The sequence below is a fragment of the Nymphalis io genome, chromosome 22 (assembly GCF_905147045.1).
Source record: "Nymphalis io chromosome 22, ilAglIoxx1.1, whole genome shotgun sequence".
In the NCBI taxonomy this organism is placed as follows: Eukaryota; Metazoa; Arthropoda; class Insecta; order Lepidoptera; family Nymphalidae; genus Nymphalis; species Nymphalis io.
The window spans coordinates 1203040-1779755 of record NC_065909.1 but is presented as its reverse complement, the minus strand read 5'-3'; the positions used below and the strand labels follow the sequence as shown (position 1 = coordinate 1779755).

The window sequence follows — 576716 nt, the reverse complement described above, 5'->3', positions numbered from 1 at the left end:
TTTGTTTGTGTTTGAAACTTGAAAACTCATAATTGCACGAGGGGACGTCAAAAAGTCAACGAAATGTTGGTGAAGAATTTGGTGTATCGTATTTTCCAATAACAGAAGTACAGAGTATAACAGATGTTGAATTAACTTGATAAATGATATCATTGGTCGACTTTTTATAATGGATTCATGAAATGACGTTACGAATGTCGACGAAGCTTTTATCGGAACTTTGGAAGTACTATTAAATTTTTGAATGTATTATGTAAATCGTTAAATACAATAGTGTTGTATCATTAATAAAGATATATTAATCGAGAACTGTTTGTAGTGCATAATATAGCAAAATTAAATTATTATTTTTTTTTAATTTTCTTATATTCAGTATATTTCTCTCTATTGCTCTTTGTGTTGTTTCAATTTTTTGTTTCACTCTTGTAAAATTAGAAGTGAAGTCATTAAACAAAAAACCAAAATAAGTGATGCAATTTCGCAAGCTCTAAAATTAAAATGGCAATGGGCTGGCCACGGGTGAAGACAAAATTGGTGGACAGCTAAAATTACAGAGTGAAAGTGCCCACAAGGAAAAACAAGAGTAGGCAAACCGAGAAGATGGGCCGATGACCTCGCGGAAATAGCAGGTAGCGACTGGCGTAAGGTAGCAGTTCACAGGGAAAATTGGAAGAAGCTGGAGGAGGCCTTCATCCGCGGAGGGGCACATACCGCAAAGAAATAATAATAATAAAAAAATGTTTTAAAAATATCATGTATAGTGTTACGGGTCTTAAAGGCTTTATTATTATTATTTATATTTAACATTAAAAAATTTCTTTTTTCGAAGGGGTTAAATCCTTAACGCGGCAGCCAAGCGTTAAGGAGTGTTGCTTATATTAAAAATGTGGATGATAAAATGGATGATGATATAAACTTTTGGGTGATACGGCAGGTGTTAAGGATTACGGCTTTCTGCATTATGTGGAGGACATACGTTGACATTTGTAAGGTGTTCAGACTTTGTGACAAGGATTTTGGCACGATACTTGTGGATGGTAGGACTATTGGGACTATGTGTACTGTTTGTATGCTTTCCATTGAGTTTTAATTTCTTAGCTTGATATTTACTTAATTTTTCAGATATTGTGGTTTGTACGTTATGTGAATTTGGAATGGCTAGATCGATACGATAAACGATTCCATTGATTTTATTGTGAACGGTGATAGTTTTGTCAGTTATTATTGTTCTATCCCAATAGATTTTGTGGTTTCTGTTGTCTAATACACTTTCCGGTTTATATTTATAATATGGATTCATTTCTGTTATAAGTTTATATTTGTATGCTAAATGTTGGTGTATGATGCAGCTACTTGATCATGTCGATACTTATAATCGGTCTGTGCGAGAGATTTGCAAACCCCCGTTATGTGCTGAATAGTTTCATAGGCTGCGTTACAGTGTCTGCATAAGTCAGTAGGTTGCTTGTGATCCTTCATTGTGTACTTCCTATAATTACGAGTTGATATTATTTGGTCTTGAATGGCGAGCATAAAACCTTCGGTCCCAGTTCACCTCGTTTGAGCCATTCGACTTACCTTTGTCGGCGTGAGGTTGGTTCAAATCGGCTGGGTGCCTCCCGTGCAATGTTTTTTTAGCCCATGCCAACATTTGTTGTTGTGTGCTTATGATATGTTCATTTACTTGAGTGTTTTTGTCATGTAAGTTAATTGGTGTAAGCTTTTTGTCTATTTCTGTTGCATGTAGTAAAGCTGTGTTCATCCATTGGCTCAATTTGTTCACCAGTTTCGAGTGTGTAGCTGTTATTAAGGATTTTTCCTTTCGAGATTGACAGAATTTTGCATTTATCGACTCCGAACTTCATACGAATATCTTTTGAAAACTGTTCCCTAATGCTTGCTAACTCAAGCAGCGTGTTTTTGTCAGTGGAGTAAAGTTTTATGTCGTCCAAGTACACGAGATGTGATAAGTTATAATGGGTGTTATTACCGTAAAGTGGAAATCCTGTATTAGTTTTATTTAATAAGAGTGAAAGAGGAATTAAGGTCAAGCAAAACCAGAGGGGGCTCAGAACGTCTCCTTGAAAAATTCCTCATTGGATATGGATTGGTTCAGTTATTAGAGATTTCATGGACGATTGTTTTATTTTCAATACAGTTTGCCAGTTTTGCATCGAATTTTGAAGAAATGTTATGAGGGTTGGGTTTATTTATAAAATTTTAAGACATACAATAACCAGCTTTGCGGAACTGAATCAAAGGCTTTTTGATAATCAATAAACAAAGTATGGATATCTGTTTTTGATTTTGCCGCACCATTTAAAATTATTGCATGAAAAGTAAGCTGCTCCTTACAGCCTTGGCTATTTTTTCTACACCCCTTTTGCTGTTTGGCTAATATATTATGTTTAGTCAAATGTTTGTACATTTCTTCACTTATGCAAGCTGATAATATTGCATATATATTTATTATTATTATTATATAGCAAAGTTTAAACTGTTTAATAATCATTTTTATTACAAAAATCGTTTGGGGACTGGTAAATGGACCACCAATCACGTTTTAACACCATACTACAAAGGTTTCTTGACGGTCATATTCTATTATTTCGCCCTAGCTCTTATTCTGGAGTATAACGTTCGTGTGAATCACTCAAAATGTAACAATAACGAATCGATGTTAAGCAACTACCAGTACAAAAAAGTTAAAGCTCACAGGTAATAAATAAAGTCACGATAACACGACCGGGTTATATATTCTGCCTCGGCGCATTTTTTTTTAAATTGATAAATTGAAACATTTCGCTACTCCACAATCTGTTTTTTATCGTTTGGAAAAAAATGTCTGTGTTTCTGATTGTTGTAACGTGTAGTTGAGCTTAATAATGGGCCTTTGTGTACATTCAGTGAGTCGTTTTGTAACAGTTGTGATTTGGCGTAATGGTCGGAATTTTTGAGGATAATTTATAAAATTTTAAGATAGGACATTAAATTGCAACAATTTACTACTATTATGGTAAATGCAGTCAAAATAATAAAAAAAAACAAATACACAGCACAAGGGGAGTTGTTAATATCACTCCATATTTTTTTATTTACACTTCATAAACATACTATTAATATGAAATATTTATCAATTCCCTTATTCACTTGCAGGTAGTTTAGATAGGTTTGTTACGCAACTATCTATGAAGGAAATACGCGAATCCTAAAGTTATTCGTGGATTCATACCAAGGTGAGCACCATAAGCTTTTACGTGCTTAATTTGTGTTTATAATTCATCTCATACTAGGCGGTAAAGGAAAACATCTAGTTCTAGTATGTGTATCCAGCAATTCGCATTTGGAGCGTGGTGAAGTTAGATCCAAACCTACTCCTCAAAGGGAGAGAAGACCATAATAAGATAAGGCGGTGAAGGAAAACATCGTGAAGAAACCTACATGTGGACCACTAATCCCTATTGGAACACCTAAGCGGAGTAAGCTTTAAGTTTCTTCCTCCAAAAGGAGCTCTGGGTTCAGCTGTGGGACATAGACTATTACTTTTACTATTTTTTTATGTTTTTAACGTAGCTATTAATAAGTGTTTCACTGGGTCATCATGACTGATCAGTAAAAGATAAATATAAATGTATATATATAGTAACAACTTAAATTACGAATTAATACCCTCCTTCCAATCCTCAGAATCCATAAAGTTATAATACAACTTGCAACTTACACAGATAGAACTACATATACTTGTTGCTTTATGTAACTGCCACGTAGCTCGAGTCACTATCAAATGTACATACTTGTGGCTGCTCGGGAGCTGAACAAGAGGGGGTTTGTCCTCAGAACAATAACTTTGACAAGATTATTCAACAAAACTCAAATCTAAGTTCATTGAAGTCTTATATTCAACAGTTTATATATATATTTAAAGAGTACAACTATTTTGTTTATATATAATTTTGAAGTTTCTTATATACTCACTGAACTTCTTGTAAACGGTTGGACCGATTTTGATTAAATTTTATGTGAGTTGTTCCTGGGTGGTTTGAAATAACCACTAAAAAACCCAACGTTACCCACTCCGTCATGCCAGGGGGTGATATGGGTTGACGATTGACCCTGGGTAGAACCCCAAAGCGACGACTCATACGGATTTAAATCAGTTGAGCGGAAAATATAGAAAATTTTGAAGATGACAATAAAACGAAATCGCCCTGTATCGCCTCGCCTGGTATCTCCGAGAGTTAATACAGTTGGAGATGTTGGTCGGACCGTAACACAGAGTTTGATATTAAAGTTGTTTGTGAACGCGTTCAAGTGCGTTATTGAATTCAGATTGCGTTTACAGATCATTGCGTTTGACGACTTGGTCTATGGAAATATTTTTCTATTTATCCACGTCAAGATTTGGTATAATTTCAAGGTCATCGATGAGACCTGTAATACTTGTTTACTCTACCACCAGGCAATATTGTTGTGATCCTGTTTATAGGGCGAATGAACCAGTTTAACTACAAGCATTAACATCTTAGTTCCCAAGGTTGGCAGGAGGGCATCATCATCATTAATGACACGACCGGAAAGAGTTCAGGCACAGGACCAACGGTTTTACATGTTATTCGAAGCACGGTGGTGTACACACTTCCAACTTTCAGACTTCGAGCTACCACTGAAAATCTTCGACAGGAAAACCCAATATTCTTGATTGGCCCGACCTTGGTTTGAAACTAGGACCACGTGTTTCGCGGCCTTATTTCTAGCCACAAGACCAACGAGGTAGTCATTAATAGTTATTAAACGTTGCCAGTGTTAAGACTTTATGCAGCCAGTAATATCCAATTAAATGCTACTATTTCAATTAGTCTGCATTACTGGCAACATTGCACGGAAAAAGGTGAACATTTACTTAATGGTTGAGTTAAAGACTGGAAACAAACGAAGTCTTAGTCTAGAGACGTTAGTGTTAAGCACACGCTCCTAAAGCACTTTACGGGTTTGTAATTACTTAGTTGTGCATTCACAGTGTTACCAACATTAAAATTTTTCCCCGAAAATAGGTTATTTACAATCCAAATTCATATCAATATTCGAAATCTCTGTTAAAAATCACTATCTCAAAACATATTTGGTACAATATGTAAAAAAATTATAAATTTCAGTTCTATATTTTTTTAACTTTAAAATATCTTTTATTTAAATATTAGCTGTTATTATTTATAATACTAGCTGTTACTTATTTATATAAGATGGATGCTGTGGTTTCCTATAATTGATGGAGCACATAGACTCTAGTGTAATGTGTAACGAGAGCTTGTGGAGTGACTTCCTTGTTGTAGATCCTAATAAAACTAAAATAAAATAAATAACACTATAAACAAAGCTTTGGAATTATAATTTTATTAGTGTATTATAATTACTTTTATATATAATGCACATAATGCGTGGCATTATTACTTGTCATGTTTCTTAAAGTGAATTAAAATACACATATAAATATACATTTATAATTTTATGATAATTTAAATATGTTATATAATAATCACAAGATTCTGCGATCAATCTATAAATAATGATAAGTTGTTATATAAAAGTTTTTTTATCATCACTGGTATTTACAAGTTGTGGGGGAAAAATATTAGAGTTGTCAACCCTGTCGTTGAAATGAAATGTTTTAAACATACTCGTACATCTGCGGCAACGTTTGTATCTGATAAGCGTGAGAGCCTGCAAACTAAATAGTATTATATACTTATTATTAAGTATATAACATCCTTAAACAGGTAACAGAATAGTATTTACTTATTTACCGTAACAGCCTGTGAATGTCCCACTGCTGGGCTAAAGGCCTCCTCTCCTCTTTTTGAGGAGAAGGTTTGGAGCTTATTCCACTACGCTGCTCCAATGCGGGTTGGTAGAATCCACATGTGGCAGAATTTCAGTGAAATTAGACACATGCAGGTTCCCTCACGATGTTTTCCTTCACCGTAAAGCACGAGATGAATTATAATCACAAATTAAGCACATGAAAATTCAGTGGTGCCTGCCCGGGTTTGAACCCACGATCATCGGTTAAGATTCACGCGTTCTTACCACCGGGTCATCTCGGCTTTTTTACTAATAAATTAATATAGAGTAAAATAAATAACTACTTTCTTATTATAATAATTATTTGTACATAACGTTTGTACTTTCTCGACTTTTTTGAGTCGATTTTAATAAAATACTCCGTCCCGGTCCCCGGGAAAAAGAGCATTAAGTCCCCATCTTGTATTTTAATATATTTTTTTAATGTTTATTCTTTTAATTTTTATTTTTTATTTTTATTATTACCTAATTTAATAATGACAAGAAAATATATACACATTAACATGAAACTTACTTTTTTTATAATAATATTATATAACAACGAAGTATATATAATAGTATATGTAAACTGCGGTGGATAGCGATGATGATGGGGCATAAGAGAGCGTCTTGCTGTTTGTCGTCACGGCATATGAGTCCGTCTTACCCCCAAAGGGCGCCTATATACGTTTCATATCAAAACACATTATATGTCCCAACTTTGATCAAACCGTATGAAAGTCCATTAATCTCACAAATATACCGACTTCAATTTTAATAAAAAAACTAGACACGTCCTGGCTTTGCAATCGGGTACAATAACGGTCTACATTCAACATTTTTAAGGACAAACAGACACAAAAATTTTTTGCTAGGCACCTTCTCAGTTCACCAAAGTTTAATAACAAACGGTTGAATGGCTTGGGATAGCATTAAGGACAGTCATGCAGACATACAGACATACTAACACTTATTTATAAGGAATATGTACAGATAATTAATGTAGTAAGTCAAGAGTTAAAAGCAAACAGTTCTTAATGGTGATATACATTCATCTACGTTTGGATTAATATGAAACAAACGGTTATGGCCGCCGCAAACAGTGGTCCAGTATCTCGAGTTTAATCGAAATTAATCGCTTATCGACTCGTAAACAAGTCTACAAGTCCGAAAGCTCTTGTATACATAATAATCAAAAGTTCACACTCCATTATATATATGTACATAACTTGTATATGTAGCGTAATTTATGTTTGGGTCAAATCAAAATAATTACCAATATTGAATATCAATTCATGATGAAATTCACTCTTTTCGTTTCAATTAAAAATATTCCACGTTGGATAATTATATTTCTAATAAAGTATTTTTTTTATCTCGAGTCATATAACTTATATATATATAATATAAAGCAAAGAAATGTATCGTCCATTAAGTGTGAAGTGACCTTACCCGAGATTCATTGTTTTTGAATCAGTGTAAATGCTTTTTTTTTGTGTCTTTTATTTGGGATGTGTGTGTTTTCTCTTCCATTAATTTCTATGTCTTCTCGTATATAGCAATACTTTTAAGAATAGCTAATTTCTATTCATTAAATATAATTCTTTCTTAATTCAAAATTAAAGTTAAAAGCTTACTTAATAATAATGAATGTCTGCCTCGTTGGTCTAGTGTCCACACGTAAGGTAGACCCGGATGTCCTGGGTTCAAATTCCAGGTCGGGCCAATAAAATGTTATTGAAATTTTCTGTCGAAAATTCTCAGTAACAACTCGGAGTCTAGAAGTTGCTAGTGTGTACACTCCCGTACCTCGGAAAGCACATTAAGCCTGAACTCTTTCCGGTCGTGTCGAAATGATAATAAAAGTTAAAACTAAGTTATTATGGGTCAATTAATCGAGAACAAAACCAATGTATGATGCAAATATGTAAAGTACTAGTTCATATTCCTTACATTTATCAATGGAGGATAACAACTTACCTCGTCTATTATTTTACAAATTAAATAAAAATACTCATTTTCTACCGTGTTCACAGAATTAACATTAATAACGATCCCAAACAAAACATTACAATATCGATGTAAAATTCTAAAGCGATCAGCCCGTGATTGATGGTCTAGTAACGTTTAGTTCACCGTCATTAACGCGGCCATCAGATTTTGGACTCGAGTATTGTTCGTTTTTACATTAAAGTGGGTTAGCCATCAGCGTTTAACAGAATAACGTCCCAATATAGATATTTTTTTTTTAATTAAAAACATTTTCTGAATCGCGCTAACGTTTGGTTCGTTACAAAAATTCAGTTCGGGTCTCAAAATTTGTTTTATAACGCTTCGCTTAAATTTCATTAGGAGTAAAAAGTGTCAAAAAATTGATATCCAGCTCGAAGGACCATTTCTGAAACGTTGATAGAATAAAAATAAAGCAAGTTGGTTTCAATGTAACGATCAAACTAAATAATTTGAATGTTTATCGTAGCTGGTATGGAGGACGTAACAGGCGAACAATAAACGATCATTATAGCCATTCGACTTTGAAAGGCTTTTCATAAACTGGAAGGATATATTTTAGTTTTCGCTTTACATTTTAAATAATTTATTTGAAATGAAATTATTTGTACTCGCTATTTTTATTAATTCACGTGTTTCATCCAATGGATTATCTCGATTCAATACACGCGTTTAACACACAAACAATAAAAAGCCCGGACGATCCATACAAAATCTTGAATCATGGTCTATATTCGTACAAAATATTAATATAGACCTTAAAACGAAAGTAACAAAGAACACTGTTTGAATTGACCGAGCACAGATTAGTATATCTTCCCCTTTAAAATTTCTTACACGAGTTTAAGAGAAGCGAAACTTCAAACTTGGAACTGCCCTTAAATTATTTTGCATGAACGCACAAAGTGAGTTCAAAAGTAATTATGAGGTTTTATTAAATCTTCTATTTATTAAGTGAGATTATTCAGAACAACCAGAACTTACTTTTTTAAATCATTATGCAAACCGGTTTTGAACCCCGAATCTTGGATTGAGTTCATAGCTTCGAGGATGTACCAGATTGTTTTGGGAGTTCACCAACTCTGCATTGGTTGTCATCAGCGTGGGATAGCCCAACCCACGCTGGCAACTCGGCTCAAAGGAGCTAGTCAGAGGTTATCAAGGTTATCTGAAAGAATAAATACACAGCGGTTGCAACAACAAATGCACAGCAATAGCTCTGTGAATATTTAATTATTATTTGAAGGCGAAAAATATATTAACATTCCATCTATATTGATTATTTTATATTGTTGGTCAGCGTCATTGCTTGTGGACGGTTGTGACCACATACCATTAGCTGGCAATGTGCAATTCTATTAACTTACTTAAAATGAATAATATATAATTATAATCATAGCGTTAAAATAATACATGTTAATTCTTTTTGGCTTTACGTTCTTTCCGAGGCACGAGAGTGTACATACTTCCATCTTCCAGACTCCGGGCTGCTACTGAAAATCCCAATAAGATTTCGGAATAACCTGGATTGGATGGAGACCCCGGGATCTTCGGCCTTATGCCTAGCCATTACACAAACGAGGTAGGCAAACTTTAAATTTAATGTTATAAAAAAAAGATTCAAAAGCTCTTCGTGGAAGCCTGTTTGATTAAATTATAATTTGATGGTACGTTTCAACTTCTGCAGCACTAATGACGAAGGGAACCAATCAGTGACCGTTTCGAAATGGAACGGAGATGCTAATTTGTTGAAATTGTCAAAAACTCATTGATGCGTTTTCACTGTTTGTGAATATGAATTTGATACTGTAATTTCAAACGAACTGAAATGTGTTCGTGATAATGTATGATATTCAAAAGATATTCTATGAAATGTTTATATAATTATTCAATCGTAAATTTTAATAATAATAATAATAATTTTCCAATGAATGACGAATGAATGTTGGTGGATATAGGAGACTCGGAGGCCGAAGAAAGTGTATGGATGGATTGCGTAAGAAAGGGGTAAGTACTGAGACGACGATTGAAAGAGAGAAATGGAAGGAAAATACATGTTGTGCCGACCCTACATAGTGGAATAAGAGCAAGAAGAAGAAGAATAAATACACAATATTTTTAATAATTTTAATGACGATAATGTATTTGTATTTTTAATAGACTTGTAATATTTAATGAGTAATTTTTTAATGACTATTTATAATGTGTTGATTTTTATGAATGATGTGATAACCTATATATTAGTAGAACATTTATCGAATAACTTTTCAACATCTGTTTAACTGTCTATCGAATTTATCTGCAGTTGTCTGTCCTAAATAAATAAATGAATTAATGAGCCGATATGGCCCAGTGGTTAGAAAGCGTAAAAAGTGTTTACACTTTCACTGCCTTGTATATTTCAATGCGGGCTCAAACCCATGAAAGGATCCCTAAATTTTCATGTGTTTTATTTGTGTTTATGTGCAACTCGTGCTCGGCGGTTAAGAAAAACATCGTGAGGAAAGCTGCGCTTGTGGAGAAAGAGTCATTGCTAAAGTACATGCTTGTACATGTACTACATGCGGATGAAATTCTACTACTTCTACTTATCTTTATTAAAACTTTGTGGTGAATAAGCTTCAAACCTTCAAAACGACAGACCTTGTTATTGGTGATTTTACGTACATCTACATAAAAGTTTTGCAACTGCCTAATAATTATCCATGCATATTTTATCTGTATAACCATTTTATCATGTTCAATGAAACATTATTTTACTCAGTTTTTATTTATTACCTTATAATATTTATTTATTTATTTAAAGAAAACAACAGCATTTTTCAAAATATGTTGATATAAAAAATTCAATATACAAAAAATAGAGCAAATTACTGTTTTCCATGAACTTATACAAATAATAGTAAACAAAAGTAGCAGCACAAAATTTTTAAAAATAAAATGTAAATGTAACAAAAATAATGGCATAAAAAGTAAATATAAAGAATATACACATAAAATATTAAAATGTTAATACATAAGTCAAACATTTTCGAAGTTAATATAATATTATATATATATTATTTTGTTTTATTTTTGTTACAGTATGAAATTAATGCCAGACGGAGAAGAGACAGAAACTACGGAACTAGTCTAAGCTTGTGAGCTCAGACCTACTCCACGTCTAAACAGACATTAGTTAAGCTTTATGCAATTCTAGTAATACCTAAGTGTTCTATTAGCTACTATAACCGTTAGTAAATACGTCTTTTTATAAGATATTTTATATAATTTGATCAAAGCGCTACTTCTCCGGAGCTGAAGATTGCATGTTGAAATTCAAACAATCATTAATATTTTTTTATGTGTTAAATTCATCCAGTGCTCGGCGGTGAAGGAAAACATCACGAGGACACCTGCTTGTATCGAAAGACATTCTGCCATCTCTTTCCCGGATTAGAACAGCACGATGGAATAATAATCCGACGGCCGCTGGGGCAGAAAGGTTCTCGAGTGGCGACCACGAACCGGAAGACGCAGCGTGGCCAAGCCCCCTACAAGGTGGACCGACGACTTAGAACGAGTCGCGGGAAGCCGTTGGATGCGGGCAGCGCAAGATCGGCCAACGTGGAAATCCTTGGGGGAGGCCTTTGTCCAGCAGTGGACGTCTTTCGGCTGATATGATGATGGAATAAGCTCAAAACGTGGGTCGTTTACAGATAATCAAATCCGTCCAATATAGACAGCACAAGACATTGGTAATAATTACTAATAATACCAATACGCCTCTAATAACTGACACTAATGGTATAATAAACAACGGTATAGTAACATTGTAGTAGTGTAGTTAACATTCAAGTAAATTAAATTTATTTATTTATTTATTAAAGATCTCCACTTACATCGTGGATCAATGTTTTAAAATATGTGTGTGTTCAGTTATAGATCACATTCAATATCACATAAAATAATGACTACATAGAATTAAAAAAATATGTTATATAATGGTACTCAATAAAATAACATAGGAAATACAAAAAGCCAACAAAACAATGGTTATTAAGACAAATGTGAGTTAAGGATATATTAATAACAGCAATAGTGAATGTCCCACTGCTGGGCTAAGGCCTCTTCTCCTTTTTTGAGGAGAAGGTTTGGAGCTCATTCCACCATTCTGCGCCAATGCAGGTTGATGGAAAGTACGTATTACAAAACAATATATAAAATTTATTTAAAAAAGTAATTCTAAATGTTTAAAAATAAATCGTAAGCTGTCGTAGAAAAGAAACCGCGTCATCATTTCGAAGATTAGGATGAAAACCTTAACATGGATTTCGGATAAGGAAAAAAATTTAAATCCCTTTCAAGACTAAGATTACATTTTGAATCAACATTAAATCACCGTTTTTAGAAACATTTAAAAAATATCAACGTTGCTATTTATATAAGGACGGTGTTTCGATTCTCGTTCCTATAGCAGAGGCATCAATGAATTTGCTTTGAAATCTTAAAAGTGTATAGAAAATTGTAACAGATATTTTAATTATCCTCATTTAAGAATAAATACTCAATGTCACTTGACATATTTGAGAACTCCATTAATAAATACAAAAAAATAATTCTGGAGTTATTATTAGAATTCTAATTACAAAAAAACATATGTTGCAAGCATTTTAGTTTAAGAAATTAATGAAAAAATGTACTTAAAGTTATTATTATTTTTAGTAATTTAGTATTATAAAAAATATTGCTTATGTTAAAATCTGTTTATACTGTACCTTAATATGCATGTTGTGGCCGTCTTTAAAAGTTGCACATTTTATGTAAGTTGAATGTAAAAGTGTGGTGACTGCTGATGGTCCTGAATAAAATAAAAAAAAAAAATCAAAAAAATAAAAAGATTAATTTTCATGTCAAAAACTTATTGGCGCGCCACGACTTGCTCTCTTTTACCATCCTCTAATCCGCCGCTCTACTTCCCTGTCTGCGAGTTGCTTACACATATTTCGTTACTATATAATATTATAGAAATAATAAAAAATATATTTAGACCATTTTTTTATAAATACAAATTATTTGTATAACAAGAATAAAAAAGCTAAAATATAAAAAAAAATATTAGTTTAGATTAACAGATTATCGGTAAATATTTTTTATACTTGTAATGAAAAATGTGTTTGCGAGAAAAATAATTTGAATGTGCAGTCAGTCCAATCAGTGTCATCTTGAGCAGTCGTGTCTAATAAGTCTCTTTTCACGTCTCAAGTTTTACTGGGGGTAGGGCTTTGTGCAAGCTCGTCTGGGTAGATACCACCCACTCATCAGATATTCTACCGCAAAACAGCAGTACTTGGTATTGTTGTGTTCCGGTTTGAAGGGTAATTACAGGCACAAGGGACATAACATCTTAGTTCTCAAGGTTGATGGCGCATTGGCGATGTAAGCGATGGTTAACTTTTCTTACAATGACAATGTCCATGGGCGTTGGTAACCACTTACCATCAGGTGTATTATAAAATAAAAAAAGTGATATAAGCTCATATTGGGAAATAAGGACGTTAGGAATATGCCAAAACTATAAACAGTACTAAAAATTGTCTATGGTCGCATCTCGATATCTTTCATTATTGACACTTGACAGTCTCAAGCCTCAAGAGTACGTGCGTGTAAGGCCTATATGAGTGAACACTCAGTGACAATTGATTCGTTAATAGTATATAGATGTATATACATAGACTAAAGAACGTCCTCCTCCAGACTGATTTCGGTCACGGCGGCCAATCTCTAGAGAGATTAGGCAACTACGCAGGAAATATTATAGTGCACAAGTGTGTGCGCAAACACAAGTGCACTCTCTCTTCCCCCACTCTCGTAATCCGATGGGACGGCAATCCGACACGACCGGAAAGAGTTCCGGCGCAGAACCACGGCTTTACGTGCTTTCCGAGGCACGGGAGTGTACACACTTCCAACTTCCAGACTCCGGGCTGCTACTGAGAATTATCTGACAGAAAAACCTAATACTTTTTATTGGCCCGACCTGGGAATTGAACCCAGGACCTCCGGGCCTTACATCAAGCTACTAGACCAACGAGACAGGCATAGACTAAAGACTTATAATAACAATATTATATATTACAAACACGAATGTTGATTATCTGAGGAAGTCTTTTTTTTTATTTATGGATATTATGTTGTCATATATGTTTTATATTTCTGTGTAATTTTAAGTAATTGTTTGTAAGTATTTTCATATTGCTAAAAATACATAATAATAGTAAAAAGAACAAAAAAATATGAATTAATAAATCAATACAGGAGAAGTTAACTTGAGAATATTAGTTTAGAAGAACAAATTATTAAAAGTGCAAAAAAGCGATGTGTTCGCTTTAAAGACAGTAGCGCAAAGCGTTTACCCATGTCTCTTTAATTTAAACTTTAAAACAAAACACGATAGTGCCATAAAATAAAAAATAATTCGCGTAAAAATATTTAATAAAAAGTGCAACAGTGTCCAGCGATAGCAACGTATTTATTTTTATAGTCAATGTTGTCAATCTGTGTCGCGTGTAATTTGCCTGTTTGTTGCTTGTTTCGAGTAATATATAAACTTTAATTGAAAAGGGTGATGTTAATAATATGTGAAGTTAGTTAAAAAGTAGTAAATTGTCTATGATAAAATCTTATTGTCTTTAATAAGTAACTATATTTAACAATACACCAGGAGTTGTTGTATGTCTAAGCTAGCTCTGCATAATTAATACATATATGTATAGTGAAATAATACATAAACAAGACCAAAGACTAAAAGAGATAATAGAAAAATTGTCTTAAGTGAGATTTTTTTATTTATTCTCAAATATAATTCAGGAATGTATCATTAAAAACATAACAATGCTAAAAGAACAAAGATCATTCAAATAAAAGAGAAGTGATCATATTATTTTAAATGAAATAAACGTTAATTTTAAATGAGTGTAATAAAAAATTGTTTGTTAGAAAGACAATAGCAGCGAGACGCATTTCCCCGATATTTTATTTTGTAAGGCGTTAGAACAAAGTTCAACGGAAGTAAAAGTAACGAACATTTGCTTTATAAATATATATATATATATATATATATATATATATATATATATATATATATATAGGTAGATAGGAACTTGGTAATAAGCTTAATGATTTTATATAGTCTATGAAATTATCTTAGAAAGAAAATCTATGATAAATAAACAATGCTCTCTTGGAAAAGACGAATTTATTTAAATGATGAGCCGGTTGGCGTGGTTAGTATACACTTGCCTTTCACGCCGAAGGTTGTGGGTGCGATTCCCACCCAAGACAGACATTACATTACATTTGTGTGCATGAACATATCTGTTTGTCCTGAATCTGAGTGTAATTATCTATATAAGTATGTATTTACAAAAGAAAAGTATATGTAGGATATCAGCTGTCTGGTTTCCACAGTACGAGCTCTGCTTAATTTTGGATCGGATGGTCGCAGGACATTAATATAAAAAAAAAAAAAATTATAATAGTTGTGTCTCCAAATGATAAATGTGTAAAAGCGAATGTACTTAGTAGTACATTTAGTAATGAGGAAAAGTTCAAGGGTATCATTATAGCTGTTAGCCAAGCTGGGGCCCTCATATGAAAGGATAGTCGAATAGACTAAGCTCTGCAGCGATCGCGGTTAAGAAAGTTACATTGAAGCAGTCATCGTGTGGATACGGGCTTGTTGCACAGATTAATGCCCTATGACATTCTGCTTTTAGGTCATTTAACCATTTTATATCAATTAGTCTTTTGTGCTATTCGGCTACTTATATATGGGCTGTTAAGTTTTTTATGTTATTTACACATATTTAGACTATAAATTCTCAATGTATATATTTGATAATGTGCATAAAAAAATAAAAGATTTCTTTAGAAATTGTGACTACATGACTTATTAGTACAGGGAACAAGAATTAACTCGTTGCGACTGTTTCCGACATATTTTTATATTATTTTGTAGCTTCATCTTACAATAGGATCCCAAAAAAAAAGATAACAGAAAATAATGTTATTAAAGTAACAATTTATTAGATTATTCCAACATGTGTACGTTGGAATGAATCGATCACCTCCGAGCCGTTACACATACAAATATAAATTACTCACAGTTTTTTGCATAATAAATGTTCATCATAAAGTATCTACATTTAATTCGCTAATTTACACACCCTAATAATTCAATTGTGCTACATATCTTTTTCCATTGTGACACTTTCAGTTGTGATTTCCATTGTGAGAATTGTGTTTTTGGTCGTGATTGTTAAAAAATAATAAAAAAATAACATAAAAATATACAAATTAGAGAGAGTTGAATAAAAGTGGACTGCGTTTTGGCGTGACAAAAATACAGTAATATCAATAAAAATCTACATTTTAAAACACGTTTTGAGTTGCAAAAATATCGCAAAGAACTTCGCTCCTGTTGGGGGGGGGGGGCGCCCATTGTTTATTACACTCATTTCATATTACCCTTAAAATAATTCAAAGCTTACCTGGTTGAACCCGTAATCTTCGGTTAAGATTTTATTAAGTGTGTGATTAAAGCCTTCTTGATGATGAAGGAAGATTGGCTTCTGTCTTTATATATGTTTTTTTTCTTATTCATGAAAAACTACTTATCCTTTTTATATGAAATTTCCATAATATTTTAGTTTAATTATTCCAGAAATTACTATTTACATTTTTTATAAAATACCCGGCCACCTGGTGGTAAGTGGTCACCAACGCCCATAGACATTGGCACTGTATAAAATGTTAACCATCGCTTACAACGCCAATACGCCAGCAACCTTGGGAACAAAGATGTTATGTCCGTTGTGCCTGTAATTACACTGTCTCACTCACCCTTCAAACAGGAACACAACAATACCAAGTACAGTGTCAAAAACAGACAGAGTTTCGACTGCTTTATTATGTTATGTATAGATAGATGTATAATAATTACATAATCACTGACACAAAGTACATAACATGTTAGATAATAAAGATATTATTACTGCTTAGAGTACCCATGTCAATGAGCGGTGGTGAGACCACCAGAACCACCATTTGCCATCTTTCTACCTACATACATTTCTTTTTATCTCTAAACGTATAATGTAATGTTTAAAATTAATTTAAAGTACATCTTACATCAGATATTTCAAAGGAACGTAATGAGCTAACGTTTCGAAGCTGAGTATAATTTATTTTTAGAGTAAAAGCCTATCTCAAAAGCGTTTAATTGTCTTAATTAAAGGTAGACTTGAAATAAGCTTATTATTTTCGTTAGCATCTCGACTGTGGATTCTTTTTTTTTGTTAAGGCACAAAACACTAAATATTACTTGCCTTTAAATAGTAATGAAATCTGATAATATTAGAATGAATAAATGTTTCATGGGTTCAGTTTTAGACATTTTAAGTGGAAATTATTTAAGAGAAAGTACTGCTATTGAAGGTGTAGCAGATTTAAACGAAAACTTAGAATTAGTAGCGTTCGATCGAAAAAGGAAGGAAGTTAGCAGTGTACACTCCCTTGTCGGAAATGACATGAAACCTCGATCCTGCGCCTCTATTGTATGGCCGTTGCTGTAATCGTTCAGGAACTCATCATTTTTTCAAATAACTTTCGTCTACTAAACCCTGAAGGTTAGCGGAATCTAACCTTGGGAATAAATATACTGACGAATGTGTTTTTATGCTATATGTGGACGCGCAAATAGGCCACCTGATGTTAAGTGGTCATCACCGCGTCATAAGCATTCGCAATGTAAGAAATATTAACCCTTCCTTACATCACCAAAGCGCCAATAATGTTGAGAACGAATATGTTATGTCCTTTGTGTTTGTAGTTACACTGTTTCGCTCACCCTTCGAAGTGGAATGCAACAGTACCAAGTACTGCTGTTTTGCGGCATAATATCTGATGAGTCGGTGGTACCTACCCAGACGAGCTTGCACAAAGCCCTACCACCAGTAAAATATAACAATAAAATATAATCTTATTGGTAAAAAAAGTGATCATAATCCCTATATTACCTGTACTTATATATACATAAGCGAAATACCACTCATCACGAGATCTTCTAAACTATCCGCCCGATTAATTTGAAATTTGTCACAGTTGCTCCTTCCTCGACGTAGATGCTTACTAAGAGCTTTATTTTCTCACACAGCAATACTTATTACTGTTGCATTCCGGTTTGAAGGGTGAGAGTGAGCCAGTGTAATTACAGGCACAAGGGATAATATCTTAGTACCCAAAGTTGGTGGCGCATTGAAGATGTAAGCGATGGTTAATATTTCATACAATGCCAATGTCTATGAGCGTTGGTGACCACTTACCATCAGGTGGTCTATATGTCCTACCATATAAATACCGGTTGGTATAACAAAGTATAAAAGGCGATATTTATCGTAATAAAAATTTCATTATTAATAAGTTATTTGTTATGAAAAGTAATAATACTTTGTAACAACAGAATTACAGCTGCAGTTATTTTTTCTCCTTTTTTACACAATAAATGTTTACTATGTGTCAATGAATATCTGTCTACTAAGTACTACTGAGTACTGTCGCTAACTTTTCTGTCTTGTTAATCATCCGACCTGATCTAGGGGCGTTACAATACTTCGTAGTCCATTTCTATAATTTCATCTCTAAAAACTTACAAGAAAAACGTTTATTATTAAGCATAAAGAATACGAACTTAAGTTGAACTAACAAATTGAGAATATTAAGCTAGTTACAAGTAAAGACGCCCAGTGAAGCGAGAGGCAATTAATGTCACTTGGTTGTAAGTCGCGTCAAGTGAGACTTGAATATGCATAACCAACTTAACCGTCGCTTTCAAATTAATTAAAGTTTACGGGAACTTGACTTATGAAATGAAATATTTTTATGTTTATAATAGAAATAGTAAAATATTCTTTTAGCAGATTTTTTACACAAATTAGATCATTTGTTCGTATATTTTGGATTTAATCGAATTAAATTGCTCAAATTGCATTTTGTTTTATTGAAGTTGAACTGTATGACATAGAATATGATATATTGTATATTTTTATGAATATTACATACTAGTTCTTGCTCTCGGTTTTACCAGCGTTTTAAGGAGGTTTGTGAAGGATGTTTGGTATAAATATAGCCTGTCTTATTCGTTGGACTTCAAACTTGCTCCATACTGAGTTTCATCAAATTCGATTTAGCGGTAACGTCGTGAAAGAGTAAAAGACAGACAGAGTTACTTTCTCATTTATAATATTAGTATAAAAATATGTAGAGTTATAGTAGATTCGAGCGTTTTTTAATCGTGTGCTACCAAAACTATACAAAGGTATTGTATACAAGATTCTTACACCAATATTATAGATATCGGTATAAGAAAGTCCGCAACTAATACAGGCACAAAGGATATTGCATTTGCATTTGCATTCCCAAGGTTAGTGACGTATTGGCGATTTAAGGAATGGTTAATATTTCTTACATCGCTAAATTCTGTGATCGGTGATGACCACTTAACATCATGTGGCCCATTTGCCCATCCGCCTGCTTATATCATAAAAAAGGTTCATAAATATATGTTTCGCTGTATCTCGTGCTCGGCGGTGCAAGCAAACATCGCGAGGAAACCTGCAAGTGTCGAAAGAAAATCAACTAAATATCGAATAAACTCCAAACGTTCTTAAAAAAGGAGATGAGGCTAGGCTAAATCCTAGGTGCACATATTATATTAATATAAATAATTTAAATCTATAGTCTATGATGATGGTATCCTCCTGACAGATTTCAGCCACGGTAACCAATCTCAAGAGAGATTAGCTAACTGTGCAGGACATAATATAGTACTTTTCATAGGCCCGACCTGGAGTTTGAACCCAGGACCTTGGGTTCTGCAGCCATATATTAAAGAGTCAGTCTATTAACACACTCATACTCTGTCTAGCAATCTTTTAAAAGCACTTTTTTATAGAATAGGAAGGCGGACGAGCATATGGGCCACCTAATGGTAAGTGGTCACCAAAGCATATAGATATTGGCATGTAAGAAATGTTAATCATCGCTTACATCACCAATGCGCCACCAACCTTGGGAACTAAGATGTTATGTCCCTTGTGCCTGTATTACACTGGCTCACTCACCCTTCAAACCGGAACACAACAATAACCAAGTACTACTGTTTTGCGGTAGAATATCTGATGAGTGGGTGATACCTACCCAGACGAGCTTGCACAAAGCTCTACCACCACTTGGATTTATTTCAAAATCCATTCAAACATTACAGACGAATATGTGAGAACTTTTGAGAATTTAAAGTTAATGTTAAAAGGTCGCAATAAAAGTTACTTTTGTAAAATTAATCTAAGTTAGTTCATTTTTCATAAGTACTTAAAGATTTCAACGAAAATTCAGAAGGGTATTATTTCCCGACATTTTCACATATTAAAACAGCGCAAAGTGTATTTTGGCTGAGTTTTTACTGACGTTTCATGCCCTAAAAACTGTGTCAAGTGTGAAACCGTCACCTGTGTAACGGTCCTGTATATTTGTTATAAAACATAACTTGACTAAATGAAAAAACATATTAAAAATCATAAACATATATTTATAATGCTATAATTCAATAATATTAAAATATTAACTTTATAATGTTAAAGTTGTTAAAGGAAATTAATGTTTGACTTCAAATTTTGCAGCGCTCCACGTAGGTTGGATTTTTTTTAATCGATAGGTGGTCTGACAAATTGGCTACATGGCGGTAGGTGGTCACCATCGCCTATATACATTGACACTGTAAGAAATATCAACGATTACTTATAATACTAATGTGTCATCAAGCTTGGGAACTAAGATGTTATGTCCCTATTTGGCAATGGAAATCTGATGAGTGGGTATCTAAGATTTTTTTTATTGCATTGCCATTGTTTTTAGAGAGAGGTGACAGTTTACCAACTAAAATTTAAAAACCCTAACGATTTGATACATGTATGCTTCTTAAAGGCCCGTCTCGGTACAATCGGAACTACGAATCGATGCTTAAATAGCCTACTTGAATAAAGTATATTTTTTACTTAGTTTTAAAATTTTAACTACCTCAAAAAATTCAATTACGACAATTAATTCAAAAATCGAAGCTTTAGAGCAATATTTTCGCCTCGAGTACATATTTTTTATGCTTTGCCAAACAAACATAGAATAATAAGTTACGATCGCTTAATCCGCTTTACAAAGGAATCCTAAGCGCTTTGTTTTAACCTGGCGAAGTGCCAACAGAACTCGTGTCGTAAGATTAAACGCATTAAATATGACGCGGTGGTCTGCCGAATTAACACTATAATTTAAATTAGGAAAATTATATTTCAATTCTGATAGGTTCTACGAATATATTTTAATTTACGCATATTTATAACCTACTTATCTAGTGGCTATTTTATAAGGCTTCAATTATCGAGGTTCAAACTCCGGGTCGAGTAAATAAAGTTATTGGATAAGTCAAATAATTCTCAGTAGCGACTAGAGTGAGGGCATTAAGAAATCATCCAAATACACACTCGTACGCATCCACGCGCGCACGCCACACACACGCACGGATATGTTAGTGCACACACCGGTGAATTACAATATCTGTGTGTCGTATTTTTTTTTATAATTAAGTATTCTAAATACCTACATTTAGGATATATGAGCAATAAAAATTCTTCCAGTTTGCTTTTATGGATAATTTTAATAAGTTATTAGTCATCGTCACATGGATGAAATTAGGGGATTACCCCCATGCCACTCTTTTCAACAATAACAATACACGACCCATGTTTTAAGGATCAACGTTTATTCAAAATTGGTACGTGAATTCTTGTAATGTTATAATTATTATGGTCAATGTCACATATCACTTTCTGACATTTCAAAACCTTTTTCTGCGGTGAATTTCGAGTTATTGTTCTAACAGAATACATATTCTTCTCATGAAGTATAATTTAATTCCGTTCATTTATTTAGATACAGCTGAGTAATAACTCAGCAATTACTCTATTTATTTTAATACGAAAATAGATACATAATCATATATATGTATTATTTAGAAACTTTTTTATTTTATATTTATTATAAATACATAAGCAGGCAGACTAATGAATCACCTGATAGCAAGTGGTCCCACCGTCCATATACATTGGTGCTTTAAGAAATATTAACCATCCCTTACATCGCCAATGCGCCACCAACCTCGGGAACTATAACCACAAGCACTTAAATATTGGCACTGTAAGAATAAAAAAAAGAGCCGAGATGGCCCAGTGGTAAGAACATGTGAATCTTAACCGATGATCGTGGGTTCAAACCCGGGCAAGCACCACTGAATTTTCATGTGCTGAATTTGTGTTTATAATTCATCTCGTGCTTTACGGTGAAGGAAAACATCGTGAGGAAACCTGCATGTGTCTAATTTCACTGAAATTCTGCCACATGTGTATTCCACCAACCCGCATTGGAGCAGCGTGGTGGAATAAGCTCCAAACCTTCTCTTCAAAAAGAGGAGAGGAGGCCTTTAGCCCAGCAGTGGGACATTCACAGGCTGTTACGTTTAAGAATAAATATTTGTTACAAGTAGACTTGGTAGGCTTTGTGCGAGATTGTCTAGGTAGGTACCATCCACTCATCATAATACATTCTACAATAATACTTAGTATTCTTATGATCCGCTTTGAAGGGTAAGCGAGCCAGCGAACAGGCACAAGGGACGTAACATCTTAGTAGAAGATAGAAGAGAATTACTGTAATAAGTGTATGTAATTAATGTACTCACCACTATATGTCCGAAGTCAGTTGAAGGCCATTGGAAATCTTTTTCTAATACAAGCCCTTTGAACAAGACAAGAACCACAAACAGGGTCTTCGTTTTTACCAGCTCACTAGACAATATAAAATCAATAGTTACCGTATTCCAAATATCTATATTGGTATGGTAAATATCAAACCCCAAAAGAGTTAAAATTTAATATCTCTGAAACCCCAAGGTAAGCCATCAAACCAAATCCTAAAGCGCAATAGTAAATCAATTATAAATGATTAATGATAAGTTTGTCACTGAAGCTGTACACCAGTTTGTCAAAATGGAAGGCCACCTGACAGACGATTCATTAATCTCTACCCGACGATAATAAATATAAGTTACGTGTCTTTAATAAATACTGCTTGGTATAAAACTCATTTGAAGCGTTGTTTTCGATCGACGGACATGAAGCCCGCGTATTCATTCGGAAAGAAATAATAAATTAATTAACAAGTAATAATTTGCCTAATAGATTTAAATGTTATTTATTAATGTTTTATAAAATCGCTGTAACCATCTTTTATATTAAAATTTAAAATAATCACGTCTTTGACAACTAACTTTATTCTTTTATTACCAGCTTGGTATTAACTCAACTACAGCACAATCTATGCTGATAATAAATGCGAAAATATCTCTTTCAGACTGTTCTTTCATGGCTAAACCACTGAACCAGTCTTGATAAAATTTGAAATGAAGCCAGCTTGAAACCCAAGGAACATAGGCTCTTTTATTCCTACCTCCTAACATCGAGGGAAGTCGCGGGCAAAAACTGGTAACACAAACGCATGAAAACCGATAAGGCTGATTTTTTTCAATATATTATTACAAAAGTATAACTCAAATATTTTGAATGGATTATTTCCGCCATCTTGAAAAAAGGTAAGTTTTGTTGTTTAGCAATAACTCTGCTCTCTATTATGATATGGAAATTGCTATTATATACTTTATCATTGTATATTGATTGTTGTTGAGACAACATATCAAAAAGTATAGATTTAAGGTTTTAAAATTTGATATCCGTAAACGAAAAAAGACCAAACAATTTTTTTTTATTTGTTTGGTAAGTACGAGCTTAATAGTTTTACGTGAATATTCATATACGTATATTTTCCTCAAAATTTCAATAATGATTATGGCCGTGATCATTTTGACAACTAGCCAAATAACTAGTTTAAATAACTATATATATATATATATATATATATATATATATATATATATAAACTTATACTCGAATAACATTCGATCCAGAAACAAATATTGCTTTCTCAAATTGATATCAATTTCCACGGAAATATCTCTAAATGTAGAGAAATTGTAACAAATCGACGTATTTGGCTGTATGCCGCGTTACTCCAATAATGTGTGGTATCCGTCAAGTCACGGCTTTACCTTTTTAACTAGGACATACAAAAAGAATGATACGGTATATTTAATAAACATGGTAGAATAAAGTAACATCCTTTAAATTTCACACTTCTGGGCTACGACCTCTCCCTTTTAAAGAGAAGGCTTAGAGCTGATGCCACCACGCTGTTCCAATGTGACTTGGGAAAACAGATGTGGAAGAATATCAATGAAATTAGACACATGTAGGTTTCACCGCGATGTTTTCATTCACCAAGCACGAGATTAATTATAAACACAAATAAAGCATATGAAAATTCAATGGTGCCTAGATTGCCTAATAAACATGGAGTTAATGATAAGTAAATGTGGACGTAACCAGACTTATGAAAATTCGAAAGTTTATGGTTGATAGAAATTATCATTGTTGTAAACTAATAACGATAATATAGAATTATATAAATCAAAATATAGGTTTTCGTTAATATAATTCTCGTATCATAATAATAATATAAAGCAACTAAGTATTGGATGTCTCGAAAGAAAGCTAATAAATCATATAATGAGGTTGTAAAATAGATAAGCTTTTTTAAAAAATATAAATATACATTTCGGGTTATATCTTTATAGTTATATCTTGAAAATAATGTCTGTAAACTTGACTGCTTCATTGGTCTAGTGGCTTGAAAATTTTCAGTAGCAGCCCGAAGTCTGGAAGTTGGAAGTGTGTACACTCCCGTGCCTCGGCAAGCACGTAAAGCCGTAGGTCCTGCGCCTGAACTCTTTCCGGTCGTGTCGGATTGCCGTCCCATCATTTATTATGAGAGTTAGGGAATAGAGAGTGCACCTGTGTTTGCGCACACACTTGTGCACTATAATATCTCCTGCATAGTTGGCTAATCTCTCCTGAGATTGGCCGCCGTGGTCGAAATCGGTCTGGAGGACATCATATCTGTAAACTCTCACATTCGCGATAGTAACTTAATAGAAAAATAAAATATCTTGTTACGAATCCGCAGATAGACCCCTGCAGGCTCATATCGTGATGGATATTTTTGAACGCCCCAGAGAAATCGGTTTGTTGGTAAACTTTCGATATGTGATATCCCTCTGAAATTAGAATCGTGTTACAATTAAATCAAATATAAAGCTACCACCAGACATTCAGATTAATAAAATAAATAAATTGGAGCCGTTCCTTAGGTACACGATACATTTAGGTACAAGAATTGCTCATTAATTATTATTCGATCTGTTCTAATTCGATAGATACTCGATCAAAAGTTTATTTATAAATGATTTGAACATGAGATAATTTATTTAATCCATCTTATGTATTACCGCATCCTATGTAATCATATATCCACATATGTACTTAGAACAGTAAGGTATTGTTGAAGTGGCAACAAGTGACAAAAGCGATAGTTGTAGATAAATAATATATTATACAATAATATTATAAATAAATAAATAGGTTCCTGTAGGCATATAATGTAAGACTGTAAGAGTCACACTGCTGTCTTCTTCTTCTCTTGAGGAGAAGGTTTGGGCCTAATCCGACTGCAGGTTTCCTTACGTTCTGTAATAATGTTTTCCTTTATGACAATATGCCAAGCATGGTTTTTTTATGTTATAGGTGGACGGGCAAGTGGTCCCCACCGCCCATTTCTTGAAAAGGGCTTGGGGATAGAGATGTTATGTATTTTGTGGCTGTTTTACACTGGCTCACTCATCCTTCAAACCGGAACGCAACAATACGAAGTATTGCTGTTTAGCGATAGAATATCTGATGAGTGGGTTGTACCTACCCAAACGGGCTCAAAGCCCTACCACCTGTTACACACTGTTTTTAGGTTTGATATGAAATCTTCAGTTCAGGTTCAAGTATTCCACTGAGCCTGGGCTCCACATTACCAAGACAGTGAAATATAAAATGTAAATTTATATACATAAATATATTTACATTTATTTATTAGTTTGTTTTTGTTATGGATTAATATTATAATGTTATTTTATTTAGTATTACACCACCACCTACCTGATATTACATGAGTTTTTCCTTACACCGTTTGTTGTCCGGAAGAGATCGCTTTGTAGCAATAAGGTCGCCAGAGTTGTATGCTACTCTTACTTAGGATGTATCCATTTTTTGTATTTTTTTACTTCATGGTAAACAATAAAGTAAATTAAAGTGTATTTCTATGCATCTCTGTTCTAAGGTACGCATATACGAATTTTCTTAAGCCGTACCGTTACCTTACCTGCTATCAATCAAGGTTGATGGACCGTGCTCTTTTGTTTGCTCAGAATGACTGAAAGTGAAAAAAAAAACATTTTATCTGGGGACTTGTTTAATAGCTTCTTGGAAAAACTAAAAAAATAACGCTAAGATAAATCAAGCGCTTAATTCGCTTTCAAACCGTTATATGTGGTATAGTGAAGCTTTATGGTTCAGCGCTGTAATGCAAAATCTTTGCATGACATCAACACAATTAAATTTGACTCGTTGCAGGACTCGAACCCAAGACCAGACTCTGCATCCTCATAAAATATACACTAAAAATGTGAGCCAATGAACTATAGGCAAAAGGGTCATGACATCTTAGTTCCTGAGGTTAGTGGCGCATTATAAAGTAAGAAATGTTTAATATTTCTTTCGCTACCTTTTTCTATGGGATATTGTGATCATTGGCCATCCGATGGCCCATTTGATCGTCATTTTATTATATACAACCTATAATTAAATATATAAAATATAATTGTATTGGAAAATTTTAGGTCAACTTGTTGAATTAAAAATTCACTTACAAAATTTAACCCACACTCACAAATGAAAAGTTTAGTAAAACAATATAAAGAATATTTATAACAATTTGTAATCCCTTTCTCGACATTATAAAGCACCTTTTAAAAACAAAAGCTTCTATGTTTCCATTCCGCCGTCTAATGTCAAAGACAAATTGTCTATATATTACTTTTTATGTATGTTATTATTTACGCTTACGGCTTTTATGACTCGGAAAGTTTGGGAGGAATTATCGAGATAAGTATGTGAACAAACCGATCCCTGAACCACTTAGAACTGGTTCTTACTGAGTCGGAACGATATGTCAAACTATAATTTTTTTAAATGATTTCCATATTATTATTTTATTATAGTATAGGTAGGCGGACGAGCATATTGGCCTAACATTACTGGGACATCTGATGTTAAGTGTCACCAATGCCCACACACATTGGCATTGTAAGTAATGTTAACTTCTTACTTCGCCTATACGCCACCAACCTTGGGAACTAAGATGCTATGTCCCTAGTAATGGCACTGGCTCACTCACCCTTTGTGCAGGCCCGTATGGGTAGGTACCACCCACTCATCAGATATTCTGCCACAAAGCAGCAATACTTAGTATTGTTGCAATCCGATTTGAAGGGTGAGTGAGCCAGTGTAATACAGGCACAAGGGACATAACATCTCAGTTCCCGAGGTTGGCGGCACATTGACTATGTAAGGAATGGTTATTATTTCATTACATCGCCAATGTCTATGGGCGGTGGTGACCACTTACCATCAGGTGTCCCAACTGGGACACCTGAACTGGACACGCGCAGTTGCTCGTCCGTCATATATAAAAAATACGCCTATAATATAAAAAAACATTCCACGTTCATATTTTATAGGTGTAAATATACAGACTTATTTCTATATATAAGCAATCGTATATTACTACCTATGTTCAAATTGGGTAACTGTTAATTGGGACAACGTCAAGGGCTAATCTGTATGAACAAACTCGAAACTCACCGCAGGAAACGATCGTGAAATGTCAGAAAGTGTTATACGATATTGAACATAACAATTATAACACGTCAAGAACACACGCGTTATTACCAACAATTCACGAGTGAGTAACGAAGTGACAAAAAAAAGTAGTTTCAAACCATTTTTCGAATTCCTAACATAACATTTTGAATTGGTTTTATATACTATATAATATAGAGATATTGCTATATAAGAGTTACTAGCTTTATGTTGCCGGTTGAAAACCGGAAGTGTCGTTTCGGGTTAGATTATGGCCTATAACTTTTAGTCCTGTCATTTTGATTTACATTTTATAGTCTTTCAGTTCACATACAAAATTTACCATTTAGATTTTGCTCGGAACATCAATATTAACATACTTATATTATAAATACTATTTTTATTACATCAATTCTACCACTGGACAGATCCTGAAAGTCTCTCAACAACAAAAAAACTCACCTCTTAATATTATTAGTATGAGTATAAATATTAATTAATATGAGTCTAGTGCTTTGGGATATTAGGACTACTAGTACTGTGATATATAATAGGCCAAGCCTTATGTAGTTAATGAACCACCATCACTAGCCCGAGACATCTATGTCGCCTATACTACAGTTCTTACAAAACTAATAAAATAAAGCATACACATATATGCAACGTTTTATTAGAATCACAAAAAGTACAAAAATACTTCTAAAGTATTCGAAACTGATATAATCCCGATGGGTCGGCAATCCAACACGACCTAAGGGAGCTACCAACTCCCAACTCCAACGCCGATTATAAGCTTTAAACAAAAAAAAACTCGGAAGTGCCTTTGAAAATAATAAAGCAATGTTTACAATATGAACATCATTGCTCTTTTATTGCAATCAGTGATTATACGTCTGCACAGTGACGGTTACAATCAAGATAATTGCATTTCCTTTCATTCTGCTGTAGTTAACACTGTAAAGTGATGACAGAAATTGCGCATACAGGCTACATCAATAGACTTTATAAACTACGCAAGAATATTGTGTAGATTTATGTACAGTTTTTAGCGGATAAATTCGGAAGCGAATAAACTACGCAAATATGCGAACGACGCAAACCGCGTGCAAATCTTTATTTGTAATTTTGATTGATATTTTTTAATACTTACATAAGTAATTTTTATTTAAAACATGAAGTGTTATGCATGTGCAAATATTCCTACCACATGTATTTATAATCTGTAATAGGTTGTAAATTCGTTGATGTTATTATTAAATGAATACATATTATCAAAAATATTGAATACTAGTCATTTTCCTCGATAGTTATGTACTACGATTCACCTTTTCACAGAATATGTCATTTACAGGCAGACATTTGTGTCTTACGTATACTTTTCCGAAGGTATATTGTATAGAAGTTCAATTTTGAACTCTATTGTACCCTTTCGCTGAGGCGGTTTTTGAATACCGACATTACATTTTGCCTGTACAATTGTACACTTGATCATCGACTTGAAAAAAACTATGCATTTAGAAGAGATGAAATCTTTGATTTCGTAATATTACCCCCCATTTTACGATTTAAGTTAAATTCCTCTTTTCCTTTATTCCTCATATTCCACCACGCTGCTCCATTGCATGTTTGTTGATATACATTTGACTGAATATCATCCGGCACAGGCAATTTTATGATTTATCTTCATTGTTTTTAAAAAGGATAAACTGACATTGTCAAAAATCATATTAATTTATGCAAATATATGATGGTTTTTTGTAGTGCCTAAAAAGTGAAAAGTCCACTAAACCAATATAAATAAAACTTAAAACAGGAAATGCAACGCGTTTCAGGAAAGTTTTCAGTGTATAATATTGTTATATAAGAAGATGCGCTTCGCAGTTTCATATGACTACATTTTATGTTATACTTAAACATGAAATTTATACAAATTTTATTTCACCGAACTATATCTTTGCATGTGAATAGCACAAGAGTTATCGTGAGAGCCCCAGGTGGCTTCATGCTTGGTTATTATGTAAGCTCCAATTACGCTTGCTCGACAAACCCTTTAGACAAGCAAAGGTACTTTTATATGTAAAAATACTTTTGAACATGCTCGTATTTCATTCTATATATTCTAATATATTGTTTGATTTAATATCCAATATTAATTTTATAAACAAAAATATCCTTTATTAAAATTGGCTTTTACGCGTTCGTTTTTCTTATTTCAATTACATATATTAATTCGCTGCGCAAGGTTCGAAAGATTCTCCCACATTTATGGATTTGTCATAATTTTATATATTTGTAAAAATATCAATTAGATAATATAAAAAAATAAACGTCGTAACAGTAACAGCGTGTGAATGTTCCACTGCTGCTAAGACCTCCTCTCCTTTTTGAGGCGAAGGTTCGGAGCTTATTCCACCACACTGCTCTAATGTGGGTTGGTGAAATACACATGTGGCAGAATTTCAGTGAAATTAGACACATGCAGGTTTCCTCACGATGTTTTCTTTCACCGTCAAGCGCGAGATGAATTATAAACACAAATTAAGCACATGAAAATCAGTGGTGCTCGGGCTTAAACCCACGATCATCGGTTAAAATTTACGCGTTCTAACCACTGGGCCATTTCGGCTAGTGTAGTAGCAGTTAGTGTAAAATAAATGTCAAAGTAAAGTGATTAACTATGTTTTTTATTACACTAGTTAGGAAATGCGTTCTTAACTACATTTAAGAATATATCGTGAAGTATAAGGAAGGAGAAAGTTTTTTTTTTTTTTTTGTGAATACTCTATTTACGCGTTTTAGGGGGTACGAACTCGTATGATGTAACGGCGAACGGCATGACGCTATCTTATGACGTCATACCCCCTCTCCACTCCTTTCTACTCCCTCTTGGTCGCACGTACACTATACAACTTCTTTGTTATTCTTTCAGTAATAAACATCTGTTTCAATGTAGTAACCACAATTATCTTATGTGAAAGATTTGTGGCACATTTTAATGTGCATTTTTTAATAAATATTACAGCGGTACCCTTTCCAGTGACATTAAAAACAACATTTTTTCACGAATCCATAGTCAATACAATAGAATATCATAGATTATTTAAGATCTACTAATAATAACGCGCGAATTTAATTTCAAAGTTGTTTATTTCTCTTGTGGTTGGAACAGAATTACATTTCTGTTCTTTGAAAAACAGACAAACAAAACATCTCGCTTCAGTATTAGATTTTAGATAACGACAAAACTTTAAAGTTTCGCTATTAAAATTTACATAAAATATAAATCAGAGTGATTTAATAGAAGTAGAAGATGCTTCGTTGGAAAAATGCGCTAAGTTCGAACAATGAAAAAATTTAAACGCCTAGATCTTAATAAGTTTCAACGCTTTTATGTGAGTTGTCACCGAGATTGTCGGCAACTTCTGTGTTCGCAACTGTGTGCAATTCTTCAGGACGCCATAGATTTGTATTTTTATTATGTGCACACAATCCCGGCGAACACAACTGAGCAAAACATAGATCAGTTTTTGTTTTTATTAAGCTCCATTTTGTAACAGTCAATCAGATTGTAATATATAATATTAAATGTAATACAAAAATATAATTAAATATTACTGAAGACTATTTGTTATTCTTGATATTAAAAAATAATAATCTACATTTTTAATCTGGCAACAGTAACATTGACAGTTACTTGTCAGGGCGGGAATATTTTGTGATTGCGAATAATAGAAATCATTCATTCATTTCATCGAAGTCTCGTTTTATTTCTGAACTAAAATCAAGTTGTTTGATTATTTATTTATTGCTTTTCTTAAATTAACAACTATTTCTCTAACCATATTTATTGATGTATGACATTTGCCAACACGGGACGCCATTTTACTTTCACGTAACACATCTTTCTTATTACTGTATTTATGTATTGAAATAAATAAAAACATAGTACACTTACATACATAGCCTAGACAGTTATATACTTAGCCAACGTTTTATTCTATTCCGTAATATAATACTAAATTTATTTAAATAATAATGACTAATTAATAATTCAAGATTATGTATGTCATCAAGATGGGTTAGGGGTAATTTCCTATCGCAGGTCGCCACATCTCCGCGGATTGCGTCTCCGATCAGGCCGAGTGTTATAGTTATAAATTCGACCCACTTGCGACGACCGACTTAATGAACCAACGTACAGTCGCGTGAAAATGTATTTTAAGTCATCAATATACACTAACACTACCAATTCGAATGTAACTATCTATCTGTTACGCTTTCACGGCTAAACCACTGAACCGATTTTGATGATATTTGATATGTCGCAAGCTTGATCCCCTTGAAATTGAATGAAAATTAACAATTATAAACGAAATTGGTATATTTAATTTTAATTTGATTACATCTTTGAACAGGATTTAAAATTCTCAATATTAAAAATCAATTATAACATAATCATGTTTATCGGTGACTAATGTAATTATATTAATTTACTTTATAAAAAAAGTCGAGATGGCCCAGTGGTAAGAACGCGTGAATCTTAACCGATGAACGTCGGTTCAAACCCGGGCAAGCACCTCTGAATTTTCATGTGCTTAATTTCTGTTTATAATTCATCTCGTGCTTTTCGGTGAAGGAAAACATCGTGAGGAAACCTGCATGTGTCTAATTTCATTGAAACTATGCCACATGTGTATTCCACCAACCCGCATTGGAGCAGCGTGGTGGAATAAGCTCCAAACCTTCTCCTCAAAAAGGGAGAGGCTTAGCCCAGCAGTGGGACATTTACTTTATAATTACTTTACTTTTACTTTATAATTATATTTTAAACTAACTACTATCGGCTTTCATAAATGCTGCTTAGCGACTGATTAAATGATTGATGAGCGATAAATGATTTCGGCCTTTTTTGACATTTGAAATTCGAAAGGCCATGTGCCTTACATTCTTGTCTCATTTCTTATCTCTACACACATTTATACAATATTTTTATTATTAATGTTAGCAACTTTCAGGAGCAGTTACGAATACTACAAGAACGCGCCTGAGCTGCTTCTGCTAACTTAACATCTTATATGTTTTAGTAAAATTTTGCACCTAAATTTTAAACTAGTGGAGCGGCTTATTACCTTCTACCCACAAGCGGCTTAATAGTTGTTCTCTTCCGAAGAGTAAGTTACATAGGTAATCAAATACAATTGAATTATTATGTATCCTCTATGAAAATCTAACGTATAAGGATAAAACACAAGTACTTTTTAAAAACTTTTTTTTTTTTTTTAATTAAGAATTTGATTCAATTGATTATTTTAATGGTTCAATTCAGAATGTAATAAAAAAAATAAAAGAAATGTCTTAATGCTATATTATATTTTTTCATAGAATTTTGTTTAATTGTCACTCATTTTGCTCATTTTTGATTTAGTCTTGTAATTTCCACTCATTTTTCCATTTGCTCGTAATATTATGAATTGCGTACTTGTGGAAACTGTATTGGTCGATGTTTTGTCTTTGTATTTCTTTGTATAAATGTGTCGCTTTGTACTGTTTATTTACTGAATTAAAAAAAAAACCTACAGTAAATTTCGTTTGCATTTCATGTCTTCCAAACGAAACTTGAGCTGAAGTTTTAAGCTACCGAAATTCAGTTAAACTATTTTTTTAGTATTTCCCTTATCCGTTTAGTACAAGGTCAATCAAAACTGTGTAATTCAAATTTATGTAGTTTTTGTGAAGATTTTTTTTAGGTAGAATTAATTCCATTTATTAGTAGCTACACATCGAAATTTATAGAATCCGAGATGGCCCTGTGGTAAGAACGCGTGAATCTTAACCGATGATCGTGGGTTCAAACCCGGGCAAGCACCGCTGAATTTTCATGTGCTTAATTTGTGATTATAATTCATCTCGTGCTTTACGGTGAAGGAAAACATCGTGAGGAAACCTGCATGTGTCTAATTTCACTGAAGTTCTGCCACATGTGAATTCTACCAACCCGCATTGGAGCAGCGTGGTGGAATAAGCTCCAAACCTTCTCCTCAAAAAGAGTAGAGGAGGCCTTTAGCCCAGCAGTGGGACATTCACAGGCTGTTACGGTTACACATCGAATCTTTCAACTGAACTTTAAATTAAGGTCATTTAAAATTACTTTCGACAATATTATGTGTATAGTAAATTTCATTCCTTTCATTACAAAGGCAAAACGAAAGCTCGTTTCTAAATGTACTTAATTAAATTGCTATTCAGTGACAAAATGTTTTCGCAAATGTGTTCAGAAGTGTAATGTAATCAATTCAATCTATGTATATAGCGTCGACAACCCTAATAGGCCTTTGTACAATCGAGTTAATATCCCATACACAAAAGAAATATTATATATATTTATATTTAATATACACCCTCTACGTATTTGGAGAGGCAAATGTTACGTACGAAATGTCGTTTTCTATACCCCAAACAATATACAATATTATTATAATATATAACACACATATACATTATAACACATTTATATTATAAATTAATTTATTAATTTATAATATAAATGTGTTATTTATAATATATGTGTTATATATATGATTAAGATTTAAATTTTACCGTAGTACATGTACACGATATATAATACCGTTGAAATGGGGTCTTTAATATATAATAAAGTAACTCTGTCTGTGTGTAACGCTTTCGTAGACCAACCACTGAATCGATTTTGATGAAATTTGTTATGAAGCAAGACTGAACCCCAAGGAAAGTCATAGTATTACTTTTTAATACATATCACCCGTCCATTTCCCCCATAAATGCGGGTGAAGCTGTGGACGAAAACTAGTTACCATTACATAATATTTTGACATACACTAAGAGGACCAAACATTAATTATCTAACATTTTAGCAAGCTAACTAAGATGTAATTCCTTAGTAGATGTACCACAGCTGAGCAAAGGTCTCCTCTCATCATGAAGAGAAGTTAGGAAATAACTCCACCACTACAAGACATATTTCTCTCTCTCTCTCTTTCTGTCGACGTAAGAGACACGTCGACAGCCTTATCGTGTTCCATTACATGTTACACGTTTGCCCAAAAAAGGAGTATAATGTTTTTAGCGTTCATGTGTGTATGTGAGTTCCTTTATTTCACCACAACTTTTGGTGTTTCGTTAGAATCCTTACAACATCCAAATTGGAATTTGGTATAAACTAATTAATGAATACAACCAGGGCAGTTTTGTTTTTAATTTTTGAGGTAAATAATTTATTTATTTTAATGGATTATTTAATATTATATTAGAAAATTTTCATTTATCAAATAAACTAATAATTATTATTGAAAATGCTTTTCTACTTAAATGTACCCAACTTAGCGCCACGTAACTAAGTTACTGGCTACGGATCGCTATTGAGCACAAAATAACGAACAGCCTATCTCTAGAGTATCTTAAATTTTCATGCAAATTTGTCCAGACTTGACACAACGCCGAATTTTAAGCTCCTGGAATCTGTTTTGTCATGAATAATGATATGTCTCCTCTGCATAACGCATTCACTCGAAATACAACCTTATGTATTACGAGATAATGATTATGTTATATAATTTTTTGGTATTGCCTTTTGTTTTCAGTACATGAAAAGTCACCACATCTCAAAACGAAAGCGACATATGGAAATTGTTTTCAACCCTCACACGCAATGGAAACCGCGGGCAAAACGTAGGTTTATATTACAAACCAATTCGTTCTTTGCACCAGTAGAAATTCCTTAACTAAACACATCTGTGCACTGAATCATCGAACAAAAGTATTATTTATTAAACATTTCGATTATACCTAGTAAACGTACATAGTTTTATTTCTTCCATGTGTAGAGCCCTCAGTGGAGGCACTCCACGATAATTGGACCACGAATACAAAAAAAATCTACGAGATAAAACGCCGTAATAAAAATCCTTTTCAGTAATCATTACAACAATACTTCGTACAAAGAAACAATCGAAGTGAATAAAAATATGTAGGAACAAAGGACATGAATATTAGTTACTCGGAGTATGAATATCTAAAGAATTATCAATATGCAAATAAATATAATAATAATGCACAGACAGAAAATATTACATCGCTTATTTTCTTTTCAATGAATACAAATAAGGGTATATATAATATAAACCATATTTGATGATTGCACGTGTTTAATGAACACACATGACGGCGGTCACTGTTATATAGAATCATTATGATATAAATTTAAAGAAATTAAAATAATGAGTGTCGCTTCTCAATACATATTTGATAATGTTATTTATGTACGCAAAAACATAAACTATTGTACTATTTGACTGTAAACTTAAATTAGGATCACGCAAGCTTATAACTACAATTACCAGATTACACAGGGTTAAGTAAGTCGTTTATGGGACAATGTATACGCTTTTACAAGAAGATCCCAGAAAACTTTCGAAAATATTCAATTGTGAAATTTAAAATAATCGTTAAGGAACGCTTGTGTGCTAAAGAAATAAAAAAAAACCAATGACATTTTATACACCAGGACATTGACATTTCAGGTAATTTCAGCAATTACAAATAATAAAATATATAACAATATTTTATAATTTTATATAAAACCTGTAATGTTATTTGAGATAAACAATAATTCCGCTGAATTTTTCTGCTGCCTGCAGAAAATCTCCGCCTGCTCTGCTCTCATGAGATATTCTGCCGCTAAGCAGAAATACTCAGTATTGTTGTGTTTTGGTTTGAAAGGTAAGTGAGCCAGTGTAACTACACGATGGACATAACACCTCAGTTCCCAAGGTTGGTGGCGTATTGGCGATGTAAGGATTGGTTATTATTTCTTACATCGCCAATGTCTAAGGCCGGTGGTGACCACTTACCATCAGGTGTCCCATTTTCTCGTCCGCCTGCCTATAATACAAAAAAATAAAAAAGAGTTTCTTTCACCGGTATTTCTCACATCTTAATCGGCGACAATAAGATCAATACATCGATACCACATTCCCTATTTCTAGTTTTCAACTTAATATGAACTTGGGTTTTCTGATGTAATCGCCTCCCGTTTTCATCAGGGAAGCGCCATGATCTAGCTTATATAGCCTTGGAAAATATGACACCTCTATAACTTACGAGTAACTACACTTTAATTATTACACCAAAACTGTCTCGCAGTACTCACTACCAGTCAAACTTTTTCCTTATTTTATATCAATAGCGTATTTGATATCACTGATAAGAACCAGCGAGAAGATAAACCGCTTACGTCTCGTTTTTTTCCATAAAAAATATTATGATTCAATAGGGTTCAAATTAAAACCATTATGATTATACCCTTTGAACCATTACCCCCATAAATTTTGAATAACTATAAAGCGAAACACATAAAAAATCCCATTACAAAAAGACAGGAAGGTTCAGTTTTATGTCACGCACCTGATATTAATGGTGACCCTTTGATATTGCCATCAGAGCTGCGTGTGTTTTGACCTTTGAATACTATAACTATGCGGGGATTTATTAAATTTTATATCTTAAAAACATTGCATTTATAATATAATATACACGTTAAACGCGTGAGTATTAAAACGAAGGTTGCGGGATCAAGCACAACTGAATTTTCATGTGCTTAATTTGTACACGTCTGAGTACATACCACTCACTCATCAGATATTCTACCACTACCATTGAAGGTTGAGTAAGGCAGTGTAACTGCAGGCACAAGGCACGTATCATCTTCCCAAGGTTGATGGCGCATTTTCGATGTAAGGTTTGGTTCTCGCTATGCGGTGGTGACCACTTACTATCAGGTGGCACTTGCCAGTCTACTTACATAATACAAGAAAATATATCGCTTCGTCTCCTTCTTTCAAATGTCAATTAATTGTTGACAGAAAGATAGAAAAGATTACACTAATAATTGATATACACATCAGAAATAATTTATGTGTCTGTTGTATGTGAGTTATTGTGCAATATGTGCATTGTTAATGTGCTTATTAAATAAATAAATAAATTTATAGTTTATATGTACCTGTTCCAGTTCAAAGATGAGTCAGCCAGTGTAGTTACAGGTGTAATTTACGGCCAGTGGAATAAGAGCACGAGAATTTATTTAAATGTTCAACAAAGCCATTGTTAATGGGACTCTTATAAGATTGTCGATTTGCAATTTAATTTTTTTTTTATGTATAAGATATTTCTTTTATTTGAAATTATTCTAGAATTAAAAGTATAAGTAAAAAATATAAAAATCTTTAACCATAAATTCAATGAGCTCTAATAATAAAAGAAATTTTAAAATCACTCCAAGTTTCCAAAGGAAAAAGTCTAACTCGTGAATCGGAGCGGCTTTGCCGAAGTCAAGACAAGTGAAAAACCGTTCAAGTTCTGGAACTAGAAGATGAAATGGGAAAAGTGAACTCGTGACTTCATCGTGAGTGACGCAGTGACTTAAGTTGGCGGAAATGAAAGGGCCAATATTAATTGATAACAACGGAGACTTAAGACGTTTTCGCGTAGCACAGTCAGCAGATAAATAAATTTATAAATAGTTTTTATATTTTTCTGTGTCCGATCTCTATTCAGGCGAATTGCCGTCACACGTGATAATATTAGCATGGGAAAAGAGAGTGCACCTCTGTTTTTGCGAACACATATATATATTTTTTTATCTTTAATTTTTAAGGAGTCTCTATAGGCAGCCTATATGTCGGCCCCATCTTTACACGCTAAATTAAAACAAAAAAGGGTCAAAAACTAAGACTAATTCAGTTTGAGAGAATCATTAACAAATTCATATACTTTAATTGCCGACATACTCGAAGGTTCACTAAGAATAGAATTAAAAACATCAATATTCATAGAATTCAAATTTAGTTCATATATTAGTGTTTCTCATAAATTGTGGTTGCGAACACATGCCAATAACAAGTGTGAAACATCATCTATTACACCACATGCTTGAGAATTGGGAGTGTCACTTTTCCTCATTAGATGTTTAAACTTTGCATAGTGGCAAGTCAGTGTCCGGATCTAAGTCCAAATGCTATAACTAACTTACGTTCCAAATATTATAACAATTAATTTTGAATTTTGCAAAAACTTCGGTATAGTGTAGTTTAATATGGTAATCATCTCCAAGTAAGAGCTAAGTTTGCCAATCCGCTTTCTCGTTACCAGTCAGAGCGATGTGGGATGGAATCCAACGTCATATATTAAATAGCGCTGGTAGCTAGATTGGCTTGTCAGCAATACATTATTATTATGACAAAATTATCCTATCCGTTTGTTACGCTTTCACGGCTAAATCAATGAACCGATTTTGATGAAATTTCGTACGAACATAAGCTACTTCTTATACTAATCGCCTAGACCTTCCCCATTAACACGCGAGCGAACTTGCGGACGAAACTAGTAAGTCATAAGTAATTATTACTTTGCTTTAAGTGAATTGAAGTGAAGAAAAACGACCCGTAAGCATCTAATAAGCAATAAACTTAACGTAAAAATGGGGCTCGTAGAATAAATAAGGATAAATTGTATATTAAACGAGTTCCACTTCGATAGATTGCGATGGCGCAGTGGATTGAACACGTGAATCGGAATCAAAAGATTTTACGTTCCAATCTATGCACCATTGAATATTCATATGTTTAATTTTTATTTATAATTCATCTCGCTAAAAACGTCGTGAGGGATTGTGTTTGCGAATGAAGTAGTCACATGTATTCTCATTCGAGCAATGTGGTGAAATAGGCTGAATAGATGAAATTAGGTAACCGCTGACTCTTTTCACGTTATAATAAATACAATGAGTTCCTCTTGTAAATTTAATTTAATTCAACATATATATGAATTTTAAAGACTTATAAAACTATCTTTATACTATACTATCTTGCTTATATTGCAGTACAGTCATTTTTATACACACTACAAATTTATAGAAAAAACACGCCGTATAATTATCCTATGGCATTGTATCCAGATTCTATTTAAAGATCCCACTTGTATCTATACATATATAGATATATTTTTTTTTTATATTCGCCGGGAGGGCAAATGACTCTACTCCACCTGATGGTAAGTGGTAGTAGAGTCCAAACGCGACGACGGCCAGTACAGACGGGAAAAACGTTCTGCACTAGCCGCCATCGCCCTGCCGGCCCGCAAGATGCCTCTTCACGCCTCGTTTGAAGGAACCCGGGTTGTAAGAGGAGGGGAACACGTGAGCTGGTAAGGAATTCCATTTTTTGGAAGTGCGACAAAGAAAGGAGTTACCAAATTTATTTGTTCGCGATGGAATTGATGTCACAGTAAGGCGGTGACATCGAGAACCAGCTCGCGTGGACTTAAGAAGGAAGGGGGAAGCAGGAATTAGAGAGAATAATTCCTATATAATATACATTAGAAACCTTTGAAACTTTGGGGGATGAAAAAAGATTAACAGAACAAAATGCTTTTTTTTTCTAATATATCCCAAAATTACTATAACGTAGACGACGTCGGCGCTACCAGATAGTGTTCAATAAATAGAATAGATAACAGTAACAGCCTGTAAATGTCCCACTGCTGGGCTAAGGCCTCCTCTCCCTTTTTTTGAGGAGAAGGTTTGGAGCTTATTCCACCACGCTGCTCCAGTGCGGGTTGGTTAGAATAGATAAAGTATGTTTTTATTAAAAATTTTATCATAACATCAATACATAATAAAAAATAGAAAAACACATTTATCTCCGCCGTAAAGATACGTCGTGTGTTACATAGATACCATAAAAGGTAGCGAAGCGTTACAACTACGGGACGTACCGCTTTAGTTGACAAAGAAACATTTATGTTATTATTTATTAACTCTTGTCTGTGTGTCACGCTTTCATCGTTAAATCGCTAAACCAGTTTTGATGAAATTTTTTTTAAAGCAAGTTTGAACTCCATGGAAGGAAATGGGCTACTTTCTTATACCTAAAAGCTGTCCCCTAACACGCGGTATGCTGAGGAATGAAGAGTATATAATATTTATAGGAACGGTATAAGCTGTTTGTTAATATATTATACTTGAACATAGTGGCTTAAGGCATTAGAATTAGGTAGTAGGCCCAAGCACAACACATATAATAAATAATAATAATGTCCACGAGACCTCATAATCCGATAGGACGGCAATCCGACACGACCGGAAAGAGTTCAGGCGCAGGGCTAATGGCTTTACGTGCTTTCTGAGGCACGAGAGTGTACATACTTCCAAGTTCCAGACACCGGGCTGCTACTGAGTATTTTCTGACTGAAAAACACAATAAGTTTTTATTGGTTCGACCTGGGAATTGAACCCAGGACCTCCGGGTCTGCCGCCTTATATCTAGTCACTAGACCAACGAGGCAATCATAGTCAAGACATATATATATAGACAATATAAGAATATATAAATAGCCAGTGTAACTAACGCCACGACTAACATCTTTGTTCCCAAGTTTGGTGGTCCATTGGCTATGTTATTTTTTTTATTATTGGTAATATTTCTTATAGTGGTAATGTCTAAAGGCGATCATGACCACTAACTATCAGGCCACTTTACCTATCTATTATTCTTCATATGATATTTGTTTATTTCTTTTAAAATTCTAATATATTTGTATAAAATAATATTTCTTTAAACATTTTACACATCAACAAAAAATAATAAATAAACTTAAAACGTCATATAATCTATATTATAAAAAACTTGATTCATGATCTAAAATCAACGCTGTATATATTTCAAGAGAAAATAATAAATAGGATAAGAAGTAGATTAGTTGGAAAAATGGACAAGAAAGGGAAAAATAATAAACCGTGTCATTTTGTCCCATACTTCACGGAAAGCCGCCCACAGAGAAATAAATAGGCTTCGATAAGACGCGCGTATCTCTACACCGCGCTCTAGTACGTAAAACGACACGTTATTTTGCGTGGCAGGTTATACTTTTATTCATTTTTACTTATAAATTTACAGAATATTATAATTACTTATTTATATACTTAAATAAATATATTTATCAATTATATATTTAGTCATTGTATCCGATTTTAAATTTAATCTAATTTTATTAGTTATTATAACAGCCATGTTTATATATTGTTTTTTTTTATATATATAAATGGTGTAAATATTGAATACATTTACTTATATTCTATTCGTGCAAAGTCATTACGGGCTCAGAGAAGCGCTCCACTAAACCACGGGTGGAGTTGCAAGAGTATATACCAAAATCCCGCTGCCCTTTTTGATCTGGTTCGAAAAAGGACATCGCACAAAAAAATTTGAATAGTAGAACTCAGTTGGCAATAGTCCTACTTAACCCGGTCTATATTTTGAAGATTTTAAACTACACTACAATGGGGAAGTTTGATGGTCTGGTGTCGTCTGTTGGTAAGGCTTTGTACAAGCTCGTCTAGCTAGGTACCATCCACTCATCAGATATTCCACCGCAAAAAGCAGTGCTTGGTATTGTTGTGTTACGGTTTGAAGTGTGAGTAAGCCAGTGTAATTACAGGTACAAGGGACATTCATATCTTATTCCTAAGGCTGGTGGCCTATTTGCTCGTCCGCCTACCTATGTTATATAAAAAAAATAAGTACCGGCTTTACAAATTACACACAGCGATGCATTTATGTTGATGACGATGATATTAGTTTACACCATCACCGCTAAGATATAAAAAAAATATTTATTATATATTTTTTTTTAAATAATCTTGTACAAAGTTACATTCTATAGCCCAGTTAAGATGCCAAGAGCCGGGCTCCTTAGAATAATTCGGGTAATGGCTTCCATAAATATGTCTTCTTGCCCGCCACACGGAATCAGTTAAAACTTGGAAACAAATTGTTTTATCATTGATTGACTAATTATTTAAATACTACGATATATGCGATTGACTTATATTAAAACTCCTTACAAAAATATTTTTACTGGCAATTAAACCTTTTATTTTATTTAAATATTAATACGATATTAAAATTTAAAAATAGAATGAGAAATATTTATCAATGTAGTAACATTTATGTCTTAATAATAAATAAATAAGAATTGTAGTTATAATAACTTTAATTGGAGTGTGAAATTCTTAAATCTATACAAATAAAACATAAATAAGTTCCTAGCACTTTACCCGCTTATACTTACGCCGCCGTTCGACTTACGACAACAATTTGAAAGTTATATATTATACACATTATGATGGTTATACCAATGACCAGTTCCAGTCGAAAGAGGAGTAAAGGTAAACAAACTACGTTGACATTAAATAGACGCGATATCATTGGTCGAAATTCGATTAATCTACATTAAACAGCCGAGATGGCCTAGTGGTAAAAACGCGTGAAACTTAAACGATGATCGTGACTTCAAACCCGAGCAAGCACCACTGAATTTTCAAGTGCTTAATTTGTGCCTATAATTGATCTCGTGCTTGAAGGTGAAGTAAAACATCGTGAGGAAACCTGCATGTGTCTAATGTCATTGAAATTATGCCACAGGTGTATTCTACCAACCAGCATTGGAGCAGCGTGGAGGAATACGCTCCAAGCCTTCTCCTCAAAAGGGAGTGGAGGCCTTAGTCCAGCAGTGGGACATTAACAGGCTGTTACTGTATGTTAATTCACGGATTTCCTTCTTCGATTGGAATAGGGTATTTTTATAGGGGGCAAATGAGCAGGGTCACCTGATGGAAAGTGACCATAGCCCATGGACCTGCAACTCCGTTGGTCATCATCATGGGACCTGCAAGGACGAGGGATTGCACGTTGCCGTCCTTTAAGGAATGAGTACGCTCTTTTCTTGAAGGTTTCTATGTCATATCGTTATCGTTTCATATCATATCGGTGCAAGCTGGTTCCACAGTGACAAGCAGGAAATACTTTAAAATTGCGCTGTTCTGGATAACCAGACATCGAGTTGGTATGGATGGAATTTAAAATGCTAACGCGATGACCGGTGGTGAAATTCAATGGCCGGGATCGATCCATCCCATGATAGATGTGATAAAAGATATAGAGTGATCTCATCAGATCCAAATGATCAAGCCGGTCCGAATGAGCTTGATCGTCGACAATTGTATGATATTGAAAATCACAAACAATTACATTAAACAACATCAGTTCAATATATTTATAACCAATAATTTGCCATAAAATATTTGAGCAATACAGAAAACTAGAACGAATCTGGATAACATCGTTTAAAATTTTATTCCAAAAATAACTTTCATAAAATATACATCACATAACGTAACTAATTCGACTGGCGTTCGTTCAACATTTGCCCTTTGTTTGATATTCAATGTATAAAGCAGATACATAAAATAATTTTACATTTTGATTATAATCGTTTAATTCCTTATATAATAAATAGTAGGACCCTTATATAAAAAAATCAAATAAGACCTTAAAATATGTACCATTTTATATATTTTTTAATTTTAATATATTATAACTGCTGAGTTAAGCAATTTCCCCTTTTTGAGCAGGTTTAGTTAGCTTACTACACCACTCCAATACGGTTGGATACACGTGGCAGATTTCCATCCGCCATATGCAGGTTTTCTCACGATGTTTTCCGTCACCGACGAGCACGAGATGATATAATAATTATAAACGCAAATTAAGCTCATGAAAGTATGCTTGCCCGGTTTCAACTCGGAGTCATTGGTTAAGATGATCGTCTTCTAGTCGCTGACCATCACGGCTCAATTATATTATGTTCTCACGTCGACTCTAAATTTCGGCTCTTTTATTGAGTCCAAAGCTCAAATAGCCGCCCGAAAACTTGGTATCCTCTCCAAAGTGAGATGTTACTTTACCCCAGAACAACTGCTCAGCTTATATAAAGCACAAGTGAGGTCATGTACTACTCTCACTGTAGTACTGCTCTCACCTTTGGGATGGCTCTGCCAAGAACCACCTTCGGGCACTAGAGTTGATTGAGAGGCGTGCCAGAAGGCTGATAGGAGACGACACATTGGTCGAGTCTGGGCTCCAAAGTCTTGAACATCGACGTGTGGTTGCATCACTCTCAATTTGAGTCCTTATTTCCTGATAGGTACAATGTTGGTGTCTTCGAATCCAGAGTAAACAGGTTTCTTAAAGGTAAGCGTGCTACATCCTAGACCGTGTCGATGCTTAACATCAGGCAAGTCAACGGTCAAACCCCGGCCTATTAATTATAAAAAAAAATATTCAAAATAAAAAAAGTCACTAATTCTTTTATTGTTATTTGTTGTTTTATGTATGAATTACAGAGCGAACAAAGGCTTTATTATATTATGTAAAATACGTTTACGAGCGTCTACGTGGGAGAAAAAGTAACTATAACAAATTTCAAATCAATCTGGCGCATTGTTTAGGAGATCTCGTATAGTTCTCGTATGGGGATGGGATCTATGACAGAAAAAGGAAAGGAGCGCTGTAGACGATAACCGCCGATAAAAACAAAAAAAACACCAACTATTCATTTTCTCAATTCAATGTATTTCGTCAATGTAATGGACATATTCATTGTTTGATTAAAATTTAAATGTAAAGTGAAAAAAGTAATATATCCTAAAGTAGTTAATTAATTTCAGAGAAATGTACGATATTTTTTGTCAGTCCGTCTTTAGCCAACACAAATAAGCTCGACGGTTTACCCACCCGAGAACATGCCACGTAAACTTGTCCGTGTGATAAAAATGGTGTGCCCAAATCTAAGCCACAAACGGACATTGTTTGGCCTTGTTACTTATTGATTGTCATTATACATATATGCACAAAGTACCCCCTTGCGAATTTTTTCATGCGTTTATTTATTATTGTTTTCTTATGTTATGTCTCCGGATTTTGTGTATGAGTGGTGGCTCATCGTACATTCGCCCCAAATTATGATACAGAACGTTCGAAAAAGGTGGTCCGTTATTTGTTTTCTTTATAATATTGGTAAGGGTATGGTCACCTCCAATCACACTGGCACTTTAAAAATATTAACCATTTCTTACATCGCGAATGCGCCACCAACCTTGGGAACTAAATTGTTCCTTGTGCCTGTAGTTAAACATCACCCTTTAAGCCGGAACACAACAATACTAAATATTGCTGTTTGGCGGTAGAGTATGGGATAAAGATGGTACATATGAATGGAACACAATCTTTGCGCTGGCTTTTTCGGTGTCGCATCGTTGGCAATCACCATCATTTTTCTTCTTGCGCGAGAAATTTAATTTTTATTAATTTAAATTAATGTTTTTATAATTCCAGTAAGGCAACTGTATCTTTTTATTTCCTTTCAATCGATTAAATTATTAGCAACTAGCAATTTCTATTAAAACAGACAAATTGAATTTCACACAAACTATATAAACAAACATAGTTTGTTCAAAGGTGGCGCTGCTTGCAGAATTCAAATGGAATTAAGTTTTACTTATTGTATTAAATAATTAAATTTGATTCAGAATAATTATATTTCTAAAGGATTTTATTTTGAATATTGACAAAGTAATTTAAACCCTTTAACAATAAATTAAACATCAAAAATGTCTTTAAAAGTTTCAAGCAATCAAAACAAAGTACTATAATTAATTTATATATTGTATTTTTAATTAATTTATGTATTGTATATATTGTAATAGACCAAATTGTTGTTATAATTGCTTGATAAATAATGATCTTTTTTTTGTTTTTTTTTCTTTCGATAGTTTTTTGACGCTGAGCATATGATTATACTATAATTTCTCTGATTATACTGTCAAGAGTAAACACTCGAATCATGTGTATATTGAATGTTGGTAATGTATGTATACTTGAATTGATTTACATGATTTATTAACTTATTTTTCAAGATTGCATTATTTACACTTGCTACAATTTCGGTTTCTTGACTTTCCTCCGTAAAATTGCGATGAATACACGATAGTCCCGTGTAAATTAAAGCGATAACAAAAAAACAATGTACGGTTGGCTAAGACGAGACCCGGGGAGGAACGAAGTCCTTTGCGATATTTTTTCGCGTTCGAATGGACTTCAAGAACAGCCTTACATACAAAAATACTAAAATCGTGGTTACAAAAAGGGATGATGGGTTAGGAGGGTGAAAATTTGGAATTATATATATTTTTTTATGCTAAATCGAATTAAAATATAAATAAAAAAATCTAATAAATAGAAAAAAAAATCTGGATAGGGACTCCCTTATCAGCTAGGGGTATGAAATATAACGACCTATTCTCAAACCTCCCAAATATACATAACAAATTTCATAAAAATCAGTCGAGCCGTTTCGGAGGAGTTCGACCATAAACACCGTGACACGGGATTTTTATATATTAGATATATTTATAAACTTATTGTTTTAAGTGCTCAAAACAAAAGACTTTTCACTTTTACTTCATATAATTTGGACCAATGGATAAAAAAGATAATAATATTAATATCAAGTGTCCACATTCCATTGCCCGTTTAAAACATACCTTTTATGTTCCTATGTGTAGAACGAACTATGCTAAAATCGCTTTTTGGTAAGAGCAACTGACAATTATAATAAACGTTACACTAATATAGATATCTTTAAGGAAAATTTATTTAAGTTCTTAGAAGCCTTATAAAACTGTATTTGTCATTAATATTCTTAACGTATTTTTTTTTGTTGTTCCGCTTTTTAAATTACTTGTTAATACTTTATTTTATATACTTTAATACTTGCTAAATAACTTGTTCTGGTTAGGTTCACTCCATGTTGCAATATTAAAGTGGAAACTTTGTTGGTTTATGTGAGACTTATTTTGTTATCAAATGTTTATGTGTTATATTATGTTGTATGTTTCCCAAATAAATAAATACGACATAGGTATGGAACCACGACCGTGTCGTAATCTATTAAGTGATATTTCCATTAGATGGGTTTTTTCATATACAACACTTCAATCTGTTTAAAAATAAATTGCTTTGTTACCAAGGAAATTTATTTAGATAAAAAAATTTTTACAGTTTGTTTTGTGGTTGCATAGTTTAAGAGATAATTTAAAATATCAAATACGTGAGACAATTTTATTAATGTTCGCCAATCGATCACAAGTAAAAATGTTTACCGCCCAACAAAGTGGGCACGGGTCATATATATATAAATATATGCATATATATATATATATATATATATATATATATATATATATATATATAAATAAATAAACAAATATTACGTCATTGGATATTTTGTTTAATTTTCTTCAATTTTCTCATACGATAGTAGAGAAGGTTTGCTTGCAACCAATATCAAAATTTAAAATTCAATAGCAAAGTAAAATATAATACTGTATTAAAAACAAATGCTACACACTAAAGGAGGGTGAGGTTTTATATTATTATACAGATTAGGACATTCTATAGACAATATTTTATCAGGAAGATTCAAAGTAAAACCGGGGTCGGAACCAACGCGTAACAAAATTGACATCATAAAGTCCTGAATATAATATTTCGTAAACGTACGTTAAACACCACAGACTAAAAATAAATGAACTGCCACAGACTAAATAAGTACTTATATATATAAAAATTGTCCTAACTAATATTATAAATGCGATAGTGAATTCGTTTATCTGATCGTTTTGTTTTGGTTTAGCGTCTTAATTATTCGTTCCACCAAATCGACCGACCACCGAATCGGTCGACAAAATACTAGAAAAAAACTTCTTCAAATAGCTGAACATATTATCTTCAGTCATAGTCAAGTCACCTTACAAACAAAAAATTAAAATCGTTTCATCTGTTTAGAAGCTACGATGTCAAAGACAAACACACGGATACACATTTATAATAACCCACTTTTTTTGAGAGCCTACATAAATAAAGTATGTTTTAATTTTATTTGTGAACGTATTTATTCGACAAATGTATTTAAAACAACGTTGAGTTGGTTTCGATACTATAGTAATAATTCGATTAACTCGAATGTTTCCGGTTATCAAATATATTATACACATACTAACTAAAATGAATTGTTTATATTATAAATATCGTTTGTTATACCTTCGCATCTTAACTGCTCAACCGATTTTCATAAAATTTTGCATACGTTTTACAGAAAAAAAGCATAGAATACCTGAGTTAATTTTTTATGTTTAAGCATGTAACCCAAATAAAATAATAATAATACCTTCGTTGGAATGAATAAAATTAATAATAATAAAAAAAATAAGTACCTGCAGAATTTCAAGTCAAACATCGAATTCAAAAATCGAACTTAAAACCAGCCAGTCTTATCTTGTTGTCAGAAAGATCGGTGCTTCGTGTGATTACAAACACGCGAAGGATCAGGTTGGTAGTATAAGCCCTAAGCCTCAAGAGAACGAGTCATATGCCCAGCAGTGACGTTTATAGGCTGTCACTTTACTTTAAACTATCTACTAAAGCAACGAGGCAGTCAAGTCGAATGTGTATGACGGGAAAGCAAGATCAATACAAAAATTCTATTATCTATGAAAAACGCATCAATATATAAAAAAGTAAAGTCGGAGGACAGCACTAATGTAGCATGGACGGTACTAAAGAAAGCTTTTAAGGTTAATTTACAGCTTTCTACCGTCAGAAAAACATTTATGGCGGGACGTGACGCGATCGCAACTCACAATTGTCGAATGACGCCATTTTGGAGAATAATCACAGTTTTTAAATTTCTTATCGATTATTTTTATTATTTATTTTATTAAATCTATTTTTTTATGAATATATATAAAAACGACTATATTTTTTTATTTATACTCACTAAACAATTGATTCAGTAAATTATTTCTTAAGGGCTTACTAGTAACAGCCTGTGAATGTCTCATTGCTGGGCTAAGTCCTCCTCTCGCTTTTTGAGAAGAAGGTATGGAGATTATTCCATCAAGCAGCTCCAATGCGAGTTAGTGGAATACTCATGTGGCAGAATTTCAGTGAAATTAAACACTGGCAGGTTTCCTCGTTTCTCACAGGAAAACATTCCTTTACCGTAAAGCACGAGATGGATTACAATCACAAATAAAGCACATGAAAACTCAGAGGTGCTTGCCTGGGTTTGAATCCACGATCATCGGTTAAGAGTCACGCATTCTTACCACTGAGCCATCACGGGTCATAAGGGCTCAAACGATGCGTCAATTATATTTCAGAAGGATCATTCAATTCTGACAATCAGTTTTGTGATATATCAATTGGAGATCTTCGGAGTTATAATAATAATAATATCCTGGGATATTATTCACACACGGCCATCTGATCCCGAACAAAACAAAGCTTATGCTATGGAAACCAGACAACTTTATACTACAGATACTACTTTTATTATGTATATATATACTTATATTGTAGTTGTAAGTACCAGGATCGGTCACATCATCATATAATTGACTACACGACCAATAATTACCTGTTTTAACGCTGGGAAAACGCGTTACGCTTTTCCCCCACGGGAACAGTGGGCGGGTATGTGGGGCTCGCCGGTGTCCGAGGCGCCGAGTGAGCCCCGAACATCGGAATACCCATTAAAAAACCAGCGGTACCCTATCCGTCTTAACGAGGAGCGATCACTTTCGCATGCTACCGTGACGCTCGACCAATACACCTGTATAAGTTCTAAGGGGACTCGCTGCGTTTATCTATTTATATGATTTAAGTAATTTTATTCTTGATATTGAATTTTAACAATCAAATATTATCTTTAGAAATTCTTCATAATATGATACAAATAGTAATTTCTTTCTCTTGATATTTCATTACATTTCAATTTCACGCTTAAAGTAATAATAATAGAATACCAAACGCAATTTGCCATACTGAAATGTATCGTTATTATTTTACAGATATTATGTTAGCATTGAAGAAAACTCATATTAAATGAAAATATTTAAATATATCTTGGTGGTAAATTGAGGTGAAGTGTTACTATAAGTAAAAAAAAATAATTACACACTACTCCAAATTGTACTATATATTTTGTATTTTTTTTTAATTTATAAAATAAGCAGACCGGCAAATGGGCCATATGATGGTAAATGGTCACCACCGCCCATAGGAATTGCGCTATCAACCCTGGGAATTACTAGACAAGGAGTCCTTGGGACTTAAACATGATTAATATTAATTAAAATTTCATCAAATTCAGATTTCAGTGGTATAGCCGAGAAGCCGTAAAAGTTAGACAAATATACAGTGCTACTCACGCATTTATTATATTAATATAGAGTTTTATTTTTTCAGATGAAATTATTATATATCTTAGTTTTAATAACACCGGCCATTATCTCAATAAACGCACTATTTTCCGAAGAACAAAGAGCAATATTGAAACCGGTATTTCGCTATTTAAACACTAATTCGAAACATACATGCAAGTGGTGTAACATGAAACCAAAGAGAAATCGATACGGCGAAGCAAATGTCAATAGGGATGTACCGTCACATGAAATTATCGATTTATTTGACATACCGATTTTTGCAGCTATGGCGAAGGATAGAGGCAGAGGCGAGAAGGCGATCATATCCGATATTATAGGAAGACTTAATTGAGTCTTTCATTTCACGTCTAGTTTACTGTCTACAAAATCAAAATATATATAATTTAAGTGTCTACCTTATAAGCACTTTTTAATATTTGAAAAGCTTCAATTTTTTCACCGTTTTGTATCGAGAAACCTGCAAGAAGCACGTTGCTTAACTATTTGAATTTATAATTTGGTATTATATGTACTTATACATTGGGTGGGTTTGTGTGTGCTACCTGCTAGTAGGTACGTGTAGAAGGGTGTGACTATTCGTGGTAGCAATTAGTAAAACTAATTTCTTCATCAAAATGTCAAGGTCCTGTACATTGGACACCTTCAACCAGTTATTTTTAGTTGTAACGATTGTATGATGATGAGTGGTACCTACCCAGACAGGCTTGAAAAAGACCTACCACCAAGTAAGTTTTGTTATGACACTACATTATCGCATTAAAATTGTCTGATAATGATAGTTGTAAGAAATAAATAAATATGAGTAAATAATTATATTTTTAATGCTAACCATAGCTTACATCGCCAATGCGCCACCAACCATGGAACTAAGATGTTATGTCCCTTGTGCATGTAATTACACTAGCTCACTCATCCTTTAAATCAGAATACAACAGTACCAAGTACTGCTGTTTTACGGTGAAATATCTGAGTGGGTGGTACCTAACCCACACGAGCTTGCACAAAGCCCTACCAATAGTAAGTACAACACTTTTAAAAAAATAATAATATAAAGATTTTTTTTTTTTTTATAGTATAGGAAGGCGGACGAGCATATGGCCACCTGATGGTAAGTGGTCACCAACGCTCTTAGACATTAGCATTGTAAGAAATGTCAACCATCGCTTACATATCCAATGCGCCACCAACCTTGGGAACTAAGATTTTATGTCCCTTGTGCCTGTAATTACACTGGCTCACTCACCCTTCAAACCGGAACACAACAATACCAAGCATTGCTGTTTTGCGGTAGAATATCTGATGAGTGGGTGGTACCTACCCAGACGAGCTTGCACAAAGCCCTACCACCAGTAAATTAGGCATAGCCTCCAAAAATATTAAGCAATGTTCATCCCACAACGACAATAAATAGGGCTTAAATTCGCCCCTTGCATAATGTCCTGAATTATATACATTTTATTCACAAATTTTTGGAGAATTAAAAAATATATATGTTGTGTACTAGTTCTGTATCTTCAATCAATAAAGTTCCTTGATTATGTGTAATTATGTTACGTCATATCCTCTTAATTTATAATCATTTTTTTTTGCGTATCCCTTTTTAATATTATTATTTTTTATTTCCTTACCCTTAGAAGTTTTAATGCGAGAATGTGAGCACTCAGACCCGTCAGACTACACCAAACGCTACTTATCAAATATCAATGGTATAACATAAATCAATGTGACAGGCCCGTTTGCGAAAATATATACAAAAAATATATTTGCCTTAGACCGCTTATGCGACCAGTTCCATTCGCATTAAATTAATGATTCATACCGTGGATGAACTATCAAATATAAAAAGTTGTATCTAAAATCGAAACCTACTGAGATTTGTGCATCAAAACAAATATACTCTTAAGCTTTATATATTGGTAAAGTTTAAAAAAGTTTCTCGACGCGTCAAGCATTTCTCGATATATAATTAAAGTGTAGTTGCTCCAACAATTAATAATAATAAAAAAAATACGCACATGCGAATCTTTAATTAGTAAAAAAATATACAAACAATAAGAAATACAGTTTGGAATAATATATTAATATTATAATTTAATAAACAAAATATAAAATACAACGGAAATAGACAAACAAAATGTCTATTACAAAGTTTTTTAATTTCCGCCAACTTGTCTAATGGAAAAAGTTCCTTACTTCCATAACCCAGGTACGTTGACGGTAGCTTCTACGTAAAATCAGTATGCATGTATATGCGTCTATATTCCAATCACAGGAGTAAAATCAAATTAACAACCAATATTATAAATAAGTCTTTAATTATATATGGAATTCATTATGGATTCGTGAAAAAATGGCGTTTTGAATTTTGGCGAATTTGTTATCGAAACTTTTGAAGTACAGTTAAAGTGAATATTAAATGGAGAGAATTGATCAAGAACTGTGTGAACTTCATTATATGGCAAATCAAATGGAATATGCAGGTATGACTTTGAGATCCAAGGCCCAAGGTACCGTCAATTAAGGCTTTGGGCCTTAGCCGGAAGTGATTAGAGTATAATAATATTATTTTTGGCTCTGCTGGCCTAGGTATAAATCCGGGGCTGGTAACATGTAAATCTAAGGTTTGTTTAACTCCAATTATTTCTTCGATGGGAATAGATTGCATGCGCAATAAAATTTTGATAATTTATAATTTCTAAAGTTATTTCAAGTTCAATATAAGACCAAATGTGTTTACAGATATCCTGTGATATAAAATAAGAATTTCTATTGATCATTTTATGTTAATTCATCTTTTCTCCCGACGCGTGGATCCTTTCGCTGAGAACGGAATACATGTTTATAAATGTAGTAAAATCAACAGATCAAAATCAATATATTTTCTTTTCAAGTAGACTTTTACAAGTACTTGTTGAATCGTCAAGCGCTACCATCTATACATGCATCTACATTAAATCACAGGATTGTTAAGATTCATAAAGATCCTGTATTCCATCAAGCTGCTCCAATTTGGGTTGCTGGATAGTAGTAGTGCACGTAGAAGTGTTCTATCCGATAGATGCTGATACTTTTGGCGATGTTTTCTTTGACAGCCAACCCCGAGATTCAGTTTAAAGATCTTTATTTACTCAAAGAACATACGGTTCACTTAAAGAGCAATTTAAGAAATTTCACATATTAAAAAAGGGTAGACAATCTTTTTTTTTATAGAATAGGAAGGTGGACGAGCATATGGGCCACCTGATGGTAAGTGGTCACCAAACGCCCTTAGACATTGGCATTGTAAGAAATGTCAACCATCGCTTATAGCCAATGCGCCACCAACCTTGGGACCTAAGATTTTATGTCCCTTGTTCCTGTAATTACACTGGCTCACTCACCCTTCAGACCGGAACACAACAATATCAAGTATTGCTGTTTTGCGGTAGAATATCTGATGAGTGGGTGGTACCTACCCAAACGAGCTTGCACAAAGCCCTACCACCAGTAAAATCTAATCGTATCGTGTTAATCTTATTGACAAATGTAATGTTATGATAAAATACAGTACAAATCAATGACCAGAAAAAGAAATGGAGATACTCGAAAGTAACAACAAAAAGAACAAAAAATAAATAATAATAAAAAAAATAGTTTTTTTTTCCCATTCCTTAATAATGTTTTTGGTGTTGTCTGTGTCTGTACGTGTTTTATATGTGTACGTGTAGATGAGTGTGTGTGTTTTTTTTTTTTTAAATGTTGGTGTGTTGTTTTAATCGTAATATTTTTAGAAATAAAACTTTTTAACTTTGATTTAAAGGCAGGCGTGCTCGAACATTTTTTTTTATATCAGCAGGCAAGTTATTGAATAAAGCTACTCCGTCGAAAATAATGTTTCTTTTGCCAAATTTTGTACGGGGTCTAGGCTGTCTAATTTTGGTTGTGTTCCTTAAGCTATGCGTGTACATTCTTTGTGTAAACGACATGTCGGTATGAATGTCCCCGGACAAATTTTTTTTAATTAAGACGCATATGTTATGTGTGTATGTTTGTTTCAGGCTACAAATTTTAGTTTTTTGGTATAATAAGGGAGTGTGTTTCAGTCTGTCATAATTGGATAATACTTCAATCAATTTGTTTTGGGCGATCTGTAAAACTTTAAGGTTAGTTTTTAGGGCACAGCCCCAAATTTCAATTAAATAATCTAGTTTAGATTTCACTAATGTGTTGTATATAATTAGTCGTATCTTATGTGGGATACAATGAGCCATTCTACGTAATACACCAGCCAATGAAATTAATTTATAATATTCTCTATATGAGATTTCCAACTGAGTTTCTCATCTAAAAGTAAGCCTAGGTATTTTCTGTATGCGATCTGTTAAGTACGTTATTGTTTATTGTTAAGGGTGGATAATCTAAAATAACTTTATTTTTTGCGCTAAATATTATATATGATGTTTTTTGAGCATTAATTGTAAGAAGATTACATTGACACCAGTCATTATATTTGATAAGATCAGTGTTTGCTTGGTCTACTAATTCATTTATATTCCTACCAAAGTAAAAGAGACTTGTATCATCGGCGTACAAGGTAAGGTGACCGGTTAATCCAATTTTGGTAACATTATTGATATAGATTAGGAATAATAGTGGTCCCAAAATGGAGCCCTGAGGAATTCCGTAGCTAATGTTTTGGGAATAATTTAGTAAGAAGTAAAGAGTGGCTTATTGTGTCGAAAGCTTTTTTATATCAATGAATATTCCTCAAGAGATATCCTTAGCTTCAAGCATAAGGCATTGAAAATTCAGCCTATCATCGGTTAAGCTTCACGTCCTCTCGTGGGTCATCTCGGCTCACAACGAAATTAACGTTTATAAATTCTCTACATGAACCATCGCATCCCATAGTTTCAAAATTCATAAATGGTTCCACAGTAATAAAACTATAACGCTTTTACACATAAAATATTTATTAGGGATATTATTAGCGATAAAGAAATCGTTTTGATAAAATATTTAATGTTTATTTTATATCAGCACATGTCACACGGAAAATATTGAATTGAACAAATTACTACTTACTTACTACAAGATGTTAGGGCTTTATACAAGGCTGTCTGGGTAGGCACCACCCACTCATCAGATATTCTACCGCTAAACAGCAATACTTAGTACGATTGTTATCCGGTTTGAAAGGTGACTGAACCAGTGGAATTACAGGCACAAGGGAGGCACATTGGTTATGTAAGAAATGCGGGTGGGTGGAATACACGTGTCAGAATTTCAGTGAAAATAGACACATGCAGGTTTCCTCACGATGTTTTCCTTCACCTTTAAGCACGAGATCATATATAACACAACTTAAGCACGTGACAATTCAGTGGTTCTTGCCCGGGTTTTAATCATAAGTTAAGATTCACGTGTTCTAACCATCTAGGCCATCTCGGCTCAATATCTACGGGTGGCTACAATTTCAATGTCTATAGGCGGTTGTGACCACTTACCAACAAGTTGCCTATTTTCTCGTCCGTCTACCTATAACATAAGAAAACATTAATATACGAGTATATGCATGCTATATGAATGACGCTTTCGTTTTTTATAAAATAGTTGTTTTTTTTTGTAAAATAAGATATTCCGACTTTAATTAGGTCGGTGTTCGGTTGGTGGTTAATCATTAAAACTACCTTTTGGCGCAAGATATATTATAGTGCAAAACCAAGTTTGCAAGCAAGTACACTAATATTCCGATGGGACGGAAATCCGTTACGACCGTGAAAAGCGCAGGGCCAAACGCTTTACGAGTTTTCCTTCACACGGATGTGTGATATTGCGAACTCTGTATACGCCAGTGTAATTTCAACATTTAAACTGTATTTATTCAATATGGAAGCGTTAGGTACTTAATTACTTATTGATAGGTAAAGTAAAAACTACCAGGGGTTTCTAAGCTGCCGCTTTCAATAGTATAATATATCAATAGACTGCCTCGTTGGTCTAGTGGCTTGATATAAGGCCGCAGACCCGGAGGTCCTGGGTTCAATTCCCAGGTCGGGCCAATAAAAAGTTATCGAGTTTTTCTGACAGAAAATTCTCAGTAGCAGCCCGGAGTGTGGAAGTTGGAAGTGTGTACACTCCCGTGCCTCGGAAAGCACGTAAAGCCGTTGGTCCTGCGCCTGAACTCTTTCCGGTCGTGTCGGATTGCCGTCCCATCGGATTATGAGAGTGCACCTGTGTTTGCGCACACACTTGTGCACTATAATATCTCCTGCGTAGTTGGCTAATCTCTCTTGAAATTGGCCGCCGTGGCCGAAATCACAGTCTGGAGGACATTATTATTATTATATCAATAAACATAAGAATGTTTTCATTTACGAAGTCAGTTGGAAAATCTGTTAAAAAACAATTACACGCTTAATTGAACTTATTTAATGAAACGCAAGATCTTATAAAACATTACTGAAAACTATATTCATACAAAAATGATTTTAAAATTAGACGTATGCTTTTTAACATTTTTATATATAATCAATACATCACACGGATTATTTAGTGTAAGAGAAAACAATTTAGATGGATATTCATCAACACTTGATAGAAATGAAATAACAATCAAAGACATTAAAAAAATAACAAATAATATAAACAGTGAAGTATATTATTCCATGCAAAATATTGAAACGCCTGGGCGATTTTTTAAAAAGATATTAATAAAAAGAATTATTCCACATGGCATGAAACCATCTGGGATCGAGTATGATCATAAATTTAAAACATTTTACAAGCCATTAATAAGGATACATAAACGAAAGCAAGACAAACATATAAAAGATATGAACGAATATGAAATTGCTTCCATCATAGCAAAAACTCCTAGAAAAGATCTCAAGCTAAAGGAAACCAAAAATTATGATATAGACAGTGAAATGCTGAAACCATTTAAGCTATCAAAAACTGAACTTACAGGCAACGAATTTGAAGTTATAAAAAATCTTAAGAATATTATAAAGAGCATTGAATCTAGAACGCAGAGAATCAAAGCGTATGATAAAGTTATTAAGCTACTTAGAAATATGTTAAGAAGTCCACAGTTTGAAAAGTCAGGTGAAATGAATGATCCCTTTGCGCCAGGTAAAAAAGTTTTGCCTGTGGATCGAGAAGCGGTTACGCAGAAAAACAAAATTTGGGCACCGCACTATCCACCATGGAATTATTGGACTGTAAGTTTTTCTCTGGTGGTAGGACTTTGTGCAAGCTCGTCTGGGTAGGTACCACCCACTCATCAGATATTCTATCGTAAAACAGCAGTACTTGTTATTGTTGTGTTCCGGTTTGAAGGGTGAGTGAGCCAATGTAGTTACAGGCATAAGGGACATAACATCTTACTTCCTGAGGTTGTTGGCGCATTGGCGATGTAAGCGATGTTTAACATTTGTTACATACATTCTATTCTAACCTGGTTAATAAATACTTCAAAGGGACATTACATCTTAGTCACCACGGTGGTTTAATGACGACGTAAGAAATGGTTAATATTCCTCATTGTCTATGCCCATAGAGAGAGGTGGAGACCAGGAATGGTTAATATTACTAACAGTCCCATTGTCTATGGGCGGTGGTGACGTTTATTGGCCCGCCTACCTATTTTGTAAAAATACTAGCCAAATATATACAATATCATTCATATTTAAAGTAAAAAAGAAAATTACAGTAAACAGCCTGTGAATGTTTCACTGCTGGGATAAGACTTACTCTCCCTTTGAGGAGGTTTGGAGTTTATTCCACCACGCTGCTCCAATGTGGGTGACTGTAAGTGGTCACCAATGCCCATAGATATTAGCATTGTAAGAAATGTTAACCACCACTAACATCAACAATGCGCCACCAACCTTGGGAACTAAGATGTTATGTCCCTTGTGCCTGTAATTACACTGGCTCACTCACCCTTCAAACCGGAACACAACAATAAAAAGTACTACTGTTTTGCAATAGAATATCTGCTAAGTGGCTGGTATCTACCCAGACGGGCTTCCACAAAGCCCTACCACCAGTAAACCTTACTACAGATGGGAGCTCATATGCTCTCGTTTATATATCATATATAGAGGTTCTCTGAAACATACTTCTTTAACATAATATTGTTTTTTTTTCTAGTATAAAAAGACCCTACACCAAGACGTCTGTCCTGAAACCCAAGTGAAACTCGGAAATATATGCATATGGACTCCGCCACACTAATGAGTCTTATCAACATTAAATTTCAGATTTTATTAAATATAAAAAAATAAAACTAAAAATGTCATTAAGTAATGTATATTTAATAAACATTGTTTATAAAATTATAATATTTAAAATATAAATATTTATTTATCTAATTCAAACAAAGATACCAACCATATTTGAATTCGTTAGAGTAAGTTTTAAATTTTAATTGTTTATTTGTTACTTGTATGTATTACTGGCAGAATAATTAACGCACAATTAGCTCAGTGGCCCAGTGGTAAGAACCCGTGAATCTTAACCGATGATCGTGTGTTCAAACGGGGCGAGCACCACTGAATTTTCATGTGCCTAATTTGTGATTATAATTCATCTCGTGCTTTACGGTGAAGGAAAACTTCGTGAGGAAACCTGCGTATGTCTAATTTCACTGAAATTCCACCAACCCGCACTGGAGCAGCGTGGTGGAATAAGTTCCAAACCTTCTCCACAAAAAAAGGGAGAGAAGGCCTTCAACCCAGCAATGGTACATTCACAGCCTGTTACAGATAGCTCAGAGATCTATACGTCTAAGTAAAAAAAATACTGCGTGCGAAATAAAAAAAGAAAGTTTTTTTACATATTTTTTTGCTTTATTTAAATAATACAAAAATAATATCCATAGATATAATAAAAAAAAACAGATTACATGACATTTCTTTCTAAATTTAAATTTTAAAAAACAAATCCTGATAATCTGATATGTTTCGAATTTAGTTATATAAAAAAAAATAAACAAGTCCTTAATATAATTATAGCTTTTCTACATAGAGAGCATAATTGCAACACAGCCTGTATTCATAGCATTTATTTTATATATAATATTATATACAAAATTTCCATTAATTAATCAATATGAGATTCCTAAACTGTTATAAATCCTTTTACATATATATTAATAACTGGTTACAATATATGAGAAAATAAAAAAACACTAATTTCTAATCTATTTCGCATACCTTATATAATATTCCGATTTTAGTCGCGATCAAAATTTTTTGTTTCAACAAAATTGTATCTAAACACTAAACACTTTAATGAAAATCCTATACCAATGTTCATTTTGCACTTACGTGGAGTATTTACATTGTTTTAATTAAGAACTAGTTTCGTCCTCTTTAAACTGATTTGAAAATCAACTATCAGACATGATACGCGCAATAAGCGCATCAAGCGCATGCGCACATCAACTAATCAAAAATTTCAATCGCGTACCGAATCGAATGGTATAGGAATGTTAACGGAACGAATAAAAAAACATTCACTAAGAATCCTTCATACGAGATTCTGTCAATCTGTCGATTCTTCATTTATATTGCTTTTAAGATCCACTTTTTTATTTAATAACCAACTGCTGTACCTATAAATATTATTCACGGGTTAATTAGTTAAACGCTGTCTTCTTCATTCGAATGTAAAGTCAGCCATGATAGAAAGAGATATCAAAGTTTCACTAAACAACCAATAAACAAACTTTATAAGTAAGACCGCATTGATATAGCTTAGCATAATATACATAAAAAATAATCTTTCTTAGTATTTCTTCGTTTACATTATGACGTAAGTTGGAGCCACTTGGACGCCACAGTTGTCATCCTTCATCGACATGAGGACGTATCCGTCGTTACCCCAGAGATTGGACCAGGAATTCTTGATCAGCCAATACTTTTGCCCGTTGAGGACACCGTAGCCGACAGCCAGGACTGCGTGATCCAATTGGTCTATTTCATTTTTGCTGTAAAAAAATATATTGTATATATAAATACAAAATAATATTAAAATAATAATATCCTGGGACATTGTTCACACACGGACATCTGATCCCAAATTAAGCTTGTACAGAGCTTGTACTATGGAAACCAGACAACTGATATACTACATATACTATTTTTCTTTTGTAAATACATACTTACATAGATAACTTTTAATAATGATTTCGCCAATCGATTTTTTATTTTAACAATGACATTATTTATTATTTAATTTTGTCATTTTTAAAAATTACTGAAGATTTTTTGTTACTTTTAATTTGAATTTAATTAGATGAATCTGGAAGTGTATAAGAATCAAGTACACTTGTAATTGACATGCATATTAGATATACTATTATTTTTTTATAAATTAATCATTTTAATGCTTTATATGTATGTTGTAAGTGTGCTATTATAAATAAATATAAAATAAATAATTACACTCAGACTCAGGACAAACAGTCATGTTCACGCACACAAATATCTGCCCTGGGTGGGAATCGAACCTCAACCTTCGGCGTGAAAGGCAAGCATCCACCAACCAGGACAACCGGCTCGTCAACGTAAAATATATATAAATATTTTAAAACATATGTAATGGGACGTTTTTGCAGCGACATGTTACAAAGTTTACACGCGGGCGCGTTGTGAGCGCTTCGTACTTACAAAACACTGTTTGCGCGACACTTGTGCTTTTTTTTTTTAATTTATATTTGTTTTGTAATCTATGCCATCCATAGAGCCGTCTTCCTCTTAATCTACCACATACCATTTAGGTTCATAGTAGACTCCATTGGAATAGAAGCTGAAAGTCTTGTGGGAGGCGTCGATGGCTACTGATATCGGTCCGTGCTTGAAAATCGCCAACTGCAAAAAAAATACACAAGTTGAACTATAATAATACAAAGGATTTGATATGATTAAACCTTATCTTGTGGGACAAAACGTTTAAAATCCGATGCGATGACAATCCTGCCTCGCGCTTGGAGTATAGTTCTTCACGCGAAGTATCGCAATTTCTGAGATTTTTAAGGATTTTTCACCACATCTATGTGATCACCTACCCATAGACATTAGAATATCTATAGACATGAAGATGTTCAAACTGCTCCTTACATAGTCATTACTTTATAAATCTTTTGAGTACATAAGGCAAATAACATCACACTGGCTCACTTTAAACCAATACACAACAATTATGACTTCCAGACTGACCTTCAAAGCGTTCTCGTTCTTGGTGGTGACATTGACCCAGCCCTTGATGGTAGTAACAAGGGTCACATTGTCGATGTGACAGTATCCGTCCTGTAACAAATATTTAGAAGACAAAATCAATAGAATCTCAAAACCTAATCTTTACCTTCAGTGTACAGCATCTTATGTATAAGTTGTGTGCTTGGTAGAGCACAGCACTAAACTTTTTTTTTCTGTTAAATAGCTCTTGGTGATTTGGTTTCAGCCAGTGATAGTATATGTTTTATGAAAATATAATCAATATTTTTCCTTCCGTTGTTTCCATCATAAGTTACCTATGATTAATTATTGTAATATTATTGTAATTTAACTTCTTGATTTTTTTTTTATTTTTTTTTTTAACTTTGTAATTACTCGATTTGATTGTACTCGTAGATTGCATTGTATTTTTGTCTCTTTCTGTTGTCTTTTTTAACACGCATACTCTAACATTTGTACTATTTTTAAGTGGAAACTTTATTGGTTTATGATTTAGTAATAATTCCTTAATTCTATGTAATAACACACTGTATGTTTCCCAAATATAAATAAAATAAAATAAAATAATTTAACTTCCATCATCATTGTTATAAGTGGAATCTTGAGTGGTATGTGTTTTAAATAGTAGCGAGTATTTAATTGGAATTTTATTTTAACATACAACCTTTTACACTTTAAGGATCATTATATATTCAACCTTTTCACTCATTAAGCCAAACTGTCGACTTTGAACCATGAGGTATATATAAGGTATATATATATGTTGCAGAATGCAGAAGTCGAGGTAGGTTTGTGCACATGTGGCACGCTCGAGTGTTCTCAATACAATGATTTCAAACCCCGCTTTACTGACTCACGATAAGTCATGTAACTGTCATGTAATTTAATTACTATTATTTATTCTCTAACATATATGTATGTGATATGCTGACTATATTTCTTATACTCTTGCATAACTTTAATATAGTATTTAATAAATGGACAATTCTGTCTGTGTATACTGAATAAAAACCATTAAAGGAAATATCAAAATCAACTGACAAATTAAAAAGTTAATCTATTAAATTCAATCGATTACTTATAAACATTGCTTAGCGTGTGATTTATTAAACATTGCTGTCTTCTTCTTTCGAATGTCAAATCAATAATGACAGAAAGAGAGAAATGACTGTTTAACTAAACCGCTGCTATGCAACATTTATAATTAGATATATGTTTAGTTAAAACAAAAAAAAATAATGTTTTTATATACTTTCATGTATTTAAAGAGTAAGTTTTGAGTTGATTGAGTTTTAGTAATTCATGTTGAAGTTTTAAAGGAGTACCTGTCCCAAATAACCGCCATAGTCTTCCTCGGTGGGCAGACCGTGCTTCATGATCCACTGATATGCCCTGAAGTCCTCGCCGCCATCACAGCCGTTGTTACCGAAACTGAAAAATGATACATATTTTGGTACTACGTTACCAAATTGGGTAACTCATACGTCATAGATACTATGATAGCTTTTATATAGCTTAGAGATAATAGAGAACCGCGTTCGTATCGAGTCGAAGAAAGTGGCGTTACCATTATTTGGCACTGTTATATAATGTTATGTTATATTAGTCCTGATAGCGTTTGTTACACACAAACGGCGCAAATATATTTCACGCTTTAGAAATTGAAAACATTAAAGTGGAATGTTAGAAAGCTCTATTTCTTATTTAATTTATTTTTTTATAATTAAACTTTTGTTTTATATCTTCTCCCTTTTAATATTTGTCTTTAATATGATTTATATTAATTTAATATTGGAAACTAATATTGTTTTCTATGCTTTTGTCGTGGAGGGGGGTTAGCGTCAGTCGCCATCTTGAAAAATATGATTTTTTTCAAATGGGGTATATAACACGTGTATAAATTATTCTTCGAATTTCGTAACTTGTGTATGAGTTAGGCTGTGTGAAACTATACGGTAAGTTACCCCCAGGAGCAGTCAACGAGCGCCTGCTGACTGAGTCGCACGAGGTGACCACCGTTGTGCAGAAACAGGGCTCCTTCCACAGCACCCACCGTGCCGAACGACCAGCACGAGCCGCATACCGACTGATCTGAGACACCAGAGTCATGTGATCAGTCACGATATTTATATATATTAAAATATTAAATGAGCAATTCTTATTATATATATTGTGTTGGAAATGCTTATATACATATATAGGCTATAATAATTTGGTTCATATTTCGTATCTAGATAAGGTTTTGCTCAGTTTCATTTCAGTTTATCTATATAAGTGTCACCACCACTATCGCTACACCACTCCCATCACATTATTATTATAACACCATAATCATCATTATCACAGATATATTATTATTCTTCAAAAAATCTCACCTTTAACGGGTGTAACGGCTCCGAACAGCCTCCAGTCCATCTCCGGAGGGAGCTTCGGGGCCATCTCCTCCAGCTCGGCGGTTCCGTAGGGGAAAGGTAGACCTGGACAAGAAACACCGAATAAAATGATTATTTATCATTCAGGATTAAAAGACGAAGGTCCGAATAATATCGAAACCCATCGTGTCGCCGGCACGAGGCGCCTCACCGAGCGCGCTGGGCGCGGAGTGGCGGCGCCCGCGCAGCGCGGCCAGCTCGGCGCCGGAGCGGTCGGCGAGCTGGTTGACGGCCAGCGTGAAGCCGAGCCGGGCGCGGTTGCTGGAGTGGATGAACCTGCGCGCGGAAACGATACATTAACAGTCTGTACGTGTCCCCGTTGAGCAAACACTACGCTCCCAAGGAGAAGCTCTGGAGCTTACCCCACCACGATGCCCCACTAGGAATTGGAAAGATCACTTCAGGTGTATATGTTTTCCTTCCCCACCGAGCGATCTTCCTCCTAACGTATAAAATTCCGCCACAGTGAAATCCACGGGCTCCACGCTAAAGGGACGCGGTTGAAAATCTCTAAAAAAAATTCTCCTTGGGACAGGAGACGAGAATTTTGAGAGCCTGTCGTGGGATTTTATACCCAAAAAACAACTTCGCCAACATTGAATCTTAATGCCATTTTGTCAAATTATATCATGACATCTAAACAGATGATGCCAATCTCGATAAATGACGTCATATCGAATCGATCGTAACAGACAGGCGGACGGACAAATGGGCCACGTGATTGTAATTAGTCACCACCGCCCATAGACAGTGGCACTATAAGAAATATTAACCATTCCTTAAATCACAAATGCGCCACCAACCTTGGCTTACTTATAAACGTTCTTGAGCGGGTGATTAGTCAAACAATGCTCTGTCTTTTTCTTTCAAATGTAAATTCAATAATGTCAGAAAGAGCAAAATCAGTGTTCAACTTTCCATAAACTAACATTTAAAAAAGCCATAAGACGTTATATCCCTTGTTCCTGTAGTTACAGAAACAGCCTGTTAATGCTCGGCTAAGGCCTCCTCTCCCTTTTTTTTGAGGAGAAGTTTTTTGGATCTTAGCAGATCTTTAGATCTTTGGCAGTAGAATGGGAGGGGGTACTCCCATAAATTTACTTATCATTACCGCCCCCGCCACTGGAATCGTCTCTAAAATAATCCCCTACACGGTTGGCTGGTATCAATAGCTTTTAATTAGTAATCATACCTGAGATTTTGTCTGAATGTATTTATTCTTTCCGTATGTTCCATTTCAGACGCGTACTGCTTATTATGCTTAATTTTAAACCTGAAAAATAAACGACACGATAATTAATACACAATAACTCAACGGTATTAAGTTCAATAACAGCACTTACATTACTATGTACTTTTTTTATATAGAATAGGAAGGCGGACGAGCATATGGGCCACCTGACGGTAAGTGGTCATCAACGCCCATAGACATTGGCATTGTATGAAATGTCAACCATCACTTACATAGCCAATGCGCCACCAACCTTGGGACCTAAGATTTTATGTCCCTTGTGCCTTTAATTACACTGGCTCACTCACCCTTCAAACCGGAACACAACAATACCAAGTACTGCTGTTTTGCGGTAGAATATCTGATGAGTGTGTGGTACATACCCAGACGAGCTTGCACCAGTAGATTCGAATTTAAACCATAATTCACTTATTATTGTATTCTTAATTATATAGTTTTTATTTGTTAAAATTTTTAACTTATTATATTATTGTCTTCATTCTTAGCCGAGATGGCCCAGTGGTAAGAACGCGGGAATCCTAACCGATGATCGTGGGTTCAAACCCGGGCAAGCACCACTGAATTTTCATATGCTTAATTTGCGATTATAATTCATCTCGTGCTTTACGGTGAAGGAAAACATTGTGAGGAAACCTGCATGTGTCTAATTTCACTGAAATTCTGCCACATGCGTATTCCACCAACCCGCATTGGAGCAGCGTGGTGGAATAAGCTCCAAACCTTCTCCTCAAAAAGAGGAGAGGAGGCCTTTAGCCCAGCAGTGGGACATTCACAGGCTGTTACGGACGGATTACGGATTATTGTCTTCTACCCAAAGAACAACTAGTAAATTATATACAATAACGATTCGTTAAATATAGAAATTGGGCATTAAAGTATAGCCCATACCTCTCGAACTCGTCAGCGACGTGGGCGTCGTGTACGGGGTGCACGAACTCCTTCATCGGGTTGAACGTGGCGAAGTGTCGGGAGCCGGGCCCCGGGAACGAAGTGCATTTGAAACCTTCAATTAAATAATTTAGTTCAAGAAGATTATGAAAAAACACAAAAATAGTATCATATTATTGATTTAATTATCTGTATGTCAATTAAACCTGGCTAAGATTATATTATAAATGGCAGGTATAAATTCCAAACACAGGATTAGTAAAAACAAATGAATATATATCTTGGGCTACAAGCTACAATTGTAAGACAACGTATCCCATGCTGGTTGCAATAACGCGTCACAAGTTCTGGGGAATAACCTTCGAAAGGCGATCCATAATAAAAACGACCCCACCATGAACAGACTGACCGACCAGCCTGGGAATCCAGAATCCCACTACGATCAAAATAAAATTTGCAATCCAAATATTGATTGCGATACTGGCTAGAAATAAAAACATACATGCACATAAAACTACCAAACTATAAATAGATAGGAAGATAAAAAAATGATAGTTTTGTTTATCTATAGTTCTCCAGCCACCCGTCGACAATTGGAACACCGGACGTTGTGGTTGTGGCCGGTGGTGTTGCCAGCTTTTAAAAATATCTAGTATAGCGATACGCACCTGAGTCCACCTTGAACACGTCCTGGTCGATTTCGTCCACATTATAATCCTTATAGTCGATATAATAGTGGTCGTAGTGGGAGCCGAGCAGGGAGTTGTAGCCTTTCATTTCATACCTGTGTAAATAGATAAAATATATAATGTCCTCCAGACCGATTTCGGACACGGCGGCCAATCTCGAGTGATTAGCTGCGCAGGAGACATTATAGTGCACGAGTGTGTGCGCAAACACAGGTACACTCTCTATTCCCTAACTCTCATAATCCGATGGGACGGCAATCCGACACGACCGGAAAGAGTTTAGGCGCAGAAGCAACGGCTTTACGTGCTTTCCCAGGCACGGGAGTGAACACACTTCTAGCTTCCAGGCTCCGGGCTGCTACTGAGAATTTAATATATATATAATATATTATAATAAATTTAATATATATATATTAATTCTGGTCGTCCTAAATTGATAACATAACGCTCACTTAAAATAATTGACAATTTTATATAACCAGTTGTCAGATTTTTGACGTGATTTAAAATTGTCTATGGCGTGTACTTGGAATATTAAAAAAAAAACATTTTTAAATGGTAAATGGATTATTATTTTTTAATTCTATTAATTAATTTATGTTCTTATTTTTCTTTTTTAAACTTTGCGGTGTACAATAATATATAAAGAAAAGTAAAGATAATTAAAGGGGCAAGTTAAGCCCTCAGTCTTAGCATAACCTATAATCCTTTAATATACCCCCCCCCCCCCTCCTAAATAACTCATATCCACTATTACCCTAACACAACAGTAATACAATCCAGTGTTTGTATATCTTACCTGACCGGAATAGCGACAGCGTTTCCCCTCAAACTCTTCCTGAACTTAACCCACATCGTGTATTTGTTTATCTTGTCGCCGATTGTTTGAACCATACGCCATTTTGATGTATCGGAATCTTGCATTGTTTCTGTACCTGAAAAATTTTTACTGAATATTTTCTTACTAGTTATCGCCCGCGGAGACGCCTGCGTATTAGATGGTAATAATAATTATGTCCTCCAGACCGATTTCAGCCACGGCGGTTAATCTTTAGAGATTAGCCAACTGCGCAGGAGATACTATAGTGCACAAGTGTGTGCGCAAACACAGGTGCACTCTCTTCCGTATCTCTCATAATCCGCTGGTACAGCAATCCAACACGACCGGAAAGAGTTCAGGCGCATGACCAACGGATTTATGTGCTTTCCAAGGCACGGGAGTGAACACACTTCTAGCTTCCAGGCTCCGGGCTGCTACTGAGAATTTTCTGACAGAAAAACCCAATAACTTTTTATTGGCCTGACCTGGGAATTGAACCAAGGATATCCGGGTCTGCGTCCTTACATCAAGCCACTAGACCAGGCAGATTAGGGAGTAGGGAGGTGGTCGGTGTAAAAAAGTAGCCTATTTCCTTCCTTATGTTTCAAGCTTGCTTCGTACAAAATTACATCAAAATCGGTTCAGTGGTTTAGCCATGAAACCGTAACAGATTGCCAGAGTTATTTTTGCATTTATAATATTAGTATTGACTGAAATAAATTAAATAAATTACATAATATTTAAAATATTTTTATCTGTCTTCAACTTGTCCGATGTCCGATTTCTTGTCCTTTGTACAATTTGAATAATTTCACCATCAATAGACATTGATGGGGTTTCGTTAAGTCAACTATGAAGGGCATGCAGGGCTCTCGATCAGGTCTTCACCATGACAAATGCAATTACTCTAAATATCGGACAATATAATATTGTACGTTAAGTGGTCACCATCGCTCCTATACATCGCCGACCACGTGTTCTCAAAGCAAATAGAAAGACGAGCCGGTTGGCGTGGTTGGTAGATACTTGCCATTCACGCCGTGGGTTGTGGGTACGACTCCCACCCGGGACAGACATTTGTGTGCATGAACATGTCTGTTTGCTCTAAGTCTGGGCATAATATGAATTATATCAGTTGTCTGGTTTCCATAATATGGGCTCTGCTTAGTTTGGGATCGGATGGCCGTGTGTGAATGGTGACGAGGGATATTATTATTAAAAAAGAAAATGGGCCACCTTACATCGAAAATGCGCCACCCATTTAGGAACGAAGAAACGAAGGCCTTTCGGAATCTATCAATTGAAATGCGTGTCCATTTCAATTGATAGATTCTTTGTGTATTGCTGTTTGTCGGTAGAATAAATGATCAGTACCTACCCTACCCAAAATCAGCCATTGTGTTTGGCAGAATAAATGGTCAGTTCCCATATACCCAATACTCACCAATATATTTGAAGTCGGTCATATCTGGTAGAACAGACTGTATCTTGATGTCTTCATTTTTGGTACCATTGACTTGGAGACACGTATCATGATTGAGAACCTTCTCGGTCGTCACTGGTGCTATCTGCAATATTTTTGTTATAAATCGTAACTTTCGAATCACCAAAATAACTTTAAGCACAAATATAAAATTCTTAATGATTTATAAGAGGAAATTTTTTCTTAATGAGGAATAAGTTCCAAACCTTCTCCTCAAAAGGGAGAGGAGGCGTTAGCCCAGCAGTGGGACATTAACAGGCTGTTACTGTTATGATTTATAATATATATATATATTATGTACGAAATAAATATATTATTTGAAAAGTAAAAAAAAAAATTATTATTTGAAAAAAAAATGCGTTTTTTCTTTTAATTATAATAAGCAAACAAATAATGAACAAAAAATATGCGTATAACGGATCTTTGGTGTCTTTCAGAAAGAAGTCTACAAGATGTGTTACCTATAATTTTTCTTAGTAACAATTTGGATTATTTAAACTGTTTTTTGTGCTATTTCAACTATAATAAAACTCAGGCAAAAATATATACTATATATGTATATATAAAATACTGACTGATAACTGACTGACTATCAACTCACAGCCCAAAGTTCTTGGACTAGCGACATTAAAATTTGTAAACGAGCTCCTTTTACATACTAGGTTAGCAATAAGGAAAGTTTTTTGAAAATTTAACGCTTGAGCTAGTGGTAATAAATAAATATTATTATAGCAGAATTCATTATTGAAGAATTATGGAAATTGGTATTTAACATTTCTGAATTATGATGCATGTGAGTTTCTTTGTTAGGCTTTCAAATCTTAACTACACAACCGATCATAATGAAATTTGGGATACATGTCTAGAGTACAGAGTACATACGGTACCTTATACCTAACCATAACCCATACAAGCAGTCGAAACCGCGATTAAAAACTAATAATAGCCTATACTTGGAAATGCGTAAATCTGCAATTCTCCTTAATAAACATAAACAAATCGTTTAAACAATACATATGTATGTCTTCTTGGTATAAATAGGGTTTGAGAGCCCATAAAACGAATATATTGACAACTCGATAGTATGTGGTCATTTATGCTAATAATAAATACGACGCCACTATCGTATAATTGAAGTAATTAATATATCCGATAATAATACGTGGCACAGGTGGACGACGAAGGAAAATACCAAACTGAGCAATAAGATTGCAGTTACATAAAATTTATAATAAATAGATATAATAATACATAATTACTGGTGGTAGGGCTTTGTGCAAGCTCGTCTGGGTAGGTACCACCCACTCATCAGATATTCTACCGCAAAACAGCAATACTTGATATTGTTGTGTTCCGGTTTGAAGGGTGAGTGAGCCAGTGTAATTACAGGCACAAGGGACATAAAATCTTAGTTCCCAAGGTTGGTGGCGCATTGGCTATAAGCGATGGTTGACATTTCTTACAATGCCAATGTCTAAGGGCGTTTGGTGACCACTTACTATCAGGTGGCCCATATGCTCGTCCACCTTCCTATTCTATAAAAAAAAAAACATTATGTAAATGTATAAAGTATATGAAACGATGAATGTACGTAAGTTTTAAATTTGCAAATAATTATGCGAAATACAATAAAAGAAACATATTATTTAAAAAAAAGTGCAGCCGTCACAGAACGAGTTGGAGATGTGAGAGTCGAGAAAATAATTTATAATAAAAAAAAACAATAAATAAATATGATAAATAATTAATAAAAAAAAAATTCGTTGATAAAGTAAATATTTTTTTCTTATTTTTATAATAATACAATCATAGCAATGAAATACAGTGGCGTGCAAAAGTTTCGGGGCACCTTTATCTTATACAAGTATTAAAATATTTGAATTTTTTTACTTGTTTGTTATTCAAGATATTCAATAGAGCCAGGATATAGACAATAATATCAAATAATATATTTTTTCATGGCACATCTTACGCGTAGAACGTGAAAGCACTTTCGTAGGTGTGCAAAAGTATACGGCCGCTAATCGCTGTGACTGTATGCTTGGTTTGATTAAAAAAAAATTCTCATCGCTTTCGAAACAAAGCTCTGATCTGCTCTTCAAAGGAAAATTAGTCTTATTTCTGCAATAAAGCCAAATACAACGAAACATACGAATATTCAGGTTCGTGAAATCGTATTTAAAATTATTTCAGAAAAAAGGATTTCTCGTGATGTCGCGAGAGTTATATCTATTGATAAAACTCTACTGTCAATCCTATTATTTATTTAAATCAACAAATACATTTTGTGACAAAAAAGGAAGTGCGTCATACATCCACGAAAAACCGCAGCCAATATTTCACGGGAATTATGAAGTTTAAGTGTTTTGACGTCTGAAGGCTAATTGGACGTGTTGTAAACAAACCAGTGATTGGCAAAATAAAAATAAGAAGCCTTTGTTGGTCTTCGCGTAAAAATATCAGCGTAACGTTCATTAGATGTCGTTTATGCGGATATTTTGGCTGATATTTTGAGGAATATGCCGTTTTCTGATGAATCAAAATTTCAATTGTCAAGAAGTGATGCTTTGAAGTACGTAAGACGACCAATAGGTACCAGATACAGTGTATCAAACTGAGGTATGAGGTATCAAACTCCTACTGCAAAACACGGTGGCGGGAACATCAAAGTATGGAAAACATTTTCTGCTAATGGCGTTGGTCCGCTGGTAAAAATTCCTGTCAATATGGACGCTGCAATATACATGAATATACTGGAAGACCATATGCTTCCAATTGCACGGAAAAAATTACCTCGCCACTGGGTTTTTCAACACTATAACGATCCCAAACATGCTTCGCATCTTGTAAAAATTTTCTTCAGAGCCAAAAAATACAGGTCCTTGACTGGACGTCGCAATCACCGGATTTGAATTCCATTAAACCCGTGGCAAGACCTGAAACTTCGCGTTGGAGCGACAAATCACACTAAAAACACGGAATTGTGGGATCTTTTGCAGCATGAGTAGGAAGAATTGACAGAAGAACGAATCTTATAATTAATTGAGTCTATGCCTCGTCAGTGCACTGCAGTCATAGTTGCTAAAGACACGGCAACAAAGTATTACACCCAGTTAAGACTAACAAAATATACTTTCATAAATATCATTAGTTATGTTTTATTTTCGACGAAATTGTATGCGGCCCGATACCTTTGCACAGCCATAAATCAAAACTCATGCTGAACAATTAATTATTTAAAAGTAATAATAATGTATACAATTCATTGTTTCCAAATATAAGTCAATACATGTTATAAGGTATGCCGAGATGGCCTAGTGGTTAGAACGCGTGAATCTTAATCGATGATCGTGGGTTCAAACCCGGGCAAGCACCACGGAATTTTCATGTGCTCAATTTGTGTTTATAATTCATCTCGTGCTTGACGGTGAAGGAAAACATCGTGAGGAAACCTGCATGTGTCTAATTTCATTGAAATTCTGCCACATGTGTATTCTACCAACCCGCATTGGAGCAGCATGGTGGAATAAGCTCCAAACCTTCTCCTTAAAAGGGGAGCGGAGGCCTTAGCCCAGCAGTGGGACATTAACAGGCTGTTACTATACTGTACACGTTATAATCAGTCATTTATATTTCCCTCAACATCATATTTTTGTGCAATGTGTATGAAAAAGAAGGTGGCCCGAAACTTTTGCACCCCACAGCCACAGTATATGGTATACGTGCCACGCAACCATAAGGGAGTGACGACGCTGGCGGAGAGGGGGCATGACGTCACCAGAGCGTAATGCCATTTGCAATCGCGGCAAACGAGTTGGCTTACCCCCTAAACGCGCCAATAGTTGTGTCACATCAATAAATAAATCCATAGCACATTGTTTTACATAATCACGTACCTTAATAGACGTGCCATATTGCGGGTACACTGGCGCGGACAGCTGGTAGGTTTTGACCATAGCGCCATAATAGTCGATACGGGATTTGCCATTTTTACTATCGAACCTGTAAAGAAGGTAAAAAATATCTATTAATAATAATAATTTCCTGGGACATTATTCACACACGGCCATCTGATCCCAAACTAAGCAGAGCTTGTAGTACGGAAACCAGACCACTGATATACTACATATACTATTTTTCTTTTGTATATACATACTTATATAGATAATTACACCCAGACTCAGGGCAAACAGACATGTTCACGCACACAAAAGTCTGTCCTGGGTGAGAATCGAACCCACAACCTTCGGCGTGAAAGGCAAGTATCTACCAACCACGCCAATCGGCCCGTCAATAAATGAGTCAACAAATAGTGACAATGTTGGTTATTCATTCTATACATTAGCCATCGGCCGTGGCTGGCTTTTCTGAAAAGACTAGCCCAATATTCGGGACATAGAGCGAAATTGAGTGCAAACACACAAGTGCACTGTCTATCCCACTATTATAATCTAATGGTTCAACAAATTCGATTCAACTGGAAAGAGTTCAGGCGCAGCACCAACGCTTGTACATATAACAGTGTAATTACAGGCAAAAGGGACATAACATCTTAGTTCCCAAGGTTGGTGGCGCATTAGTAATGTAAGCGATGGTTAAAATTTCTTACAGTGCCAATGTCTATGGACGTTAGTGAACACTTAGCCTTACCATCAGGTGGCTCATACGCTCGTCCGCCTATATATTATATAAAAAAATGTATGTAATCTTCATCTTCTGCCTAGCGTTTTCCCGGCCTAATGACGCCAGGATCAGTTTTCCTCCATACATGCTTCCTCTTTGCCCGATTTACAGAGTGGTAGGCAAGATCGTCTGTATAGTTACCGCCCACTAATTTGATATTCTACCGCTAAACAGCAATACTTATTGTTGTATTTGGGTTTGAAATGTGAGTGAGTCAGTGTAACTTCAGGCACAAGGGACATCTTAGATCCCAAGGTTGGTGGTGCATTGGACATTTAAAAAAGGAAAATTATTCTTGAATTTCTATGGCGGTTGTGACCACTTATCATCAGGTGGCTCATTTTCCCGTCATCCTACAGGAAGGGTTAATATTTCTAAATAATAGTGTCAATGTCTATGGGCCTACTAATTTTATAAAAAAAATCGAAAGCATCCTCCTTCTTGAGGTCGTTCTCTCTTATTTCGTCTCTCACGACATCAAACCAGCGCTTCTTGATCAGAGTCGGTCTTACCGAACCAAGATACCGCTGTAAAAGGGAACAGCCCTAGGAACTGCCATACCACATCACAACGGGGTTTAAATGAACTTACGCAAGGCTAAAGCTCGCCAAATAGATGTTTTTTTTTTGTTTTTTTTTTATTTATTTTTTATAGAATAGAAAGGCGGACGAGCATATGGGCCACCTGATGGTAAGTGGTCACCAACGCCCATAGACATTAGCATTGTAAGAAATGTTAACCATCTCTTACACCACCAATGCGCCACCAACCTTGGGAACTAAGATGTTACGTCCCTTGTGCCTGTAATTACACTGGCTCACTCACCCTTCAAACCCGAACACAACAATACCAAGTACTGCTGTTTGGCGGTAGAATGTCTGATGAGTGGGTGGTACGTACCCAGACGAGCTTGCACAAAGCCCTACCACCATGTTTCACATTAAAATTGATTCATACAAACATTTAAAATACATAATTTACATATTAACAACAACTTACAAAGGTTTATACCTATTATTATTGTTTAAAATAAAATGATTTCAATAAGTTCAATAACCGTGTAACACATTAATACAACGTATGATTAAAAAGCAAATATTTATCAATCACCAACAGTATTAGTAAATTTTCAACTCTATTGCTTTACATTAAGAGCTTGATTTGTGTACAATATTTTTAGCAAACGTCTGTTCTTGGAGTTTAATTGTTTAAATAGAAACACATATTTTTATAATAATATCTAAGTAATGGATTCACACGCCTCGATTTCAATTGACCAAAATCAGTTGTTTAAGAAAAAATATTCAATTCCCATTCATTCTAAACGAATTAATATTGAAACAACAAAAGTTCAATGAACGATGATTATTTAATTTTTATAAAGGCAAAAGTCAAATATCTTTATTCATTATGGAAGTATTACACTTACTTATTGACTGTCAAAAACTCTACCACCAAACCTGAGTAGAACTGGCGAAAGAAACTCAGCGATCGAAGGAAAATCTAATTTTTTTTCAATCATTATATTAAGTAATTTTTAGCAATTAGGTAGATGTAAATAAAAAAATAAAAAATATTTTTTGCCCTTTAATAATCTTTACACGATTATAATAACATGTGTGAAAAATTATGATTATATCATGTAAACTTTTTTTTTTATAAGCAAATCAATTTAGGCGCTCTCGTATATTTCTTGCTCCGTCCGAGTTTTGACTGTGACGTCACATCGCCGGTTCGTTATTGCGACTCTTTTGCGATACGCGCGTTGATAATTTCGTATTTATTTTATCCTTCTTTGTGATTTGACGCCCCACATATGTTCTTTCACTTATAATAATATTATAACGATTATTAATATATTATTTTATGCTAAAATAAGAGCAGTATTTTCACGTAGACTAACAAACAATCTACCGAAAGTCGATCTTATGATTGCGGATTCTTTCACAAATCATGCGAAATATATTAGTGAGTTTATTACTATTGTTTATTTTAATGTTTTGTTAATGCAGTTGATCATAACTGTGATCGGCAATAAGTCAGTATTCTTCATGTAGATACGAGTGCTTTCCGCTTTCGATAGAAGATAACATCGATATAGAATATACATTTCTTACGTTTTAATTTTACGTACGCAGTTCGGGGCGCGATAGTTACGATATAGAGCCACGGCGTATTATTTTAAATTTGTTTCTTATGAAAGTGCAAATAAAATTAACAATCTCGAATGTGAAGGATGCAAACATTCTGTCATTGGTCACATAGAGATGTGAGGAGCCTACTTTTAATAAAATAATCTGTTACTGGAAGAAACCTTTTTTATGTAAAAGAAGGGCAAACAAGGAGGCCTTCCTGATGGAAAGTTATTACCACTGTCCAAGGACAGCAACACCGGAGTGCTTGCAGGTGCGTCGTCGGCCTTAAAGGAATGCGTAGGCTTAGGCTTTTCTTGAAGGTTCTATGTCATAACGGTTCGGAAAAGTCGCCGGGTGATAAGGTTCCGCAGAAATGGCAGGAAAGGCTTTAAAAATAGCGCTGTAGTAGTGGATTTCCAGACGTCGAGATCGTATGGATAGAATTTAGTATATAGACGCGATGTCCGGTGGTGAAATTCAGCGCATGGGATTACCACAGTTCCTCAGAGCATTCTTCGTAAAAGATGCAATAGAGGAATCAGAGTGATAAAATCCTTCCTGCCCTTAATATAGGCTGAGTTTTCGCCTTGTAGAATTTTAGGTGAAGAGCTGACGTGAAGTACTGACTTACCTTGTTGAGCACACAAAGCTTTTAGAGGCTAATTAGGCTGCACCTTCCAATAGACTACGGAACCTAACGTCCTGATACTGGATTTGGTAGCGAGGTGGTATTCTCAAAATGAGGGGATGGTCATTTTAGAAGTCATCGCGATGAAAAGGTGTCATTTTAGAAGTCATCGCGCTAACTTGTGTCGTATTGATGTTGAGTTGTACCAAGTTTAGTTGGCCCCAATCTCGGGCTTTGGTTAATAAAAACTTGTTATTTCAGACACTTGTGTCGTATTGAGGTTGAGTTGTACCAAGTTTAGTTGGCCCCAATCTCGGGCTTTGGTTAATAAAAACTTGTTATTTCAGACACTTGTGTCGTATTGAGGTTGAGTTGTACCAAGTTTGGTTGGCCCCAATCTCGGGCTTTGGTTAATAAAAACTTGTTATTTCAGACACAAGTTTATACTCATCGACGTGTTCCCGACAAATATTAGCGCGACCGGTATATAAGGCGTCTACAGTGCTGTCGTCTGCCAACATTGAATGATGCTAATTTACACATGTCATTAAAATACAGAAGAAGCAGAGTAGGTGGCAGCTTTACGTTTTAATTATATACTGTAACATGCCGATTCAAAAATCCCCTTATAAGCTTATATAAATGACATTTGTATCATATATACTATATTAGACTACATATTTGACTTTTAAAGAAACATAATATGGTAAAAATCAATTTCATTGGGTCGCAGTCATTAATGATTTTTCAACATATATCATTGCTGATACGGCGTTGTTCACAAATCATCTTCAAGATTAACAATAAACCTAAGATTAACTTTGAAATGCATTTTTCATCGATATAAACTCTTATGGAGATATTATATTGTATTTTTTATAACAAGACTTTTCATCTGATATATCGTTTGTCATAATTACAAAAAAAAAAAAAAAACATTAAAAGAATAATTCCTTTATTTCAAAATAAATTAGCATTTGTATAAGACATTGCAACCCATGTCTGTCACTAACTAGATACTTACAAAAACAAATTAAGGAAACAGGAATTTCCAATAAAACTTGTTTGTAATATATAGTTTGATAGAAATAAACTGTTTTTGCATTTCAAATAGGATGAGCACTAATAATTACACATTTATTTATTCAACAATAATTATATACTTTGAGGGAATGACCTCTGATAATAATTTTCATACTTAAATTATATTTCTATGAAAGAAGATATGAACTAATGCTTAACAATAATATTAATTATAAATAACATCTTATCTACAATAAATATGACCTGTAGATAACGTTCAAATAATAACTCGAGACGTGACCTCGTGATGGTCTACATTCGGACATTTTAAATCTTATAATTAAAAAGAAATTCTTTTATAAAATGCAACAGATTATAATATTTTTTTTAATCTTCATTCGCTTTATGGCAATGTCTTATAAATCTAATTTATTTTCATTAAGATAACTGGAATATTTAAATTAACTTTAAAATATTTTAAATATTAATTAACATTATTATTATATTTTATACCTAATATATAAGACAGAATAGCTGTATCAATCAATAATGTTTATATAAATACTTCATACAAGGTAAATAACACCTGATTATACAGTTGAATCATCATAAATTGTTTGTGCTAGATTAAAACAAAAGCAAATGCAGAGATCAGCATTGTACACTTTGTATTAATTATTTAATGAAACTTAATTCCTCCGTCGAAATCAAAGGATTTCTTTTTTTTTTAATAAACGTATAAAACATCTTTTTACTAGTTTCTGGCTGTAAAAATTGTTGCAAAACAAAAAAAAGTAAAAAAAAACTTACCAAGCATAAAATGGTTCGTGAAGCTCAGCATAAGGAATATTTAGCAATCCTTTAACGGTATATACGCTGCTCCATTGCGGCGGTGTATCTAAAACAAAAGGATGTTGAAAAAAATAACTATCGTTAAATACTTTGCAACCTTCTCTCGGCAATTTTTACAGATATTTTATATTATTTAATAATATTCCAATAAAGAACAAACATTTAACATAGTTCACCTTTGTCAACATATCCTAATGTGGAACCGATGAAAATACATAAAATCGCACAAACAAACATTCTAAACAACCGTTCACTTGAACCGCTTTAATCAGAATGACAAGTGGAATGACAATTGACAACTGTTGTATATTTTGAATTTTACTGAAATTTTATTATTGCCTTTGCGATAATTACTTAAGGAAAGCTTACACTAGTCGCAGCATTAAGTTTAATAACATAATTAAGTTAGTATAATTTAAATTTTTAAATCAAGTTCAGAATAATTGATTTAATAAATTATTGAAACTTCATCAATATATTTCGATGATAGATCTGTTTTTTTTTCGTAACGATTTGAAAGAAAATTTACTAAGGCTACTGGCAAAAGCACCGAACCGAACGATTAATCGATTCTTATTTTAAATAAATGCAGTATTAATTCTAAAAACTTCTAGACTTTGTAACATTATATATGTCCGGTTAGATTTTTAGAAGAACAGAAGATCTTTGCCTAGCTGTGACATTTGGCTTAGATTTGGCACAGGCTATAGACGAGCAGTAAATTTCTCAAAGGCATTTCATTGTTTCAACTGGCCTTTATTAAGGGCAACCCTGCTAAAAATCGGCATGGACTCTATAGAAGATGACACGTAGTATATTTATAAAAACAAAATACAAGCTTTATTGAATTACATCCACCAAAACGCCGGTGCTATGTAATCTCGCCTCTTCTATTAAATATCTGAATTAATCTCAATTCATTATATTATTTTTCCAAATTATTTTTTGTTCCGTTTGCAGTTGAAACACACAGACCTAGGAGTAATATAATAAGCGATATTACACTCAAAACTGCGTTCCATGAAGCCTAATACATTTTTAATGTACTACAGATTCAAGAACAAAATATAATGCAATACTTGCATTTTACTGAGTAGATACTGACTGATTATTAAGCATGGAAACTGTACATTCGAGAAGGAAGCTGATCGAAGAATTCGCTTGGGATGGGCAGCATTTGGCAACCTTCGTCAAGTCCTCAAGTCGTCTATACCGCAATGTTTGAAGACGAAAGTCTTCAACCAATGCGTCTTACCTGCCATGACATACGGTGCCGAAACGTGGACACTAACTGCGGGACTAGTCCACAAATTCAAAGTCGCTCAGCGTGCTATGGAGCGAGCTATGCTCGGAGTATCTTTGAAGATCAGAAATGAGATTATCCGGAAAAGAACCGAAGTCACCGACATAACTTGCAAAATTAGCAGGCTGAAGTGGCAGTGGGCTGGTCACGTATGTCGTAGGACCGATGGCCGTTGGAGCAGACGAGTCCTAGAGTGGAGACCGCGAATCGGCAAGCGCAGCGTAGGGCGCCCTCCAGCCAGGTGGACCGAAGACCTTAAGAAGGTGGCGGGCACCAACTGGATGCGGAAGGCGGAGGACAGGGAGCTTTGGCGCACCTTGGGAGAGGCCTATGTTCAGCAGTGGACAACGATTGGCTGTTGATTTATTGATTGATTGATTTTATAAAATAAAAATCGCCACCAAAACGCAAGTGTGTAACTAGACTAAGTAAAATTGAAATCGCTGACAACACATTTAAAATAATAGAATACCGAGCATTTTCTTAGTCACATATTTAGCAAAAAAAATAATTTAAGTAATGAATGTATACATAATTTAAATAATGATTTTTTTAAAGTATGAAATATAATTTGTAGTTACCTATGCGGTAAAATAAAACTGTAATAGCTGATGATAATTATTTGTTTGTTATTTAAAATATTTAGACATGTGAAACACAGTAAATTTAAAAGATGAAATTTTGTAGGTAATAGAACTTCTGACTATATAATAATAACCTATATCTTATAACAATATATTTTTTAATTGAATACCATATCATAAAGTAGGATGCCTAGATTCGTTTATACCTTATACATTTAACGTTATTATACATTCAACGTTATGAGTGTGTATTTTAAATATTGATTTTAATAATAATATCCTCCAGACCGATTTCGGACACAGCGGCCAATCTCAAGAGATTATCCAACTACTCAGGACATTTTTTTTTTTTTATAGAATAGGAAGGTGGACGAGCATATGGGCCACCTGATGGTAAGTGGTCACCAAACGCCCTTAGACATTGGCATTGTAAGAAATGTCAACCATCGCTTATAGCCAATGCGACACCAACCTTAGGAACTAAGATTTTATGTCCCTTGTGCCTGTAATTACACTGGTTCACTCACCCTTCAAACCGGAACACAACAATATCAAGTATTGCTGTTTAGCGGTAGAATATCTGATGAGTGGGTGGTACCTACCCAGACGAGCTTGCACAAAGCCCTACCACCAGTATATAATAATACATATGTATAACCTACCACCAGATAATATTATAGTGCACAAGTGTGTGTGCAAACACACGCACTCTTTATTCCCTAACTCTCATAATCCGATGGGACGGCAATCCGACACGACCGGAAAGAGTTCAGGCGCAGAACCAACGGCTTTACGTGCTTTCCGAGGCACGGGAGTGTACACACTTCTAACTTTCAGGCTCCGGGCTGCTACTGAGAATTTTCTGACAGAAAAACCCAATAACTTTTTATTGACCCGACCTGAGAATTGAATCCAGGACGTCTGGGTCTGCGGCCTTATATCAAGCCACTAGACGACCAACGAGGCAGTCAAGGATATAGTTATTATATTATATTATAATACCTATTAATAACGTTAGCAACGATGCTTTAATCGTGATTGTATTTTACTGGATTACATATTTTTTAATGTCTTGTGAATTCATTTAAATAATAAAAACATTATAGATTCAAATATATACAAATAAAAATTGCTACTTTACAAATCGTGACTACGTGGAATGATGGCTAGAAAGCTAGCAGCATTTCCCCTTTGCATCGCAATGCCGATCCTCTGGAAAAAATGAGCCAATCCTTCTATCACCAATAGGGGCAATAAAATGAGGGATTATCTTTTGAATGATTTTTTCTGTACTATTACTTCAAAGTCCAAGCGTTTCAACTGCAAACGGACCAAAGACATAATTTAGAATAAGTGACGAACATTCACAACGTTTTGTTCGATTATTATTACATGAAATGCGGTGGCTTTGGTTATTTGAAACTAAAGATTTGACTTGCGCTGCCCAACGGCTTCCCGTGACAATAGAGTCACAAACACAAAATGAGTCGCGGGAAGCTGTTGGATACGGGCACCGCAAAACCGGCTAAAATGGAAATCGTTGGGGGAGGCCTTTGTCCAGCAGTGGACGGCTTGTCTTTCGGCCGATGATGATGACAATGAAAGATTTGTTTCAATATATAACCGAAATGTTTATCATGTAGCGTTATTGATTGTACAAACCTATCCTGCAATATGCATGATGACTGATATTGAAATAACCTTCTATAATGTAGGTACACGTCTACTATTACTGAAAATCATTTTATTTCAGTAATAAACTAACTGATTATGCAAATGATTGCATTTTCATTTACCTATTTTGAATTTCGCTCGAAAACACACACACTGTCAAGTTTGTTTCGCTACTTGAGTAGCGTTGGTGCGTTCATTGTGTTTTTTGTTCAATTTTCGCTTACTTTTATGTTAACGATTTTTATCCACGATTTTTATCCAGCGAAAAGGCCGAGAAACAATCCTTATATCATATCGAAGGTTATACAATAGTGCATTGTCGTATTATTTTATGTTAAAGTGATAACAAGAAGAAAATTGCCGGCGTGTGTTTTTACGCGCAAGTACGACTATTTTGTCCCTAAATACTATTTCTCAGTGATGTTTATTTATGCCATAGCATGACGGAACCTTATATTGCATTAAAATCCTGAAGATAATAGGATTTTCTAGTTTTTATCATTCATAACTTATAATTATTTATCAAGTAGATGCTGCCAGCGTCAGCTAAAAAAAATGTCCCGATTTTCGATAAAAAATATCGACTCGTCGACAATGTAAACAAATAAACATGGAGTCCAATAATAACCTAAAGTGCTTCGTTATATGTAAACATGTTATTTTAATTTATTCGTTTTTCTTTTTATAATTTCATAACGACAATATTATTTAACATTCTTCATGAATTATAATATTATTAGATTCCGAGTCAAGAGGTTATTATAGAAATATATGTGGCAACCATTCTTTAGTAATAATTTAATTGAGTGTTTTAGATTTCAACTTCTGAGGAGAATGCTAATCCAGTACCATATAAAGATGCTGTAGTACTATTCATAACGGAAACAAAAACAAACAATGCAACAGTTTTGGGTGTAGTTGAAAAACAAAAAAATATTTTAATTAAAAAAAAGTATAATAAATATTAAAAAGTAAAATTTAATAAACTTATTTTGTTTTAATTAAATCCTGAAAATTACTTATCTCCCAAAACAGGGAATGCAATGAACTATGGCAACATTATACGCACACATTAACAAACTATCTCTGTCTCAATCGTGGTTTCACGGTCCCTTGGTCTATTTGTTTCTCTGTCTGTTTACGGGTTATAGATACTGACGCGTGACGTCATTTGCCTTGATTGGTGTTTCAAATAAAATGGCCGATTGCAGAATTTTATACTTTTGTTTTATGAAAAATCTTATTCATCTCAATATGTATATTAAAATGAGATCATTTTTAGAATCCTTTTAAATTTCTTCTCTAAAATCATTTATTTTTCAATTCTTTAATACGCAATCATGCCTATTGTTTTGGAAATATTATTTTAGCTAAGGGCAACATTACATGTTTCATTGTTTTGTTTGACAATTGACATGTTTCATGTTTGTCAAATTGCTGAAATTACAATTTCCCTAATCTGTCTGGTCTGTTATTTCGGTGTTCGAATGAATTAAATAAATTTATATAAATTAAAGGAAATTATGTAAGTTATTAAGTGAAAAATAATTAAGTGTCAAATATATAATACAGCGGGTTAAAATCAAGAAAAATGAGTAAAAAACCAATTTTATTCGGCAAAATTAACTTTAATATCAACAGAACCTCATCGCACGACACCTGCGATGGGTCAACGTCAGGTTTCGGCACTTTCGGTCGCACTCCGATCCAGGAACAAAAAGATATCGAAGAAATCGCTGAAGACCTGGAAAGCCAACACGTCCATCAAGTAATGGGAATCAAAAATTTTGGTAAGAAAGCCAAAAACTTCGACGTTGAAGAAATGATAAAACAAGCTAAGATTGCAGCCCAAGAAGCTAATAAAAAGAAGATTGAAACAATTGTTTCAAGTAATTTAAAAGAAAAAAATAATACAGATCAAATTGCTCCAGCAGCACCGAGTCTGCAACAAGAAGATTCAAGTGATGAGGATGAATTGATAGGACCACCAATACCTTCGAGCTTACCATCAAAAGTTTCTGATAAAGATAAATGTGATGATGTAGGAAAGGATGATAAAACTAAAGGTGATGAAGATAGCTATGATGAGCTCAGTGGTTCAGATGATGAGGAGCTTACCTTGGAAAACCGAATACCAAATTCACACGAGGTAAGGTTACAAGTATAAATACAAAATATTAACATATAATTATTCAAGTATGCTCTAAGCTTTTATAAGATTATGTTTAATGTATTACTTCTTTCTTGTTATTTAATATTTATGTTTTAAATTCCAGGTGGAAATGCTACACGGCACCAAAGCTGTAGTCGCTGTTGCCGTGGACCCTTCTGGTGCTCGACTCGCTACGGGTTCCGTTGATTATGATGTCTCGTTCTGGGATTTTGCTGGTAATATACTTAATATACCTATAATATACCTCATACTAATATTTATATCATATCATAATACTTATAATATACCTCATACCTTAATATAATCAAATCGTGCAATATTTTATTAACTATAGTTAGGTAAACTGGCAGATGAGCCACCTCATTGTAGTAGTAACATTGGCAATTAAAATGTTTTTAGACACTCATCATATATTTTACCGCCTCATTGGTCTAGTGGCTTGATGTAAGGCCGCAGTACCGGTGGGTCGGGTCTTTCTGTCAGAAAATTTTCAGTAACCGCCCGGAGTCTCCCGTGTACTCCCGTGCCTCGGAAAGCATGTTAAGCCGTTAATCCTGCTCTTACTCTTTCCGGTCATGTCGGATTGCCGTCCCATCGGATTATAATAGTTAGGGAATAGAGAGTGCACCTGTGTTTGCGCACACACTTGTGTACTGTAATATCTCATGCGCAATTGGCTAATCTCAACATTCATCAAAGCTCTTCTTAAGAAGCTCCCTTAATAGGCAAAATGCAAAGCGCTAAGTAGGAATTAATTACATCATTCAATGATATTTTTTCCAGGAATGGACGCGTCGATGCGTTCCTTCAGAACGCTTCAACCCTGCGAGAATCATCCAATCAAAGCCCTGCAGTATTCAGCGACCGGTGATTCTATTTTGGTCGTCAGCGGTGCAGCACAGGCCAAGGTGCTGGACAGGGACGGCTTCGAAGTGCTTGAATGTGTTAAGGGGGATCAGTATATCACTGACATGGCCAAGTAAGGATTTTGATATTAATACATTTTGATGTGTAAACATTTTAGCTTTCAGTACACGGTAGGGGCAATCTGAGGCTTTGAGCGTCAGATAACGTCCACGTATGATTTGCTATTGTAAATGCGTTTATGTGTGCTAGAGATCGGTATGAGCACACATTCTTATACATCAATTCTCGTTAGTACCTTGGCACTCGCTTGTTTTTATTTATTTTATATATAGATATGAATGTACCTACTTGATTCAAATTCTTAGATGGTGTATATTTTTTTCTTTTTTAGAACCAAAGGACACACAGCCACATTAAATAGCGGCTGCTGGCATCCGCAAATCCGCGAGGAGTTCATGACATGCTCTCAAGATGGAACCCTGAGGCTGTGGCTCACGGAGAATCCCAAACAGCACAAATCAGTCATCAAGCCACGACAGATGGGAGGCTTGAAGACTAATCCGACTTCATGCGCCTTTTCGAGGGATGGCAACACCGTCGCGTGCGGATGTTACGACGGTTCCATACAAATGTGGGACCATAGGAAAAATTTTGTGAACACCACATCTTTGCTACGCGACGCGCACCAGAAACAATCAGAAATATCGTGCATTTCATTCTCGTATCTGGGTTCGCTTTTGGTCAGTCGAGGAAATGACGATACAATGAAAATATGGGACTTGCGTAACTTCAAGAAGCCGGTTAAAGTTTTCGGCGACCTGTTCTCGAGGTACGAGCAGACGGACTGCAGCTTCAGTCCGGACGATACAATGGTGTTCACCGGCGAGTCCTTGCAGAGGAACCAGGACGTGGGCAGGCTTGTGTTCTTCAACGCGAAGACGTTTGAGCTGGTGACGCACATCGACGTCGCCAAGTCACACGTCATTAAAGCTGTCTGGCACGCGAAGCTGAACCAGATATTCGTTGGATGTGGCAATGGCATCGTGAAATGTTATTACGATAACAAAAGAAGCCTGCGTGGAGCGAAGCTCTGCGTCGTCAAGACTCATAGGAAGAAACAGTCCATGGAGGTGGTCAGCTCGCAGCAAATTATAACTCCACACGCACTGCCTCTGTTCAGGCAGGAGAAATTAAGAACGAGCAAAAAGAAAATGGAGAAAGACAGATTGGATCCCGTCAAGTCTAGACGACCGGATCTACCGATAACGTCCGGTCAAGGGGGACGAGTCGCCGCCTCTGGGAGCACCCTGAGCTCCTTCGTTATCAGAAATCTCGGTCTGAGTAAACGAGTCGATGATGAACAGGATCCGAGGGAGGCTATATTGAAATACGCTAAGGACGCTGAAGAGAATCCGTTCTGGGTGGCGCCAGCGTATAAGAAAACTCAACCAATGCCGATATTTCAGGACGGGGATGATGGACCATCAGATCCTAAAAAGCAAAAGTCATCGGAGGGTTGAAGTTCATTATGACCACATTTATCACGAATGGTACCTGATATTTTTGACAGGCCTTACTACCAATTAGACTTATTAAAGGAATAACTATATAAGAATAAATGTTTTAAGTATTTCAATATTAGATACATCTTATAATGTATAAGTCTATGGATCTTTACAATAAATAGTAAGAAACAACATACAAATGTATGTGACCTATCAACCTTGCTGTTTTTGAAAATATCGTAATTATATTACAATTTGATGAATGAAATAATATTATTATTAGTATTATTTTGTTATTAGGGGTTGTTTTTATATACAACTAGTTTCACTCGAGTATCAGGGAGGGGAGTGTTAGGTAAGCTATGCCCGTTTCTATTCTCCGAAAAGTTTGATGTAAAATTTCACTATGATCAGTCGAGTAGTTAAAATCTAGAAAGAGTAACAAAGAAATAAAAAACTAATTCATGTATATAATCTAGTATTATTATTGTTTATGGAAGTATGTTCCAATTTTAAATTAATTGTTTTTTTTTCATCGCTCACAATTATGTGAAATGAAGTAATTAATGTATGGTTATACTTGTCAAATGCCTTAAATGATTCAACATAGTTTGTCTTTGAAATTCAAACCGGTTTCTAAAACGCTGATCAAAGATAGTCTCTCAATTGTTATTGGTGGATGGCATCGATGACGCAATAGACGACCAACTGACGTCACTAGCCAGACTGGTAAATATATGAAATTTTACTAAAACCGTAATATTCGATAAGAAAATTCGAGTTCCTTTATTAATGTAAAAAAAATATATTTGTATATCAAATATATATAAATACTAGTAAATATATATAATAAATATTTCTCTCTGACTTATGAATGATGATTTGTAAATATTTAATGTGTTTTAAGAATAAAATTTAGTTAAATATTTATTTATTTTATTTCTATTCCTAATTGTATCACTTAATTATTATATAATGAACGTTATGCGCGAGCTGCTATACTCTCTTGTGCAGGAGTTTGGTTCAGATCACCAAATGGATTGATCGGAGATCTAGCGGAGTTCTGGAAAACAAAACATGAAAATTAAACACTTACACGCTTTTGCAATCATTAATTTTTTTTTATTAATGCCAAAGAAAGGTTTTACAAGAATTACACAGGATTAGGATTATTTATTTTGTGAGACAGTGTACGTTTTTTGTTCAGTGTAAGAAATTGTAACCCTTACATCGCTAATGCGCCACCAATCTGTTACTTGTGCCTGTAATTACACTAGCTCACTCACCCTTCCAAAGTCAACCCAAATAAATTTAAGCATCTTTATTCAAAAAGTATTATTTTGATTGAATATAAAACTTACCAATTTCTTAGCTCTGTCGGTTAGAATTGTGAACGCGAAATGGTTTAGGATGACTCCAGTCGGCAACGCCACCCCTTGGAATCTGTACAATTTCTTCACTTCGCTGTCAGGGGAACCTATAATTAATAAATAGACGGTCAATTAGTGTAAGAGCTTGTCTGTTTTTTTTTTTATAGAATAGGAAGGTGGACGAGCATATGGGCCACCTGATGGTAAGTGGTCTCCAACGCCCATAGACATTGGCATTGTAAGAAATGTCAACCATCGCTTACATCACCAATGCGCCACCAACCTTGGGAACTAAGATGTTATGTCCCTTGTGCCTGTAATTACACTGGCACACTCACCCTTCAAACCGGAACACAACAATACCAAGTACTGCTGTTTTGCGGTATCTGTCTTCGGTTAGCCGAAACTCAATGCACTCTTTTTCTTTAAGTTATATTTAGTCGGCCGGGCAAATGCACCATCTGATGGTAAGTGGTCACCAACACTCATAGACACAGCCGCTTTAATATGTTATGTCTCTTATTAAACACAAGTTGTTAGTTGCACTGGCTCACTCACCCTTTAACTCACGCAATACAAATATTGCTATTTGGCAGTAGAATATATAAGGAGTGGTTGGTAACTACCCAGACTGGCTTGAACAGAGTCCCACTACCAAGGAAGAAAAATCCATCCAACGCTTTTAATTCAGAGGAAGGGGTTAATTCAGTTAATTAATAACTTAAGAACTGTTAATTCGCGTTTACTAATGTCGATGTTAACTAGCCGAGATGGCCCAGTTGTAAGAACGCGTGAATCTTAACCGATGATCGTGGGTTCAAACCAGGCAAGCACCACTAAATTTTCATGTGCTTAATTTGTAATTATAATTCATCTCGTGCTCTTCGGTGAAGGAAAACATTGTGAGGAAACCTGCATGTGTCTAATTTCACTGAAATTCTGCCACATGTGTATTCCACGAATCCGCATTGGAGCAGCGTGGTGGAAGAACCTCGAAACCTTCTCCTTAAAAAGGGAGAGTAGGCCTTAGCCCAGCAGTGGGACATTCACAGGCTGTTACTTAATGTCGGTATTTGATAAATGTCCTACCAGTTAGAGGGTGCACCGCCGTGACAGCGACCCGCCCCACCTGTGCCGTGTTGGCGACCAGCGGGCCCTTCGATATATCCACGTATTTATCCACTTTGTACAACGTCACCTTGCCTGAAAAATATTAAATATCACTTAAGTATGTATAAATTTATATATATGTTAATATAATAACACTGAAATGTTTGTATGTTTCTTGTTTGAACCCACTAATCTCAGGAACTACCAGTCTGGTTTGATTCGATTTTTGCATTTTATAGTCCGATTGTTGAGGAAACTTATAGCCTATTTAGGATTATATTATTGCCGAAACATGCGGAGTAGCTATTATATATATATATATATATATATATATATATATATATATATATATATATATATATATATATATATATATATATATATATTACGTTATTGCGTTTGCTAGTATTTATTTATAACTTCCGATAAGTGGCGCTGTTGAAAGTTATAAAAAAAAATTTATTCACATACTAAAATGGTTATTTATTAGTGGCCGTGCAGTCTAGTGCCTCGGAAAACCTGAGCCTGACTTATCCTCGATTGTCCGAATGGCCTTTCGGATCATGAGAGTGAAAAGGACTGTGTTTGTGCAAACTAGTTAGCACTATTTTATTTCCTGTGCAGTTGTCTAGTCTCTTATGAGAATGTCAGCCGTGCCGAAATCGATTTACAAATGTGAATGTTTGGATATTTGTTACTCAATCACGCAAAACCTGCTAGAATTAATTGTATGTAATTTGGAGTACTGATAACTTAACACTGTTACAAACAACCCCCCCCCCCCTAACACGCCAGCGCAAAGCTATTTAATCATAATAGTCATATATGTATATAGACGCTACAAGAACTTACCAGTAGCCTTGGCGATACTCGGTATCTGTTTAGCCTTATGCTGGTTATCCACAAACATCTCCAACGCCAGCTCCTGGGACACATCCAGACGTTCAATGGGCAGCTGCTTCCGACACAGCTGGACGTACTCCGCGCTGAGGGTGTGCAACTCCTGGGGGGTAGGCGTCCAATCGGGCAGGGTTGGTAGGTCTATGTCGTATATGAATGAACCACTTCTTACTGAAAAAAAATACCACTTTTATTGTTAATTTTCAATTGTGGATCTTTTTTTCCAAACCGGTAATGTTTAATTTGATAATCAAAAAGTAATTTCTATAATGTTTAAAGTTCTATATTGAAGAAAGAATTTTGAATTTGAATTTTCAGAAAAGCAGAAGTCGATCTTATCATTCCCAAAGTATTTGTCATCCATGGACTCACTAATAACCTATGTATGTATAGTCATTTCTTTACTTTTTTTTAAATTTAGAGAGACAATTATAATAATAATAATATCCTGGGACATTATTCACACACGGCCACCTGATCCCAAACTAAGCAAAGCTTGTACTATGGAATCCAGACAACTGATATACTACATTTACTATTTTTCTTTTGTAAATACATACTTATATAGATAATTACACCCATACTCAGGAAAAAACAGACATGTTCATGCACACAAATGTCAGTCCTGGGTGGGAATCGAACCCACAACCTTCGGCGTGAAAGGCAAGTATCTACCAATCATGCCAACCGGCCCGTAAAAATTTGAACGTTTTCTTGGAGTTGTAAAACCATACATATTGGCCTACAAAAGAGTTAATTTCTCTATGCAGTTGAGATCTTAAGAAAAATATTATGGTACTCATGATGGATTTGCAAAAGGCGTTTTGAATGTCAACGAAGTTGTTATCACAACTTTGTTAGTTTAAAATTAAAATGGTTATATGTAGTTAAGTGGAACAGATTTTCATCAGTACCATTACTAATGTTATAAATTTGAAAGTAAGTTTGTTTATTTGGTTGTTACTTGAAATTTTGAATACAATGTGGATTCAGTCAGGGATACAGACAGGGAAACAACACCCCACCCACACGAGTGACCATCTCTTTATAAATAAAGACAAATTAATCGAGAACTATTTATAGTGCATATTATATAATATATAAATCTAAGATTTATTTATTTATACTACTGAAATTGAAATATAATTGTAAATAAAGAGAGGTGATACAATATGGAACGAGACAGGCTTTGTAGTGAAATTTTATAAAGCGAGCACTCACTGTCCGGTCCTGGAAAACTATGCAGCTGCACTGGCACGGTGTCCTTGAAGGCGGCCGTGGCGCACGCGCCGAGCACGAGCGAGCACGTGCGCCAGAACGCCTTGTTCACTTGCTGCGGCTCCGCTATGTTGAACCTCTGTAACTGTTGCGATAAATATTAGTATTCTTTTCTTTTAAACATAACACTTCAATTCTCAGTTGTCAAAACTGTCAATTGCAGCAGAAACTTATTATATAAACAAATAAAATATGGCTGTGCTTAATCTAAATAACTTTATATAATAATTATGTATTAAATGAGTAATATTGACTCACTTCTAACGTGCAGTTCTCTGTGAGGGGTCTGTGCATGTCCCAGTACACTGTACCATCAAGCAACGCCAATGCACTCGACTCCATGTGCCATTCCCCCAAATCTGAAACAATGTTCGTCAATACATTTAAAAAAAGAGTTTCTGTGCATTTGTTAACTTAGTCAATGTTTTTATTTATTTTTTTAATATTTATATTATTGTTTTGCTGTTTGTTAACTGTTTGAATCTTCATAATTATTATTTATAATTTACAAAATTGCTTGTTTACTGTCATACATGAATTAGTTTTAAGTGGAATCTTCATTGGTGTGTGAACGAGTTAATTGTTGTATAATGTATGTGGTGTGTACTATATGTTTCAATTTATTTCAATTTCAATTATAATAAAGATATACAACAACAATACCCACTTTTCAACTCAAATAATAGGCATAAGTTCCATTATTAATTGAGTAATTTGCTATGTAGATTAATTTGAACGGGCCAATTGGTATGATTGGTAGATACACATGTCTGTTTGTCCTGAGTCTGGGTGTAATTATCTATATAAGTATGTATTTACAAAAGAAAAGTGGTATATGTAGTATATCAGTTGTCTGGTTTCCATAGTACAAGTTCTGCTTAGTTTGGGATCAGATGGCCGTGTGTGAATAATGTCCCAGGATATTATATTTATAACTTCATATGTTATATGTATTATAAAATTATTTGTCCTGATTCACTATAAATGCACTATCAAAACTAATGAACCACTTCTAGGTGATAGGTGAAATTTGTAACAAAGGTATATTTAATATCATAAACATCCACTATGAAAGTATTTATGGAAAATTATAATTTTATGTGAAATGTGTGGGATAACCTTGTATGAATTTTACCGAAGATAGAATGGAAAGCTAGTAGTATTACAACATAGCGAAATCGTAAAAACAAAATCATTTAACACGGTAAAATTGTTATGTCAAATTGTCATAGTCATTCTGAGCCTAGTCGGAAAATTATTTTTCATATTCATAGGACTATAGAGATAAAATATAATCAGATGTTAAGTTGTATTCTTCTACAGAAAAACAGTTAACTCATTACTCTTGCATAGGTATATGTAAATATTAAAATATTTATGTACCATTTACACTGCTTGAAGTACCCAATATAGATATTCTTATCTTAACTAATATTATAAATGAGAAAGTGAGTTTGCTACACTTTTAAGTCTTAACTTCTCAACCATTTATCATGAAATTTTGCATACACATTGTCAGGCGTATAGAAAAGGCATTAGTATACCTAAGACATTACTTACGTCTTGCACAATCAAATGGTGTTGATATATCTTTATTCATAATTAATGTGCAGTCGTTAGGAACCCCTTTGTAATTAACTTCGATTTTCTCTATTCTTCCAACGTTCTCCAATTGTCGTTTTTTTTCCAGATCAAAAAGATGGTGCCGACGATCAATCGCCTCTTTTGTGCTTAAACATCCTACAAATCGAGATAATTTGAAATAAACATATTTCAATTTATTAATTTCAGAAAATCTATTAATCGTATATAATAATTGATAATTCGGCTTAGATTTTTTTATTGTTACATTATACAATTTACACTATGTTTTAAAAGTAACTCGGCTGACACGAACGCCCTTAGCATAGCACATTGAAAAAAACTATCAACGTTTAATGCTATATACAGTAGTTTTAATACATAAATCAAATATATTACGTATAATTTAACTCATAAAAAAACTTTGTTTATAAATGTACCTAAAATACTACAAATACAAATGATCTATTTATCCACTCACTTATAGCAGGTAAGCCCTTTGAATTGTGACTTAGTAAAAGTGTTTTTGATAAAGATAACGCACGTTGTTTCATCTTGATTTTTTTGTTATATTTTAAATTATTTAATTTCTTCAACAATATTTAAAAACAAATAATTTTAGGTTATGCGGAAGACATATTTCACAAGTGACATATGTGATATAGAAATGACATTTTTCTTTCAGTGTTGACTGTTTGGTTTTCAAAAGATTAACCTTTTAAGACTATCGGAATAGTAAATATCTTATTTTCCTGTTTTCTATTTTTAATATTTAGTATGTATTGAAAATTGTTATGACTTTTATAAAAATTAAAAACTCAATTTAAAACTACGCAGCAACAGCAACGAAGTATTTGTTTGCAGTGAATTGCTAAATATACCATTATTTAAAGTATTATTTCTTTATTTCAATAATAGAAAACAAAGTAAATTCCATGGTTACAATTTTTACAGAAATAAAGTATCAATCATTATTGACTTTATAATTAAAATATTGCTGTAATATTGATGCATATAAAATACAGTACTATATAAAAACACTTTTTAATTAGTTTGGCATGCACTTTCAATATAGGTCTTTAAATGTATTTATATATAAATGAATAAGGTATATAATAACTTATATACATAAATTAATATCTTTTTGTCCTCTACCAAGTTTTATCATACTTTAAATCTTAATGGGATATTTGTTTATTTAAACGTATAAAATTTATAATTTCTTATTCTATTTATTATTATTAGTTTAATATATAAGATTTGGGGAATTATTAAAATAAAATAAATGTTTCAACATTTTTTTATTTACAAAATTGATACAATATTTAACCAACCATAGTTCTCTTTCTGCCTCTCGCCCTAACATCTTCGTACTTAACAATAATTTCTTTAATGTTATTCTTACTAAAACTCTTATAAGCTTCAAATATTTTTTTAAATAAGTCTGGATAATCATTGTGAGTGCTAATGAGGGCTCGTTCCAGCACATATAAATCAACTCCTTTATCTTCAGTACTTGAATCGATAAAAGACAAGCCAAAATCTATCATAATTATTTCAACATTTTCATGATGAAGCCATTTTGAATCATCAACTGTATTACTAGGACTTTTTTCTACGAGTAACATGTTAGAAGTTGTCAAATCCCCATGTATAATGTTGTTGTCATGTAATTTTCTGACTGTCTGGCCGATTTTAGTTGCGTATATGTCTAAACTGTTTGTAGTATCAGCATTGGTACCATTTATCTTTGTTAAATTTATTATGAAATCTTTAACAGTAATACTGTGTTGGAAATGTTCCATGTATATACGTCTACGATCGAAATCTACTAGATACAAAGCTGGGGTTCTTATTCCTGCAGTTTTACATCGCACAATCGATCTTGCTTCGTTTTTTATTCTCTCTTTAGTAATAGTATGATCCAAGTCAGGATGTCTATAGTTTTTCTTGAATCTTTCTTTAATAAGTGTAGGTTTTCCAAGATAATTACAGATATACAACTTCGCTTCTGCGCCTTGTTTCAGTATTTTATAGTCTTCACTCATATTTAAATTTTTATAACCTAAAAAGTTTCGTTACTATAATATAATATATTATGATCTTCACTTTGGATATTCTGTTCAAATGCGAAAGAAACTGTAAATTATTTGTTTAAGATATTGATTATTAATTTATGATTATTAGAAACAGCGAAGTCTTGTTTATTTCTATTTTGACATTAATTTGACAATTGACAAGTTTGACGAATACAATAACATTTTGGAGATAATAAATATTTTATTTATAAATAATGAAAATGCTTTGTAATTTAAAATTATTAAAAACTTATATAGTATTTTTATTCTTTTTTTTTGGATTCATATAAGAATATAGAAATAAGATGTAAGTGTACATTTATGCCTAAAAAGGAACGTTGAGACGAGGGCAATAAAATCGCCTTATACGAACCGTACTTTACATTCACTCCCACTTGCTCTACCTATACCAACTTTCTATACATAGTATAAGTTTATGAGTATTTCACTTGCTGGAGAGCAGGGGAGGCTGTGTGGGCGTCTGAATTTGTTGCACCCGTGCCGGCAGTTGGCACGACGTACAATCCGAACGTTAATTCCACTAAATTGTTTAATGGAAACAGTGATTTACCGGAACTCTTAATCATTTAGTGACTACATTTGATTGCGATAAACGATTAAGAACCGATATATTTGGGTGTATTAAAAAATAAAACCTCTTTGAGTGTATACTTTTTGGTGTGTTTAATTTTTTAAGTGAAAATGTCTGTGGAAGGTATGGAATACGACAATATTGTGCAGAATGGGCCTAAAAAAGTAAGTTCATTTTTAAATTATATTTTTTTATATTTTTAACTGTTTTTATTTGTCGTCTGCTCACTTCTGTATTGGTTCTTAGTCATAGCATGCCGTGTCGCGCCGTATTGATAGCGAGGGGGTGAAGTGGCGTACTATAGAAATGTCTGGGTGCATTTTAGTAGATATAGGAATGCAGGCACGCCTTTACTTGGCTAATGTGATTTCCGTCTGATGTGTCTGGAAGATGAGTAATAGTTATTTTTGTAACTTACTTTCCTTATAAACTAAAATTATTAAATAAGCCCCATTCAAATAAGAATCAGATTAGATTTGATTTTAATGTAACTCGTGTTCTCGTGCAGATTATTTTAGTTTCGAAAATTAAGAAAAAATTGATATAAAAAAAATGTAATTTATATTTTTTTTACATACCTATTCAGTAATTTGGTTAAAATGTTTTTTATTAAAATATTAATTGTAATATATATTAATCGAAAATATCTTTTTATACAGGAAAGTAAGTTTTATTATTCAGGTACATATAGGAAGTAAACACAAAAAAAATAAAATTATTCAATTAGTTATACATCGTGTTCCTATTAAAATGGTTATTCCGTTTATATTACTTGATGAGGGTTTGTTTTTTTTCTATACGCAATTTTTCACAAAAAAAGACAGAGTCGAGGGAAGATCGGTCGCTGCTGCTCGGTACCTACTGCAAAAATAAATGACGTAAATCCTAACTAAAGGTGGTAAAATGTTTTTACCTGTAGCAAATTTACTTATACAAAACAATAATATTATTAAACGACTCCTAATACGCTTGTTTGTAATCTGTACGTCTATCCAGTGCGACAAACATTTTAAGCTCAATATACATTTTCATTACCTGCATAAGCAAATTAAAAATGAAGAGATTTCTCTCGTATGTTTGTGTGTGTATTTTTTCAGAAAAAATACAAAATACTTACTAATATTATAAATTCGAAAGTGAGTCTGTTTGTTACGCTTTCACGTCCTAACTACTCACTGATCATCATGAAATTTGACATTATATGTTTGTCTAGTAAGTATTTTGTATTTTTTCTGAAAAAATACAAAATACTTACTAATATTATAAATGCGAAAGTGAGTCTGTTTGTTACGCTTTCACGTCCTAACTACTCACTGATCATCATGAAATTTGACATTATATGTTTGTCTAGTAAGTATTTTGTATTTTTTCTGAAAAAATACAAAATACTTACTAATATTATAAATGCGAAAGTGAGTCTGTTTGTTACGCTTTCACGTCCTAACTACTCACTGATCATCATGAAATTTGACATTATATGTTTGTCTAGTAAGTATTTTGTATTTTTTCTGAAAAAATACAAAATACTTACTAATATTATAAATGCGAAAGTGAGTCTGTTTGTTACGCTTTCACGTCCTAACTACTCACTGATCATCATGAAATTTGACATTATATGTTTGTCTAGGGTACAGAAAAATACATTAAATACCGAACACTCAACGCGGGCGAAGCCGCAGGCAAAGACTAGCATATGATACTTTAATTGGGGGGGTGTAATCGAAGGTAAAAAAGCCAAGATGGCCTAGTGGTTACAACGCGTGATGATCGTGGTTTCAAACCCGAGCAATCACTTATTTTTCATGTACTTAATTTGTGTTTATAATTTATTTCGTGCTTGACAGTGAATGAAAACATCGTAAGAAAATCTGCATGTGTCTAATTTCACTGAAATTCTGTCACATGTGTATTCAACCAAACAACCAGCATTGAAGCAGCGTGGTGGAATAAGCTCCATACCTTCTCCTCAAAAAAAAGTGAGGAGGCCTTAGCCCAGCAATGGGAAATTTGCTGTTACTTTACTAATCGAAAGTATATAAACTATATATTTAGTAAAATTAGTATGAGCAGACTCTTTCAACATATGTAGAGTTTTCATAAGAAATTTAAGATACACAACAATCATCTTTTCTGTTATGTTAAGTCGGATAAAAAATTAATTAAAGGTCAAGAGCAATCTTATCAAAGGATTTACAGGATCTTCAAATTCTGTGTTTAAATTTTTGGATCGTATGTAATTACATAATATTTATTATGTTATAATTTGGCATTGTTCATAAGGAAAGAACACAAACCAATTTTTTCTGTGTTAAAAAAGGCTAACCAACAAAACTTATCTCTTTATGTGTATATGATAGTTTGATGATAATTCATTGTTGAAAGTATTACGTATCTTTCTTAATGAGTAATTAAGGTGAAAGCGAAGAAACAAATATGAAATTATTCAAATTAGTACTTTTTCCCACCAAAACAAGCATGGGAGCTATGAAATTATAACAGTTATTTCTTTAAGCATTTTATTAGCGAAACGGTATAAGAACAATGGCGCGACCGAGATCAACAAATATGTCCGTTAGTTACGGATATTTTAACCCAATATAAATGCAGGCATTAATTTTAAATTATCTGTGGTTAAGTTACTCACGGTCAGTATCTAAAAAGTAAAAATGTTCTACATTTTTTTTTATTTGTGTCGTAGCCATAAATTGCTATTAATTTTTTTTCTTGATACTCTATGATCAACTTTCGTCGTGCATATATATTTTTTTTAAATTAAATATAATCACAGCTAAATAATAAATAATTATTGAAATTAATTTGCTTGTTTACTTTTAATGTTGCATACTACCATATTATACTATAACGGCGGTAATACTCATTTGATGTTTAATGATGGGATAGAAGACAAAGGACACACAAGGCAGCGTGGGACAGCTAATACGAAATGTATACATACAATAACTTTTTAACTATATATTAAGAATAGAATGATTATGCTAATCGGATGTCTGTTCATCGACCCATAACTATTATATGTGAAGTCATTGATAGTTTTCCTATAGTAACATTTTTTTTAATTTAATAGCAAAAAGTTTTGTTTGATTTGGAAAATATAAGTATAGATGAAACTATTGTGCTAATTAAATTATTTTTTTTTTGAAATCGTGATCTAATTAATGTCGTCAGCTAATTGGATTTAAGTAGTCAAAATCATAATTGTATTATTGACTGATGTTATTTTCGTCTAAAATGTTGTTATTCATATTTTAAAATTGGAATCAATTTCAAGTGCTTGATATAATACCTTTTGTCTATACATATAACAATAAGGTAAAATAATGAACTATAGGCTCATAAAAGAAGTTTAAATTCTAATTATAATACGATAAGCCTTGTCAATTATGTATTAAAAAAGAAGCGACTTAAATAATACTAAGCTTGTAGCTTAATTTACGATTTAAAAAGGCGTTAAATGTAATGCAAAATGTAAAAATAGTAATAAGTACATTCGAATTGTTCGGTTGTACTTTTTTAATGCAATAAACCTCCTTGATATATACATATTTTATTTATTCGTGGTTTATATAACAATTTAAAATTCGAACAGCGATTCTCATGTAGATATTCAAGTTTATTAGCCGAATGGCGGGCCGTTGACCCGCACCTACGTACGCTTATGTAGCTTGATTGATCTTCAATACATATTTAGTTTAAAACGCGTTAATGCATCACGTTAACTAATAGACAAGGAGCAACATATGACTTACGGTTGGGAGGGAAAGAGATAGCTATAATTTACGCTTTTCGATTAGGTATTTGTGCGTAATTTCGTAACAATGATAAATAAATTTTAAACATGCTTACCATTATTTTATCATCTTAATCTGACTTTTGACTTTATTTAAGTATAATTATGCAATAACGTGTCTAATATATTTAATTACTTTTGTTTCATGTCATCTAATTTCATCAATGATTAAAAACATTGAATAAAATTACGGAGCTACGGATGTTTTTTTTTTTTTAATTTATGGCATAGGCATAAACTCTTGCATGAATATAATGCGAGTATATGTATTAATTATTTATATAATATTTACACGATACGAAGCCAATAAACACCTATGTTTTATAAGCTGTAGGATTATGTAAGTCCCACATTCTTATCATTAATATATAAGACAGTGATGATGTCCTCCAGGCGGATTTCAGAACGAATTCGATATTCGCATTATAATATTAAAGACGATATTATAAATATGTATACTAAGAATTTTCTCGTTAATTGAAATACATAAAATGGTTTAATGTGTACAATGTACATAGTTGTTTAAGAACCGATTTGTAAACGGTTATTCCCATAAAATATTAACGCATAAATTAATATGATGACTATGAATTCATTTCATTTATATGCCTTACTATCTAAACATATATATTCACTTCGGACATTGATGCTCAAGTATGCAAGATGATAGCTATCCCTATTAACCCCTACACACTACACAGATATAGAATATTTTTAAATTTTTTTATCCTGTCCATATGACAAATAAGGTTGTTATATAAGTACTATCTTACTTGACTAATGACTGCCTCGTTTATCCAGTTGGTCAAATTATGTCGAAAAATCAATAGCAGCCACGAGTCTGGTACTTTGAAGTGTGTAAACTCGTGCCTCGGAAAGCACTGAACCTGTTTTTGTTTGGTCCGGCGCCTGAATTCGAATCATGGATTTTCTTATGAGAGCTTATAAGAGTTCGGGAATAGAGAGTGCACCTATGTTTCCGCACACCCGTGCGCTATAATATGTCCTGCGCAAAAGGTTATCATCCTTTGAGAATGGTAAAAATTAGACGAAGTCTTATAATCATTGCCTTTTATATAATACATATACTTTCTTTTAAATCGCAAATAAACTAAAAATCGGTTGATAACTGTTTTTTTACGAAAAAAATTGTAAAGTTTATTTGAAGATTAAAATGGATGCATTTTTAATGAACGCTTGCGTTATAAAGGCTTTGATTATAATTTAAGCATGTGTGTTAATATTGCCATGGCGAGTAATATTATAGACCTCGCATTATACGTGCAAAGAAAACAAGAAGATTGGACAAGATGTTATCAATAAATTATATTTTTGCTTCTAAAATCGGTCGCCATATTATTATAAAGTAAAAAATGACAGCCTGTAAATGTACTATTAGCAAGGGGGTTTCCTTTTCAAAAAGGTCTGGAGCGTATTCCACTATGCTGCTTCAAAACATTTTAATTCATGTAGTAGATTTCCATCCGTCCGTAACAGCCTGTGAATGTCCCACTGCTGGGCTAAAGGCCTCCTCTCCTCTTTTTGAGGAGAAGGTTTGGAGCTTATTCCACCACGCTGCTTCAATGCGGGTTGGTAGAATTCACATGTGGCAGAATTTCAGTGAAATTAGACACATGCAGGTTTCCTCACGATGTTTTCCTTCACCGTAAAGCACGAGATGAATTATAATCACAAATTAAGCACATGAAAATTCAGTGGTGCTTGCCCGGGTTTGAACCCACGATCATCGGTTAAGATTCACGCGTTCTAACCCCTGGGCCATCTCGGATATAGCTCGATTTTCATTAGTTGACATGTGCAATTTCCACAAAATGTTTTTCGAGCCGATCACCAGATAAATTATAGAAACAAACCATCTTCCGCGCGCGGCTTGGCCCGCCTGTGGGAGGGGTTGATGCTCGGTGCCTATGTGCTAAGTCTATTCCAAAATCCAAATCAATATGTTAAAGAGGTTGATTTATTATCTTCTACATAAATCACATATATTCTATCATTAAAGACTACTGTCATGTTTTTATTTATATTAAATTTATAAAGGTTTTTTAATTGTTAGCATTCTTAATTCCTTCATCGTAATTTAATTTAATAACATTACATATTAAATTTTTAATATTTGCACATCCATAATCTATAGAATAATGATAAAGAAACGATTACAAATGGATCGACTACAAATTGAATGCAAATCTGGTTAGTAGTTTATGGGTGACATAGTTACAAAGATCCATTTATCCTCACAAACTTTCGCGTTTATAATATCAGTAAATTCAATCATATGACAATTGTAGTGCTTGACCGATTTCAACCACGTAGCCATCCTTTTTTTTATTGTAAATTCGTGTAATTTTTATTTTTTTAATGCTGGAAAAACTCATTATGCTTTATTGAATGCGCTTCGAATATCGGAATACTCACTAAAAAAAACCAGTGGTACCCTTTCCGTTTTAACGAGGAGCACCATGGAATCGCTTGCGCATACTACCGTGACGCTCGAAGTTCGTGTAATAATTTAACCTTAAAATTAACATTCCGTCTATATTTTACCATGTTTATTGATTATCATAAAACGATAAGGCTTGGCTAATAATTCAGTTTTGGCTTTGATGGCGACTAACGACATCGTTATCGCTAATTTCACCCATTAACCTTGCCTCGGCGAATATAACCTTGCTACGTTTAAAATTATGCAAAACATGTTGATTAAATTAAAACTAACTTTTACATCAATCTAATTAAACATTCAATTAAGTACTTAAATGTTTTATGTCTAAACGTAATTATTATTTACATTGATTAGACATGATAGTAAATAGACACAAGGTTTGGCGAAAAAAAAGATTAAAATCGCTTGCTGTGTCACAGAAACTTTACATATAGAAACGCTGCATTTATATAGAATTAAAAACGTAACGTTCAAAAATATTCTTATTATTCCGTTTATAAGAGGTATCGAATTATCTTCGAAATGTAAGCGATGTTTAATATAAAGCTACAATAATTAATATCTTGATATTTCCGTGTCATCGTTTATTGAATTGAATAAGTTATTTTGTTTCGTTTTTTAATACTGTAGTTCTTAGAAGTGTTAAATAAAATAGATATTAGAAAGTATTCTATGAAATAAAAAATGGCGATTGAGCGTAACTAAGTTGCTGAAACGCCAATGCGGATGCGTATTTAATCTCCGTTTTATTTATATTTAGTATATAGGCAAATATTTTTAACCGGTTAAAACTAGTTATTGAGTTCTGAGTTTAGTTTAGTAGTATTATATTAAGATATAGGCTTTGCAAATTGACAAATTTCAAGCACAAATGATATGAAGCCGAAAATAAATATACTTAGTTCTTGTTCGCTAAATAATAACACTATTGGTTATTAAAAGAGAATGTTTTAATTTAAGTGGATGGAAGTCGATAAGATGAATACACTTATCACGTATAAATGGCGCCAAGATTTAACACGGCTCTAGTTCAATTGTTTTCGTTTGATAAAGTATGTTCGTTTCCTGTTTCTATACTAGCATTATAAAGGCAAAAGTAACGTTCTATCTATTATGCTTTCACGGCTAAACTTTTGAAGCGATTTTGATGAAATTTGGTGAAATGACTGCTAACGTCCACTTAGTGAGGAGATGGGCCGAACTAAATAGGGCTGTATGTATTCTATCAGAACACTCGAAACTCAACGCGGATAGCAGTCGTGATTCGGCAGAACGTGTTACATGAAATTGACCATAATAATCATAACATTTCAATAATACACGCATCAAAATAGTATACCCCCATAAGTTAGTTCTTACGGAATAGCACTGCAGTTCGGGGCTATCTTCTGTGGGCATAACGGATATTACTACTTTGCAGCAGTTAGCTCGCGAAACATTTAAATGAAAGTAGAGACAAAATTAATATAAACTTGGTATACAACCTTCATTGTTTATCTGCCCAAACTAGGTTAAAAAATGAAGTCAGAAGTTTTTACATGTGTTTTTATAAACGTAATGTAACCTTAAAAAGACATTAATACGAAATTGAGCAAGCTGTCACCATCTGTATCACACCGTTACCATGGAGTCACTTAAGACATTTTTTTTCTCAGTGACATTAAAACATTCTTGGGATTGAAACTATTCAGCTCATTAGGTTGCCAGTGCAACTACAGGCATAAGGGACATCTTAGTTTTCAAGGTCTGTGGCGCGTATAACCGTATTTCTTACAGCGCCAATTTTCGAGGACGGTGGTGGCAATTTTCCAGTCTGCCTTCCTATATCAAATAAAAAAACTGAACATATATTTATACGTATTTAGTGAAAACTTAGGCTGTATAATTTTTCATTTATCTAGAAAAAATATCTATTTACATATTAATTATTTCAAGGCTTGCAACCCTAGACTTCGAATTGGGTTATATAAATTTATAGTTTCCTGGAATTTATCGAATAAACATTAAACATTCCTTAAATTATAGCACTTACGCTTAAATTAAATTAATTTTGACGTATCGAATCGTATCAACAATTGTAGAAATATTGACGGGCAATAATAGCCCATATATGTTTGACTGCTTGGCAAAACATATGGGCTGGATATACATGTTTCGGTTTTTCCTTCTTTCCCGAAGAAGAAAAACCCCCCGCCTCCATTTTAGGGGAAAGGGTTTGAGAGGGAGGTGTGCTAGGTATAAAATTGTAGCCTATGTTCAACTTGAGGTGCAGCAATTTTTCGCAGTAGAATATTTGATGAATAGCCAGGCGGGCTTGCACAAAATCAGTGCAGTGCAATGAAAAACAATCAAATAATTATTTATTCTGAACGAAAATCAAACAATGGTAACTACATTGTTTTTTTATATACAATATTATTATATGAATTAGCAGGTCTTGGTAATATTTGCCGACATGGAATATTCATTAGAGTCATGGTGATGTTAGGTATATAAATAAAACACATAAGGGATTTTTTTTTAAGCTTTCACGCTCGCTTTTACGGGTTTATTTTATAGCTCCGATACATTATTATAATTAATTACATATATATATGTATTTATTTGTATAGCTACAATACTATTTACTAATCATAATAACTGTTACACATTCGTCATTCATTCAGTCGTGAGGTGAGCATAGAGGTCTTATACCGAGAAATAAAGAGATTTCTAGAGTATCCATACAAAACTTTGTCAACAACAAAATGTCCGAATTATTCGAAGTACATACAATTTTCCTCTCTTCTGCGGTCAGTGATAGAGTCAGGGCATTATCCTGGTACGCATTAATTTGCTTCGTCACGAGATAATTTTAACTTTAGAACGGGAAGCCGCCATATTGCTTTTATTTATTCTTAGTTAGTGTAATATACTAAAAATATATTATTTAGCTTTGTATGTATGGTTTTACCATAATGCCGCGTGTAATATTTTAATGTATAATTGTTTAGTGGTTTTAGCTTTTCAGCTAGACACAATTAGTTTAGTGATTATTTAACTGTCTCGTTTTGTGGTTATAGCCTTGTAATAAGCTATTCGGCTGCAGCTTCCGAAGTCAGGGTTTGAAGCCCGTACTGGAGTTAGGAAGCGGTGTTACACTTCTTTGCGCTAAAATAAATATTGTATAATAATAATATATAAGTATAGCCACATCACAACACATGGGTCTTTTATTTGACATTCAATTTAAATTCAAATTTAAATTATAATTATTGTTTTTTTTTTGTTAAACGAAAGTGTAATACTACAAAATTCAATAAAGATTTTGACGTTGACATCAACTTAAACTGACACTTGACACTTGACTTAATTTCGATACGTTACTAAATAAGTATTATTTATGTGAACGTATTAAGAATTTATCAGTTTCAATTTGTTCAAACTAAAAATATCCATATAGACAAAAAAAAAATGACTACGGAGTGACAGTAAACAGCCAACGTCACATCAAGAAGTTTTTATTTCTGTTCTATATCCCGGTTAACAATGAACAAGGCTCGTTTCAGTTTCTCGAGACATTCAAAAACCCCGGAAATACTTTCTCACATGTGGTCTACAAAGCCTCTTTTGTTCGTCTCGTCTCAGTGCGATGACCCCGCAACTACGGTGATATGAGAGAAAATATGAATTTTACGGTCTTATAGGTTTTTAGCTTAAGCCGAAGATACCAATATCTAATACAGCCCTTAACTTTTTAAACTTATTATTTTATACATACAGACTGCTTATTTTTTATGTCATTGTATAAATTAAAAAAAAATAGTTTTTTTTTTCTTAAAGAATGAAATCTCGAATAAATCATTCCTTCGCCATATTTTTTTTATCTTCATTAACACAAGCAAAGAATAGAAAGCAAGACTATTTTTGTTTAAAAAATAATGCATGTCATCCTAACAAGCGATTCAAATCTTGGCGGAGATCCAAATGCACTCTGAAGTTCGAGGTCAGAGGAATTTAATTTTAAACGTCCCTCCAGCCAGGATTACTCTACCCTCTGTATTAAATATAGACGTTGCTAAGCTGACTTGTGTTTTATAGTGAGACGTTATAAAAGGCTTGAACTAGCATACGACATTCATTTTAAATTAAAGAATAAGTAAATAAAATGAAATAAACTTTGTTTTTTTTTTAATTACTTATAAATACTGGTACAAAAGATCACTGGTTTTTCATATGCTTTCCATCTTATCGGGGAATAAATCGTCAGGAAACCTGCATTTGTCGGATGAAAGCCTCATGTGTATAGCTTACTCCAAGCGCTAGGCAGGGGTGTAAGCTCTAAAACCTTCTCGGAAGTAGAGTGGGACTTGGCCCAGCAGTGAGAAGTTTGCAGTGTTACTACCACTACTGTATTATATCGATACTAGCTGTTCTCCGCAATCCTCTCCGCATAATCTTTGTTTAATATCTTTATCCAGATGCCAAAGTGTCAAATTTCATTACGTATGAGATTTGAACGCAATGGCGTATCTAGGGTTACTTTTCAAGGAGGATCTGGGCCTCTACTACGAAAAAAAACGAACTATGACAGTTCGGAAGTTCGGTTTGTTTCGTATTTTGATACCCACCAGGCTTCTATATACGCCTATGTTTGAACGATTATAGACTACGCAATCTTTGAGTAAGAATCACATGTTCTATTAACCGTGACGTCTAGTTCGAATATTTGCAAATTATCCAATTAATGAGACATAATGAGCAATAAAGAGAGGTGTTATAAAATACTTTGCATTTTAAACTACTAAACAAGTTAATTTAATAACAAGAACGCTTCAAGCGTGAAATGGAACTTTCGATTTTCGAACCACGCTTGCGTTTAATGTGTTGGTTTTTTTTTTTAATTTTCTCTTTCCATATTTTTTTTATTACTATGGTATTTTGTAGCGTGTAATTATTCCATGAGGTAATATCTAATAGGTAAATGTTTTCTGTTTTTGAAATACATAGATATTTTGTGAGGTGTGTAAGGTATTCTATTGTAATTAAATTAAGCAAAAACTTTAACTTGACAATCTCTCTGGTTGTTCAAGCGTGACTGAGCAACAAGCACAGTAGTGCGTTTATAATGTTATATAGTAATAAGCAATATATTAATCGATAGTATATTTATTTTTAATTTATTTATCCCCGAAAACGGTTCAAGTAATTTTGAACATAAACTTAGGACTTAGTTATGTACAATTTAAAGTTTTTTTTTATACTAAGGAATTATACAATATTACAGGCACAGATGACATATTTTAGATCCCAAACTAAAAGAAGCACAGAATCGATAATATTATGTCTATGAACACGTATGACCAGACATATTACTTCGCCTACCTTAAACTCGTTAATTTTTTTTTACCAAATTTAATAAATGTTCTTAACATGACAACACTAAGAGTACAGCAATTTATATACCAAAAGAAATACTTTTTAATATACTCACATACGAATAAAAATATCAATTGACAATTCCACTAAACTATAAATTTTATAAATAACAAATGACTTGGATCAACTATCCTTATACGAAACTTGCGATGTCTGGTTTGCGACAAAGTTGCTATCAGGGTTACCTTTATTTAAAAATTATACGTCGTACGTACGTTGTGCAATGTTGCCAATCAATTAAGCGATAAGTTCTTTTTAAACGCTTTATCTATTTATTTAAGTATAGAAAACAGGCAGTAAAATATAATAATACAATTAATGCACATAACACATTCTCATAACAATAAAGTGTTCAACTATAGCAGAAACATTAAGATTTATTTTAAAATGTTACCATTTTTTAATGCTTTACGCGATTTCCAAGGGATTTGTGTAAATTACTGGCAACTTCCTTGCTCAGAGTTGTTACTGAGAATTATTTGTGAGAAAAACTTGGTCAATTTTATTGGCCTGAGTGATTGGCAGCTAGTCACTAGAAGAAGATATAATATATAATCGTTCAATGCTGATAAAGGACCTTTATGTCTTTATGTACTACATACAACAATTTATAATTTTTTGTAACAAATATCTGTAGCTTGTGATATAAATATTATGATTTATGAACAAGCATATTATTATATATGAGTAAATTGTGAACGTTTTTAAATAATTTATAAATGTATTTTTTGATCTTGCAATTTTTTTATAACTGTTTTTATAGGTATCTTTTTTTTCGGATAATTTAAAACAATATTTAGAAATTTAGATTTTTTGTAACAGTATTTTTATTTTTTTATATTTGTTCGTGTATGTCTTATGTTAAAATTGATTAAATAAATAAACAATCTGTACTCTTTTCCACCGAAAAAGCTACTTAGAAAAAAAATTAAAGTACATACTTCGGTCACTTGATTTTATAAATCATTCGCTCTGCGCGGGATTTCACCCGCGTTCAATTTGGAATTATACATCTATCTTTTATACAGTATGTTATATTGGGTGACATTTATGGTCATTGCCCCGTTCCTTAGGATCGTATTTTAAAGTTATATAGCTAACTGTTTTAATAAATCAGACTTTTTGACACAAAATTAACTATTATCATTCAAAATAGGCTATATTTTTTATCTTTGCAAATGTGCTCTGTAGACTTTAAAGGCAATTAATATATGGCAAATAAAAATAGAAAATTTTTGGTACTTATAAAAAATATATTTAAAAGAATTTTTCATTCTGACATTTAATTCGCAATTTTTCAATTTTGCTCTCACAAAACGCCGTCACAGATAATCGAATAAGCTAACGAGGGTGAATCGAAAAGAACGAATTTTAGTAGATTATTCACAGCTGCTAGACCGTTTCCGTATTTATATCTCCGTAATTTTTATCGGTTTTTCTCCACACTTTTCTAAATGTATTTCCTCACAACGTTATATACACATATGTCAGAAAAATGTTTTAAAAAGATCATCATAATGGTGACATAATTGCCTAAATAAAAAAAAATTAAATGTGTTTGTCATTTCAACGTTCAAATTAAAAAAAATATGTAGCAACACGATTGACTATAATTAAGAAAAAACCTTACAAGGTCAGAAAAAACTCAATTATAAGTTAATTAATTAAAAAGTTATTGTGTCGCTGTTCTTTTCCAATAAGAAGTGATAGAAAGAAACGAATGATACATTGACGTACCGTTATTAAGAAAAAACATAAAACGCCGTTAATATTTTGTTTTTTATGTTATTATTACTTTCCGAGTCAATTCGTGTACCATTTAGAGGCAAGACAAATACTACTATATTTTTTATTTTTTTTTATAGAATAGGAAGGTGGACGAGCATATGGGCCACCTGATGGTAAGTGGTCACCAAACGCCCTTAGACATTGGCATTGTAAGAAATGTCAACCATCGCTTATAGCCAATGCGCCACCAACCTTGGGAACTAAGATTTTATGTCCCTTGTGCCTGTAATTACACTGGCTCACTCACCCTTCAAACCGGAACACAAAAATATCAAGTATTGCTGTTTTTTATTATTTTATTATTTATTTATTTTATTTTATTTATTTGGGAAACATACAGCATAATATAATACATAAAATTTAGTAACAAAATAAATTTCACTTAAGCCAACAAAGTTTCCACTTATACAAACAAACATGGAGTGAACCTAACGATAACAAGTTATTTAACAATTTATTAAGATATATGAATAAAGTATTAAAAATAATTTAAAACAGAAAAAAAAAAAAAAAAAAAAACGATAAGTATATTACTGACAAATACAGTTTTTTAGAGCTTTGCGGTAGAATATCTGATGATTGGGTGGTACCTACCCAGACGAGCTTGCACAAAGCCCTACCACCAGTAGTTTTAAATCATGAGTATATATTACGTCTAAAGAAATAGATTTCTAATCAAATAGTTTTAAATTTCATAAAAAATGAGCTTCAACACTCAAGGCCTTGCTCTATACATTATTATATATGCGAGAGTAAAACTGTCTGTCGCTTTCGGGGCATTTGGAATGAAGCAAGCTTGAACCCCAAGACGTAGGCTTCTTTTTTTACCTAATGCATGTCGTGGTTACCTATAAATATGGCAACTTTTACCCTTAGACCAATTAGTTTGTAAACTTTTAATTTGTAATTATTACTGTATGCCATGTTGGTGATCCTAAATAAATAAATAAATAATACCCGCCCTTCCCCTAACACTCGGGCGAATACTGGTTTCTTAATATTTCTTCTTGTGTCGGTTTGGGCCATTAATGCACACTACACAATGAATCGAAGTGCGTGTACTTGACACGCACACACACATTTTAAGGAAAAGTTATTTACAATGAAAAACGATAGTAATCACTAATGACTAATCGATTTCATAAAATATGTTTGTCGGTGAATCTTACCGCTATTACGTGGAATTTAAATGACATTTCTAATTTGTGTCATAAGGGAAATTAAATAAATAACGAGCGAATAACAAGAAATCCTGCGTAAAAGGCAGAAAATAGATCGTTGCTGGGCAAACGCTGTTCATTTTGAAGTGAGTTTGGACTTTATTCCACTTAAAAAATGATTGTACCTATGTTTGTCTTCTATGTGTTGCTAAATCATTCATCCGATTGTGATGAAATTTTAGTGAGTTGATCTGCGTAAGTCCGAAAAGGTTCCTAACCCAAAAAAACAACATATATGTTTATATATTTTTATAAACGTTCTATGTAGATCCTTTATATACCCGTGCGAAGCCGGGACGGATAAATATATTATAAAAAGCTGAACAGTTTTTTTGTTTGAATAAGGTAATCTCTGGTACTACCAGTCGGTTAGAAAATATATATTTGCATTTGATAGTGCAATTCTCGAGAATTGGCTATTTAACGTCACATTACGCCCCATGAGGGCGGAACGCTTGACGCGGGCGCAACCGCGCGAAGAAGCTAGTACGGTTATATAATTTCGCTTAAGTTTTCTCAACTTGAATTATAGGTTATACATTATGTAATGTTATTATTTATCCGTCCAGGAGAGCTAATCTGTAAGAACAAACAAAACTCACCGCAGAACTTTTAGTAGGGCTTTGTGCAAGCCACTCATCAGATATTCTACCGCAAAACAGCAATACTTAGTATTGTTGTGTTAAGGTTTGAAGGGTGAGTGAGCCAGTATAATTAGAGGCACAAATGACATAACATCTTAGTTCCCAAGGTTGGTGGCGCATTGGCGACGTAAGCGATGGTTAACATTTCTTACAATACCAATGTCTATGGGCGTTGGAACATAGGTCCATCTTAGAACGAAAGTCCCAATTAAATTTAAGAAAAGAAAAAACCGATGTAACTATTTATTTTACTCGTTTTTTCCGAATCGGTGGCAGATTTCGACAATCAATAAGTAAATTTAATATTTATATGTTGAATAAAGATTTTCAATTTTAATATACTTAAACAACAGACTGTAACGGAAACCGGAACACTAAAATTAATAAAAGCGCATACGTAGCTATTTAAATCAATTCATTTGAAAACCGTCTCAACAGATTCATTCAATATCTCTTGATTACTTTAATGAAAGGAAACGCTGGTATTTAATCTCCCTCCATTTTATCAAAACAAACTATATAAACGCGAACGTTCAACTCGAACGCGTCATTCACATACATCATAAGTATTTTTAATCTGTGTAGTAAAGATGTTATGGTACCGTTACATATGGGGGCTGTTTTAGTGTATTAAATCAATCTATACTAATAAATGAGGAAAAGTTTTTTTTTTGTTATACCTAACTGAAATTACGTGACAAGCGTAAATTTCATGTTCTTGGTCATTGTTCTAGTGGCTTGTCTATAAGATTATCGCTTCCGAGATTATTGGTTCAATTATCGGGTCGGGTTTAATCAATAAAATATTGGTGTTGTCTGTTAAGAAATTTTAAGAAGTCTGTAGTTTGACAGTTAAATTTTTACACTGTGTCTGAAACTTGGTTCTGCGCTTAGTTCACTAGTTTGCGCACAATATAATAGGTAACGCAATTATTATATTTATTGTTAATAAAATGTTATTTGTCAAATTGAACACAGAAATAAACGGACATACGTACGTTTGTAACTATGTACGTACGTCGGTGGCGCGTTGGCGATGTAAGGAATGTTTGATATCTGTGGGCGGTGGTTACCACTTACTGTCAGGCAGCCCTTTTGCCCCTTTATTAGCTACCTCTTTTACATAAAAAAATATTTAAAATAACTAAAATTAAAAAAATGGTCTCATTATCTCGTTTACTGTTTCTGTAAACGGGAAAAAAACATATTAACTCGAAATAAATGTGAGCCAATAATAATAACTAGTACTTTATCAAAAATTTAACTCTTTTTCACATTGGTAGGCGGAATGGCGGTAAGTGGTCACTACCCATAGACATTGTTATTGCGTCACCGACTTTTAGAACTATGTTGTAATGACCCTTATACTTGTAGTTATGAAGAACAGATTATTTTTATGTACCGTAGACAAATTCTGCAACAACCAACTCCAAACGGACCGTAGAATATGTTCTCGAAATGTCAAAAGTTACGTTTTTATGCGCCATAGACAAAAATGATACACGCATAGAAATAACGCATCGCCGTAAGTCGGGTTTCACGAGTGAGATACGAAGTGTTCTTACAGAAGAGTTCTATGTGGGATTAATATTTAGTTCGTTCATTCCTAGTCTTATTGTCTCCAATGGTGACGGGAAGGCAGGTTCATGTTACGCCTAGAGGATCGGAAATCCAACTCAACGGGGAAATGCTGCTAGCGTTCTGACCCCGTCTACGCGGTCATGATTTGTAGTAGTTTTTTGTTTGTTTGTATATACTTAATAATTCTTTAATTCATTATATATTAAGTATGAATTATAATACATTTCATGTTGTTATAAATAAGAGTATTATTCAAGATGTCGACCAATGATATCGCATCAATTCAATAACAAAGCTGTTTATTTGTCTTTACACCTCGTTCGATTGGACAAAGTTATTCAAGTCGACCAATCATGAGTCAATATATAAATAAATAACTAGCCGTTGATTTGTGAAGTAAAACCGACATTGGTCTGAAATTAGACGATTTGTAATCGATACGAAATGGTGGCAAGGATTATCTAAAGAACCAATTACACATTGACGATCGCCTGCACTTAGCTAAACAATTAAACTACGGTATAGTCCAACATTGTATATAATAGCTGGCAGATCATTATATATTTAGAATAATGTATGTATGTAATACTAGTTTTCTCCCGCGGCTTCGTCTAGGGGTCAGGTATCAGGTAAAAAAGTATCTATGTCCTTCCTTGCGAATCAAGCTTGCTTCATGCATCAAAATCGGTTCAATAGTTTAGTCGTGAAAGCGTCACATTTATAATATTGGTATATATTTACTGGTGGTAGGGCTTTGTGCAAGCTCGTCTGGGTAGGTACCACCCACTCATCAGATATTCTACCGCAAAACAGCAATACTTGATATTGTTGTGTTCCGGTTTGAAGTTTGAGTGAGCCAGTGTAATTACAGGCACAAGGGTCATAAAATCTTAGTTCACAAGGTTGGTGGCGCATTGGCTATAAGCGATGGTTGACATTTCTTACAATACCAATGTCTAAGGGCGTTTGGTGACCAATTACCATCAGGTGGCCCATATACTCGTCCACCTTCCTATTCTATATAAAAAAAAATATATTGATTAATTTTATAGGAACAGTGATAAACATTTTATGAACGCGTGAAGTAAAAAAGAACCGTGTTTCGCTCTTTGCAAAGTCGAGTCATCGTCCATTAGGCAAGATATTCGATTCTATAATAATATTAATAATATTTTAACTTTAATAAATTATATCATATTAAAAAAAATAGTAAGTCGAAAAAGTTTGCAAACATGAAAAGAAATACGTTTTCTTTACTTAATATTCGTTGATGATCGTGCAGGATAAATTATATTTTATTAAATCAACATACATATGTAAATGAATTAATGTTAAACAGTAACTACCCAGTACTACTAGAACTAGAAGTTTCTCGCCTGTTATCAGTAGAATCTACATTCCTAACCGGTGGTTACTTTGAATATAATCTTGTAAAATGACGATTCAAAAGTTCTTTTAATTATTTATTATTTTGATAAAATCAATTCATGTTGTGTATCATTTACATTGCGCTTTATTGGCCTTATTAGCCAGTTGTGGTACGGCATCGGGGTTTCCCCCAATACCCGGACAATTCAACATTGGTAGCTGATGCTACCGAGCTACTTTTAATGTAAGGCCTTTTTGGCCCAGATGTAGACATACACACATATTTTACAACAGGCGGCACGTGAGTAAAGTCAACAAATGAAGAATACGCGAAAAAAGTCGCGGGCAAAAGTTAGTAACTTATATTATAAGGAACGTAAGTAGATTTAATAAAAGGCAACACTTTATAAATTGGATCAATTTCACTGGAATTACATTCCAAGCTATCTTCTGCTCGCTTACTAAATAAACTCGTCGTTTCCGTTTTAAACCGAATAACTGGACCGATTAGCTAAACAACGGATATTTATAAACAGCTGCGACAGAACGATGACGTTATGTATAATAATTAATATGTCTCCTACTAGCTACTGGTCCCGACTTCGCACGTAGATTATATAGAGCATAAAAAGTTTATATCGTAATACATACATATGGTTTACGCGGCGCACGCAAGTAAAGCTCCCAGTCGATAGTCGATCGTTTTTAGCAATTTTTTTAACAATTATTCATTCAGCCAAAATATAGGTATACATCTAAACATTCCTCATGAATTCTCCGACCATCGTTGATACACATACATACCTTAGCCTAATTATACTATATAAAAAAAAAACATAATATGCTATATATATATATATATATATATATATATATATATATATATATATATATATATATATATATATATTTATATATATATATATTTTAAAATGTAACTGATAAATAAAATCGAATGCCTTATCAAATTTTTGCAATAATTCAAGCTAACGCAATATACATACGTATTTACCCGAGTGAATATTAGAAGGGGCGTGGATGACCAAATCCTAAAATAGGGGAATAGCAAACTAGTTTTGTAATAATATAGACGTAATCCAAAATCAACGAGTTATTTTTCCAGTCGGGGAAATAGATTTTTCGTAAATTTTTAAAAGCAATTTTAGTTATTATGAAAATCAGCCCCGAAAATATCAAACCAAAAACAAAAGCTTCATTTCTACGACCAGAACTAATTACTGGTGACTAATTTGGGCTCTTTTTTTGAGCGAGTAACGTAATTCGTAAAAATAACACCATTTTTTTATGGAGGAATTGGTAAAGTTTTTAGAATATTAGTAACTAATTGTATATATAAAAAATATTTATACATTAAAGTTCTCCGATGTCCCGTGCCTCACTCAATCTTAAAAAATCTGGCTGGTATAAATCACAAATGAATAATGTCAAAGTGACACTTCACTGTCACCAACAATTTTATATCTGAGAACATTTCCGTTTTCTTAAACCGAAATAAACCTTAGTGTTCAAAGCAAATAATGTACAGCTATTAATGTTAAAAAAAATCTTCAAACAAAATGAATTTCGAAACAAATGGAATTATCAACGAATACATGAAACTGCAAGAGCACATCGAGAAACTTTCAAGTACACAAAACAGTATCATAAAGAAATTCGACGTCCTAACAAAAAATGTGGATGAAATGAGAAAAGTTCTAACACTATTTTCGGAGAAAGTAATAGCACTCGAAGACGTAGCGATGGAGAAACGGAAGGTGAACAACGAAGTGAGAACGCTGAAGAATAGAATTGATGAACTGTTTGCGATTGTCAAGGATGGAAAGGAAGAGTCAGTTAAAAGTGATGATGTCCAAGATATTGATTCGTGTCACTCTGGTTTCTCTTGTTCTTCTAAGGTTTGTCAGTTAAATACTATCAGACTATATGTCTCACCTTTGATCTTCTTTTCGGAAAAGATTGGCTTCCTCTTCTTTTGAAGAGATACACTTTACTTCACAACACAGCTTCATAGCTTAGCACATGTTTTCATCCGACACGTACAGATTCCCTCATGATATTCTCTTTCAATCCATTGATTATAATTAAGCTCATGGCTGCCTGGTTTTGAGCACCGCTTTTGTTCTTCTGAGTTTTGTCAAGTATTATTATAAATTTTTCAAAAAGAAATAAAGACGGTCATTCTCATTTGAAGAAATCGTTATCACGTGGTCGGTGCTTTTCTAGTATTTAAATTGCTTGTATTTTCTATACACCAAACACTTTTTCTTCTAATGACATTGTAAGCAAGAACGAGGTTTCCACTGAAAGGTTTTCAAGGTGATCTTGGATATTTGGAACTAAACCTCTCCATAAATTTTCTGACATTTGAAGTCTTACTACACACCACCACGAAATATAAATACAAGCCACTCCTACTCCATATACTACCAATATTACTAGTAATACTTCATATAAATTATCATCTAATGTCTTGAATTTCTGTATATCAGGAAAGAATATTATTATAATTTAGTTGCCGATTTCATTTTGTATACGAAAATGTTTTAAAAACACATTAAATTTTTCTTCTTTTAAATTGTGTACCTATTATGTCCAAACCGTTACTTAATGTTTATATAATATCATTCTTCATTCCTCTTATAGAAAAAAATATACTGATATAAAAGTAATGTGAGTCACCAACTTCCGAGGAGTAATAAACATACCCTTAAATTGTTAAGAAATATCGTTTCAACCTAAAAAAATAAGTGAAAACTCTTTTTTTATTTCACAATGCATTCGTTATCTTTTAAAACCCGCTCCCGACTCTCGCTTATTAACAAGAGGCGCTAATTGCGAAGAAATTACGTTTTTTGCGTACGTTGCAAGTGAAAGGGGCGCGGTATGCGCAAATAAGGATACCGTCCACTTTATAAGTAGTAGATAGTAGCGCAATATAGCGAGATAGATATATATCTACTCATCGCTAAATATTATTATCAAATAATAATTTTCATGGCTTATTATTTGGCTGTACATGTTAATCCTTTGCCGCCAATTAGTCATCAAAAAAGTATTCTTTAAAAAATTAAAAAGGCGTAAAATTTTAAAATTTAAAACCGAATAATCTCATATAAGTATTTTATACTTGACATTAGCAGAATATTTTGCGCTCAGATAGCGGAGATACACGCTAGAAAAGGGGAAAAAAAGACCATAATATAAACTTTTTTTCTTTCAAATTCTACATTAACTAACATAAAATCGTACATTACCTTGTAAATAAATACTCTTCGTTAAATATCAAGACTCATCAAAATGCAGAAATGCTACAAACAATTTTGATGGTCGTGTTCATCTGTCAAATTAGTGTAACAAGATGAGAAACGTTTGTGATACACGGATAACTGTCGAATAGAAATTGTCAATGTTAACGATCGTAAATTCTTCGTTGAATTTACGATCGGGCCGCACAGATCAGTTGAGTTATTCTGTAAGAGCAAACTCATCGTAGAAATCGATCGCGAAACTCGTTCGTCCGAAACAAGACTGCACAATTGGTTTACGCAAAATAATTTAGTTTTAATTATCAAATAATCAACATGTATACCTTACTAAAAAAAAGTTAAATTTTAAGATTGTTTTTAATAATTACATTAGTGTTACCGTTCGTAAAGTTTTATTTGGTGTGGACTTGAAGGTTCAGGATGATAATAAATATGCGCTCATCTATCATCACCAAGAGAAATACGCAGGCCTCAGCTCCTTAACATTGGCGTTTAGTTGGACAACTGACATTTTTTAATTGGTCGCCAATCGTCTCATCGGGTTTAATAAGTATATAATCTGACTTTGATCAGCGTTTCATAAGCTGAAGGTAACCGATACTTCAAGATTATTATAAAACTCGCAGCATCGATTTGCCGCCATCGTTGGTTTGTCACATTTTTGTTGGCTGATCTTCTATCTCTAAGTAAATGATTCTGATTTTAAAATTACAAAACACACACATACACCATATATATATATATATATATATATATATATATATATATATATATGCCGTGGAGTACCGGATGCCGTGGAGTACCGGCTTAGAATAGTACTCCCCCAATCTCATCCCGTGGGTGTCGTAAGAGGCGACTGAGGGACGGGGAAAAGGGGGGATGGGCAGCAGCGTCCCCCCTCCCATAAACATCTTACCCCCTACTGCGCTCGCCAACACGCCTGCCCAGCGCGGCGAGTATGGGCAAACCCCTCCCTTAATGGCAGATGCGCCCAAAAAAAGGCCCCCAGTTACCGGCAAGCCCGCTAGGCCCGACCAAGGTAGCGGTCGCGGTATCGGCAGGGCAGGGGGTGCTAAGAATCACCGGTTCACGGCAGGCTACCGTATAAAACGACTGAAAATGGCAACGTATAATGGACGCTCGATGAGGCTGGACCATCACCTCGCCGAATTAGAAGTAGAGTTAAGTCATATAAACTGGCATATACTGGGGTTATCTGAAGTCCGAAGACAGGGGGAGGACACGATAACTCTAGAGTCCGGTAACTTACTCTACTTCCGCGAAGGTGATAACCTCTCCCAGGGTGGTGTCGGTTTTCTTGTCAAAAAGGATCTCATTAGCAGCATTGTGGAAATCAGTAGTGTGTCGAATCGGGTAGCGTACCTTGTCCTAAAACTTTCCGACAGGTACTCCCTGAAGGTTGTACAGGTATATGCGCCAACTTCGACATACTCTGATGATGTGGTCGAAGCGATGTACGAGGACATCGCAAAGGCCCTCAACGACACCTCGAGGGCCCACTACAATGTTGTTATGGGAGACTTTAATGCTAAAGTGGGAGTACAAGATAGCGGTGAATCGAAAGTCGGACCTTACGGCTTGGGCTGCAGAAATCACAGGGGGCAAATGCTGGTAAACTTTCTCGAAGCGCAGGGGCTTTTTTTGATGAATTCTTTCTTTCAAAAGAAGCCTCAGAGGAGGTGGACCTGGCGAAGCCCCGATAACGTGACAAGGAACGAGATAGACTTTATCATTTCGAATAAAAGGCACATATTTAGAGATGTTTCAGTGATCAACAGGTTTAATACCGGAAGTGATCACCGTTTGGTTCGAGGCACTCTAAATATCAACTTAAAAGCCGAAAGATCGAGAATGATGAGGTCTACTCTCCGACCTACCATGCTCCAAGCTGCTCAAGGCTCCGAAAAGTTCCAAATGGAACTTCAAAATCAATTCACCGCGTTGGAAACCATAAGCAGCATTGATGAGAGAACCGACACGCTGGTCAAAATACTGCAAAACACATCCCGCAAGTGTTTTCCGCCACAGAGAAGAGACAACGCACCAAAACTCTCTGCTGAGACACTCGAGCTCATGAGAAAACGACGAGAACTACCATCGTTTTTGTCAGATAAGGCCTTAAACCGAACAATAAAAACGCTGACGCGACGCGATCTCCGACGCTCCAATACCCGTGCCATCAAGGCTGCGATTGAGCAAAATCGGGGATCGAAAGTGTTCGCTCGCAAGTTTGGAAGGCCGCGTCTGACAAAACTTAAAACTGAAAATGGTGGGGTCGTTACCTCTAGGCCTGAGATTATCGGAGAAGTAGAGAGGTTTTATGGGCAGTTGTTCTCTTCAAGATCGGATAAACCCATGGGAATCAGTATTGATGACCAGCGCGCCCCTCTTATGCGCCATTACTCCGAGGAGCTCCCGGTCGTTGACCAAGGAGAGATTAGGGCGGCTCTAGAACAGCTTAAAAACAACAAATCTCCGGGAGATGACGGAATCACAACAGAGTTGCTTAAGGCAGGCGGGACTCCGGTCCTGAAAGAGCTAGCAAGCCTCTTTAATTCCGTCATCCAACATGGCAAGACCCCGGAAACGTGGAGCGGGAGTGAGGTGGTACTGTTTTTCAAGAAAGGTGATAAAACCCTCTTGAAAAACTACAGACCAATCTCCCTCCTGAGTCACGTGTATAAGCTGTTCTCAAGAGTCGTCACGAACCGTCTCGCCAGACGACTTGACGAGTTCCAGCCCCCAGAGCAAGCCGGCTTTCGATCAGGCTACAGCACCGTGGACCACATCCATACTGTTCGGCAGATTGTGCAGAAGACCGAAGAGTACAATCAGCCGCTGTGTATGGCATTTGTGGACTACGAGAAAGCCTTCGACTCCATCGAAACCTGGGCAGTGCTCGACTCATTGCAGAGATGTCATATCGATTGGAGATATATCGAGGTACTGAGATGTCTGTACAACGCCGCTACAATGACTGTCCACATCCAGGACTGTAAGACGAAGGCGATCCAACTGCGCAGAGGGGTGAGACAGGGGGATGTAATATCCCCGAAACTGTTCACCAACGCGTTGGAAGACGTTTTCAAAACGCTGGATTGGACTAGGTATGGAGTCAATGTAAACGGCGAGTACATCTCACACCTTCGATTTGCCGACGATATCGTCATCATAGCAGAGTCGCTGGAACAACTCACCGAAATGCTGCGTAGCCTAGGCGAGTCTTCCCGGTGTGTCGGTCTCGGTATGAACTTGGAAAAGACCAAGGTCATGTTCAATAGGCATGTCGTGCCGGGACCGATATACGTCGAGGGGAAACCTCTCGAAGTTGTTAGTGAATATACCTACCTAGGACAGATAATACAAGTCGGTAGGAACAACTTCGAGAAGGAAGCCGATCGAAGAATTCGCTTGGGATGGGCAGCATTTGGCAACCTTCGTCAGGTCCTCAAGTCGTCTATACCGCAATGTTTGAAGACGAAAGTCTTCAACCAATGCGTCTTACCTGCCATGACATACGGTGCCGAAACGTGGACACTAACTGCGGGACTAGTCCACAAATTCAAAGTCGCTCAGCGTGCTATGGAGCGAGCTATGCTCGGAGTATCTTTGAAGGATAAGATCAGAAATGAGATTATCCGGAAAAGAACCGGAGTCACCGACATAGCTTGCAAAATTAGCAGGCTGAAGTGGCAGTGGGCTGGTCACGTATGTCGTAGGACCGATGGCCGTTGGAGCAGACGAGTCCTAGAGTGGAGACCGCGAATCGGCAAGCGCAGCGTAGGGCGCCCTCCAGCCAGGTGGACCGACGACCTCAAGAAGGTGGCGGGCACCAACTGGATGCGGAAGGCGGAGGACAGGGAGCTTTGGCGCACCTTGGGAGAGGCCTATGTTCAGCAGTGGACAACGATTGGCTGTTGATTTGATTTTGATTTGATTTGATATATATATATATATTTTATTACATATCAATCAACAGCCAATCGTTGTCCACTGCTGAACATAGGCCTCTCCCAAGGTGCGCCAAAGCTCCCTGTCCTCCGCCTTCCGCATCCAGTTGGTGCCCGCCACCTTCTTAAGGTCGTCGGTCCACCTGGCTGGAGGGCGCCCTACGCTGCGCTTGCCGATTCGCGGTCTCCACTCTAGGACTCGTCTGCTCCAACGGCCATCGGTCCTACGACATATGTGACCAGCCCACTGCCACTTCAGCCTGCTAATTTTGCAAGCTATGTCGGTGACTCCGGTTCTTTTCCGGATAATCTCATTTCTGATCTTATCCTTCAAAGATACTCCGAGCATAGCTCGCTCCATAGCACGCTGAGCGACTTTGAATTTGTGGACTAGTCCCGCAGTTAGTGTCCACGTTTCGGCACCGTATGTCATGGCAGGTAAGACGCATTGGTTGAAGACTTTCGTCTTCAAACATTGCGGTATAGACGACTTGAGGACTTGACGAAGGTTGCCAAATGCTGCCCATCCCAAGCGAATTCTTCGATCGGCTTCCTTCTCGAAGTTGTTCCTACCGACTTGTATTATCTGTCCTAGGTAGGTATATTCACTAACAACTTCGAGAGGTTTCCCCTCGACGTATATCGGTCCCGGCACGACATGCCTATTGAACATGACCTTGGTCTTGTCCAAGTTCATACCGAGACCGACACGCCGGGAAGACTCGCCTAGGCTACGCAGCATTTCGGTGAGTTGTTCCAGCGACTCTGCTATGATGACGATATCGTCGGCAAATCGAAGGTGTGAGATGTACTCGCCGTTTACATTGACTCCATACCTAGTCCAATCCAGCGTTTTGAAAACGTCTTCCAACGCGTTGGTGAACAGTTTCGGGGATATTACATCCCCCTGTCTCACCCCTCTGCGCAGTTGGATCGCCTTCGTCTTACAGTCCTGGATGTTGACAGTCATTGTAGCGGCGTTGTACAGACATCTCAGTACCTCGATATATCTCCAATCGATATGACATCTCTGCAATGAGTCGAGCACTGCCCAGGTTTCGATGGAGTCGAAGGCTTTCTCGTAGTCCACAAATGCCATACACAGCGGCTGATTGTACTCTTCGGTCTTCTGCACAATCTGCCGAACAGTATGGATGTGGTCCACGGTGCTGTAGCCTGATCGAAAGCCGGCTTGCTCTGGGGGCTGGAACTCGTCAAGTCGTCTGGCGAGACGGTTCGTGACGACTCTTGAGAACAGCTTATACACGTGACTCAGGAGGGAGATTGGTCTGTAGTTTTTCAAGAGGGTTTTATCACCTTTCTTGAAAAACAGTACCACCTCACTCCCGCTCCACGTTTCCGGGGTCTTGCCATGTTGGATGACGGAATTAAAGAGGCTTGCTAGCTCTTTCAGGACCGGAGTCACGCCTGCCTTAAGCAACTCTGTTGTGATTCCGTCATCTCCCGGAGCTTTGTTGTTTTTAAGCTGTTCTAGAGCCGCCCTAATCTCTCCTTGGTCAACGACCGGGAGCTCCTCGGAGTAATGGCGCATAAGAGGGGCGCGCTGGTCATCAATACTGATTCCCACGGGTTTATCCGATCTTGAAGAGAACAACTGCCCATAAAACCTCTCTACTTCTCCGACAATCTCAGGCCTAGAGGTAACGACCCCACCATTTTCAGTTTTAAGTTTTGTCAGACGCGGCCTCCCAAACTTGCGAGCGAACACTTTCGATCCCCGATTTTGCTCAATCGCAGCCTTGATGGCACGGGTATTGGAGCGTCGGAGATCGCGTCGCGTCAGCGTTTTTATTGTTCGGTTTAAGGCCTTATCTGACAAAAACGATGGTAGTTCTCGTCGTTTTCTCATGAGCTCGAGTGTCTCAGCAGAGAGTTTTGGTGCGTTGTCTCTTCTCTGTGGCGGAAAACACTTGCGGGATGTGTTTTGCAGTATTTTGACCAGCGTGTCGGTTCTCTCATCAATGCTGCTTATGGTTTTCAACGCGGTGAATTGATTTTGAAGTTCCATTTGGAACTTTTCGGAGCCTTGAGCAGCTTGGAGCACGGTAGGTCGGAGAGTAGACCTCATCATTCTCGATCTTTCGGCTTTTAAGTTGATATTTAGAGTGCCTCGAACCAAGCGGTGATCACTTCCGGTATTAAACCTGTTGATCACTGAAACATCTCTAAATATGTGCCTTTTATTCGAAATGATAAAGTCTATCTCGTTCCTTGTCACGTTATGGGGGTTCGCCAGGTCCACCTCCTCTGAGGCTTCTTTTGAAAGAAAGAATTCATCAAAAAAAGCCCCTGCGCTTCGAGAAAGTTTACCAGCATTTGCCCCCTGTGATTTCTGCAGCCCAAGCCGTAAGGTCCGACTTTCGATTCACCGCTATCTTTTACTCCCACTTTAGCATTAAAGTCTCCCATAACAACATTGTAGTGGGCCTTCGAGGTGTCGTTGAGGGCCTTTGCGATGTCCTCGTACATCGCTTCGACCACATCATCAGAGTATGTCGAAGTTGGCGCATATACCTGTACGACCTTCAGGGAGTACCTGTCGGAAAGTTTTAGGACAAGGTACGCTACCCGGTTCGACACACTACTGATTTCCACAATGCTGCTAATGAGATCCTTTTTGACTAGAAAACCGACACCACCCTGGGAGAGGTTATCACCTTCGCGGAAGTAGAGTAAGTTACCGGACTCTAGAGTTATCGTGTCCTCCCCCTGTCTTCAGACTTCAGATAACCCCAGTATATGCCAGTTTATATGACTTAACTCTACTTCTAATTCGGCGAGGTGATGGTCCAGCCTCATCGAGCGTCCATTATACGTTGCCATGTTCAGTCGTTTTATACGGTAGCCTGCCGTGAACCGGTGATTCTTAGCACCCCCTGCCCTGCCGATACCGCGACCGCTACCTTGGTCGGGCCTAGCGGGCTTGCCGGTAACTGTGGGGGCCTTTTTTTGGGCGCATCTGCCATTAATGGAGGGGTTTGCCCATACTCGCCGCGCTGGGCAGGCGTGTTGGCGAGCGCAGTAGGGGGGTAAGATGTTTATGGGAGGGGGGACGCTGCTGCCCATCCCCCCTTTTCCCCGTCCCTCAGTCGCCTCTTACGACACCCACGGGATGAGATTGGGGGAGTACTATTCTAAGCCGGTACTCCACGGCAAATTATTACATAATGTATTATGAATTTAAAAAATAAAAAACCAATAATAACGATATTATTATTACAAAGAAATTTAATTAACTAATAATGGTAGTCCTTAAATACCATGACCTCATTGTGAACCCTTGGCACGCGAGTTCGATATGCGGTTGATAATTTTTTCAAGGTATAAATTACAAAGTACCGATGGGATTGTCTGCATACCTCTAAGAATGTAATTGAAAAATTACACGCATGTCCATACTTTAAAGATGTAAGAAAAGTTCATGCCCTAATTAGGATTCGATATCGCGAAAACATGTGTTGCCATTTTTTATTCAATACTTTGTGTGATGGTTACCACCTCTGTACATTTCCTAGGACACGTACTGGTTGACAGGTTTTAATAAGCCAAGCCTTGTTTTGTGTCGTCGAACTTTTTTTTTGTAATTTGCTTTTATTTGTAATAAGGTTTTTATGATACAGTCGCTTCAATAATCATTTATATATATAAAATACTAGAGAACAATTCTCAGGATTTATAGATATAATAATTGTTTATTGGTTTTTATAAAGGCGGCTTATTTAAAAAATGAAAATAATTACAATGAAACGTATTACGTAATCTGAACTTTCTAAGATATTATTAAAAAAAAACGCGAAATCAAAGCCATTAATTGATGATGCTAAGTAATAACGTAAAATTGTCAAATATTGCTACTAATGAGTTCGGCTTTCGAAAAATAATATATACTATTCTTACAAGCCATAAGTGAAAATGACTTTTTTAAAAAGAATACATAAATATTCGACTTTATAATAAGAAATACACAAATAATAAACAATACAATTATTAATTACTTTAAATGCTAACAAAACCAACTAAAAATGACAATTCAGGTAATTGTATGTTCGAAGCACCCTAACTTCGCGCCAAAAGTGATATTCTTCTTCTATGACGGGCGATGACGCACTTTTCTTTTTTTTAAATATATTCCGGCTCAAGGAACTGATAAATTCGGTCGAAGATTGTTAAGACTATATTCATGTACGAAAACCGCCATTTGTCCTGTTTTGACAATGTAACACTACTAATATAATTTTTCTTCATTAATTCAGCCCATTTTTAATATATTCGCTGTTTATAAGTGTATTGATCATAACTTAAGAAAACTCCGTTTATACTCTATAGGAATAATTAAACAGCATAATGAAATGTAGAATTATTCGATTGATAAATGACGCCATGTCATGGACATTGCAGTAGACACAAGAGCCACGACCCATCCATCAAGTCAAGTGCTCTTCTAAAGAAATCCTGGCGTCCCTTTATGTAAGAACTCGACAACAAAAAAATGGAATAATACTAAACTCAAATTTAAGTATTTTAAAATGTCGTTCGTAAGAGTTCCAAGTCGAGAAGTACTTGAACAGAGTGGGGGCCTGTCTTGCCCCTTTGTACTCACCCCCAGAAATAAATTGCTTGGCAAGAGATGCACCAGATTATTAAATTATTATGACATAAAACTTTTAATTAAAATTTCGACTATAAGTTATCTTTTTAAGTAAATATGAAAAATAATTTGTAACTTGATTATTTTCAATAAAATTAATGGAAGTTGAGACTTTATAGAAATATGTTTTGCTCACAAAGAATTTAAAAATAAAAAACATTTTTTTAATTATTTGCCTCCAAAAGTATTACAATCTATATTCGAAAATAACTTTTTTACCCCCGAGTTCCCGACACATGACCCGTTGGTTCTAGCTACTCTTAAAGATGTTAATACATGCTAATGAGTTGTGTACGCAGAAATTATAATCAGTATTCAATCATGACTCTCGATTCAAACAGAAGTTACAAGATTACTTTTGTAATATAAATATATAATTATATATATTTATTTAAAAGCATTTAGTAAAAAATTACGAATAACATATTATACCGTTTTATTATTTCTTTAAGGCATCTCATAGTAGATATTGTTACTTTTTGTTTTAAATCAAATGACTAGCGTTGTTAATGTGTTTCTCATAACTTTACTCAAACATTTTGGATAAGTATATGAGTATTAAGAGCCGAAACAGTCCAGTGGTTAATACGCGTGAATCTTAAACGATGACACCGGGTTCCCAGGCAAGCGCCACTGAATTTTATTATGGTTAATATTTGTAATTAATCTCGTGCTCGATTGTGACGGAAAACATAGTGGCCGCTATCAGTTATGTTGTTATGATGATTTTGCCAGATCTTGACCCCTAAGTGGATGATTTAGTTCAGTTCCTTTTTTTATAGTATAGGACTAGCATATGGGCCACCTGATGGTAAGTGGTCACCAACGCCCATAGACATTGGCATTGTAAGAAATGTTAACCATCGCTTACATCTCCAATGCGCCACCAACCTTCGGAACTAAGATGTTATTTCCCTTGTGCTTGTAATTACACTATTTTGCGGTAAAATATCTGATGAGTGGGTGCTACCTACCCAGGCCAGCTCACACAAAGCCTACCACCAGTTCCACAGTAAAAGAATGAGAACAGATGTCAGTAATGTGTTCTTAAAAATGAAGCGTATAGATATATTGATAACTTGTACAAGCAAAACCCATGGCTTCGTCACCGTGGAGTTCAGTTTGTGACGAAAATCCTCCAAAATCATACAACAAAATACTATAAATAGGTTGCGCGGTAACTGTTTTGGTTTTGATAACTCGCAAATAGTCATTTTAACTTAAAAATAGGCAGTTATTTTGAAATTTTAGACTTCCATTTTATTTATTTGTATAGATAATAAGTACATACTCGTACATTTAAAACTTTTAGAATGTGTATTGATGAGTTTTTGTATTGTTTTAGGTAACGATGACCACAGGGCTGGATCGAGACACGATACGCGCCGCGTACGATGACGTAAGATCTGATACGACGCCTACGGAATGGTGAGATGTTTAATATATAATTCTAATGGTACTATCGGTCAGCTGGCCGGACGGGACGGGACGGGGCTGGAACAATTGCAATGTACTAGATAATACAGAAGACGTCACATCTCGCCAACGTCATGCCCCGCCAGGTCGGCTTAATAAATAATATAATTTGCAACAAGTCATAATGACGTTTAAAAAAAAAGATATAGTATCAACTTGAATTTATCTCCTCTTAAGGAGTATTTATATTATTTTAGAGCTTGTTCTACCATGCTGCTTTAATGCGGATTGGTACATCTGGGTCTAGTTGTACATCTGGCAGTATTTTATAAGTTACATGCAGGTTTCTTTACGATGTGTTCATGAACTGATAATTTTTTTTTACTATATATTTTTAAATCAAGATGTTTAGTACATTTTATTGACAATTCAATAGCTGTGTGATTTCAATGGTATATTATAAATTATATAATAAATAGACTTATCAAAACTCAACTCTTACATAATATACTTGCATACTTATATAGAATTAAAAGTTTTTTATGTATAAGTATGAAGTCACAAGTAATTAAAAAAAAAATCTGGAATCAGTTTATTTTTTAATTGCCATTATGGATATTATTCCCAAACTCTACTATTTACAAAAGCAAATAGACGTAAAAAAAAAACAACGATTTCAAAAACAGGTACAGAAGTTCGTAGACCATTTTTTTACATCAAAAGAACTGCGTCTAGACTAGTAACAAAACAGCGTAAGTACAGAGCAATCACAGTAATTGTGCTTTTATTAGGGCCGTGTTCAAGTTTGACGGAGCGAGGATCGTGTGCTCGGCGCGCGGCAGCGACTTCTCCGAGTTTCGTACCCAGTTTTCTGACGATGACCGCGCTTTTGGCTACGTCAGGTGAATATTTTTTTTAAACAGCTTTTGTATTATTTTAAATGGCACAGATTAAAAACTTTTTTATAATAAAAAAGGCAGACGTTCATTATAAGCCTCTTGTTAGTATCGGTCTACACCGTCCATATCTATTTTATGGAATACTATTTTGCAAAGTATCATGGCAATTAAAAAAAAGAACAATAATAATATAATCTACTTTTGTATATAGGTTGCAAATGGGTGATGAAATGTCGAAGCGCAAGAAATTTATGTTCGTCACTTGGGTGGGGCCAAACGTGTCAGTTATCAATCGAGCCAAAATGTCCACAGATAAAGCCATCATTAAAGATATCATTTCCGTAAGTTAAAAAATAAACATTTTTAATTATAATTAAGTATTTACTTCTTAGCTAATATGCTTTCACTTATGTTATTTATTAAGGATTTTTTGTTTGGGAAAAAGTACAGTTTGTAAGCGGTATAATGATGACCTCCTGATCGATTTTGGCCTCGGCGACCATTCTGGAAAACTAGGCAACTGCGCAGGACATGTAATAGTGCACAAGTGTGTGCTCAAACACTGGTGAACTCTGTCTCCTCACCCTCATAATTTGATGGGATAGTAAATACGACACGATCGGAAAACTTCAGGTGTAGGAGTAACGGTTTTACGGGTTTTTCAAGGCACCAAAAAATAATTTATTGGCTCGATCCGAGATATGAACTCAGAACCTTAGAATCAGCGCCTTTATAAGCTAGCCGCTGAGCTTTGTCTCAGAGACACGAGCCACTCATACCTTCCTCAATCATGTAAGCAAAATCGGAAATGCTAATACAAATAATTACTATGAACACTGAAATGATTCATTAATCAACAAAGTTAAGATACTTTGTTGATTAATGAATCATTATTAATCAATAATATTATCAACGAATTAAGTAAATGTTGATAATCAATCTTCACTATCATCTATTCGGCCTTTAAAAGTTTTTTATTGTTACAGATAATAATTATCTTTAGTGTGTTATCATATCAATATTTTTATGACATTTCTTTTGAAGCTGACATCAATTAATCACGTTTTAAAGTCATTTGTCAATAAAAAGTAGTAATCCTAAGATAATTTCTTATCAATTGCTGAATCATAGTGTTATTGTTAAAATAATATTCCTTGATTCATATTACGAAATACAAACTGTAAACGATTAAAGTGATTGAAATTAAAAACAATACTAAAACAAACATGCAATTATGTTGCCATTAAATTATTAACACAAATACTGTAATCCAAACATCTGAATGTCATGTCATTTCTTCATATCTATAGATAAAAAATACTAAATCATTATTTATATGATTTATTATTTATATATTGTTGTTTATTCATGAAATTAAAAAGAAATATGTATTATTTATCTGTTTACATGCATGCATAATCAAATCGCATATTATTCTTTATAAAAAATAATTAATGTCAAATAAAATGAGAGGAAGAAATAATAATAATAAAAAAAATTAATTTTAGGTTCTTTAATCCAATAAATAGAGTTACAAATAATTACAATTTTTACATGAAATCATATAAATATTTCCTAACATTAAAGCCGACAGTTTGTGCAACAGCCGAAATGAAGTCGTAACCAATGATACATTTGTATTTCGAAGTGTCTAAATCAATTTCTTTACTTCCGGCTATCAGTCTCAGTTCCACCAGGGTTGCTATCTGCGCTAATAAGTTACTTGTTAAACCTATCCTCTCTTCTAGAATAGCATAGAAGATCGCCAACAACCTATCCAATGTAAACACTTTGGGTCCGAGTTGTGTGTTTAATTTCTCGCTTATTTTGGCTTTTGCTCTAACATGCTGTAGTTTCTTGCGTTGTTTTCCATGATTCTTCATAAATAATCTCTTGTCTTCTTTAGGGGGATTATAACTTGCTAAATATGCGGCTATTAATAGATATTTAGCATAATATGGCAATTCAAAGCTTTGTGCAAATGTTCTAGTCGACAGTAATTCTTCTTTCAGGGTATTGTCAAAATTATAACTCTGTAATTGTTTCTCATCATTGTTTTCTTTGCCTGGAGATTGTGCTTGAGTTTGTGTTTTAGTAGTATTTATTCTTAAATACAGTAATTCTAAGCTTGTCTTCAATATGGGTGCGATGTGACGCCAAAGTTTCGAAAGGTCAGTTGGCTTGATTTCATTCTTTATGATTGGTTCACAATATTTTACAAAATTTACTCGCGCCATGTGTTGTAATTCAATTAAATCGCGACACGGTCGGTAGAATACGCTCAAGAATGCATTAAGAAAGTTTGCGAACAACTCTGGTCTCTCCAGTTCTTCTTTGATATCAGAATCAATGTCATTATTACTCATTAAGTAACGCACGAATGACTTTTGGTTAAGAAATATTATTTTAAACAGTTCCTCTTTGTTATAATTCGGAAAATAAAGTTTTATTGGTTCTCTAGCACCAATTTTAAAATAGAAATTATCGTATATAAGATGTGTTACAAAAATAGAGCAAATATTGAGGTTGCAAAATTCACGTAATCGTAAAAGTGTTGATATTATATTTTGATCGATATTCCGAAGTCTTTCCGCTCGATCGAACACAAGAACGATGGGTTCATAGTTACTTTGTTGGTCGCCTAATGTGTTAAGATTATTTACTAATTCCATCAAAGAATCGCATTTTACGTCCATATGTTCGACACTGAGTCCAGCAAGGATAGATTCATACATAATTTTCGGAGAATAACACTCAATACAGTCGATAAAAACATGTTTGTAATTCAAATATTGTAGAACTGTTGTTAAACACAAACTTTTGCCTGTAGCCATACTCCCGCTAACGAACAAACTTGTTGGTAAAGGTTCGTCACTGTCCCCCAAAAGATCTAGTAGATTATTAAGCTGATCTTCTCTGCATGGTATTTTGTTATATATTTCTTCCATGGTTTGTTCAATTCAATATAATATAAAAATCTTAGTAAAAGCACATCTCTAATATTGTGAAGTTACAAACGAAATAAAATATGACAGCTGTCAAATAAAGAACTCTGATTGGAGGAAAATGGATACGAAACGGAACGTAACGTTTCGTTTTATGCTCGGTCTGGTTAAAATAAATAAGTGCAGTCTTGCTACGTCTATTTTAATACAACGAAAAAAAAAATGAAATGTACTAAATTACATTTTTTTTTAATTATTTACAGAATTTTGCAGTGGAACTTCAACTGGAGAGTCAAGCTGAAATAGACATTGATCAATTCAAAGAAGCTCTAAACAGGGCGGGTGGTGCCAACTACGGTACTGGCATCAGAGATTTATGAATTAAAAAAATCATAAGATAAATTACCTTACCACAAATGAAAATTTCCGAATTACTTAACAATACTATTCTCTTGCCCGTGCATTTGTTTTAAGTGTGTGCCAAAAATACGGACGAAACAATGATGACATACAAGCTTATCATTATAACAATATTATTTATTACTTACACCTTTAATCAAGATTAACTTACATAGCTCTTAAAATGTGTAAATATTCGGCGAGAGTTAACTTCCTATCACGTATTGTTAAGATATTTGTGTAAGGTATTTTTTAATTCAAGTCAAAAGTGGCATATTCAGAAAATTTTTAGTAGAATAATCGTAAAGGAATAAAAATTTTTGTAATGTTTTATATTTATATGATATAAATTAAAACTTTCATTATATTTTGTAATAATATATTGTGTGACAATATATTTTAAAGAATCGTAAATAAGTATTCTTGGCAGTACATTATCTGACTGAACAACTTAAGTCTTGCCCTTATAAAAAAATATCGCTGCATCTTGCCCTTATATTTTTTAAATATCTTTTGACACATAGTGTTCATTTATATATTTATAAATTTCACTCTTTTTTTTCGTATCAGTCAGTAACAAAATAATTACAATTTATTTTATTATGATGGAGATCTATTTATTTTTTAATCGATTTTAAGGAATATTTTTAATCTTGGACTGATTTTCAAAATAGAAAAAAACTTAGTTTAATGGCAGGGTGCAATATGTTCTAAGAAAATAAGATTACCGCCAAAAGGTTTGCTATTGTTGCCATGTATAAGGCAAATGGTGCATTTATTTTTTGTCTACATTTGTATACAAACATTCAAAATTTTAATGCTTTTATATACATTGATTAGTATTATATAGCCCTACATAATTATTGACGACTGGTAAATACAATTAACCAAACAAAATAATAATTTTATTGTTTTATTTCAAACCTATCCTAATCAAATAGTTCAATATTTACGAATAAAAAAACTTATTAGAAGTGCACTTAATTTTATAGGCTATCTATACATAATATAATAAAAATATAACCTTTCGCTGTTTGTACATGGAAAATATATGAGTAAAACTATTATCGGGAGCCTTTATCAACGCAATAGAATACAAAACAATGATTGTTAGAATTTTTGTCTGTTTGTCTGTGCGTTTATGTGCGCTAATCTTATGCTGTGGGTTAACTGATTTGGTTGCGATTTTCACTAATGTATTGTGGAAAATTCACTTAAAATTTTGTTTTATTTCAATCGGTTTATAAATAAAAAAGTTATGTAAATGTAAAGAATCATGTCGGACATTAATTTCTTAAAAATGCTATAAAATAATACTACATAAACTACTTTTCTTTTGTAAATACATACTTATATAGATAATTACACCCAAACTAAGGACAAACAGACATGTTCATGCATACAAATGTCTGTCCTTGGTGGGAATCGAACCCACAACCTTCGGAGTGAAAGGCAAGTCTACCAAACACGCCAACCGGCCCGTAAATTAAAAAAAACAGGATTGATAAGTTAAAATCGGTGTTTTTCTAGACAGCCGCTATGCAGCGTTTTTGAGGTCGTAAATTGCTCTTTAAGCAAATAATGCAGTATTTTCAAAGTTTATGATACCAATTGAAATGGTTTAAATTCCCCTTTTAAACCTAAATGGCCACACTCGTAATAAAAATCCCATTTATATTAAATATGAATTTATTTATAAGAGATACAATATCGGCTTGTATTATGCATTATGACAGTTATTAAACAGAAAAATAATTCTGAAAGACATTTTGTTGAATATAAAAAGGCAAAAAATAAATAAAAAAATACAATTACACATTATTTTCTGTATCAAAAATAAACATTTAAAATAAATGCTTACAGAAGTCATCCGTTATCAAAATTTGTAGAAAAAAATCATTGGCTACAAAATATTACCAAGTCTATATATTAAAATATTAGCTAAAATATACGCAATGTATAGAAATTAAAATCGTAATTTTTCCAGTGTTTTTTTTTGGTACAAAATCAAATTTAAATATGTCTTCTAAGCTTACAAATTATTTATTTATTGCTAAAGTCGATTTCTGATTGTCTTTCCTTTCTACATTAATATAAAAATCAATTACTAGATCTAAATTAATATGGATCATAATTATTAGTGTAGCTGTTGCCTACAAAATCACACTTAGGATTTAGAATTCGTTGGTAGACAATAATGTATGAAAAACTAAATATAAGTTTTTTTGTAAAACATCAAAAGATAATAATAATAATGCCCCAGCATTATTCACACACGGCCATCTGGTCCCAAACTAAGCAGAGCTTGTAACAATGGAAACCAGACAACTTATGTACTACTTTTCTTTTGTAAATACTTATATAGATAATTACACTCAGACTCAGGACAACCAGACATGTTCATGCACACAAATGTTTGTCCTAGGTGGGAATCGAACCCACAACCTTCGACGTGAAAGGCAAGCATCTACCAACCACGCCAACCGGCTCGTCAAAGGGTTGTATGTCACTGTTGGTTAGATTTTATTAACATAAGCAAAAAGTTAATTTCTAAGCTTTTCCATACTTACAATTCGACATATGACATTTAGTGTAATGAAATGTTTGCATCACACCCAACAGAATGCTACAACAATAACATTCACATTAATAATTATTCTAAAAGCATCAATAAGTTTGCATATTCTATTCATAGCACATATCCTACATTTTTTTCAAAGCGATTAGTACATTGAACACATGTTATTTTGTGAGATAGTCTCAGTTTGATGTTAGTTATTACCCGACTACGTCTTAATTAAGGGAGGTGATGAAACCATTATCGCTGTACATTTATAAAATACGCGCAATCTAAATTGGCCGGTCAGTGTGACTAGGGCGAGTTTTTTTTTTTACTTATTCAGTTTTCGATTATGATTATTTTCACTAGACGGCGCTGTTTTCATTTTATACGAATCGCAATTAACGTCAACAATATCAAATAAGTAAAAAAAAAACTCGCACTAGGCACTCTGAAGTTGGTTCTCCAAGGCTTTTGTGTATGTAAAAAAGTAAAAAATTACAATAATCAATTACTCGTGACTGACTTCTGACTGGCTTAGATAGCACATACTACTTGTATATTAAATAAACAATACTAATATGTCTATTTATGGTTCTAATATTTAAGGCATGTTTTATATTATTACACAATATGTACTCCGTAGTCGGGATTTTTAAATTATTATTTTAATCTATTATCTATATCAGCTATGGCATTTTTAATCTGTCAACTAAAACTGTATTTAATCTATGTACTATAATGATCAGATTCACCAGCAAGCACTTATTACTTAGCTCATAAAATGATTACATGTATAAAATATTTTAAACAATGAAGAAAGATTAAATTAATTTTTTAAAAAAAAAAGCTTACATTCTTGTCTGTAAGTAATATCCCAGAGCTATGCAAGTGTTATTTTATTCTATACTAACAGTATGAACGCGTATGTTCATAAATGTGTTTGTCTGTTACGCTTTCAAAGCTAGATCATTGAATCTATCTACTAGAGTTCGGCACTGTGGTTGAGTTTAATATATTTTTAAGGGTGAAGCCCTGTTATTTTAAACTAATATTTAATTAATTTAATTAATTAATATTATCTCAAAAGTATAAAAATACTTTGTTACAAGAGATAATGCTCCGCAGAATGCTCCGTATTAGCTGGACACAGAAAGTTTCGAACGTGAGAGTACTCCAGCGCGTCGCCAGTAGCCGGAAGTTACTGCAAACCGTCAAGAAGAGAAAAACCGAGTATTTGGGCCACGTCTTGAGACGCTAACGATACCAACTGCTCCAAATTATAATGATGGGCAAAGTAGGGGGCAAACGACGCGCTGGAAGAAGAAAAAAGTCCTGGTTGCGCAACATCCGTGAATGCACAAAGATCGCCAGCGTGGAAAAACTATTTCGTTTGGCGCGAGATCGCGAAAAATTCGCTGAGCTGACGGCCTCCAGTAGTGGAGAGGCACAAGAAGAAGAAGACAAGAGATAACATAGTCAGATGAAAGAAATACTCATTATCAAAAAGATAATAATTTTTTAGCATACAACTAGAATAGATTTTACTTCACAGCTTTACATTACTGGGATATACATATAAGTTCTTTTACAAACAACAAAGTGAGACTTTACTAGTAATTCTTTACAAAACTTTCAAATCATGATTTATTGTACTTGCCTAACTAGATAACTATTTATATGAACACAATATACTATATTTTTTTTTATAATTCTCGGGCTGCTTTTGGCACAGGCAATGCCACAGACCAAGAGTTAAGGTTAGTTATCAAGTATTGTTGAAAGTAGCAAAATCTTTTCAAAAAACTGTAAAAAAAATATGTTAATACATATATTATGCTCAATTGATTTTTATTCCACCTTACTTAGAAATATTTCATATTGCTCATTACTTCATAATACCATCCTAACAGCCTAGTGTACTATAAGCCGGGCACTTGGTAGGTGGTGAGCTTGTACTTTCGTCAGTTGGCCGGACTGAGAGCTTGCAGTAAGCGACTGTGGGTCATTGACCCGAAGAGAACGGTGAGGAGAGCCACACCATACCCAGTTGCACGTTCACCCTGTAATACAAACAAGTTATTATATACTGATAATCATTTAATACACAAGGCATATTATATTAAAGCTTTTTCCAATGGCCTCAATTTGACAAAACATCTTTTGTGACATAAATTAGCTATAGTAAACATAACAGATATAATAAAACTATCGAAGTAAAATTGAAGATGTAAGTGGTGAAATAGAGTTGTATTATAAATAAAGATATAATAATGAATTGTTTGTAATGTATAATGTAACAGTGCTATGTGCTCAATTGGCGTGGTGGGTAAAACTTGCCTTTCACGCCGAAGGTTATGAGTTCGATTCCCACCCAGGACAGACATTTGTTTGCATGAACATGTCTGTTTGTCCTGAGTCTGGGTGTAATTATCTATATAAGTACGTATTTAAAAGAGAAAAATAGTAAATGTAGTATATCAGTTGTCTGGTTTCCATAGTACAAGCTCTGCTTAGTTTGGGATCAGATGGCCGTGTGTGAATAATGTCCCAGGATATATTATTATATGTAATACTAAGGTTTATTTATTCCTGTCATTGGAATATACTATATACAAGATTATAGAGATTTTGATAAAGAAGGATTGGTCGATTAACTTAATTGTGTATATAAATTAAAATTAATTCATGATATATAATAATAAACATCTAACAAATGATCAGGGCAAGATAATGAAAGCGTTATAGATCGTCAAGGTTTAGTAAGAGTACTCACACAGTGCGCAGGCGCCGCCATATCGACGTGCAGCCACTGGCCGGGGAAGTCGAACCCGAGGTGCGCCAGCACGAACAGCGCCGCGCACGACGGCTGGGCGTTGTTGCGGTCCTGGGGGCATCGAACAGGTCACCGTTACCACTCGCACACATGTACCAGTGAGGGCGAAAGTCACATTTTATAACCTCTCCGATTTTATTGGTTTAAAATAACAATAAAAAAATAACAGCCTGTAAATATGCTGGAAATCCACTGCTTTTGAGGAGAAGGTCTGGAGCTTACTCGACCATACTGTACATTGCGGGTTCGTCGATTATAATAAAGATAAAGAAATGTATTTAGATGATTTTTAAAATTCAAAGAGATTACTTCTTAATCTTTTTTCATATATACATGTTTTTATTTTAATACATGGGATATATTAAAATCAAAAATCTTTATTCAATATAGAAGCGTTTCACTCGCATACTGACTATCAAAAATGTACCACCGGTTCGGAAATAAGCATCTCGGACCTGAGAAGACCCGGCGATTATCTCAGAAAATAATCCTGACTAGTGATTGAAATTAAAGTATTTCTTTCATCGTCGGGTAAAAATATAGGCTTTAACGATTAGGTCGTCGCTCAACGCTCACCGCGACACTGTTCTTCATGTCGGCGACGGCGCTGCTGAACTCGGAGAAGTGCAGCTCAGGCGCGAAGGGCAGCGCGTGCGCCAGGTCCCCGGCCAGCAGCCCGGCGCGCACGCAGCGCTGCTCCAGGCGCCTCGCGTTGCTCACCACCGCCGCGTGGTACTTGCCGGTCGCCGTGCCCTGCCACACGGCACCGCCATATATCCGTGCGCCTTATTATCGGCCTACTTATAGGAGTCGCTCGGTGGCCGTTTGGTTAAACATTGATCTCGCTCTTTCTCTCATTATTATGACTTTCGAAAGAAGATGACACGGCTTTGTTTAAAAGATGGTAACTATTTATGCAAGTAGGATTTGTAGAACTTGAGATCTGTTTTTTTACAGGGTTAAAATGAATTTGAAGTTACCATAGAGCACAAGAAAAATTAAAACGCAAGTCACATTATTCTTTACGAGTGCGCAATATTTATTATATACAGATACTTTTGAAAATTATTTAAAATTGTTTCTGGCTGGTTACTCTCGATAAAATTTACATATAAAAAATAACAGTTTGTTTAGGTATATTTTATAGTATTATTATTGATTTGTAAAATATAACATCCGTTTAATGATACCTGAGCTCCAGTGAGGGTCGCTACATCGACTATGGTGTCAGCCTTCAGGTCTCTCTGCGCGTACACTACACCGTCACTGAGCACCAGGCGACCTGTGGATTATATTTAAAAAAAAATAGAGTAACAATGTCTCACTGCTGGATGATAGTTTTCTGTTGAGGAATAGGTTTAGCGTTTACGTCATCATGCTGCTCCAATGCGGGCTGGGAGATATACATGTGGCAAGTGGCATCCGTCACGCGCATGAACACAAGAGAAGCTCGGTGAACTCGTCTCACTCATTTCGGGGTTAGTAAAGGGATAGATAGGAAGGACAGCGAGATCCGGTCCTCCAATAAAATAAAAGCAAAACCCAAAACTGCTCGCACTCCTCAGTCAATGCTACTCACGACGGTACTTACGAGCTCACCGGCAAATAATAAAATCAACAAATGCTCATCGACCGGTCAGGGCCAGCTCACCCTCGGCGTCCGTGTTGTTGACCTCGACGCTGCGGCCCGAGTACAGGCGCAGCACGTCGTCGGGGCGCGCGGCGCGCGGGCCCACGGCGTTCTCGGCCACGCACAGCACGGCGTGCAGCGCCGCCCGCGGCCGCGCGCGCACCGCCGCCGCGAACGCGCCCAGCACGCCCGCCGCGCCGCCGCAGTCGCCCTTCATGCCCACCATGGCCGTCTGCGGCGCCCGGTAACGTTAGCTGGCCGTTCCGACCCTCGCTCTGCGCGTGCCCGAGCTTTGAAACCGAGCCCTCGGTGACGAGGGACTCCGATGTGCTTTCGATTCGTGCCAGCCGGTCGTCGGTTACCCGCTATCTTTGCGATCTCTTGTATGTATGCAGTGCATCGTTTACTTTACACTATAATACGATAGCGGCTCGCAAAATGATTGATTAAATTTGATAATACAGTGATTTCGTCGTTGGCGAGGACTCACCCTGGCCTTGATGCTCAGACCGCCGGTGTCGTACACGATGCCCTTGCCGACCCACGCGACGGTCTCGGTGGCCGCGGGTGCCACGTAGGACAGCACCACCAGCGCGGGGGGGCAGGCGGCGGCCTTGCCCACGCCGTACAGTCCACCCATCCCGCGCTCCTTCAGTTCCTCGCCTCGGATGATAGTTGGCTCTGCTATGTCCAAATCCTTTGCGACTTTGCAGGCTTCCTTGATGAAAGAAACAAACCATTAGTCGTTTCACTTCAATTACAACACATTATTATATATAGTAGTTTCTAAGACTGCCTTGTGCCACCGGGTGTTGAATAGTGCATCCAAACACGGAATTCAATACAAAGTATTCCGTTTCTTATATACAAAACTGGCTCATTTACATCATGGTAGCTAAACTGATGTGCTACATCCCTACTCAAAAGGGCTTGCTTGTAATAAATAATAATTTTTTAGTGATTATTTTTTCTATTAACTTATTATAGTCCCAATACGGTTTTCTATTACAGTTACAGCCTGTGAATGTCTCATTGCTGGGCTAAGGCCTCCTCTCCCTTTTTGAGGAGAAGGTTTGGAGCTTATTCCACCACGCTGCTCCAATGCGGATTGGTGGAGTACACATGTGGCAGAATGTCAGTGAAATTCGCCACATGCAGGTTTCCTCATGATGTTTTCTTTCACCGTAAAGCACGAGATGAATTATAATAACAAATTAAGCACATGAAAATTCAGTGGTGCTTACCCGGGTTTGAACCCACGATCATCGGTTTAGATTCACGCGTTCTGACCACTGGGCTATCTCGGCTTTTTTATTATCTATATATAACTAAATTTTAATCTCAAAAGATATCTCAATTAGTAGTAAATCAACAGACAATTATGGGAAATTATTAAAAATAAGTGCTTTAAAGCAGAGTGAATTAAAAGAATAGGCACTTAGGTAAGTGTGACCTAAATGTATTTCATAATATTATAACAAAAAAATGTTATACCTCTATGAAAGCATCAACATCCATGATATTAGCCGGCGTGTCCGTGATACGAGCAGCAAGTCGAGTCGCATCAGCCACATCCTGTATTGTACTCAGTTCCTCACTGGACAGGGTGGTCTCCAGCAGCACTGGGTCAAGAGGACCAATGTCTTCATCTTCATCAGAGTCTCCATCTGAAATGTATATCAAATTATCGCTAAAACATAATATTATTAAAAGAGCATAACTACTTTGTAAGACAAAAACAGAATATTCACATAATAAAATCTGTGTTATAATCTACCATTAAAAGTCCCGATATTGAAGTGGGATGTTTTACAAATGTATTTTAATTATGGAGAAAAGGTACTAAATAAATCAGGTAATGAATAAATTTAATAAATTTTCTTAAAAATTTTAATGAATGTTCTAGTTCAGTAATATATAAATACTAGCTTCCCGTCCCAGCATTACACGAGAGTGTAAGGATCCACAAAAAAAACCTTTGCATAATAATACATGTGTTCTCTATTGGTTTACATAACCTTCATCGTGAACCACTCCATCCATTGGTGAAAACCGTATGAAAATTCGTTCGGTAGTTTTTGAGTTTATAGCGTACATACAGACAGGCAGACACGTCAGTCAGAGGCGGCGGGGAGACATAGTTTCATAGACGCGTACCGTGCTGCACGATGTGTATCTCGACGGTGAGCGAGCGGCGCGCGGGCGCGGGGGCGGGCGCGGGGGCGGGCGCGGGGCTGACGGGCAGCGCGCCCGGCCCCGAGCGCGCGCTGTACAGCGGCACGGCGCGCGCGATGGCCACGGCGCTCGCCAGCACGTCGCGCTTGCGGCACACCAGCTGCGGACACGCATACAAATATTACACCTCCGCGTCGGGATGGACATTAAGTAAAAAAAAAGCATTCAATTAAAATTTGCAGCGAGTAAAATAGTAATACTGTTAATTATTTCAATGTCGATTAATTTTGTTCAAAGGCCTCAACCTCGATAGAAATATTTATACATAACTCCAATAAAACTATTTCTACTAAACCGACCAATCTTTTGGTTGATCAGACCGCTGCTTCTATTGAGCAGTGTAATAATAATTTGACATATCAAAGTTTGGAATGTGTTTAAATCAACCAAATGATTTAAATTAAACTCTAAGACAACAGAGATGGTCTCTGAATCAAATATTATTATATCTAATTGAAATTTATTAAATACTAAGCCAATAAATGTAAATACAATTAATGGAAAAATATTAAAAAAATTAAACAATAAATCTGTAAACCTGGTGCACCAAAACATTCAAGGAATGTTAGGAAAATACTTAGAAATTGAGTTGTTCATTAATGCTAATGACATTGATATTTTATGTATCACAGAGCATTGGCTCTTAAACTACCAATTTATATTTAATTTTAATGGTCACCAGTTAGCTATTAGAATTTAGAAATAAAGCAATACGCGGTGGCTCATTGATACTTATCATTATATTAAATTAATAATTATACATTATATTAAATTCGTATAACCTTGTTAACTTGTTCCCAGAGCCAACAAGAATCACTGAATCCACTGCTACATGTTTTGATAATATATTTAATAATTGTGTACCACATCATAAACATATTATAAATATGTTCCGACCATTGTGGACAGTTGGCCTCATTTAATTCATTTAATTCAAAAATAAAAAATAATAATAAAGAAATAATACAAACATTTGTACCAATCAATATGAATTAAATGGAGAAGTTCAGAAGTAATATTATGGCAAAGCTCTCATATTTACCATTACATGAAAATTCTAATGAGTTTTATAACAATTTTTTCAAATTAATTAAAAAGGAATTCAATGCCATATTTACTTCAAGACAGTCAATTCAAGGAGTTTTCTCACATTTAATGGTTGGTCGACTGTTGGAATTCATAAGAGTAGGCAAAGGTTGTATGAACTATATAATGCAAGTACTCACAATTCTTGCATTATATAGTTCATACAACCTTTGCATTACGACATTACAATTTGACTACCAAATCACTCAATTCCTCTCCTACCGTCGCTGAATCATTTCTAAAAAACAATGTTACTAAATGTAATATTTGCTTTAACTTTAATACTGTAAGTGTTAAAGATATAATAAGAACTTTCAACTTATTGGTTGTTGAGAAAACGGCTGATCTGTGGGATATTTCTGTTAAGGTAGTCAAGTCGGTTATTGATGTAATTGCACCTTATCTTGTTATTATATATAATAATTGTATTCTTAGTGGCGTGTTTCCCGACCTAATGGAACATAGTAAGGTAGTTCCAATTTTCAAATCTGGTAGTACTTAGACCCCAACAATTATAGACCCATCTCTGTACTACCAACGCTTAGCAAGATTTTTGAAAAATTAATGCTCAACCAAATGTTAGTACATTTTGATACATACAAGTTGCTGCACAATAAACAATTTGGCTTTACAAGGGGTCGCTCGTCAACCGATGCTGGTGTCGAGCTCGTTAAAAATATTTATAGAGCCTGAGAAGAGTCACAGGATGCCATAGGGATATTTTGTGACTTATCTAAGGCTTTTGATTGTGTGCAACATGAGACGTTGATCAGGAAGTTACGTCACTATGGGATTAAAGACACAGCACTCAGCCTCCTGATTTCGTATTTGAGCAATCGGATTCAGAGGGTTGACATAAATTGAAAGAGATCTCCCGGGGCTCCAGTTGGTGTAGGGGTCCCTCAAGGATCTATTCTTGGTCCATTTCTGTTCCTCATTTATATAAATGATTTGCCACATTTACTAAATAACAAACATGAGATAGTATTGTTTGCTGATGATACTTCCTTAATTTTTAAAATAAAAAGACCTTTATTAATATATGACGAGGTGAACAATGCTCTCTCTGAAATAGTACATTGGTTTAGTGCTAATAATTTACTGTTAAACAGTAAAAAGACAAATGTATTAAATTCACTGCTCCCAATGTGAAATTTGTAAAAATGAATGTACTTTTAAATGGGGAAGCTTTAGATGCTGTAGAAGCAACAGAATTTCCTGGTATCACCATAAATTCTAAGCTTCAATGGGGACCTCACATTAATAAATTGGCAAATAGACTCAGCTCTGCAGCTTTCACAGTAAAAAAAATTAGAATGTTGACTGATGTAGATACGGCTCGCCTAGTGTATTTTAGTTATTTCCACAGTATAATGTTTTATGGCATTCTACTCTGGGGTAATGCAGCCGACATTAATACGATTTTTGTACTGCAGAAGAGGGCTATTCGTCCAATTTATAATCTGGGCCCTAAAGATTCACTTAGATGTAAATTTAAAGAAATTAAAATAATGACTGTCGCTTCTCAATATATATTTGATAATGTTATGTATGTACGAAAAAACAAAAGATTTTCCTAGAAATTGACGTACATACTGTTAACATCAGGAACAAGTATAAACTTACAACCACTATGACCAGATTACACAGGGTTAGTAAGTCTTTTATGGGCCAATGTATACGATTTTACAACAGGATCTCAGAAAACGTTCAAAAATATTCAATTGTGAAATTTAAAAGAATTTTTAAGGAACGCTTGATTGCACACCCTGGGAATGAAACCTCCAGGTTATCTCAAATTAAAAAAAAAGGTTTTTTTTTTTTTTTTTATATCGCCGGGAGGGCAAATGACTCTACTCCACCTGATGGTAAGTGGTAGTAGAGTCCAAACGCGACGACGGCCAGTACAGACGGGAAAAACGTTCTGCACTAGCCGCCTTCGCCTTGCCGGCCCGCAAGATGCCTCTTCACGCCTCGTTTGAAGGAACCCGGGTTGTAAGAGGAGGGGAATACGTGAGCTGGTAAGGAATTCCATTTTTTGGAAGTGCGACAAAGAAAGGAGTTGCCAAATTTCTTTGTTCGCGATGGAATTGATGTCACAGTTAGGCGGTGACATCGAGAACCAGCCCGCGTGGACTTAAGAAGGAAGGGGGAAGCAGGAATTAGAGAGAATAATTCCTCAGAGCACTCGCCGTGATACAGTCGATAGAAAGCGCTCAGTGCTGCTATCTCACGACGCAATTGTAAAGGTTCAAGGGTGTTTGTGACCTTTACGTCGCCAATAATGCGTACGGCACGTCGCTGCAACCGGTCCAAGGCCTCAAGTAGGTACTTAGCGGAGCCATCCCAAAGGTGCGAGCAATATTCCACGCAAGACCGTACCTGTGTTTTGTACAGCAGGCACAGTTGTTGTGGCGTGAAAAAGCGCCGCACCTTGTTCAGAACTCCGAGTTTCCGTGAAGCTGTTTTTATAACAGCCTCGATGTAATCCCTTGGACTAAGGTCGCAGCGAACGTCAATCCCCAGCATGGCGATTTTGCTTTGCATCACCAGCGGAGTACCACGGAGGGAGGGAAGAGGGGAAAATGTTGACTTTTTCGCCGTGAGAGCGCATACCTGTGTTTTCTTGGCATTAAACTCAACAAGATTATCAGAGCCCCATTTGGCGATGAGATCTAACGTCCTATCGAGTTCAATGACAAGATTCTCCCGCCTCTCCTCAGTTTCCGCCCGCCCAGCCACTGCGCGTCCGTGGTATCCACCATGCACTGTACTATCATCTGCATAGCAATGTATGTTCCCAAGGGAGAGCATATCATTGATATGCAAAAGAAAGAGTGTGGGAGATAGCACAGATCCCTGGGGGACCCCAGCATTCACTACATAGAATTGTGAAGCGCAACCATCTACTAAAACACGAAGGCTACGCTTGTGTAGGAAGCTGGCAATCCAGGTGCATAGCTGAGCAGGCAGACCATATGCCGGTAGCTTGGAGAGAAGACTTCTGTGCCAGACCCTGTCGAAAGCCTTGGAGATATCGAGGCTGACAGCCAACGATTCTCCATGCTTGTCGATAGCTTCACCCCAGAGGTGTGTTACGTACGCTAGAAGATCACCTGTGGACCGTTTTGGTCGAAAACCGTACTGACGATCATTAATTAGACAGTGATCTTCTAGGTAATGGATCAGTTGGTTGTTTAAAATCCGTTCCATCACCTTACAAAGTACTGAGGTGATAGCTATTGGCCGATAATTTGCCGGGTCAGACCGATCCCCTTTTTTGGGAACCGCTTGCACATTAGCTCTTCTCCAAGCCTCCGGCACACTTCCCGAAGAGAGAGAAAGTTGGAACAGGCGCGTTAACACAGGAGACAGCTCCGCTGCGCACTTCTTCAGCACTATGGCTGGTATTCCATCGGGACCGCTAGCTTTCCGTACATCAAGTGATTGCAGCTCCGCAGGTATATATCATTTGGCTAGTTTTGTATATATATTGCAATTGTAAAGTAATGAGATATAAAAAAACCCGCTGAGTTTCTTTTGCCGCTTCCTCTCAGATCTGAGGTGTTTATTTCCGAACCGGTGGTAGATTTATGACAATCAATAAGCAAGTGTACGCTTTTATATTAAATAAAGATTTTTTGACTTATCATTTATAAATTTTAATTGAAAATGAAAAATGATAATACATTATAATAATTGTTTATAAAAGGGTTTATGAAATTATCATATAATTTCTAATATTCTCTACTCAAGAGTCAACAGTGTAGTTGGATGGCCAAGCTTAGGTGGATACACGTCAATCTTAACCGCAATTCAAGCCCGAGCAAGCTAGACTGTTTTTATGTACATAATCTATTTATTGCCTGGTGGTGATTGAAAACCTTCATGTATTAGCAGTTAGATGATATTCTGCTGCATGTATAGTGATAAGCTTGCACTGGATGTAGAGCTTCAAACATTATCCTTAAGAAGTAAAGCGGTAGCCCAAGAGAGGTTTATTTATGAGCTGTTACTTTTTAATTTCTACTCACCACAACAAATTCATCACCAGTAGACCGAATTGCAGTACGGATCAGTTTGGAGAGGGCATGCGAGCGCGAGGGCGCGGCGTGTCGTGAGCGTCGCGGGGGGAGGAGTCCAATTGCTGCTCCACGTGGCCATAACTCACAAATTTCACCCGGTGAAGCTACACTTAAACCTCTACGCCATACCTGTTTAAAATATTTTTGTATAAGAAACATTTTCTTTCAAACGTTATGTGTGTTAGCAAGTATAACTACAGGCATAAGGGACGTAACACTTAAGTTCCCAAATTAGGTGACACATTGGTGACATAAAGAATGTTTAATATTTCTTACAATGCCAAAGTCTATATAGGGCTGGAGAGCCCTTTCCATCAGAATTTTCAAATTTAATGAATGCAAATTTTAATTTGTTAGAATTTCATACTAAGTACAAACCTCTTCAGTAACTCTTGGCTCAAGTTTGCTCCGAACATCCTGCCAGCTGAGTGCAGAAAGGTGGGTACTGAGCCCTACGAAAAACACTGGTTTCTGTTCAGGGTCTGACGCACTCAGACCCCATTTGAACTTAATGCTGACTGGTGCTGTTGACATTCTAACTGTAAAAATGACATCCTTTTTTTATTTCCGAAGCTATGACATTTGATTATTCAATAAAACCAATTTGATTCCAATATTATCTTATAACGGTGGTAGTATAATGTTATTATGATAAAAGATTATCTATTATGAGAAAGGAAAATTATTTTTATTGTTCTTTCGTATTTCTTTGTTTTCTATAGGTTATAAAAATCAAACATCAGTTAAAACTATCATTAATTATATTAAGATTTTACAAATGCGTTTAACCTCATTTACACGAGTTCATAACGAATGAATATATGATATTAAATATTTATGTTAAAGCCGACAAAAATAACTATGGGTCAATCACCTGCAAATTGTAACAAAGAGCGTCGATAAGTAACTGCATTATTTGCAATCAAATTAATCAACATTATAACTTATATAAGACTTTTACATGTCAATATTCAAAACAAACAAGATAAATATAAGTAAAACGAACCGCTAACATTCAAATGGCACACCGCTTACCTTATGTCGATCCACCCACTCTGTTTTAATTTAATAATTTTTTTTTATTCCACAGCACCTTTAATTCCACACATTAGGCTTAAATTAAATAAATAATGCAAAAAGATATATCTTTATAAAATAAAGTACAGATTTAAGATTTCTTTTGATCTAATTAACTTGCCAAATGCCAAATCATTATTTCGTTTCGTGTTATAAATGCGTTCAGAAATTAGAAAAGTTTTTAATTTAACAATTTTACAAATGTTGAGTCTCGAGAATTAAAAAGTGTTAATTTGATAGTCTTTTGTAGTATAATAGGTTGTATTGTGATATTATTAATATATGTTTAAAAGATTAAAAGTTAGAAATGCGTTAACGCTGATCTGGTCTTGATTTAAGTGTTTCTGAACAAATATATCTTGAAAACTTCAAAAAGAGCGGAGTATTTGAAATTTAACAAGTACTACAACTACTAACAAACGAAGTAGTAATACAGATCGATGTTTGATTGTAATTAATAATTATGTATATACCTACCTAAGTATATAATTACTTATTTCGAATAGATTCGTTTTTACTTTTGATCGACGAGCCATGCTCGACGAGACGACGACAAGACCGTCACTATTTACACAATCGAAATTCTTACGATCTTAAAAGCTTAGGATCAATGACTTTTAATTGCTGCCTGGATAGGTACCAGCCACTCATCAGATATTCTACCGCAAAATATTGTTGAGTTCCGGTTTGAAGGGTGAGTGACACATTTACGAGATCGTGAATAAACTATCGATTCGCGGCTTGCACCGCCATCATTTTTTGTCGGCGAAGTTTTTATCGAAACTTTGGAAGTAAAAAATAAAGGCCTAATTAGTAGTTAAGTAGAATAGTGTTGTATTATAAATAAGGATATTTTAATCAAGAACCGTTTCTAGTGTTAGCAATATCTATTCTCAATTAGAATATATAAATCTAAGGTATCTTTTATAAATCCATGTAATCTTTTTTGTTTATCTTTACTGCTTCGATTGGAAATAGTTCTAAATTTATTGAGTAGGTGATAAATAAAAATACTAAGCGTAAAATTGTTAGTTATTTATTTTAATATAATTTTAATTACATTAAAAACTGGAATCACGATTAAAAATACAAAACATTATTACATAATGTCAAAATAACTAAAAAAAATATAACAACGCACCATTGAATATATACCTACAAAATAAATAAGTTTAAGTACATAGTAAAAACGAAATAATAAATAATAGCTAGCACATACAAAATCGTAATTATTTATAGAAACCATTTAAAAAAACGTAATTATTTAAAAAAAAAACACATCAAAAGTGCAACACCGAACCCAATCTATACGAATTCGCCTAATGAACAGATTTTCTCGCTAATTTTATTAACTTTTTCTTAATGATTTCAAAGTTATCAATGTTTGTAACATTTATTTCGTTATTATTTAAATAGTTACCATATAAAAAAATACATCTGGCCTGAATAAATGAATCTATAGTCAGTGTCATTCGGTATGATGTACGGATTCTGTAAGAACTTACTTCAGAAATAAAACCGACGTATTTTGTAATAAGATGCATGTATTATTGCAATGTTATAATTATTACGGTCAATGTCGCATATCACTTTCTGAGATTTCACGAACGTTTTCTGCGACGAGTTTCGAATTTTTTTTACAGAATAACCGTACAGTTAGTAAAAGTTATGGTTGAATAAATAGACTCACATATATACATGGACACTGAAAACATTAAACTCTTTAATTGGGCAGTCCTGTAAAAAGTATAAACATGAAACCTAAATATATCAAGTAAGTTCAAACAAGAGATTAAATAACAACAAGTTTATTTTAATTTAGATAGAGCGTATCAAATAATGACAATCTTATAAGCCAGGTGGTCGACAAGAGCAATACAATAATGACGTGCTTAAAACTAGCATGCTTTTCAACTGTATACAGCGCCAGCTCTGGGGTTGAGCGAGAGGAGATATCGCTATGGGTAGTACGGGACGCGAAAATGTTAAAAACAATTTATAGGAGTACAAAAACGTTGTTTGATAAATATGGTAATTATTATTTATATAACATTAACTGAAATGCAATTTATGTGAAGCGAAAGAGTCGATCAAAGGGTGCTGAAAGACAAACACGCTCTACCCTTCACAAGGGCCAGGGCCGGTGCTGACTGTATATAATTGCTGGCAATAACTAGTTTTAAGCATACACTTAAATAAATAAAAAACATATTCAGGTGCCCACAGACGCAACAAGTCTTGAATCGGGGAATAGTGCGCTCGAAAATCAATCAACTGTTGATTTATGAGTGTTCTTGGAAAGCATGCTTATTACTAGCAATGTTTTTATTCACATGCTTTCGTGCTAACAATGAGCACCAATACGTATACAACCAAGGAATAATAATAATATATTCATAAATAAATTTGTTAAATATTTATCATTATATATATATAGTTAAATATAAATTCATTTAAATTATCAAAAATATAAAATAGAGGAAGATTATCTCACAAGGGATGTGGAGGAGACAAAATATGGTTTAACAAAAGAGTTTTTATAACGTTTTTAAATAAATTTATAGTTATGATGAATAGACAAGCGGTTATTATAGCAATTTACCCATTACCATTTATATTTAATAATCTGTTATCATTTTTTATATGTTATTTAATCTGTCATAATTTAGTTTCGAGCTCTTAATAATTACTTTTTTAATAAAATTTCTATTCCCATACCGACAACATACCGCCATCCTACGAATCACTAGCCACGTTTATACACAATTACTAATTAATTATAATTATTTATTAAATAAAAAATAAAAGAGATTTTATAATTGTCGAAATAGAACAGCTATTGAAAATATAATATTAGAAAAATATTGAATGACGTTATTGTAATTTTAATTATATTAAAACGTTGGAATGCTAACGGATAAGCGATCTGAAAAAACGGTATATTTTTTTTTTTAATTAGTTTCTACAACAAAATTGTTTTAAATGGCGTATAAATAAAATTACAGCCCAATTTTTGGGTTATAGAGATTTTTTGTTTCCCAAAGCCTAACTTCAAACTCGCAAAACACGTTTCAAGGATTATCGGTTCCGATTTATATACAAATATCCCTTTTAAAGAAAAGGTTTGGAGCTCTTTCTGCCACTCCAAACCGGGTTGGTGGATACACATATAACAGAATTGCAGTTGTAGGATATTAATACAAAATACTGTATACTATTTCCACCGAAACGCCATCTAAAACAATTTCATACAATAAAATAACAATATTTATAATCTAATTTAGTATTTCTTATTATATGCTATTATAATAAACGTGCCGAATTTCAATATCATAGACGAATATAAGTAGGCCCGTGTCAGCGTAAAAATGCGTATCATTCGTAGATTAAAAATTATTTCTAATCATAAACGAAGTTAATCGTTACTTCATATGCACAGATAACATTAATATTACCATAAACAAGTTTATTGTCAACTTACATTATATGTCATTTTTGTATGACGTTATTATGGAGTAGAAGAGTTGAAGTATCTAATATGGTTCTTAATCAAATACCGCAATGTATGAAATAAGGGTGCCAGAAATTGTCTGAATGGCGCTTCACGACTTATAAATCATTATCTAATAAATTTAAAAAAAAAGTCATTTTTTACGTCACCACATATTAATGACGCTGATAATTTAACATTTATGCGTTTAATCATTGGAATTTATTTTGACTAACGAAATAATTTAAAAAACGCGTCTCCTTTAGGCGAATGTCTATCTTTCTCTAATTCCGTTCCACTCTACCGAATAATAGTGAGTGTCTTTAAATATTACCCTCGAGCTGCTGGAGCAATTAACTTCATACATGTAACTTCATACATACAATTCTTATGCACAACGATACTTCCTAACCTCAAAATTCCATAGACCTTACGCAACGAAAACCCGTATTAAAGGAACCAATTTGTAATAATGTCTTGTTCAAAATATAATACAAGTCAAAATGATAAACTTGTATTAAAATGAGTTTTATTTCAAAAAAATCTCGAACGTTTTTCAAACGTAATTAATTTTATTTATGTACATTTTTTTTTAATTTAAATTATGTAGACGTTGCTATAAACCATTCTTTCAAAAACAGTAAAGCACAGATAAAAAAGACATTGTGTATGACATTTTCGATTTCTTATGTCAGTAATACAGTGATCAATGCGATTTTTTTTTCTTATTCAACGAGCATAGACGTTAACTGATTTGAATGGAATTCCGATTATTGTCACAAGATGGCACTGTCTTCATTCCATACAAATCGCAGTTAACGTAAACGATATTGAATAATTAGAAAAGCCTCGCACTCAGTACACAGGTGAGTTCAAAGAAGACTCCCAACATATGCCGAGATGTGTGTGTGTGTGTGATGGGTATTGTTGGTTTTACACAATTTAAAATTGCGTGATTTAATTTATGGTTTGGCTGTCTTGTTCACTAATATGGCGGTTCTTCAGCGCCATCTAGTGGCGCCAACGGTGTCGATGTATATTAAACTCGAATATATCAAACATCAATTTTGATATAATTATTTAATTTTTAGTATTTGTTACTGTTTATAAAACTATACTATTAGTGGAAGAATAGTTTTAAGCTTATTTATTATATATAAAGTCATTCTTAATACATAAACATTGTACTGAAACGTTGCTGAATAATACACGATACGTAAGCGTCATTCGTAATATACAAACTAACGAAATACGGTCTATGTACAAAACTCCTATACCTAGACTAAAACAACATCGATAATAGAGAATAGATAGAGAAGTGTCATAGACAACGAAATATCGAGATGACGGACGTGACGAAATAAAAACTTTACGATATATATTTTATTTCACTCTTGTATTATTTTGTATCATACGTATGTGTATATATTATATATATAAATAAATTAAGATTTAAAAAGCACAATCGCTATATGCTCAACGGACATTTTGTTTTGTTGATATTTCGTTGTCTATTAATTAATTAGTATATTCAAAAACAAACCTAAAGTAGAGAGATATAAAGTCTAATTTAGTTCATTCAGCGTAACATCATCAATACTACACTTTGTGCAATAACATCAACGTGCCACAAACATACCGAATATCGAATCGATAAAATTGACGAAATTATCTCTAATTATATCACGAATACAAAACACTTTTTCACACAGATAATAAAACAAACATTTAAATAATACAGACTATAAATAATTTAAAAAAAAAACCACTCGAAATCATTTTACAAACTTTTAACACTAGGAAATTGATCAAGGAATAATGACTTATACGTATTATTAGCTATCATGGTTATTTAACGAAGAATGCTCGACAACTTTTATTAGACGACATGACGACATTACTGGTGGTAGAGCTTTGTGCAAGCTCGTCTGGGTAGGTACCACCCACTTATCAGATATTCTACCGCAAAACAGCAGTACTTGGTATTGTTGTGTTCCGGTTTGAAGGGTGAGTGGGCCAGTGTAATTACAGGCACAAGGGACATAACATCTTAGTTCCCAAGGTTGGTGGCGCATTGGTGATGTAAGCGATGGTTAACATTTCTTACAATGCCAATATCTATGGGCGTTGGTGACCACTTACCATCAGGTGGCCCATATGCTCGACCGCCTTCCTATTCTATAAAAAAAAAAATTACGTCGTCATGATGACGACGCATCGATGTCACGTGGACTACGGAATAAACACATGCCATATGTTAAGTTCACTTGTATATAAGACAGTATACAAAAAACTTATATACTTATAACTTGCAGTTTAAAATCTATACGCCGATAAGTGTAATTGATATCCTCTTGACTGATGTGACCATCGCCATGACCACCATTCCAGTCAAGCGCGCAGGACATATTATAGCGCACAAGTGTGTGCGCATTGTATATATAACATTGCAAAAGGAGTTTTTTTTTGTTAAAACTAAAATTTATTAATATCCAGGGACATTATTCACACACGGCCATCTGCAGAGCTTGTACTATGGAAACCAGACAACTGATATACTACATATACTACTTTTCTTTTGTAAATACATACTTATATAGATAATAACACCGAGACTCAGGACAAACAGACATGTTCATGCACACAATTGTCTGTCCTGGGTGGGAATCGAGCCCACAACCTTCACATGAAAGGCAAGTATCTACCAACCACGCCAACCGGCCCGTATATTTACAATTAGTTTGTCTACAGTTCGTAACCAAAACATAAATCAATAAACCGTTGTTAATATCCGAGTGATATATTAATATTTATGATATACACTGTAAAGGTTTGAGTGTAGCATTTAAGTTAGTATTCCTTGAGTTAAATTTCAATAATAATAATTAAAAAAAAAATAACATATTATACCAACATATAAATATAACAAAATACGATAGCAACAATTTACGTAAAAGCTTTTGAAGCTGAATTATAATATTGACTTTTCTTATTACAATATATAAAGTCAAGCGGGATTTGTATTTTAAAAGTTTTAATTACATTTTTAATGTTCTTAAAAATAATATTATTATTATATATATAGTCCAGTTTAATTGAATAAAATTTTATATTGCATTAACTGATTGAACGCTGGCCACTGTTTGGTATACCGTTTTGTTTACTTATTTCGAATTAATTAGTTTAAAGCGGACTATATATACTACATATATACCTGATATCATATAGAACACAAATGATTAATCTTAAATAAAACGATACGTGAAATATAATTATTTACAATGACAATACATTTCTAGAAACGTCAACTGTCATATTGACATATACTTTTTTAATTTATTTATTACCAATATATTGGAAAAATTGTGTTTGTAAATAATAGTCTCATAAAATACAGATTATAAATAGTTTATTAATAATAATTATACAGCTAATCGAGATGCGTCTTGTTGCTGTTGCTATGCAAGCGAGCGTTGTGATAACATTAATTGTCTCATTACTTTCGAATTTCAAATCTAAGCAGCTCTAAAAAATAATTGCCATTTAAGTATTTATAATTATTATTAATAGAGGCAATACTACAGGACAGTCGACTATATATATATAATATTTTTGTACTTAATTTTGGCATCGTTTAACAGCCTCTTTAAAATTCCACATAATTCGCGAAGCCGTATTGGAAGTTATATAAGTACCGTGTCTAGAAATATAATATCATTGCTTATTTACTACAAGTTAACACTTAAAATAATGTTATGGAATCAAAAATTACAATTACACCTCTATACAATAAAATTGAATTCACGATTTTATTTATAATGGAAACATTTTCACAGCCACATTACTATAGACAATATTGAACGGTATAAAAACGTCATTTTGACAGGAAAGGCGCTTGTTAAATGTTACTAGTGTAAAAACAATTTAAAAAAAAACAAATAAGGTTACATAAAGCGATAATTTTGTTTCTATAACATATTAAAAATTTAAAACACTATTTATTTATCTTTTTATACATAGACATGGAAAATTGCTACATAAATTAGTTACTTTTGAGTAGAAATAATTTAACTATTTATTGAAAACACAATTAAAATACTATTTGTTCTTGCAGTTTAAGTCGATTATCTTATTTAATTGATTATAATTGCACCGTTCATTTGGAACAAGATTGATTTTATCAACGTCCAAAAACGAGGCGTGTTATAAATTTCAGGTATTTATTTGTCTGTTTATTTGCATGTAGCTTCATAGTAAAGTAATATGATAATCGGAACTGTATGTATTTATAACTCGGTTTGATAACTTTGCACTTGGAATACGACGCCCCTTCCCGTTTCCGCACCCCTCGCGCTCGTCTATCCGCGTTATCACAAGTCAGTATTCATTTCATTATTGAATAAAAATGATATAAAGAAAACGCTTTTATATATTTTTACTATAACGATCAGCCAATTAATAATTGTTATTTTTTGTCTCAGCAACAAAATAGTTTTAAATAAGCGAGAAACTATACATATAGAACTCAAGACTGTCCCGTTTAAAAACATAACGTATGGTCACTTTAGTTATGAAATTTCAATACGACGTCATCGATTCCGTGCGCAGATCAAATTTAACCGAGTTCTATTCTAACAATCTAGATATGGACAGTTTATACTAAATCTAAAAATACATGAAGTCATTAATATTTAATTTCAATGGCCTGTAAATAGATTATAATGTTTTGTTCAAAACAAAATGACATTTCAAATCATTGTACCACTTAAATAATTACTATATTATAAATAGTAAATTAAATATACCATCAATACTTATAAATGAGGTTAATTATATAATTCATAAAACAATACATTATAATAAAAACAGAGTGTCACTCGTTGAATGGCTCCGGAACCTCTATCCATATAATCACCATTCTTGGGGCTACGTTGTATGCAGATGTGTTTAACATTGGATTTCAAGTATTGCATAAAATAATTAGTATATTTCTGATTATCAAGCTGGATTTATAAATTTTTATAATGGAAGAGATTAACCAAAGAATTTTTTGTTATTTCTTCTTAGTAGAATCTACATTCTGAGCCGGTTGAAGATTTATATTTAATAATCTTGTTAAATGAACATTTAAAACTGCTTGTCAGAGACCACTTGAACAAAGTATAAATATTTTGTTTATATAGAGCAATTTAATACATACACTGTATCAAATTCATCAATTAAATTTGATTCAATAATTTAAAAAAAAAAACACAATTCAAATCGAATAACAAATAACAACGTAAAACAATAAACGAATAATATAATATTTTTCTAGAACATTCCATTCGTTCGATGACATTCATTCTCATTCATCCACTATCGGTTTACAATTTAAAATGTAGCGTAATTGTTTAGTTTAAAGCGTTGCTAAGCGAAGCGGCACAACCTAACACAGCACCTCGCACTGTGGGATACGCTGGAAACAGAATTAGTACATTCTTAATTTATATAAAATGATCATAGAATATAAAAAAATAGAATAAAGTCAATATTTGCTACTTTGAAATTTTTGTCTTTATTGTTATCTTTTTTAAATTGACATTACTTAATTGATTATGATCCGGAACCTGAGACTAGCCATCGGATTTTTTATTTGTAATTGGAAGGCAGACTGGCAAATAAGAAGAAGATAGTGTCTCCTTTCGGCCATAGACACCGACTAAGGAATATAATTAACCATCTATTACAGCGTCTATGCGCGTCAACCATGTGATAGTTTTTATGGTTGGAGGGGTGCTGCGTTGGGGGCACTCACCGGCACCGGTCACCACAGACGCGGCGCGGTGAGCACGGGGAAGCCGGCGTCACGTGCGCGCCAGTATTCCCCGCCGAACACCCACGTCTCCTCGCCGCTCTCCATGCTCTTGCTGCGGTGGACACAGATAAAATTTTTAAAAAAAAATAAACTAATTGCAAAAATAGGTAATATTCGTACGCACATTCTTACCTCCAACATTTTACTAGAAGATGCATATAACCAGAAATATAATGTCCTATTAAAATAAGACACTACACACACACACTCACAAATAGACGCTTCGCGGTTTGTATATAATAGATATATAGTAGTATAAGGTATTTTTTTATAGAATAGTAAGGCTGACGAGCATATGGGCCACCTGATGGTAAGTGGTCACCAACGCCCATAGACATTGGCACTGTAAGAAATGTTAACCATCGCTTACATCACGAATGCGCCACCAACCTTGGGAACTAAGATGTTATGTCCATTGTGCCTGTAATTACACTGGCCCACTCACCCTTCAAACTGGAACACAACAATTACAAGTACTGCTGTTTTGCGGTAGAATATCTGATGAGTGGGTGGTACCTACCCAGATGAGCTTGTACAAAGCCCTACCACCAGTAAAAGTATGTAGTTACCGGAACCAAGACGGCGTATGTTCAGCCGAGTCTCGTCTCCTCTCCCTCTGCGATTGTTCCAGTTGATGTTTGAACTGTTCCGCTGCTTCCACGTCCCCCTCCTCCAACGCGCGTTGATCAGGTCTAAAAGTTTGAAATTTACAAAAATAAAATAAATTATATATGTGTAACTACACCATACACTCTTTTTTCTGTCTATCTGTAGAGAGCATATTCCTCTTGACTGGCCTAGGTCAATCTAGGTACGGGCCTCAGGTTTGCCCCCTTTACCCGGGCCGTTCCTCACCGGCAAGTCGGGCTTGCAGTGTCATTTTATTTTTGGCCCATAGGGCCAAGGTCACAATGACCCTGTGGCTGTTGTCTCATAATATCTGTATATTTATAATCGTTTTCAATATCAGTAGAAGTAAAAATAGAAACAAAACTTCGACCTTGAAGCGTGAGGACATCATCGTTCAAAATATAATAATATATGGTATTCATTATTATGGATAAAAAATGGCGCTTCCAATATCAGCAAAGTGGTTACCGGAATTTTGGATGTAAAATTGGAAGTTAATATTGTCAATTATAAGTGTTGTTATAAAGATGTCAATCAAAAACTGTTTTAATGTTTTTTTTAGGAAAGCGATAGGCGGACTGGTATGTGGGAGACCTGATGGTAAGTGGTAATCTTAAAACATTCGGACTTTAATAAATATCAACCATCCCTTACATCGTCAATGCACCACCAACCTTGAGAACTAAGATGTTATGTCGCCTGTGTCTGTCTCTAATCTAATTTAATTTGTTTATCTTTATTTAATCTCATTCTGCCATTCAATTGGAATATATTATAAAGCAGGTTTACTGACCTGAATCTGGTGTCCGTGTGCGGCAGCACCTCCCGCAGTCCTGGCTCCAGCTCGTTCAGCTCGATGGCGAAGCGCGTGAACCCGTAGTACATCTCGTGCTCGGCCGGCATCGCACCTGCACACAAGCACGAACATAAATGACTGTTATACTAACTATTTAGGGTTCCGTACGAGAAATAGCTTGGAATGAAACAAACTCACATATATTGAACGTTTTTAAAGAATTTTGAAGAAAATTTGACAAGCAAATACAATACATACCAGGTCTCCAAAGACATTTAGCAGCGGGCGGGTCGCCAGCGTACAAGGCTTCGGACCAGCGACCCGCTAGCCTGAGCCTCGTACCGGTGCTGGCCTCCGTCACAGCTCCGCGGACCTCGTGCCGGCTGCTGGACCACGAGCTCGCCTGGAAGCAGAGGTGTCAAATATTAATGAGCATTGTGTCAAGAGTTTTACTAAAATTGACAATTTTATTTATGAAAACGTATTAAAAATACATTATCTCAAATAGTGGGGCCGAAATAAAAAAAGTCGAGATGGTCTAGTGGTTAGAACGCGTGAATCTTAACCGATGATCGTGGGTTCAAACCCGGGCAAGCACCACTGAATTTTCATGTGCTTAATTTGTGTTTATAATTCATCTCGTGCTTGACGTTGAAGGAAAACATCGTGAGGAAACCTGCATGTGTCTAATTTCATTGAAATTCTGCCACATGTGTATTATACCAACCCGCATTGGAGCAGCGTGGTGGAATAAGCTCCAAACCTTCTCCTTAAAAGGGAGAGGAGGCCTTAGCCCAGCAGTGGGACATTAATAGGCTGTTACTGTACTGTACTGTAAATAGTGGGGGTCAGATATTAATTTAATTTTAGTTTTTTAATAAAAGATCTTGCTCATGTATGTATATATATGAAATAATTTCTTTCTGATGTCCACCAGGACATTACATATTGAATTCCTGGAGTGGGAAGTTTCATGTCTAAGATTTTATTTGCTAAGATATTTGTTATTTTTAATCTATAGCTACACAAAAAAAAATTGAAGTGTTTGTATGTGATTCCAAAATAAATGCCTCTTTATAACGTTAATATTACTAATTGCGAGTTACCAAAACTAGATTTTTTTTTATTAGTTCACCGCTGCTAACTAATAATAATTTAAATATTTCATATCTATAATTGAAACATCCATTATGTGCATTGAAATGGAACATTTTTAAGGATTTCCGTCACAAATTGAATTCGAATAGCGAAGCCGCGTATTTACTAGTCTTAAATATAATACAGTATGACTGTAAAGCAAGATGAAGTTGCCTCTTTTTTTTTATAGAATAGGAAGGCGGACGAGCATATGGGCCCCCTGATGGTAAGTGTCACCAAACGCCCTTAGACATTGGCATTGTAAGAAATGTCAACCATCGCTTACAGCCAATGCGCCACCAACCTTGGGAACTAAGATTTTATGTCCCTTGTCCCTGTAATTACACTGGCTTACTCACACTTCAAACCGGAACACAACAATATCAAGTACTGCTGTTTTGCGGTAGAATATCTGATGAGTGGGTGGTACCTATCCGGACGAGCTTGCACCAAGCCTCTGGTGTGCGCGTACCTTTATAAAGTTGAGTTTGCACGAGATGTCCGTTCCGTGGCACGTGATGTGCATGTCCCCGTACTGGTCCACCCAGCGCTGGCCGCCGAACAAGTTGTGTACGCACGTCGTCACCTGCACGAACAATACCAATAATTTTCAATATTTTAACTTATGTCTTATATGACAAATGTATAATTCGATTACATGTATTTTATTAAAATAATCAAGCGGTCGGGCCAATAAAAAAATATTGGGTTTTTCTGTCGAAAATTCTCAACTCTTTCCGGTCGTGTCGGATTGCGTTCCATCGGATTATGAGAGTGCATCTGTGTTTGTGTATACACTTGGGCTCTATAATATGTCCTGCGCGGTTGGCTAATCTCTCTTGAGATTAGCCGCCGTGGCCTAAATCGATCCGGAGAACATTATTATTAACAAACTAACCTTGTTCCAACTGTAATGATCTCCTGTAGTCAACAGCTTGACGTGTACGCGACCAGCTGGCTGGAACTCCATGGATTTTCCCCAGAACTTCGTCTTGATCCGGGCGTCCTGCCAGAATATCCAGCGAGGGGATTCAGCGTGGCACGCTGAGATCGGGGGATGATGGGATACCTGATCGTCAAAATGTTGGTAAACAACTACAATTGTGATAAGTATTTAATCTTATATCTGTGGACCGAGGATTAATTTTAGAGATTCAAGAAAGAATAAAACTCACTGCGTCGACCAGAAATGAGTTAATTAATTGGGTTGTTTTTTAACATTTTCTATATATTTCTTATTATTGTCAACCGATTATTACTCTAAATAACTGGATAACTTTATAGTACTGTGGAGTTTTTGTATTTTTTATCTCTTCATCATCTTTAAGTGGAAACCTTGTAAGTTAATTTTTAGAAACCATTGTTTAATTCAATATAATACGGTACTGTGAGATTTAAAAAAAAGGGGTGATAAAACGTAAGAGTCGGTAGCAATCGGAGAGGTCGGTGTCACCTGCTCGGCCACGAAGCGGAAGCCGCGGTCCTCGCGCACGCACTCGTAGGTCTCGCACAGCAGCGGGTTGAAGGGCTTGGAGGCGGCGCGGTGCGCGGCCGACGCGTAGGCGCTGACGGCGAAGGCGCCCACCAGCGCGCAGCGCTCCAGGGCTCCCGTCGCGCCCGCCGCCGCCTCCAGCAGCTCCGAGTACTCCAGCTCCTCGCACAGGCGCTGCAGCATGTTGAGCGGCTCGTTGATGGTGACGGGCATGGAGATCTGGCTGAGGTCCTTGCCGATGTTCTTGTACAGCAGGTTCCACAGGCTGGGCCCGCCGGGCGACGGGCGCGGCCGCGGCAGCCGCGTGCGGCGCGCCCAGTGCGGCGCCGGCGCGCGCTCCGCCGACACCACTGCGGGGGGGGGGGGGGGGGGTTAGTGCGGTCCGGTACCAGCCCGGTAGTGTCCCACTGCTGGGCTAAGGCCTCCTCTCCCTTTCGAGGGGAAGGTTTGGACCTTATTCCACCACGCTGCTCTAATGCGGGTTGGTGGAATACATATGTGGCCGAATTTCAGTGAAATTCAGTGACGCTTGCCCGGGTTTCAACCCACGATATGATCGTGTTCGCGTTCTAACCACTAGGCACTCTCGGCTTATCGCCGGTGCGTGTGCGTGCAAATTTATTAAGCGCATGCAATTTATGTTTGTTTTATTACCTCAAGTGATTTCGAATCGCGGTTTATCGAGTAATAGGTCTATAAACCGAAAATAAACTCACTCGCAGCATCCGAGTTGTCGGAGCTCGCGGAGCCCTCCTCGCTGCTGAGGGAGCCGGCCTCGGAAGACGAATCACCGTCGAGCTCTATGACGCCAGCCTGGAACCGGTTAAATAATTAACAGGATCTCTTGAATTATTGTTTTGTAAAACATAATGAACTGAATTGTTTAAGTTATTATCATTAACAACTAGCTACCCGCCCCGCACGAGTCAAATAAGAGTCTAAATAAAATGTTTATATCGTTATACATAATATAACTAATGACGGCCTCGTTGGTCTAGTGGCTTAATGTAAGGCCGCAGACCCGCAGATCCTGGGTTTAATTCCCAGGTTGGGCCAATAAGGTTATTGGATTTTACTGTCAGAATGTTCTCTGTAGCAGCCCGGAGTTTGGAAATTGGAAGTGTGTTCACTCCCGTGCCTCGGAAAGCACGTAAAACCGTTGGTCCTGCGCCAGAACTCTTCCCGTCGTGTCGGATTACCGTTCCATCGGATTATGAGAGTTAGGGAATAGAGAGTGCACCTGTGTTTGCGCACACACTTGTGCACTATAATATCTCCTGCGTAGTTGGCTAATCTCTCTTGAGATTGGCCGCCGTGGCCGAAATCGGTCTGGCGGACATTATTATTATAACTAATGGATAAACAATGACGCGACTGCACGCCAGTAAAGCTCCTAGTCGGTGTGTTTTTTCCGATATCATACCAAGTATATCATCGACTTTAACAAAACCTTAATGAATTATACATAAAAACCTTCCTCATGAAGCACTCCGTCCATTGGTGATAAGCCATATCAAATTCCATTCATTAGTTTTTGAGTTTATCGCGGTCAAACAGACAGACCATGTTATTGTGACGTCATTATAACAAACTTTCATATTAAACCTTGTTCGTTACCTCGTCAGCGTTCAGGATTTCATTCTTATTGATGTCATCGTGTTCTTCAGCGTCGAAGAATTCTGAAGCGGACACACAGGACGAGCTGTAGCTGAGCGAGTGTTGAAATTGACGGTTCTGTGCAGAAATTAAGTTTTTTTAGTTAATCTTAAGTGTTAGGAGTGCGAATGCCAGCCGCAGATCAAGACCAAACTCGCGATTTTGAAGTCGCTTTATTTACGTATACGAATTTGTCATTATTTAAAAAAAAGTTATTTATACGCCAATAAAATAGAACACTTTTTATACAGACGGAGTTATTTACAATATACGGACATCATATTTACTTTTTTTTATAGTATAGGTAGGCGGACGAGCAAATGGGCCACCTGATGATAAGTGGTCACCAATGCTCATAGACATTGGTATTGTAAGAAATTTTAACCATCGATTACATCGGCAATGCGCCACCAACCTTGGGAACTAAAATATTGTGTCCCTTGTGCCTGTTATTACACTGGCTCACTCACCCTTCAAACCGGAACACAAAAATACCAAGTACTGCTGTTTTGCGGTAGAATATCTGATGAGTGGGTGGTATCTACCCAGACGAGCTTTCACAAAGCTCTACCACCAGTGAAACGAACGCACAAGTAACGTATGCGTTTTGAATTGTTGGCGACTACGATGAAAAATATTTTGAAAGGCTTATTATGCAGTTCCACCGCGAAGACGCATCTAATAGAGGCGCATGACGTGCGTAAGCTATGCGCGCTCCGAGTTTGCGTAAATCCTTCGACACTAAGCTAACGTTTTTCGTTTATTATAACGGTCAGTAACAGTAACAGCCTGTTAATGTCCCACTGCTGGGCTAAGGCCTCCTCTCCCTTTTGAGAAGAAGGATTGGAGCTTATTCCACGACGCTGTTCCAATGCGGTTTGGTAGAATACAATGTGGCAGAATTTCAATGAAATCAAACACACGTAGATTTTCTCACGATGTTTTCCTTCACCGTCAAGCACGAGATGAATTATAATCACAAATTAAGCACATGAAAATTCAGTGGTGCTTGCCCGGGCTTGAACCCACTCATCGGTTAAGATTTTCGCGTTCTAACCACTAGGCCATCTCGGCATTTATTATAACGTACTTTTATTTAATTTTTGTGCCGGATCATCGTTATTGTAATTTTGTGAATAACAAACATAAGATGGCAGGCGACTGACCGCGGTGACGTCAGAGTCGTGTCCGACGGACGACAGCTCGGCGAGGTCGGACGCGTCGTGTATGCGCGACAGCCGCGAGCGCAGCTCTGCGGACAACACTTCTCGCTCATTCACATTTATGTACGGCGGTCGCGGGGCAGGGGGACGCGGGCGGGCAGGAGGGGGAGCGTTAGGACGACAGTAGCGACAGAAATTGCTTGAGTGAATTCTTAGATGAAAATATTGAGAACTGATACGGGCGGAGTCTAATAAATAAAGTTTTAAAAATATAGCAAGAGTGATATGTAAAAAAAAGACCAAAAGTGATAAAGTGTGTTTTAGTATAATACTGTGAAATATAGAATTGGATAGATGCTACGACGATATGATGCCAAAATTTACTGCACAATCAAATTTATTTTTAATTTAAAAATGTCACCTGTCGACAATTATCTCACGCTCCGTATATTTCGGCAACGTGATGTACAACTGTATGTATATTCGAGCTAATATGTCAGATTTTAGTTAAGGATTAATTCGATGTGAGAGAGAGCATAGTGCTTAAAAAAGTCAGCGGACGCGGACCGCTCGCGAGGTGCGGCGCGCTCACCCGCGTTCTGCTGCAGCGCGGCGGCGACGTCCCCGCGCAGCGCCGCCAGCAGCGCCGCGCCGTCCGCCGCGCGCAGCCGCCCGCGCTCGCGCACCTGCGGGCACCGCGGGCGCACTGACTAGCGGCACGACTCGAAACATTCTCTACCCGAGCCCCCTCCCCGTGGACCCTGCCGCCTCCCATAGGGTGGCCCGTTTCCTCGTTCGCGCTCATATGACCGGTTAAAATTTACGTGTATTTGATACTGGGCAAGAATTTTTTTCATTCAAAATTAGGAGCTCAAATCTACCGATCTCAAAATCCTCCCCGGGAGTGCTTAAGCTGTTGCTTAACGAGTTGGTTCCACACAACCATATTGTCGACGCACTGAAATACTCCGTGGTATTTGTGAATGTGCGATACAAAAAATTTAATTAGTCGGCTATGCGACACCAAGCGTTCCGATGGAATGCCTATCCTGTGTGGGATTCTTGTTTTTTTATAACGAATTGGAAGGCGGACGAGCATATGGGCCTGACGGTAAGTGGTCACCGACGCCCTCAGACATTGGCACTGTAAGAAATGTTGACCACCGCTTACATTGCCAATGCGCCACCGACCTTGGGACCGAAGATTTTATGTCCCATGTGCCTGTACACTGGCTCACTCACCATTCAAACCACCACACCACAACAATACCAAGAACTGCTGTTTTGCGGTACAATATCTGATGAGTGGGTGGTACCTACCCAGACGAGCTTGCACAAAGCTTCACCACCACTATTCTGAGGTCATACGAAATAATAAACTACGAATTCTTACCAAAGTTGACACAACACTTTTGAGACTAGTCACTAAATCCTTAGCGAGGACCGTGAAGTCTTCCCTCAGCTGCTGGTCGGGAGTCAAGCTGCAGAGGCTCGTTGGCGCGTTGAGAGCTTCCGCGCCGGGCAGAGATTGAGGACGTGTTGCTGCACAAGCTGGAAACGACAAATACAGGTAAACAAAAACTGTTGTATTTTTTTTTTAACTATACAGAATTGTGATCGTGTATGTGGACACTGGTGTTAACAATTTAGGATTAAAAAAAATGTTATTTTTACGATTTAATTTTTATATAAAATTGTGATTGTGTATATAGGTGTAGAGTACTTTGTGATCGATTAATTGTATCTTAATTACGTGTTTTAATTATCAAAATTAATTATATTCAATACGACTTCATAATAAAGACTATCTTTTTTGTAAACACTAAGTTTATTACTCTTGACAACAAATATCAATATTTGATTTTGTTTACAAACTATAATAGTATTTTCAACTTATTCATTGGATGTATTAATTTTATTTACAACATAATACAAAATCACAAGGTTTAATCTTGAATAAATCTATTTGACTATTAAATATCTAAAAGTAAATAAAAAACATGCAATTGCATGCAAAGCTACTTCAATCGCTATATTTTAATCTATACGCCTAAAAAATATTTAACACAATACTTATATGTATATAGAAAATACATATTTACTAGGAGTACTATCAGGGCCGGATTTAGAGGTCTGGAGGTCAGAAGTGGAGGCCATTAAATATTTTCCCAATAAAAAAAAAAAAAAAACTTATATTTATCATTCGGGTGTTTTAATAATTTATAGAAAAAATATTTTAACAAATATATAGAGTTTTATTTGTAAAAGGATGTTATATATTTAATAAATCTTTATTGTGGAGTCCTCAGGAGATATCCCCTAAATCCGGCCTCGAGAACTATATAAATGAACATAATTTCTAATTTGACAGGATTAAATATAACCTATAAATATTTCACAGCACGGCAAAAACGTCCTCTTCTCTTGAAAAGTTTTGGAGCCTATACCACCACGCTGCTCCACAGGTTAATGGGTGTACATGTGGCTACACACACGTACTTTCCTAACGATGTTTTATTTTATCGCCGAGCACGATATCAATTATAAACTCAAAACACAAGCTAAGTGGTTATAAAACATGTCGGATTTTCAATATCTTCACTTAAACTTCACATAACATAAGCACCCGTCTATCTTGGCTCTTAATATAATTGCTGTCCTTTTTAACCTCACATATAAGAAGGAAAGGACGTGACGAATGTTCAATTTAGTAACAGCCTGTAAATGTCCCACTGCTGTGCTAAGGCCTCCTCTCCCTTTTGAGGAGAAGCTTTTGGAGCTTATTCTACCACGCTGCTCCAGTGCGGGTTGCTAGAATAAACATGTGGCAGAATTTCAGTGAAATTAGACACATGCAGGTTTCCTCACATTGTTTTCCTTAACCGTATAGCACGAGATGAATTTTAATCACAAATTAAGCACATGAAATATCAGTGTTGCTTGCCAGGGTTTGAACCCAAAATCATCGGTTAAGATTCACGCGTTCTAATCACTAGGCCATCTTGGTTCAATTTAGACATACTTTTATGTAAATAATAAAGCCCAGCATGCGTTTTGATGCATTTTTGAATTTGTGATACGACTCATTGACGACGTTTTATGTTGACGGTACTACACCAGAAATCTTAACATAATTAGCAACAACGATTGTACAAAGTTCCTAAATATATAAATATATATATGTATATAAATTAATATATACATATCCAAAGTTGTATATGTATATATTAATTTATATAAAATAGAACGGGCACATGGGCCACCGGATGGTACATCACCATCGTCCATAGGCATTGGCGCTGTAAGAAATATTAACCATTCTTTGCATCGTCAACGCGTCACCAAACTTGTGAACTAATAAGACATGTCCCTTGTTCCTGTAGTTACACTTTCTCACTCTCCCTTCAAAACACGGCAATATATGCGATGAGTGGCACCTAGCCAGTTCTACCACCACCATTACCACAATTTTTTTCGTAAAACATATTTTCTAACAAGTTCAACCTTTGATCTAAAGGTAAAACGATAAAAGACTTACATTCTCTCAACAACTTCGCTATGCACAAACAAATCCATCTTCCAATCGGCACTAAATATCCTGCACTATCACTTGACATAACCTCTTTGTTAATATTGCTTTTCTGATTAAATATTTCAGATACACTTTAATAATTACAAAACAAAAAAAAATGTATTAAGTGAAATTTAAGCATGTACCGTTGTATTATCTTTAATTTGAGCTTTGACGCAACGAAATGAGATAAAGTGAATCATCTCGCATGACCTCGAAGATTATCTAGAGATGTAAACAAATCTTCCGATAATATTTGATAGCCTGGCTGATTAGCGTTCATGTTGAGGCATATTTTTATTTCATTGTTTAGTTAGTATATTTCTATATAAGCGAAAGTACGATTTAATATCAAATTAAAAATTGCCAAGAACCCAATGTTGCCTGTTATATATTTATTATAAAGTAACGAATGAAAGAGGATTCAGCAGAAATAGTATATCTCCCAATGCTTTAATATACTTAATATTCGCAATGATATAACAGCAGTCCAAATGCTTAAATACAATGCAAAGAAACAATGCAACGCTTTTTAATACGGTATCGTGTAGACTGGACGCTAATAATATACCGAGTCTTATATTTATTATGCTAAAATTGTTACCATTTATTATTTAAATTAAAAAAGCATAATTTCATTATTATTCACACGCAAAAGTTATTTAAGGAAAACATTTGGAGCTCAGTGAACACATGTAGGTTTTACCACGTTGTTTTCCTAACCGCCGACCACGATATGAATTATAACCAAAAATTAAGCACTTGGCAATTCAGTGGTGCCCAGGTTTTAACCCGCGATTGTCGGTAAAAATTCAGGCGTTCTAACCACTGGGTCGCGTCTGCAAAGATTACAGTAACAGCCTATTAATGTCCCACTGCTGGGCTAAGGCCTCCTCTCCCTTTTGAAGAGAAGGTTTGGAGCTTATTCCACCACGCTGCTCCAATGCGGGTAGGTGAAATACACGTATGGCATAATTCCAATGAAATTAGAGATTATGCAGTTTTCCTTCACAAATTCAGCACATGAAAATTCAGTGGTGCTTGCCCGAGTTTGAACCCACGATCATCGGTTAAGATTCACGCGTTCTAACCACTAGGCCATCTCGGCAATCTGCAAAGATTACTAGCATTGAATTACCCGGCTAAAGAAGTGTGACCACTTATAAATTCTCCTGTCTCCTGAATTCCTCCTCTCCATATATAATTATGATTTATATTCACTTCTTCAAATTTATATAAAAATAATAATAATATTTACAAATTCACTGTTAATTAATAATTATAATTTCTAAATTAAAATCTAACCTTAAAGGTTTTCTTGGAAATGTATTTTATCAAAAGTCGAAAAATGTTAATTATCTTTTATGATTATTAAAACAATGACTATTGCAATAAAACAAATACAATTATTTAAATCACCAATTGTTTATATAAAATTATCATGCCAGAAAAAAAAACAAGTTATAACATCTCAAAGAATAAATTAATGAGTAGAGTTCGATGAGCTTGCATGCACGCGTGAAGTGGTAAAAGGGAGGGGATGAAAGAAATTAAAAAATTAAAATAGTCTTACGAACTAAGGCAGAGGCCAGAAATGTGGATAGAAACACTGGAAGGTAAAAAGAAACGTATACATTAGAAAATGTGCTATTTAAAATCGACCCATATTATTTTTTTCAGCGGTAAAGCAGCTTTATTAATTTATATTTAAAAAGTTAAAATTATTTCTTTAATATTAATTCTCTTGCGATGGAGTATTATGCAATTAGCTTGATTCAATGCCATAGCTGTTAGTGCATGTTTTGGCGCCATTTTATGTTTTCATGATAATTAAAATGGCCGACGGCATTGTTTAACTTACCAATCTCGTAGAATCCTTGATAAGACATATCATTGAAATATGCATTTAAATTAAAAATGCAATTAGCTTTATTTTATTTTAATTTAATTAAAATAATAATAAAATCAATATATAAACAAGTAAATTGACACACAATTTATTATATAAAAGGTTATCTTGATATTATTTTTTTCAGTGATTTCTCTATTCCGTGCGTATAGTTTTCACATCACATCTCGGTTACATTTATACTAAAAATAAATGCACACAGTTACAAAGGTATACGCACGGTTAAATAAAAATATTCATATGTCTTATTGACCCAAGCTATGTAGCATATATTTAGGATTAACATTAATTTACAATTAATATTAGTTTATTGTGAAAATCCTTAACATTAAGAAATATCAGAAAGAATAATATAAATTTTCAAGGGGACATTATGACAGTGCAATATATTGATGAATCATATTTAACTGTGCGTAAACCAAATATCATACAGGCAAGCACTAAAGTCGCTCTACTAGCGATCGACAAGGAAAGATATAAGTGAGGAAGAGAGACGTAATATGCGAAATTCTGACTCACCAATAGGAAGCGAAGCTGCGGAAGCGGGGATGGAAGAGGCCCCGCCCCCTGGGGACGGGGGCGCCGTCAGCGCTGACAGCGCCTGCAAACGTTCATTCAACAATTGTATGTCGTGGTGATAATGCCATTCGGAGCTGTTTTGGCTGTTACGACCATTTTCAACGGAAGCTAACCAATTGCGCAAGATATATTGGGTGTAATTATCTATATAAGTATGTATTAACAAAAGAAAAATAGTAAATGTAATATATCAGTTGTCTGGTTTCCGTAGTACAAGCTCTGTACAAGCTTAATTTAGGATTAGATGGCCGTGTGTGAAAAATGTCCCAGGATACTATTATTATATTATAGTGCCCAAGTGTAAATTATAAACGAAGCCAATTTTCAAGATCAGGGTAGTTTCTCGATTCATTGGAACCCGAGGACTGAACTTTCAGGATCTGCAGCCTTAATAAGTTACGATCTTATATTTTGGCAGATTGGAAGAAAATAATGTCGTAGGTAAAGTTACCATGTGTGAGTTTGACGGGTCGATGTGTGGGGGAGCCAGTTCGACGGACGCACACTTGCTGTTCGACTTCTTCTTGCGCAGACCGAACTTGCGTCGATCCTTCTTTACATTCGGCGACGCACCTTCTAATGATACCTGGAAAAGTTTTCAATGTTTTTATAATAAAAAAATAAAACAAGATATGTTTAAGAATCGTCGTTAAGTAAAATATCGTGAACGAACATATTATATCGGATGCAATTTTGCCACAAAATCCACAAATCCGCAATGAATACCGTGATTGCATAAACCAACAAATTCGACTTAACAGGAGAATGAGCATATCCTGCTGGGACATTTTTGATTATATTAAAGCATTGGTCCAAATCATCTCCTAAAAAGGTAGAGGAGGCCTTTAGCCCAGCAGTTGGATATTCACAGGCTGTTACGGTTTTAATTAAATATCAAAGATCCAACATGTTCTGTTGAATGTAAATGGCTAGCAAATATTACACGCTTTTGTGACAATATGAAAAATAAATGGGACGATACTCAATGAAATAGGAATAGATACTAAATTAAAAGCAGAGATGGCCTAGTGGTTAGAACGCGTGCATCTTAACCGATGATCGTGGGTTCAAACCCGGGCAAGCACCACTAAATTATCATTTTTTTTTTTTTTTTATAGAATAGGAAGGCGGACGAGCATATGGGCCACCTGATGGTAAGTGGTCACCAACGCTCTTAGACATTGGCATTGTAAGAAATGTCAACCATCGCTTACATATCCAATGCGCCACCAACCTTGGGAACTAAGATTTTATGTCCCTTGTGCCTGTAATTACACTGGCTCACTCACCCTTCAAACCGGAACACAACAATATCAAGTATTGCTGTTTTGCGGTAGAATATCTGATGAGTGGGTGGTACCTACCCAGACGGGCTTGCACAAAGCCCTACCACCAGTATCATGCGCTTAATTTGTGTTTATAATTCATCTCGTGCTTTACGATGAAGGAAAACATCGTGAGGAAACCTGCATATGTCTAATTTCACTGAAGTTCTGCCACATGTGAATTCTACCAACCCGCATTGGAGCAGCGTGGTGGAATAAGCTCCAAACCTTCTCCTCAAAAAGAGGAGAGGAGGCCTTTAGCCCAGCAGTGGGACATTCACAGGCTGTTACGGTACGGTACTAAAATAAAGTAAAAAAAAGAAATAGTTACTTGATGATAATTAAGACACTGCTAATATAATTATTATTGTTTGATGGAGGGGATGGGATATCGTTCTGGCAACCGTATAAACGTGTGAAATTTACACTGGTAGTTGGTACCCTCAGGAACGGCTTATCTAGCGCGGGACCCTTGGGGCCACTGGACATTTTATTTATTTATTTGTATCTCCAACAGTTGTACATAACACACATTAACTTAAAACTAACTATGCACAACCGATGATAGGAAAACACACCATTCCCAAACACAATTACGAAATATGCAAATCAAAACTAAAATGGAAATATTTAAATAAAGAACAAAAACAGAAACAAGAGTTAGTAACTAATTACTTTTTTTTGTGTTATCGTTACTAAATTTATTTTATTTTATTAATTATAAATCTTTATCGAAATCTGACGTAAGGCCTATAGAGTTTATAGACTTTGAGAGTATATGGATACAATTACAATACTTTTACTGGTGGTAGAGCTTTGTGCAAGCTCTTCTGGGTAGGAACCACCCACTCATCACATATTCTACCGCAAAACAGCAGTACTTGGTATTGTTGTGTTCCGGTTTTAAGGGTGAGAGAGTCAGTGTAATAACAGGCACAAGGGACATAACATCTTAGTCCACAAGGTCGGTGGCGCATTGGCTATGTAAGCGTTGGTTAACATTTCTTACAATGCCAATGTCTATGGGCGTTGGTGACCACTTACCATCAGGGGGCCCATATGCTCGTCCGCCTTTCTATCCTATAAAAAAAAAAAAAAACAACCAGCAACAAACTGGCTTATTTCGAGTTAGCTGATACGAATAATATAACGTTATCGACGCTTATTATATAATACTTGGAAATATAAAAATAATTATTTTCAAAAAATAGTAAATATTTGCAATACCAACAGTTTATGGGATTTCTTCACATTTCTCACAAACAATCACAATATGTCAACTTCGACTTTCGCAATACAGTTTATCTGTAAAAACAGATACTACAATTTATTAGTGCGATTTTTATTATATATTGACTTCCTCGTTGGTCTAGTGGCTTGATGTAAGGCCGCAGACCCGGAGGTCCTTGGTTCAATTACCAGGTCGGGCTAGTAAAAAGTTATTGAATTTTTCTGTCAGAAAATTCTCAGTAGCAGCCCGGAGTCTGGAAGTTGGAAGTGTGTACACTCCCGTGCCTCGGAAAGCATGTAAAGCCGTTGGTCCTGCGCCTGAATTCTTTCCGGTCGTGTCGGATTGCCGTCCCATCGGATTATGAGAGTTAGGAAATAGAGAGTGCACCTGTGTTTGCGCACACACTTGTGCACTATAATATATCTTGCGCTGTTTGCTAATCTCTCTTAAAATTAGCCACCGTGGCCAAAATCGGTCTGGAGGACATTATTATTGTATTATATACGGGTAGCTAGTTAATAAATGATTCTCATTAGATAATGTTTATTGTTATAATAAACTATTGAGCTTACATCAGTATCGTGATGCGCTTGCTGCTGTAGCTCCAGCGCTTCCAGAAGTCGCTGCAGCTGCTGCACGGACAGCTGCGCCTGGCCCAGCTCACGAGACGCCGTGTCTAGAGGACCACCGGACTCTGTGGATTTGATTGAAAATTATTAGCCAGACATTGTTGCCGATTCATTTATTGACAATATTTTAACCAAATTGATTTGAGTATCTCTTTCCTATGTTAAAAATTAAAAAGGATAGCTTATATATAAGTTTTTATTGAATTTACATGATTATGTTGTATAATATGTAATATATGTAGTATATATAATTTTCAAGTATGTTAATCTTGTTTTCACAAATATTTAAAGTGAATTGTATTCTTTTTTTAAGAAATAAATTTTTAAACCATTATATAGACTCTATTATTCCTCATATTTATATGTATATGTGTGTGGCTATTGTAACATATAATATTTAAAAATTTTTTTGATTAGCTATGTTTATTTAATTTATTTTCATATTATCTTATTTTCGTCAACTCGGTTCCTTTTATTACATTATCTAAACAAATAAATAATATCTAAACAACCAAATATCACAGTCCACATTTGATGTACTTGATATAAATACAAAACTATATTAAATAAAAAATACTATAAACCTTAAACCGATACACCCAAACTGGTAAAGAAGCAAAACATGCTAATTATATAACAATATTATTGCACATGCTTTTGTTATTGGACAATAAAGTAAATACCCTTATTAAAAAAAAAAAAATTTAATCGTCCAAGAAAAGTGATTACTATGCTAAAAGATATATTATTTACTAAAACATCATAAAGCTAATTTATTTCTATTTTATTAAAGACAAGTTTGAGGCCTAAAGCTATAAAACAAAATAATGGTAATTTAGGGAATTTTTAATTTCCATATTGTTTTTTAATTTTTTGTTTTAAAAATTTAATCATACCAATAATCCAGCCAGCAAGCCGCCCTCCGGGGGTTCCCGACACGAAGCCAGCTTGCGGGCCGCGGATAGGGGGCGAAGTGGGGCTAACCAGCCCTGGGACAGAACAGCGGGTGACAGAGGATAACGGTAGACATCTTGGACTAAGGACTAGAGAAGAACCTTCTAGAACTTACTAGTCTGTATATTCTCAATCATGAATAAATATAAATTAGCCCTTAGTCTTGACTCCAGCGTTATTTGAAAGATTGTGTGTAAAGTAGAAGGTATCATTTCTGATCATTTTTCCCCAAAAATTACGCGTCAATTTCGAATTGAAACAACAATAGCCCAAAAGGTTATGTTTAAAGACTTTTACATCGTTAGTAACCCATATCCATTGAACTGTTGAGGTCTTGTTTTATATAATCAATGATATCTTCTACCAGAAATGGGAAAGTTAACAAATGAATGCCAATAGAAGAATAGGATCGGGAACAATCTACTAACTTAAAATTAACAATACGCCATCTTTGATAATAAATTCATGCACCAAATATTGTCTATCTAAATTTTGCACAAATACTAAAACAAGAGAATATTTAATGTAAATAATTGTCTAAAGAAAAACACTTTAATATAAGAGACATATATTATACCATTTCTTATAGTAACAAAGGCCCGTATTCACAAACAATACCATGAACAATTATCGAAGTAATTGGGTTCGCAATTTCAATTCACAATACTTTGATGGGCAATGCTATGAGTTCAACTTGACAATAATATTGGGCAATGTATTAGAGTTGGTGGAAGATGTCGAAGTGACGAGTTTATGTGAATTGCCATGTCACTTTTTTTTTTTTATAGAATAGGAAGGCGGACGAGCATATGGGCCACCTGATGGTAAGTGGTCACCAACGCTCTTAGACATTAGCATTGTAAGAAATGTCAACCATCACTTACATATCCAATGCGCCACCAACCTTGGGAACTAAGATTTTATGTCCCTTGTGCCTGTAATTACACTGGCTCACTCACCCTTCAAACCGGAACACAACAATATCAAGTATTGCTGTTTTGCGGTAGAATATCTGATGAGTGGGTGGTACCTACCCAGACGAGCTTGCACAAAGCCCTACCACCAGTAAATACTTTAAATAACCTTTTATAATAACAATTAACTCAACCGATAATGGTTATTTAAAATAATTTTTGATAGAAAATTCAGTTTAACACAGAAGGATATAGGGTTTAAAAAATATATCAAATAATCAAGAGATCACTGCAACCCAATTGACCAATCACAGATCGGTATTCGACGCAGTCAAGCACAACTTGAGTATTGTTTGCAAATGAAAATGACACAACGAACGCTATCCAACGAAATGTATTACTTAGCGTTGTTTCCACACTGGCCAAAGTATCGTTTGTGAATACGAGTGACAAACTTTAACGAATGCATGTATTAATACTACAACTAAAGAAATACTTTCAAAGTCGAGCTATTTACAATTCAAATATTAATTCATATATGTGTATATATCAGGAATAGAAAAACGGATGGAGTTTTAAGGATAGAATTTAGTAGATCATTCTAGAATTATATTTAACTAACCGGAGCAATGGGAGGGATAGCTGGTACATCGGTATATAGTTTTAAGATCATCGCTTCTATCTTGACGTGGAACAGGTTCCATCATCGAGCAAGATCTCTTAAAATCAGATTTTTTATTCAAAAGCAATTGGTAAACGTTGTAATCGTACTGTTTTGACTTCTCCCTCAGCCAACGCATTTTTTTCTCAGTTTGCGATTGAATTGATACTTTGAAAGAAGGGGTGAGGAGATTGATTTCTCGGATCAAATCTTGTCGAGTTTTAAACGATTTCTTTAGTTCATTTTTGGATTTTTTATTTGGTAAGTGCCGACTTTTTTTTGTTTCGTGATCCAAGTCTTTGAATCGAAAATTTTGACAACCATCGTTTGTATCTAATACGCATCTGATGAGAGTGCTTATAGCGCAGTCTCGTGTGCAAAACTGTCTGTACCAATTCTGGTTGGACGTTGCTTTATCTGTTGTCAAGACATCCTCTTCACTTGACAGACTACTAAATGACGTTTGAGTACCGTTAGCATCATATGTATTAAACACATTCCTTTGCGTTAGAATTACTTTATCTTTCGTCTTAGTTTCTTGGTTTCCTTTAAGTTGTACATACTTGTTTGGTAACGCTTTTGTTAGTTCAGCGCTTAATGCGTTATTTATTTTAACTAAAACATCACTTGTTTCACTTTCATTATTACGTTTGTCTATTGTTGTGTTATAGTTTTGTTCATATTGTGTTTCTTTGTCTGTCATGGCTCTAACATTAGAAATTTCTTTATATATCTTACCTAAAAGACTTAATCCTTGAAGTTTATTTACACTAAGTTTTTCGTGCTTCCGCAATAACTTTATATATAGATTGTTAATATCTCTATGCAAAGTTGGCAAGTTTTTAGATAATATAGATATATTTTCCAGTAACAGCAATATAAACTCCTCATCTATAACTTTAGGGACATTTTCAAAAATAGATAACTCCTCAGTGTTGTTTTTATTTGAAGTTAATCTTTGTATGTTTTTACTTGAAATAGTTTCTTCATTGTCTTTAGATAATCTCTTTAATCTTAATTTAGATGCAAATGCTTTGTTTAATGACAGAATGAAACAGGGCTGTAGATCATACGCATTATTGATTTTGGGTTCATTAGAATCTTTGTTCAAGCACATTTTGTAAGTTCTTATATTGTCACATGCATTTGTTTCTATATACGCTTTAGATGAAACATTGCTATCAGTTAATAAGGGATTGATTTCAAAGTCGTTCAAACGAACATGTGGACGAGAGTATTCGCTACTGCTAAGATACGGTTTCAAGTCTGTAGCTTGATTGCCAATGTTAATAAAAGGATTGTGCAGAATCGTACACGGTGATATAGATCTTTTTGTAAAAAATAAATTCTTTTTTGAAATATCCGAAAGTAAGTTTTCTTGATTTATTTTTACATCAGGAACTCTTTCTGTGAAATTTAAACTTAGATTTATAGATTTTTTTTCACCAGATTTGTTTGTTTTTTCACTCAGATTTATATTTATGGAACTTTCACTATGAAATTCGAGACCATTCGTCATAGATATGTTCTCTAAATTGTACTTAGAAACATTAACTAAAACTGAATTTTCATTGTTAATCTCAGTTTCATAATTTCGTATTTCATCTTTTATGGGATGAGAAAATGAAATTCCATGCCATTCTCTTATTGCATTCGTTGAAATGGTTTTATTATTATAAGTCTCATTTTTCTTAGAAAATATCGTCGTAACTTTGTCTAATACATCTTTGAGAAATATCTGACCGGGATCAGCAAGTCGTTCATTATTATCGAATTCTCTTGTTGATATACTTTTCGATATTTTTTTTTGTACAGATTCAGCTTGGACATCACATTTCAGCTGACAAACATCTGATCCTTCTGTGGACGAATTGCTTTCGATAATATTTTCGTTTTCATGTAGCAAGTCTAAGTAAGCACCCAAAAATTCTTTAGCAATATCAGCTGGTATGGGTATTTCGCTGATTAAATTGTTTATTGTATCTTGTATTTCAGGTATTTCATTAGACGAATCGGAGTTATCGCATATATCACCATTTTTATCTGTTTTATTAATAATATTTTCTTGTGTTGAGTTATCGAGATTATTTATAAGTTTTTTAGTTATTTTAATATCTTTATCTTTGTTTCTACTAACTGTACCACAAATGTACACAGTATTCTTTAAAATTTTTTCAAGTTCTTGTATACGTCTTTCTTTTATAAAACTGTCAGTCAACGCTGATGATATAGTTTTATCCTTTTCTTGCTTCATTTGTTTTAATGTTTCTTCTAAAAAACCACTGATACCGTAAAACTGTGTAGCCCTGGAAATTCCTTCAACTGGTAAGTTAGATGTTGATTGATCTTTGGCAAAGTATTTGTTAGATTGCCGATCTATAGATTTCGATTGTTTTAAAATTTCTTTGATATTTTCATTTGTGTTGTTACTAATCCAATATTGCAATAAACATTTGAACAACTTTTGAATTGGCGGTTTTTGAAATTCAGTCCTATCTATTTTTACATCATATAATTCTTTTACGATTTTGTTTAGATATTCCTTAATTTCATCACGACCCAATTCGTTCCAGCTGTTTCTACCATAAATCGATAGAAGAAGTTTTTCCACTAAAACGTCAGATCCAGAAGGCGCGAATGAATCTTGCAATGCTTTGTGTTCTTTATTATCTGTTGTAACTTGAATATTAACATTTTTATTTATAATTTCATTGCCAGATATGTTATTTTTGTCTAATTTATTTTGTTTTTTCACATTCTTTAATGTATACTTATCAAGTAACATACATGTACTGAGCGGCCTTTTAAGCGTTGGCTCCTGATATACATTTCTATATTTGACAAGATTTGTCGACTTTTTGCTTTTTCTTGCGACAGGATTAATTTCAACGTTTTCTCTTTTCTTTCTTGAAAATAGAAATAAGGTCGGAGTTGTTGTAACTTTATTAGACGACAACGCCTGTTTTTCTTCTATACCTTCAGCTTTAGGATTATTTAAATTCGGATTCTTTTCACCGATATTTCCTTTGAAATTGGGAGAATTTATTGAAAAGTCACACAACAATGGCGATTGAAAACCAGAAGTTTTGTTAAACTCTAAGTCGGTACTATGCATCTGTTTCTCAGTGTCTGTCGTGAAAATGGACGTAACAGGTGATTTAGTTTGGGAAATTAGATTATCTTTCAGTTTTTTTTTAAGGCAAGTCATTGCTTTAGTCTGTTTGTGTCCATCATAAATATTGTCAACGAAATTCGAATTAATGATTTTCTTCTTCATTTCCGTAGTAATACTATGATCATGTTTATCTAAATTTGTATAATCTAAAGATTTAAGTATCGAAGGCATTTTGTCTGGTGTTAGAGTATAGATAGGATAAACCACAGCATGAGGGAATTTCCAAGTGTGTAGTAATTCTTTTGCGGAGTTGGAGGATTTTGAATAAGACGTACCTGAGACGGAATGGTAATTTAAGGATAACAAAGGATTATTAGAAAGGAATTTGGATATATGTCCCTAAACAATATAAATTTTATTTAGCATGACATTAAGGATTTTTTTAAATTTAACTTTATTAAAAGAGTTTAGGCTCGAAGCTATTTAGTATAATTATTATAGTACTTACGAGAAGAAGTGTCAGTAGGGGGAGGATCGTCATTAGGAGCGTGGATCTTGGGCACAGACTCACGCGCACCGAATGTTAGCAAATGTTGTCTGTATAATCTGTGTGAATCATTGAATTTGTTTCATGTTTTATTATTATTTTTAGTGCATAATAAATTAGGTATAATTTTTCAATAATAACGCAAAGAAGGTGCACTTTGTTCATGCATGTGTAAACATCTATGAGTTTAACAGTTTATTAATATGATGACTTTACTGGTCTGAACAGTGACCCCTTTTTTATTTATATGTTTATATTGAACATAAAAAAGTTTGTACTATGTTAAATTAAGAAACATTGTACAAGTAATTAATTATACATTTTTATAAGTGATAAAAACAGTTGCAAAAAAAATGTAAACTAAAACACTCACCTATGTGCCTTTAAGACGTTCAACCAAGTACGAAATACGTCAGGCGTTTTCGCTCTCAAATGATATATAAACTCATCCGCATCTATATCTATCCTGCGCCTGCGCGCTTTCGCCGATATGACTGATAGACCGACATCCACTGAACCGTGTAGACGCCCCCTTGCCACGTCTGTGGGGGATCGGGCGTAGACTAAGATACCGCCGTCTACTACGAAGAAACGCTGAAATTGATAGATTGATTTTTATGAATAAAAGTAAACAAGATTTTCTGTTTTCTTACTAACTGAGCGTTATGTTACCATCAAAGAGGTATGTGATATGTCACTGATTGGTACCAGGAGACCCAAGAGGTTAGATTTAGGAGGTCGAAGTACAATTCAGATCGCTAGGCCATCGCTTATACCATCAATAAATTGACACCATTTATTACAAACACGAATTCACAAATATGTCTAACGTATTTATTTTTATACAAATTCAAGTTGTTTTTCGTCATGGCATTTTAAAATCTTACCTTGTGCCATCCTTTGAGTGGCCACTTCCGTTTCTTGTGCAAATATCCGTTAAACACTTCGGGCCGCTTATCGAAACGTTGCCCGTCCTTCAGGCCTTCTAGTACTTCCCATTCACTGCCACGGCGTCGACTATACAGGGACAAGGGCATTATATTACTTAGTAGTAAGACTCACCAAGCCTTCCCTTCAAACGGACACGAGGTCCACGTGGGATACTGTTTTTTTTTTCTTTAAGACTAAAGCTGAGGTCTTGGTAAAGGCCATAGACTTAACGAAGGTCGGTTAACATTCGAGGTCAGATCAAAGATTGCAGCGATTTCCTCTAGTGTAAGAGGTGTTTGTCCTCGTCTGGGTAATTATGACATTAATTCGAAAAAATATATTTTTTTTATTTTCAATTTAATTTGACAACCTAACCTAATATATCTTTAAGCTATAGCTGTATAGTAACACCCAATGAACACTACACTAGGCGAGCTTGCATAAGTTAAAACCTAACATTAGTGTTAACCTTCTTGTCTTTCCACTCCTAGGAGGTGGAGGTGCCGGTCTCACAGATCGATCTCCAGAATCTGCTGAGAGGGATGCCGTCTCGCCTGAACAATCAGAATCGGAAGGTGCGCGACGTAAGGCCGCAGCTCGACCTGAAGCGCAGCGCCGTCGCTCACCTAAAAAAAAAAATTATAATGCTTAACATTTTTAAGAATCACAGTTGAACACGAGTAACTTTTAGATTTTAAGTCTGTTGCTAAAGTTAGATATTCTATTATTTAACGTAAGTTAAAAGTAAGTTGTCATCCGCCTTCTTATTCTATAAAAAAGGCGCTAAGAGATGTGGAATTTATAATTACTCATATTTGTATTTACTCATTATATTACTTGGGGACTACGACACCCATTGCGACAAATATTAAAAATATACGTAAATTTTTGAAGTGCAATTTATATATATATATATATGTTTTTGTAGAATAGGAAGGCGGACGAGCATATGGGCCACCTGATGGTGGTCACCAACGCCCATAGACATTGGCATTGTAAGAAATGTTAACCATCGCTTACATCACCAATGCGCCACTAACCCTGGGAACTAAGATGTTATGTCCCTTGTGCTTGTAATTACACTGGCTCACTCGCCCTTCAAACCGGAACACAACAATACCAAGTACTGCTGTTTTGCGGTAGAATATCTGATGAGTGGGTGGTACCTACCCAGACGAGCTTGCTCAAAGATCTACCACTAGTAAAATTTACTGTTATTATATTATTATATAATATACTGTTAATTATGTTTCTATATGAGTTATTTATATAAATATTATAAGGGTTCTTTTTGTTTAACTAAAATACAAGGTTATGTACGGTTAGATAGTTCTGCGCAAGTAAGCGTTTTAATCGATTTTGAACGCAATTTCGTTTTAGTAATTCAACTCTCTCTCTCTGTCTCATTGTTTTGTAGACAAGTTCAACTTGTTTACAAAACAATCAGTTAATTAATTGCTTTAACTGCGGCCTGATACTGAGATTCTTCGATGACTAAAATCATTAACTTTTTTATTGGCCCGCGGGTTCGAACCCTGGCCCTCGAGATCAGCGGAGATCTAGCCACAAGACCAATGAGGCAGTCAATTATTCATAAAGTTCCGGTACGCGTTTACATATGTACGATATAATTGTTTTTTTTTTCGAATACCTTTTACACACTCAATAATTATTTGTTTCGGATTGAAGAGCGAGTTACCCAGCAATTTCAGGCACAATTAAAGGAACAGCCTGTAATAAACCACTGCTCGGCTAAGGACTCCCCTTTTTTATTTTGAGGAGAGGAGAGGCTTTTTGGGGTGCATTGCATCAAGCTGTTCCAGTAGCGAGATTTTGAGAATTCCTATATATGTGATGATATTCTGTCACATGCCATGTTTGTAGGTGTCAATTTTAATAATATCCAACTCCATGAGTTTAGAAGCTAGAAAACACGTACGTTTCATGTGTATCCGAATTGAACGTCTTGAACGATTGACCTTAATAAAAAATAGACTATGTCACACGGCCCTTTGTCGTTACACAGACATACACAGGTGGTACATATATGTTACTTAGGTGTTTCACCTTTTATAACGTTCGGAAGGCATATCTTTATATGTATATAAAATACCGGTTTGCGTGTTTTGTAAGTCTTCTCTTAAACGATTTTGATGATTCTCTTTGTACTTATAACACACCAGACTCATCAGGATAGCCATAGTAAGACCTGATAGGTGAAGCTATAGCCGACATTAAATTTTTTATTTGCAACCATGTTTTTTTCTTCACATAAATAAGCAAGTACTACTTAATGTTTAGCTTCCTAGCATTTCATCATTCATTTGATCCTAAATTGGTAAACAATATCTCTGGTAATATTTATTTTACTCATACGAAGTCGGAATGAAATTATAATACATTAAGTGTACACCTATGTATTACACCTGTAGTTGCAAACCATCATCTGTTAGACTGGTGGTAGAGCTTTGTGCAAGCTCGTCTGGGTAGGTACCACCCACTCATCAGATATTCTACCGCAAAACTACGTAACTAACGTACTTGGTATTGTTGTGTTCCGGTTTGAAGGGTGACTGAGCCAGTGTAATTACAGGCACAAGGGACATAACATCTTAGTTCCCAAAGTTGGTGGCGCATTGGTGATGTAAGCGATGGTTAGCATTTCTTGCAATGCCAATGTCTACGGGCGTTGGTTACCACTTACCATCAGGTGGCCCATATGCTCGTCCGCCTTCCTATTCCATAATCATCTGTTTTCACATATATTTATTGTGTTACATATATGTATATCATATCTTCTATTTACGTGTAACTTGTGACAGCTTGTAACAGATGTTTGCGATGTTCCATTGAACGGGAAGTGATGACAGACAGACGTAATCTATAGCAAACAATCTTTCTTCTATAAATAATTACAAAGTAGGAACGAGACATGATTTATGTTGCTACATATCTTAACAATAAAAAACGATTGCCTCGTTGGTCTAGTGGCTTTGACTTGATGTAAGGCCGCAGATCCGGAGGTCCTGGGTTCAATTCCCAGGTCGGGCCAATAAAAAATTATTGGGTTTTTCTGTCAGAAAATTCTCAGTAGCAGCCCGGAGTCTGGAAGTTGGAAGTGTGTACACTCCCGTGCCTCGGAAAGCAAGTAAAGCCGTTGGTCCTGCGCCTGAACTCTTTCCGGTCGTGTCGAATTTCCGTCCCATCGGATTATGAGAGTTTGGGGATAGAGATTGCACCTGTTTTTGCGCACACACTAGTGATCTATAATATCTCCTGCGTAGTTGGCTAATCTATCTTGAGATTGGCCACCGAGGCCGAAATCGGTCTGGAGTACATTATTATTATCATAACAATACATTAAAAGGTATCTATGTAGGAAAACAAGGACGATTTTTCTCAATATTAGACGTGCGGATTCGATATTAGGATTTCTACACTATAGCCACCAATCAACCTACTACATTATATATTTGAATAAAAACTTTCTTTTTGTTTGTATTATTGTATAATGTAGGCAGACTGGCAAGTCACCACCACTTATATACACCACTTATAGACCTTATATACAGCGCTAATCGCTGTAAGAAACTTATAAACCTGGGGAACTAAGGGAACTAAACTAACCTGATATCCTAATAAGGTGGTATTCCTTTATCAGATTGAAAATCAGGCATCGAAGCCATATGTATTTTTTAAAACATATTAGCAATTCCTCTATTAAGGGAATTACTAACACTTCTGTATACCCCTTAACTCAGCGAAAAAAAGTTAGAAGCAAGGACATGGCTAGTGAGCCCGTAAACCATTGCGTCGTAGATTAACACACATATTAAAAATAATCTTAAAATTAAAAATATTTGGTGTAACTCTCTGTACTTTCTATATTTCTGCCGGCAGTCAGAATTGAGGAAGACGAGTTTTTGTTGCTGCATTGTTCTTCCAAAATTATTACTAAAAGCCAAAATATGATTAGAAGACAAAATGACAATCAACCATCATATCGAGGACAGCGATGAAAATACATTTATTGTTTATCACATAACATATTTATGATATAACATATTCATCAAAAAGAGTTAAGACGGAGGAATTAAAAAAAAGGAGGAAGGATTTATTAGCCGATAAAGTCAAAAAAATTTATTCAATATAGAAGCGTTACACCTACTTATTGATTGTTATAAATCTACTCGGTCGGAAATAAATACTTCAGACTTGAAACTTGAACTGGCGAAAGAAAGAATATATATATATATATATATATATATATATATATATATATCCTCGAGGAATCCCAGTCTAAATATTCATAGACCGATAAACTCCTAAACGAGAGCCGGAACTATGAATCCATTATGAAGATCTGATAATATTTTGATTTAGTAACTTCCAGCCCCTAGGGATCATCACACGGCGAAATGTAATTAAAGGTCATACGAGATAAATTGGTCGTTTCGTTACGTTTTGTGTTTGTGAAGGCCTTCGCCAACTAGAAATATGATTAATTATGCTATTAAAATTTAATAGGTCACTAGTTACAGGCTTCATGAGGTAGGCACAAGTTATAACTAGTTCTTAGCAAGAGCACCACGTGCTTGAACTACGTCTAATGTGATTACATCCGAGACATAGGTGCTTGTGAGGAACGATACATTTAATATGAATTACGATGGACTTTGTACATGAAATACACTTTTGTGATTATCTTTCGAGAACCCAGGGGTATTCCTCGAATATAAGCCAGGGTAAGATATCGATACAACTTTCATTCTATGTTTTGATGTAATCAAGGTAATTGATGAGTATGAATTTAGTAACGAAATTTGATGTAGTCCGGCGGTCGTAATAGACATTTCGATGAACTATAATTATATAACACATAGAAATGAATATTGGTACATTTATACTAAGGCCTTAATATAAATATATATATATCAACAATTGCGTCGGCTAAAAAAATCATTCAAAATCAAAGGCATTTGATTTTGCCTTTTTTACGTAAACGATGAGGTTATCATAAAAATAGTTAAGGCAAAAATTGTAGATCATGAAATCATCTACAAAATATGAGGCCGGCATGTACAGGTTGTCTAGTGCATAATGCGTAATTTTGCATGTAATGCAAAAAATTTAGTTTAACTTACTTTATAAATAAATAAATATCCTGGGACTTTATTCACACGGCCATCTGATCCCAAATTAAGCAGAGCTTGTACTATGGAAACTAGACAACTGATACATATACTACTTCTCTTTTGTAAATACAAGTTCACATTATTGGGCACTGCTCCCATCGAATCAAAAAGTAAGTGCAAAGACTTTAATTTTTTTAGGGAATAATAAAAAAATATTCACATATTCAACACACAATAGAAAAAAAGAAAAAAAAACTGAAAAAAGGTACGAACGTAAAAGCCTGAAGCTTACATATATATAAAATTTATTAACACAAATCGAGTCCACTTCGCGTTCATCAGGCGAAAATAGATTTTTGGACGCAATTCGTTTGGCGTTCCTTTTTTAATTCCATTAGAGACATAACAGTCGGCGGGCGTAATATATGTAATATGGCTATTTGCTAATTACAAAGCTAAGGCAACCATTTTTTTAGATCAGACTACCGGCTACAACTTAATAATTTAAATATTTTATATGTATAAATCAAATGGGCGTTATTTACGCTAAAATGGCAAATTTCAAAACATATTCGTCACAAACTGAATACCACGCTGACGACACCGCGACATTGGTTAGTCTTTTAATAACTCTTCATATATTGTTACTTAACTTAGAATAAAATATTTATCTGTACTGTAAGAAACATTTCAAATGAAATGATTGCGAATAAAATATACGAATTATTAGAACACGACTATCCTGTATTTAGATCCAAATATAATTCATGCTTCTTACAAACATCCGCTGAATATTATTTCACTGTGCACGCTTAATACTTTAAATACAAAAAAAAATGCGTTAAATTACATAACGCGTAGCGTTTATAACTGGCGAATATTCTAGACTTACTACTAGACTTTTAGCACCTGCTAAATGCCTCAATGAAAATTTATCTCCACATATTCGTGTATAATAAGATAACATAAAGTCGCAGACGCTCGACCATTTGCAAGATCAATAAAGATTTGGTCCCAATTTCTTATTGTGTTACTAGCAGAGCTTGGCAGACGTTTCCTGCCATAGCGATCGTTTGAACGATATAGCGCCGTCTAGCAGCGAGTTACAAGAAAGCGAAAAGTATATATATCCATAAAAAATACTCAAACGTGTCAAATTTCATCGGTGTCGAAGTCAAGTGATGTAACAGACATACTAACAACCATTATCTATATAAGACTAGTTTTCGCACGCAGCTTCGCTTGCGCGATAGGGGGAGAAAAGTAGGTATTAAATAAAGTAGCCTATGTCTAGGGTTTGAGCTTTCTCCATAACAAATTACATCAAAATCTGTTCAGTGGTTTAGCCGTAAAAAGGAAAACAGAGTTCAATTTATAATGTTAGTATTGATTAGATTTCGCTGAAGCAAGCAAAACTAATACATACAGGATTTCAAATGGGAGTTAATTGGAGTGTATTATTCATTTTAAATAAATGTGCTTACGTTTGCTGTCTAGACGCGACGGCTCCGTAGCGACATGCTTGACCCCGGCCTGGCTCGACATCTCCTTGCCGCTACAACTGTTCAGTAACCATCTTATTTCAACTGTAAACAAACGGATAAATCAATAAACATATTTTATATATTATAATATAACAGGTATTAAGTAGCATGATCTTTTTTTTATTATAGGTAGGCTGTGGGCCACCTGATGGTAAGTGGTCACCATCGCCCATAGACATTGGCATTGTAAGAAATGTTAACCATCGCTTACAACGCCAATGCGCCACCTACCTTGGGAACTAAGATGTTATGTCCCTTGAGCCTGTGATTACACTGGCTCACTCACCTAAAGAAGTCGGGACTCCTGGGAAAGTCTTTGGGAAAAACTTAGGAGCTTTGATGCACATTGGGAGGGGTTTATGTCCCAGCTATAGTTTGTGATTAGCTAAATTATGATACTTAGTATAACTATATAAATTTCCTAGTGCTAAGCTTGGGCTTTCTTTCAGATTAACTTCATTCATTCACAGCTGTTTACTTCACCACAAAATAGACTATAAACTGTTGAGGAAATAATAAGCTTAGTGACGGTTTTAATCCGTGGCGATCGGCTAAAATCCACGTATTCTTTAAAAGTCTATCGATCTTTTGACTGCCTCGTCGGTTTAGTGGCTAGATATAAGTCCGCAAAACCCGAGGTCCTGGGTTCGAACCCGAGGTCGAGGTCGAGAATTCTCATTTGTCCGCTTACCTTTTCATGTGTAGACTAACAAGGCCACTGATAGTAAGTGGTCACCACCGCCCACAGACTATGGCATTGTAAGAAATATTAACCATTCCTTACATCGCAAATGCGCCACCAATCTTAAGTACGAATGTTTCATGCCTGTGCCTGTAGCTACACTGGCTCACTCACACTTCTAGCCGGAACACAACAATATTAAGTATTGCTGTCTTTTTATTCGTTTTCTATTTTTGTATATAAATAAATAATTACATATAATCGCAGCCTCTATATAATATATAAATGGTTCTAATACGATTATAGATCCTTTTAAGACGCTAGATTGTTCAATAAAAACGCCATAAACGGTGAAGTGGGTCAATGATATTTATGATTACGTTTATATTACTTTCTTATCAATAGTATTGAGCGATTACACGCTCTTTAAAAATTCATATTTAAAAATTATAATTAGAATTTTAGTTTATCCAACTTTGTAATCCAACTTTGTTTGTATGTAAGTATATTTATTTGATCCGAGATAGCTCCGTGGTCCTTAATCGGAGATTGAGGATTCAAAATAGGGTAAGCGCATTGGAATTTTCTTAATTTGTATTTCAACTAGTGCTTGTGAATTAAAACATTTTTTTTATAGAATAGGAAGGCGGACGAGTATATGAGCTACCTGATGGTAAGTGAACACCAACGCCCATTGACATTGGCATTGTAAGAAATGTCAACCATCGCTTACATATCCAATGCGCCACCAACCTTGGGAACTAAGATTTTATGTCCCTTGTGCCTGTAATTACACTGGCTCACTCACCCTTCAAACCGGAACACAACAATATCAAGTATTGCTGTTTTGCGGTAGAATATCTGATGAGTGGGTGGTACCTACCCAGACGAGGCTTGCACAAAGCCCTACCACCAGTATATATTACATATACTACTTTTCTTTTGTAAATACATATCTTGATAATTACACCCAGACTCAGGACGAACAGACATGTTCATGCACACAAATGTCTGTCTTGGGTGGGAATCGAACCCACAACCTTCGACGTGAAAGGCAAGTATCTACCAACCACGCCAACCGGCTCATTTATTTATTTGAATGAATAACTATAAATGCAAAAACGTCTCCAAGCACTGTATCAGTGCTAATCGGTAAGGACTCACTTCACCACTCATCCGTGAATTATTAACTATTACTTATGGTGATATATTATTTTCAAAGTTGTGGGTTCACTCTTGATGTTACAATGGTTAAAATCCCGCAACAATCATAAGATGGTATGCAAATGTCGTATATATGTTTGTATTATTATAAATTATATAAAATATCAGACTACATTCTTTTCATTTATAGAAAATGTATTTAAAATGTCATAAAAATAGTTTAGAAAATTTACATTTATAAATATAAAATTTCAATTATTTACAATAAATTTCATTGTTTAAGAATTTAAATATTTATTGCACTACCCTATTATAAATATATTTTTTTAATTATAGTAACATGCGCTAATAACCAATGCTTGAGTTTTCCTTTAAAACAGTTTTAATTTTTTTGATGCGTGTGTTCTTGAAATGTGGATTTATGGTCTATGTCGCAAATCGCTTTCTGATATTTTACGGCCGTTTTTTCCGGTGAGTTTCGAATTTGTTCATTGATATAGCTATAGCTGTTTTATATAGCGTTGCTTTAATTTATCGATAAAAAAAATCGCATTCTAGTTGACATAACAACTCCTAAAAAATATTTTATTTATAATATGCATAATAATGCAGCCCATGGCGGGAGGGTGCCTGTTACTTATTCACGATATTCACGTTTTTATGATATCCATATATCATACTGATATCATAAAACATTAATAAGATCGTACCGCTTTTAAAGATATTCCGCTAAATACATGTTTTGCCTTTCGCTTTCGCGTTGTTTTATTTATTGGAGAAACATAGAACAGGTATATATGTATTTGGAGCCAAGCCCTTAAATAAAAATCCACGACAATATTAATGATAATAATAATTTTATTTAAAAACCATCATATTAGATCAGAAACAAAATCTGAACGATAATAAGTTGTATGTTTTCCGTTAATTTCTATATACGAAACCTTATCATCTGCAGAAGGCTATATTATCCTTTATTGCAGTCCAAAACTAAACCATATATAAGGATTTACATGAGTATAAAGATACCTATGCTTTGTGGTGGGACTGGGTAAGTAGCATCCGCTTATCACATATTCTACCGCCAAACAATAATAGTAAGTATCATTGTGTTCCGGTTTAAAGGGTGACAGAGCCAGTGATTACATGACACAAGCGGCATTTCATATTAGTTCCCAAAGTTGGCGGCACGTTGGTGAAGCAAGACATGATTAATATGGGCCATATTCCAGACTAATTTCGGCCAAGGCGGCCAATCTCAAGGGAGATGAGCCAACTGCGCAGAAGATATTATAGTGCACAAGTGTGTGCGCAAACACAGGTGCACTCTCTATTCCCTATCTCATAATCCGATGGGACGGCAATCACACACGACCGAAAAGAGTTTAGGCGCAGGACCAGCGACTTTACGTGCTTTCCGAGGCACGGGAGTGTACACACTTCCAACTTCCAGACCCCGGGCTGCTACTGAGAAATTTCTGAAAGAAAAACTCAATAACTTTTTATTGGCCTGACCCGGGAATTGAACGCAAGACCTCCGGGGACCTCCGGCCGCTTTATATCTAGCCACTAGACCAACGAGGCAGTCACATGATTAATATGCACCAACTCAAAAGTAGGCCAAACGCACACACACAAAAAAGAAACGTTCACGGGCTTAACTGATTAAACTTATACCAATTATTGTCATTACTTATGTATATATTACCACCGTAGCCTCCGACTAGCATATACTTATAAGCGTTTAAATAGCTGGGAATGTATACGATAATAGCACAAGGTCTCTGGTGCCCGTATGCCATTGAACTAGTCAAGTTTTTAAATTATTAAATTTATCCTTATAAGAAAAAAAAGGCATAGGTACGAATAATTCAGGCTATTTGATTCGTATGTATCATCTACATACCCAAATCGGTAACAATTAATTGAATCGTGTAGCGTGACGAATGAAGGGCGCTAGCGCTAGGCACCCCCTTATGTCCTTTACTGGGGGATCCCATCCTAATTTATAACCATTACGGTATGAACCAGATTCAATTCCAATCTAACTTTGATTATTCTATATTTATTCGAATCCGAAACGAACCGATATTATGTTAACATATACTGTTACGCCAAAACTAAAATTAATTGTTTTGCCAATTGTCGATAATTAAATTAGAGAATAGGAAAACGGATAAATGGCAACGATTACGCTTCGATTCGATTGCGATAGTGACAATTTGTTAATAGAATTGTAGCCCCATGTACATGTAACGTATGGCGTTACGACGTGAAAACACACAAACTCACTTGCACAATTTTTAGTTAGGATAACATTTAATATCAAACGCAAATAATGAGATTAGAACGTTCAAACGTACTCTTTCCGCTTCATATATTCGTATAGATGTTGGCCCAGATTTTATATAAGGTCAATACGAATTCTAATTGTTAAAACCTTTTAAATACTTCAATTCTGATTTTCGAGAACGTTCATTATGAATACGTAGATGACGATTCTCATGTTCAAGGATCCATTAGTAATGGCGGACGCTAGGACCAATTAAGATCCATTATAGATAAAGAGCCTAATTAAATCTAAGCCTTCTCAAAAAAAAAAGGGAGAGACGGCCTTAGCCCAGCAGTGGGACATTCACAGGCTGTTACGGAATTAAAAAAGTGATTCTTTTTTGATATTTTAATAGAGCTTGTAAATTCATTATTTCATAGAACAGTGCTATTCTTTAAGAAATCATTCCATTAATTACAGGTGAAATTTTGACAACTGACGTATGGTGATACACCATTTTGATGCGTGTGTTATTGAAACGTTACAATTGTTATGTTCAATGTCGCATATCACTTTCTGAAATTTCACGATAGATGAGTCTCGAGTTTGTTCTTACAGTATAGTACAGCTCTTAAATACACGACTTCTGGGAAAAATCCTTTTCGTCTGTTAAGAAGAAAGATATGCATCTCAACCTAACATATTATAGTAGTAATTTCCCGTGAATGTCTCACTGCTGGGCTAAGTCCCCTTCTCTTTTTTGAAGAGATTTATTTTATTTTTTATTTTGGAGCTTACTTCACCATGCTGTTCAAATTAAGGTTGTAGGTTTTCTCATTATGTTTTTATTTACCGCCGACCACGAGATACATAAAAGACTAATATATTTATTTTTCTATTAAGAATAAGAAATAATTTAGGACAAACAAACACTGCAAACAAACTGCGAGCACTGTAACAAAAGTTACAATAAATGAATGTAAAAATTGATATAATAAAATCCAAAAGAAAAAAACAAAAACAAACCGAAATTAAACATTAACTAATGAATATAAGAAAACAACGAAAAATCAACAAAATATATTAAAATTACAGAAAGAAAAACAAAAAAATTATGTACACACACAAAGACAAGGATACTAGTCTTCTATTTCGGTCTACCGGTAATTTTTTATAATTACTCCAAGGATACAGTAAAGTCATAACACGTACCTAAAGCAGACAGGGCGATGGGATTCTTGAATTTCATCGCGATATGTTCAAGCACATGCACAGATTAAAATCTATAATCTACTTTTGTGGCTATCGTTTTATCTCAGCGTGTATCAGACCATTTTAAACTAGGGCTATCAGTAATCAGATACAGGTATACATTATTCTGGCTATATTCGAGGATATGCTCATTGAAACGATTAGCATTTTTAGTTACGTCATTTAACGTATTTATTGTAGTATTTTTAAAGGGAAGAAATGCCATTTTTTACAAAAAAAAACATGTTAGATGTGACTAAATTACTTCAAGTAAACTGTGTGTGTAGTGTTAACCAGATTGTTGATAATTGGTTTTATAGTGTAAACAAATGTATATAAAACTGATTTCCGACCGCGATTTCGCCCGAGTGATAAGAGTGGGGTAGGTGTTAGGTACAAAAAGTAGGCTTTCGGAACTTGTTTCATACCAAATTTTATCAAAATCAATTTAGCCGAAATATAAAAAAATAGAACAAGTGACTAATTGTTTATATTTACAATTTCTAAAATTATTACTGGTTAACGGGGATACTAAGGGACTGTCAGACGTAAATGTTCGGGGAGTTCCCAAATTTCCCAGCGATCTGGCAACCCTACGCTAGACGTTAACCGAGTCAATGTCAAATGAATATCTAAAGGAAAAATGTGGTAAGTATTACGTCATATGTTCGTTACTCGTGCTGTATTTTTATTTAGGTACTTTTTAAACCTACCTGAAGACCAAAACAACAAAAAGACCTCATCTGGTGAATCATTGGTTAGAATACTGGAAGTTTACATAATAATTGGACTGCCTCGTTGGTTCAGCTTCAAGACTGACTTTGAAAGAATTCATAGCCCTTGTGACGAAAGTATTTTATTAACGAGAAATTTTGAGCTGTGAGTCTGGAAGTGGGCAGTGTTTGATCTCTCTGACAATTTGAAAATCACGAAAACCATTAGTCCACTTAAAAAACGCCCGATCCTGTTGGATTTGCGTTATCGGATTATGCGAGTAGAGGAATAGAGTGCTCGTGCACAAACTTTTAAGCACTGTAATAGGTTCTGCACTATTGGCTAGGCTCCTTGGCCACCGTGGGCAAAATGTTTCAGGATTTAGGCTGTACGAAGTAACACATATTTACTGGTAGTTTTAATTTTACCTTTCAATAGGTACAGTGACAGCCTGTGAACCTCCCACGGCTGGGCTAAGGTCTCCTCTCCCTTTTTGGGGAAAAGGTTTGAAGCTTATTCCACCACGCTGCTCTGAGGCGGGTTGGTGGAATACACATGTGGCAAAATTTCAGTGAAATTAGACACATGCAGGTTTCATCACGATGTTTTCCTTGATGATGACATGAAGATCCAATGGTGTTTGCCCGGGTATGAATCCACGATCACCGGTTAAGATTCATCGGTTAATAAGTGTAATGCTTTAATATTGTATAAGGAAATTTTATTTATTTTAATAAAGTATTACAACACAAATCAAAACATATTTATTTGAGCTCTTTTGAATCGACATTTTACGGAATCATATTAAGGTAAAGCTACCACCGGTTCGGAATGTACATTCTATCGAAGAACCGACAAAAAACTGTAGTTACCTCTTTTCAAACAATTCAAATACAAGTTATATCAATCAAATGCAAATAAATTGGTATATCCTGGAAGTGAACTGGGAACTAACTGCACGCATTTATATAATCTTGTGTTGATAAATATGTCTTATTTATTAACGTTTTATTAACAAACGATTTAAATTTGCTAACTGGTAAAGTTAAAACAGATTCCTAAAGAAACATTTAACTGATCGTTTTCCTATAAGAAACATGATAAAACTTCGTTATAATCATTACGATTTATTTTTATTAGGTATTAAAACTAAGTCGCAGCAGAATTAAAAACAGTTATCAAGTTATTAAGTCATCATGATAAAAACAACATTATCGATTAATTATTTCATACGTAAGGAACCATTGTATATTATATATCGTATTGTATACAATATGCAATATATATATTATATATATAATATAAAAATGTGGCCATCGAACGATTTGTGTTGATGGGTTTAGTGGGTATGAATCCCACCTAACAGCCCAGGAAGCGGGGTAGTTTTCTGAAGGTTACCACTGAGCGCAAAAATACAAAGTTAAATTAATAATTGAAATAAAAATGAGTTTTAAAACCAATAAATATATATGGAGTAACATAAATAAAAACAAAGTTCCGTTAATAGAATAAATATATTTTTCTTATTATCATAATAAATTATAGCATCGAAGTATATATGTAGTATACGCGGCACGCACATTCAAGGAAGTAGAGAGCGGAGGAGAGAGGGCATGACGGCATAAGAGGGGGACATACCTCATCAGATAATCTAGCGCCAAACCTATTCCATTATATAACACATATTCCAAATATATTCCGATTTCCGTGTGAGTGAGCCAGTAGAACTACCCGAGCATGGCGAATTTGGGATGGGCAGTTGTCACCACTTATCATCATTTGTCCATCCGTCTACCAATTTTATAAAAAAATAAAAATATCACACTATGCAGAGTTACTTACTGTACAGTCGAATGACAAACGTTGTCGGGATAATCCTAGAGGGGAACCTATTAATCTAAATTCAAATGGCCGCCATATTGAATTAAGGGGGAATGCTTTTTGATAATTACTTCAGTTTCCATCTAATCATTTTTACGGGTTACTAATTTTTAATACTTTTCGAAGTAAATAATCTGATTATCTAAGCGATATACATTAAAATTGATGTCCTAAAAGTTAATTAACTTATAAGTGAAAGTAAATTATACGGAGTTATAAGGAATGAAATTGATGATAATGTCCTTCTGACCGATTTCGGCCATGGCGGCCAATCAGGGGAGTCTAGCCAACTGCGCGGGACACAATGTTCTATATATTCCCTCACTCGCATAATTCGATGCGACGGCCAATCAGACACGATCTGATACAGTTCCGATACAGGAACAACGGCGTTATGTGCCGAAGTAGTGTACATGCTTCTAATATTTTTAACAAGATATCACAAGATAATAAAATAAAATCGAATGAAATAAAGAAGAAGCGGTAGGAATGTTTAAGAATTAGGCGCTGACTCCACGAGCGAGAGAATCGCAACGAGTCCGCGCTTCTATCGTCGGACAATCTCCACGAACGAGCGATAATTCCGCCGCGTATCGTCGCGAGTCGTAACGGAATCGCAGAGTTTCCGCGGCGACTCGTAACGGTATCCCCGCGTTTCGTTGACGACGCGTTCCGAAAGAAAGAATTGGCCTTAATTTCTCTGTTTCGATACTCGGCCAACTGAACATCGTAAAGAGCAGGTCTCTCTTTCACTTCAAGTATAAACTTTTCAATGTCAAACATTGTACTTTTGTTCAAAAAGCTTCTCGAAACGTCCTTGTATAACGAGAGGCAACGCTGAAATGACGCTGCGTTTGACAGCGCGCCCGCTGCGCGCTCGTCGCGAGAGCGCGGCGGGCCCGCTGCTAGTCGCGGCCGGCTAGCAACGATGTAATGACGTTTCGCGCGCTCGTTGCCACTCGTCGCATCGCGGCGATAATATCGCCGTGTGGAGACGGTTCCATAGAGAATGTATAGAAATACGTTGCACGACGATAATATCGCCGCGATTCTCTCGCTCGTGGAGTCAGCGCCTTAGTCTAGTAGTGGTATTCTGTACGTACAAACCCGAAAGACACACTTTAATGAATCTCCAGAAAGTGATATGCGTACTAAGCAATGGAGTTTGAACTCGTGCAAGCACCATCGAAATTCCATGTACTTAGTGTTTATAATTCATATCGTGTTCAGCGATGCAGGAAAATATCGTGAGGAAACCTGCAAGTGGCGGATTGATACTGTCACGTGTATCCACCCGCAATGAAGCAGCGTGCTGGATTTCGTAAACGAAAACGCTTCGTCGAAATAAAAATAGCTTTATTTCTACTGCAACTAAGCCTTACTTGAATAATTGTTCTAGATTATAATAATGTTAAGTTAAATTATAAGTTATCATAATATATAAATGTATGTGGTAGGGCTTTGTGTAAGCTCGTTTGGGTAGGTATCACCAACTCATCAGATATTCTACCGCAAAACAGCAGTACTTGGTATTGTTGTGTTCCAGTTTTAAGAGTGAGAGCCAGTGTAATTACAGGCACAAGGGACATAACATCTTAGTTCCCATATTGGTGGCGCATTGGCGAAGTAAGCAATGGTTAACATTTCTTACAATGCCAATGTCCATGTCCGTTGGTGACCACTTACCATCAGGTGGCACATATGCTCGTCCGCCTACCTATACTATAAAAAAAAATGTGCTAATGATATATATATATCATTATAAATATGTAACAATTAATGTTCGTAACAGTCGCCTCTGCGGAGTTGGTGTCTCCTAAACCTTGTCTCTTGCATCCAATGGGATCCATATCTATGATTGAAAATCGCGATGTCGCATTTATGTGACGTAATAACTTATACGGATGCCTTTTAAAAAGAATTGTTAATAATAATGATTAATTAAATTCGTGTATTAAAGCTTATCGCATCAAAATAACGTATCACGTTTCACGAGGTGAATTCATACAGCATATCTCTGCAGTACGGTCGGATAGATCGCTTGGCACGCAACTGATTGCGTAACATTATTTTATGTATTATTTTAAACATAATATAAATTATAACCGTGTGAAGTTTACTTATCTATGTGAAGTTTTAATGTCTTAAAGTCACAGACTCTTAATTATTTCTCAATTAATATTGTAATGCCGAGATGGCCTAATGGTTAGAACGCGTGAATCTTAACCGATGATCGTGGGTTCAAGCCCGGGCAAACACCACTGAATTTTCATGTGTTTAATTTGTGATTATAATTAATCTCGTGCTTGAAGGAAAACATCCTGAGGAAACCTGCATGTGTCTAATTTCACTGAAATTCTGTCACATTTGTATTCTACCAGCACGCATTGGAGCATCTTGGTGGAATAGGCTCGAAACTTTCTCCTCAAAAGGGAGAGGAGGCCTTAGCCCAGCAGTGGGACATTAACAGGCTGTTACTGTTACTGTAATATTGTAATTATTAAAAAATAATTACGTGTTAAATTAGGGCTATGTTAATAATAATATGGACAGTCATAACGTATTTCAGACGGTTCTAAGAAAGTTAGCTAGATATTTTTTATTAAATTTTAAAATTTACTTATAGTATAATAATAATATCCTGGGACATTTTTCACACACGGCCATCCGATCCCAAACTAAGCAGAGCTTGTGCTATGGAAACCAGACAACTGATATACTACATATACTATTTTTCTTCTGTATATACATACTTATATAGATAATTACACCCAGACTCGGACATATTCTTTTTTTTTTACAGAATAGGAAGGCGGACGAGCATATGGGCCACCTGATGGGAAGTGGTCACCAAACGCCCTTAGACATTGGCATTGTAAGAAATGTCAACCATCGCTTACATAGCCAATGCGCCACCAACCTTGGGAACTAAGATTTTATGTCCCTTGTGCCTGTAATTACACTGGCTCACTCACCCTTCAAACCGGAACACAACAATAACAAGTACTGCTGTTTTGCGGTAGAATATCTGATGAGTGGGTGGTACCTACCCAGACGAGCTTGCACAAAGCTCTACCACCACTATAAAATAAAGTAGCCGTCGAGTTGGTCTGTTTGAACGCGATAAACTCAGAAACTACCGTTCGGAAGTTCATATGATCTTCACTAATGGACGGAGTGCTTCATGAGGAAGGTTTCGGTGTATAAATAATTAAGTATAATTAGTATTTGTGTTAATTAAATATGACGATGATTGTCGAAGATGTTGAAAATACATGAATTAAGTTAAACGGTTAGTGACGGGCCGTTTGGCGTGGTTTGTAGATACTTGCTTTTCACGCCGAAGGTTGTGGGTTCGATTCCAACCCAGGACAGACATTTGTGTGCATGAACATGTCTGTTTGTCCTGAGTCTAGGTGTAATTATCTATATAAGTATGCATTTACAAAAGAAAAGAAAAGTAATATACCTCCGATTAAGAACAGTACATCTCAAAATAAGTTTAAGGCACAATGCAGGCAATGGCTTCTATCTATGCAAAAGACGCAGTGTGTCTGGACAAATGTGTGTAACTAAACCTCAATTAATTAATTGTTACTTTGATTGTAATTTATTAAAACATATATCTCTATTTGTTTAAACATTTTAAATATTTTTTTACTATTTTATTTTCATTTTTTATTCAATATGAAATATTTTCCTTTTTCTAGAATTAAAAAAAAATAAAGACCTCACTGTTTTAGTAATGCTTGCATGTTTTATTTTATTTTAGCCTATTGTGCGTGTTATAAATTGTATTAACTTTTATTATTTAAGTAATTTTATCTCCTTTTACTGCACTGAATGTAGCGTTTGTGTTGGCAGCATATGTACAAGGCGTAGACTGAAAAGCAGCCTAGCTGAGACTACGACCTTTTCACCAAATTATGATATTGTTAACTCTTTTTTTTATGGTTATGTACCTTAATTTTTTTGTCTTTGTTTCTTTTTGGTGAATAAAGTTATTTATTATTATTTATTATTATATATGTAGTATATCAGTTGTCTGGTTTCCATAGTACAAGCTCTGCTTAGTTTGGGATCAGATGGCCGTGTGTGAATATAGGTGTATACGATATAAATGTTCTATATAAACCCTTACTCTACCAGTGCAAAGTCTACTAGTATATTATAAAAGCAGTTCTGTTAAACATTGATGCGTAAAATTTGTATTTTTAAACTTTCCGTTCCATATTTAGTGACGTCATAACAATAATGTAGTTTGCGTTTAGATTCTGCTTTGATTACAAATTAAATGTAACGTTTTATTTTTTTTTTCTTAATACAATAAATGAATGTTTATTAATAAATTTAATATTTCCTATCATAATTGTTGTCGCGGTGTCATTATATAGGTCGTTATTGTTATTTCTTTGCGGTCAGTAACCGTTGTTACACGTATGTCCGTCCTTGAAGCTACATTACTGATGCCCTAGTTCTCTGACTCAAAACACAGCCACTCGGTATTGATTCCGTCCTTCTACTATTATTTAAAAACTTGGCACGAACACTTTCGCAATAAATTAAAAAAAATATATAAAAACTTTATAGACTGCGGAACTTTTTTCGTGAATCACTTTATTTTTAATTTTTTACTTTTTTTTTTCACACAAGTTTATCGGTCAGTAATGATACAGAACTAAAGAGTTTGTAGATGGATAGCGTTTATCTTAATGATAAGATTTAAATGTATCAAGTATCGATCAAGTCTCGTTCACATTAGATCGGATCGACATTTTTTTTATAGTAAAGGAAGGCGGACGAGCATATTGGCACCTGATGGTAAGTGGCCACCAACGCTCATAGGCATTGGCATTGTAAGAAATGTTAACCATCTCTTACATCACCAATGCGCCACCAACCTTGGGAACTAAGATGTTATGTCGCTTGTGCCTGTAATTACACTGGCTCACTCACCCTTCAAACCGGAACACAACAATACCAAGTACTGCTGTTTTGCGGTAGAATATCTGATGAGTGGGTGGTACCTACCCAGATGAGCTTGCATAAAGCTCTACCACCAGTGAAAACATATTTATCGCCGACAAATATATCGGATGATTATTGACGTATGTTAAGCAGCCAAAGATAATTAAAACAAACTACTATTTAACTCATTTATATTAAGAAACTACTCACAACTTACAAAAACATGTTATAAGAACTTGTTATCAACTCAGAAATATAACGAGATTTTGATGAAATGAATGAACGACGAGCCGGTTGGCGTGGTTGGTAGATACTTGCCTTTTCACGCCGAAGGTTGTGGGTTCGATTCCCATCCAGGACAGACATTTGTGTGCATGAACATGTCTGTTTGTCCTGAGTCTGGGTGTAATTTTCTATATAATTATGTATTTACAAAAGAAAAGTAGTATATGTAGTATATCAGTTGTCTGGTTCCCATAGCACAAGCTCTGTATAAGCTTAATTTGGGATCAGATGGTCGTGTGTGAAAAATGCCCCAGGATATTATTATTATTATTATTAACGATTCTTTATATTATTCGTAATCACAAAATATTTACCACAAAATTCTTGCATGAGAATTCAAAATGAAGCAATTTCCCGCCAAGAAGAGTATCTGTCAATGTTATTGTTGCCAGATTAAAAATGTAGATTATTATTTTTTAATATCAAGAGTGAGACAGTCTTCAGTAAAATTTAATAATATTTTTGTATTACGTCTAATATTATATATTACAATCTGATAATTTTACGATATATATTATATACTCTCCAATTAACAGGCTAATTATCGATTTTAATAATATCTACAAAACGCTCAATAATATGACTAACAATAAGAAAGTGTCAAACGAAGCTCTTATAATTGACATTTTTAATGACAATTTGAATTAGTTTCGTAAAAAAATATCTATTTTTTTTTCCTCAATAATAATGTATAAATTTTTGTTTACAACATATTTTCTTTATAAACGTACCTCTTACTTTTGTTCGCCTTTAATCAAATAATTAATATTAAAAAAAATTAAATGTTCTCAGATATTTATATTTTATTCATTTTATACCAATCAAGTGATAATTTTATAATAATTTAATTGTTAATGTCTTTTCTATTTGTTACAAATATTTTGATTTTTAAAATTATTATTTTTTTGTTAACTCGAAATGTTGATATATTTTGCAACACCTACAATTTAGGAGACACTTGATTTGTATAACGTCACGTTTAAAGACTCAGTTGTATTTATTAGTGTTCTTCTTGTTGGTGTTGATATTATAATAAATAAATAAATATAGGTAGGATTGATTTTTAGGGATCCTTGATCCCTACAACAGCGTTTGTAATAAAAGGGCGGTAATTTAAAACCGTCTTGGTGGTGAGAGGAAGGTAAAGTAATCAATTAATTATTGGCGAGACTTGTGATTTGTTTAGTGTGTTGAATTGTGTTATTTGGATTTTTTAAGAGTAATTCAGTGAGCTATTTACATCAATTTCAATCCACTGGTGGTAGGGCTTTGTGCAAGCTCGTCTGGGTAGGTACCACCCACTCATCAGATATTCTACCGCAAAACAGCAATACTTGATATTGTTGTGTTCCGGTTTGAAGGGTGAGTGAGCCAGTGTAATTACAGGCACAAGGGACATAAAATCTTAGTTCCCAAGGTTGGTGGCACATTGGCTATCAGCGATGGTTGACATTTCTTACAATGCCAATGTCTAAGCGCGTTTGGTGACCACTTACCATCAGGTGGCCCATATGCTCGTCCACCTTCCTATTCTATAAAAAAAAAAGTATGATTTGGTGTTCTAATTTTAAAAAGGGTCAATTCGAAGTTTTTTTTTAAATCAGTTTCACTTCTGGATGCTAAATATATATAAAGTAATACATTATATTACAATTTACATACATACAATATAAGGTTATTTTTGTGCATACATTAATTAGAAATGGACACATAGCTTTTTAAACGAATTATAAAAATGTTCAATGATTTCGACTGACCAATACAATGGGTAGTGTATTGTTTGTCCGTTTTTACAGTTACGAAATAATGTGTAAACAGCAAGAACTAAAAGTCAGCCAGATAGAAAGCCATCGTTACAACCAAATGTAAACGGTGCAATAACACTACGATATGACAGCGACAATAATGATGAGTAATATTAAGTATCCGACACACTTGCGCGACCAAGCGAAGTTATCACGGCGCGAAATTACTTGTAAGGGCCGGCGCATATCTGGGTAAGCACAACCCGTATTAATTTTATCGCCGGTAATTAAGAAAAAACATTACATAAATTGGAATAAAATTATATTAAATAAAATAAACGACCACCCTTTTAAGTAACAAAGCGGAGAGCTACAAAGTTGCAAGCAGAAATGCGTCACTTCGCGTTATAAAACTATTTTTTTATTGTACTTATTAAGCAGACTGGCAAATGACATGGTAAGTGGTCACCACCGCCGATAGACGTTGGTATTGTAAGAAATATTAACAAAACCCTTACACCATCAGTGCACCACCAACCTTGGGAACTAAGATGTTATGTTTTTTTTATAGAATAGGAAGGTGGACGAGCATATGGGCCACCTGATAGTAAGTGGTCACCAAACGCCCTTAGACATTGGCATTGTAAGAAATGTCAACCATTGCTTATAGCCAATGCGCCACCAACCTTGGGAACTAAGATGTTATGATCCTTATCTGTAGTTAAATTGGCTCACTCACCCTTCAACCAATATCATATAAAAGTAAAGCTAGCGACGTAACCATATACTTTGTTGTGAGAACAATAATGTTGATAATATACATTAAGATGGCTGTTTGCCAGGTGAGTAATATATATTTCATGTAGTTTTAGTGGATTTGGCGTTAGAATTCCATCGATTATCGATTTAAAACGTTGTTAAGGGAGTGGTGTAATTATAGGGGGGATGATTATAATAAAAAACAGGACTTTAACTTGGTCTATCAATTTTTTTTATAAATAAGGCTTCTTTCTCGAAATATAACTATAATGATAAAAAGCATGGCTTTTTGTTAAATAATAATTTTATTATATTTCATTAACATATCTATGTAGTTTCAGGTTTAAGAAGTATTTATTGATCTTATTTTTTTTTTTATAGAATAGGAAGAAGGACGAGCATATGGGCCACCATATAGAACAAAACATAGGTGTTGGTATACATAAGTAATTCAATTGGTGTACGAGAGTTACTACTGAGCTTCTTGCCGATTTTTATCAGTAGAATTTACATACCAAACTCGTGTTAGCTTATCGTTTCATTAAATCTTGCAACATGAAGATTCAACGGTGCTTATAAGTGCTAAATTTGAATTCTAATTAAAATTATAAATGCGACAGTGTTATGTGCTTGAAAGCGTGTCACGCTTTCAGGTCTAAACAACTCAAACGGTCATTATGAAATTTTGCATACACGTTGTTTGGGCTACAAAAGGACACGTGTTACCTAACACCTGACTCCCTCACACGCAAGCGAAGCAGTGGGCGGAAGCGAGTAAAGATTATTTTGATTTTAATTTTATCAATCACGACTTAACGAGCGTGTCAGCGAAGCCACACAATCACTAAAGCCGGACCGAAATAAATATACATATATTAAATACAATTCCACGACACTTAAGTTTCCGACTTTGTAAAGTCAATTAATTCTTCCTGGGGCACGGAATTCATTAATATTTCAGTGATTTTGGTTAGAAAAAAGTATGGGGTTTTTTATTTTTAGATTGATGATTGATTATTCTTTTAATAATCATCAGTGAACTTACTGTGAATGCCTGTAGTTCCACTTAATATATTTTATAGTGACTTAAATGGATTGAATAAAAAAATATTTTATACAAATCTACGATTCTGTTGCTTAAATAACCCGGCATCTATCCACGCCGTTAAATATGGTTAATACTTTAAATGAGCAAGGGTAACAATATTTTTTTTATTCTATCAATCTCAAGTTAAACGAAACTATTCAACTCACTGAAAACTTTATTTATATTTAATAATCAAAGCACCTCTTTGTAAACGGTGGTAGAGCTTTGTGCAAGCCTGTCTGGGTAGGTACCACCGAGAGGGTGGATCAGATATTCTAGAGCTAAAAAACAATACTCAGTATGGTTTCGTTCCGGTTTGAAGGATGAATGAGTAAGCCAGTGTAACTACAGGCACAAGGGACATAACATCTTCGTTCCCAAGGTTGGTGGTGCATTGGCGGTGTAAGGAATGGTTAATATTTCTTACATCGCTAATTTCGGGACGGTGGGACGGGACAAGGACGGTGGTGTTTACCCATTAGGTGGCCCATTTGCCACTTTCTTCACTGGTGGTAGGGCTTTGTGCAAGCTCGTCTGGGTAGGTACCACCCACTCATCAGATATTCTACCGCAAAACAGCAATACTTGATATTGTTGTGTTCCGGTTTGAAGGGTGAGTGAGCCAGTGTAATTACAGGCACAAGGGACATAAAATCTTAGTTCCCAAGGTTGGTGGCGCATTGGATATGTAAGCAATGGTTGACATTTCTTACAATGCCAATGTCTAAGAGCGTTGGTGACCACTTACCATCAGGTGGCCTATATGCTCGTCCGCCTTCCTATTCTATAAAAAAAAAAAAAAAAACAATTTGGACACCGCGAAACGTATGACAGAAGGTCACTCAACTCAGAAAAATCTGGAAAGCGAGACACATAACTTACAACATATATTTTAATTACAAAAATACGTACATGAACTTAAATTTTTATATCTTTTGATAGCCTCGACCGATTTTGATGAAACAAAGACTAAGCGGAACCTCGAAATACTTCTTATAATAAGTTAGTAATTTAATTTGTAATTTTTAGCAGTTTCTTAGATTAGCCTGGACAAACAGACAGGCAAAAATAAAAAAATAGCTGTTTTGGTTTTGGTAAATCGCAAATAGACAACCTACCTTTGAAAAAGGCAGTTATTTTGATATCACAGACAGACACTTCCATTTTATTTAAATGTATAGATTAAAATCTAATGTCAAAAAAAACAAATTTTTAGACTCTACATTCCAGTAGTAGCTTTAAATTTATTAAACACTGTAACGTGACGTATCACAGGTGCCCTTATGTTCTTATTATTTTGTATTATTTAAATAAAGAATTATTTGATTTCATATATAAGTGAAAATCGAGTTCACGCCGAATATAGCACAGGTGAGGCTGTTATATATAATAAAACTGTAAGAATTACAGCCTGTGCCTGTATGATGATTATTCGAGAAGGTTTATCACCAATACCGAGTCCAAGTTTTTTCTTAAATTGCCTGTTTTGCATTTAAATAGCCCACTGTTTTTATTTTTATTTAGAAAGGCAGAGCGAATGTGCTACCTAGGGATCTGTTTCAGCCAAGACATTGGGACTGTACGAAATATAAACCATATCTTACAACTACTTACTTTGTACTTTTATACACCACAAGGATTAAAACAAATATAAAAAACAGATACAATCTAATTATGAGCAGCATACAAATTTGGCGACCCTATCGCTACATAACGATCTCCTACAAGCAAGCAACGTTTTAAGAAATTACTCATAGGATTCTTTCCGTAATCCGTAACAGCCTGTGAATGTCCCACTGCTGGGCTAAAGGCCTCCTCTCCTCTTTTTGAGGAGAAGGTTTGGAGCTTATTCCACCACGCTGCTCCAATGCGGGTTGGTAGAATTCACATGTGGCAGAATTTCAGTGAAATTAGACACATGCAGGTTTCCTCACGATGTTTTCCTTCACCGTAAAGCACGAGATGAATCATAATCACAAATTAAGCACATGAAAATTCAGTGGTGCTTGCCCGGGTTTGAACCCACGATCATCGGTTAAGATTCACGCGTTCTTACCACAGGGCCATCTCGGCTAGGATTCTTTATTATGTTCAAAATCGTTAAAAAACACCAACGAATTTCATCCACCGTTTCTTAACGGATAAGGGTGTTTTCTTTTTCGATCCGGTGTTAGTTCGTTACTTTGTTTATCAATAAGTGTAATGTTTCTATATGAAACTACTTTCTGCTCGTGTATGGGGTGGGGAGGTGTTTTGTGCATATGGTAAAAATTAAAATAAACTCCGACACAAATAAAAAAATACTTAAAAAATAAAAATAAAAAATTGTTTTGTTTAACTGTATTATAAGTACCTAGTAATATTTTAATGAAAGAGTCGTCGCATCGGGGGACCGGAATTTGAAATCAATCGCACCTGTGAAGGTTGGTATATATTTCATAATTTATAGTTAAGAACCATCACGATTACATCAGGTTTCGATCTGAAAAAAACCGCATCAAAATCGGTCCATTCATGTGATTACGATCCGAAAGATATAGGTTAAAACGATTACAGTAGAAAAACAGCGCAAGTATGCGTCTCTAATTCCAAAACAAATGAAGTCAAAGCCGAATTACTAAAAAAAAATAAACGATTTATCGTCCAAGTTTATCACAAATAATGACGCGGGTACGCGGGTTCGCCCAGCTCTGAACTGATTCAACGCCGAAATGATACACGAGGTTAAGAATAGTAGTGTAATTATACTTTTATCGGTAAATTTTATACAATCTTGTGTCATCAGTATATTCATCTTATATTACGCATACAAAGTGCAAAGGAGGAACTATATTTAATTCATACTATGTAAAACAGAAGAAACGGTATAAATAATCTAGATGGAACAGTTGAAAGCCGTGATCCCAGTGGTTAGAAGGGGTGAATTTTAACCGATGGTTCGAAATGTAATTTTTCCATTCAGGTATCCCCTCAATACCCTCAATATTGGAACAGCGCGGTGGAATAAGCTATCCGGTCAAAAACAGAGGATTCCTCTCTGCAGGTACATATCATGACCGATTTCGGACACAGCGGCCTATTCTCTATTTCCTCACTTTTATAACAATCTGATGGCAACGCAAACGTGACACGACCGGAATACGTTCAGGCGCAGAATCAACGGCTTTACGTCCATTCTGAGGTACGGGTATACACTTCCAACTTCCAGACTCCGGGCTGCTACTGAGATTTTTTTTATAACTTTTCATCGGCCCGACCTGGTGTTCTGACATCGAGGTCTGCGGTCTTATATCTAGTTACTAGACCAACGTTTTTTTTTTAATGTGATATACTTTAAATATATATAAAAAAACGCTAATTATATTCACGCAATAAAGCAACGTAACTAAAGAGTTTCTGCTAAAGAGACGAAGCCTTTGTCTAGCAATGGGACATTAACGGACTACTCTCTATGTAAAACAAAACATTTACTTGTTTATTTCGCTGCACTAACGAGATTTCAAAGCACCGTGAATCAGGTGTCGACTATGATGTCATCGTGACATCATTCTTTGCAGTAATAATAGATGCTACCTGGTGATATGGAGAAATTAAACGAGTATAATGATTAGGTCTATTGATAAGAAAATCGGCTACTTGGGAAAAGGGCCCCCTTCGCTTTAACATATACAAGACTTTCTATATTGAAATAACACTAACTCTACTAAAGTTTATTTATATTTAACTATTTATTATGAAATAAAAACTTACGTGTTCAATTAAGTCATCTAAAAGTTAAAATATTCTTTATACGACCTACTCAAAGCACTTTTGATCGTTATTTTAATATAAATCTACTACCGGTTCGGAATTTAGTTTTTACCGAGAAGCATCGGCAAGCAACTCGGTAGTACTTTATTTAATAATCAAATGTACACGTGGTAATCATTTTTGCATACCTAGTTCATGTATAATACGTATAAAGTAGTAACTATTCTCTCGCGTAATTTCATGCGTAATTTCAGTAGCGTTACATGATATTATGATTATGGCGTTGATTTTTAGATATTGATTTGGGGGGCTTAGGAAAGCTTAACTTATCTAAAGGTATATATATATGTATATCTAAAAGCCAGTATTTTCGGTTCAAAATTATTCATGTAACAGTAACGGCCTGTGAATGTCAGCTGGGCTAAAGCCTCCTCTCCTTTTTTTTTTTGAGAAGTTCTTTATTCCACCACGCTGCTCCAATGCGTGTTGGTGGATACACATGTGGCAGAGTTTCAATGAAATTAGACACACGCAGGAAACATCACGATGCTTTCCTTCAAAATCATTTATTTGACAATTTTTCTGAACCTCACTCCCTCCCTCAGTTTAATCATTTGTGTAAATCTGATGATTGCTTTTTTTATTTATATGCCCATATATATAATGTATACGAGCCGAGATGGCCCAGTGGTAAGAACGCGTGAATCTTAACCGATAATCGTGGCTTCAAGCCCGGGCAAGCACCACTGAATTTTCATGTGCTTATTTTGTCATTATAATTCATCTCGTGCTTTACGGTGAAGGAAAACATCATGAGGAAACTTGCATGCAGCGTTGTGAAATAAGCTCCAAACTTTCTCCTCAAAAAGAGGAGAGGAGGCCTTTAGCCCAGCAGTGGGACATTCACAGGCTATTACGGTACGGTACGGATTCGATTAAGTGCTACAAAGGGCTGATGAAGTAAAGCATTTCATATTCGCAGTAGTTGCATAAATATTCATACTAGGTTTCTGTAATGTTTTATTTTAGGTAATAATAAATAAGCAGCCTGATGGTATGTTATCACCAATTCAATGCTTCGCTACGGAATCTAATTGGTTATGTTTCTTGTTTCAGAAATATCTGATTCGCGCACCATTCAAATGGAACAAAACTATACAAAGTATATTTGTTTGACGGTAGTATAATTCGTAACAGGTGGTAAGCAGGAGAGACCTTCATCAAGGCGTCCAAGCCCCTAAGTGGGAACCAGGTTATTTAGGATTTCGACCCAATGAAAGCTCTAAAGTGGACGTCTTTGGCACAGATCGGAAAGGATCGGATCGTGTCAGTAATATCGTATCCGCAGAATAACTATCTCATGCTGTGCAGAACTTGTGGCTCGTCGGAGTTCTCCTCATGGAGCGAAAATGTAATCCTGAAATCCACACTGGTACGGCGCCGCGAAAACATTCCGGCTGCTGTCCTCCTAACACTTACTACGAAGCTACTTTAACAGTTACTGTTGATACCTTCTTCCTTGGGAAACAAAAGACTAAGATAAGTACTGATGACGTCGTGATAAATGAAGCTTATGAAATCAACGTCTAGAATTTATTTATTTATTATTGAAAATATATATGCAGACTGACAAAATGGCCACTGGTAAGTGATTCCCCTGTCCATGGATATGGGCACTTTTAGAAATATTAACTATCCCTGAACCAAGATGTTTTGTTCCTTGTACCTTGATCTACTCTACTAGTCCTACTCTACACTAGCTCAGTCACCCTTTAAATCGGAACAGAACAGTACTTAGTATATATGTTTATAGTTTGGTGGCAGAATAGATGTGGTTGATCTCTACTAGTAGCCAGTACCAGTAACAGCCTGTTAATGTCCCACTGCTGGGCTAAGGCCTCCTCTCCCTTTTGAGGAGAAGGTTTGGAGCTTATTCCACCACGCTGCTCCAATGCGGGTTGGTAGAATACACATGTGGCATTATTTCAATGAAATTAGACACATGCAGGTTTCCTCACGATGTTTTCCTTCACCGTCAAGCACGAGATGAATTATAAACACAAATTAAGCACATGAAAATTCAGTGGTGCTCGCCCGGGTTTGAACCCACGATCATCGGTTAAGATTCACGCGTTCTAACCACTAGGCCATCTCGGCTTTTTTTTCCTACTAGTAGCACAAACACCTATCACCAAGTAATTGTTTACAACATCACCAATATTTATGATTTGAAGTTGATAATAAAATAGATAATCTGCTAATGATAAGGGTTTAATGTTGTGAATTAACACACTTCAAGACTTACTGCCACTTTTAGTGAGCAAAGTAATTTGACTAATCTGACTAAATACTGTAAGGTCATTGGTTACTAATGGCGTCGAAATGCGATTGACCAATAACTATTCAGATCAAAGTCAAATTTGTTAATATTCGTTCGTATACGATAAGGGTACCATGAATAGCCTTTTACATGTACATGTTCATACTTCTAGTCTATTAGTGATGTCCGACAGACAATGGCCAACTGTGCAGAAGATATCACAGTGCTCAAATGTGTGCACTCTCTATTCCCTCACTTTCATAATCCGATGGATTGGCATCCCATTCTCAACCAACAGAGATCAATTGCAGGACCAATAGCTTTATTTACATTCCAATGTTCAAGTTGCTACTGAGAATTTGTTGACTGATAAATCTAATAACTTTTGATTCGCCTACCAGAGAGTATACATATTGTCAGTATATAATTTTTATCTACAATTTTGTTAATTTGTAGTATCTTGATTTAAAGTATTTATAGTGGTTTCTTTGATATGGTGCTGATGACACATGTGGCATTGATCCAACACATGCAGGTTTTCTAACAATGTGCTGACAATGATTACACATTTAAAAACATTAATCTTTAAAAACTATTTTAGTTTTATGAAAAGTAATTCAATAAAACTTAGTTCTTGTTTAAAAATGAACCATCATTTTGATTACTATACTGATAAACTTGAAAATCTTTAAATATGTATTTTATTTTTTTTATATAATTGGGTAAAATATTTTTAGTCAACTTAGTTCTTAAAACAAAGGTTTTAGTTCATTTTTATTTTGTTTCAGATAAACTATTGCTTTCATTATCATATCATAGATATAAGTTATCTATAAAAGGACAATTGTATTTCTTTGTCCATGTTAATTTTAGATAATTATTTTATTTATCAATTACACTGCATTATATATTTATTTGTCGATCTAAGGCAAGGCATATATTAAAATTAAGAGATAATTATAGCATGTTTAAAATAATTGCTTTAATTGTTAATTAAAAGTTTAAAATATATAAATAAAAATATTATTTTTATTAAAACTGCTTTATAATTTTAATATATTCATATTGTACCGAACAGAATGTTTTATATTTTAAAGAATTGAATAGCATTTAATTGTCATCAATTATTATTCAAAAATATGTAAATATTCCTCAATTATCAACACAGCGTGACATATATTATGTTTTAACTCCAAATTTTGTTAAAAATGTTTTCTGAAACGTAAATACAAAATGCGTAAAAAAACCTTGAAACAAACTGGTTTCTCGCTTGCTAAGCAATACCAATTATCAATAATTACATAGTAAATACTGTATTAAAATTATGAACATGGGTGCTTTATGAGAATTTAAAAAATATATATTAATTATGTTACTTCGTTTAACTTTCGACATATTTACTAGTATAATACAATGTTTAATAACAAAAAAATGAGTAATACTTACGTAAGACACCGTAAATAACAATTCAGATCTATATATCACAGACGAAATCAGATTTTGTATGTGTTGCACACGAATTTATTGCAGCCCCGAAATTTTACGTACAGCACCACACTAAGAATTTTATCGAACTACGCCAATATATTTACACTTGACAACTTTCAATTTAAGTTCATTTTAACAATAATTGATTTAATTTAGAAAGAAACCCGCGAGAATGAAACACCATTTTGAAAGATTAAGGAAAGATCGACTATTCGACAGACCGTCAAGGTTTTTGCAGTTGTCAGCCTTTACGTCATTGCGACATCTTGTTTTTTTTTAATTTTTGCCTTGGACTCATACGGTTTTATCAACGTAAAAGTAGCTTTTTGTTATATGAAATATATAATAATAATCTTTAATAAAATCGTTGTATATAAAAAAAATTGGAATAGTAACTAACTATAAATGTACAATGCTCAAAAATATGTAATAGTTGAAATATTCTTATTCTATTAAATGAAGTACAAAAAGTATTGTTTTAAATTAAATTTAATGTAATTTTCTTAAAATATTTACTTATTATTATAAGGTATTTTAAAAAAGGTAAATTAAAAAATCACAGTACGTTAATAAAAGCCATAACGGATTGTATACATAACCAATAGACATGAGTGTAAAAATAGGAAGTAGCTTATATAGGTTTTTATAGAATTTATAAGAAAATTATCAAAGAGAAATCCACTACACCACATTAAAACAGTCATAAATCCCTGTCATAAAGTCTTTAAAAAATACTTTTAAATTAAAAGTCACGTGTACACTTCGTGTGTGCGCCGTGGAGTACCGGCTTAGAATAGTACTCCCCCAATCTCATCCCGTGGGTGTCGTAAGAGGCGACTGAGGGACGGGGAAAAGGGGGGATGGGCAGCAGCGTCCCCCCTCCCATAAACATCTTACCCCCTACTGCGCTCGCCAACACGCCTGCCCAGCGCGGCGAGTATGGGCAAACCCCTCCCTTAATGGCAGATGCGCCCAAAAAAAGGCCCCCAGTTACCGGCAAGCCCGCTAGGCCCGACCAAGGTAGCGGTCGCGGTATCGGCAGGGCAGGGGGTGCTAAGAATCACCGGTTCACGGCAGGCTACCGTATAAAACGACTGAAAATGGCAACGTATAATGGACGCTCGATGAGGCTGGACCATCACCTCGCCGAATTAGAAGTAGAGTTAAGTCATATAAACTGGCATATACTGGGGTTATCTGAAGTCCGAAGACAGGGGGAGGACACGATAACTCTAGAGTCCGGTAACTTACTCTACTTCCGCGAAGGTGATAACCTCTCCCAGGGTGGTGTCGGTTTTCTTGTCAAAAAGGATCTCATTAGCAGCATTGTGGAAATCAGTAGTGTGTCGAATCGGGTAGCGTACCTTGTCCTAAAACTTTCCGACAGGTACTCCCTGAAGGTTGTACAGGTATATGCGCCAACTTCGACATACTCTGATGATGTGGTCGAAGCGATGTACGAGGACATCGCAAAGGCCCTCAACGACACCTCGAGGGCCCACTACAATGTTGTTATGGGAGACTTTAATGCTAAAGTGGGAGTACAAGATAGCGGTGAATCGAAAGTCGGACCTTACGGCTTGGGCTGCAGAAATCACAGGGGGCAAATGCTGGTAAACTTTCTCGAAGCGCAGGGGCTTTTTTTGATGAATTCTTTCTTTCAAAAGAAGCCTCAGAGGAGGTGGACCTGGCGAAGCCCCGATAACGTGACAAGGAACGAGATAGACTTTATCATTTCGAATAAAAGGCACATATTTAGAGATGTTTCAGTGATCAACAGGTTTAATACCGGAAGTGATCACCGCTTGGTTCGAGGCACTCTAAATATCAACTTAAAAGCCGAAAGATCGAGAATGATGAGGTCTACTCTCCGACCTACCATGCTCCAAGCTGCTCAAGGCTCCGAAAAGTTCCAAATGGAACTTCAAAATCAATTCACCGCGTTGGAAACCATAAGCAGCATTGATGAGAGAACCGAAACGCTGGTCAAAATACTGCAAAACACATCCCGCAAGTGTTTTCCGCCACAGAGAAGAGACAACGCACCAAAACTCTCTGCTGAGACACTCGAGCTCATGAGAAAACGACGAGAACTACCATCGTTTTTGTCAGATAAGGCCTTAAACCGAACAATAAAAACGCTGACGCGACGCGATCTCCGACGCTCCAATACCCGTGCCATCAAGGCTGCGATTGAGCAAAATCGGGGATCGAAAGTGTTCGCTCGCAAGTTTGGGAGGCCGCGTCTGACAAAACTTAAAACTGAAAATGGTGGGGTCGTTACCTCTAGGCCTGAGATTATCGGAGAAGTAGAGAGGTTTTATGGGCAGTTGTTCTCTTCAAGATCGGATAAACCCGTGGGAATCAGTATTGATGACCAGCGCGCCCCTCTTATGCGCCATTACTCCGAGGAGCTCCCGGTCGTTGACCAAGGAGAGATTAGGGCGGCTCTAGAACAGCTTAAAAACAACAAAGCTCCGGGAGATGACGGAATCACAACAGAGTTGCTTAAGGCAGGCGGGACTCCGGTCCTGAAAGAGCTAGCAAGCCTCTTTAATTCCGTCATCCAACATGGCAAGACCCCGGAAACGTGGAGCGGGAGTGAGGTGGTACTGTTTTTCAAGAAAGGTGATAAAACCCTCTTGAAAAACTACAGACCAATCTCCCTCCTGAGTCACGTGTATAAGCTGTTCTCAAGAGTCGTCACGAACCGTCTCGCCAGACGACTTGACGAGTTCCAGCCCCCAGAGCAAGCCGGCTTTCGATCAGGCTACAGCACCGTGGACCACATCCATACTGTTCGGCAGATTGTGCAGAAGACCGAAGAGTACAATCAGCCGCTGTGTATGGCATTTGTGGACTACGAGAAAGCCTTCGACTCCATCGAAACCTGGGCAGTGCTCGACTCATTGCAGAGATGTCATATCGATTGGAGATATATCGAGGTACTGAGATGTCTGTACAACGCCGCTACAATGACTGTCCACATCCAGGACTGTAAGACGAAGGCGATCCAACTGCGCAGAGGGGTGAGACAGGGGGATGTAATATCCCCGAAACTGTTCACCAACGCGTTGGAAGACGTTTTCAAAACGCTGGATTGGACTAGGTATGGAGTCAATGTAAACGGCGAGTACATCTCACACCTTCGATTTGCCGACGATATCGTCATCATAGCAGAGTCGCTGGAACAACTCACCGAAATGCTGCGTAGCCTAGGCGAGTCTTCCCGGTGTGTCGGTCTCGGTATGAACTTGGACAAGACCAAGGTCATGTTCAATAGGCATGTCGTGCCGGGACCGATATACGTCGAGGGAAAACCTCTCGAAGTTGTTAGTGAATATACCTACCTAGGACAGATAATACAAGTCGGTAGGAACAACTTCGAGAAGGAAGCCGATCGAAGAATTCGCTTGGGATGGGCAGCATTTGGCAACCTTCGTCAAGTCCTCAAGTCGTCTATACCGCAATGTTTGAAGACGAAAGTCTTCAACCAATGCGTCTTACCTGCCATGACATACGGTGCCGAAACGTGGACACTAACTGCGGGACTAGTCCACAAATTCAAAGTCGCTCAGCGTGCTATGGAGCGAGCTATGCTCGGAGTATCTTTGAAGGATAAGATCAGAAATGAGATTATCCGGAAAAGAACCGGAGTCACCGACATAGGTTGCAAAATTAGCAGGCTGAAGTGGCAGTGGGCTGGTCACGTATGTCGTAGGACCGATGGCCGTTGGAGCAGACGAGTCCTAGAGTGGAGACCGCGAATCGGCAAGCGCAGCGTAGGGCGCCCTCCAGCCAGGTGGACCGACGACCTTAAGAAGGTGGCGGGCACCAACTGGATGCGGAAGGCGGAGGACAGGGAGCTTTGGCGCACCTTGGGAGAGGCCTATGTTCAGCAGTGGACAACGATTGGCTGTTGATTGATTTTTTGATTGTGTACACTTCCGTTTCATTGCCATCATTGATATTACTAATTCTTCTCCACGATTCATACTCTGGCTTTAATCCATTCTTTCCTAAATAATATGGATATATAGAGCCCGTTGACAGGTAAAATATGCCTTGGTTAGTGACATTGACATTTTCACCCATGACGTTTGTCGATAAAGGAATTGTATAGTAGCATGTGCCGTCTCTCGCTTCTTGAATACTACTACATTTAATACCTACAAATTTCTTCGGATTCCTCATAGCAGATACCCAAAGAAATAATACCCTGAAATGGCTACATGTCGTAGAACAAGGGTATACGGTCAAGTCTGTCGGTTGGAACTCGCCCCCATTTACATAGAAATCAACATGTCCCATCCTAGCACTCATTCCGTATCCATCGATATTTGTGTGTACAACTTGAACGAAGTCCGCATTCGATGCGTCTAGACGTTCTTGAGACGAAAGTGTCCTGAAGCATGGTCCAGACGGTTCCAAGGCCGTTATCCTAGATATATTTTTTCCTGTCATTTGTTGGTAGTTTCTTGCTATGTAGCTGACTGTTTGGCCGCCGAGGCTAAAGCCTAGCAGCTCCGTCTTGGTTGGGTCTAGCCCAGCTCGAGTTAATTCCACTAAGACCTCAGCAACGTGTTTGCCGACAGGACGCATTAGTCGTGATGCTCTGTAATGGTAAAATTAATTAATAAAAAAAATATTAATGGTCCAAGTGTTTAACCACTTGACATCTGAAATCTTCGAGAAGTATTAATATTATATTTATTGATAAAGGATATACCTAAATATACCAATAAAAACGTAAGGGTTAAAAGGTCTCCTTAAAATATTATAATAAAAATTTATGTATTTCTACCCTGATTCTGGGGTATCTCAGTATTCATTGCTGTATATTGTTCGTCGCTGCCTTCATCGGGATTTTTTGAGGTCATCTTTTATCGGAAATACAATAGCTTAATTTTTGTGAAAGTATTTTTTAATTTTATGAATAGTATTAAGAACGAAGCTTTTTATTCGAAGTTTTCAATTTTTAACAGAAGCCCAACTTTTTTGTAATAGAGAAAAGTGTTTTGTCCAAAGCATATAATCATATTATCGCTATGTATAACGAAATTTCTGGTTTTACTAAAACTATAAATGAATTATATTTTTTTTGGAAACTTATGAGATGGCGCTGGTAAATAATCCGTAAAATTTCGAAAGGCTGTTACATTTAATGAATATATAGAATTAGCAAAATTATTGTTTACTATTTAGCAGTTGATATCTCAGTATTGCTTCAGTTTTTGAAAATGTTTGTTATTTCAATTTTTTTTTATAAAAAATTAGCATTCAGTAAACTTAGCGGCTTGTGCCATTTTTTATGTAGGACGGAGCAAACGGGCTGGAAGCTCACCTGATGGAAAGTGACTACCATCGCCCATAACCCCCCCCCCCCCCCACAACAAACAACAACCCCGGAGGGCTTGCAGGTGTGTTGTCGGCCATTAAAGAACGGAAATTGAATAGCACTATTGTATAGAATCTTATTTTAAGAAAAGTTCCCACAGCTGGGCTAAGGCCTCTTCTTGTTTTGAGGATAAGGTTTTGGACCTTATTTCATCACGCTGTTCCAATACTTTTCATCCGACACACGGAGGTTTATACATGATGTTTGGTTTCAACAACGATCAGGAGCATTAGTAACACAAATTAGACACTTAAAAATTTTGAGTTACCTTGCCTGGGTTCAACCCGTAAACTTTTGTTAAGATTAACATTTTCTAAGCACTGGACTCAAACTAAATTCATGTTAGATCATTCCAACTTTTTACGTCGTAAATATGAAATGTGAGATTTTGTAAATCTCTAAATAAACTTTCGCGTATAAATAAAACGTGCGACAGCTGTTGTTTGGCAAACGATGCAAAATGGATTCCAATGCAAATATAATTTGACATACCGACAGACAGGTCCGATATAGTCTTAACTATTTATATAATTTTGCTAATATTTTTATAAATATATAAATAGGATTCACTTCGTATCGCTCGCCTGTGATTTTGGAAGCTGATATGATGATTGAATGCTGATATAGTGATACGCTTACCGTGATACGGAATGTTCTGTAAATACGTATCGATTTAGTCCATTAAATTAAATTCCTATATAAAATTAGTGTATTTTATAAAAATATTTGCTCATGTTTCCTTTTAAGGCTGATTTTTTTTTATATATTCGCCGGGAGGGCTAATGCCTCTACTCCACCTGTTGGTAAGTGGTAGTAGAGTCCAAACGCGACGACGGCCAGTACAGTCGGATGAATGTTCTGCACTAGCCGCCCCCGCCTTGCCGGCCCGCAAGATGCCTCTTCACGCCTCGTTAAATGGTGATATTGGTCAAAATCATAATGGAAACGAAGAAAATCAACGAGGCAGACATCCATAGCTCTATTAAAAGGGGCTCATTTAGGAAATTGCTATTAATCGTGAGTCATGACAAATAGAAAACGAAAAAAAAATAATTGTCAAGCATTTTGTTTTCTGATTTTGAGCTGTACCCAAAAGAATCCGAATATAACGTTTAATTGTTTACGCAGTGCACGCAACGGAAGCTCTTAAAAGAAATACGTTTTCCCCGTTTCAGCAACATTTATTATTGATGCTTTGCTCCTATTGGTTGTAGCTTGATATTATTTATTTATTTATTTATTTATTAAGGTTTACCAACAGTTGTGTAAGCTGAATATAACACTTAATACATAGAATAGCGTAACTACTAAATTATAGGTAAAACTTAATTACAACTATAGAAGAATATCCGTGACAAGAAAATCAAATGTATAATAGAAATATGTAAATCTAAAAAAGTGTCTTAAAAGTTGATGCAAAAACCTTTTTTTATTATAGTGTTCATATGAGGTATAAGAGTTAATTTTTTATTGTATACCACACCGAGGTCGCGAATTTGATTGTTAGCTTCGATAGCTGCTTTTGTGGTGGTAAAAATAACGAAGACTTTGGAAATTGAATACTTGTATTAATGATAAATCATTATAAGAACTGATGTGTGTCGCGCACGCGCGTCGAGACGACAAGTGAGGTTAAGTTGGTAGGCGCGTCCCCGCACCCTGCGATGATAGATAGTGTAGCGCCGCAACATTGATCTATTTCCTTTATTTTATTATTGTTAATGTGGTAATCAAAAGCATTCAAATTTTGTTTCCGCGAGAATTTAATATGTTGGCACTTTTTAGAGTTTAAGTGGATTCCATTGTATTTGCATCATAGTATGAGCCTATTTGATTACTCAATAATTATTATCACAAACTACTTCTAATAGGAAAAAAGAGGTAAAAATGTTAACGATGAGGTAAGAATAAACTAACTGAGTTATTCTTTAAATTCGGCGTCGTCAACAGCTGTTGATTCTCCTATGCAAACTGTGTTTGATATTTTTGTAAATATCATGGTAGGTACATATATAAACTAATATTTTAAGGATACATAAATGTAGATTGCTATAAATAGCATAATTTAAAAAAAAATGCGATAGCTTAACCGCGTACCAATATCCCCGTAACCGCGTACGCGCAAGAGTGTGACAAGTGACTGATGTCTTTGTTTCAATCATCTGTGGATACTCCGAAGTAAAGGCGGACAAATTGAAATGTCCGTTTCTACTGCGGCGTTTTTTAAAATTCGAGTGTAGGTGTATACATTTACGTATTAAATAATTTTAATTACTTAGAAAAAATAAAAAAAAATAATACAGATTCGTAGATAAGGTTATTTTTATAAAAAAAGCATTTTCACAAAAATGCAAATATCCGTATCTACTTTTCTGCCATCGAATTATTTCTTAAATATAACATACAAATAGTAATGCACAGTGGCGAAGCGTTGGTTGTCAATTAAGATCACGTTGTACCCCTTAGCCTCGTACTCGTTAGCGAACATTGCTGATATTGGGAAGCTTGTACTGTCCAAATACCCAATCGCTACTAATACAGTTTTTCTGAAAAAACAAACAATGTGTGTATTTTTTTACATTATTTATAGATCAAAGATAGGGAACTTACAATGCATGTAATGTAAAGCATTGTGTAATTTATATATGTATATAGTATGTTCTAATAATATTAGATACATAGCTATGCTTGTTTGTTTGTTTGAATGCGTTAATCTCAGAATATATCAATTAAAATTGTAAAAAATAGATAACGTTATATAATAACGTTATATTTTTACAATTTACCGTTTATTTCAAAAAGTTAATTATTTAATAGATTTTATACTCGTAAATAAAGCCAAAATATGAATACACGAATGGTTAGCAAATAATATTATATTAAAATCTAAAAAAAAAGCATTAAAGATTACTAAACACCGCTTCAATTCGACTAAGCAATCGTAGTCATTGTTAAAATGTATCTGTTTTAGAAGATATATAATTTACCATCTGTATTTTCCATCACTATATTATTTTAAATATATTTTTCTTGACCATCCACCAGTTCATATAATACTAATAAAGAATACTTGTGCCTATTCTTTTCACAAAAACATAACGTGCCTTTTTTGGACTTGATGACATTTTAGAACGAAAATTCATACGAATTAAGACTATTTTGACAAATATTTTTACCTACGGAAGTCGATCCTTGGATCTGTAGCGATGTTTTTCGCGTCCCAATAATTATAGGTCTTCCTAGTCCGCCCCTTACCCTGGACCACGAAGAAGAGGTACCTCAGCTGACTCCTGGGGATCGTAGCAGGTTTCGTGGATCCTGGACCTGAAAGGAATTTATTGTTTAACGTTACACACGTAAATATGTTTCAAGAGCAGTAGACTTCTATAAGAACAAATTCGAAACTCATTGCAAAACACGATTTTTATATATTTTATATGCGACACCACCAATCGGATTTCAACATTTTCCAAGTGAGTAAGCAGCTTATAGTGATACAATAATTCGATAAGTATCCTTTAAGCGTTATAATTATTACAAATATATATATATAAGAAATAAAAAAGCTAATCTACAGCTATATATTATATGTATCTAAAGCGGATAAAACTGCGAAGCGCAGCTACTTATATGAAAATACTAGTAGTTTGGAAAGGGGTGCAGGTATTAGGTAAAAAGGATTTCCGTCCTTGGGGTTCAAGCTTGTTAAGCTTATTTCATCAAATCTGTTCCAAGCCGTAAAAGCATAACAGACAAACATACTGACAAAGCTAGCAATAGCATTTATAATATTAGTATAAATTTTATACTAAAAGCTCCAAAACGCGCTGCATCGACAGCCGAGATGGCCTAGTCGTAAGAACTCGTCAATCTTAACCGATGATCATGGGTTCAAGCCCGGGTAAGCACTACTGAATTTTCATGTGCTTAATTTGTGATTATAATTCATCTCGTGTTTTGCGCTGAAGGAAAACATCGTGAGAAAAGCTACATGTGTCTAATTTCACTGAAATTCTGCCACGTGTGTATTCCACCAACCTACATTGGGGTAGCGTGATGAAATAAGCTTCATAACCTTCTCCACAAAATGGGAGAGTAGGCCTTAGCCCAGCAGTGAGACATTCACGCTATCACTGTACTGTTCCGTGGTTTTGTAGCTTTATCGCTATTTAAAAAAAAGGATCACCTTAATATTGTAGATCGATGATTAATCGATGTCGCAAAACACATTACACGATCATGTTCTGCGGTGAGTGTGTTCATTACAGAATAGTTCTACAGTTATGAAATATGATATTATATTTGGCAATTACATGCAGTTACTGTTTAACAACATAACGGCATGTGGCTTGTTTTGATTGACGGTTGGTTTATGAGAATTATTTATTACATTGTTTGAAAGTTAAATACTTCGTTTCTATAATTAGGATCCAGTTATTTTAACTTTACTTATGAATTTTATTTAAATCGCATTAAAAATATCTGTTAAATAAAGCATATTACTCAAAACAAGATAAATGATAAAAAAGCGTGGAGTTAGTGTGTTTATTTCCAATCAGGATATGCATAAATTTGATTGTATTTGATGGACTCCGTAATCAAAAGAGTAAATACAGAGTTTATTGTCGGTACTTTTTCGTAGAATCTACATACCGAACTGGTGGTAGGGTTTCATTTAAATCAACACTGTAACATGATTCAAAAGCTTTTTTAATCTATTTTTTTAGAAGTTTGGTCACATATATATTTTTTATAGAACAGTTAGGCGGCCGAGCATATAGCTGATGGTACGTGGTCACCATCGCCCATAGACATTGGCATTGTAAGAAATGTTAACCATTGCTTACATCGCCAACGCGCCACCAACTTTGGGAACTAAGATGTACGTCCCTTGTGTCTGTAATTGCTCAGGCTCACTCACTATTCAAACCGGAATAAAAAATACCAGGTACTGCTGATTTGCGGTAGAAAATCTGATAAGTGGGTGGTACCTACCCAGATGAGCTTGTTCAAATCCCTACCACCAGTAAACATATACAACATACAAAAAAATAAGCTATATAATCGAGTGTCTGCGGTTAAAGTCTATTATTACAAGCTTGTACAAAACTCTTGCTTTTTCGGATTCCGGAAAGGCAAGAATACTGCTCCAGACCCCTGTATTTAGGAGGCTTAAATTGTTATTAAAAAAGTTCAGTCACATTCAGATATTATTTGAATGTCATCCTCAACTACGTTGGATTGCATGCAGGAAACTGAGAGGACTTTCCCGCTACCCCTCCCCCTTATAAGCCCATTTGAATAAAGAATTACTTGATAGCTTGATTGACCATATAGTATATTCTTATGGAAGGAGTGCAGATTTCATATTTGATGTAATTTGCTACTAGCTCGTTATTATAATATCGTTATTAATAATACAGCATCCAGCTTACCTACTTATTTATTTCTAAGGTCAACTTCGCTGTCAATCAAAAGGGCATTGATTTCCGAACGAATATTCAGATCTCGACCAATGATGTCAAGTTTATTTATCTTAACTCGTATATTCGTTATCAGTTATACCAAAACTTAAGTGACGATTTTGTGTTGTTTTAATGATATTTTTTTAATCATTTCTCTTGAAATGTTTGCTGAAAATATAATGTTTATTTATTTATATAAATATATTAATATAAATGCAACGTTGCCTTAAAATGCAAATCGTTTTAATTATATCTTACTTTAAAAGGAAATAAACCCAGTGAAAAAGTATTTATGTAATTTTGAATTCTCTGGTAATTTAATTATTGGATTTAAAACAATGTTTTTAATTAATTAAAATATACTAGTAAATGTTATTTTTAAACTTTTTTTAAAGTAAAAAATTATATAAAAGTATTGTGTTCATTATGCTAATGTGCCTCGCGAATAAAAGCTTTGTTTGGTTATTTTTTTCGCAAACAGGATGTAAAAAATAAATCGCTTACCAACATAAAATTATCTATTTATTATTATTAACAAAACCCGGCAGATGCTATTTTGCCTGTATATGCGGTAATCGGTTGAATGTATAGAATTTTATGCGCCATCTAATCTCGAGTTACAACAAAGTGGATGATATAAGAATGAATTATAATGAATTAACATAATTATCTGTTTAAAAAACAAAACTAACTTCAAATAAAATTCGAAACAATAAAAAAATTCATCCCCTATTTTTTAACGTCATGGGGATATTATTCTTCAAATTCAAAACAAAATACAACCGAATTGAGAACGTCTATATTTTTTTAAGTTGATTTAAAAAATAGATATAAATGCCGACTACTAACTTTTATGGGGATTAGTGAAACAGTGTTCAAGTCTTTTAATCTATTAAAAAAAACGTCAATAGCGCTATGGTTTACCGGTCTCTTAGAGGTGTCAAAATTGCAGGCTCGGTGCTGACCCCTATTGTGCTATTATCGTTCCCACTCCTAACACAAAGCTTTATGTTCAATTGGAGGGGAAATAGGAATATTATTACGTTGATATAATTCTTTATTTTTAAAAAATCAAAGAGGTACTATTTTCTTCTAATATATATTTTTTTTTTTTATAGAATAGGAAAGCGGACGAGCATATGGGCCACCCGATGGTAAGTGGTCACCAACGCTCTTAGACATTGACATTGTAAGAAATGTCAACCATCGCTTACATATCCAATGCGCCACCAACCTTGGGAACTAAGATTTTATGTCCCTTGTGCCTGTAATTACACTGGCTCACTCACCCTTCAAACCGGAACACAACAATATCAAGTATTGCTGTTTTGCGGTAGAATATCTGATGAGTGGGTGGTACCTACCCAGACGAGCTTGCACAAAGCCCTACCTCCAGTAGGGCTATGTAAAGTGGGCTAATATGTAAAGTGGACGAATGAGTGACTGTCTATAATGTTTATGTCGTAACACATATAACTCTATTAATAATAATGTCCTGCAGACCGATTTCGGCCACGGCGGCCAATCTCAAAAGAGATTAGTTGACTACGCAGGAGATATTATAGTGCACAAGGGTATGTGCGCAAGCACAGGTGCACTCTCTATTGTGTGGCATTGAACGTAAATAATAATACAAATACTTTGCATAGGAGTATGATTAAAAATGAATTAGAAGCTTGCAACAGAAAAATGCAAACGCTACGGAGATCAGCTGTTTGTTGGACTAATATCAATAAACAGTTCACAAGATCGGTGTCATTAAATAATGTTGAGGAGAATACAACTGATAACCTTAAGACATGGCAGGAAATCCCCGCACCGTCGTCCCTATTAATAATATCTATAATGCGGCGCAAGTCAGTAAAACCAGCAATGATTTTTTACTATAAACAATAAAAAACACTTTTTTTTACTAAATGCGTCTTGCGAGCTCACACATAACAGCGTTGCGTATATAACTAGCCACCAATTACCGTTTCACCCGCTTTAAATTAAGACAAAACGTGACAAGCGCGTATTTCAAGTTATTTTAATTAGTAAAGTATATTGTATATAGATTAAAGAACGAAGTTATTCTGCAGGCAAATTGACCTTCCGCAACCGACGTTGCCGTGTGAACTACAAACAAAAGTATTCGTTGGTACGGGAAAACTTTTTATGGATTTTATTGATTGAGAGAAATCTCTTTAAGCAAATTCCTTTAACATATGTGTTTGCTATCAATTTTATTATTTACTTTTGAGATTTATGTTATTTGATGACATTTCAGCTATCTGTTTGGAGTTGTATTGTGAAATAATGATAACAGACCTTTTTTATGTTATACTCATAGTATGCGGACGGGCAAATGAACCTGATTGTAAGTGGTCACTGTCGCCCATAGACATTGGCAAAATCTTAACCATTCCTTACATCGCCAATAATCCACAACCTTGGGACCTAAGATGTTATGTGCCTGTAGTTACAACTTACAGTGATAAGCTACTTTGATTCATGAATATAATTTTTATGATTGCCTCGATGGTCTGGTGGCTAGATGTAAGACCACAGATCCAGAGTTCAAATCCCAGGTCGGGCCAGTAAAAAGTTATTGGGTTTTTCCGTCAAATTCTCAGTGGCAGCCCGGAGTCTGGTAGTTGGAAGTGTGTACACCCACGTGCCGGAAAGCACGTTAAGCCGTTTGTCCTGCGCCTGAACTCTCTCCGGTCTTTTCTGATTGCTGTCCCATCGGATTATGAAAGTCAGGAAATAGTGTGTGCACCTGTGTTTGCGCACACACTTGTGCACTATAATATGTCATGAGCAGTTAGCTACTCTCTCTTGAGATTGGTTGCTGTAGCCGAAATCGGTGGTCCGGAGGACATTATTATTTTTTATAATTATTAAGACATATACATATACTTATGGTATACTGGAAATTTGGATGAAAAAATAATTCGGAAGTATAAATTTATCCAATAGTCTCGTTGCAAGTGTTTTCTTATTAAGAAGACACACCAAGGCACGTACACAATATTGTTATACATTAGATATATATAATTATCGTAAAATAATCCGCGACAGTTACGGCTAGTTTCAATATTTTTGAATTACGAAATAAGTGGACGAGCAAACGCAATGTAATAACAGTTACACCAAGAATGGTGTAAGTCTTGCCTCCATGGAGTATTTACTATTTAAACTGACATAATGACAAACACGCGATATGTAATTTTATACTAGTTAACATATTTCATGGACTGAGATACTGGACGTAATTAAAAAGAAAACAACGCTATACGATCTAATATTTATATTGTACATTTTATGAGATGTTCATGATATAAAATATTATAAAATTTATGTTTTAAAAAATTGATTTTAATAATATACTATTTGTTGTATTTCAATTAATTCATCTCTGATAGAATACGTTGTAAAGAGTATTCATGCGGATTACATGCTTCAAATTAGAACGGAATTTTTACTTGCAGGTATTCGTTTATCTCACAGAAAAAAAATTTAATTAGTATGATTGCTTTGTACGGTTTGATTTATCTTATTAAAGTGTTGTAACTCTGTCCAAAAGTAAATTAAAAAATATGCTTATTTATGCAATTAAAAAAAAAATAAAAAAAAAGTTTTATGTTATAAAATTTGATTTTTGTTATTAAGTTGAAAAAAAAGTATCAACTATTTTTTTAGTCATGTTTATACCTAATATTAAGAATTATTTTTTCTCTATTAATATTTTCGTAAAAAAAAAAACAATTAAGTAGTAAAATAAAGTTAGCACATACATACTGCCAAAAATCCCCTTGGATAACCTTCTTCGCTCCTAGGATCAACACATTCTACAGAAAACAATAAAAACACATGGACGCATAAAACAAACACACGCACAAACATTTTCTAGCGAAATCAAATGTTACACAAAAGCGAATATTATAATGTTAACAAATATGTTTTATATTGACAATCTATATGACGAATTACGTATTGAATGAGTCTTAATTTCTTCCAATATCGTAAAACAGTGACGGCTACGTTCGTGGACATTTTTCAAAATCAAGGCACGTACGAGGGCTTTGACCTTCAACGTAAGCCATTGGCAAGAAAAATGATATCTGTCATTTTATTTTTTTAAATTCAACTTTGCAACGACCACTTGGTTTAACAGACAGTTGTTAACTAACACAATTTAAAAAGCAAAGTATGTCTTTAGTATTATGTCGTGTTTCTTAACTAAATAATGTAATAGATTGACGATAAACCTATCTAAGAAAGTATCTTGTTATAAAAATGTTAAGATTATTTTCATGATGGTAAAACTCGTAAACATGATTTAGAATGTCGTATGACAAAACAAAGCTATTGTTGTTGTCTTATTATGTATTCTGTTAAAGAGATTCTTTTTTATTTCGTATTCGGGCATGACTTATTATTAAAATTTATTATTGATTACGTATAAAGTTATTCAAAGTATTTGCGACGAAGGTAAATTAAAAAAAAAACAATAGTTAAGTCTAAAATACATTTTTAGTAGATATTTCAATGTTTAGGTGAAAGTTTAAGTTATAAATATATTATTTGTATTTATTTTTATTTTAAGCTATTTTTATTGTTTAATAAGAAACGAACAGATTATAGTTTTATTTTTTAATATATTCCCAATTAACATCAAGGGGCACTGGTCCTTGGCAATCCTTACATGGCACTTTGGTCTTGCATATACCACCCTTACAACTATATTCCCCTTTTCTAGGGTATTCAGGGGGGGTGTCAATGGTGTGCCAAGGTTTATGTAGTTTATTCAGCATAGCCAGTTCCTTGGCTAAGTAGGTCTTCTCTTTTGGAGCTGCGTCAAGAATCTGCAGACTATGTACAAGGAGGATGAATATGCACTGAAAAAAAGGGATTTATTTTTATAAAAATAATAATAATTATAATAGGAATATTCATTTGAAAATACAATAAATCCTTATTGCCGGAAATTTGAAAATGTAAAATGCTATTCATAAATAGACAAAGATTATTAAACAGATAACTGTTTAATAATCTCAAATCAAATCACTTGATGCATACTCGTATATCAATAATTAAAATTGAATATTGCAGTCTCCAAGTTAAATTTTAGTTCTCAGTGGATGTGTCACGTTGATTTTAACCGAATATTGTTGAATCCGGGCCAGCATCCCTGAGTTATCGCGTGTTTAATTTGTTTTTATAATTCATCGCGTGGTCCGGGTTGAAGTAAAACATTGTGAGTAAGCTGTGAGTAAACTGTGAGCACGTATAAGATAAAAACCCAATAATTTTTGACTATCAATTATAGGAAAATACGGCTTATAAATAAATTTGTTTTTATACAATATCATTTCTAAGTCGAACTTATTTGCAACAGTTACTGTAATTAAAATCATAATCCAGGGCATAATAACAAATTATCAACGACTGGTTAAATTAAAAAAAAAAACAAATTCCTTATCAGCTAACTACCAATTAAATCTGCCAAACGCTGATAATATAACACGCAATAACGTATTATTAAAAATTCAAATTAATTATTAAAAAATACTCACCAAAACATACATATTGATGATATCTTTTATAAAATTAAAACCTATACTATAAATATTTCTTTCTTCACGTAATGGATAAAAAGATACTAATTAACAATGCCAAGTCGAACATCGTCTTATATACTGTCAAATAACCGATGTACCGTAATGACCTCAATACTAATAACTCTTGAGTATCCAGTGATTCATGTGCATAACTGTCTTACGAACTTTTACGTTCAATTGTTTGCGTTTGTGTTATGAGATAAGAAAAATGAGACGCTAATCCGATCTGAATCTGAGTCCTGAGATGAAGAAATTATATTACATTGACGATAGTATTTTATTTCTCTTTGTTGACCGGTGTAGTTGTATTTTGTTTGTTTGGTCCGTTGGTGCACCTTCCGCACCGGAAATACATTTGTTTATTAAAAATCATATATATGTATACCAGTCGGCTGTTATGTATAAAACAGGCATTGAGTTGCCCATCTTAGGAATAAACTGTGGGTGAATAATATATACTGTGACGTGCAAAAGTATCAGGTCATTCTATTTTTCATACACACTGCACAAAAAACACGTATTTATTTATCTTTGGAAACAATGAATTGTATACATTAATTAGTATTGCTTTTAAATAATTAATTGTTCAACAAAATTTTTTCCTGGCTGTGCAAAAGTATTGAACATACAATGTCGCCGAAATAAACAGAAATCACTAATGAGATTTAAAGAAGCATGTGTTGTTAGTTTTCACTCGATTCAATACTTTGTTGCTGTGCCTTTAGCAGCTATATTTGTAGCGCACCGGCGAGGCATAGACTTAATTAATTGTGACATTCGTTCTTCTAGCAATTCTTCCCACTCATTCTGCAAATGCTTCAAAAATTCCGTCTTGTTAGCGTGATTTACTGTTAATGATTTGTTGATTAACTGATATATAAGTGTGTATATCAGTCGGTTGTTGTCTATAATACAGGCTTTTTATTTACTTTTAATATTAAGCAAGAATGTTTTTACTGTAAATATTAATACTTATACGATGTCTTTACTTTTAATTTTTTTTCTCAAGTTTCGTATTACAAAAATATAATCCTATGCATTAAGTAATAACTGTACAACCATTTCTGTAACGCTGTTGATTGACATTACAAGTAAAAATAAATAAATATAATTTCTATGGTTTAAATAGTGGGGAAGAGTTTCTGACTGAGTTTCTTGAAACCTTGGAAGTCCAACACTACATAATCCAATGCAGCTTTATTAGGTTTACAGAAAATGGGCCTGGCATTATAGACCTGCCTGAATTATAGGCAGGCAATTAATAAAAGTCTATAAGCATACTTGTCTACTCGTATTTACTTTTAAACAAATCACTAATATACGCTGCTGTGCTGATATAATGCGGAATTGAAATAACATTTATATGATTAGATGAAAGGAAACTCAAATACATTGTATGAATAATTCATTATGTTTTATAAAATGTATTGAATAAAAAATTGTTTTAAGCGTGGAAATAATTTTGTTAACTTTTATTTTAATAATAATTTATATATTTTATTTAAATATAGTCAAAGGGTCGCTTTGGTAATCATCAGCGAAATACCAGGAGCGCCTCCACTGCACCACACTACAGCACATCAATCGTTCGCTATAGTCACACTTCAAGCAGTCTGTGCCTATTGCAATTTTTTTTAAGTACCTATTCGATAGCGTATTGTATGGAAACAGCACCGTCTAGTGACAATATTCGGAATTCCATACAAATCACGGCTACCGCAATCGATTAAGTAAAAACGTTCGAACTAGGCACACTGAAGAATTCTCGAAGTGCTCACCGACCACTGACCCCGTCAGTGCGTCACGAGAAGGTGACCTGAAATTCCTGCACCCCCTCATCACTGTTTCAAAGAATCAAATGAAAGAGATATTTATTTTCTCAAAATATCTTACAAATATCACTTACAGAAAAAATGCGATATTGTCATCCGGTTTGAACGACGAGTAAAATAAAAGCTTATAAATGGCCCGCTGCTGTGTTAACCTCTCCTTTTTGAGGAGAAGGTGTGCTTTCTCTAAGCTGAACCGATGAGGGTTTAGTCAGCCAATGTTATACAGGGACATCTTAGTTTCCAAGGTTTCGCATTGACGATTTAGGGGTTAGTATTCCTCACAGTATCAATGTCTATGTGTAGAATCACCATTTATCATCAGGGGTTCCATTTGCCAGTCTGCCTACCTATTTTAAATACAAAATGTTGTTCTTATGTGCAACTTCAGTAAGCAACTTTGTTTATCCCCTCTTTAAAGTAAAAATTTTTTTTTGTCCTTTCATATTATTATAATTGATATAATTTGTACATATTTATCAACGCGATAAACAAAAACAAATTGATTTTAAAATGTATTAAAAAATGTTATGCATGTGTTGTTAGTTTTTTGTCTCGGTGTGCATAAAATATCTGGTTAGTATAAAAAGGGAATTTAAATATTAAATAACTACATTTTATTTCGAACAATAACTGCATTTACATCTTTCAAGTAAGTTCTTTGGCATTGTAATATATATCTTTGTCAAGTTTTTTTTAATCTTTTTAATTCAATCCTTCTTAATTCAAACGTTCAAATTTTAATATTTTCACTTTATTTAAACTTTTAATAAAAATATTATTGTTAAGTTGATATTGTGTTATAAGTGGATATTAGTTTTAAGTTATAAGTGGATACTGATAGTATCAAAAATATAATAAAAAATAAAATAACGATGGACTTACCAATCATTCACAGAAATTTTTTTCAAGACATTGAAAAAATTCACTCAGTAAGAGTGAATTGGCCAACTGTTGGTTACCACCGCCTATTGACATTGGTGCTGTAAAAAATATGAACCATATTTTATTACATTGCCAATGTGCCACCAACCTTTGTAACAAAGATGTTATATACCTACCAACGAGGGAACACAAGAGATTTTTGACAATAAGCAGTATAATGTTTTTATCTCTATTCAACAAAGAATGATACCTGGAATTAATTACACTAGCCCACTCACCATACAAATCGTAATCAATCGTAGGCAAATCCTAATTTTTGGCGGTTGTATAAATGCTGAGTGGGTTAATCAGTAAATGTTGATAATATTATATATAATTTAGAAATATATAAAATAATATTATATATAATTAATATGTACAATAATATTTTTTCAGTATGTATAAGCTTATGATTCTGGTGATGGCTGCAAGCTGCATTGTGGCTGATAATCGTAGGCGTTTAGCACCATCAACAACGACAACGACAACAGAAAAAGTTATTGAAGTTTCCAGTGAGAAATGTGATATATTGAAGAATGATCACTGTGGCAGCGTACCCTCTGCTAAAGGCCCCGGTTTCCCAGCCGTCGTCACAGGAGGCCTAGGTGTCGCCCATCATAAGCCTAGTGGCTAAATGAGAACTTGTTTCCATTTTCAAAAAAAAAAGATAAAATGAAATTTCCGATTAAAGTGTTAATATTATTACAACAATTTAGTTTAATTGTACGAAGTTTTGTCCGATACGGATTAAAAGTTGGTGTCAATATTGGTTATCGCGCTTTTCTATCTGCTCTGTCCATGATTTCTTATAAAATAGATAAGACAGGTAATTGAGCCACCTGATGCTCACCACCGCCAATGCGCTACCGACCTTGGAAAGAAAAATGTTAACGCATTTTTTAAAACTTAATTTTTTTTAAAGATTTGTGTTTATAAATCTCGTGCTTGACGGGGAAGGAAAACATCGTGAGGAAACTATCTAATTTCACTTGAAATTCTGCCACATGTATATTCCACCAACCTGCATTGGAGCAGCGTTGTGAAATAAGCTCCAAAACTTCTCCTCAAAAAAGGAGAGGCCTTAGTCCAGCAATATCCCACATTCAAGGCTGTTACTTACTTACTTTTACAAATTCGTTATCTGCTAACTACCAATTAAATTAGCGAAGCGCTGATAATATAACAAGTAATAACGTATTATTAAAAATCTAAATTAATTATTAAAAAATATTCACCAAAACATACATATTGGTGATATATTTTATAAAATTAAAACCAAACTGTAAATATTTCTTTCTTCAGGTAATGGATAAAAAGATACTAATTAACTATGCCAAGTCGAACATCGCCTTATATACTGTCAAATAACCGATGTACCGTAATGACCTCAATACTAATAACTCTTGAGTATCCAGTGATTCATGTGCATAACTGTCTTACGAACTTTTACGTTCAATTGTTTGCGTTTGGGTTATGAGATAAGAAAAATGAGACGCTTATCCGATCTGAGTCCTGAGATGAAGGAATTATATTACATTGTCGATAGTATTTTATTTCTCTTTGTTGACCGGTGTAGTTGTATTTTGTTTGTTTGGTCCGTTGGTGCAACTTCCGCCCCGGGAATCATTTATTTATTAAAAATCATATATATGTATACCAGTCGGCTGTTATCTATAAAACAGGCATTGAGTTGCCCATCTTAGGAGTAAACTGTGGGTGAATAATATATACTGTGACGTGCAAAAGTATCAGGTCATCCTATTTTTCATATTATCACACATTGCACAAAAACACGTATTTATTTATCTTTGGAAACAATGAATTGTATACATTAATTAGTATTGCTTTTAAATAATTAATTGTTCAACAAATTTTTTTCCTGGCTGTGCAAAAGTATTGAACATACAATGTCGCCGAAATAAACAGAAATCACTAATGAGATTTAAAGAAGCATGTGTTGTTAGTTTTCACTCGATCCAATACTTTGATGCTGTGCCTTTAGCAGCTATATTTGTAGCGCACCGGCGAGGCATAGACTCATTTAATTGTGACATTCGTTCTTCTAGCAATTCTTCCCACTCATTCTGCAAATGCTTCAAAAATTCCGTCTTGTTAGCGTGATTTACTGTTAATGATTTGTTGATTAACTGATATATAAGTGTGTATATCAGTCGGCTGTTGTCTATAATACAGGCATTTACCTACCTTAGGAATAGAACGTGTGTGAAGAAGAAATAAGGTATAGTTTTTTATGTCTCTCTTTTATTTCCAGGCAGCATCATAGTTGAAATTGTAGGATCAATAATTAATACACAAATTTTAATTGAACTTTTATTTTTTACAAATCTTGTATATATATCTTTTGGTTTCATAATTTCATACGGGAAAGCTGCGAGACGTTGGCCTATTTTATATTTACGACTCCTTTGATCCAGAATATTATGAATGTGGATGACACTGTCCACAACTTAGTCTTGAAAATAGAATAGAATATAAAAAAAATACAACAAACAGAATCTATTTGAATATATTACAGAATTCAGTTTAAAAATAAGGCATATTATAATGAGCGTTCAATGGCGGTCATAACGATTTTTAGCTTTTACTTGATACTAAGGGCTTCGTGCTAGCAAATTATGGGAGGTACCGTGTAATAATCTTCAGATAAACTGTAATATTTAGTGTTGTTGACTTCCGGTGTGAAGGGTGAGTTAGACAGTACAACTTCGGACCCAAGAGACATAACATATTAGTTTCTAAGGTTGTTGGTGAATTGACGATGTAAGGGATGACTTATATTTTTAACAGTGTTAAAGTGACATGGTGGTGACCACTTACCATCTGGTGACCAATAAGCCCGTCTGCCCACTCATTCGAAATGTAAAGAAATCGCTATCTCTTCCAAAAAAACATTTGATTAAAGGATTTTTACACAAAAAGGGGAACGTGTAATACAATTCTTATCCAATAGTTTCTTAGAAAATAGTACCTTGCCCTATGAAGGATTTACTGGCTTTACGGAGCCTCACACTTGGTATTATAAGCTTATCCTTACTTTTCAAGTTTATATAGTGATTATCACTGGTTCTACGTACACACATAACCTGCGTATTTTCGACAGCAAAAAAGGTTAAAGCAAATCGATCCAGTGTATAGTTTTAATCAAAGGCGTATCTTTAAAATTAAGCCTCTTGTGAAGTTATGCCGTACACAATAGACTGTAATAAAATCCTAAAATAGCGAACAGGTTGTGTTGAGAAGTAGGAAATAACGTTCTAGTTAATTGAATGTAGGTGTAATAGTCCAATGCCTTTAAGCGTACAGTTAGATTTAATAGTTATTTTTTGTAGTTTCTCATTTTAAATATCCCTGACATGGAGAAAAAATGGAGGGCTGGACTTTGCCAACAAGCAAACGACTAAACAGGATAACACAGGGTGAGGATCAGTACCAGGTTGAGTGGCAAATGGCAAACTTCAAGGCACTGCATAAAAATATATCAACATAAATATTATATATATACGTACATAGGTACGTAGTGCAACAATTGTCGTCGTATTTCACTCAATTTCCATAAATATTTATTGAATTATACACCTAACTTCACTTCGCCCATTAGTGAAAACCGTATGAAAATCCGTCAGGAACTTTTTTAAATTATTGCGTTCAGAAAGACACAGACAGATGGAGCGGGGGGACTTGTTTTATAATATGTAGTAAAACTGCACGTAGATGCTATAAAGCATCTACGTCCTGGGACAATATATAACAATATACACAAACGTACACACACGCAAACACACACGCGCGCGCACGCGCACAAGCGATTTTTTCGCATTAATATTAAGCAAGAATGTGTTTTACTGTAAATATTAATACTTATACGATGTCTTTACTTTTAATTTTTTTTCTCATGTTTCGTATTACAAAATTATAGACCTGCGAGGCAGGCTATTAATAAAAGTATATAAGCATTCTTGTCTACTCGTATTTACTTTTAAACAAATCACTAATATACGCTGCTGTGCTGATCTAATGCGGAATTGAAATAACATTTATATGATTAGATGAAAGGAAACTCAAATACATTGTATGAATAATTAATTTCGCTGCACACAAATTATGTTTTATAAAATGTATTGAATAAAAAATTGCTTTAAGCGTGGAAATAATTTTGTAAGCTTTTATTTTAATAATATTTAAGAAATGTTATTCACATACGAATAGTATATATATATATCATTTATATATAGTCTAAGGGTCGCTTTGGTAATCATCAGCGAAATACCAGGAGCGCCTCCACTGCACCACACTACAGCACATCAATCGTTCGCCATAGTCACACTTCAAGCAGTCTGTGTGCCTATTGCAAGTTTTTTTAAGTACCTATTCGATAGTGTATTGTATGGAAACAGCGCCGTCTAGTGACAATATTCGGAATTCCATACAAATCACGGCTACCGTCAACGCAATCGATTAAGTAAAAACGTTCGAACTAGGCACACGGAAGAATTCTCGAATTCTCAGCGTCATGAGAAGGTGACCTGCAATTCCTGCACCCCCTCATCATTGTTTCAAAGAATCAAATGGGAGAGACATTTATTTTCTCAAAATATCTTACATATATCACTTACAGAAAAAATGCGATATTATAAAAACATTAGCAGAAAGTATTACGCGTAAACCATTTAGCTTAGTATTTAGATGTTTATAAAATTTATACAAATAAAATAAAAATAATAATAATTAAGAACAAATCAGTGTAAGTACAGATTGGGCTTAAGTTACTTGGTTTTAAGACTTTGTGCAAGCTAGTCTAGGTACCACACACACAGCACATATTTAGCCGCCAAACAGCAATATTTAGTATTGTTGTTATCTTCTTTGAACGACGAGTAAAGTAAAAGCCTGTAAATGACCCACCTGTGCTGTGTTAACCTCTCCTTCTTGAGGAAAAGTTAACACAGCAGTGGGCCAGCGCAGAGTGTACCAGCCAGTATGAGTACAGGGACATCTTAGTTTCCAAGGTTTCGCATTGACGATTTAGGGGTTAGTATTCCTCACAGTATCTATGTGTAGAATCAACATTTATAATCAGGGGTTCCATTTGCCAGTCTGCTAGGTAGGCAAATAAATACAAAATGTGCAACTTCAGTAAGCAACTTTGTTTATGTTGTATCCCCTCTATAAAGATTAAATATATAAAAAAATTCTGTCCTTTCATATCATTGATATAATTTGTACATATTTATCAACGCGATAAACAAAAACAAATTGATTTTAAAATGTATTAAAAAATGTTATGCATGTGTTGTTAGTTTTTTGACTCGGTGTGCATACAATATCTGGTTAGTATAAAAAGGGAATTTAAACATTAAATAAGTACTTTTTATTTAGAACATCAACTGCATTTACATCTTTCAAGTAAGTTCTTTGGCATTGTAATATATATCTTTGTCAAGTTTTTTTTAAATCTTTTTAATTTAATTGTTCTTAATTCAAACGTTCAAATTTTAATATTTTCACTTTATTTAAACTTTTAATAAAAATATTATTGGTAAGTTGTATTTACTGATAGAATTAAAAATATAATAAAAAATAAAATAACGATGGATATACCCATCATTCACATATTTTTTTCAAGACATTGAAACAATTCAGTCAATACGAGTGAATTGGCCAACTATTGGTTACCGCCCCCTATAGACATTGGTGCTGTAAAATTAATAACCATATTTTATTACATTGCCAATTTGCCACCAACCTTTGTAACAAAGATGTTATGTACCTACCAACGGGGGAACACAAGATTGACAATAAGCAGTGTAATGCTTTTATCTTCATTCAATACAGAAAGATACCTGGAATTAATTACACTAGCCCACTCACCATACAAAGTGAGTGGGTTAATATTATATATAATTTAGAAATATATATATAATTAATATGTACAATAATATATTTTCAGTATGTATAAGCTTATGATTCTGGTGATGGCTGCAAGCTGCATTGTGGCTGATAATCGTAGGCGTTTAGCACCATCAACAACGACAACGACAACAGAAAAATTTATTGAAGTTTCCAGTGAGAAATGTGATATATTGAAGAATGATCACTGTGGCAGCGTACCCTCTGCTAAAGGCCCCGGTTTTCCAGCCGTCGTCACTGGAGGCCTAGGTGTCGCCCATCATAAGTCTAGTGGCTAAATGAAGACTTGTTTCCATTTTCAAATAAAAACCGATACAATAAAATTTCCGATTAAAATGTTAATATTATTACAACAATTTAGTTTAATTGTACGAAGTTTTGTCCGATACGGATTAAAAGTTGGTGATAATATTGGTTATTGCGCTTTTCTATCTGCTCTGTCCATGATTTCTTATAAAATAGATAAGACAGGCAATTGAGCCACCTGATGCTCACCACCGCCAATGCGCTACCGACCTCGGGAAGAAAAATGTTAACGCATTTTTTAAAACTTAATTTTTCTTAAAGATTTGTGTTTATAATTTATATCGTACTTGGCGGTGAAGGAAAACATCGTGAGGAAACTGCATGTATCTAATTTCACTTGAAATTCTGCCACATATATATTCCACCAACCCGCATTGGAGCAGCGTTGTGAAATAAGCTCCAAAACTTCTCCTCAAAAAAGGAGAGGCCTTAGTCCAGCAATATCCCACATTCAAGGCTGTTACTTACTTACTTTTATAAATTCGTTATCTGCTAACTACCAATTAAATTAGCGAAGCGCTGATAATATAACAAGTAATAACGTATTATTAAAAATCTAAATTAATTATTAAAAAATATTCACCAAAACATACATATTGGTGATATATTTTATAAAATTAAAACCAAACTGTAAATATTTCTTTCTTCAGGTAATGGATAAAAAGATACTAATTAACAATGCCAAGTCGAACATCGCCTTATGTACTGTCAAATAACCGATGTACCATAATGACCTCAATACTAATAACTCTTGAGTATCCAGTGATTCATGTGCATAACTGTCTTACGAACTTTTACGTTCAATTGTTTGCGTTTGGGTTATGAGATAAGAAAAATGAGACGCTTATCCGATCTGAGTCCTGAGATGAAGGAATTATATTACATTGTCGATAGTATTTTATTTCTCCTTGTTGACCGGTGTAGTTGTTTTTTTTTTGTTTGGTCCGTTGGTGCACCTTCCGCACCGGAAATACATTTGTTTATTAAAAATCATATATATGTATACCAGTCGGCTGTTATGTATAAAACAGGCATTAAGTTGCCCATCTTAGGAATAAACTGTGGGTGAATAATATATACAGTGACGTGCAAAAGTATCAGGTCATTCTATTTTTCATACGCACTGCACAAAAAACACGTATTTATTTATCTTTGGAAACAATGAATTGTATACATTAATTAGTATTGCTTTTAAATAATTAATTGTTCAACAAAATTTTTTCCTGGCTGTGCAAAAGTATTGAACATACAATGTCGCCGAAATAAACAGAAATCACTAATGAGATTTAAAGAAGCATGTGTTGTTAGTTTTCACTCGATTCAATACTTTGTTGCTGTGCCTTTAGCAGCTATATTTGTAGCGCACCGGCGAGGCATAGACTTAATTGTGACATTCATTCTTCTAGCAATTCTTCCCACTCATTCTGCAAATGCTTCAAAAATTCCGTCTTGTTAGCGTGATTTACTGTTAATGATTTTTTGATTAACTGATATATAAGTGTGTATATCAGTCGGTTGTTGTCTATAATACAGGCATTTACCTACCTTAGGAATAGAACGTGTGTGAAGAAGAAATAAGGTATAGTTTTTTATGTCTCTCTTTTATTTCCAAGCAGCATCATAGTTGTAATTGTAGGATCAATAATTAATACACAAATTTTAATTGAACTTTTATTTTTTACAAATCTTGTATATATATCTTTTGGTTTCATAATTGCACACGGGAAAGCTGCGAGACGTTGGCCTATTTTATATTTACGACTCCTTTGATCCAGAATATTATGAATGTGGATGACACTGTCCATAACTAAGTCTTGAAAATAGAATAGAATATAAAAAAAAATACAACAAACAGAATCTTTTTGAATATATCACAGAATTCAGTTTAAAAATAAGGCATATTATAATGAGCGTTCAATGGCGGCCATAATGATCTTTAGCTATTACTTGATGCTAAGGGCTTCGTGATAGCCAATTAGGGGAGGTACGGTCTAATAATCTTCAGATAAACTGTAATATTTAGTGTTGTTGACTTCCGGTGTGAAGGGTGAGTTAGACAGTATAACTTCGGACCCAAGAGACATAACATCTTAGTTTCTAAGCATTGAAAATGTAAGGGGTGGCTTATATTTCTTACAGTGTTAATTTAAAACACGGTCGTGACCACTTACCGTCAGGTGGCCAATAAGCCCGTCTGCCCAATTATTCGAAATTTAAAGAAATAGCTATATTTTCCTGACAACCTTTGATTAAAGGATTTTTGAACAAAAAGGGGGACGTGTAATACAAATCTTATCGAATTCTTTCTTAGAAAAGAGTACCTACCTTGCCCCATGAAGGATTTACTGATTTTACGGAGCCTCAGACTTGGTATTATAAGCTTATGATTACTTTTCAAGTTTATGTAGTGATTATCACTGGTTCTACGTACAAACATAATGTTACGTTACTGTAAGTAACTACTTTGTGGAAAACAGCCCCAGGGGAATACAGTAACAATATATGTAGAGTCACCCCAAAGTAATTTACTATAAGACAAAATAAGGACTACGAAAATGGAAATGTGTTGCTGCGTTTCAATTTGAACCAATTGATGGATGGATGAATGAAAAATGAAAATAGATCTACGTTACTGTTAAGTGCCTGTATATTTTGAACAGCAAAGAAAGTTTAAGGCAAAGCGATCCAACGGTGTATAGTTTTAATCAAAGGCGTGTCTTTAGGCCTATCGTTATGCCGAACACAATAGACTGTAATAAAATCCTAAAATAGCGAACAGGTTGTGTTTAGAGGTAGGAAATAACGCTCTAGTTAATTAAATGTAGGTGTAATAATAATAAATTTATTTGTTATTTTTTGTAGTTTCTCTTTTTAAATTTCCCTTACATGGAGAGGAAATGGAGGGCTGGACTTTGCCAATAAGCAAACGACTGTACAGGTACTGGAAAATGGCAAGCGGCAAGGTACTGGATAAAAATATATCAACATAAATATTATATCTATGTACCTAGTACAACAATTGTCGTCATATTTAACTCAATTTCCATAAATATTTAATAAATACACCTTAACCTTCCCTAGACTTCACTTCACCCATTAGTGAAAACCGTATGAAAATCCGTTTCGTATTTTTTGAGATTATTGCGTTCAGAAAGACAGACATACAGATGGAGTGGGGGGACTTTGTTTTATAATATGTAGTACTTATAAATATGTGCCTTTGAACTTATAGCATCTACGTCCTGGGACAATATATAACAATATACACAAACGTACACACACGCAAACACACAAACAAGCGATTTTTTTTGCATTAATATTAAGCAAGAATGTGTTTTACTGTAAATATTAATACTTATATGATGTCTTTACTTTCAATTTTTTTTTTCTCAAGTTTCTTATTACAAAAATATAATCCTATGTAATAAGTAATAACTGTACAACCATTTCTGTAACGCTGTTGATTGACATGACAAGTAAAAATAAACGAATATAATTTCTATTTTTTAAATAATGGAGAAGAGTTGCTACTGAGTTTCTTGAAGAGTTATTTTAAAACGGTTGTACAGAAATTTAAGTTTATTCCCTTTCCCAAAAAAACATACACTCACCCAAAAAAATGTACACCCTTCACACGTTTTACAGCCAAACTAATATAATACTTTGGGTCGTTGGCTTTCGGTTTGGAGTGATAGGCAAGTGTAACAAAAGCTACAAGTAAGTAAGACATTTAAAAAAAGTTAAAAGGGCAGTGGCACTTAGTATCAGGCGTATCATTTGATTTTCGGATCCCATATTAAAAAAAGAGAGGAGATGACTCTAGAACACGTGAATCCTAATAGATGATTGTTTCTCATCATTTGCTTATTGGAATAACCTGGTGGACTAAACTCCAAGTACTATCTTTAAGATGAGAGGATAGCTAGGCTTTCCAGCTATAGGATATTTACAAGCTGTTAAGTTACTTCTCCTTTACTAAAAAAGAAACAGAGCCACGGACTCCTGTATATAATATATATCCTGGGATATTTTTCACACACGGTTATCTGATCCCAAATTAAGCTTGTACAAAGCTTGTGCTATGGAAACCAGACAACTGATATACTACATATACTACTTTTTTTTTGAAATACATACTTATATAGATAATTACACCCAGACTCAGGACAAACAGACATGTTCATGCACACAAATGTCTGTCCTGGGTGGGAATCGAACCCACAACCTTCGGCGTGAAAGGCAAGTATCTACCAACCACGCCAACCGGCTCGTCAATATAATAAAACAATATTGATTACAGACTGTTAATTACATATTTTTCGGACAACCTTGGCCTAGAATTATAGACCCACGAGGCAGGCAATTAATATGCGAGTAGATAAGAATGCATATATATATATATGTGCATTCTTATCTACTCGTATTTACTTTTAATGAAATCACTAATATACGCTGCTGTGCTGATCTAATGCGGAATTGAAATAACATTTATATGATTAGATGAAAGGAAACTCAAATACATTGTATGAATAATTCATTTCGCTGCACACAAATTATGTTTTATAAAATATATTGAATATAAAATTGCTTTAAGCGTGGAAATAATTTTAATAATATTTAAGAGATGATATTGACATAAGAATAATTTATATATTTTATTTAAATATAGTCAAAGGGTCGCTTTGGTAATCATCAGCGAAATACCAGGAGCGCCTCCACTGCACCACACTACAGCACATCAATTGTTCGCCATAGTCACACTTCAAACAGTCTGTGTGGTGTGCCTATTGCAAGTTGTTTTAAGTACCTATTTGATAGCGTATTTTATGGAAGCAGCGCCGTCTAGTGACAATAATCGGAATTCCATACAATTCACTGCTACCGTCAAAGCAATCAATTATCGAGAAGTAAAAACATTCGAACTAAGCACACTGAAGAATTCTCGAAGTGCTCACCGACCACTGACTCCGTCAGTGCGTCGCGAGAAGGTGACCTGCAATTCCTGCACCCCCTCATCACTGTTCTAAAGAATCAAATGAAAGAGACATTTATTTTCTCAAAATATCTTACAAATATTACTTAAAGAAAAAATGCGATATTATAAAAACATTAGCAGACAGCATTACCCGTAAACCATTTGGCTTAGTATTTAGATGTTAGTAAAATTGATGCAAATTAAATAAAAAATAATAATTAAGAGTCTAATGAGTGTGAGTACAGATTGTGCTTAAGTTACTTGGTGTTAGGACTTTGTGCAAGCCAGTCTTTGTACTACCCACACAGCACATATTCAACCGCCAAACACAATACTTAGTATTGTTGTTATCCTGTTTGAACGACGAGAAAAGTAAAAGCCTGTAAATGGCCCACTGCTGTGTTAACCTCTCCTTTTTGAGGAGAAGGTGTGCTTTCTCTAAGCTGAACCAATGAGGGTTTAGTCAGCCATCATCTTAGTTTTCAAGGTTTCGCATTGACGATTTAGGGGTTAGTATTCCTCACAGTACCAATGTCTATGTGAAGAATCACCATTTATAATCAGGTGTTCCATTTGCCAGTCTGCCTACCTATTTTAAATACAAAATGTTGTTTTTATGTGCAACTTCAGTAAGCAACTTTGTTTATGTTGTATCCCCTCTATAAAGTAAAAATTTTTTTTTGTCCTTTCATATAATTGATATAATTTGTACACATTTATCAACGCGATAAACAAAAACAAATTGATTTTAAAATGTATTAAAAAATGTTATGCAGTGTTGTTAGTTTTTTGTCTCGGTGTGCATGAAATATCTGGTTAGTATAAAAAGGGAATTTAAATATTAAATAACTACATTTTATTTCGAACAATAACATCATTTACATCTTTCAAGTAAGTTCTTTGGCATTGTAATATATATCTTTGTCAAGTTTTTTTTTAATCTTTTTAATTCAATCGTTCTTAATTCAAACGTTCAAATTTTAATATTTTCACTTTATTTAAGCTTTTAATAAAAATATTATTGGTAAGTTGTATTTACCGATTGATAGAATTAAAAATATAGTAAAAAATAAAATAACGATGGATACACTCATCATACACATATTTTTTTCAAGACATTGAAAAAATTCAGTCAATACGAGTGAATTGGCCAACTATTGGTTACCGCCCCCTATAGACATTGGCGCTGTAAAATTAATAACCATATTTTATTACATTGCCAATTTGCCACCAACTTTTGTAACAAAGATGTTATGTACCTACCAACGGGGGAACACAAGAGATTTTTGTCAATAAGCAGTATTATGCTTTTATCTTCATTCGACAAAGAATGATACCTGGAATTAATTACACTAGCCCACTCACCATACAAATCGTAATCAATCGTAGGCAATCCTATTTTTTTGCGGTTGTATAAATGCTGAGTGGGTTAATCAGTAAATGTTGATAATATTATATATACTTTAGAGATATATATATAATTAATATGTACAATAATATATTTTCAGTATGTATAAGCTTATGATTCTAGTGATGGCTGCAAGCTGCATTGTGGCTGATAATCGTAGGCGTTTAGCACCATCAACAACGACAACGACAACAGAAAAAGTTATTGAAGTTTCCAGTGAGAAATGTGATATATTGAAAAATGATCACTGTGGCAGCGTACCTTCTGCTAAAGGCCCCGGTTTTCCAGCCGTCGTCACTGGAGGCCTAGGTGTCGCCCATCATAAGCCTAGTGGCTAAATGAAGACTTGTTTCCATTTTCAAAAAAAAAAGATAAAATGAAATTTCCGATTAAAATGTTAATATTATTACTACAATTTAGTTTAATTGTACGAAGTTTTCACAGATACGGATTAAAAGTTGGTGACAATATTGGTTTTCGCGCCTTTCTATGTGCCCTGTTCATAGTTTCTTATAAAATAGATAAGACAGGCAATTGAGCCACCTGATGCTCACCACCGCCAATGCGCTACCGACCTTGGGAAGAAAAATGTTAAGGCATTTTTTAAAACTTAATTTTTTTTAAAGATTTGTGTTTATAAATCTCGTGCTTGACGGTGAAGGAAAACATCGTGAGGAAACTATCTAATTTCACTTGAAATTCTGCCACATGTATATTCCACCAACCCGCAGTGGAGCAGCGTGGTGAAATAAGCTCTAAAACTTCTCCTCAAAAAAGGAGAGGCCTTAGTCCAGCAATATCCCACATTCAAGGCTGTTACTTACTTACTTTTACAAATTCGTTATCTGCTAACTACCAATTAAATCTGCCAAACGCTGATAATATAACACGCAATAACGTATTATTAAAAATCCAAATTAATTATTAAAAAATACTCACCAAAACATACATATTGATGATATCTTCTATAAAATTAAAACCAAACTATAAATATTTCAGAATATTATGAATGAAGATGACACTATCCATAACTTAGTCTTCAAAATAGAATAGAATATAAAAAATACAGCAAACAGAATCTATTTGAATATAATAATAATTCAGTTAAAAAATAGGGCATACTACAATGAGCGTTCAATGGCGATCATAATGATCTTTAGCTATTACTTGTTGCTTAGGGCTTCATGCTAGTCTATTAGGGAAGGTACCGACAAATAGTCTTAAGATAAGTCTGTGTAAGGGATGGCTTATATTTCTTACAGAGTTAATTTAACACGGTGGTGACCACTTAACCATCAGGTAACCAATAGCCCGTCTGCCCACTTATTCGAAATTTAAAGAAATATCTATATTTTCCTGACAACCTTAGATTAAAGGATTTTTGAACAAAAAAAGGGGACGTGTAATTTAAATTTTATCGAATTCTTTCTTAGAAAAGAGTACCTTGCTCCATGAAGGATTTACTGACTTTTCGTAGCCTCACACTTGGCATTATAAGCTTATCCTTTCTTTTCAAATTTGTATAGTGATTATCATTGTTTCTACGTACAAACATAATGTTACGTAACTGTAAGTAACTACTTTGTGGAAAACAACCCCAGGGGAATACAGTTACAATATAATGTAGAGTCACCTCAAAGTAATTTACCGTAATACATAATAACGACTACAAAAATGGAAATGTCTTGCTGTGTTTCAATTTGAAGTGTGAGTGAGTCAGTGTAACTACAGCTACAAGAATGTGAAGCATGGTTACTAATTTTATCAGCGCTAATGTGTATTGTCGGAACCAATCGATGGATGGATGAATGGAAACAATGGATCTACGTTACTTTTAAGTGCCTGCATATTTTTAACAGCAAAGAAAGTTTAAAGCAAAGCAATCCAACGGTGTATAGTTTTAATCAAAGACGTATATTTAAAAATTATGCTTCTTGTGAAGTTATGCCGTACACTATAAACTGTAATAAAATCCTGAATAGCGAGCGGGTTGTGTTTAGAGGTAGGAAATAACGCTAGTTAATTAAAGGTAGGTGTAATAATCCAATGCCTTTAAGCGTACAGTTAAATTTATTTGTTATTTTTTGTAGTTTTTCACTTTAAATTTCCCTAACATGGAGAGAAAATGGAGGGCTGGACTTTGCCAATAAGCACATAATAACACAGGGTGAGGATCAGCAACATTTTGAGTGGCAAATGGCAAGCTTCAAGGAACTGAATAAAAATATATCAACATAAATATTATGTAAATACGTACATAGGTACGTAGTGCAACAATTGTCGTCATATTTCACTCAATTTCCATAAATATTTAATGAATTATACACTTTAACCTTCCTTAGACTTCACTTCACCCATTAGTGAAATCCGTATGAAAATCTGTTAATTACATATTTTTCGGAAAACCTTGGAAGTCCAATACTACATAATCCAATGCAGCTTTATTAGGTTTACAGAAAATGGGCCTGGCATTATAGACCTGCCTGAATTATAGGCAGGCAATTAATAAAAGTCTATAAGCATTCTTATCTACTTTTAATGAAATCACTAATATACGCTGCTGTGCTAATATAATGCGGAATTGAAATAACATTTATATGATTAGATGAAAGGAAACTCAAATACATTGTATGAATAATTCATTATGTTTTATAAAATGTATTGAATAAAAAATTGTTTTAAGCGTGGAAATAATTTTGTTAACTTTTATTTTAATAATAATTTATATATTTTATTTAAATATAGTCAAAGGGTCGCTTTGGTAATCATCAGCGAAATACCAGGAGCGCCTCCACTGCACCACACTACAGCACATCAATCGTTCGCTATAGTCACACTTCAAGCAGTCTGTGCCTATTGCAATTTTTTTTAAGTACCTATTCGATAGCGTATTGTATGGAAACAGCACCGTCTAGTGACAATATTCGGAATTCCATACAAATCACGGCTACCGTCAACGCAATCGATTAAGTAAAAACGTTCGAACTAGGCACACTGAAGAATTCTCGAAGTGCTCACCGACCACTGACCCCGTCAGTGCGTCACGAGAAGGTGACCTGAAATTCCTGCACCCCCTCATCACTGTTTCAAAGAATCAAATGAAAGAGATATTTATTTTCTCAAAATATCTTACAAATATCACTTACAGAAAAAATGCGATATTGTCATCCGGTTTGAACGACGAGTAAAATAAAAGCTTATAAATGGCCCGCTGCTGTGTTAACCTCTCCTTTTTGAGGAGAAGGTGTGCTTTCTCTAAGCTGAACCGATGAGGGTTTAGTCAGCCAATGTTATACAGGGACATCTTAGTTTCCAAGGTTTCGCATTGACGATTTAGGGGTTAGTATTCCTCACAGTATCAATGTCTATGTGTAGAATCACCCTTTATCATCAGGGGTTCCATTTGCCAGTCTGCCTACCTATTTTAAATACAAAATGTTGTTCTTATGTGCAACTTCAGTAAGCAACTTTGTTTATCCCCTCTATATCCCCATTTCAGAGATTAGACGGAACAAACAGACAGACAGACAGACAGACAGACAGACAAAAATTGTAAAAAATGTTATTTCGGTGTATGTATCGTATATATATTCATATGCATGTAGTAAAAAGCGGTTATTTCGATATTAAAAACAGACACTCCAATGTTATTTATATGTATAGATTGATATTATCTATGTAAATTACATGGTTAATCTGTAAACACAAATAACGTAATAATTTATGTAAAGCAAAAACAAAGATTAGGTCTTAAGTACTTACCTATTCTCGCTTCTCAGAATGCTCATTCGCCGTGTTGTTTCTTAATAGCATTGGCCGCCATTACTTCCCATGGTGTTGATCGCCGAGTTTGAGTCGGAGTCATGTTAATTTTTAAAAATACCGCCTAAATGTCAACTTTTTTTAATTTGTATATCGGATTTAATCTCCTATTTTTTTATAATCGTATATGTATTTCAGATAACGACTTTAGTTTTAAGTTTTATTAACTTGTAATTTAATAACTTGTTTATACGTAACAATCTACCACTTTAATATTTGATATTACTCTTTGTCACGTTTACATGGCCGTCCGTCACTGTCACATGGAGGCCTCTGAAAATCAGTGCTGGGTTAATATTATGCCAGCTTCAACTGAGAGGTTGTCCATTTTGGATGCCAAACCACTTTACAGTTAATTTTTGTTAATTTTTATTTACTTATTTTTTCTCTTTTCTTTGTGTTTCCATAATAATGCAATTCCCATTTTGCATCCAATTATATTTAATAGATATAGTTTAAATAAAATTGGATGCAAAATATTTTTGTAAATATTTTTGCAAGTTAGTTTATTTTTTATTTATTTTTTCCTACGTGTGGTGTGATCCAAATAAAGACTATCTATCTATCTATCTATCTATCTATCTATAAAATAAAAATTTTTTTTTTGTCCTTTCATATTATTATAATTGATATAATTTGTACATATTTATCAACGCGATAAACAAAAACAAATTGATTTTAAAATGTATTAAAAAATGTTATGCATGTGTTGTTAGTTTTTTGTCTCGGTGTGCATGAAATATCTGGTTAGTATAAAAAGGGAATTTAAATATTAAATAACTACATTTTATTTGGAACAATAACTGCATTTACATCTTTCAAGTAAGTTCTTTGGCATTGTAATATATATCTTTGTCCAGTTTTTTTTTTAATCTTTTTAATTCAATCGTTCTTAATTCAAACGTTCAAATTTTAATATTTTCACTTTATTTAAACTTTTAATAAAAATATTATTGTTAAGTTGATATTGTGTTATAAGTGGATATTAGTTTTAAGTTATAAGTGGATACTGATATTATCAAAAATATAATAAAAAATAAAATAACGATGGACTTACCAATCATTCACAGATATTTTTTTCAAGACATTGAAAAAATTCACTCAGTACGAGTGAATTGGCCAACTGTTGATTACCACCGCCTATTGACATTGGTGCTGTAAAAAATATGAACCATATTTTATTACATTGCCAATTTGCCACCAACCTTTGTAACAAAGATGTTTTATACCTACCAAAGAGGGTACACAAGAGATTTTTGACAATAAGCAGTGTAATGCTTTTATCTCTAGTCAACAAAGAATGATACCTGGAATTAATTACACTAGCCCACTCATCATACAAATCGTAATCAATCGTAGGCAATCCTATTTTTTGGCGGTTGTATAAATGCTGAATGGGTAAATCAGTAAATGTTGATAATATTATATATAATTTAGAAATATATATATAATTAATATGTACAATAATATATTTTCAGTATGTATAAGCTTATGATTCTGGTGATGGCTGTAAGCTGCATTGTGGCTGATAATCGTAGGCGTTTAGCACCATCAACAACGACAACGACAACAGAAAAATTTATTGAAGTTTCCAGTGAGAAATGTGATATATTGAAGAATGATCACTGTGGCAGCGTACCCTCTGCTAAAGGCCCCGGTTTTCCAGCCGTCGTCACTGGAGGCCTAGGTGTCGCCCATCATAAGCCTAGTGGCTAAATGAAGACTAGGAAGACTTGTTTCCATTTTCAAATAAAAACCGACAAATGAAAATTCCGATTAAAATGTTAATATTATTACTACAATTTAGTTTAATTGTACGAAGTTTTCACAGATACGGATTAAAAGTTGGTGACAATATTGGTTATCGCCCTTTTCTATCTGCCCTGTCCATGGTTTCTTATAAAATAGATAGGTTATGTGTATAACGTTACGTAACTGTAAATAACTACTTTAAGCTGGTCCGAAATAAGACGCAGTTGTATAATATATTATATTTTTACATATAATGTAGTATTTATATACAACATAATGTTCCTTATTCTCCGAAATAATCTTAATATCAAAATAATTAATTTCTTAGTTCCTCCATTCTTTTAAAAACCGCTACCGTGACAGTTGTCTCTCTTCCATAATGACAGTTAATGGCCAGATGTAATTTTTTTATAAGTCATATCCGACCGATCGATATAGGCATCATAAAAAAAAAATAACTTAACTGAGTAATATGCTACTGATTTACTTGTGTTATTATTATTACACATTTGTTGAAAATTAATAATACAATAATAACAATTCACAATATTCGTAGGTAACCATACCTTCTACATATCATCAGCTGGTAAATAAGTTGAAGCCCCTTCATGTCTTCAAATTGTTTACCAGCTGTGGATATGTAGAGGCCACAATGGTAAAATTAAGTTTTATAATGATTGTTCAAGTTGAAGATATGAAGGGGCTTCAACTTGTTTACCTACCTACAACAATGTTAAATTATAACAAACTAGTTTAAGAATTTACTAATACTCACTTGTTCCATAATTTTTACATTTACTTATTTGATTAACGTGTATTTCGATTCAATTTGAAGTGTGAGTGAGTCAGTGTAACTACAGCTACATGAATGTGAGGCATGGTTACTAATTTTATCAGCGCTAATGTGTATTGTCGGAACCAATCGGTGGATGGATGAATGGAAACGGTAGACCTACGTTACTGTTAAGTGCCTGCATATTTTTAACAGCAAAGAAAGTTTAAGGCAAAGCGATCCAACGGTGTATAGTTTTAATCAAAGACGTATCTTTAAAAATTATGCCTCTTGTGAAGTTATGCCGTACACAATAGACTGTAATAAAATCCTAAAATAGCGAGCGGGTTGTGTTTAGAGGTAGGAAATAACGCTCTAGATAATTAAATGTAGGTGTAATAATAATAAATTTATTTGTTATTTTTTGTAGTTTCTCACTTTAAAATTCCCTTACATGAAGAGAAAATTGGGAGAGGCCTATGTTCAGCAGTGGACAACGATTGGCTGTTGATTGATTTGATTGATTGGAGAGAAAATGGAGGGCTGGACTTTGCCAATAAGCATACGACTGTATAGGTACTGGCAAATGGCAAGCGGCAAGGCACTGGATAAAAATATATCAACATAAATATTATATCTATGTACCTAGTACAACAATCGTCGTCATATTTCACTCAATTTCCATAAATATTTAATAAATACACCTTAACCTTCCCTAGACTTCACTTCACCCATTAGAGAAAACCGTATGAAAATCCGTTTGGTATTTTTTGAGATTATTGCGTTCAGAAAGACAGACATACAGATGGAGTGGGGGGACTTTGTTTTATAATATGTAGTAGTTATAAATATGTGCCTTTGAACTTATAGCATCTACGTCCTGGGACAATAAATAACAATATACACAAACGTACACACACGCAAGCACACACGCGCGCGCATGCGCACAAGCGATTTTTTCGCATTAATATTAAGCAAGAATGTTTTTTACTGTAAATATTAATACTCATACGATGTCTTTACCCTTAATTTTTTTTTCTCAAGTTTCGTATTACAAAAATATAATCCTATGTATTAAGAAAAAACTGTACAACCATTTCTGTAACGCTGTTGATTGTCATGACAAGTAAAAATAAATAAATATAATTTCTATTTTTTAAATAATGAAAAAGAGTTGCTACTGAGTTTCTTGAAGAGTTATTTGAAAACGGTGGTACAGACATTTAATTTCATTCCCTTCCCCAAAAAAACATACACTCACCCAAAAAATGTACACCCTTCACTCGTTTTTCAGCCAAACTGTAATACTTTGGGTCGTTGGGTTTCGGTTTGGAGTGATAGGCAAGTGCAACAAAAGTTACAAGTAAGTAAGGCATTTAAAAAAAGTTAAAAGTGCAGTGGCACTTAGTATCAGGCGTATCATTTGATTTTCGGATCCCATATTAAAAAAAGAGAGGAGATGACTTTAGAACACGTGAATCCTAATAGATGATTGTTTCTCATCATTTGCTTATTGGAATAACCTGGTGGACTAAACTCCAAGTACTATCTTTAAGATGAGAGGAAAGCTAGGCTTTCCAGCTATAGGATATTTACAAGCTGTTAAGTTACTTCTCCTTTACTAAAAAAGAAACAGAGCCACGGACTCCTGTATATAATAAAACAATATTGATTACAGACTGTTAATTACATATTTTTCGGACAACCTTGGCCTAGAATTATAGACCCACGAGGCAGGCAATTAATAACAGTATATATATACTGTTACTGTATATATATATATGCATTCTTATCTACTCGTATTTACTTTTAATGAAATCACTAATATACGCTGCTGTGCTGATATAATGCGGAATTGAATAACAAAAAAATAACATTTATATGATTAGATGAAAGGAAACTCAAATAAATTGTATGAATAATTCATTTCGCTGCACACAAATTTTGTTTTATAAAATGTATTGAATGTAAAATTGCTTTAAGCGTGGAAATAATTTTGTTAGCTTTTATTTTAATAATATTTAAGAGATGTTATTGACATACGAATAATTTATTTATTTTATTTAAATATATCAAAGGGTCGTTTTGATAATCATCAGCGAAATATCAGGCGCGATTCCACTGCACCACAGTACAGCACATCAATCGTTCGCCATAGTCACACTTCTAGCAGTCTGTGTGCCTGTTGCAAGTTTTTTTAAGTACCTATTCGATAGCGTATTGTATGGAAACAGCGCCGTTTAGTGACAATTATCGGAACTCCATACAAATCACGGCTACCGTCAACGCAATCGATTAAGTAAAAACGTTCGAATTAAGCACACTGAAGAATTCTCGAATTCTCAGCGTCATGAGAAGGTGACCTGCAATTCCTGCACCCCCTCATCACGGTTTCAAAGAATCAAATGAAAGGACATTTATTTTCTCAAAATATCTTACAAATATTACTTACAGAAAAAATGCGATATTGCCATCCGGTTTGAACGACGAGTAAAATAAAAGCCTATAAATGGCCCGCACAAAACACAGCAGGTGTTAACACAGCACAATAAACACAGCAGGTGTTAACCTCTCCTTATTGAGGAGAAGGTGTGCTTTCTCTACTAAGTTGAACCGATGCGGGTGTACCAGCCAGTGTGAGTACAGGGACATCTCAGTTTCCAAGGTTTCGCATTGACGATGTAGGGGGATGTTAGTATTCCTCACAGTACCAATGTCTATGTGTAGAATCACCATTTATCATCAGGTGGTCCATTTGCCAGTCTGCCTACCTATTTTAAATTAAAAAAAAATGTTCTTATGGACAACTTCAGTAAGCAACTTGGTTTGTGTTGTAATCCCTCTATAAAGATTAAATATAAAAAAAATGCTGTCCTTTCATATCATTGTTATAATTTGTACATATTTATCAACGCGATAAACAAAAACAAATTGATTTTAAAATGTATTAAAAAATGTTATGCATGTGTTGTTAGTTTTTTGTCTCGGTGTGCATGAAATATCTGGTTAGTATAAAAAGGGAATTTAAATATTAAATAACTACATTTTATTTCGAACAATAACTGCATTTACATCTTTGAAGTAAGTTCTTTGGCATTGTAATATATATCTTTGTCAAGTTTTTTTTTAATCTTTTTAATTCAATCGTGCTTAATTCAAACGTTCAAATTTTAATATTTTCACTTTTTTTAAACTTTTAATAAAAATATTATTGTTAAGTTGATATTGTGTTATAAGTGGATATTAGTTTTAAGTTATAAGTGGATACTGATAGTTTCAAAAATATAATAAAAAATAAAATAACGATGGACTTACCAATCATTCACAGAAATTTTTTTCAAGACATTGAAAAAATTCACTCAGTAAGAGTGAATTGGCCAACTGTTGGTTACCACCGCCTATTGACATTGGTGCTGTAAAAATATGAACCATATTTTATTACATTGCCAATTTGCCACCAACCTTTGTAACAAAGATGTTATATACCTACCAACGAGGGAACACAAGAGATTTTTGACAATAAGCAGTGTAATGCTTTTATCTCTATTCAACAAAGAATGATACCTGGAATTAATTACACTAGCCCACTCACCATACAAATCGTAATCAATCGTAGGCAATCCTATTTTTTGGCGGTTGTATAAATGCTGAGTAGGTTAATCAGTAAATGTTGCTAATATTATATATAATTTAGAAATATATATATAATTAATATGTACAATAATATATTTTCAGTATGTATAAGCTTATGATTCTGGTGATGGCTGCAAGCTGCATTGTGGCTGATAATCGTAGGCGTTTAGCACCATCAACAACGACAACGACAACAGAAAAAGTTATTGAAGTTTCCAGTGAGAAATGTGATATATTGAAGAATGATCACTGTGGCAGCGTACCCTCTGCTAAAGGCCCCGGTTTTCCAGCCGTCGTCACTGGAGGCCTAGGTGTCGCCCATCACAAGCCTAGTGGCTAAATGAAGACTTGAAAGATTTGTTTCCATTTTCAAATAAAAACCGATAAAATGACATCTCCGATTAAAGTGTTAATATTATTACAACAATTTAGTTTAATTGTACGAAGTTTTGACCGATACGGATTAAAAGTTGGTGACAATATTGGTTATCGCGCTTTTCTATCTGCCCTGTCCATGGTTTCTTATAAGATAGATGGGACGGACAATTGAGCCACCTGATGTTAACTACCGCCCTTAGACATCACTGAAAGAAAAATTAACCGTTCCTTAAATCACCAATGCACCACCGACCTTGGGAACACAATGGTTAACGCATTTTTTTACACTTAATTTTATTTTAAGATTTGTGTTTATAATTTATATCGTACTTGGCGGTGAAGGAAAACATCGTAAGGAAACTGCATGTATCTAATTTCACTTGAAATTCTGCCACATGTATATTCCACCAACCCGCATTGGAGCAGCGTGGTGAAATAAGTTCCAAACCTTCTCCTCAAAAAAAGAAAAGGCCTTAGCCCAGCAGTGGGATATTCAAGGCTGTTACTTAATAACTTTTACAAGTTAATACTTAATAATTAATATTATAAATACCATAGTAAGTTTGCATGTTACGCGATCTTGATATTTTCCATACACATTGTCTGGAGTACAGATTTACACAGGGTACTAATTACTTCCCCCCTCCGACAAAGCCGCGAGCGAAACTCTTTTTTATAATAATACCTATCGAAATAAAATATAAAAATAATGAGTTTGATAGTTTTTTTAATTCGCTTATCAAAACGTGAAATTTTGATAATAGTAATTATATAAATATAAATTTAACTTTTAGTTCATTACGTTTAAAATGTTTTAATTAAGAAATCGAGATTTATCGAATTTATTTAGATAATGAATTACAAAGGCATACATATCATGTTTAGCTCGCAAATCTTCATAAAAAATACTAAAATATACACAGCCAACATTATATTAATACAATCTCAATAATTACTAATGAACGGGAAGTCACGATATGGTATACAACTTATATCACTTCCTTACCCAAGATTACTATTGAAGACAATAGTAATCTTGGGTAAGGAAGTGGTAATAGTTTTCGACAGTAGAACCCAGGATCGATAGGAGAAGCTAGTAACTTTATCATATCTACTGGTGATAGGGCTTTGTGCAAGCTCGTCCGGGTAGGTACCACCCACTCATCAGATATTCTACCGCAAAACAGCAGTACTTGATATTGTTGTGTTCCGGTTTGAAGGGTGAGTGAGCCAGTGTAATTACAGCCACAAAGGACATGAAATCTTAATTCCCAAGGTGGTGGCGCATTAGCTATGTAAATGATGGTTGACATTTCTATAAAAAAAAAAACCATACCCAGAGAACCGGTTTATGTGAGATTTGTCCCTATTAAGCTCATCTCGACAGTTCGGAGGTTGCAGGATCGTTTTACCAATGTCATTCTCTTGTCGTACTATACTCTTGACTTGAAGCTCTCTTTGAAAAAGAATAATCTTGCGTCCCCCCACTCTTCATTTGCACTTTGTACGAAATGTACCAGTCGTGTAGGTAGCTGCTGACGATCGCAAGTAGAGGGTGACATAATGGTACACAAGCCCTCCTGATCCCTACACCAAGTGTAATATAGATATAAACCCGTTCCAGAATGCAGTCATTGTCGTCGCGATTTTTCGAGCAAACAAGTGATCACAATGTGAACTTAGCTTTATAATTGCTAAGCTAACTATATATATATATGTTGTAATTGTAATTCGCTCATTCGCTTTCGGAGTCCATCATGGCGTGGGCATCGTTGAACATAGTGTTACTTTTAATAATTGCTTTTGATCCTGGCTTCTCATTTTCATTGGGTAATTATAATTTACATAATATCACTACATATTTTAAAAGAAAGTACACCCACCGCGTCTGTCTGTTTGTTTGAAATTAACGCTATAAGCTCAAAAACTGCAGAACGAATTTTCAAGCCATTTCATGAATAGTTTTCGCCAATCATAGGATTCATGAGAAAGGTTTTTGTATAATTCATTAAAGTTTTGTTTTGGTTGAAATATGACTTTGAGTGTGAACGATTAAGCTATGATTAATGTCGGATGATTATGATTACTTAATATTTGCAGGTGGAGAAGAAAATGTGTTAAAATTTCCGACAGAGTATAGCATACGAGGAGAAATTACAAATCTATTCACCGGTATTATAAAGCCGTTTGAATTCTGGTGAGATATAATTATGTTCGAATGTGTTTAGGAGGGGGTGACTCGATTTGTGGCTCATTGCTTACATTATTGCCTAATATATCTGTAATGTCAAAAGCCGAGACGGATCAGAGGCGATTTACATATGTATCTTAAAAGTTTAGAGGTTCAAATCCAGGCGAGCACAAAGAAATTATCTACTGTTCATGTTATTTTGAAGAAAATTTGAGGTCTATTTCACAACGCTGCTTCATTGCGGATACGCATATAGCAGAATTCAATCAAAGAAGAAGTAAAGTCTCTTCTCGATGTTTCTCCGTGACGGTAACTTAGAGATGAATAACAAATTAAACACATGATAATTCAACGGTTCGAATCAGTCAGGTCACTTCGGTATACATTCTGAAGTGCACATTTATATTTTCATTATAATTTTAGGTACAGCGCCGAATTGAACATGTCTCGTATAGACTATTACGGAGGGATGGTGATGAACTATTACATCGCCGAAAGTGAAGAGGATTATGGTAGAGAATATGCGGTACGAAGTTTATTGTGTTTTTTTTAATAGTTGGACTTAAATAAATTGCGATAGGGATATAAGAATTGCTATATATATAGGCCTCTGCATCTTTGACAGATGATTTAAGCGGCATCGCGAAGGCACTTGCGTTCATGACTGAAAAGACCAATGCGAGAGAGGATCCCCCGGCCGCACTTCCGCAAGTGTATGCGCCCCCAGATGGGCGGGGGTTTGAAGCCCGCTCATAACGCCTAGTGCGTTTTTCTTTTAGTAGTTTAAACCAGTCATTGTCATGCTTTGATTGACCTTCGTAAATAAGGCGTCGCCACTTGGCACGGTCCTCTGCCAGTTCCTCCCATCGATTGCTAGGGATGTTAAACGCAACCATATCACGCTTAGCGCAATCTTTGTAACGGAGCATAGGCCGCCCAACAGACCTCTTTGCATCCACAACCTCTCCCAGTAGTATTTGCCTTGGAAGACGGGTCTGCTCCATTCGATGCACGTGTCCCAGCCACCGTAACCGTTTTTTTTTTGAGAATGGCCATGATGCTAGGCAGCTGTGCCTTGCCTAGAACAGACTCGTTTGTCACGCGATCCTGCCATGTGATGCCCAGAATGTTCCGAAGACAGCGCAAGTGAAATGTGTTTAGTCGGCGTTCTTGTTTTGCGTACGTTGTCCACGTTTCTGCTCCATACAAGAGTGTGCTTAGGACACATGATTGGTAAACAAGCATTTTCGTTTTTACCGTAAGGTGTCTGTTATCCCAAGCCCTTGAACAGAGCCTCCCGAACATAGAGGCTGCTTTGCCGATGCGGAAGTCGATCTCTGCATCAAGCGAGAGATTGCTCGACAAATGCGACCCAAGGTAGCAAAATTTGTTAACCACCTGTAAAGGTGCGCCGTTAAGCAAGATGACTGGTTGCTCTAAACATCCTTGCGCTAAAATAACGGTCTTCTTGCAGTTTATGGACATTGAGAAGAGGTCGCACGCTCTGGCAAATTTGTCCATTAGACTCTGGAGTTGAGCTTGGTCATGAGCAACGAAGGCAGCGTCGTCAGCGAAGAGGAGACTATCTACAAATAGGTCCTCCCTGTAGCGTTTGGACTTGAGCATTGAGATGTTGTACAGCCTACCATCGGTTCGCGTGTGTAAGTGGACGCCTTGCTGTTCATCTCCAAAAGCAACCTTCAGAAGCACCGAGAAGAATATTCCGAACAAGGTGGGGGCCAGTGCACAACCTTGACGAACGCCACGGCGTACGTCGAATGGCGTGGATGCGTTGCCATTGTGCAGGACGGTGACTTCCATACCTTCGTGGAACGATTGCACTATCCTTAGGAGTTTTGGGGGGCATCCAATTCTGACAAGAACCGAGTACAACCCCTCTCTGCTCACGGAGTCAAAAGCCTTATTTAGGTCTACAAATGCAATGACTAGGGGGGTATGTTGCTCCCTACACTTTTCTTGTAGCTGTCTGAGTGAAAATATCATGTCGACAGTTGACCGTTGGGACCTAAAACCACATTGTGCTTCAGGGTATACGCGGTCGGCGAGCCTTTGTAGTTTGCCTAAAATGGCCCTGGCAAAGGCTTTACCGACGATGCTAAGAAGAGATATACCGCGGTAACAGTTGCAGTCGCCACGATCGCCTTTGCCTTTATAAAGAGTGACGATGTTAGCATCTCGCATATCCTGAGGGACGTAGTTTTCTTCCCAGCACTTAGCCAGGTGGTTATGAAGGATGGGCAAGAGGCACTCAAGCTTGACGACTTCGGTGACAACATCGTCTTTTCCGGGGCTCTTTCCGCATTTGAGCTTCTTGACGGCCAGATAAAGTTCCTCTACTGTGGGTGCAACGTCTAGCTCGTGCCAAGTTGCCAGATTCGGGACAAGCTCCATTGCTTCTGGCTGAATATCCACTGGGCACGAGTAGAGCCCCTTGTAGTATTCTACCCATCTTGCCATCTGACGGGTGCTGTCTGTTATAACAGAACCGTCGGTTTCCTTGAGAGGTGCCGTCTTTTTTGGAGTAGGTCCAAGAGCTCTTTTGATGCCCGCGTACACCCCGCCAATATCCCCCGCGTTTGCGCACGCTTGGATGCTTTGGCAAAGCTCTGTCCAATACGCATTTACAAAGAAGCGCGTGCTACGCTGGAGTGAGGCTTTTGCCTTCGTGAGATCTTTACGCGTCGCATCGCAAGGGTTAAGGCGAAAATTTAAAGCGGCTTGGCGTTTCGAGTCAATCAAGGGAAGTAAGTGCTCCTCGTTTTCTTGAAACCAGTCGTAAGATTTTGCCTTTTGATAGCCAAAAATCTTGCCTGCAGTGTCAGTGAGAAGAGACTTGACTTTTTCCCATTCGACTCGCGCTGATGCCGTACTATCCCAAGTTGCAACTTCTTCGCGGACGAGTTCCCCAAATGACTCCACTACTTCCATGTCACGAGTCTTGAAAAGATTTATCTTTTTACGACCGGGTGGCTTGGAAGAATGGACTCTTCTAGGGACAAGTCGGACTTTAGTAGCAACGAGGCTGTGATCGGTGTCACAATCGGCACTGTGAAACGCCCGCGTGTGGAGCGTTTCCCGTAGATCCCTCCTTCTTGTAAGAGCAAGGTCTAATTGGTGCCAGTGTTTAGATCGAGGGTGCATCCACGAGACTTTCCGCATCATTTTGCCTTTAAAAAAGGTGTTGGTAACACACAGCTGGTGCCTTGAGCAAAACTCCAACAGTCGTTGTCCGTTGTCGTTAAGCTTCCCTATGCCGTGTGCACCGAGGCATTCAGGCCAGGCTGATGTGCCCTGACCGACGCGGGCATTAAAGTCACCCAAAATATGCAGTCTGTCAGTTGGATTTACCCTGCGCACTGTCTCATCGAGCTGGCCGTAGAATTGATCCTTGGTCTCGGGTTTTGAACTAAGCGTCGGTGCGTAAGCGGAAATTAGCGTGACAAAGCCGCTTTTTGTGTTTAGACGCAAGACCATAATTCGCTCGGAAACGCCTACAGGTGTTTCTATGGCGTTGATGAGATGGTTTCGAACCGCGAAACCTACACCATGCTCTCGTGTTTCCAAGGAACTCTTGCCCTTCCAGTAAAAAGTGTAGTTAGCTTCACGCAAAGACCATTCGTCTTCAGTTCTGGTCTCTTGTAAGGCTACAATATCAATATTGAGCCTTGTAAGCTCCACGTCGATACTGTAAGTTTTGCGCAGTTCTTGGGCGCAATCGGAGCTTCCGTAGGTGTTCGGGAAGCCTGTCCTCATCGTTCGGACATTCCATGTCGCAAAGCGCATGTAAGCAGCGTTGGTGTGGGTTTTGGGATTTATGTTCCTTTGAGCAGGTGGTTAATGTCACAGCGTCAACGTCTAGCTGTAAGGCTTGTGTTCCGTTCACCCAGGCGGAACAAGTTAACGCTGAGGCGGATCAGTACCTTATTGATCGGGGGCTGCCCGACTTAAAGCAGGCGGTAACTGATCAATGGATCTACGATGGATCCTCCTACTGTCAAGAGTGGCCCCTGGCGTCCGCACTTACGCCTATTCGTGCTGACTTATAACCGGTGACTGCCACTCTCCGTGTTGTTTTCCACCTGCAAGACAGGTGAGCGAAGTGTCCTCTCCGTGGATGCTGCTACGCCTGGGCCTGGCGACTTTATGGCAACACGGGCTTGCCCAGTACCCATGCCACCCTCTCCTCCTCCCCAGCAGGATCCGCAGGAATGACGAGTCAATACGTGTGGTGCTGGTTTGGCCGCAGGTGACTGGCTTACGCCTAAACGGAGGCACCGCTCCGGGTTTAATATTAGTTTTCCTTCTTCTTTGGCGTGACGCTGGGATAATTTTGGGAAACAACGTATCAAGGAGAGGGGTGAGGATACTGTGATCACGGAAGATACAGGAATGTGACACTAGTAGCTAGAGCAGTCCGGGGTCGCGTACCCGTAGTGATTCCAACCAGCTATCGGACAGATAACTGGTAGATCCACCCTCTGGACTAAAGAATTGCTAATGAGTATTGAAATCTGTAAAAAAATAAAATTGGAATATACTTCATTTAAGTATAAGATAATATTTTTAATTGATTAGGAATTCTACATTCTGCTCTAAAAACAAAGTTTTAATTTTAGTTTTTATATACACTTGATATTAAATACACTGTTTAACAAAGAAACGACAATTAAAGTCGTTTATTTGATATGTCAATTCATTTTTATAATATTTTATCAAAAACATGCTGTTTTATCTACCGTGTTGGCTATCATGTCATTGACAACGCCATCTATCAAATACATAGGTAATAATACGGTCACGGTTTTACCGACAAAAGAGTGCTGTTGGTACAGCGCTTGTTTTTCTTTACATAAGTAACTTTTCCAAGCGCTTTAGAGTTCTGGATTGTAGCCTTGGGTTAGAAAAAAAGCAATTAGTTTTTTTTGTGAAAAGTATCTCAAAATCTGTCCCAATTTTGGCCAGCCAGCCCTCATCACCAGTGGAAATGGAACCGACGATACATGTGACCAACATCAACAATTACAATAATTATATATGAATGTTACAGATATATCCAAGGACCACAGATGAAATGACAAGTGAAATTGTATGCGATGAAGACACTTGGGAAGGAGAACAAAAGAATCTAATGACCTCAAGTGAAAACTTTACATATTTTGGTAAAATATATAACTAATAATATACAGAATTATAACTTACTAGTTTTTGGCAACAGCTTTGTCTTTGCCCGCGTGTTTAGTTGGGGGCTCAAGTGCTAGGAATAAAAAACTAGCGAATGTTCATTGTTGAAGCTTACGGTTGCTTCATACCAAATTTCATTTAAATCTGTTCAGTGGTTTAGCCGTGAAAGCGTGACAGACAAAGTTACTTTCGCATTTATAATATTAGTATAGATTAGTTCATTAATTATTAATAATTAATTGATAGGTCAGGTCAGACAAACAAATTATTTGACCGCTCGTTACTAACGAATGCATTTTCCATGCGTTCCTGGCGATCGAATAGCTAATTTTTATATAAAATAGGTTGGCGGACAAATTGATTACTTGACAATAAGTAGTCATATCATCCGTCCATAGACATGGGCGATGTAAGAAATATTAAACATTCCTTATATCGCCAATGTGCCACCAACCTCGGGAACGAAGATGTTATGTCCCTTGTGCCTGTAGTTACACTGGGTCACTCACCCTTCAAACCGGAACACAATAATACTAAGTATTGCTGTTTAGCGGCAGAATATGTAGGTAATATATGGGGAATAGCTCATACCTACTAGTAGACGGGTTTGCATAAAGCCTTACCATTTGGAACAGGACCACAATATTATGTATTTTACGCAGGCGAAACAATTTACAACGATAAGAGTGTGCAAATCTGGAAGTACATAGAAACAGATGGTGATGATAATACTAAAGAAGAACAAACTATATACGCGTATAAGAGCACGGATGGAGACTATGTACCAGTTTTGTAAGTACATATGGTATTTTGCTTATATAGGACCAATATATAAGGACACTCACTGTCCTCTATCGACGGTGTCCTCAGCCGAGGTTCGTCATCACATGAGGCACTTATAGGACATGTGTACTTGTTTTGTTGTGTGTGTTAGCCTTTTTGGCTCCCAACATCTGGCTAAGTATTTTCAAGACCTCGACAGCGTCACCAAGCAGGGGGCTTGGTGACGCTGTCGAGGTCATTTTGGCCAAGAGCAACAGGTCATTTTGTAAAGAAATAAATTAAATTGCATATATTATATTGCCGTCGACGCTGAAATCAAAATAATTGTATTAATTATATATAATTTTTATGTTCATATTTAGTTTGTCAAGAAGAGCGATGGTCCTTGCCCAGTAGTGGGACATGTACAGGCTGTGACATTATTTTATTTTTTGATTCAAATGCCATTCTACAGATCCTCTCATTGTATTTTTATCTATACAAATAAGTAAAATTAATGTTTTTGACAGTGATTGCAAAATAACTGCCTTTCAGTTAATAAATAATTTTTCTATCTGTTTGTTCTGGGTAACCATCCAAACGAATAAAAATTACAAAAATTATGATAATTATTATAGAATATCGCTGTTCCGATTTCATCAAAATCGGTTAAGTCTACCTAATGTTATAAAAACTTACACACTTATGTAGATTATTTAGCGGCTATTTAGTTAAACACTGATTCTGTCTTTCTGACATCATTGAATTGGCATCCGAAAGACTAAGACGCACCATGTCAAATTCGAAAATCTTTATTCAATATAGAAGTTTTACACTTACTTATTGATTGTCATAAATCTACCACCGGTTCGGAAATAAAACCCTCAGACCTGAGAAGAACCGGCGAAAGATTTCTTACAATTTACGTAATATACAATCATAGAATTGTATTTTTTTATTTGAAATGGCCTGGAGGCGTTCGTTTCATTCGCAAGGTGAGCAATCATCTAAAAAGTCATTGGTTGTGTAATATCCTCTAGCTCACAAGTGCTCCTTAACGATTCTTTTAAATTTCACAATTGAGTTTTTGAATGTTTTCTGGGATCCTGTTGTAAAAGTGTATACATTGTCCCATAAACGACTTACTAACCCTGTGTAATCTGGTCATAGTGGTTGTAAGTTTATACTTGTTCCTGGTGTTAACAGTATGTACGTCACAATTTCTGGAAAAATCTTTTACGTTTTTGCGTACATACATAACATTATCAAATATATATTGAGAAGCGACAGTCATTATTTTAATTTCTCTAAATTTATACCTTAGTGAATCTTTTCGGCCCAGGTTATAAATTGCACGAATGGCCCTCTACTGCAGTACAGAAATCGTATTAATATCGTCTGCATTACCCAAGAGTAGAATGCCATAAGACTTTATACCGTGGAAATATATACTATATAAATATAACTTAAATAAACAAAAAAAAGTATCAATTGCTTATATAATCAACCGCTAAACAATATTTATAAGTAAAGCCGTTATACTTTATTCTGTATGCCGTAAATATTTATTCTAGCTGCATGTTTTTAAATAATGTATATATAACTATAAAATAACTTCTTATTTTATTCAACAGATACGAATCGTTACGACATAATCTCTGGTCCGGTGCCTTGGATAGTCACATAATAATCCGTTACTTCAACTTCAGTCCACTTGATGCGGGAGAATTAAACCTAACTAACGGTAATATTTAAATTATAATATATAAAGGAGCTGAGATGACCTATTGGTTAAAACCCGTGAATCTTAACCGATGATCGTGGGTTCAATACCGGGCAAGCACCACAGAATTTTCATGTGCTTAATTTGTGTTTAAAATTCATCTCGTGCTTGACGGTGAAGGAAAACATCGTGAGGAAACCTGCATGTGTCTAATTTCATTGAATTTCATTGAAAAAAGCAGCGTGGTGGAATAAGCTTCAAACCTTCTCCTCTAAAGGGAGAGGAGGATTAAGCCCAGCAGTGGGGCATTAACAGGCTGAGTGTGTATTTTTTTTTAAATGCATAGGTTAGCGCTTGACTGTTATCACACCTGATGGAAAGTGAAGATACAGTCTAAGGTGGAGCGCGCCTGCCTAGAAGATGCCTATTCACTCTTGACTTGAAGGTACCCATTTTGTAGGTGTTGAGGAAAACGGAGGTCGGGAGAGTATTCCAGACCTTGGCGGTGCGTATCAGAAACGAGGAAGCAAATCGTTTCGTACGTGTCTTAAATACGTCAACTACGTACGGATGCAGATATTTTCGATGCCTCGCAGTTCTGTGGTAAAAAGGTGACGGAGGAACCACATTAAATAGTTCCTGAGCACACTCCGAAATATATCTTGTAGAATACCGATAGGCAGGCAACCTTACTAAAGTAAAATAAGTTATAAATAAAGCAAGCGCAATAACAGTAGCACTGGCTCTCGACGTCACCGCCCAACGGTGACGTAAATTCCATCGCGCACCGAGAAATTCGGTAACTCTTTTCTTTGTCGCACCTACAAAAATTCGAATTTTTTACCAGCACACGTGTTCCCCTCTTATCTTATCCCTTCAAACCAGGCGTGAAGAGACATCTTACGGATCATTCTTTCCGACTGTACTGGCCGTCGTCCTATTTGGACTCTAGTCCAGTAGTAGTGGTAGTCTACTACCACTTACCATCTATTGGAATGGAGTCATTTGCCTTCCCGCTAAACATATATATATATAAAAAGAACTATTTTGTGTGAACAAACTTGAAAGCTATAGTAAATTAATTTATGTAATAATTTTGATGGAATAAATGTTATAATGTTATTATATCATTTTCTGCCATTTCGCTATCGTGTGCTGTGTTGTATTGAGTTTGTTCTTACATAATAGTTCTACATGTCTTATTTTTTTAATTAAAACAAAACCAGTTACTTCCATTAAAAAGAGGGTAGTTTTATAATAAAATAAAATGTATTATTTGTTTTCAGTCGAAGCGTGTAAGGATACCATCAAGCGGGAGCACACTAAGCACAAATTCAATGATCTTCATGAACTTTCAACGGACGTCGATGATGCTTTTCTAAGGTGTGTATATTCATTTACATAAAAACATTTATATTAAGATACAAATCGAATTTAAAAGAAGCTACTATACAAATCAAAAATCGTTGGCAAGAATGCCTGAATTTTACTGTTGAATCGCAATTCAGATAATCTGGACGAAAACTAATCAGCCCTCCACTCGCAGTCTCTCAGTAAAGACAATTTATACGTTTAATAAACATGTTTTGATTATCATTCCGAAGTATATGTGTTTTAACTTCAAACGGAACAAATGTATAATTTGGAATAATAAGTATTTACTTGATAAGAAAATGGGTTAAATTTTAATTAATTAACTGTTATAGTTTCAAAATTCAGCACAAAAAGAAGTATAAGGTGAACGAGCATGAGATGAGAAAGCAAATATTTAAAAAGAATTTAAGGTAATTACGTTTGGTTATATTTTTTTTTAGTTTTATTATTCTTAATTCGTGTCCGGTCATTATTAGCGATGTAATGAAAATTGCTCATAACAAGCCAGTACAATAATAACATCAATAGTACAGTAACAACCTGTTAATGTCCTACTGCTGGGCTAAGACCTCCTCTCCCTTTTGAGGAGAAGGCGGATCTCCAATGCTGGTTGGTAGAATACACATGTGTCAGAATTTCAGTGAAATAAGACTCATGCAGGTTTTCTGACAATATTTTTCTTCACCGTCAAGCACGAGATGAATTATAAACACAAATCAAGCACATGAAAATTCAGTGGTGCCCACCCGGGCTCGAACCTACGATCATCGGCTAAGTTTCACGCGTTCTAACCACTAGGCCATCTCGGCAATAATTACATCATCTACCGTAACCGTACCGTAACAGCCTCTGAATGTCCCACTGCTGGGCTAAAGGCCTCCTCTCCTCTTTTTGAGGAGAAGGTTTTGGAGCTTATTCCACCACGCTGCTCCAATGCGGGTTGGTAGAATTCACATGTGGCAGAATTTCAGTGAAATTAGACACATGCAGGTTTCTTCACGATGTTTTCCTTCACCGTAAAGCACGAGATGAATTATAATCACAAATTAAGCACATGAAAATTCAGTGGTGCTTGCCCGGGTTTGAACCCACGATCATCGGTTAAGATTCACGCGTTCTTACCACAGGGCCATCTCGGCTTGTATTGATTATGTATTATTACATAATACATCATCTAGTGAAATAATATTTTAATTCTCATTGTCAGTGTTTATGGCTCAGCGACCATTATTGCAACTAACATATTTAATAGATATAAATGCCTTTTTTAACGCGCTAATCTTCACAAGGAACTTCTATTGCGATTTGAGAAAATCTTTTCACTTTAGAAAATTGTCGTTCAACGTTTGTGAAATTAATGCTTTTTAAGTTTATAAGCAAAAAGGTCCTATTTATTGAGTCCAAAATCATTGCTACCAAAAATATTTACAATATTATGTGTTTGTATATAACAATAAATGTATTATGTAAAATTCTAGACGCGTATTAGAACAAAACCAGAAAAATCTTAGCTACAAATTAACAATCAACAAATTCTCTGACCTTACTGACGATGAACTTGGGTACCTTTTTGCGACAAGACCCTCCGATCCCCATGATTTGGGATCAATGCCCTTTCCTCATACCATAGAAGAGGTTGAAGAAATAGCCCAGGATTTGCCTGAGAATTACGACATGAGAGTCGAAGGCTTCATCAGTTCTATTAAAAGTAAGTTCGTTGTATTTTCTTCATGTCCATCATAAAATGACAAAAGAATAATTATATTGTAATATTAAGCACCTTTGGTTTCTGATGAAGAATATGTTGGTGTTAAGTGCATTAATACTATTGTGAGCTTATCGCCCTGATAACACAAATGCTGGTGGTAAAAGCATTACAAGAAATAATTGGTGTATGGTGGGTCGCAAAAATCAAATGAAAAGTTATAATATACGCACCGCTGTACTGCAATAATATGGGTATATTATTATTGATACAAGTTGAAAAGTATTTATTATATAAATATTTAAAAATAAATGTAAGTATTTTATAATATAAGTAATTTAAAAGCTATAGTATATGATTTATCCCGATCAAATACTGTAACTACATACAATAAAATCGTCATAAGGTTTATAGATGTGTATCCGAGAAAAAAGTATTTATATAAATAAATAAAAATGTAACCTTTATTATCTCTTAGATCAAGGTTCATGTGGTTCGTGCTGGGCATTCGCAACCACGGCAGCAGTGGAGGGTGCGCTCGCCAGAAGCAATGGAGCTCGCAACCTTGATCTCAGCGAGCAGTCACTAGTCGACTGCGCTTGGGGGTATACCTATTTACTCTTATATCTATTTGGTGTTTGTACAAGCCTGCTGGGTAGGTACCACCCAATTATTACATATTCTAACGCCAAACAGTTTTTCTGGTTGGAAGGTGAGTAAGCCAGTGTTTATTATTTCTTATGGTGCCAATTTCTATGGATGGTGGTGACCACTTATCATCAGGCGGCCCATCTGCCATAACGGTTAAATATTTTGAGGAAAAAAAAAAGAAATAATTCAACTAGCTTTCGCCCGCGGCTTCGCTCGCTTGTTAGGAGGGGGGTTGCACTTGTTAGATAGAAAAAGTAGTAAGTATTGCCTTGGGATTCAAGTTTGCTTTATAATAAATTTCATCAAAATCGGTTCAGTGTTCTAGCCGTGAAAACGTAACAGACACAGAGTTTCTCATTTATAATTTACTCTACACGACTGGATTGTATAAAACACGATTCAGATTCTGTTAATTAGTTGTCTGTCTCGTTCATCTAGTGCGTAGCTTAAAAAGCCTTTACTTATTCTAAAAAACAGAAATAAAATTTATGTTTTAATGTATATTTATAATAATATTATAAGGAGAAAAAGTTAATTTGTTTGTAATAAACTCTGAAACTAGTGAATCGATTTTAATAATACTAAGAAAAGATTTTTATAAACTTAAAAAGCTTTATCCATAAATAACAGCTGTATTTAATATAAGTAGCACTGACATTTCAATATGTATTCTTATTTATTAGTCACAAGCAAATCCACACGGACAAAGTCTTTGGGTACAGCTAGTCCAAACTAATATTATAAATGCTGAAGTAACTCTATCTCTCTGTTATGTTTTCACGGTTAGAAAACTGAACCGATTTTGATGAAATTTGGTATGAAGCAAGCTTGAACTCCGAAGAAGAAAATAGGCTTCTTATACCACCAACATCTCCGCCCTTACCAAAGATGGTGAAGCCACGGACGAATAATAAAAATTTAAAAAATAGTGAGTGAGAGTAACACTCGCTTACAACCTTCAAATTGTATACTAATTGCACCAAAATTAATTGAACTCCAATAATACGCAATAACTTCTAGATATGATAACTATGGCTGTAAAGGAGGAATGTTGGACAGAGTTTTTAAGTATGTCTTGAAACATGGCATTCCAACTGAGGAGGACTACGGCTTATATTTGGAAGAGGTAAATATTAATTCAGATTTATGTGTTTACAATATAATCATCTAACATATTCGTATTATATTATATACATATTAGTAATGATGATGTTCTCCGGACGGATTTCGGCCAAGGCGATCAATCTCGAGGGAGGTTGGCCAGCTGTACAGATATTTTAGCACACAAGTGTACGCGCAAACCACCCAAACCTTTGGGTTTGGGTGGTTTGCGCGTACATTGCCGAGATGGCCTAGTGGTAAGAACGCGTGAATCTTAACCCATTATCGTGGGTTCAAAACCCGGGCAAGCACCACTGAATTTTCATGTGCTTAATTTGTGATTATAATTCATCTCGTGCTTGACGGTGAAGGAAAACATCGTGAGGAAACCTGCATGTGTCTAATTTCACTGAAATTCTGCCACATGTGTATTCCACCAACCCGCATTGGAGCAGCGTGGTGGAATAAGCTCCAAACCTTCTCCTCAAAAAGGAGGAGGCCTTTAGCCCAGCAGTGGGACATTCACAGGCTGTTACGGTAAGTGTACGCGCAAACACAGACCAACAACTATCAATTCTCTCGCTCTCACAATCCGTTGGGATGTCAATCCGACACGATCAGCGCAGTCGATGAAAGATTTGTGATTTGAATTTCATTGCAACAGTCTGATGGTTGATAATCAGGTGTGACCGGAGATAAATAAGGCATAGAGCTGATTAGTTCCAGTGTTTTCAAGAGCTGTGACCACGAATTTGTTGTGCGTGGTTTGGTTTCTATTAAACATTTATTTTCATTATAGAATGGCTTCTGTGCGATTGATAACATGACCGACGTATACCGCATCAGAGGATTCGCTCAAGTATCCGTGCTCAGCGTCAACGCTATGAAGGTTGCTCTCTATAAATACGGCCCAGTGACTGTTGCTATCAACTCGTCACCAATAATACAATATAGGAATGGAATTTTTTATGATCCTGATTGGTAAGTTTTAATTTGAGCGGTATTTTAACATCTAAACAGCACTACTTATACCTGTTGTTCGGTCCCGAATAAGCACAATTGAGGACACAACTTTTTAGTTCCAAAAGTTGGTGCCGCTGGTGATACGAGGTGTGGTTAATTCTTCTTATAGCGCCAATGTCTATGGGTTGTGTACTGACTGATGTGTTGACTACTTACCGTCGTGACAAATTTTTCAGTATGAATAATTATTATAGATAAAAAAATTTGAACTATTTTATATATTTTATTATATACATATATTTTACTAATGGACCTTTACTTCCATGATATATAAAGTAATATATTCGTTCGCATAATATGCTCAATTTATTTCAATTCTAAATGCAAAGATTCTTAATATCATTTATTCTGAAATATAATAATATTATATATATGACAGGGGTTAGCGAACGACTTACTATTTTTTATTGACGGGAGAACTTCATTTGAGAAAATGATTAAATAAGAAAGAACTTCAGATTTAATTAAGGTCTATTCTGTAAGAACCGACTCGAAACTCACCGCAGAAAACACTCGTTAAATATCAGATTTGCGACATTGACCATAATAATTATAACATTTTAAGAATACATGCATCAAAATATGTATCGGCATAAGTTGGTTGAACACTTTACGGGTGAGTAATGAAGTGAGTTCTTACAGAATCGTACTGCTGAGTGAGTTTAATTGCGACTTTTCGTAGGCAAATTTCCGCACAGGACCGATGCAAGTTTTACATTTATCCTGTAGTAAATATCAATGACGATTTAAGAGTGCTCGTAAGAACATCGATAGTTTCCAATGTTTTGATAATGATGAGAAATTGTTTCGATCGAGTTGTTTTGTTGTTGTAGAAAAAATTGATCTTACGAAATAAGTTGAGAACATATCGTCATGACCTTTTGGAAGCTGTTTGTTATGGTCAAATGTTGTTCTGTATTCGAGGTAATTTGTTATTTTTCACAGCAACGAAGACCACTACAACCATGCCGTGACCGTCGTAGGTTATGGTGTTCGAGATGGTGCTACGTATTGGATCGTGAAGAACTCCTGGGGGGAGGACTGGGGGGAAGACGGATACGTGCTCATCTCAGCTACCAACAATAACTGTCATATATTAGAAGAAGCCTATTATCCGATTATCTAGTCTGATGAAAACGTTAATGAAAAATATCGTTTGATTTCGTTTAAAATCAAACGAATCCAAACGATAATTTTCAACTGCTTATAGAGGAAGTTTTTTGTACTGTTCTATCAATTAAAGATTATGTTTGATAAGTTATAACATTTAATTTCGAAACACAAAACAAACACATTTTAAAATATAAAGTACAATGAAGATAAGATGCCAGGAAGGAAAAAATTTGATTATCAAATTTCTCTATCAGCGTATTTAGTGCGTTTTTTTTACTTAACCGATAGCGATTACGTTAATTGCGATCTATATGAATTCCGATTATTGTCACCAGACGGCGCTGTTTTCATTTCAAAACTCGCACTAGTTACGATGGTATGATGTATTTTTCAAAACAGAGAAGAAACCATTTTTTTTTTGGAAAACGTAGTACATTTTTCTGTCGTCAAATTATACATTTACTAGATGACTTCAGTACGTTAGCTAGCCTGTTTTATGTTATGTCAGATTTTTTGTGTTAGAGACATATATAAAAACTTTTGTTATTATGTAATTATATAGCGTAAATAAATTCCTAGCGTGCAATCATTAATATCTGATTTTTATTTGCCTTCCGCCTCCTCTCCGTGTGCTTATAATTCATACATAGTTACCACACCTATTGGCTCTCTTAAAGTCGAAATCGAAAAATCTTAGAAGTTTATGTTATAAAATAAATATGTTTCAAAATTTCAGCTTTCTCTACTCAATAGTTTTGCGTTGATGTCAGGTAGGACAAATGACTTATAATATAGACTTATTATGACTTTATTTTGATTTTTTTATCTCGTAAAGTTCCGCTTTACAATGTGTCTTTGCTGGTTATCACTTGCGTTCAAAATTAAACGGGTTCCAATCTCTCAGTAGAGCATATAAAAATATCGAAACACGGCAGAGGACGATCTTGAAATGTAATGCTTGTTTCTTAGCTGTGACATTATACGTGTATTTACGTCGAGTTCTTTATTTAACGTTGACGTTGAAATTGAAACGTTATCAGTAACCTATTGTTTTGGAGTTGCAAGTAACGCGCCTATAAGATTATTCTTATAAGATTTTCCGTCACAATTGCAATTTTTTTTACAGTAATTACGTTAGTAAGAAATTAGTTTGTAGATAACTTCTTAAAACGAACACTCAAATCACTTTCAAATTAAAACGGTCAAATTTATTTATATCGATCTTTTTTTCTAATTATATTTATTACTATTACACATTGAATGTTTGTAAGGAAACAAGAAAGTACAAAGTAGGAAAAAATAGAATACGCGTAGCGCCATCTAGTAGCATTTCCACGAACTTCTTGATAAACTTGTAGCAATAAGGTTTAACTATTTTGTTTTTGATTCCGTATTTCACCGTTATATAATTTTAAGCACTTACTTTAATTAAATGACATTTTTAAATGAAACAGAATTTATAAATTTAGTATATGTATTAGTTGAAAAAATCGAAATAGAAGCGATTACTTTTGACAATATTTTACTGGTGGTAGGGCTCTGTGCAAGCTCGTCTGGGTAGGTACCACCCACTCATAAGATGTTCTACAGCAAAACAGCAGTACTTGGTGTTGTTGTGTTCCGATTTGAAGGATAAGTAAGCCAGTGTAATTTACATTCACAAGGGACGTGACATCTTAGTTCCCAAGGTTGGTGGCGCATTGGCGATGTATGCGATGGTAAACATTTCTTGCAATGCCAATGTTTATGGGCGTTGGTGACCACTTACCATCAGTCGGCCTACCTAAGGCGGACGAGCACTAAAAAAAATTCAATAAAAAAGACAAGCAATCATGTGGTTTGTATGTGTAATGATCGATGAAATAATTCATTTTTTAATTAAATATTTGAGTTAGACAAGGGACACCCTCGTGTCGGCCCGCGGCAGTTCATACCGGGAGGCGGCCTATCGCGCCACGGCTGGGGCACGTGGTCCACCGAATCCGCGCGTTGGGCCTCGAGGTGGCCCTACACAAATCCGAGGCCCTCGTCTTTCACGGGCCTCGGAATGCGCCACCTCCGGGGGCGGCGATAACGGTGGGCGGAACTTCCATCGCCGTCGGGTCGACGATGAAGTACCTGGGACTCGTGCTCGACGGCAGGTGGAAGTTCGAAGAGCACTTCCGGCGCTTGGCCCCAAAGTTGGTGGCTGCAGCCGGGGCGCTAGGGAGGATCCTCCCGAACGTGGGTGGGCCAGGAGGCTCCTGCAGGCGCCTGTACACCGGCGTCGTGCGCTCGATGGCGCTCTACGGGGCGCCGATATGGGCGGACGCTCTGAGCGCCCGCAACGTCGCCTCGCTGCGACGTCCACAGCGAGCGATGGCGCTCAGAGCGGCTCGGGCGTACCGCACGGTGTCGTACAACGCGGCGTGCCTGCTCGCCGGAAGCCCGCCATGGGACCTCGAGGCCGAGGCTAACTCGAGGGTCTAATGGCGGATCAAGGCGTTAATGAGAGCGGAGGAGAGCCGGCCCCACCCACGTGAGGTTCGGACGTGGCGAGAGGAGGCCCACGAGAGGGTATTCGCCGAGTGGTCGGAGAGACTGGATGTCCCGGGTGCTAGCCGAGACCTCGTTGCGGCCATTCGGCCGGTGCTGAGGAAGTGGGTCGAGCGCAAGCACGGCCCACCCACGTATCACCTCACACAGCTTTTGACCGGCCACGGTTGTTTCGGCCGGTACCTGTGTGAGGTGGTCGGTAGGGAGCCGACGGTGGAGTGCCACCATTGTGGCGGAGGAGCCGTGGATACGGCGGAACACACGCGCGTAGAGTGCCCGGCTTGGGCGGAGCCTCGCGCGGTCCTATCCACGGCCGTAGGTGGAGACCTGTCGCTTCCGGCCGTCGTCGAGAAGATGGCCGGAAGCGAAGAGATCTGGGCGGCAGTGTCCCGGTTCAGCGCATGCGTCATGTCGCAAAAGGAGGAGGCAGAGCGGGAGCGGGAGGACGACGTGGACTCGCTCCCGCAACGAAGAAGGAGACCTCTTCGACGGCGACGTGCCTTCGCAGGCCGGACGCTGCCGCAGAGTTAAGGTGTGGCTGGCGGCGGAGTCAGTCTGTTGATCCGCCGCGGGGCTTCAAGCCCTGACGCCCAGCCTCCAGTGGCGGACTCGGGGGAGTCCGTCACGTAACAGGACGGAGGCACAGAGAGGAGGGAGGCGCGCCCTAACATCCTGGCGCGCTCTCGAGATGGGTCGCCTTATGGCGACGACCGCTGGCGGGGTTGCGGTTGTAAGTCACAACGTTCCCGTGACCCCGCCGCCTTGCGGAGAGGCGGAAATCCGGGGAGGTTTTAGTGGGTAGGACGGTGGCCCTCTGCCCCGTGAGTCCCACATACCCGTCCCGGTCCCCCCGGACCGGGCGGCAGGCGTAAATGCCTTTCCTCCCCGAAAAAAAAAAAAAAAAAAAAAAAAAAAAAAAAAAAAAAAAAAAAAAAAAAAAAAAAAAAAAAAAAGGGACGCTCCAGAAGGGGTGCATGTCAGTCAAATCCACGTGGTGCACCCTGGGCAACGGGGTCGACCAGCAAACCGATGTTTTTCCGGAATGCATGTCGATCGCGGCTGAGACTGACGCGGCGGAAGTGTCGCGGGCCGCTCCTGGGACTTCTCTGTTGCGCAGAGTGGACCAGCGAGCGGCTTCGTGGCAAATAGGAGGACTCCGGGGTCCTTTCGGGCCGCCGGAGAGAGGAGGAGTTGGTCTCTGGAGTCCTTTCGGGCTGCCGGAGACAGGAGGAGTAGAGGAGGAGGGAGAGGTGGGTTCGTCCAGTTTCGGTGTCGATGCTGGGCGGACAGACTTCGGTCACCGCCTTCTCAAACTCGTTTCCCCATCCAGGCGCCAGCCTGTGGTGGGACCGAGGGCCTTGCCTTCACCGGCCGGGTCGAGAGGAGAAAACCTAAATAAAAAACAACAGGTGGGTCGCTCACCCAAAGCGACGGCCGCAGGTGGGGTCGCGGTGGTGTGCTAACGCGTTCCCGTAACCCCGCCACCATGCGGTGAGAAGGAAACGAGGAGGTTTTAGTGGGTAGGACGGTGGCCTTCTGCCCCGTGAGTCCCACATACCCGTCCCGGTCGTGTCCGGGTGGCAGGCGTAAATGCCTTTCCTCCTAAAAAAAAAAAAAAGGGACGCTCTAGAAGGATGTGAAACATCAAAATTTATGATTATTAAAATAATTTATAATTTAAGAATATAATTTATAATTACGATTCCAATGCTGCTTCGAATTCACGCGGTCACAATTTGTAAAGTAGCTATTTTTAATTTTTATTTGTATATATTTAAGGCTTTAATTTATACAATTCTTTCACTAAATAAAACCATAAAATAATTATGGAGTTTAGTAAGTAAATAGATAGAGTTTCGTCAATATATTTATTTAAGCATATTTTTATTATTAAAATTATTATAAAAATACGATGTATTCGAACCGCGCACACACTAAGGCCTGGAATGCCAACAACGCACCTGTAAGTCCTACGGAATTGTAGGTGTTCATGGGCGGTGGTAGTCACTTTCTATTCGGTGTGAACTGCGGTACTTAGTAGATCAGACATTTGTGTGCATAAACATGTCTGTTAGTCCTGAGGTCTGGGTGTAATTATCTATATAAGTATGTATTTACAAAAGAAAAGTACTATATATAGTCTGTTAGTTGTATGGTTTCCATAGTACAAGCTCTGCTTAGTTTGGGATCAGATGGCCGTGTGTGAATAATGTCTCAGGGTTATATTATTATTACCATTATTATTAATTACAGGCACAAGGTGTTTTGAATCGTAAATTAAATTTATTTACTTGTAAAACTAATAACCAAAATTTGTTATTACGTATTCCTTGTGTTATAAACTAAATAAATAAATAGACGTAGTAACAGCCTGTAAATATCCCACTGCTGGTCTTAGGCCTCCTCTCCCTTTTTTTGAGGAGAAGTTTTTTGGATCTTATTCCACCACGCGGCTCCAATGCGGGTCGGTGGAATACACATGTGGCAGAATTTCAGTGAAATTAGACACATGCAGGTTTCCTCATAATATTTTCCTTCACCGTCAAGCACGAAATGAATTGTAATCATAAATTAAGCACATGAAATTTCAGTGGTACTTGCCCGGGTTTGAACCCATGATCATCGGTTAAGATTCACGCGCTCTTACCACTGGGCAATCTCGGCTAATAAATAGACGTGTATTTATTATATGAGTCAGACTTTTCTTATAACCTTTTTAGAGGCACTAAATCCCCTATAAAAAGTTTGCGTGTATCTGTAGTAGTTTTGCCAGTGTTTGCCACTAAAGCGCTCGAATCGGCAATTTGCTCCATCTACGTAGACATGAGCCCTTTTCGTAAAATGTACAACTTATGTAACATAATATATCCACTTTGTTCATTTAATTTAAAACTATCGGATATTATGCAAAAGAACTTTGTTCTAAATCTTTATATAATAAAGAAGCTTTACACTTGCTCATTGATTGTCAAAAATCTACTTCTACGATGCCTGGAAATCCACAACAGCGCGATTCACACAGGGTTTCCTGTCACAAACATGTTCTGTGTGGAAGCAGCTTTCGTCGGCGATCATTCCCTACCGATATCACATAGAAATCCTCAAGAAAAGAGCGTACTTATTCCTTCCAGGCTGACAATGCACTTGCAAGCCCTCGGGTGTTGCGGGTGTCCATGGGTTGTTTGAGGCTCACCTGATGGAAATTGACTTTATATCAGGAGAACCTCCTATTCGTTTACTTACATAAAAAAATACCACCGTTTCGGATTCGCGGTGAATGTTTGATTCGTCCTGATTTTTCCTTAATAAGTGAATTTTCATGTTAAATTCGTGGTAATGATTTATGTCATTTTATAAGATAATATAGTGAGGAGACATGCATTTGTTAGATTAAATTCTGTCTCATGTGTATCCACCAAGTCGCGTTTGAGCAGAGTGGTGAGATAAATACCAATTATCTTTCAGAAGATAGATGTTTATTAGCTAGCTACCATAAGCACTTACGTATACTAATAAAAATAAATAAATATGATGACGTCATACGCATACTTTCCTGGTGGTAGGGCCTTGGGCAAGCTCGTCTGGGTAGGTACCACCCACTTATCAGATAATCTACCGCAAAACAGCAGTACTTGGTATTGTTGTGTTCCGGTTTGAAGGGTGAGTGAGCCAGTGTAATTACAGGCCCAAGGGAGATAACATCTTAGTTCCCCTGGTGTTTATTATTTCTTATGGTCCTTTGTCTATGGACGTTAACGACCACTTACCATCAGGTGGCCTATATGCTCGTCCGCCTACCTATACTATAAAATAAAAAAAACTCTTTTTAAAACTTTGAATAACGTAAGGTTTCTGTATTGAGGAGAGTATTTTATAATCGAATTCGAGTGCAACGTTCTACGTGTAATGCTTTGGTGAAACGCTTTTGATGTAAACAGACGATATTTTGAACTTATTAAAAATCTAGCGGCGTCTGTATCCGCGTCAAATTTATTTTTTCAGTGGGAATCGTATTTTTCCTAAATCCCGCAATTTATTTGTCCGTGTCTTTATACAGATACCAGGCTACGTAATTCAATTTCATTAAGATCAGTTTAGTGGTTGTGAAATAACAAATAGACAGACATAGTTGGATTAATTATACCATTCTGATTATATATATTCATCTAAATTGCTTGCAAAAAAGCCCTACTAACCATATAGCTTGTGTTTTGGGTTTTCTCGTTAAATATCAATCTACAACTAATATGTAAACATTTAAAATCTTATCTATCTTACTTATCTATTCAAAGACAATATGTTCAAAATCGAAACAGTGTTTACGTGTAGAAAGTCTTAAAACAAAAGGAAACGTAAACACATTTCCTAGTATTGTTAACGTGACGGTGAAAGTCAGTCTGTTTGTTCGTGCATAGATGTGAAATTACATTTGAAAATGTCACTTCGCAATCAGGAAAACAATAACTTATTGAGTATAATAATTAATTACTATTATATATAATATTATGAGAACATGTTTAAACTTTACTAATATTATAAATGCGAAAGTAATTTTGTCTGTATGTTGTTGTTAATTGTTTTTGTTGAAATTTGGTACGAAACAATCTCGAAGCCCAAGGCGTATAGGCTAATTTTTTTAGCTTTCAACACGTTTATACCTCTCTAAACATGCGGATGAAATCGAGAGCGAAAGCTAGTATTATATATTTCATATAGATATAAAGCAATGTTAGGCTGATATAGGCGTTGTGATTATAAAACCTGGGCCAGTACTTAAGTACCAGTAAGTACCTGAGTGAACGTAACACTTTTGGGGTAAGGCTTCCCATCTTTGAAAAATTTTGGAATTTATTCCATAACGCTGCTCCAATGCGTATTTATGTCACGATGTTTTACTCACAGCGGAGCTCAATAATAAAACAAATCGAGCACATATAAATTCAATGGCGTTTGCCCGGGTTAGGACCCGTAACCTCCAGTTTATTTTTTCTTGTTATAACCTTTATTTCATATTAGATATTTCTCCATATAAGCAACTCGATATGGAACTCCTTTCAATTAGATACATGCGGATCATTGTTTTATTGAAAACAATAGCTTATTATAAGCCTTAACAAATTGTTCAATTTCTCATTTTCCTATTAATTGAATATTGTATTACACTATTTATTTTATTTATAGCTTATTTATTTTTATATATAATTAGTATTATACGTAAGCCATTTTTTTATGTTAATATATTTGTACATATTTATATTTTTTTTTATATAGAATAGTAAGGCGGACGAGCATATAGGCCACCTGATGGTAAGTGGTCACCGACGCCCATAGACATTGGCATTGTAAGAAATGTTAACTATCGCTTACATCACCAATGCGCTACCAACCTTGGGAACTAAGAAGCCATGTCCCTTGTGCCTGTAATTACACTGGCTCACTCACCCTTCAAACCGGAACACAACAATACCAAGTACTGCTGTTTTGCGGAAGAATATCTGATGAGTACCAGTAAAATTGTCCGTGATTTTATTAATTTTCTTTTTATTAATTGGTTACTATTCGTGCAGTTTCTAGACTTATATACAACATATATGCAATATGATAAATAGTATCAACACTTTTTTCAGGGTTCGTATATTATGTACGTGATGACAAAATATATAAATATACGAAGTTCAATAACCAGAGGTTGTGTGGAAGATACGAGTATTGTTTTAGCAATAAAATATCTTTACAATCTTTTTTGCACTAATTTTCCTTAAGTTTTTGCCTACTTAAAAAAACACTAGGTACTCGATCATATATATACATATATATATATATATATATTTTTTTTGTATGCGCCGGGATGGCAAATGACTCTACTCCACCTGATGGTAAGTGGTAGTAGAGTCCAAACACGACGACGGCCAGTACAGTCGGGAAGAATGTTCTGTACTAGCCGTCCCCGCCTTGCCAGCACGCAAGATCTCTTCACGCCTCGTTTGAAGGAACCCGGGTTGTAAGAGGATCACGTGAGCTGGTAAGGAATTCAATTTTTTGGAAGTGCGACAAAGAAAGGAGTTGCCAATTTTATTTGTGCGCGATGGAATTGATGTTACAGTTAGGCGGTGACATCGAGAGCCCGCACGCGTAGAATTATGAAGGAAGGGAGAAGCAGGAATTAGAGAGAATATGATATACATGACAACGTTGGTCTAGTGACTAGATATAAGGCCGCAGATCCCGATATCCCCGGTTCAAGCCCCAGTTTGGGCCGATAAAAAGTTATTGGGGTTTACTGTTGAAAAAATTTTGCAGAAGCAGCCCGAAATCTGAAAGCCAGAAGTTTGTACACTCCCGTGCTTCGGCAAAAAAACGTACATTCAGATAAATTTTTACATTACATTTTACAGAACATTCAGATTAATCTTTGCTTACTGTAAAGTATATTTGTTTTTTTTTTCAGAAGGAATTCATTTAATAAGTTTGATTTTAATTCTTTCTCACAAACGTCAAACTTTAACCAATCAACCCGTTCATCGAATAATTTTCTATAATTATTTTAATATGTGCTTTATTATAAACCACAAAATAATACGTGTCGTATTTAAAATATACATATTACTTATATATATACCGTAACTTTCTATAGACAACAGTAACAGCCTGTAAATGTCCCACTGCTGGGCTAAAGTCTCCTCTCCTTTTTGAGGAGAAGGTTTTCGAGCTTATTCCACTAAGCTGCTCCAATGCGGGTTGGTGGAATACACATGAGCCAGAATTTCAGTAAAATTAAACACACGCAGGTTTCCTCACGGTGTTTTCCTTCACCGTATAGCACGAGAAGAATTATGATCACAAATTAAGCGCATGAAATATCAGTGGCGCTTGCCCGGGCTTGAACCTACGCGCTCTTACCACTGGGCCATCTCGGCTTAAAGACAAAGACTTTTGAAAACAAAGCTATAATATATAGTATATAGTAATAGACGTACCTAATATTTTTTTAGTATCTGTCATAAAAAGATCAGAATGTTGCCTATTATGTTATGCTATGCTAAATGATCCAAAAAGTACAATAACAAAAATTAGGATAAAAAAGGTAGTTCTCATTAAAATTAATAAGCTATTAATATGCTATATAATAAAAATATATTCGTTCATAAAACCATATATGTAATACTATATAAAAATGTGCCCAGTGTGTATAAACCTTTAACTAAGGGCTGGAGGGGTAGAGTGGGGTGCGGTAGACGGTAGCTCAGACCGCGTACCGCGCGCGAGGCGTCAACACGCCTTCACTATGTTGATGTAGTGTGCTGTGATACCTCGAAAATGTCTAATTATCACATTCTGTTGGCTGTTTTGTTCGCGATCAACTTGATCATGGGTGAGTATAAATAATTTTTAACTTGAAAAGAAATAAAAACGTTATCAATACCAGATTTTTCTTGTCGACGGTTTTTTTTTTTTTTTGTTTTTTGACGTAGGTACTCTAACTGTTACAGGATTTAAGATTTATTTTTGGGAAATTGTTTTTATATAATGATTAATGGCTTCGATCGTTTATAATCTCTGATATCGCTTAATGGATTCGATGCTAGATTTAATAGTCGAAGGAGTTTTTATTTCAAAAAGTATTTAACAAATAAAATTAATATGTATTACGTTTGAAAAAAGAACATTAAGGTTTGCTAGTAAATAAAAACATTGACGAGACTTTTTTTTAATTTATATCACTTCCATATATAGCTCATATAAATGATATAGTATGTTAATATATTATATATAGTCAGTTATTTATGTCATTTGAGATGGTAAACTATCACGATAGTTTTGTAGGAAATACTGTGTATAGAATACACAACAACTTTTTTAAAAGTATTTAAAAAAAAAAATTGTTAACAAAGAAGAAAGCCGAAAGGACTCGACGGTTAGAGCAATTGAATTTTAACCAAATATTTTGGGTTTGAGTCCGAGTAGGCATTGTTTATCATATTTTGTTAATTATAATAAAAATGTAATTTACTGATTAACATTAAATAAATGAAGATTATATCATGACAGACAAAATAAAATAAAATAACATGTTGCAACAGGATGCGAAGCCCATAGAGAGGTTTAATTACTGACTTATGTACGACTAAAAATATAAAATGAAATTTGGAGATCAATTATTTGTGATGTAGATAATAAGATCATCTTACACGCTAATTTCTTCTAAAGTTTTCGTGGACCAATTCGCGTTAACAGTTATATTCCTTGATATATGAAAATGAACAAAGAATAAAGAAAGTGTCAATCGTGCAATGGTTTATGGCTTAAAGCGTAAAAATGTATGTAAAAATCGCAGGTTCGTTTCTGAACCTATTGTTAGTGTCGTTCCCAAGCTGTACGCTTAATTTAAAGGGTAAATTGGAATATCACTAATTCCTTAAATATGGGCATTGCTAGAATTATTTAAAAAAAAAGCTATGCCTCTGTCAACTTCTATTGTCTATAAGCGATTTATAAAAAATAAACTTGGGATTAATCTCGTCCTAGTTATGCGATGTAAATTAAATATCAATAAAACATGAGTAATTAGCGTTGTTCGTTTGTTTTTAACGGATTTATAACGAAAACATTAATGCAATCCAAATATTAGTTTCATATAATGATAGCTTATATAAATTATATGGTAAGTTAGTATATAATATATAGGTAAATAATTATGTCACCGGAGTTAAAAAACCGTCACGTTAGTTTTATAAGGAATACTATTTGTGTAGAATACACGACAAAACTTTGTTAATAGTATTTGTAGAACAAGAATGTCGGGATAATTCAATAGTTAGAATAATAGAAACTTAATCGAAAATTATGGGTTCAAACCCGAGCAGCACCAACATAAAACATCTATGGTATCTTAACTTACGTGTCGCTTGCATTGGGTTACGTGTGTATCCACCAATCTGCATTGGAGCAGCGTAATGGAGTAAGCTCCAAACCTTCTCATCAAGACGATAGCGGCTTTTTCCCAGCATCTAATAAAAATTATATCCTGTAAATGTGTGGGACATTCAGATCAAGATATATATGCTTAAACATAGGATTTGTTTATGTATACTAAAATTAATATTATAAATGCGAAAGTAACTTTGTCCCGTCTTTCACTGCTAAACCACTGAACCGATTTTGATGAAATTTGATATGAAGCAAGCTTGATGATATACGCAAAGTGACTGGCAGCGGATGGAGACTAAGAGCTGATTGAGCTCAGTGGCGCGTTGGAGAGACCTACGTCCAGCAGTAGACGACAAAGGGTTGATGATGATGATGAAGCTTGAACCTCAAGGAAGAAAATAGGCGATTTTACCTCCGTCTATTACTACAGAAAGTAGTCTTTTATAGATAGGTCACTATGATCGATATTTATGTTTAAAAATTGAAAATCATTAACTTAGAGATGTGTGACATAGTATTTTATGTAGAAAGCATTGTACATAAGTCGCTGTTATATACGCTATAATAATAGTAACGATCGATTGTTTGAAATCTATACCAATATTATTAATGCGATAGTGAGTATGTTTGTTACGTTTTAACGTCTAAACTACTCAACCGGTCGTCATGAAATTATACACACACCTAATAAGAGGTTTTTTGTTTTTTTTTTTTATATTTGTCAGGAAGGCTAATGACTCTACTCTACTTGATGGTAAGTGGTAGTAGAGTCAAAACGCGACGACGGCCAATACAGTCGGAAAAAATGTTCTGCACTAGCCGCCCCCGCCTTGCCGGCCTACAAGATGCCTCTTCACGTTTTAAGGAACCCGGTTTGTAAGAGCAGGTGAACAAGTGAGCTGGTAAAGAATTCCATTTTTTTGAAGTGCGACAAAGAAAGGAGTTGCCAAATTTTTTCAGTTAAGGGGTTCAGATTTGTCAGGGATACAGAAAAGTACATAGGATACCTGATATCTTACCCGCCTAACCCCTTATACACGGGTAAAACCACAGACAGAAACTAGCTTTTATTAATTTAAACATCGATTCGGTTATGGCCTAGTAAAGTGTATAATATGTAATAATATTTGCTTTATATTATAAAGAATAAACTTGCTCTGAATCCTTAATTGAATCTGTTTGAATGACTTGAAGTAGATATTATAATGAAAATACTTATTTAAATTGCGGTATCTATCTATCATTCAATGTATTTGTTATAACGTTTTTTTTTTAATAAAATTTCTATAAATTAAAGCCTTAAAAATACACAAATAAAAATTAAAAATAGTTACTGTACAAATCGTGAACGCGTGGAATGGTGGCAAAAATGCTAGCGGCGTTTTTCCTTTGAATCGAAATTCCGATTTTTTGGGTGAAAAATTATAATTTTTATTTGAATGAGCCAATATCATTACAGGCTAAAGGGACATAGTATCCTAGTATATAAGGTTGTTAGCGCATTGGCGGTATATTTCTTACTATACGGAATGATTAATATTTCTTACTACGCCAATGTCTATGGGCGATGGCAACCAATTATCATTAGGCCCATTTGCCTGTCCGTATTGTATATATAAATATTGTTATTAAATATTATTAATAAATAATATATATATTATAACCTGATAATCGTTATCTCTTTTTATTTACTGGTGGTAGGGCTTTGTGCAAGCTCGTCTGGGTAGGTACCACCCACTCATCAGATATTCTACCGCAAAACAGCAATACTTGATATTGTTGTGTTCCGGTTTGAAGGGTGAGTGAGCCAGTGTAATTACAGGCACAAGGGACATAAAATCTTAGTTCCCAAGGTTGGTGGCGCATTGGCTATAAGCGATGGTTGACATTTCTTACAATGCCAATGTCTAAGAGCGTTTGGTGACCACTTACCATCAGGTGGCCCATATGCTCGTCCACCTTCCTATTCTATAAAAAAAAAAAAAAAAAAAAAAAAAAAAAAAAAAAAAAAAAAAAAAAAAAAAAAAAAAAAAAAAATCTCAAAGGACAGTTACAGGCTGTTACTAGGCTGTTACAGGCTATATATGAAGACGTTACATTGTGAAATTAAAAACGATAACCAATGTAACTGTCGGTAACCAAAACGAATTGTTTTTTTAATATATGAACATAGCAAATAGGCTTAAGTATAATTTTGCATACGTCACGATACAGGCCGCCTGTCTCAGAAGTAATCTTGATATATGTTATCAATTTGCAATGTCGAGGGTGGATTATTATCTAAACCCCTCATTAGGAGGGCTTTCCCAGCTGTGGAGAACGCCCTATCCTTACTAATCATTTAAGGATGAAATGAGTTTTCCATTATTAACACGTTTTACATTTCAGAGTTTCGTTTGAATGAGGTTATTATTTATTTAGACATACGTTTACCTTACTTCGAATAAGTAAGCTAAGTACCCTTTTACGGCAACTTTGTTAAAGTTTTTTCTTTGTGAGCCAGTTAATAGTCCATATAATGTTTATTAGGCTTACTTGTTTTCTAGAATCTACAAGTTTTCCACCGCGGTTTCACCCGTATGCTAGGGAAGGCAGGTGTGATGTTAAAGTACCCTATGTCCTTCCTTTAAATGAAGCTTACTTCATACCAAATTTCATCAAAATCGGTTCAGTGGCTTAGCCGTGAAGGCGTAACAGATAGACAGACATACTATCACACTTATAATATTAGTATCGATATGATATTCAATCCTCGTTGATTTCGTTTCTAGCTTAGACTTTCGTGACATAAGGTTTGATTCCCCGGTCGAGCGAATAAAATTCGGTTTTTGTGTGTATACATTTGTAATAGGAGCTAAAAGTTTTTTAGTATATCGGAGAACGTAAGCCCTTGAAGATTGTGGTTGATCAGTCTCCGGTCATGTCCTTTATCCCTTACGCGTTAGTGGATAACGCCGGACTATTAAACAGATATACTTAGTGTAGTTGTGTCCCAGTTTGAGCTGGTGTACGGACTCAAGGGACGTAACATTTTTGTTTCATAGGTAAGGGATGGTCTTTGGGCGAGAGTGACTACTTAAGGTTATGTAGGCCAAATGTCAGTCTACCTACCTAATTAAATATATATCATGCATTTAGCCCATGAGGAAATACATTAACGATTCGTAAAGAGGTCACGACGCCGTTTGACCGAGAAGTATATTTATTTATTTATTATATATTAATGTTATTCAATAAATTTTAACATATCTTGATAACATAACGAATATCGTATATTATTACATATCATAATTAAGCGTGTCTCGGAAAGCAGACTGCGCAATAGTTAAAACATTTCCTGAGTCGGCCAATAAACTGAACGGGAAATTGTCATGCGCACACGCACTTAAGTCGTATGACTTTTTATTTATAAGACAATTGATTGTTCATTTACATATTCCGCATGTTGTATATAGTCTTGTGTATATATTTCTTACATTATTTTATTGTTTCACCTGTATGGATGTAATAGGTATAAAGTTTGGAAATCAATATTTTACAGTTACTGAGGAGGTTAACTGGTTCGTATGATGCGAATGTGAATTTTGTATGTTACGTTTTCTCGTCTTAACTACTTAACCGATCACCATGACTTTTTATATACACGTGTTAATTTACAGAAAAGTACATAGAGTACCTAATATCTATCCTCCCCCCCCCCCCATAACACGCGGGCGAAACCGCAAGCGGAAACTAGTCTATAGTGTTCGATAAAAAAACAATTGTTCAATAGAAAATAAAATATATTTAACAACAACAATAAATTTTTATAAACATAATTGAGCGTTGATAGCAATGAGACGCGAAAAATTGGTCTACCGCACAGTTCGATGTTGAGGTTGAAACTGAAACACTGGTTTGTATTTAGTAATTGTAGCTGAATGTCAAAAGTTACATTGGCAGCTAAGATTTGTAAAAATGTTGCCAACAGGGCATGGCCGGATTTGTACTACCCACTGATCACATATTTTACCGCCAAACAACAGTAACCTGTTAATGTCCCACAGCTGGGCTAAGGCCTCCTTTCCCTTTTGAGGAGAAAGTTTAGAGCTTATTCCACCACGCTGCTCCAATGCGGCTTGGTAGAATACACATGTGGCAGAATTTCAATGAAATTAGACACAGGTTTCCTCGCGATGTTTTCCTTCACCGTCAAGCACGAGATGAATTATAAACACAAATTAAGCACATGAAAATTCAGTGGTACTTGCCCGGGTTTGAACCCACGATCATCGGTTAAGATTCACGCGTTCTTAACACTGGCTATCTCACCAGACAGCAATAATTAGTATTGTTATGTTCCTGTGGGAAGGGTGAGAAAGCCAGTGTAGCTACAGACGCAGAGGACATAACATTTTAGTTCCCAAGGTTGGTAGCGCATTGGCAATGTAAGGAATGGTAAATATATCTTGCAGCGTCTATGTCTATGGTTGTGGTTACCAGGTGGCCCATTTTTCTATTCGCATACCTATGATATGAAAACAGAGTGAAAACACGACATTCATGATTATGGAGTGTTATTAACCCTACATACAGTGGCAGATTTCCCAGCAGGCTGAGTAGGCTTCAGCCTAAGGCGGCAAATTTGGTCAAAGAAATCAAAAAGTTTTCTTCTTGACTGTTTTCTGATGTTTTATAGATACAAGTCGGCGATAAATTTTGGCGTTGACTTGTCATTGTACATTTAAAGGAGCAGCAAAATTCCACATTCTAACAGCCAGTGTAGTGTTAGAAAAAAATAATCCAGAACTCAAAAATAGTTGTCCTAATAATATAGTTATGAAATTATCATTCGGTTTTGAATCCTGCCTCCAACCAGTAGTGGGACTGGCATGTAAAAATTTGTAGAGACAGTTGTAGAGGCAAAGGTGGCAAAAACTTTACAGCCTATACCTTGAAAATTTGTAAATCCGCCACTGCCCACATACAATAATTATAGACACCGCTTTGCTTTATTCGATGTTCACTACAGCACAGATCAAGGAGCACTGGCGTCAAAATTTCTAAACAGTTAAACCTTTAACATCAATACAATAGTAATCACAATAATTTTAATGTAAATATTACCGACTTCCAGTATTACTGGTGGTAGGGCTTTGTCCTACCTACCCAGACGGGCTGTACGGGACAGCCCGTCTGGGTAGGTACCACCCACTCATCAGATATTCTACCGCAAAACAGCAATACTTGATATTGTTGTGTTCCGGTTTGAAGGGTGAGTGAGCCAGTGTAATTACAGGCACAAGGGACATAAAATCTTAGTTCCCAAGGTTGGTGGCGCATTGGCTATAAGCGATGGTTGACATTTCTTACAATGCCAATGTCTAAGGGCGTTTGGTGACCACTTACCATCAGGTGGCCCATATGCTCGTCCACCTTCCTATTCTATGAAAAAAAAAAAAAATACAATAAATGGTGCCAATATAATAGCTTCCAACCGCGACTTCACTTGAGTTTGAGGGGGGGGAGAGATAAAAGGTATTATATGTCCTTTTATGTACGCCTGACAACGTGTATGGAAAATTTCATGCTGATCGGTTGAGTAGTTACGCCATGAAAGCGTAACAAACAAACTAGGTAGGTATCACCCACTCATCATATATTCTACCGCAAAACAGCAGTATTGGTATTGTTGTTCGGTTTAAAGGGTGATTGAGCCCTATCTTAGTTCCCAAGGTTGGTGACGCATTGGATATAAGTGATGGTTAACATTTCTTACAATGCCAATGTCTATGGGCGTTCGTGACCACTTACCGTCAGGTGGCCCATATAATACTATATATTTAAAAAAAATAAACTGACTCGCATTTATAATTAATATAATATTCATACATTCAATTTCATTAATTACTAAAAAGACAATAGAATACTGACAAAACAATTTGATAATAACATTTTACATACACATACAATAACAGTAAACATATAATAAATCACAACAAAATAATTTATAAATAAAAAAAGACAATAAATGACCGGAATAAATTAAATAAACACATAAAAGTTGAATTACGAAATTTAATATATGTGAGTGCAATAGACATGGAAATGCAAGGAAGTATAAAGTATACGCGACACGCACACACAAGGAAGTAGAGGGTGGAGGGAGGTGGCATGGCAGTATGAGAAAGCATTATGACGTGTGACGCCACGGCCTACGTCATACCGCAAGGCGCTCCAATAGAATAATTTTACATCAAAAGATAAAAGTTTATAAGTTACATAGCACACATAGATGATAAAAATTGTGGAGTTGCTTTTCCTGCTTCCCCCTTCCTTCTTAAGTCCACGCGGGCTGGTTCTCGATGTCACCGCCTAACTGTGACATCAATTCCATCGCGAACAAAGAAATTTGGCAACTCCTTTCTTTGTCGCACTTCCAAAAAATGGAATTCCTTACCAGCTCACGTATTCCCCTCCTCTTACAACCCGGGTTCCTTCAAACGAGGCGTGAAGAGGCATCTTGCGGGCCGGCAAGGCGAAGGCGGCTAGTGCAGAACGTTTTTCCCGTCTGTACTGGCCGTCGTCGCGTTTGGACTCTACTACCACTTACCATCAGGTGGAGTAGAGTCATTTGCCCTCCCGGCGATATAAAAAAAAAAAAAAAAGTTGGTATTCGTTTATTTCCTTGTAGGATAAATAATTAATTCATTTGTATTCTTGTATCTACGTAACTTGATTGTCAGAGTAGTTACTACTTTTACTTTTACTTAATTTCTTGCCCGTTCTTCTCGGTAGAATTTCCTGATAGGTACAATGATGGTGTCTTCAAATCCAGAGTAAACAGGTTTCTTTTAGGCAAGCGTGCTACATCTTAGACCGTGTCGATCCTTAACATCAGGCAAGTCAACGGTCAAACGCCTATTAATTGGCCTATTAATTGTAAAAAAAAAGAATCTACTTTCCGAACGGGTGGTAGTTTTACATTTAATTTTGTTATATATAATGACTTACTTCTCTTATCCGATGATCGTGGGTTCAAGCCCGGGCGAGCACCACTGAATTTTCATGTGCTTAATTTGTGATTATAATTCATCTTGTCCTTTATAGTGAAAGAAAACATCGTGAGGAAACCTGCATGTGTCTAATTTCACTGAAATTCTGCCACATGTGTATTCCACCAACCCGCACTGGAGCAGCGTGGTGGTATAAAAAAATAAGCTCAAAACTTTCTCCTCAAAAAGGGAGAGGAGGCCTTATCCCAGGAGTGGGACATTCACAGGCTGTTACGGAGATATAGTTTATATTTCTTACAGCTTATATTTATTTTGTTTATATTTATGAAACGGCAATAAATTACCTGAAATAATAATATTGTGTGTCACGGGTCGCTTCCGCTGAATTATACTCCGTTCTCAATTTATCGACAGCTTGTAATCTACCGAAATTTATTATAAATTGTCCATATATTACGACGTCATATATATAAAAAAAAGTTAAGCACTTGGGTTGTACTGTCATCCTTCTTAACAGTATTATATTTCACGACTTAACTACTTTACTGATCATCATGAATATTTGCATAAATCATGACAGTGTGACAGAAAAGGACTTGGAGTACCTAACAATCCCACGATAATCTTATCACACGCGTGTAAAACCGCGGGGGAAACTATTATATATATATTTGACGTGGTGGTAGACATTTGAGCCTGTCTAGGTACTAGCTACCCAAATATTCTACAGCTAAATAGCAATACTTGTCGTGTTTCGAAGGGTGACTGAGCCAGTGAAACTACAGGTACAAGGGACATAACATCTTAGTTTCCAAGTTTGTCGGCGCATTGACGATGTAAGTAACGGTTAATATTTCTTACAGTGCCAATGTCTATGGTTGGTTGTGACCACTTACCATCAAGTGGACATGCTCGTCTATATATATAGACGAGCCTATAACATAAAAAATAGCAACTGTCGTGACATTTAGGTGATTGATATATAAGTTAAGGCGCCATCTAGTGACTTAAAAAAATTGGATGAAACTTTCTCCCTTAAAATTTAAATACGTATGATATATATTCTAAATTTCATAGTGATCGGTCAAACGGTGTCGAGGTCAATTAATCTCAATTAGATATATCTACTGCTATCAAATATAAGGTAGGCGGCAATTATTGATGTGTAAACATCTTAGCCCTCGGTACACAGTAGCTAACTGATGTTCGAGCGTCACATGACGTCAGCGTAAGTTTTTGAGTGTCAGCTGACGTTAGCGTAAGATTTGTTATTGTAAGTGCATCAATGTGTACGTGCAATCGGTACATGAGCTTACGTATTTAGACGTACATTCTCATGAGTACATTGGCAGGCACACTATTTTTTATTCGTAAAGCTACCAATAAAAACAATTTATTCGAGCACCTTCGCAATCGTTTTTGAATGGTACTCTACGAATCTGGCCGTACGTTTTGTAAAGCTACTTATTCAGAATGTACATATACAGTGTAGTTTGTTCAAATTCAATGGTCACTCTCTTAAGCTCATCTCAATGCATATTGGACACCAATTCAAATTTACTGTATATATTCTTTAGCTATTCTGTAATAACAAACTTGTAACAGAAAGTAGAATAGAATTGGGAAATGTTAAAAAGTGACATGACACATTATAACCGTAACAGCCTGTGAATGTCCCACTGCTGGGCTAAAGGCCTCCAGCCCACAACGCTGCTCCAATGCGGTTTGGTGGAATATACATGTGGCAGAATTTCAATGAAATTAGTCAAATGCAGGTTTCCTCATGATGTGTTACTTCACCGTCAAGCATGAAATGAATTATAAAGACAAATTAAGCACATGAAAATTCAGTGGTGCTTGCCCGGGTTTGAACCCACGATCAAAGGTTAAGATTCACGCGTTCTAACCACTAGGCCATTTCGGCTATAAATATATACTAATATCAATATTATAAATGTGAAAGTAACTCTTTTATTATGTAACGCTTGCACGGCTAAAACAATGAATCGATTTTGATGAAATTTGTTATGAAGAAAACTCTCAGGAGAACCCTCTAACACGCGGGCGAAACTGCGAGCAAAACCTTGTAATATGATGTGAAAGTGAGTTTGTTCATTTGTATGTTTGTTACGCTCTCACGTCTTAACTATTTTTAGGAATCATCATGATAATTACGATGTCTGGGGATACAGAAAAGAATAGAATACCTAACACTTACTGTACTAATACAACGTTGGTGTCTTCAAATCCAGAGTAAACAGGTTTCTTCTAGGCAAGCGTACATACTAGACCGTGTCGAGACTTAATATCAAGCAAGATAACGGTCAAACGCTGACCTATTAAGGGTAAAAAAAACACTTGTGTCCCCCTCCCACTCATACTTAACGATATTAATAAAACTATAGAATTCATGAATCAAAATGTCGTATCACTGAAAAACAGTTTTCAGCTTTAAATCTGGCTATGGACGCGACGGATTGTGAGACGCTGCATTGTAACATTGCTTCCATCTTATATCAGGGAATGTTAAATGCTGAACTCGCAGCGCAAAATGCTGAAGCGTTCATGCGACGCAAATATTCGTTCCTAATTCCATATTATATCTTTGTGACGTTTGCCGTTGTAACACTTGGATTTGGAATTATAAGGGCAAGATATATACTGTTATATACACTATGTACTTAAAAAAAACAGTTTTAAAGGATATATCTTAGTTCTCAAGGTTGGTGGTAAGTAAAGGCGATATAAGGAATGATTAATATATCTTACAGCGATAATATCTATGGGCGGTGGTGACAATTTACCATCATTTGTTCCACTTGTCAGATTGCCAATATCAAATAAAAAAAGAATAATATTTTTGACAATTTAACTAAATACGTAAACGTGTGCTAAGTGGTACGAAGTCTGGTCGCGTCGCTAGTTTATATATCAAATCGATTAATAACTTTAGCTAAACTGTGATTCAGAACTCAAAACAATCTCCGATTGTAATTAACCAAAACTACTGAAATCAACGAAAAGCCATTACAACTAACTAAAACTGATTAAACTTACAAATCGGGGAGACCCTTGTATCATATGAAAATATCATAGAAGAGTGACATTTCAAATATGTCATCATAATTATACAATTCGATATATTTAACTGTATAATGTTAATATTTATCACATTTATCGGTGGAGTGCTCCAAGTAAATAATTCTATCCCTTTTTATTATGTAACCTTTTATTTATCAAAATACACAGGTGTCGCAATTTGGTACAAAATATTAATACAGCTTAATTTAAGTAAATAATAGTTAAAATATAAGTGTGTTATTTGTGTATACTGTTAGTATTTACATAAATTGCAATAATTATTATCCTCATTATTTTCCACAGTATGTAAATTATTTTTACTCTCAACGATTTTATTATATTAACATTAGCATGTCGGTGACGCAACGCCACGAGTCTATCCCCTACAATAAACCAGCGCAACGCGTATTTGACTTAATTTTTTTTTTAATATTTTGTTATATTGAATATTATAGAAGGGTTGACATTGGTGCAGTAAAAACATTCACCGTTCCTTACATCGCCAATGCCCCTTGCTCCTGTAGCTACACTGGCTCACTCACCCTTCACACTCACCACTCAAACCAGAAACTAACACTGCTATTTGGCGGTAGAATATATGATGACTAGATGGAACCTCGCAAGCCGGTCTTGCGCAAAGCCCTACCATAAAATATTCGAACGGCTAGATGGATTCTAATAAATAAAATACTCTATAAATGTTTTATATATTTACCGATAAATGCCACTTCTATCTTAATTTGTATTCTTACTACTCTCAACCCTGTCTAACCCTTATACAGTTGGTAATAATTTAAAAGCCTAACATCATCCGAAGGGCTTAGGGACATTACAAATTTGGCTATTTAAATATTAGTAGGTGTAATATATTATGATTTAATATACATTATAAAGTAAAAGGTCTTTACAAGTATTAAAATAATGAAGGGCTTTTGCTATATATATTTTCTCCTATATAAAGTAATGAAGCATATAATTTCAATGTAATAAAATATCAAACTGTTGGGTTAACACCACTTTTTTTATAGTATAGTTAGGCGGACGAGCATGAGTCGCTGGTTCAAAAGAAAACGAGGCACGCTCTCGTTTAAGTTGATGCAGGTACTTACCGGACACGGCTGCTTCGGTAAGTACCTGCACAAGATAGCACGGCGGGAAATGTCACCTTCCTGTCACGAGTGTGGTGCGTCAATCGACACGGCGCAACACACCCTGACGGAGTGTGCCGCGTGGGCCCCCACGCGGCACACTTTCACACCCCCAGAGGCTTTCCCTGGCGGCAGTTGTCGGCGGAAACCTCTCCTTGCCAAGCATCATCAACGCGATGCTCGGAAGCGATGAGTGCTGGTCGGAAATGGTCTCCTTCTGTGAAAATGTAATGTCGCAGAAGGAGGCCGCGAAGCGGGAGCGGGAAGAGGACGCCGCTGCAAGCCTGCTCCGCCGAAGAAGACTGGGGAGAAGAATAAGGCGCTATGCGCACCTTCTCCCTCTGCCGCAATAGGCGTCGCCCTGGACTAGGGGGTTCTCAGTACCCTGGTAATCCCCCTAGAGAATGGAGGCCTGTATAGGCAGGACACCCGTCAGAGTGCCGCGGTAGCATGCGCAAGCGATCCCGTGGCCCTCATCGTTATGACGGAAAGGGTACCGCTGGTTTTTTAGTGGGTATTCCGTTGATCGGAGCGCACTCGGCGCCTCGGACATCGGCGAGCCCCACTGTTCCCGTGGGGGAAACGCGTAATAAGTTTTTCCAGCGTAAAAAAAAAAAGGCGGACGAGCATATCTGATGGTAATAGGTCACGAATGCCCATAGATATTGACATTGTAAGAATTGTTAACCAATGTCAACCACCAACCTTGGGAACAAAGATGTTATGTCCGTTGTGTCTATAATTACACTGGCTCACTCACCCTTCAAAGAGGAACACAACAATACCAAGTACTGCTGTTTTGCTATAACATCTGACAAGTGGGTGGTACCGACCCAGACGAAAATATATTATATTATAAAGTAAATATATTTATGTTATATGTGCCTGTATTTTCTCAACATATAAAACCTCATTCCGAATTAATTGCTAGCAACATTTTAATACTGCGAAACCTTTTCGCTTTAGCAACACGTGCACTATTTATAGTTAATTAGAGTTTAGATTTATTTTTCATCAAGTTGTTATTTCTTTCATGTTTATTTATTATTTATTCGGAAACCAAAAAGTACAAAATATAATATAAAATCATATATAAGTTGACTAAAATACTTTAAAATTATTAGATTAGAACAAAGAAAAGTTTTATTAAAAATGAATACTTTTGTACATACGGTCTATATACTTCGAAATAAAATAGACTGCCCAAACTTACTTTCTAAAATAAAGTTCAGAGTGACCTATAGATATACTCGAAAACTATTACGCCCTTATTACCACTTTTTGCAGAACTGTTTTTGCACAAAATTCACCAATTTGTTTTGTGTGAACTATACAATGGGCTTAGTCGGTTGCTAGATATCAGTACGGAGTCACCTACCACTTTTCGTAAATTTATTAAAGATTGTTACAATAATATTTAATGTCGATGTAAGCTTGTAGTATTTTGTAATGTAGCATCTAAGATGTTTTTGTTATTTCCTTTCTCTTTTTTTTTTAAAGCAATTTTTTTTAATACCGTATTATCTATTATGTTTTGTTACATTTATTTTTTATTTTATCTTTCTGTTATTGTTATTTATTAGTCAAGCACTTTAATACGCTTCTGAAATTGTAATCGGCGCAAGAACACTATGCATGTAGTGTTTTCTTTCAAAATATATATGGGTATACACAAAATGATCTAGTTTTAGTATATAATTTATTAAGATACTATTTATATAACATCTGCTAGCAAACCTTTAATAAATAAATAATAAATGATCACATAACTAATAATAATAATAATAATACCCTGGGTCATTATTCACACACGGCCATCTGATCCCAAACTAAGCAGAGCTTGTACAATGGAAACCCAGACCATACCAGATAACTGATATACTATTTTTATTTTGTAAATACATACTTATATAGATAATTACACCCAGACTCAGGACAAACAGATATGTTTATGCACACAAATGTCTGTTCTGGGTGGGAATCGAACCCACAAAATGTTATGTGTTAATGTATCTCACTGTTTGTGTGTTTTACATAGTTGATAACCTGTTATAAAAAATACAAATAGACACGTTTTTTATAAATAAAGGTTATTCTCTATTTTTTTATTTATGTGATGTCGTCTTTACCGATTTCCATCACGGCAATGATCAAGGGAGATTAGTGCGCTGGACGCTTAAAGTGGACAAGAGTGCGCGCGACCACAAGTGCACTCTCTCTTATCCGATGAGATGAGAAATCCGATACGACCGGATAGAGTTCAGGCGTGGGACCAACGGTTTTACGTGCGTTCCGAGGCACGGAATTGAACATACTTTCAACTTCCGGGCTGCTACTGGAAATTTCTCAACGTAAAATTTCAATAACTGTTTATTATCCTGACCCGGTGTTTGAACACAGGACCTCAGTGTTAGATACACACATTAGTCTCATTAAAAGAATTAATAAAAATACGAATTGCATTTTGTGTACTTCGATATTACGACAATAATTAAATGACGGTACAAAATCAATACCACGTACGCATTAGAACCACAAAACGTAAAATCAATAGCGTATGCAGTAAATCTTACTTTGATTGAATTTCAGTTGGCTTGTTCGTTATTGTTTTCATTATTTTTTTTCTGTAAAAGGGTGCCCCCTTTTAAAGAAAGCTTGCAGCTTGCAGGAGGCTTACAGTGATTACTACTACGGACACTTGCAACACCGAAGGGCTTGCAGGTGCGTTACTGGCCTTTAAGGAATGAATACGCTCTTCTCTTGAAGGTTTCTATGTCATATTTATTCCGAAAGTCGCCGGCGAAAGCTGGTTACACCGAGTAGTTGTGGTAGGAAACGTTACCTCGTTCTTATTTATCACTTTAATTAAAAATAATAGCAGCATTATCGCTACAGCAATCTCTTTGTAAGTGGAAGAAAACATATACATATATGTATAGATTAGATACATATATGTATAAGTTTTCATATAATAGAATAACTGGTTGATCAACGCCCAGCCACAACTATTGGGGCTAGCACCATGAAAATTTGCATACGGGTTCCTTTTACACAGAATGTTAGCAATAAAGAAAGATTTTTGAAAATTTAACCTCTGTTGAAAGTTTGTGTGAAATTTATTTTTGAAGAAAGAGTAAAGAAATTGGTTTCAAATTAATACCGTGACCCATAAAAATAAATAAAAATACTGACTTTATACGTATTCATATATAATTGAATAGAACATACGTAAAGAATTTAATTAAAAACAAGCGAAACAAAGCTAGAGCGAATGATAGAGTTGTTTTATTATTTGCTTGTATGGAAATACTCAATAAGGGTTTATATAGATGACTAGCGGCCCGCCCCGACTGTGTCCGGGTTAAACAATTATCTAGTTTAGTAGATATTTTATAGGAAAATGTTTGATACCTTGAGCTACATTATTACGGTTTTCGTAGGTATCTTTTCAGAGATTTTCACAAACAGTGCCTGACCTGAAAAGAGTGTAAAGTCGAATGAAGATGTATGTCTAGAATTAAACTGTCTTGAAAACAATAGGAGAGCTTTAAAAATGGTAGTGAGTTGTTTATAAATAAATTTAATTGAAAAAAATAAAAATATTTATAATATTTTAATATGCATTGGCTCCATCTATTACAGCCTGTAATTAAGCTTAATAAATAATACAAGCAAATTAAATTAAAGCCCGGATTTCGAGATGCAAGGTCCCTAAGCACTTTAACATTTGAGTCCCCCATTATAGTAAAATTATGTTATTATTGGATGGGAAACCCTAAGCCGGTGCCTTGGAGGCCTAGGCATAAATCCAGGGCTGCTAAGAATACGAGCGGCCCAGTACACACAACATTTACGTACGTCTAATTTTCATGTGCTCATTATACATCCCAACCTAGAAGGCAGAGAAAAACATCCAGAGAAAATATACTTATGTCGGACTAAATTCTGACACATGTCGATCCACAAATCAGCACCACCTATCATAATCAATATAACATATTATCATTATTATATGGATTATTCCTATATAATATTAATACTATGTGATATATTATCTGAAAATCTCGCTTACTCGGTTATAAAGGATGATTTACAACCGGATAGCTCTTCGGAGGGAACCGCTTTATCATTTTGATTATCCGGCAAATTAAATGCCCGGTAATATTGAGTGATGAATTTTATATCCTACATTATATAGACTAAGATAATTTAACGAAAGAATAAATGAATATTTTTAATTTATTGGTGTAACAAGCAATTATAAATATAAGTTTGAAGTAATTGTTGTATTGAGATACAGATAATTATGTTAACACAGATAAAAAAGAAAGAATTGAAATAAACAATGACTGTTAAATTTAAAAATAGAACAAAATTTGAGAAAACATTTAAATAGTATTAAATTAAAACAAGAATTTAAAATGATCGTAAATATGATGTATATTCATGTATTGTATAGCATTGTTTTTGTATAAATGATTATTGAGCCAGTTTCCTTTTAGACTCAGGGATCAAAGGGGTAGGTACCACCAACTCATCAGATATTCTACCGCCAAATAGCAATACTTAGTATTGTTGTGTTATACTTTCAAAGGAAGCAACTAAAGGCACAAGGGATATAACCTTAGTTCTCAAGGCCAACGGCGCCATGGTGATGTCAGGAATGGTAATATTTCTTGCAGTGCCAATGTCTGTTGCTTATGGTCGTTTATGACTTATTTACGTGTCTGCTTTAAATAATAAAAAAAAACATATTTTCATGTTTGATTTTATGTTCCATTATAATTCCTTTTTTAAATATTTATATCGATTACTTATTTATTATTTTGTATCTGCACTTGACACTTATAATGTTTGAGAAATAGTATTTTTAGCATGTTATATACAAAAAAAAACGTGTATTCGTGAATTTTTTAACACGGTAACCTTTTCAGCTCCAGACAAAACCACAGAAACATTTACACGGCGTTCGCAATGCAAAAACGATGACAACCCATAAACAATGGAACAACGAGAACCAATTTAAACTGACGAACAAACAGAATACACACAATGAATATGCATAGTAACGTGAACAATTTCTATTACACGTAGATAAAAAAGTATCGTCATGGTCCAGTGGTTAGCAGAGGTGGAATTTAACATGAAGATTGCGGGTTCATTGGCAACCACTGTTATTATAATTGCCTACTTTGTTTTTTTTTTGAATTCATATAAGCCAGCGTTTGACTGTTCAATTGTCTGATGTTATGTCTCGATACGGTCAGGGTGTAGCACGCTTGCCAAGGAAAAACAATTTACTCTACATTTGAAGACACCAAAATTGTATCTCTAAGGAAATACAGATTCATGCAAAGTAACCCACAGTTTTGCAGTGCAAATAATAAATATGCTTCTGTGTAAATGAAGAATTGCGTGATTTGGCTCAAATTTTATATTTAAAAAAATCCTGGAACCCGATCGCAGCGCCACCTACAGAGTCCTATCCAAACCATTCATGGACTCACAGAAACACACAAGAGTGGCAGTAACATATACACGTACAGAAATAATATATGAATGCTTTTTTTCAGTTTTTAAATACCATCTAGTTGTATCCATGTGATTTGTGAACAGATCTAAAAATTGAAATAGTAAGCGAAGGGGCAAATGGACCACCTGATGATAAGTGGTCACCATCGTCCATAGATAGCGGCGCTGGGTACCCTTGCGCTATCTATTTCATAAAAAAAAACAGCTACGCCCCTGTTATGCATGTCAGCATTAGAACAAATCCTATAATTTCACTATTTTCGCAGTCGTTTTGATTTTCAATGCGATTTTGATTGCGAGCGTGTTTGACAATTAGTCAGCAGTTATAGCTGAGGATAGTCGACTATGTGCAAACAGAGTGATTGATGCGATTGGACTGAATCCAACAGCGAGGTACGTTGACTCGTTAATCATTGACGATTCACAACATGGAATTATAATAAAGCAATTTATATATATATATTATTTATTTTTTGCTAGAAGAGCTCTGTAAAAGCTTGTCTGGGTAGGTTATGTAGAAGACATGGGCTCATACCGGAGACTTTTCCGATATGACAGAAATCTTCAAGAAAAGAGCGTACTCATTTCTTAAAGGCCGGCAACGCGCCTGTAAGCCCTCGGGTGTTGCAGGTGTCCTTGGACAGTGGTAATCATTTTCCACGAGGTGTGCCTCATGCTCGTTTGCCCCCTCTTACATAAAAAAAAACGACAAATATCCGATAAATATCTAATGGATTTGTCTGTCGAATATTCTTAGTAGCAGCCCGCAGCCTGGAAGTTGGAAGTGTGTACACTCCGTACCTCGGAAAGCACGTAAAGCCGTTGGTCCCGCACTTAAACTCTTTCCAGTTGTCGTCAGAATCGTCCATTGGATTATGAGGGCGAGGGAATAAAAAGTGCACCTGTGTTTGCGCACACACTTGTGCACTATAATATGTCATGTGCAATTGGCTAATATCTTGAAATTGGTCACCGTGGTCGAAATCGGTCAAAAGGCAGCATCATCATCGGGTCATCTTGTCTCTCGTTTGAATACCGCAAAACAGCAATACTTGATATTGTTGTGTTCCGGTTTGAAGGGTGAGTGAGCCAGTGTAATTACAGGCACAAGGGACATAAAACCATAGTTCCCAAGGTATGCCGTGTGGTGACGGCGACGAATATCACCACCCCATCTCATCCCGTGGGGGGCGTAGAAGTCGACCCGAGGGAATATACACCAGAGAACGGGCAGCAGCGTCTCTCTGAGTACTATGACTAACTTACTGCGATCGCCAACCCGTCTGCCAAGCGTGGCGATTATGGCATATCCCCTCATGATTCGCGCAACTAAACCACGGCCCCTAGTCCCCGGCAGCCCTGCTATTCCTAGCCTTGGTAACAGCTGTGGTAACGGCGGGGCAGGGGGTGCTAAGAATCCCCGGCAGATTTCGTGTTACCAACACCGACGACCTCTGGCCCTGGCAACATATAACACGCGTACACTGCGGACCGACGAGAAGATCATCGAACTGGAGGAAGAATTGAGCAGGTTACACTGGGATATCGTCGGATTATCCGAAGTCCGAAGACAGGGGGAGGATACGATGATCCTGAAATCCGGTAACCTTCTCTATTTTCGAGAGGGCGATCAACTGTCTCAAGGTGGTGTCGGGTTCATAGTCCACAAGTACCTCGTTAACAACGTTGTGAAAATCGAGAGTGTGTCGGCTAGGGTGGCGTACCTTATACTCAGAATCACCAAGCGGTATTCTTTGAAGGTCATACAGGTATACGCGCCGACTTCGACACACTCCGACGATGAGGTTGAGGTCATGTATGAGGATTTATCTAAAGCCATACATACCAACAAGACTCATTTCACTGTTGTAATGGGGGACTTCAACGCGAAGCTGGGCAAACGATTCGGTGATGAGTTAAAGGTGGGACCTCATGGAATTGGAGACCGCAACACTCGGGGCCAGATGTTGGCCGACTTTATGGAGAAGGAGGGACTCTTTATGATGAACTCCTTTTTCAAGAAGCCAGGTCAGCGTAAATGGACCTGGGTGAGCCCTGATGGGAAAACCAAGAATGAGATAGACTTCATCTTGTCGACGAGAAGACAAATATTTAATGACGTCTCCGTGATCAATGCAGTCAAAACTGGGAGCGATCACAGACTCGTAAGAGGCTCGTTAAATATCAATGTTAAACTCCAGAGGTCCCGACTGATGAAGTCTACGCTCCGACCATCACCTCTTCAAATCCGAAATCCCGAAGCCTTTCAGCTCGAACTCCAAAACCGATTCGATTGCCTAGCAGACTGCGAGGAAGTGGACACATACAACGACAGGCTTGTGGAAACTGTCCGTACGGCTGGGTCTAAGACCTTCAAGACCAGCCGTACAAAAGGAACCAAAAAGATCTCTGCCTCTACCCTACGGCTTATGGAGGAAAGACGGAAAATGATTCTGACGTCCCCAGCTGATGCTGCCGGCTATCGGCTGATCAACAGACGGATTTCAAAGTCTCTAACTCGCGACACTCGCCAATTTAATACAATGCGCATTAAAGAGGCCATCGAGCGGAACAAAGGCTCTAAAGTGTTCGCCAGAGATCTGTCTGTTGGTCAGAGTCAACTGACAAGGCTGAAAACTGAGGATGGCAGAATAGTCACGTCAAGATCTGAGCTGTTGGAAGAGGTTGAGAAGTTCTACGGTCAGCTGTACACGACAGCTCAATCACCTGTCAGTAGTCATGCTGCAGATCCCAGAGCAAGACTAACCCGACACTACACTGAAGATTTTCAGGACGTCAGTCTTTTCGAGATTAGAATGGCTCTCGGACAACTCAAAAACAACAAGGCACCTGGTGATGATGGTATTACAGCCGAGCTTCTGAAGGCGGGTGGTACACCGATCCTCAGGGCTCTTCAGAGGCTTTTTAACTCCGTCATTGCCAAAGGTCAAACGCCAAAAGCATGGCACAGAGGTGTGGTGGTACTTTTCTTTAAGAAGGGTGATAAAACCCTTCTGAAGAATTACAGGCCCATCTCACTGCTGAGTCATGTTTACAAGTTGTTTTCGAGAGTCATTACGAATCGTCTCGAGCAAAGACTTGACGACTTCCAGCCACCCGAACAAGCCGGATTCCGGAAAGGCTTTAGCACCATAGACCACATACATACGCTGCGGCAAGTTATACAGAAGACTGAGGAGTATAACCAGCCACTTTGCTTAGCGTTTGTGGACTATGAGAAAGCCTTTGATTCGATCGAAACCTGGGCCGTGCTGAATTCTCTTCAAAGGTGCCAAATTGATTATCGGTATATCAGGGTGTTAAAGTGCTTGTACGAGAACGCCACCATGTCGATCCGACTCCAGGATCAGAACTCAAAACCTATCCAACTGCAGAGAGGTGTAAGACAGGGAGACGTGATATCTCCGAAACTGTTTACCGCTGCATTGGAAGATGTTTTCAAGCTTCTGGACTGGAACGGACTTGGCATCAATATTAACGGCGAGTACATCACTCATCTTCGATTTGCCGATGACATTGTAATTATGGCTGAGACCTTGGAAGACCTCGGCACTATGCTCGATGACCTCAGCAGGGTTTCCCAACAAGTGGGTCTAAAAATGAACATGGACAAGACGAAAATCATGTCGAACATCCATGTTGCACCCACTCAAGTCAAGGTTGGAAATTCTGCACTCGAAGTTGTAGACAACTATGTCTACCTAGGTCAGACCATCCAACTAGGTAGGTCCAACTTCGAGAAAGAGGTCAATCGTCGAATTCAACTCGGCTGGGCAGCGTTCGGGAAGCTACACGATATCTTCTCATCCCAAATACCGCAGTGTCTCAAGTCGAAAGTCTTCGACCAGTGTGTGTTGCCAGTGATGACTTATGGATCAGAGACGTGGTCGCTCACAATGGGCCTCATAAGAAGGCTCAAGGTCACTCAAAGGGCAATGGAGAGGGCTATGCTCGGAGTTTCTCTGCGAGATCGAATCAGAAATGATGAAATCCGCAGGCGAACCAAAGTAACCGACATAGCCCGAAGAATTGCTAAATTGAAGTGGCAGTGGGCGGGGCACATTGCTCGCAGAACCGACGGCCGCTGGGGCAGAAAGGTTCTCGAGTGGCGACCACGAACCGGAAGACGCAGCGTGGGCAGGCCCCCTACAAGGTGGACCGACGACTTAGAACGAGTCGCGGGAAGCCGTTGGATGCGGGCAGCGCAAGATCGGCCAACGTGGAAATCCTTGGGGGAGGCCTTTGTCCAGCAGTGAACGTCTTTCGGCTGGTGATGATGATGATGATGATCCCAAGGTTGGTGGCGCATTGGCTATAAGCGATGGTTGACATTTCTTACAATGCCAATGTCTAAGGGCGTTTGGTAACCACCTACCATCAGGTGGCCCATATGCTCGTCCACTTTCCTATTCTATAAAAAAAAAAATCTTTGTATAAATTATCACGTGCAAAGCAAATTATATTTCAAACATATTTTTAACCACGCTTGCCTAACTCCGCAAGTATCAAGATCGGTTAGTGGGCGAGTATAAAAGGTTAATACGATTTATTCGATTCCCCATTCGTTATCCCGGTTGATGCTCGAAATAAAATCGCTTCAAATTAAAACTTCACCCGGTCAAAATGCCCGGCCATTTAAATTGCGCTCGCTTGTTTGAAACCGGTTAACGATGTTACAATTTTGTAGATATGGAAAAATTGTCCGTGAATTAATATCTAAAATATATGTAAATTAAAAATGTCCCTTTTTGACAGTTATCTGTCGATTCACGGTAATTTGAACTTTTTTTAAAGCGAAACGTCGAATGTGTTTTCGTTTGGAGTTTTATTAAAAAAATTAATTTTATAAAACGAAATCAGACCTAAAAAAACGAAATTGTGATACTGCTGGAAGATATTCCGGTAATCCTTAATATATTTTTTATTTTATTTTTAACTAGCGCTTTGCCCGTGCCATAATCGAAAATCCAGTTAAACGGGGTAAAAAGGCCAAAATATGTTGATTTAGCTGTGAAAAAGCTAATCGTGAAGAAACTAATGACGAAGAGCCGAGATGGCCCAGTGGTAAGAACGCGTGAATCTTAGCCGATGATCGTGGGTTTAAACGCGGGCAAGCACCACTGAATTTTCATGTGCTTAATTTGTGATTATAATTCACTTCATCTCGTGCTTTACGGTGAAAGAAAACATCGTCAGGAAACCTGCATGTGTCTAATTTCACTGAAATTCTGCCACATGTGTATGCCACCAACCCGCATTGGAGTAGTGTGGTGGAATAAGCTCCAAACCATGTCCTCAAAAAGAGGAGAGGAGGCCCTTTAGCCCAGCAGTAGGACATTCACAGGCTGTTACGGGAAGAAACTAATATTCACAACACACATATGCTATATAGATATTAGTGCTATTATTATTATTCTTTTAATTGAAGATAAATGAATATACTAAATTATTGTAATGCTTCCTTATATACTACATTAGGTGTAGTATTTCCATTTGCTAGGAAAACGATATCTTTGGTATGACTTACACTTGTACTTTAATGCAAACTTTATTAAACCCTACAAACCAATTAAACAAAACCACCAACCAATTTAACAAAAGTACATACTGGTATGTACTTTTGTTAAATTTTAATGTTCAATGACCTTTTACTGGTGTGGTTGATGTATTTAAAACACATACGAAACGATTTGCTTCCTCGTTTCTGACACGCACTGCTAAGATCTGGAATATCCTCCCGACCTCCGTTTTCCCCACCACCTACAATATGGGTACCTTCAAGTCTAGAGTGAATAGGCATCTTCTAGGCAAGCGCGCTCCATCTTAGACTGTATCATCACTTTCCATGTGTGATAACAGTCAAGCGCTAGCTTATATATTAAAAAAAATGGTAGGGCTTTGTGCAAGCTCGTCTACCATAATAGGTACCATCATATATTCTATCGCAAAACAGCCGTACTTGGTACTGTTGTTTGAAGGGTGAGTGAGTCAGTGTAATTACAGGCATACGGGACATAACATCTTAGTTCCCAAGGTTGGTGGCGCATCGGTGATGTAAGCGATGGTTAACATTTCTTACAATGCCAATGTCTATAGGTGTTGGTGACCACTTACCATCAGTTGGACCATATGCTTGTCCGCCTACCTGTTAGACAAAAAAAAATCTTAACAATGATACAACGATTATGTAGCTGGACGTAAATGGGTTTTAATTCGAGCATGTAAAAATAAACGGTAAACATGCTTACTTTTAAATAACCTTTTAAGCCCAATGCATCCAGTTTTATTGGTACGAGTAATTTATGTCCGGCTCTGAGTGAGGGACGAGCAAATAAAGCTTCATTTAAACACGCCCTGAATTATATCACGGAATAGCGGTGACCCGCGGCATCACCCGCCTTTTTGTATTACAATGTGGAATATTAAAAAATCCTAAAACGTAATATTAACGGTAGATAAAAAAAAAACACTTTATGCTTGAAAATATTTTTTCGATTTTTATATACTTAGGTCTATGTCTAAATAAAAATAGATTTTTTTTTTTTTTTATAGAATAGGAAGGAGGACGAGCATATGGGCCACCTGATGGTAAGTGGTCACCAAACGCCCTTAGACATTGGCATTGTAAGAAATGTCAACCATCGCTTATAGCCAATGCGCCACCAACCTTGGGAACTAAGATTTTATGTCCCTTGTGCCTGTAATTACACTGGCTCACTCACCCTTCAAACCGGAACACAACAATATCAAGTATTGCCGTTTTGCGGTAGAATATCTGATGAGTGGGTGGTACCTACCCAGACGAGCTTGCACAAAGCCCTACCACCAGTAAAAACATACATATAATACATATATAACTATAAATAGATAAAACCTTGGGAAAATCCTTGGAATTTGGTATTCGTAATAATAATTTATTATTTGATTATATTACCCATTTGTATTTTCAGCCTTTTGCCGTCCATTGCCGAACGAAAGTCCCCCATAGAACGCCAACCATCCCGATCTTAACTTAATACGTTTAAAAAATATTTCGGACAAACAAATAGATAGATAACGACATAAATAATGTATATTTAGTTTTTGTTTAATAATATCAAAATAAAAAAGACAATTATTTCGAAATATACAGACAGACGCGTTATTTTTATCTATTTATAAATGTAGACTGTATATACATGATCCGGTTGAGAACGTTGAACATCTATCAAGTGTACACGCAGCCGGTTATCCGGTTTTGAGATTTATTCTCGTGCAACCGTTTCTGGATACACGCCAAGGAATTGCAAGCCGGATAATACGTTGCACTACGACTAACCGGGTCACTGAGCGCATACCCGGGTGAAATTTTTATAGCGCATTACGGGGGTGTGTTCATGTTTAAATTGGCAATCTTCTATCGTTGAAATATTGGTAGATGTTTGTGTTTGAGATGAATTTTGAGAAGATAGCTTAAAAGGATTTAGCGAGCTGTTTTTTCTTACACAGTTAAGTCTTTTTTTTTATTTCAAATCGACTTTGGTAATTTTGATATCGAGCGAGTAATATATATTATATTCTATTTACAAAGAGAAATTGATTTTGTTTATTCTTCTTTTTTCTTAAATTTATATTTAAATATATCTTTTAATATAGGAGAACCTTAAACAATGTAAATTCGAAACTAATTTATGTAACAACTTTATTTATTTACCCTTTCATTGTTTAATGCATAAATAATATTTTTGGTGACATACCGACAACGCCATCTACCGGGTTCAATTAAGTTTTTAAAACATCCAGGAACCCATTGAAATATACACACAAAATTTCATCCAAATAGTTCCAGCCGTTTAGGAGAAGTTAGGTGACAAACACACGTACTACGAATTATATGTAATAAAATTAGTATTTTTAATATTTAATTGTAAAATTGCATTAATTAAATGAAAATATATAAGTTTTCTTTACTGTCCTTCGGAGAGTTCTCAATTCATTTTAAGATAAAGGTTGACAAGTATACAGGCCTAGAAACTGTCTTCGGAAACAATTTGATTTTCTAGAGTGGATTTTATTATGAACGGAGATTAATAACTTAACTATACATTTTTAATTTCAAATACTCGGCAAATGAGCCTGTTGGTAAGTGGTCACCACCACCCAATTTGTAACCCTTACATCACTTATGCATTGGGAATTAAGATGTTACGTCCCTTGTGCCTGTAGTTACACTTTTTTTTATGTTGGAAAAACACATTACGCTTTTTCTCCATGGGAACAGTGGGGGGTATGTGGGGCTCGCCGGTGACCAAGGCGCTGAGCGCGCCCCGAACATCGGAATGCTCACTAAAAAAACAGCGGTACCCTTTCCCTCTTAACGATGAGCGCCACGGGATCACTTGCGCATCCGTGACGCTTTGACGGCCTGACTGTAGTTACACTGGCTCAACCACCCTTTAAACAAGAACACAACAATATTAATTATCATTAATGCTTGGCGGTAGAACATGTTATGAGTGGGTGGTACATACCCAGACTTGCACAGAGCTACCAAATTCATTTAGCATTTCACATTTTGTGTAGCAGTCGAGTGGGTTTTTATCAAAAATGAATAATATTTGAAAAACAAACGAAAACAAATGCTCTACTGATTATTTGCTGAAATGTATTTAAACGAATTTTTCAATACAATGTAATAACAGTACTTGAATTTTTGCAATTGAAAATCGTTTATTATCCATCGAGGCTTAATAGGGTTGCCAGTTTAAAAAAAATACGTTTTAACTTCCCGTATACAAATATTACGTATTTAATTTTATTTAGTAATTTTAGGAATGTAATTTTTAATCTCTCTTTTTCTGTCACTCTCTGTGTGTGTCGTAATACTTCGATATTAAAAAACTTAGTCGTGATTTATGTGTGTGTGACAGCACTAAATTTCTCATTAGTATTGTGGTAGTGTGGTCACTGGATAACGAGGTTGATATAACACACACGTGAAGCCGGTGGTCCTGCGCTTGTATTTTATTCGCAGTCCAATCGGATTATGTCTGAAATAGAAATTGCATTTGTACTAATATTTATTCTGGGACATTATAATAAGTCCGCGCGATTAGCTAGTCAAGCAAAATCAGTTCATGAAAATTACGTAAATCCCATATTTTTCTATGTATGATTTTTTTTTAAATTGCTTATAACAATCATACAGGGAAAATAGACTGCCTCATCTTCTCAGTGAAATAAAATTAGTTTTACCGAGACAGAGTTCAAGATTTGTGAACATACCGACTTTTAAATGTCGGTTTTTGTGTATAATTTTTTTATCATAATATGTCAGTTTAATTTTTTTATTTTTTATATAAAGCTTCGTACACTCCAACGTAACATTTTTAAAGATACCGCGTAAACAACACGTATACAAATACATTAAGAAAGAATAAAGAAATATATATATAGAAAATGTGAAATTGCATTATGAGTTAGCCTATAATTGCGATGTATAGTGTTAATAAGTGTCGTTTTTTGGAATTGTTATTTTCTGGGACAGACATGTAAAATATTGTAGATTGTGTTGGCTTCCTATAAAATAAAATAAATAAAATAACAAATCTTGTATACAAATAAAAACGCGCCCATAGATCACAATAAGTATGTATTAATAATAAAATGAGCCCTGTTACTCGAAATAAAATTTATTATTATTATACATTTTTACTCATTTTTTTTTCTTCATAATGTAAAAAAATAGATACCTTTACTATATATAATATATATATTCAGCATTTTCAACTTTTGACAACCCTATCCTGATAATACCGGTACTGAAAGCTTCCGTATTTAATATGATGTCAGTTCGAACGTGTAAATAATTTCGTAGTAAACTAGGCTTTATATTCAATTACAGAAGAACTATGGTCCTATACGTTTTTGGGATTAGACCATTGTTTAAATGAACTCACAAATACATGAGGTTCATTGGAAAATGAACTTTATTCTTTGTTACATAAGCTTTGAAATAGCTTTTGAGAAAACATATTTGCAAGATGTACGTTGTAATATGGACCCTGTGTAATTGTGTTAAGGTGTATACAAGATTATATCATAGACGTGTGCTCGCTAAAAGCCTTTGCGCTGCTTCAAGCGTAGGACTGATACATTTATCCAGTTATATCCGGTTATATCCGGTTCTCTACGGATTTACGGATTCAGCCATTAGAAATTCGTTTTCTTAATAGTTTTTTTATTATGTTATGTAAATACATAGACTTTTTTCATATACAAGAATAATTTATTGTCAGGTATTAATCATTACTATATATTAATATATATAAGCGAAATACCACTTATCACGAGATCTCCTAAATTATCCGCCCGATTGACTTGAAATTTGTCACAGTTATTCCTTCTCCGATAGACGTTAAGATTGGATTTAGCACAAATTCTAAACAAAATCCATTTTTCTTATTTACCCGAGCGAGGCCGGAACGTTTAGCTAGTTCATGGTCCATGTCAGAAATCACTTTCTGACATTTCGACCGTGTTTTGCAGCGAGTTTGGGCTTGTTCTAGATGTATAAGCCGTACTGGACAAGCATATATGGCTTATAAGTTACAACACACCTCATGCTTGGATGCCTTGTGACGTCATCCATGACTTTGTGACGTACCTCAAGAGAACATTTAGCAACTTGATGAAAATCATTTTCCGTAACACTGCTCACCTTTGCTTGGGGAGACATTTATCTGTTGTTGTTACGAACATATCATTTATTTAAAGATACTTCACAATCAAATATATATAAAAGTATTGTACATAATCGAATCTATAACTTATATTATAAAAACGTTAGTCCTGCGTCTTAAATCTTTAAAGTCGAGTTGAATTTCCCGTCCCATCAGATTTACGTGCTTCCCGAGGCACGGGTGAGTAAATTACCAATTTCCAGAATTTAACTTTTATTGACCCGACCCGTTGTTCGAACCCAGGACCTTGGGTATTACAAGCTAGCTAATTGATTAACAAAGTAGCAAAAGCTTACACGAAAAACAAGGATTCTTTTATTTATAATTAAAAATATTTTCTCGTTACGGAACCTTATTAAAATTATAATTATTTTGTCTTGTAGATTGTTGTTATAAAATTAAGAAGCAAAAAAAATTATAACAATATGAAATTTGCTTCCAGCCGCGGAAGGACTCGACAGAATAAAGTACAGCCTTACAAAACTTTTCAATGGGCATCATTTATAAGTTGAACTAGTGATGGGATATGTTTATCGATAAATTATTTATTATTTATCATCAAAAGGTGATATTTCGTCAGGTGAAATGTGTATCAAATTCTACAGAAGTTTGAATGCTATGTAACTTGCTGACGTAAAAAAAATATATTTTTACTTGATGGTAAGGCCCTGTGAAATCCCGTCTGGGTAGGTGCCACTCACTAATATTCTACCACCTGGCAACACAGGGAGTTTAAGTTTTACGTCCATCTGTGTAACTATGTTTTTATAATTTTAAATATAAATGTTATCTATAAATAGTCATTTGAAAGTTTTTTAAGCATAATATGTCACTAACTGATTTAGTTATACATAACATATATATATCAAATAAACAAATTTGTTAATAAATAAAGAGGTTATTTCATGACAAAAACTAAGACGTATTTTTTTGTTATATAATAAGTTAGTATATTTAATCTATATATATATATATATATTTTAATTATTGCATGAAAGTAAAACGTTTATTTTATATCGATAATTTAATTCGCATCACTGTTATAGAGTCATTAGTGACAGTTGCCAAGTTACAAAATAATAGTCTCGTTTGAATTTAAAATTGCTGGTTTCCTGTATATTTTATTTACTTAACATGTAATAATTTCCTTAGTTACACTTAAATGTTAAATTATTTTCCACTGGAAATACCGTGGTTAGTCAATTATTAATATATTTTAACTTTCTTGTTTAACTCAGTTGAAATTGTGATGGGATTGATAATTACTTCAAAAAAAACGCCCTTGTAATGGTTATTTAGCAGGTTCATTGTTAAACAATATTTCACTCTTTCTGTCATGTTCTGTCTTCTTCTATCAATTGTCAAATCAATAATGACAAAAAGAGCGAAATCATTGTCTATCGTAACCGCTTTCTTGAGCAACACGCCTTTAATTGAAGTTTTCTTCACAATTGTTTTAAATTTATTAATTAGCAAAGCAAATAGTATTTGAGGACTTTTATCATAAAAGTGAAAATTAACTAGAGAAGGATGAATTGACTTTGCGGAGACGGAAACCTGGTTTTGCAAGTTTTTCTTTACTCCTTATGTATGTACCTTTGTATATAATAAGTAAGTGATTCTATGGAAATAATCTTATAATGGTTATACATAATATTGTTGAAAATATATTGCTATGCCACCGTTACACCAACTTTTTATCATCGCATCATTGTAGCTCTGAGATTGTGAATATGTATTTTTTTATATGTATCTGGTGGTAGAGCTTTGTGTAAGCTTGTCTGGGTAGGTAGGTCTGTAAGCGATGGTGAACTTTTTTTACAATGCCAATGTCTATGGACGTTGGTGGCCACTTACCATCATTTCGCCCATATCCTAGTCCGCCTTCCTATTCTATAAAAAAAATGTAAAAGGAGGGCAAACAGTCAGGTGTGCCTGATAGAAAGTGGCCGCCCATGGAACATGGAATGTAACGGTGTTGCAGGTGCGTTGCCAGCCTTTAAGGATTTAAGGATTTTAAGAAATTTAAATCACTTTTGAAGAAATTACAATTAACAAGCGTGTTGCTCAATAAAACGGTTACTATATTTCGTTCCTTCTGTCATTAGAATGAGTAGGCTTTTGATGGCTTCTTTGTCATAGCGGTTCGAAAAATTCGCTGGCAAAAGCTTGTTCCACAGAGTGGTTGTGCGAGGTAGGAAATGCATTAAAAATCACGCTGTTGTGAATTTTCAGACATCGAGAAGGTAAATAGCCCTATCAGATCTCTTTTGATGAATGGATATAGTTTATATATCTGCAGCATTACACCAGAGTAATAAACGATAAGACATTATACCATCAAAATATCCAAAGTATACCAATCGAGCTGTATCAATAACGGTTAGCTCTAACTTTAACATCCAATATCGATTATAGAATCGCCTGAGATGGTTCACTTCAAAACGAACTGATACTAAGTTTGTCTGGTTACCAAACAATGTGTGAATATCTTCGATCCATATTTAATATGGCTTTAAAATGCCATTTTCCTCAGATAGGAGCCTTTGAAGTAATTTACTACGGTCGTAATGCTCGTCCACCTTCATGCATATCTAAAGAATTTACCCCAACATTATGTCCAATCAAGAGCGAGTAACGGCTAATTGTCGCTCCAATACGAAAATATCCACCAATGAAATGCGTTCTACAATTGAGTACTTAATTCGATTTGTTTTCGTTCTTTATCTTAAGTTATACTAAATATCTTAAACCTTACACCTTAAATTGAGTTCGACATATTCATTCTACAGGATTATTCACATTCTTGTAACAAAAACAGCATGTTTACATTTAATCATATTTCGTTTTATTATGAAAATTCTTGGTGAAGAATTTCATGTTTCTATGCTGATATGGCAATATGAATCCAGCAATTCAAGACACACTTGTCCTAGAGATTATTTGTTTGTATACGTATTACAGTTACGCATTTGCAATATCATGGATATCAGATTATCAGATTATTTTACTGGTGGTAGGTCTTTGTGCAAGCTCGTCGTAGTAGGTACCACCCACAAATCAGATATTCTACCCCAAAACAGCAGTACTTGGTATTTTTTTATTCCGGTTTGGAGGGTGAGTGAGGCAGTGTAATTACAAGCACAAGGGACATAACATATTATTTGCCAAGGTTGGTGGCGCATTCGCGAAGTAAACGATGGTTAACATTTCTTACAATGCCATTGTCTATGAGCGTTGGTGACCACTTACCATCTGGTGGTCCATATGCCCGTCCACCTACCTATACTGTTTAAAAAAACTTCTATCTTACTCCGTCTCTAGTACTCGTATATGGTCAGGAGACATAGTCGTTTGAGTAGGTATCATCCACTTGCATATTACGAGTATTCTACCGTCAAAAATGTCTTATATTTCTTTGACATAAAACGTTTTAGGTGAACCAATGTAATAATAAGCACAAGGGACTGATGGCGCATTAAAGTCAAAATGTACATTGTAGGATTTCATAAGCATATTCGAATCGTCATTATACAATTATAATTTTATATAAAGTGGTAAACGGGTTTGGAATAAGGATTTTACTAAGAGTAACCGGCAAGAAAGAAATTAATTACTCTTTCTTATCAATTCAAAATCATGTTATAATCATATACAATTATATTTATATATCCTGTATAGCAACAACGTATAACAACAACTGAACAGCAACGAATACTAACACCAAGCTCGTCTATCATTTATATTATATAATTTTGTATAGTACAATAATTTTAGATCCACATTTGAAGACAGATTTTCGAGTGACGTATAACGTATAACGAAGAAACTAGAGTTTAGTGTTCATTGAAAACTAACATACGAAAAGCAAAGCAAGTGCCCAGTGCTTAGTACCATAAGCCCATCAACACCACTGGTTTATTCAATGAGTTGAATGCTGAATCTTTTACAAATATTTCAGAGAGATGGAAAGATCGAGACACAGTTAATAAGACAAGTTGTAAAGTGATAAATGCTAGCAGTTACCAAATCGATCTCCATTTTGATTCCCTCACAAAGTTGAAATAAACTTGTACTGGCTTATCTTACTTTGATTAATAGCAACATAGCAACATGTATGAGACATTTTCAGATATGTATATATATATATTTTTTTTATATGTCCGGGATGGCAAATGACTCTACTCCACCTGATGGTAAGTGGTAGTAGAGTCCAAACGCGACGACGGCCAGTACAGTCGGGAAGAATGTTCTGTACTAGCCGTCACCGCCTTGCCGGCCCGCAAGATGCCTCTTCACGCCTCGTTTGAAGGAACCCGGGTTGTAAGAGGAGGGGAACACGTGAGCTGGTAAGGAATTCCATTTTTTGGTAGTGCGACAAAGAAAGGAGTTGCCAAATTTCTTTGTGCGTGATGGAATTGATGTCACAGTTAGGCGGTGACATCGAGAACCAGCTCGCGTGGACTTAAGAAGGAAGGGGGAAGCAGTAATTAGAGAGAATAATTCCTCAGAGCACTCGCCGTGATACAGTCGATAGAAAGCGCTCAGTGCTGCTATCTCGCGACGCAATTGTAAAGGTTCAAGGGTGTTTGTGACCTTTACGTCGCCAATAATGCGTACTGCACGTCGCTGCAACCGGTCCAAGGCCTCCAGTAGGTACTTAGCGGAGCCATCCCAAAGGTGCGAGCAATATTCAACGCAAGACCTTACCTGTGTTTTGTATAACAGGCACAGTTGTTGTGGCGTGTAAAAACGCCGCACCTTGTTCAGAACTCCGAGTTTCCGTGAAGCTGTTTTTATAATAGCCTCGATGTAATCCCTTGGACTAAGGTCGCAGCGAACGTCCATCCCCAGCATGGCGATTTTGCTTTGTATCATCAGCGGTGTGCCACAAAGGGAGGGATGAGGGTAAAATGGTGACTTTTTCGCTGTGAGAGCGCATACCTGTGTTTTCTTGGCATTAAACTCAACAAGATTATCAGAACCCCATTTGGCGATGAGCTCTAACGTCCTATCGAGTTCAATGACAAGATTCTCTCGCCTCTCCTCAGTTTCCGCCCGCCCAGCCACTGCACGTCCGTGGTATCCACCATGCACTGTACTATCATCTGCATAGCAATGTATTTTCCCAAGGGAGAGCATATCATTGATATGCAAAAGAAAGAGTGTGGGAGATAGCACAGATCCCTGGGGGACCCCAGCATTCACTACATAGAATTGTGAAGCGCAACTATCTACTAAAACACGAAGGCTACGCTTGTGTAGGAAGCTGGCAATCCAGGTGCATAGCTGAGCAGGCAGACCATATGCCGGTAGCTTGGAGAGAAGACTTCTGTGCCAGACCCTGTCGAAAGCCTTGGAGATATCGAGGCTGACAGCCAACGATTCTCCATGCTTGTCGATAGCTTCACCCCAGAGTTGCGTTACGTACGCTAGAAGATCACCTGTGGACCGTTTTGGTCGAAACCCGTACTGACGATCATTAATTAGACAGTGATCTTCTAGGTAATGGATCAGTTGGTTGTTTAGAATCCGTTCCATCACCTTACAAAGTACTGAGGTGATAGCTATTGGTCGATAATTTGCCGGGTTAGACCGATCCCCTTTTTTGGGAACCGCTTGCACATTAGCTCTTCTCCAAGCCTCCGGCACACATCCCGAAGAGAGAGAAAGTTGGAACAGGCGCGTTAACACAGGAGACAGCTCCGCCGCGCACTTCTTCAGCACAATGGCTGGTATTCCATCGGGACCGCTAGCTTTCCGTATATCAAGTGATTGCAGCTCAGCACGCACATCACGTTGCCTGATTTTGATGTCAGGCATCATGTGGCCACATGAAGGTATTGTTGGTGGCTGCGCACTACAATCATCGATCACAGAGTTGTCGGCAAAGAGTTTAGCCAGGAGGTCGGCTTTCTCCTGCGGACTGTGAGCTAGCGATCCGTCCGGATTTCTGAGCGGTGGCAGCGAAGGTTGGCAGAAATTGTTTTGCACAGACTTGGTCAGACGCCAGAAGCTACGGGAGCCCCTAGGATGCGAAATAAGATCATGACCAATCTGTACAATGCGCTGTGCATCCGCACTCTTGTATGCCTTCCTACAGGACTTGGAATTTTTATTGTAGTTTTCTTTCAGTGAGTCAATGTTAGAAGCCCCACTAATGCAGCCGTTGATCCACGCGCGATATGCCGCCTGCTTAGATGATACAGCGTCGGCACATTCACGAGTGAACCAACGGTTACGCGTACCCCTATTGATGAGATCTGAGCTAGGAATGTAGTATTCCATTCCTAACATGATCTCATCAGCAAAAGCAGCGGCACTAGCTGTCGGGTCATTCCCACTGAAGCAACGTTCCTTCCAAGGGACTGACGCATAGTAATCGCGCATACCGTCCCAATCTGCCGACTTATAGTGCCAAACGCGACGTTTGCATACCGCTGAAGGCGGCAGCTTGGTCTGTGGCACTTTGGTGGATATAAGGCCGTGATCCGAAGAACCAAGTGGAGCTTGAACCACGACCTGATATTCCACCGGATGAGAAGTCAGCAGAAGATCCAGTAGAGAAGGCGCTTGCCCATCAATGTCTAGGATCCTGGTGGGCTGATCAACCAGTTATGTTTTTTTTTTTTTTATAGAATAGGAAGGCGGACGAGCATATGGGCCACCTGATGGTAAGTGGTCACCAACGCTCTTAGACATTGGCATTGTAAGAAATGTCAACCATCGCTTACATATCCAATGCGCCACCAACCTTGGGAACTAAGATTTTATGTCCCTTGTGCCTGTAATTACACTGGCTCACTCACCCTTCAAACCGGAACACAACAATATCAAGTATTGCTGTTTTGCGGTAGAATATCTGATGAGTGGGTGGTACCTACCCAGACGAGCTTGCACAAAGCCCTACCACCAGTATTTGTTATTATATTATGTTATTATATTTTTGTTAAACTTTTTTCTTGTCTCGGATTTTCTTCTATTGTTGTAAGTTTTAGTTTATCTTTATTTAGTGTTACATTAATTTGCTGTCGCTACTTTTTTCTTATTTATGTTTAATTAATGTTTACCAGACCGATTTCGGCCACGGCGGCAAATCTCAAGAAAGATTAGCCAAGTGAGCAGGATATCTTATAGTGCACAAATGTGTGCACAAACGCAGGTGCAATCTCTATTCCCTAACTCTCAAAATCCGATGGGACGGCAATCCGACACGACAGGAAAGAGTTTAGGCGCAGAACCAACGGCTTTACGTGCTTTCCGAGGCACGGGAGTGTATACACTTCCAATTTTCAGACTCCGGGCTGCTACTTAGAATTTTCTGACACAAAAACTCAATAACTTTTTATTGGCCCGAACTGGAAATTAAACCCAGGACCTCCGTATCTGCGGCCTTACATCAAGCCACTAGACCAATCAGACAGTCAGTATGTTTAATTACAAGCGGTGTTTACCTATAATTAGTTGTTACGCTATTCTTTGTATTTTGTAAATATATTAAATATTATATTTAGTATATAAAACTGTTGGTAAACCTTAATAAATAAATAAAAAACCAAACTCTAAGAGTTGCCGTGTGATTTCTTGTCTGTTTTGACCTGTTTCGAGTATAAACTGTGAAATAATTATTCGTAGAACTTTTCTGCTATTGCCTTTTTTTAAAATCTGAAATACATTTTTGCGACCCACAAATCCCTCGTGCTTTGTATTATTTTTCATACGCCATATTGTATCAAACCGACTTAAGGCAGCCATGTATAATTTTTTCACGAAGTTGGTTTTAAAACTCTGATTTTTCGAAAATGAAATGTGTTATATGTATGTTAAAGATAAACTCTTTTGTTTGAACTATTTTCGACTGATAACATTATTTAAATAGATTCTGACTAATGTCATGGTTGGGTTACCTCTGAATCGCGCTATCAATGTTTTCTATGTTGAATGCTATATATACGATCTAATACTTTCTCTCGAGGTATTCTGTAACTATAGTGTTGTTACAATAATTAGAAAATATTAAAGATATCTAATTGATTTATGGCAAATGAGTATCCAAAAAGTATTTACTATGGATTCAGAGCTTAAATTAATTCATTCAATATTTGCATACGCCCCGCATTCTCATATACATATGTTAAAAAGTAGCTCCGGTTACAAATTGCAAATAGAAATTCATTTTCAAATTACACTATTTCATTGTGGACGTTGCGAGAGCTCGTTTACAATGTTACGTAAAGACTTTAATGGTTTAATTGTATTCGTCAATAAGTTTTTTTTTTTGCGGTGTTCTGTTTTTTATGTTATAGATAGGCGGACGGGCAAAGCCCCCCCCCCCAAGTTAAGTAGTCACCACCGCCCATAGAAATTAGCGATTTAAGAAATATCAACCATTCCTTACATCGCCATTGTGGCATCAACCTTGGGAACTTGATGTTATCTCTTACACTGGCTCACTCATCCTTCAAACTGGAATGCAACAATACTAAGTATTGTTTAGAGTTGATGGTACCTGTACAGACGTGCTTGTAAAGCCTACCACCTTATACCCACGCATAAATTAGATATTATATACATACATTATAATCATACGAAGCCAGAATTCATCCACTTATTACTTCACCTCTTTTTGTATCCTTGTCCTAGTCTTAGCCAGGGTCGTCCTACAGCTTTTGTAATATCATCTATCACTATTACTGGACGATCGACGTTCCTGCATCTAGCTCTTGGATGCCATTCAGTAACCATCACCTACTTATAAAAATTAAAATAATAATAAAGTCCTTCAAACTGATTTCAGCCACGGCGGCCAATCTCAAGAGAGATTAGCCAACACAGGTACATTCTCTATTCCCTAACTCTTATAATCCGATGGGACGGCAATCCGACACGACCGGAAAGAGTTTAGGCGCAGGACCAACGTGAAACGGCTTTACGTGCTTTCCTAGGCACGGGAGTGTACATACTTCCAACTTCCAGACTCCGGGCTGCTACTGAGAATTTTGTGACAGAAAAACTCAATATCTTTTTTATTGGCCCGACCAGGGAATTGAACCCAGGACCTCCGGGTCTGCGGTCCTACATCAAGCCACTAGACCAAGGAGGCAGTAAAAAAAATGAAAATATACTTCATTCGAGTAAGATCTTATGCGTTACTGAATTGCCTGAATACTTTAAACTGAACGGTGTTATCATGAATTAAATTGAATGCGAACTTAACACTTGGAATGTGAATTCTATCGAGAAAAACCAGCTAGATATTCAGTAGTTATTCTTCAAAATGAAATACATAGTCAAATGTATACAATTATATGAATAGATCTGGAAATCAACGCATACTACTAACATATAAACTAACTCTACGGTTTTTTATCATCTGTATATACTTGTATATAAAAAGTTTTATATGAGATTTTTTTTTTGCTTCTATACACCAAAAGTGAGAAAAAATCGGTACAAATCATTTTAATGAACTGGTTTTATTTTCAAATATTAGATTGGAATGATTTTTCAATTCAGTTGTCAGATTTGACAAACACACACTAACTGGTTACGTAAATCTTCATGGATCAGATAATTGATACGTGTTTATGTTTATCCAACAACCGTAACTGGTGCAGCATGGTGTTATCATCTTAGAACTTTCCCATTCACAGGCGAGGAGCCATGTTCAGCATTTATGAGCGGTCTTTGCACTTAAAACAAGACAGCGACGTACGTCATCTATCAATAAAATTACATAGCAATTAAAAATAAAGTCACACACAATATTCGAATGTGGATTGTCTGGTTAATGAAAACTAATTAGTTACGATTCGCGCTAATTTTGCATGAATTCGGCTCGGCCTTTTGTCTTCAAATCCAGAGTAAACAGGTTTCTTCAGGCGAGCGTGCTATATCCTAGACCGTGTCAATTTTGTTTTTTTTTTATAAAATAGGTAGGTGGACGAGCATATGTGCCACCTGATGGTAAGTGGTCACCAACGCCCATAGACATTGGCATTGTAAGAAATGTAAACCAGAGCTTACATCGGCCATGCACCAACAACCTTGGAAATATCGAATAGCGCGTGAATCTTAATCAATGATCGTGGGTTCAAACCCGGGCATGCACCACTAAATTTTCATGTGCTTAATTTGTGATTATAATTCATCTCGTGCTTTATGATGAAGAAAAACATCGTGAGGAAACCTGCATGTGCCTAATTTCCGATTTTCTGACGGATACGGGGCATTATAATAGACCTTCTATCGGCATCAACGTCTGTTTTCATTTTTCATATATTTACAATTTTATGTACTGTATTCGGCAATTCAAAAAATCATATGAATATCATTATATTTTAATGTAAACAGATCCTAAATTTTGCGCAAGCAGCGAAATACGTGCAGAAGCCCGGTTATTCGTCAAATTATTTCGTCCTCTATTTTCGTTCGCTCACGTCTGCCATTTCTTTACCCATTCGCAAGCTCATTTTTCAGCGTGTTTGATTTTTGTACGTTTTTTTTACGGATTGTTTTGAAATCCTTACTGATTTGTCATCTGGATTATTTTATACATGATTTATTGTCGGAGACTGATCGTAGATTGTTGATATCAATCTAGAATTCATATTCGTATATTTTATTTGACAAAGCTTTGTGGAGGTGCAGGTGGGTGGTCGCCGCCCACTCGTTAAATATTCGATCGTTAAATAGTTGCTGTTTTCTCTGAGCAATTATAAATGTGACATCATATACAAGTCCCAGTTAATATGAGTGAAGATTTACCATTTACCTGGCGGTAGGGCTTTGTGCAGGCCCGTCTGGGTGGGTACCACCCACTGATCAGATATTCTGCTGCTAAGCAGCAATACTTAGTATTATTGCGTTCCGGTTTGAAGGGTGAGTGAGCCAGTGTAACTACAGGCACAAAGGACTTAACTTCTCTTTCTCAGTTCCCAAGGTTGGTGGTGCACTGGTGAGGTAAGGAATGGTTATTATTTCTTATCCCGCCGATATCTATGGTCGGTGGTGACCACTTACCCTCAGGTGGCCCATATGCTCGTCCGCCTTCCTATTCTATAAAAAAAAAGTGTAATGCTTCCATGTTTATTAGTGTTTTGATTTTTGATTCTTATTAATTCTCTATGTTTGTGTGGTTTGTTATGTTAGATTAGGAAAGTACTATTATGCTTATCATCAAAATTTGATTAATTTTGTTCTCTCGATCGCACTGTTCAATCTCCTTCGTGTCTCCATCCTACGTGACATTGGTGAAATTATCTGTGTCGCGTTCGCATAACTAAAAGCCATTAAGCTTAGAATTGAGTTGAACGTCATAAGCTAGACAATTTCTCATATGCATGCTATTTATTTGTATATAAAATGTTTACAAGGATTCTTTAGTATCTTATATTTGTCTGTCTTCAATTATGGGTTTAAATTTACTTGATTATTGTGCTTCGTAGATATTATGACATGACATGACATGACATATGTCATCATAGTTTGACACTGACTGCGGTCAATTATTATTTAGTTCACGCGATATCATTGGTCGAGATCTTAATTAATAATGTATATGATTTTGATTATGGATTCACGAAATGTCGTCTCGAATGACGGCGAAGTTGTGGTCGGAACTTTATAAGTAAAATTAAAATGGATATAAGTAGTTAAGTGGAATAGTGTTGTATTATAAATAAACATATATTAATTAAGAACTGTATGTATTACATAATATAGCAGAGCTATTCGCAAATCGTATGGAAAACATAAATGTACGGTTTGTTTATGTTTGTTTGTTCGTTTACTTATTTTCGATTGAAATATGGTAGACGAGCCGGTTGGTGGCGTGTACTATATATATATATATTTTCGTATTCTACGCAGGGTCTATACAGGATCTAGACCCTGGACTACAAGCTACTATTTCCTGGCCCTTGGATCTGTAATTCAAGTAACAAAGCCAACCACAAAGCACTAGACCAGTTTATTAATTCATGTAATAATTCTTGTCTAATGAGAATATGGCGACGATCCAAAGGTCCATTTAGCAAGACATACAATATAACGCTTGAGTATATACTTGTCATTGTTTATCATTGTCATTATATATGTAATTATGATAAGCGTTCTGTTGAACCATTGTCAAAATTAATTATCATAATTTTTAAGTTTTAATGATTTTGAAAGAAGTTTTTCATGACAAAGAAAGATGCTTTCTGATAAATTTATTGAAACGAGACAGCCACAACAATTTTTAATTTATTTACTTAATTATAATTTTTATATATATAAAGTGAAGTGAACTGAAGTGGCAGTGGGACACATATGTCGCAGAACCGACAACTGTTGGATTAGATGTGTTCTGGAGTGGAGACCACACCTTGGCAGACGTAGCGTAGGATGCCAACCGGCTAGGTGGAGTGACGATATACGCAAAGTGGCTGGCAGCGGATGGAGATTGAGAGCTGAAGATCGAGCTCAGTAGCGTGCCATTGAAGAGATCTATCCAACAGTAGACGACCAAGGGTTGATGATGCTAATGATGGACACTGCTTTCAAAATTTACATAAAAAACTATGTAACAATTCTTTAAGTTAATGATTTTCGATTTTTATACATAATACCTATCGATTACTATCACCTATTAAAAAAACTAGTTAACAAACTCATTTTACATCACATAGAAGCTGTTGGTGATTTCGTCCTAACCGATTTGGACAACGGCTCAAAGTTAATCAATTTTTGATTCCTTAACCCTTGCTGTATAATTACAAAGTTAAGATCCCATCTTCTCTTAAATTATTTAATACCCTTTGTTGATTAAATTATAAAATATTCATTAATCAAAGTATACACAGTGATGTCGGATTTAGTATGAAAATTTAAAGCGATAACTTTCCTTTGTTATGTAAACTGGAAAATGTCACCATTAATTTTAATACTACATTCGTTTCAATTGAAACGTAATGAATGAATGAATGAAAAGTGAATAATGTTTCTTTTGTTCGAAATAAACTTTATTCAAGTAAACAACAAGCACTTTTAATTCGTTATGATAAACGGTTAAATGTGGTAACGCTACCGGTTTGGAATGTAAATTCTACCGGGTAGAACCGGTAAGAAAGTCAGTAGTGACTCAATTTTATCGAATAAAATATTAGGTATAGGTAAATGATGATAATTAAATTTATACATGTAGGTATATAAACTGTATGTATCAACAAACACATACGTTCATCAAACATTATATCAAGGGGAGGAGGCACGCTCAGGGAGTCTAGCCTCACAACAGATATTACACTTTTCTATTTCCTCCTTCAAATAACCCGATAGAACACCAAATCCAAAACAGGTAATTCCAGCGCAAACCTTTTGGCTTTATGTTGTCCGGGGCACAGGAGTGTTAACTCTTCCTGATTCTTCTTCAATCTTCTTGGATTACCCGTCGGTCTATGAGAATGAACCTATGCACTGTAATAATTTCTATACGCTTGGATAGTCTTCGAGACCGTTCTCCATGACCGTAAATAAGCTGAGATTACATACACTGACTCACTCATGCTCACTTAATCGAAACAAATTGGTTTTCACCAATAATAACTGGTTTTAACCAATTATTTTGTAGATTATATTACTTACTTACCAATGATCGTAGTTTCAAAACCTGGCAAGCACAATTAAATTTTCATGTGCTTAATTTGTGCTTATAATTCATCTCGTGCATGATGGTGAAGGAAAACATCCTATTCCACCAACCCACATTGGAACTGCGTGGTGGAATAAGCTCCAAACCTTTTCTTCAAAAAGGGAGAGATGCCTTAGCCCAGCTGTGAGTATTCACAGGCTGCTACTTACAAAAATTCTAAAACTATAAATGATGAAAACTTTAAGTACAGTCGAGGTTTGTAACTATTTAACTATTTTTTACTTAAACATTTTTTAGGCCGTCTAAAGTATCCGATCTCGAGACGCATTTAGGCAGAAATGTGGTTAAGATTCTGAGGAATAAAATAGAATGAATTTTCCGTTTCGGTTAAAATTCGTAACGTGAATTCTTTGACCTATTTTCCTTGAATTTTTCATTTAAATATATACAATTTAAAAGAAGTATATTTTTGTGAGAATTATACTGATTAAACAAAGCAGCACTACATTATAAACATAAAATATAAATACGGTAAAAAAAGCTTTTCAATGTTTGGTAGGTTCTGAGATATACGCGTTCAACCATACATTATTATATATATATATATATTATACCAGCTTGTGAATGTAAATATGATAAAGGTGTAATTGTGTACATTATGATTGAATATTATGATTTAAATTGAAAATATTATTTAAAATGATTAGGTCGCATACGAAAATGTTATGTACTTCGCTCCGGTCATTACCCTTGTAATTCTCTCATGAAAAAGGCTGATTCCCGTAATTGTGATGTTTGTGGTAAGATAGATGATATATGTCATGTTTTATTAGAATGTAATTAATATAAACACCCTAGGGAAGCATTGATAAATAGTTCTCAGCTATGTCGATTAAATATCGGAGTTATGCAAAGCGCTTTATCAGATCCCACGTTTACAGTGGCCAAAGCAATATGGGGTATGATGTCTGTTTTTCAATATGTAACGTAATAATAAAACCTATAAGATAAAACTTGATATTTAAGATAGCTTAAGATACGATAGGTTTGACTTGCTGCCGTCACGGTAGCATGCGAAAGCGATCCTGTGGCGCTCCTCGTTAAGACGGAAAAGGCACCGCTGGTTTTTTAATGGGTATTCCGATGTACGGGGCGCAAAAAGGTTTGACATGCTGCAAGAATAAAGAAACCTTAATAAAAAGACAAAAAAAACGATACTAAATAACGATGAGGGTGACACTTAGTTAATAAATTAAAAAAATTAAAATAACACGTTACAAAAGTAAAATTCGTATTATGTCAAAGAAATCTTCGTTCACCAGTCTTCTTAGGCCTTGAGGTATTTCTATACCAACCGGTGTTGGATATTTGATGATCAATTAGCAAGTATGTGCTTTTCTTATTGAAAAAATATTAAGACTTAAAAAAACAGCATTATAGAAATTTTGTGATCTTGAAATATTGTTTCAGTCGCACATATTCTGGTTCAGATTTGTAATTTGGACCGAATTAGGGACTGAAGTTTTCGAATGAAATGATTTAATTTTTACTTTTTTCATCAATATTTGTCACTCTCACTTGGTCGACTTTAGCCTAAACGATTACGGTGAAGGCGGCCGTTCTGAAGAAAGACCGTGTAGACTAGCCACGAGGCACGGGATTGTAAACACTTCGAATCTCTGTACTGCTATTGAGCATTTATCCAAAAAAAAGTCCATATCTTGACCTGAAGTTTGAACCCAGGTTATGAAAGCTTGCGCCTTTCAAGCTTCCCATCATCACATCACTTCCATGTCTTCCTTCAACATTTTCCTCTTGCCAAATTTGGTGTTTGTTTTGTAACTCGGAAGCCATGGCAAAAACAGACAATGATTGTGTTTAAGGTAAAAAATTGATAAATCGGTTATATGATATTGCGTACGTGGGAAGTTGGAATGAATGCATAATAGTGTAAATGAAGGAGATAAGGTTATTGAAAAATTACAAGCGTTTGATCTTGGGCGTGTTCCTTATGTCCACACAAAAGGAGGTACATATCATATATAATTTATTTATTTACGATAACCAACAGTAGATAAATTTGATAGTTGACGAGCCGGTTGGCGTGGTTGGTAGATATTTGCCTTTCGCGCCGTAGGTCGTGAGTTCGAATCCCACCCAGGACCGACATTTGTGTGTATAAATATATCTGTTTGTCCTGAGTCTGGGTGTAATTATCTATATGTCATTTACAAAAGAAAAGTAGTATATTTAGTATATCAGTTGTCTGGTTTCCATAGTACAAGCTCTGCTTAATTTGGGATCAGATGGTCGTGTGTGAATAATGTACGTACATTATTCACACTTTAATGTAGGATATTATTAGTTAAACAGAGATTGAAAACTTATTGGAGAAATGTTCTCCTAATATAGGCTTTCATTAAAAGCATCATTACATTATAAACAGTCATTAAATAAGGTTACATTAAATATTAGAAGTCCATATAAAAGCAGATACATTATAATTATTAAAAATATTGTAAAATTATTATTAAATTTACGATATTATCAAACCGCCTCTTTAATCTGGTAGCTATTATTCTATTTAATTAAAATATGTAGACCAACTGGCAAAAAGGACACCTGTTGGAAAATGTACAACAACGCCCATAGATTTTGGCGCAGTAAAAAATTTTGTACATTCCTTGTGTATGTAGTTATACAGACTCACGACCCTTCAAACCGGAACAGTACAGTACAGTACAGTAACAGCCTGTGAATATTCCACTGCTGGGCTAAAGCCTCCTTTTTTTTGAGGAGAGGGTTTGGAGCTTACCCACCAGGCTGCTTCAATGCGGTTTGGTGGAATACACATATGCCAGAATTTTAGTGAATTTTGACACATGCAGGTTTCCTCACGATGTTTTCCTTCACTGACAAGCAAGAGATAAATTATAAACACAAACCGGAACACAACAATATAAGTATTGTTGTTCGGCGGTAAAAAATATAATTTGTGAGTGGTACCTGCCCAAAGAATGTGGTCACCACCAAAAATAGTCATATGTGCGTATGCACTTATCATCAGGTGGCCCATTTGCCAATTCACCTTTCTAAATTATAAAAAATCTGATTATTAAAATACATAAGTATGTTAATTAAATATTTTCTTATAGTAATATATATTGCTATAAATAATTTTTGCATATTCCCATTTCCTCTGGTTATTATTTGTGTGTTGTTTGACTTGCAATTTTGTTAAATAAAGTCTCCCGAAGACTCGTCAGAGTCCACTGCTAAATTTCATATTTGATGTTTACACGTGCTGGTTAAAATGGTGAGTGAGCTAATATAATATCAGGCACGATCCTTCCTAATATTATCAATGTGAAAGTGAGTTTGTTTGTTACGCATTCAAATTCTAACTTTTCTTCTGATCATTGTGAATTTTTGCATACTCGTTGTCAGGGGTACGAGATAGAACATTGCTTGCCTAGGTGCCTATAATTACCACCCCCACCCACCACATATACAGTATAGTGTATAACAGTGCTTTCTGTTCACTTCACTTCATTGCTTTCCTATGAAATGTTGACAACCGACTTATGACTATTTTTAAACCCCGACGCAAAACGAACCTCTCGTTATAAGTTTGATGTGTGTGACTGTATCTCTGTTTGTCTGTCTACATGCGATCGTAGCTCTCGAACGGATAAACCGATTTTTATTCAGTTGCTTTTGTTTGAAATATTTCTTAGTCGAGAGTGTTTTAGGTTATGTTTGAAGAAAATTGATTCAGCTGTTTAATAATTATAGGGGGTGAAAGAGGGGATGAATAAACGATAGTAAGTGAATATATCCGAGTGGGGTATCAAATGAAAGGATTTGATTCGTATATTACAAAATTGGCTGTTTGAAGAGGAGGAGGGGGGTTTAATAATAATAATAATAATACAGACATTTATTCAGACCTTAAACAAAAAAAAAAAACAATATTCTAACACATTTAATTTTTTCTGCAGATCTGTTTGCCTATTGGCAAAAGCCTCCTCCAAAGGGAGGGTTTTTTTTTTTATTTTTAATTTAGGTTTTATGATGATTGTATGCTTGGAATGTTATAATAATTATGGTCATTGTCGCATATCACTTTCTGACATTTCACGACCGCTTTGTGAGGCGAGATTATTTGTTCTTACAGAATAACACCCGTGAAATGTTCACAACCGACTTATGGTAAAATACTGTTTTGATGCGTGTATTCTTGAAATGTTATAAATATTAATATCTCCTATCGCTTTCTGACATTTCACGACCGTTTTCTGCGTTAAGATTCATATTTGTTCTTACTAGTGTTGCATGTCGATAGTCCACTATCGATAGACAATCGATTGTTTATCGATACTTAAAGTGTAACAATTGTATCGATAGTGTTTTTTTTTTTTTATAGAATAGGAAGGCGGACGAGCATATGGGCCACCTGATGGTAAGTGGTCACCAACGCTCTTAGACATTGGCATTGTAAGAAATGTCAACCATCGCTTACATATCCAATGCGCCACCAACCTTGGGAACTAAGATTTTATGTCCCTTGTGCCTGTAATTACACTGGCTCACTCACCCTTCAAACCGGAACACAACAATATCAAGTATTGCTGTTTTGCGGTAGAATATCTGATGAGTGGGTGGTACCTACCCAGACGAGCTTGCACAAAGCCCTACCACCAGTGTATCGATACTATGGTCACGTGTGAATACTATCAGTATTATTGATGGTATCGGTAGCTCACCATAACCATAACATATTGATAGCAGCAATACTAGCTATACTATCGAATGAATTACTGTCGATAGTATCGACATAGTATTGCCGTGTGGTGACGGCGACGAATATCACCACCCCATCTCATCCCGTGGGGGGCGTAGATGTCGACCCGAGGGAATATACACCAGAGAACGGGCAGCAGCGTCTCTCTGAGTACTATGACTAACTTACTGCGATCGCCAACCCGTCTGCCAAGCGTGGCGATTATGGCATATCCCCTCATGATTCGCGCAACTAAACCACGGCCCCTAGTCCCCGGCAGCCCTGCTATTCCTAGCCTTGGTAACAGCTGTAGTAACTTCCAACGTGGAAATCCTTGGGGGAGGCCTTTGTCCAGCAGTGGACGTCTTTCGGCGGGTGATGTATCGACAGTATTGACACAAGACGATACTTCCGATACTACTATCGATAGTCAAACTATCGATTGTTCTACATCACTGGTTCATACCAAATAACACTACAGATATAATAGCGGCAATCGTTCATCTACCTTTCGAATAATAAAATCGATTCTTTATTTCATTCCAATCTTGATATGTTCTGAGCTATAAAGTTTTATTGTAAGCCATGCTATTCTTTATAAGCAATACAGCTTTGTTTGATCAACAAATCTGACGTTATATTTCCGGTTGTCTGTTTACATTTGAACGGAGATATCTAGCTTCTTTGTAAACAATAACTTCATATACTGTATTAAATTCAGGATATATAGAAACCAACTCTGCAAATAGATATATAAAAGGAACAGCTCGGAGTTGTATCTACTGCTGAAAACGAGAACGTTTTTTATTTATTTATTTAAATTACAATCTTTCCACAGACATGTGCGCCCGTGCCTTGGGTTATATTTGGTTTTTTAATTTGTATAAAATGTTTGCTCCGATTTTGTTATTACAAAAACTAATTAGCTATTTTTTCGTTCTCATATATATTTATTCTTTGAAATATAAGCAGCCGTGGAATAGCGTAAAATCCAAAACACCTATAAATTACGTGGAAGTTTAATTACGTTAAAAAAATAGATAAAAATTTCCTCACTTAAGTAAGTACACGTTATGAAATATGTTAGCGTTAATGGATATATTTATTTCTATTACAAGAGTAGTGCGAGAAAAACTACAATAGAATATACGCTCGAATCACAGAACAACGGATCCGTTAGTGACGCGCGTTTTTTGCGCTCGAGATTTATATAAATAGCACATAATACTAGGACATACTATCGAGGGTTCGAATGTTAAAAATATGTATGTTTATATCGGTACACAGGTACGTCAGGGCAGATGGCCTACCTGAGGGTTAATTGTGATTACCGCCCATAAACATTATTGCTGTAAGAAATATTAAACATTCCTTATATCACCAATGCGCCACCAACCTTGGGAACTAATATGTTATGTTCCGTGAGTCTGTAGTTATGCTGGCTCACTCACCCTTCCAATAGGAACACAACAATACTAAGTATTTTTTTGCGGTAGAATATCTAATGAGTGTAATACCCACCCAGGCAGGCTTGCACAAAGCTTGACTAAGTGAACTAGTGAGTAATTTCCAGTACGATATTTATAATAATAATAATATCCTGAGAAATTATTCACACACGGCCATCTGATCCCAAATTAAGCAGAGCTTGTACTATGGAAACCAGACAACTGATATACTACACATACTAAATTTATTTTGTAAATACATACTTATATAGATAATTACGCCCAGGCTTAGGACAAACAGATATGTACATGCACACAACTGTCTGTTCAGGGTGGGAATCGAACCCACAACCTCCTAAAAGGCAAGTCTCTACCAACCACGCCAACCGGCCCTTAAATTCACTCATTTTGCTTTAACCCAAAAACATATGTTTTTATATTTCTTTGCCTTAGCGTGATAAAAAAGGACGAAAACATGAACGTTGAAAATTAAATGAAAATATTAGACTTATTGTCAATTTAAATTAGGCAACGTAGGTCTTCTTTAAATTTCAACAGCCTTTTTTGTTTATTATAAAAAAACACAGTAAATATTATACGCACTAACCCTTAATTTACTTGTTCATAAGCCAATCAAGTTTCCACTTGAAACAAATTCATATATGGATTGATATATGTAAACATGAAATTCTGTACATTATAACTAATAATTATAAATATCAAAAAGTTAAGTAAACAGTATAGAATATAAATGATTAAATTAACAGTAGTAGTAGATACAGCCTGTGAATGTCCCACAGCTGGACTAAGGCCTCCTCTCCATTTTGCGGAGATGGTTTGGAGCTTATTCCACCACGCTGCTCTAATGTCGGAATACACATGTGGCAAAATTTCAGAGAAATTAAACACAAGCAGTTTTTCTCACGAAGTTTTCCTTCACCGTCAAGCACGAGATGAATTATAAATACAAACTAAGCACATGAAAATTCAGTGGTGCTTGCCCGAGTTTGAACCCACGATCATCAGTTAAGATTCGCGCGTTTTAACATTATTAAATTAAATTATTATTAAATTAACAAATACTCATTTTTTTTTTTAATGTGATACATTAATTACAAATTACCATCAAGGTACCCATCATCAATGGCAGCCTTATCTCACTGTGCTATCAGCCTCGGTTCTGCACTAATCTGGTCCATAATCAAATTTTCAATAATAAAATTACTGCAATGTTTGGATAACGACGCCATAGTTAGAAAAGGGTTAAATTAATCAGAAAATACAGATTGGATTTCAATATAACTCCGCATGCGAATTTCGAGTTATTCTATTCAACCGTGATGAAATGTATTTCATATAATATTTGTTGATCCAGGAGATAAGCCATACAGTTAGACTCACTTGTATTGAATTATCTACCGTTCCGTGTAATTGGATTTCGAGAAAATTCTAACTAATATTATAAATGCGAATGTTAGTTTGTTTGTTTGTTACGCAAAAACTACGGAACCGATTTTAAAAATTCTTTCACCAATGAAGAGCTACATTATCAGCGAGTAATATAGTATATATTTTATGTTTGTATTCCCACGGAAACGGGAACTACGCAGGTGAAACTGCGAAAAAAAGCTAGTTTCATATAGATCGCTAATATTATAGTGAAGTGAGTTTGTAATACCAGAAGTCGGAAACATGTTAATTAAAATTATTGTAATGACTAGTTGTTGTATTGATGTAAAAGCTAGGTGGAAAGTGTTTAGAGATTTTGAAGTCAGTGGTCTCTTGTGCAATCTTCTATCTTTGTGCAAGCTCGTTTGGATAGATACCACCCACTCATCAAATATTCTACCGCAAAACAGCAGTATTTGATATTGTTGTGTTCCGGTTTGAAGTGTGAGTAAGCCAGTGTAATTACAGGCACAAGAGACATAAAATCTTAGTTCCCAAGGTTGGTGGCGCATTGGCTATGTAAGCGATGGTTAACATTTCTTACAATGCCAATGTCTAAGGGCGTTGGTGACCACTTACCATCAGGTGGCCCATCTGCTCGTCCGCCTTCCTATTATATATATATATATATAAAATCTATGCAATTGTGTTTTATTGTCGTTTCTAAGGATATGTTACTTTACTTTATACTTTATTGTACAACACAAAAAAAATTAATACAAAACATGGATACATCCTAAAGAAGAGTAGCATACAACTCTGGCGACCTTATCGCTACATAGCGATCTCTTGCAGACAACCGACGGTGTAAGGAATATCTCATAGGATATGTGGTAGATGGTGCTGTAATAATGAATAAAATAATATTTTAATATTAATTTATAACAAAAACAAAAGCAAGTAAAGCCGTTGATCCTGCGCCTGAACGCCTGAGAGTTAGGAATAGAGAGTGCACCTCTGTGTGTGCACACACTTGTGCACTATAATATCTCCTGCAGAGTTTGCTAATCTCTCTTGAGATTGGCCACCGTGGCTGAAATCGATCTGGAGAACATTATTATTATTACATTGTTATTATATAAATAATGAATTATATTAACTATTTATACTAAAATTACTAGTATATAACCTTCTCCAGATTAATGAAATGCCGTTAAAGCCTCTGCGACAAACCTGTTGAGGTTATATCTACCGTTACACTCAGAGTAAAGATCATTCATAAGGAATGATTAATCAAAAAATTTAAGATGAAATTTTAAGGTGGCGACTGGCTATAACTTTGGAGGGAGCGAAACTTTATTATTGCAGGAACATATCTGATTGTCCTGAGCCTGGGTGTAATTATCTATATAAGTATGTATTTAAAAAAGAAAAGTAGTATATGTAGTATATCAGTTGTCTGGTTTCCATAGCAGAAGCTCTGTACAAGCTTAATTTGGGATCAGATGGCTGTGTGTGAAAAATGTTCCAGGATATTATTATTATTATAATTTGGTTTTAGTTTTCAACTTACTTTATATTTAATATTAACTTCCTACGACTTCGGGTCAAGTAAGGGTTTAAATAAAATGTTTGTATTGCAATACATAATGTAAGCTTACGTAGCCCACACCAGTCGGCATGATCTTCAACTATTATCGTCATATTTCAGCCAGTTTTCACAAAACCTTTAATGACTTATACACTAAGAATTTCCTGGTGAATTACTCTGTTTGTTGGTGAAAAATGTATGAAAATCCGATCAGTAGTTTTTGAGTTTCTCGCGCTCAGACATACAGACACACGCGGAGATTTAATTTATAATATTTAGTGATAGCAGCCACTTGGCTGCTATTAAGTAGTAATCAGGCTCATTGCAATATGATATTTATGTAAGGTCAGTCGCTAGCTTTATAAGTAACTTTAATAAAATGTCAAATCAAATATTTGAGCGTCTCGAGTCGAGACGACAGTCAGGAGTGTCGCGGGCTTAATAAACGAAGATACTTCAACCTTCCACTTTGTTCTCAGAAGATCTTAATTCTGCTGACTATTTATTATTTGAATTTTTATGTTATAATTTTAACATGCTAATATATTTTTGTCTAAATGGCTCAGTGGTTGGAACATGCGTATATTAATCGAAGATTAGGCTTCAACTTAGGCAAATAATGAATTTTCATGTATTTATTTTGGTGTTTATAATAATTTATTTGTGATTGCTGAAGCAAGAAGACATCGTTAGAAATCTGCCACATGTATATCAGAGCAGCATGGTGAATTAATAAGCTTTAAAACTTTCCTTCAAATGGAGACGACTTAGTCCAGCAGTGGGACGTTTACAGGCTGTTACTCATTATATTTGTAAAATGACATTTAAAAAATTGAGAGCCACGTGCCACTGCCACGTGTCTACGTGTATTTTTCAATGGAACCAAAATTAAGGCATCAAACATACGAATGCACCAGCATTTATACTCGAAATAATGCTATGTGTACTTTGTAAAATCCACGTGATTTAACAATGTTATGTAAACCACTAATAAGTATATAAGCGATTTATTACATAAAATAATAAAATTTACAATCGATTATATAAATAATTCGACATTTAAACTAGTTAAACGTAAATATAATTATTATATATTAAAAAAATTCTACTATATATCTACTACATATTGCAAGGAAATGAGAATATAATAATTGTATATAATGCTGTACATTTTCCGTATAAAATATTATATCAATTTAAAATAACGCTTTAACAATCAGCCTCCAGTCTATAAAGGTCGTCTTATGTCATAATCTGCGCTTTTTGTGCTTAACTAAGCGGAGAAAGCGCTTTCAGTGGAGAAATGCCGGAATTTCAAATGATATAAACATATAATAAAGTATAATGGATTCATCTATTATTGAATATCTCTATCTATAATAGATATGTAATATAACCGCTTATATTCCTTCTGTTTTCTTAGTTATTATATTAAAGTAAATGTTTTTGATATTTAAGTATATATAATACAGTAACAGCCTGTTAATGTCCCACTGCTGGGCTAAGGCCTCCTCTCCCTTTTGAGGAGAAGGTTGTGGAGCTTATTCCACCACGCTGCTCCAATGCGGGTTGGTAGAATACACATGTGGCAGAATTTCAATAAAATTAGACACATGCAGGTTTCCTCACGATGTTTTCCTTAACACCGTTAAGCACGAGATGAATTATAATCACAAATTAAGCACATGAAAATACAGTGGTGCTTGCCCGGGTTTGAACCCACGATCATCGGATAAGATTCACGCGTTCTAACCACTGGGCCACCTCGGCTTATATAATAACGGCCTTATAAACGTTGCTTAGCCGGTGATTAGTTAGGCTGCTCCGCGAGGCCTGATAAATACTCTACCAGCGAGCAATCGTAATCGCGATCTGGGGAACTGGATTAGAGAGCCGTAGCCTCCTTCTGTGAGACCGTCTTGGTCCAAGAAGGAGACGAGGATGGCAGCTGCGATGGCGTCTCGCTGCCACATGCACTAACGAGAAGTGAGGGTGAGATTACCTTTGCCTTTGGATATGCCGACCCGCGATCAGAACGACGAAAGGACGTAGCTGTATATTCATTCTATAACAGTTGTTTAAAATACCAAAAACCTACTCTTTTTCCCGGGGAGTCGGTTACCTTGACGATTTCCATTATAAACTGTATTAAGCCCATGTTGGACCAGTGCATCGCGCCACAATACGAGCAATGTTTTCAATGGCGTATTGTTTATTCTATATTGGCCATTTGGAATACAACAGTTATATTATATATTAAATATATATTAAATTGGTATTCATATTTTGCAGAAAACTATTTTTTATATAATAATCTCGGGGATAATTATAATCTATACATATGTATATAATGACTTGTCTTTACTGATTTATCAACGCAGACCCTAAACCACAGGGGTTAAGAACATGAAATTTTGATAGTAAGAAAGGATTATTGGAAATTCAACCCCTAAAGGAGGTATAATAAGACACGGTTATTAATTAAGTTAGAAGCATAAAATTTCATATAAGCTTCTGATTATATAAGCTTCTGCTTCTGAAAATAGGGGTTGATAGTTTGTATGGAAAGTCCGTTAATTTTGAAGTAAAAAGAATGAAATTTAATATTAAAACCGAGTCTCTAAGTTTCTACTGGGGTTTGCACTGTGAAAATTTTCATAAAGGAACCGGCTTTTACATAGTAAGTTAACACTAAGAAAGGGTTTTTGAAAACTTAACCCCCAAGGTACTTATAAAGAGGAATTATGAAAGTTTGTATGGAAATCCTTCATTTTTGAAGTAAGATCTATGGAAATTAGTGTTGATCAATTCTGAATTATGACGCGAGTAAAGCACTAGTCATTTTATATAACGTAACGAATTAAAAATAACAAAACCCGCCACAATGCTCGTGAAATACGTAAAACATCTAAATTTACAGTTAAAGAATTAATAATTAAATATTGAGTGAAATACATAAAAACATACGAGTTTCGTTAATAAAATAAACATAAAGTTTTCTTATTATTAAAATAATATATAGCAATCAAGTATTGTTTGCCACGCACACACAAGGGAGTACAGAGTGGGGGTGAAGAAGGGACATCACCGTGTGCTGTCACATTACGAAAGTTTATCTCCCAAAGGGCGCCAATATATATTTCACGTTAGTAAGGTAAAGTTAAAATCGTAGCAGGATACTCAAAGTGAGCGCGAATAACTATTGTAGCATTTCGTTTTAAACAATGCGGATTCAAGGAAATGAAATAACACCGGAGGAGGAGGGGTTTGAACCCTCATTACTTCATATCGAATGAGGAAATTTTGAATCACTTCCGGCTTATTTTAGACTTTACTGAACTATATACAGAGTGATAATTACATGAATTATCATTATATTTATTGATTATCTAGCTTTCTAGTTATCGCGTCGGATTTCTATTATATATTTAGTAGTTTTATTTTTTTAAACAGCAATACTTAGTTTTGTTGTGTTAAGGTTTGAAGGGTGAGTGAGCCAGTGTAACTACAGACACAAGGGACATAACATCTGAGGCACCAAGGTTAGTGGCGCAAGGTGGTATATGCGATGATTAGTATTTCTTACATCGGTAATATCTATGGCCGATGGTGGCCGCTTAATATCAGATCGCCCATTTACCCGTCCACTATAACATAAATAAAAAAAGGCATACGGGATATATCATCTTAATTCCCAAGGTTGGTGAGTCATTCGCGATGGTTAAAATTTTCTTACGGTGACAGTGTATGCACAGTGAGATCTACTTACTATCAAGTATTGGCCCATTGGCCGTCCACCTATATATTTTTTGGTAAAGCTTTACCTGCTTTTGCTGATGACTGATGTTATATTTATGTAAAACTATACAAGTATACATTTTAATTGGTAAAGTTTACTCATTTTTTTTTTGCCATGTCAGATCATTCAATTGTGTAATTAAAATAACAGCGTATATTATAATTGATTAATAAAAAAAAATACTTCTGGCAGTCTTGTTGGTTCATGTACATAGACTACATTCTGATCGTAACCTTTCGTAGCTTGAGATTTTTTTTTTTAAATGTATAGCCTAGCGTTCCCTTTTATCACACCTGATGGAAAGTGAGATACAGTCTAAGGTGGAGCGCGCTCGCCTAGTGGATGCCTATTCACTCTTGACTTGAAGTTACCCATATTGTAGGTGGTGGGGAAAACGAAGGTCGGGAGGGTATTCCAGACCTTGGCTGTGCAAATCGTTTCGTATGTGTCTTAAATACGTCAACTACGTACGGGTGCAGATCATTTCGATACCTCGCAGTTCTTTGGTACAAATTGAATTTGTATATTTTGTAAATTTAATAAAGTATATTTTGATTTTTATATATGAATAATTTAATATTTGAATAAACTGTATGGCAGTTGTTTTGGTGTAATTCCCATCTCGAGTGAAAAAAGAGGTGCGATGGAGGCTTTAGAGCACACAATCGGTATTGAGGCCAAGGTCGGGTTGAGTCAAAGGGCTTTTGTACGGGTTTGCAAGACGCTGAAAGATGCCTCATTTTCTTACATAAAAGAAACTGATATAAGTTGACCCTCGTGCTTTTAATGTTTCCATATTATTGGCAGGTCAAGCTTCAATTTATACGTAACTAGCTATTCAGAACGGTTTTGAATAAAAATTTAAATGCAACGAATGAGTGAATGTATTATGAATGAAAGTATTTATTTATTTTTTACATTCAGTCTACAGTTCAATATCGCAATATTCATAAAAGTAATTAATCTTAGTTTACTTTAAAATGTTTAGTTATGCAAGAGTTTTTTTTTACATAACTTAATATTCAAAACGATGGTGATGTCCTCCTGATTGATTTCGGCAAAGGCGGCCAATCTCAAGGGAGACCAACCAACTGCGCAAGACATATTATAGTGCACAAGTGTGTGTGTAAACACAGCGTGCACTCTCTATTCCCTAACTCTCTAAGTCGATGGGACGTCTTCAGGAGTGTCTTCGCTTCCAACTTTCAGACTCCGGGCTGCTACTGATAAGTTTGTACAGATAAACCCAATGACTTTTTATCGGCATGACCTTGGAGTTAAAACCTGGGATTGAAACCCAGGATCTCGGGATCAACTTACAATGAAATTACTTTTTCCTTATCGTTTTATCATCGGTTGTTAATATATGTTTTCGTCAATTCATTTATATATTCCGTTTATGATATATGTCTAATTATTTGATGTATATTCAATAGCAAGAATCCATCACGATAAAAAGCTTAATAAAACTAAGCACAAATGAAAAAGTAATAATAACTTAGACTCGGACAAGTCTTGTAATCTCTTTTTTTTAAATACAAAGTTCCAACGATGATATTATTAAGAATAACTATCAAAAGAAATATTTTGTTTTATTATCCATTGCCTGAACGAGTGATAATGTCCAATTTTCGAGACAAGCCAACTGCACTGGAAATATAGTGCACAAGTTTTTGCGAACACGGCATACATTTTGTTTTTGCCCGTAGCATTAAAACGCACCATTTCCAAAAGCGCCACCATCGATATTATGTTTCTCCAAGGTCAAATGATGAGATTGAGAGTTCCACACTTGCATCATCAAGAAGCACTCGGTCTTTTGTATATTTGACAGGGGACTATAAATAAAAGTCGTAAATGAAATTACCAAGTCACGTCACAAAGTTATCACAGCCACAAAAAAGCGTAAACCTTAAACTTCAAATATACCAAAATCGACCCCATTATGTAATGAACATATTTAACGGATAAATATTATGAGTGATAGTTAGTGACGCCCAGGTTGGTTTACACAAACGTCAAAAAATACATTTATTTATCTAAATTCTTAGTGAAAATTTAGTGGGTATTTTATATATTGCTATCATGACATCTGGCTGCTTTTATTTGATTTCAAATAGACTTTATAATAACTTGTAAAATCTATTTTAATCAAATATATATTGAGTTCTTTATTTAAAAAAAATCTTATCAGTGTTCTACACACCCATTTTAGCATTCGAAAAAAATTAATGAAAGTAATATCCGTCACGCTAAAACCTTCGAGTTTTTGAAGAGGAAATTAATGTAATTCAATAATAAGAGATTATTTTATGTACATATATCATTTTACCAATTGATATCATATGACAGGAAGTTTAAGATAAACTGCCTAGGTATTTATCTTTGCCATTATATTTATATGTATGTTTAATTCAATAACCCATTAACGAGGAAGTTGGCATTCATGGTGGTTTTTATATCATCAATTTTGTTGTAACTCTTCACTGGATCGGTGCAGCATATCAGCTACTATACTGTTTTAAAGATCGCAATAATAGTAGGATACACAGACCAACATCTATCTTGTTTGCTAATTTAAGTTATTGTATATGCTTCATAGATATTGAAAGATATAGTTTTCTTTTTTTTAAATAATATATAAACTCTGTACATAAGTGTTAGTACCATATATCCTTTTTTATACCATAACTAAGGTTTATGCAAAATTTCATTATGATCGATTGAGTAAATACATGAAAACGTGTATAGAACACTCCCTTGTTCGTGGCATTCTCTATATCAACTTCATTACAGAAAAATCACGAATAAAAAGTCCATTCCGACCTAGAATATTCCGAGCTGCTCAAGTTTCTGTAAAGTTCCGAATGGAATTCTACGATGCACTTTTCACAAGCGTTTCCCGCCACAAAGCGAGACAACGCATCAAAAACTCTCGACTAAAGCACTCGAACTACCGTAGCTTTTTCAAATAAATCTGACCATTAAAAACTGACGCGTTACGATCTCCAACGCTCCAATGCTCACGTCATTAAGGCTGCGATGGATCAGAATCGGGTAATGACAGTGTTCGATTGCAAGTTAGAGAGGCCGAATGCTATAACGCCGCTATAATTTCTTTCATTTATTTTCGATTCGATATTCAAATTTTTTCTTTAATGTATAATAGGTAGCACTGGAAAATGGGTCACCTCGGGTGTTGCAATTGTCCATGGGCGGTGGAATGAAAGTGACTAACTTTCATCAGGTAAGCCTCCTGCTCGTATACCAAAAAAAGTGATTAGTGACCACTTGCTATCGGATGACCATAAGCGGTGACACTGTAAGAAATATTAACCTACCCAACATCGCCAACCAATGTCGCTGATGCCTGTAATTACTGGATCATTTCACCTTTAGGCTGAAACGCAATAATGCCAAGAATATACATGATGTATGGGTGCTACCCAAAGGGGCTTGCACAATCCAATAAATAAATATTAATTTAATTAATATCGTTTGTTACCAGTTAATCTTATATAAAAGACAAACGTTATTATAAAATAATCCTATTTGCTTAGAATTGGGTCAATAAATCTAACTTTATGCTCACGTTGCATAACTTTGTTGTTCAACTCCGGTTTCATATGCGTTGCACAGAACAAACAAGTTGTGGCTTGTTTTCATAATAAACTTTGTAAGTTAAACATCCTAGTTTTAGGTACTGCAGAGCTATTCCGTAAGAACCAACTCGAAGCTCATCGGAAACGATCGTGAAATGTCAGAAAGATATTCAATATTGACTATAGTAATTAACTTAAGTATCACTGTATTGTTATCATTACTTAAAGCATTGATACTGTGAGGGTCAAAACACATACCCGATACGACTTCGCATGTTGGTCGTATATCGTACCACGATGCGATGTCTCTACTCCACGCAATGCACTTCGATGATTTCCGTTGTGCCGCCAACAATAGAACTAAGACTTTACTAGAAGACAGAGTTTACAAAAAATAATAATACTTGAAATGCCCGTTTTTAAGAAATTACTAATGTTCCTATTTACCTCTCCAATTAACCGTACAGGTTGTGTTAGGAGTGGGGATGACGAATGAGTTAGTTACACACTTGCGACTTTTACATCGCTGGGCGGCCCGTAAGCTATTGCGCTATTAACGCTTTTACAGAATAATTTATGAATATTAGCTTGCACCAAGCCCTCAAATAACTTAAAGTTTGTAGAGGGGGCGCTCATTCTGACTGGTCTTAGCCTAGCTGGGTACGAGTTTTGAAGGTTATTGTTTTAACTTGGTGTTTGTCATAATAGGCTCATCACCAACTATATATTTCATAAAATTGGTTCGGTTTCAGTATTGCATTTTATTTAAGTTTCACCAAGTCAGATCGTAAAATGTCAATGATTTTGTTTAATAAGTAATGTTCACTTAACTTAAAGATATATTTTCATATTAATGGTTGAATATATTTATTTTATAGGAGACTTTGTAATATCTAACTGAAAAAAACTGCTAAGCCATTGTCTATAAAACTTATACCAGAAGATGTGGCGCGTTTGGAGTTTTTAATATATAATATTGGTGTATAAGTAATTGCGGTTCGCAGTTTCACCCATTTTATATTTAGATTTGACATGCTTGAATTTCATTTTTGTAATTGAAAACAAAGGGAATGGAGGTAAATCATCGATGAAATAGAAATTTAAGTCACTATTAACAACATGGTACCGTCAGTTCTCATGTTTTAAAACTTCAAGAGCTACAAACGTAATTATCAATGTCTTATGTACACGAATTAGTAATTTACTCAAAAATATAAAACAGAAAATTACTCAAAATCATCATTTAGTTTCATGACACCTTCTTCCACTTGTCTTTTTTAATTATTTCAAATTATTAAACGAAATTTTTTACTAAAAAAATTGGTTTTTTTATACAACTTCAACGCTACGTTAATGTGGTGTAAGATTATAGTTATAAATACACAATAAAATATACCATGTTTTAAATTATAATCTTACATTATTTTATGTAAAATGAGTATTATTTGCAGTTAAGATTTATATAATTTTTTTTTTTTTACAAATGTTTTTTAAGCTAGAAATTAAGTGATTTTATGCCTTAAACTAATAGTACTAAGGTTCAAAATACCATAATTCCGAATCGCTTTTGTTATAATAGTATAAATTGAATCCCTTATATATATTATTAAGGTTTACACTGCTGTAACAGTAAATTAACCTTTCGTAACAAAAGAGCCCTCGTCGTTTCTATTATTTGTATTCACATTCTTGTCTTTTTATGAGCTCATCATTAAGGATATCAGCGTTAGGTAGGTTTTATTAACATTATACATACATACTATTGTAAAATGAAAAACTACCGCCCCATTTCACTTTTAAGCCATGTTTACAAATTGTTTTCGAGGGTAATCACGAATCGTCTTGCCCGAAAATTCGATGACTTCCAACCCGTGGAACAGGCTGGGTTTCGAAAAGGCTTCAGTACCGTAGACCACATACACACACTAAGGCAAATAATACAGAAGACCGAGGAATATAATCAGCCTCTATGCCTAGCGTTTGTGGACTACGAAAAAGCCTTCGATACCATCGAGACCTGGGCTGTTCTGGAATCCATGCAGAGATGCCTAATTGACTGTCGGTATGTCCAGGTGGTAAAGTGTTTGTACGAAGCCGCAACCATGACCGTCCAAGTACAAGATCAGAGCACAAGACCAATCCAATTGCATCGCGTTGTAAGACAGGGAGATGTAATATCACCGAAACTCTTTACCAATGCATTGGAGGACGTCTTCAAGACGCTCGATTGGAACGGACGCGGCATTAATATAAATGGTGAACACATTACACATCTGCGATTTGCCGACGACATTGTCATCATGGCGGAGACTCTGCAGGATTTGGAAGAGATGCTAAACAGCCTGAGCGATTCTTCAAGACAAGTAGGTCTCGGGATGAACATTGAAAAGACCAAAATTATGGCAAACCGTCATGTATCCCCGAGACCAGTGGTCGTAAATGGCTCTCCACTTGAAGTTGTGCAGGAATATATCTACCTGGGCCAAACTATACAACTTGGCCGGCACAACTTTGAGAAGGAGGCTAAAAGAAGAATACGTTTGGGCTGGGCGGCATTCGGGAGGTTACGTCATATTTTTGAATCGTCGATCCCACAGTCGCTTAAGACCAGGGTCTTCAATCAGTGCGTCCTACCTGTAATGACTTACGGTGCCGAAACGTGGACACTTACCGTAGGACTGGTCCACCAATTTAGGGTCGCTCAGTGAGCAATGGAACGCGCGATGCTTGGGGTTTCTCTGGCAGATAGAATCCGAAATGAGGACATTCGCCAGAGAACTAAAGTCACCGACATCGCGCTTAGAATTAGCTCGCTGAAGTGGAAGTGGGCTGGTCATGTCTCCAGGCGCATTGATGGCCGATGAAGCCGACACGTGTTGGAGTGGAGACCACGCTTAGGCAAACGTAGTGTAGGACGCCCTGTGACAAGATGGGCCGACGATTTAAAAAAGGTGGCAGGTTCGGGATGGATGCGGACTGCCCAAGATCGGGATGGTTGGCGTTCTATGGGGGAGGCTTTCGTCCAGCAGTGGACGGCAAAAGGCTGAAAAAAAAAAAAAAAACTATTGTAAAAGTACTCAAGTAAAACAATCCTTCACATTTACTTTTAACATTTTATTCTCTTCCACACGTATCTTGTTATATAATTTATTACTAATTAATATTTTACAATTCTATTACAATTTTTATTGGAATTCCCGCAATCACCCTGGCAACCGTCGAACGCGTCTATTTTTTCGTGTTTTTTTCTTTTTTTCCAACCAGTGTTAATTTAGTTAAAAATATTACCATTACTTTCTAAAAATCTCAAAATAATCGTTAAAAATCAGTAAAACCTTACACTATACATTATGTACTATCTGCTTTATTCATCTGGTGGCTAAATATAATCTAGCTCGTAGGTAAATCGAATGTTTATTAATCAAATTTTTGACCTGGGAACGATTAAACTTGATCAAATTCAACCCCAAAAAGCAGGTCAGCACATTAACCGTTAAAAACTCTTTTATTTGTATCTCCTCATTTTTAAAAACCCCTCTTGTTGCCGCAGCTAATTTCGGAATACTTGGCGTGGATATTTCAAGTGTCAACGCACGCAAAGGCCGTCAACGCACCTGCAAGTTCCGTGGTTTTGCGGATGTCCACGAGTGATGATAGTTATTTTTCATCCGGATTTTCATGCCTTTAAGGCACCAAATTTTGGGTTCAAATACCGGTTCAACCCAGTAAAATCTTTTGGCTTGATGATAATTGAATATTATTAATGAGTATCAGAATTAATAATACACTTACAATCTGTCTTGTCTTCCAACTAAGTTACGAGATAAGTGTAAGCAGAATATTGCTTGGATGTTTGTTCTCCATAGTATTTGTTCTGTTTGATAGGGGTTACTTAGTTAGAAAGTTTCGTAAACGTTAACAAAGAGTTGCCTAAAATCCCATTAATAATTTGTGAAACCTTTTAAAACTTGGTTCATTAATAAAATTCCGGCTTTAGTTGGACGAAGATATTTTTACCTCAGTCATATATTTTATCCACAGTTTTAAAAACATTTATCTTAGTATCATATTATTAGTTGCCCTATAAAAAAATGATTCTGCTTGAATTCTGGTTAAAACATAGACTTCATTAATAAGACGTACATCTGTTTTATCTACTACTACTCGTCGGAAGGTTATTCGTCGAAGCCTCGTTTGTAGACAATATTTAATGAGCACTTCTTTATTGGATTTATTCAAGACTAGTCAATTACGGAATAAAATGTCATCAAACAATATAGTGCCTTTTGTTTTCTACGATGAAAACAAAACTTTGCATATTTATTTATAATTGTAATTACTAATAAAGAATCTTATGTAAATTAAATTTTAATGACTTACTATTGATGTACATGTGTGTCTCTTTTATTGGAGATCCTAAATAAAATATATAATTTGAATATAATAATATAATGTATATATATATTATAATATATATATATATTATTATATATATATATATATTATTATATATATATATATATATATATATATATATATATATATATATATATATATAATGATGATGATAATGAACATTAAGCTTTATTAATGTTGTTAAACCAGCCTGTGAATGTCCCACTGCTGGGCTAAGGCCTCCTCTCCTTGAGGAGAAGGTAAGGAGCTTATTCCACCACGCTGCTCCAATGCGGGTTGGTGGAATACACATTTGGCTGAATTTCAATGAAATTAGACACATGCAGGTTTCCTCGTGATGTATTCCTTCACCGTCAAGCACGAGATGAATTATAAAAACAAAGTACATGGAAACTCAGTGGTACTTGCCCGAGTTTGAATCCACGATCATCAATTCAAAACAAAAGATTCATGCGTTCTAACCACTGGGCCATTTCGGCTATCTAGTTCGGATATCTAGTTCTAATAAGATGTAAATAAAATAAATAAATATTTTAATTATCAACTTTTGATTTAATGAGATAATTAATATTTGAAGTTAATTGTTTGAGCGCAATTTTTGTTTGAATTACTGATCCAAAAATGCTTCACTCACACTCACATGCTAAAGTTTTCTTTTTTATTCCAGTCTCCTCCCTACCAAGTCCAACGACGGAGGAGGATGAGGATGAAGATGAGACCACGCCCAGTAGAGCTGACGCTGACGATGATGGAAGAGTTTACAAGAATCCGAGGAACTCACCATCAGCCCAGTGCCCCAGAGATGAAGAGCAGGCTACATTACTTGTAATTCATTATTTTTGAAATTTCGTAGCCAAGTGGGATCTCTCATTTGTCTTACCGTTGGACTAAGTTATTACGCAGTTCGTACTAAGTTCTTACGCATCACTACATATTATAAAACTAAGTTTCCCTCAGTCTATCTGTCTGCGCGTACGTAATAAACTTAAAACTACCTAATTATTTTTTTTATATGGTTTTCACCAATAGACGAAATGATTCATGAAGAAGGAAGGATAAAAAAAAACAAAACTCCCGTGAGATTCTTTCGCCGGTTCTTCTCAGTTCTGACGTGTTTATTTCCGAATCGTTAGTAATTAATTTTGACAAGCAATTAATAAAATTATATAAAGATTTTTGATTTTGATATATTGTTTATGAATCGATTTTAATGATTATTTATGTGTAAATAATATATAGCTACAAAGTGGTCCCATATTTTATTAGTAATGAACATTACTAAGTTTTATTTGAACCGTACGAATAAAAATTTTAAGTTGTGATTTTTACATTTAAAATGGTGATGATAATGTCAAAAAAAAATCTTATAAATTTAATAGATTTTCAAATAATTTCCTTCTACCGGTTATGAAATTGAAAAAAAAACTAATGAAATATTTTTCCCAGGGACAAAAGTGTCTTCGGAAATGCTCTTCTGACGAGGACTGCAAGAGTAAAAAGAAGAAATGTCTCTGTGATGGAGCTTGTGGAATGTCGTGCATCAAACCAGGTGAGTGACGATATTATAATATAATCCCTTACGAGATGTGAATTGTTAGGAAGGTGGTTTGTGGGTCCATAACAAAACCTTCGCTTATAGTTCAAAGAGCATTTATTACGATGTAACTTAAATGATATCCCACTTAGTGTTTTAAATAACCAAACGGTCTCCTATAATAATAATAATGTTCTCCAGACCGATTTCGGCCACGGCGGTCAATCTCAAGAGAGATTATCCAACAACGCAGGAGATATTATAGTGCACAAGCGTGTGTGCAAACACAGGTGCACTCTCTATTCCCTAACTCTCACAATCCGATGGAACGGCAATCCGACACGACACTTCCAACTTCCAGACTCCGGGCTGCTACTGAGAATTTTCTGACAGAAAAACCCAATATATTTTTAGTGGCCTGACCTGGGAATTGAACCCACGACCTCCGGGTCTGCCTTATATCACGCCACTAAACCAACGAGGCAGTCAATCCTATCCTGTTATAATATACTATTGAAGCGTTTATTTCAACGCCACAACGATAAATTACCCACAGCAAAACCGTCCTCATATATTACATCTAAAAGGGTTCAAAATTATCACGATGGTCGAAATTTATTTATCGATATTTTAAACCCGGTTTGGCTTTATTTTTGTAATGTCACATCTTTCTTTTTTTGAATAAATTATAAACTTAATATTTATTGGATAATACCACATAGAAATTTAGCATTTAGCCAAAATGCTAAAAAAACCTTAGTGTAAAATATTTTTTATAAAAAAAAGTCCGAATCAAATAAATATATACATAAATATGTTTTATAAAGTATATAATAAAGAAGGGATGGTCGTACCTCTTGGGATACCAAACAGATATGTTTATAGTAACTTGGAAAATAAATTTGTTTTATCGTTTATGAATATGTACTTGCACAGAGAACACAGTTAATCACGCGCATATCTGTATGTTAATATTTCACCTGATTCTTTTTTTATTTCGTTGCTATAACGATATGGATTCTCTCAAAATTGAATTTCCACAAACCGATTCCGAGTTCCAAGACATAACAAGCGTTGTTTACAGCTAAGCTAGATCCATATAATCGCTTGCAAACAATACAAATGTAGATCTCCGACGTTGCAGTTTGCACAAACCGAATTGGAATCGATAATTTATATTGGAAACCTTCGTAGAACACTTACCATCAAGATATACAAATCACGATACACCGGATATAAATCTAGAGTTAACATTTCAACTTTAAGATTGAAATGAGTTTCTATGTAATGTAGATATTTTTTTACAATATTGACAAAGTAATTTTTTTATTAATTATTGTTAAATCCTATTAAACTATTATTGAAGATCCATAATAGACATGACACCATCAGGCTAGCCGAATGAATTCAGAAACCGTCCAGTCCAATGAACTCAGAAACTCACTAAGCTTTTATTAAACGAGGAAGACAACTGTCACTCAACAATAATAAAAAAAAGAAATCTTAAATTAGTTGCAAATTAATCTTGTGGTAAGTGGTCACCACCATAGACATTGTCGCTGTAAAAATATCAACCATCCCTCACATTGCCAGTGCATCCTCAACTTTGGGAACCAATATATTTTTTGATGACGTGACGATTGTGTGGTTTAACTTCAAGGAGGAGTCCTCCTACCACTAAATAAACTTTGAGCAAAAGAACCTCCCACTCATCATTAGTTCTAACGTCAAACGGCGTTGTTTTCGATTTCAAAGGTAAGTAAGGCATTACAGGCTCAAAAAACATAAATTTCATGATTGGTGCACAGATTTTTTAACATGATTAATATTTATTACTTTCTCAATATTGAGGGCTATTAACGTCGAATGGAAGGATAAATATTCCATATCTAGCAAATATACGAACGAAATTGTCCACTAATCTTTAGACCTATTTTTTGTTGTTTTTCTTCTCTTTCTGATATTAAATGAAACAAACAGCTGTTATTTGCTCGTGTGAAGTCTGGGTGAAAAATAACGCCTTCTGAATCATCGGGAAGTGCAACGAGGTCTCTATTATGCTTCACCACAAAAAGTTAGCGTCATGTAATAGAAGGTATTGTTAAAAATTTCTCACATAATAATTAGTTTACGAAGAACAAATACCAAATTGTACCAATTCTTAATAAGACGTTTATATATAATCGAGGAATATACGCGAAGCATAAATTATGTATATATTATTGTTGCTGCAATTTTGCTATTTTAATATTATAGTATATTGATAAATGCTATTGGACGTGACTTGATTAACTCGTTAAAGATATTTTTCCTCTGTAAATAGTTATCTGAATTAGGAAAAAAGTAGAAATCGATTGGTTTCGCATTTATGGTGGGCGAAGAATTTCCATTCGCTCTGGCTTCTGTAGTATTGAGATGGTCTGTTGCGTGGTGTTTGAACTAGCGTTGCTATGGAGACAGTAAAGTCTTAGTGAAGAGAATACTTGTCCATTATCATTTGCAATACTCCACGGCAGTGTTTTATGTAGCTGATGTCAAGAAGCTGTATTGAACAATGTAGACACCAAACATTGACAAACGGCTTCTATTGATTCAATTTACAACTTGACAAAATGACTATGTCGCCTTTATAACAGTCAATAAAATTGTAATGTATAATATTAAACATAATACGTATTAATATTAAATATTGTTGAAGATTATCTGTCATTTTTCATATTCCTACTGGTGGTAGGGCTTTGTGCAAGCTCGTCTGGGTAGGTACCACCCACTCATCAGATATTCTACCGCAAAACAGCAATACTTGATATTGTTGTGTTCCGGTTTGAAGGGTGAGTGAGCCAGTGTAATTACAGGCACAAGGGACATAAAATCTTAGTTCCCAAGGTTGGTGGCGCATTGGATATGTAAGCGATGGTTGACATTTCTTACAATGCCAATGTCTAAGAGCGTTGGTGACCACTTACCATCAGGTGGCTCCATATGCTCGTCCGCCTTCCTTTTCTATAAAAAAAAAAAAAAAAAAAAAAAAAAAAAAATATTAAACAATAATATTCTACATTTTTAATCTGTAAGCCAGAACAATGACAGATACTCTTTACGGCGGGAAAGGGATTCATTCTAAAATTATCTTACGAGCATTGCGCGCTAAATTTAATATAAGGATTTTATGATGGCATATAATACATTAATTTTATCGAAATGTCGTTTTATTTCCGAGAATAATCAAGTATTGTATTCTTTCACCTTTGTTAAACCAGTGCGACGGACGATTTCGATTGTCTTATGGAATCCATTTTAAGCGATACTTCGATACATAATCAAGCATCGATGTCAATGTCAGAATCTGTCTGTAAACATGAAATTTTAGTTTACTCACCATTTATCAAATATCTAATTAAATTTTTTGTAAGAATTAAATTAAAATTATTATTATATTTTTATATTATTTATATGTTGTGTTCAAATATTTTCTTATTTAATTACAATACTTTTCTAGATATCTACACAAAATCAGTTGTTTTTTTTTAATCGCTTATTTTTATTAACAAAAAAGGGAATAATGTAATATTCTTATTACCCAGTTCTAGTATCTTTAATATAATAAAGCCTAGTTATCGATTACAATCCTTTATAATTTTACTCATCAGTACTCCAATCAGTGACACTACCCGTAATTTTATTGCATTTACTCTAAAATCCGTTGTTTGTAGCCTTCTGATCCGTAAGAGGTAATACAATGGTAGCTTTTGAATTACGCTTCGTTTCTATTAGATGTAAGCGGAATGTTGATTCTATCGAGCAAGAAACGCAGTAGTTACTCTTTACTGACAATCTAGTTACGTAACTAATTGAATGCAGTTAAACTATCATTGATATTCTACCGCAAAACAGCAATACTTGATATTGTTGTGTTCCGGTTTGAAGGGTGAGTGAGCCAATGTAATTACAGGCACAAGGGACATAAAATCTTAGTTCCCAAGGTGGCGCATTGGCTATGTAAGCGATGGTTGACATTTCTTACAATGCCAATGTCTAAGGGCGTTTGGTGACCACTTACCATCAGGTGACCCATATGCTCGTCCGCCTTCCTATACTATAAAAAAAAAAAATTACCCTGCATGGGAATCAACGAATACTAGCTCCACACTAAATATATATATAAAGGATAAAGATAATATTACATATAATCTATGTAATCCTTTATTGAGTGAAACAATAAGTAAAAGGCATAAGTTCTTCTCCATTGACAGGCAATCAATAAATGTATAAAAATAGCACGACAATTTTTAAAAAACAATGACAGATGACGACTGATTGTAATGGCGTCGCGTACGTTATATTCAAACTTGTTGTGTTACTGAATACATCAATGTCTGTTTTTTTAAAAAAAATTTTTTTCATCACGAAATAATATTAAATAGAAAAGATTTAATTTTATTTTAATCTTCAAACGCTAACCAATTACTTTCCTCCCACTACGCAAGACATTTTCTTAAGCAGCATAATAAATTATATATTTTAAGCCTTTTCCTCAAGAGAAGGCCTTTTTCAACTGTAGGACGATTTGAGGATATAAAATTTATGTTTATTTTGGTACTTATATATAAAGATATAGTTAATTAATATATTAATGTAAAATTTTTGTTCAAACAAGTAAAATGAAACCCATTTAATAGGAAATAAGGGTTCAAAAATTTTGATATTCATAGTTGACCTATTTTAGTAAATTTACTTCAGAATTTCTCCATGACTCTCCCAATTACATTCAAGCTCTGGTAATTTACATTTTTGTTGCCAAATCACCCTTATATCTAAAGCTGTAAGAGTTGAGAGCGTTATTTTGTAAGAGCAAAATTCAAGATCTCATTTCAAACTGGTGTATAAAAGTAGTTTTGGTAGTTTTAAATAAGAAAAAAAATCTATTGGGCTTGTTATATTTAATGGTCATTTTTTAATAAAATTATTAGTTAAAATTTATACTTTTGTGTTTCAGAAAACACATACCTGATTTAAAATTCAAAGGGAGCATTACGTTGACATATTTGCCTGAAATCTTTCCGTTCGTCGAAAATGCCATCCCATCGTATTGTGAGGAAATAGAGAGTTATATTCAGCGCACACTTATGCACTTTGCATATACTATGCATATATTCTTGCCTATTTTCTTTTGAGAATCGCTGCTGTGACCAAAATGATTAAAAGAGTTGACATGTCTTTTCTATGGTCCAATAACGCAACAGCATTTCTCGCTTAGCCAAGATACTGATAACTGGTTTTATATTAAATCGTTAAAACATGCAAGCACTTAATTAATTAGGTATATCCAAATAATAGGACATACCACAGACACAGACAGCACATTTATAGAGATATGATTGTTTTTTTTTTATCTTTAATAGACCAGCGTTTGACCGTTGACTTGCCTGATGTTAAGCATCCACACGGCCTGAGACACGGTGGCAAATTGAGAAAATTATACAAAAAAACTTGTGAATTTGTTAACTAATTTTAACAATGATATAAGCTTTCTTGTGAGTTTTCAAGCTAACATTTTCCCATATATGCTTGACAGCACAAACGGGTTTAAACAAGACTGAAGTGTGGCTCGAGTGTGTAGCGAGGCTTTCAATATCTGATCAAGATTAGACACATTCAATGAACTTATAACATCTAGAAATTTATGAACTGGTTAATTTCTTTAAACAATTTGAACTTCAACAGCAATCAACTAAGTTTATCATTTTGCATATTTTATTTAACCTATCTGTTCTTAGTACGAATAAATTAATCTAACAGCTAATAAACTCTCAGCTCGGTTTCAATTATTATTTGTCGCAATAAAAGTCAAGTAATTAACATTTACACGTGTACAAAGTTATGAGTCCGTTAAACGTGTTGCTAACAATTAAAATAGTTATGTATTTCTATGATATATAATATATAGTTAAGATTAAAAGCTGAGATGGCCCTGTGGTAAGAACGCGTGAATCTTAACCGATGATCGTGGGTTCAAACCCGGGCAAGCACCACTGAATTTTCATGTGCTTAATTTGTGATTATAATTCATCTCGTGCTTTACGGTGAAGGAAAACATCGTGAGGAAACCTGCATGTGTCTAATTTCACTGAAATTCTGCCACATGTGAATTCTACCAACCCGCATTGGAGCAGCGTGGTGGAATAAGCTCCAAACCTTCTCCTCAAAAAGAGGAGAGGAGGCCTTTAGCCCAGCAGTGGGACATTCACAGGCTGTTACGGTAAGATTACACAGGAATATTTTTTAAAGGAATATTATTTTGTAGATAAAACATAAACTAACAAAAATATCCCGGAAAATGATAAGACAGCTGTAATAAAAGGATTTCTTGAAGGTAATAAACAAAATTAAAAAAAAAATGGTTTATTTAAAAATACATAAATAAGCTGAGTTTCTTTTGCCGGGTCATTGCAGGTATAAGCTTTTCTATTCGAACCAGAAAAAGATTTATAACAATCAACAAGCAAGTTAAATGCTTTTATATTGAATTCGATTATTTTTATTTAATCCGATAGTGTTTATTTCATAATATAAGTGAAGCGCTGTATAAAACGATAGCAAAATGAAGCGCCTACAAAATAATAAAAGCAATAAATGCCACTAGAGCGAAATCTTTAAATTATAAAAGCAAGGCGCTATAGGGAAAGTAAATGGCCTTTGATGTGAATAAGGTCGAGTATCTACTTAAACGTATGTAGACCAGCATTTTTTTCGGTCTGTGACATAATTTCCTAGTTTAAAGTTTAAATATGGTCTTGAACTAAAAACCCTAATTGAGATATGGATTAGCTTAATATTGTCAGCGAAGTAGGTGAATTCTCATGTGGCAGATTTTCGTACATCACATGCATGCACTTACATGCAGGTTCCCTCAGGATATTTTCCTTCATCGCTGAGAACAAGATGAATAATAAACACAAATTAAGCACATGGAGTTCCTGCGGTGCGTTCCAGGACTTGTAACCACATTGTTCTTCTAATTGATTTTAAATAATGAGAATTGTGATTCGGACAATGCAGATTAATCAATAAATACCAATTAATAAATTTATCATATGAAAACAGTGATAAATAAGGCTTATTGCACAATAAAAGAATATAAAAGACAATTTAATTATATTCAATTGACTTACGTTATTTAATTGGAGGAAAGAGTTACTATAAACTAACTCCCTCATTTATAAACGTGACGTAACGGCTGTTTAGTTAAACACTAATTTATCTCTTTCTGTCAGTATAGATTTGACATTCGAAAGAAGAAGACTTTCGAATGTCAAATTTGTCAAATGTCAAGATTTGACATTCTTTAACTAATCATCCGCTAAACAACGTTCATTAGTAAGGCCGTAAGTTTCTTGTTTGTTTTTCTAAATAGAATCTAATGTATATTCCAAATCGGTGATGAACTATATCATATACATGATAAAATATAATCTTGCAAAATGACGATTGAAAAAGTGCATGTCTGTATAAAAAAATCAAGTTAAATTTGAGTACAACGTTTATATGTAACGATCATGAAGTGACAAGATTCCTCCTAATCGTGAGTCGAGTTGCATGATTTTAATTTTGTTTTTATCATTCACAGCATGTTTATCACAGTAACAGTACACTTGACCTCGTGTCACGAGCTGTTTGCACAGTCCACCTCTTGAATATTACACGAGGCCACGCATACCTCTTTTCAAACAAGAAACCGCAACGTGTGAACAAGTGAAATAGTAGTAACACCTTATATATATAGCATCTATCTATGTATATACGCGTAATTTAAACGTTCGTGTATTAAATTAAATAGTTAAAAGACAAAGAGTCAAAATGAGTTTCGCTAATTTGCATGTTTCATTTTTTTTTTCAGTAGGCGAAGAGCAAATGGGCCACCACCCCCCATAGACATTGCCATTGTAAGAATAGTTATCGCTTACATCGCCAATGCACCACCAACATTGGGAACTAAGATGTTATGTTCCCTGTGCCTGTTATTGTACTGGCTCACTCACCCATCAAAACGGAACACAACAATACTAAGTACTGCTGTTTTGCGGTAGAATATCTGAAGAGTGGGTGGTACCCAGACGAGCTTGCATAAAGCCCTACCACCGGTGTTACTACATACGTTTAAAAATACTATTAGTGAAAACCAAAGTGTAATAATTAGATCATAGAATTCGATGCACGTAAAATATAAATCAAGCTACATTTCAATCCGAAATAAATGTTTATAATGCGCCGTATTTCATATCGGAATCAACATTTCACGTGACTTGCATATATTACTATATGAGCAAAAATTTAAATAATATCTATGTAAACATCGCTTAAGCCATGAACACACTTGGAAACAGATTTTCTCTTATTATTTTCCAAATAAAATGAACAATTTTCTTCCATTCGAGTGTTTCAATAACAAAATATTCTTTTAAAACACATATAGAGATTATATTCTGGGGGCGTCTCTATTGTGAAGGCCCAGGGTTGTAGTCCCGGATGTCCTTGCCTAAATTTGATTGAACAGACATGGTTATTTGAAAACTTAACTTGGTGGTAGGGCTTGTTGATAAAAACTTGGGATGTTCAGCCTTATTAGCCTAATAAACTATCGAGGCATATATCATGTTCAATAATACATGCGTAACATGACCTAGCACGAGGAAGCGATTGCAATGTAGTCACCTGCAAAGCTAGGGCAACACCATTCACAGTTGGATTCGCATCGATTAGTCGCGCAAGTGTGATCAATCATTTATGATATTCTTTATATAAGCTAGCTAGAGTGTATGTACGCAATCCGTGTATGAGTAAATAGGAGCCTATGGTTAAAAGATTTTAACCGCTGAACCGAGTTCGAATCCTCTCCTCAAAGGAATATTAATTCTGTTACTTTGCTTTTACTTTTTGATTTAAATAATATTTATCTTTAATTCATATTTTCCTTAAAAATAAAGATTTAGAAGTCAAATTACAATCTAATTTGAAAATATTACAGTTATATTAAAAGCAACATTTAAATTGGAATCAATGCAAAAATTTTGTAATTTTAACATTTAAACTGTCGATGTAAGATAAAGGTAAATATTCAGAGCAGAGTTTTACAAATGGATATAATAACTTATATTGCTCTTTAAGTTATAATGCGTTTGCATGCGATACATTTGTGATGGTTTTGAATCCGCGATCATTGGTTAAGATGACGTTATCATTACATTTCCCAATCGTGCTATCATGTAGTCTTTTCTATAAGTGGACAGGCAAATGGTCCGCATGGTGGGAAGTGGTCACCACAATAGACATTGGCTTCGTAAGGAATATTTAACATTCCTTACCAATGCGCCACCAACCTAGGAACTAAGATGTTATGTCCCTTGTGCCAGTAATCACTGGCTCAGTCGCCCTCCCTACCGGAATACAACAATGCTACGTATTGCTGTTTGGCTTGAAAATGAATGGTACCTACCCAGAAGAGCTGGCACAAAACCATACCACCAAGTCACGTGCTAATTGCAAACAAACACTCCTATACATTTTGCTGTACCTGGTGGTGCCAAATGCATACGGACGAGCTTTGCCATTTCCTTATATACATATAGCCATTATTAGAAACCCGGTTCATGAATATTCATAGTTAGGCCAATATTATATTCCGAGATAAATATTCAACGAATATTTCTCTCTCAGATAACGCTGAGAGGATAAGCCTTGATGAATTATTCAGAATATGCCAATCCTTGTAGATTTCAATCTACCTGGGATATTTGATATAAAAAAGATTACGGTCAAATATCCATGTACATTGGATCCGAGATTGCACACACACTTGTGCACAAAATTTAAAACAAGGCCTGAAAAACGCATTTTCGACTTTCCCCTGAAGCGGGTGGGGTATGTGGATTCATTGCGTGAACTGCACCAGATTAACTAATAAAAACCATCGGTACACTCTCCGTCTTTTAATTGGCGATCTCGGGATTGCCGATTTACTGTGAACAGAAAATGCTATGACCGTATGCCTCTCAATCAAATGAAAAAATGTTTTATTTAATTATTTCTTGAAGGAATTTAGCAAAACAATACAATTAAATTACATATAATATTAATTTAAGTAAATAAATACAAAACAATTATTATTTATATGAAGAATGAAATTAATATGGAGATTGAATATTCGTATAGAGCTCATTTATTTAACTTTAAAAAATAAATAGATCATAGAAACCGAGATGGCCTAGTGGTTAGAGCGCATGAATCTTACTCTATGATCGTGGGTTCAAACCCGGGTAAGCACCACTGAATTCGCATGTGATTAATTTGTATTTATAACTCATCTCGTGCTTGACGGTGAAGGAAAATATCGTGAGGAAACCTGCATGTGTCTAATTTCACTGAAATTCTGCCACATGTGTATTCCACCAACCCGCATTGGAGCAACGTGGTGAGATAAGCTCCAAGCCTTCTTCTCAAAAAAGGAGAGGAAGCCTTAGCCCAACAGTGAGACACTCATAGGCTGTTTATTCTTAGAGGATTTCAAGAGAAAATTATTCGTCTAAAAATAACTTTGCACAAGAACTTTGAAGGATTATTTATTTTGTAGAACCTTTTCCAATAAACCCCGCCGACGTCACTCGATATTAAAAAAATATTTGCTGTACTTATTGACTATTGAACTAATCAGTCTCGGTAATGTAAAATTCATTTCATATATTGAAATTATATAGGTCAAAATACATTTATATTAATTGTAATTAATTATGAAAACAATTCGGCTTGCGACATACTGCGATGCTATTCTGTAGGCTTCTAATAACGGCCTATATGTATATACGGAAATGTCGAAGCTCGTATGCATTTGGCAAGTTGGTACAGTAAAATGGAAAGGAGTGTTTGCAATTAGTGCGTTACTTGGTGGTATGGTTTTGTGCCAGCCCTTCTGGGATGGTACCATTCATCACATAATCCAGCCAAATAGTAATACGTAACATTGTTGGATTCCGGTAGGAAGGGCGACTGAGCCGGTGAAATTACTGGCACTGACTTCGTATTTCACTAGGATACGCTATTTTGATTTATAATTATTATAGTCAACATTGACAACACGACTGCCTTGTTGAACTTGTGACTAAATATAAGGTCGCAGAACCTCTGTGGTCCTGGGTTCAAACCCCTTTTCAGGCAATAAAAAGTTATTGGGTTTTTCTGACGAAGATTCTTAGTAGCAGCCCGGAGTCTGAAAGTAGGAAATTTGTACCATGCCTCGGAAAGGATGTAAAGCCGTATGCGCCCGCACTCTTTTCGGTTGCGTCGGATTGCCGTCTCATTATAGTTCAAATATGTAAAGCATAAAATAATGTAATTAGGCTGTAGATGACTCTGAACTTTCTATTTCTCTACAATACATACACACAGACATTTCTCCATTCATCTATATTTATTTATTTTTTCCTTAGCTAATATATTATCCTTATAACATTCATATTTAATGTATATTTTTTTTCAACCGTATGTTTTTACTTAACCCCGTATATTATATTATGAACTAATTAGTGAGAAAAAACAATAAACAAAATGACACTTCTAACGCTACGTTCGCTAGAGTTCGGTGCACGTGTTAGCTTGTTCAAACTAGTTTATTCCAGTTTTATTCGCTTTGTATATTACTACTATAAACGAAAAACACTTTTTACTTTTAAACTCCGAGCTTACAGAATTTATGTTAGAAACCCTGATTATCGCTTATATGACGGGCCGGTTACCGTGGTTGGTAGATACTTGCCTTTCACGCCGAAGGTTGTAGTTATTCCCACCCAGGACAGACATTTGGTGCATGAACCTGTTTGTCCCGAGTCTGTTTGTGTCGAGTCTGGGTGTAATTTTCTATATAAGTATGTATTTACAAAAAGAAAAGTAGTATATGTAGTATATCAGTCATCTGGTTTCCATAGTACAAGCTTTGCTTAATTTGGGATCAGATGGCCGTGTATAATTTCCCTCGGTATTATTTATTTATCGCTGAATGACTTATCCTTGTGATTTATTTTTGACAATTTAAAAACATAATAGCAACGTAAATTTTATAATTATTGGAACAGCTAGTAGCTAGGAGTTATTTAGATTATATTTAAATTTTCAATTAAAAAATATCTCCATTGCTATTCTATTGGAACTCACTTCATTACTTATCCCTGAAATGTCAAGACCGACTAATGTTGATACACTATTCTGATGCGTGTATTCTCTTCATATGTTATAGTTATTATGGTCAATGTCGTATAGCACGCTCTGACATTACACGACCGATATTTGTGTGTCTTTTTTTTATAGAATAGGAAGGCGAACGAGCATATGGCTCACCTGATGGTAAGTGGTCACCAACGCCCATAGACATTGGCATTGTAAGAAATGTTAACCATCGCTTACATCACCAATGCGCCACCAACCTTGGGAACTAAAATATTATGTCCCTTGTGCCTGTAATTACACTGATTCACTCACCCTTCAAATCGGAACACAACAATACCAAGTACTGCTTTTTTTGCGGTAGAATATCTGATAAGCGGGTGGTACCTACCTAGACGAGCTTGCACAAAGCTCTACCATCAGTAAAGTCTCGAGTTTGTTCGTACAGCAAACCCCCAACTTCAAACGAAATTTAACAATAATCCGTTCAGCCATTTTAGAATAATTGAAGGACAAACATATCTTTATAATATCAGTAAGACATAAAAATAACCATTACCAGAAGGCTTTTAAGAAATGGTTTTTATTATCAATAATAAAAAAGTAATAAAATTATATGTGATGAAGGTAAGGCCTTTATGGAGTTGGACAGTTTTATACATATTCTGCCATTGTCGTTTGAGTAATATCTGCCTTTATGAATTTATATACATATATATATATATATATATATATATATTATAACCGTGAAAGTCTCACTGATGGACTAACCTCTTTGTGGAAATCGCTTGAAGCTTAATCACGCCAACCAACCACGCTGCTCCAATACTACAATCTCCGACACATGCAGGTTTCCTCACAATACTTTCCTTCATCGCCACGAGAAAACTCAGTAGAGGTCCGTGGTTGAACCCGAAGGTTCACATGCTCTTTCTAAATTTTTGGCTTATGTGCCCCTTGGCGTCACCAAAGGTTGCTTAGAAATAGTTGCTGCTTAAGCGACAACATAACGCTTATATTGACCCGTTTGTTACATCTAATGCAACTTTGTGAATTCGGTTTATTTTTTTAAACGAATGTATTGTTAATTTAAAATAGGCAAACTGGCTAATGGGACATCTGATAATTTCAGATCACCACCCATAGATATCAACACTGTAATATTAACCATATCTTACATAGCCACCAATCCCACCAGCAAATATATTATGTCCCTAGCGCTGGTTACACTGACTCACTCACCCTCCGATCTCTAACACGATACTATGTTTTGCTGTTTGGCTCTAGAACACGTGGCTTGTAAATAGTACGCAGTCTGGCTTGCATAAAGCACCAAAACTGTAACATTATTTATTTATTTTGCAATACATATTAAATAAATTAATTAATTGTGACAGTGAGAGAATACGATAGATAATGATATATACACAAATATTTCAATAATGAAACCAACTCGTGGGTTTATCGACAGCTTTCGAAGTTCGATTAAATTAATGTTTATTTGTGTAAGCATTAACGGTAGATATTAATGAATATGATTAATTAAATAATATTAACAGCGAAATGTTTCATTACCGCACAGTCTCTTTTAATATCTGATTAAAAGAGAAAAACACAAACGGCCTTATAAAGCTTGTTTAGCGATTGTTTATTTAAACACTGATTTATCTCTTTCTTTCATTATTGATTTGACATTCGAAAGAAGAAGACAGAATTGCTAAACTGGTCACTAAATAACGTTTATTAGTAAGGCCGCATACGTTTATATATTCATTTTTCTTTAAATGGCTCATTCGACTAGTTGCTGGCTGCTAAGGTTGTAAATCCCAAGGTGCAGGGTTCAAGCCCCGGATCGGTACAATTAAGATTATCGAGTTTTTTTTTCAAGAAATTCTCAGTGTTATAATTTGTTTCATTTTGCCCATAATGTCTTGCTACGGAGCGCTTGTTCTTAAACTGTTTTTAAGTATGTTAAAAAGTCGGGTCAATTTTGTTGATTTATGTATCTTGGAAAGTTTAAATTTGAAACTTTATTTGCGAAGGGCAAACAGCCCTTGGCCCCCAAACCTTCATTATACCGTAATGAAGCTAACGAAATTTTTAAACGTTTTTGGAACAAATGATCATTACTCGTTTATAAATTTGTTCATTTTGCGTTAAAATATTGAAATTAAAACGAAAGAATAAGCTATATACAAATATAGCTATATATATATATATATTGTCATAAAGCAAGACTTAGGTATATATCAAATATACACGATCTAATCCAACAGAGGTTATTACACCGCGCTGTTCCATTTTGAATATATAGAATGGTAATAAAAAAATATAGGCTTCAAGTTGCCAACATAAGCTGCCAATAGCATATATTTATGACACACTGCTCTGTAGTTCATAAATTCCATTTTTAAATTATAACCGTTTTTTAAGTTACTCTTTTATCTTAAGATGTTTTGTGTTTTTTATGAATTTCTCTTTAAATTTTTGTTAATAATGTGTATTTATATAAAAGAATAATAGACTGACATATTAACACACAGCCCAAACTACTGCGGCTTTTAGACAGTAGGTTGGCCATAAGAAATGATTTTTGGAAATATAACCCCGAAGGTAAATTAAGGTAAGGGATGAAATTTTGTATGAAAATTATTCACTTTTAAATAACGAGCTATTGAAATTGTTATTTAATCAATTTGAATTATGACGCGAACCAAGCCGCGGGTAAATCGCTAGTTAAATATATATAAATGTAAAGAGCGAAAATACAAGTTCATTCATTTATTCAATCAATCGTTCATTCATTTTATTTCTCTCATGTTTATAAGTTTTACTGGTGGTAGAGCTTTGTGCAAGCTCGTCTGGGTAGGTACCACCCACTTATCAGATATTCTATCGCAAAACAGCAGTACTTGGAATTATTGTTGTGTTCCGGTTTGAAGGGTGAGTGAGCCAGTGTAATTACTGGCACAAGGGACATAACATCTTAGTTCCCAAGGTTGGTGGCGCATTGTTGATGTAAGCCATGGTTAACATATCTTACAATGCCAATGTCTATGGGCGTTGGTGGCTTACCATCAGGTGGCCCATATCTCTCCGCTTCCTATTTTATTTAAAAAAACAAGTCCACTTATTTTTAAATATGTACTACCAATTACCTTTAATACCATTTTAAATAATACTATTTCATTTCTTATTCCTTTATTGTCAATATTTAAAAAGTTGTGTGGAAGTTACGCTCACAATGGCGAAGCGTCGCTCAAAGGAAAACATTTCAGAAATTTACCGCGAAGCTTTCCCAGTGACCTTTTGTGTGCAAAATTTATTATGGCCGCATTAAAACTGTTTTATTTCATATCTTGGATTACAGTTAGTTTTATTCAACATTACAACGTAAAGTTTTAACTTGCAAACGGAAACCATTATAGAATTTTACTTAAAATAATGTGTTTTTGTTAAGTTGATAGAAGAATTAGGTTTGCTTGGTGAGTGAGCCAGTAATTAGACAAGAAACACATTAGTTTGTTAATTTTTGTTTCGTTCTACATTTAAACAAAAAAAAAAGTAAGCATTCTGAACCGGAAGTAGCACACTCATCAGCCATTCTACCGCCAAACAGCTATCCTTAGTATTGTAGTGTTCCGGTTTGACGGGTGAGTGAGCATGTGTTTTTGCTTTGATGTTGTTCAGCGATTTATTTAGTCCCAATGGAGTATTTTGTACGTCAAATATTTGATAATGGAATGATAGTTGGACCGCAATGTATTTCCTTGTATATAATCTTGACGGAACAATAGAATACAAACTCTTTTGTTATCTCTAACTGCTACCTACTTAGTGGCTGAAGGTTTCAAGACGATGGAAGCCCATTGCCACATTTAACGGATCTCATGAATAAAAAAAAAACTACACTAGTTTTACGTGTTCTTCAATAGTATTTATATTTATCATTTTTTAAGTGAAATTATTATCGCGCCATGGGAGTAAAAATGTATAATTATTGTATGTATAATTGATTGCAACGTTTTATATTTAATGGTGCAACGAAACGATTAATGTCAGACAAAAATTGTTTCAAATATATATATTGATGGCCGATGGAGCTGAAACGTGTTAGAGTGGAGACCACGCTTAGAAAACGTGGTGTAGGACGCTATGCAGCAAGGTGGACCGAAAATTTGAAAAAGGCAGGTACGGGATGTATGTGGGTTGCCCAAGATCGAGATGGTTGGCGATCTATGTGGCGAGAAAAAAAAATATTTATATTTTGAAGATGTTACTATATATGTGATAAAGGATTTTATTCTAAGATACATATAGATAAATGCTTAACACACACACACACACACACACACACACACACACCAGAACCTGTCATCTTGCAGCAAATTTCATGTTGACACTAAATGTCAACATGACATTTGCAGCTTGAACAATATGTCTAGTGTCAGTTTTTTTACTTATGCGATAGCGTTGACGATAAGTGTGATTTGTATGGAATTCCGATTATTGTCACTAGATGGCATTCAAATCACAGTATATAATCACAGAAATATAAGCACTCGGAGACAAAACAATAACGCATTATAGAACTAAACAAAATCAATACAGCGCTATATATAATCGTGTAGATACACATTATATACAAGAATTAACGATACGAAAGAAATAAACGACCCGGCTTAGTGTGACGGTACACTAAACAAGCAATTTACGATAGCTAATTCTTTCGGCCAATGGCGCACGTAACTACGATTAATCATTCCATTTGGACCTCGGAACAGATAAAGCGCTACCCTCTGATTAGAACTTTGTCTCTTGTCTCTATATTGCTGATCAAGAAACAGGTCCTACATAATGATTCTTTACTTATGTTTTTTCATTTTTCTTTTATATTCCTCCTTCATTCTTATTATTCTATTTATATATAAGATAAATATGTACTTCGTTGATCTAGCAGCTAGCTGAGTTCAAATCCAAGATCGGACCCTAAAACGTTATTGGGATTTTCTTTCGAGAAATTCTTCGAAGTCTGGACATCGGCAGTTGCTTGAAAACATGTAAAACAATTGGTCCTGCGCCTAACACAGTGTAAAAGTCATATCAAATTGGCCATCCCAACGAATTATTAAAGTGAGGGAATAGAGTGGACCTGTGTTTGCGCACACACTTGTGCACTATAATATATCCAGCGCAGTTACTTCTCAAGGGAGGCCTTGAGAAGTAATACCATGGCCGAAAATATCAGGGCGAAATCATCCTAACTACATAAATAAATAACAGATAAAACCAAAACTTAATAATATGTTTATAAAACAAACCTATTTCGATTAGAAATCTAGAAAATCAGACATCCAGAGAACCATCAATAAACAAACTTCAAAATAAACAGACGTAACTAACTCAGGTATAATCAAATATCAAAAACATCGTGTACACCATTCACAGAATAGAATCCGCAGTGAGTATATAAGCTGCTAGTTAGTAGACTAGGTACTCATTTATCTGGATTTGCTGTACGAGAGCTTGGTTTAAATTAATAATCCAAGCTCAGCGAGTGTGGCCCGCAACAGAGAAATTGTAAATTTAAACTTGATTTCAGTAGTTGCATTGGTTTTAAGATTGAAATCTGTGGAGCTCATTGTTTAACAGACGTCTGGAATTATTGCAAAATATATCACTAATCTAAATGCTGAACGTCTTCAGAAAACATTAAACATAAATTATTTATTGATTAAATACACCGAAAAGTCGTATCACTGTATTTCTTATGTTTAAGTTTAAGGCGAGTAATTTGTATTTATTTAGTAATTTGGAAAACATTGTTAGAAAACCTTGCATGAAAATATGTTTTACTGGTGGTAGAGCTTTGTGCAAGCTCGTCTGGGTAGGTACCACCCACTCATCAGATATTCTACCGCAAAATAGCAGTACTTGGTATTGTTGTGTTCTGGTTTGAAGGGTACGTGAGCCAGTGTAATTACAGGCACAAGGGACATAATAATTAGTTCCCAAGGTTGGTGGCGCATTGGTGATGTAAGCGATGGTTAAAATTTCTTACAATGCCAATGTCTATGGGCGTTGGCGACCATATACTATCAGGTGGCCCGTATGCTCGTCCGCCTTCCTATTCTATATATATATATAAAAAAATGTTCGATAATAGTCTGCTAACCTGACCTTGAAAATTTATTTAACACTATTATATGTTACAGATTAAAATAAATATTTACAAAAAAAGACACAAGAGAAATTAGTATAAAATATCCCTTGGCGGGATTTTTTAATTAAAACCACCTGAAGGCGATTATTGCAGTCACAAGCTGTACGACCATCTGATAGGTTTTATGGTATTTTTTAGAACGCAGGCGTTTATTGCGTTTTATGATAATACAATTGAGAATTGTAAGAGTTCCAAAATCATACAGATTGGGAACTATTCATGCGTTCTTTTTATTATTCTGTATCATACTACCTTATTTAAAGAAATATATATTTATAATATATAAATTTATAAGTAGAAATTATATATATTATATTATAAGTTGATTTTATTTTAAAATGATATAACAAAACATTATTTTAAATTAAACCTAACTGTGTAAGAAATCTAGCTTGTATTTTAATAACAAAAGTTAATTTACAATTATTGTATTTAATTAGAACAAAGAATGATGTCAAGATTTATTTCAACTCTGGTCTTACCTCCAATAGTGACGTGTAATACTTCTCTGGATAGGTATTTTTTCAGCTTAAAAATAAATATCTAACGATTCCAACGATTTCGAGATCCAAAATTTGGATTCACCTTTTCTTATCTTCAAATTTGAATTTAATAGTTTTTCGAGTATTTGTTTTAAAACTATAACTTAATATAATTATAAACATGTTTCCTAAAGTAATTAATCAACTCCAAGTATCTATATAAGAACTTAGAGAAAAAAAAATCTCAAAAACCACTTCATTCCAGGTAAGACTAACCGTAATACCGACCACATTAAGTTTATTTATCGAGTCATTTGCATTTGAAATTCAAAACCTAGCGAGCTTTTAACCGCATTGAAAATATTCTGCTCTTTTTGCACGACTGTAAATTTCTCGACGTAGAATGGGTTCTGAAATTGTTATTTGAATTGGACACAATGTTTCAAGTTAGTTATTTTAATAACCATTATTATATTTAATGTTATGAAAATACTAGTTACCTTCCGCAGCTGGGCTCGTGTGTGTGGCAAGGGTATTATTTCTTTTTCTGATATTCTTATATACAAAATATAATGATGACCGTTAAGACAAAGCGTAACAAATACACAAATAAACGAAGTTCCGTAAAAAACATTTCAAAGATATATCATTATACGAATTTGTCTTATTGTTGTATAGTAGTTACGATAGTTTACGTTTGAGTTAACAAGATCCAACAGACAAAACTAAAACAAAATGTCGCCTATTTTGCTGACAATTCCCACTATTTTTCTTCCTGCTTGAGTTGAATTACAAAGTTGAAGGAACTCAATGAATCAAATACGAATCGAACTGCGTTTTCCAATTTACTTCGAAGCCATAACTTTCCCGACTTTAGTGAGTTGTCTTTTAATTTATCTAGTATCTAAGTCGTTAGTGAGATTGAGGAAGAAATTGTTCGGCTACGTGCGAAAAGTTAGTAGAACATTTTCTTGGAAAGAAATCGATGAAAAGAAAATATCATCTATCTATAATATAAGATGTAAGGGATGTTACTGAGTTTTCAAATCAGGTGAAAATAATAGATTTAAAGATAATGTTCCATTTTTATTATAATCTTTCGTTTCAATTCCACAGCAGTGCTATTCTGTTAGAGTTCTCTTTATGTCACTCGTGAAATATTAAAAATGTAACTACTTTGAAACGCTATTTTGACACGTATATCCTTTAAATGCTATAATTATCATGGTCAATGTCGCATATCACATTCCGATATTGTAATCGTGTTCTGCGTGGTATTTTCAGCTTGTGCAGACAGTTACAATATGTGGATCAAAATCAAAAAGATAATTGTACGCTAGTACCACCCATCTTGGTAGGTACTCATCAGATATTCTACCGCCAAACTACAATAAGTATTGATGTATTCCAGTTTGAAGGCTGAGTGAGCCTGTGTAACTAGAGACTCAAGAGACAACATCCTAGTTCTCAAAGTATTCAGTTAATTTATACATCGCGATGATATCTACAAGCGATGGTGACCACTTATCATAAGGAGGCTCATTTTACCGAATATTACAAAAAAAAAACTTAACCAATTAAGCAGAAATGCACACTTTTGTTATATCATCTCTCATCGTTTAAAATGATATTTTCGCAAACAATAAGAATAAAACTTGTACATTTACCAAGTAATTAATTCCGCTAAAATATTTCTAAATAAGGAAACCAATCAACCGCTTCCTTTCGAATAATCTTCAATCTGTCGTATATTTTTAGACAGTATGAATTTAATCATTTTCGATTACTTTTAGTACTGACGGCTTTCTGGGGGGGACGTACCCCCCACTCCCTTTCCCAACCAAGAGAGACGTAATTAGTTTCAAAAGGCAGAAAGGCATCGGTCGAAGCGATACCGCCATCTTTGATGAATAACTTATTTATTGCATGTGACAGGAGCAATTAATAGTAACACAAAATAGTTTAACATATTTATATATATATGTAACACAAGCTACCCGTCCCGGCTTCGCACGGGTAGAATAAGGGTTTACATACAATATATTAGCTGGTGGTAGGGCCTTGTACAAGCTCGTCTGGGTATGTACCACACACTCATCAGATATTCTACCGCAAAACAGCAGTACTTAGTATTTTTAAGTTCCGGTTTGAACGGTTAGTGAGCCTGTGTAAGTAAAGGCACAATGGACATAAAATATTTGTACCCAAGGTTGGTGGCGCACTTGCTCATCCGCCTACCTATATTATAATGAAAAAAGTCACAATGCGGTATGCATATAACTACTAACCAACGGGGTTAACACGGCGCAGTAAAATTCCATGTTGGCATGTTTTTTCCAATATATTTAACAATCAATGATTGAAGCCGTTAACACAAGACCTTGACTAATTTTAAACTTAAGCCTTCCTCATGAATAACTATTGAAGTGTGAATAATGATGACGAAGTATGAAAATCAATTCAGTAGTTTTTTAGTTTATCGCGCCCAGAAAGTCAGACGCGGCGGCTTTTGTTTTATTATACACTTTACTCTCCAATAACTAGCATGCTCCGTCTAAAACAATAGAATTAAATATATCACGATACAAACATCTAATTTACACCATTATTCTACCCAAGCTGAGATGGCCCAGTGATAAGAAGAACCTTAACCAATGATTGTGGGTTCAAGCCCGGGCAAGCACCACTGAATTTTCACGTGCTTAATTTGTCATTATAATTCACCTCGTGCTTTACGGTGAAGGAAAACATCGTTAGGAAACCTGCATGTGTCTAATTTCACTGAAATTCTGCCACATGTGTATTCCACCAACCCGCATTGGAGCAGCGTGGTGGAATAAGCTCCATACCTTAGCCCAGCTGTTACTTTTACTACCCAAGCGAAGCCGGGACGTATAGCTAGCTGAATATATATTTATATATTACTCTTTGTTATTACTCAAGTTTTACCTACCTTTCGACGCAATATGTCAACGAACGCATCTATTTTCAACGTTACTATATACAACGTTTCTAACACAAAACATTTTACTTCTCTCACGTATAGTTCACGTTGAATTTTTTAATAGACTTGTTTGTTCTTGGCTAAATTGTACCTAAATTCGGAAATAAAACGAAACTGTTATTAAGGAGTATTTTGATCCGTATGCCTTTAAGAATAACGTTGAAAGTAATCTGCAAGTGACATTCTTGATATGTTCAGATGGTCTTAAGACTTCTTATTTCTCAGTGTTGAGTACTAATCTTCTTATATGAAACTAAACGTTTGTCCGACTTCGTTCGGCTGTAATAAGGATTTTACTCCATGGTATTCAGTAACCAATGAGATGACATGTAGAAAATTATACTGTTTAGGAATCTTGATAGTAGCATAAACTTTTAAAATAACTTGTTACGATTAGTAGTTAGTTGTTTTTACAGCGTTCTCTCTGACTTGTGACAAGAGTTAACTTAAATGATCAAGAATGTTTGGATTAAATTGAAACAAAACTTTATTGGGCTTTTTTGGGCTTATATATATATGTATATATTTCTTTATAACATATACAGTCGACCGGATAGCTATACACGTATCTATGCAAAACATTATAATGTTATTGAAATTACTTTAATAATGAATTTAAATAATTTATATATATATATATATATATATACACCTTAAGACAGACAGAATAATGAAAGATATACCTCTCATTTCTATTTTTCTTTTGTATTAAGGTTGTCTGGAAGAGATCGCTGCCTTAGCGATAAGCCCGCCTTGTATGTCTATATTATATTACAATTTAATTTCTATTAAATAACGAGTATTTGTTTTTTTAAAGTTAATACTTCATACATTTAAAAATTTCAATAAAACACTATTAATCTATCAATCTTATTAATTCAAATTATTTCATAAGAGCGATTACGCGAGCTTCTTACCGTTTCTTCACGCTAGAGGCTTTCCGAAACGGTAGTAGACTTGAAATATTGAGTATTATTTTGACAAAAACGCTTTATTATAAGTGTTTACTTGAATAAATAACAATAGATTTGATTTGTACTATAAGTATGATCATATTACCGAACACAAGATTATATAATTACTAGATAGTTGTATGGGATGGATGCTGTGGTTCTCTGAAACTGAGCACATAGTCTTGACTTTGACGGGTCGGTTGGCGTGGTTGGTAGATACTTGCGCCGTTGGTAGTTACTTCACGCCGAAGGTTGTGGATTCGATTCCCACTCAGAACAGACATTTCTGTGCATGAACGTGTCTGTATGTCCTGACTCTGGGTGTGATTATCTATATAAGTATGTATTTACAAAATAAAAGTAGTATATGAAGTATATCAATTGTCTGGTTTCCATAGTACAAGCTCTGCTTAGTTTGGGATCAGATGGCCGTGTGTGAATAATGACCCAAGATATTATTATTATTATTACTTATTACTCGCAATATTTAAAATATATGTAAAACTTTTCATGTATATTCCTTGTTGAAGATCCTATTAAAATAAAATAAAATGAAAAAGCGTGGAGTTGGTATCAAATGGTTTCCAAGAAGTATATACCTATATTATTTTTTCAAATAAGATAATTACAATTTTCTTTCCACCCGTACGAAATCGGAACGGGTAGCTTGTTTACTTATTTATTTTATATATAATTATATAACAACACTAGTAATATTAAATAAGTATTGTACGTACTTATTCATAATGCCCCTTTCCAGACGTTTTTAAATTCGAGCGATATAAAAACGAGTACGGGCTGTAAATAAAAACTTTAAACATAAATAACTCTTTCGTTACTGTAAAAAAAAATAAGAATAAGTTACACAATGGATATTTTTCATCTTGGCCGATATTCTTGGTCATTCCGCTGCCAAGTTCCAAGTAAGAAGTTGATAAAGTTTCGAAGTTTTAGTGTACCTTTTGTTGGTGCACGGTTCCGCTTATTTCAATAACTTGGATAAGTTTTGAATGAGGCGAGCAAATAATGGGGTAAGTTAAATTTGTTTTTCTTAATGCTTACGTAGATAAGTATTTGAGTATTGCAATTATTGTTTTGAAATAGTTTTAATCGATATTTGCACCAGTCCTTATTCGTTACTCTGTTAAAGTCGAAGATTCGCACTAAGTTTTCAACTTCAATTAATATATTATACTTGGGATTTTATTATAGTATCGAATAACTTCGATACTATAATAAAATTCCGACCATTTTACATTTACTAACAAATTTAAGACTCATTTTATAAAACTAAAAAAATAAATAGTATTTATAATAATGTACATTTGATTATATACATTATGAAATATCTTGTATATATTATTTATTGATATACAAGCAGGATGTATAAATATAATTGTATATAAATATTACATATATATTTTTTCATTGATTAATAAGAGTAAATAACGTATTCATTATTTTTTAACATTAATTAACAATAGAATGTTTGTCAGAAAAATCTAATTTTTTTTTATCGTCCTGTCCTGGGATTTGAACCTCGATATCTGCGGCCTTATATGTAATCACTAGACCAACGCGGCAACTGAAACAATTCCAAAACACTTAATCATAATAATATGAAGGACACTTACGCTTCATTACGTATTAAAATTATTACTAACGATTTTCCCAAAGTTGGTGGCGCATTGGCAATGTAAGCGATGAACATTTTTGATAATGCCAATGGCAATGGGCGTTGGTGACCACTTACCATCAGGTGGCCCATATGCTCCGCCTATATATTCTATAAAAAAAAATGAGCAAACATTTGTTCAAGGAAATTCAACGTATCCTATTTTCCGCGCGACTATCCCAAGTGGAAATACGATTAGCAAGCAATTAGCCAACAAATACAGCTTCATTAAGACCATGACCCGTTTAATTTTGAATTCAGGTTAATATAATCCGATCCCAGAGAGACTTGTTCCAGTTTGAACTTCAAGTACTCGAAACTTTAGATTTTTGATCCATGCGTTAATGTATAATAGTCTTTATATGAACAGCTATAAGACCTACATTGCTTTTAATGTATTTAAGGATATGACTGTTATTAAAATTTCAGAACTTCAAAAGGTTCGAAATAACTTCAAGACATATAATGTACATTTTGACACTTCTAATTTAAGCTTAATATGAAATATAATTAAAGTCTTTTACGATTAGATAATACAAAATAATTTAAAGAAAATAATTATTTCTATAATCCGAATTGGTCCAGTAGTAGGAATACGTGAATTTTAACCGAAGATTGCGGGTTAAAATCTAGGAAAGTACCTCTGAATTTTCATGTGCTTAATATGTGTATATAGCTCATCTCGTGCTTGTGTATAATCACTGAAATGTGTATCCGCCAACCCGCATTAGAGCAGCGTGATGGAATAAGCTCCTTAGCTCGTAATCTTCTTAGTTTTATCACCATCACCGCAGATAAACACAGTTATAAATACATGAAAGCTACCAGTATTCCAGAGCGTAATCAGTGATATTCGGTTAAGATTTTCGTGTATTAACCACTACGCCATCGCGGATCACAAAGGCCGTGACCAGGGTTGAGTGACATAGGATACTCTTAAGATGCAGATTAATGGAAAAGAAAATCATACTACATTATTATATTATTCATTTTATAATGACGTTCAAACGTCTGCTTTACCATATATTGTCACATCTTGGTATATAGTTATATCTCATGACGTCTTATAAATATATATATATATGTATACATAAATCTAAATCACGAATTCTTTTCACCCAATTCCTTCAAACTACTCTTTAATATCCTTCGACCTTTCACGTCAATGAAACCCAGCTGCCCGTCTGATTCTTTCCATTTACCTAACTGTCTATTTGACCGTTATTTATTAAACGTTTGTAAAAGCAACGTTTTACTTAGGAAAATGTGCTATCTCACTTTAACACAAGACATGGTGTTCTATTAACTCGTGTTAACCACACTGCACTAGGCTAGAAATTGTTGAGGTGTGTAGTATATAAGGTGAATTTATTATTCTATCATCGTAAAGAGGTCCACTACTCATTTATAACGGATACGAAACGTTTCCGATTCAATTCCAACTCAACTTTGACTATTTTTTATATTCGGATCGGAACCAAACAGATTTTTTTTATAGAATACGTAGGCGGACGAGCAATGGGCCTCCTGATGGTAAGTGGTCATCACCGCCCAGACATTTCCATTGGTATTGAAAGAAATGTCAACCATCGCTTACATCGTCAAAGCGCCACCTTGGGAACTAAGATGTTATGTCCCTTGTGCTTGTTATTACACTGGCTCACTCACTCTTCAAACCGGAACTCAACAATACCAAGTACTGCTGTTTTGCGGTAGAACATCTGATGAGTTGGTGATACCTACCCAAACGAGCTTACACAAATCCCTACCACCAGTAAAATAATATGATGTTACAATATACCGTAATATCAAATCATAAATTAATTGTTAACATTTATGTAAATATTTGATAATTAAATTATATCATAGAAAAACTAGGCAACAGTTACGTTAAAGAGACAATTTGTCAGTGAAGCACGTCGCGTGTAATGCGAAATTGTAAGTCACGTTTGCGCAAGGCATATTATATCTGTCACGCTGGACATATACGAGGGTATATTTGAACCCGACCCGTGTCTACCCGGCTCTATGGATTCATTTACTTGCAGTAAACCCATTCTTATTTGTCCAGACAGGTGTACTGTATCATTTCATATAACAGGTTATATTATAGTCCCAAACAATCGTATCTTTATTAATATATTATAAGGCTTTCTTTGTTTGTTTTTTTTTAAATAGGTAGGTCACATAATAGTAAGTGGGCAATTTGCCCCTGATCTTGGGGACTGACATGCTATCCCTCGAGTCTATTTATTTTTATATTCTATCTATTATTTATATAGTATCTATTTACCAAGTATATGTCTACTTGACACTACTACACCAATATACATAACCGCCCGCATTGGAGCAGTGTGGTGGAATAAGCTCTAAACCTGCTCCTCAAAAAGGAAGAGGAGGCCTTAGCCCAGCAGTGGGACATTAACAGGCTGTTACTGTACTGACGTGACAATTCCATGTTCTTGTATTGTTCATGTTTGACAAATGTAAACGCGCGAACGCGAACTGTGGAAAATCATAAATGTTTTACCTTTGGGATGGCTCCGCTAAGTACCTACTGGAGGCGTTAGATCGGTTGCAGCGACGTGCGGTCCGCATTATTGGCGACTTAAAGTGACAAACACCCTCGAGCCTTTAAAATTGCGTCGAGAGATAGCAGCGCTGAGCGCTTTCTATCGACTGTATCATGGCGAGTGCTCTGAGGAATTATTCTCTTTAATTCCTGCTTTCCCCTTCCTTCATAAGTCTACGCATGGCTCTCGATGTCACCGCCTAACTGTGACATCAATTCCATCGCGCACAAAGAAATTTGGCAACTCCTTCCTTTGTCGCACTTCCAAAAGATGGAATTCCTTACCAGCTCACGTGTTCCCCTCCTCTTACAACCCGGGTTCCTTAAAATGAGGCGAGAAGAGGCATCTTGCGGGCCGGCAAGGCGGGGGCGGCTAGTGCAGAACATTCTTCCCTACTGTACTGGCCGTCGTCGTGTATGAACTCTACTATCACTTACTATTAGGTGGAGTAGAGTCATTTGCCCTCCCAGAAATATAAAATTTTTTTTTAAAAATTAATATAAATATTTTTGAGACTTAAATTTAAATGGTCATCTTGAGGAATCCCTTCTATTTAATATAGTTTTATATAACAATGGAAATTTCTATGGTTTCAAACACATTTCCGAGGCAATTCTTCTTCTTTTAATTCGTGTTTTTTATCTCACAATAGTCTAAAAGTTATCTTATTCTTAGGTTTTTCCGAAAAAAAATATCTTATAAGCACCTGAAGTTATAATTACCATATTCCCCTGCTTTAGAAAGCACGTTACATTGTCGGTCTTGTATCTGATCTCTCTAACCCCGTGTTGAATTTCCGTGCCATACGAGGGTGCAGGAATAGCGAGCAACTTTTTTCACATTCACTAGTGCACGATATAGTGTATATATAGTTGAAATATCTCCAGCACTGATAGTAATTCAGTGAGTTAGTTATATTCATTGACATGATATTCAGTGACATTGTGAAATTAGAATTTCATATAATAGTAAATAAGTTTTACTTCTGTTATTTTTCAAGCGCTTGAACTCGCTTTTATTTTCGTCTCGACAACATACAAATATTTATTGATATAATAAAGAATGTCCTTTCATCAAAGAACATGGAATTATGCAATAAAAATAACATCAAAAGCACGCGACGGTCGTATAAATTTACGTTTCGTAGCTTTTTACGAGCCCCGTTTAATTATTATTATTACATTTCATCACATTATACACAGACATCGAATGAAATTCTAGTGTGTGTGCGTGTTCTTTTTGGGATGATTATTCAAATTATAAAATCGGTTTAGCTAATTTTATGACTTGTATGACAGATGCTGTGTAAAACTTAGATTTGTTGTTTGATATAATATTTCACTGCCTATTTTTATCCCAACATCCTGGGATCAAGTCTCGGGTCGGGCCAATAAAAAGTTATTAGATTTTCCTGACAAAAAATTCTCATTTACAACCTGAAGTTTGGATACTTTTGGTAGTTTGGGCACTTTCTTACTGGGATTGGGACACGAACAATCTGTCCATTGTTGCTGCAGAAGTCCATTGGCCAATCTTCAATGAAAAAAAATAGAATTACAGCATGTCCCTGAAAACATAGCACACACACTTGAAATCTTTAATATTTCTGGCATGTTATTCTCCGTTGAGAATGGCCACCGTGACCAAAATCTGTCAGAAGGGCATCATAACCATCATCGTTCAAAAGATTCTACAGCTTTATTCTGGCAATCAACGGCAGGGTAAGATCAACAACTGAAATTAGAGAAAGTCCTCCCAAAAGACCTTCCTACCCTAACCATAACCTGTTTTACATAGGAATTGATATATAAGGTAATTCAAGGAAAGACAAACATAAACCATATTTAAATTTTGTAGCGTATCTCATGGATGAACCAAATCATCTGAATATCTACCGAGCGAACACGCAGGCCATATCCCACTGACATAACACTCACATATTAGAAAGTTCTTTTTGGTTTATTTTCGTTGAAAATGTACGAAAAAGTTTATACTCCATGTAACATTTTTTATTTCATAATGCGTTGAACGTTGAAGTATCATCATCAACATCGAGCTGTTTGGTAGCTTAGTAGAACTTAGTAGTATTGTTCCGGTTCCCGTTGAGTGAGCCAGTGTAACTACAGGCACAAGGGCATAACATCTAAGTTCCCAAGGTTTGTGGCGCGGTTGGATAGGCGTACTGGCAATGTAATAAATATTCTAAAAGCCCACAGGCTACGGTGACCATTTACCACCAGGTGACCCATTTGCCCGTCCGTCTAACTATTTTATAAATATTTATATGAAAAAACGTTCTAACCACTAAGCCATTTTGAAACTCATTACATTTTATTATATACTAGGTGATAAACACACGTGCAAAAGAATTATATAATATATAATAAATACTCTTTGTAGATAAACTTCATTCGTTTCTATGTAACTTTAGTTTTGTTATATATTTTCGTTTCAATCTATTTGACCCGCCCTCGAGACTAATACTAACTTGATATTTGATTGATTATGTACATATTACTCTGTAAACAAAGATATAAAATGGAAGGTATTTGTTTGTATTCCAAATTTGAATTTCTGATACCAATAATCAATCATAAGTACTCGTAAAAGACTATTTGAATAAAAATTTGATTTTATTTATAAACCAATTTAAATTTGATTTTGATTGTTTTTTACGGACCCTGACCATAATATCAAAGTTAGAAAAAACCTCCAGGTTGTGTTTAGAGGTCGTTAAAATTCAGAACAAAAATTAAGCCATTCAACTTTTAGAGCACTTCATCCACGAGCAGACGATTAAAACAAAGGGGCAGTTAGCCTTGGACGAATTGAGCATTAAGCTCAACCTTCAGATAAAGTTTGAAGCTCAGTTTATTTAGAGTACAATATACTGTAACCGCGTGATTATTTATTTAAATGTTATTTTTGTTGATTAAAATAGCCGAATAAGAAGGCAGAAGACTATATGGGCCATAGATACTGGCTGCGGTCAACCACGGAATTTGACATGTAATGGCATGGCTTGTAATTATACTAGCTCACTAACCATTCAAATTAGAATAAAACCCAACGTATTGCTATTTGTTGGTAGAATAAATGATGAGTAGGTTGTTCCCACCCAGAAGTACTATAGCACAGTAACAGTACAGTAGCGGCCTGTTGATGTCCCCCTGCTGGGCTAAGGCCTCCTCTCCCTTTTTTGTGAGGAGAAGGTTTAGAGCTTATTCCACCCCGCTGCTCTAATGCGGGTTGGTAAAATACACATGTGACATAATTTCAATAAAATTAGACACATGCAAGTTTCCTCGCAATGTTTTCCTTCACCGTCAATCACGAAATTAATTATAATCACAAATTAAGCACATGAAAATTCAGTTGTGCTTGCCCGGGTTTGAACCCACGATCATCGGTAAAGATTCACGCGTTCTAACAACTAGGCCATCTCGGCTTTTCACTGTACTATAGCACATATGTATATTAATCCCTTATGACCTATCCAACATGATTTTAAAGACGTCGACTATCCGAAGTGGTTCTACGAAGTTTGAACTTTTAATTATTGAATAATTGAATTTATTAAACATTAACAGCCTGTGAATGTCCCACTTCTGGGCTAAGGCCTCCTCCCCTTTTTTGAGGAGGTTTGGAGCAGCGTGGTGGAAAAGCTCCAAAAGCTTATCAAACATACATTGAACAATCTTTTATTCAACTAGACCCATAAAAGCACTTTGGAAAATTCATATTATAGAATTAAATTGAATCTAAAGCTGCAATCGGTTGAGTGCGTATGTAGATTATACCAAAAAACTCGTTAGTTACTCTGTTTCAAATCAAATCACAATGTACAACAATTTTTTTTAACAAACATGAACTATATATTAACACGAGTCTCATCTATTTATCTTTACAAGCTGACCCGTGCCCCCTTTGTTGGGCGGTAAACATTTTTACTTGTGATCGATTGGTCGAACAGTAGTAAAATCGTCGCGCGTATTTGATATTTTAAATTATCTCTCATAAACTATGCAATCAAAAAAACTGTAAAAAATGAATTTTATCTAAATAAAATTTCCTTGGCAATAAAGCAATATATTTTTGAATAGATTGACGTGTTGTAAATGAAAAAAGCCCTTTAATAGAAATATGAATCAATACATTACGACACGGTCGCGGTTCCATACCTATGTCGTATTATCTGTTTAACAATTGGTCCAAATTATATGCAGTAAAAGGAAAAAGTATTTTTATTTAAACACTTGAGACGACAAGTTTACTTATTTTGATAAGAATTCATAATTTTTGATAATATGACCAATAGACATGACCTAACGATTTAAATTATTTTATTTTAATATAAAAAACAACTTAAATATAAAAGTTAGACAAATGTTGTCGCTTACTTTTTTGTAGGTATTATCAAGTTCTACAATGTTTCTCTAGAACAATCATATATCTTTCATCATGAAGGCCGTGTTCGTAAGAAACGTTTTCGTTGGACCGTTTTTTCTCTGAGTTACTTTGCAAATCCCACTACTACGAAATATTCTTTTCATTATTCGGACCTTTATATAGCCTATGACACTCACAAATGATGTGGCTTTCTATTAGTACAAAAATTTTAATTTTCATAATCGGTTCAGTAGATCCAGAGGTTACCCCCTACAACCTCACAAACTTTACCTCTTTATAATATCGGTAAAGATATAGATAAGATTTTAATTTATTACTAGGAAATACAGTCTTGGGTAGCGCTACCAACATATCCAGGTAGAGAATAGACCTAACTCGGTTCAGCGGAGTACGGTTCAGTCGAGCGCACTCGTCTGGGAGAAGGCAAGGGAAGGCCATATTCCATTATATTACTTGGAAATAGGAGAAATTTATGACTGATGAGGTGTTATAATCGTGCAACCCCATCTATTAAATTCTATCGGAACTATTTTTTTCAACTTTTATTTATGAAGAGCCCTTTTTACCATAATTCAATTTTTAATTAATACAATGGAGCCAAGATTTTTAAATGGAATAGGACACGTTAAGGGAAGGTCCCGTATTTTTCGAGGACAAGCAGCTCTGAGTTTTGCATGAGTAAGTGGTCACCACCGCCCATAGAAATTGGCGTTTTACGAAATATTACCGACTCCTTACATCGCAAATGCTCCACCAACTTTGGGAATTAAAATAATATCTCCCTTTTGCCTGTATTTTCACTCAATCGGTCACTCTTCAAACCGGAACACAATAATATTTATTACTACTTAGTGGTAAAATATCTGATGAATGAGTGGTACTTACCAGACAGGTCTCCGCAAGGTCCTACAACTAAGTAGCAAAAAAGGGGAAAATTATGAAGAATCTTCGTGTTGCCAGATGCTCCCTCATGTGAATGGCCATGTCTCAAAATCTGAAAGAGTCCAACCGCATGAGCGACGATACTACGTGCTTGGGTACGAGTCAAAAGTCATGCTATAACTGTTCATTGGACCGACAAGGGATGTGAACTTCGGTATCTGCAAATTCATAAGCTAGCCAGTAAAATAACGAGACACTTAAAAATTCTCTTGAATTTATCTGGCAGCTGCATTTTATAGATATAATACATTAAAAATATTTTTTTTACTGAATGCGTCCAAACGCAGTCTGTATTTTTGCAACTGACATCTGTCATTTGATTTTGACACTAAGTTTTATTTACGTGTGACATGTCTACAATTAGCCTATACTTGAACTAAGTGAGCCATTAATAGAACAAGTGAATTACATTACCACAATCAATCATTGTTAGTTTTCTAATAAAAACATTGAAGAAATATTAGCAGAGAAATGTTTCAAGCAATCTTGCTAACATTACACGCGATCATTATTAGAAAAGAAAATGGTTTTATAAAATGTAATATTATTATTAGAATTAAGTCTTTCCATATGTAAAAAGCCGAGATGGCCCAGTGGTAAAAACGCGTGAATCTTAACCGATGATCGTGGGGTTCAAACCCGGGCAAGCACCACTGAATTTTCATGTGCTTAATTTGTGATTATAATTCATCTCGTGCTTTACGGTGAAGGAAAACATCGTGAGGAAACCTGCATATGTCTAATTTCACTGAAATTCTGCCACATGTGTATTCCACCAACAAGCACTGGAGCAGCGTGGTGGAGTAAGCTCCAAACATTCCTCAAAAAAAAAGGGAGAGGAGGCCTTTAGCCCAGCAGTGGGACATTCACAGGCATTTTTTTTATATGCGCCGGGATGGCAAATGACTACTCCACCTGATGGTAAGTGGTAGTAGAGTCCAAACGCGACGACGGCCAGTACAGTCGGGAAGAATGTTCTGTACTAGCCGTCCCCGCCTTGCCGGCCCGCAAGATGCCTCTTCACGCCTCGTTTGAAGGCATCCGGGTAAAAAACTCGGCTATAACTATATGTAAATATACTATATTAAGAACGCGCCTAAAGCCATTTCACAAATTATTCTGAAGTGCTGTCAATTTCCTCCATCCTCTGATATCATCAGCGCCACAGTGACTGATTTAAGAAATGTATGTTTGAAGTATGAGTAACATGCGACAGCAAATGTTGTCGTGAAAAGAAAATGTAGTAGGCGCAATAAGCTTTTTAACGTGATAAAATATAACGAAAGGGTTTTACATGAACGTGTTTTATTTTAATTTAATGTAAATATTAATATTACGTGATAAGTAATTTCTTCTTTTATATTGCATGTGTCTTAATAGTTCTAAATTATAAGACTATACATGAAAGTTTATTTGGTTTACTGGTAATTCTAAATAAAGAAATAGGTAAGCCAGTATAAGTGCTAAGAGTGTCAGAACAATTGACTTGAGTTCTAAAATTTCCAATGGAGGGAGATGTGACCACTTACCACAAAGTGCCATTCATGTTTTCCGAAAAGGCATTATCCATAAAATACTTTGCTAACTTAAAGCATTTTCGATATCCACCCTCCTCGGCTTATATTACACTTAACAAGTTTCGCTTAGGTAAGTAACCTAAACTGATCAAATATTACGGTAAAAAAACTATCATTAATATATTTTTATTAAGTATATTTAATACCGAGATGGCCCAGTTGTAAGAACGCGTGAATCTTAACCGATGATCGTGGGTTCAAACCCGGCCAAGCACCACTGAATTTTCATGTGCTTAATTTGTGATTATAATTCATGTCATGTGTGGAATACACCAACCCGCATTAGGGCAGCGTGGTAGAATAAGCTCTATACCTTCTCCTCAAAAAGGGAGAGGAGACCTTAGCCCAGCAGAGGGACAGTCACAGGCTGTTACTGTTACTATATATTTAAAAAAATCTCAATTTCACATTTAAATTTATACTTCCGAAGCGACAAGCGCGAATATAATAATCTTGTTAGTAATATAAGGATTCATCAGCCAGTAACTGACTCTGAATAATGATAAAGCTTTTTATACAGAAATTAATTTGTCGCATCTGTCAATGTCAAGGGTTTTTAATTAAAAAATTCTCGAGTCGTGACGAATTCAAGGAAATTGACGTTTGCAATCCTCTGGGGAGGACGTGACGTTGAATTGAGCAATAATACGTTATTATTATTAAATATTCCCAGAACCGTTCTCGTTACGCTCACTGATGAAACGATACGCAATAATCAAATTTAAAAATGTATACAACAAAATTATATTCGTGCTCTAATTTAAGCATTCATTAAAAAATATAATTTATCATATAATTCTTATAATTTACGTAATTTGAAATAGAAATTGAAATATACCTTATTCAAGTAGGATTTATTTTCTAACTTAGTAAAAATTTTTTTTTCGTGGAGATTTTATACATATATAAGATATTCGAAGAAGAAGAAAGTAGGTTTCTTTACAATATTTCTCTTCGTCGCTAAGTAAATACAAATTAAGCTCGTGATAATTCAGTGGTGCATGCCCGGATTTGAACGATTCTTCTATCAAGATCCCCGTGTTCTAGTCTCTAAGCTTCTAACTTTTGCAATTATAATTTAAGTTTAAAAATAAATTCACTGCAATCTAGACTTAACTAGGGCATATAGCATAAGCGTTAAGGCTACGTGTTACGAACCACGCCATGATATCAGTCTAATTTGCATGCAACGCCCGTATCGCACACACAATACTCACGACCCGCACAAGCAAGGGTGAATTTAAACATTTCATTTTCTTTTTTGGTGATTTTATTAAATAATAATAATTCAAAATCTTCGAATGGCACCTCTAACTTGTAAGACTCAATCAGATTTTAATATATAATATTAGATGTAATACAAATCATTTATTTATTTAGGAAAACCAACAATAGATACATTAGATAGACAGTTAAATAGAGGTTGAAAAGTTTCTTGATAAATGTTCTTCTAATAATACGTTATCACATCATTCGTAGAAGTATCACATTATAAATAGTCATCATCAATCACTAAATATGACAGTCTTCTTCTTCCTGCCCTTATCCCACTTGTGGGATCAGCACAACATGTATTTTCCTTCCACTTCTCTCCGTCACTCGTCATCCCAGTACTCACCCCTTTCATACACATATCCTTTCTTACGCAATCCATCCACACTTTCTTCGTCCTCCACCGCCCCCCCCCCCATATCCTTTAACATTCATACTCATCAACCTTCTTGTGGTAAAAAAGCCGAGATGGCCCTGTGGTAAGAACGCGTGAATCTTAACCGATGATCGTGGGTTCAAACAAGGGCAAGCACCACTGAATTTTCATGTGCTTAATTTGTGATTATAATTCATCTCGTGCTTTACGGTGAAGGAAAACATCGTGAGGAAACCTGCATGTGTCTAATTTCACTGAAATTCTGCCACATGTGAATTCTACCAACCCGCATTGGAGCAGCGTGGTGGAATAAGCTCCAAACCTTCTCCTCAAAAAGAGGAGAGGAGGCCTTTAGCCCAGCAGTGGGACATTCACAGGCTGTTACGGGAACCTTCTTGTAACATGCTTTTCATCCCTCATCATCACATGCCCATACCAAGCTAATCTATTACTCTTCAACTTTTCATCTATTGGTTCTACTTTCAGATTTCCTCTGACATTATAAATAGTAATGAAAAAAAACAGATGAGTCGATTGTCTCTCTTATAACTTTTTACGTCACATACATGTGCTACTCACGTAACGTTCTTTATTAACGGTTGAATTACGTCTCGTAGACAATTCTACCGTCCGTAAGTAAAACGAATCATTTCATAGTAAAAAGACATATATTTTTTTAATATCTACATTGTCAAAGACAAGTTCTTCGTGTGTGTATGTTGCTAGATCGATTTTGATTATTCTTTGTTTATTGAATAGATTTAAAACCTGGGTGGTAAATTTAAATTTATAATTAGAATCACTTGTTTCGTTATACGACGCCGTCTGATATGAACCTCTGGGTCTACGAGTACGATAGCAGCTCAACAATAATTTATTTATTTGTCACCACAAGCATTACAACAAAAACATATATACAATAAACCAATTCATCATAATTATTTAGGTATTTACCTACTTTTTGCCGATATGGCCTAGTGGTTAGAACGCGTGAATCTTAACCGATGATCAAGCCCGGACAAGTACCACTGAATTTTCATGTGCTTAATTTGTGTTTACAATACATCTTGTGCTTGACGGTGAAGGAAAACTACGTGAGGAAACCTGCATGTGTCTAATTTCATTGAAATTCTGCCACATGTGTATTCTACCAACCCACATTGACCCGCAGCTTGGTGGAATAAACTCCAAACCTTGTCCTCAAAAAGGAGAGGAGGCCTTAGCCCAGCTGTGGGACATTAACAAGCTGTTACTGTACTACTTTTTAACAGATGTACTGGAATTACTATATACTACTGGGTATATTAATCAACATTGTAAAAATTAATAACGATGAAAAAGTGAATTAATAAAATAAAACATTAAATTTAGCAATAAAAAAATTATACAATAGGACAAAAGTTTTAAATACAGTTTTTTATTAATATATCCAAAATATATAAAAATAAGATTAATAATATGAATATGAATTTAAATATATATTAAGAATTCGGAGACTACCGTGATGTATAAATAACAATAATTTGGTTTAAGTATTTATTATATTTTAAAACTTTTCTATGACCTAATAAGATATTTCATCTTTAAGTTTAAGTGGCGAGGCAAAGATTTCAAGTTGGTTTCACACGTTATTAACTGTTCTCAACTAGTGAAATCTTTGTACATAGATAGACAAGGCACGTTTTTATCAATGGATAATTAATATTTAAAAAAAACTGATAGACATTTAAGTTTATTGCAAAGATTAAGTGCTGTTATTGAACTATTTGACGAGCCAGCGTGGTGGTAGATACCTGCCTTTCACGCCGAAGGTTGTGGGTTCGATTCCCACCCGGGACAGACATTTGTGTGCATGAACATGTCTGTTTGTCCTGAGTCTGGGTGAAATTATCTATATAAGTAATATGTATTTACAAAAGAAAAGTAGTATATTTAGTATATCAGTTGTCTGGTTTCCATAGTAAAAGCTCTGCTCAGCTTGGGATCAGAAGTCTGTGTGTGAATAATGTCCCAGGATATTATAATTATGATTATTATTATTTCTGTATTACTATCAACAAAATATAAGTCTAATGCTGAATCTTCACAAAGGGGTTCGGAACGCAACATAAGAGTTTGCAAAAGTTTTATTTTATGCAATGTACGTAATTATTGTTGTAGCAATTCGTTGTATTGTTAAATTCTAATATACATGTCGGAACTTCAGAAGGGCCTTTAAAATGATCTTGGCTGTTGTCCTCCATGGTGGGCGTGATGATGGTGGAATATCCGAAATAAAGACACGTTTTAATTGTTCAGTACACTGTTATTTAATTTCCCAGTACATTTACACAAAATAAAATACGGTAAGGTTGATTAAGTTGGATTGAGAGCCAATAGGTTAGAAAATGTCTGCCTCGTGTGACGGTGACAAGTGAATGATCAGCTGTCAGTACGTTTGACGACACACTACCATACACACACCCTATTCGGGATTACCCGCTCACAAAATAATTATTCTATCACAAATAACTAACCGTCATAAACCATTTTTCATAACAAAAAATCTCAATAATTATCAGACCATTAAAAATGAGCAAACTATGATTACTACTTAGTCTCCCACTGAAATTATCAACGCGCCGTCATACATATATTATTGTTTTAAAATAACCCACCTGATGGTAAGTGGCCACCACCAAATATTAACCAGCAATGTAATGTCTCTTGTGCCTTGCACTCCTTCAAACTGGAACACTACAATACTAAGAAAAAAATTCGATTTTCTTACATATATGTTTTTTGGCTTTTTTTTTTATTTTCTTTTTTGTATTTTTTCATGTATTTTTGAAACAGCTAGAAAATAAGTTCCTTTGTTAATGTTGAATACGGCTTGTGTATGTTTTTCAGTATTTTATATATATATGTGTTTAATACGTGTTACGTTAATATATATTTTAAATAAATAAATAAACTAAGGTATACAGGATTCTGGTGTTATTTTCTTTATAGAATAGGAAGGCGGACGAGCATATGGGCCACCTGATGGTAAGTGGTTACTAATGCATTTAGACATTGGCATTGTAAGAAATGTCAACCATCGCTTACATAGCCAATGCGCCACCAACCTTGGGAATTAATATTTTATGTCCCTTGTGCCTGTAATAACACTGGCTCACTCACCCTTCAAACCGGAACACAACAATATCAAGTACTGCTATTTTGCGATAGAATATTTATATAATATATAATGATTATAATTTCTCTTGGCTTGAATGTTGCTCTTTTTGTTACAGATCGTGAGTGTCCAGAACTGGATCAACCGGAGATAGGAGAGGATTCACTCTCCGTTACTCTGACTGGGAGACTGTTTGGCGACAAGTGAGTTCATAAAAAAATGCGTCTAGAAATATTAACGAAATAATATATATGTCGGAGGGACATCAGGTCTTTGATCATTATCGTCGAACATCATGTCGGCGTGCAGTGGGTTATCGTGAAATGATCAACTTTAACTTAATATAATCACACTTTATTACACTTCACAATTAACTTTATTATTTATGTAAATTAACAACACAAAGTACTTTATGGAACGGTAAGACAGTTCCGTGACCTCACTCGACCGATGCCTTGCAGAAAGTGTTCTACCCGGACCCGAGCGATACCATCTCGACTCTGTCGATAGCGCACTAAAGTTCTGTGTTCTGCCCGATACCATCTCGACTCTGTCGAAAGCGCACTGAAGTTCTGCCGAACCACACCGGAGTCAAGTTGACAACCGTTGGTGCGCCTTTCGTTCCATTGAGTGTCCGTACGATTGACCGGATGCGACATATAAAATGAGCCATAATGGCCTGCCATCAAACCCGAAAGAGCACCACTAATTTGAGATGTGTCTAAATATTTTTTCATAATTAAAATCGTGCGCAGCGGTTAACAGAATATCTTAATTAAAATTTATAACAAAACAACCAATAGGAAAATAAAATTTTACCCACGTAAACCACTGTGATATAATAAGCTGCTATCCTTCTCCTTAAAAGTAGGGGGGGCTTGTACCCAGCTTCGAGACATAAAAATTTATTTTTTTTAAAAACAAACCAAACCTTTTCCTCAAGATATGCCTTAGCCCAGCAGTGGAATATTTATAAACTACTACTAACTACATTATTTAATTATTTTAAGAAAATAACAAGAATCCGAAGCAATATTAAAAAAAAAATCGTTTCCTTGTCAAATTTCAATTAAACACTTCGTTTTTATATGATAAGAATGAAATGATCGCCTCCCGGGTCCAGGCAGGACCCGGAATTCGGAGAATTGAAGTCTCCGAAATTACCTTGTCTACTATCAAAACGATTCACAATCTCCGCTTCCTTCCTCGATAAAGTTGCATCAAATAAATCAGTTTATTTTAAATTAAGAACAAAGTTAATTGAATTATAGTGAATGGAGATAAATTAAGGTACATTATGGATTATTAGCGATTGAGATTTACGCTTGCGTGTTGTTTTGAATGATAATGCAATAACAGTATATACTATAAAAAGAAATAACAAAAATATTACATGAAATATTTAAAGATATATTAGAATTTTATTTAATTAATTTATAAAAGTTAAATTTCATATTTAATATAATTTGAACATTGGAGAAATTCTATCGATCAGAATATCCTATTTTGCACAAATACCTACTGGTGGTAGGGCTTTGTGCAAGCTCGTCTGGGTAGGTACCATCCACTCATCAGATATTCTACCGCAAAACAGCAGTACTTGGTATTGTTGTGTTCCGGTTTGAAGGGTGAGTGGGCCAGTGTAATTACAGGCACAAGCGACATAACATCTTAGTTCCCAAGGTTGGTGGCGCATTGGCTATGTAATGATGGTTGACATTTCTTACAATGCCAATGTCTAAGAGCGTTGGTGACCACTTACCATCAGGTGGCCCATATACTCGTCCGCCTTCCTATTCTATAAAAAAAAATTCGGCAATTCGTATCGAATATACCAAAGGCAGAATAGAAGGCAGATGTTTTCTTTTGATTGAAAGGTTTGTATCTTATTCTATCATGCTGCTTCAATGGTTGGTCAAAATCATAAGCAGAAGAAAAAACTTCCAGGTGGTCAATTTGGCTCAAGGCGTTACGGTATTGCAATTACGACAACAATTAAATTACTGAAATATCAGATTCGATGTTGAAATACTTGAACTTTGATTAAACAATCCTCACTGGATGGTCTGCATTCCTGTCTGATTAAATACAACTTCAATGTAACCAGCCGAGATGGCCCAGTGGTAAGAACGCGTGAATTTTAATCGATAATCGTGGGTTTGAACATGGGCAAGCACCACTGAATTGTACACTTAATTTGTGTTTATAATTCATCTCGTGCTTGACGGTATAGGCAAATATCATGAGGGGGAGGCTCCCTCTATGTGTCTAATTTCATTGAAATTCTGCCACATGTGTATTCCACCAACCCGCATCGGAGCAGCGTTGTAGAATAAACTCCGAATCTTTACCTCAAAAAAGGAGAAGAGGCCTTAGCCCAGCAATGGGACATTCACAGGCTGATACTTTTATCCGGCTGTATCTTACATAGAGCTGTTACAATCTATTAATTTATTGAATTATAGTATCCCATTAATAGACTCAAGTCTCATTCCTCGTAATTATTCATAACGTGACGTAAATTTTTACTATATATGGAATACCAATCGATATTTTTTTACACGGACAGTTTTTGAGAAATTATTACTCGGCAACACGTATGGATCAATCTGGAGCAATTAGTGGATCAATCTAGAACAATTTCAATAAAATACGGCAATTGTACTGTCAATATTGTTTCTAATTGCTCCATATATTCCATATAGCTTAACGTCGTTGACACGAATTGCCAGTCCATTGGGTATGGAAATTAACTTTGTTTTTTATCTCGCTTGCACTTATTTATTCTGCGGCTCAACTACGTCTCGCTTTCGCAAGAAAATCAAGAGGCGGGCGGAAGTTATTAGGTGGCAGTGATACACAGCAGCTGCTAAACAGCAATATTTAGTATTGTTGCGGTCCGGTTTGAAGGATTAATAATTCAGTGTAACTTTAGGCACAAGGGACATAACATATTCGGTCCCAAGGCTTGTGGCGCATTGGCGATGTAAGAAATGGTCAATACTTCTTACTCCTAACATCAGATGGGCCATTTGCCCATTCGCCTACCTATCGCAACAACTGGAGCAGATTCTCTCCCTCATATTTGTCGTCTGTTCGTTTCTTAATTAATAACTATCTTTGTTCAAAAGTCTTTCATGAATCATGTATGAATGAAAATCATTCAAGACGTAGTTTTTTAATAAAATATCATCTAATTCACAACAAACCCAAATATATGCATTGCTCATTTTTATTTTTGCCTGTCTAAAAATAACATTATTATTTTGTAGTATTTAAGAAATAAAATAATAAACTCAATAACGTTTTATTACTCAGACACAAATGAACTGTCCAAAAAGCACAATTTCAAATAATTCTTTCTAAAAACAATATACTTTGAAATAATGACAAATACTATAAATTTTCAATATACTCGTGATAATCAGAAGGAACAATTACTTTTCAGAGCTGTTTACACTTGCCCGCACGGCTATCACGTAGTTGGACTGCAATCGAGAAGCTGTCAGGCTGATGGGAAATGGGCAGGTCAAGCGCCATCTTGTAAAAAGAACAGTAAGTACAATAGATTGTGCAACGTCTTCAACTATTAATTTGTCACTACTTAAATTTAACATAAGGAAATACAAATGTTTGAGATATTTAAAGCTGGTATGGATTTGAATGAAAAGTTTTTGAATGATTATTATCAATTCTTATATTATTAGTTGAAAATATAAGCGAGAAGCCCGACTTCGTACGGGTGAAATAAGTATTTTATTCCGTGTTATTTTCATTCTACACGGATACAAAATTTAAGGTTCACAAGTCATTCATTACATATTTTAAAAATGTTATAATTTTGTTTTTAATTTAATTTACAGTTAAGTTAATTTAATTTACAGTTACAGTTTGTTTTTAATTTAACGATAGTAGTATTAATAATATGTCTTATTTTATTTTATTTATTAGAATTATGTTAGTTTTGGGGCGTTTGTCAAAATCTCCTTCAAAATGTTCGTCTTGTGCAAACCATACTGTGCAAATTGTTTCAGTGACGACATCAGTCTACTTCTTGTCTGGTCTTCTTCGATTTATTCGTTTATTCTTATATAACGAGTACTAATGTACCATATCGGTAGCGGTTTTGACCACCTATTTACTTTTTTTTTTTTCATAAAAATTTTTTGGCCACATATCATATGGGGCACCTGATGGTAAGTGGTCACCAACGCCCATAGACATTGGCATTGTATGAAATGTTATACTGCCCCATTAATGTAGTAGCTAATAGAGAAGGCGATTAAAATAGTTTATATATATATATATATACTTCGTATATACTACATGGATTTCTGTCTTGGGAATATTATGATTGCAATCATCGTCCTCTGAATAGACAATTTGTATTGTATTTGAAAAGCATTTGTAGCTCAAATACATAACTTACATACATGCTTTTCGGAGTAGATTGTTAAATGAAATGTGTTTTGAAATTATACATTCACATACCGTCTTATTTATAAATTCATATTCTTAAGTAAGACATCAATGAATATTGCTAAATGAATTTAAAATTAATGAAATCAATCTTTACAATCAGGGTATTAATATGTAACTACCAAATGTTTTAAGAATGTATTAATGCACATTATATACAATTATATAAAACTATATATAACAGTGACTATCGCTCTTGTCATATGCATCTTTCTTGTATCCATTTAACATAGCGAATGGACTTTTTATTGAAATAAAAAACGATCATTTATTTATTATTTTTTTAATTAGTATGGACATTGTCTTCTTCTTCGTCGTGACACTATTATCAGAACAGACGTGGTCGCCAATTACGAATTACTCGGCGTAGATGTTATTCGCCTCACGAGCCTTCGCCATATCTCCCTATTAGTGGTGAGCCTGGTGCACTCATGCAAAGGACCGCCAACAGTTGTTTTTATTTGGTCGGTCCATCGCATCGGCGTCTTTCCATGTGGTCGTGGTCCACCTTGCCTTGAATGACAAGACGCTCTATGGAGTCTAATTTCTTATGGGCATTGGCTAATTACTTACAATATTTGTATAGAGTTATTACGGATTTCAAAGAACGGTTCCCTTCCGATATAAATTTTCATTATTTGTACTTAAATAAAAAGTCGACGTTTGCGAGCTTTGTGAGTTCAATAGAGGTGTTTTCCAAATTAAGACATAAAAAAATCTTTTCCTAGTATACTGTCTCCAACCACCGACCATCGAACACGCCCGCCACTCTGCCTTGCCGGAACAAACAACCTTCGACCTGGACGCGACTATCCAATACAATTGCCACACTGGCTACGTGACGAACGGCTTCCCGAGGGCTAAATGTCTGGCTATTGAGGGTCAGGCGTCGTGGTACGGGCCGGATATCACGTGTGAACGTGAGTATATTATATACAATTTATTTATTTATATAATAATAATAAACAAAGACAAAATAAAGGTACAAAGCCATAAAAAAGAGTTAACAGATTTTTGATAAATTGCCAAAAAGATCGTAGCCTCAGCTAGGCTGCGTTTCAGTCTACGACTAGTACATATGCTGCCAACACAATTACATTCTGTACAGTAAAAGGTAAAATAAAATAAAATAAATTAAATAATTAACTTATATTAATACATTATTATAACACGCCCAATAAAATAAAAACATGCAAGAATTACTAAAACAAAAAGAGGTTTTTTTTTTGTTTACATTCTAGGATATGTATATAATAGGCATGTAGAATATGTACATAACAGGGGTTTCAGTGAGGTGTAGGTGTTCTAAATAAACAGACTACAGACAAATAAAAACTAGCTATAATAATCATATCAAAACTAAAAGGAAACTATTGAATCTTATCCTGAGCAAAGTCATTCTCATCTCTTTTAATGACGTCTCTATTAAGTTTGTGATGTATTAGTATGTGTGTGTGTGTGTACGTACACACATACAATATTATATACGCTGTGTTTATTGAGAGCTCGCCTGTGTATTAGTTTTATAAATATGTTGATGTGTAATTATGATTAAGCATTTATTAAAAGACAATGTCGTCCTAATGTTTAGCATCCAAACAAGCTGACAAAGCTTATGGGCGTGCCAAGATAGTTTTGTTGGAATTAATAAAATAAGTAATATTTGACATTTCATCTTCCCGATTATACCTCTGCTTACGCCAAACTAATTTCGGGGGATCAAACGGTAAATTAAAATATACAACTAATAACGACAATTTAGACAGCGCGATTCAGAAAATTGACGTATTGAATGAGCGCCATCTATCGCTATCGAGTTGTAACACATGCCATTATACACCAATTTCCTCACTACCTTTTGTTAGAGTTAGTTAACATATAATGCCAATTTAGTCTACTTTCTGTTTATTTCTTTAATTGCCATTTTCAATTTATTATTTTTCACATACAGCTCGCTCTTGCGGCGAACCAGGAGACGTTCCACACGGATGGGTGACCGCTGACTGTCACACCTTCGGATGCAGAGCTGTGGTGCAGTGCGGACAAGGCTTCGAGCTGGTGGGCAAAGCTGAACGTTACTGTCAAGCTGATGGGGCCTGGGCACCTAAAGAACTACCAACTTGTGTCCGTAAGTAGTCTTAATGATTATATGTTTCAAAGGTTTAAGTGATGAGTCTAAATTAAGTAGAAGCCAAAGACTAACTCAAGAAACTTTGATGTTAATAATACTTGTTTTATTTTAAGTATCAGGGCACTAAAATGGAGCAATTAATTAATAAATAAATATATAATAGATACGTAATAGATTTCAATAACAAGATGCTATTAATTAGGCTCATCATTAAGACCAAATTTCAAGACTTCCTGCGTTTGGCATTGCTTCGTGACAATGTAGTTGCCGATTTCAGTGTCGTTCATTTGGAATGTTGCATGGTTTTCGAATTATCGTGAATTATATAAATGTTTTCGGTGACTAGTTGGCATGGCGCTTGGTATTTCAATATTATCATGGCTATCACCAGCAATATCATTGTCATGACGCAATTGGATCGGATCTCCCACTTGATTAATTATTTCTTGAATTTCCTAAGCGAAATAAGTTAAAGTTAAATAAATTAAATAAGGTAAAGTTTTTTTATTTTTTAATATTTATTTATTATTTATCTTTTCTAAAGATTTTCAAATTTTCTTTTACATCTGCAATATCTTATTAAGGGTTAAAAATGGAACCAAGTGGGACGTCCTCGGAAACTGAGTTGTGATTAATAAATTAAAAAACATCTTTTTTCTCCTTTCCTGCTGCTGAAAAGAAGGAGAGAAGGGGACAGTTTGAATTAATTTTGTAGTATTATTGCAAATATAGAATTGTTATTCTATAATGTTAGCGCAAACTTTCCAAATAAAAAAAAATACAAAATTTTCATGGCCATGGTAACAAATTATAACGAATACCTAACTGCCTTTAGCCTAACGTTATTGCTAGATGATTTAATGATGTATGTAGATGAGGCTTCGATGTTGAATTTATTGTAAATTTCTATCTCTTATATCTTCTTAAAGTAAACACTTCGAATTTACTGTGCTGTAGCGAAATAAAGGTAAACGAAATATTATTGTTTTATTTAAATTATCGCATGATGCTTCCTTTTATTTAATGCATGGGTTTAAGTATTTGGAAAACAATCTTAGTATTAAACTAATCGAATTATTTGAAGACATAATTTACACACAAAAAGTACATTAGTAAAAATGTCTTGAGTACCAACGATATTTTTTAATTCACATAAATAATATCAATCAAAAGTTATCATAGTGATTATTTTATATTTAAAATATATAAATTTCATAATTAATCTGGGATGTTTCAAATCAAAATTTTTCCATCTGCGATCCGGCGAAGCTTATGAACTAACAAGATTTAGTACAGCGCCATCTATTGCCATAACGTGTCAAGTTAAAGCGACGCGTGTCGCCATCTAGTGGTGACGCAGGTGCAGTGTCCGCCGCCAGAGGCACCAAGACATGGAAAGGCTGTGTACACGTCTTGTGCGTACAACTCGGTGGTATCCTATGAGTGCAAGTACGGATACCGCCTGGTGGGTGACGCCACTAGACGATGTGGAGCTGATAAGAAGTGGTCGGGAACTCAGCCTATGTGCAAGGGTAAGGAATATATATAATTACGATGATGTCCTCGTGACTGGTGTTGGCCATAGCCGCCAATCACAAATGAGAATATACAACTGCTTAGAACATATTATACGGTTCAAATTTTTGCGTATAATTCGATGGCATAGCAATCCAACACGGAGAGAATTTAGGCGCAGGACAACACACAGACAGACGTACTCTATAAAGCATGTACAGCTACATGACGATTTAAAAGTGCTTGTAAAAGTCTACTAGAATAAAGTATTATTTTAATTTAACCAAATCAGATCAAATTATTCTTTTTTTCACACAACCAGATCAGAGTGTAAACACAGACAACTTCCAATCTCTGTCCGCTACTGATTTCTAAACTAATAACAGCTGAATTAAATGTACATTATATAATTTAAAAAAAAATTACAGTCAACATACATTTTTATTTCAAAATATAAAGGGGTTGTATGTACATAAAAATTATTAAACATTCGTTATGTTTTGCCAGAAATCAATTGCGGACATCCAGGGCAGCTCTGGAACGGGTGGCTGGAGAACATATCCTCGGGTACAGGATTAGGAGCGTCGATAATATTCCGATGTCAGGATGGGATGAGAATGGAAGGCAATGGATCTGCGATATGCCAGAGTGACGGCACTTGGAGTCACCCTTTACCGCAATGTTTAGGTTACTACATTACCTAATAGTAACTTCTTTTAATTGTTCCATATTATGATCGCTAATATGGTGAAATTACAGTTTTTACGAACCAGCTATTTCAATACTTCATGACAGTTTAATTGTTTTCATAAAATTTACATCAAAAACTGGTTATATTAGTTTGTTAGAATATTTTAGAGAAAATATATTTTATTTTAGCACCATGTGTCGTTCCACACGTTTCCCAAGGGAAAGTCGTGTTAATGGAAAACAGGACAGGTGAAAATGAGACGCAGGAGCATACACAAATAGTTGGGAGCTCTTCCATGGTTCAACATGGTAAGCCCTTATTACTATATAAATAAAAGATCACCTAAATAGTAAACAAGAAAATTCAGTGACGAAAAAACCATTTTATATGAAAGATCTTCCTATCTGTCTGTTGACCAAGTAAATAAATGAATCTTAACAGATGATTTTGGATTCAAACCCAAGCACCATTAAATTTTAATGTGCTTAATTTGTGTATATAATTCATCTCGTGCTCGACGGTGAAGCATAACATCGTGAGGAAATCTGCATGTGTCTAATTTCATTGATATTCTGGCACTAGACTAATAAGAATTAGCTCCAAACCTTCTTCTCAAGCGGAGAGGAGGCCTTAGCTTTGGGACAACTACTTTATTAATCGTTCAAATCGTCAATGAAAACTCGTGACGTCAAGCACATTTCAAACAGACGCGATATCGTAGTGAGTCCCACGGACCACTTTATCGATAAATATATTTGTAACTATTTGCGGTATATACCTTCGATCTATGTGTATATGTAAAATATTCCATGTTCCTTTGTTTCCAGGAGAGATGATTGTTGTTGATTGCGAGAAGAATTATGAATTTCCTTCAAATAACGTCGCTGTTACGTGCAATAATGGTACTTGGACACAAATACCGAGATGTCAACCAGCTAGGTAACTAAATAAACAATATCAGCCTTACTTATAAACTTTCATTAGTGGCTGTTTATTTAAAAACTGATTGGAACTCTTTCTGTCATTATTGATTTGACATTCGAAAAAAGAGCAGCCTTGTTAAACTAATCAGTTACTTCGTAAGGCCGTATTTTTTTTCTGAAAAATACAATCCTTTTGAAGGTTAATCCTCATAAATCTAAGAAATGGGAGTTAAGCATTCAAGTAGTTAAATGTAGTGAGAGTACTATATTCGCAAATCTCATTAGTAAAGGCTATTATTATATATATACTTATTTATATATAATTCATATAAATAAGTCCTTAAAAATTCTAACATAGTGCATACAAAAAGATGGGTGACCGCTAAATAAGTGATTTCTTCCTTTCCGGAAGGGCCGGTTGGCGTGGTTGGTAGATACTTGCCTTTCACGGCGAAGGTTGTCGGTTTGATTTCCACCCATGAAAGATATATATATAGTATAGTATATCAGTGGTCTGGTTTCCATACTACAAGCTCTGCTTAGCTTGGGATCAGATGGCCGTGTGTAAATAATGTCTCAGTATATTTTTATTATTACTAAATAAAGACAATAAATAAAAAGGCATGGGAAAAATATAAAAAAGCCATCACGGCAAAATAAAATCAACATATATGATTTCATTTCTTCTTTCATTGTTAATGTGTCTCAGACAAGTGCTTTTAATCAAAGGCATTGCAAAATTAATATCATACAGATAAATTAAACTAACGTTATCGTTTATTTGTATCTTATACGTTTAGAAAAAAAAATCGAATCTTTTAAAGACACATAATAATGCGCTGTTTCCGACTTGTATGTAGATATTCCGTTGATAATAAGCAATAGTTTTTGATTTTTGGGTTCGCTTTTAAAGTGCGCATTGGCAATTTTGTCTCATGTTCTTGTGTTAACGTTTTCTGGTGAAAACTTTCCGCTGTATATACAGCAAAATATTTCAAATTTTTTTTCCTAATGTTTTATTAAGAAAAGTAAAAAAAAAAACAAAGCTAAAAATAATTTATATTAATTTAGAATATTTTAGATATAAATAACTCTTAATTATATACACAGAAGCTGTTACTTTAGAAAATAATAAAGATTCAATCGATACTTATGTACAAAATTATTATAGATGTAAAAAAATGCCAAAATTCCCTCGACACGGTATGGTTATAGCTCCGAAAACTGAACACGGAATGAAAGCGAGATTCAGATGCAAAGATGGATACGAATTACGAGGGAATCCAATCGTGGTCTGTTCATTTGGTGTCTGGAGTGGAGAAACACCGAAGTGTGAGGAAGGTGATTCTAACATTAAAATGATATGATTTTAAAGATTATAATTTAATTAATTGTTTCTGTATGTAATATGTATGTACTAAGTGTATGTCGGAGTATTACTAAATGAGGTAAATTAATTTCTAAATAATAATCAAAATAAATATTTTGTGGCAAATGCTGTCTACCTAGCCGAGATGGTGAGAACGCGTGAATCTTAACCGATGATCGTGGGTTGAAACCCGGGCAAGCGCCACTGAATTTTCATGTGCTTAATTTGTGTTTATAATTCATCTCGTGCTTGACGGTGAAGGAAAACATCGTGAGGAAACCTGTCATGTGTCTAATTTCATTGAAATTATGCCACATGTGTATTCTACCAACCCGCGTTGAAGCAGCGTGGTGGAATAAGCTCCAAACCTTCTCCTCAAAAAGGGAAAGGAGGCCTTAGCCCAGCAGTGGCAACATTTACAGACTGTTACTGTACTGTACTGTACTGCTGTCTACCTATCTGCACATGCTAGCATTCATTATTATATCTTTAATTGGAACGAAACCACTACCTTACTTACTTAAAAACAAATAAATATTAGGAGAGTTCTTATCTGAGCCCTATATGTTGCAACATCTGTTCTGACATATTTTTATAATATATAGACTATATAAAGTATATAAACTATAAGCATTCCTTTTAACATTTCTTTCAGTATTCTGCCCATTTCCTGGTTATATTGAAAATGGTAAAGTACTCCTTGTTGGAAATATGGGCTTATACGATTATCGCCCTTATGTTAAAAAGGTAATTCAGATAAATTATAATGAATTCTATGTAAAATATAACATAACTGAATTATATATTTATTTTCAGGTAGTAAATAATAAGCAAATTATGTATGAGTGTGAAAAAGGATATGTACTGTCTGAAGGTCCACCAGGAGCAACCTGTATTGGTGGTCACTGGAGTCCTAGAGAACTTCCGAAGTAAGAAATGAATTTTCTCATAGAACTTGGCTATTTAAAGACTACGCATTTTAAGGAAATTTGCTTAATTTATATTTATATTCTTCAGGTGCACACTCTATCAACATCCTCGAATAAGATGGAGTCGAAGACGTCGGTCTGTAACTGAACCAGAGCTTCGTCACAAACGATCCGCCTACTTGCGACAATATTACAACAAGCTCCGAAGACAGTCAGATGCTTCTCAAGAGCAAGTGGATGAATTATACGACAAGTATAACCATGATAATCAAAAACAAACACTGAGACATGCAAATTTCAAGTTGATGAAGAAATTTGATCTCGACTTCGACGGAGATGAAGATGATATGATAGGCTCCGACGTTCCTGATGGAGAAAATTTCCCAACAGCTGTTTACACTGTTTATAATGTACACGGTGAACCTATAGGACATAAGTTTTATTCTTATCAACCGGTTTATGAACCAGAAGATGATGAATTGGTTCATCGAGTTGATTCAACTGAGTATGATGATTCCAGTGATTTAGAAAACGATTCACATATAACTATATTGAAAGGCGGCGTTTTCCCAGATCATGAGTTCGAGAACAATGAAATATCCGAAAATATTAACAAGTTAAAACACCAATATTTCGAAAGGTACGTCGACAAAAGGCGGAAAAGATTTTTGAATTCAAAAAATAATGTTCGAAAAGAAATTGATATTGAACTAAATGCAACTGATAGCAACATACATAGCACAACCCAAACACTAGAAGAGCCCAAACCTAGAGTCAAACGTAATATAAATATGGAAGAATCTGATACTCAATTATCAACAGTAAATTCTATTCCCCAAAATCCAAAATTAACTAGTGATATTGATTCGGATTTACTCAAAGTCATACCCCTTCCATCGAAACATACATCCGGTGAAAAAGAAGTGGCAGTAATCCCTCTCCAATACAAAAACACTAATTCAACCGAAGTAAGTAATAAAACTGATAAACGCGAAAAGAGAACGAGCAGAAAAACCGATAGATTGAATCAAACCACAGCAACTGTGCCCAAAACGTAAGTTTATAGATTTTTACATAATATTATATATCCATGGTCAAAATTATGAAATACGTAAATTACTTACAGAGGCCGGGAAGGTAAAGGTGGAAGAAACAGGCAGCAATCTCAAACGAGTGCAGAAGATGAAACAGGTCAAAGCGTTGAAGCTAAAGATGTAGAAGGCGGAAATAAGACGGGGAATGACAAAGGAAAGAAAGGTAGACCTAAAAGTCCTTGTGAAGCAATTGAGAGTGAGCCTTACATAAACATTGAGGTGGTTAAGTATGGAAGGGACCCCAATAACACTTTTAGTTCCGGTAAGAATTGAACATACATAACTCGTTCTGAAATAGATGCTAAAAATATATCTTATACCAAATAGTCTCTTTAAAATACTACTATGTTAGATGAAGTTCTAATATTATTTTAGGAACTATTGTCAGAGTCGCTTGCGGTAAAGGCTACGGTCTGAACTTAGAGCCTAACGCGACAGCTAAGTGTGTACGTGGTAGGTGGAAGCCAGAGAAGCCGATATGTGAAATTCGTGAGTAAAAACAGGAAACATAATTTAAAATCCGGAATGAAACCACAATTTTATTGTAATGCGCATGATACGTGTACGATATTCTAAATTGGACGTTAAGTGTTCATAGTAAAGTTTCTTTTACAGTACCTTGTCACGTGCCGTCTACTGAATATGGAATATACACAATGTCACCGAGTGCAAGTCCAGCAAGCATTGTGTCGGGACTCGGCCAAGGAGACGAGAAGGAATTAAACGAAACGGATCCGGTACCTAATGGTCAGGTTGTCCATTTCTCGTGTGAATATGGGTAAGACCACCGAGGGTTCCTAATGATTATAAATACGCTTATAAATAATATATATAATCATCATATTTATATAAGTACCTATTAATGCAGTAAACTAGAAATGAGATACAAGAAATTGTATACTAAAAATAAAAAAATTTTTCTTGACTGACTAGAAAAAATAAAGCATTACAGCGATTTCAATGCTATTTTCTATTGAAGTAGTGAAGCCTGACCAGCTGCAGCAACCGAATTGTTGAAAGTGCATCTGTCGTTGCTTTGTTATCTTTAAGATAAGCTTTGAATATTTATAGCATTATTATATATCCATGATTTTTATTGAAAGAAATATAAAGGACATCATTAAAATTTAGCTTTTTCTAGGTATAACGTCCAAGGACCAACAAATCTTCGTTGCTGGCTTGGTGAATGGGCTGTTACTAGTATGCCGGAATGTGTGGCCGGTACGCTACTATTTTTTTTATACTTGCCACCTATCAATTCTGCACTATTACAAATTTGCAACCGAACAATAAAATTTAATTTTGTACATATACCTTTCTAAAAACCTTTCAACTAAAACTTCGTGGACTTCATTTCAATTTTGTATAATATTTCCAAAATCGTTCATCTCTAAGGACCTGTCTAAATCCTCCAGTAAAGCCATTTAATCATTTAGTATTACCGTGTATGTTATGTTATGCCAGCCCCATGTGAACTTCCAATCCTGCATGGTGCGACATACGAAGCGGGATACAGAGCAGGTCTGACAGTAGCACATGCATCATCCATTAACATTGCATGTGAACCTGGGCGGTTACCGCCTGCCACGCTAAACTGCCATTTGGGAAGATTGCAACCGACAGTCCTCGATTTTTGTAGGCCTTTAGGTTCGTATTTCGAATGAATTCAAACCATTGAAAATCTTTGTTTTTTTTTTTAAATTAATAAACATCTTTAAAACAACAATTTAACAGTTCAAATATGACTTAAAAATATACAATTCTCAAGTTAATTAGTTAAGTTATTAAATAATTTACATAAAATCATTACAGCAAATGTAACTCGCCCTCGACCAACATCAGAATATCAAAGTGGATCAGACATTGTAAGGGAAGATATCTCCGAATTAGAGCCAGATTTACAAGGGAAAGGAGTTATAGAGTGCGGGCCGCCAGCTAGGTAAAGGATTTTTCATGTAACCATTTAAAAGAATAATGCTAAACCAGTATGAATCTTTTTGCCTCGTTAATAATATGAACAAGAATAATTTATTAAAGAATGATAAGTAAATATATACATATCGCTGCTGCTATATGCCAAATGGAAAAGAGATTCACTCTATATATATACAATCAATGTTTTTCTTTATCAATGCGCTTTCATTGTAGCTTTTGTGTGGGTATTTTGTTTCTTTTTTTACCAATGAGGCTATTAATCAAATTGTTAAACTGTACTTATTCATGTATTTTTGGGTGATTTTACAACAAAGCTTGTCTGATCTCGGAATAAATTGTATCCAATTATATAAGCAAGCAATAGTACCTTGATCTGTAAGCTTTAAACGCATTGTATTATTTGTTTTATTATTTATTGTATTATTTTTGCCTATATAGTTAATAAAAAGTTGAGTTCAAGGTGTGTTCAGTGTTTGTGGATGTAAGAACACAACTTGACAACTCAAACCATAGATACCCAGTAAAACATGGGAAGCGACAAAAAAAATAATATTTTTGCAAAGTCTGCGTTTCTTATTTGCTGGCTGGAAAGACTGAAGGGAACCCAGGCGTTCAGGGATGCCAAGCCCTGGTGAGAGCCTTCTAGGTTCGGACTTTTGCTTCTGTAACTTCATCATATTTCTGATCATCATCATCCAAATCAATAGCTTCATCACTTTTAACTACTTTATCACTATCATGAAAAACGTCACCATATTCGGTGACTTCTTTTGGAATTATTTGATTTCTTCAATAACTATTTTTCATACATTAAGTTTTATAGATTTATAATCTTTCACTCGGTCTTTATCGTTTCAACGATTTCAAAATCCTCAGAAGGCAGGGCTTAGTTTCGAGTTTTATGTGCGTGAAACTAATCACTAATGAGACAGCTACATCGCTGTTTTTGGCTTTTTCCTTTCTGTCTTGGCCGAGCTTGCGTTATGTTGCAAATTCACGAGTACGATAGTGCATGTTTACAGTAAATACGGGGGATTTTTGTTAACATTTTGACTATACTTTACTAAACTGATAATTTCTTAAATTTTTAACATCGACACTACATTTAGGCAATTTTGGTTTACTTTTCCAAATAACGATTTTTACTAGGGTACAAGGAACTCTTATTTACCGTGACGGATCGGAGGTTAACGAGACTGTTGAAGCGGATGGTTATCCTCACGGAACGGAGGTCACATTTAGATGTATAGCGTCTATCATGGGTGAGAAAACGACTTGGAAACTAATATGTGAACATGGAAATTGGGTCGGCAAAAGTTTTAATTGTGGTAAGTTTATGCAATGCAAACAAAACATGATATTTACTGTTTCAGTTCATTCTTTCGGAATTAAATTAAAACGTTGCGATCATCCCAAATAATTAAGATAAAATAATTCCACAGAAGACCTGGAAGCGCAGAGTGAAGAACTTCTAAGCAATAACAGCTGTACCTTCCGCAACGAGGAGCCGCATGTCGTCTCGTTTTTCAATGACCTTGAGATCACTGAGACTGTTGACTTCCCGCCGGGATCAGTTATAGTGTCTAGGTATATAATTACATGTTTTTAACTATCTTAATGTTTATATTTGCGTTTACGACCTAATTACGATTTACTAAATTACGATTTTCTCGCATGAATATTAAGCGAGAATGTTTTTTACTGTAAATATTAACACTTATACTATGTCTTAACTTTTAATTTTTTTTCTCAAGCTTCGTATCCTATGTGGTATAATATCTTGGTAATCCTACGTAACAGTAACCGTAACAGCCTCTTAATGTCCCACTGCTGGGCTAAGGCCTCCTCTCCCTTTTGAGGAGAAGGTTTGGAGCTTATTCCACCACGCTGCTCCAATGCGGGTTGGTAGAATACACATGTGGCATAATTTCAATGAAATTAGACACATGCAGGTTTCCTCACGATGTTTTCCTTCACCGATTTTTATGAATTATAAACACAAATTAAGCACATGGAAATTCAGTGGTGCTTGCCCGGGTTTGAACCCACGATCATCGGTTAAGATTCACGCGTTCTAACCACTAGGCCATCTCGGCTTTTTCGTGGCCTAATCCTACGTGGCCTTACTTTAATAATTAGTAATAACTGTACAACCATTTCTGTAACGCTGTTGATTACAAGTAAAAATAAATAAATATATTTATAAACACAGTGGGACTGTATTAAAAAATGATAATGTTTAGCACTTACCGCTCGAACAATTATATATTATAAAATAATATATAATTGTTCGATATATTATCAAATATATAATTGTTCGAGCAGAAACAAAACGCAAACTTACGTCAAGGACAACGATTGGCCCTTGAATTTTATCCTTTGTCATCGACCCTTATAAAAGGAATGTAATGTTCCATGTACTTACAGAACGAGTACAGCGCATATAATTTGATTCGCTTTTTGTTAAATTCCGAACAACAACAATAATTATTGATGCATAATTCGTATTGGATATAAACATGTTCTTAATATAAATATAGGTAACTTATAATTAAGCTGCTTTGAAATAAGTTCTATAAGGATAGTATATTACTTGTTGCATTGCCATTGACTGCCTCTGTGGTCTAGTGGCTTGATGTAAGGCTGCAGACCCGGACTGTTGGTACTGGTGGTAGGGCTTTGTGCAAGCTCGTCTGGGTAGGTACCACCCACTCATCAGATATTCTACCGCAAAACAGCAATACTTGATATTGTTGTGTTCCGGTTTGAAGGGTGAGTGAGCCAGCCACTTACCATCAGGTGGCCCATATGCTCGTCCGCATTCCTATTCTATAAAAAAAAAAAAAAACGTCCTGGGTTCAATTCCCAAGTCGGGCCAATAAAAAGTTACTGGGTTTTTCTGTCAGAAAAATTCTCAGTAACAGCCCGGAGTCTGGAAGTGTATTCACTCCTGTGCCTCGGAAAGCCCGTAAAGCCGTTGTTCCTGCGCCTGAACTCTTTCCGGTCGTGTCGGATTGCCGTCCCATCGGACTATGAGAGTTAGGTTTTGCACTATAATATCTCTTGCGTAGTTGGCTAATCTCTCTTGAGATTGGCCGCCGTGGCTGAAATCGGTCTGGAGGACATTATTATTATTACTTGTTGCTTGTAATGTTCACCATTTGAACGTGCTTAACTCAAGGCATAAGATCGGTATTATAAATAAAATACTAATTAATACATTATTGTAGATGTGTGCACACTACATTGCCAATATATTTTTGTCGTTTAGATGCAGTGATATCGGTAAATATGCGATGGCTGGGTCCTCGGTACGGAGATGTATTGGTGGGTCCTGGGACGGCGTGAAACCTACATGCTTTGGACTAAATCAAGAAAATGATTATGCTAGTGCGTATATATTATAGACACATTGACTATATAATGCTGCTCTATGATCTTCTTGAGTTTACAAATTTTGCCAAGTCCAAAATATAAGTTTCGTAGCCATTTTGTAAATTTTAGCAAGACATATAAGACGTGATAAGGAAACGGATTAAACGTGTGCGTTCTTTACATTTGTCGATGCTAGAAAATATTACCAGAAATATTATATTTTCAGTGGAAAAACCCCCAACAATTCTGTTCCGGCATTCTCAAGGGCCAATTGCACAGACAAACGATGGCAAGTTATTAGTATACCCTGGTGCCGTACTGCATATGGAGTGTTTGTGGATGAGGAGATTCGGCAATCCCAAGTGGAACGTTACGCTTCTTGATCCAGAGTAAGTCTTATCCTGAAGTATATTTCTAATATCATATTTAAAACTTTAATAAATGATCATATTATCCAACACAAGATTATATAAATAATAAAAAAATACTATAATTAAAAGAATAAAAAAGAGTAACTTGCCGGTTCTTCTCGACGGAATCTACATTCCGAACCGGTGGTAACTTTGCATTTTATTCAATACTATAACATGATGAATCAAATGTACCCCTATTAGGCTACTTGAATAAACAATAATTTGATTTCATTTTACCATCGTAAAAAAATCATAACATAATTGAACTAACACTGTTTTGCAAGTCTCTATCGTTGGTCCTTGAAAATGTATACATATATTTATCCTAGAAGAGAATGTTAGGTGTGAAGTATTTAATATTATAATATAGTTCGTAACATATACTAATATTATAAAGCTAAATAGTTTCATTGTTTGAACGCGCCCATCAACGAATACACCAATCCGATTTGGAAAAAAAATACATGGATGTCCATTATTGTTAAGGACAGGGCAAGAGAAATTTTAAACATCATGCTATAACACTGGTGGAGCAGTAATGTTACACATGAGTGTAGCCATGCGGGATGGGTAGTAAATTAATAAAATCAGAATAGGGTTGTTTTTTTTATTTACAATTATCCTGTATAATGACTATATGTAAGCGTGGCTGTCTCATTAAATTTACCATACCTTCAGATTGGATAAGAAGTACATAGAAGGCTGGACAACAGACCCTGGTCGAGACAGTAGTCTCGAATATAGGATAAGTATATTAAATGCTGAAAAAGAAGATTCTGGAATATACCGTTGTGAAACGCCCGCTCGACAAAGCCACCAAGTAGAAATTATTGTTGAAGGTAAATGCAGACTTTAGACATTTCTATTATCAGATTTTATTTGACTTATCTGCAAAAATTTTATACTACTGTCAGCTTAGTATCGGATACATATACTGTACCAATTCAGTATAATCAGCGACTTAGCAAATTGTTTTTAGGTTAAAATATATATGGAATACATTTTACCGAAAACTAGCTACCGACAAGTATAAAAACTATACCATAAACTTTCCGCAGATGTTCATTGCCCACCTCTACCTATTCGCCGAGGTCTGGTGGCGAGCACTTTGGAGACACAACTCGGCACTGAAATCAAGTTCTCCTGTGCTAACGGTAACGCGCTGCTTGGTTCACACACGCTGCTGTGTCGTGCGTCGGGCAACTGGAGCGCGCCACTGCCTGTTTGCGAAAGTAAGAAACAATAAATACAATTATTGTAAGCTTTACACCCCTTATGTTGGTGGCAATGCAAAACGCATTAAATCTGTCCCTTGAATAATGATGATATAAAAAATATTTTATCTCAGGTGTAGAATGTGGGGAAGTTCTGCACGATTCACCCCTTGGTGAAGGCGAGCGACGACCACGGGTGGCAGTAGTATCGCGCGGTGTGGGTGGACGCGCTGCTTTCTCCTGTCCGCCAGGCTGGGCATTAGATGGACCCACAGAGACTGTGTGTCTCCCCGCTGCTGACTGGGCTAGGCCGTTTCCTATTTGTAGAGGTAACTTAGTTCCGGAAACAAGTGCAATGAAAACATAACCATATATTAAATATACTAAAGGAATTATCTGTGGCTTTATAATAAATAAAGCGTTTATATGGATTCGATCAATGTGAAGCTTAAGTGAGCTAGTATACAGGCACAAAGGACATTATTTTAAGAAGATTCTCCCTTATTTCATTCCTTTTTTTTCTTTCTAGTCAAAATACAGTATTAAAAACTTCATAACTCATTCCAGAGGTTTCATGTCCAGCACTACCACCACCGGCCTCAGGGTACGTCCTTGGACGAGCACCATACAGAGCTGGTGACGTGCTGCAATTTCACTGCAACCCTGAACACACACTCCATGGAAGACCTATCCTCGTCTGTCAAGACAGCGGACGTTGGAGTGATAAACCGCCGACATGTACATCTTTTCAATACGTCTTATCAAATTCAGAAATAATATGGAGCTTACTAAATATTATGCTTTAAAACTATTAAAAATATATATGCAAATCTGTAATAAATAAAAAAATTTGTTCATTAACACTATTAATTTGGAAGCATTAGTTCATTTCGAATCATTTTTTTTAAATACTTTAAAATTGGATTTCAATCAATATATGTAAATTTCGTCGCCAGGTGCTCAAGCCTGCACATATCCTGGTACGACTATTTCTGGACGCATGTCATCAGTCAAATTCTACTACAAGATTGGCGAAACCGTATCATTCACGTGCGAACCTGGATATAAGCTTAAAGGGGCTCCGATGCTCAGATGTCTCAAGTATAACAAATTATTTACGTTTCTCATTTTAATCGCGGTAACAAAACAATATATGTTATAATATGCTTAATTAAAAAAATATAAGATAAGTTAACATTCCTTATGTCTGTACTGGCAACATTTGATTAAAAGTCTAAAATTATCGATGCACAAAGGTTAATATATAAGATCTGTTTTTTGTGCTTGTAATACTGGCTCATGCTTCAAAAACAAACGCTATTGAGGCTTTTATCGATACACAATACTGACGTCATTGTCTCGGACTTTTTAATATCACATGATCAATATTTAAAATTAGTACAATACGCTCCTTAAGAGGATGTAACAAAATGACACACAGTTAAATAATTGCTATTTACATTTTCACAGGAACCGAAAATGGTCTAACGCAATACCACTCTGCACTCCAATAAGTAACTACACTTCGACTGATACGCTCGCAATGTTCAACGGTGACATCGATGCCATGCTCTCAGACGAAGCCATCTTCCCGACTGATATTTTGAAAAGGCGCGAAACGCCCGCCATTTTGTCACTAGAAAGTTATAAAGCCGGTATGACACGTGTGGCCGCAACACGTATGCTGAGAAGATCGCCGATAGAGACTTATAAAAATAGAATTTTTAGAGTTAATAGACTATTAAGGAGAGATAATGAGAGATAATTACGTGACTAATTTTTTAGGGCATTATGTGGAAAAGTTTATGTTGTCGTATAGATATTATTGTGCCAATATTTTTTGAGCCACAAATTCCGTTCAAAAATGTTTAAGGTTTTATTTAAGTTGCCTTTTCATTTAGTAAATTATTATCTAGAACTTTTATATAATAAGAAGCCAATTTTCATTAGATTCAAATAGGATTTATTGAATAAAGACTTTATAAATTATATTAACTTAATTAATTTACGAGTGATTTTTTTTTTGTTTTCCATAGATAAAGATATTTCTTTTTATAAAACAAAAAGTATTGTTTCCGACACTGTGTTTTTAAAAAATATATTCAGTTGACTCAGAATGAAGAGTTCCATGAAAATGACGAAGAACAGACGTAATATATTCAATAGTATTATTTGGTCTGAATCGATAGAAATCCATTGATATAACATTTATACATTACAACATTAGGGTACGGACACACCCGTTAGCACTTTGTTACATTTTTAATACATTCATTCAATGAGATTCCTGGATCAATTTAACATCATCGAAATTTAGCCCTTACCGCATTTATTTGACGTCACCAGTGTTGTAATCACAACTCATTTAAGGAACAAAATCGGTATTTTCTTTCGACTTATGCGTCTTAAAAATGGCTTATCCGGCGCTCAGTAAAGATTCAGAAACAGATATTGTCGTTATTATATATATTTCACGAGATAACAATAAATATATAAGTAATCTAAATTAACACTTCTCAATTTCGTCAATTTTCTCGTTTTCATGAACGAATTGCTGAATATTTTTTTTATAAATTTGAACAACTGTCATATGATGTTTTATTAAAGTCAAAACTCATGAAAAAGAGAGAGAGAAAGAATATAAGAAGCGATAAATAATAAAAAGAGAGTGTAATACGTAACATCTGTCAAACGTCTGTCAAAAAAACATATTTGTAAAATAAATAAATTGTATTGCGTTTATCGTTTTAATTTAATTAAATACTTGTATGATTAAGGATTTGACTAAAGAGACTAAAATGATATCAATATATAAATAAGTAGGTAAATAATTTGTATAATAATAATTTAAAATTTGTTACCACTGAATTTTTCTTCTTTTTTTTCTTAATAAATTCTATTATTGTAAATAATATACGCTTCGCCAAAGATATTAGATTGTCTGTTAAATAGTCTTTATATTTATCTAGATATAATAGATATTAAGCATTAAGCGAATGTAATTATAAAATTTAAGTATTTCATAAATTAATTTTTATTACAATGCTAGTTCTACAGCGCACAAATTTGGAACAATTTTCGATCTTACTTCATGTTTTAGGTCAAGTTTAATGAAATTAAAAACTTACTATCATTCAATGTTTATGACAGATAGTCTGTGGTATGTCAATTTAAAAAAAAAAGTTTTTTTTTCATTACTCTTGGACTAGAACACTAAAATATGCATATCAAAAGCAATTGCATATCTTAATGTATTTCGAATAAAACTTCAATTCTCAAAAAAAAAATATCGTGTTTTAAGGTATCCTAAAGATGTAATAATTCTGTTCCCTATAATATGGATACAGTCGCAAAAGAATTAATAAAAATATAAGAATTATTGTTTTATTATTTAAGAAATTTACATTAAAAAACCAGTTACAACAGATGGCTTATATCTATTGAATTAGTAATACATAGGACAGGTTTCCGTCCAATTTCGGCGTTATGCGCACCTTTCCCCCGTTAGCACCACCGGGGCTAGTCGGGTTCTCTGTATTATGGGAACCCAACTAGGATAGGAAGCGCACACGGGCGGGGGCAACCGCTAGGGCGTCTCGGTAATATGCACAAGCGATCCCATGATGCACCCCGAAGAGACGGCTAAGAGGTGAGGCTACTGCTGGTTTTTTAGTGGGTATTCCGTTGCACTGGAGTTCCACTGCAGTTCTCATATACACCACGTCATGTGTGAGAAACGCGTAAATGCGTTTTTCCAGCGAACAAAAAACAAGGTTTCCGTCAAATTTCTATTCTTTTCTTCCTTAACAGTCCTTGTCAAATAAGGGAAGACATTTTCTTATAGCCTGCCATTATAAGATCTCAAGGACCTCAAGGACCAAGGAGTTTAAAACCCAAGTCAGGCTGGTAAAACTTTATTACATTTCTCTAAGTGTGTACCGTTAAACCGTTGGTGCCGTGCCTCAACTCTTACTGATCGTATTGACCGTTCCATCGGATAATAGTGAAGGAGTAGAGAGTGCACCTGTGTTTGTGGGCACACTTGTGCATTTTATTTTATGTTATTAGGATCTCTAACAAGGAATACACATGACAAGCTTTAATATAATATGCGAGTTATAAATCTATGTTCTCCCTCAGTTACAGGAAACCACAGCATCCATCACATATAACTATCTAACAGCTAATATAAATAGTAAAATTGAAACTTAGCAAAAGAAGTTAAAAAAATAAACATTATAATATGTCTCTGTATCTGGTGATTAGCTGATTGTGATGGGATGTCTAATGTACGCCTGGGTGGCGTTTTATCTCCTCTACACTTCTCAGTATTCATGAATCAATTAATAAAATATCATCGTTCTATCACATTACTGCAGACGATATTCTGATATATCTCCATTCAACCCTGGGAAATCACAATAGCCGATAACAAATTACCATATTATTGGAAGATACATGTTCATTTTCATCTCTATTGCATATTATACGACCCGATTTGTCCTGAACATCAACATAAGTATATTAGAATATAGGATTGCAAGGTTTTTATATTATTCTCTAATTCCTGCTTCCCCCTTCCTTCTTAAGTCCACGCGAGCTGGTTCTCGATGTCACCGCCTAACTGTGTAAATTTCTTTGTGCTCGATGGAATTGATGTCATTCCATCGAGCACAAAGAAATTTGGCAACTCCTTTCTTTGTCGCACTACCAAAAAATGGAATTCCTTACCAGCTCACGTGTTCCCCTCCTCTTACAACCCGGGTTCCTTCAAACGAGGCGTGAAGAGGCATCTTGCGGGCCGGCAAGGCGGTGACGGCTAGTACAGAACATTCTTCCCGACTGTACTGGCCGTCGTCGCGTTTGGACTCTACTACCACTTATCATCAGGTGGAGTAGAGTCATTAGCCATCCCGGACATATAATAAAAAAAAAATGTATTTAAATTTCGGTAGCGTGGTGTACAATTATAGAGTATAAACATGGAATATTATTGGAATTATGTGTTTTTGTTTTTCGTAAACAGTTATCTGATACCTACATATTGTTAGTGGTACAATGAATGGCCAGAAAACTTCACGCAAGTGTCAACAACGAAGTATACAATGTTTTATGTCAATCGGATGTATTGTGTAGGATACGAGGTAAACCGTGAAACATCCATTGATACTTGTGTATATACATTTAGCGGAGATAGTCCAGTGGTCAGAGCACCTGACTCTTTTACTTTAATTTTATTTACTAAATCTTATAACTACAGATTATATATAGGTAGATTTTATGGGATTTGACGGGGCGGTATCTACCAACCACGCTAGGTTGATAAATACTTGACATTCACGCCGAAGGTTGTGGGTTCGATTCCCACCCAGGACAGACATTTGGGTGCATGAACGTGTCTGTTTGTCCTGAGTCTGGGTGTAATTATCTATATAAGTATGTATTTACAAAAGAAAAGTAGTATATGTAGTAGTATATCAGTTGTCTGGTTTCTATAATACAAGCTCTGCTTAATTTAGCACCAGATGGCCGTGTGTGAATAATGTCCCAGGATAATGTCCCTGGTCCCAGGATATCAGATGCTTGCTTTTTTTCGTGATTTCGTTTCGTTCGGACTAAGTTATAACTTACAATCTTATACTTAACACTAATAGGAATGTTATCGCACTTTATTAAAGGTATGTGGAATTGTACGTTAATGGCAACATAAGTATGCCAAAATATTACATAAAAATAGCGTTTTCTCTTTCAATTAATTACTTAAGCTTCTATTCACCCTTCCATTTAACCGTAAACCTTTGCTAGGGACACGTTAATTAGCCAAGAGGTCAGTATTGAACGTGCAACCTTTTATATCACTAGACAACCGGTAAACCGTAGCACTATTGATCATTAATTATTTTTTATAAAGTTAAGTATCGATCGTCAAGTTTTATTATGTTTTTATACAATAGAGTATTTGTCATAAGTACATCCTTTAAGGCAGAAATTACATTTTTTATCTGTTATGTTTTTTATTATTTAGCTGTGGATGTTAATAGCTTTCGACTATATATATTTAGTGTATTCGAGATTATGTATGATAAAAAAAAAACACAGAAAAGTTTAACAAATCACCCGCTAAGCAACGTTTATATAAAGTTGAAAGTATTTAACACAAATGCTCAGAATTAGACGTTTAAAATCCCTCGCATATTTCCATTCCAAACATGCAAATACTCATTACAAGAACACGATACACTAAAGGTGTTTCCGAGCAAATCTCATTAGCGCACGGTCGATAATCATGGCGTCTAGTGCCTCTTTTGAAAAGAATACCTGCTTTTTTGCCAATAAAAATATCTTCAACGCTATAATTTTTAATGAATTTTAAATATATGGATTAGCTTATGGTTTATATTAGATGCTTATACGAGATGGCGTTGCAGCACTTTTTTTAACAATGGAACAACGCATTACGCGTTTCCCCCACGGGAACAGTGGGGGGGTATGTGGGGTCACCGGTGTCGAAGGCGCCGAGTGCGCCCCGACCGTCAGAGTTCCAACTAAAATACCAGTGGTACCCTTTCTGTCTTAACGAGGAGCGCCATGGGATCGCTTGCGCGTGACTGGCGTTGCAGCACTTCATCAAATATACCTTTAAACTAATCGGCTTCCCAAATTATATACATAGTGCACTGTGTACCTGTTTTGTTTATTATATTTTATAATGAATATATTACATAGATACTTTATTGTTTTTGAAATTGTCAATAACAGCCGGTTGGTCTAATGGCTAACTTAAAAATATTTTTTTAATTAATAGTTTGAAGCCGACTGTGTTTCACCTGACGAAACGTGACTGCCATCGACATTTGTAACACCGGAGGACTGGAGCCACCTGAGAGTGCATTCAGCCATTAAACAATGAACATCTAAAAAAAAGACATAAATCTCGACGTCATAAGCCCAAAATCGGTGGTTACCACTTAACATCAGAAGGTCCACGACCGCCTACCTTATAAAAACTACCTATTTTATAAAAACAAAATTACCGACAATTTAAAATACTGAATTCTATTTAAACTTGATATTCAACTATTACAAACATTTATGACTATAGCGCAATGAATATATTCATTTCGAATAACACATCTTCAAGCAAAAACGGTAGAACCAGGCTAATAAGAAATACAGTTTGAGAATAATCTAGTTGTTTACCCCTTAGAACTATACACCGTCACAACGAAATAAAAATTTCACTGTTCATTGACTATTATCAACGTAGGATCACATAGAGTTTGATACAAGACGAGCAATGAAAAATGTTAGCTACAAAACATTAGAACAAAATAGAATGCAGTTTGAGGTTATGTCAAAGTCTTAGTTCAGTTTACCGCGCACCGCGTTGAGAAAGTGTCGTGTTGTTTCGCGCGATTCCAGTGTTAAAAACGTGAGTCGTACCGCGAAAAATACAAAATAAAAAATAGTTTGTTTTTTCTTCTGCAGTGTTGTGTTTCAATGGTGATAAGTGATTATGTTTAGTGCGCCGATAAAGCTATAACTAATAAAGGTGCGTTATAGAATTCATATTAGTGTATTGTTTCTTCTAATGATAAAATTCCTTTGTTAATGTGTTCTTTAACTATCCGATTATATTATCGTGTAATACTAAGTTTTAATAAGTTGTTTATTTATCACGTAAAATAATTTATGTTCACAAATTGAGGAGTATATTTTAATAGGTAACTAAACAGTTTATTTAATAATAAAAATTGATTAAAAAAAAAACAAACTTTTCTAAATATAAATTCCTACTAATAATACGCCATATCAACTACTTATCCGAATTCCTATTATTAAAATATATAAATTGTACAATACCTAAGAATATATATTTAAAAGCACGTAGTTAAAGCTAACTTTACTCAACACAAAAAATCTTCACCTAAATTAATAATGCCTATTGATATTTAAAAAAAAAATTGACATTCTGCTGTGTTCAGAAGTCATAAAAATACATGTAGGTATTATTATTATTTATAATCTTTTTTTACACAAACATCTATGAAGCTAGGTTTTAAATACCGCATTTAATCACGTAGTTTTAGTCATATTTATGACTTAATATTTTTATTGCCTTTTTGATGTCTATTGATTTGACTTTAGTATTTAACAAACGTCTCAATTATCGTTTTTATTGTGTAATATTGCAAAAAATCGGGCGAAGATGGATTATTTATTAAAATATCCGGCGCCATTTTTGTTTATGTTAATTTCGTAACAAAATGAGTACCTATAATTTTTTTATGTCTTATTCTACTTTTTTTACTATTAATTGGATCCTGTTTTAAATTACAATGCCAGTATATAATTAAATTTAAAAATTGGAAACTTGCAAATAGAAAATCATACGCTGCAAAATCAGTAGGTATTATCAGTGGTCATATTTTTATATGATTTAAATTTATTTCGTACAGGTTATTGTAGTAAAATTTATTATCGAAATTAATACAAAATCAAATAACATTTTAAGATAGTTTTTATGGTTAACTTTCCACCTTAAGATTAGTTATCTTCGTCCATAAAAATTTTCAAATGTAAAAAATATTAAAACACATCTTACACCGTTAATGCGCCCTGTCAATCACAGAATTGATGGACCCGTTGCTGGTTGGTAAATACTTGCCTTTCACGCCGAAGGTTGTGGGTTCGATTCCTACCCAGGACAGACATATGTTTGGATGAACGTGTCTGTTTATCCCGAGTCTGGATGTAACTATCTATACAAGTATGTATTACAAAAGAAAAGTAGTATATGTAGTATATCAGTTGTCTGGTTTCCATAGTAAAAGCTCTGCTTGACTTGGGATCAGATGGCCGTGTGTGAATAATGTCCCAGGATATCATTATTATGATATAAAATGTAGTATGTTGAAGGCAAATGGGCCTGCACAAAGGTACCGTGTAAAATTCTATTTTATTTTATAAGTAAACCCTTATAATATACGGCTTATACTACGGCTTATGATATATATTGTATGTTTTTTATTTTGTTAACCAACAACTATTTGTTAAAAAAATTGACCAAAATTGAGCGAGTCAATTTTAGGCGTTCAACTAACACATCGAAAGAGACCTGAACAGAATTTCAAAATAATTCGTATTCAATATTCATTGCCATTTTTTTTTCTTAATATTTGATTTAATCGTGTAAATGAACAAAATGGCAGCGTTTACTTTACATTCGCTTGAGTTTTAAACAATAGCTGTCAGAGAGAATTAATAACTAGTAACAATAAAATATATATCGTGTTTTCAATCCGTCAAATTGTTTTTCTAAAAATCTTTCAACCTTGACTTTGAGACTTGTTTCAAAATGTTCTCAATTATGGGGGGGGTGTATCAAAAAAATGACCGTGTTATCATTATATATATGTATATATATATTTTATTATACTGGAAAAAAAAATTACAGCCGCTCAAGCAACTCGTGAAATTATTAAATATGAAGGAGAAGGTTTCCTTGATCAGTGCACTGCGCGACGTTTATTTGAAAAATTTAGCAGTGGAGATACGACGTTGGAAAGGAAGAAGGACTCCAGGCGACCATTAATGGATATTGATGAGGTTCTGCAGAAAGCCTATTAAGTCAAATCCGTCTACAAGTACTCGCGAACTTGCCAGGGAGCGTGGTGTGTCGAAAAATACTGTAAGTCGCCATCTAAGCCCCATGAGAAAGGTGAAAAAGAGCAGTAGGCTGGTCCGTCACTAACTTATTCCTCAGCAATCAGCTAAGAGGTTAGCAATTTGTGAAAATTTACTGAAAAACCTTGCTGATATGAGATTTTACCGGAAGATTATCACCTGTGATGAAAATTGGGCTTACTGGCGAAATCCGAATACCCGTGAGCAATGGCTAGGTCGCGGTCAAACTGCTTTTCCGGTTGCTGCAAGGGGGCAATTTGGTAAATACCCATGCTTTGCGTTTGTTGGAATTTTAAAGGTGTTATCCATCACAAATTTGTTTTTGATGGATGCTCTATGAACTCTGAACTCTCCTGCGAACAACTGGATAAATTGTACGCCAAATTATCAGAGCGTTATCCTGGTTTGACCAACCGAAAAGCAGTTTTATTCCAACAAGATAATGCTCGTCCTCACACTTGCCGTCGAGCCAAAGAAAAGTTTGAAGAACTTCATGGGTTCGAGCTCCTGCCTCATCGACCATATAGTCCAGACCTCGCACCATCAGATTACTACTTCTTTCGATCCATACACCATTTTCTTCAATGGAAAATATTTGATAATTTTGCATAAGTTGAAATTGACAGCAATCCCAAGGAATGGTAGCAGCGTGGGATCGAGCAATTGGCTAGCAGATGGCTAATGACGGTTGATAACAATGGGCTAAACTTCAAGTATTAATTTTATTTTATATCAAAGAAATAATAATACAAAAATTTGGTTAAAAAACGGTCATTTTTTTTATTCACCCTATCAGTTGTTGTTTTGTTTATTACCTCAAAATTCGGTCATTTATGAACCGATTTGGAAAATTCTTTTTTCGTTTAAAAGGGTATACTTCCCATTTGGTGGCTATTAATAAATATGAAAAATCATCCTACTATTAAGAATGACAAAATAGGAGATGAAAATAGGAGATAGAATAGATTTTTTTTGTCCACTCGCATATTATTTGAATTCGATATTGTGTTATAAACAAATGATTCTTCTGTAGTTTATGTAATGTATATCTTTATTTGTTTTTTTTTTTAACATAACGAACGTTACATGTTTTTTGTTTAATTGTAACGTTCGTTACCGGATTCTTATTTAAACTCATAGTCACGATGTACTGAATTGTTCTGTTAAAATCACGTCACTATTAAATTATATTAATAGAGCGTCGGTAGAGTGGTATTTTAGCACAGATAACATTTATATTAAGTTTTGAACGAAACGCCTTTTTTATTTTTAATGATGTCTTTGTCAATTCGCCGACACGGTCAAGTCTCAAGGACTACACAATCGGTCAGAAGGTATTATAGTCATCGGCAATCTAACATGATGGGATAGGAACAGATTTAAGCCTTTACTAAAATTCTCGGACACAATAACCAGTGCCATCTTTCTAACTCTGGATAGCACTTGAGGTTTGTTGACTGAAAACTCAATAGGTTACTATGCTGGCATCGATATTCACAATAGAATATCTCCAGTGTTGGTCTGACTGGTGGTAGAGCTTTGTGCAAGCTCGTCTGGGTAGGTACCACCCACTCATCAGATATTCTACCGCAAAACAGCAGTACTTGGTATTGTTGTGTTCCGGTTTGAAGGGGAGTGAGACAGTGCAATTACAGGCACAAGGGACATAACATCTTAGTTCCCAAGGTTGGTGGCGCATTGGTGATGTAAGTGATGGTTAACATTTCTTACAATGCCAATGTCTATGGGCGTTGGTGACCACTTACCATCAGGTGGCCCATATGCTCGTCCGCCTTCCTATTCTATAAAAAAAAAGTGTCCGCCACGACTAAAAATCAGATGCTCAGGTGCTAGTCCAATGGACTTTTCGCGATTTCCGGGTGTAAAATCGAATCGATCTGTTTCTGAGATTTTCTTGACAGGAAAAACTCAATAGCAAAACTAGCCCAAGTGGGCTTTTGAATTCAGGTCACCGGTATCTGCTGGCTTTTAAGCCAGTCACTTAACTAACGATGTATTTAAACATATTAATGGCTAGCTAATAACAGCAACGTCATCGACGTGCCGAGAAATTATGTATTTCTATTTTCCGACTGAGCAGGTATTAAGTATTTAATACGTGAAAGTGTAACGAACAAACAAACATTTAGATTATATACTATTATTGCCATTATAAAAGTATAAAAAAAATAAGGAACACCGTTAATGCAACCATGCAATAAGGTTATATCTTGTACCTATGATTAAATTGGCTCACTTGAAACCGGAACAGCAAAACAGTTAGATCGGGTTATCTGATTAAATTTTATGTAAAACCGATTCAAACTGATAACACATCAATAATACACTTAATAATTAATTGTCACCTACTTGCTACTTGATATATAATACAAGCTACTCACCCTGACTTCACATGGCAACGATATTTCATAATTACCAGGATAAAAATATGAAGAAACATTTTTTTTAACGTTGGAAAAACGCATTTCACGGGAACAGTGGGGGGGTATGTGGGGCTCACCGGTGTCCAAGGCGCTGAGTGCGCCCCGAACATCGGAATACCCACTAAAAAACCAGCGGTACCCTTTCCGTCTTAACGAGGAGCGCCACGGGATCGCTTTCGCATGCTACCGTGGCAGATATGAGGAAACCTGCATATGTCAAATCTGTCACATGTGTATCCACTAACCCCCATTGCAGCATCGTGGTGAAAAATGCTCCAAACCTTCTTCTTGTAAGGTGAAGAGTGCCTGTGCAGCAGTGGGTCATTTACATGCTGTTATTTTACCTTAAACCAGCATAAGACTAATGTTTATATGTCTCTAAGTCCAGCATATGGCCCTTGGTGCTTGGTGAAGGGGTATGTGCAACCGTCTCTCGATAGATACTCATCAGATATTCTACCGTCTAACAGCAATATTCAGTATTGTTGTGTTCCGGTATGAAGGTTGAGTGAGCCAATCTAACTGCAGGCACAAGGGACATAACATCTTAGTTCCCAAGATTGGTGGTGGTGATTGACGATCCAAGGAATGGTTATTTACACTTACTATCTGGTGGCCCATATGCCTGTCTGTCTATCTTGTAAAAACATATGTGAAAACAATGCATAAATTCAGCATATAAAAACTCATTCGTGCCTCGTCATAGATCCACCATCTTCAATATATATCCGTACCATAATATAAGTCACAATTGTGTGTGCACGAACAAGTGCAGTCGATTCGATTGCAAGACCATTTGAAGAAAGTGTCAAGACGCTAGACGAATGACTTCAAATTCTAACCAAAAGCTCTGTAATTGATACAAAGCTCTAAAAAAAATTAAAAATAGATAAAAAGTCCCAATTCATTGCTGTCGCTTTACGTCATATAAGTACGTTTTCAGATCTAGACTACTTACCTAATTACTTGTCATTAAATAATCATTATATATGATTGGCAAGAGAACTCATAAGATTACCATATTTTTTGACGTTAGCAAAAAAAATTCTTAGTCGAATATGTATCTAAAAATGAATTTCTATATAATAAGGAAAAATGTTGGCAACTTAAAAACTGACAAATCGAAGTCCACGATTAGTATTGATTAATTACTCTCACAAAGAAAAATCCCATCCCCTATTTGCCTTGTCTTGAAGATAATTTTCAATGCGCCAGGGTACCATACCATTACTAACATTCGTATTAAAATAATCCTAGTTATGGTACTTATTTGAAACTGGTATCTTTGGTTAAAGTTATAATTGACAGTAATTTTATCACAAACAATGAGCCAGTCAGCTAATGTGCTTAGAAGACCTGCATTGCTGTCATGACTTGCGTTTAGTAATCTCCACACACTGCATATAAATACGTTATTAGGACCAGTTTCGTCTCGCTGGATGAACAGTAATTGTCTTTATCCTAAGACGCCACAGGCCAAAGAAAAACACTATACTTTAAAAGACTTTGTAGAAAGTGATGGAGTTTTGAAACTCATAACTTACCAAGAAGTTTAGCCAGATAAAAGTTATTTAGAAGGCGTTTAGTTAAACATTAATTTATCTTTCTGACATTATCGATTTGACATACGAAAGAAGAAGACATAGCTTAAATTAACCCCCCTAAAAATATGTAAAGCCGATAATATACTTAACAATAGGTAAGCGTTTCGTGTAGATAAGCTTTATTATCTGAGTTCCTTTCGTTTTACTTTTACTTTGACGTAGAATAAATTATATTATTATTATATTAATACTAGCAAACCCAACAGACGCTTGCTGCCTTTGTACCGATGCCTTATACATCCCGTCACTATTTAGATAAAATACTTCCTGGAAATTGATCCTTATTACCGGCAGTATCGATTGGTATAATAATACAGTTTTGGATTTCATGAAAATTATTGATTATTTGTCGAGTATCTTTGAGCATTTGTCCTGTTCCTCTTAGTTTCTGATTCGACCATCTACACTCATGTTCACCTTTATACCAATTGTCGACATAGTGATCGCTTAACTAGAATTGGATGCGCAGTGCACTGCAGCGCCATTTAGCGCTAGGTTACAACAAAGTGTATATAGTATTAAATTAATAATTAAAAAATACAATTCTAGTTCTACTTTTTATGGTGAATCGTAAATATATATCAACATAAATTTTTTATATAAAGACTATTTTATATTATATTGTCAACGTGTACAATACATTCCAAATTGGAAATCAAGTAATAAAAAATAATGTATTATATAATATATATGTACGAAATCGGTATTGCTATCGCACAATCGAATTCATGGGCGCCATATTGTCGTTGGAACGTCAGTATTCTCACCATAATAGTAATGAGAGATTTCAAGGTTATAAACATAATTTCTAAGCAGAGCGTGACATTTTATAATTTCTACGGCTTAGCATTATAACTGTTGACTATTTTAATAAAATTAATGCACGAATTAAAATGAAATAGTTACATTTACTTGACCGGGAATGTTTAGTGAACGTAACTACGATACATTTGAATAAAATAGTATTTGAACGACCTCGTGTTATCGTTTGCGAGGGCAGAGATATGGAATGTTTTTGAAAACATCTTCTCTTTTGTATCTATTTAGGATTACATATTTTCTATATCCTGTAATGACAGCGGTAGTTAAACAAAGCGCTGTCTTTTTCTTTCGAATGTCAAATCAATAATGACAAAAAGAGACGTATTCATGTTTAACTAAATCACTGAGCAACGTTTATAAGTAAGGCTGTCTCTTATCGTATACCGAGTTATATTAAAAAAAACTGTATGGTGTCCAGTTGTATTGGACAGAAAAGATTAATACTATATTCGCAAAGATTATGTTTGAACAATGTTGTCAATAATTTTGTTCTATATGAACTTTTTTTTATCTTTTTTTTTCAACGATATGTTATATTATGGCTTAAGACTTTAATGTAAATAGTTTTTATGTAAATAAATCTTTGATTATTTGGCAACTAATGGTAAGTGTCCCACCGTATTATATTGTTTATTTTACAGATCAGACAGTCTGTTCTATGGTGTTACGCATAGCTGTCAAGCGTTTTGTAACATATAAACTAAAATATATTTTTTTTATTAAATATTAAAAAAAATAAAAAAGAATCTTGTATCGTATTCCACAACTTAATGTACAGTACATTGCGATTAGGTAAAAAACACTTGAACTTTCGTGTTTATAACGAAAATATATAAATTATTATATTTACAGAATAGCTAAATATATAACAACAGATAAATAAAATTTAATGTAAATAGTAAAACAGCACACGAGGTCGCTGCGAGGCCGAGCAGCGTGACTGATGCTACACGTGACCAGGAATCAACGAATTCTTAAAGGTTACTTCAGAAAAATTACATCGCGTTAATATCCTACAAGGGCTCCTCAGCCTTGGTCAGCGGTTGGGGCGAGAGGGTGACGTGACGCTGGCATGACGGTAACGCGTTGTTTTAGATAAGCAGACAGGTTTATACTGACTAACCTGGGTATTTTAATACCTAGAAATCCTTCAGAGGTTTATCAGAAGTTAGAAAGCAATTCCATTGACCAGTCTCTGAATGGATTTAATGAATTGCGGTCACTTAATAATTGTACACAATGATGATGTCCTCCAGACCGATTTCGAACACGACGGCCAATTTGCATAACTACGCAGAACACATTATAGTGCACAAGTGTGTACACAAACACAGAAGCATTCACTGTTCCCTCACTCTCATAATCTGATGGGATGGCAATCCGTTATGACCTAAAAGAGTTCAGGCGAAGGACCAATGGCTTTACGTGCTTTCCGAGGCATAGGAGCGTAGACACTTCCAACTACCAGACTTCGGGCTGCCATTAAGCATCTTCGGCAGAAAAACCAAATTACTTTTTTATCAGCTCGACCTGGGGTTTGAACCAAGGATCTCGGGATCTGCAGCCCTATATCTAGCTACAAGATCAACGAGGCAATAAATTTTACACAAACGAAACATTAATGAGCGTTTCATCTTAGACTGCATCAGCACTTACCGTCAAGTATGACTGTTTTAGTGCCATTTTTATCTCGCTAAAAAAACGCATTTACGCGTTTCCGCACAAATAAAGCCCTCACCGTCTCTTCGGGGAGGATTGTAGTCAGCGTAAGCCTACAATCAATAAAAAAAATTACTGGTGACTTACAGATGCATACATATTTTTTTTCATATTACAAGGATTCCATAATGCTATGATGGCACTGTCATTATCATTACCGACCGGAAATAAGTTATTTCACGCCACAAAGTCAAGGTTAGGACGTCAATGGTGTGTGACATGGTTTTCTAGCGCTTTATTCATTTTTCTTATCATTTTCGTTACGTTTTGAAGAGATTAAATCTTTTCTCTCTTTCTGAAAAATACTGATATTTATATTTTTAATGTTAGAATTGTTTTAAGGAAATTACTCGAATTTTTTTTTAATCAAGCGTGAAGCTTGTGTGTGCGGAGTGAGGACGATAATACCCCAAGTATTATAAAGCATCGACTCTGGAACTTTTACATCGATAGACGACCCGTAAACCAAATGGATAAATTGTTTATTAGCACAGGCCATATAGTTCACAAATTTGCCGGAAAACACAAATGCACTCTACTCCCTCGCTCTTATAATCCGATGGCACGGAGATTGGACACAACCGGGCTATATATATATATATATATATATATATTATTAATAGCCCATAATGAATAGATTATATATTTTATTATAATCTATGGCATGTATATGACTCTTGTTTTAAGTGCTTTGTTAAAATGTATGCTTAGAAAGTTGTGCCATCAACGATGAGGTAGGAAGTCGTTTTACCGTCTCATATCAGTTTTTCGTATGAAAAACAATACGACCTCAAAAATAAGTTTCACATAGTAATAAACTTCATATTGCTAATGAAGATACAATTTTTAGCCAGTTTTACAATTCGAAGCCAGTTTAAATGTTGGGTTTTTCGTCAAATGTTGTAAAAGAGCTGAAACGGGTTCGTATCTGACCATTTAATTTTTCTTTATTAACTAATCGAGAAGGCCCCGTATTTCGAACACGTGAATATTAAACTATGCTTCTAACTTTAAACTGTAGCCAGCCAGCACCTCGCTTAATTTTTGTTTATAATTGAGGCTCGTGAATGTAAATATTCTAAAGACGTGCATGTGTCGGATGAAAATCTGTCACATGTACATCCACCAAGCCGCATTGGAACAGCGTAGAGCTCCAAGCTTTCTGAAAATGGAGGCCTTAGCCAAGCAATGGGTTATTAACAACTAACTTGGTGATAGGGATTTATGCAGGCCCATCTAGGTTGGTACCCCCTCATCAGATATTCTGCCGCAACGCAGTAATACTTAGTATGTTGCGGTTTGAAAGGTGAGTGAGCCAGTATAACTACAGGAACATGGGACATAACATGGGCAGTGGTGGCCACTTACCATCAGGAAGTCCATTTGCTCGACAGCCAACCTTAAACAAAAAAAAAATGTTTATAAATAATCTCGTGCTTAGTAGCGAACGAAAGTTTTATAGGCGGATTAAAGTCCCCCTACAAAGTTTATTCACCTCGCAGTTCATTGGGACAAGCTCCGAACTTTCTCCTTGACCCAAGAGGGGGACCTTTAAGAGCTATGGAAGTCTCCCAGGCTATAACTTTACACTTATACGTTACTAGTGATTATTGCCAATGGATTTGAAATCAGTTCCAATTGATTTAGCTGAAATTTTGTACATTATTTTTATGCGGGCCAGTTGGCGTGGTTGGTAGATTTACCTTTCACGCCGAAGGTTGTGGGTTCGATTCCCACCCAGGACAGACATTTGTGTGCATGAGCATGTCTGTTTGTCCTGAGTCTGGGTGTAATTATTTATATAAGTATGTATTTACAAAAGAAAGTATATGTAGTATATCAGTTGTCTGGTTTCCATAGTACAAGCTCTGCTTAGTGTGAATAATGTCCCAGGACATTATTATTATGCGTGTAAAAAAAGGATTTATTAATTTTATTGTAATTTGGTCAAAATGGCTGGCTTAAAATGTATTTTATAAATAGCCAATTCATTATAACTAATGCGTTACTTATAAGGGTTACTTGTGAAGCGAAGACCACCACCATAAAAAAGTTGGTATAAAGCGAACAACTACAAAACTGTACAGATTATAAAAAGCACTACTTCAATAAAATAGTTTTGTTGCATTGCACGTTTAAATAAATAATAAAACTCGAATGATGGATGCTAACGGCGCATACCTTTTGCATAAATTAAACCAACAAGTAGAAAAAGCGGACAAAACATACACACATGTATTTATAAAAAAAAAAGTAATGAACTAACAATAGAGAAATAAAGAGGCTATTAAATAAATAACCAACGGACAAAATGGCTGTTATTATTGTAGTAAAAACTAGTGAAATAAAAGTTGTAGCTACCAGGGTACCAGGACACCATAAAAGTACAGGAAGTGTGCAAGTGGACTCTGTATATCGTATTAAACGTGCGTGCGATGCGTCATGCACGATCAAGCTTGATTTAAGGGTTGCCACTAGTAAAATTTTTTAATTAATATATATATATAAAATTTTAATGAAGATATTTTTAACTTTAAAAAAGAGAGCGCTTCTCAATTTGGTTGTATATTTTTATGCTGTTACCGTAACTCGAAGGAAGGCAAAATAAATTTATTTATTTGTTTCGGTTGAGTATACAATGTTCTCTATTTGATTCCATCAAAAGTTGAAAAAAATACCACCCCTAAAAGTAAAAAACTAGGGGATGAAATCAGGCATTTGAAAACACCATATAATAAAGTCGGTCATATATATTTTTTATTAGAATGTTTAGTTGTTACAAGGAAGATTTCACAAGCATACTAAGTATAATGCTGTCATCGAGAGGAGTTTACTCTTTTTCACCCATCAAAATACATATATGTCCACTATATATCTAGCATAAAAATCGACATATACTAACCCCACACTGTATTTGATAATAGTAGGCTTACTATTTATTAAATATAAAATAAATAAATAAGGCTTATTAAACTGTACAGGATTATATAAGTGATAGAAGAGTTAGTACATAGTAATACAGGATATATAAATATAATTACACATGATTATTACTTGTACATTTTATTTGATTGTTAAAAAGAGTAAATACTGTTTTTTTTTTCGAATTGATTTGTAGCTGTTGGCCCAAATGGCCTCGACAGCGTCACTGGGCGGGAGACCAGTCTTTAAGATAAAGTCGGGTATTGGGAGCCCACTTAAAGGTCCAGAATACGCATGTCCTAAGGGCGCCTGTGACGCCGAATCTCGGCTTAGGATACAGTCGACTGGAAGGAGGACACTATGTGTGCAATGACCCCGTCATACGCCTAAGCGCGGACGGGTTATAATTAAAGAGGGACCTCTTAGGGTGTGTGTTTGCTCTGTAACCAATCGTGTTGATATTGGCCGATGTTATCTTATTATCAGGGCAATAAGGACGTCTTTAGGAAGCCTACGGATCGAAAAGGGAGGTAACTACTGAGTTTCTTGCCGGTTATGAACGGGTAGCTTTAGAATTGTAAATTGATTCAAAAGTGTGAGAGTATAATAAAATAAAGTATATTTTGACTTTGATTTAAACCTTGAATAGAATAATAAACTTGTCTATTAAAAAATAAATGTATAATTTAGTAAATATCAAAGTATGTCTGCGCGTTTTTATTTTAGAATCAAATATCTGCAGTCATAGGTTGCACCGACTGCGAAATCGGAAACTATGTTAGCTTATCTCACCTTCTCATGTTTATAAATGTTCGTCACTATTTTCATCAAAATAACCATTATTATTGTTATCATCTAATATATGGTTTTTATCTAAATATAATATTGCAGAAACTATTTTTATTTTTTATTAAAAATAAATCGTAAGACGTCTCGCGCTCCCAAGTTTATATAAAGTCTTTGTCTCTCTTTATTGGTATATAAAAATCGTTTTAATATAAACCTTATATTATATAGACTATATACTATGTTGTAAAATATATTAGCCATGTGTTTATTTCAAGTAAATTATTTAGTTAATTTTGATTATTCTTTCGATATCTTATGTCCAGACTTAAAACAAAAATCTAATAATTAAAAAAAAACTTTCATGCCGTGTCACCCCTACATTCTTCACACTCCACTTGCGCGTGCACAAATTGATCGTGGCACCTGCCGTCCCTCTCGCACGCATATCTAGAAGCAGCCGTCTCGCTCGCACGTAACTGTCCCGACAGTTATTCGACGGGACCGGTGTTCAATGTTTGGGTGTTACGGAATATCGGAAATCCGATTTTTATATGAATTTGATCGAAGTCCTAGCAACTGTATTTTTATAAAAAAATAAAACTTATAAAATTCAAAATTAATTCATTTTAACTAAAATTCATTCGTTGTTTTTATATTTATTGTAAACTATTTCAGTTGCTGAAGATAAAAAATAAAATATCGATTTCGACATTTCATTTTATTCGACGGTTAAGATTTACATTCAAATCAAAATATTTTTCTATTATATATTCAAACAGACTTTTACGAGTAATCATGAATCGTCGAGCGCTATCACCGGTTCGGAATGTGGATTCTACCGAGAAGAACCGGCAAGAAACTTAGTTGTTACTCAAAGTCAAAGTCAAGAATCTTTATTCAATTAACAGCACACAAGTTACACTTACATATTGATTGTCAAAAATCTACCACCGGTGCGGAAACAAACACCTCAGACACGAGAAGAACCGGCAAGAAAGTCAGTAGTATTGTGAGGAAACTTCCACGAAATTACACCTCAACCATCACCAGCAACATGGTGACATAAGCAAACCTCCAAATTAGGAGAAAATATTTCGCCCAACAGCTCAACATTTACAGGCTCTAATAGCAAGAGATACTTCGCTAATTGGATGGCTGATGAACATTAATGGCGTACTTAGTCTGCTAATTTATGGAATACAGTAGGTGTTTAGTATCTTATTGCTTCGCCTACAGTGTAACCTTGCGAGTTACATTGAACTAAATACACAAAAAGATGATTAACAATTGCAGGTACAGCGTTGTTGTAAATTAGTAATAACGGCTTGAAAGCTCATCACATTTTGCTAAAATTTCATACGAATTATATCATATTTTATTCATGGTATAGGTAGGCGGACGAGCATATGGGCCACCTGATAAGCCATAGTGGTCACCGACAAAAAATGTTAACCATCGCTTACATCGCCAACACGCCACCAATTTGGGAACTAAGTTGTTATGTTCCTTGTGCCTGTAATTGCACTGGCTCATTCACCCTTCAAACTGGAACACAACAATAACAAGTACTGCTGCTTTGCGGTAGAATATCTGATGAGTGGATGGTACCTATCCAGACGAGCTTGCACAAAGCTTTACCAATTTCTATACGTCATAAATTTAAGATATCAGATTGAATGGACGACATCTGAATCAGATTGGCATATGAGCGACATAGTGAAAAGACCTCTATACTCAGCAGACAGCACCGAATTTATGCCTGGCTTCGCCAACCGATGGCATCTAGCCATAGTGGGGCTTCAAATGTTAATGCCTTGGATATAAGCCCAAGCCTGCCAGCAATGGTATAAATACTGCGGGTGATAATGATGAAGATACCCAACAACTTTATTTTGGTCCAACCCGAGATTAAAACCCGGAAAAATATCTAAATACAAAGAAATACGTATAACGTATGATCGCGATTTGAAGGTTATTTTTTGTATTCAGAGCAGAAGGTATTCCTATTACAAAGTTCATTAAAATCCATTCGTTTCCATTTGATACGTGATCGGAAGAACAGACAGATAAAAATACGTTGAAAAAAATTAAACATATAATATTTAAAGAATAATATATTCGCTTAAGTTAATATTTCACCCACACTTTGTGCTTGATGCAAATTTTCTTTATACCTACTGTCAATGGTATTTTTAATAATTTATTATTATTACTTATATATCTTATATGCATAGGTATAGGTTGCAATTGGATTGACGTTTCGGCCGTCGTCGAGTGTGTATACGCTTCTTATCTACGCTTTCCGAATGTTTCACGACTAACCAAATAACCAACCAAACAAATAACCAACCAAATAACCAATAAACAAAGCCAAAGTGGGTACTTTGGCTTTGTTTATTGGTTTCTGGTTTTCTGACGCGTCATATTATTGAATTTTGGCTTGAATATGGACTTTTGTTTTGTTTAAGAATTGGTTTCGTTGTTTAGTATAGGTCTTTATAGACCTATTTTTATTTTTGTTTTAAGTATAAGTCTTTTATAGACAAATTGTTGTTTTGAGTTGTTTTTTTTTTTGTTTTTTGTATTAACGATGGACACGGAGTTGTCCTCAGATGCCTTTGCGGGTCGGAAGCGCCCACGCGTGGGCTTAGGCATTTTCGACTCTGGCTCTGATACTGAGACAGAGGGACGAGTTACGGCGAAGTGTAATAGTGCACGTCGCGGGAAGCCCACTTCGAAGGGACGCGGAACTGCCCTAACTCGGGCTAAAGCTGAGCTTAAGGCAAAAGCCGCCGAAGCCAGGGAGGAGGCGTTCGAGCGCTCCTTAAGAAGTCGGGCTTTCCGTAAAAATGCGCCCGAAGTCGTGTTGGACTCTGACGAATCCTCTTCCTTGGATGTCCGTTCAGAGGATCCCATAAAATTGGGTGCCGAGGAGCTGCGTGCGGAGGCTGGCCGCAAAGCAGCGCTCATTTTGGAGGTGGCCCAAAAGTCGGGAAATTTGAAGAGTGGCCTAATTAAGAAGCTAAAAGATTCGGCAGCTTCGCTTCTGAGTATCGTCGACGCTCTGGCGTCATGGACTGAAGCGGAGGAGACCCGTAGGCTCCGTGCGGATAATAGTCGCCTCCGAAAGGAAATTGACGACTTAAAAACCGAGCTTAAGGCGCATCGCCGCGAGTTAACCGAGATGCGTACCTCGGTAGCAGCGGCGAACGGGTCGGGCACTAGCCTCTTGCAAGATTCAAAGACTTTGGAAGAATTCAGGGCCTCAATTGTCTCGTCGGACGACGCTGACGCTGGAAGACCCTCTGGGCACGTGATGGGCTCGGGAGAGTGTAACCCTCCCATCACAAAAGGAAAGATGGTATTAGGCAATCACACCATCACAAACGTCGGACGGCGCCAGGCCGAAGAGGAAGCAGCCATGTCAACATGAGCGACAAACTCAGCTTCCTCCAGACGAACGTCAACCACTGCGCCGGGGCTCAGGACCTGCTACTGCAGTTCATGGCGGAGTGGCAAATCGACCTGGCTGTGGCCTGCGAGCCCTATTTCGTCCCTCCCTTATCTCACTGGGTAGGGGACTTGGACGGTACCGTGGCAGTCCTCACTTGGAGCGGTACGGGTCCTTCCCTCTCACTCATTGAGAGGGGCTCGGGCTACGTAGTGACGGGGTGGGAAGAGTACGTAGTAGTAGGAACGTACTTCTCCCCCAACCGCGGCCTGACGGTGTTCGAGAGCTACCTCAGTACTGTCAGAGCTGCGGTGTCCAGGCAGTCACCGAAACCGATAGTGGTTCTCAGTGACTTCAACGCGAAATCACGTGCCTGGGGAAATCCTGTCACGAATCCGCGAGGGAGGGCTGTCCAGGTGTGGGCCCTCCTCCAGCCGGTCCCTACTTAACAGGGGGCAGGTGCACACCTGCGTGAGGCAGCAGGCAGGGTCCGTGGTGGACTTATCATTCGCTACGCCTGTCGCGCCGCGCAGAGTGAGATATTGGAGAGTGGAGAAGGAGGTGGAAACTCTGTTTGTCTGTCTGTCTGAGATCTCCACCTCTTGCAGGCCAGCGGAACCTCTGAGGGTGCCAACCACGCTCCCCAGGTTGTCCCTTGGCCAGCTGGATCGTGAGCTGGTCAGGGAAGCTGCTATCGTGCAGCGGTGGGGTTCCGCGGGGCGGGTGCTAGTGTCGACAAGTTGGCGGACCGCATGCGCAGCGCTATAGGGAGGTGTGCGATGCGGCCATGCCGAGGACCCGGCGCAGGGTACCGCGCCGCCAGGTATACTGGTGGTCGCCCGAAATAGCGGAACTTCGGGCGACATGTAACCGGGCGCGGAGGGCATACGTCCACTGTCGCAGGCACAACGGCCTCGACGCGGACTTGGATGGACGGCTGTGGGCCACTTATCGCCAGCTGAAAAAGGAGCTGCAGCAGGTGATAAGTCAAGCTAAGGAGAGAGCAAGGGAGGAGCTTCTGGTGGGCCTGAACAGGGACCCGTGGGGACGCCCGTAGCGTGGTGTGCGAGGAAAGTTCCGCACACACGATGCCCCTGTGACGGAAATATTGCCGCCGGATCTCCTCCTGCGACTGGTTGGTGAATTATTATGTCCCCTCGCTCTGTAACAGATGACAGCGCGGCTCCACCACACGTTACGGAGCGAGAGATGGAGATGGCCCTCGATCGATTGAGGGCAAAAAAGGGTGTTGTGCTACGCGGATGACACCCTCATCACGGCGACGGGGTGGACCTTTCAGGATGCGGCCCGCCTGGCCGAGGTCGGAGTGTCGCTCACAATGGACCAGATTGGGATGCTGGGCTTGAGGGTCTCTGTCACAAAAACAGAGGCCCTCCTATTCCACGGTCCACGTCGGGGTCCCCCTCGAGGGGCGTCTATCGCCGTCCAAGGGACGGTGTTTAAAGTGCAAGCCCAGATGAGGTATGTGGGCCTGATCCATGACGGACGATGGAGCTGGATGGTTTACTTACAATCACACTTATACAAACTTTTTTATGGGCGTTGGTGACCACTAAACATCAGGTGGCCCATATGCTCGCCCGCGTACCTATTCAATAAAAAAAACTTAATATCTAAGTGCAGAGATCAATTAAATAAGACTCAAAGTAGAAAAAATCGAACGCAAGAGGAAAATTAACAGGAAGTCAATTAACCTTGGTACTAATTTTTAAAGTGTTTTCCTTAAATTCGACCCGCATACTTGATCAAGGGGAAACACTGATTAATTTTGTTCTAAAGGTTGAGATATAATTAAATTGTGTTAAATATCAAATCACAATATTCTTCAAAACAGACTTTTACAAGTACTTATGAATCGTCAAGCGCCACCGGTTCATAATAAAATTATTACTCAAAGTCAAAGTCAAAAATCTTTATTCAAATTAACAGCGTTACACTTACTTATTGATTATCATAAATCAGTACTTTGTAAGGTGATGGAAAGGATCTTAAACAACCAACTGATCCATTACCTAGAAGATCACTGTCTAATTAATGATCGTCAGTACGGGTTTCGACCAAAACGGTCCACAGGTGATCTTCTAGCGTACGTAACACACCTCTGGGGTGAAGCTATCGACAAGCGTGGAGAATCGTTGGCTGTCAGCCTCGGTATCTCGAAGGCTTTCGACAGGGTCTGGCACAGAAGTCTTCTCTCCAAGCTGCTGGCATATGGTCTGCATGCTCAGCTATGCACCTGGATTGCCAGCTTCCTACACAAGCGCAGCTTTCGTGTTTTAGTTGATGGTTGCGCTTCACAATTCTATGTAGTGAATGCTGGGGTCCCCCAGGGATCTGTGCTATCTCCCACACTCTTTCTTTTGCATATCAATGATATGCTCTCTCTTGGGAACATACATTGCTATGCAGACGATAGTACAGTGCATGGTGGATATCACGGACGCGCAGTGGCTGGGCGAGCGAAAATTGAGGAGAGGCGGAAGGATCTTGTCATTGAACTCGATAGAATATTAGAGCTCATCGCCAAATGGGGCTCTGATAATCTTGTTGAGTTTAATGCCAAGAAAACACAGGTATGCGCTCTCACAGCGAAAAAGTCAGCATTTTCCCCTCTTCCCTCCCTCTGTGGTACTCCGCTGGTGATACAAAGCAAAATCGCAATGCTGGGGATTGACGTTCGCTGCGACCTTAGTTCAAAGGATTACATCGAAGCTGTTATAAAAACAGCTTCACGGAAACTCGGAGTTCTGAACAAGGTGCGGCGTTTTTTCACGCCACAACAACTGTGCCTGCTGTACAAAACAAAGGTATGGTCTTGCGTGGAATATTGCTCGCACCTTTGGGATGGCTCCGCTAAGTACCTACTGGAGGCCTTGGACCGGTTGCAGCGACGTGCCGTACGCATTATTGGCGACGTAAAGGTCACAAACACCCTTGAACCTTTACAATTGCGTCGCGAGATAGCAGCACTGAGCGCTTTCTATCGACTGTATCACGGCGAGTGCTCTGAGGAATTATTCTCTCTAATTCCTGCTTCCCCCTTCCTTCTTAAATCCACGCGAGCTAGTTCTCGATGTCACCGCCTAACTGTGACATCAATTCCATCGCGAACAAAGAAATTTGGCAACTCCTTTCTTTGTCGCACTTCCAAAAAATGGAATTCCTTACCAGCTCACGTGTTCCCCTCCTCTTACAACCCGGGTTCCTTCAAACGAGGCGTGAAGAGGCTTGCGGGCTCGCAAGGCGAAGGCGGCTAGTGCAGAACGTTTTTCCCGTCTGTACTGGCCGTCGTCGCGTTTGGACTCTACTACCACTTATTATCAGGTGGAGTAGAGTCATTTGCCCTCCCGGCGAATATAAAAAAAACACCTCAGATCTGACAAATACCGGCAAAAGAAACTCAGCGGGATTTTTTTTTATATCGCATCCTTTACAATTATAAGTAATATATATAAGTAATATAGCCGTACATCTAGGAGTATATATTCTGAAAAGCTAAAATATAATTATTAGTATATAATGATTAATTTATTCACCGAAGTAGTTAGTATATTGTATGGCCGCGAGATGGCCCAGTGGTAAGAACGCGTGAATCTTAACCGATGATCATGGGTTCAAACCCGGGCAAGCACCACTGAATTTTCATGTGCTTAATTTGTGACTATAATTCATCTCGTGCTTTACGGTGAAGGAAAACATCGTGAGGATACCTGCATGTGTCTAATTTCACTGAAATTCTGCCACATGTGAATTCTACCAACCCGCATTGGAGCAGCGTGGTGGAATAAGCTCTAAACCTTCTCCTCAAAAAGAGGAGAGGAGGCCTTTAGCCCAGCAGTGGGACATTCACAGGCTGTTACGGATTACGGATAACGGATATGCCGCTGTCTTTAGAATTTGTATAAAAAAATCATAGGCATATTGTTACTTTTAACTGGCCCGTTGGCGCAGTTGACAGTGACCGAGGCTCGGAGTCTTAGAGTATTATGTATGAAATATACGTATATATGTCGGCTGTTGCCTATAACACAGGCCAAAGAAACCTTAGGACCATGCTAAAAAAAATATATAAAATTTTAAAAATAAACTTTCTATTAATACGAATTACTTGAATAAGTTTATTTTATGTAAAAAAAAATAGCAGAATAATATATATATATATATTTTTAATTTGAAATAACCTGGATAATGCAACCTGATAACGTTGCATTCCCAAGGTGTGCAGTATTTTTATTTATAAAATATTTTGTATCAATTACATACAATTAGTTCTTGCGCGAGATCCATTCAACCCACGTATTTTTGTCAGATATTTTGAATATATATCCAGCGTAATAGGCTTTACCAATAAGATTATTTGTATTTATTGTCCCTGACTAATTTATTGTAACAAAACTATATATCATATAGAGAACCAAGATAGTCTGGTGGTTAGAAGGCGTCAATCTGAGCCGAATGTTCTTAATAGTATAGTTTAGTATCGTTTTTTAAGAGTCGTTTGCATAATCATTATCTATCAACATAATTAGAGCATGTTGTATTATTATATGTATATGGTTATTTAATTCTTATATAAGTTTGTATGTATGTACATATGCATGCATGTATGTATGTATACGTGTATATGTATATATATGTATGTAGGTTGGTATATTACCAATAAATTTTAAGTATAAGTTACACACACTGTGCCCGATTAGTGATCCCGGCTAAAAAACACATAAGCATTTCTCTTCACAGAGGTTGCCTGGAAGAGACCACTATAAGTGATAAGGCCGCCTTTGCATACTAAATGTACTACTTGCTATTATATGTTACTAAATGTTTGTAAAGTGTGTGCAATAAAGGATTAATAAAATAAATAAATATAGGTAGGCGGACGAGTAAGGGCACCTGATAGTAAGTAGTCACCAACACCCATAGACATTGGCATTGTAAGAAATGTTTCACCACCGGACATCGCGCGAGAACTCGGAATTCCATCACCACCTCGATGCCTGCAAATCCACAACAGCGCGATTTTAAGGCATTTCCTGCCTCGCACAATCACTTTGTGAAACCGGCTTTCAGCAGCGACTTTTCCGAACCGATATGACATAGCAATCCAAGAAAAGAGTGTACTCATTCCTTAAGGGCCAACGCACTTGCAAGCTGTTGGCGTTGCAGGTGTCCATGGGCGGTAGTCACTCTCCCATCAGCTAGTAGTACAATAAAAACCTAATTTCTTTCCATTAGCATACTTAATTTTATACTTCATCACTAATAAAATATATCGATATATTATATAGATAAGCGTTATCAGACCTGTTGCGGGTTTCTGACAATATGCACAAGTTATTCATGAAAATATATATTATTACACTTCAAACATATACTTATACATGACACTGATTTAATTAATAATAATAATGATGTCCTCCAGACCGATTTCGGCCATGGCGGCCCATCTCAAGAAAGATTAGTCAACTACACAGGTGCACTCTATTCCCTAACTCTCATAATCCGATGGGACGGCAATCCGACACGACCGGAAAGAGTTCAGGCGCAGGACCAACGGCTTTACGTGCTTTCCGAGGCACGGAAGTGTACACTTCCATCTTTCCAAAGTCCGGGCTGCTACTGAGAATTTTCTGACAGAAAAACCCAATAACTTTTTACTGGCCCGACCTGGGAATTGAACCCAGGACCTCCGCGTCTGCGGCCTTACAACAAGCCACTAGACCAACGAGGCAGTCATAATAATAATAATAATATCCTGGGAAGTAAAAGCTCGTCTGGGTAGGTACCACCCACTCATCAGATATTCTACTACAAAACAGCACTTAGTATTGCAGTACTTGGTATTGTTGTGTTCCGGTTTGAATGGTGAGTGAGCCAGTGTAATTACAGGCACAAGGGACATAACATCTTGTTTCCCAAGGTTGGTGGCGCATTGGCGATGTAAGCGATGGTTAACATTTCTTACAATGCCAATGTCTATGGGCATCGGTGACCACTTACTATAAGGTGGCACATATGCTCGTCCGCCTACCGATACTATAAAAAAAAAAACAAAAACATGACGTTTTAAGGGATGGTTAACGTGCTTTATAGTGGCAATGTCAAGTGGTGGTGACCATTTGAATTTGCCTATTTGAAATAAAAACCTGTGACAATTAAAAAAAATGTTTAATTTTGTATGGATTCTCTTTAATCGCACTAGGTACTTAGTACCTGAGTAGTGCTGAGATTATGACGGTATCCTTGAACCGGTCGCGGCGACCTCGCGTGCTGTGAGGAATCAGAGCATGCCGTGTAGCTGTTATAAGAAATAAATTGATAATTTATTAAATAACTGCTTATGTTTTTAATGCTAATATTGGATTTTAACTACGTTTTCCTATAATTTAAAAATATTTTGGTTATATATTTTACAATGATATGTAATTCAAGTTAAGTAAGTGTTTGCCTCCGGTTTCGCCCGCTTGTTAGTTAAAAATATATCCTTAGGGATTCAAGTTTGCTTCATAACAAATTTCATCGAAATCTTTTCAGTAGTTTAGCCGTGAATGCCTAACAGACAAACATAGTTACTTTCGCCTTTATAATATTAGTATAAATCGGACGGTAACAAGCAGCCTGCTGTTAAACATGCTTGTTATTATGCGCAGGCGCAGACTTGACTCCTTGAACTTTAGCCGTACATCTAGAAGTACATGAGTATGAAATGCTAAAATAATTATTAGTATATAACGATTAATTTATTCACCGAAGTAAATGGTACATAAATGATACATAGAAATTTGCTGCAGTTGAACTGCAGTTTAGCACTTATTTGAATCGGTATTTCAGCAGAACAGAGCCGCTGTCTTCAGAATTTACATAAGAAAATTATAGCCATGTGGTTACTTTTATTTGGCCCGTTGGTGCAGTTGACATCGACCAAGGCTCCGAGTCTTAGTGTATTATGTGTGAAATATACGTATATATCTCGGCTGTTGCCTATAACACAGGCCAAAGAAACCTTAGGAAACGCTAAAAAAAAAACAAATTCTCTATTAATACGAATTACTTGAATAAGTTTATTTTATGCAAAAAAAAATACAAATATAATAACGAGTCAATCTTAAAAACGTCTAGTTAACACTTGAACGGTAACGTATTAGGAATATTTCTGTGTCGCGAATCCATACAATGACAATTATATGTATTGGGAACGCTGACTGATCATTGGCTTAAACGGTTTTAAATCGGAATTGAAAAAGCATTATTAATGCCATTGGGAACTAAATAGTTGAATATTTAGTATCCTTCTTATAAATAATTAAATACACATTTTAATTAATTACATCGAATGAATTATTTACTTCGAAGGCAAACAAAATATTCAAAATTATAAATGATAAATAAAAATGATATCAATTTCCCCCTGCTTGTCTAAAGCCTCTCCTTTTGGGGGGAAGGTATGGAATTATTCGACCACGCTGCGCTAATGGATACACACGTGTCAGAATTTCTGTTTTCTTTAACCGCCAAACTCGAGATGAATTATAAACACAAATTAAGCATGAAAATTCAGCGGTGCGTTCTGGTTTGAACCAGCGATCAACGTTTAAGATTCAAGCGTTCTAACCACGGGGCGTTACTCATTGAAGTTTTGATACCTACAAACAATTTTGTAGTAGATACATATAAAGCCTTTTACTAAAACAATTAAGATAGTTCTGACTTTAGTGCATATGTTCAGTGAGTTTTTTTTTCTTCTTTTCCTTAAAATCGAAGGTTGAAGCTTATACAGGCAAACAGTTAAAGTTTTCAATTTATGTTCCTAATTCATATCATGCGTCACTCTGAAGGTTAGCCTTTAAGGATAGTGACTTATTTCCAATGCCTTATTTTAAAATCAACTAATTTTAATTATCCTGACCCAGAATTTGACTCTAGGACCCGATAAGCTAACTACTTGACCAATAATGATAAATGTGTTAACAAAACACAGACACACATTATATAAAATAAATATATACATATTTAGGTATGTAGTTCCGTAATCATTGCACCTGTGATTGGAATCTGATTAATAATAGATTCCACATTCCGCGCGCGACGCTTCATTGTAACCTTACAAACATCCCTTGCCTGCTTCGATGGTCTATCGGTTAGATGTAAGGCCGCGATCGCAAGGTCCTGAGTTCGAACCACTGGTCGGGCTAATAAAAAGTTATTTGTATATATTGGTTCGACGTCGCTGAACTAGCCGACAGATAACATTCCTGAGCCTAAACTTTTCTACGCGACTGTACTGTACTTTGTTGCTTATATAACTCTTGAACGCGTTGACTTAGACACTTGAAATTTTATATGCTAGTTAGTTAAAGGTTTCTCAATAGACAGATCGCGCTTTCTTTACGTCGGAAGATGTAAAAAAACTATGTTTAAAATTGCTGCGCCGCATTGTTGTGGTCACTATCTCTTTTGGGTATATTTTATTGACTTGCATACAAAATTTCAAGTGTCTAAGTCAACGCGTTCAAGAGTTATATAAGCAACAAAGTACAGTACAGTCGCGTAGAAAAGTTTAGGCTCGGGAATGTCATCTGTCGGCTAGTTCGGTCGGATAGTTCAGCGACGTATTGGTTCGTGCACTTCCGTGCCTCGAAAAGAACGTGCAGCCGTTGGTCCTGCGTCTGAACTCCATCCGGTCGTATCGGAATTCCGTCTGATCGGATTACTAGTGTGAAAGAATAGAGAATGCATATGTGTTTACGCACACACTTGAGCACTATAATATGTCCTGCTCAGTTGGCTCTGACTTTGAGAATAGCCGCCGTGCCCGAAATCGGTCAGGTGGACATCAACATCATCACACATATGGCTTTACCTATAAAAGTAATTTAGGTGCTTATTGAAACAATGCTGTCTTCTTCTTTCGAATGTCACATCAATGAAGACAGAAAGAGAGAACACAGTATTTAATTTAACACCCGCAAAACAAAGTAACAAATACCGTTATATGTGGGGCTGTATACTTAACAAATAATACCGTTATAATAATAGCTGATGGTAGTTATACTTAATATTTGCAAGTGACCAATCAGAGCTGAAGATTCAAAAGCGTGTATCAAATTCATAGTTTTTTATTCATTTTTATTTTTTAATCCTAATTGGAATTACTTTCGGACTGATTAACAATCTTGATTAATTGAATTCGTAATTAGAGACAGCATCAGAAGCAAACGGTTTTTGAGTCTTCATTCTACATGATCTGAAAATCTTAAATTGACATGGGCTTTTAGATACCTTGTACACACACGAAATAGCATCATCAATTATAAACAGCTAGTTTTCGCCCGCATGTGGGGGGTGGACACGTGTTAGGTATAAATAAAAAAAGTAGTATGTCCTTCCTTGAAGTTCAAGATTGCTTCACGTCAAATTTTATCAAAATCGGTTTACTCGATAAGCCGTGACATGACAACAAGACAAGCATGACAAACAGACAGACTTGCGTTTATAACATTAATATATATTAAATATACGTATCCCAAATATAAATCTAAATTTAATCATATATATGTATTATAGCTTCTGTAAAAGTTGATAAAAACAATAAATATTTTAATATTAATACGTTTTCAGATTAATATAAAAAAATAACTAATTATAAACCTATGTAAGCCGAGATGTCCTAGTTATATACAAGAGGATTCAAGCCAAATACCAAACTACACTTGAATTTCGTGTATTTATCTTGTGTTTACTTCATAGCGTGCTCGGTGCAGGAAAATGTCGTAAGAAAACTGAATTTCGAATGAAATTCTATCACATGTGTATCCAGCAACCAGCATAGAACAGCATGATGGAATGCAGTGGATTTTAAAAATACAATCAAATTAAACAAGTCATAAAACTCACTGACAAGATTGAACAGATAAAAAATATTAATACGTTAAATACATATTGAATGGTTCGTTTAACTTTCGTTAATCTATATTGCTACACACTTAATTATCATTAGATAATGGTGACAAGATTTTACGAAATTGTAGTTATTATCTTTGACATTGCTATAATTGCACAACCGTTACAGATTGTAAAATATAAGTCGCTCGATGAGATCATTATAAAATAAACATTAGTCATTATTTAAAAAGTCCCACTTAACATTTCTGACTGCGACATTTTGTTTCAGATCTTCGCTGACGTTCGACAACCTGGAAATCGCAGTGTGTAACGGTTCTATTTCCAATCGAATCAGTTCTATATTTAAAAAGTGCATCGACAAACGGAATAAACGAGTTTTATTAAAAAGAAGGTTTCATAAGAAGTGTAAATTTAATCTGACAGTTAATTTAAATAACGGAGTGCACGGGTTTATTCGTTTCTGCTTCGGAATTTGAAATAGATGGATTCGAATTTTGATTTTTTTTTTCGAATTAGTGAATTTTAATGAAGCGATGTTTAATGTGATCAAAGATTAGTGATTGATTGTTCGGGAGTGCAAGTGCTGTGCTGTTTGCTTCTGTATGATGTGTGCCGAGTATGGGTGATACTCAGCACAAGACCTGCGTGAGGGTGAACTCCGCAGACGACGAGTCACGCGACGAGGTCGACCATGAACTGCCAAAGAAGAATCCATTTGTTAGAGTGAGTTTTTTTTTAATCATGAATATCACTTTTTTAACTTATCTTTTTTAACTATTCCATAAAAGAGGAATATTTTTTTTTCCATCTTTTTCGTATATCTTAAATAACTTGTCTTGGTGTTAGGGTTAGTTGCAAGCACGTATGAGTAGGTACCACCCACTCGTTATACATTCTGCCGCTAAACAACAAACAGTTAGTATTGTTGTGTTCTTGTTCGATGTACAATATTGTTGTCGCTTGGAAGCATTTATACAAAAAATTCATCGTAATAGTTAAATTGTCATCATCATCATCATCAATAGCCAATCATTGTCCACTGCTGAACATAGGTCTCTCCCAAGGTGCGCCAAAGCTTAAGTTAAATAGAAAATGATTTAGAAATGTAAGATTTCGCGCCAGAAATAAATTAAAAAAAACATTGCCAACTTTCAAAACCTCTTCGTATTTTATCTCGGTAATAACAAAACGCGACGCTCCGCTGAGGTTGTCGCTCCACATAAGTTTTTATTGACACAGACGTACAAACAATCGTTTTCGCTGCGCAAGGAATCTGCGCCTGCGCTGTCACGCGTCATCGATCAGATCTCTTGACAGAATAATACTAAATACAATTATTTTTTTCTTAGTTTTGTTAAAAATAGCGGTCTTGGCAAACTGTTTCGAGAGACAGTAGGGAGTCAGAAAGTCGTTTGGTTTTTGCTTATATTTAGTTATAAATGTATATATAGGCAGGCGGATGGGCAAATTGGCTACCTGATGATAAATGGTCACCACTGCTCAACGAGGAAATTTTAATTATATTGATTTTGTTACTTTTTGTAATAAGTCGTGAAACAGGTAGCATAGTCACCTGAAAATCGAGTTGAATGGACCGTGAAATATATAGGATTGGTTTCGATGACACTCCCTCGTATTTTGTTCCTCAATCGTTTGAAATTATTAAGTTATTATCTTGATAGTTAGTTTTTTTAATGTAGTGTCTGATTGTAAGTTGGTGACCATTCAACAACCATAGATAATTTACCATTGTTACCATATTAACCATCTCTTAGATAACCAATATGCTACTAACATTGACAATCTTTGTACCACTAGTAGTAATTACCTTTAAACCGTTATATTACAATACCAAGTATTGCTGTTCGGGGGTAGAATTTGTGATAAGAACCCACACAGGCGAGTTTGCACAAACCCATACCAAACACATTTGCATTTCAAAGCGATGCATATGTAACTCAAAAACGCTCGCTTACGGATGTATCTATTCGTTAATAATACAACGATAATAATATCCTGGGACATTATTCACACACGGCCATCTGATCCCAAATTAAGCTTGTACAAAGCTCTTACTTTGGAAACCAGACAACTGATATACTACATTTCTTTTGTAAATATATAATTATATAGATAATTACACCCAGACTCAGGACAAACAGACATGTTCATGCACACAAATGTCTATCCTGGGTGGGAATCGAACCCATAATCTTCGGCGTAAAAGGCAAGTATCTACCAACCACGCCAACCGGCTCAAATCAAATATAATAATCATTAGTGATTATGAATCATTGTATCAAGAATATGTGTTGTTGTGTTGTTGCAATTCTTGTTATTGTTGTTTTATCATTCCTTATCAATGAGATAAGATTTATATTATGAATGTAATGATTTGCAACATATTTATTCACCTTATTTCCATTTATGATATTTATTGCATATAAATATTATAATGATAATGTATATTGATTTGTTTATCAGCGGAGATGGCCCAGTGGTTAAAACACTGGGCTCTTAACCGAAGATTGCGGGTTATATCCCGTTGAAACAAATTAAAATGTATATCAAACAATCGCATTGGATCCAGTGTTACTATTTCTACTATCTTAGTTCCCAAGGTTGGTGACGCATTGGTAATGTCAGGAATGGTTAGTATTTCTGTCGTACGTATGGCTATGGACGGTGACCACTTACCATCTACCTCTCCACCTACATATATTGTTTAAAAAAGTTAATTTTAAGTTTAAACTTGACGCCATGAACAAAGCAGATCCAATAATGTTCAGCTTCCCTAATTTGATCTCTCTGGAAAAACTCAGTTACACCGGTGCTAGCTGCGCTTGCATACCACAAAAACCTGCGGTACTCCGAATCGTAGGATTCCATGGGATCGTAGGCTCATGCTACCATGACACCTCAACGTGCTCGGTTCACTTGTGGAAAGTCGTTTATTTTTATTTTATAGTATAGGTAGGCAGACGAGCATATATGGTCACTAAAGCCCATAGACATTGGCCTTGTAAGAAATGTTTACATCTCCACCGCTTACATCTCCAATGCGCCACCAACCTTGGGCACTAAGATGTAATATCCCTTATGCCTGTTACACGAGCTCACTCACCCTTCAAACCGGAACACAACAATACCAAGTACAAAATGATGCTAACATAAAAAATATACATTGCTTGCTTTCCTGAATTGAAGAAATAGTTAAAAGTTTTTATCGCACATATTAATGGATATAAACAACTTTCTTCTAGATTATGTTGCTTTGATAAACACCACACACCGGTAATTCCTTAAACCAGAATCGATCCCGCACTCCAGCGAGAGTTGTCTTAATCTGTCGTGTCTTGTGTTGATAAATTTAGGGTTGTCACTTTCGTTTTTAATAAGAAAAGAGTTTTTATATTAATTATTTATATAAACAGGCGACATTGGCACAACAATAACTGCTCCTTCGAATTTAACGTACATACTTACGGGGACGAATTTAACGGCGCGTTACCAGTAAGTGTAAGGTAAAGCCGAGGTGGCCCAGTGGTAAGAGCGCGTGAATCTTAACCGATGATCGTGGGTTCAAACCAGGGCAAGCAACACTAATATTCATCTGCTTAATTTGTGATTATAATTCATCTCCTGCTTGACGGTGAAGGAAAAAATCGTGAAGAAACCTGCATGTGTGTAATTTCACTGAAATTCAGCCACATGTGTATTCCACCAACCCGCATTGGAGCAGCGTTTTGGAATAAGCTCCAAAACCTTCTCCTCAAAAAGGGAAAGGCCTTAGCCCGGTGGGACATTCACAGGCTGTTACTGGTACCAGTAAGTACGAGCTCAAAAAAAAACTTAAAATTTACAAAAAATATAATTTCAAAATAGCAATCAATATAGCAACCAGTAAAGCTATTCAAACTCGAAACTCACCACAGAAAACGGTCGTGAAATGTCAGAAAGTGATATGCGACATTGACCGTAATAATTAAAGCATATCATAGAATACAGGCGTCAAAATCACCATAAGTCGGTTGACATTTCAAGGGTGAGTAATGAAGTGAGTTCTTACATAATAGCACTGGAGGTTAATTTTTTTTTTTAATATAGAATAGGAAGGCGGACGAGCATATGGGCCACCTGATGATAATCGCATTGTAAGAAATGTTAACCGTCGCTTACATCACCAATGTGCCACCAACCTTGGGAACTAAGATGTTATGTCCCTTGAAGCAGCCCTATTATAATACATCACTTTCAAATACACTTCCCGGATATACATACAACATAAGGAAAAAGTATATAACTTGGAGTTAAACGCAAGTAAATACTTAATAGATTTTTATATCCCATTAAAAAGGAAAAGTAGCTTTTCACTTTTTTTCAACTTAATCTGAGATAGCATTTCCTGTTTAACGTGTTTAAGATTTAACTTAAGCATTTTATCCGTACGAAGTCGGGATGGGCAGCTAGTTTATCCTGCTAATATTATAAATGTGGTACGTTCGTTTTTTACACTTCTAAACTATTCAACAGATCATTATGAAATTTTGCATACATTGTCAGGGCTATAGAAAATTACATGAATTTCAAGGACTAACCATCTCTCACGCGGGCGGGAGGGAACTAGTATATATAATAGTAATCATTTGTTGTGAAAAACATAGCCTTACAAAAAATAGTACAATTTACTACATATATATATATTAACTGTAAGATCTTATTATTATATAAAAATTGTACTATGTAATTTTGTCTATAAAAAATATATATATATATATATATATATATATATATATATATATATATATATATATATTAATATATAATATAAAACATAGCTATGTACTAGGCTAATTATATATGATTCACAATATATATATAACCGGAAATTCATTGAAGCAACAATGAGTTCTCATGTGCTTAACGTGTTGTTAACATCGTAAGGAAACCTGCATGTGATAAACACCAAAACTCCAAAGTATGTTCTCCCAAAAATACCTCACCATATCCCCTTTTCCTTGCTTTGCTCTGCCTAGCAATGGGAATGTTTTTTTTATGTTATAGGTAGGCGGACGAGCAAATGGGCCTGATGTTAAGCGGTCACCACGACCCATAGACATGGGCGATGTAAGAAATAATAACCATTCCTTACATCGCCAACGCGTCACCAACCTTGGTATATTATATCCCTTGTGTCTGTAGTTACACTGGCTCACTCATCCTTCAAACCGGAACACAACAATACTAAGTATTTCTGTTTGGCGCTAGAATATCTGATGAGCGGTGTCTACCCAGGCGGGCTTTCACAGAGCCCTTTTTTTTATATTCGCCGGGAGGGCAAATGACTCTACTCCACCTGATGGTAAGTGGTAGTAGAGTCCAAACGCGACGACGGCCAGTACAGACGGGAAAAACGTTCTGCACTAGCCGCCTTCGCCTTGCCGGCCCGCAAGATGCCTCTTCACGCCTCGTTTGAAGGAACCCGGGTTGTAAGAGGAATACGTGAGCTGGTAAGGAATTCCATTTTTTGGAAGTGCGACAAAGAAAGGAGTTGCCAAATTTCTTTGTTCGCGATGGAATTGATGTCACAGTTAGGCGGTGACATCGAGAACCAGCTCGCGTGGACTTAAGAAGGAAGGGGGAAGCAGGAATTAGAGAGAATAATTCCTCAGAGCACTCGCCGTGATACAGTCGATAGAAAGCGCTCAGTGCTGCTATCTCACGACGCAATTGTAAAGGTTCAAGGGTGTTTGTGACCTTTACGTCGCCAATAATGCGTACGGCACGTCGCTGCAACCGGTCCAAGGCCTCAAGTAGGTACTTAGCGGAGCCATCCCAAAGGTGCGAGCAATATTCCACGCAAGACCGTACCTGTGTTTTGTACAGCAGGCACAGTTGTTGTGGCGTGAAAAAGCGCCGCACCTTGTTCAGAACTCCGAGTTTCCGTGAAGCTGTTTTTATAACAGCCTCGATGTAATCCCTTGGACTAAGGTCGCAGCGAACGTCAATCCCCAGCATGGCGATTTTGCTTTGCATCACCAGCGGAGTACCACAGAATGAGGGAAGAGGGGAAAATGTTGACTTTTTCGCCGTGAGAGCGCATACCTGTGTTTTCTTGGCATTAAACTCAACAAGATTATCAGAGCCCCATTTGGCGATGAGATCTAACGTCCTATCGAGTTCAATGACAAGATTCTCCCGCCTCTCCTCAGTTTCCTGCAAACAAAATACTTTACTTCTTCTAATTCTTATTAATGTTGCCATATGTAATTGGACATTATTAGTCTGTCGATATATGTCTTTAAAGATTTCAAAACATATTATATAAGGCAGTGATATCGGGCGCGGGTTTTCAGCTGGTTTAGTAATGAGTTCACCAGCGTAATTAGTGTTACTTGTTACCTATATCTATCGACTATATTTGGAATCTAGTGGTTGATTCGGAATTTGATAAAACGTGGTTCAGTGGTCTTGAGTCTTGTATATTAAGCGAAGGTCGCGAATTCAAAGCTCAACTTAATTTTCATTCTTAATTAGTGTTTATTTATCTCGTGTTATTTGGTGATCGGATGATAATGATTTATTTGGGAACTAACATTATGATGGGGTTGGCGTAGTTGGTAGATATTTACCTTTCACGCTGAAGGTTGTGAGTTTGATTCCCACCCAGGACAGACATTTGTGTGCATGAACATGTCTGTTTGTCCTGAGTCTGGGTGTAATTATCTATATAAGTATGTATTTACAAAAGAAAAATGGTATATGTAGTATATCAGTTGTCTGGTTTCCATAGCACAAGCTCTGCTTAGTTTGGGATAATGGCTGGTGAATAATGTCCCAGGATATTATTATTGCATCATACGAAATTTCATCAAACAGACAGATTTCGCATTTTATATTAGTATACATGTATGTTTGTATGTCCGTTTTGCTAGAAAGCGGGAAGTCTCCCACATCAAAGAACAATGGCGTATACCGAATAAGTTATTACACATACAAACATGCTTTCACTTGTGAATCACTTAACGATGAATTAATTATAGTTATAACTTCCTCTGCCTAATCTCATCTTTTATAAAAAAAAAACTATAATTTTTTTTAATGTTTCTAATGCGTTTTTGTAAACTTTAAGTTCGCAACAAAATGTAAATAGCGGTAGTTGTCATTATATTATTTCTACCGCTAAAAAGCGACAAATCTTTCGACCCGATATCAAAACCGGCTCCCTTATAATGCAATCCGTTTTTTGCGGGGTTCGATGCCCGGCCGAGATAATTGTCGTCGAGGTTGCATTGATGATTACACAGAGTATTTACTAACAGATAGATATTTATTTTATTATTATATTATTTACAGATAAAAAATTGTATAAAAATCTAACTTATATTGTATTTTGTATATTTGTCACTAATTCGAGATTGATAATTAATTAAATAAAAATAAACAAAGTAATAAAATAAAAAATAATAGATTTTTAACTAGAAATCAAATTTATAAATAAATAAAAAAAGTAAAAGCTAGGTAACACATGTAAAGGATCTCCCATAGCTGGGCAAAGGCTTAGAACTTAATCCACTGATTGGCGATGTTTCGAGATTACTGGTAGTAGGGCTTTGTGCAAGTTCGTCTGGGTAGATACCACCCACTCATCAGATATTCTACCGCAAAACAGCAGTACTTGGTATTGTTGTGTTCCTGTTTGAAGGGTGCGTGAGCCAGTGTAATTACAGGCACAAGGGACGTAACATCTTAGGTCCTAAGGTTGGTGGCGCATTGGCGATGTAAGCAATGGTTAACATTTCTTACAATGCCAATGTCTATGGGCGTTTGGTGACCATTTACCATCAGGTTGTCCATATGCTCGTCCGCCTACCTATACTATAAAAAAAAACACAAATTCAAATGAAAATCGCCTTTACCAACGTAAACCAATTTTCAATATATTCAAAAATGTAACTGTACTTTATTCAAGTACACTTTTATATAATTATTTCACGAGAACCGTTGTGTAAAGAATGATAATACGCTAGAAGAACCGGCAAGAAACAAAGCAATTACACTTTTAAACAAATATCTAGATAATTCACAGTAATATTTTGAGTGCAACGTTTCTATGTGTAGCATTTGAGTGAAACGTGCATACGCTAGATTGCAATTCTACTGATTAAATTTTTTATTTATTTTAAAAGAATATTTAAATACATATTTAGAAGCTCTGAATGTAACTACTCTATAAATATTCCGCCTTCGATTCATTCACGTTTGCAAACTTATTCGTTTACTGTGACCCCGATACGTCTTGCAAGAGCCAAGCCTACGTTACGTATACATCTTAAATCAATCGTAAACTCTTAATTTTACACCTTATCCCCTTATCATAAAACTTAATTTCATTTGCGAATTCATTGTGAAAAATTTTTCGAAATCAAATTTCGAACAAGCCAATTTTCTACCTGACTCGGTTGTCATAAAGATTAATTTTTATTGCAAGAAATTGACATAAGTCGTTTTCGTTTCGTGCATTTATTCTAACGATAATTTATTTGAAAAGATTTATTTTAATTATGATTGCATTCTTTGTATGACTAATCGAGATTAGATTTATTCAAATACGGTAATGTATTTCGAAATATCTTTAATAAAACTAGTACTGGATTTTTATGTTTTGAAAATGGAACGTCGTTAGAGATTGCTAAAATAAATTGGATTAAAATGTTGACAGCGTAACCACGCGTTACTATAGGCTTTTTTTTAATCATGACATAAAATTCATGGCAAAGGTCGTTATGTGTGATGACTACTAAACATCTCAAGTACAAATCCTAATATCAACATATTTGTATACATTAGGAAAATTTAAATAATAGTTTTCAAATTACACAACTATAAAAAATTAATTATAATGTTTTTTTTTTATAAAATTGTCTAGTCAATTGTTACTGGTACTACTAATTCATTTTCAACACCAAGTAAAATGAAAACAAAACAATGTTCAGCAATGAATTTATAACCTGAGATTTAATCATAAAGTACCGGAGACAAGATTGTATTTTACAATTAAAAAGTAATTTATATTCTTTTTTTTTTAATGTCTGTGTCGGCCAGTATTTATTGGATATTTAAATATAATTACATTATGCAACTTAAAAACTAATAATTTACTTGTAAGCAGCGCCTGTTTGCCAACAATAGCAATAATCACATAAATACATTTGCTTATAATCTGTGCAAGGATAAAGGCGCGTCAATATATTATTTCTAGTTTACATTGGTTGGCAAACAAACAGTCTTCTCCTCCTCGAAATTCTCCTCTTCTCTTAGGAATAGGTTTTAAAAATATATATTATTCAAAACAATTCCATATATGTTACAAAATCGAAAATAAATAAAAATTAGTTACTATTATTGTAATTATTGGCCACTAGAAATCAGCAGTGAAGCCCAAGGGAATGTCAAGATGGCCAACTAATAAGCTGCGTGGCTTTTGTGACGTCACACTGCTTTGCAGATAAAATATAGGAAGTTTCATTATTTTATAAATTATAATAATAATAATATCCTAGGACATTTTTCACACACGGCCGTCTGATCCCAAATTAAGCTTGTACAGAGCTTGTGCTATGGAAACCAGTCTTAGTTTCGTTGTCAGTCAGTAACAGCCTATGAATGTCCCAGTGCTGGGCTAAGGCCTCCTCTCCCTTTTTGAGGAGAAGGTTTGGAGCTTATTCCACCACGCTGCTCAAATGAGGGTTGGTGAAATACACATGTGGCAGAATTTCAGTGAAATAAGACACATGCAGGTTTCCTCACAATGATTTTTTCACAGCTTCTTTAAAATAGTTTTAAATATAGCTACACCAATTAAATTACAGACAAATAAACAAATCTGATATTAAATTGACGTGATATTCTTGGTTCACCTTGAATTATCTATGATTATCAAAAAGTATCGGCGAAGTTGCTATCGGAACATTGGTAGTTAAAATAAAGTAGTCAAATTAAATAGTGTTGTATTATAAATAAGGATGTAATCAATAAATGTTTGTAGCTTAATATATACATATATTAGGAAATATTGAAAGATATTATATTTTGAGGAGCCGATTGGCCTAGTTGGTGAATGCCTGCCTTTCATACTGAAGGTTGTGGGTTCGATTTCCACCCAGGACGGATATTTGTGTGCATGAACATGTCTGTTTGTCCTGAGTCTGTGTGTAATTTTCTATATAAGTATGTATTTACAAAAGAAAAGTAGTATATGTAGTATATCAGTTGTCTGGTTTCCATAGTACGAGCTTTGTACAAGCTTAATTTGGGATCAGATGGCCGTGTGTGAAAAATGTCCCAGGATATTATTATTATTTTGTAAATCAAAGGTTTGTTTATCTTTAGTGCTACTAAGGTTTTTATTAGGTAAATATATTATTTTCATATAGAATAGGTGGGCGAACGAGAATATATACTATATACTGATAGTAAGTGGTCACCAATGTCCGTAGACATTGGCATTGTAAGAAATTTCAACCATCGCTTACATAGCCAATGCGCCACCAATCTTGGGACTTAAGATTTTATGACCCTTGTGCCTGTAATTACACTGGCTCACTCACTCTTCAAACCAGAACACAACAATACCAAATACTGCTGTTTTGCGGTAGAATATCTAATGAGCGTGTGGTACCTACCCAGACGAGCTTGCACAAAGCTCTACCACCAGTCATTTTGTCATGCACCAAATGCAATAATCACTAATTGTAATCATATTAATTCAAAAAATAGACTACGAGTTATTTCTAAGAACTAACCTTAAGTTGATCAAGGCTATAATCAGTCCTGGACTCGGAGATCCAAGGCCCCTAGACTTTGGCATTCAAGGTTCTTCCATTCCGAAGCGGTTAGAGGGAAATTGGCTGATGCCTTGTAGATCTAGACACAAATCCGTGGATAGATGTCATCTAAATATACGACAAATTTAAGTAATGATTACAATAAAATGGCAACATTATTTTACAACGAATTTATTCTAACGCCATCTTGTTTTAAAATGTAATCGTATATTCTTATATAAATAATTATATAATTATATTTGTAAATTCCTATATTTTTATTTGTTCTGCTTTTTAAATTATATTTTAAATACTTTTCATATATTTTAGTTAATTGTTAAATAACTTGTTATTGTTAGGTTCACTCCATGTTTGAATGTAAAAGTGGAAACTTTGTTGGCTTATGTGAAACTTATTTTGTTACCAAATGTTTATGTATTATATTATGCTGTATGTTTCCCGAATAAATAAATAAATAAATAAATAAATTCGCAAGAAGAATGTTATGAACGTAACACCAATGTTGCTAACATAGATAATTAATAGAAATAATTAATCGTTTCTAAAACTAACAGCGATGCTCCGGTCTGGGTTATATTCTACTAACAAATTGTCACGTTATCATAATCGAATCGAAGCGTAATCGTTGCCCTTTATCCGTTTTCCTATCCTTTAATTTAATTAATAATGCCCTCCAGACCGATTTTGGCCACGGCGGACAATTTTAAGAGAGATTAGCTGCGCAGGAGATATTATAGTGCCCGAGTGTGTGTGCAAACACAGATGCAACTAATTCTCTAACTCTCATAATCCGATGGGACGGCAATCCGACACGACCGGAAAGAGTTCAGGCGCAGGACCAACGGCTTTACGTGCTTTCCAAGGCACGGGAGTGTACACACTTCCAACTTCCAGACTCCGGGCTGGTTTGTTTATATTATATATTGACTCGACCTGGGAATTGAACCCAGGATCTCCGGGTCTGCGGCCTTACATTAAGCCACTAGACCAACGAGGCAGAAATTTAAATATCGACTATTTGTGTAATTTGTAATGTAATTACAGGCACAAGGGACATAAAGTCTTAGTTCCCAAGGTTGGTGGCGCATTGGCTATGTAAGCGATGGTTGACATTTCTTACAATTCATCAGGTGGCCCATATGCTCGTCCGCCGTCCTATTCTATATAAAAAAAAATTGTTTGTGTGTATATATGGTATCGGTTCGAATCCGATCCGAATAAATATAGATTAGTCGAAGTTGGATTGGAATCGAATCGGAAACGTATCGTAACCGTTATATTAGAAAAAATTGATCCCCAGGTGCGCTGTGCGGCGAGCTTCCGTGTTGACCGCCATTTCGTTAAGGGGACGTTCTACGTTAAAACAATTCGAAATTCAAATAAATGATTAAATATAATTTTATATATTAACTCATTTATTTGAATTCGGAATTGTTTATTTGAATTTATAAATATAACTTATTATATTTTTTAAATATAATAAATAATATTCGTCGTAGTAATCAGTCTAATAACGAAGTATTATAGCTGTTTTTTTTTAAATTAATTAAACGATTCATATCATTCATCCTATATTGACATTAAATATGCGATTTATATAACGCATGATTGCAAGTGGTAAAGTCAGTTCCACGGACCACTGCGCTAATCAACCACGCAATTTATCTCGGAAGTCATTTTATATCGAAGAAATAACTTTATGGAGGAAGACTTTAATTCCAATATTTATCATACAAAATATATAACATATGTGGGATGGCTGATATATCACTATTAATATCACAAACATAAATTGAAAATGAGTAAAATAATCACTTATTTTTAATTAAATTATTTCAATACCCCTTTAGTCCGCATAACATATACGACAAGACGTGTTTTGTAATGCCTTACTGTAAAAACTACTAAACTAATATAAGGGTTAAGGCCTCCTCTCTCTTTTGAGGAGAAGGTTTGGAGCTTATTCCACTATGCTGCTCCAATGAGTGTTGGTATACACATGTGTCAGAATTTCAATGAAATTAGACATATGCAGGTTTCCTAACGATGTTTTCCTTCACCGTCAAGCACGAGATGAATTATAAATACAAATTAAGCACATGAAAATTCAGTGGTGCTTGCCCGGTTAAGATTCTCGGCGCTTTAAATATTATTTTAACATGCAAGCGTAAATTAATTTATAAGGGCAGTGATAAACGATACCCGTTGTAATTACATCGTAGTACGACTTTTACATCAAGATATGATACTGGTAGGATATCTGAAGGTCCTATGGGGCCACTCACTTGGCATATATGCAATTGCCAAGTACCAAAGCGTCACGGTGTTTGATTTTGAAGCCTTTTACAGCGGGCCTAGCAATGTGAATGTGACTTTTGTTATTGACAGATTTTAAATAGACCACCTGGTGGTAGGTGGTCACCACCACCTATAGGGAATTATGATGGTGTCTCTTGTGCCTGTAGTCACACTCGATCGCTCGCTCTGTAAATTGGAATACAACAATACTAATTACTTGTGGTAGTGATAGTATGTAATAAGATGGTAGGTTGGTATATACTCAGGCATAGATTCACATCGAAAATTCATATGAATTACGCGAAATATCATGACTATGTCAAGACTGTCAGAAATATTATATATACATATATACATACCAAAATTAGTGTTTGGTTTTCAAATCCAAATTAGATGATTAAAAGTAAAATCACCGGTACCACGTGGTTTTCGGTGATCGTTTTTGAATGCAATTCTTTTTCTTTTTAATTACGTGTTGTCTACAATACCTTTACATATTAGGTAGAATATAGTTTTACAGAAAACTTTTATATCTCGCAGTCGGAATCATTTTTCCGACATCATCGATATTCTACCGCCAAACAGCAGTACTTGGTATTGTTGTGTTCCGGTTTGAAGAGTGAGTGAGCCAGTGTAATTACAGGCACAAGGGACATAACATCTTAGTTCCCAATGTTGGTGGTGCATTGGTGATATAAGCGATGGTTAACATTTCTTACAATGCCAATGTCTATGGGCGTTGGTGACCACTTACCATCAGGTGGCCCATATGCTCGTCCGCCTTCCTATTCTATTAAAAAAAAAGTCATACTTCAGGCAATTTACACAAAACCTAATGTACACCTACACCATCATGAATCACGCCGTTCATTGGTGAAAACCTTATGAAAATCCGATCGATAGTTTTTGAGTTTACCGTGTCCAAATGACAGACAGACGCGGCGTGGGATTTTATTTTATAATATATAGTGATTAGTAATACCTTAAAATATGTATTGCTATTCTTTAAAAGAATACGTAAAGTTTTTATGTCCTCTATTATAGCAGTAATGCACTGTATTGACTCGGTGCACCGCACACAACGGTACGCTTCGGTCAGATGCGCGCCAAGCTTCCGCCTTGACCGCAACTATTTCCAGTGTTACCATTATTATTCTATTTCTTGCTGTTATTAACTTATAGGGACTTTAATTTTATTCGAAATTATGTAAATTGTTTTTATTAATTCCGTAACCTAGTTTTTAAAGGCCAATATCAATAAACCCTTACTTTTTGTTAACGGAATACAAGCAATGTACGAGTTTTGGTTGTTTTATATAAAGTATATCTTTTAGCCTAAAATGTTGGTATTATTAATTGCACAAATGAATTTATTATTTCTTAAACGATTTGATAAATAGTAAACGTGGTTTACATTTGACTCAAAAATGTACTTTGGCCTTTTTAGCACCAGACCTCTGACTTCATAAGCGTACATAATATTTGCTTGCTTAAAATAAGTCAATTGACAGTGGATAAATATCCTATTTTTTATTTAATAATACAAAAACTAAACCCGATATTCAAAAAATATAATTTGTTTTTAAAATCTATCGTTCAATCATTTGCAACATTAAGTTCACAATAATATTTTTGTTTTAAAATTTGAAAATAAAATTTAAAAAAACTTAAAACGTGTCATATTACATTTAAGTACATTTGTGGAATACGTGAATCGTATGATTGTCTTTACATCTTAAATATTCGAAGCTAGATTTATAAAAACGGACACACTCCTTGTCTTTATAGAAAAATAATGAGTGTAAATTATCTTAATTACTGCTTGTGTCAAAATTATTAAAAAAAGTGGCCTGGCCTTAACAACAGCACTCCCTGCTTCAAGCAATCAAGAACCAAGCGAGCATTCTCCCGCGACCGCGACGCTAAACGCACGTACGTTCGAAAATCGAATATTTCGTTTTGTGCAGTGTTTTGAAACCGTGTAGGTTTGAAATAAAAAAAAAAACAACGACTCCAATAATTTTTCACGAGAAGTATATTGTCAAATTAACAGTTTTTTTTTTTAATTCGCTTGTGCTCTACTTAGTGACAGTGACATAATTCACACGATTTAAAATATATTTGTGCTAAGTGCGAAATCCATGAACTGTTAAATGTGTTTATTTTATTTGAAGTTAAAAAAGGATATATAAAATTATTTTATTACCGTACTGATAATACTAATATTAATCAAATCCGATAAAACATTTTAAAGAGAAAAATTCAATTAAAAATATAATATTAATATGCAAATTTTTGTAACGTCTATACAAGCGAAGAAAGAAATATGAGCCACTATGTTATATAATGACCAGTAATAAATTAATAGTTATGACCACTAATAGAAAGGCTGTTTAAAAAATCAAACTCAATATTTTATATTTTCACATGACATCACTCTTTTGCCTATTTCGTAAAAAAAAAAAGATAATAAAAAAATTCTATTTTCATTTCTATTAAATTAATAATGCTTAACACATTTTTAATCAAAACCATTTTATAAATTATTAATAAATAAGTTATCCATCTTTCAAAACAAATAAATAAAAAATCTGTAATAAAAAATAAAATGAAAATATGCAATAAAAGTAATTTTCTATTTAAGGAAAAAAAAGTTAAAATTACTAATGTGATTTTCACGGCCAACATTAAATATTACATTAAAAAACCGAACATTTCAAATAATCGCTATCGTCATTCTGTCAGCCATTTTGAAATTCAACGGTCATACTTTCTTAAATATCTTCTTTGTTTTATTGGTATTTATTTACTTCACACTTTCCATTCCGAATCATTTGTAAAAAAAAAAAGTTAAGCATATTCACTATTGCCCATGTATTGAGACTTGTTCTATTTTTAAAATAATTCTAAATTGTGACCTTAGCTTTTTATTCACAGAATTCGGTTTAAAAAAAGTAAATGTCAAATAAAACTAGAGATAACTTTTAACGTCGTTATCCTTTATTGATTGAATATAGGTTTAAAAATGTTTGATAATTGTCGAACATATTGTTATTATTTAAAGTGTACTGCGTGATAGCAAAATCGGTTTAGCGGATTAGTCTTGAAAACATAAGACACAGTCACTTTCGCGTTATATTATTTGCTTAGACCATAATCTCGCGAAGTTGTTTTAAAACCATTGAAATTATATTTCCTAGTAAGAGCCTGTAAATGTCCCACTGCTGGGCTAAGGCCTCCTCTCCCTTTTTGAGGAGAAGGTTTGGAGCTTATTCCACCACGCTGCTCCAATGCGGGTTGGTGGAATACACATGTGGCAGAATTTCGATGAAATTAGACACATGCAGGTTTCCTCACGATGTTTTCCTTCACCGAAAAGCACGAGATGAATTATAACAGAAATTAAGCACATGAAAATTCAGAGGTGCTTGCCCGGGTTTGAACCCACGTTCATCGGTTAAGATTCACGCGTTCTTACCACTGGGCCATCTCGACTTCCTATATCAAATGAAGGACAGAAATGACATCGGGATAGATATAAAACAAAGATTTGTATTGTTTGTGCGGCTTTTTTTGTTTTTTTTTATTTGGCCTTGGGTACAAATTTTCGCGCCTAAAACAAATGTCTTTGGTACATGATGTTAATATGTATATTATTTACCAAATAGAAGAGTCATTTACTTATCACTTGAAAGATATTTGTGGTTTTTGAACTACTGCTAAAACACCGTTATTTTTCTCAGGAAAAAAACTTGAATATCCATAATTTATAAGTCTCAAAAGTTTTTACATAACATTAACTGAACTATGTCGTAAATCTAAGTAATTATGAATATGAATCATATGTGAGAAAAATAAAGAACTAAACGGCTTTATATAATTATAAATATTGTGTAGTATAATAATGCTGTCCTCTTCTTTTGAATGTCAAATTAACGATAACAGAAAGAGAAAAATCAATGCAATACGAAAGAAATACTTACACACATAAAAACTGAAAATAATTAAAATTTGACCGAATAATTTCGTTGTCGCGTACACTTTTTCATGATGTTATATATAAAAAAAAAAACACATTTAGCAGTTTCTATTAAAATGATTGTTAAATATTTTAATTTTTGTTTATTATATTAACGTGATAAAAATATGATATTTTCAGTCGAACAGTTTTCTGTTTTGTGATGTGAACTTTATAGTGAAAAAAAAACTAAATTGGCGGGAATATGATGAAAATGGCGTCAGTTATTATGGTGAGATATTTTTTAATTAATACATAATTAATTATTAATAAAAATATTGTATTAGCATGAAATATAAAAGACGATATTGAAACGTGAATACTTTGACCGAAGTTTGGTAAGAAAATACGACAGGAAGTTTAAAGTAATGCCAAAGTTCTTATTTTAGAACTAAATACAGATAATACACACAAAATTGCAGACAAACATTTTATGAAGCGTTAAATAATAAAAAAAAGTACGATATTACACACGTGAGAGTTTTTGGACTTAACAAACACATTTAATGTTTCTGGCAACAATTAAACAAAATGTACTAATTATCATTACAGTTTCAACTTTAATATGGTGTACGAACTTATGATCGTTGTTTTTAAAGATGTGATATTTTGAACAATATCATAAACATAAATATGCCGAGATAGATGGATCTGTCAGATGAAATTCTGCCACATTTGTATCTCCACCAACTTGTATGAGAGGGTGACTTTTATTCACGTGTGTGTTCTAACCACTGAGCCATCACGGCTATCGAATGAATAATAAATAATGCTTGTACATCAATTTGTTACCATACTCCAAAACTGCTAAACAAATTCAAATTGACACATCGATTCAGTCATAAGTATTCTTTTAATTATTTGATTTAAAAAAATATCTTATAAAATGACTTGGTACATTTTAATTTATGCCGAACGAAACGTATAAAAGCGTTACATATATAGAAACTACAGCAATGAAAATCTCATACAGGTAACAGACCTGAGAATACAAGGTTCGTATCTCAGCCACGTTTCCTGTATATATAAATAAATACAGCCGTTGAACTTTGATAGAAACCGTGGAGAGGTTATTTGTACTAATTAAATTATATATTATGTTATTGATATATATGAAAATTGGTGTTGGTATATGTATGCTTTAAGTAGTAAAATCATATAAATGTCCCATTGCTGGACTGAGGTCATCTCCCTTTAAAGAGAAGGTTTAAAGCTTATTCCACCACATGTGAAATTATACGGTTTTCTCACGATGTTAACCTTAACAGCTGAACAGATGAATCATAAACACAAATTAAGCACAAGATTTGAACCCGCACTCAAAGGTTAAAATTCACGCGTTCTAACCACTGGATCATCTCGACTCATCATCACTCGACGTCTTGGTATATCTGTTCGATATTAATATACTTCGATGCCGTTTAACCGATCACCATGATAGTTGGTACATATATTTGAATAGAGACTTTTATGTTATCCACTTTGTTGACCACTAGATGGCACTTCTTAAACTTCTATATCCTTCAATTGGTATTTAGACAAAGCCTTAATAATCTGAAGGCCAATACAACTAACAAATTGTCACTTTATCGCAATCGAATCGAAACGTAATCGTTGCCGTTTAACCGTTAGGATAACGGTTTAAGGATTCTAATATTTAAAGGATTTTTATATTTTCTATTTAAAGGATTCTAATAACACAACAATTCAGTTGCGTTTCGAAGTTCGATCGGAATGGAATCGGAAACGTATCGTAAGCGTTATAAATAAGAATTGGCTCCTCCCTTTAGATATTTTTAGCCGTAATTAATTCGTACCACAATTAATTAAAGGTTTAAAATCCCTCAAGCTCTTACAAGGATTTTGGATGTCATTTAATTAAATGGTTGTTCAGCTAACACAGATTAATATATGTATATTTTTCGAGAATTTAAATACTTCTTGGAAATATTAAATAAATGTATTAATAATAAACAAAATTAAAATAATTTTATAACGATTCGACTCCACGGATCGTAACGATCATTGCACTTGATTGCATAATGTCTCTGACCGGCCGCATCGATTTATAGTCTAGTCTATCCTAGCCCAGCGCAGCCTAGCCTGGGCAAGACGAGTTTTCTAATCTGCTAGCAATTTAAATTACGGAATTCCGTTTCCTAATTACTCTTAAATGGCTTGATGAGTTCTGTAAATATATATTTAAATATATTCGACATATAAAAACCCACACAATTATATTATTAATTTTGTTAAATACATTTTACCCGTGGTTTTGATCATCATATTGTTTTATTATTAAGATAAATATTCTGCAACTTGGCATCTTCTTATGGATAAAGTTTCTTGCCTTGCCACGCTGCTCCAAGCTTGGTCCAAGCTTCCTCGCTAGATTAAATAATTCACAAATTAAGTACATGAAAAAAGTGTAACTTGTTAAGACATTTTCGATTTCAATTATGTATTTTATCCACTTGCAATCACGGATTACTTATATTGCGATGCGGCCAAAATGTAATCAGATTAACGATTACGATTACAGTAACGAAAGTAATCAAGAAAGTAAAGTGAACTGAGTCAAGAAACTACTAACTATCACTAGGCCAATTGCAGCTCTATCGCTTGAGGACGGGCGGAACCGCGGACGTCGATGGTGTGACTTAAAATTTGAAATGCAATATTGAACATATACTAACTTAAGTTGAATAAAAGCTCGTAAAAAGATTGTGTTTTATGAGTTAAAAAAGTTCAACAGAACCTCACAATACGACCGGTTCTCGTAACCTACTTACTTATACCGTTAAAGATAGATTATAATGGTATGGCTTTTTGGAAGGTCTAGGGTGTCGGTTTGAAATAAAATCATTGATATATATTAATATTATAAATGCAAACTGTCTGTATGTCACGCCTTCAAGATCATCATTATAGAAGATAAAACTGAATTGATTTTGATTAAATTCGGTAAGGAAATTCGAACCCCAAGGAATAATTTTTATTTTTTTATTTGTAATAGCACACTTACAACATACATATAAAGCATTGAAAAGATTAATTTATAAAACAATAATAGTATATCTAATATGCATGTCAATTACAAGTGTACATAGCACTTCCAGATTCAATCTAATCAAATTCAAATTAAAAGTAATGTCATTGTTATAATAAAAAGTCAATCAGCGAAATTATAATTAAAAATGATTATTTTTTTTTTACTTTACACCTGATTCCTTTTCCTAAGACGCGGGTGAAGCAGCGGTTAGAAACTAGTTTTCAATAAAATTGACAATATAATTCAATATTTTTCTTTATCTTTTAAATACATTTTTATTATGTTTAAATCTGAAGTAGTAAACAAGAAACTTACAATCAAGCAATCGTTTGTGAGTACTGTAGAATTTCTGAACAACTGAAGTACTGAAGTATTATTAATCAAACCGTCTCCCATAAATTTCTCGTTTCAATTAAGATAAAAATACATCATTATATTTATCTGAAAAAAAAGCATAATAAGAGTAAATAGGATGGATTCATTATTTACTAAAATAACTACAAATTATAGTAACTTTATATACTCACATTAACAATAAACTTTAAAAAGATGCAATTACTCGCCCTTGTACTGAAACCCATCAAAATCGGTATGAAGCAATGACCGAAAGCCACTCGTTTCTGATAAGCCAAAAATAGAAGGTCATGTCTCGCCTTCGTAACTTCCGTTCGCTTACGAAATTATTCCGTAACTTTAATTCGCTTAGATGATTCCCATTTCGATTCCTGCTGAACAACTTTGACAATACCTTGACTATCGGTGATTCGCCCCCTGTCTATTCCAAACCCTCAGCATAGAATCGAAGAATTGAAGCTTGGCAAAGACCTTTTTTCATTTACCCATATTTCATATAATTGCATAAACAAAAATCTTATGTTTGTTTTATTTTGAGTACAATTGGTGTTTGGATATTTGAATATTTAGAACATTGATGTTAATAAAGCATTGATTAAAACAAATCGTCAATTGATAAACTTTTGAGAAAAAAAAAAGTTACCAAAACAATAAAAAAAACATTTTTGTTGAACATTGAAAGTACTGTCGAGTTTTACTGGTGGTAGAGCTTTGTGCAAGTTCGTCCGGGTACCACCCACTCATTAGATATTCTACCGCAAAACAGCAGTACTTGGTATTGTTGTGTTAAGGTTTGAAGGGTGAGTGAGCCAGTGTAATTACAGGCACAAGGGACATAACATCTTAGTTCCCAAGGTTGGTGGCGCATTGGTGATGTAAGCGTTGGTTAACATTTCTCACAATGACAATGTCTATGGGCGTTGGCGACCATTTACCATCAGGTGGCCTATATGCTCGTCCACCTTCATATTCTATAAAAATAAGGTACCACCCACTGATCAGATATTCTACCGCTGAACAGCAATACTTAGTATTGTTGCTTTCCAATTTGAAGGATGAGTGAGCAACTTCATTCAAGGTTGGTGCCGCATTGGCGATGTAAATAGTTAATAGTTCTTACATCGCCAATGTCTATGGGCCGTGGTGACTTTAGGTGGCCTATTTGCCGATGTCTTGTAAACCATGTATGGATGTACCAAACATCTAGGTACATAAAGATATCCCTTTACAAGTTGCCTACAATTACAAACACATGGTTTTTGTTTATTCTCCCAGTTTGTGGAAGCGATATCGATCGAATTGCATCTATAATGGTCAAGCATTGTCATTTGCATTGTTTTTGCAACGTGACCCGAATACGTTCCATATAAACCTCGTACTGATCTTGTTTGTTCTTTATTTGTATACAATTTTTAAACGAATTCAAATAAAGAAGGATGCTTTTTTTTAAGAATATTTATCAATTTCACGGAAAAGGACTTAAATATTGGGACGATTCAAACTGTTTTCTATTGAGGTAGGATCAAAATTTGTTCCTGTACTTAATACGATCATAAAGAGAATGATTGACTATAATTACTTGACATTTGAACGTTTTTTTTTTTTCAGTGAAGTTTTTTTCTTGTATCTTTGTTTGTGTGTATAAAAGAAATATACTAAATCAGTTTATATTCTTTTAGAGACAAATATAGGGGGGACCATTTGATAGTATTATCTATAGTAAAATTACTATCAGGCAAGTTTTTTCAGACAAACTTCATGCAAAATTGTTACCTTATTCGCCAACGATATATTTAATGCGTAAGGGCCCATTTACGACTTTATTTTATTTCATAATATACCTTAAAGCGAACCCGTCACGTTCATACATTAAAATTTACATAATTTTAGTGTCACATGTTTTGAAATATATAATTACGTGGCTGCGTAACGAAACCTGAATTTTCGGCCCAGTTTTATAACTCTATATCATTCGCTGTTTCCGGACGAGTAGTCGGTTACGAAAAGTTAATTATTAATGCAAGTTATTAATAATATACTGGTGTTTAAAAATAATATGGTTCGAGTTTTAATTTTGAACCTGCAGAAAATACCTTGAATTCTATTATAAGGGTAACCTTTGGAATTGGATTTTTCACGGTTTAAACACGAATAAATAGTCATCACCGTATTTTTTCAGCCAAAACATCCATCAGGATTCGCCACTCCGTTCGTTGGTGAAAATCGTATAAAAATCCGTTGCGTGGTTTTTAAATTTATCGCGGACAAACAGACAAGACAAGACGCGACGGAGGACTTTGATACTTTATACTTCATTGCACACCACAAAGAGAAAAATACAAAACATCGATACAGGCTTAATAAAAGTAGCATATAATACTAAGCATAAAAATTTTGCTTAGTATTGTATGACTTTGTTTTATAATATGCAGTGATAGCCAATGTTTCATCGTCGTGATCGTATTTTGTTTTAAGTTTCGATTTTGTTCTTACACAGGTTTACAGGTTTTACCGTAACAAAAAGTTCCACACGCCCTCGGATACGAAACCAAAATGCACTCTTTATGCAAGCGTCCTGTTGCTATGTATTGATTAAATGTATACCTGCCACCGGTTCGGATTGGAAATAGCCCTCAAAAACTCTTTCAAGTATTTACTTTTTTCCACCAATTTACATACCAATGTCAACTGAATGATGAATACAACTAAATTATTATTTATCTTGAAAATTTACGAATAGGTACTAACCCAAGTTTTTTGATCATCTATATAGCTTTTTATCGAGTTTTTATCAATAAGTTAAAGATATAATATAACTCATTCCACTGTCATCAAATACAGTATATATTTAAGATTAATTTAGTTATTGAGTGAGTTTTATTTAAGAGTAATTGAGTGAGTTATATAAAGATCAATTCGAGATTTTTATAAAATCAGTTTCTCTTCATATATATAAGATAGCTATGAAGGTATATATGAAACTTAAAGATGAAAAATCAAAATAATACTATCGACATATATCACACTCAACAAAACTTACTATTTACTGGTGGTAGGGCTTTGTGCAAGCTCGTCTGGGTAGGTACCACCCTCTCGTCAGATATTCTACCGCAAAACAGCAATACTTGATATTGTTGTGTTCCGGTTTGAAGGGTGAGTGAGCCAGTGTAATTACAGGCACAAGGGACATAAAATCTTAGTTCCCAATGTTAGTGGCGCATTGGCTATAAGCGATGGTTGACATTTCTTACAATGCCAATGTCTAAGGGCGTTTGGTGACCACTTAAAAAAAAAACCCAAGTCGCACCAATAATTAAATAATTACTTTACCTTTCTGCTATCAACAAAATGGTGGTTTTTAATTAGCGCGTCTTTTTTTTAACAACACTGTTGTTTGGATCAAAGAATCTCCTTATACATACATATATGGTAAATAACAATACATATATATATATATTACATTAATTAGTAGTACACGCCGGGATTGCAATGCCTCTTTAAATTTATTTATAAACTCATCCGATACGATTCTTTGTTTCACAACTTGACGCTACACAACAACGATTTTTTTTTTATATTTGGTAATGTTTCATATTTATGTAATTATTTTAATTATTTATCTTTCATAATGCGTTTTTATGCTTAGTATTTGTTAACTTTTACATTATATGTTTTTAACTTATATATATTTTAATATTATTTCAAATACCTGCTATAAATGTATTATTAAACCTACTTTCTCTTGCTAATCGGTGTTCTTACAGCAATTCCATAGCACTGCAAAAGTGACTAATAAATTTAAGTAAATATATTAATTAATATGTAAATATAAAATAAAAAATGTGATAAGCCTAAGAAAAAAAAAAATATGTCGGATGTTATTGTCCCGTTTCTGAACGAAAATTAAACACATTCAACCTTTTTGGCTAATTTCATTCAACATCAGCTGGGACTTTGGACCGAAGTCATTTATATAAAAAAAATGTATAAACCATGTATACGTAAACGTATTGAGACCTCCTTTTTTTTAGTCGGTTGATAAAAAGATTAACGCCTCGGTGTCAACACAAGAGAGAGGTGTCATTTCTCCGCCCGAATTACTTAACAGAGCGAAACAGGTTACTTATTAGTATATTTCGTTATCTGTTCGAAATAATTAATAAAATATAATCAGATCTGTCACGTCTCAATAATATAACTCTATTATTATATTTATATCGTATTTATTTTGATACAGATATATTTTTTTATTATTTTTTGTTATATAAAATAGTTTTAGGCTGAATATATTGTGCCTGTTCTAGCTTCTTTTTTTATAAACTTCGAAGTATTTTATTTTTCAAGACGAGACGTTAAAGTTAAGGTCGATAGGTTTTATAGGACAACATTAATTTTACTATAAACAATATTAATAATTTAATAAAAAAAAAAAAATGTTACAAATTTAACAATAAAAATGGACAAGACGTACAAATTATATTATTTTTAATTACAAAACTTATGCTCTAAAAATCAACATGTAACAAAATTATCACAGATTATATCATACTGATATTATAAATGCTAAACTACGTCTGATCGTAATAAAATTTTATATGGAATTACGACCGTAAAATGATCCTAATATTCACTTAGATTTGAATACACCTACCTCGAACTACCCGTACATTATTCTACCACTGAACAGCACCAATAATAATGCTATTAATGTTTTGACCACTTACCATCAGGTGGCTCATATGCTGGCCCGTATTATAAAAAAATGTTATGTACCGGTATAATAAACAGAGAAATATGTTTATTTCATTAACGATGCTGTATTCATTCTATATACATATATTTCTATGTTTTTTCAAGTGGCTGGCGTCCCATGACGGCCATATTTTATGCATCATGTACCGTTCACTAATAAATAATATTATAATTATATTTGCTAACACGCAGGTCGTAATATAGAAAAATATTTAAATAAACTTTTGAACAAATATCGGATTTGAGGTATTTAAATAAAAAAAATAAAAAAAAACTCGATTCAAATATTGTCAAATCACGCAAGCCATGAGCTTCACCGCTTTCACTTCAATTTGGAGAGATATTTTGTAATACCTATTTCTCTTGTCGAACTGGTGTTATGAAATCGATAGCGCATGTTAGATAAAAGTATATAATACTTTTATACATGAATATATACCAAATGGAAATCAATAATTAATTTCTAAATCTGTATCAGTATGCATCGCTAAGTCTATATTCATGAATGAGAAGAAATTGTCTAACAAGAAAACTATTAAACCAGAAGATGGAATCCATACTAATATTATAAATTCGAAAGTTAATTTGTTTGCTTATATATTTGTTGCGTTTGTACGACTTACTCCTCATCATTATGAAATTTCTCCCCTTTCATATGCAAGCGGAACCGCTGGCAGAAACTAGTGATTTATTTGTAGTTGTGCCTTCTTAGTCTAGTGAATACTCAATAGCAGTCTGGAGTCTGGAAATTGGCAGTGTTGACACTTCTGTGCCTCAGAAAGCACGTAGACCCTACTCTTGAACCCTTTTCGGTCGTTTCGAATTTTCCATCAGATTATGAGGTTTTTTTTTACACTTAATAGGCAATTGTTTGACCGTTGACTTACCTGATCTTAAGCATCGACACGGTCTAAGATGTATCACGCTTGCCTAAAAGAAACCTGTTCATACTGGATTTAAAGACACCAACGTTGTACCTATCAGAAAATACGGACTCAGGCAAAGCATTCATGAATGATGATAAATGTGGATTCAAAGCGCTTTGTACGTAGGCGGGGAATTTCCACTGTGTACCTATGGCGCTTTGGACGCGTTTGCCTGGCCGTTCGATAGTAAAAGGAGGCGGAAGGAATCAGAAATATTTATAAATATGAGTGACGGAATAGAGTGTATTTGCCACACTTGTGCACTATAAAATGATCCGCACAGTCGGCTATTGTTCGTGGTGATTGCAATACATTATTTTAGATAATTATACAATAATGTGCTATTATATTCAATATATAACACTTGAAAAAATATGAGTTGGGCTGGTACACTCAGCATTGAGAATTCTAATTATGTATTCTTAATTAAGATATAAATTAAACTGAATATCTGTAATAGCACTATTTACCGGATCAAACTATATTATCTTAGAAGACATAAGCATAAAAAACAAATTTCATCAAAATCGATCAAGCCGTTTAGCAGAACACACGCACGCAAAAAATTAACAATTTCGATATCGTTCGTTATATTTATTTACCGTTAAATTTCATAACAAAACACAATGAAAATCCAATCAATTATATTATTTATGGCTATCGTAATAGAACTCAATTATATATCCGCACGCGATTAATAGAAACTTGAGTAATTACAATAACAATTCGGCATTGAAGTTTGTATATAATACGATTTGTTCTGCCTTTATAATATAATATAAAATAATCCGAAATATAATGATTTAGATTTATTATCAAACAAATTAAATTTCTATACAAAAAACCTTGTACTTTTTCGGTTTAATTTATAGTCTAGTTTTCGCGTGTTAGGGGGGAGGGAAATGGTATTTACTGGTGGTAGGGCTTTGTGCAAGCCCGTTTCGTTAGGTACCACCCACTCATCAGATATTCTACCGCAAAACAGCAGTACTCGTTATTGTTGTGTTCCGGTTTGAAGGGTGAGTGAGCCAGTGTAATTACAGCACAAGGGACATAACATCTTAGTTCCCGAAGTTGATGGCGCATTAGCGATGTAAGCGATGGTTAACATTTCTTACAATGCCAATGTCTATGGGCGTTGGTGACCACTTACCATCAGGTGGCCCATATGCTCGTCCGCCAACTTATACAATAAAAAAAAAAAGATCCTAACTGGCCGTTATTAAGCAATTACCCCCCAATTAAGTACAGCTTATGTTAAGAGTCTTGTAGTAGTTGTCGTCCCCGATAACAGCCCAAAAGGTCGGGATCGAATCTGCGACTTTTACATCGCTAGCCAAACGGTAAACCATTGCGCTATTAACGTTTAAACTTGTCCGATAACACAAGCAGACGCGTGAAAGGTTTCTGTTTGATTGAAAGTTGATGCTGAGCTTAATGATGTTTGTGGTAAAAATAACTTCATGATGAAAGCAAACACATTAAATTCATCCATTTTAATCTACGTAACTATACATCTATATAAATTAATTTTATCATGATTAAATTAAAAAAAAAAAGTGTTTGTATGTTTTTTTTTAGTAATTTATTGGTGTATCGATACAGCTACCTGCCAGGGTTAGATTATTTGATTTGTCACTAAGTCGAATTGTGAATATGAGTAATTTTAACTTCGATGGAATTCCTCAAGATTTCCTAGAGATTTTTTTCCCTTGAAAGAACATGGTTTGAATTATAAACACAAATTAAGCAAATGAAAATTCATTGGTGCTTGTATTTGAACTTTGTCTAAAATTTATATCGTGTCTCCTTAATAGCAACTAAACGGATAAGGGCTTTTCATATTTAACATTTACGGTTTGACTAGCGATGTATTAATTGCGGGACCGATCCTGACCCCTTGGGCTATTGTCGTCCCCACTCTTAACACAAGCTGTACTTAATGGGAGGGGTAAATAGGATATATTAGCAATTCACAGCTATTATTATTTTTATAAAAATACATTTTAGATTATGCATAAATTTATTTATAAACCAAACAAAAACAGCCAATTAAATCGATCACATAGCAAAACAACATAAGTCATAATTAAACGAAATGAACGATTCTCCCTATTTCGATATGTCTCTCCCGTATCTCGAGCGAAAGCTGCCTAACTCCAAAAACGGTAAAAAACTGGCTATCAGGTTTTCATTACATATTTAATTATGCCCGTTTGTACGAGATAAGCCTGTAATTGAGTAAGTAATTGCGTTCCGAGGCGAAAGTAGAGAATGACCATGGAACATCCGTACTTTCTAACGCTCACCATACAACTCAAAAGTACTAAATAAACTTAAATGATTTATTGTATTTATATTTTGAATCACTTTTGTTCTGGATATCCATCATGGTGAAAAACTAAGGTCCTCATCGATTGATGGTGAAGTCAGAGCTCAAATATATTATATAACAAGCTTATATTTTGTTTCAATTTTGAACGAATTCTGTTTTTTTTTAATTTATTCTTTATATATTGGCACAAGTCCACAATTGCATTTAAAGGTTATATAATACGTTGGCAGTTTGGCAAATGGTATCTGATGGTAAATGGTTACCTAAACCTGATGGTAACTACCCATAGATAATTTAGCATTGTAAGAAATATTAACAATCTCGTACATCGCCAAGGCGCCAACGACTTCTGGAACTGGAATGTTATGTCCCTTGCGCCGTCAAACAGAAACACAAAAATACTAACTATAACTGTAGACTATATTACGATGGCCGAGATGGCCCAGTGGTAAGAACGCGTGAATCTTCACCGATGATTGTGGGTTCACACCGGGCAAGCACCACTGAATTTTCATGTGCTCAATTTGTGATTATAATTCATCTCGTGCTTCATGGTGAAGGTAAACGTCGTGAGGAAACCTGCATGTGTCTAATTCCACTGAAATTCTGCCACATGCGTATTCCACCAATCCGCATTGGAGCAGCGTGGTGGAATAAGCTCCAAACCTTCTCCTCAAAAAGAGGAGAGGAGGCCATTAGCCCAGCAGTGGGATATTCACAGGCTGTTACGATATTACGATGAGGGAATGGTACCTGCGCAAAGCCCATATACATACAGCCATAGTATTACACAAACAAATAAACAAAAAACAGATTAAAGTTTTTTTTTTATTGACAATCAAAAATTACATTTCCTTTCTTAGTAAGCTTTTAACCTGTCATTCTTTTTATCTATACTTAAGGCGCCACTCTACGGACGGTGTTGAGCATTTACCATATTTATTTGTCATTATGACATTTGCAAGAAGTCTGGACGAGCAGCTAGTTCATAAGTTCACGTCTATTGGCTGAAAACACTGTAAAATTCGATAGTTTAATCTGAATAACATATTCATATTTACTTTACTGGGTTTTTTAGATAAAATAACATTAGTACAAATCAAACTATAAAAAAAACATGAAATATATAAAATAAAAACGACCTAAGCCATCTAGTATGCCATACGAACAAAGGCAAAGGCACAAATCGAAAACTTAAAAAAAAAACAATAAATTTTGACGCATAGATCAAGAAATAACGTTAACCGGTATCTCAACACACATTATCACATTTCCAAATAAAGAACAGGAATTCATACCGAAGATGGAAATAAATTAGCCTTCGAAGTCCATCCATCTTTAAAACAATATCTATTAAACAAAATACCATTCTTCGAATAGACGACCTTCGCAATTTCAATTAATAAAATAACAGGTTTTCTTGGTATTGCAAATCGTGGATGTTGCTACCCTAAGCTGAGGATGAAATGGATGAAACAAGAATCTTATTGTATTGTGCTGGATATATTCAGTTTAAAAAAAAATTTAAATTTACAATTCCCGCCTTTTTCCAATTGACGCCATTTTGTTTTTATTAAATAATCAAAGAAAATGGCACCTATCACAATAATAAAAACATAATAATAAATTTACAATAAAACAAATAATTTAATTATATATATTTGTTACAATTAACAAAATGAATATTAAATTAATTTTTATGGTGATACTTAAAATATCGTTATAGTATATATGTATGTATCGTGTCATATATAAATTTATATCGACTTTATTCCCTATAAGGTTGTCTGGAAGAGATCGCTACTTAGAGGCAAGTTATTGTTCAAATGCTTATGTTATTGTAAGGAAATTTTACTGGTGGTAGAGCTTTGTGCGAGCTCGTCTGGGTAGGTACCACCCACTCATCAGATATTCTACTGCAAAACAGCAGTACTTATTATTGTTGTGTTCCGGTTTGAAGGGTGAGTGAGCCAGTGTAATTACAGGCACAAGGGACATAAAATCTTAGTTCCCAAGGTTGGAGGCGCATTGGCTATGTAAGCGATGGTTGACATTTCTTACAATGCCAATGTCTAAGGGCGTTTGGTGACCACTTACCATCAGGTGGCCCATATGCTCGTCCGTCTTCCTATTTTATATATAAAAAAAAAAAAAAGAAAATATTTTTTCGTCTTAAGGTCATCCAATTAAAGACACTAGCTATTAAATTAACAAAGAGAAGAAAAACAATAGTATTGCTTAATAATTGAACAACATTTTGATACAAAAATCACTGATACAAATCGAGAACAGTGTTTTAATATTAAATATAATCCTTATTACGAACGATATAAGGTCGATAATTCGGTTGTGTTAGACTTTTAACTATTTGTCGAAAAACAATGGATTCTGTAATTCTGTACGTAGTTGTATATAATGAAGATTTTGTATTTGGTAATTCTGAAAGTATCTTTTATATGTGGGTTGCGTGGAATTTTGAATGGATTTAATTTACTAAGCAAATAACAGATTAGATTAAATTTAAAGCTGCCCACGGTTCGGAATATATAGTCTCCAGTTAGGAGGCCGATTAAGGTACGACGAATCCCTCCCTATGAAATCTCCTGTTATAAATCTTCAGACGAAGATGCGATGTTGCCTGAAATTAAAAACATGCAGGCACCTTAAAAATAACGTACAACAAAATAACAGATAATTCATAAAATACATCATAGATAATACGTCTATGGAAATATTAATCATTCAGTCGTGTTGCTAATAAAATAAGAATGTCTCCTGCGAGAATGCATCTCGGCTTTGGACGGTGTTGGAATTGACGAGCCGCTGTGCGACGTGCGAGCGTTCGTCACGTCCGTCGACAAGACAGACTCCGGGTGAGGGTTTCCGCAGTTGAAGACTGTAAATGATGTGTTCAGCTCTTTATTAACCACAACTATTATCATAAGAACTATACACAAAAAAAAAACAATATTATTCGAGAAGGTTCATAGCCTAAATAAAATATTTTCTTCAATATAAACGAATTTACTATTATTCCACCAACCCGCATTGGAGCAGCGTGGTGGAACAAGCTCCAAACCTTCTCCTCAAAAAGGGAGAGGAGGCCTTAGCCCAGCAGTGGGGGACATTTACAGGCTGTTACTGTTACTGTAAACGAAATTACACGAAAATTTCCACTACCCTTACCGTGCAAAACCGGAACGGAAGTTAAAAAAAAAAACTAAAATTCCATAAGTACGAGAGAATGCCAGGGTAATATATGGTATGTAATTAAATTAACAATTAAGATACATATAGAGGATCGACAAAAGTATTCGAATATAGAAACGGCAACTAGATCCTGATGTTATAGAAAATTCATCTTAACATAAGTCCTTTTTAAGATAAAATGTGTGAAACATTATTTCTTCATTCTCAAAGTACATAAGCTTTCGAAAATATTACAAAATATATTTTAGAATACAAATAGCTTAATTTATTGCAGAAAGTATCTCCGAATTGAATTTCAGTTATGAGATTTAATCTCGATCGATCTAACTGTGATGCTCTCGTGGAAATGAAACACGAGATCAGAGTGATGGTGACAGATCAGCCTCCTACCTACGGCTATACGCGAGCAAAGCAGTATAACAATGCCACATAGACTTTCGCTTCAACCATTTTTATTCGTCCGGGATTCAAACCTAGAACACTTATCATCCACAGGTGTGCAAGCTAACCAATAGAGCAGTGCAACAAAACATTGCAATCAAATTCCACAAATTTAAATGAATATATGATTATAAATACGTCGTTAAAGCCAATCACGAAATAACACATCCATAGATAATCGTAGAATAAATACAACAATATTTTGTAATAAGGTTGACGCGTAATTACTACTCGGACCTCCTTTAATGTAAATGTCAAAATGACATTTGACAAATGACAGGTTGTGAAACGGCGTTTGCAACGTGTAATCATCTTGTTTCGATGCCATAACATTTTATTGCATGTCGTTTAATTTCCAAGATCTGTATATAGAGAAATAATTATGTGTTTATGTTTTAAAAATATTTTAATGAAACCTTTTTGTGTACTTGCGTCATAATAATAATCTCATTATAAATATATGTTAAAAAATATAAACCTATTCAAATTAATGCCATTGTTAAGGTTATTGCCAAAAAAATTGTAAACATTGTTTGAAACTAGCTGCTCCGGCCGACAGAAGAGCTGTCAAATTTTTATTTAATCCCATAGAGAAAAGTTCTATAATTTTTTCAGGCAATTTTACAAGCAACTTTACTAAATTTTTTTTCCAAAAAAATTATTTCTTTTATATAATTAAATAGAAATATATAAATTAGTTATTCTCAAATTATTGACCGATCAATCCTTTGCCCTAATAACACAAATATAACCCATAAAAGAAATCGAATGTAGTTGAAATAAAATCAAAATTCCTCTATCAAAAAGAACTTGGGAACTAAGATTTTATAGGGGCATAAAATCTTACTTCCCAAGGTTGGTGGCGCATTGGCTATGTAAGCGATGGTTGACATATCTTACAATGCCATTGTCTAAGGGCGTTGGTGACCACTTACCATCAGGGCCATATGCTCGTCCGCCTTCCTATTCTATAAAAAAATATATTAAGAATAATTATGAGCAAAAACCTAAATGATTAATTATCGAGATCCAGCAATCATTGATTCCATTCTTGACTTATAAGATGACTTGCTACGAGTAATATCAATTGTTTGAAGGAAACATTAAATATGAACTAAATTTAAATTCTACGAATATTGGTGTTTTTAATTCTATTCTTAGTGAACCTTCGAGTATTTCGGCAATTAAAGTATATGAATTTGTTAGTGATTGATTGATTTATTATATATATATATATATATATTAATTGCAATAGCGAATTGTTTGTACGGTACGGAGATAGTTGATGTTCTGGAAAATATTAATATTAAAATCACTGATGACTTTTTGTTACTTTTAATTTGAATTTGATTAGATGAATCTGGAAGTGCTATGTACACTTGTAATTGACATGCATATTAGATATACTATTATTGTTTTATAAATTAATTTTTTCAATGTTTTATATGTATGTTGTAAGTGTGCTATTATAAATATAAATAAATAAATAAAATATAGCACGAAACTGTCCACGGAAAACACATTTTTTTTAAACGATAATGTATATACGACAAATAAAAATCGAACACTTAACTAGCTACCAATCCGCGTTAGTTCAGGTATAAATAAATCTTGTTCCCGCTTGTTTTCATTTCAATTTGAAAAAATAATACCAAATTAGAAAAAAATTGGAGATATATTTATTGGCTTACATTTTATTTGAAGTCGGTTTTGATTGTTAGAGAGTGCATATTGCATCACAATGGGAAGAATTTTTCTAGGTACCTCTGATCTCCCAACCCGGTGGCCGAAGCCGCAGGCGGGAGCTTGTTGAGAATAAATCACACACAAAAGAAAATCATTACATAACACCAACCCATAGCGGTAAGAACAGTTATAATAATCATAATGCCATTATAAACTGCGTCCAGCTAATTGTAATGGCCGGGTATCGAACCTGCTAGGGCAACATAACGGTGCAGCGATACCACTACCACTGGTTGGAAATTACTCACGTTAGCGATTTAAGTGTGCGAACTCACGGTAAGAACATATTGAATTTTATTATTCAATCTTTGTAATATTTCAATTGTTTAAAAGAGGTTAATTTATATAAGTATGGACGCGGTAATGTTATATATTTATACTGTGGTATGTATGAGATTTTTATGCATAAACGAACTACGTGGAACGTTTTACTAGAAACGTTTTTTTAGAAACTATTAATAAATTTTATCTTTAAATATGGCGAAAACAGTTTTATGTAAAGTTTAAAATATTCTATTAATTATTCTTTACAAAAAATAGAAATCGTTACTTAGGACACTTTTGTTACTATCTTAGATGTTAAGTAGGTTCTTTACAACTCATTTCGTTATTTCCTTTAAGTGGGCTAATTAATTATTTATAAATCACGCGCCGTCCATTTGCGGTTCATTCATTGTAACTTAACTTTTTCAGTATTTATTCTAGAAATTAATATTGGAAGACATGCGTAAAGAGGTCGTGTGTAGGTCTTAACCGACTACGACGAAGCTAGGAGCGTTATTTTTTACCTCTGTGTACAGATACATCAGCTTAGAGACGTTTATGCGTTTGTATTGTATTACAAAAAGTGACTAAAACCGAAATAAACCAGTTTGCACTAGTTGTCTCTGCCCTCGAATTCTCGCGTAAGAAGCGATTTGTCTATTATTATTTTCTAATTAATTCGTTCATGACATTGGAGAGACCTATGTCCAACAGTGGACGAGAAAAGGCTGATGATGATGATGATGACGAATAAGTTCATGGCAGGGCGATCCATGGGGAACGTTAAGATGTATAATTAACAAGGGATTGTGTAAATTGGATGAAAGGATGATCTTTGAAATCATGTCGATTTCGAGAGTAACTGGTGCAGCGTAAAAAAGTCGAGATGGCCCAGTGGTAAGAACGCGTGAATCTTAACCGATGAACGTGGGTTCAAACCCGGGCAAGTACCTCTGAATTTTCATGTGCTTAATTTCTGGTATAATTCATCTCGTGCCTTTCGGTGAAGGAAAACATCGTGAGAAAACCTGCATGTGTCTAATTTCATTGAAATTCTGCCACATGTGTATTCCACCAACCCGCAAATGAGCAGGTGGAATAAGCTCCAAAACCTTCTCCTCAAAAAGGGAGAAGAGGCCTTAGCTCAGCAGTGGGACATTTGTAGGCTGTTACTGTACTGTACTGTTTTTAAATTAAGTTGACCTAACATGTTATATATAAAGCCCAAACTATTAAAGGCAAGTGAACAAATTCGTAGTAAGACTAACAGTTACTCATATATGTCATCACTAGAAATTCAATAAAGCGAACGGTGTCAGCCACATTGTAAAGTCCATTACAGTTGGTTTATTTGTAACCGAATAACAATACCTTTATATATGTATATAGCTGAGATGTTATGAAATTACTACGAAAAATTAATAAAAAAAAGTATTTATTTTTAAGTTTTAAAATTATTTCGAAGCGGCAAAGTTAAAAATATCGCATTTCTATTTGCCCAAAGTTTTCTTACATAATCATAGTACACAGTTAAGGGTTTGGTCTTTAGTGGATAGTTAGACCTACATCCGTCATCACACGTGGAAGCACTTTCCGACGATATAAAAACAAATAGATTGATCAAAGCGAAAAATTAACAGCCAATAAAAGAAATAACGCTTACAATACATCAATGTTACCAGATAACAATAACGATTAATTAAAATCCAATAGTGTTGCCGTCACAATATCAATTATCACAAAGAAAGCTGAATTACGTAACCAATTACGCGTTCACAATATTTATGGCAACACTATACAATTTAACATTCCAAAGGCTTTTAAGTTTTCTAAGTGAAATGGGAAATGGGTACGCGTCAATGAATTTAAAACAGCTATTAACATGTCGTTGGAGCTTGTAATGATTATTTGTAGTTCATAAATACGTGCGCTGTTTTTTCTGCATCGATTTAACTAGAAAGGTCATAAATAATTAAACATCGATATAACTCGATATTATATTATGTAATTATGACATCTCGAATGATTACTTCAAATATATTGACAACATTACTATGTTGTCAAATTAAAAATAATTTATATTTATTTTAAAACACAAAATCATTATAATATCTTAATCAGTTATATTATAATAAATTTATATTAAAATATTAGAAATAATTGGCTGTACTTCTGGTTTTTTTTAAATATATATAGTAAGTATCAACGTCCATTTTTACAATAACAAGGGTTTTTGAAGGTGTTTATTTTGTTTATTTTTCCTTGCGTCTATTATTTCAAACGAATTTAAAAAATATTTTTCCCTCTTCCCTCCCTCTGTGGCACTACGCTGGAGTTACGAAGCAAAATCGCCATGCTAGGGATTGACGTTCGGTGCGACCTTAGTCCAAGGGATTACATCGAGGCTGTTGTAAAAACAGCTTCACGGAAACTCGGAGTTCAGAACAAGGTGCGGCGTTTTTTCACGCCAAAACACCTGTGCCTGTTGTACAAAACACAGGTAGGGTCTTGCGTTGAATATTGCTCGCACCTTTGGGATGGCTCCGTTAAGTACCTACTGGAAGCCTTGGATCGGTTGCAACGACGTGTGGTTCGCATTATTGGCGACGTAAAGGTCACAAACACCCTTGAACCTTTACAATTGCGTCGAGAGATAACAGCGCTGAGCGCTTTCTATCGACTGTATCACGGCGAGTGCTCTGAGGAATTATTCTCTCTAATTCCTGCTTCCTCCTTCCTTCATAAGTCTTCGCGTGCTGACTCTCGATGTCACCGACTAACTGTGACATCAATTCCATCGCGCATAAAGAAATTGTTGAAACTCCTTTCTTTGTCACACTTCCAAAAAATTGAAATCTTTACCAGTTACTCTTACAACCCGGGTTCCTTCAAACGAGGCGTGAAGAGGCATCTTGTAGGCCGGCAAGGTGGGGACGGCTAGTGCAGAACATTCTTCCCGACTGTACTGGCCGTCGTCGCGTTTGGACTCTACTACCACTTACCATCAGTTGGAGTAGAGTCATTTGCCCTCCTGGCAAATATAAAAAAAAAAACTTTTTTTAATGTAACATTAAAAAATTTGAAATTAAAATTTTGGTCCATCTTAAAACAGTGAGTTGTTTATAGACTAAATATACTTAAAGTCTAATTAATGTACCAAATACCCAAAATAACTAAAATAAATAAAATACCCAAATAAAGTCTCAAAATAATATAACAACACATGCAGAGCTCAAAACATTACTCTATAACCATTAACAAAAAAAAAAACATTAAGCACATTTGTCGCCCGAACGACTGCAATCACAAAATTGGCGCGAAATCAAAAGATTATGCCGCCATCTTGATTGTAATCAGTCATGGCGTCAGCTGTCAACTGAACATTTTTTTTATAGCTATGTTATGCAACCATTCAGCCTCATTTACGCGTTTAAAGTAATCGTAGAGAACTGGTTAATTGTGGCAATTTTCGCAGTTTACATTTTATTCTTAGGTCATTTAGTTTTTTAAATAGCGTACTTGAATCTTGTATTTTGCAATAAAATGGCTTCTGTTTAAAAATATTGCCTTATTTTATCGTCTTGATATAAGGGCAAACGTTTTAAATTTAGTCTTATTTTTGGTCTGATAAAACAATATATAAAAATAGATTGTTCTCTATGATTAAATTACATACGAAATAAAAAAATAGATTTACAGTCAACGTTAAACGTTTCCTGTCTTCATATAATTTACGACATATTTAGATTATTTACGACATAATGGCGCCGGTTTTCTCGTGATGTTTTTCTTTCCGTCCACTGTATAAATGGTAAAGAAAAATAACTAATAAAAACTGTCGTGCTTTGCCCGATTCAAACTCACTGTCTTCGGTTCATTTCTGTTATAATACTTTTGCTTATTACGTTGCAATTATTGTTAACTCGTGTCTGCAATCATTAAAAAATGTCAGTCAGTCAGGAAAAACTTGAAACTGTCAAATGTATTTATCCAAACTGACGAGCCGGTTGGCGTGGTTGGTTGCCTTTCACGCTGAAGGGTGGGTTCGATTCCCACCCAGGACAGATATTTGTGTGCATGAACATGTCTGTTTGTCCTTAGTCTGGGTGTAATTTTCTATATAAGTATGTATTCACAAAAGAAAATAGTATAAGTAGTATATCAGTTGTCTGGTTTCCATAGTACGAGCTCTGCACAAGCTTAATTTGGTATCAGATCGCCGTGTGTGAAAAAGGTCCCAGGATATTATTAATTTCCACATATATTGGCAATCCAAGTAATAATTCTATCCCTTTTTATTATATAGCTTTTTATTCATCCAAAATACACAGTATGTCGCAAACTCAGTACAAACTATTAATGCAGTTTAATTTAAAGAAATAATAGTTGAAATACACTTATATCATTTGTTTATACTGTTAGTATTTACATAAATTTTAATTATTATTATTCTAATTAGTTACACAATTATTTAAAATACTTAAATTATTTGTACTTTCAACGATTTCATTATATTCTAGAAAGGATACGATGGGCATTAGCATGTCGGCGACGCGATACCACAAGTCTATCCTCTACGATAAACCAGCGCAACGCTCCTAAAAAAGTTTTCACTTCATAAACACTTGGCCTTTTCACTTATACCTTTGCCACGTTACTTTGATTTTATTGAAACGGATATTTATTACTTTAAATATAACTGGTTACTGATATTACTTCAAACGGTTCATATTCTGTTCAGAAATAAAAACTATATTTTTAATAGTTTCTCGGATGTTGTTAAACACTATAAAATATAAAAACACATTTATCAATTGAAATCACATCCTCAATTTGAAGCATAATTACAAAAGCAACAATCGATTTTAATCGATGCGTGTGTTTAATTATTTTTATCATACAAACATTCGTTCGGAAACGTATCGACAGTCGACACGCTCCAAAAACTCGACAGTAAGCATGGGCATTCGCACAATATGCTAAATAAACGCACATCGCTACTTAATATTCTCGGCTTACGCCTTCATTACTGCTTCTCTTCACTCGAATGAAAAGAATTTAGAAATTTTTAACGTTCATGACGTTTAAATAACTTTACGACGTCAAAATTTGACGTTTAAATTAACTTACAAATTGCAAAGCCAGAGGTCTTGGGTTTTAGTGTCAAGTCGGTGAAAACAAAATGTTATTAAGTTTTGCTATCATAAAAATCTCAATAGCGTCAATTTTTTGACAATGACAGTGTTTATGTGTCGATAATCACGTGAAGCTGTTGGTAAATTGTCTCCGATTGCGTATCATCAGAAGAGTGTGAGGATAGAGAGTGCGTCTATGCTTAAGAGTTAAATAGACATATAATAGTAGACAAGTGTGTGAACACACAGATACGCTTAGTTCCTTCACACTGATAATCCAATGGGACGACAATCCGAGCGGAAAGAGTTCAGACGCAGGACTAATGTGGCTTTACGTGCTTTCCGATAAACGAGAGTGTATACAGATCCAACTTCTAAGTCTGCTACTGATTCTTTGACAGAAAAGCCAATAACTTTTTATTGGCCCAACCTGGTGACCACTAGACCAACGCGTCGGACAAACTTCACACATAGATTATATCAAGTGACGCCTTCAAACCTTCACCAGTATCACGTATATTTCCTATCATTTAAAGTGCATTTTGATGTATATTTCATTTCTTCGTCATTGATATTCCGAGCACACACCTCTACGTGGAATAGTTAACATTCAATATATCAACTTCCTGCGACGACTGTTTTAACATTTTTTTATAAATTAAATAAAAAACATAATCACGATTCTTTCTTTTTTAATTACTTTACTGTATACGAATACTTAATATATTATTTTTAATCTGTAAAAGTTTGTTTTGGTGGGTGAGCGTATAGGCAGACGAAAGGTTACGCGAGGTTAAGTGGGCGCCATCTTTTATGTAAAATGTTTGAGATTAATAGATTTCGACACCTTTTGACGTATCGCCTCGAAAGCTTAAACATGTGGAAAGGTTTTTATAATATCCACCGTCTTGTAGACCGCCATTTTATTCTACAACATATTCCAGTCGAAGCAGATGATATAAATATACTTTAGATTTTTAAATTCCAAGCGATTTGCTAATAGCTTTGAAATATAATGCACTATAAACTGTTATCGATTAATATGTATTTACTTATAACAACTTTACACTCGCAGCTTGGCCCGCATGTTAGGCAGGCGTTAAGTTTAAAAAAGTATATCCTTTCTTAGGGCTTAAGCTAGAGCTTCACGCTAAATTTCTTCAAAATCGAATCAGTTGTTTAGCTATGAAAACGTAACAGACACACAGAGTTATATTCTCATAATATTAGTATATGAAGATATAACACTATTTCACTTAACTATTTTCGCGCATAATTCCTAATATAATGATAATTCCTTGCGAATGTTGTATCCATATTATAATTAATTCTATTATATAATTTACAATTTAAATACAATTTTAAATAATTTATTTAAATTATAAATTATATAACAAATAGCCACTTCAGATTTCTTTAAAAGTATCTTGAACTTTTACATTTATACTGTTTTAGTAATGCAATATTTATAACATAAATATGTATTTACTCCTTTCTTTGTCGCACTACCAAAGAATGGAATTCCTTACCAGCTCACGTGTTCCCCTCCTCTTACAACCCGGGTTCCTTCAAACGAGGCGTGAAGAGGCATCTTGCGGGCCGGCAAGGCGGGGACGGCTAGTACAGAACATTCTTCCCGACTGTACTGGCCGTCGTCGCGTTTGGACTCTACTACCACTTACCATCAGGTGGAGTAGAGTCATTTGCCATACCGGGGCATATAAAAAAAAACAAAAATATTATATAGTATGTTATAAATATTACATTACAAAACCATGATTGTCTTACGTTAATATGTTCCTTTTTGAAGCTTGGGCAAACCGTCCTTAAATCACTGGTTATATTTTATCATAGTTGTATCATATAACTCTGGTTAGGTTATCTGTGGCAATTCGAAACATTATTAAACTCGACAGTATGATATTCGACGAGCCGGTGGCGTGGTTGGTAGATACTTGCCTTTTCACGCCGAAGGTTGTGGGTTGGATTCCCACCCAGGACAGACATTTGTGTGCATGAACATGTCTGTTTGTCCTGAGTCTGGGTGTAATTTTCTATATAAGTATGTATTTACAAAAGAAAAGTAGTATATGGAGTATATCAGTTATCTGGTTTCCATAGCACAAGCTTTGTACAAGCTTAATTTAGGATCAGATGGCCGTGTGTGAAAAATGTCCCAGGATATTATTATTGAAATATTATTTTTCCAGTCCGAATCCTTTTTTTTTTTAAATTATATATATAGGACGAGCATATGAGCCACCTGATGGTATGTGGTTACCAACGCCCATAGATATTGGTATTGTAATAAATATTAACCATTGCTTACATCACCAATGCGCCACCAAGCTTGGGAACTAAGATGTTATATCCATTGTGCCTGTAATTACACTGACTCACTCAACCTTTAAACCGGAACACAACAATACCAATGCTGTTTTGTGGTAGAATATCTGATGAATGGGTGGTATCTACCCACCCAGACGTGCTTGCACAAAGCTCTACCACCAGTAAAATACGTACGTACGTCGTAAGTACCTCCAGCCGTGGTAACCGATTTTGATTCGTAATGTTTCACAAGTTTAAACCACTTCGACCCAGGGTCGCTTCTTTACCCCATCACTCCTTGACACCTCACGTATTAACCAACGTTTCGATTACATTATATAAATATTGCGCACGACTATGGCACGTGGCTTATGAAATATGAATGCTTGCTATTTCGATTGCAAATGTCTTGAAAGTTTTTTATTATAAATCTTAAGGAGATCAATAGAAGCAATTATACCGTTGTTTGTTTTTGTTCTTTATTTAAATATTTTAATTTAATGTTTTTATATTATTTTTGATTTGTATATTTTGTAATTGTGTTTGTGAATGGTGTGTTCCATTGTGCGTAGTTAGTTTAAGTTAATATAAAAAATGATTTGAATGTGTGTTATGTACATCTGTTGGAGATCCAAATAAATAAATAAATACCGCCTTTGCAGGCTTACAATAACTAAATATTAATTTTAAACTTCTATGGGCGATGGTAACCACTCATTAGGCCCATATGCTCGACCGCCTACCTATACTATAAAAAAATACGCATCTGTTATATAGATAATTAGAATTGTATGAACATTGTGTATTTTTAATCTGTGGAAATAATAATGGTGAACGTTAAGTAACGACACGCGAAATAAGTTTGACGGAAAAGTGTTTAGCGTTTTAAAGGGAATGTATTGATAAACATTTTTTTAATACAATATGGATTTATAATTTAAATAATTAAGTGCTGTTTTATTAAGTATTCTTCTACTATATTGCGTAATAAATAATTAAAATTATAATATATTTATTAATTTTTAAAATATAATTTTATACAATACTTGTTACGTCAATAATTATAACCATAATATATTATGTTTTTTTTTTAAAAAAAGCTTTGAGGCACAGATTTTTTGTTAAGGCAGTCCGTTCGGATACTTTTTTTATTTATTACATGCGACTGGCTGGCAACAGCTCGCAATTAATATAAACATTACAAAACGACAAAGTACATTGCAATGCACTATAATAACGAATGTACGCGTGGTGAATAGCACTTGCATATATTATATTAAGTCGTAACATTGTTATGTCGTAATTTAATTCCTATCACTATTTAAAATGCATTCCAAATTATGCGTATTATAAAACTATAGCGGTTCGTTTCTATACTTTGGCTACATGATATTAAAAAAAAAAAACTTTTAAAAAGTTACTTTCTTTATTACTTAATCAGAATGCCATAATACTACATTATATAGATTGGCTATAAAAATGTAAATTAGGTATTCAATACACTGCGTCGTTTATTTAATGAGCCGCAAACCAAGGGATTTTTGGCTCAAAACTAAACTCAGCTAAAGCAATAACTTGCTGTTTGGCGGTAGAACAACTGGTTATAGGCGATTCCGCCATAGATTCAAATCTACTACAAATAACGAAAACCTATTGTAAAAAATATTAAAAATAAATTGTGAATAATTGTAATTAATTAATATAAATTTCTATTAAACATTTTTACGAAACGTAACTGAAATTGTTATTTCGTACACTTAATGTACATTTCTGTTCTAATAATTTAGTTATTTCCTTTAAGTAGACTAATTAACTATTAATTGCAAACCGTCCGGTCGAAGTCTGTTCGTTGTACCGTTCTCTGTAGTTAACCTAATCTATCGCAGGAATTTTAGTAGACCTAGAATCATATTGATAGACCTTTTACTGCTCATTTCGAAGCTATACCTGTTATTCTATTCATGAAATCGTTAGATACCACCATTTTCTTAAGCCTTTATTAAAGGGGATTTTGGGTATCATGTGTTAAGTCAGGGCTATTCTATCATCCGTCAGAGTATCACGGTAAAGGTCAAACGATCCCGTGGCACTCCTCGATAAAACGGAAAGGGTACCGCTGGTTTTTTAGTGGGTATTCCGATGTTCGGGGAACACTCGGCGTCTCGGACACTGGCGAGTTCCACTGTTCTCGTGGGAGAAATCCGTAATGCGTTTTTCCAGCGATAAAAAGAAAGGCTATCCTAATCCCGTAACGCGCCTTGAATAGATGGTATGGGTACCGAAGGTTTTAGTGGGTATTCGCGCGCTTGGTACCCACATACCATTAATACAGCATATAATCTAAGCAGGCGGCATATCGCAAGTGGATCAACGGCTGTATTAGCGGGGCATCTAACATTGACTCACTGAAAGCAAACTATAATAAAAATTCCAAGTCCTGTAGAAAGGCATACACGAGAGCGGATGCACAGCGCATTGTACAGATTGGTCATGACCTTGTGTCGCATCCTAGGGGCTCCCGTAGCTTCTGGCGTCTGACCAAGTCTGTGCAAAACAATTTCTGCCAACCTTCGCTGCCACCGCTCAGAAATCCGGACGGATCGCTAGCTCACAGTCCGCAAGAGCAAGCTGATCTCCTGGCTAAACTCTTTGCCGACAATTCCGTCATCGATGATTGTAGTGCACTGCCACCTACAATACCTGCATGTGGCCATACGATGCCTGACATCAAAATCAGGCAACGTGATGTGCGTGCGGAGCTGCAATCACTTGATGTACGGAAAGCTAGCGGTCCCGATGGAATACCAGCCATAGTGCTGAAGAAGTGCGCAGCGGAGCTGTCTCCTGTGTTAACGCGCCTGTTCCAACTTTCTCTCTCTTCGGGAAGTGTGCCGGAGGCTTGGAGAAGAGCTAATGTGCAAGCGGTTCCCAAAAAAGGGGATCGGTCTGACCCGGCAAATTATCGGCCAATAGCTGTCACCTCAGTACTTTGTAAGGTGATGGAACGGATTTTAAACAACCAACTGATCCATTACCTAGAAGATCACTGTCTAATTAATGATCGTCAGTACGGGTTTCGACCAAAACGGTCCACAGGTGATCTTCTAGCGTACGTAACGCACCTCTGGGGTGAAGCTATCGACAAGCATGGAGAATCGTTGGCTGTCAGCCTCGATATCTCCAAGGCTTTCGACAGGGTCTGGCACAGAAGTCTTCTCTCCAAGCTACCGGCATATGGTCTGCCTGCTCAGCTATGCACCTGGATTGCCAGCTTCCTACACAAGCGTAGCCTTCGTGTTTTAGTAGATGGTTGCGCTTCACAATTCTATGTAGTGAATGCTGGGGTCCCCCAGGGATCTGTGCTATCTCCCACACTCTTTCTTTTGCATATCAATGATATGCTCTCCCTTGGGAACATACATTGCTATGCAGACGATAGTACAGTGCATGGTGGATACCACGGACGCGCAGTGGCTGGGCGGGCGGAAACTGAGGAGAGGCGGGAGAATCTTGTCATTGAACTCGATAGGACGTTAGAGCTCATCGCCAAATGGGGCTCTGATAATCTTGTTGAGTTTAATGCCAAGAAAACACAGGTATGCGCTCTCACGGCGAAAAAGTCAACATTTTCCCCTCTTCCCTCCCTCTGTGGTACTCCGCTGGTGATGCAAAGCAAAATCGCCATGCTGGGGATTGACGTTCGCTGCGACCTTAGTCCAAGGGATTACATCGAGGCTGTTATAAAAACAGCTTCACGGAAACTCGGAGTTCTGAACAAGGTGCGGCGATTTTTCACGCCACAACAACTGTGCTTGCTGTACAAAACACAGGTACGGTCTTGCGTGGAATATTGCTCGCACCTTTGGGATGGCTCCGCTAAGTACCTACTTGAGGCCTTGGACCGGTTGCAGCGACGTGCCGTACGCATTATTGGCGACGTAAAGGTCACAAACACCCTTGAACCTTTACAATTGCGTCGTGAGATAGCAGCACTGAGCGCTTTCTATCGACTGTATCACGGCGAGTGCTCTGAGGAATTATTCTCTCTAATTCCCGCTTCCCCCTTCCTTCTTAAGTCCACGCGAGCTGGTTCTCGATGTCACCGCCTAACTGTGACATCAATTCCATCGCGAACAAAGAAATTTGGCAACTCCTTTCTTTGTCGCACTTCCAAAAAATGGAATTCCTTACCAGCTCACGTGTTCCCCTCCTCTTACAACCCGGGTTCCTTCAAACGAGGCGTGAAGAGGCATCTTGCGGGCCGGCAAGGCGAAGGCGGCTAGTGCAGAACGTTTTTCCCGTCTGTACTGGCCGTCGTCGCGTTTGGACTCTACTACCACTTACCATCAGGTGGAGTAGAGTCATTTGCCCTCCCGGCGAATATAAAAAAAAAAAAAAAAAAATACGCGTAAATGCGTTTTTGGTACATAACTTAAGTTTATTACATTAAATACACAGACAAAATAATAACTTAAGAAGGCATTCCTAACCCGTGATATCAACCAGTTGTCAATCTTCTGCAAAAAATAATTTCATTCATATAATTATAAATGATATATAAATTTAATTACACTGTTTAATATGCATTTGATGAGAATTTCAAAAAACCTCAACTAACATTTTTACCATCCCGACTTACAGAACCCAAGACCTCTAATCCTGCTAACTTATAAACTAAACACCAGACCAATTAGTAAACGATAGCAGTATAATAGTGAAATACCATTGATACACTTGTCCGGTGAAAGCTGATACACTTTAACGCATCAATGCTGCACCACTAACGCGCATACCTCTGTCACTTACGACACGTGACGGATTCCAGTGAATAACGATGTAACTTATGCTCATTATTTATTATTATACTAGCTACCCGACCCGGCTTCACATATATATTGGACAAAAATAAAAAACTGGGTGGGTACCTCACAAATACTACCGCCGAGCAACAATTTTTAGTGTTTTTTGTCGGATTGAAGCCAATGTCTATGGGCAGTGGTGACCAGGTGCCTCATCTCTTACATTGGCAATTCACCACCGATATTAGGAAATAATATATTAAGTACCTTGCTCCTGTAGTTACATTAGTTAACTCACCCTTCTAGATGAAACACAACAATACGGAGTATTGCTGTTTGGTATCAGAATATGTGATCATTGGGTGGTACCCAAACGGGCTTATCGTAAAACATGTAATATGGTCACTTTAAACGTATTATTATGTTTTACAAGTGGTTTACGCGCGGCTTCGCCCACGTTATTATCGAAAATTCAGTAAACGTGATAAAAATACTCAAGCGATTTTGATGAAATAAAGACTAAACGGAACCTTGAAATACTTCTTATAATAATTCAGTTATTTTAATTTGTTATTTTTAGCCGTTTCAAAGATTAGCCGGGACAAACAGACAGACAGACAAAAATAAAAATAAATGATTGTTTTGGTTTTGGTAGCTCGCAAATAGGCATATTACCTTTAAAAGAGGCAGTTATTTTGAAATCACAGACAGACACTTCAATTTTACTGTATTTGTGTGTTTTGTACTAATAATGTCTTTATTTGCAGGGCTCCGACCCTCGCGTGGCGACCTGTCGTGGTCGTTTGCAGACACGCCGGTGCCAGCTCAACCAAGAAATCAACAAGGAACTCCGGCTCCGAGCAGGCGCTGAAAACCTTTTCAAGGTAATCACTTAACATTGTATGATGTATGATTCTGGCCACAGTGCTCGTTTGCCCCCTGTGCATAATTGTGCGCAAACACAGGTCCTGTCACTGTTATAGTATGATGGGACGGTCATCCAGTTTTACCGGAAAAAGTTCGGGCTCAGGTCCGCCTTTACGTACTTACTCTGTATTAGTTGTACAATTTGCTTTCAATATAATGATATTGTACGATAGAACATTAATGATTTCTAAAAAAATGTGATACTCATAACATTGGTACGAGGAACAATCACAAACTAATTACTCCTGTTACTCGACTGCAAAGCGAAGATGACCCAGTGGTTAGAACGCGTGAATCTTAACCAATGATCGTGGGTTCAAATCCGAGCAAGCATCGCTGAATTTTCATATGCTTAATTTTTGTTTGTAATTCATCTTGTGCTTGACGGTAAAGGAAAACATCGTAAGGAAACCAACCAGAATTGGAGCAGATTGGTGGAATAAGCTCCAAACCTTCTCCTCGAAAAAGGAGAGAGGGCCTTAGCCCAGCAGTGGGATATTCACAGGCATATACTCACGTTTATGGGACAATTTATACGGTTTTACAACAGAATATCAGGAAGCGTTCAAAATTACTCTGACGCGAATTTAAAAATATGTAAAGTAACGCTTGTGTGTAAAAGTTAAAATTTATTATACAATTAATGAGTTTATAAATGATAGCACAGCTTGGCTATTTCTTTACTATATTTAAAATTGGTAACAATTACAAAATCTGAAAAAAACCGTCGAGTTTCTTTCACCGGCTCTTCATAGTTTAGAGCATTTTCTTTTCCGAATTGGTGATAGTTTTTGGCAATCAACAAGTAAGAGTAATGCTTCTATATAGAATAAATAATTTTGATTTGACATCGTAAATACATATATTTATAATTCTATAATAATAACTTCCTTCCCTTAGTCCTTAACGATATGTATAATGAGATTGGGCAGAACCCTTGTTTTTTGTATATAAACCCTACATTTTTATCGTGTTGATTTACAATTCATATTTGCGGTAATTGTGGTACCAAATGGAATTTGACCACGTGATGGTGAACAGTCGAAACGCATGACTCGCTATTGAATTTAATATAATTTACTTATGAAAGTAAAGGCACCATCTTCGGAAAAGACGGAAGAGTAACAGCGGTATTTTTTTTGTTTAATTTTGTAATTGCTTACAATTTTCAATATAATAAACTGGTATCCTTGAAGAGGTATTAGGGACCCTATATCCTTTTCTGTAGCTCTGATAACGTGTATGCAATTGATAATGATAAATTGAGTAGTTAAGAAGTGAAAGCGTAACAAACAAACTCACTCATATATATCACAATAGTCAAAAGAACCAAGAAGGTTAATTAAAATTAATATTTTCCTTTTTTGGATTCCTTGAATATCAAGGTTAACTATCCTTTTTTAGTTTAGTCTGAATAAAGTAATCTATGTATATAAAGCAAACATAAATATTATATGTAACAGTAACAGCCTGTTAATGTCCCACTGCTGGCCTAAGGCCTCCTCTCCATTTTGAGGAGAGGGTTTGGAGCTTATTCTACCACGCTACTCCATTGCGGGTTGGTAGAATACACATGTGGCAGAATTTCAATGAAATTAGACACATGCAGGTTTCCTCACGATGTTTTCCTTCACCGTCAAGCACGAGATGAATTATAAACACAAATTAAGCACATGAATATTCAGTGGTGCTTGACCGGGTTGGAAGCCACGATCATGGATTAAGATTCACGCGTTCTAACCAGAGTTCTATCTCGGCGTAAGTATTATAAATACATATATATTTATATTTACAGAGGTTGCCTGGAAAGATCACTGTAAGTGACAAGGCCGCAAAACAGTACATACTTTTTGTACTTTTATATGTTTGTAAATTGTGTGCAAAAAATTAAGCGTCTAAGCGCAATAGTTGTATATTTGTCGTGATCATTCGTTTCTTAATCAGGAAGAGTTTGCATCTGTTATATACAACTTAACAGTTGCAATGTTCGCACTATATATGACACAACATAATATGTCCGTCTGTATTATGTAAGTATAGAGAAATGTAACAGCTCGATGTCGTAGAATGTTGTGTTGACAATTTGAATCATTTATTCAAATTGTCAGCTAACAGCTAAGGTAATTTTCACACGATCGCAAACACGGAAGAGTCTATTGAATACTTTCGCGGACAGTGTGCGACATGCCTAACGGTATACAATGTAAACGGTATACATTAAGTAATCGCTTGTAAATGCACACTGCTGGCCAATGGCCACCTCTGCTGCTCCAATGTGTTGGTTGGTGTTTGTGTGTCCGCAGACCCGGAGCTCCTGGGTTAAAATCCCAGATCGAATTGTCGACAGAAAAACCGAATAAAAATTATTGAATTAAATTCTTAGTAGCCCGGAGTTTGGATTGGTCAAGCCGTTGCTCCTAGGCCTGAAATCTTTCGTCGTCAGATTGCCGTCCCATCGGATTATGAGAGTTAGGGAATAGAGAGTGCACCAGTCTTTGCGCACACACTTGTGCACTATAATATCTCCTGGGCAGTTCACTAATCTCTCTTGAGATCAGCCGCCGTGACCGAAATCGGTCTGGAGGACATTATTATGTGTTGGTTTCCTCACGAAGTTAACTTTCACTGACGAGCATGGGTTACATTGTTTTCATATAATGCTAAGAAACTAAGATCGCTGATTTAATTCCGGAAAATAACTACTACTAAATTTTCACTTCAAAAGTAAATGCAATTTATAACTCTTTTCTTCCACTCTGTAATGTTTTTAAGATTATATGAGTATATTATTAGTGTAGCATAGTATTATTATTAATAGTAGAGTTTAGAGTTTATATGGTTTGTTAGAATACATGTTCAACCACTGAAATGCTTAATTTGTGCTTATCATTCATCTCGTGATAGGAATCTTGAGGTAACCTGCATGTACCGTGTAATCTGACACATTACCCAACCGGCATTGGAGCTTGATATGCGCTCCAAACTCCTCAAAAAGAAATAAATTGTAAATTTCCCAGCAGTGGGACATATACAAGCTGTTACTTTATTAGGGGATTTAATGCAATCGTCTTATTATAAGTATATATTATTAGAAAATTATTTCCATTTAAGCTTTAAATATATACAAATTAAAATTAAAAATAGTTACTGTACAAATCGTGATCTCCAGAATGCTAGCAGCATTTCCACTTAGAATCGCAATTCCGTTTTTCTGGTCGAAAAATGAACCAGCCCTCCTATCACCAGTTGCGCACATGAAACGGTCTTATATTTTTGATAAAAGTTTTTGCACTATTAATCACATATGCAGTCTTATTAATGACATAATTCATAGAAAATAACATGCCGGATGGAAACCCCCATTTCTAACCACCAGCTATAACAAACGCCAGCAATTGTTTGTAATTATGTGGCTTGAACCAATTGTTCTACTTTCTCCTTGATATTAGCTGCCCCTGGGGGTAATCGTATCAAGGTTTGAACTTAAAACGAAACCGACAGCGAAGATAATATTCGTTTATTACCAGGCCCCGACCCTGGTAATAAAGGAGTCTTAGATGCATCTAAAGAAAAGGGTATACATGAGTAATTTTTTTTATATTAATGCATATTATGGTCGTGAAATATCAGAAAGTGATTTCTTTATTTATAAAAGATTTGGTAGCGATGTTACATAAACTTTACCTTGATAAATCATGAAACTAAAAACATTCTATGTACACCCACCCACCCTTGCACTGGTTAGTTTCTTATAAATATTAAAGTGCTTCCCTAATAAAATATTATAATATATAATAATGATTTTCTTTACATATATAATATAAAACAGGAAGGCAGATGGCCTATAGACATTGGCACTGTAAGAAGTATTAATTATTTCTTACATCACCAATGCGCCACCAATTTTGGGAACTAAGATGTTATGGTCCTTGTGCCTGTAGTTACACTGGCTCACTCGCCCTTCAAGCCCACTACGTATTGCTGTTTGTTGGTTGAATATGTTATGAGTGGATGGTACCTACCCAGACTTGCCCAAATCCCTACCACCAAGTATATAATAATCATCGAAATAACGCATCACCGTAAGTCAGTTCTATGTATCTAGAGCGAGTTTTTTTAATTTATTCGATAGTATGGATTGAATTCCATAGAAACACAATCAATACTGGTGGTAGAGCTTTGTGCAAGCTCGTCTGGGTAGGTACTACCCACTCATTAGATATTCTACCGCAAAACAGCAGTACTTTGGTTTTGTTGTGTTCCGGTTTGAAGGGTGAGTAAGCCAGTGTAATTATAGGCACAATGGACATAAGATCTTAGTTCCCAAGGTTGGTGGCGCATTGGTGATGTAAGCGATGGTTAACATTTTTTACAATGCCAATGTCTATGGGCGTTGTTACCATCAGGTGGCCCATATGCTCGTCCGCCTTACTATTCTATAAAGATAAAAAAATGCTACAGAATAAGTAAAAAACTGTTAGTAAAGGGGTTTTGACCGTTGATAAATTAGCCTTTCAAAGATTATGTAGATCAGCGTGACAGACAAATGTTTTTGTTTTTTTTTTGTCCAAAACACATACATCTTTATGAAATATTTTATGAATAAAAGAATTAATAACTCTAATTAAACTTGACTTCTGTTTGTGTGTGTCTGTGTTTTTTTAATACTACCAATGCCTGTCTATGAGAATCCTGCGATTTTTACTTCGCTAGACTAAACCACTGCCCTATTGACGCTTCAAAGTCCATTCTTTAATGGTGTTACTTAAGAAATCCGCCAAGGTCAAGGGTCAGGAACCCCCATGCTAGGGGGGCACGGTTCGCTGCGCGCCATCTTTTGTTTACTTTACAATAAAGTCAATGCTCCTTCGGAAACGGAAATGATTCACTAGATGAACATGAGAATACGCAAATTCTATAAAATATCTTAGAAATTTATTTCTTGTTTATTTTTGAAATAAATTTAAGTATTATATCATATACATTATATTATAAATTTAAATTTAAAAAATTATAAGTAAACACTTAACTACAGAAATTGTACTAAAATTATTAAAATAAAGGGCCTTACTAATCGTTTATAATAATTATTAAAAAAACGGCTTTCGTTATAGACGTTGTTTAGCGAGTGATAAGTTAAACAATACTGGGGACCAATTCTACTAACAAATTGTCACTTTATCGCAATCGAATCGAAGCATGATCGTGGCCGTTTTTGCGTTTTCCTAGTCTTTAATTTAATTATCGATTATTGCCATAAAAGTTAACAATTACGTTTGATTTTGACATAACGGTATATGGTAACATATTATCGGTTCCGTTCCGATTCGAATAAATACAGATGATTCAAACTTGGATGAAAATTCAAACTTGGATCGGAATTAAATCGGGATTGTATCGTAATCGTTATGAATTAGTAGAATTCGGCCCCTGTCTTCGTCTTTCGAATGTCAAATCAACAATGACAGAAAAGGAGAGAAATCATTGTGTAACTGATCAATCGATAATCATTTGTAAGAAAGATCGAAAATGTTTTATATTTTTATTGCAATTCGTCCCGTTTACGTACTGGAATAAGGGACGGAGAAAAAATATATTTAGGGCGTAAAACCTATTTTTTCATCACAATCGGATCAAAGATTGGAATGGATACAGGGCAAACATATAGACATCCGTTTTATTTATATACATATTACATATACACGCTAGTTATACACAAAAAAATTATTATAGTAGTTCGATTTCGAGAAATAATAATTATTTTAAATGAACTGTACATATGTATTTATAAAAATGTATGTTTCTTTAAAAAAATCGCATATACATATGGAATAAATAATATAGTAACAGCCTGTGAATGTCCCACTGCTGGGCTAAAGCCTCCTCTCCCTTTTTAAAGAGAAGGTTTTGGAGCTTATTCCACCACGCTGCTCCAATGCGGGTTGGTGGAATACACACGTGGAAGAATTTCAGTGAAATTAGACACATACAGGTTTCCTCACGATGTTTTCCTTCACCGTATAGCAGGACATGAATTATAATCACAAATTAAGCACATGAAGCAAATTCAGTGGTGCTTGGCCGGGTTTGAACCCACGATCATCGGTTAAGATTCCCGTGTTCTAACCACCACCAATAAATAATAAAGATTCATCTATTCAAAAATAATAAAAAAATGGTTTACTTCGCAGGCAACAACAAACAGAAAACTTCGCGAGACGGTCGCCCTCGAGCTGAGTTTCGTGAACTCAAACTTACAACTCCTCAAAGAGCAACTCGCCGAACTCAATTCATCGGTGGAGCTATACCAGAATGACAGGTAAATATTCTCCTGAATAACCTGGCAGAACAGTTACAACTGTCCTACTGGACTAAGGCCTTCTCACCCTTTTGAGTGGAAAATTTGGAGATCATTCCACCACGCTGGTCCAATGCGAGTTGGATACACAAAACGCTTGTGTGCTAAGGGATATTACATAACCAATGACTTTGGATGATTGCAAACATTGGGAATAAAACAATTGCCTCTAGGTCATTTCAAATAAAACACAACTATATTATTGTATACTAATAAAATAACTATAATTGTAAAAAAATCCCGCTGAGTATCTTTCGCCGGTTCTACTCAGGTCTGAGGCGAGTGTAACGCTTCTATATTGAAGTAGCTAATTTCGTTCAGTCATCACATGGGTATATAAGAAGAAAAATGTATTATAAATAGGATTTGTGTAAAATCACTTCTTAGTGAGCGTCTACGTCGAGGAAGGAGTAACTGTGACAAATTTCAAGTCAATTGCGTGGATAGTTTAGGAGATCTCGTAATGAGTGGTATTTCTCTTATATATATACATAGTTAAAAAAATTATCAAGATTTTTACTATTACTTTTTGCCAATGATGGAATGCCAGTGAAATTAAATACACGCAGGTTTCCGATGTAAGTTTACAGATGAATTATAAACACAAACACAAAATACGATAAATAATCTTCAGCGCGTTTACTCTAACCGCAGTCATTTCGCTCAATTACCGACTTTTTGTATCAATTTACGTTTATTACGACACTTATTTGTGTAAAACTTGTTATTTTCTCGGTTCACGTTCATTAAAAGCGAGACATTTTTAAACAGGCGAGGATTTAATGCAATCTCAGAAACGTTTTTAGTCTGTTTCTTTTAGGGCAGGATACGTGATGAGAGCACCGCTTTTTTGTACACTCGAAGTACATAAGTCGTTGAACATTTATGTAACAAGAATATAAAATATGATTTAATATAAGATATTACAAATCAATATTTTGATTATTATATATTGTTTTTTTTTTTTCGAAAATCCCGTTAAATTAAGCCGTTCGTTGGTGTAATTAAAATTAGGAAACACCGTGTAACTGGTACAGTTTCCGCCATTGTTGTTCTTTCCCGCGCTAATGGCTTACAATGTCGTGTTTAGTTTATTATTTAGAATATATAATAGATACAGAATTAGAATTAATAATCTCCAATCAGATTAACTGCTTGAATTTTAATTGAGTTTTAATATATTTCGTATAAATCAAATAATATTATTAAAATCTGACATTATAAAGAGGATACGTAGAACATATGAATCAAAGACTGCGGGGAGGCATCAGTTTTAATATTCTGTGTATTTATAATTCATCTCTTACTCCGTGAAAATCGTGAGGAAACCCATAGCCAAGTTCAATCACAAGAGGATTAAAGATAAATAAACTTTGTTTTTTTTTTAATGTATAGGCTAGCGCTTGACTGTTATCACACCTGATGGAAAGTGAGATACAGTCTAAGATGGAGCGCGCTTGCCTAGAAGATGCCTATTCACTCTAGACTTGAAGGTAACCATATTGTAGGTGGTGAAATTAAATTGACGCAATCTCATTGGTCGACATCTGAAGAACCTAGGATGTTCATTATGGATTCTCAAACTATCGTCTTGAATGTAGGCGAAGTTGTTTTCGGTACTTTGAAAGTTAAATTACTTATAAGTACTTCAGTGTTGTATTATAAATAAAGATGCATTAATCAGGAACTGTTTGTAGTACATATTATATTAGAGTTATTAACAAATTGCATGGAATGTAACGGATGAAATAGATTGTGGTGTGTGATAAAATGTGGTGAGCTCCACTTTCTCCTCGAATGGAAGACTTTTCCTCAATAAGGGGACGTTAGCTACTTACTATGTTTATAAACGATTTATGTTTCAGCAAAGACTGCGTAATGCCGATGATACCCTTGGGGCTGAAGGAGACCAAGGAAGTAGACTTCAGAGAGCCCTTCAAAGACTTTATCTTGGAGCACTACAGCGAAGACGCGGCGGCCTACGAGGACTCTATATCAGATTTCATGGACATGAGACAGGTATGAAGAGATAAAAAACCATATATAATAGACATAAATATATATGCTACAAGAATAAAGTGGAATAAACTGTTATTTCGTAATAAAATAATGAGTTTTGTGATTTTATTCACTCTAATGTAACGATACAAATTGTTACAAATGTAATTATTATTAACTAGTTACCCGCCCGGATTAGTATAAGAAAAGAAGGCTTCATATAAAATAATTTAAAAAAATCATAAATAATTAAGTCCCGGTAGATTTGTTTTAAAGTTTATAGTAATACTGATAAATATGACAACCATGGACTTAATTTCTTAAAATTTAAAACCCCTGAGTCAAAAATACGTCCAAAAAGTATACATTTATTGAGACCATTTCAATGAGCTCATACATGATACCTGGGCTGTAAGTTATTACGGAGTTGCGTATCTTGCTGATTCCAAATGATGATGCCCAGCATCGAGTTAGGTAACCATGTTATAATATCATTGAAGTCACAAGATTGTAAATTTTTAAATTATATATCAGTAAAATTGCCTTTTCTAATCGTTGAAAGGATGTCCCTTCAACGATTAAAAAAGGGATCTTCAAACAGCTGAAAAGATTTTCTTTTTAATCGTGGGTAAGAAAAATTAAATCAAAATCGTTGTTGTTGTTGTAATCGGTCAAAGACAGACACACAGCACACGTTTAATTTATATCATCTCTTCGGAGGTTAAAAACGAAACCCAAAAGAGTACGGACGCAATTTTTTGCAAACCAAATTAACAGCACTTATTATTATTTGTTTAGTGTAGTATTTAGTTTAGTTTTAATATAAGCCGAGATGGCCCAGTGGTTACAACGAGTGAATTTTAACCGATAATCGTGGGTTAAACCCGGGCAAGCACCACTGAATTTGTATGTGCTTAATTTGTGTTTATAATTCATCTCGTGCTTGGTGGTGAAACAAAACATCGTAAAGAAACCTGCATGTTTCTAATTTCACTGAAATCCTGCCACATTCCACCAACCCGCTTTGGAACAGCGTGATAGAATGAGTTCCAAACCTTCTCCTCAAAAAAAGGAGAACCTTAGCCCTGAAGTGGGACATTCACAGGCTGATACTTTAAGTGCTGCTTTCCAGGCCATACGCACTCCAGTCCGCTCGACAGCTGGCGTAGCACTGCTTTTCAAGTATTACAACCAGCTGTACTACATCGAGCGACGGTTCTTCCCGCCGGACCGCTCGCTCGGCGTCTACTTCGAATGGTTCGATTCGTTAACAGGTAACTACGATACCATTAACGTAAGAAGGTTAATTCAAAAAAGTTTATATTTTTTTTTTAACAGTGTTAGTTATTTTCGAACTGGGTTCAAACTCCGAGACAAAAGGGCGTGGAGTTGAAAGCCGGTAGTCAAGTACCAACTTTCGATCTTATCGTGTTTGCCGCCTCAACGGATTATCTAGGAATGCAGAGTGCAGAAGTCTGTTCATTATAATATGTTATTATGTCCCAACTTAATTGGTACTGGTAGGTCACCTGATTTTAAGTGTTCACAAACGCCTATACACTTTGGCTTTATAAGAAATATTAACTATCACTCACATCTTTAATGCGCCAGCAACCTTGGGAACTACGATATTATGTCCCATGTGCCTTTAATTACGCTGGCTCACGCACCCTTCAAACCGGAACTCTGTTTTGCGGAAGAATATCTGATGAGTGGGTGGTACCTACCCAGACAAGCCCTACCACCAAGTGGTATTATTAGTCGCCTTATTTATTGAACTATACACTATTGACGTATTCATTGCCACCGAATTAACTGACATAGACATTGCTCAGTATCAAAAGATTAGATCATAGACAATCATAGACAATAGCTTTTCCTAACAATGTATTTCACACAAGTATACATATACATTATATTATGTGTGTTAATTTCAGGAGTCCCGTCGTGTCAGCGAACGGTTGCATTTGAAAAAGCATGCGTGTTATTTAACATAGCTGGCATCTACACACAGATTGGCGCTAAACAAGTGAGCTTTATTTCATATCATCTATTCTATCACATAAGCATAACTTGAGCTGTGTGGTTAAATTTGGATTTTACTTTGTTATATTAAGACTTTAATTTACGTAACAAAATAAGCGTATATATATATATTTATTCATAAAATACCTATAACTATTTTTATTGTGACTTCTATTCCGAATACTAAAGAATATGACATGAAGAAAAAATAAATAAAAGCATTTATCATTCGGTGAAATATTTTATTGGTTATTTTCTTCTTAATCAGGTAGGTAGTTATGCAAAATCACTAATTGCTTACATATTCCTTAAACGCCCCTTTAAAACTCAATTTATCGAGTAACGGCCTTATAGAAACTTTGATCAGCCGGTGATTAGTTAAACAATGCTGTGTCTTCTTCTTTCGAATGTCAAATCAATGATGACAGCAAGAGATAAATGCTTCAAATTAAACAGACCCTAAGCAACGTTTATAAGTAAAGTCTTAAGTCTTTCAAATAGGTAACCTTTTTTCATAAAATAAGTAGGCCGTTAATGAGATTATCTGTACCACATATTGGAGTTTCGTATCTGTACCTTCGTGTCCGCCAGGAGCGCGCCACGTGCGCGGGGCTGGACGGCGCGGTGGACGCGCTGCTGCGCGCGGCGGGCGCGCTGCGCTACATACACGAGAACTTCACCAACGCGCCCTCCGTCGACCTCGCCGCCGACACGCTGCTCGTGCTCGGCACGCTCATGACGGTCGGTACCCACACGCGCACACGCTCACACACACACACACACACACGTCATCTTGGAAAGTTGCCATTGAAGCGTACAGCTGAGAGAGCAGGACAAGTTCTTCAAATTATCGCCAATGCAAGGCTTGTCAAATCCATGGGTTTAAGATAATTAAGAGAATACAAATCTCCAATTAATACTAAATATTGTAATTCAAGACTACATATAAATGTTTTTAGTTTTAGAAAAGGACATCTTTTAAAAATACAGCTTCTGCGTAGGGAGGTCCGTAGTACATTAAGTATTATACTGTGCCGTGCCCGCAGGCCCAGGCGCGCGAGTGCCTGTTCGAGAAGCTGCAGCTGCAGGCGCGCGACGCGTGCGGCGGGCGGGAGCGCGAACTGCGCGATGACCTGGACATGTGTCTGGACCTCGCGCAGGAGAGCGCGCAGCTCGCGCACGTCTACCAGCAGCTGTACGAGAAGGTACCGCACATACGCACACACACACACAAAATGCTTAGCATCTAGTGTTCATTGTTTAATTGATTATTATTTATTTGATTTTGATATAATAATAATATCCTGAGACATTTTTCACACACAAATGTCTGTCCTGGGTGGGAATCGAACCCACAACCTTCGGCGTGGAAGGCAACCGCGCCAACCTCTTCGTTACCGATATGCAACCTAGTTGAGTTTTAATCTTGGAGCAGTTAGTGCGCCACTATCGAGTTTCTATCGCGTCCGGAGCAATCGTAAACACGACACTGAGATAAACCGACCAAATGTGAAGTGTCTCTAATCGCCTCGTTTCAGATGCAAACGGAAGGTGTATTCAACTACGTGCCATACTCGTGGGTGTCGCTTGTACACGTTAAGACTGAATTTTACAAAGGTAAGCGTACACACACTGTAAAATATTACACCGATATGAATAAAAGTGTTTCTCGCTACATATTAATACCATATTTCCATTAATTCATAGTTCTAAAACTTACTGTGATGCCAGTAATAAAAACATGCACAGATTAAAATAACATTTATGCAAATCAACGATAATGTTACTCTATTGAGTACCACTATGTAACATTTGTTTTTGTTTTTTTTTTAATTCTCTTTCGTCATTGTTTAATGTGCTCGAGGTCATAATTGAAAGAGCTCACGTTTTAAATCATCATTAAATGACGTAATTGTGTGTTTTCTTTGTTGGAGATCGTTAATAAATAACTAAATTATTTATTATGAGTTTCCTTGTATTAGTAGGTACTAATATATTTAAAAAATATATAATATTATATTTAAATGTTTATATATGTTAGTTTGGTTGATATTATTTATTGTTTTTACGGTGAACGTCGGTCACACATCGAAAGACGTAGTATTTGTTCAAGTCGTTGTCTGCGGAAGTGCTCAGTGATAGGTTGCCGGTGTAACTACGAGACAGTTACACCGGCAACCTAGACCCAAGGCACCCGCAACCGTGTAACTCTAGCGCTGGCGCACCAGTACTGCGCGACGGGGCTGCTGCACGCGCCCGCCGCGCGCGCCGCGCCGCGCCTCGCCGCGCTCTACGCGCCCGCGCTCGCCGGGGAAGGTCGGCTGGAACTACCCTACCTTACCATACCTACCTTAAATACTACCCACACACACTTCTTTGTGATTCAGATATTTATTATTCGTTTTACATTTTGCAATGCATCTCAAATTTTTTAAAATATTATTTCCCAATTTATGAACTTGGCGCCTCACATCTTTTTTTTTTTTTATATAGAATAGGAAGGCGGACGAGCATATGGGCCACCTGATGGTAAGTGGTCACCAACGCTCTTAGACATTAGCATTGTAAGAAATGTCAACCATCGCTTACATATCCAATGCGCCACCAACCTTGGGAACTAAGATTTTATGTCCCTTGTGCCTGTAATTACACTGGCTCACTCACCCTTCAAACCGGAACACAACAATATCAAGTATTGCTGTTTTGCGGTAGAATATCTGATGAGTGGGTGGTACCTACCCAGACGAGCTTGCACAAAGCCCTACCACCAGGTAGTGCCCTACCACCATCTGTGCGCTCAATATTTAAAATTTTATTATGTTTATGTTTATTTTAAAAATAATTTAATTTTATATATGCTTGTAAGGCAAAGATATAAAGAATTGAGCCTTTACCAACCGAACGGCTCCGTTGGTCGGTTCCGGGTGTAAATAGGTATTTACGCCCTTTTTTCATTGAACTTAAAATTCAAATCATATGGTTTTTAATTTTACGAGTTACGTTATATGAATCCGTGTATTTAATCCATTCTGCTTTATTTGATCTCCTCGTTATTTTAATATGTCCGAAACATTTCCAGGTTTTAAATTCGACGAAGACTTCGACAACACGGCCCTCGGCCGCGCTCACCTGGCTGAGGCGATAGCGCTGTACGAGGAGGCCTTGAGGCTCCAGAGAATGTGCCGGTAAGTCCCGCTCGACGGTACATCCACGACAGCCAATTTCAGGGACTCGCCCAACAGGTGCACGAGTATGAACGCAACAGCTTCACGTGCTATACAAGTCACCGAGGTGCAAGGATTGACAATATTGTGATGATAATATTTAATAAGAGACTTTTAGATAGAAATAACCTCGATGTGAACAACATTCACTGATGTGTGTGTGTGCAGCGAGCTGCGCAACAAGGAGGCGCTGTCGGCGCTGGTGTCGGCGGCGCGCGAGCGCGCGGGGCGGGAGCGCGCGCCGCCCGCCGACGACTTCGCCGACATCCTCGACGCGCCCGACATCCTGCGTGAGTACTCGCCGACATACCGCACCAAGGACACGCCACCGACTTCCTTCTGTACGTGGGGAAACCCTCAAGGACTCCCGTTCTCCGAGTTGATGGCGAGTTATAATGGACTTGTACCCACTGAATCCACTATGTGGGGCCTTCGTTCCCATCACAAAAATTGATAGTTTTTTGGGACTACGTGCCAGGGAAACTAGACGCACTATATATATACTTAATGTGTAATATATAATAATTATATTAAAATATATTTCATTTCGAAAACGCACTATTAATGTTCATCTATAACTGTAATATTTTATTTCTAAAAATACAACGTATTCTTTTCCAGCATCTTCAAAATTTCAATTAGCGTTAACCCCACCCGACTTCGCCCAATTTCGCGTCGATGATCTATTCAAGTCCCTCGGACCGATCGCGGTGTTCTCCGCCAAGCGGCACTGGAGCGCCCCTCGATTGATACAACTACAAAAGCCATCAGAAAAACGCAGAGAAGCGAGAAGGGACCGAAGGAACGGAAAGAAAGACGACGAAACGAAGATCGAACGACGACAGAGCGACAAACGAGACAAATCGGAAGACAATTCCACGTATTACAACCAGATTATCAGAAGCGACGAGAAATATTCCGACGACTACGACAAACACCGGGTCACGAAAAAGAACGGAGTTTACATAAACAGCTTCGATAATGATTATCATCCCAAGGTCTTGGACGATAAGTACGGTTACAAGGACAGCTTCAAGGACTATGGAAAGACGAAGAATGGCAAGGAGAGGGTTAAGGGTGAGCTGAGGAGGGTGGCCAGCGAATACAACGTGACGAATTCGAACGATGACGAAGGGTTCGGGTTCTCGGTGAGAGGAGACGCGCCCGTCATGATCGCTGGCGTTGAACCCAACTCTCTTGCTGATGTGAGTTTTGTATTTACTTTTAAATATTGTGGTCAGCAAAATTTTCAGAAAATTAATAAATAGGCTTACCGTAAATAATCAAATTCAATTAAAATCTGGCACATTGCATTGGAGCAACGTGGTGCAGTAAGTTTCAAACGTTCTTCTTAAAAAAGAGAAGGCCTTAGCCCAGTAGTGGGATTAAAATTCCATGTTGGAATGTTATTTAATCTTTAAGCCTCTTAATCGTTAAAAATCGAAGAATTAACATTTATATATCTTTGGGTAAAATAACCTTTCAATGCCATTTTTAGGCACCACGCTGATCTACTATGGGTTGATCAATAACCTTCAGGTAAATCACAAAATTCGTTCGGCAGATCGGGGGCATGCGCGAAGGCGACTTCATCATCTCCATCGGCGACCGCGACGTGAAGTGGAGCTCGCACGAGGAGGTCGTGCGCCTCATCCGCGCCGCCCCGCGCGCACTCGCGCTGCGCCTCGCCTCGCCCATGGACACGCCCGCCAGGGACAAGGTGGGTGACACCGTGGCGATTATGTAAACAGCCTCTGAGTGACAAATGTAACCTCTGCGATTGTATCGTTCCTAGGCGTCACCCGAGGCTGCCCGCCAACCGAGTTCGAACCAAGGTTCCGTGTCTGGAGCCTCCAGTGCGTCGAGTGGCTCCACCGCCCTCACGGCACGCTCGGGACGCCGCCCCCCCTCTTGGAACCCCTTCAAGCGACACTCGCACGTCCCCCGCACGGAACACACCGTGCACAGTAACGTCATGTTCCGCTAGACCACGGAGTAAGGTCGCCGCCGCATCTGCGAGATGCTGGTCGCGTTTGTGGACACTTCTTAATGCTGTACCGACTGAAGAATATCGTTTGTTTACCTGCTATGATATTACACGTAGCGATTCGCACATCGTTGCCATATATCAAAACAAACGGCTGGCAATATTTACTAAATTTAATTCCTAGACTGAATAAATGCATTGTTTAATATTTACATATCATAAATGTATTTCTATTAATAATACTTTTATTTGAAACTTGGAATATATTGGAACTTTCGTCCCGTCTCTGACCTGTAACGTTTTTGGCGGACGAAATGGTGATTGTTTTGACCTAACGTTTGCATCTATTATATATTTAGATTCTAAATATATAATTAGGCTAAGGAATTAAATATGGCTATGACATTCCAAAGTTTTCATAACTATTTAGTATATTTAATATTTTATATAATATAATTTCACTCATTAATGTTTGACCGCTAAGAGACTGCGCTTCTGGGAGAATTAAAAAAATACATATGGTCGTTTATTTGCCCCAATAACCAATAATATAATAAATATTATGTTAACTTACAACCACTGATATAATTTTACGCTAAATGAAACATTTAATATATAAGAAAGCATATTTTTAAATCCAAAGTTTGCTGTTACAATGTCAACTGTTAATTAATTAGTCATGACCAACTAACAGACTTCAGAAACACATTCTCTCAATGGCCGGCCTTTAATATATTAAATAAAAAAATATTTGTGGGAATATATCGATTGGTGCTCTAATATTATTAAACGTCAAAGTTCTTTTAAAAGTATTTTATCATCTGTCAACATGTGTCATTTCATACTTATATTAATTTATATTTAATTATTGTATAATCGTTATTATGTTATGTTTTTTTTTAAATCTATTTATTTTTTTAAACTGTCACATCTTTATCTCGTTCAAGACGTGCACAGTTATCGAAAAAGAAAATCGATTCTAACGCAACTTTTTAAATAAAGCAGGTACTACACATTGTAAATTGTTTCTTTATTTTGTACATTTTTGAATTTTAATTTTCGTTATTGATTTTTAATAATGTATGAATGATTGGTATTTTGGTTGTGATCGATTTAAAAAATTTTATTGTATTGATCGCACCCAAAAATTAATTCTAGTTCTAAAGTTTAGTATAAAATGTATATCAATGTATAAATTCAACGTAAGTTAACATAATCACTAGTGTTGTAAAAAAAAGTAAATATATTTTTTTGAATTAGTAATTTTATTATTCTTTGCTTCCTAAAGTTGGGTATACATTACGTCCCCATAGCGCGCTTAAAACCATACGCAGCTTAAAACAAAATTAAGTTCATTTATTTATATTTCAGTTTAATAAATTAAAAAAAAAAACTGATTAATAATTGGTATCAACCCAATAAGGATAGACGTGGTCATTCATAAATACATAACTCAAAAAATATAACCGTTTTACTGAGCCTTTTTTTTAATCAGAACTTTACATAAATTATTCGAAATTGAAAATGTGATTTGTAATCGTGATCATCATGAATTATTACAATCATCGCAAAATACGGTACTTGATAGTTGTTCAATGACATCTGTCACAGGACTCGTGCTATATTTTACCAACAATAATCTAATTACAGTTCCCAAGTCTAAAAACAGCGATTTGGGAAATAAAAAGGATAAAACGTACCATTTAAATATAAATAATAGACCAACTTGTTTCAACATTTTTTAATAAATATTTATAAACTTTAACGATGAAATCTACGTACATATAATTTATATAATCTGTAATTAATTTACGACATCACGTGACGTTTGACGACGAGCGGCCGCGACCTTGTCTAATGTGACATTAAATGCGCCTTACATTAAAACAATAGCAAAGTTGTAAAAATACCCATTTTTGTTATTTATCATAATGCAACCTAAATATAGTATTTAACAAATACTTTTGTATAGGAAAATCTCTGTTGACTTTATTATTAAAACTGCAATATGCAATTATAAAACTGTTCGTTCATGTGTCTGTGAGCATGTCCCATATACTATCTGTCAAAATACTTTTCGAAGACAGTCTTCGAATGGTCATAGATGCCGAAGAAGACGAACCCCCCCACCATGAAGGCCGTCATGCGCGGCGCGACGCCGGCGAACAGGCCACGCAGACCGGCCTGCAGGTAGATGTCGGCCAGCACGGGCCGGATGCGCACCTTGCGTGTGGCGGCGTAGTCTTCCGCCAGCATGATGCGCGTCTTGGCGAGGTCGAGCGGGGTGGTGGCCGCCGCCGCCAGCGCGCCCGCCACCGACCCGCTCAGCCCGCTCTGGAGTGTAATAATAATAATGTGTATTCAACCGAGGCAATTTGAATAATTATTGTGTATTATTATTCAGAAACATGAATACCTGAAAACTTGTAATCTGCCCATCGTTCCTATCTTTGATGAAGGTTTTGAACAGCTCCCACAGCGGCAACTCAATGAAACTGAACGGCAAGTCTCTCACAACGGTCGACAAGAAGCCACGGTATACCCCATTACGGAAGCCGTCAGTGCGAAACGCCTGAAATAAAAACATAACCTTACTTTATAGAAATGCCGACAGGACACGCGAGTAGAAATTTCCAGAGTACGGACTACTACTGTGAATTTAATTTTTTGATAGAAAAACCTAGTAATATTTTTCGGTTTTTTTTGGTTCATAACCTAGTCTAGGAACCTAGTACCAGGGTGCGGCTTTATAATTTGGCCACTAGACTGCCTTATCAATGTGATAACAATGTGTAGATGAAGTGAAGTGTAGATGGTTTCCCTGGTTTGATTTGGCATTCTTAGTACTACGACAAAGCGAGTTTAGGGGGGGGCAGGGGATGAGAGATTCTCGGTTCAAGGGCGAGTGTACAACTGGCTTTACAATACCCATAGTCCATCATCTATAGGACTTAACTAAGAATTGGTCCGTGCTCCATTTGCATATTTGCCTTTCTTAAATAAAAATAAATAAAGTGTACAATGAAAGTACATACATGCACAAGTATCCGGATGCTGCTTCTCTTCTCAGAGCCGGTGTATGTTTGCTTCCTTTGTTTTGCTATCTCAGTTGGTACTCTGATTATACAGGCTAACTGAAATAAGTCGAATTACAATCGTTATTATTATATTATACAACTTTGAAATAGAGACGAATAATAAATTATATGTGACGAGCCGGTTGGTGTGGTTGGTGGATGCTTGCCTTTCACGCTGAAGGTTGTGGGTTCGATTCCCACCCAGGACAGATATTCGTGTCCATGAACATGTCTGTTTGTCCTGAGTCCGAGTGTAATTATCTATAAAAGTATGTATTTACAAAAGAAAAATAGTATATAGCACAAGCTTTGTACAAGCTTAATTTGGGATCAGATGGCCGTGTGTGAAAAATGTCTTAGGATATTATTATATTATATATATTGTATACACAAGGTACATAACATTTAGTTCCCATGATGGAGGCATTGGCGATGTTAGAGAATGTCCATATCTAAAGTGCCAATGCCTATAGGCGCTGGTGACCACTTCCCATCAGGGCATTATTACTACCAGTCAGTCTACTGCCAGTCTGCAGTATTTTTTCAATGAATAAAAATTTTTTTAAGATAAAGTAAAATAAGTCATATATTATATACTATTTAATCCTATCAAATTATACAGACTAACAACCCTAACACCCTAAGTGAAAATTATAATAATAATAATGTCCTCCAGACCGATTTCGGCCACGGCGGCTAATCTCAACTGATTGAGTGATTAGCCAACTGCGCACAAGTGTGTGCACAAACACAGGTGCACTCTCTATTCCCTAACTCTCATAATCCGTAGGGACGGCGATCCGACACGACCGGAAAGAGTTCAGGCGCAGGACCAAAGGCTTTACGTGCTTTCCGAGGAGTGTACACACTTCCAACTTCCAGACTCCGGGCCCAAAAAACCCAATAACTTTTTTTATTGGTCCGACCTGGAAATTGAATCGAGGACCTCCGGGCCTGCGGCCTTACATCAAGCCACTAGACCAACAAGGCAGTCAAGTGAAAATTATAATATATATTACCACTTCTCCGACACTAGCTGCCAACATATGCACAAGTGAAGCGTACTGCGTCTTCACCATCGGTTCAAATGCTTTCTTAGTTGTCTCATATGACATGAAAAATAAAGAAGTAGTTGGTATAGATGTTGTTGCCACAGTGAGTAAGCCTGTAACATACCAAACATTCGTTAATTTATTTAAAATTGAAATGAGTGAATATGAAGTTACTTATATTAAATATTTTGGATACAATTAATTCTGTGATTGTAAATAAGCAGCGTGGTGGAATAAGAAGGTTTGGACCTTCTTCTCAAAAGGGAGAGGAGGCCTTAGCCCAGCAGTGGGACATTAACAGGCTGTTACTGTTAAATAAGTATAAGCTATTTGTAATTATGTTACAAGTTATAAGTAAAAATGTCCCATCTGATTCTTAAACAAACACTGCAAGTTTAAACCCAAGCAAGTACAACTGAATTTTCATGTGCTTTATTAATACAATGATAAACTGCTATAATGTTGTATTCAGAATTGTGTAAAAACAAGACTCTTAAACAGCCGGACTTTAAAAATTATCCCTAACTTAAGTGTATCTCCAGCAAATAAAAATTTACTATTAATAGATTTTAATACAAGTAATTAAGTTATCTGTGCTTTGCCCCACCTCGGGTCTTATACTAAGAAAAATATAATTAAATCAGCTTGTATACTATATGCAATTCGCATACAAGCTATATATTATTGTGTAAAAACTATACTCTTTTAAACAAGAAATCTGAATAAATATTCCCCTAATAAAAAAGGTCTGCTTCACATTTAAAAAAAGAATTATCTTTATTCTATTATTAAAATCATGATATAAACATAACTGATAGTAATAATAACCTCTATATACTCCAGAGAAACCGCCAGCTTTATAGAATCCTTGCTGGCTCTGTAACCGAGTTTTGAGCGTGTCCAATGGATACAGGGTAATGTCTACTGAAACACCGGCTATGGCTCCCGCCTGAAAGTAATACAATATGTTTTATTTTTGTTAATATTCTTAATTTAAATTATATGGAGTTATAGTAATAATTGTACCAGAGTATGCAAATATAGACTTCTCTTTGAGCAGTCTTTTTTAGACAATCTATCATAAAAACTGGCCTGTATAACTTCAATTTTTTTTTTCTAAGCATTGGAGATTTCTAAGCATTGTTTGTTCATTTTACAGCAAAATTATGATATATAATACATTTTACATAGGCAGATTGCATAAGATATAAATTATATTAAAGTTATCGTAATTGTGTATTAATATGCACAATTTCATATATTCATAATTACATTAACAGATTTTTACGAATCAACGAAATATAAAGACCAAATGAAATTTTCATAACATTAGTTCTACTTATTTATATTAAATATCAAACCAAAAACGTGATTTGTGATAAACATCTGAGAATTAATATTTATTTAATATTTTCATGTAAACCTTACTTACAAATAATGGCGCGAAATAAGACTTTCCATGTGGTTTTTTTTCTTTATTTTCCATGGCACTGAATTAGTATCACTTTAAATTTTAATATTTATTATAGACAATAGAAAAATAACCTATTTCATAGTTATGCAATAAATATCACTCTATCTTCACCATGTCGTCTTTAGTAAATTTATGTCAAGTAAATAAGTAAACCATTTCGCTAAATTAACCGAATAACTAAATGAGTTTTATATTTACTTTTATACATTTTTAAAGGTAACTGATAACACAGCGTTAGTGTTGCACTTAAACGTCAATAGTCATAACATCAAGTATCGACAGATGATAACTTATCGATGCTATTCTGAAAATGGTAATATTAATCGAACAATACAATCAGCAACAAAATATTAAAACCTACATAGATATGTAGTCGATACCGGTTATTTCTACGTCATTTATTGAATTGAGATTTTTTTGTTGATGTTTAAATATTGTAAGCTGTATACAAAGTTATAAAAAAAATATATATAAAACTTTTATTAACGTGCCTTGAGAAAAATCTGGTATTTGTGCTATGCTATGGCGGTAAACGAAATGACGGTCTCTTATACTACCATGCTGCCTCTAAAACGCTCTGTATTCCCATGGGTGTGCGATATACCATATACTTCAATGCTATATATTATAATAATACTAAGTGTAAATAAAGAAAATCATAAACGTCTATATTTTGTTTTGGTTTTATATATTATGCTCCATATTTATTCATTTATTGGTTTTATTCAATATGAGTGAACACATTATTAAAATGTTATCTTATAATGAAAAAAAAAAAACATTTCAATTTCAATCGACGAATCCTTAATCATAACTACACTAGTGTGCATAGGTATATTTACTTTTTTTATAACTGTCATTAAAAAATATGTCAAGTACCTATATAATTTATTCATCTTGAATTTAATTAAAAAAAAAATAGGTACAGATGATTAATTTTACGGTTAATATCTTATATTTAAAATAAAAATGATTGAGGTTTTGAATTTGAACAATAGCGTCTGAGACTAAGCAACTGCTGAATATAACAATTTAATAAAATAATTAAGTTAGGATAACTTAACCTTTATCGTTGTTTTTTTTTATTAACAGTTTAAGGATTTTTTTGCATAGATACAGATGCTTTATCGATAAGTGAAATAAGAACAAAATAAAACGTTTTGTTTCCACGCAACGACCATACATTTAAGTCACGAAGACGTGTTGGATTATTTAATTTTTGATATTTGTTTAATTTACAATATGCCAAAAGCATTGAAAAATTTTCATGAAAATATTAAATATCATTCTATAAGTAAAGGCGAACCGGGCTGTTATCAATTACACAGGTAAAATATATCATTAAAATTATAAAACATTGAATTAATAGAAAAAGGTATAACATTAATTTAGTAGATACATAATAGATTATATTTGAAAATAAGTACATTAATTACAAAAAAGGAAGCAATAACATTTATAAATGAATTGGTGCTTTTAAAAATCTCAATTATTGTAACCCTGTATTTTAATGGTGTGGAAACTGCGGAAAATCGATTTCTACGGATATTCTGAAAAAGTACAAAAATGTAAACAATTATGGTCACATGACTTACTTTCTAACAAGTAAATGGTTATTATAATAAATAATCGGTCATAAAGAATCTTTTTAATTTAAACTTAACTTTTAATTTAAATAAAAACAAATAGCAGTTTGTAATAACCCACGGCTGGGCCACTCTTCTCGAGGAGGTAGGAGCTTGTTCCGCAACGCTGTAATGTGGATTGATGGATACATATGACAGAATACATTCATTTTTTCAGAATTCCAACACATTCATTTCTTTACTGTTTCCCTTCACCGGTGAGAACGAGATAGGTATATAAAGCACACAAGAGCCTGTTTTGAGCCCAACATTTCCAGTTAAGATTTGCCCGTACTAGCCCCTGGGCCATTTCGATTGTAAATATATTTAATAAAATATCATGATATTAATTTAACTTTATGTCATCAGGCCATCGGAATGTCGCCTCAAGTTCCCAATCACCAAGCGTCCGATCCACAAATGCGAGCACCCAAAACACGAATATACACTTGTTCCTCAGCTCGGAGGCTGGAGGACTCTGCTGATTCCGAAGACTTCACCGAACTTCTACCCAGCTGTTATGAAGAAGAGTGAATATGAAAGATTTAAGAAACAGGCTAAAGTTTGTTTTAATAAAATAATTTATTCAAGCAGTTCTGAATCTTCATTCTGCAAGATTAAATGTAATGTAAAGCTCTCACCGGTTCGGAATGTAGATTATACCGAGAAGAAACTTAGTAATTATTCTATTTCATCAAACAGATATTGTCTTTATTTCAATTAACATCTTATTACAAGAAATATTTAAATACACAGTGACAATTAAAAGCTAAGTTAAGTGTCTATGTCTATGTCTAAATATAATTGAACTATTTTTCGCACACCAGATAGTAACCCAAGAAGAGCAAATCCAAGCTATGCACGATCAAGAAGCGGCGATCCAGAAAGCGGCCAAGGAGTCCGAGGAAAGGAAACAAAGACTGAAGGAACAGCTCAAGCCACAGCCTGGTGCAGAAGCCTCCGGTGCCACAGACCCTGAGCTGGAGGGGCCTGATCAAGCCGCTCATACATTAACAAGAGCTGAAAGTAAGTATTAGTTATAGTAGTGAATTAAAGATACCATGAAATACGCCATAGTTTCCTATACCGACGAAATATTTTTTCAATTTAAAATATGTTGTCCATAGTTCTTCGGGCAAATAATTACCAAGGGCCAAGGTTATGCAATCGCATCATACTCGCTTCAAAGTGTCATGCGATCCGTGACGCGCAGATTGCTGAAAGAGATCTCGTCAAGAAGGAACTCGATGAGGAAGAACGAAGGTGAACAAGCTTGAAATGATAGTATAGCAATATATAGCAATCACCTATTATGTATTTTATATCGATGATAGTTCAGACCAGTCTGGGGTTCAACCAACCATTCAGTTATTCTACTGGCAAATATCAATACTTAGTATTGGTGTTTGAAAGGTCAATGAGATGAACAAGTGATGTAAGACCCCATGGTCTCATGGTTTCATGGAGTGCGTTGACTACGGCTGCTAACATTTAAATAAAAATTCGTCTTAAGTTAAATAAACAATTACCTTACAAAAGACCAGTTTTTATTCATAAATTATTTAGATTTTAATGATACTAGTTTTTTTTTAAATTAAGACTGGACGCAATAATGGAAGAGAATCGACTGGCTGCTGTCCGTCGAGCTGAGGAAGACGAAGAAAGAAGACATCAACTCCGCTTGCAAAATCTAGCAGCCTTGAAGGAGCAGATCAAAGCACATGAGACTTCTAAGGTTAGAAATATTATCCACCATTTAGATCTTGTGTGTATCTGTGGAACCAAGTACCACCGGCGACTTTTCCAAACCGACATTGAAATTTCAACCTCAAGAAAAGAGCCCACTCATTCCTTAATGACCGGCAACGCACCTTCAAGCCCTCCGGTGTTGCAGGTGTCCATGGGCGGTGGTAGTCACTTTCCATCAGGTGAGCTGCCTTCCCGTTTACCCCCCTTTTAAATAAAAAATCTTAATATCTCCTCAAATAAATATTTAGAAGGATAGTGGGTATATAATAAAACTTCTTCGTGATATGCAATAGAATCGAGTGGAATGTGAAATAAATGTTGCTACAAATATATGTTTGTTTAAGTTGTTATGTTTGTTAAGCCGAGATGGCCCAGTGGTAAGAGCGCGTGAATCTTAACCGATGATCAGGGGTTCAAACCCGGGCAAGTATTACTGAATTTTCGTGTGCTTAATTTGTGATTATAATTCATCTCGTGCTTTACGGTGAAGAAAAACATCGTGAGGAAACCTGCATGAGTCTAATTTCACTGAAATTCTGTCTTCCTTCTCTTCTTCTCTTCAAAAAGGGAGAGTAGGCCTTAGACCAGCAGTGGGATATTCACAGGCTGTTACTGAAATATATGTTTGTAATTTTGTATAATTCATTTCGAAACCAGTGACAGTCCGCCGATTGAGGTTGAATTAAGCATTTTAGAGATAATTTTACGATAACAGTACAATTTAGTGTACTACGTAATGTTATTCATTACAAATGGCTCAGTTTATATCATACTTATGTATACAATTTAAATATTATTTATATAAACCATTATGAGGATACAGTCCTATTTTAACATTAAAGCAACTAAAATTTTCGTTATTCCGAAAGTTATTTAAAATATATATATATATATTTTATAATAGATAATGGAAGCTGAACGCATAGAAGAGGAAAGCATTAGAGTGAACCAAGCGAACATTGCGATGCAAATCGATGAAGCGCAAAAACTCAAAGAGAAGCAAGGGAGACAGGCCAAGCTTAAGGAAATTCTAGATCAAGGTGAAAGTTCTACAAAACTAACACCGTAGCACTCCTTTACAAAGGTCTTTTGCTGAGAAGAATCCTCTCTCCCAACGTTGACGACTTGCTACCTCGAGGATCGGTCTCACAGAAGGCCTGCGTAGTAAGGGCCTGCGGATTCTGCTAAATTGAAGTCCATTGCCAGACCATGTGACAGAATTTTATCCAGAACTTTAAGCAGATTATCAAGTGAACCATCTGATGTTAAGTGGTCACTGCAGTCCAAAGACATGAAGCATCCCTTACCGGTGTATCTCTGCGCCAACAATTCGGGAACTAACAATAAGTTATGTCCATTGTGAGTGTACTTATAATGGCACACTCACCCTACATATTATAGTGCACTAATATTTTCGCAAACACAGATGCACTCTCATAATCCGATGGGATGACAAATCCGACACGACTGGATAGATTTCAGGCGCAAAGTCAACTACCTTACGTGCTTTCTGAAGCAAGTAAGTGTCCACACTTCCAACTTCCAGACATTGGGAAGCACTTTAGAATTTTTCGATAAATAATCCCAGTAACTTTTAATCGGCACAACCCAGGGTTCGAACCCAGTACCAACAAGGCAGCAAGGCAGGCGTTTGTAAATACAAATCTATTAATATTTAATTAATTATATCTAATACTTTTACGTAAAGGCAACTCGGAACTGCTCTACTACAAACAGCTCCAGAACGAGGAAGAACGGATTATGGATCTGCGCATCGCGAACTTTCTTAAACAGAAACAAGAGCGCGAAGCGAAGAACAGGGCAGAAGCGGAGGCTGTTAAAGCGGCCAAGCAAAAAGGAATCGACCATATCGCCAAGGCACAAAAGGTAAAATTATTTGCAGGTTTACAAAATGTCTTGCAATTTTCTTACCAAAAAATAACAGTATCTACAATCTATTCTATTCTAGCACGTTAGCAATCTATTCTAGCACGTTAAGTTTCTAGTTTCCTTGAAGCGTTTCAAGCGGATCACCTAAATTTCGACTGTATCAACCTTTACACAATCCATTCACAATTTTTCGGTATTTATTTTGCAAAAAAACAAAATCAAAACACTTTATTCAACGTTAGAATTATCTACATTATTGCAACATGACATTTATACCTTCATATTACTTGTTGCTGTTAGGCGCTCCGGCACAAGCCGTACTGATACATAGTCTAATGGCGAATTATCAAATAAAATATATTCTGACTGCCTCGTTGGTCTAATGGTACGTAATGTAAGGCCGCAGACCTGAAGGTCCTGGGTTCAATGCCCAGGTCTGGTCAATAAAAAGTTATTGGGGTTTTCTGTCAGAAAAATCTCAGTAGCAGCCCGGAGTCTGGAAGTTGAAAGTGTGGACACTCCCGTGCCTCGGAACGCACGTATAGCCGTTGATCCTGCGCCTGAACTCTTTCCGGTCGTGTCGGATTGCCATCGGACTATGAGATATATGACTATGTCTGCGCATACACTTTTGCACAATAATATCTCGTGCGTAGTTGGCTAATCTCTCTTGAGATTGGCCGCCGTAGCCAAAATCGGTCTGTAGGACATTATTATTATTAATATATATATATATACTATAATATATAATCAAAACAATAATCATTATGATACATTATTATCACAACTATATATCTAGGTTATATATAACATTGAGGTAACTTCACTAACTTACTATTAATATACTTACACCTACGTTAACTCGAGCTTATGTTGCTGTAGGCGGAACAAGAACTCAAAGAGGAGTTAGAACGAATCCGCAATCTGAAGATCCAAGAAGACGTGGAACGTGAATACAGACGGAAGGAACGGGAGGCTGCCATCAAGAGAAACAGGGAGATGAAGAGGCTGCATGAAGCGAGAGTCCAACAGGTGATGAAATTATACTTTTAACACATAACTTTGTGCTATTTTATTCTTATTAATTCTTTACTTTATAGACAAATGCATCACAAATTTAAATATTATATACGAATATGTTATAAAAACAGCGCAGGACATATAAACAATATATTCGTTCACTCATATAACCTCTGACTGTAATACGTTGAAAATACCTTATATATTCAATGATACGTAAAAAATATTTATTTCCGTTTACAGATTACCGATATTCATCGTTTAATCGCAAGAGAGATAGCCAAAGACGAGCAGAGCTTCAACAACGCGGCTCGACAGAACGAGGAGTTCATACGCAAAGAGAAAGAGGTATCCATTCCATGAAATAAGACAGCCAACCAAATGTATCGATATAGCTCAAAGGATTGAATAAGCCGAAGTGGAAGGCTGGTCACATGTGTCACAGAACCGACAACCGTTGGAGTAACGTCCAAAATACAGTATAGTTATAAGGCTATGGCTTTACTTGATTTTCAAGGCACGGATAACACTAGTAGTGATTCCTTACTCCAGGCTGTTACTTAGATTTTTTACCGGATAAACCTAATCACTTTATATTTTTAATATTGACGGCCGAACCACCTGATGGTAGTGGTCACCGTCGCCCTTAATGGCCACTGTAAAAAACTTTAACAACTTAGTTGTAACTGTTATGTCTCTTGTGCCTGTATTTACACCAGGGTCGAGTGACCCTTCAAACCGGAACACAACAATAATAAGTATTGCTGTTTGGCGTTAGAATAGGTATATGTTATCAGAATATATTTATTATTTACTAGCTGACCCGTGCCCACTTCGTTGGGCGGTAAACATTTTTACTTGTCATCGATTGGCCGAACATTAGTAAAATTGTCGCGCGTATTTGATATTTAAAATTATCTCTTAAACTTTGCAACCAAAAAAAAAAAACTGTAAAAATGAATTATATCTAAATAAAATTTCCTTGGTAATAAAGAAGTTTTGTTTTTCAATATATTGACGTATATGAAAAAACCGTCTAATAGAAATATCACTTAATACATTACGACACGATCGCGGTACCTATGTCGTATTATCTCTTTAACCATTTGTCCAAATTATATGCAGTAACAGGGAAAAGTCTTTTGTTTTAAAAGCTTGAGACGATTTTATTTTTTTGAAGTTTACTTATTTTTATAATAATTCATAATTGTTTATAATATGACCAATAAACAAGACCTAACGATTTAAATATTTTTTTTTAATTTAAAAAACAACTTTTTGTGACTTAAATATAAAAGTTAGACATATGCTGTTGCTGACTTTTTTGTAGGTATTATCAAGTTCTAAAACTTTTCTCTAGAACTCAATCATATATCTCTCATCGTTAATTCAGTGATCGTAAGAAACGTTGTCGTTCGATCGTTTTTTCTCTGACTTACTTTGCAAATCCCACTACCCCGAAAGCCTTCATTTCGGGTTAATATATAGCCATAGCAATATATAGCATATCACAAATGATGAGGCTTTCTATTGGTAAAAGAATTTTCAAAATCGGTTCAGTAGATCCGGAGATTACCCCCTACAACCTCACAAACTTTACCTCTTTATGATATTAGAATAGATTAATCTTTTATAGCACACAATTTACAAACATATAAAAGAACAAGTAGTACATGTAGTACGCAAAGGCGGCCTTATCACTTACAGTGATCTCTTCCAGACAACGTCTGTAAAGAGAAATATATATATTATAGGCAATCCATTTATACAACAATAATGGTCCGTGTGCGTTAAGCTGTTGGCGCTAAAATGGTCGCTTATATGGTTACAGTTGGAAGACAAACGCAAGGCGCGCATTGAACAACATCGTCAGGAAATTATGAAACAAATCAACGACAAGGAACGTGCTCGGTAATTAAAGCACACATAATAATAATAATGTCCTCCAGACCGATTTTGGCCACGGCTGCCAATCTCAAGAGATTAGCAAACTGCGCAGGACATACTATAGTGCACAAGTGTGTGCGCAAACACAGGTGCACTCTCTATTCCCTAACTCTCATAATCCGATGGGACGGCAATCCGACACGACCGGAAAGAGTTCAGGCGCAGGACCAACGTCTTTACGTGTTTTCCGAAGCACGAAGGTGTACACACTTCCAGACACCAGGTTGCTACTGAGAATTTTCGACAGAAAATCCCAATAACTACTTAAATACAAAACCTTTCTTAATTATAATGTTATTAATATTCTAATTATATTTATTTTTAGTGCCGAACTTCGTGAAAAAATTCACAATGAAGGCGTCGCCTTACGCATGGAGCAGGAGCAACAAGAAAAGTACGAGAGAAGGGTCATCAAGCAGAAGGTAAGATTGTATTTATAATCATCAAACAACTTGGATATATGGCAAGTGTTTATTTTATTTAAAAAATCATTAATTCATAGTGTCAAAAAACTGTAAAATTTATGCTTACCTTTACAATAATTAACATTTACACAATTATTTTGAGGCAAATAAACTATAATATTTCACTGGTGGTAGAGCTTTGTGCAAGCTCGTCTGGGTAGGTACCACACGCTCATCAGATATTCTACCGCAAAACAGCAGTACTTGGTATTGTTGTGTTCCGGTTTGAAGGGTGAGTGAGCCAGTGTAATTACAGGCACAAGGGACATAATATCTTAGTTCCCAAGGTCGGTGGCGCATTGATGATGTAAGCTATGGTTAACATTTCTTACAATGCCAATGTCTGGTCCAAAGGTGACCAATTACCATCAAGTGGCCCATATGCTCGTCCGCCTTCCTATTCTATAAAAAAAAAATTATATTACATTAACTTGCATTCTGCATGTTAAAGTCACGGTTAACAACCGTATATATATACATAGAATACAGACTATATAACATTTTAATAAATTAAACAAAACTGAACTTATAGAAAAATATATAATTTATTGTTACATTAATCATATAACTATAAAATACAGAAAATTTATTTAGATATGTACTTTCTCATTTAATTATATAGGTATTATTATTCTTGTAAATTTTCATTTTTTTTTTAAACAATCTATTGTAGATTCTTATAAATTTGTCTTCATAGACATTAGCGTTGGTGTGTTGCCTAGTTAAATAATTCTTATATTGATGTTATTTTAAAACACTTATCGTTAATCTTAGGTGGCGGATATGAGACAACAGAAAGTTTCTGAGAAGTATGTAAAGGAAGTGGAACAGACGCTCGGCAAACATGGATACTGATCATCATTTTAATTTTTTTCTGCTAACGCGTGTGACACTGCTTAATGACATTATCTAGATTCTAGAAGGTTCGTTAGGGTTAGCATTATAATATAACGACATTTAATCTATAAAAAAATATTTAAAATCACTATTTAACGGCTGCAAAAAATTCTGTAAATTATTCCGAAACATATTTAGGTCGATTTGAGGGTAAAATATTGATACCTACTTGTATCATGCGTAGATCGCGTCACATACTCAGATTTTACTTTTATAGTCTAATCACAGAGCACATAACCATTGATGGCTTTATATTGTCATATTGACACAATAGGCTAGATAGGACCACAGAGTACATACGAACTACGGTATAACAAAATGGCAGAATTCGGGATTTAGTGTTATCGATTACTATAAGCATTCGTTCGGCGGCTATTATGACGTATTCTACACCTAAATCCTATTTCAACATTAACCTACGGTTTGCACTTTGTAGCTTCTATGCAACTTTTGTTTACAAATAAGTTACATCGTTCTATTCGAAATATGTAAACTATGCCTAATTAATGCTCTCGTTCACACTTGTAGTATTAAAATATCTCTTCTGGTCCATTGAAATTAGTTCATAGATAGATAGAATATTTCATTGAACTTGGGATGAGAGCGTTCGGTATCGCATTATGTCTTCTAAAGCTACGACTCAGTCGGGGACAACCAGACAAAATACATTTGCACTCGTGAGCCGAGCGCGTGGCATCCAGTGTTAACTTATTATCCACAAAATTATCCTCAAAATAAAAATACTCAACAAAGCAATTATGTTAAATTAGTATGTATCTAATTTATTTATATTTGATTTATAAATTTGAATAAGGAATTGTGTAAAATAAATGATAATACTATACAAAATGTGACTTTATTATTTCAACTTTGATACAAATGACAGATTTATTGGCAGAAAAACTGACATTACAAACTTATATTGTACTGAATTATAAGGCGAAGGTATCATCGTTATCCGCCAAATTACAATAATTTATAGAAATAGTAAATACTTTTTGATAAATATCAAAATACTAATTGAGCAGTCGTATTTATATCCAATTAAGATTTATGACATAAAAATGCGATAATCCTATCCTAGTGTCAATAATTAAAAATAATTTTTTTTTTAATGAAATAATTCAAAAGGTATATTACAAAACTAATAGACAACACACAACTACGGCCATAACATTAAAAATTAACAAAACACAACACACAACATTCATATAATTAACACACATTTGATAAAAAATCGAAATATTTTATAACTACCTTAAATAACTTAATTTTGTATATATGACATATATGTAGGTATTGTAATAATGCTAAATAAAGTACTCTCTATCTTGTCCACTACACAAAAGCCCTTACTGGTAGCGGATTATTGAAATCGACTAATATAGCAGGAATAAGCTCGAAAACCTTCTCCTCAAAAAGGGAGAAGAGGCCTTAGCCCAGCAGTGGGACATTCATAGGCTGTTACTAACCGACTGACAAATATACGATTCCTTTTCTATTATTTTGGCAATGGATATTGCTCTTGGGCCCTTGCGCAAATTTAGGTTATTTTTTTTAATACAGTGGAACCCCGGTAATCCGGCCCCTGTCTAATCTGGCACCCCCTGTAATCCGACATGGTCTATTATTTATTATTACATATTTTTATTGACAACTTACGATAGCTTAGTTTGAATTTGACTACATGTGATGATGATAACGGTGCGGTCTAGCGTGTGTTCATTGTTTACTGCTTATTCATTGTGTATTACGTATTCGTATCTAGTAATGTCGTCACAAGCACAAACCACTGACAATTAAAGAAAAATGTGATATTTTAGACCACCTAAATCTTGATGAATCAAGGGCAAGTGGAAGGCAAGCGGTCGCGCGGTGGAGTACCTAAGCGTTGGAGAGACATTATAAAAGCTGCAACACAGACATCCATAGTCCAATGTTCTAGAGATGCTGAAGACCGCATCAAATGGAAACACATAGCGGGGGCTACATTAAGCAAAAGCAAAGGGTGAAAGATTTAAATCTTAACCCGTGACAGGTGTACAATGCAGACGAATCAGGGCTTTTATGGCGTATGATAACACCTAACAAAACTTTTGTTTCCTATAACGAAAAATCCGTATCTGGACGAAAAGTAAGTAAAGAACGTGTAACCGTACTACCATGTGCTAACGCTGCGGGTACACATACGCTAAAGATGGTGGTCGATGGAAAATCTAATAAACAACGTGCATTCAAAAACATTGATTTACCTGTACACTATTATGGACAAAAAAATGTAATGTCTGAAGAAGAGATAAATCAGGAAGATGACGACGAAGTAATTGCATCTACTCCGCAAGTGACAGCACAAGATACGATTAACGCCTTTGACCTGTGTTTGCAATGGGCTGAAGAGAATGGTGCATCCTACAACGAACTTCTACTTTTGAGATGACTGTGGGATATAAGCTTTCATCTCGCGTTTCAACAATGTTAAACAAAAAAAAATTGATCAATATTTTCATGCTTCTTAAAGTGATTGATTCATAATTTTTGATTATTTTAGTATGTACATTTGTTTGTACACAATTATTTCCTAATGTTAAGTTATTGCATATTTTTTGTAAGTTCTATAGCATAAATGACTTTAATTTTATAATAAAATTTAAGCTCCCTATTGTGTTGTTTAATTTACTAAATTTGACATACATAATGAATTATCATATGTATATACTTCGGAGTACATATATATAACATATAGAATCTTATCATTGCATCTGGAATTTGTCAGATTACAAGGTACTCTTTAAAAAAAATCCCGACTCTAGGGGGTCTTAGGGTATGTACGCACTATGCGGATAGCCGGAGTGCGGTTAACCGTCCGGTTAACCGCAATCAAAAAAATGTATGAAAAATTAGTATTTATACGGACTGTCATGCGGCTGCCGCTCAACCGTTGCGGTCGCTCGCAGCACTGCGGCCCGACTGACGATCATCCGGACGGTTGCAATACCCACTACGCGGTTAGTAGTTTGCGGTCGACCGCCCGCCACTACAGGTACAATACAGGTTCTCAGAATGCTTAAAAGTTCTTCAAATGATTTTAGACTCATTCTAGTGTATCGAAAAAACTTGTCTTCATACTTTTTGAGCTCTCCGAAAAATATTTCAAAATGTTTAGTCTCATCTCGAGTTTGCAAATAAGGATGAACCCAGTACCTTTTTCTTTGTTTCTTTTTCTTTATATAGCGCAAGTAAATATAATAAATAGTTGCGACTTCTTCAGCGTCCATCTTCGAAATGGTTCGATGAAACCGCAACGTTATCCTATCCGCACTTTCCGGTTGCGGTTACGGCTAGCCGCCGCCCGATTAACCGCAGTTGCAACCGCGTCCTGCGGCTAACCGGACGGTTGACCGCATTCCGGCTATCCGCATAGTGCGTACATACCCTTAGGCAGTACTCTATAATCCGACACTGCCGTATTACCGGGGGTCCACTGTAGTGGGAACAACAACAGTTGTAAACATGAAACCTGCGGTTTTCACTTCGCTAATCGGCTTTTACACCATTGAGATAATCAGGCACAATCACATTATAAATAATGATTGTGCAATGGAATAAGAGATTATGTTAAATTGAATCAGTTAATAGTAAAAGAGTATATTATAATCATTCTTATATATATATAGTACAAACTCATTTTTATGTTTATTTTTTTGTTTTGTAAATTATTATACATATGGATGGCCTATTTATTAGTTAGACAGCGTAAGCAGCTACGGTTAATATTGTCTATGGTCATACTTGTCAAGGAACATCTTATTCACGCCTTTAACATACAACTAAGTCCTATCTTCTTCAATTATTATCATAAATTTAACAGCTATGTCAATTTCCTATCCTATACATTATCGTTTCATTTTATAGCCTTCTCTCCAAGTTTGACAACCTTATCGAGGTTATCTTTAAGTGTCTTGAGCTGATGCAGTACATTGGAGTCCATGAGAGAGAATGGAATGTACGCCTGCGACTGACGGAGCTGCTTCGGCTGTAGAGAAAGCATTGTGCCATCCTGAAGCATGATATTACAGTTGGCTCTTTCATCTGACTGCATCCTGAAATTGTTAAATTAACACAAATTAGTTCTGTTACGCTTTTATAGTAGGTGTAATATTTTAATATATAAAATTAAAAACACGATTGCTCAGAAGGAATTAATTTAAAGCCAAAAGTCTTATTAAAGCCTACTTAAATAAAGTTTATTTTGATTAGATTTCGTGTATGATATGAATAATTTAGTGGTGACACTGACGTGCAAACGGAGGTGGCCATGACGGGCGAGCCGGACATCGACAGCACCATCTCCCCCGCGCGCGGCTGGCGAAGCACCGTCAGCGGAGTGTGCGGCGTCACCTGGAATATTACCATATTATTATATTTATTTCTCAATCAATTGTTTAACTGAGTAAATAAGAATTACACAGTGGTTTTGTTATTTATTTAATGAACATCCCATAAAAATACATGCGCGTGTAAGGTGAAATTCGGTCACATGTACACATGCATCACACCGCTGTTAAGCAATGTGGCCAATTAGTTCTACTTTTAATTTTATAAATATGTATATAATAGAATTCAGTGTTCGCCTAGCGGCGCCTAGACAGCACAGCGTGCGGTACCTTGGGCGTGATGACGGGGTAGGTGACGGCGGCGTTCTTGCTGTAGGCGGGCGTGCGGTACCTTGGGCGTGATGACGGGGTAGGTGACGGCGGCGTTCTTGCTGTAGGCGGGCGTGCGGTACCTTGGGCGTGATGACGGGGTAGGTGACGGCGGCGTTCTTGCTGTAGGCGGGCGTGCGGTACCTTGGGCGTGATGACGGGGTAGGTGACGGCGGCGTTCTTGCTGTAGGCGGGCGTGCGGTACCTTGGGCGTGATGACGGGGTAGGTGACGGCGGCGTTCTTGCTGTAGGCGGGCGTGCGGTACCTTGGGCGTGATGACGGGGTAGGTGACGGCGGCGTTCTTGCTGTAGGCGGGCGTGCGGTACCTTGGGCGTGATGACGGGGTAGGTGACGGCGGCGTTCTTGCTGTAGGCGGGCGTGCGGTACCTTGGGCGTGATGACGGGGTAGGTGACGGCGGCGTTCTTGCTGTAGGCGGGCGTGCGGTACCTTGGGCGTGATGACGGGGTAGGTGACGGCGGCGTTCTTGCTGTAGGCGGGCGTGCGGTACCTTGGGCGTGATGACGGGGTAGGTGACGGCGGCGTTCTTGCTGTAGGCGGGCGTGCGGTACCTTGGGCGTGATGACGGGGTAGGTGACGGCGGCGTTCTTGCTGTAGGCGGGCGTGCGGTACCTTGGGCGTGATGACGGGGTAGGTGACGGCGGCGTTCTTGCTGTAGGCGGGCGTGCGGTACCTTGGGCGTGATGACGGGGTAGGTGACGGCGGCGTTCTTGCTGTAGGCGGGCGTGCGGTACCTTGGGCGTGATGACGGGGTAGGTGACGGCGGCGTTCTTGCTGTAGGCGGGCGTGCGGTACACGGAGCGCGAGCGGCGGCGCTGCGTGCGCGGCGCGGCGCGAGCCGAGCGCAGCGACGCGTCCGCCGAGCGGGAGCGCCGGCTGGCGGAGCGGCTCGCCGACGGCGGGGCTGGAAGCAAACGGGCAGACTAGATATATCGTTGGCACCTTTGAGCAACATTTCGGTACACTAATAACGAACATAGATATTACTAAACAAAGAGAAGAAATTCCCACTTCCCTTGGAGAATAACTAACATTAATTACCATAATCATTAATTCATTTGCATAATTATTATCTATTAATATAACTATAGCATGTTGTATTATTATATGTATATGGTTATTTATTTCTTATATAAGTTTATATGTATGTAGGTTGGTATATTACCAATAAATTTTAAGTATAAGTTACACACACTATGCCCAATTAGTGATCCCGGCTAAAAAACACATAAGCATTTCTCTTTACAGAGGTTGCCTGGAAGAGATCACTGTAAGTGGTAAGGCCGCCTTTGCATACTACATGTTCTGCTTGCTATTATATGTTACTAAATGTTTGTAAAGTGTGTGCAATAAAGGATTAATAAATAAAAATAAGATAAAATAAATGCCTAAAAATATTATACTTAACAAATAAGATATTACAGAGACTAGATAAAAGATAGACAGTTACATAAAGGTAACAGCAATGAATGAAATAGTAATGTTAGAATGTAGAGTCAAGCGGACTTACCCAAATAAGTTTTCTTAGCGGCTCGTTCACCGGAGCCCTGCGATGAGTTCTCAGTGAGGTACCCTGATCCAAAGCACCCGGTTAGTTGGAGACGTTGCATGTTGTTAGATGATGATTGTGCGAGATGTCAAAGAAACTCATTTTGTGAATTGGTGACTTTACTCATAAAAGTTATTTAGATTTTGATTACTCAAACAATGTTGTCCTCTTCTTTCGAATGTCAAATAAATGATGATAGACAGAGAGAGATGTGAGTTTGACAAAACACTCACAAAACATTACTTATAAGTAAGGCCAATTTCATTTTGTGCATTTATGGGTTTCACTTATAAATTTTTAGAGGTGGAATCATTAAACAATATCTCTTCTCTTCTTACGAATTTCAAATCAATGATGATAGAAAGAGAGGCATGTCTGTTTAAATAAGCACTGGCTAAAATTTATTTATAAATACAGCCACTAGTGAATTTATGAAATTTATAATGCTTGAAACATATCAAGAAAATCCTTTGAATTGGAAGTCTTTATTTAATAAAATTAGAAATGAATTGATGAATTTGAAGGGAAAAGAATTTAGAATACATTTTTTTTAAAGACACACAATCAGAGAAAATGTAAAAAATTAAGTTAAATAAGCCATCTACTTTCAAATACTTTAACGTAATTCAAACTACTCCTGTGAGGATGTATAAAGTCTTGAAAAATATAGAAAATATTTATCAAAGATTTCAATTTGAAAATTAGACCAAAAATTGCAACACTCTGGATTTGTTATTGTTATATGTTGTGTGTTACTGGGTATTTCTTTTAAGAAATCAGCAGCATCTGATCAAAAGTCAACCCGGAGTCTGAAAGTCGGCAGTATCTGTTTACACTTACTGGGAGAGCACGTAAAGTCATTGGTTTTGCGCCTGTTCACTCTCTCCGATCGTATGTGATTGAACTCTATTCGTATAATTAGAGTGAGGAAATTGCAAGAGCAACTGTACCTGTGCTGCTGACTATATATCTCTTTAGAGTCATGACTATTCCTGTCAAAGTGCCAGAGGACAAACTTAAAACCAAAGGCAGAACGTCAAAAGATCGCGTGTGCCTTGGACGACCTCCTTGCCAACAGGCAAAATTTACCGGGAACTTTCTTTGATGGTCACTTGAGGTAAAGGTAATTATCGAAGTTCCGAGAAGTTCACCCAGATATTATACTCTTGAAACATTTGATTTATATACAGATTGGAGATGAATGTCAATGTTTTTTTACATAAGAAGGCAGACGCTAATGATCCACATGGTAATAAGTGGTCAGTACAGTACAGTAAGAGCCTGTTAATGTCCCACTTCTGGGCTAAGGCCTCCTCTCCCTTTTGAGGAGAAGGTTTGGAGCTTATTCCACCACGCTGCTCCAATGCGGGTTGGTAGAATATACATGTGGCAGAATTTTAATGAAATTAGACACATGCAGGTTTCCTCACGATGTTTTCCTTCACTGTCAAGCACGAGATGACTTATAAACACAAATTAAGCACATAAACATTCAGTGGTGCTTGTCCGGGTTTGAACCCACGATCATCGGTTAAGATTCACGCGTTCTAACCACTAGGCAATCTCGGCTTTTTCAATAAGTGGTCACAACCGATTAATGACATTGGCACTGTACGAAGCCTTTCTAGCTATTTCAATGCACCAGAAACCATGGGATTTTGTCTCGCCTCCCCCCTCAAACTGGATATATCAATGCAAAGAACTTTTAATTTATCGAACTGTAACCTATACAAACGAGATCGCGCGTAGCTTTATTATGAAGTGAATTAATTAGCAAGTACACGATATCCAGACTACATCATATTGTATAGTGTTGCAATTAGTGACATAATTTTCAATTTACCTTTACGAAGCTAAAATATCTTGTCAAAATACTAAATAAATAAAAATTTACACATTTCTTTGTATTCAAGCTACATAATTATTAATTTATTGTATATATACGAAGTTGATTATTATCAAGGAGTATTTGAATATATATACCGTCATCGTGAGAAGCAGCTCGGCTCGAATTTCTGGTTGTAGACCTTCCCGTTACCGGTTCTTTGAGATGTAGTTCTGTTTTCTGTGAAAATATTAATATATATTATTGTAAATTTTCCGTTACATAGATAGATACATAGATATGAAAAAATACAGTACTGAATTGGTACTGGGTTTCGACTGAGCAATACTAAGCTGCATTCTTTTGCCACGCAACGTTATATGTGAAATATAGTTTTCAGCGATATTTTTTTCCTAATGCACGTTTATAAGGCCTCCTTATCTTTAAGCAGCGATTTCATCCAGACAACCATTAGGAACTTGCAACGAAATATATGAACAGGTGGAATAATAAATATATCATAATAATCAATATAGTTCATCGGAATACAAATACAAGTTTAAAAATTGCACGTCTATTATCGTCCTCACTCCTAATACAAATATTACATTAACCGATTCAGTGCTGTCTCAATTTTTATAGTATTCTAACGAAGCGCCCGCTCGGGTTGCCGGCACTGTAAGTCGAAATGAATGAACCCGAGAAATCTACTGACACCGAGTAAGTAACCCTGCGTAAGGGAAAAGAACATCTTATAACGAAAAAATGCTTAAACGCGACCGTTGTGAGTATTCTATAATCAAAACTTGATTCCAATTTCCTAACTTTAACGCAAATTTGATATAATAGCAATGTACACAATTTTATTTCGTCGTGGGCTGTCGTGGAATTTACGTAGTAAATAAAAATAGTAATTACATTTGAACTATGGAAAAAGGCAAGTATTTCGAAACATATCAACTATAAAAAATATATTTTTTATTACTTTTACTTCAAAGTTTAAAAACATTCTTATATTTTTTTATTTTATGATGCTCCGTTGAGGTGATATTTTCGTAAACATGTTTTATTCATACTGATACCCATTTGTACTGCACGCAAAACAATTACTTTCAGTTTGGATCTGCTTTTACTGCATCACACATTCAGTTATCACAATAAAAAATAAAATACAAAGTAGACTTTTGTTATTCACTTTTACATACTTAACCGTATTTTATTTAACAAAAAATATATAAATCTATATGAACCAAACAATCACATTCATTTTTAATTACAACAATTGTTCATACCTAAATCAAGAGATAAATAAATGTTCAGTTTTTATGCTTACTGTATATATAATCTGACAATTCTCACTAATTCAACCCACAATTTTTAATACAACTAAATTATTTTAATGTTGAAATGGAACTGAATATCCGAGGCATCCGTGAATTTTCAGCTTTTAATTTGGTTAAGAATCTATCTAATTACAATTAATATAATTAGGTTAGTAAATTAATTAGGTTGACGATTCAAAAGTATCTGTAAAAGTCTATTTGAATAAAAATATTTTGATTCATTCAATTGTCTTCTTCTTTTGAACAAAAATAATCTTTAAACATGAAATATATGCAAACACCTAGTCTGCCTTTGTATGAGTAAAATTAAGGATATAATCCATATTATTTTTCTAAATAATGTCAAACTGTGTATTTATATTAAGCCAATTATGTTGGAAAGCACATCCAATATTTTGCAATAATTTCAATATCTTGTTCTATCTCTAAAATTACAATATTAACGACCAACGAAGCTTGACTGCTTCTTTGGTCTAGTGGCTTGAAGTAAGGCCACAGACCCGCAGGTCCTGGGTTCAATTCCCGGGTCGGGTCAATAAAAAGTTATTGGGTTTTTTTGACAGAAAATTCTCAGTAGCAGCACAGTGTTCAGTCCCATGCCTCGAAAAGCACGTAAAGCCATTGGTCATGTCGAGTCAGATTGCTGTCCCATCGCATTATGAGAGTTGGGGAATAGAGACAAGCATATGGGCCATCTGATGATAAGTGATCACCGACACCCATAGACATAGGCATTGTAAGAAATGCTAACCATCGCTTACATCACCAATGGGCCATCCGGAACTAAGATGTTATGTCCCTTGTGCCTGTAATTACACTGGGTCACTCACCCTTCAAACCGGAACAACTTCAACAACAATACCAAGTACTGCTGTTTTGCAGTAGAATATCTGATTAGTACCTACCCAGATGAGCTTGCACAAAGCACTACCACCAGTAAAATGTTTTTATTCTTGAGTACCTATTAGTTTTTGCAGCATTCTACATAATAAGCTATAACTCAACATAAATACACTATATAAACAAACATTGTACGATTAACAACGTTGTACGATTAATATAAGTATGGTACTTATATTAATCCTACAACCTATAAAATACTAATTACACAAACTCAATCAGTATTTTTGAGAACAAAGACACGGCGTTAATATTTGTAAGTACATTTAATGAATTAAGTCATAGCCTTTTGCAAGGTATTTAAACGTTTTACTTACCAACTGTCCCACCGTTTTTTGCAAGTATGTATTGCTGATTGAACCCAGAAGAATCTTAAATGCTAGTTCCACATTCCTCAATTCCATGTGAGCGCGTGAGTCGATTTTGTTTTTCTGGTCAATGACTGTTTATAAAAGAATTATTATGAAAGTTGAAGCATATTCATGGAATTTATTACATCACTATGTAAGTGCCACTGCACTCTAAAATGTTTTGAATGTATATTAAAATTGTTTTTCAAACAAATATTGTAGACTAAGATACGCAAAGTGTAAAATAAATACCAAGTTTATTCAGTTTCTTCAAAGCATCGTCATCTTCTGCAATTTTCTCCTGTTTTCGTACTGGGCGTTTTGTTCTGGGCATTTTGGATTGCACAAAATTTATTCAATTAATTTAGTGTTCAATGATAAGCAAAATAAGAATTTCAATGTATTTTGTTTATATAAATTAGAATACTAAGATTCTTTCAAACAAAATACAAGCAACCGACATTTTTGATTTTTTGAAATACCGGCAACGATCGGATACTTACAAGAAAAAATTAAATTTACAATTCACATTAAACAAGAAAAGATTAAAACTAATTTGATTTACGAAATATTCAAATCGTACACACTTAATTAGTATTATCGTGAAATTAAAATATGTATTTTGTACTTTCATGTTTTAGTTATTGACTTTAAAAATATGTTGTTATAAGTGAGTACTTAGCCTTTCTTAAATAATTTTTTCATAACTTTTATTTTCTGTAACCGGATATGGATAAATTAGGGACTCTTAATCTAAAAATGTATTTAATTTTACCACTGTTCAGAAATATAATGAAATAATTTATGTTCTATTTATTTTCAAAAACACTAATAAATAATTTCCGCAACCACTCCATTACAACTTTCATAAAACGTCACTCGAATGACTCCTTGTGCATTGTTATGATGAACGAAGAATGGCGGACGTTGTCATAGTGCGATACTTGTTCATATTTTTACTTTTAAATGCTTGTCATGGTAAGTAAATGTGAATTTAAGCGTATAATGTAAAGTGGAAACTTGAAATATACAATCTGTGAAAGTTTCATCGTGATACTATTGGTGGAAGTCATTGAAATCACTTGGCTTCTGTAAATTGTCTTTACGACAAGGTTTTTATTATTGTTTTCTGAACAGACGCAAGCTCATGCCTACTGTTTACTTACTATTAAATATATATCAACGTAGTATCATAGATTTAATTATGTATCAGTGTTAATAAAATATAATTTTTAGTCGACATCAAAACATACGGTTTTCTTGCTATCGTATACAAGATAATGTTTTTTTAATTACTAAACATTTTTAGAACCTTACTTACAAACAACATTATTTAATATAAATTCCGCGTATGTGTTTTAAATGTGTATTAAACAATTATAATTTGAGCCAAATTTAACTGAAAAATATTTATTAATAATTTGCATTTTATTTTTTCTAAAATGCTTTTATTTATTTGAATTTATTATGTGTGTGTCAGCTCAATCGGTTGTCACAGACAATTAATACTAAACTGTTTAATTTGATAGTTGATCTATATATCTTTAAAGTAATGGTAATAATCAAGTCATCTATTTAAATTTCCAGCAGGACTTCCAGGCTTGGACAACCTGGAGCAAGACGGAGCATCGATTACACAAGCTGACAACCACATTAGAGATGATCCCATATCTGTGGATAAAAAGATGATGGTTCATCAACCGAGGTGAGAAATGAATAATTTTAAGAGAGCTCTACAGAAGCCTATTCGAGTACATAACAATCATACATCACATAAACACAAATGAACAGATCTAAGTTTTTTTGTGTACTAATTTGAAGGGTAAGCCAGTGTAACTACAGGCATAAGTAACAAAAAATCTTAGTTCCCGAGGTCACCACCAATCTTAAGTTTTGACAGTCTAAGAAATGATTTTATTTCTTACAGAATTGTTATTATAATCTTCTTTGCTGGTTAAGTATATATCTAAGTTTGAAGTTCTGTTGTTTATGTTGAATTTAATAATAGATAAATTAATAGAAGTATTATTACTAAAATGTGATATCTATAGATCTACATTGTTTAACTAATCATCTGCGAAACAATTCAGAAGTAATGCCGTAAGTTTTATCAGTTGTCATTAGTAAACCAGAGTTTTCTTTCTAGTTTGTAGAATGATTTTTCTCAATAATAATAATGACATTATCAACTGTATTCATATTCATATAATGAATAATATAAAAGGATACATTTTTTGATTTGATTCCATTCTATGATGATTGAAACAATTTTATATTTGATTTTTTTTTTTGCTGCCTAAAGGAGGAAATTTCAAAAAAGGTAATGTAAGAATTCTGTTTTATACAAAGTAATGAGAGAGAAGGCATGATTACCTTATTTGTATAGTGGTTTGCCTACAAGATCATAAGGTCCTAGATACAAATCTCTGGCTGAGCTAGTAAAAAGTTGTCCAGTTTTTTATCAAGAAACTCCCAGGAGCAGCTTGTTTGCTTGTTGAGTTTGGAAGTTGATGGTCCTCAATCATCTTTTTATTGTGTCTGATTTACCTTGAAATAGTCGGAGGTTGGACGTGACTGTCCATTGGCCCAAACAAACCTAATGAACCAATTGTAAACATTCCAGGTACAAATGCCACCAGTGCGAGTCGCCGGAGTGCGGCGCGGAGGGCGCGGAGAGCGCGGAGGGCGCGCAGGTGTGCGAGGAGGCGCTGTACTGCTTCAAGTCCACGGTGCGCGCGTCGGACGGCGCGCTGCGCCACTCGCGCGGCTGCTCCTCCAAGCGGGACCACTACCAGTTCACGTGCCGCACCACCAACAACGCGCAGAGGTGAATCTCACCACGGTATAGTCGCCCCAGTGGGTACAACTCGTGTGATGGGACGTCGTAACCGTATGAGGGTTTAATTCCAAAACAAGCAACACTAGCTTTATCTCATGCTCATTGGTGAAGGGAAACTGCATTTTTCTGATGATAATCTGACACATATGTATTCCAGCAGTTAAACATTTTTGTGCTGTTACTTTACTTTGCTGTGTCTACATTATTACTAATTACTCTAGGCCTCGAAAACGTCACGCCGGCCAATTGAACATCACTTGCTGCCAGGGTAACATGTGCAACGACGGCAGCTTCCCATCGCTTTCCCCGGCTGACATGGCCATGGAGCCGCTCAGTACTGGCACGTGGAAGCTGTGGCTGAGCGTGGTGCTCTCGGTGCTGGCTGTGAGCGTGATCGGTGCTATGGCCATAATGTTGCTAAGAAGGAGCCATAGGTAAGCGCTTGTGATTCATATATAGTTACTAGCTAACCATCTTGGCTTCACACAGGGACTGCATAAATCGTTTATATCCAAATACATAATATAATATACTGGTGGTAGAGCTTTGTGCAAGCTTGTCTGGGTAGGTACCACCCATCATCAGATATTCTATCGCAAAACAGCAGTACTTGGTATTGTTGTGTTCCGGTTTGAAGGGTGAGTGAGCCAGTGTAATTAAAGGCACAAGTGACATAACATCTTAGTTCCCAAGTTTAGTGGCGCATTGGTGATGTAAGCGATGGTTAACATTTCTTACAATGCCAATGTCTAAGGGTGTTGGTGACCACTTACCATCAGGTGGCCCATATGCTGGTCTGCCTTCCTATACTATATGAAAATCTGTTGCGTACTGTTTGAGTTTATCGCGTACAGACAGATGCAGCAAGAGTATTTTATTTAATAATATGTTGTGATAACAATTTATAGTATAATTACTCTGTTTTTGAAATTTCAAGGTTGAATTTGACTGTACCGACAGCATATAAATAAAAATTAATCCAGTATTATATATAAGGTTAATGTTATTAACATATTATTTTTAATGTTTCCAGGTTACGCGTGTCACGTGCAGCGCAGAAACTAGGAGCAGATTCAAATTATTTCTCGTCTAACATGTACAGTCCACATGTAACAAGCGCTTATTATGAAGGTATGAAATGTTATATGAGCATTGTCTCTTTGTACTGGTTTTGACTATTTAATTGAAAGATTTTCTGATGAGTTCTATGAGTTTATTGTCGAAGTTGATTTCTTAGTTTCTATATGTTACGTTCAAGTTGAACTAGGGTTGCTAGGTCCTTACGGTAGCATGCGAAAGCGATCCCGTGGCTCTCATTGTGGTTTTTTAGTGGGTATTCCGATTTTTGGGGCGCACTCGGTGCCTTGGACACTGGTGAGCCCCTCGTACCTGCTGTTCCCGTGGGGAAGCGGGCAAGGCATTTTTTCAGCTTTAATAAAAAAAAAGGTTGCCAGGAAAAACAGGATGTTTTAAGCAGAATTCCTGTGAAAAAAAGCTTAACTAATTACGTTTTCTCCATACCTGATATATAAAGCTAATGGTTATTCGTTTTTCTAGGTCTAGAAGGATCGCAGAATGGGGCTGGCTTGCATGCTGTTGCAGCCGGTGACTCCACCCTCAGAGAATACTTGGAATGTTCAGTGACTAGTGGCTCCGGTTCTGGGTTACCGCTCATGGTACAAAGAACACTGGCCAAGCAGGTGTCTCTGATCGAACGGATTGGCAAAGTTAGTATTGTGTTAATTTATATTTTATATATTTAAAAAATTGTATATAATGAAACAGCTCTGAAAGAAACAATACAAAAGTTAATATAATATATTGAGATAATAGTTAAATCATTGTTAAAGTGTATGCACTTCAGTTATGCGAGTTATGTATGTAATGGGTTTCGACATCACATATGTTCATCACAGCAAACAGCAATATTTAGTATTATTGTTTACCAGTGTAACTAAATGCACAAGGGACATAACATCTTAGTTTAGTAGTTTAGCTTAGTTCCGAAGGTTGATGGCGCATCGGTGATGTAATGAATGGTTACAGTAATATTTCTTACAGCTCCAATCACTTATCTATATTATTCAAAATAAAAGAAGGAGTTTATGTTATATGAAGTGGCATGGCACATGATTTATGTATGAAATGTCCAAGTATCGTCAAGTCAACCCCTACTCTGCCATTTAAGTAGAAGGCTGTTTTCCTTCACCGAAGAATATGAGATAAATAAAGTCGGTAATTTACATAGTGGTCATGTTGTTAGTATAAAAAATATGATATTCACTCTCAGGGTCGGTACGGGGAGGTGTGGCGCGGTTCGTGGTACGCGGACAGTGTCGCTGTGAAGATATTCTTCTCGCGAGACGAAGCCAGCTGGAGGAGAGAGACGGAGATATACAGCACTGTCCTACTCAGGCACGACAATATACTCGCCTACATCGGCAGCGACATGACCAGTAGGAACAGCTGTACACAGGTGTGTAGTGATAACTGGTGTATTGTTTTAAGATTGGTGCAAACCCATGTGTTTGTTGAACTAACTCGGTTCAAACTCAAAGTCAGAGCATCAAAATTATTGGGTTCATCTCATAAATTCAATAGGTGAGTTTGGAGGTTGACAGGGTTTCACTTCCGTGCTTCGGAAAATATAAAGCATTTGACCCTGCACAGCAAAACTATGGTGCTTTTTACAGTGTACTTTTCTGTCCCACCGTTTTTTTACCTTATAGAGAGGTCACTTGTTTGATTATATACTTCGGGAATTACCAATCACGATTTCCACTTGATTTATAAGTAATAATAATATAAGACATTTAACTTATTTCTGTTTTACTAAATGTTTGTATGTTTTTATGTTGTTTTTAGAAAGAAACAACAACAAAAAAATATAAATTAGTTCATTTGTAGTCGCTAAAGATAGAATATTTGTAAATAAAATTCCATTGTTTTGTACTTTATTTTATGAGTTAATGTAAGAGTCACTTGAAATATTTTTTTATATTTTTCAGTTGTGGTTAATCACACACTTCCATCCACTCGGCTCGCTGTATGAGCACCTCAGCAGGACGACACTGACGAGGAATCAAATGATGTTAATATCTTTATCCATTGTTAATGGCCTTTTACATCTACACACAGACATACATGGGACACAGGTAAGTCCTTCGCTTATCTTTGTTTGGTATATAAGCTTTGTTTACTTTGGTTGAAGGCTGAGTTAGCCAGTGTAATTATAGAGAATTGTAACATCTAAAATGCTCTGATGCTTTTTTGTGTCTTGCATTGCCAGTTTCTATGGGGGAAGGTGAATACAGTAAGTATTCACCCCATTGTAAGATTTATTTGCTGCCTGCCTTTCTAAAATAAGTAACTTTTTGGCAAACCTCGATTAAGTGTTCTAAAGTTTTGGTTAAAATAACAAGAATGTAATGTTATGTTGTAAAAAATATTTGTATACCATTGATTATGATGAAACTATATAGCTGTGTTCATATAAGGCTAAGAAATCAGCGAAGACAGCTCCTAATACTCTTGCATTACATGTGGGTCGGTATCAGATCAAATTATGCGCGATCGTCACGCTTTAAAATATTAATGAGTTGAAAATTTCCGTATTCAAGGGGAAACCGGCCATAGCGCATCGGGACATCAAGTCCAAGAACATTCTGGTGAAGGTGAACGGCGAGTGCTGCATCGCCGACCTCGGGCTGGCCGTGACGCGGCGCCACGTGGCGGCCGGCGCGCTGCGCGACGCGCGCCAGGGCACCAAGCGGTACATGAGCCCCGAGGTGCTCGACCAGAGGTGAGCCTCCCACTAGAATTTTATCTGATAATAGATGACATGATGACATAAAAGGATATGTTATACAGACATAAGGAGCATAACATTTCCTAGGCAGTACCACAGGTTGGCAATTGGGTGATGATCACTTACCCATTCACTCTCGGGCCCTAACTATTTAATAAAACTTATGCAATAATATATGAGAAGACCTTTGACCGGTACAGTATTACCGAGCTGTAGCCTCATATGTAAGATATGAACATATGTTTCAGTATGAACCTGCAATGCTTCGAGTCGTACCGCCGCTGCGACATCTACGCTCTGGCGCTGGTGCTGTGGGAGACGTGTCGGCGTGTGAGCCCGGCGCGCGAGCATAGCCCGCCATACCACGACCTGGCGCCCGCTGACCCCAGTTTCGACGAGATGCGCAAGATCGTGTGCGTCGACAACGAGCGCCCCGACCCGCCGGACGATCCGCATCCGGTAACTTATTTATACTATTAAGATATTCGGATACGCCGCCCATAGACTGCCTTTGTAACAACAAAACACTTTTGGATCTCCAAAATGTTAGTCAAGATCGCAGTAATACAAAGAATTGCTATTTGATGAGTTTTTGAGTGATTTCAAGTTTATCTAAAATACGTAATCCGAAATTAATGTGTATTTGCGATAGAATATGGGATAAGTAAACTATATTAAGATGGTTAGAAAGGGGGTTTGGTACCTCGAAATCTGGGACGCTATTCTTGTAAGCGCTTCACGCTTGAAGATTAGAGAACACTATTAAGATGGCTTCCCATATCCCAAAAATACTATCATTTTTGGGATATGGGAAGGATAATAGTTCATTACACTAGCTAACTTTAAACAAGGCTCCCACGCGATACACATGTTGCCGCGGCCCACAAAAGAATGAAAGCACGGTATACGTTAAAATCAAATCATGGACAATAAATAATCTTCCAATATATGCATTAACCTAAATACACAACAAATATAAAATATCAATTGTTTTATTCATTTATTTTTCAGACAATGGTGGGAATGGCTAACCTCATGCGAGAGTGCTGGCATCAAAACCCATCAGTACGGTTACCAGCTCTAAGAATCAAGAAGACATTACTCAAACTAGCTGCCAACGACAACTCAATCAGACTTAACGAAGACAATGAAGTGTATGTGTAGTTGAAATGACAGTGTTTGTGATGTGTAAAGGAACTGTGGTTTGTCGTTAACATATAACAATACTGAGTGTTATAGTTTGTGTTACATAATGAGGACTGGTTGGTTAGATATGGTGTCACTTGAGATGGCTTTATAAAGAAATTAGTACATGTTATTGTATAATTATTCATGATTTATGATTAATTAATTGTTATAACCGGAATGTAAAAATCGTATATTAAAAGCTAACTTAACAAATGGTTTGATCAATATTTTGTTAATTCGATATTATTGAAAGCGATATAAAAAAATTAGACAAATAAATTCTCAAAATCATTTTTGAATTCTCTCGTTAAAAGATTAAATGTTTAAAGTTAAAACTGATTCGGGATGTGGATTATACTGAGAAACTCAGTAAATTCTATTTTCTGACAATTATATGATATTATTATTTATTATATATAGATTGTAACCCATATTATTTAAGACAAGTACGTATCGGACGGTCTTAACTAAACTAACTATAGAAATCCTTCAATTCGATTTTTATTTTAATAACAATTGCAGAGAAAGATAATTTGTGTCAACCTAGTTGTCAAGTTAGCATTCGATACAACTTATATAATCAAATTATGTAAAAATATAACTTGTAAAAACATATAACAATAAAGTTAACGTATGAAAATAATTATATAAAATATATAAAAAATGATATGGAATAACTTGAATAATTTAACATTTTTTATTTTTGTGCCATTTATAGCATTTTAGTTAGTTTATAATAAGATGTAGCGTCTTTAAAAATCGTTAATAATCAACAAATGACGAAATAGCGGTATGTAACGGGATGTCATTATGATATTTTATAATTCTCTATGCAGAATATTTGTTCCAGGTATGAAATTTAAAATTTTGGACATTATAATATCCAATCATATAATGAAGCAACAAAAGAATTTATATAATATAACGTAAGAGCATATATGTACCACTGCTGGGCTAAGGAATCTTCTCATTTTGAGAAGGTTATTTTTTAATGAATTTCACATAACGTCTAAATATAACCAATACATCGCTCCACGATTCCCTGGTCACTGCTAGCTAGTTTTAATTAATTCAAAACTGACGAATTGATTACTTAACATAAATTTAACAGAAAATTTTTGATTAAAACATAATTATACTAAATATTATTTTGTTTATAAAATTCGATTTTTAGTATTTAAAGCCAATACTGGTTAACCATTATAACATATATATATGAAATCGATGTACATAATATGTACCGTGTAAATTATATAGTTTTTAGTATATTGCTATTAACATTAGCATATAATAAAGTGCCGACTAGTATTGTAACTCTGTAATATAGATTGTATATAAAGTTTTTAGTTATAAGAGATTAATTTGGTTGTCACGGTAGCTCAACCGTTCAATTGGTTGATCTTCCAGACCGCAACTGCATTTTAATATTTAAAATAGTTTTTTTTTTTTCGTTTATTTAATTAATATTCGAATTAACAATGAAATCTGTATTACGTAATATGTATGTCTGTATAGAATGTATACTGAATATTTACAATATGAATTTATTAATATTAAACCAAATGTTATTTATGAAGGAATGACATTAGGTAGATGAAAAAATTATTGAATCGCCTTTTAATCCAAATTTTACAAAATTTGTTTAAATAATATAAATATAAACTGCCGTATTTTTTAAATGTATTGTATTTGTAATATACTAAACTGCATAATTGGTGGCCTGTTATCTAATCTACCTTCGACGATGACAGTAGATTACATAACAAATTAATTAATCTGGCCAATAAGCATTCAAGAAATTGGAGTTAAGTATAATAATAATCTTATTAAACCATGATAAAAGAGTAATATATGAACCACGTTTCAATCTGTGACGGCATATGCTAAGGAAAATTATCATGAGCCATGAATGCCATCATGACGGTGCCTTAACAACTTCGTCGCATTCCCAAGGAAGGGTGTGTCAGGCAATTATTTGAAAAATTGTAAGCTCTATTCAAAACAAATGGGATAAATGCAAATGATGTCAGATAAATATAAAGTACAAAAATGAATGTTAAATAAATGTCTACTGCCACCGGTTAGGAATGTATACTTTAAGAAGAGGAATCGGCAAAAAATTCAGTGGTGACACTATTTCAACGATTGTATACAAGTAATAATCATACAGGTACATTTGAATAAATTTTCGTTATCTGAATGAATATCAATGAATACTAACTCCAAGCTCTTATCACTTATATAAAATTTTATACAGAATAATAAACTTTTTTTACTTTTAAATGCGGCTTAAATTTATTAATAGATATTGTGAAATTTTCGATTTGTTTATTACTGTTATTATTATATTTGTTTATTATTGTTGTGTTCCGGTTTGAAGGATGAGTGAGCCAGTGTAATTACAGGCACAAGGGACATAAAATCTTAGTTCCCAAGGTTGGTGGCGCATTGGCTATGTAAGCGATGGTTGACATTTCTTACAATGCCAATGTCTAAGGGCGTTTGGTGACCACTTACCATCAGGTGGCCCATATGCTCGTCCGCCTTCCTATTCTATAAAAAAAAAACAAAAAAAAAATTACCTTCCAGATGTCAATAGTGAAACTTGGTAAATAATGTAATCGCCGTATATAATGTAATGACGAATTTATTCGTTTTTGTTTTTTGTAAAACTTGGATTGAAGCGGCGACAGTTATGTAGTCAGTGATCTAGCTTTAATATCGTTTTTTTTTTTAATTTGAATCTCTCGCTATGGACACTCGTTAATATAACACGACCGTTGTTGTTGATTTTTAAGTTTTTTTTTTTTTAATATTGAATTTGCATTTATGTGGGACATCATTGATATCGCATTTTATTTCTCTACTCTTTTTGGTTGTTATGTTAATTGGAGACCTTGAGCTGTGAGGTGTCTCTGGTCGATTAATATCTATCGTCTATTTATAGGAGATAAATAATTTTTTATATTCTGAGATCCAAAGTTATCTATTATATTCAATATGTATTCGTGTAAAATTGAAGTAAAGGTGTTATAAATATATGGAAATCTTATGTTTGTTTATCTCAACTTATATAGATATAATTGAAATTAGCTAATACAGACACGTATCACCACAGATATAATATTATCATCAATTTATATCGACACCTTATATACTCTGCAAATATGTATTGTTTTTCCATACATATGATTAAAAGAATATATCTACTTTGGTAAGTGGAAAAGATTTTATGTAAATATTGATCCAACTTTTCAATAGAACATGAAAATTATTTAATTATACTGTTAGTATATAATAGGATTTTTGATTACGATGAAACTTTCAAAACATTAATTCACTGTTTATAATAAATTGAACTTAATTTTCATGTACGACCTTTTTCATGACCTTACAGTATTTATGTTATTTTTACTCAAGACTACTGTAAATTAGTTTAAAAAAGGTTCTTTGAATTTAAAAACAAATTGATTACAAAACAATTTTTATAAAATAGTTTTAGTGTAATAGTTATAAAGTGTGATATCAATGGCGACTCGATGTTAGATTTAAAAGACAATAAATGTTCAAGAATAATCAAACTGAAATGTTGTTTGATGTTTTTTTTTAATAATTTCATCTATATCCTAGGTTGCATACCTGTTTTTATTGTGTTCAATTTATTGTAAATATTAAGTTAGAATAAGATGAAAATGAGGCAGGTTATATGAAATAAAATAAAATATTTGTCTATTATTTGTTTTTTTTTTTTTAAATTTTTTATTAAGGAAACTAGACCAATTTACTAATTAGCTGATGCCATTCTCTATGGTACATTAATACTTTTTGTATTCGTAGATGTGGATGTTTGTATAATGGCAGAATAAAAAGATATTTTTTTTTGTTTAAAACATTTATTTATAAATTAATATATAAAAGCATACAAGACAATATAACTTATAGTAAGAAATGCACGGATTGGTACGTTCCCATCGTTTATCGAATACAAAACAGACTTCGAATAATAATACCATTCATTATAATAAAATACAGTAGCACATCGACGACCGGTCACCAGCGCGGTGACGAGTTGCAGTGCGAGATTAGCTTCTGATCTGATCTGCCAGCGGAAAGACACTTTGGTAGTTTTTGAAAATGCACTCGACTCAATGCAATCGACTTAGCCTCTAATTTCGTTGGAAATATATAAAATAGAATATTTGAGTTTGATTATAAGGATCTCCTGCCTTCAAATCAGTCGTGGTGCTCGTCCTGAGCGAGCTCCTCCATATCTTCCTGGTCGAATTCCGTGTCGTCTTCGGCGGTCGCCTCCTGGTACTGTTGGTACTCGGAGACCAGGTCGTTGACGTTGCTTTCCGCCTCGTTGAACTCCATCTCATCCATACCCTCGCCGGTGTACCAATGCAAGAACGCCTTGCGTCTGAACATAGCCGTGAACTGCTCGGATATTCTCTTGAACAACTCCTGGATAGCTGTCGTGTTACCGATGAAAGTGGAGGACATTTTGAGGCCTTTGGGGGGAATGTCGCACACGGCTGTCTTAACGTTGTTCGGGATCCATTCGACGAAGAAGCTGCTGTTTTTATTTTGAATGGACAGCATCTGCTCGTCGACTTCCTTCATGGACATGCGACCACGGAAGATGGCGGCGACGGTGAGGTAGCGGCCATGACGTGGGTCGCACGCCGCCATCATATTCTTGGCGTCGAACATCTGTTGTGTAAGTTCGGGTACGGTGAGTGCACGGTATTGCTGGCTACCACGAGAGGTCAGCGGGGCGAATCCGGGCATGAAGAAGTGGAGACGTGGGAACGGCACCATGTTCACGGCCAGTTTGCGGAGATCCGCATTTAGTTGACCAGGGAACCTGAGGCAGGTCGTGACTCCGGACATGGTGAGCGATACCAAGTGATTCAGATCTCCGTATGTTGGGTTGGGCACTTTGAGGGTTCTGTAGCAGATGTCGTAGAGAGCTTCGTTGTCTATGCAGTAGGTTTCATCTGTGTTTTCGACTAGCTGGTGGATAGACAGGACTGCGTTGTAGGGTTCGACGACAGTGTCTGAGACTTTGGGGGAGGGGACGACCGAATACGTATTCATAATCCTGTCCGGATACTCTTCTCTGATCTTGGAGATGAGGAGGGTTCCCATACCGGAGCCGGTGCCGCCGCCGAGGGAGTGCGTGAGCTGGAATCCTTGGAGGCAGTCGCAGTTCTCGCACTCCTTGCGGACGACGTCTAGGACGGCATCCACGAGCTCGGCCCCTTCGGTGTAGTGTCCCTTTGCCCAGTTGTTGCCGGCGCCGGACTGGCCGAACACGAAGTTGTCGGGGCGGAAGAGTTGCCCGTAGCCGCCGGAGCGCACCGCGTCCATGGTGCCGGGCTCGAGGTCGAGCAGGATGGCGCGGGGGACGTACTTGCCGCCGTTCTCCTTCGTCGCAACTGTTGACAATACATCGATATTAAAATTACAATACATATTTACTACTGAAGTTTTTTTAGCATATTATTAAAAAGGAAATTTTTATTCGAAATGAAACTTTACAAAGATTTTATCGTCAATAACCTTGAATAATGTGGAAATAATTTTTATTTCAATCGATCATTGCATCGTATTATTATTGTTTGAGGTATTTATTTCCGAACCAGTGGTAGATTTATGACAATCAATAAGTAAATGTAATACTGAATATTGAATGATTTTTGATTTGTTTTGATTACAATAATTACCATAGCTTGTGAAATTTCTAACTAAAACATTGTAAAGGAGCATTCCAAATAAGCGATTTAAAACATGGCAATTTTGTTACAACAGCATACATAGACACCGGGCTATGATTCATCTGATTAAAACAAAGATGCGAGTTCGTTGAACTGGTTATCGGGTTAATTGTAAGAGGGTTTATGACCGCTGCTGTTTTACGTTCTGTGAAATTAACGGCTTCTTTCTAGTTCATTCTTTAACCATTCCTTAATAAATCTTTTAAAGGGTACTTTGTGTAGCAAGTCAGCTTTGCATTTAATTCATTACTGTATCATGAAGATTTAAAAAGCTTACTTGGAAAAAGAATTATTTGAATGAATTTGAATGAAGAATTAATTGAATGAAATTGTCGAAAATTAATATTGAATCAAATTATCTGTAGTTATATTATAAGTATATAAACTTGTCGCCATGTTTTAAAAGATAAACAAACTTTTTTGTCTTCTTAGATTAAATTTATTGTCAGCTTAGATATTTATTGGTAATTTGAATGCAGAATAGTTTTTATTTACGATAATAGATGGCGTTTGCAGTAATCTCTGCCGCTACGCTCCGCCGCGCAACGAGATTACAGTTAGGCGGTTACACGATTCTGCAATTTCAAGTAGGTATTTATATTTTTTTAAAACTGGTAAAGCGTGAAACGTAATAGAATATTCATTTTTTTTATTTCACCTGTTTTCATCTATGTGTAAAATTTACTCAACGAAATTTTATTAATACTAATGTTATTTATTATGATTTTCGTTTAGAGGTTTTTTACATATTTAAGCCAAAACTGCTGAGGAGATTTTAATTTAACTTAAAATGTAAAAGCCGAGATGGCCCAGTGGTTAGAATGCGTGAATCTTAAGCGATGATCGTGGGTTCAAACCCGGGCAAGCACCACTGAATTTTCATGTGCTTAATTTGTGATTATAATTCATCTCGTGCTTGACGGTGAAGGAAAACATCGTGAGGAAACCTGCATGTGTCTAATTTCATTGAAATTATGTCACATGTGTATTCTACCGACCCGCATTAGAGCAGCGTGGTGGAATAAGCTCTAAACCTTCTCCTCAAAAAGGGAGAGGAGGCCTTAGCCCAGCAGTGGGACATTAACAGGCTGTTACTGTACTAAAATGTAGATTAGATAGATTAATATATTTTTAAATATATATGTATTAAATACGACTTTTTATTAATAAGTACCTATCTTTCCCATATGAACCAAGGCTGTTAAGACTGACATATATACATGATACAATCAATGTATCCAATATCTAGAACGAGCTTACATGATGCATTCACAAAAACTAAATTGGTAATTTTATTCTGTAGTTAATTTATTTACGAAAATATTTAATAGTCCATTTAAATCATTATGACATTGATATCAATCTTACATACAAAACGAAATAGCAAATATATATGTATTTTAATTGTATAGTATATAATGTTATAAAATTCAAATATATAATCTTAATATTTTTAAGTTACAGAACTCGCGAATAATTATCTAATATTATAAAATATATTTTAGAAAATTTTCAAATTTGTTATTTTTATATAAGAAGTTTATTAGTGTTTACTTTAATTATTGTTTATAACTTGTAATGTTTAAAATTATTATTTATAATATTAGCTGTTCGTTAGTTAAATAAGGATGCAGCGGTTTCCTATAATGTCATATTGTGATGTGTATTCCTTGTTTGGCTGACAGGCTATCTGGACGAATGGACATTGGCGCTGTAAGAAATATTAACCATCGCTTACATCGCCATCAACTTTGGGAATTAAGATGTTATGTCCCTTGTGCCTGTTAAGTGAATGAAGGATGTAAGTTAAGTTTAAGGACATTTATTCTCAAAAAAGACATAAGTCGTTTACATGAGAATACACATATATAGTAACCGACATTTAAGCTGAGATGGCCTAGTGGTTAGAATTTTTTTTTTTAAATTATTTTTCCTATTTAAGTGAATGTAATGGATCTGCGGCATTATATGTAGCCCCTAGATTAAAGAGGCAATCATTAATGGAAGATGAATCGATTTTCGAACACAATCCTCGTGACGTAAATATTAGACGCGCATGAAGTAGCGCGAAGGGTAATAAAAAGTGATATGTTAAAATCTCTATTTAAAAGAAATAACTATCAAAGTCGACACACATTTCATTGTAACTCTAAAACAATAATTATATTCACATAAAATAAAACGGTCGTGTTAGAAGTGAAACCGTAAAAAAACATTCACATAAACTTTTATATTTCCTATATTTATAGATTGCTTCCTCTATGACATACAAACGAACAAACCGTTTTAATATTAGTTATTTTTATTTGAAGAGGAATTTTTTATATAATTTTTATTTATTTATTTATTCGTGACAATGATCATGGTATATACGGGTGGACCAATTTTGATGTCGTTTTTATTTATTACTAGCTTACTCCTTTATTTATTACTTACTTTTATTTATTACTATTTACTCCTATGCCGAAAGTAGGTTATTATATAGGATTTTTCGAAATTAAGCAAGCTAGTAATAAATAAAAACGACATCAAAACATAAATATGTTGTTATAGCAGACTCATACGATTTTGATATTTTAAAAACTAACAAGGGTATCCCAACCTTTCTTCTGTTGATATTTTATAATCCAATTATAGAATATTTTCATGACCCTTAAATTTTTTCAATACAATAAAACATTATTTTAACGATTTTTAATTATATTTATTCTAAATTATAAAAAAAGAGAAATTATTTATCTTTTAAAAATGTAAACAATTTCCGTCTTTCCTTGACATATCTCTACGCCCCCCCCCCCTCCTATTGGGGACTCCTGCTATATATCCTACGCAGTTGGCTAGTCTTTGAAATTTGACGCTATAACCAAAACCTGGATTATTTTTAGTATAAGTCAAAAAATGCCTTGGAGACATAAATGCTTCCTATTTTCCCCTCCAGCGAATACTTCTTCGCTATGTAATTATTAGCTTAAGATTTTAATTAATTAAAAAATAGAACACACAAGTGTACATACCAGAGGCCTCATTGTAATACACGGAGATACGTTCGAGTTGCAGATCACTGGTCCCGCGGTACACACCAGTGGGGTCGATCCCGTGCTCTTCAGATATTATCTCCCAGAACTGAGGACAAATACATTCATGTCATTAGCTGGTCGACAGAGGTCCAGGGTTCGTAGCAAAGGATGTGCCTATAAAAGTTATTGGGTTTATTTAGAAAGTTTCATTATTGGAATGTAGAAAGTTATCAGTAAATTTGCTCCGCTCTCTTTCCGGTCGTGTCGGATTGCCACCCCATCAGAGTGGTAGATTAGAGAGTACCAATGTTTGAGCACCAATTAATGCACTATATCTCCTGCAAATCTTCGCTTTTATGATCTAATTAATGGACTTAATATTATAAATGTAAAACGGCTAAACCACTGTGATTTTGGTAAAAGGCATGAAGCAAGCTTGAACTCGAAGGAAGGACAAATATCTAACGCCTCCCTTATAACACCCAGTAACAGTACAGTAACAGCCTGTTAATGTCCCACTGCTGGGCTAAGGCCTCCTCTCCATTTTGAGGACAAGGTTTGGAGCTTATTCCACCACGTTGCTCCAATGCGGGTTGGTAGAATACACATGTGGCAGAATTTCAAGGAAATTAGACACATGCAGGTTTCCTCACATTGTTTTCCTTCACCGTCAAGCAAGAGATGAATTATAAACACAAATTAAGCACATGAATATTCAGTGGTGCTTGCCCGGGTTTGAACCTACGATCATCGGTTAAGATTCACGCGTTCTTACCACTGGGCCATCTCGGCTTTTTATATAACACCCAGGCATAAACTAATTTCAAATATGTCATAACACAACTGTACTTTGACAAGCAATAGCATATGACAGTTTTTCCATATGGCATATACCGTATAGATAATATCTGACAGTCATATGACACTTTATTTGTTAATTTAATGCTTTTGGGTCTAGAAATAATAAAATTAAATAATTAAAATACTCTTATTGAAGAGTAAAGATAACAGCACGTTTTTTTTCTAAATATAATATTAAATCTTTTAAAAAAAAATTATGGTAGGCGGACCGGCAAATGAGCCTGATTATAAGTGGTCATCACCGCCCATAGACATTGGTGATGTAAGAAATAATAACCATTCCTTATATCTTAGTATTTCTGTTTAGCGGTAGAATGAGCTGATGAGTGGATGGTACCTACCCAGATGTATGTAATAAAATTACTATTTGGAATATGTTTCGTTAATGACTTTTTTAACAAGATCAAATTTATATTTTGAATTGTCATGACGTCATTGGTCAAGATTTTGTATAATCTATATTGTTTATAGTGATTTCCTGAAAAGTCGATTCAGTTGTTATCGATATTTTTGAAAGTAAAATTAAAGTATATATAAGGAGTTAATTAAAATAGTGGTATAATATAAATTAAGAAATATTATAATAATAAAATCCTGGGACATTTTTAACACACGGCCATCATCTCATCTCAAATTAAGCTTGTACAGAGCTTGTACTATCGAAACCAGACAACTGATATACTACATATACTATTTTTCTTTTGTAAATACATACTTATATAGATAATTACACTCAGACTCAGGACAGACAGACATGTTCATGCACACAAATATCTGTCCTGGGTGAGAATCGAACCCACAACCTTATGCGTGAAAGGCAAGCATCAACCAACCACGCCAACCGGCTCGTCATATATTAATCAAGAACTGTTCGTAGTCCATAATATAGCAGCTATATAAAGAATTTGTAATCTAGGAATTATCATTACATTGTCTGCTATAGGAATATATACAGACAAATATAAAAACAGACATAGAGATAATGGGTTTATCTCAACATATGTTTGTCAGATTCTTCCTGAATCAATATATAATATATTCTGTCTGTGTGTAGCTATGTGTTATGTTTTCCTAATAACTTTAGACTATGGGTAAGTGACCTTTGTCCAGGACAGACTATACGAGTTTTCCTTAAAACGAGCTGAAGATTAAATTCTTGGAATTAACTTTGAATAATATAATAAATGAAATACTTATTAATAAATAAAAACAATGAAAATGAATGAGTAAAAAACAATTTATCTGCGATTACCTTTATTGGTAATTGCAGATAAATTGTTATTTAGTTTCGCATTAGTAACATATCAACGTTAAAGCCCTCTATACAATAAAGCCACTCTGGTGTGAAGAGGACTTAACCCATGATTCCCAGTCCTAGCTTGGGCAAGTACCATTGATTTGTTATGTGCTTAATTTGTGTTTATAATTCAATAAAATTCACAATCGTAAGGGTTGTTGAAATATGGTTCAACCTAGTTCGACCCTCATGTAAGATTGGAAGGGCAGTCTAAGGGCATATTGTACTTGTATCTCCTATATACAGAAAGTATCCCTGACTTGGGTGCAAAATTTCATGATAATAGGTTGTGTAGTTAAGTCGTGAAAGCATAACAAACACGAACTTACTCTTGCATTTATAACATTAGTTAGGATGGACACAACTGTCATGTGTCAATGTCAAGTGTCAACGAAAGCCGTAGTAGTGTCACTAATCCGTTTTAGATTGTGTTTTCCCATCACATAACATTGGCGACATAATCTGTGACATATTAGCACAACTAGAAGCCATTACGCTGAATATTGTATCGCTTTAGAACCAGTTTTTACTAGCAAATTAGTCTTTACATAAAATTAAGCTTTATGAATACGAAATAGGGATGAATATTAATTGGCACAACCCAATTGCGACATATCACGTTCTTAATATTAGCGAAATCCCAAGAGATTAAATTTGGATTAAAGAAACCCGAAGACAGTAAAGGAACTCACGAATTTTTATAAGCATCGTGAGATGTGTGTTCCGAATATATAGCAGAATGACAGCCAATTAAAAAGGCCTATAGTAAGTACCTATCTATCCATATATATATATATTTTCTGTAATATAGCTCATTTAAATACTTAATAGCCTTCTGGAATTAAACTGACTAACTCTTTATACAGAAATACGACTGTGATAAAAGTGAAATGTATGATAATGAGACTCATTAGTAAAATAGACTCATAATTAAATAATCTTGAATCTAATTAAAATACATCTTAACAAATAAAGCCAAACATGTCGTCTGTTTCATCTGTAAGATCAAACTCGAAACTCACCGCAGAAAACGCTCGTGAAATGTCAGAAAGTGATATGCGACATTGACATTATAAATATGACATTACAAGAATACACGCATCAAAATAGTATGTCACCTAAAGTCAGCTGTCAACATTTCACGTGTATCAATAGAATATTCTTAAACAATCACACTGCTGCTGTTTATAATTTGCTTGATATATTTGTATATATTAAGTGTAGTATATAAGTGTATACATGTATAAACAATTGCCAATCGATTGAACGTCATATATGTCATGCAGCGACATATCAGCGAGTTACAACGTGTATAGCATTAAAACCATGGAAGAACATATGTGCCAATTTAGATGGTTCAAATGATATCGGAGTGCTAATCTCGAACAGAAACCAAACGGTTTTATAAATAAATCGTAAATTAGTTTCCACTGCACTCGCCGTTTTATTTATAAATAATTAAGACACATTAATGATTGTATTAATAGTGTTCGGGTGACGTCAAGACACAAAAAACTAATCATGCTAGCTAAATAAATAGATTCGGATACGATAAAGGGTAATTTTGAAAATGGAATAATAATGGAGGACATCGTGACGAATAGAATTATGATAACACATTCAAATATAAAACCACAAGACTGTGAACTACGTGAACAATATTAGCTCAATATATTTAATTGGTTACAATTGCCGCTTATAATTGAACAAAATGTATATCTCCTATACTTACCAGGATTATATAGTTTATTTCCAAGTGGTTGCCTCAAGGCACTGGATGTGTTTTATCAATCAATTTAACGCGGTATCGTTTCGTAACACGTTTACCGTCTGTAGCGTCGAGATCAATACTGACTCATACGAACATAAACAAAACTATTTTTGTTTTTCCTTCAAGATAGCGTGTGGCGATTTTAAATACAATTAACTAATGGTTACCTTTTGGAGATATTATATTAGAGTTTTATAAGGAACTAGTTAACGCTTGGTACGCGTTGCGATGAATTAAATATAATGTTAATGGTTTCATTTGATACGTCTCGCTCGCTACTAATAATACTACTATAAATTCGTCCGGGTTGAACATTTTTTTTTAGTAGATATTTGGTATAATTTTCGCAACGCACACCAAATAATTTTTATAGGGAAAAAAATGATACCTTGGGTTATTGAATCTTTCGTAGGGATCTCGGGTTAAATAGTTTCCGAGTCTATCCATCACAACCTAACATACAAAAAAGCAAATCTGAAAGTCGGATGTACACGAGATGACAACCTCTGGGCCTTTATCTTCCAGGTCAAGAAACAATGACATTAATCAGTGAGGAAGTCCTCAAATAGGAAGGCATCGTGGCTCCACATCCGTGCACAGATTGGCACCAATCACACACAAATGAACCACAAACGTGCGAAGTTTAACTCTAAGATTAAATGGTTTAGAACTTCGTAAAGTACAACCATAGAATCATTCAATGCTTACTAATATTATAAATGGGGTAGTGAGTTTGTTTGTTCCGATCATCATTAAATTCTGCGTACATATTGTCAGGGATATAGAAAAGGACATGGGGTACCTTATCCCCCCACCTACAAAAACTTATACGCGAGCGAAGCAACGAAACTAGTTTTATATATTTAAGACAATAAGGTCAAAGTTGTTCTAATATATGTATGTTTATATATGTATATGTACTCCGAAGGTAAGTAAACATTAGCTTCGATAATGTAAATTTAAATGACCCCTTATGGTAAATGGTCACCATCGCCCAAAGACATTGGCGCTTTAATATTAACCATTCCTTGCATCGCCCATGCGCCACTCACCTTGAGAGCTATAGTGTGCCTTGTGCCTGTATTTACGGAAAGATCTGCAGCTCTATCTAGCCACAAAACCATTAATGTAGAATGAATCAATTTTCGAATACAATCATTTATATTGTGACGTCAATATCATTCTATCAATCAATGAAATCTCATGATGAGAATGACGCTTGAAAGAACGTGCCCAAGGCCCTATATGGCTCATGTGACAAGGGTTGCTTTCCGTCCGGTTGTCACCAATCTCAATACACATTGTCACGTCAGATTCGCCTTGAGTAAAAAAGTATTTATAATAAATTACCCTTATATATAATATTCTTGTACATAATATATTTATTGAAACGATTGTTTTTTTATAGAATAGGAAGGCGGACGAACATATGGGCCACCTGATGGTAAATGGTCACCAACGCCCATAGACATTGGCATTGTAAGAAATGTTAACCATCGCTTACATCACCAATGCGCCACCAACCTTGGGCACTAAAATGTTATGTCCCTTGTGCCTATAATTACACTGGCTCACTGACCCTTCAAACCGGAACACAACAATACCAAGTACTGCTGTTTTGCGGTATAATATCTGATTAGTAGGTACCTACACAGACGAGCTTGCACAAATCTCTACCAGCAGTAATGTACCTTATTGATTTGTTGTATATATATTAAAATCAACGTTTATTAATTATTCTCTTATTTATAAATAACTAGTTTTCGCATATGGCTTCGCATATTGGGGACATATATTAGCTATAAAATAGCCTGTTTCCTTTCTTGGGGTGCAAGCTGGCTTCATACCAAATTTTATCAAAATCGGTTTCAGTAGTTTAGCCGTAATACCGTAACAGACAGAGCTACTTTCGAATTTATAATGTTAGTATAGCTACCCGTCCCGGCTTCGCATCAATAATGGTCTACGTAAAACGTACATATCATATACATAATGTAACTCGTAAATGGTTTACGCGACGCACGTCAATAAAGCTCCCAGTCGACATTTTTCCGACATCTCCAACTCATATCGTCATAATACTTAAACATTTTTATGTGTCATTATACTTTTTATATTTCGAAATATATATATGTATATATATATATATTTCAAAGATTAGGAAATTTTTACAAGTCTCATGAGGTCATGGGCCATGTGAAGTTAGCGTCAGTCATACAATATAATACTAATTATAGTAATATTTTTATCAACCAATTCACCTACTAAATCCAGAAATTTTATATTACAAAAAAAAAAACACGATTTAACTTTAATTTTATATGAACAAAACTACATGAGTAAATTTTATAATTTAGCAAATGAAATTTAAAATACGTACAGGCAATTTTTATAAAACGAGGGTCCCAGAACCCCCTTACTGAGCTATTGTATGACTATTAACAATGAGCTCCATTCTGTAATACAAAGCAGGTTAGGACATGTTTTAACGAGAGCCCTACAGTTAGGAGTTATTATAAATGTACGGACATACTTATACTCAATTCGGTTGTACATGCAGATAACATATAAATTTATGAAATAAATGCAGACACTGCAAAGTAAATATTATTCAAGCTCAATACTACTTTAATAATGATTATGATAAAATAAGAAAACCGCCGAGTTTCTTTCGCCGGTTCTTCTCAGGGCTGGGTGTTTCTTTTCCTAACCGATGGTAGTTTCTAGTTTAACTATCAATAAGCGTATTGCTTCCATGTTGAATAAAGTGTTTTGATATTAATAAAGCATATTAATCTTCAAAAGAATTTATCATAGATGATAAAAATTAATGTGTTTAGTTCGGAATAGTTGATTTTTATACACTATTTTTAGCCTGCGGGTTCATGAGTGAGGCAGATAAAAATATCCTGCGCCCTTTGGATATCAAGCTTTGCACGAAATTTTATCAATGTCGCTTTAATTATATGTTTATATATACGATTATAAGATAATCAGATTGATTTACTTTCGCGTTTATAATATTAGTTCTTAACAATAATTACATCGTATTTAATAAACAAAGAGGAAATTAAATTTAATTAAAAGAGTAAAAATTACATTTCATCTTGAAAATTTCATTTCAATAGCTTGTAAAGCTTTCCTCGTCCAATTTCCTCTTATTCTTCCTTACCTCATCAAATAAAGTAATTCAATAATTTTGCATTACAGAATTATTATTTAAGAATAAAGTATATTTTTACCATTTTATTTAATTTAAATTAAACTAACTATAAGCCCGAATTGCCCTAACATTTTTTTAATTTAATTTAACTTAAAAGTTTAAGACCAAACCTTCTTAATGGGCCATTGAGCAGCTTTTGACATAATGTACAGATTCACGATTTGAAAACTAATATTCGTATTAAAATTACACTACATACACGCGTTCGACGTGTCATGAGATCGATTTTGTCGTTGACACAGATAAAAAATATGTGTTTTTTTTTTTATTACTCGTTCGATATTATCTGTAACTAAATTACAGTTCGTCAAACATGCGACGTCAGTCCGACCGTCGCGTGCGGCAGCGTCGTAATGACGTGGGTCGTAGTACTCAATTCTGACGCTTTGTTCTGCTTTCGAATATTTGACTAGAGCAGATGTTATGTATAAAAAACGCTTATATGTTTTTTCTTGGTTCAAGTTATATATCGAATTTAACTAAAATTTAATGGTTAATCCTAATATAGACACAGTTACTTTCGTATTTATAATATCACTCACCCTTCTAACCGAAACAAAAATAGTATTGCGGTTTGGCGGTATGATATGTAATGATCACTTATCCTTACCTACCCAGTGCAACCTACCCAGACGGCCTTGATGACGGCCAATCTCAACCAAGTAAACTTGTGGAAACTTGACAAGTCCTCCAAAAATGCAACGGATTTCAGTAAAGCTATTCTGTAAGAACAAACTCGTAACTCACCGCAGATAACGGTCGGAAATTTCACTAGGTGAAAAGCGACATTGTTCATAATAATTATATGACGATAGAAAGAAATGTTTTTTTTTTTTATAATTCAAACGTTAACGTGCAAAAATGAGAATTTTTTCTACCGAAACCCGTTCTAATAACATTCTAGTAAAAATAAATGCGTCATCAATATTGTTGTTATTCTCGCTTCATGTTTTAAAGACTGTTATTTTCAGGTGGCAATAACGGAACAGCGCCGATAAGTATCGCTAGCCCCGTTTTGCGGCCATTTTTGAAATATGGCCACTTCCTGTTTATGAAATAACGGTTATTATAAACGCAAACAATATAATTTTAAGTTCAACTATAGCATAGATGGCTGGCTTGAAAAAAGGCCGCAGATCCCGAGGTCCTGGGTTAAAAGTCGGGTCAATAAAAAGTTATGGTTGTTGTCGAAAATTCTCAGTAGCAGCCTGGACTCTGGAAGTAGGAAGTGACACTCCCGTTCTTCGGAAAGGACGTGAAGCCTTTGGGTCTGTGCCCGAAATCTTTCCGGTCGCGTCCGTTTGCTGTATACAAGTCTACTAGATTATGAGTGTGATGGATTAGAGTGTATCTGTGTTTGCGCACACACTTGTGCATTATATGTCCTGTGCAGTTGGTTAATCTCTCTTGAGATTGGTCTCTGTGGATTATATGATTCCTGTATGTTTGTCTGTGCATGTCTTTTCAGGAACTACGCGATCGAAGTTGGGGAAAGAATTATGAGAAAGCTGTAGTATATAATATTAAGATACTTTTTTTGTTCTGTTAGAGTCGGTGCAATTGAAGACAACAGTGGAAGAAGGTGTTATGAAACAAAAACTTTAAGCAATTCTCAGTTTTATATTCTTGAAATGGTATCTTATTCGTGTATATAAGAAACATTATATTTAACTCTTAAAGTTTTAAAACGTGAGAGCTAAAGGTACCATCATGTGTAAAGTGACTTAAGACGTTCATTGATGTAACAAATGCAAGAAGCTTAAGTGTACTTAACGAGCCACCCAAGACCACTATCGTGATATACAACATTGATTGTCGTAATTATAGCATTTAATGAATATACGGATCAAAATAGCGTAATACGGTAAGTGACTTGTTACATAATGGTGTTATAATTTTATCTTATCAGAATCATTGACTGAGTTTTAACATTCAAGGATTAATCTCATTGATCGAGCAATCAGATTCAATTTAAACTTATTGTCAGACCATTGTTGCCAGACGGGTCGTCGATTCGAATCTGATGTATGTAATTTATATAAGATGTTCGGGTTTTAAATTCAATTATTTAACCTATATACATTTATTTCGTTTCATTGTATATGATAGATCTGATGATTAAGTATGTATGTACAATATAGTTAGTTTTATTTAAATAATGTCGTTATTTAACGGGCGTGGTTGGTAGATACTTGTCTTTCATACCGAAGGTTGTGGGTTCAGGACAAACATTTGTGCGCATGAACATGTCTGTTTGTCCTGAGTCTGGGTGTAATTATCTATATGAATATGTATTTACAAAAGAAAACTAGTATATGGAGTAAATCAGTTGTCTAGTTTCCATAGTACAAGCTCCGCTTAGTTTGGGATCAGATGGCCGTGTGTGAATGATGTCCCGGGATATTATTAGTATTATATTTATCTATATACTAATGTTATAAAGAGATTTGATTTTTTGTATGTATGTTTGTAAAAACACACAAAAACTACTAATGCGATTTTAGAAGTTCTTTTATCTACAGGAAGATGTATTATGGGCGAGTTTAGCGCGGCTTTATTTTATTTTCGAATTATTTGAGATATCTACGAAAATTGTAATAATATAACCCATGGTATTCAAAAGAATCCTATGAAATATATACTACGATGGATAACTGTTGATCCGGACGAAGTCAGGGCGGGCCGCTAGTATTGAAAAAATTAAAAGCGTTTCATTTATGACATGAAAGCTTAATTATTTCGCTATTCTTTAGGTAACAGGGAAAAACTTAAATAGTAATGTAGCAATATTAGTTTTAAATCTATGCAAATAAAAAAAACTAACGTGTTTGTCTGTGATTTTAAAAATGTCTCTTTTTAACATAATACGGCTATTTGCGATTTATCTAAACTAAAACTTTTTTTATGCGAATAAGCATCGAAAGCGGACACAAGAAGCCAGACAAGGGTTTAAACACTAAAATGTCACCCTAACATCCGTTTTATTACAAACGTCTAATTAAAACGGGTTCCTAGAACCTGAAAATCGATTAACTACCTAAAAAAGAAAAAACGACTCCTATTACAAACGGATAAGGCTCAAATTCCGATAACGAATTATACATAGGTCAATATATTTTTGTACGCGTAAAAAAATCTAATTACAGTGCTATAAGGTTCAAATTTGTTTACATCTTGTCTGTGGTCAGTGGTCAATACGGGCTTCCCTAATTACGGGTCATAAGTTACCATTAAAAATTCACCTTTAGGTTTAATGAACTAAGATCGATATTTCAATGGGGATGTTCGGATGACGTGTCGGCGACGGAAAGCCTAGACCGACTTCTAGACGGGGTGCCAATTACATATGTATCTGCTGTACGTACAATTTGTTTCAACCTCCCCTATTCTCTTTAAACAGTCTTGTACGATACATGACGATATTGTGAATAATAAATGACGGTCGAAGTCTGACAGTTCGAAGCTCTCCAGTGTCTGGAGTGTAATGTACGATAAGGAAGTATGTTCCAAAAAATATGTAAAAAAAACATATTTGAGTATTTATTTATTGAGTAAATATCAACGAACTCTACCCTTCTTATTGCACGAATCGAGTCATATATAAAATTTTATTCCATTATATTTGGCCGTTCGACTGATATTTGGTAACAAACAAACAAAGATGTATTTATAATATGAGTAAGCTTCTTGTTTTTAAGATTCATAATTTTGCAAAAGTTATTTTTGAAGTGAAAATTTGTATTTTTTTTTAATTCAATAGCGTATTCGAACTGTAACCATTGTTCTCTGTAATAATTCTCCTCCTCTAACTTAACTGTACTAATGGGTATACCTCATATTGATTCACAAGAATAAATACTAGTCCTTCTAATATTTCAAACGGCTAAGTTTGTGAGGATGGACAGATCTTTGTTTATCTTTTACGCAAAAATTACTAAACGGATTTTGATGAAATTTAGAACAGAGATAGCTTATAGGTACTGTTATCAAATAATACTTCCGGTCCTGCATATACGGCTAGTTCGGGTACATCTTGATGATTATTTATAAGTATAGATTAAAACTTCTGTTTAACAATTTAATTAGTAATTTCATAATCAAATAAATAGTTGATTCATATTTGTTTATATTTGGAACATTTTATTATATATTATTCTATTTATTAATGGCGCCTTCTGCTTGTCAGCTTCCGGCGCAATTAATAAATAGTGCTTATTGTTTATTTATATTTTCTCAAATTATGTCGATTAATCAATGCTATAATAATTTTGTTTTATTATGTATAATGTAAGGATTAAGCTACTAGAATCTTATTTTACTGATCTGGCTAGGTTATCTGCTGCTTATCAACTTCCGGTGTAATATATTAATCTTTAATATTTAATGTTACATAATCCTGTATTATTAAATAATAGTTGTCCGTAAATAATCATTAGAATAATTAAGATAAACAATGTTTAATATTATCTTTTAAGTTTGTAAATTTAGTATTAAATTAGGTCAAGATGTTTTTGTATAAATACCGCCAGTTTAAATATATCGGGCATTGGTATTGTAACCGTTGTAACGAGCATTACAAGTGTTTTCTTATATAACGTATCGTCATTTTCGCCGCCACCCTGGTAATCCACCTTCTATAGTACTCCTAGTCAACACGTAGTCCGCCTAGTAGTAGCTAAGCTATTAAGCTATTTTTATTTGTAGGTTATAATAGAGACTGCCTCGGTCTAGTGGCTTGATGTAAGGCCGCAGACCCGGAGGTCCTGGGTTTAATTCCCAGGTCGGGCCAGTAAAAAGTTTTTGGTTTTTCTTAAACTTAAAATTCTCAACAGCAGCCCGGAGTCTGGAAGTTGGAAGTGTCTACACTCCCGTGCCTCGGAAAGCACGTAAAGCCATTGGTCCTGCGCCTGAACTCTTTCCGATCGTGTCGGATTGCCATCCTATCCGATTATGAGAGTTAGGGAATAGAGAGTGCACCTGTGTTTGCGTACACACGTGTGCACTATAATATCTCCTGCATGGTTGGCTAATCTCTCTTGAGATTGGCCGCCGTGGCCGAAATCAGTCTGGAGGACATTATTATTTTTATTTATATAATAGATACGAAATTATAAAATATCAAAAACGGTCTTTTTTCAAAAATGAAGGATTTTCATACGAACTTTCATTCCTTTAAATTACTACCTCAGGGTTTAAATTTAAAAAAATCCTTCTTTAGCGCTGACCTGCAGTTTATAATTCACTCGTACGTAAAATTTTCATTGAGCTAGCCCAAGTGGTTTCGCGCTGATACGTCAGTCAGTTATTCTTGTATATATAAAGATTAAAAATAGCTACTCTGTAATAATAATATGATAAATAAATAGGTTGAATTTTAGTCAAATTATACAGCTAGTTGAGCTTCTCCAGTTCTATCAAGGTATGTATCCCGCGTTTACCATAATAATATTGATTTCGACTGTCCATGGAATGTTTTTCACGACATACAGGCGCCAGAATGATGAACGGTAGACGGCATACGCAGTCATTTCATAAACAATTCACAATTGCCGCCTTTTATCGACTTTATGTTAAACAGATAAAATATTTTTTCATAATTTATTATCTGTTATATAATATAAAAAGACCAAACAAATTAGGAAAAAATATGTTGATAAGTCTACTGGTGGTTGGGCTTTGTGCAAGCTCGTCTGGGTAGGTACCACCCACTCATCAGATATTCTACCGCAAAACAGCAGTTCTTGGTATTCCGATCTGAAGGGTGAGCGAGCCAGCGTAATTACAGGCGCAAGGGACATAACATTTTAGTTCCCAAAGTTGGTGGCGCATTGGCGATGTAAGCGATGGTTAACGTTTCTTACGATGTCAATGTCTATGGGCGTTGGTGACCACTTACCATCAGGTGGCCCATTTGCTCGTCCACCTACCTATACAATAAAAAAAAGTATATACGAGTATATTTGTCTACAGTAACAGCCTGTTAATGTCCCACTGCTGGGCTAAGACCTCCTCTCCCTTTTGAGGAGAAGGTTGTGGAGCTTATTTCACCACGCTGCTCCAATGCGGGTTGGTAGAATACACATGTGGCAGAATTTCAATGAAATTAGACACATGCAGGTTTCCTCACGATGTTTTCCTTCACCGTTAAGTACGAGATGAATTATAATCACAAATTAAGCACATGAAAATACAGTGGTGCTTGCCCGGGTTTGAACCCACGATCATCGTATTCACGCGTTCTAAGCACTGGGCCATCTCGGCTTTTATATTATACATATAAAAGCCGAGATGTATATTTGTCTATATTAGCTATAATAATAAATATTTTTTTTTTATTATTTCACTTTCAACCGGAAGTATAAGTATTGCTGTTTAGCGGTTAAAATATCTGATGAGTGCGAGTTAACTACTCAGAAGGGCTTGCAAAAAGCACCACCTACTTTATCAATAAATGTCCAGTCTGTGTTAAAAATTAATCTTCAATTTGTAAATGTTCTTAGAAAGAGCCCATTTATTAATATAATTTAAGCAACAGAATTCGGTCGAAGTTCTTTCTACAAAAAATAGCATAGTATGTAGAAATACAGCACGATAAAATCTAAATAAAAAGTTGTAAATATTGATTTCTATTAAATAATTATGACGGAAGTCACATGTATCCGCTTTTTAAAGTAAGAATTTTTTAAAGATAGAATTAATAGTCTATCCAATTAACTTATTTTTAGTTGTTGTTTTCCTGTTACAAAAAACGAATGCGAACATTAAAAAGTATAATTATAAACCACTTCCAATCAATTTAAATCAAATATAAATTGCATCTGAGCGGCCATGATGCACGAAAGTGAATACCTTTTTTGGTTGTTCACGGCAATTTGAAAATAGAACACTAACTTTTTCTTATTGCATCGCTGGATGGCCGTTGACATCCGAGTGCATTATTTTCGGCCAGTCTCCCGGAGTGTTGCCATATCTGGATGCATTAAATATACGACGAATGCACCGCTGTGGCGACCAATGGTGTATTGTTATTTTTAAAAATATTGTTTTATTTTGTTAATGAATAATATTGACGAGCCTGTTAGCGAGGTTGGTAGATACTTGCGTTTTCACGCCGAAGTTTGTGATCACGTCGATTCCCACCCAGGAAAGGCATTTGTGTGCATGAACATGTCTGTTTGTCCTGAGTCTGGGTGTAATTTTCTATATAAGTATGTATTTACAAAAGAAAAGTAGTATATGTAGTATATCAGTTGTCTGGTTTCCATAGCACAAGCTTTGTACAAGCTTAATTATTATTATATATTATTATTAATCGTATGATTATTATTTAATTGAAGTATTATTGATATTGTAACAATCTACGTGTAAATTTTACATATTTATTACATAAAAATTCCCTTCTATTATTAAAAAGTTATCCTCGTGAACGCGACATGTGACACTCTGTTAACGTTGCAGAACATGAAACGTTATAAAATATTTCTCACGCAATTATATGGTTTACTAGTTTCAGTCCGCGGCTTTGCCCCGTATTTGGGGGGAGGGGGGGCATTATGTTCTTAAGAATGCAATTTATCTGTCCTCCATTTTAGTGGTACATTGGACATATCTCTTAGTAAGTTCCTGCGCAATATTTTTTTTGTATTTCATATACAATGTCTCCCTGGGTTGTCTGTCTCGATTTTGGGCACTGCGGCACCGAAATCACGTAAATAGATTGCTACTGCATCTGAACTCTTTCCGATCGTATCGGTTTCATCCCATCGGATTATGATAGTGAGAAAAGAGATTTTAGATGAACTCACTGTTTACATACTTGTACAGTAAAAAAAACACGTTTGGGCCACAATGGAACTCTTTATAATTCATCTTGTGCTTGACGGCGAAGGAAAACATCGCGAGGAAACCTGCATGTGTCTAATTTCACTGAAACTTTGCTACACGTATATCCACCAACATTGAAGCAGCGTGATGGAAGCTTCAAAACCTAAGTCTCAAAAAAAGGAGAGGAGGCCTTAGCCCAGCCGTGGGACATTCACAGGCTGTTACTACTATTTTATCAAAAAATATGTAATTAAAAATGTCATATCCGAAAACTACGCCCGCGTGTGAATCGGGAGGCTTTAGGTACCCTTCACGACGTGTCACAACAAACTCACCCCATTTATAATATAAGTAAAATTAATTTAAAAGATTTGATAACATTTATAGATAACTATTAAAATTTACGATGTACTATAACACCTTAACCATTTCAAGTGGATGTTTAAAGTGTAAATGATCTCGTGATTATAAAATACACCAGATGTTGTCAGTTAAGCTTTGAAACTAACAGACTAAATATAGACACACGGTAGAACAGCCATAGCACAATGGAGAATCAATTACGGCGGCATTTGTTTGAAGTTAAATTAGCCTATAAGTATATACATATATTTATATTTAACACGAGGTCGTTTTTTTCTAAAGTAGGCAACTTAATGTATATGTTATAAGTAACATCCGATTGATATACATTTTATATAAAACATAATTTCAAATAAATGTATAAATATATCATTTTATACATAGTACATCCAGACTCCGGGCGGGAATCGAACTAAAGCGGATGGGTCAGTCTATCGTTAACATAAAAAGATTCGATTCGGAATATTTTAAACGAAATTATATTTATGTAAATTATGGAATTAATGCTATATAAGTATATTATCTATACGACCATGTCAGACTGGGTAGGAAACACCCACTCATCAGATATTCTACAGCTTTCTATAGAACAACAGCAATGCAGCTATTTTAAAGGTGGATGTAACTGTAAAATGTAAAAAGGCGCAAGGGACATAAAATCTTAGTTCATAGTTCCCGAGGTGGTAGCGCATTGGCGATGTAAGAAACGATAAATCTTACAGCGCCAGCCACCTACCATCAGATGGCCCATTTGGACGTTCGCCTCATACACCACAAATACTATTAAAAAAAAAAGTATTTCTACAGTTTAATCTAAAGCGGCAAAGAGCGTTGAGCAAAAATAGATTGAATGCGTATACAAAAAATCTTATCTAAGCTGTTGACCGTTGAGCAGTTTTCTCGTCGGGACCCAATGGGTGCACCAGCCATGTCATTTCATTTCGAAACCGATGTCAAAACTGGAACTAAAATTGTAAATTTTGACACACTAAAAAGCAAATACGTTTCGTGGCCGTTTGGCAAATTTATTCGAACTGAATTCACGTCAATCGACAACGCCATTGGAGTTTTCATTTATCTCGTATCTGACAACTGAGCCAAAATTTTGTCTTTTCTCTGAATGCACACATCTAGCTCATTAACGTAAACTTGGTTGCCTGGAAGAGATCGCTATGTGTCGATAAGGCCAAAGTTGAATGCATGCATGGTGCACAATATCTTTCTTCTATCTAAAATTAAAATCATTTATGGTATAGGTGAATTTGACATTAGGGAACACCGAACGTTTAATGCGATAAAAGCAAAAAAACAGTTGACATTCCATCGGCTCTGGAAGCGTACGTGTTTATGTTTTGTGCTCTCTTTATTAATACAGAACAAGATAACAAAACCCGGTCTACGATGACGTCACCGCTATTTACATTGGACAAAAACAACTCGCCAATTGATGTTATCCTCTACATGAGCAACTTTTTGGGCTTCGTTGATTATCGAAGTTTTATCAGAGCACTTTGGCCTGATAACGATGAAAGTGACGTAGTTCGTTCGAAACTGGTGGCGGATTTCCACTCATAAAATAACAACTGAATTCATCAATGGCGAAACGTTGGAAATTGAATATAACTTCGATCCATCGAGACTTAAGAATGATCGAATCCTTTTGAATATTACATATTTGTTGCCTTTATTCGGCGGCGTTGTTCCTCGAACGGACACCGAGTTCATTACCTTATCTAGAGTTGACAATTTAATGGCGATTTATTGCCATTTAATCGCGTGTTCTGGGCGTTTGTACGCGTCATGTCAGTGTATCCGCGTAAACAGCAACAACCCTGAAACCGTCGCACCCGCTGAGGGTCTGTGCAAATATCGACATTTTCATCATTACTGCTCATCCCACGTGAGATCCTGGTTGAATTTGTTCGTGGCTCCTTCTATACTGCTCCGAGAGATCGGTGGAGAGCATTTAGATGAGTATACGACGTCAAAAACTTTACATTTTCTACGTAATACAATTTGCCTTTCAAATCGTCCAAATTTATAACTACGAAAGTTGTTTCTAGTAATTGCTATGAAAATGTATAGCATGTCAAGCAAATGTAATAAAAACTTGAATTAAATAAATTCAATTCAGTTAACCTTGTATTCTTCGACTGTAAAAGGTGACGATCTTTATGTACTTTCTTATATACATCAATACCCTATATGTACGTATGTTACAAATGTGCCAAAATAACCTAACTGAAGTTTCTTTCATTGTACCCATAACATTGACTGTACTTTGTGTTTCATGAATAAATATTTTGAATTTAAAATATATCAGACGGTATATCTGTCTTCAAGGAATTGAATGATTTAGGCTGTGACTGGCTGGTGATAGTTCAGCGATTATGTCCCATAACATAGATAAATAAGACTAGACACGTCATTTACAAACCCCACTGATGGCCTTGGAGCTTTTTATGTAGTAAAACATATGAAACATTATAATAATAATGTCCTCCAGACCGATTTCGGCCACGGCGGCCAATCTCAAGAGAGATAAGCCATCTACGCAGGAGATATAGTGCACAAGTGTGTGCGCAAACACAGGTGCACTCTCTATTCCTTAACTCTCATAATCCGATAGAACGGCGATCCGAAACGACCAGAAAGAGTTCAGGCGCAGGACCAACGGCTTTACGTGCTTTCCGAGGCACGAGAGTGCCTACACACTTCCAACTTCCAGATTCCAGGCTGCTACTGAGAATTTTCTGACAGAAAAACCCAATAACTTTTTATTGGCCTGGGAATTGAACCCAGGACCTACGGGTCTGCGGCATTACATCAAGCCACTAGATTAACGAAGCAGTCAATGAAAAAATGAAACATTATATAAGATACGTTTTAATATATACCGTAATTTAATGGATTATAAGGAAATTTCATTCTATTGCTAATTAGTGACAAAAATGACATTTGTCCTATTCATTTAGGAAAAGTGGATTCAGGCAGGTTATATATATATATATATATATATATATATATATATATATATATATAAGTACCCTATGTCCTTTTCTGTTCCCCCTGACAAATTTCATTACGATCCCGTAAAACACCGCATGAGACGGAATGGGTAGCGCTGGTTTATTAGTGTGTGCTTCCACACACTCCATGCAAGCGAAACGCGTCAAAAAAAGCTTAACAAATTCACTATCGCATTCAAATTCATTGCGATAAGTTGGTCATTTATCGTTTCGCCTATAATTTGACAGTCCGTTGCCGGTCTGCTTCAGCGTGGAGTCCCCTCTCGTTATATGTTACCGTAACATAACAGCATTTGAACGTAATATAATTAACATACTTAAAACAATACGTGCATATTGTAACTCGTTAATGAGATGTGATTATCATATTGTTTGAAAGGCTTGGAGCAATTGTGTATACAATTATAATGGGAGTGATAACTGAGCTGGGCATTCGGTTATCAACATTTAATTATAGTCCGTAACAGCCTGTGAATGTCCCACTGCTGGGCTAAAGGCCTCCTCTCCTCTTTTTGGGGAGAAGGTTAATTATATTATAGTCCGTAGTAAATAAATTAATGTTATAAATGAAATTGATTTTGATTTAATTTTGTTTTGGTTCATTTATCATTCCTAATTTGTAAGTCCTTTATTTTATTATTAATGTTAATTTGTTATACAAAATGGATGCTGTGGTTTCCCATAATTGAGGGAGTACATACACTTAACTCGTGTAATGTGTTTCAAGCTTGTGACGTGTATTCCTTGCTGTAGATCCTATTAAAATAAAAGAAAATAATTAGATTGGTTTTACATAACCAAAATGGCGCAGGGTTTAGAATACGTGAATGTTAAATGATTACAGATTAAATCTAGGGGATTAAAGGGTTGCCTTTATATTTTTGTCGTGTCATTATGTTTTTTATTTATGAATTTATAACTTATCCGTTTTTAATTAACAATATGACCGGTAGAAAATATTATATTAGATAAGTTAAAGAAAACAATACATTAACAAAAAAGGTTCGAATTCCATTGGAAACATTTATTGGTTATTATTTGTTAATATTCAATATGAACTTCGTTATATACCGTTTGTTTCGATAAAAATACAAATAAATTTATATTATACGCGAAACGCGAAAAATTAAGCACAAACAGATACACAAAGCTCTCTTTATAAGACAATCTTGTTATGTTTAGAAATTAAAAATATAATATTGTACCACAGATTATAATATAAAACAATTCAAATGTTCAAACACAAACACGTTATGTCGTGTCGTGGCACGTTGCGATGTCGTGTCGTGGACTCGACGTTGTAAAAACTTTCGTCACATAAAATAAATATCCATTCTATAAATCTGTAATGGCCGACGCCAAGATTCTATCATCAGTTTCCGTGTCATGTAGAAGCAACGTACCTTTCAAATTTTTTTTATATCCCATGTTGAAGGACGTCTGCGAACGGATAATAGGGGTTTAGGGTATAAAGCACCCTTGCAGACAGACGCTGTTTAATTGTCGTTATCGTCGACTGAAATGTGGCAAGAGACAATTCGAGTGCATTTACTTCCGGTAAGTTCTCTGTCCTTATCTATATATCCTACTTATATTATAAAGGTGAAAGTGTGTTTATTTGTTACGATTTAACATCTTAACTACTTAATCAATCATTATTATGAATACTTTGTAAGGTGATGGAACGGATTTTAAACAACCAACTGATCCATTACCTAGAAGATCACTGTCTGATTAATGATCGTCAGTACGGGTTTCGACCAAAACGGTCCACAGGTGATCTTCTAGCGTACGTAACACACCTCTGGGGTGAAGCTATCGACAAGCATGGAGAATCGTTGGCTGTCAGCCTCGATATCTCCAAGGCTTTCGACAGGGTCTGGCACAGAAGTCTTCTCTCCAAGCTGCCGGCATATGGTCTGCCTGCTCAGCTATGCACCTGGATTGCCAGCTTCCTACACAAGCGTAGCCTTCGTGTTTTAGTTGATGGTTGCGCTTCACAATTCTATGTAGTGAATGCTGGGGTCCCGCAGGGATCTGTGCTATCTCCCACACTCTTTCTTTTGCATATCAATGATATGCTCTCCCTTGGGAACATACATTGTCGTCAGGTATTTAGAAAAAGACAAATAGATTAAAAACATACCTAACACCTCCCCTCCCCCCTCTTCACAAGGAAACATATTTTTTTTTTAAATTCACTAAGTACATACTCATTTTATTAATGGGATTTTAGTATCAAAAGTGTAACAAGCCTCTAATATATATTTATCATATGAGTTATTAAGAAAAAAAAATGTCAGTTTTTATCCTATATATAATAAATACGCCAGTAGAAGTAATATTTCATTATTTGTTAATTTTAATACCTTTAATATAATAACTTATGAGATATTTTAAATTTAATTAAAACAAAATATCATATATTGTTAATTCGATGACAATCCTCCAATTCTCTGTTTTTTATATTTGAGCGGCAAAACTATTTTTTTAACTTTTTTTTTACCAAACAATACCAATGACGTTCCGAAACCGATTATATTTTTATTAAATCAAATATAATATAAAAATATGTAATTATTAAATATATTAAATGAAGTACATAAATAAGTATTTCTAACATGTATGGCGTCATAAATAACTACACAAATAACTACAACCCGTTCCGATATGATATATAAATATTATCAGATTCTATGTGTGTGATGCTTCTACATTGAATATTTTTGAAAACATTACAAATGACAAAACCTCAATCTTCAATCAAATTTAAACATCGAATGTTCCTTTTAAATATCGAACCAGAATAAAAAAATAGAATTTTAAGATATCAATTTCAAATATCGATTATCGAATGTAAATCTTTTTTTATTTCAGAAGTCAGTCAAGTGCTCAACACGTGTATTAATGTTATAAAGCCGAGCACTCACGACTGTATTTAAAAACAACAAAAACACTGGCCGTGTTGATATAAACCGACTGGCTCTGTGTAAACATTCCTCAGCCACTTATGGTAGGAAATAATAGCGGCGGAAGTTAGCAGATGTGATGTTTTTAAAAAAAAAATTGTGTTAATCTGTATGCAAAGGTGTGAGAGTACGTGTAATAATTTTCTATGTTATACAATCTCTTAACATTAAGGCAGTACTTAATATTGCTGTCTCTTTCTTATAATTAGCTTAAGATATAATGGACAAAAAAGCACGATTGTTTTATCTGTGCAAATATGAAGATTTAAATAAAATCAGCATCGTATATACTGAATCAATATAATATTCAGGCGGGTTGATGACCTGAAGATGGCGGGACTGGATGCCGAAGGCGGAGAACCTGGAGCTATGGAGCACCTTAGGACAGGCCTATCCATTAACGAATGATGATCAGCAGACGATATGCAGACAATAAAATGTTATAAGACTTAGTATGTATCTTGTAACGTACGCCAACGCCGAGATGGCCTAGTGGTTAGAAAACGTGAATATTAACCGATGATCGTGGGTTCAAGCCCGGGCAAGCACCACTAAATTTTCATGTGTTTAATTTGTGATTATAATTCATCTCGTGCTTGACGGTGAAGGAAAACATCGTGAGGAAACCTACGTGTGTCTAATTTAACTGAAATTCTGCCACATGTGTATTCCACCAACCCGCATTAGAGCAGCGTGGTGGAACAAACTCCAACCCTTCTCCTCAAAAAGGGAGAGGAGGCCTTAGCTCAGCAGTGGGACGTTCACAGGCTGTTACTGATACTGTTTACGGTTATTTCAAAATACATGTCTTTTCTGTGTTACAATATGGCCACAGATAAAAAAAAAATCTTAAAATTTCAATTTTTTTTAATTAATATTTTATGATCGTCAATATTATTCGAAATGAGTCATTGTAACTTGAAATAAATAATTTTTATTTATTTATTAAATGTCAAATAATTAAAAATAAAAAAATATATCTGTCAACGCGTTATTCTATTGCGTCGCGTTACCAATGATTTATTTCATGAAATCTCAGGATTTGCGGTACAATAATAGCATCACAACCGCAACAGGAAAACAATCGTTGACGGACGAGGAAAAAAAAATGCTCACTGCATGTAGGTCGGTGACCTGACGCCATGCCATTTGCACAGATTACAAATGAAAAACGTTGATTAATTCCCAGCGAGCGGATAGTAATTACTGATTTTTTTTTTTTATTTTATAATTTCGACAGCTGATAACACGTAAATGTGTTCGGAGATGTAATCTTGCTTATTATTATATATTTTATAATCGGAAATTACGTTTGTCTTATCATTGCGTCTTTTAATTAAAGATCGTTTGATAAAAATAAAAAATTAGAAAGTATTTGTCAATTTTCGAACTCTTTATTCAAACATATGTCACATTAAATTAATTTTATAATATCCTACAGCCTTACATATCGTCTCTCTTTCTGCCATCATTGATATGACATGTGAATGAAGGAGACACAAGATTGACTAATCACCCCCTAATAATTATAAGTACAGTCGTTAATTATTAGTTTATTATTATTTTGGTTTTAATTATAATCATTGTTATTCGCAATATCGTCTTGCTGTCTATATGTCAAATACTTTTTTTTTTTTTAAACTGATGTTGCCAGTGAGTATTTACAATAAACAATGTAATATTAATAATGTTATGTATAATTACGAGTAGGTATGTATTATCATTTAAATAAATAAATCTTACTTTATTTGCTGTTTGTTTGTTTTAATTTGTTAATTAATATGTTTGTACACATACTCAATATATAGCATATTTGGTACAGCTTTGTGCAAGCTCGTCTGGGTAGGTACCATCCACTCATCAGATATTCTACCGCAAAACAGCAGTATTTGATATGGTTGTGTTCCGGTTGGAAGGGTGAATGAGCCAGTGTAATTACAGGGACAAGGGACATAACATCTTAGTTCCGAAGGTGGCGCATTGGTGATGTAAGCGATGGTTAACATTTCTTACAATGCTAATGTCCATGGGCGTTGGTGACCACTTACCATCAGGTGGCCCATATGCTCGTCCGCCTTCTTTTTCTATATAAATAAAATATGATACCTATAATTTATTTTTAATAAATGAAAAAAAAACTAAGTACATTTTCAATGACACGCAAAATAGGTTATTAAATTGTATTATTATGTAACACAGATTATAATTATTTATAGTGAATAAAAAAATAACGTTTCTACAGATAACATTAATTAAAAACTCCCACTTTTAGGTTAGATGAAATTGAGCTTTCACTGCTGGGTGTGAAATGAATACAAAATTAGTACTTGTTAAAGTTTTATGCTTATCTATTTTAATATTATAAATACCAAAGTAACTGTCTTTATGTATGTTAGACTAAACCACTGAACCGATTTTGATGAAATTTGGTATTATGTTAGCTTGAACCCCAAGGAGATAGGCTGGTATATCTAACATATCCACGTGTAAGCCGCGTTCAAAAACTATTAAAACAACTGATTAAAATAGGACATAACTCGTTCACTAGATATTTTTTTAGATATACAAGAAACCCTATATAAAAGCCCGACTATCAATTTTAGTTAGAAATTCCCAGCAGGAAATCATACAATAAACAGGAAAATAAGATGCCATACTATATATACTGACCAGACTATATACTTTACATGAACAAAATATACATCCAAAAAGCAAATAAACAATATTTGATTTTGTTATAATTATATTTTTATTATAATATATATCCTGGGACATTATTCACACACGGCCATCTGATTTCAAACTAAGCAGAGCTTGTACGATGGAAACCAGAAAACTGATATACTACATATACTACTTTTCTTATGTAAATACATACTTATATAGATAATTACACCTAGACTCAGGGCAAACAGACATGTTCATGCACACAAATGTCTGTCCTGGGTGGGAATCGAACCCATAACCTTCGGCGTCAGAGGCAAGTATTTACCAACCACGCCAACCGGCTTTTATTAATTAAAATACGCTGGCAGACTGGCAAATGGGCTAGCTGATGGTAAGTGGTCTCCACCGACAGACAGATATTAACCATCCCTTACATCGCTGATGCGCCATAAACCTTCGGAACTAAGATTGTCTTTGTGCTTGTTATACTGGCTCAATTACCTTTCAAGCCGAACGTATCGAGTGATATCCAGGCTTGCACCAAGTCAGATGCTCTATGCTGGCTTAACTTGGTGATATGACACTTAAGCGTCTTGATAGAACTCAAGGCACCGCGTTGAGCAGTTTCAATGAGATCATGAAGGAAATGCCATTACCATTGTTACCTAACAAGACATTCGTATCTACGTACAGCATCCCACTGATGAGCACAGGTCTCCACTTGTTAAGGAGAAAACTTTAAGCTTATGAAATGATATATCTTTAACAATAAAAAAAAGGAGAATACGTGGTCGTCACAGAGGCTGATTATTAATTTCGGCGCGTAATTCAGGTGCTTCGGACATACAATTAGAGTATCATAGGCTATTTGTCGTTTTGGTTGGTTTTTGTTTACTTTTAATTATAAGGTCAGATAGGTACTTATGTCTTTTTTTTTTTTAATTTTCACACCGTGTCTGTGAGAACATACTCGTAAATAATATCTAATACATATCGCTTTCTGACATTTCACGGTCGTTTTCTGCGAAGTGTATCGGATTCGTTCTTGCAGAATATATCTACGGAGCAAAATAAAGATTGCTACAACTTTTTGCAGTGAACTAGGCGCTGCAGAACGATACCTAGACGCGTCCAAGGTCGTCTACTGACCTCAGACTCGAGATACAATGAGATAGGGAAGCTTTGGAACATTCGAGAAGTGGTAATTTTGATACTTTTTATACGTTATTTGTATTGTAAACTTTTTTTAATCGTTGAATTTTAATTTATTGTCGAATTTTCAGCACAATTGTGTTTTTAGAATGCTTTTTTTTTAGTTCATTACCAGCTTCCACCCGCGTCTACGCGCACGTTTGAGGGAAGTGTGTGAAATAGTATATATGTTAAGTGGATATATAAACTATATATCTTGCAAATATCATCAAAATCCGGTCAGTAGTTTTAATAATAATTTATTTATTCAAGTAACAAGACTCATATACAAAATTACAAAAAAAAAACACTACTATCTACTGCTTATACAATTTACTGGTCCAGCCGAAACTTTACAACAGCGGTTTATAAATATACAGTCTAGTCTGTTAGCAACCATGATAAGAAATTTTGCGTCAAAGATTACAAATTTAAGCCCAACAGTAAGAGTAAACTAAAGTTGAAATTTGCAATAAAGTACCTTACACTATGGGCTACCTAACATCTACATATGAGGGGGTCGTACGGGCGAAGCCGTGAAAGCTAATGTTAAATACATATCACTTTGCTCAACACACACTCAAACATTAACTTCAAGTTAAACAATTAATAGCTTAGCGTGCAAGCAACGTTTACTGATACGCTGATACGGACAGAAAACAATAGAAAAGCGGTTTTATATAAAGTGAAAATACTGTATTATAATTATATTATTTTTTAAGTCTTTGCTGCACACAATTTAAAAACACATTTAATATATATACAGTATATAATGTATATAAAGTATATATATCAGTTAGTCTCTACAGTTTTAGTCAGTAACATTAAACGTGCGTTTTATTAAACATTTTTAGGATTATTTATCTTCTGTTAAATTCCGCATAATAGTATAAAAACAAACTTTGTTCTCCATGCGACTTGCTAATAGCTCTGCTATGCGATGCATACACACAGTTCTTGATTAAGGTATATTGATTTATAATACAACACTATTCATATAAGCGCTTATAATTTTACTTTCAAAGTTCCGATAACTTCTTCGATATTAAACCATTTTTTCGCTAATCCATAATGAATATCATATATTATAAGATCCAATGATATCGCGCCAATTCGATGTCAAATTAGTTTATTTGTCATCTCTTCTTGTGGTTGGAATTAAGATATTTCAAATTCGGCAAATTTTGCGTCAGAAATGTTTCATTGAAGCGTTACATAAACTTGACAATCATCATTAAAAAAAATTATCTGCTATTTTTAAAGGGCCTTTTTAGGCAGCCTATATTAAAAAATTACCCCCAAACATGATAAACTCTTTCGAGTTTCTATTATCTCTTGTATATTCAATATTAATAACTAACATAAGGATATTTTAGTATCGCAATTACCTATATTCATTTATTTAACTTTTATATCTCATGACTTAAAACCAACAAATATTTTTTGTTTTGTTCAAGCTAGTCACGGCCATAATCTGTAATTCAACTTATCTGTAATTTGTATTTCAATTTCAGTTAACTTTTCCTGAAACTGAAATGACTAGCAACATGATTCAGCGCAATGTCATTACCAGCATGTCTAGACAGACGGACGTAATTATACTTTTTATAGTGGCTCTTAGAAAGTCATATAAAGTGATATATTGTGAAAATTGTATTTTTCTTATTATGTTAAGTTATATTCATCTATAATAAAATAAAAAATGAATATAATTATTATATTCATCTAAAAACCACGAGATGGCCTAGTGGTAAGAACGCGTGAATCTTAACCGATGATTGTAGGTTTAAGCCCGGGCAAGCACCACTGAATATTCATGTGCTTGATTTGTGTTTATAAATCATCTCGTGCTTGACGGTGAAGGAAAACATCGTGAGGAAACCTGCAAGTGTCTAATTCATTGAAATTATGCCATATGTGTATTCCACCAACCTGCATTGGAGCAGCGTGGTGGAATAAGCTCCAAACCTTCTCCTCAAAAAGGGAGAGGCCTTAGCCCAGCAGTGGGAAATTCACAGGCTGTTACTATATTCATTTTACAGGTATTTCCACAGCCAACAGTGCACAAATTATAGTACACAAGTGTGTGTGTGCAAATATATCTCTGTCTCTTTTCTCCATCTGTCATGGGATGGATGGGATGACAAATAAGTCACGACCGAAATGAGTTCACTGCCAGGATTAACGGCTTTATATGTTTTTCGAGAGATGCAAGTGTGTATTGGGATTTGAGCTCAGGACTTCGGAATATTTAGCCTTATTATTGCTAGACCAACGACAATGTATACAGAATGGCTAACGATAGTTCATGTATTATGTATTTTATTTTGAAATAACAAATTTGACTGGACAAATTAACACAATCATTATTTATAAACTATAAACTTGCGTCTAGAACATTCCTTGGCGTGTTTAGATTATATCAGCGGTAACAATGTGAAGTTCTAGAAAAAACAGGTACAGGAAAAACAAATAATATTAATCATTTTAATCTCGATTAAATGAAACAAACAGTTTCTAATCATAATGATTCATCTTTCAAGTTAAATTAAAGCATACTTATCGTTTTTAATGATCAAGTATAAAATATTAACTTGACAGAACGAACGACGGCGTCCATTTTGAAATCCGTGTTTAAATTAAGAACATGAAATGTCAAGACGTTTTCAAATGGATAGTTTCCTCGCGACGGACGCGCGCATCTCCTTAATTAGAACGTATTTTCACCCCCTCTACGTATTTATTTTAGTTAAAGGAAGAACAGAGACAAAGATCAGATATTTATTAACGTTAAGAAGGCTAGGGAGTTAAGGCTCCTTGTCTCTGGTTTTGGTCGAGAAATATTTAGGAAACAATTTTTTATGTGCACAGTACAGTGTACAGTACTATATATTTTTCCTCATTTATGTAATTGTAACAGTCTGATAAGGTCCCACTGCTGGGCTAAGGCTCTAATAGCTCCTGTAGTTATTGAGTCTAGAAAATAATCCGTAGCTGAAATCGGTGAGGAGAAAATTAAAAGAAAAATACTTTATGGCCAGTGGCAATGTTAGAAAGTATTAATATGGATTAGAAAGTATTAATAAGGTATTATTAAAAACATTATCTTTAAACTTTAAAAACATTTTCGTTTGCATTTCTGCTACCAATCAATTAAACATATAATTGTTTATTACGAAAAACTAGTTCTTACTTAGTACGCTAATACGTTACAAAATTTCAATTTACTCATCTAGAACATTCTTAACTTAAATCTAGTCATTATATAATGGCAGCCAGTAAATAGATATATTTACATACAATGAAAGTAGAACGTAGGGTTTTTATTGTATCAAATATTATTAAATAACTCGAATCCAATCCATAATGCCGTCCTCTTCTTCCTACTGCGTCTCTTTTATTCCTTTACTTATTAGGGAAATCCCCAGATAGTCGAAACATCTTTAATTTCAAATAAAGAACGTGCACATGAACTAAACAGAGCATGCCGCCAAAACTTAGTTACAACTGTTAACTTTTAACCTTATGTAATTTAACAAAATCCATTTATAAGGTGACATTCGGTCTTAAAAGGTAATCTAGATCACATTCCAACTCCTTATCAAGCGTTAATTGATCAAATTAAGACGTCAAGAGTCCAAATGAGCCGTATGAGGCAGGATATTCGTCACAATAGAAGCATATATGGCCGGGCGACCGCCATTACTCCGCTAATGTAATATTCGGCGCACGACGGCGACTTCCATGCGTGAATCACGCTATTGAATTTGAAAATCGAATGTTATGTTTTTAATTTTTATGGACGTGACCCAAGATGTCGCGTCGGTGATAAATATTGATTTGCTGTGTTTCATATTCACTTAAATATTTGCATATAATGTTGTTTTAATTTGTTTAATTCCTTGAAGTAACTAATGTCATGCTTACTTTTAGCCGTAAATAAATAATTGAAACCTAAATTTTTTGTCATTATCGGCAATGACTTCAAAGTCCATCAGTATAAGTCCAAATAAAAGATTGAATGAATGATTATTTTATTGACTTACAAAAAGATACATTTACAGTAGCAGCCAATATGTAATATTGGCTGCTACTGTAAATATAATATAATACATATATAATACATATATATCAGTATATGTATACTGATATATATGTATCTGTTTAAATTATTTTTAAGCGTCATCGCTGCGTTTATTGTTTGCCTATACAGACATCTGTCCGCCATCATAGTTGGGTATAAATACTCCTTTATGAATCGGTAGCGTGTAATCTTTTTTTTATATTTCTTCAAAGAGCTTTTATCTGACCACTTTTGACTGTAACTTCGAAATTGCCGGATTAACGTTTTAAAATGAATAAAAGTCATTAGTCTTTTTAACTACTATATTTTTATAGCTGGTTTTGTTTCCGTTGAATATCTATTTTTATCTTAGTAATAAAGCAATAATACATCGTCGATTTAATTTCAAGAAGTGCAATTAAAACAAGCTCATCATTGTGAATTTGCATTTAAAAGTACTTATTAATAAATAATTTGAACAAACAAAGTTATCTTGTATTTTAGGACGGAAAAATTATTTAAATTAAGAATAATATTCTTTCCGTGAAAACTTTTATCTATTTTCATATAAATAAAATTCCAGGCAGAATAAAATAATTTAAATAATAGACAGACGATCATATAATCAAATTTTAATCGATAACTATTTTAGCTTATTGGTCAGCAATGCCTATGAAAAAAAAAAGCCGAGATGGCCCTGTGATAAAGAACGCGTGAATCTTAACCGATGATCGTGGGTTCAAACCCGGGCAAGCACCACTGAATTTTCATGTGCTTAATTTGTGATTATAATTCATCTCGTGCTTTACGGTGAAGAAAAACATCGTGAGGAAACCTGCATGTTTCTAATTTCACTGAAATTCTGCCACATGTGAATTCTACCAACCCGCATTGGAGCAGCGTGGTGGAATAAGCTCCAAACCTTCTCCTCAAAAAGAGGAGAGGAGGCCTTTAGCCCAGCAGTGGGACATTCACAGGCTGTTACGGTTACGGCCTATGACTAAACTATTACGACAAATACAATCTAAATTTCTAAATATGATCGCATGTATAACAAATAAAATGATAAGAATTTGTCATTGGTCAGAATTCAAATAATTAAAAAAATAACACAGGCCAACTGCAATATTATGTTAGCTCAATTATTCGAAGCTACATTCATAGAATGCGTTCTACATTTAAATCTTTATTCGCATTTGAAATGTAATCGCTAGTTCCATATTCGAAAGTGTTCTGATGATAAAATAACGGTCGCTAACGGTCAGAGACGCTTCTATTTAATAATTATTTTATCGCACTTGAACCCAATGTAAGGGCAATTATTTACTATTAGCATGATTGGCTTTCGTTGCGAACATTTTGTATGCAAGGTATGTAATTATTTTCAAATTATTGTTCAAAGTAGTATATATTATATACTTAGTAAAATAAAATAAAAATCTTGTCGACTAAATTATAATTGTATTTTGTCTGGTTTATTTGACTTTTCCTTTTGGACTACTGCTCTGCTCCTAAGACTGAGATTATTTCAATATTGCCATTTCTATTAATATCAAATATTTAAGTAGGTCCCTATACCTATAACTTCCAACAGTCAATTTTTTTTTAAAGCTTTATACAGACTAAATCTAAGACGTATTTTGTACGAATATTAGAGAAAAAAATTAAAATATATTCGCGTAGTTATCAGTTATATCATTTTGATTTATTTATAACTTATAACGCATACCTTGAATCATCGGAAGTCGTGAATTGAGTGTTCACTTAAATTGTAAGTAACAATAATCTTAAAAAAACTGATAGTATTGTAATTGATACGAGATAAAATTATCAGTAAGATTTTAATTATACCATACTTAACACTAATGAGAATGAATATTCATAATCATACATCCATCAAAATGAACTAGCGTCTATCCTTCTCACAAACGATGAGTTTGAATGAGACAGGAAATGTCCACCAATCCAGATCTCGACCGCGAAGATGTAGCAAAATTTAAATAATTGATTTTTACATATATATTTACTTTTATCTGTCTAGACTAAATATTTATTTCTCACCAGCACCCATATTCATTATTACCTCTCCCTCTTTATAATGGTAAAGAAGGAGAGGTAAGTATTTCTATCTTCTGAGTAAGACATTGGTTTAATAGTATTTATAGTAGACTAGCGGACCCGGAGGACGTCATCCTGCCATGAAGAAATTTTTTAATTTGGTCACATATCGACAGCAGCGCCAGCTACCGGGTCCAATTGAGTTTTTATCCAGGAACCCATCGAAATATACACACAAAATTTCATCCAAATTGGTCAGCCGTTAAGGAGAATTTAGGTGACAAACACACGTACAGAAGATTATATAATATATTAAGATATACATTTTACAACTAATTTAAGATTTTTTTCCTTTCATAGTGTGTATCATTACAAGTTTTACCTAAATAAATAAATAATTTTTTTTTTATTTGATGTGAATATGTATAAAATAAATAAATAAAATAAAGTAATTGTTGAATTCTATATTATATTTATTTAAATATATAACAAAATAGACCTAAGAAGAATTGAAACAGATTGTCTTTTGATAAAAAATCGTATCAATTTACCGTAAAAGCGTACTTTCACCGGTTATTCAATTTTTTAATACAATTTTTTATACTCCATTATAAGTTGGACCAAAACCCAGCTAGTCTAGAGAAAGCATACCATTTGCTTTGCTCCAATAAAAATAATCGTACTTAGAATCACGCTCGTCACACTTAGATACATGAAAACAGATTCTAACCAAAGTTTGATAAAACCTTTTTTATACGGCCCATTGTTGTAATAAATTTAAAAAAAAAAATACATCTATCCGAATTTAACACCGGTCTTGAGTCATTCTTCAAAATATAAAAGAGGAAATTCTATTGTCAAAGTGCATTTAATAGAACGATATTAAAAAAGGGCAGTTTCATTCCAAATGTATCTTTTTCCTTATTGGGTTTATTTTTAATCTATTTTGAAATCTATGAATAAAAAAGTTTCAGTTACAATATAAAAGAAGAAAACACGTTTAATAAATATTAGGCGTAATAAATTACTTTTAAATGATTATGAAATATTTGCATGTAAGTTGACACGAAATAATATTCGGCATAGTCGGCAGTTTTAATTTCAATTGACAATGTATTTGTACAATGTACACGTTGACAAAACCACCACACACTTATAAAATATAATTAATATTTACAATTACTAAAAACCCAAAATAACGAAGGTATGTTTATAATAATAAAATCGTTCTTATTATGAAAGACGTACTATAGTTTAAGCTTAAATAGAAAAAGTTTTAAATATTCAAACGCGATAAGCAACCGGCTGAAAAAAAACGTTGCAAATTTAAAAAAAAAAATGTAACTTACTTTGGCGCCAATCTGGTTACCGCACTGTCCGGCCTGCACATGCACAATTTCCCTCATATTTGTGTATTTTATTTAATATAATAATAAGTTAAAAGTATTTATTTGAACTTCGTATCACGTCTGCCACAGCCCGCTGACTGACTGGCTAATGCTCGAATGAAGCGATGTGAAGGAACCGCCGAGTGAACGGGAACGAACGATGTCGCTCGGGGTGGGAATGTGGCTATGTTAAATCTTTTGCCCGTTTCAGGGAAAATACTTTTAACTTTATTTATGCTGTTATTTATTTTACTTAAAATAATTTTCGTTTTATATATTTTGAAATTTTCGTGGTTGATTTTAAAAGTAATTATTATATGTTTAAACAATAAATAATATGATAAAAAATTATTTAAGAAGATTCATATTTGTGATTCATGATAATTGCTTATTTATGTTTTTTTTTTAAATAGGATTTATTTTTTTATTTTACTTAACATTATTTTTAAGCTAGCAACACAGTGACCATGATTCACCGAGTTCATGCGCCGACATAGCCATAAATTAATTCAAGGACTATCTAATTGCAGTTTCAAGATAAGTCAGTGCTTTGTCCAATGGTACCATATCGAATAGCTTAGTTTTTTCTTTAGTAATTCCTTTTTATAAAGAGTATTTATTTACTATGCAAACTTATTGTAATATCGTATGATATCTTGTGTAGAAACGGTTATTTCGAGTCATTTACGTTCATTCTGTAATATTTTATCTACTTAAACAGTAAAAAAATATGCATTGTTTATAAACCCCATTTGAAAGTTGAGTGAACTTAACTATTTGCT

The 576716-nt window shown here is 35.3% G+C and overlaps 18 protein-coding genes and 4 long non-coding RNA genes across 35 annotated transcripts; 12 read left to right on the top strand and 10 right to left on the bottom strand.

The window, feature by feature from the left end:
* The first annotated feature begins 57512 nt into the window (after window positions 1-57512).
* LOC126777105 (uncharacterized) lies at window positions 57513-59389 on the top strand. The gene is made up of 2 exons (XM_050499999.1): window positions 57513-58268; window positions 59203-59389. Exons 1-2 carry the CDS (start codon window positions 57531-57533, stop codon window positions 59284-59286), a joined length of 822 nt encoding a protein of 273 aa, XP_050355956.1. The 5' UTR covers window positions 57513-57530; the 3' UTR covers window positions 59287-59389.
* A 597-nt stretch (window positions 59390-59986) lies between these two features.
* Window positions 59987-79495, bottom strand: LOC126777058 (digestive cysteine proteinase 2). 2 transcript variants are annotated; one of them, XM_050499918.1, is made up of 15 exons: window positions 79353-79495; window positions 79135-79222; window positions 73752-73857; window positions 69817-69940; window positions 68352-68481; window positions 67532-67647; window positions 66864-66978; window positions 65916-65996; window positions 64875-64999; window positions 64667-64768; window positions 64256-64382; window positions 63617-63722; window positions 62274-62363; window positions 61828-61925; window positions 59987-61042 (listed from the first exon to the last, which is right to left on the bottom strand). In XM_050499918.1, the coding sequence occupies exons 1-15, from the start codon at window positions 79411-79413 to the stop codon at window positions 60856-60858; spliced, it is 1656 nt and encodes a 551-aa protein (XP_050355875.1). In that variant the 5' UTR covers window positions 79414-79495; the 3' UTR covers window positions 59987-60855. The 2 variants fall into 2 exon arrangements, with proteins under 2 accessions (XP_050355875.1, XP_050355873.1); XM_050499916.1 differs by having other exon boundaries at window positions 59989-61042; window positions 68352-68487.
* A 4711-nt stretch (window positions 79496-84206) lies between these two features.
* Window positions 84207-88208, top strand: LOC126777045 (gastrulation defective protein 1 homolog). The gene is made up of 4 exons (XM_050499894.1): window positions 84207-84886; window positions 85014-85125; window positions 85694-85889; window positions 86169-88208. Exons 1-4 carry the CDS (start codon window positions 84329-84331, stop codon window positions 87295-87297), a joined length of 1995 nt encoding a protein of 664 aa, XP_050355851.1. The 5' UTR covers window positions 84207-84328; the 3' UTR covers window positions 87298-88208.
* LOC126777096 (39S ribosomal protein L39, mitochondrial) lies at window positions 87744-94170 on the bottom strand. The gene is made up of 8 exons (XM_050499987.1): window positions 94003-94170; window positions 93501-93680; window positions 92199-92299; window positions 91884-92025; window positions 90615-90833; window positions 89742-89855; window positions 88644-88759; window positions 87744-88345 (listed from the first exon to the last, which is right to left on the bottom strand). Exons 1-8 carry the CDS (start codon window positions 94073-94075, stop codon window positions 88265-88267), a joined length of 1026 nt encoding a protein of 341 aa, XP_050355944.1. The 5' UTR covers window positions 94076-94170; the 3' UTR covers window positions 87744-88264.
* A 635-nt stretch (window positions 94171-94805) lies between these two features.
* Window positions 94806-95719, bottom strand: LOC126777109 (EKC/KEOPS complex subunit TP53RK). Its single transcript, XM_050500004.1, has one exon. The coding sequence runs from the start codon at window positions 95567-95569 to the stop codon at window positions 94847-94849; it is 723 nt and encodes a 240-aa protein (XP_050355961.1). The 5' UTR covers window positions 95570-95719; the 3' UTR covers window positions 94806-94846.
* A 281-nt stretch (window positions 95720-96000) lies between these two features.
* On the top strand, window positions 96001-132971 carry LOC126777120 (coactosin-like protein). Its single transcript, XM_050500016.1, has 5 exons — window positions 96001-96355; window positions 127755-127837; window positions 128617-128727; window positions 128936-129065; window positions 131933-132971. Exons 1-5 carry the CDS (start codon window positions 96302-96304, stop codon window positions 132047-132049), a joined length of 495 nt encoding a protein of 164 aa, XP_050355973.1. The 5' UTR covers window positions 96001-96301; the 3' UTR covers window positions 132050-132971.
* Window positions 130224-131768, bottom strand: LOC126777071 (origin recognition complex subunit 5). The gene has a single exon (XM_050499941.1). It carries the CDS (start codon window positions 131670-131672, stop codon window positions 130275-130277), a length of 1398 nt encoding a protein of 465 aa, XP_050355898.1. The 5' UTR covers window positions 131673-131768; the 3' UTR covers window positions 130224-130274.
* Window positions 132972-134899: 1928 nt separating the features above from the next.
* Window positions 134900-147697, bottom strand: LOC126777057 (probable aminopeptidase NPEPL1). 2 transcript variants are annotated; one of them, XM_050499915.1, is made up of 11 exons: window positions 147536-147697; window positions 146879-147039; window positions 146450-146629; window positions 141252-141429; window positions 140589-140761; window positions 139585-139812; window positions 139116-139326; window positions 138655-138746; window positions 138041-138217; window positions 137405-137515; window positions 134900-136691 (listed from the first exon to the last, which is right to left on the bottom strand). In XM_050499915.1, exons 2-11 carry the CDS (start codon window positions 147032-147034, stop codon window positions 136593-136595), a joined length of 1605 nt encoding a protein of 534 aa, XP_050355872.1. In that variant the 5' UTR covers window positions 147035-147039; window positions 147536-147697; the 3' UTR covers window positions 134900-136592. The 2 variants fall into 2 exon arrangements, with proteins under 2 accessions (XP_050355872.1, XP_050355871.1); XM_050499914.1 differs by lacking the exon at window positions 147536-147697 and adding an exon at window positions 147375-147467.
* Window positions 147698-156315: 8618 nt separating this feature from the next.
* On the bottom strand, window positions 156316-211404 carry LOC126777028 (oxysterol-binding protein-related protein 6-like). Of its 5 annotated transcripts, none has more exons than XM_050499862.1 (24): window positions 211167-211404; window positions 186783-186884; window positions 180633-180789; window positions 180121-180250; window positions 179607-179827; window positions 179195-179292; window positions 173939-174031; window positions 172986-173107; window positions 170309-170443; window positions 169798-169879; window positions 168943-168978; window positions 165192-165349; window positions 164391-164484; window positions 163802-163899; window positions 162597-162713; window positions 161696-161792; window positions 160941-161329; window positions 160386-160556; window positions 159960-160073; window positions 158609-158753; window positions 158348-158462; window positions 157494-157616; window positions 156865-156976; window positions 156316-156525 (listed from the first exon to the last, which is right to left on the bottom strand). In XM_050499862.1, exons 2-23 carry the CDS (start codon window positions 186841-186843, stop codon window positions 156874-156876), a joined length of 2859 nt encoding a protein of 952 aa, XP_050355819.1. In that variant the 5' UTR covers window positions 186844-186884; window positions 211167-211404; the 3' UTR covers window positions 156316-156525; window positions 156865-156873. The 5 variants fall into 5 exon arrangements, with proteins under 5 accessions (XP_050355819.1, XP_050355820.1, XP_050355821.1 ...); XM_050499863.1 differs by having other exon boundaries at window positions 163802-163887; XM_050499864.1 differs by lacking the exon at window positions 168943-168978.
* LOC126777313 (lipase member H-B-like) lies at window positions 210166-225959 on the bottom strand. The gene is made up of 5 exons (XM_050500317.1): window positions 225851-225959; window positions 219783-219930; window positions 219012-219152; window positions 215119-215823; window positions 210166-210271 (listed from the first exon to the last, which is right to left on the bottom strand). Exons 1-5 carry the CDS (start codon window positions 225957-225959, stop codon window positions 210166-210168), a joined length of 1209 nt encoding a protein of 402 aa, XP_050356274.1.
* Window positions 225960-230127: 4168 nt separating this feature from the next.
* On the top strand, window positions 230128-243517 carry LOC126777137 (uncharacterized). 4 transcript variants are annotated; one of them, XR_007670013.1, is made up of 2 exons: window positions 230128-230158; window positions 243148-243517. It is a non-coding gene; the product is annotated as an uncharacterized LOC126777137 (long non-coding RNA). The 4 variants fall into 4 exon arrangements; XR_007670012.1 differs by lacking the exon at window positions 230128-230158 and adding an exon at window positions 242460-242530 and having other exon boundaries at window positions 243171-243517; XR_007670011.1 differs by lacking the exon at window positions 230128-230158 and adding an exon at window positions 242460-242530.
* On the top strand, window positions 235792-236774 carry LOC126777136 (uncharacterized). The gene is made up of 2 exons (XR_007670010.1): window positions 235792-235854; window positions 236399-236774. It is a non-coding gene; the product is annotated as an uncharacterized LOC126777136 (long non-coding RNA).
* A 4137-nt stretch (window positions 243518-247654) lies between the features above and the next one.
* On the top strand, window positions 247655-248726 carry LOC126777135 (uncharacterized). Its single transcript, XR_007670009.1, has 2 exons — window positions 247655-247691; window positions 248348-248726. It is a non-coding gene; the product is annotated as an uncharacterized LOC126777135 (long non-coding RNA).
* Window positions 248727-252434: 3708 nt separating this feature from the next.
* On the top strand, window positions 252435-253513 carry LOC126777138 (uncharacterized). Its single transcript, XR_007670015.1, has 2 exons — window positions 252435-252474; window positions 253129-253513. It is a non-coding gene; the product is annotated as an uncharacterized LOC126777138 (long non-coding RNA).
* A 1637-nt stretch (window positions 253514-255150) lies between these two features.
* LOC126777061 (cathepsin L-like proteinase) lies at window positions 255151-270836 on the top strand. The gene is made up of 13 exons (XM_050499921.1): window positions 255151-255234; window positions 255505-255601; window positions 256019-256121; window positions 260664-260775; window positions 261460-261589; window positions 263194-263303; window positions 264569-264665; window positions 264989-265066; window positions 266135-266364; window positions 266840-266966; window positions 268033-268138; window positions 268913-269094; window positions 270082-270836. Exons 1-13 carry the CDS (start codon window positions 255162-255164, stop codon window positions 270260-270262), a joined length of 1626 nt encoding a protein of 541 aa, XP_050355878.1. The 5' UTR covers window positions 255151-255161; the 3' UTR covers window positions 270263-270836.
* A 9209-nt stretch (window positions 270837-280045) lies between these two features.
* On the top strand, window positions 280046-406204 carry LOC126777020 (uncharacterized). The gene is made up of 31 exons (XM_050499842.1): window positions 280046-280156; window positions 344539-344696; window positions 345318-345420; window positions 384378-384462; window positions 387708-387814; window positions 389467-389658; window positions 390690-390866; window positions 392219-392401; window positions 392892-393071; window positions 393264-393383; window positions 393903-394014; window positions 395170-395339; window positions 396023-396114; window positions 396184-396296; window positions 396385-397350; window positions 397423-397652; window positions 397766-397879; window positions 398006-398168; window positions 398532-398611; window positions 398855-399037; window positions 399203-399329; window positions 400475-400653; window positions 400768-400912; window positions 402597-402715; window positions 402927-403089; window positions 403792-403952; window positions 404172-404345; window positions 404462-404656; window positions 404895-405065; window positions 405284-405428; window positions 405798-406204. Exons 1-31 carry the CDS (start codon window positions 280102-280104, stop codon window positions 406090-406092), a joined length of 5457 nt encoding a protein of 1818 aa, XP_050355799.1. The 5' UTR covers window positions 280046-280101; the 3' UTR covers window positions 406093-406204.
* A 5513-nt stretch (window positions 406205-411717) lies between these two features.
* Window positions 411718-501969, top strand: LOC126777039 (rhophilin-2-A). 3 transcript variants are annotated; one of them, XM_050499884.1, is made up of 16 exons: window positions 411718-411879; window positions 437958-438412; window positions 484962-485078; window positions 491313-491440; window positions 493345-493498; window positions 494610-494751; window positions 495415-495506; window positions 496094-496243; window positions 496549-496707; window positions 497041-497119; window positions 497717-497818; window positions 498582-498687; window positions 498895-499016; window positions 499348-499931; window positions 500291-500446; window positions 500522-501969. In XM_050499884.1, the coding sequence occupies exons 2-16, from the start codon at window positions 438308-438310 to the stop codon at window positions 500711-500713; spliced, it is 2388 nt and encodes a 795-aa protein (XP_050355841.1). In that variant the 5' UTR covers window positions 411718-411879; window positions 437958-438307; the 3' UTR covers window positions 500714-501969. The 3 variants fall into 3 exon arrangements, with proteins under 3 accessions (XP_050355841.1, XP_050355843.1, XP_050355842.1); XM_050499885.1 differs by lacking the exons at window positions 411718-411879; window positions 437958-438412 and adding exons at window positions 452761-452867; window positions 454994-455084; XM_050499886.1 differs by lacking the exon at window positions 497717-497818.
* Window positions 501970-502446: 477 nt separating this feature from the next.
* Window positions 502447-506566, bottom strand: LOC126777102 (S-adenosylmethionine mitochondrial carrier protein-like). Its single transcript, XM_050499995.1, has 6 exons — window positions 506275-506566; window positions 505671-505791; window positions 504810-504955; window positions 503749-503847; window positions 503130-503285; window positions 502447-503047 (listed from the first exon to the last, which is right to left on the bottom strand). The coding sequence occupies exons 1-6, from the start codon at window positions 506326-506328 to the stop codon at window positions 502772-502774; spliced, it is 852 nt and encodes a 283-aa protein (XP_050355952.1). The 5' UTR covers window positions 506329-506566; the 3' UTR covers window positions 502447-502771.
* A 939-nt stretch (window positions 506567-507505) lies between these two features.
* On the top strand, window positions 507506-516721 carry LOC126777065 (cilia- and flagella-associated protein 45-like). The gene is made up of 12 exons (XM_050499926.1): window positions 507506-507644; window positions 508311-508503; window positions 508769-508967; window positions 509069-509204; window positions 509541-509676; window positions 510595-510730; window positions 511399-511577; window positions 512463-512612; window positions 512844-512948; window positions 514432-514511; window positions 514873-514969; window positions 515786-516721. Exons 1-12 carry the CDS (start codon window positions 507559-507561, stop codon window positions 515864-515866), a joined length of 1578 nt encoding a protein of 525 aa, XP_050355883.1. The 5' UTR covers window positions 507506-507558; the 3' UTR covers window positions 515867-516721.
* A 2626-nt stretch (window positions 516722-519347) lies between these two features.
* LOC126777106 (borealin) lies at window positions 519348-527058 on the bottom strand. Its single transcript, XM_050500001.1, has 7 exons — window positions 526851-527058; window positions 526566-526690; window positions 524164-524245; window positions 522142-522204; window positions 521366-521535; window positions 520206-520306; window positions 519348-520008 (listed from the first exon to the last, which is right to left on the bottom strand). Exons 1-7 carry the CDS (start codon window positions 526930-526932, stop codon window positions 519810-519812), a joined length of 822 nt encoding a protein of 273 aa, XP_050355958.1. The 5' UTR covers window positions 526933-527058; the 3' UTR covers window positions 519348-519809.
* A 320-nt stretch (window positions 527059-527378) lies between these two features.
* On the top strand, window positions 527379-537054 carry LOC126777053 (activin receptor type-1). Of its 2 annotated transcripts, XM_050499907.1 has the most exons (12): window positions 527379-527576; window positions 528186-528303; window positions 528901-528918; window positions 529222-529425; window positions 529659-529871; window positions 530471-530568; window positions 530995-531164; window positions 531728-531913; window positions 532446-532592; window positions 533058-533239; window positions 533494-533704; window positions 534257-537054. In XM_050499907.1, the coding sequence occupies exons 1-12, from the start codon at window positions 527516-527518 to the stop codon at window positions 534407-534409; spliced, it is 1761 nt and encodes a 586-aa protein (XP_050355864.1). In that variant the 5' UTR covers window positions 527379-527515; the 3' UTR covers window positions 534410-537054. The 2 variants fall into 2 exon arrangements, with proteins under 2 accessions (XP_050355864.1, XP_050355865.1); XM_050499908.1 differs by lacking the exon at window positions 528901-528918.
* Window positions 537055-538304: 1250 nt separating this feature from the next.
* LOC126777074 (tubulin beta chain-like) lies at window positions 538305-576057 on the bottom strand. 2 transcript variants are annotated; one of them, XM_050499947.1, is made up of 3 exons: window positions 575896-576057; window positions 543228-543336; window positions 538305-539874 (listed from the first exon to the last, which is right to left on the bottom strand). In XM_050499947.1, the coding sequence occupies exons 1-3, from the start codon at window positions 575950-575952 to the stop codon at window positions 538667-538669; spliced, it is 1374 nt and encodes a 457-aa protein (XP_050355904.1). In that variant the 5' UTR covers window positions 575953-576057; the 3' UTR covers window positions 538305-538666. The 2 variants fall into 2 exon arrangements, with proteins under 2 accessions (XP_050355904.1, XP_050355905.1); XM_050499948.1 differs by lacking the exon at window positions 575896-576057 and adding an exon at window positions 547121-547247 and having other exon boundaries at window positions 538306-539874.
* Window positions 576058-576716: the final 659 nt, after the last annotated feature.

What these genes read in the sequence shown, in the direction of transcription:
- LOC126777061 (XM_050499921.1), top strand. Translation starts at nt 255,162, where the DNA reads ATGGCGTGGGCATCGTTGAACATAGTGTTACTTTTAATAATTGCTTTT. An exon ending in TGGCTTCTCATTTTCATTGG is followed by an intron (nt 255,235 to 255,504) that starts GTAATTATAATT and finishes TAATATTTGCAG; the next exon opens with GTGGAGAAGAAAATGTGTTA. An exon ending in AGAATTAAACCTAACTAACG is followed by an intron (nt 263,304 to 264,568) that starts GTAATATTTAAA and finishes ATTTGTTTTCAG; the next exon opens with TCGAAGCGTGTAAGGATACC.
- LOC126777074 (XM_050499947.1), bottom strand. Translation starts at nt 575,952, where the DNA reads ATGAGGGAAATTGTGCATGTGCAGGCCGGACAGTGCGGTAACCAGATT. An exon ending in GTAACCAGATTGGCGCCAAA is followed by an intron (nt 543,337 to 575,895) that starts GTAAGTTACATT and finishes ATTTGTCCTCAG; the next exon opens with TTCTGGGAGATAATATCTGA. An exon ending in GTATTACAATGAGGCCTCTG is followed by an intron (nt 539,875 to 543,227) that starts GTATGTACACTT and finishes TATTGTCAACAG; the next exon opens with TTGCGACGAAGGAGAACGGC.
- LOC126777065 (XM_050499926.1), top strand. Translation starts at nt 507,559, where the DNA reads ATGCCAAAAGCATTGAAAAATTTTCATGAAAATATTAAATATCATTCT. An exon ending in CTCGATGAGGAAGAACGAAG is followed by an intron (nt 509,205 to 509,540) that starts GTGAACAAGCTT and finishes TTTTAAATTAAG; the next exon opens with ACTGGACGCAATAATGGAAG. An exon ending in TAAGGAAATTCTAGATCAAG is followed by an intron (nt 510,731 to 511,398) that starts GTGAAAGTTCTA and finishes TTTTACGTAAAG; the next exon opens with GCAACTCGGAACTGCTCTAC.
- LOC126777020 (XM_050499842.1), top strand. Translation starts at nt 280,102, where the DNA reads ATGTCTAATTATCACATTCTGTTGGCTGTTTTGTTCGCGATCAACTTG. An exon ending in CAATAACACTTTTAGTTCCG is followed by an intron (nt 397,653 to 397,765) that starts GTAAGAATTGAA and finishes ATATTATTTTAG; the next exon opens with GAACTATTGTCAGAGTCGCT. An exon ending in CCGATGCTCAGATGTCTCAA is followed by an intron (nt 405,429 to 405,797) that starts GTATAACAAATT and finishes ACATTTTCACAG; the next exon opens with GAACCGAAAATGGTCTAACG.
- LOC126777028 (XM_050499862.1), bottom strand. Translation starts at nt 186,843, where the DNA reads ATGTCGAGCCAGGCCGGGGTCAAGCATGTCGCTACGGAGCCGTCGCGT. An exon ending in CGCAGCTTCGCTTCCTATTG is followed by an intron (nt 168,979 to 169,797) that starts GTGAGTCAGAAT and finishes TTTACCTTCCAG; the next exon opens with TGTTTCTATCCACATTTCTG. An exon ending in AAATCCTGAACGCTGACGAG is followed by an intron (nt 161,793 to 162,596) that starts GTAACGAACAAG and finishes AACCGGTTCCAG; the next exon opens with GCTGGCGTCATAGAGCTCGA.
- LOC126777045 (XM_050499894.1), top strand. Translation starts at nt 84,329, where the DNA reads ATGAGTAAAAAACCAATTTTATTCGGCAAAATTAACTTTAATATCAAC. An exon ending in GAATACCAAATTCACACGAG is followed by an intron (nt 84,887 to 85,013) that starts GTAAGGTTACAA and finishes TTTAAATTCCAG; the next exon opens with GTGGAAATGCTACACGGCAC. An exon ending in CTCGTTCTGGGATTTTGCTG is followed by an intron (nt 85,126 to 85,693) that starts GTAATATACTTA and finishes TATTTTTTCCAG; the next exon opens with GAATGGACGCGTCGATGCGT.
- LOC126777039 (XM_050499884.1), top strand. Translation starts at nt 438,308, where the DNA reads ATGGGTGATACTCAGCACAAGACCTGCGTGAGGGTGAACTCCGCAGAC. An exon ending in GCCCGCGCTCGCCGGGGAAG is followed by an intron (nt 497,819 to 498,581) that starts GTCGGCTGGAAC and finishes AAACATTTCCAG; the next exon opens with GTTTTAAATTCGACGAAGAC. An exon ending in CGACGCGCCCGACATCCTGC is followed by an intron (nt 499,017 to 499,347) that starts GTGAGTACTCGC and finishes ATTCTTTTCCAG; the next exon opens with CATCTTCAAAATTTCAATTA.
- LOC126777057 (XM_050499914.1), bottom strand. Translation starts at nt 147,438, where the DNA reads ATGTTGATTAATTTGATTGCAAATAATGCAGTTACTTATCGACGCTCT. An exon ending in CTCTTTGTTACAATTTGCAG is followed by an intron (nt 147,040 to 147,374) that starts GTGATTGACCCA and finishes TCATTTTTACAG; the next exon opens with TTAGAATGTCAACAGCACCA. An exon ending in GATACACATCGTGCAGCACG is followed by an intron (nt 140,762 to 141,251) that starts GTACGCGTCTAT and finishes TATACATTTCAG; the next exon opens with ATGGAGACTCTGATGAAGAT.
- LOC126777109 (XM_050500004.1), bottom strand. Translation starts at nt 95,569, where the DNA reads ATGAGTGAAGACTATAAAATACTGAAACAAGGCGCAGAAGCGAAGTTG.
- LOC126777120 (XM_050500016.1), top strand. Translation starts at nt 96,302, where the DNA reads ATGTCTGTGGAAGGTATGGAATACGACAATATTGTGCAGAATGGGCCT. An exon ending in TGCAGAATGGGCCTAAAAAA is followed by an intron (nt 96,356 to 127,754) that starts GTAAGTTCATTT and finishes GTATTGTTTTAG; the next exon opens with GTAACGATGACCACAGGGCT. An exon ending in CGCGCTTTTGGCTACGTCAG is followed by an intron (nt 128,728 to 128,935) that starts GTGAATATTTTT and finishes TTTTGTATATAG; the next exon opens with GTTGCAAATGGGTGATGAAA.
- LOC126777096 (XM_050499987.1), bottom strand. Translation starts at nt 94,075, where the DNA reads ATGAAACAACGTGCGTTATCTTTATCAAAAACACTTTTACTAAGTCAC. An exon ending in AAAGGGCTTACCTGCTATAA is followed by an intron (nt 93,681 to 94,002) that starts GTGAGTGGATAA and finishes CTCGATTTGTAG; the next exon opens with GATGTTTAAGCACAAAAGAG. An exon ending in CAGAGAACTGCACGTTAGAA is followed by an intron (nt 92,026 to 92,198) that starts GTGAGTCAATAT and finishes TTATCGCAACAG; the next exon opens with TTACAGAGGTTCAACATAGC.
- LOC126777102 (XM_050499995.1), bottom strand. Translation starts at nt 506,328, where the DNA reads ATGGAAAATAAAGAAAAAAAACCACATGGAAAGTCTTATTTCGCGCCA. An exon ending in CTTATTTCGCGCCATTATTT is followed by an intron (nt 505,792 to 506,274) that starts GTAAGTAAGGTT and finishes TATTACTTTCAG; the next exon opens with GCGGGAGCCATAGCCGGTGT. An exon ending in GGCAGATTACAAGTTTTCAG is followed by an intron (nt 503,048 to 503,129) that starts GTATTCATGTTT and finishes ATTACACTCCAG; the next exon opens with AGCGGGCTGAGCGGGTCGGT.
- LOC126777313 (XM_050500317.1), bottom strand. Translation starts at nt 225,959, where the DNA reads ATGTTTGTGCGTGTGTTTGTTTTATGCGTCCATGTGTTTTTATTGTTT. An exon ending in AAGGGGATTTTTGGCAGTAT is followed by an intron (nt 219,931 to 225,850) that starts GTATGTGCTAAC and finishes AATTCCTTTCAG; the next exon opens with GTCCAGGATCCACGAAACCT. An exon ending in GCCACTGTGCATTACTATTT is followed by an intron (nt 215,824 to 219,011) that starts GTATGTTATATT and finishes TTACCATTACAG; the next exon opens with AGCATCACGACTAATGCGTC.
- LOC126777053 (XM_050499907.1), top strand. Translation starts at nt 527,516, where the DNA reads ATGGCGGACGTTGTCATAGTGCGATACTTGTTCATATTTTTACTTTTA. An exon ending in ACCACCAACAACGCGCAGAG is followed by an intron (nt 529,426 to 529,658) that starts GTGAATCTCACC and finishes TAATTACTCTAG; the next exon opens with GCCTCGAAAACGTCACGCCG. An exon ending in TGATCGAACGGATTGGCAAA is followed by an intron (nt 531,165 to 531,727) that starts GTTAGTATTGTG and finishes ATTCACTCTCAG; the next exon opens with GGTCGGTACGGGGAGGTGTG.
- LOC126777106 (XM_050500001.1), bottom strand. Translation starts at nt 526,932, where the DNA reads ATGCCCAGAACAAAACGCCCAGTACGAAAACAGGAGAAAATTGCAGAA. An exon ending in GAAGAAACTGAATAAACTTG is followed by an intron (nt 526,691 to 526,850) that starts GTATTTATTTTA and finishes TTTTATAAACAG; the next exon opens with TCATTGACCAGAAAAACAAA. An exon ending in AGCTGCTTCTCACGATGACG is followed by an intron (nt 522,205 to 524,163) that starts GTATATATATTC and finishes GCTTTGGATCAG; the next exon opens with GGTACCTCACTGAGAACTCA.
- LOC126777105 (XM_050499999.1), top strand. Translation starts at nt 57,531, where the DNA reads ATGATTTTAAAATTAGACGTATGCTTTTTAACATTTTTATATATAATC. An exon ending in CACCATGGAATTATTGGACT is followed by an intron (nt 58,269 to 59,202) that starts GTAAGTTTTTCT and finishes TTTTTTTTCTAG; the next exon opens with TATAAAAAGACCCTACACCA.
- LOC126777058 (XM_050499916.1), bottom strand. Translation starts at nt 79,413, where the DNA reads ATGTTTGTTTGTGCGATTTTATGTATTTTCATCGGTTCCACATTAGGA. An exon ending in CACGAACCATTTTATGCTTG is followed by an intron (nt 73,858 to 79,134) that starts GTAAGTTTTTTT and finishes CCTTCTTTACAG; the next exon opens with GTTCGATAGTAAAAATGGCA. An exon ending in ACATTCAGACAAAATCTCAG is followed by an intron (nt 65,000 to 65,915) that starts GTATGATTACTA and finishes TTCCGCGCGCAG; the next exon opens with GTTCATCCACTCCAGCAACC.
- LOC126777071 (XM_050499941.1), bottom strand. Translation starts at nt 131,672, where the DNA reads ATGGAAGAAATATATAACAAAATACCATGCAGAGAAGATCAGCTTAAT.